The sequence below is a fragment of the Phyllobates terribilis genome, unplaced genomic scaffold (assembly GCF_046119375.1).
Source record: "Phyllobates terribilis strain yellow unplaced genomic scaffold, ASM4611937v1 Scaffold_404__1_contigs__length_1715579, whole genome shotgun sequence".
NCBI lineage: Eukaryota > Metazoa > Chordata > Amphibia > Anura > Dendrobatidae > Phyllobates > Phyllobates terribilis.
In genome coordinates, this window is record NW_027363164.1 from 631,714 (window position 1) to 1,180,388 (window position 548,675).

The following is a 548,675-nucleotide window of genomic DNA, read 5'->3' on the forward strand; positions in this document are numbered from 1 at the left end:
AAACTCAAGTTTAACATATTCCCACCAATCAGAGACTGTTTGGAAGCTACCCTTGTAGGACTGCCACATTGCGTAGGCTGCTCTCAGCTCCTCCACGACTTCATCCTGAGCCAGCAGAGCACAATTCAGCTTCCAGGAGCCGGGGCCGGACGGAAAACCGTCGCCGAGGACACCTTGTAAGTGAATGGCTCTGTGGTCGGAGAAGAAGCAGGGGACCATCGAGCGCCTACTCTGCCTGACTGCCCGAGAGGTGAACACAAAGTCAATCCTGGAGCGGAGTGAGCCATCGGGTCGGCTCCACGAATAGTTCGTGGAGCCTCTCCCCATGGAGCCCACCACGTCCTGAAGAGAGGCCTCGGTTACCATCTCGATGAGCAGCTTGGACGTGATGTCCAACTTGGCAGATGTGCCAGAACTACGACCATCCTCCTCGATGGGGCAGTTGAAATCCCCGGCCATCACTAAGGTCCTGGTGGTGGCAAGCTGAAGCCGCAGGGTCTGGAAAAGCTCCAAACGCTCATTCTTCAGTGGGGACGCATACACGTTGATGAACCTGACAGGTTCTCCTGCCCAGTTGCCATCTACAACAAGAGCCCTGCCGCAGATGAGCTCCTGGACGGACTCAAGCGTGAATGCGCCCCCCCTGATCAGAATTGCGACCCCCGCAGACTTGCAGTCACCCCCACCGGACCAGTAGGATGGACCGTGGGACCACTCCCTGGCCAGATGTTTGAAGGACCTAGAGGAGGGAAGGGAACATTCCTGCAACATATAAACATCACACAACTGGGAAGTAAGGAAGGCATAAATAGTCTGACGTCTGAACTTGTCCTTGATGCTCCTGACATTAATGGAAAATAAGTTAATATTAGCCATCATGTAGGGAAAAAAGAAAAAGTTAGCGCAGGCAATACACCTTAGTTACCACTCCGGTCGGGTGGTCCCTCGTCGGTGTTGACTGCTGGTGACGGGATCACCAGCAGGCCCTCTTCCTCCATCTGGTCAAGCAGCGCGGCCTCGATCTCGGCGACCACCAGTTCCTCCTCTTCTGGCTCGGCCACCAGGGTCTCAACCATGTGCTCCATCTCTTCTGGCTCAGGGAGGGTATCCTCCTTTTCGCCTACGAAATCCAGAATCTTCTTTTTGGAGGATTCAGTAGCAGGGCTGTCCTCCACTTTCCTCTTTCCCCGGGTTGGAACTGGGGAGACAAGAAGGGGAAAATCCTCCTCGGAATAGATAGCGGCGGGTGGAGGAAAGGTTAATTCCACCGCTACCATGGTCTGGGGAGGGAGAGTGGCTGCCGGGGCAGGGGAAAGGACACCTGCTGAGGAGTAGGGGAAGGAGGAAGAGGAAGTGGAATCCTCAGCAGGGGTGGCCGGGGTGGGGGGGGATTGGACGGGGGTGGCAGGGGGAGGGATCGAGAGAGGGGTGACAGAACTCTTACCCTCCTTTGACTTTTTCTTCTGCTTCGGAGCTGTTGGGACCGTCGCTGGGGCTTTGGCCACCGACTCCTTGACCGCTTTGGCCTTGGTCATCTCGGCCTTGGCCGCTGGGGCCTTGGTTGTCGCGTCCTTGACCTTCACAGGCCTGGTCGTCGGGGCCTTGTCCTCCGGAGCTGGGGTCGTCCCAACCACCGATGCCCAGGATCTCTCACGCTTGGGGCAATCCTTGTATAGATGAGCCGCCAGCCCACACAGGTTGCAGGACGTCTTCTTCGGGCAGTCCTTCGAGCTGAGTCCCGTCACTCGACAAATCCTGCAGGCATCCTCCTTGCAGTCCTTCATCTCGTGGCCGTTCTTGCCGCATCTCCTGCAGTTCCGCGGCATGTCCGGGTAATAGATGAGGCCGTAGGAGTTGCCCAGGGAGAATGTCGGGGGCAGGTGCCGAAGTCCGTCTGAGTACGCCAGGTCCCTGTGAAGTCTAACGGTCACCGACCACTTACCTGTCCAGAAGCCGAGTCCATTCAGGATGTGAGAGGGTTCCTTCACAACCAAACAGAAGCGTCTCAGGAAGGTACAGATGTCTTGGCCTGGGGTGTGCGGGTTGCGCATGGAGACCGTGATCCTCCTTTCGTCCCTCTGGATAGGGCAGCTACCTGTAAAGGCAGAGAAAGAATTATCCGGTCCTTTTGCGCTTACCATTTCCCAGAACCTCCTGCAGGTGTTCACAGTGGCGAAGGTGACGAAGAAGATCCCCGTCAAGAAGGTCTGGATGCTGAGGGTGTCCGACCTGGAGAAGCCTCGATCCAGCAGCATCTTCTGGCAGAACACGTCCGAGGACATGTCCGGCACCCTCCCATCCACTTCCTTCAGCTTCAGGGCCACCGTCTGCCGCATCCATGGCTCCAGGGCTGGAGCTTCGTGGTGGGGCTTCTGGGGTCCCTTCTGCTGGCCAGTCGTGGAGGCAGAGTCCTTGGGGTCAGAATCGGCTCCTGGCTGGGCCCTCCTGGCTGTCCCCTGCTCCAGGCTCTTCTTTTCAGCCTTCCTCGCAGCGCTTGCCATGGCTTTCCTCCTGCAGTTACTTCTTGGAGCTGGAGCTGGAACTCTTCCCGGAATGGGTGGAGCTATGCAGATTCTTCTCCCGTCGTGTTCTGGACAAATTCCCCGAAAGGTCTTTGTCTCGATGATTTTCTTCCTCGAAGATTCCACAGGACAGCCCGATTCTTCTCCGAGTCTTCGTCTTCTTCTGGATTCTTTAGAGCTTCTTCCTCCCACCGATATCCGCCTTCCTTCTCCGATGTCAGCTGGGCTCCGAAGCTCTTCTCCTTCCGAGTTCGATCGCTCTCGTCAAGTGTAGATCGTAGCTCTTGTGTTCTTAAAAGAACAGATACTACACTTGATCTTAGCCAAAAGGCCGAGAAGCGATAACCAGAATTGGTTTCAAACTACGGAGCCACCCAAGGATCCTGAAAAGTCCATTTGTGGAGATGAGCTCCTGGACTCCCGTTAAGAAGACATGTTGTCAACCTCTAGATCCCTTACATGCCTGCACTTTTCGGCTTGCTGCTGCTGCAATCCACGCGTTTTAGATCTGCATAACTCCACCTCTTTAAACACAGCACCTTCACCCCCTGCTGTTCCCACCCGCCTCAACACCGTTGGAAGGGAGGAGAACCAATTAAGGCGGGGGGTGGGGTGGAACGAGCAGCTGTCTACCCTTAGCAGGAGGGCTCCTGATTACATACCTCTCCTGCTGCTGCTGCTGCTGGCTGTCCAGCAGCAGACTGAAGGTGGCTGCTGCTGTGCACAGGTATATAAAGGCTCAGAGCCTATTATGACACGCGCAGCCAGCGTTCCATTGCCACATTCCATCTACTGCAGGCAGGATACCTGGCTGGCTGAATGTCGCTGAGAAGCTCACAGAGACCGCCATAAGCAACAGTTTAACAGAATGCCACAGACTAATCAACCAAACTTTTTGGGTTGGGTTCTCTTTTATAGTCTGCAGGCATTAAATGAAAGAAGTCAGTGTTCCAGCAGAAGGAGACAACGTTTCAGAAAAGGCATTGTAGCAAACCAAAAAAGAAATTTTAAGCGCAGCAGAGTAACCAGCGCACATACCTGTTAGCTCAGGTGAGTTTAAAAGGCTGCTGTTGATAACAAGGGCATTTGCTAAATAGATGGTGTGTGTGCAACAATATACTGAAAGGTCAATTATATTGTGCAGCTTATCTCACCACCTGTAGTTATTTAGGTGAAAGCTCCAAAATGCTTGCCTAATATGTCTGTTTATCCAAAAGGAAGTAAAAAGGGAGAGCTAGAAAGATAGCATTGCATCACATTACATGGCAATGCAATGCACAGTTGCTGAAGTTGAACCAAAATGAGCTTGTAATCTGGCTTCTGCAACTTTGAACATGAAAAATCCAATGAGGAGAAGAAAAGCAAAGCCAAAGAGTCCATCCCAAAATCCGACAAACAAGCAAAATGAACAAAAAACATTGAATTCAATTCTTTCTGATTTTAGAAACTGCATTAAAGAAGGGGTGCACCGGTCCTGGAGATACTGCAATACCAGGTCAATGCGTGGAGTGGACAGAGCAAGCTCTTTTTCCATCTCCCTGTTCTAAAAATCCATTTAATATATGGTCCCCAGATAGGGGACGTATCAGATATTAAACTGATAAGAACAGATACTACACTTGATCTTAGCCAAAAGGCCGAGAAGCGATAACCAGAATTGGTTTCAAACTACGGAGCCACCCAAGGATCCTGAAAAGTCCATTTGTGGAGATGAGCTCCTGGACTCCCGTTAAGAAGACATGTTGTCAACCTCTAGATCCCTTACATGCCTGCACTTTTCGGCTTGCTGCTGCTGCAATCCACGCGTTTTAGATCTGCATAACTCCACCTCTTTAAACACAGCACCTTCACCCCCTGCTGTTCCCACCCGCCTCAACACCGTTGGAAGGGAGGAGAACCAATTAAGGCGGGGGGTGGGGTGGAACGAGCAGCTGTCTACCCTTAGCAGGAGGGCTCCTGATTACATACCTCTCCTGCTGCTGCTGCTGGCTGTCCAGCAGCAGACTGAAGGTGGCTGCTGCTGTGCACAGGTATATAAAGGCTCAGAGCCTATTATGACACGCGCAGCCAGCGTTCCATTGCCACATTCCATCTACTGCAGGCAGGATACCTGGCTGGCTGAATGTCGCTGAGAAGCTCACAGAGACCGCCATAAGCAACAGTTTAACAGAATGCCACAGACTAATCAACCAAACTTTTTGGGTTGGGTTCTCTTTTATAGTCTGCAGGCATTAAATGAAAGAAGTCAGTGTTCCAGCAGAAGGAGACAACGTTTCAGAAAAGGCATTGTAGCAAACCAAAAAAGAAATTTTAAGCGCAGCAGAGTAACCAGCGCACATACCTGTTAGCTCAGGTGAGTTTAAAAGGCTGCTGTTGATAACAAGGGCATTTGCTAAATAGATGGTGTGTGTGCAACAATATACTGAAAGGTCAATTATATTGTGCAGCTTATCTCACCACCTGTAGTTATTTAGGTGAAAGCTCCAAAATGCTTGCCTAATATGTCTGTTTATCCAAAAGGAAGTAAAAAGGGAGAGCTAGAAAGATAGCATTGCATCACATTACATGGCAATGCAATGCACAGTTGCTGAAGTTGAACCAAAATGAGCTTGTAATCTGGCTTCTGCAACTTTGAACATGAAAAATCCAATGAGGAGAAGAAAAGCAAAGCCAAAGAGTCCATCCCAAAATCCGACAAACAAGCAAAATGAACAAAAAACATTGAATTCAATTCTTTCTGATTTTAGAAACTGCATTAAAGAAGGGGTGCACCGGTCCTGGAGATACTGCAATACCAGGTCAATGCGTGGAGTGGACAGAGCAAGCTCTTTTTCCATCTCCCTGTTCTAAAAATCCATTTAATATATGGTCCCCAGATAGGGGACGTATCAGATATTAAACTGATAAGAACAGATACTACACTTGATCTTAGCCAAAAGGCCGAGAAGCGATAACCAGAATTGGTTTCAAACTACGGAGCCACCCAAGGATCCTGAAAAGTCCATTTGTGGAGATGAGCTCCTGGACTCCCGTTAAGAAGACATGTTGTCAACCTCTAGATCCCTTACATGCCTGCACTTTTCGGCTTGCTGCTGCTGCAATCCACGCGTTTTAGATCTGCATAACTCCACCTCTTTAAACACAGCACCTTCACCCCCTGCTGTTCCCACCCGCCTCAACACCGTTGGAAGGGAGGAGAACCAATTAAGGCGGGGGGTGGGGTGGAACGAGCAGCTGTCTACCCTTAGCAGGAGGGCTCCTGATTACATACCTCTCCTGCTGCTGCTGCTGCTGGCTGTCCAGCAGCAGACTGAAGGTGGCTGCTGCTGTGCACAGGTATATAAAGGCTCAGAGCCTATTATGACACGCGCAGCCAGCGTTCCATTGCCACATTCCATCTACTGCAGGCAGGATACCTGGCTGGCTGAATGTCGCTGAGAAGCTCACAGAGACCGCCATAAGCAACAGTTTAACAGAATGCCACAGACTAATCAACCAAACTTTTTGGGTTGGGTTCTCTTTTATAGTCTGCAGGCATTAAATGAAAGAAGTCAGTGTTCCAGCAGAAGGAGACAACGTTTCAGAAAAGGCATTGTAGCAAACCAAAAAAGAAATTTTAAGCGCAGCAGAGTAACCAGCGCACATACCTGTTAGCTCAGGTGAGTTTAAAAGGCTGCTGTTGATAACAAGGGCATTTGCTAAATAGATGGTGTGTGTGCAACAATATACTGAAAGGTCAATTATATTGTGCAGCTTATCTCACCACCTGTAGTTATTTAGGTGAAAGCTCCAAAATGCTTGCCTAATATGTCTGTTTATCCAAAAGGAAGTAAAAAGGGAGAGCTAGAAAGATAGCATTGCATCACATTACATGCAATGCAATGCACAGTTGCTGAAGTTGAACCAAAATGAGCTTGTAATCTGGCTTCTGCAACTTTGAACATGAAAAATCCAATGAGGAGAAGAAAAGCAAAGCCAAAGAGTCCATCCCAAAATCCGACAAACAAGCAAAATGAACAAAAAACATTGAATTCAATTCTTTCTGATTTTAGAAACTGCATTAAAGAAGGGGTGCACCGGTCCTGGAGATACTGCAATACCAGGTCAATGCGTGGAGTGGACAGAGCAAGCTCTTTTTCCATCTCCCTGTTCTAAAAATCCATTTAATATATGGTCCCCAGATAGGGGACGTATCAGATATTAAACTGATAAGAACAGATACTACACTTGATCTTAGCCAAAAGGCCGAGAAGCGATAACCAGAATTGGTTTCAAACTACGGAGCCAACCAAGGATCCTGAAAAGTCCATTTGTGGAGATGAGCTCCTGGACTCCCGTTAAGAAGACATGTTGTCAACCTCTAGATCCCTTACATGCCTGCACTTTTCGGCTTGCTGCTGCTGCAATCCACGCGTTTTAGATCTGCATAACTCCACCTCTTTAAACACAGCACCTTCACCCCCTGCTGTTCCCACCCGCCTCAACACCGTTGGAAGGGAGGAGAACCAATTAAGGCGGGGGGTGGGGTGGAACGAGCAGCTGTCTACCCATTAGCAGGAGGGCTCCTGATTACATACCTCTCCTGCTGCTGCTGCTGCTGGCTGTCCAGCAGCAGACTGAAGGTGGCTGCTGCTGTGCACAGGTATATAAAGGCTCAGAGCCTATTATGACACGCGCAGCCAGCGTTCCATTGCCACATTCCATCTACTGCAGGCAGGATACCTGGCTGTCTGAATGTCGCTGAGAATCTCACAGAGACCGCCATAAGCAACAGTTTAACAGAATGCCACAGACTAATCAACCAAACTTTTTGGGTTGGGTTCTCTTTTATAGTCTGCAGGTATTAAATGAAAGAAGTCAGTGTTCCAGCAGAAGGAGACAACGTTTCAGAAAAGGCATTGTAGCAAACCAAAAAAGAAATTTTAAGCGCAGCAGAGTAACCAGCGCACATACCTGTTAGCTCAGGTGAGTTTAAAAGGCTGCTGTTGATAACAAGGGCATTTGCTAAATAGATGGTGTGTGTGCAACAATATACTGAAAGGTCAATTATATTGTGCAGCTTATCTCACCACCTGTAGTTATTTAGGTGAAAGCTCCAAAATGCTTGCCTAATATGTCTGTTTATCCAAAAGGAAGTAAAAAGGGAGAGCTAGAAAGATAGCATTGCATCACATTACATGGCAATGCAATGCACAGTTGCTGAAGTTGAACCAAAATGAGCTTGTAATCTGGCTTCTGCAACTTTGAACATGAAAAATCCAATGAGGAGAAGAAAAGCAAAGCCAAAGAGTCCATCCCAAAATCCGACAAACAAGCAAAATGAACAAAAAACATTGAATTCAATTCTTTCTGATTTTAGAAACTGCATTAAAGAAGGGGTGCACCGGTCCTGGAGATACTGCAATACCAGGTCAATGCGTGGAGTGGACAGAGCAAGCTCTTTTTCCATCTCCCTGTTCTAAAAATCCATTTAATATATGGTCCCCAGATAGGGGACGTATCAGATATTAAACTGATAAGAACAGATACTACACTTGATCTTAGCCAAAAGGCCGAGAAGCGATAACCAGAATTGGTTTCAAACTACGGAGCCACCCAAGGATCCTGAAAAGTCCATTTGTGGAGATGAGCTCCTGGACTCCCGTTAAGAAGACATGTTGTCAACCTCTAGATCCCTTACATGCCTGCACTTTTCGGCTTGCTGCTGCTGCAATCCACGCGTTTTAGATCTGCATAACTCCACCTCTTTAAACACAGCACCTTCACCCCCTGCTGTTCCCACCCGCCTCAACACCGTTGGAAGGGAGGAGAACCAATTAAGGCGGGGGGTGGGGTGGAACGAGCAGCTGTCTACCCTTAGCAGGAGGGCTCCTGATTACATACCTCTCCTGCTGCTGCTGCTGCTGGCTGTCCAGCAGCAGACTGAAGGTGGCTGCTGCTGTGCACAGGTATATAAAGGCTCAGAGCCTATTATGACACGCGCAGCCAGCGTTCCATTGCCACATTCCATCTACTGCAGGCAGGATACCTGGCTGGCTGAATGTCGCTGAGAAGCTCACAGAGACCGCCATAAGCAACAGTTTAACAGAATGCCACAGACTAATCAACCAAACTTTTTGGGTTGGGTTCTCTTTTATAGTCTGCAGGCATTAAATGAAAGAAGTCAGTGTTCCAGCAGAAGGAGACAACGTTTCAGAAAAGGCATTGTAGCAAACCAAAAAAGAAATTTTAAGCGCAGCAGAGTAACCAGCGCACATACCTGTTAGCTCAGGTGAGTTTAAAAGGCTGCTGTTGATAACAAGGGCATTTGCTAAATAGATGGTGTGTGTGCAACAATATACTGAAAGGTCAATTATATTGTGCAGCTTATCTCACCACCTGTAGTTATTTAGGTGAAAGCTCCAAAATGCTTGCCTAATATGTCTGTTTATCCAAAAGGAAGTAAAAAGGGAGAGCTAGAAAGATAGCATTGCATCACATTACATGGCAATGCAATGCACAGTTGCTGAAGTTGAACCAAAATGAGCTTGTAATCTGGCTTCTGCAACTTTGAACATGAAAAATCCAATGAGGAGAAGAAAAGCAAAGCCAAAGAGTCCATCCCAAAATCCGACAAACAAGCAAAATGAACAAAAAACATTGAATTCAATTCTTTCTGATTTTAGAAACTGCATTAAAGAAGGGGTGCACCGGTCCTGGAGATACTGCAATACCAGGTCAATGCGTGGAGTGGACAGAGCAAGCTCTTTTTCCATCTCCCTGTTCTAAAAATCCATTTAATATATGGTCCCCAGATAGGGGACGTATCAGATATTAAACTGATAAGAACAGATCAGGTTTCAACATATTTTATTAAGTGCGTAAAAGATGTTTTACAATCAAAAACAACAACACAAACAGTACATTATTAAAACACAGAATTCCACCCATAAAAACCCCATATACGATTGGCATCCCTTCTCCCAATACATTTGACATCCCTCAAGTAATAAATATACATCTGGCTAAAAGCAATTTTAAGACAATCCTTCACAGAAATAGCGTCACGTTTAAAAAGTAAAATATTGCGTGCCTTCCAAAGGGCGTCTTTAAAACAGTTAATCATACACCAACATATACAATACTGTTGAGGGGTCGGACATTTAAAAAGGCCATATAAAACATATTCATGGTTAAAATCTCTTAAACCGCAAGTCCATTTTAAAAGAATCCCAACTTTGTGCCAAAGTTCCTGTGCAAATGGGCAATTCCACATAAGGTGCAAGGTGGTTTCGTCATAAACACATGAGTCTCTGGGGCATTTTGCTCTGGCCACCAGGCCTCTCCTGTGTTGAAACTCTCTGGTGGGGAGGCACTGGTGGACCACCATCCATGCGATGTCCTTATGTCCATTTGCTAAGAATATCCCGAAGACATTCTTCCAAACTTGCTTCGATCTCTCTTCTGAGAAATTTACTATGGGGGTCACATCTTCATTCCTCCTCAGAAAAGATAAAAGCTTCTTGCGGTCTTTAAAAATGTCCATATTAAAATCACCAAGGCTATAAAATCGAACAGTCTTTTCTAAGATTGCTTGGTGTTTGGGGGGGCATAGTAAAACAGGGGAATTCAACGACAACTTAAACCATCTTTTAAAAATCATCCCACAGGTATATTTTAAAAAATAACTTAGCGCACTATTACCATTAAAATGTTTGAAACAAAAGCAGAAATAATTTAAATACAAATAAATATGTAAGTCGGGAACATCCCTTCCGCCGTTCATTTTATTCTTCCTCATTATTTCTCTCCTTAATTTTTCCATTTTGGAGTTCCATAAAAACATAAAGATCATCCTAGTCATTTTTTTAATTAAAACATCAGAGGGGGGGTACACCATAGCTATATACAGTATGAGGGGTAACAACACTGATTTTATAATTAAAATTTTCCCCTCCATTGTTAGGGACCTCAAACCCCAAAATGATATTTTCTTTGACATTTTTTCTATGACATTCTCCCAGCTTTGAGTTCCCACATTCTCCTCGTTAAAAACAACTCCAAGAATTTTTACATTGTCTCGTTTTATAGTGAGCTGCGGGAGTTGGGCGGTGTCCCAGGATCCCAAAGTCAGACATTCAGATTTATTTAAATTAAGTTTAAACCCGGATGCCTGGGAAAAAAATTCAATGCGCAACACCGCCCTCCGGAGGGAAGCAGGGTCCACGCACACAACCGTCACGTCATCCATGTAGCCAAAGACTCTCACATCACTGCCACCTCCGCCAGGAACAGGAACCCCTCTAATCACTTTGTCTTTCCTTATTGCGCTCAGCAGGGGCTCCATGGCGCAGATGAACAGGATGGGCGACAAGGGGCATCCCTGCTTCACTCCGGACTCAAGGGGAACTCCATCTGTTAAAAAGCCATTAAGAGAAATTTGACTAAAACAATTTTTATATAAAATCTTAATACAATTTAAAAGCAAATTAGGGATACCCATTCTTTTTAAAACTCTAAAAAGAAATCTATGAGAGACTCTATCGAAAGCTTTTTCAAAATCTAGGGCTAAAAGAGCTACATTTTGACCCCGGTCTCTGGAATACCAAATTACATCCCTTAATACGTTTAAAACCTCTGAAATACTTCTGCCTGGTACACTACAAACCTGCTCAGACTGGATTAGTTTGGCAATGACATTCCTGAGCCGGTTTGCAACCACCTTAGCAAGTACCTTGTAATCAACGTTTAGGAGAGTTATGGGTCTCCAATTCGCTAGAGCACTGCGATCACCTTTTTTATATATCAAAGACACCACTCCTCTCCTCCACGAAAATGGCAACTGTTCAGAAATAAAAACTTCTTTAAAAAGCATAAAAAGGTCCTCTTTTAAAATGTCCCAAAAAGTAAGATAAAACTCTACAGGTAGTCCATCACACCCAGGTGCTTTGCCCTTAGAGAAACTTTTAAAAACATAAAATAATTCCTCTAAAACAATATCGCGTTCTAAAAACTCCTGGTCTGTAAAATTTAACTTAAAATCGAGATCATTAAGAGCATCAGATAAAAAGGACTCATCTATACACTTTTTACTAAAAAGATGCTTATAAAAGTTAAAAGTAGCATTCAACATTCCCTGCATAGATGTTTCACCCTCTAGATTTGTGATCACTTCTCTTTTATCCATGACTTTTTTGAAGAAGAAGCGAGAGCACTTCTCCCCCTCCTCCAAGTGCTGCACTCTAGAGTTAAAAATAATCTCTTTCCCCTTTGTGTCTATGCAGTTCTGGATTTCAGTTTTTAGGCTAGCAATATCATCTCCCACCTCCACCCCTAGCTCTTTGAATTTAAAAAGTGTTTGTAGTTTGGTATTAAGATCACTAAAACATCTTTTTTTCTCTCTAGCTTTACGTCTCCCTGCTTTTATAAAAAACATTCTGACTTTTTTTTTCAAATTTTCCCACCAGGTTACCATAGGGGCATCAGAAGGTTTTTGTCGCCGCCAGGCTTGATAGGCTTTACCAAAGTCTTGTCGAATCAGAGGGTCCTCCAGCAGGTAAGTACTTAGACGCCAGAGGCCCCTGTTGACCCTCTGTTCATCCCGGTATTCTAGGTGCACCTCCAAGCCCTTATGGTCAGAAAATATATTTGATGTTAAAACACATTTTACAGGGTTAAAATCATCTGATAGGAAAATAAAATCGATCCTGGAGGACACCCCTCTTCCGGACCACGTATAACCAGGGTCCGTCGGCAGGAGTGACCTCCACGCATCGCATAATTTAAAATCAGTTATAAAATCTTTCAATAGATGACATGACTTATCCAATTTGCGTAAAGGGTCACCCCCCGCTCGTTGTTCACTAGCACAAAGACAATTAAAATCACCCCCTACGATCAGGGGAGATGACCCAGTACAGTACAATGGCAATATCCCAAATAAATTAATTCTCTCTTGCTTATCAGGGGGAGCATAAATATTCATTACACGTAGGGTAAAACCATTAAATTTAAAATGCACTAAAACCACTCTGCCTGGTACTATTTCTGTGACAGCATTTACAGTAATATTTCTCCCACGACAGAGGAAGCCCACCCCCGCTGACTTGTTGTCATTGGAGCCAGACCAGATGGAGGGCCCCAGTCTCCAATCTGTCTTGATGTCATTATAATTTAGTGCATGTTGTATCCCGCATTCCTGTAATAAACATATGTCAAAGTCAGTGGTTTCTAAGTACTTAAATAGAGCAGCCCTACGAACTGGGCTCTTTAATGACCTCACATTCAGTGAGACAAGTCTTAATGTCGGCATTCATAGGTCAGGGTGGTGGATCTTCCATGAGGACACCTGACTCAAAGCCCTGTATGTCAAATTGCTCCAGGACATCCGGGCTAGAGGACCCAAACGACTCGATATTCTGTGAGCCGGCGGTTGCCCCCTCGTAGGTCACGGTTCCCAGCCACATTCCAGGAGACGCTGGGGCTTCGACATTCCGTCTCTTTTTCGGGGCAGACTCCACTAGGTCACTGGTGCAGTCCTCCTCTTCCTCCACCTCCTCCAGGGGGAGAGACTGGTCCATCAGGATAAGATCACCAACACCGATTCCCTGATGTTCGCCACCTAGAAGCAAAGCCCCCTCATCTGGCTGGCTAATCACCCTGGAAGATCCTGAGGCCATCGCTGCGTGGTCCCCTGTAGCCAACCGCACAGGGGCACCACCCTCCAGCCCAACAGGATCGGTATCGGGAACCATCGACACGGAGGGTACCCTCCCAGAAGGAGGACCCCTCCGCTCCGGTCCATGCGAGGAACGCCCATCGTTAAGGGACTTCGATGCAGGGGCCACCCCAGAGGGGCCTCCGGCTCCCTGCTCCATCCCAGCCTTCTCGCCCTTCGAACCGCCCTCCGACGCCGGCCCGCCAGTGAAGACCGGCGGGCGCATCGGCTCAGCTGCAGAAGATGCAGCTTCTGCGTAGGTCCTTGTCCTGGTCCTGTTGGGGCATCCTCGGAACATGTGCCCCGCCTCACCACAAAGATTGCATTTCCTCCCAGCGGGACAGTCCTTCATTAAATGTCCGTAACAGCTGCAATTATTGCAGCGGTCTACTTTCCTGCCCGTGCAGGACGTTTGGGTATGACCCATTTGTCCACAGTTCCTGCAACATACCGGCATTCCAGGGTAAAATAAGTAGCCTCTGCTCTTACCGATCACAAATGTTGAGGGAGGGTGTAGCATTCCTCCCACTCCGCTTGGGTCCCTCTTTAGACGGGCCATGTACCTCCTCTTGCCGCACCAGAAGCCTACCGCGTTCTTCACAGTGCCCAGGTATCTCAGATCGTCACAATAACGGATAAGGTAGGTCGAGATGTCTGCAGCTTCCACAAAGGGGTTCGGGAAATGCACCACGATAGGGATCTCGTCATAGGCATACAAGAGACAAAAGGTTAGTCCATCCAATTCATCCAAGTAGTTTTTCTCATTTACCTTTTGTACGAGTTGGTGACAGCATCCCTGGCTCTTGAAGGTGATGGTGTAAGTCCCCTTGTACTCATTGTCCTGGAAGCAGAATATGTCTTCCCGCCGAAACTCCAGAACTCCAAGCAGAATCCTATGGCAGATGTAATCCAAATTCTTCTCCGTCCTCGATCCTGCTCCAACTTCAATCCTCACGGTCTTCCGCATCCGGGCATCACCCGATGAATATGTGAGCGTTGCCGGCATCCTTCACTCAGGAACGTACCGACTCTTCTCTCTGAAAGGCGCAAGCCTTCATGGGATCCCTTCCCGTTGCTCCCGGACTAATCCTTCCTCCCAATAGCAGCAGGGGGGTTAAGTCCCTCCGAAAAGGAACGATCCCCCCAGGCCGAGAGAAAGGGTACCAAGAGCACCTCACAGGCAAGACCACACAGGTAAACCTGATAGATCGTGCCAAAAGGCCGAGAAGCGATAACCAGAATTGGTTTCAAACTACGGAGCCACCCAAGGATCCTGAAAAGTCCATTTGTGGAGATGAGCTCCTGGACTCCCGTTAAGAAGACATGTTGTCAACCTCTAGATCCCTTACATGCCTGCACTTTTCGGCTTGCTGCTGCTGCAATCCACGCGTTTTAGATCTGCATAACTCCACCTCTTTAAACACAGCACCTTCACCCCCTGCTGTTCCCACCCGCCTCAACACCGTTGGAAGGGAGGAGAACCAATTAAGGCGGGGGGTGGGGTGGAACGAGCAGCTGTCTACCCTTAGCAGGAGGGCTCCTGATTACATACCTCTCCTGCTGCTGCTGCTGCTGGCTGTCCAGCAGCAGACTGAAGGTGGCTGCTGCTGTGCACAGGTATATAAAGGCTCAGAGCCTATTATGACACGCGCAGCCAGCGTTCCATTGCCACATTCCATCTACTGCAGGCAGGATACCTGGCTGGCTGAATGTCGCTGAGAAGCTCACAGAGACCGCCATAAGCAACAGTTTAACAGAATGCCACAGACTAATCAACCAAACTTTTTGGGTTGGGTTCTCTTTTATAGTCTGCAGGCATTAAATGAAAGAAGTCAGTGTTCCAGCAGAAGGAGACAACGTTTCAGAAAAGGCATTGTAGCAAACCAAAAAAGAAATTTTAAGCGCAGCAGAGTAACCAGCGCACATACCTGTTAGCTCAGGTGAGTTTAAAAGGCTGCTGTTGATAACAAGGGCATTTGCTAAATAGATGGTGTGTGTGCAACAATATACTGAAAGGTCAATTATATTGTGCAGCTTATCTCACCACCTGTAGTTATTTAGGTGAAAGCTCCAAAATGCTTGCCTAATATGTCTGTTTATCCAAAAGGAAGTAAAAAGGGAGAGCTAGAAAGATAGCATTGCATCACATTACATGGCAATGCAATGCACAGTTGCTGAAGTTGAACCAAAATGAGCTTGTAATCTGGCTTCTGCAACTTTGAACATGAAAAATCCAATGAGGAGAAGAAAAGCAAAGCCAAAGAGTCCATCCCAAAATCCGACAAACAAGCAAAATGAACAAAAAACATTGAATTCAATTCTTTCTGATTTTAGAAACTGCATTAAAGAAGGGGTGCACCGGTCCTGGAGATACTGCAATACCAGGTCAATGCGTGGAGTGGACAGAGCAAGCTCTTTTTCCATCTCCCTGTTCTAAAAATCCATTTAATATATGGTCCCCAGATAGGGGACGTATCAGATATTAAACTGATAAGAACAGATTTTTTTTTTTTTTTTTTTTTTTTTAAAAACCTATTCAGGTTAAAATTAAAGTCCACTCCACAGTCCTCTTCTCCCCAAAGGGAGACAAGACGTGGACTCCAACTTAAATCATCATCAGGTTTTGGTACTTTTAATGTCAGAAAAAAAAATTACAAAAATACAACAATACTTACAAAGAAAGAAATGTTTCAGAACCTGAATGGATACCAAAAAAATAAAAATTAAATTATAACTGTATTAACAACAGTAATAACATCAAGTAAAATACTTGTAACCATTATCAAAAGCATGAACCCCAACCCAACTCAGAACCTTAAGGGACAAATCTTCAACCCTTGATGCTGAAAAAACTTGTTTCGATACACCATCTGGTATTCTATATTTCACACAAAAAACATTTTTATCTCTTATTAGTTCTTTCTTAACATTCTCTATAAGATAGTCCAAACGTTTCTCATCATACAACTTACGGTACAACCGGTTAAAATATTCTGCATTCTTTATAAACATAGGTTGTTGAAAAACAACTATATTTTCTTCCATTGCCACCTCCACTTCCTGTTCCTTTCTCTTTTCTTGCTTTTTAACCTTACCACGGCCAGTTCCCTGACTTACACCTCCCATTTCACTCTCTACCCTATCCCCCCAATCTACTCTTGTTTTCTCCATCTCCCTCTGCACTCCTACAGGTTTGCTTTCTTTTCCCTTTACCACCAACACCTTTTCTACACTTTCCTCCTTTCTCTCTACCAAAACCTTTTTAACCACTACCTCCTTCTCTTTATTTCTTTTCCTCTTTGGGCAATTCTTAAAAACATGCGTATCTTCCTGACACAAGTTGCACTTCCTCCGATCTTTACAATCCTTTGACTCATGATCACCTTTTTTGCAAAAACCACATACACCACCCGAACAATTTTCCTTTCCATGCCCGTATTGACGACAAACTCGACAAAAAGTGGGTATACCACTGAAAAAAATATCACCATTTATATTACCCAACTTAAACCTAGCTGGGGGAAGCAACACAGTCCCCTGCTCATCTTCTTTGAAACGGACCAAAAATTTCCACTTCGAAGTCCAAAAACCAAATTCATTATAAATCTTCCCTTTTGGTGTTACTGACAAACAAAAAAACTCCAAAAATGTAAGAACATCCTCTTCGTCCACCAATGGAGAGTACATTTTAACAATGATCCATTTATCTCTAACGGGGAAGTGTGGCATTACACTTATCCCCTCCATTCTTTTATCCTGGCTTGCAGTCATTTTCCTTAGATATCCTTCAAAAAAAACTTTGTCAACAAAAACTATATCATAAACACCCCTCCTGGGGTAGTCCATTATCGCCAACACTTCTTCTGTCTTCAAACCAAAAAGATCCACAAGAACTTAACTCATCACATACCTAAAATCCTTTTGATCTCGAAAGTTCTCCTGAACAACCAAACGAATAGAATTCTGCACCTTAGCGAATTCAGGCACATGATCTTCCTCTCCTTCATGTGATGCTGCAGACATCTTCTTCACAAACAGGTTCTCCTCTTCTCAATAGAAACCTTCAACACCGAAGTGCCAGGTAGATGATCGCCTCCCGTTGCCCGGGGACTAATCCGACTCCCTAATAGCAGCAGGGAGGTGAAGCCCTGCTGAAAAACAGAGCGATCCCCCCAGGCCAAGGAGCCGGGTACCCCGAGCACCTCTCAGCCAAGACCAAGGCAGCAGCCGCTAGATCACTGCACTTGATCTTAGCCAAAAGGCCGAGAAGCGATAACCAGAATTGGTTTCAAACTACGGAGCCACCCAAGGATCCTGAAAAGTCCATTTGTGGAGATGAGCTCCTGGACTCCCGTTAAGAAGACATGTTGTCAACCTCTAGATCCCTTACATGCCTGCACTTTTCGGCTTGCTGCTGCTGCAATCCACGCGTTTTAGATCTGCATAACTCCACCTCTTTAAACACAGCACCTTCACCCCCTGCTGTTCCCACCCGCCTCAACACCGTTGGAAGGGAGGAGAACCAATTAAGGCGGGGGGTGGGGTGGAACGAGCAGCTGTCTACCCTTAGCAGGAGGGCTCCTGATTACATACCTCTCCTGCTGCTGCTGCTGCTGGCTGTCCAGCAGCAGACTGAAGGTGGCTGCTGCTGTGCACAGGTATATAAAGGCTCAGAGCCTATTATGACACGCGCAGCCAGCGTTCCATTGCCACATTCCATCTACTGCAGGCAGGATACCTGGCTGGCTGAATGTCGCTGAGAAGCTCACAGAGACCGCCATAAGCAACAGTTTAACAGAATGCCACAGACTAATCAACCAAACTTTTTGGGTTGGGTTCTCTTTTATAGTCTGCAGGCATTAAATGAAAGAAGTCAGTGTTCCAGCAGAAGGAGACAACGTTTCAGAAAAGGCATTGTAGCAAACCAAAAAAGAAATTTTAAGCGCAGCAGAGTAACCAGCGCACATACCTGTTAGCTCAGGTGAGTTTAAAAGGCTGCTGTTGATAACAAGGGCATTTGCTAAATAGATGGTGTGTGTGCAACAATATACTGAAAGGTCAATTATATTGTGCAGCTTATCTCACCACCTGTAGTTATTTAGGTGAAAGCTCCAAAATGCTTGCCTAATATGTCTGTTTATCCAAAAGGAAGTAAAAAGGGAGAGCTAGAAAGATAGCATTGCATCACATTACATGGCAATGCAATGCACAGTTGCTGAAGTTGAACCAAAATGAGCTTGTAATCTGGCTTCTGCAACTTTGAACATGAAAAATCCAATGAGGAGAAGAAAAGCAAAGCCAAAGAGTCCATCCCAAAATCCAACAAACAAGCAAAATGAACAAAAAACATTGAATTCAATTCTTTCTGATTTTAGAAACTGCATTAAAGAAGGGGTGCACCGGTCCTGGAGATACTGCAATACCAGGTCAATGCGTGGAGTGGACAGAGCAAGCTCTTTTTCCATCTCCCTGTTCTAAAAATCCATTTAATATATGGTCCCCAGATAGGGGACGTATCAGATATTAAACTGATAAGAACAGATACTACACTTGATCTTAGCCAAAAGGCCGAGAAGCGATAACCAGAATTGGTTTCAAACTACGGAGCCACCCAAGGATCCTGAAAAGTCCATTTGTGGAGATGAGCTCCTGGACTCCCGTTAAGAAGACATGTTGTCAACCTCTAGATCCCTTACATGCCTGCACTTTTCGGCTTGCTGCTGCTGCAATCCACGCGTTTTAGATCTGCATAACTCCACCTCTTTAAACACAGCACCTTCACCCCCTGCTGTTCCCACCCGCCTCAACACCGTTGGAAGGGAGGAGAACCAATTAAGGCGGGGGGTGGGGTGGAACGAGCAGCTGTCTACCCTTAGCAGGAGGGCTCCTGATTACATACCTCTCCTGCTGCTGCTGCTGCTGGCTGTCCAGCAGCAGACTGAAGGTGGCTGCTGCTGTGCACAGGTATATAAAGGCTCAGAGCCTATTATGACACGCGCAGCCAGCGTTCCATTGCCACATTCCATCTACTGCAGGCAGGATACCTGGCTGGCTGAATGTCGCTGAGAAGCTCACAGAGACCGCCATAAGCAACAGTTTAACAGAATGCCACAGACTAATCAACCAAACTTTTTGGGTTGGGTTCTCTTTTATAGTCTGCAGGCATTAAATGAAAGAAGTCAGTGTTCCAGCAGAAGGAGACAACGTTTCAGAAAAGGCATTGTAGCAAACCAAAAAAGAAATTTTAAGCGCAGCAGAGTAACCAGCGCACATACCTGTTAGCTCAGGTGAGTTTAAAAGGCTGCTGTTGATAACAAGGGCATTTGCTAAATAGATGGTGTGTGTGCAACAATATACTGAAAGGTCAATTATATTGTGCAGCTTATCTCACCACCTGTAGTTATTTAGGTGAAAGCTCCAAAATGCTTGCCTAATATGTCTGTTTATCCAAAAGGAAGTAAAAAGGGAGAGCTAGAAAGATAGCATTGCATCACATTACATGGCAATGCAATGCACAGTTGCTGAAGTTGAACCAAAATGAGCTTGTAATCTGGCTTCTGCAACTTTGAACATGAAAAATCCAATGAGGAGAAGAAAAGCAAAGCCAAAGAGTCCATCCCAAAATCCGACAAACAAGCAAAATGAACAAAAAACATTGAATTCAATTCTTTCTGATTTTAGAAACTGCATTAAAGAAGGGGTGCACCGGTCCTGGAGATACTGCAATACCAGGTCAATGCGTGGAGTGGACAGAGCAAGCTCTTTTTCCATCTCCCTGTTCTAAAAATCCATTTAATATATGGTCCCCAGATAGGGGACGTATCAGATATTAAACTGATAAGAACAGATTTTTTTTTTTTTTTTTTTTTTTTTAAAAACCTATTCAGGTTAAAATTAAAGTCCACTCCACAGTCCTCTTCTCCCCAAAGGGAGACAAGACGTGGACTCCAACTTAAATCATCATCAGGTTTTGGTACTTTTAATGTCAGAAAAAAAAATTACAAAAATACAACAATACTTACAAAGAAAGAAATGTTTCAGAACCTGAATGGATACCAAAAAAATAAAAATTAAATTATAACTGTATTAACAACAGTAATAACATCAAGTAAAATACTTGTAACCATTATCAAAAGCATGAACCCCAACCCAACTCAGAACCTTAAGGGACAAATCTTCAACCCTTGATGCTGAAAAAACTTGTTTCGATACACCATCTGGTATTCTATATTTCACACAAAAAACATTTTTATCTCTTATTAGTTCTTTCTTAACATTCTCTATAAGATAGTCCAAACGTTTCTCATCATACAACTTACGGTACAACCGGTTAAAATATTCTGCATTCTTTATAAACATAGGTTGTTGAAAAACAACTATATTTTCTTCCATTGCCACCTCCACTTCCTGTTCCTTTCTCTTTTCTTGCTTTTTAACCTTACCACGGCCAGTTCCCTGACTTACACCTCCCATTTCACTCTCTACCCTATCCCCCCAATCTACTCTTGTTTTCTCCATCTCCCTCTGCACTCCTACAGGTTTGCTTTCTTTTCCCTTTACCACCAACACCTTTTCTACACTTTCCTCCTTTCTCTCTACCAAAACCTTTTTAACCACTACCTCCTTCTCTTTATTTCTTTTCCTCTTTGGGCAATTCTTAAAAACATGCGTATCTTCCTGACACAAGTTGCACTTCCTCCGATCTTTACAATCCTTTGACTCATGATCACCTTTTTTGCAAAAACCACATACACCACCCGAACAATTTTCCTTTCCATGCCCGTATTGACGACAAACTCGACAAAAAGTGGGTATACCACTGAAAAAAATATCACCATTTATATTACCCAACTTAAACCTAGCTGGGGGAAGCAACACAGTCCCCTGCTCATCTTCTTTGAAACGGACCAAAAATTTCCACTTCGAAGTCCAAAAACCAAATTCATTATAAATCTTCCCTTTTGGTGTTACTGACAAACAAAAAAACTCCAAAAATGTAAGAACATCCTCTTCGTCCACCAATGGAGAGTACATTTTAACAATGATCCATTTATCTCTAACGGGGAAGTGTGGCATTACACTTATCCCCTCCATTCTTTTATCCTGGCTTGCAGTCATTTTCCTTAGATATCCTTCAAAAAAAACTTTGTCAACAAAAACTATATCATAAACACCCCTCCTGGGGTAGTCCATTATCGCCAACACTTCTTCTGTCTTCAAACCAAAAAGATCCACAAGAACTTAACTCATCACATACCTAAAATCCTTTTGATCTCGAAAGTTCTCCTGAACAACCAAACGAATAGAATTCTGGACCTTAGCGAATTCAGGCACATGATCTTCCTCTCCTTCATGTGATGCTGCAGACATCTTCTTCACAAACAGGTTCTCCTCTTCTCAATAGAAACCTTCAACACCGAAGTGCCAGGTAGATGATCGCCTCCCGTTGCCCGGGGACTAATCCGACTCCCTAATAGCAGCAGGGAGGTGAAGCCCTGCTGAAAAACAGAGCGATCCCCCCAGGCCAAGGAGCCGGGTACCCCGAGCACCTCTCAGCCAAGACCAAGGCAGCAGCCGCTAGATCACTGCACTTGATCTTAGCCAAAAGGCCGAGAAGCGATAACCAGAATTGGTTTCAAACTACGGAGCCACCCAAGGATCCTGAAAAGTCCATTTGTGGAGATGAGCTCCTGGACTCCCGTTAAGAAGACATGTTGTCAACCTCTAGATCCCTTACATGCCTGCACTTTTCGGCTTGCTGCTGCTGCAATCCACGCATTTTAGATCTGCATAACTCCACCTCTTTAAACACAGCACCTTCACCCCCTGCTGTTCCCACCCGCCTCAACACCGTTGGAAGGGAGGAGAACCAATTAAGGCGGGGGGTGGGGTGGAACGAGCAGCTGTCTACCCTTAGCAGGAGGGCTCCTGATTACATACCTCTCCTGCTGCTGCTGCTGCTGGCTGTCCAGCAGCAGACTGAAGGTGGCTGCTGCTGTGCACAGGTATATAAAGGCTCAGAGCCTATTATGACACGCGCAGCCAGCGTTCCATTGCCACATTCCATCTACTGCAGGCAGGATACCTGGCTGGCTGAATGTCGCTGAGAAGCTCACAGAGACCGCCATAAGCAACAGTTTAACAGAATGCCACAGACTAATCAACCAAACTTTTTGGGTTGGGTTCTCTTTTATAGTCTGCAGGCATTAAATGAAAGAAGTCAGTGTTCCAGCAGAAGGAGACAACGTTTCAGAAAAGGCATTGTAGCAAACCAAAAAAGAAATTTTAAGCGCAGCAGAGTAACCAGCGCACATACCTGTTAGCTCAGGTGAGTTTAAAAGGCTGCTGTTGATAACAAGGGCATTTGCTAAATAGATGGTGTGTGTGCAACAATATACTGAAAGGTCAATTATATTGTGCAGCTTATCTCACCACCTGTAGTTATTTAGGTGAAAGCTCCAAAATGCTTGCCTAATATGTCTGTTTATCCAAAAGGAAGTAAAAAGGGAGAGCTAGAAAGATAGCATTGCATCACATTACATGGCAATGCAATGCACAGTTGCTGAAGTTGAACCAAAATGAGCTTGTAATCTGGCTTCTGCAACTTTGAACATGAAAAATCCAATGAGGAGAAGAAAAGCAAAGCCAAAGAGTCCATCCCAAAATCCAACAAACAAGCAAAATGAACAAAAAACATTGAATTCAATTCTTTCTGATTTTAGAAACTGCATTAAAGAAGGGGTGCACCGGTCCTGGAGATACTGCAATACCAGGTCAATGCGTGGAGTGGACAGAGCAAGCTCTTTTTCCATCTCCCTGTTCTAAAAATCCATTTAATATATGGTCCCCAGATAGGGGACGTATCAGATATTAAACTGATAAGAACAGATACTACACTTGATCTTAGCCAAAAGGCCGAGAAGCGATAACCAGAATTGGTTTCAAACTACGGAGCCACCCAAGGATCCTGAAAAGTCCATTTGTGGAGATGAGCTCCTGGACTCCCGTTAAGAAGACATGTTGTCAACCTCTAGATCCCTTACATGCCTGCACTTTTCGGCTTGCTGCTGCTGCAATCCACGCGTTTTAGATCTGCATAACTCCACCTCTTTAAACACAGCACCTTCACCCCCTGCTGTTCCCACCCGCCTCAACACCGTTGGAAGGGAGGAGAACCAATTAAGGCGGGGGGTGGGGTGGAACGAGCAGCTGTCTACCCTTAGCAGGAGGGCTCCTGATTACATACCTCTCCTGCTGCTGCTGCTGCTGGCTGTCCAGCAGCAGACTGAAGGTGGCTGCTGCTGTGCACAGGTATATAAAGGCTCAGAGCCTATTATGACACGCGCAGCCAGCGTTCCATTGCCACATTCCATCTACTGCAGGCAGGATACCTGGCTGGCTGAATGTCGCTGAGAAGCTCACAGAGACCGCCATAAGCAACAGTTTAACAGAATGCCACAGACTAATCAACCAAACTTTTTGGGTTGGGTTCTCTTTTATAGTCTGCAGGCATTAAATGAAAGAAGTCAGTGTTCCAGCAGAAGGAGCCAACGTTTCAGAAAAGGCATTGTAGCAAACCAAAAAAGAAATTTTAAGCGCAGCAGAGTAACCAGCGCACATACCTGTTAGCTCAGGTGAGTTTAAAAGGCTGCTGTTGATAACAAGGGCATTTGCTAAATAGATGGTGTGTGTGCAACAATATACTGAAAGGTCAATTATATTGTGCAGCTTATCTCACCACCTGTAGTTATTTAGGTGAAAGCTCCAAAATGCTTGCCTAATATGTCTGTTTATCCAAAAGGAAGTAAAAAGGGAGAGCTAGAAAGATAGCATTGCATCACATTACATGGCAATGCAATGCACAGTTGCTGAAGTTGAACCAAAATGAGCTTGTAATCTGGCTTCTGCAACTTTGAACATGAAAAATCCAATGAGGAGAAGAAAAGCAAAGCCAAAGAGTCCATCCCAAAATCCGACAAACAAGCAAAATGAACAAAAAACATTGAATTCAATTCTTTCTGATTTTAGAAACTGCATTAAAGAAGGGGTGCACCGGTCCTGGAGATACTGCAATACCAGGTCAATGCGTGGAGTGGACAGAGCAAGCTCTTTTTCCATCTCCCTGTTCTAAAAATCCATTTAATATATGGTCCCCAGATAGGGGACGTATCAGATATTAAACTGATAAGAACAGATACTACACTTGATCTTAGCCAAAAGGCCGAGAAGCGATAACCAGAATTGGTTTCAAACTACGGAGCCACCCAAGGATCCTGAAAAGTCCATTTGTGGAGATGAGCTCCTGGACTCCCGTTAAGAAGACATGTTGTCAACCTCTAGATCCCTTACATGCCTGCACTTTTCGGCTTGCTGCTGCTGCAATCCACGCGTTTTAGATCTGCATAACTCCACCTCTTTAAACACAGCACCTTCACCCCCTGCTGTTCCCACCCGCCTCAACACCGTTGGAAGGGAGGAGAACCAATTAAGGCGGGGGGTGGGGTGGAACGAGCAGCTGTCTACCCTTAGCAGGAGGGCTCCTGATTACATACCTCTCCTGCTGCTGCTGCTGCTGGCTGTCCAGCAGCAGACTGAAGGTAGCTGCTGCTGTGCACAGGTATATAAAGGCTCAGAGCCTATTATGACACGCGCAGCCAGCGTTCCATTGCCACATTCCATCTACTGCAGGCAGGATACCTGGCTGGCTGAATGTCGCTGAGAAGCTCACAGAGACCGCCATAAGCAACAGTTTAACAGAATGCCACAGACTAATCAACCAAACTTTTTGGGTTGGGTTCTCTTTTATAGTCTGCAGGCATTAAATGAAAGAAGTCAGTGTTCCAGCAGAAGGAGACAACGTTTCAGAAAAGGCATTGTAGCAAACCAAAAAAGAAATTTTAAGCGCAGCAGAGTAACCAGCGCACATACCTGTTAGCTCAGGTGAGTTTAAAAGGCTGCTGTTGATAACAAGGGCATTTGCTAAATAGATGGTGTGTGTGCAACAATATACTGAAAGGTCAATTATATTGTGCAGCTTATCTCACCACCTGTAGTTATTTAGGTGAAAGCTCCAAAATGCTTGCCTAATATGTCTGTTTATCCAAAAGGAAGTAAAAAGGGAGAGCTAGAAAGATAGCATTGCATCACATTACATGGCAATGCAATGCACAGTTGCTGAAGTTGAACCAAAATGAGCTTGTAATCTGGCTTCTGCAACTTTGAACATGAAAAATCCAATGAGGAGAAGAAAAGCAAAGCCAAAGAGTCCATCCCAAAATCCGACAAACAAGCAAAATGAACAAAAAACATTGAATTCAATTCTTTCTGATTTTAGAAACTGCATTAAAGAAGGGGTGCACCGGTCCTGGAGATACTGCAATACCAGGTCAATGCGTGGAGTGGACAGAGCAAGCTCTTTTTCCATCTCCCTGTTCTAAAAATCCATTTAATATATGGTCCCCAGATAGGGGACGTATCAGATATTAAACTGATAAGAACAGATACTACACTTGATCTTAGCCAAAAGGCCGAGAAGCGATAACCAGAATTGGTTTCAAACTACGGAGCCACCCAAGGATCCTGAAAAGTCCATTTGTGGAGATGAGCTCCTGGACTCCCGTTAAGAAGACATGTTGTCAACCTCTAGATCCCTTACATGCCTGCACTTTTCGGCTTGCTGCTGCTGCAATCCACGCGTTTTAGATCTGCATAACTCCACCTCTTTAAACACAGCACCTTCACCCCCTGCTGTTCCCACCCGCCTCAACACCGTTGGAAGGGAGGAGAACCAATTAAGTCGGGGGGTGGGGTGGAACGAGCAGCTGTCTACCCTTAGCAGGAGGGCTCCTGATTACATACCTCTCCTGCTGCTGCTGCTGCTGGCTGTCCAGCAGCAGACTGAAGGTGGCTGCTGCTGTGCACAGGTATATAAAGGCTCAGAGCCTATTATGACACGCGCAGCCAGCGTTCCATTGCCACATTCCATCTACTGCAGGCAGGATACCTGGCTGGCTGAATGTCGCTGAGAAGCTCACAGAGACCGCCATAAGCAACAGTTTAACAGAATGCCACAGACTAATCAACCAAACTTTTTGGGTTGGGTTCTCTTTTATAGTCTGCAGGCATTAAATGAAAGAAGTCAGTGTTCCAGCAGAAGGAGACAACGTTTCAGAAAAGGCATTGTAGCAAACCAAAAAAGAAATTTTAAGCACAGCAGAGTAACCAGCGCACATACCTGTTAGCTCAGGTGAGTTTAAAAGGCTGCTGTTGATAACAAGGGCATTTGCTAAATAGATGGTGTGTGTGCAACAATATACTGAAAGGTCAATTATATTGTGCAGCTTATCTCACCACCTGTAGTTATTTAGGTGAAAGCTCCAAAATGCTTGCCTAATATGTCTGTTTATCCAAAAGGAAGTAAAAAGGGAGAGCTAGAAAGATAGCATTGCATCACATTACATGGCAATGCAATGCACAGTTGCTGAAGTTGAACCAAAATGAGCTTGTAATCTGGCTTCTGCAACTTTGAACATGAAAAATCCAATGAGGAGAAGAAAAGCAAAGCCAAAGAGTCCATCCCAAAATCCGACAAACAAGCAAAATGAACAAAAAACATTGAATTCAATTCTTTCTGATTTTAGAAACTGCATTAAAGAAGGGGTGCACCGGTCCTGGAGATACTGCAATACCAGGTCAATGCATGGAGTGGACAGAGCAAGCTCTTTTTCCATCTCCCTGTTCTAAAAATCCATTTAATATATGGTCCCCAGATAGGGGACGTATCAGATATTAAACTGATAAGAACAGATACTACACTTGATCTTAGCCAAAAGACTGAGAAGCGATAACCAGAATTGGTTTCAAACTACGGAGCCACCCAAGGATCCTGAAAAGTCCATTTGTGGAGATGAGCTCCTGGACTCCCGTTAAGAAGACATGTTGTCAACCTCTAGATCCCTTACATGTCTGCACTTTTCGGCTTGCTGCTGCTGCAATCCACGCGTTTTAGATCTGCATAACTTCACCTCTTTAAACACAGCACCTTCACCCCCTGCTGTTCCCACCCGCCTCAACACCGTTGGAAGGGAGGAGAACCAATTAAGGCGGGGGGTGGAGTGGAACGAGCAGCTGTCTACCCTTAGCAGGAGGGCTCCTGATTACATACCTCTCCTGCTGCTGCTGCTGCTGGCTGTCCAGCAGCAGACTGAAGGTGGCTGCTGCTGTGCACAGGTATATAAAGGCTCAGAGCCTATTATGACACGCGCAGCCAGCGTTCCATTGCCACATTCCATCTACTGCAGGCAGGATACCTGGCTGGCTGAATGTCGCTGAGAAGCTCACAGAGACCGCCATAAGCAACAGTTTAACAGAATGCCACAGACTAATCAACCAAACTTTTTGGGTTGGGTTCTCTTTTATAGTCTGCAGGCATTAAATGAAAGAAGTCAGTGTTCCAGCAGAAGGAGACAACGTTTCAGAAAAGGCATTGTAGCAAACCAAAAAAGAAATTTTAAGCGCAGCAGAGTAACCAGCGCACATACCTGTTAGCTCAGGTGAGTTTAAAAGGCTGCTGTTGATAACAAGGGCATTTGCTAAATAGATGGTGTGTGTGCAACAATATACTGAAAGGTCAATTATATTGTGCAGCTTATCTCACCACCTGTAGTTACTGAGGTGAAAGCTCCAAAATGCTTGCCTAATATGTCTGTTTATCCAAAAGGAAGTAAAAAGGGAGAGCTAGAAAGATAGCATTGCATCACATTACATGGCAATGCAATGCACAGTTGCTGAAGTTGAACCAAAATGAGCTTGTAATCTGGCTTCTGCAACTTTGAACATGAAAAATCCAATGAGGAGAAGAAAAGCAAAGCCAAAGAGTCCATCCCAAAATCCGACAAACAAGCAAAATGAACAAAAAACATTGAATTAAATTCTTTCTGATTTTAGAAACTGCATTAAAGAAGGGGTGCACCGGTCCTGGAGATACTGCAATACCAGGTCAATGCGTGGAGTGGACAGAGCAAGCTCTTTTTCCATCTCCCTGTTCTAAAAATCCATTTAATATATGGTCCCCAGATAGGGGACGTATCAGATATTAAACTGATAAGAACAGATACTACACTTGATCTTAGCCAAAAGGCCGAGAAGCGATAACCAGAATTGGTTTCAAACTACGGAGCCACCCAAGGATCCTGAAATGTCCATTTGTGGAGATGAGCTCCTGGACTCCCGTTAAGAAGACATGTTGTCAACCTCTAGATCCCTTACATGCCTGCACTTTTCGGCTTGCTGCTGCTGCAATCCACGCGTTTTAGATCTGCATAACTCCACCTCTTTAAACACAGCACCTTCACCCCCTGCTGTTCCCACCCGCCTCAACACCGTTGGAAGGGAGGAGAACCAATTAAGGCGGGGGGTGGGGTGGAACGAGCAGCTGTCTACCCTTAGCAGGAGGGCTCCTGATTACATACCTCTCCTGCTGCTGCTGCTGCTGGCTGTCCAGCAGCAGACTGAAGGTGGCTGCTGCTGTGCACAGGTATATAAAGGCTCAGAGCCTATTATGACACGCGCAGCCAGCGTTCCATTGCCACATTCCATCTACTGCAGGCAGGATACCTGGCTGGCTGAATGTCGCTGAGAAGCTCACAGAGACCGCCATAAGCAACAGTTTAACAGAATGCCACAGACTAATCAACCAAACTTTTTGGGTTGGGTTCTCTTTTATAGTCTGCAGGCATTAAATGAAAGAAGTCAGTGTTCCAGCAGAAGGAGACAACGTTTCAGAAAAGGCATTGTAGCAAACCAAAAAAGAAATTTTAAGCGCAGCAGAGTAACCAGCGCACATACCTGTTAGCTCAGGTGAGTTTAAAAGGCTGCTGTTGATAACAAGGGCATTTGCTAAATAGATGGTGTGTGTGCAACAATATACTGAAAGGTCAATTATATTGTGCAGCTTATCTCACCACCTGTAGTTATTTAGGTGAAAGCTCCAAAATGCTTGCCTAATATGTCTGTTTATCCAAAAGGAAGTAAAAAGGGAGAGCTAGAAAGATAGCATTGCATCACATTACATGGCAATGCAATGCACAGTTGCTGAAGTTGAACCAAAATGAGCTTGTAATCTGGCTTCTGCAACTTTGAACATGAAAAATCCAATGAGGAGAAGAAAAGCAAAGCCAAAGAGTCCATCCCAAAATCCGACAAACAAGCAAAATGAACAAAAAACATTGAATTCAATTCTTTCTGATTTTAGAAACTGCATTAAAGAAGGGGTGCACCGGTCCTGGAGATACTGCAATACCAGGTCAATGCGTGGAGTGGACAGAGCAAGCTCTTTTTCCATCTCCCTGTTCTAAAAATCCATTTAATATATGGTCCCCAGATAGGGGACGTATCAGATATTAAACTGATAAGAACAGATACTACACTTGATCTTAGCCAAAAGGCCGAGAAACGATAACCAGAATTGGTTTCAAACTACGGAGCCACCCAAGGATCCTGAAAAGTCCATTTGTGGAGATGAGCTCCTGGACTCCCGTTAAGAAGACATGTTGTCAACCTCTAGATCCCTTACATGCCTGCACTTTTCGGCTTGCTGCTGCTGCAATCCACGCGTTTTAGATCTGCATAACTCCACCTCTTTAAACACAGCACCTTCACCCCCTGCTGTTCCCACCCGCCTCAACACCGTTGGAAGGGAGGAGAACCAATTAAGGCGGGGGGTGGGGTGGAACGAGCAGCTGTCTACCCTTAGCAGGAGGGCTCCTGATTACATACCTCTCCTGCTGCTGCTGCTGCTGGCTGTCCAGCAGCAGACTGAAGGTGGCTGCTGCTGTGCACAGGTATATAAAGGCTCAGAGCCTATTATGACACGCGCAGCCAGCGTTCCATTGCCACATTCCATCTACTGCAGGCAGGATACCTGGCTGGCTGAATGTCGCTGAGAAGCTCACAGAGACCGCCATAAGCAACAGTTTAACAGAATGCCACAGACTAATCAACCAAACTTTTTGGGTTGGGTTCTCTTTTATAGTCTGCAGGCATTAAATGAAAGAAGTCAGTGTTCCAGCAGAAGGAGACAACGTTTCAGAAAAGGCATTGTAGCAAACCAAAAAAGAAATTTTAAGCGCAGCAGAGTAACCAGCGCACATACCTGTTAGCTCAGGTGAGTTTAAAAGGCTGCTGTTGATAACAAGGGCATTTGCTAAATAGATGGTGTGTGTGCAACAATATACTGAAAGGTCAATTATATTGTGCAGCTTATCTCACCACCTGTAGTTATTTAGGTGAAAGCTCCAAAATGCTTGCCTAATATGTCTGTTTATCCAAAAGGAAGTAAAAAGGGAGAGCTAGAAAGATAGCATTGCATCACATTACATGGCAATGCAATGCACAGTTGCTGAAGTTGAACCAAAATGAGCTTGTAATCTGGCTTCTGCAACTTTGAACATGAAAAATCCAATGAGGAGAAGAAAAGCAAAGCCAAAGAGTCCATCCCAAAATCCGACAAACAAGCAAAATGAACAAAAAACATTGAATTCAATTCTTTCTGATTTTAGAAACTGCATTAAAGAAGGGGTGCACCGGTCCTGGAGATACTGCAATACCAGGTCAATGCGTGGAGTGGACAGAGCAAGCTCTTTTTCCATCTCCCTGTTCTAAAAATCCATTTAATATATGGTCCCCAGATAGGGGACGTATCAGATATTAAACTGATAAGAACAGATACTACACTTGATCTTAGCCAAAAGGCCGAGAAACGATAACCAGAATTGGTTTCAAACTACGGAGCCACCCAAGGATCCTGAAAAGTCCATTTGTGGAGATGAGCTCCTGGACTCCCGTTAAGAAGACATGTTGTCAACCTCTAGATCCCTTACATGCCTGCACTTTTCGGCTTGCTGCTGCTGCAATCCACGCGTTTTAGATCTGCATAACTCCACCTCTTTAAACACAGCACCTTCACCCCCTGCTGTTCCCACCCGCCTCAACACCGTTGGAAGGGAGGAGAACCAATTAAGGCGGGGGGTGGGGTGGAACGAGCAGCTGTCTACCCTTAGCAGGAGGGCTCCTGATTACATACCTCTCCTGCTGCTGCTGCTGCTGGCTGTCCAGCAGCAGACTGAAGGTGGCTGCTGCTGTGCACAGGTATATAAAGGCTCAGAGCCTATTATGACACGCGCAGCCAGCGTTCCATTGCCACATTCCATCTACTGCAGGCAGGATACCTGGCTGGCTGAATGTCGCTGAGAAGCTCACAGAGACCGCCATAAGCAACAGTTTAACAGAATGCCACAGACTAATCAACCAAACTTTTTGGGTTGGGTTCTCTTTTATAGTCTGCAGGCATTAAATGAAAGAAGTCAGTGTTCCAGCAGAAGGAGACAACGTTTCAGAAAAGGCATTGTAGCAAACCAAAAAAGAAATTTTAAGCGCAGCAGAGTAACCAGCGCACATACCTGTTAGCTCAGGTGAGTTTAAAAGGCTGCTGTTGATAACAAGGGCATTTGCTAAATAGATGGTGTGTGTGCAACAATATACTGAAAGGTCAATTATATTGTGCAGCTTATCTCACCACCTGTAGTTATTTAGGTGAAAGCTCCAAAATGCTTGCCTAATATGTCTGTTTATCCAAAAGGAAGTAAAAAGGGAGAGCTAGAAAGATAGCATTGCATCACATTACATGGCAATGCAATGCACAGTTGCTGAAGTTGAACCAAAATGAGCTTGTAATCTGGCTTCTGCAACTTTGAACATGAAAAATCCAATGAGGAGAAGAAAAGCAAAGCCAAAGAGTCCATCCCAAAATCCGACAAACAAGCAAAATGAACAAAAAACATTGAATTCAATTCTTTCTGATTTTAGAAACTGCATTAAAGAAGGGGTGCACCGGTCCTGGAGATACTACAATACCAGGTCAATGCGTGGAGTGGACAGAGCAAGCTCTTTTTCCATCTCCCTGTTCTAAAAATCCATTTAATATATGGTCCCCAGATAGGGGACGTATCAGATATTAAACTGATAAGAACAGATTTTTTTTTTTTTTTTTTTTCAGGTTTCAACATATTTTATTAAGTGCGTAAAAGATCGTTTACAATCAAAAACAACAACACAAACAGTACATTATTAAAACACAGAATTCCACCCATAAAAACCCCATATACGATTGGCATCCCTTCTCCCAATACATTTGACATCCCTCAAGTAATAAATATACATCTGGCTAAAAGCAATTTTAAGACAATCCTTCACAGAAATAGCATCACGTTTAAAAAGTAAAATATTGCGTGCCTTCCAAAGGGCGTCTTTAAAACAGTTAATCATACACCAACATATACAATACTGTTGAGGGGTCGGACATTTAAAAAGGCCATATAAAACATATTCATGGTTAAAATCTCTTAAACCGCAAGTCCATTTTAAAAGAATCATAACTTTGTGCCAAAGTTCCTGTGCAAATGGGCAATTCCACATAAGGTGCAAGGTGGTTTCGTCATAAACACATGTGTCTCTGGGGCATTTTGCTCTGGCCACCAGGCCTCTCCTGTGTTGAAACTCTCTGGTGGGGAGGCACTGGTGGACCACCATCCATGCAATATCCTTATGTCCATTTGCTAAGAATTTCCCGAAGACATTCTTCCAAACTTGCTTCGATCTCTCTTCTGAGAAATTTACTATGGGGGTCACATCTTCATTCCTCCTCAGAAAAGATAAAAGCTTCTTGCGGTCTTTAAAAATGTCCATATTAAAATCACCAAGGCTATAAAATCGAACAGTCTTTTCTAAGATTGCTTGGTGTTTGGGGGGGCATAGTAAAACAGGGGAATTCAACGACAACTTAAACCATCTTTTAAAAATCATCCCACAAGTATATTTTAAAAAATAACTTAGCGCACTATTACCATTAAAATGTTTGAAACAAAAGCAGAAATAATTTAAATGCAAATAAATATGTAAATCGGGGACATCCCTTCCGCCGTTCATTTTATTCTTCCTCATTATTTCTCGCCTTAATTTTTCCATTTTGGAGTTCCATAAAAACATAAAGATCATCCTAGTCATTTTTTTAATTAAAACATCAGAGGGGGGGTACACCATAGCTATATACAGTATGAGGGGTAACAACACTGATTTTATAATTAAAATTTTCCCCTCCATTGTTAGGGACCTCAAACCCCAAAATGATATTTTCTTTGACATTTTTTCTATGACATTCTCCCAGCTTTGAGTTCCCACATTCTCCTCGTTAAAAACAACTCCAAGAATTTTTACATTGTCTCGTTTTATAGTGAGCTGCGGGAGTTGGGCGGTGTCCCAGGATCCCAAAGTCAGACATTCAGATTTATTTAAATTAAGTTTAAAACCGGATGCCTGGGAAAAAAAATCAATGCGCAACACCGCCCTCCGGAGGGAAGCAGGGTCCACGCACACAACCGTCACGTCATCCATGTAGCCAAAGACTCTCACATCACTGCCACCTCCGCCAGGAACAGGAACCCCTCTAATCACTTTGTCTTTTCTTATTGCGCTCAGCAGGGGCTCCATGGCGCAGATGAACAGGATGGGCGACAAGGGGCATCCCTGCTTCACTCCGGACTCAAGGGGAACTCCATCTGTTAAAAAGCCATTAAGAGAAATTTGACTAAAACAATTTTTATATAAAATCTTAATACAATTTAAAAGCATATTAGGGATACCCATTCTTTTTAAAACTCTAAAAAGAAATCTATGAGAGACTCTATCGAAAGCTTTTTCAAAATCTAGGGCTAAAAGAGCTACATTTTGACCCCGGTCTCTGGAATACCAAATTACATCCCTTAATACGTTTAAAACCTCTGAAATACTTCTGCCTGGTACACTACAAACCTGCTCAGGCCGGATCAGTTTGGCAATGACACTCCTGAGCCGGTCAGCAACCACCTTAGCAAGTACCTTGTAATCAACATTTAGGAGAGTTATGGGTCTCCAATTCGCTAGAGTACTGCGGTCACCTTTTTTATATATCAAAGACACCACTCCTCTCCTCCACGAAAATGGCAACTGTTCAGAAATAAAAACTTCTTTAAAAAGCATAAAAAGGTCCTCTTTTAAAATGTCCCAAAAAGTAAGGTAAAATTCTACAGGTAGTCCGTCACACCCAGGTGCTTTACCCTTAGAGAAACTTTTAAAAACATAAAATAATTCCTCTAAAACAATATCGCGTTCTAAAAACTCCTGGTCTGTAAAATTTAACTTAAAATCGAGATCATTAAGAGCATCAGATAAAAAGGACTCATCTATACACTTTTTACTAAAAAGATGCTTATAAAAGTTAAAAGTAGCATTCAACATTCCCTGCATAGATGTTTCACCCTCTAGATTTGTGATCACTTCTCTTTTATCCATGACTTTTTTGAAGAAGAAGCGAGAGCACTTCTCCCCCTCCTCCAAGTGCTGCACTCTAGAGTTAAAAATAATCTCTTTCCCCTTTGTGTCTATGCAGTTCTGAATTTCAGTTTTTAGGCTAGCAATATCATCTCCCACCTCCACACCTAGCTCTTTGAATTTAAAAAGTGTTTGCAGTTTGGTGTTAAGATCACTAAAACATCTTTTTTTCTCTCTGGCTTTACGTCTCCCTGCTTTTATAAAAAACATTCTGATTTTTTTTTTCAAATTTTCCCACCAGGTTACCATAGGGGCATCAGAAGGTTTTTGTCGCCGCCAGGCTTGATAGGCTTTACCAAAGTCTTGTCGAATCAGAGGGTCCTCCAGCAGGTAAGTACTTAGACGCCAGAGGCCCCTGTTGACCCTCTGTTCATCCCGGTATTCTAGGTGCACCTCCAAGCCCTTATGGTCAGAAAATATATTTGATGTTAAAACACATTTTACAGGGTTAAAATCATCTGATAGGAAAATAAAATCGATCCTGGAAGACACCCCTCTTCCGGACCACGTATAACCAGGGTCCGTCGGCAGAAGTGACCTCCACGCATCGCATAATTTAAAATCAGTTATAAAATCTTTCAATAGATGACATGACTTATCCAATTTGCGCAAAGGGTCACCCCCCGCTCGTTGTTCACTAGCACAAAGACAATTAAAATCACCCCCTACGATCAGGGGAGATGACCCAGTACAGTACAATGGCAATATCCCAAATAAATTAATTCTCTCTTGCTTATCAGGGGAAGCATAAACATTCATTACACGTAGGGTAAAACCATTAAATTTAAAATGCACTAAAACCACTCTGCCTGGTACTATTTCTGTGACAGTATTTATAGTAATATTTCTCCCACGACAGAGGAAGCCCACCCCCGCTGACTTGTTGTCATTGGAGCCAGACCAGATGGAGGGCCCCAGTCTCCAATCTGTCTTGATGTCATTATAATTTAGTGCATGTTGTATCCCGCATTCCTGTAATAAACATATGTCAAAGTCAGTGGTTTCTAAGTACTTAAATAGAGCAGCCCTACGAACTGGGCTCTTTAATGACCTCACATTCAGTGAGACAAGTCTTAATGTGGGCATTCATAGGTCAGGGTGGTGGATCTTCCATGAGGACACCTGACTCAAAGCCCTGTATGTTAAATTGCTCCAGGACATCCGGGCTAGAGGACCCAAACGACTCGATATTCTGTGAGCCGGCGGTTGCCCCCTCGTAGGTCACGGTTCCCAGCCACATTCCAGGAGACGCTGGGGCTTCGACATTCCGTCTCTTTTTCGGGGCAGACTCCACCAGGTCACTGGTGCAGTCCTCCTCTTCCTCCACCTCCTCCAGGGGGAGAGACTGGTCCATCAGGATAAGATTACCAACACAGATTCCCTGATGTTCGCCACCTAGAAGCAAAGCCCCCTCATCTGGCTGGCTAATCGCCCTGGAAGATCCTGAGGCCATCGCTGCGTGGTCCCCTGTAGCCAACCGCACAGGGGCACCACCCTCCAGCCCAACAGGATCGGTATCGGGAACCATCGACACGGAGGATACCCTCCCAGAAGGAGGACCCCTCCGCTCCGGTCCATGCGAGGTCCGCCCAGCGTTAAGGGACTTCGATGCAGGGGCCGCCCCAGAGGGGCCTCCGGCTCCCTGCTCCATCCCAGCCTTCTCGCCCTTCGAACCGCCCTCCGACGCCGGCCCGCCAGTGAAGACCGGCGGGCGCATCGGCTCAGCTGCAGAAGATGCAGCTTCTGCGTAGGTCCTGGTCCTGGTCCTGTTGGGGCATCCTCGGAACATGTGCCCCGCCTCACCACAAAGATTGCATTTCCTCCCAGCGGGACAGTCCTTCATTAAATGTCCGTAACAGCTGCAATTATTGCAGCGGTCTACTTTCCTGCCCGTGCAGGACGTTTGGGTATGACCCATTTGTCCACAGTTCCTGCAACATACCGGCATTCCAGGGTAAAATAAGTAGCCTCTGCTCTTACCGATCACAAATGTTGAGGGAGGGTGTAGCATTCCTCCCACTCCGCTTGGGTCCCTCTTTAGACGGGCCATGTACCTCCTCTTGCCGCACCAGAAGCCTACCGCGTTCTTCACAGTGCCCAGGTATCTCAGATCATCACAATAACGGATAAGGTAGGTTGAGATGTCTGCAGCTTCCACAAAGGGGTTCGGGAAATGCACCACGATAGGGATCTCGTCATAGGCATACAAGAGACAAAAGGTTAGTCCATCCAATTCATCTAAGTAGTTTTTCTCATTTACCTTTTGTACGAGTTGGTGACAGCATCCCTGGCTCTTGAAGGTGATGGTGTAAGTCCCCTTGTACTCATTGTCCTGGAAGCAGAATATGTCTTCCCGCCGAAACTCCAGAACTCCAAGCAGAATCCTATGGCAGATGTAGTCCAAGTTTTTCTCCGTCCTCGATCCTGCTCCAACTTCAATCCTCACGGTGTTCCGCATCCGGGCATCACCCGATGAATATGTGAGCGTTGCCGGCATCCTTCACTCAGGAACGTACCGACTCTTCTCTCTGAAAGGCGCAAGCCTTCATGGGATCCCTTCCCGTTGCTCCCGGACTAATCCTTCCTCCCAATAGCAGCAGGGGGGTTAAGTCCCTCCGAAGAGGAACGATCCCCCCAGGCCGAGAGAAAGGGTACCAAGAGCACCTCACAGGCAAGACCACACAGGTAAACCTGATAGATCGTGCCAAAAGGCCGAGAAGCGATAACCAGAATTGGTTTCAAACTACGGAGCCACCCAAGGATCCTGAAAAGTCCATTTGTGGAGATGAGCTCCTGGACTCCCGTTAAGAAGACATGTTGTCAACCGCTAGATCCCTTACATGCCTGCACTTTTCGGCTTGCTGCTGCTGCAATCCACGCGTTTTAGATCTGCATAACTCCACCTCTTTAAACACAGCACCTTCACCCCCTGCTGTTCCCACCCGCCTCAACACCGTTGGAAGGGAGGAGAACCAATTAAGGCGGGGGGTGGGGTGGAACGAGCAGCTGTCTACCCTTAGCAGGAGGGCTCCTGATTACATACCTCTCCTGCTGCTGCTGCTGCTGGCTGTCCAGCAGCAGACTGAAGGTGGCTGCTGCTGTGCACAGGTATATAAAGGCTCAGAGCCTATTATGACACGCGCAGCCAGCGTTCCATTGCCACATTCCATCTACTGCAGGCAGGATACCTGGCTGGCTGAATGTCGCTGAGAAGCTCACAGAGACCGCCATAAGCAACAGTTTAACAGAATGCCACAGACTAATCAACCAAACTTTTTGGGTTGGGTTCTCTTTTATAGTCTGCAGGCATTAAATGAAAGAAGTCAGTGTTCCAGCAGAAGGCGACAACGTTTCAGAAAAGGCATTGTAGCAAACCAAAAAAGAAATTTTAAGCGCAGCAGAGTAACCAGCGCACATACCTGTTAGCTCAGGTGAGTTTAAAAGGCTGCTGTTGATAACAAGGGCATTTGCTAAATAGATGGTGTGTGTGCAACAATATACTGAAAGGTCAATTATATTGTGCAGCTTATCTCACCACCTGTAGTTATTTAGGTGAAAGCTCCAAAATGCTTGCCTAATATGTCTGTTTATCCAAAAGGAAGTAAAAAGGGAGAGCTAGAAAGATAGCATTGCATCACATTACATGGCAATGCAATGCACAGTTGCTGAAGTTGAACCAAAATGAGCTTGTAATCTGGCTTCTGCAACTTTGAACATGAAAAATCCAATGAGGAGAAGAAAAGCAAAGCCAAAGAGTCCATCCCAAAATCCGACAAACAAGCAAAATGAACAAAAAACATTGAATTCAATTCTTTCTGATTTTAGAAACTGCATTAAAGAAGGGGTGCACCGGTCCTGGAGATACTGCAATACCAGGTCAATGCGTGGAGTGGACAGAGCAAGCTCTTTTTCCATCTCCCTGTTCTAAAAATCCATTTAATATATGGTCCCCAGATAGGGGACGTATCAGATATTAAACTGATAAGAACAGATACTACACTTGATCTTAGCCAAAAGGCCGAGAAGCGATAACCAGAATTGGTTTCAAACTACGGAGCCACCCAAGGATCTTGAAAAGTCCATTTGTGGAGATGAGCTCCTGGACTCCCGTTAAGAAGACATGTTGTCAACCTCTAGATCCCTTACATGCCTGCACTTTTCGGCTTGCTGCTGCTGCAATCCACGCGTTTTAGATCTGCATAACTCCACCTCTTTAAACACAGCACCTTCACCCCCTGCTGTTCCCACCCGCCTCAACACCGTTGGAAGGGAGGAGAACCAATTAAGGCGGGGGGTGGGGTGGAACGAGCAGCTGTCTACCCTTAGCAGGAGGGCTCCTGATTACATACCTCTCCTGCTGCTGCTGCTGCTGGCTGTCCAGCAGCAGACTGAAGGTGGCTGCTGCTGTGCACAGGTATATAAAGGCTCAGAGCCTATTATGACACGCGCAGCCAGCGTTCCATTGCCACATTCCATCTACTGCAGGCAGGATACCTGGCTGGCTGAATGTCGCTGAGAAGCTCACAGAGACCGCCATAAGCAACAGTTTAACAGAATGCCACAGACTAATCAACCAAACTTTTTGGGTTGGGTTCTCTTTTATAGTCTGCAGGCATTAAATGAAAGAAGTCAGTGTTCCAGCAGAAGGAGACAACGTTTCAGAAAAGGCATTGTAGCAAACCAAAAAAGAAATTTTAAGCGCAGCAGAGTAACCAGCGCACATACCTGTTAGCTCAGGTGAGTTTAAAAGGCTGCTGTTGATAACAAGGGCATTTGCTAAATAGATGGTGTGTGTGCAACAATATACTGAAAGGTCAATTATATTGTGCAGCTTATCTCACCACCTGTAGTTATTTAGGTGAAAGCTCCAAAATGCTTGCCTAATATGTCTGTTTATCCAAAAGGAAGTAAAAAGGGAGAGCTAGAAAGATAGCATTGCATCACATTACATGGCAATGCAATGCACAGTTGCTGAAGTTGAACCAAAATGAGCTTGTAATCTGGCTTCTGCAACTTTGAACATGAAAAATCCAATGAGGAGAAGAAAAGCAAAGCCAAAGAGTCCATCCCAAAATCCGACAAACAAGCAAAATGAACAAAAAACATTGAATTCAATTCTTTCTGATTTTAGAAACTGCATTAAAGAAGGGGTGCACCGGTCCTGGAGATACTGCAATACCAGGTCAATGCGTGGAGTGGACAGAGCAAGCTCTTTTTCCATCTCCCTGTTCTAAAAATCCATTTAATATATGGTCCCCAGATAGGGGACGTATCAGATATTAAACTGATAAGAACAGATTTTTTTTTTTTTTTTTTTTTTTTTATCATATTTACATAGCATGAGGATACGACGCACTAACTAGACACATCACACCCCTATGCTACACAAAACACTCAATCTGAAAGAAAAAGCATGTCAATCAATACAGTACGACGAACCGTGATAAGGGATGGGGATTGGGAAAAAGGGGATGTGGAGGGGAAAATCACAGGCCCGAAGCTTTATTGAAAGACAAGACACATAAGGGGAGAGGGGGAGGAGGGGTTTAGTCCTCGTCCTCGTCCTCCGGACCGTCCATGATGGAATAGTCTCTGAGCAGGCTGTGGATCAGCCTGCGGCAGTCCTGGATGGACATCCTCTCCCTCCTCAAGATGAGCCGGTTCCTGGCGACCCAAACGGCATCCTTGAAGCAGTTCATAAGGCGCCAAGCCTCCTGGATGGCTCCGACGGTATGAACCCCAGGGAAGAGTCCGTAAAGCACAGAATGGTGCGATAGGCTCGCCCTGGGGACAGAGTTCCTCAGGTCGTCCTCAAGTGCAGTCAATAGGCGCTGTGCAAATCCGCAGTCCCAAAAAGTGTGCAAAGATGTTTCCTCCACGAAGGGGCACCTTGGGCAGTACCGGGTCTTGCACAGGTTCCGGGCATGCATGAATGACCGGACGGGCAGTCCGCCTTGAATCGCCATCCACGACAAGTCCTTGTGCCCGTTGGTCAGCCTGTCAGACGACACATTTGTCCACACAGTCTCCAGCGTGTCCTGGTGAAGTCCTGTGATGTTCTCCACGTCATCCTTGGCTCTGATTAGCTTGTGGATAGTTTTGGGCTTCCACAAGTCGGGCTTGAGTCCCTCCAGTTGATGCTCCCCCACAAATCGAACGACGTCTCCGTAGAACCATGGCGTCGTCCAGTTGTAGGGGAAGGAGCTGTCCCACTTGTCCCAGCCGAGTCGCCTCCAAAGAGGAAGCAGGAAGAAGCGAGACATGGACCTGCCCGCGGAGCCATTCTTGACTTGCAAAGTCCGGCGGACACAATCACACACAAAAGAGGATCGCAGGAGGGTGGGGATATCTGGAACGCCCTTCCCACCCTTGCGAGGCTCCTTGTACATGACGGCCCGCCTGACTCTGTCCATCTTGGATCCCCAGACAAAGTGAAACACTGTCCTGGTAATGGCCCTGCACACAGTGACGTGTGGGGGCCAGGCCTGCGCCGTGTACTGCAAGACGGGCAGGAGCTCATTACGCAGGACGAGTGCCTTACCCTCACAAGTGAGGTGTCTGAGGCTCCAGAGTCCGATCCGTTGCTTCACCTTGGCCAAGCGTTCTTGCCAGGACTTGAGGGCCGCTCCTTCCTTCCCGAACCAGACTCCCAGCACCTTGAGGAAATCCGGTTGAATGTTGAAGGGGAAGGGGGCGGAGGAGGCCGGCTGCCAATCCCCGAAGAGCATGGCTTCCGACTTCCTGCAGTTGACTTTGGCCCCTGAAGCCCGGCCGAACCTCTCACACGTCTGGACGAGGGCGTCGACTGAACCACGATCAGCGCGGAAGACGGTGACGTCGTCCATGTAGAGCGAGCACTTGACCTCGTGTCGTCCCGGACCCGGTGCGGTGATCCCTCTGATCTCTCCATTCTGCCCGATAGCCTCTGCGAAGAGTTCTATAACACAAACAAAAAGAAGAGGTGATAGAGGGCAGCCTTGTCTGACCCCAGAGAGGACAGGGAAGGGGTCAGTCTTCCAGCCGTTCACCAACACCGAGCTGTGGATATCAAAATACATCAGACGGACATACGAACAAAACATGTTACCCAAACCTAACCGGTGCAGAGCTCGGCCCATGAACTCGTGGGAAACCCGGTCGAAGGCCTTCTCCTGATCCAAGGAGACCAGGGCCGCGTGTGCGCGGCGGACCTTGATGTACTCGACCGTGTCCCGCACGAGAGCGAGGCTGTCTGCGATGCGACGTCCAGGGATGCCGCAGGTCTGGTCCGGGTGGATGATCCGTCCGATGACCGTCTTAAGTCGTGTCGCCATCGTCTTGGCCAGGATCTTGTAGTCCACGTTGAGCAGAGTGATGGGACGCCAATTCCTCAGGTCGCACCTCTCTCCCTTCCGCTTGTACAGGATCGTGACCATTCCTTCCCTCAAAGATGGAGGCATTCTACCCTCCACCACCATCTCCTCGTACAGGTCCAACAGGTCCGGACAGATGAGGTCTCCCAGCGCTACATAGAGCTCCGCTGGAAGACCATCACTGCCCGGGGTCCTGCCGGTCCTAAAGGATTTAGCGGCAGAGAGCAATTCGCCCACCATCAGAGGTTTGTCCAAGGCTACCGTGCCTGCAGGATCAAGATGGTTAGTGATACCTGACAGGAACTTATCAGCAGCGTCGGGGTCGGTAGTCTTGTGGGAGTAGAGTTCGCTGTAGAAGTCGCTGACGACCCTCATCACGTCCTCCTTCCCACGTCGCATGTTTCCGCTCTCGTCTCGCAGCTCGTTCAGGGGCGTGTGACCGGCATGAAGTTTCCTGAAAAAGAATGAGTTACATTTCTCACCCTTCTCCAGATTCTCCACTTTGGAACGGAAGATGATTCGCTTGGACTCCTCCTCAAAGTGCCTTTTCAGGCTCTTCTTGGTCTCCTCCAGCTCCTCCCTCACGTCCCAGCCGCAGTGAAGAAGGTCCTGCAGCGACCGCAGCTCGCGCTGCAGCCCTCTGAAGTCCCTCCTCTTCTCACACGCCTGTTGTCGACCCTTGGCCTGAAAGAAACAGCGAAACTCAAGTTTAACATATTCCCACCAATCAGAGACTGTTTGGAAGCTACCCTTGTAGGACTGCCACATTGCGTAGGCTGCTCTCAGCTCCTCCACGACTTCATCCTGAGCCAGCAGAGCACAATTCAGCTTCCAGGAGCCGGGGCCGGACGGAAAACCGTCGCCGAGGACACCTTGTAAGTGAATGGCTCTGTGGTCGGAGAAGAAGCAGGAGACCATCGAGTGCCTACTCTGCCTGACTGCCCGAGAGGTGAACACAAAGTCAATCCTGGAGCGGAGTGAGCCATCGGGTCGGCTCCACGAATAGTTCGTGGAGCCTCTCCCCATGGAGCCCACCACGTCCTGAAGAGAGGCCTCGGTTACCATCTCGATGAGCAGCTTGGACGTGATGTCCAACTTGGCAGATGTGCCAGAACTACGACCGTCCTCCTCGATCCGGCAGTTGAAATCCCCGGCCATCACTAAGGTCCTGGTGGTGGCAAGCTGAAGCCGCAGGGTCTGGAAAAGCTCCAAACGCTCATTCTTCAGTGGGGACGCATACACGTTGATGAACCTGACAGGTTCTCCCGCCCAGTTGCCATCTACAACAAGAGCCCTGCCGCAGATGAGCTCCTGGACGGACTCAAGCGTGAATGCGCCCCCCCTGATCAGAATTGCGACCCCCGCAGACTTGCAGTCACCCCCACCGGACCAGTAGGATGGACCGTGGGACCACTCCCTGGCCAGATGTTTGAAGGACCTAGAGGAGGGAAGGGAACATTCCTGCAACATATAAACATCACACAACTGGGAAGTAAGGAAGGCATAAATAGTCTGACGTCTGAACTTGTCCTTGATGCTCCTGACATTAATGGAAAATAAGTTAATATTAGCCATCATGTAGGGAAAAAAGAAAAAGTTAGCGCAGGCAATACACCTTAGTTACCACTCCGGTCGGGTGGTCCCTCGTCGGTGTTGACTGCTGGTGACGGGATCACCAGCAGGCCCTCTTCCTCCATCTGGTCAAGCAGCGCGGCCTCGATCTCGGCGACCACCAGTTCCTCCTCTTCTGGCTCGGCCACCAGGGTCTCAACCATGTGCTCCATCTCTTCTGGCTCAGGGAGGGTATCCTCCTTTTTGCCTACGAAATCCAGAATCTTCTTTTTGGAGGATTCAGTAGCAGGGCTGTCCTCCACCTTCCTCTTTCCCCGGGTTGGAACTGGGGAGACAAGAAGGGGAAAATCCTCCTCGGAATAGATAGCGGCGGGTGGAGGAAAGGTTAATTCCACCGCTACCATGGTCTGGGGAGGGAGAGTGGCTGCCGGGGCAGGGGAAAGGACACCTGCTGAGGAGTAGGGGAAGGAGGAAGAGGAAGTGGAATCCTCAGCAGGGGTGGCCGGGGTGGGGGGGGATTGGACGGGGGTGGCAGGGGGAGGGATCGAGAGAGGGGTGACAGAACTCTTACCCTCCTTTGACTTTTTCTTCTGCTTCGGAGCTGCTGGGACCGTCGCTGGGGCTTTGGCCACCGACTCCTTGACCGCTTTGGCCTTGGTCGTCTCGGCCTTGGCCGCTGGGGCCTTGGTCGTCGCGTCCTTGACCTTCACAGGCCTGGTCGTCGGGGCCTTGTCCTCCGTAGCTGGGGTCGTCGCAACCACCGATGCCCAGGATCTCTCACGCCTGGGGCAATCCTTGTACAGATGAGCCGCCAGCCCACACAGGTTGCAGGACGTCTTCTTCGGGCAGTCCTTCGAGCTGTGTCCCGTCACTCGACAAATCCTGCAGGCATCCTCCTTGCAGTCCTTCATCTCGTGGCCGTTCTTGCCGCATCTCCTGCAGTTCCGCGGCATGTCCGGGTAATAGATGAGGCCGTAGGAGTTGCCCAGGGAGAATGTCGGGGGCAGGTGCCGAAGTCCGTCTGAGTACGCCAGGTCCCTGTGAAGTCTAACGGTCACCGACCACTTACCTGTCCAGAAGCCGAGTCCATTCAGGATGTGAGAGGGTTCCTTCACAACCAAACAGAAGCGTCTCAGGAAGGTACAGATGTCTTGGCCTGGGGTGTGCGGGTTGCGCATGGAGACCGTGATCCTCCTTTCATCCCTCTGGATAGGGCAGCTACCTGTAAAGGCAGAGAAAGAATTATCCGGTCCTTTTGCGCTTACCATTTCCCAGAACCTCCTGCAGGTGTTCACAGTGGCGAAGGTGACGAAGAAGATCCCCGTCAAGAAGGTCTGGATGCTGAGGGTGTCCGACCTGGAGAAGCCTCGATCCAGCAGCATCTTCTGGCAGAACACGTCCGAGGACATGTCCGGCACCCTCCCATCCACTTCCTTCAGCTTCAGGGCCACCGTCTGCCGCATCCATGGCTCCAGGGCTGGAGCTTCGTGGCGGGGCTTCTGGGGTCCCTTCTGCTGGCCAGTCGTGGAGGCAGAGTCCTTGGGGTCAGAATCGGCTCCTGGCTGGGCCCTCCTGGCTGTCCCCAGCTCCAGGCTCTTCTTTTCGGCCTTCCTCGCAGCGCTTGCCATGGCTTTCCTCCTGCAGTTACTTCTTGGAGCTGGATCTGGAACTCTTCCCGGAATGGGTGGAGCTATGCAGATTCTTCTCCCGTCGTGTTCTGGACAAATTCGCCGAAAGGTCTTTGTCTCGATGATTTTCTTCCTCGAAGATTCCACAGGACAGCCCGATTCTTCTCCGAGTCTTCGTCTTCTTCTGGATTCTTTAGAGCTTCTTCCTCCCACCGATATCCGCCTTCGTTCTCCGATGTCAGCTGGGCTCCGAAGCTCTTCTCCTTCCAAGTTCGATCGCTCTCGTCAAGTGTAGATCGTAGCTCTTGTGTTCTTAAAAGAACAGATACTACACTTGATCTTAGCCAAAAGGCCGAGAAGCGATAACCAGAATTGGTTTCAAACTACGGAGCCACCCAAGGATCCTGAAAAGTCCATTTGTGGAGATGAGCTCCTGGACTCCCGTTAAGAAGACATGTTGTCAACCTCTAGATCCCTTACATGCCTGCACTTTTCGGCTTGCTGCTGCTGCAATCCACGCGTTTTAGATCTGCATAACTCCACCTCTTTAAACACAGCACCTTCACCCCCTGCTGTTCCCACCCGCCTCAACACCGTTGGAAGGGAGGAGAACCAATTAAGGCGGGGGGTGGGGTGGAACGAGCAGCTGTCTACCCTTAGCAGGAGGGCTCCTGATTACATACCTCTCCTGCTGCTGCTGCTGCTGGCTGTCCAGCAGCAGACTGAAGGTGGCTGCTGCTGTGCACAGGTATATAAAGGCTCAGAGCCTATTATGAAACGCGCAGCCAGCGTTCCATTGCCACATTCCATCTACTGCAGGCAGGATACCTGGCTGGCTGAATGTCGCTGAGAAGCTCACAGAGACCGCCATAAGCAACAGTTTAACAGAATGCCACAGACTAATCAACCAAACTTTTTGGGTTGGGTTCTCTTTTATAGTCTGCAGGCATTAAATGAAAGAAGTCAGTGTTCCAGCAGAAGGAGACAACGTTTCAGAAAAGGCATTGTAGCAAACCAAAAAAGAAATTTTAAGCGCAGCAGAGTAATCAGCGCACATACCTGTTAGCTCAGGTGAGTTTAAAAGGCTGCTGTTGATAACAAGGGCATTTGCTAAATAGATGGTGTGTGTGCAACAATATACTGAAAGGTCAATTATATTGTGCAGCTTATCTCACCACCTGTAGTTATTTAGGTGAAAGCTCCAAAATGCTTGCCTAATATGTCTGTTTATCCAAAAGGAAGTAAAAAGGGAGAGCTAGAAAGATAGCATTGCATCACATTACATGGCAATGCAATGCACAGTTGCTGAAGTTGAACCAAAATGAGCTTGTAATCTGGCTTCTGCAACTTTGAACATGAAAAATCCAATGAGGAGAAGAAAAGCAAAGCCAAAGAGTCCATCCCAAAATCCGACAAACAAGCAAAATGAACAAAAAACATTGAATTCAATTCTTTCTGATTTTAGAAACTGCATTAAAGAAGGGGTGCACCGGTCCTGGAGATACTGCAATACCAGGTCAATGCGTGGAGTGGACAGAGCAAGCTCTTTTTCCATCTCCCTGTTCTAAAAATCCATTTAATATATGGTCCCCAGATAGGGGACGTATCAGATATTAAACTGATAAGAACAGATACTACACTTGATCTTAGCCAAAAGGCCGAGAAGCGATAACCAGAATTGGTTTCAAACTACGGAGCCACCCAAGGATCCTGAAAAGTCCATTTGTGGAGATGAGCTCCTGGACTCCCGTTAAGAAGACATGTTGTCAACCTCTAGATCCCTTACATGCCTGCACTTTTCGGCTTGCTGCTGCTGCAATCCACGCGTTTTAGATCTGCATAACTCCACCTCTTTAAACACAGCACCTTCACCCCCTGCTGTTCCCACCCGCCTCAACACCGTTGGAAGGGAGGAGAACCAATTAAGGCGGGGGGTGGGGTGGAACGAGCAGCTGTCTACCCTTAGCAGGAGGGCTCCTGATTACATACCTCTCCTGCTGCTGCTGCTGCTGGCTGTCCAGCAGCAGACTGAAGGTGGCTGCTGCTGTGCACAGGTATATAAAGGCTCAGAGCCTATTATGACACGCGCAGCCAGCGTTCCATTGCCACATTCCATCTACTGCAGGCAGGATACCTGGCTGGCTGAATGTCGCTGAGAAGCTCACAGAGACCGCCATAAGCAACAGTTTAACAGAATGCCACAGACTAATCAACCAAACTTTTTGGGTTGGGTTCTCTTTTATAGTCTGCAGGCATTAAATGAAAGAAGTCAGTGTTCCAGCAGAAGGAGACAACGTTTCAGAAAAGGCATTGTAGCAAACCAAAAAAGAAATTTTAAGCGCAGCAGAGTAACCAGCGCACATACCTGTTAGCTCAGGTGAGTTTAAAAGGCTGCTGTTGATAACAAGGGCATTTGCTAAATAGATGGTGTGTGTGCAACAATATACTGAAAGGTCAATTATATTGTGCAGCTTATCTCACCACCTGTAGTTATTTAGGTGAAAGCTCCAAAATGCTTGCCTAATATGTCTGTTTATCCAAAAGGAAGTAAAAAGGGAGAGCTAGAAAGATAGCATTGCATCACATTACATGGCAATGCAATGCACAGTTGCTGAAGTTGAACCAAAATGAGCTTGTAATCTGGCTTCTGCAACTTTGAACATGAAAAATCCAATGAGGAGAAGAAAAGCAAAGCCAAAGAGTCCATCCCAAAATCCGACAAACAAGCAAAATGAACAAAAAACATTGAATTCAATTCTTTCTGATTTTAGAAACTGCATTAAAGAAGGGGTGCACCGGTCCTGGAGATACTGCAATACCAGGTCAATGCGTGGAGTGGACAGAGCAAGCTCTTTTTCCATCTCCCTGTTCTAAAAATCCATTTAATATATGGTCCCCAGATAGGGGACGTATCAGATATTAAACTGATAAGAACAGATACTACACTTGATCTTAGCCAAAAGGCCGAGAAGCGATAACCAGAATTGGTTTCAAACTACGGAGCCACCCAAGGATCCTGAAAAGTCCATTTGTGGAGATGAGCTCCTGGACTCCCGTTAAGAAGACATGTTGTCAACCGCTAGATCCCTTACATGCCTGCACTTTTCGGCTTGCTGCTGCTGCAATCCACGCGTTTTAGATCTGCATAACTCCACCTCTTTAAACACAGCACCTTCACCCCCTGCTGTTCCCACCCGCCTCAACACCGTTGGAAGGGAGGAGAACCAATTAAGGCGGGGGGTGGGGTGGAACGAGCAGCTGTCTACCCTTAGCAGGAGGGCTCCTGATTACATACCTCTCCTGCTGCTGCTGCTGCTGGCTGTCCAGCAGCAGACTGAAGGTGGCTGCTGCTGTGCACAGGTACATAAAGGCTCAGAGCCTATTATGACACGCGCAGCCAGCGTTCCATTGCCACATTCCATCTACTGCAGGCAGGATACCTGGCTGGCTGAATGTCGCTGAGAAGCTCACAGAGACCGCCATAAGCAACAGTTTAACAGAATGCCACAGACTAATCAACCAAACTTTTTGGGTTGGGTTCTCTTTTATAGTCTGCAGGCATTAAATGAAAGAAGTCAGTGTTCCAGCAGAAGGAGACAACGTTTCAGAAAAGGCATTGTAGCAAACCAAAAAAGAAATTTTAAGCGCAGCAGAGTAACCAGCGCACATACCTGTTAGCTCAGGTGAGTTTAAAAGGCTGCTGTTGATAACAAGGGCATTTGCTAAATAGATGGTGTGTGTGCAACAATACACTGAAAGGTCAATTATATTGTGCAGCTTATCTCACCACCTGTAGTTATTTAGGTGAAAGCTCCAAAATGCTTGCCTAATATGTCTGTTTATCCAAAAGGAAGTAAAAAGGGAGAGCTAGAAAGATAGCATTGCATCACATTACATGGCAATGCAATGCACAGTTGCTGAAGTTGAACCAAAATGAGCTTGTAATCTGGCTTCTGCAACTTTGAACATGAAAAATCCAATGAGGAGAAGAAAAGCAAAGCCAAAGAGTCCATCCCAAAATCCGACAAACAAGCAAAATGAACAAAAAACATTGAATTCAATTCTTTCTGATTTTAGAAACTGCATTAAAGAAGGGGTGCACCGGTCCTGGAGATACTGCAATACCAGGTCAATGCGTGGAGTGGACAGAGCAAGCTCTTTTTCCATCTCCCTGTTCTAAAAATCCATTTAATATATGGTCCCCAGATAGGGGACGTATCAGATATTAAACTGATAAGAACAGATACTACACTTGATCTTAGCCAAAAGGCCGAGAAGCGATAACCAGAATTGGTTTCAAACTACGGAGCCACCCAAGGATCCTGAAAAGTCCATTTGTGGAGATGAGCTCCTGGACTCCCGTTAAGAAGACATGTTGTCAACCTCTAGATCCCTTACATGCCTGCACTTTTCGGCTTGCTGCTGCTGCAATCCACGCGTTTTAGATCTGCATAACTCCACCTCTTTAAACACAGCACCTTCACCCCCTGCTGTTCCCACCCGCCTCAACACCGTTGGAAGGGAGGAGAACCAATTAAGGCGGGGGGTGGGGTGGAACGAGCAGCTGTCTACCCTTAGCAGGAGGGCTCCTGATTACATACCTCTCCTGCTGCTGCTGCTGCTGGCTGTCCAGCAGCAGACTGAAGGTGGCTGCTGCTGTGCATAGGTATATAAAGGCTCAGAGCCTATTATGACACGCGCAGCCAGCGTTCCATTGCCACATTCCATCTACTGCAGGCAGGATACCTGGCTGGCTGAATGTCGCTGAGAAGCTCACAGAGACCGCCATAAGCAACAGTTTAACAGAATGCCACAGACTAATCAACCAAACTTTTTGGGTTGGGTTCTCTTTTATAGTCTGCAGGCATTAAATGAAAGAAGTCAGTGTTCCAGCAGAAGGAGACAACGTTTCAGAAAAGGCATTGTAGCAAACCAAAAAAGAAATTTTAAGCGCAGCAGAGTAACCAGCGCACATACCTGTTAGCTCAGGTGAGTTTAAAAGGCTGCTGTTGATAACAAGGGCATTTGCTAAATAGATGGTGTGTGTGCAACAATATACTGAAAGGTCAATTATATTGTGCAGCTTATCTCACCACCTGTAGTTATTTAGGTGAAAGCTCCAAAATGCTTGCCTAATATGTCTGTTTATCCAAAAGGAAGTAAAAAGGGAGAGCTAGAAAGATAGCATTGCATCACATTACATGGCAATGCAATGCACAGTTGCTGAAGTTGAACCAAAATGAGCTTGTAATCTGGCTTCTGCAACTTTGAACATGAAAAATCCAATGAGGAGAAGAAAAGCAAAGCCAAAGAGTCCATCCCAAAATCCGACAAACAAGCAAAATGAACAAAAAACATTGAATTCAATTCTTTCTGATTTTAGAAACTGCATTAAAGAAGGGGTGCACCGGTCCTGGAGATACTGCAATACCAGGTCAATGCGTGGAGTGGACAGAGCAAGCTCTTTTTCCATCTCCCTGTTCTAAAAATCCATTTAATATATGGTCCCCAGATAGGGGACGTATCAGATATTAAACTGATAAGAACAGATACTACACTTGATCTTAGCCAAAAGGCCGAGAAGCGATAACCAGAATTGGTTTCAAACTACGGAGCCACCCAAGGATCCTGAAAAGTTCATTTGTGGAGATGAGCTCCTGGACTCCCGTTAAGAAGACATGTTGTCAACCTCTAGATCCCTTACATGCCTGCACTTTTCGGCTTGCTGCTGCTGCAATCCACGCGTTTTAGATCTGCATAACTCCACCTCTTTAAACACAGCACCTTCACCCCCTGCTGTTCCCACCCGCCTCAACACCGTTGGAAGGGAGGAGAACCAATTAAGGCGGGGGGTGGGGTGGAACGAGCAGCTGTCTACCCTTAGCAGGAGGGCTCCTGATTACATACCTCTCCTGCTGCTGCTGCTGCTGGCTGTCCAGCAGCAGACTGAAGGTGGCTGCTGCTGTGCACAGGTATATAAAGGCTCAGAGCCTATTATGACATGCGCAGCCAGCGTTCCATTGCCACATTCCATCTACTGCAGGCAGGATACCTGGCTGGCTGAATGTCGCTGAGAAGCTCACAGAGACCGCCATAAGCAACAGTTTAACAGAATACCACAGACTAATCAACCAAACTTTTTGGGTTGGGTTCTCTTTTATAGTCTGCAGGCATTAAATGAAAGAAGTCAGTGTTCCAGCAGAAGGAGACAACGTTTCAGAAAAGGCATTGTAGCAAACCAAAAAAGAAATTTTAAGCGCAGCAGAGTAACCAGCGCACATACCTGTTAGCTCAGGTGAGTTTAAAAGGCTGCTGTTGATAACAAGGGCATTTGCTAAATAGATGGTGTGTGTGCAACAATATACTGAAAGGTCAATTATATTGTGCAGCTTATCTCACCACCTGTAGTTATTTAGGTGAAAGCTCCAAAATGCTTGCCTAATATGTCTGTTTATCCAAAAGGAAGTAAAAAGGGAGAGCTAGAAAGATAGCATTGCATCACATTACATGGCAATGCAATGCACAGTTGCTGAAGTTGAACCAAAATGAGCTTGTAATCTGGCTTCTGCAACTTTGAACATGAAAAATCCAATGAGGAGAAGAAAAGCAAAGCCAAAGAGTCCATCCCAAAATCCGACAAACAAGCAAAATGAACAAAAAACATTGAATTCAATTCTTTCTGATTTTAGAAACTGCATTAAAGAAGGGGTGCACCGGTCCTGGAGATACTGCAATACCAGGTCAATGCGTGGAGTGGACAGAGCAAGCTCTTTTTCCATCTCCCTGTTCTAAAAATCCATTTAATATATGGTCCCCAGATAGGGGACGTATCAGATATTAAACTGATAAGAACAGATACTACACTTGATCTTAGCCAAAAGGCCGAGAAGCGATAACCAGAATTGGTTTCAAACTACGGAGCCACCCAAGGATCCTGAAAAGTCCATTTGTGGAGATGAGCTCCTGGACTCCCGTTAAGAAGACATGTTGTCAACCTCTAGATCCCTTACATGCCTGCACTTTTCGGCTTGCTGCTGCTGCAATCCACGCGTTTTAGATCTGCATAACTCCACCTCTTTAAACACAGCACCTTCACCCCCTGCTGTTCCCACCCGCCTCAACACCGTTGGAAGGGAGGAGAACCAATTAAGGCGGGGGGTGGGGTGGAACGAGCAGCTGTCTACCCTTAGCAGGAGGGCTCCTGATTACATACCTCTCCTGCTGCTGCTGCTGCTGCTGGCTGTCCAGCAGCAGACTGAAGGTGGCTGCTGCTGTGCACAGGTATATAAAGGCTCAGAGCCTATTATGACACGCGCAGCCAGCGTTCCATTGCCACATTCCATCTACTGCAGGCAGGATACCTGGCTGGCTGAATGTCGCTGAGAAGCTCACAGAGACCGCCATAAGCAACAGTTTAACAGAATGCCACAGACTAATCAACCAAACTTTTTGGGTTGGGTTCTCTTTTATAGTCTGCAGGCATTAAATGAAAGAAGTCAGTGTTCCAGCAGAAGGAGACAACGTTTCAGAAAAGGCATTGTAGCAAACCAAAAAAGAAATTTTAAGCGCAGCAGAGTAACCAGCGCACATACCTGTTAGCTCAGGTGAGTTTAAAAGGCTGCTGTTGATAACAAGGGCATTTGCTAAATAGATGGTGTGTGTGCAACAATATACTGAAAGGTCAATTATATTGTGCAGCTTATCTCACCACCTGTAGTTATTTAGGTGAAAGCTCCAAAATGCTTGCCTAATATGTCTGTTTATCCAAAAGGAAGTAAAAAGGGAGAGCTAGAAAGATAGCATTGCATCACATTACATGGCAATGCAATGCACAGTTGCTGAAGTTGAACCAAAATGAGCTTGTAATCTGGCTTCTGCAACTTTGAACATGAAAAATCCAATGAGGAGAAGAAAAGCAAAGCCAAAGAGTCCATCCCAAAATCCGACAAACAAGCAAAATGAACAAAAAACATTGAATTCAATTCTTTCTGATTTTAGAAACTGCATTAAAGAAGGGGTGCACCGGTCCTGGAGATACTGCAATACCAGGTCAATGCGTGGAGTGGACAGAGCAAGCTCTTTTTCCATCTCCCTGTTCTAAAAATCCATTTAATATATGGTCCCCAGATAGGGGACGTATCAGATATTAAACTGATAAGAACATATACTACACTTGATCTTAGCCAAAAGGCCGAGAAGCGATAACCAGAATTGGTTTCAAACTACGGAGCCACCCAAGGATCCTGAAAAGTCCATTTGTGGAGATGAGCTCCTGGACTCCCGTTAAGAAGACATGTTGTCAACCTCTAGATCCCTTACATGCCTGCACTTTTCGGCTTGCTGCTGCTGCAATCCACGCGTTTTAGATCTGCATAACTCCACCTCTTTAAACACAGCACCTTCACCCCCTGCTGTTCCCACCCGCCTCAACACCGTTGGAAGGGAGGAGAACCAATTAAGGCGGGGGGTGGGGTGGAACGAGCAGCTGTCTACCCTTAGCAGGAGGGCTCCTGATTACATACCTCTCCTGCTGCTGCTGCTGCTGGCTGTCCAGCAGCAGACTGAAGGTGGCTGCTGCTGTGCACAGGTATATAAAGGCTCAGAGCCTATTATGACACGCGCAGCCAGCGTTCCATTGCCACATTCCATCTACTGCAGGCAGGATACCTGGCTGGCTGAATGTCGCTGAGAAGCTCACAGAGACCGCCATAAGCAACAGTTTAACAGAATGCCACAGACTAATCAACCAAACTTTTTGGGTTGGGTTCTCTTTTATAGTCTGCAGGCATTAAATGAAAGAAGTCAGTGTTCCAGCAGAAGGAGACAACGTTTCAGAAAAGGCATTGTAGCAAACCAAAAAAGAAATTTTAAGCGCAGCAGAGTAACCAGCGCACATACCTGTTAGCTCAGGTGAGTTTAAAAGGCTGCTGTTGATAACAAGGGCATTTGCTAAATAGATGGTGTGTGTGCAACAATATACTGAAAGGTCAATTATATTGTGCAGCTTATCTCACCACCTGTAGTTATTTAGGTGAAAGCTCCAAAATGCTTGCCTAATATGTCTGTTTATCCAAAAGGAAGTAAAAAGGGAGAGCTAGAAAGATAGCATTGCATCACATTACATGGCAATGCAATGCACAGTTGCTGAAGTTGAACCAAAATGAGCTTGTAATCTGGCTTCTGCAACTTTGAACATGAAAAATCCAATGAGGAGAAGAAAAGCAAAGCCAAAGAGTCCATCCCAAAATCCGACAAACAAGCAAAATGAACAAAAAACATTGAATTCAATTCTTTCTGATTTTAGAAACTGCATTAAAGAAGGGGTGCACCGGTCCTGGAGATACTGCAATACCAGGTCAATGCGTGGAGTGGACAGAGCAAGCTCTTTTTCCATCTCCCTGTTCTAAAAATCCATTTAATATATGGTCCCCAGATAGGGGACGTATCAGATATTAAACTGATAAGAACAGATACTACACTTGATCTTAGCCAAAAGGCCGAGAAGCGATAACCAGAATTGGTTTCAAACTACGGAGCCACCCAAGGATCCTGAAAAGTCCATTTGTGGAGATGAGCTCCTGGACTCCCGTTAAGAAGACATGTTGTCAACCTCTAGATCCCTTACATGCCTGCACTTTTCGGCTTGCTGCTGCTGCAATCCACGCGTTTTAGATCTGCATAACTCCACCTCTTTAAACACAGCACCTTCACCCCCTGCTGTTCCCACCCGCCTCAACACCGTTGGAAGGGAGGAGAACCAATTAAGGCGGGGGGTGGGGTGGAACGAGCAGCTGTCTACCCTTAGCAGGAGGGCTCCTGATTACATACCTCTCCTGCTGCTGCTGCTGCTGGCTGTCCAGCAGCAGACTGAAGGTGGCTGCTGCTGTGCACAGGTATATAAAGGCTCAGAGCCTATTATGACACGCGCAGCCAGCGTTCCATTGCCACATTCCATCTACTGCAGGCAGGATACCTGGCTGGCTGAATGTCGCTGAGAAGCTCACAGAGACCGCCATAAGCAACAGTTTAACAGAATGCCACAGACTAATCAACCAAACTTTTTGGGTTGGGTTCTCTTTTATAGTCTGCAGGCATTAAATGAAAGAAGTCAGTGTTCCAGCAGAAGGAGACAACGTTTCAGAAAAGGCATTGTAGCAAACCAAAAAAGAAATTTTAAGCGCAGCAGAGTAACCAGCGCACATACCTGTTAGCTCAGGTGAGTTTAAAAGGCTGCTGTTGATAACAAGGGCATTTGCTAAATAGATGGTGTGTGTGCAACAATATACTGAAAGGTCAATTATATTGTGCAGCTTATCTCACCACCTGTAGTTATTTAGGTGAAAGCTCCAAAATGCTTGCCTAATATGTCTGTTTATCCAAAAGGAAGTAAAAAGGGAGAGCTAGAAAGATAGCATTGCATCACATTACATGGCAATGCAATGCACAGTTGCTGAAGTTGAACCAAAATGAGCTTGTAATCTGGCTTCTGCAACTTTGAACATGAAAAATCCAATGAGGAGAAGAAAAGCAAAGCCAAAGAGTCCATCCCAAAATCCGACAAACAAGCAAAATGAACAAAAAACATTGAATTCAATTCTTTCTGATTTTAGAAACTGCATTAAAGAAGGGGTGCACCGGTCCTGGAGATACTGCAATACCAGGTCAATGCGTGGAGTGGACAGAGCAAGCTCTTTTTCCATCTCCCTGTTCTAAAAATCCATTTAATATATGGTCCCCAGATAGGGGACGTATCAGATATTAAACTGATAAGAACATATACTACACTTGATCTTAGCCAAAAGGCCGAGAAGCGATAACCAGAATTGGTTTCAAACTACGGAGCCACCCAAGGATCCTGAAAAGTCCATTTGTGGAGATGAGCTCCTGGACTCCCGTTAAGAAGACATGTTGTCAACCTCTAGATCCCTTACATGCCTGCACTTTTCGGCTTGCTGCTGCTGCAATCCACGCGTTTTAGATCTGCATAACTCCACCTCTTTAAACACAGCACCTTCACCCCCTGCTGTTCCCACCCGCCTCAACACCGTTGGAAGGGAGGAGAACCAATTAAGGCGGGGGGTGGGGTGGAACGAGCAGCTGTCTACCCTTAGCAGGAGGGCTCCTGATTACATACCTCTCCTGCTGCTGCTGCTGCTGGCTGTCCAGCAGCAGACTGAAGGTGGCTGCTGCTGTGCACAGGTATATAAAGGCTCAGAGCCTATTATGACACGCGCAGCCAGCGTTCCATTGCCACATTCCATCTACTGCAGGCAGGATACCTGGCTGGCTGAATGTCGCTGAGAAGCTCACAGAGACCGCCATAAGCAACAGTTTAACAGAATGCCACAGACTAATCAACCAAACTTTTTGGGTTGGGTTCTCTTTTATAGTCTGCAGGCATTAAATGAAAGAAGTCAGTGTTCCAGCAGAAGGAGACAACGTTTCAGAAAAGGCATTGTAGCAAACCAAAAAAGAAATTTTAAGCGCAGCAGAGTAACCAGCGCACATACCTGTTAGCTCAGGTGAGTTTAAAAGGCTGCTGTTGATAACAAGGGCATTTGCTAAATAGATGGTGTGTGTGCAACAATATACTGAAAGGTCAATTATATTGTGCAGCTTATCTCACCACCTGTAGTTATTTAGGTGAAAGCTCCAAAATGCTTGCCTAATATCTCTGTTTATCCAAAAGGAAGTAAAAAGGGAGAGCTAGAAAGATAGCATTGCATCACATTACATGGCAATGCAATGCACAGTTGCTGAAGTTGAACCAAAATGAGCTTGTAATCTGGCTTCTGCAACTTTGAACATGAAAAATCCAATGAGGAGAAGAAAAGCAAAGCCAAAGAGTCCATCCCAAAATCCGACAAACAAGCAAAATGAACAAAAAACATTGAATTCAATTCTTTCTGATTTTAGAAACTGCATTAAAGAAGGGGTGCACCGGTCCTGGAGATACTGCAATACCAGGTCAATGCGTGGAGTGGACAGAGCAAGCTCTTTTTCCATCTCCCTGTTCTAAAAATCCATTTAATATATGGTCCCCAGATAGGGGACGTATCAGATATTAAACTGATAAGAACAGATACTACACTTGATCTTAGCCAAAAGGCCGAGAAGCGATAACCAGAATTGGTTTCAAACTACGGAGCCACCCAAGGATCCTGAAAAGTCCATTTGTGGAGATGAGCTCCTGGACTCCCGTTAAGAAGACATGTTGTCAACCTCTAGATCCCTTACATGCCTGCACTTTTCGGCTTGCTGCTGCTGCAATCCACGCGTTTTAGATCTGCATAACTCCACCTCTTTAAACACAGCACCTTCACCCCCTGCTGTTCCCACCCGCCTCAACACCGTTGGAAGGGAGGAGAACCAATTAAGGCGGGGGGTGGGGTGGAACGAGCAGCTGTCTACCCTTAGCAGGAGGGCTCCTGATTACATACCTCTCCTGCTGCTGCTGCTGCTGGCTGTCCAGCAGCAGACTGAAGGTGGCTGCTGCTGTGCACAGGTATATAAAGGCTCAGAGCCTATTATGACACGCGCAGCCAGCGTTCCATTGCCACATTCCATCTACTGCAGGCAGGATACCTGGCTGGCTGAATGTCGCTGAGAAGCTCACAGAGACCGCCATAAGCAACAGTTTAACAGAATGCCACAGACTAATCAACCAAACTTTTTGGGTTGGGTTCTCTTTTATAGTCTGCAGGCATTAAATGAAAGAAGTCAGTGTTCCAGCAGAAGGAGACAACGTTTCAGAAAAGGCATTGTAGCAAACCAAAAAAGAAATTTTAAGCGCAGCAGAGTAACCAGCGCACATACCTGTTAGCTCAGGTGAGTTTAAAAGGCTGCTGTTGATAACAAGGGCATTTGCTAAATAGATGGTGTGTGTGCAACAATATACTGAAAGGTCAATTATATTGTGCAGCTTATCTCACCACCTGTAGTTATTTAGGTGAAAGCTCCAAAATGCTTGCCTAATATGTCTGTTTATCCAAAAGGAAGTAAAAAGGGAGAGCTAGAAAGATAGCATTGCATCACATTACATGGCAATGCAATGCACAGTTGCTGAAGTTGAACCAAAATGAGCTTGTAATCTGGCTTCTGCAACTTTGAACATGAAAAATCCAATGAGGAGAAGAAAAGCAAAGCCAAAGAGTCCATCCCAAAATCCGACAAACAAGCAAAATGAACAAAAAACATTGAATTCAATTCTTTCTGATTTTAGAAACTGCATTAAAGAAGGGGTGCACCGGTCCTGGAGATACTGCAATACCAGGTCAATGCGTGGAGTGGACAGAGCAAGCTCTTTTTCCATCTCCCTGTTCTAAAAATCCATTTAATATATGGTCCCCAGATAGGGGACGTATCAGATATTAAACTGATAAGAACAGATACTACACTTGATCTTAGCCAAAAGGCCGAGAAGCGATAACCAGAATTGGTTTCAAACTACGGAGCCACCCAAGGATCCTGAAAAGTCCATTTGTGGAGATGAGCTCCTGGACTCCCGTTAAGAAGACATGTTGTCAACCTCTAGATCCCTTACATGCCTGCACTTTTCGGCTTGCTGCTGCTGCAATCCACGCGTTTTAGATCTGCATAACTCCACCTCTTTAAACACAGCACCTTCACCCCCTGCTGTTCCCACCCGCCTCAACACCGTTGGAAGGGAGGAGAACCAATTAAGGCGGGGGGTGGGGTGGAACGAGCAGCTGTCTACCCTTAGCAGGAGGGCTCCTGATTACATACCTCTCCTGCTGCTGCTGCTGCTGGCTGTCCAGCAGCAGACTGAAGGTGGCTGCTGCTGTGCACAGGTATATAAAGGCTCAGAGCCTATTATGACACGCGCAGCCAGCGTTCCATTGCCACATTCCATCTACTGCAGGCAGGATACCTAGCTGGCTGAATGTCGCTGAGAAGCTCACAGAGACCGCCATAAGCAACAGTTTAACAGAATGCCACAGACTAATCAACCAAACTTTTTGGGTTGGGTTCTCTTTTATAGTCTGCAGGCATTAAATGAAAGAAGTCAGTGTTCCAGCAGAAGGAGACAACGTTTCAGAAAAGGCATTGTAGCAAACCAAAAAAGAAATTTTAAGCGCAGCAGAGTAACCAGCGCACATACCTGTTAGCTCAGGTGAGTTTAAAAGGCTGCTGTTGATAACAAGGGCATTTGCTAAATAGATGGTGTGTGTGCAACAATATACTGAAAGGTCAATTATATTGTGCAGCTTATCTCACCACCTGTAGTTATTTAGGTGAAAGCTCCAAAATGCTTGCCTAATATGTCTGTTTATCCAAAAGGAAGTAAAAAGGGAGAGCTAGAAAGATAGCATTGCATCACATTACATGGCAATGCAATGCACAGTTGCTGAAGTTGAACCAAAATGAGCTTGTAATCTGGCTTCTGCAACTTTGAACATGAAAAATCCAATGAGGAGAAGAAAAGCAAAGCCAAAGTGTCCATCCCAAAATCCGACAAACAAGCAAAATGAACAAAAAACATTGAATTCAATTCTTTCTGATTTTAGAAACTGCATTAAAGAAGGGGTGCACCGGTCCTGGAGATACTGCAATACCAGGTCAATGCGTGGAGTGGACAGAGCAAGCTCTTTTTCCATCTCCCTGTTCTAAAAATCCATTTAATATATGGTCCCCAGATAGGGGACGTATCAGATATTAAACTGATAAGAACAGATACTACACTTGATCTTAGCCAAAAGGCCGAGAAGCGATAACCAGAATTGGTTTCAAACTACGGAGCCACCCAAGGATCCTGAAAAGTCCATTTGTGGAGATGAGCTCCTGGACTCCCGTTAAGAAGACATGTTGTCAACCTCTAGATCCCTTACATGCCTGCACTTTTCGGCTTGCTGCTGCTGCAATCCACGCGTTTTAGATCTGCATAACTCCACCTCTTTAAACACAGCACCTTCACCCCCTGCTGTTCCCACCCGCCTCAACACCGGTGGAAGGGAGGAGAACCAATTAAGGCGGGGGGTGGGGTGGAACGAGCAGCTGTCTACCCTTAGCAGGAGGGCTCCTGATTACATACCTCTCCTGCTGCTGCTGCTGCTGGCTGTCCAGCAGCAGACTGAAGGTGGCTGCTGCTGTGCACAGGTATATAAAGGCTCAGAGCCTATTATGACACGCGCAGCCAGCGTTCCATTGCCACATTCCATCTACTGCAGGCAGGATACCTGGCTGGCTGAATGTCGCTGAGAAGCTCACAGAGACCGCCATAAGCAACAGTTTAACAGAATGCCACAGACTAATCAACCAAACTTTTTGGGTTGGGTTCTCTTTTATAGTCTGCAGGCATTAAATGAAAGAAGTCAGTGTTCCAGCAGAAGGAGACAACGTTTCAGAAAAGGCATTGTAGCAAACCAAAAAAGAAATTTTAAGCGCAGCAGAGTAACCAGCGCACATACCTGTTAGCTCAGGTGAGTTTAAAAGGCTGCTGTTGATAACAAGGGCATTTGCTAAATAGATGGTGTGTGTGCAACAATATACTGAAAGGTCAATTATATTGTGCAGCTTATCTCACCACCTGTAGTTATTTAGGTGAAAGCTCCAAAATGCTTGCCTAATATGTCTGTTTATCCAAAAGGAAGTAAAAAGGGAGAGCTAGAAAGATAGCATTGCATCACATTACATGGCAATGCAATGCACAGTTGCTGAAGTTGAACCAAAATGAGCTTGTAATCTGGCTTCTGCAACTTTGAACATGAAAAATCCAATGAGGAGAAGAAAAGCAAAGCCAAAGAGTCCATCCCAAAATCCGACAAACAAGCAAAATGAACAAAAAACATTGAATTCAATTCTTTCTGATTTTAGAAACTGCATTAAAGAAGGGGTGCACCGGTCCTGGAGATACTGCAATACCAGGTCAATGCGTGGAGTGGACAGAGCAAGCTCTTTTTCCATCTCCCTGTTCTAAAAATCCATTTAATATATGGTCCCCAGATAGGGGACGTATCAGATATTAAACTGATAAGAACAGATACTACACTTGATCTTAGCCAAAAGGCCGAGAAGCGATAACCAGAATTGGTTTCAAACTACGGAGCCACCCAAGGATCCTGAAAAGTCCATTTGTGGAGATGAGCTCCTGGACTCCCGTTAAGAAGACATGTTGTCAACCTCTAGATCCCTTACATGCCTGCACTTTTCGGCTTGCTGCTGCTGCAATCCACGCGTTTTAGATCTGCATAACTCCACCTCTTTAAACACAGCACCTTCACCCCCTGCTGTTCCCACCCGCCTCAACACCGTTGGAAGGGAGGAGAACCAATTAAGGCGGGGGGTGGGGTGGAACGAGCAGCTGTCTACCCTTAGCAGGAGGGCTCCTGATTACATACCTCTCCTGCTGCTGCTGCTGGCTGTCCAGCAGCAGACTGAAGGTGGCTGCTGCTGTGCACAGGTATATAAAGGCTCAGAGCATATTATGACACGCGCAGCCAGCGTTCCATTGCCACATTCCATCTACTGCAGGCAGGATACCTAGCTGGCTGAATGTCGCTGAGAAGCTCACAGAGACCGCCATAAGCAACAGTTTAACAGAATGCCACAGACTAATCAACCAAACTATTTGGGTTGGGTTGTCTTTTATAGTCTGCAGGCATTAAATGAAAGAAGTCAGTGTTCCAGCAGAAGGAGACAACGTTTCAGAAAAGGCATTGTAGCAAACCAAAAAAGAAATTTTAAGCGCAGCAGAGTAACCAGCGCACATACCTGTTAGCTCAGGTGAGTTTAAAAGGCTGCTGTTGATAACAAGGACATTTGCTAAATAGATGGTGTGTGTGCAACAATATACTGAAAGGTCAATTATATTGTGCAGCTTATCTCACCACCTGTAGTTATTTAGGTGAAAGCTCCAAAATGCTTGCCTAATATGTCTGTTTATCCAAAAGGAAGTAAAAAGGGAGAGCTAGAAAGATAGCATTGCATCACATTACATGGCAATGCAATGCACAGTTGCTGAAGTTGAACCAAAATGAGCTTGTAATCTGGCTTCTGCAACTTTGAACATGAAAAATCCAATGAGGAGAAGAAAAGCAAAGCCAAAGTGTCCATCCCAAAATCCGACAAACAAGCAAAATGAACAAAAAACATTGAATTCAATTCTTTCTGATTTTAGAAACTGCATTAAAGAAGGGGTGCACCGGTCCTGGAGATACTGCAATACCAGGTCAATGCGTGGAGTGGACAGAGCAAGCTCTTTTTCCATCTCCCTGTTCTAAAAATCCATTTAATATATGGTCCCCAGATAGGGGACGTATCAGATATTAAACTGATAAGAACAGATACTACACTTGATCTTAGCCAAAAGGCCGAGAAGCGATAACCAGAATTGGTTTCAAACTACGGAGCCACCCAAGGATCCTGAAAAGTCCATTTGTGGAGATGAGCTCCTGGACTCCCGTTAAGAAGACATGTTGTCAACCTCTAGATCCCTTACATGCCTGCACTTTTCGGCTTGCTGCTGCTGCAATCCACGCGTTTTAGATCTGCATAACTCCACCTCTTTAAACACAGCACCTTCACCCCCTGCTGTTCCCACCCGCCTCAACACCGGTGGAAGGGAGGAGAACCAATTAAGGCGGGGGGTGGGGTGGAACGAGCAGCTGTCTACCCTTAGCAGGAGGGCTCCTGATTACATACCTCTCCTGCTGCTGCTGCTGGCTGTCCAGCAGCAGACTGAAGGTGGCTGCTGCTGTGCACAGGTATATAAAGGCTCAGAGCCTATTATGACACGCGCAGCCAGCGTTCCATTGCCACATTCCATCTACTGCAGGCAGGATACCTGGCTGGCTGAATGTCGCTGAGAAGCTCACAGAGACCGCCATAAGCAACAGTTTAACAGAATGCCACAGACTAATCAACCAAACTTTTTGGGTTGGGTTCTCTTTTATAGTCTGCAGGCATTAAATGAAAGAAGTCAGTGTTCCAGCAGAAGGAGACAACATTTCAGAAAAGTCATTGTAGCAAACCAAAAAAGAAATTTTAAGCGCAGCAGAGTAACCAGCGCACATACCTGTTAGCTCAGGTGAGTTTAAAAGGCTGCTGTTGATAACAAGGGCATTTGCTAAATAGATGGTGTGTGTGCAACAATATACTGAAAGGTCAATTATATTGTGCAGCTTATCTCACCACCTGTAGTTATTTAGGTGAAAGCTCCAAAATGCTTGCCTAATATGTCTGTTTATCCAAAAGGAAGTAAAAAGGGAGAGCTAGAAAGATAGCATTGCATCACATTACATGGCAATGCAATGCACAGTTGCTGAAGTTGAACCAAAATGAGCTTGTAATCTGGCTTCTGCAACTTTGAACATGAAAAATCCAATGAGGAGAAGAAAAGCAAAGCCAAAGAGTCCATCCCAAAATCCGACAAACAAGCAAAATGAACAAAAAACATTGAATTCAATTCTTTCTGATTTTAGAAACTGCATTAAAGAAGGGGTGCACCGGTCCTGGAGATACTGCAATACCAGGTCAATGCGTGGAGTGGACAGAGCAAGCTCTTTTTCCATCTCCCTGTTCTAAAAATCCATTTAATATATGGTCCCCAGATAGGGGACGTATCAGATATTAATCTGATAAGAACAGATACTACACTTGATCTTAGCCAAAAGGCCGAGAAGCGATAACCAGAATTGGTTTCAAACTACGGAGCCACCCAAGGATCCTGAAAAGTCCATTTGTGGAGATGAGCTCCTGGACTCCCGTTAAGAAGACATGTTGTCAACCTCTAGATCCCTTACATGCCTGCACTTTTCGGCTTGCTGCTGCTGCAATCCACGCGTTTTAGATCTGCATAACTCCACCTCTTTAAACACAGCACCTTCACCCCCTGCTGTTCCCACCCGCCTCAACACCGTTGGAAGGGAGGAGAACCAATTAAGGCGGGGGGTGGGGTGGAACGAGCAGCTGTCTACCCTTAGCAGGAGGGCTCCTGATTACATACCTCTCCTGCTGCTGCTGCTGCTGGCTGTCCAGCAGCAGACTGAAGGTGGCTGCTGCTGTGCACAGGTATATAAAGGCTCAGAGCCTATTATGACACGCGCAGCCAGCGTTCCATTGCCACATTCCATCTACTGCAGGCAGGATACCTGGCTGGCTGAATGTCGCTGAGAAGCTCACAGAGACCGCCATAAGCAACAGTTTAACAGAATGCCACAGACTAATCAACCAAACTTTTTGGGTTGGGTTCTCTTTTATAGTCTGCAGGCATTAAATGAAAGAAGTCAGTGTTCCAGCAGAAGGAGACAACGTTTCAGAAAAGGCATTGTAGCAAACCAAAAAAGAAATTTTAAGCGCAGCAGAGTAACCAGCGCACATACCTGTTAGCTAAGGTGAGTTTAAAAGGCTGCTGTTGATAACAAGGGCATTTGCTAAATAGATGGTGTGTGTGCAACAATATACTGAAAGGTCAATTATATTGTGCAGCTTATCTCACCACCTGTAGTTATTTAGGTGAAAGCTCCAAAATGCTTGCCTAATATGTCTGTTTATCCAAAAGGAAGTAAAAAGGGAGAGCTAGAAAGATAGCATTGCATCACATTACATGGCAATGCAATGCACAGTTGCTGAAGTTGAACCAAAATGAGCTTGTAATCTGGCTTCTGCAACTTTGAACATGAAAAATCCAATGAGGAGAAGAAAAGCAAAGCCAAAGAGTCCATCCCAAAATCCGACAAACAAGCAAAATGAACAAAAAACATTGAATTCAATTCTTTCTGATTTTAGAAACTGCATTAAAGAAGGGGTGCACCGGTCCTGGAGATACTGCAATACCAGGTCAATGCGTGGAGTGGACAGAGCAAGCTCTTTTTCCATCTCCCTGTTCTAAAAATCCATTTAATATATGGTCCCCAGATAGGGGACGTATCAGATATTAAACTGATAAGAACAGATACTACACTTGATCTTAGCCAAAAGGCCGAGAAGCGATAACCAGAATTGGTTTCAAACTACGGAGCCACCCAAGGATCCTGAAAAGTCCATTTGTGGAGATGAGCTCCTGGACTCCCGTTAAGAAGACATGTTGTCAACCTCTAGATCCCTTACATGCCTGCACTTTTCGGCTTGCTGCTGCTGCAATCCACGCGTTTTAGATCTGCATAACTCCACCTCTTTAAACACAGCACCTTCACCCCCTGCTGTTCCCACCCGCCTCAACACCGTTGGAAGGGAGGAGAACCAATTAAGGCGGGGGGTGGGGTGGAACGAGCAGCTGTCTACCCTTAGCAGGAGGGCTCCTGATTACATACCTCTCCTGCTGCTGCTGCTGCTGGCTGTCCAGCAGCAGACTGAAGGTGGCTGCTGCTGTGCACAGGTATATAAAGGCTCAGAGCCTATTATGACACGCGCAGCCAGCGTTCCATTGCCACATTCCATCTACTGCAGGCAGGATACCTGGCTGGCTGAATGTCGCTGAGAAGCTCACAGAGACCGCCATAAGCAACAGTTTAACAGAATGCCACAGACTAATCAACCAAACTTTTTGGGTTGGGTTCTCTTTTATAGTCTGCAGGCATTAAATGAAAGAAGTCAGTGTTCCAGCAGAAGGAGACAACGTTTCAGAAAAGGCATTGTAGCAAACCAAAAAAGAAATTTTAAGCGCAGCAGAGTAACCAGCGCACATACCTGTTAGCTCAGGTGAGTTTAAAAGGCTGCTGTTGATAACAAGGGCATTTGCTAAATAGATGGTGTGTGTGCAACAATATACTGAAAGGTCAATTATATTGTGCAGCTTATCTCACCACCTGTAGTTATTTAGGTGAAAGCTCCAAAATGCTTGCCTAATATGTCTGTTTATCCAAAAGGAAGTAAAAAGGGAGAGCTAGAAAGATAGCATTGCATCACATTACATGGCAATGCAATGCACAGTTGCTGAAGTTGAACCAAAATGAGCTTGTAATCTGGCTTCTGCAACTTTGAACATGAAAAATCCAATGAGGAGAAGAAAAGCAAAGCCAAAGAGTCCATCCCAAAATCCGACAAACAAGCAAAATGAACAAAAAACATTGAATTCAATTCTTTCTGATTTTAGAAACTGCATTAAAGAAGGGGTGCACCGGTCCTGGAGATACTGCAATACCAGGTCAATGCGTGGAGTGGACAGAGCAAGCTCTTTTTCCATCTCCCTGTTCTAAAAATCCATTTAATATATGGTCCCCAGATAGGGGACGTATCAGATATTAATCTGATAAGAACAGATACTACACTTGATCTTAGCCAAAAGGCCGAGAAGCGATAACCAGAATTGGTTTCAAACTACGGAGCCACCCAAGGATCCTGAAAAGTCCATTTGTGGAGATGAGCTCCTGGACTCCCGTTAAGAAGACATGTTGTCAACCTCTAGATCCCTTACATGCCTGCACTTTTCGGCTTGCTGCTGCTGCAATCCACGCGTTTTAGATCTGCATAACTCCACCTCTTTAAACACAGCACCTTCACCCCCTGCTGTTCCCACCCGCCTCAACACCGTTGGAAGGGAGGAGAACCAATTAAGGCGGGGGGTGGGGTGGAACGAGCAGCTGTCTACCCTTAGCAGGAGGGCTCCTGATTACATACCTCTCCTGCTGCTGCTGCTGCTGGCTGTCCAGCAGCAGACTGAAGGTGGCTGCTGCTGTGCACAGGTATATAAAGGCTCAGAGCCTATTATGACATGCGCAGCCAGCGTTCCATTGCCACATTCCATCTACTGCAGGCAGGATACCTGGCTGGCTGAATGTCGCTGAGAAGCTCACAGAGACCGCCATAAGCAACAGTTTAACAGAATGCCACAGACTAATCAACCAAACTTTTTGGGTTGGGTTCTCTTTTATAGTCTGCAGGCATTAAATGAAAGAAGTCAGTGTTCCAGCAGAAGGAGACAACGTTTCAGAAAAGGCATTGTAGCAAACCAAAAAAGAAATTTTAAGCGCAGCAGAGTAACCAGCGCACATACCTGTTAGCTCAGGTGAGTTTAAAAGGCTGCTGTTGATAACAAGGGCATTTGCTAAATAGATGGTGTGTGTGCAACAATATACTGAAAGGTCAATTATATTGTGCAGCTTATCTCACCACCTGTAGTTATTTAGGTGAAAGCTCCAAAATGCTTGCCTAATATGTCTGTTTATCCAAAAGGAAGTAAAAAGGGAGAGCTAGAAAGATAGCATTGCATCACATTACATGGCAATGCAATGCACAGTTGCTGAAGTTGAACCAAAATGAGCTTGTAATCTGGCTTCTGCAACTTTGAACATGAAAAATCCAATGAGGAGAAGGAAAGCAAAGCCAAAGAGTCCATCCCAAAATCCGACAAACAAGCAAAATGAACAAAAAACATTGAATTCAATTCTTTCTGATTTTAGAAACTGCATTAAAGAAGGGGTGCACCGGTCCTGGAGATACTGCAATACCAGGTCAATGCGTGGAGTGGACAGAGCAAGCTCTTTTTCCATCTCCCTGTTCTAAAAATCCATTTAATATATGGTCCCCAGATAGGGGACATATCAGATATTAAACTGATAAGAACAGATACTACACTTGATCTTAGCCAAAAGGCCGAGAAGCGATAACCAGAATTGGTTTCAAACTACGGAGCCACCCAAGGATCCTGAAAAGTCCATTTGTGGAGATGAGCTCCTGGACTCCCGTTAAGAAGACATGTTGTCAACCTCTAGATCCCTTACATGCCTGCACTTTTCGGCTTGCTGCTGCTGCAATCCACGCGTTTTAGATCTGCATAACTCCACCTCTTTAAACACAGCACCTTCACCCCCTGCTGTTCCCACCCGCCTCAACACCGTTGGAAGGGAGGAGAACCAATTAAGGCGGGGGGTGGGGTGGAACGAGCAGCTGTCTACCCTTAGCAGGAGGGCTCCTGATTACATACCTCTCCTGCTGCTGCTGCTGCTGGCTGTCCAGCAGCAGACTGAAGGTGGCTGCTGCTGTGCACAGGTATATAAAGGCTCAGAGCCTATTATGACACGCGCAGCCAGCGTTCCATTGCCACATTCCATCTACTGCAGGCAGGATACCTGGCTGGCTGAATGTCGCTGAGAAGCTCACAGAGACCGCCATAAGCAACAGTTTAACAGAATGCCACAGACTAATCAACCAAACTTTTTGGGTTGGGTTCTCTTTTATAGTCTGCAGGCATTAAATGAAAGAAGTCAGTGTTCCAGCAGAAGGAGACAACGTTTCAGAAAAGGCATTGTAGCAAACCAAAAAAGAAATTTTAAGCGCAGCAGAGTAACCAGCGCACATACCTGTTAGCTCAGGTGAGTTTAAAAGGCTGCTGTTGATAACAAGGGCATTTGCTAAATAGATGGTGTGTGTGCAACAATATACTGAAAGGTCAATTATATTGTGCAGCTTATCTCACCACCTGTAGTTATTTAGGTGAAAGCTCCAAAATGCTTGCCTAATATGTCTGTTTATCCAAAAGGAAGTAAAAAGGGAGAGCTAGAAAGATAGCATTGCATCACATTACATGGCAATGCAATGCACAGTTGCTGAAGTTGAACCAAAATGAGCTTGTAATCTGGCTTCTGCAACTTTGAACATGAAAAATCCAATGAGGAGAAGAAAAGCAAAGCCAAAGAGTCCATCCCAAAATCCGACAAACAAGCAAAATGAACAAAAAACATTGAATTCAATTCTTTCTGATTTTAGAAACTGCATTAAAGAAGGGGTGCACCGGTCCTGGAGATACTGCAATACCAGGTCAATGCGTGGAGTGGACAGAGCAAGCTCTTTTTCCATCTCCCTGTTCTAAAAATCCATTTAATATATGGTCCCCAGATAGGGGACGTATCAGATATTAAACTGATAAGAACAGATTTTTTTTTTTTTTTAATTTGGCTATCCCCTGCAGAGGGATAAAACCGTTTATTAAAACTTTAACAATTTACAAACATAATTACACAAATACCAAACGTTAAAAGACAAATGAAATTTACAAAACAAAAAAATACAAAGATTTTAAATAATTAGGTTCCATTGGTCAACAAGCCATTTTTTGGAAATATGTACATTCTTCTTTTTGTCAATTAAATAATAAGTATACATTTCACATAAACATAAACTTAAAACATCATTCACTGATAAAACATCTTGTTTAAAAATAGCAATGTTGCGCGCTTTCCAGAGAGATGACTTGGCGCAGTTCACTGTCTTCCAAGCCATTGTGTACTGGTCCATTGTGGGGCATTCCATAAGTCCGTATAGCACAGTTTTATATGTAAAGTCCTTGAGGTCTGCCACCCTTTCCAGTAGGGGGAGCAGTCTTCTCCAGAAATCCTTTGCAAAATTACATGTCCATAATAGATGTTCCACCGTTTCCTCGTCTTGGCATCCGGCTCTTGGGCAGATGGCAGACCTCACAAATCCTCTTCTGTATTGGAATGCCCGGCAAGGAAGACAGCGGTGCATGCAACTCCAAGCCAGATCTCTCTGTTCATTAAAAAGATAAAAAACGTTAATCATTTTCCAGATAGACATAGATTTGTCATCATCATATCTGTCAACATTACATATTTCCTCACTTTTACGTATTTCTTTAATTAGTTTCTTACTATTTCTTAATTCCTCTATTTTCTTAGTCCCTAAATTAAAATCGGACACTATTTTCCTTAAAATCTCATAATGCATCGACAAATTAAAAGCATGGGGCACAGATATATTAACTTCATACCATCCAAACTTTCTCATAAAAAATCCTGTATTAAAACGCATAAAAAAGGACCAATAGTGATTCTTAAAAAGGGCATTAAAACAGTAAACGAACAGATGGATTAAAAGAAACCTATTAAAATCTGGAAAATCTTTACCACCTTTTACTTTTGATTTCATCACGATTTCTCTTTTCAGCTTTTCCATTTTTGAGTTCCAAAAGAAGGTAAAGCAGGTTTTGGTTATCTTTTTTAAAACATTAACAGGCGGGGGGAAAACCATGCTAAGATACAATAAAAGAGGTAAAATCACCATCTTTAAAACCAATACTTTACCCTCCATTGTAAGTCTCCTCATGTTCCACATACATATTTTCGTATTTACTTTCTGTGTAACAGTTTCCCAACTATTATAACCATCATTATTTTCAGTGAATGATATACCTAAAATGGAAATGGATTCGGAGACATTAATTGGTACATCACGTAAAATCATCCCCCCAACACTTAAAATGTTACACTTATTAAAATTGATTTTAAAACCAGAAGCTAGACAAAAGGATTGCACTTGATGGAGAGTGGCCGTAAGTGATGGTGCATCTGTACACAAGACCGCCACGTCATCCATGTAGCCTACAACCTTGGCCTCCAAACCACCGCTTCCAGGCAGAGGGACACCGCATATCTGTTTATTTTGGCGTATTGCACATAACATTGGTTCCAGTGCACAGATAAACAGTAGCAGGGACAGAGGGCATCCCTGTTTCACCCCTGACCGTAAAAATACCTCTTGTGTCTTAAAACCATTCACTAAAATCTTACTTGTACAATCCTTGTAAAATGCTTTAAGCGATAGTAAAAACCCTTCTGGTATGCCCATTTTCTCTAAAACTTTAAAAAGATAAAAGTGTGAGACACGGTCAAATGCTTTTTCAAAATCAATAGATAAAATCGCCATTTTCCCCTTTCTGTCTTTCACATCCTCAATACAGTCTTTCACTAAATTCAGATTGTCCCATATACTGCGCCCCGGCACCCCACACACTTGATTAGAATGAATAACTTTGCTGATGACTTCTTTTAGACGATTTGCACAAATTTTAGCCATTATTTTATAGTCACAATTTAAAAGTGTTATTGGTCTCCAGTTTTCTAATTTTGATTTATCGCCTTTTTTGTATAGGAGGGAGACTTCACCTTTCTTCCAGGAATTTAATAAAACCTTATTATTAAAAACCTCAGTAAACAAATAAAACAAATCATCTTTTAAAATATCATAAAAACATACATAAAATTCTATTGGGATGCCATCAGGACCAGGGACCTTTCCAGTTTTAAAACTTTTAATAGTTTTTAACACTTCTTGTTCCGTTAAAACTTGGGATAAAAACTCTTGGGATGCGGGATCTAAAACAGCTGTTAGTCCTTGCAGCGAATCATCCATTAATTTATTATCTATATTTTTTCCATTAAAAAGATTAGAAAAAAAAACCTCAACTTTACCCAGCATATTTTTTATATTATTCTCACCATCTATATGGTCAATTATCACTTTTTCTTTTTTATTTTTCCTAAAAAAATATCTGGAACACTTTTCATTTTCTTCTATATGTTGTACTCTAGAACGAAAAATTATCTCTTTTCCTTTTTGTTCTAGCCATTTTGAAATCTCTTCTTTTAAGTTTGAAATATCAAGTTGTACATCTATCCCATTGTCTCTGAGCTTAAATAATGTTTGTAGGCGGGTATTTAAAATTCTATATTCTTCATATTTTTCTTTGGCTCTACATATACTCTTTTTAATAAAAAAGTCTTTTATTTTTACTTTCATTCTATCCCACCATACACTCATAGTCTCATTTGTTTTTTTCCCTTTTCTACATTTCCTATAAAACTCAATAAAATCTGATAAAATCTGCGGGTCGGTTAAAAGGGATACGTTCATTTTCCAGCTTTTCTTACCACATTTTTCGTTGTCATTTTCTTTTATGGTAAAGGATAAAAGTTTATGGTCTGAAAATATATTAGTTAAAACTTCACATTTGGCAGGTATTGTTTTATCTGAACCAAAAATAAAATCAATCCTAGAGCTACAATTAGCATTGCTCCAAGTGAAACCGGCGTCCTCTGGGCTGTCACTATGACACTCTTTATATATGTCTATCAATTTAGCATCTTTGACTATATCATGTAGCATACCTGAGGTTTTATCGTAGTTCCTGCTTACAGAGCTGGAGCGCCGGTTTTCACCTTTTAAAGCACAATTAAAATCCCCTGCTAAGATAAAAGGTTCAGAGTTATTAATAAATAATGGTAAAAGATCAAGCATTTCGGCTCTTTCATTTTTCTCTGGGGATCCATAAAAATTTAAAAACTGCCATCTAATACCATCAATAAAAGCTTTCACTAATAAAATACGACCTGGTAAAATTTCCTGAATAAAATCAATTAAAACGTTCCCTTTAAAAAGTATGGCTACACCCGCTGATCCTGCAGCATTCGATCCGGACCAGACAGATGGCCCACACTTCCACTCATCTTTATATTTTTGATATGACATTTCATGTGGGATATTACATTCTTGCAGAAAAAATACAGATGCAGTAAAACACGTAAAAAAATTAAAAAGAGCAGTTCTTCTCGTGTTAAATTTTATGCCTCTCACGTTGAGGGAAATACCTTTCAGTTCAGCCATCATTAGAAAATGTAGAAATTTTACTTAGGTAACTAAGAGCAACGGATTTACCTGTCCGATGAACCTGATCAGACCACTGGGCTTGCGCCTCCCTCCTCATCTGATAGTATCGTCACGAGAGTCTCCGTGGAGGAGGAAAGATTACCACATTTATATAAACCCGACGCTACACTGGCATAGCTCGGAGGGCTGGCTGGCAGAACCCGCTGGGTCTCCATTGGCTGGCCATGCAGTTCCTCATCAGGTGGGTCCCCGAGGGGTTCCGCCGCCCCTGTTTGACCTGTAGAAGGTCGTCCTATAGGAGGAGGTTGCGCACAAGGCAGAGCCTCTGACTCTTCAGAGGCAGCAAGATCCCGGTCCCCACCTGTAGCAGCGGAGACCGAAACCCCTGAGGGTCCAGCGTCCACGTCCCCTTCTGGAGAAGTGTCCATCTGTTCACCTCCTGCTGCCTCCTCCGAACCACCCTTTTTCTTTTTCTTAGGACCCACCTTTATCCACTCAGCGCCCTCAGCACTAGGAGACCCAGACTGGGCATGGGCTTCTGTGTCGGCCTTTTGCCGGTCCCTTTTGACCTTACCAGTAGTGCCCTTCTGCTCCTTCTCAGCCCTCCTTTTGGACTCCCGCAGGTCCTGCAGCCAGGTTTTGGGATTTGGTATTTTACCTGTCATAGACTCTGGAGACACTTCACTATTTGGTACGCCCTTATTGTCTCCAGAGGCTCCAGGTTGTTGTTCCTCCTCCTGAGGGGTGGTCTGATCTTTTGGTCCTTGGTCGGACGTCTTGGACTTCCCCTTTTGCTCATCTTCCCGAAATCTGTGAGGGCAAGAAAAATAAAAGTGACCTGGAGTCTGGCAAAAACTGCATTTCTTTTCCTTAGGGCATTCTTTTGTCTCATGTTCTTCACTAGCACAATTTCTACATGATACATGACAGTTTTCTTTTGAATGACCATAGCGCCCACAATTTCTGCAATATACTGGCATCCCAGAAAAGAAGAAATCCCCATTTGTTTGCCCAATTTTGAAACGGGCAGGGGGGAGCCGTATACCACCTGGTGTATTTGGATCTCTTGTACACTTCACAAGGAATTTCCACTTAGATGTCCATATGTTATATTCGTTTAATATCTTCCCAATACATTTAACACTTTTAAAATAAATTGCTAGAAATGACATTACTTCTGGAGCAGAAACAAAGGGCGAAAATATTTTTACAATAACCAGTCTTACCTCATCCAGGACGTGCTCAACAATTTGTATCCCTTTCAAAACAGGACTATTTTCAACTTTTTTTAACTTTTCTAGTACATCTCTAAAAATACCTTCTCCGGTGAATGTGATGTCATAGTCACCTCTTCTGGGATAATCCTGGATGGAGAGAATTTCATTCCTTTGTACGCCAAGAAGGTTCCTGAGCACGTCCTGGACTACATACCCTAATTTCCTCATATCCGAGCCACCCGCCGTGAAGTGAACTCGGATAGAGTTTTTTAGCCTCGCATAAAGAGGCACGAGGTTAGGGTCAACCTCCATGGAAAAACGCAACAAGGTTGCAAATTGCAGCCACTTGCAATCTGCGCTCCCAGTGTTCTTGCAGCGAAAAACACCTGGAAGCTGGGGGATCGCAACTCGTTACCCTGGGACTAAGCCCTCTCCCTAATAGCAGCAAGCAGGTTAAGTCCACCAAAGTGGACGATCCTGCCAGGCCAAGGAGAGGGGTACCCGAGTGCCCTTCAACCACAATCTCCTGCAATAAAGCACTTGATCGTAGCCAAAAGGCCGAGAAGCGATAACCAGAATTGGTTTCAAACTACGGAGCCACCCAAGGATCCTGAAAAGTCCATTTGTGGAGATGAGCTCCTGGACTCCCGTTAAGAAGACATGTTGTCAACCTCTAGATCCCTTACATGCCTGCACTTTTCGGCTTGCTGCTGCTGCAATCCACGCGTTTTAGATCTGCATAACTCCACCTCTTTAAACACAGCACCTTCACCCCCTGCTGTTCCCACCCGCCTCAACACCGTTGGAAGGGAGGAGAACCAATTAAGGCGGGGGGTGGGGTGGAACGAGCAGCTGTCTACCCTTAGCAGGAGGGCTCCTGATTACATACCTCTCCTGCTGCTGCTGCTGCTGGCTGTCCAGCAGCAGACTGAAGGTGGCTGCTGCTGTGCACAGGTATATAAAGGCTCAGAGCCTATTATGACACGTGCAGCCAGCGTTCCATTGCCACATTCCATCTACTGCAGGCAGGATACCTGGCTGGCTGAATGTCGCTGAGAAGCTCACAGAGACCGCCATAAGCAACAGTTTAACAGAATGCCACAGACTAATCAACCAAACTTTTTGGGTTGGGTTCTCTTTTATAGTCTGCAGGCATTAAATGAAAGAAGTCAGTGTTCCAGCAGAAGGAGACAACGTTTCAGAAAAGGCATTGTAGCAAACCAAAAAAGAAATTTTAAGCGCAGCAGAGTAACCAGCGCACATACCTGTTAGCTCAGGTGAGTTTAAAAGGCTGCTGTTGATAACAAGGGCATTTGCTAAATAGATGGTGTGTGTGCAACAATATACTGAAAGGTCAATTATATTGTGCAGCTTATCTCACCACCTGTAGTTATTTAGGTGAAAGCTCCAAAATGCTTGCCTAATATGTCTGTTTATCCAAAAGGAAGTAAAAAGGGAGAGCTAGAAAGATAGCATTGCATCACATTACATGGCAATGCAATGCACAGTTGCTGAAGTTGAACCAAAATGAGCTTGTAATCTGGCTTCTGCAACTTTGAACATGAAAAATCCAATGAGGAGAAGAAAAGCAAAGCCAAAGAGTCCATCCCAAAATCCGACAAACAAGCAAAATGAACAAAAAACATTGAATTCAATTCTTTCTGATTTTAGAAACTGCATTAAAGAAGGGGTGCACCGGTCCTGGAGATACTGCAATACCAGGTCAATGCGTGGAGTGGACAGAGCAAGCTCTTTTTCCATCTCCCTGTTCTAAAAATCCATTTAATATATGGTCCCCAGATAGGGGACGTATCAGATATTAAACTGATAAGAACAGATACTACACTTGATCTTAGCCAAAAGGCCGAGAAGCGATAACCAGAATTGGTTTCAAACTACGGAGCCACCCAAGGATCCTGAAAAGTCCATTTGTGGAGATGAGCTCCTGGACTCCCGTTAAGAAGACATGTTGTCAACCTCTAGATCCCTTACATGCCTGCACTTTTCGGCTTGCTGCTGCTGCAATCCACGCGTTTTAGATCTGCATAACTCCACCTCTTTAAACACAGCACCTTCACCCCCTGCTGTTCCCACCCGCCTCAACACCGTTGGAAGGGAGGAGAACCAATTAAGGCGGGGGGTGGGGTGGAACGAGCAGCTGTCTACCCTTAGCAGGAGGGCTCCTGATTACATACCTCTCCTGCTGCTGCTGCTGCTGGCTGTCCAGCAGCAGACTGAAGGTGGCTGCTGCTGTGCACAGGTATATAAAGGCTCAGAGCCTATTATGACACGCGCAGCCAGCGTTCCATTGCCACATTCCATCTACTGCAGGCAGGATACCTGGCTGGCTGAATGTCGCTGAGAAGCTCACAGAGACCGCCATAAGCAACAGTTTAACAGAATGCCACAGACTAATCAACCAAACTTTTTGGGTTGGGTTCTCTTTTATAGTCTGCAGGCATTAAATGAAAGAAGTCAGTGTTCCAGCAGAAGGAGACAACGTTTCAGAAAAGGCATTGTAGCAAACCAAAAAAGAAATTTTAAGCGCAGCAGAGTAACCAGCGCACATACCTGTTAGCTCAGGTGAGTTTAAAAGGCTGCTGTTGATAACAAGGGCATTTGCTAAATAGATGGTGTGTGTGCAACAATATACTGAAAGGTCAATTATATTGTGCAGCTTATCTCACCACCTGTAGTTATTTAGGTGAAAGCTCCAAAATGCTTGCCTAATATGTCTGTTTATCCAAAAGGAAGTAAAAAGGGAGAGCTAGAAAGATAGCATTGCATCACATTACATGGCAATGCAATGCACAGTTGCTGAAGTTGAACCAAAATGAGCTTGTAATCTGGCTTCTGCAACTTTGAACATGAAAAATCCAATGAGGAGAAGAAAAGCAAAGCCAAAGAGTCCATCCCAAAATCCGACAAACAAGCAAAATGAACAAAAAACATTGAATTCAATTCTTTCTGATTTTAGAAACTGCATTAAAGAAGGGGTGCACCGGTCCTGGAGATACTGCAATACCAGGTCAATGCGTGGAGTGGACAGAGCAAGCTCTTTTTCCATCTCCCTGTTCTAAAAATCCATTTAATATATGGTCCCCAGATAGGGGACGTATCAGATATTAAACTGATAAGAACAGATACTACACTTGATCTTAGCCAAAAGGCCGAGAAGCGATAACCAGAATTGGTTTCAAACTACGGAGCCACCCAAGGATCCTGAAAAGTCCATTTGTGGAGATGAGCTCCTGGACTCCCGTTAAGAAGACATGTTGTCAACCTCTAGATCCCTTACATGCCTGCACTTTTCGGCTTGCTGCTGCTGCAATCCACGCGTTTTAGATCTGCATAACTCCACCTCTTTAAACACAGCACCTTCACCCCCTGCTGTTCCCACCCGCCTCAACACCGTTGGAAGGGAGGAGAACCAATTAAGGCGGGGGGTGGGGTGGAACGAGCAGCTGTCTACCCTTAGCAGGAGGGCTCCTGATTACATACCTCTCCTGCTGCTGCTGCTGCTGGCTGTCCAGCAGCAGACTGAAGGTGGCTGCTGCTGTGCACAGGTATATAAAGGCTCAGAGCCTATTATGACACGCGCAGCCAGCGTTCCATTGCCACATTCCATCTACTGCAGGCAGGATACCTGGCTGGCTGAATGTCGCTGAGAAGCTCACAGAGACCGCCATAAGCAACAGTTTAACAGAATGCCACAGACTAATCAACCAAACTTTTTGGGTTGGGTTCTCTTTTATAGTCTGCAGGCATTAAATGAAAGAAGTCAGTGTTCCAGCAGAAGGAGACAACGTTTCAGAAAAGGCATTGTAGCAAACCAAAAAAGAAATTTTAAGCGCAGCAGAGTAACCAGCGCACATACCTGTTAGCTCAGGTGAGTTTAAAAGGCTGCTGTTGATAACAAGGGCATTTGCTAAATAGATGGTGTGTGTGCAACAATATACTGAAAGGTCAATTATATTGTGCAGCTTATCTCACCACCTGTAGTTATTTAGGTGAAAGCTCCAAAATGCTTGCCTAATATGTCTGTTTATCCAAAAGGAAGTAAAAAGGGAGAGCTAGAAAGATAGCATTGCATCACATTACATGGCAATGCAATGCACAGTTGCTGAAGTTGAACCAAAATGAGCTTGTAATCTGGCTTCTGCAACTTTGAACATGAAAAATCCAATGAGGAGAAGAAAAGCAAAGCCAAAGAGTCCATCCCAAAATCCGACAAACAAGCAAAATGAACAAAAAACATTGAATTCAATTCTTTCTGATTTTAGAAACTGCATTAAAGAAGGGGTGCACCGGTCCTGGAGATACTGCAATACCAGGTCAATGCGTGGAGTGGACAGAGCAAGCTCTTTTTCCATCTCCCTGTTCTAAAAATCCATTTAATATATGGTCCCCAGATAGGGGACGTATCAGATATTAAACTGATAAGAACAGATTTTTTTTTTTTTCGAAAGCCCGAATTCGTGTACAAAACCCGAGTGCGCTTAAAAAAGTGACAAGTGCCACAAAAAAAGTGCACTAGGATGCTGGTCTTCTTGAAACCCTCTCCAAAAGTAGAAGAGTCCCCCAAACCATTCCCCGTCCCTCCGAGCCAGAAGGCCACAGCGAGGAACAGGGACAAATAGCCACCTCCAGCCGGAGCCAGAGGCGACCCAATCTTACCCCCAGCACCTGCCCGAGTTCTCACCCGAGCAAGGCACTGGGAGCCAAAGACTGTGCTCCCCTCCCGGAAGAGGGGAGCCAACAACGCTCTCCTCCAGAAAGAGGAGAGCCAGGGGGGTTCAGGGGGGAGCGGAACCTGATGGCCACACACTCCCCCCCTAGACCTGCCAAGAGAGGAACCCGTAAGGGAACCGCATCCCGACAAAATCCTAGTAAGGACGTGGACACACGTGAAAAAGTGGACACACAGTGACAAAAAAATTAAATAAATAGTGAAGGTTTCACAGTATAATACTGCCCGGACCTTCGACCGGGAATTGAAAAATTCCCCATCCTAAGGCCAGAAGGCCCGGAATAAGGGTGTGTGTGAAGAAAGAAATATTGAAGTGCTAGTGCAAATGTGCCATAAACTCAAGTGGGGTTCCCAATCCCAGTGAGTTGAGGCACCCCAGGGTCACCACTCCTGGGGCACTTCACACTTCGGGCTTTCGATCTTCCCCGGCCCAATGGCGTCGATCCTGGGGGGCCATGCTTTCCACCAGATGACTATATTAGCCACCTGGCGTACTAACAAGCGCCTAAACCCCAGTGTGCATAATGTATCAATCTACTAGGGCGGCCAACATCCAAAACCGCCTTTTCGAAAGATACTACACTTGATCTTAGCCAAAAGGCCGAGAAGCGATAACCAGAATTGGTTTCAAACTACGGAGCCACCCAAGGATCCTGAAAAGTCCATTTGTGGAGATGAGCTCCTGGACTCCCGTTAAGAAGACATGTTGTCAACCTCTAGATCCCTTACATGCCTGCACTTTTCGGCTTGCTGCTGCTGCAATCCACGCGTTTTAGATCTGCATAACTCCACCTCTTTAAACACAGCACCTTCACCCCCTGCTGTTCCCACCCGCCTCAACACCGTTGGAAGGGAGGAGAACCAATTAAGGCGGGGGGTGGGGTGGAACGAGCAGCTGTCTACCCTTAGCAGGAGGGCTCCTGATTACATACCTCTCCTGCTGCTGCTGCTGCTGGCTGTCCAGCAGCAGACTGAAGGTGGCTGCTGCTGTGCACAGGTATATAAAGGCTCAGAGCCTATTATGACACGCGCAGCCAGCGTTCCATTGCCACATTCCATCTACTGCAGGCAGGATACCTGGCTGGCTGAATGTCGCTGAGAAGCTCACAGAGACCGCCATAAGCAACAGTTTAACAGAATGCCACAGACTAATCAACCAAACTTTTTGGGTTGGGTTCTCTTTTATAGTCTGCAGGCATTAAATGAAAGAAGTCAGTGTTCCAGGAGAAGGAGACAACGTTTCAGAAAAGGCATTGTAGCAAACCAAAAAAGAAATTTTAAGCGCAGCAGAGTAACCAGCGCACATACCTGTTAGCTCAGGTGAGTTTAAAAGGCTGCTGTTGATAACAAGGGCATTTGCTAAATAGATGGTGTGTGTGCAACAATATACTGAAAGGTCAATTATATTGTGCAGCTTATCTCACCACCTGTAGTTATTTAGGTGAAAGCTCCAAAATGCTTGCCTAATATGTCTGTTTATCCAAAAGGAAGTAAAAAGGGAGAGCTAGAAAGATAGCATTGCATCACATTACATGGCAATGCAATGCACAGTTGCTGAAGTTGAACCAAAATGAGCTTGTAATCTGGCTTCTGCAACTTTGAACATGAAAAATCCAATGAGGAGAAGAAAAGCAAAGCCAAAGAGTCCATCCCAAAATCCGACAAACAAGCAAAATGAACAAAAAACATTGAATTCAATTCTTTCTGATTTTAGAAACTGCATTAAAGAAGGGGTGCACCGGTCCTGGAGATACTGCAATACCAGGTCAATGCGTGGAGTGGACAGAGCAAGCTCTTTTTCCATCTCCCTGTTCTAAAAATCCATTTAATATATGGTCCCCAGATAGGGGACGTATCAGATATTAAACTGATAAGAACAGATACTACACTTGATCTTAGCCAAAAGGCCGAGAAGCGATAACCAGAATTGGTTTCAAACTACGGAGCCACCCAAGGATCCTGAAAAGTCCATTTGTGGAGATGAGCTCCTGGACTCCCGTTAAGAAGACATGTTGTCAACCTCTAGATCCCTTACATGCCTGCACTTTTCGGCTTGCTGCTGCTGCAATCCACGCGTTTTAGATCTGCATAACTCCACCTCTTTAAACACAGCACCTTCACCCCCTGCTGTTCCCACCCGCCTCAACACCGTTGGAAGGGAGGAGAACCAATTAAGGCGGGGGGTGGGGTGGAACGAGCAGCTGTCTACCCTTAGCAGGAGGGTTCCTGATTACATACCTCTCCTGCTGCTGCTGCTGCTGGCTGTCCAGCAGCAGACTGAAGGTGGCTGCTGCTGTGCACAGGTATATAAAGGCTCAGAGCCTATTATGACACGCGCAGCCAGCGTTCCATTGCCACATTCCATCTACTGCAGGCAGGATACCTGGCTGGCTGAATGTCGCTGAGAAGCTCACAGAGACCGCCATAAGCAACAGTTTAACAGAATGCCACAGACTAATCAACCAAACTTTTTGGGTTGGGTTCTCTTTTATAGTCTGCAGGCATTAAATGAAAGAAGTCAGTGTTCCAGCAGAAGGAGACAACGTTTCAGAAAAGGCATTGTAGCAAACCAAAAAAGAAATTTTAAGCGCAGCAGAGTAACCAGCGCACATACCTGTTAGCTCAGGTGAGTTTAAAAGGCTGCTGTTGATAACAAGGGCATTTGCTAAATAGATGGTGTGTGTGCAACAATATACTGAAAGGTCAATTATATTGTGCAGCTTATCTCACCACCTGTAGTTATTTAGGTGAAAGCTCCAAAATGCTTGCCTAATATGTCTGTTTATCCAAAAGGAAGTAAAAAGGGAGAGCTAGAAAGATAGCATTGCATCACATTACATGGCAATGCAATGCACAGTTGCTGAAGTTGAACCAAAATGAGCTTGTAATCTGGCTTCTGCAACTTTGAACATGAAAAATCCAATGAGGAGAAGAAAAGCAAAGCCAAAGAGTCCATCCCAAAATCCGACAAACAAGCAAAATGAACAAAAAACATTGAATTCAATTCTTTCTGATTTTAGAAACTGCATTAAAGAAGGGGTGCACCGGTCCTGGAGATACTGCAATACCAGGTCAATGCGTGGAGTGGACAGAGCAAGCTCTTTTTCCATCTCCCTGTTCTAAAAATCCATTTAATATATGGTCCCCAGATAGGGGACGTATCAGATATTAAACTGATAAGAACAGATACTACACTTGATCTTAGCCAAAAGGCCGAGAAGCGATAACCAGAATTGGTTTCAAACTACGGAGCCACCCAAGGATCCTGAAAAGTCCATTTGTGGAGATGAGCTCCTGGACTCCCGTTAAGAAGACATGTTGTCAACCTCTAGATCCCTTACATGCCTGCACTTTTCGGCTTGCTGCTGCTGCAATCCACGCGTTTTAGATCTGCATAACTCCACCTCTTTAAACACAGCACCTTCACCCCCTGCTGTTCCCACCCGCCTCAACACCGTTGGAAGGGAGGAGAACCAATTAAGGCGGGGGGTGGGGTGGAACGAGCAGCTGTCTACCCTTAGCAGGAGGGCTCCTGATTACATACCTCTCCTGCTGCTGCTGCTGCTGGCTGTCCAGCAGCAGACTGAAGGTGGCTGCTGCTGTGCACAGGTATATAAAGGCTCAGAGCCTATTATGACACGCGCAGCCAGCGTTCCATTGCCACATTCCATCTACTGCAGGCAGGATACCTGGCTGGCTGAATGTCGCTGAGAAGCTCACAGAGACCGCCATAAGCAACAGTTTAACAGAATGCCACAGACTAATCAACCAAACTTTTTGGGTTGGGTTCTCTTTTATAGTCTGCAGGCATTAAATGAAAGAAGTCAGTGTTCCAGCAGAAGGAGACAACGTTTCAGAAAAGGCATTGTAGCAAACCAAAAAAGAAATTTTAAGCGCAGCAGAGTAACCAGCGCACATACCTGTTAGCTCAGGTGAGTTTAAAAGGCTGCTGTTGATAACAAGGGCATTTGCTAAATAGATGGTGTGTGTGCAACAATATACTGAAAGGTCAATTATATTGTGCAGCTTATCTCACCACCTGTAGTTATTTAGGTGAAAGCTCCAAAATGCTTGCCTAATATGTCTGTTTATCCAAAAGGAAGTAAAAAGGGAGAGCTAGAAAGATAGCATTGCATCACATTACATGGCAATGCAATGCACAGTTGCTGAAGTTGAACCAAAATGAGCTTGTAATCTGGCTTCTGCAACTTTGAACATGAAAAATCCAATGAGGAGAAGAAAAGCAAAGCCAAAGAGTCCATCCCAAAATCCGACAAACAAGCAAAATGAACAAAAAACATTGAATTCAATTCTTTCTGATTTTGCATTAAAGAAGGGGTGCACCGGTCCTGGAGATACTGCAATACCAGGTCAATGCGTGGAGTGGACAGAGCAAGCTCTTTTTCCATCTCCCTGTTCTAAAAATCCATTTAATATATGGTCCCCAGATAGGGGACGTATCAGATATTAAACTGATAAGAACAGATACTACACTTGATCTTAGCCAAAAGGCCGAGAAGCGATAACCAGAATTGGTTTCAAACTACGGAGCCACCCAAGGATCCTGAAAAGTCCATTTGTGGAGATGAGCTCCTGGACTCCCGTTAAGAAGACATGTTGTCAACCTCTAGATCCCTTACATGCCTGCACTTTTCGGCTTGCTGCTGCTGCAATCCACGCGTTTTAGATCTGCATAACTCCACCTCTTTAAACACAGCACCTTCACCCCCTGCTGTTCCCACCCGCCTCAACACCGTTGGAAGGGAGGAGAACCAATTAAGGCGGGGGGTGGGGTGGAACGAGCAGCTGTCTACCCTTAGCAGGAGGGCTCCTGATTACATACCTCTCCTGCTGCTGCTGCTGCTGGCTGTCCAGCAGCAGACTGAAGGTGGCTGCTGCTGTGCACAGGTATATAAAGGCTCAGAGCCTATTATGACACGCGCAGCCAGCGTTCCATTGCCACATTCCATCTACTGCAGGCAGGATACCTGGCTGGCTGAATGTCGCTGAGAAGCTCACAGAGACCGCCATAAGCAACAGTTTAACAGAATGCCACAGACTAATCAACCAAACTTTTTGGGTTGGGTTCTCTTTTATAGTCTGCAGGCATTAAATGAAAGAAGTCAGTGTTCCAGCAGAAGGAGACAACGTTTCAGAAAAGGCATTGTAGCAAACCAAAAAAGAAATTTTAAGCGCAGCAGAGTAACCAGCGCACATACCTGTTAGCTCAGGTGAGTTTAAAAGGCTGCTGTTGATAACAAGGGCATTTGCTAAATAGATGGTGTGTGTGCAACAATATACTGAAAGGTCAATTATATTGTGCAGCTTATCTCACCACCTGTAGTTATTTAGGTGAAAGCTCCAAAATGCTTGCCTAATATGTCTGTTTATCCAAAAGGAAGTAAAAAGGGAGAGCTAAAAAGATAGCATTGCATCACATTACATGGCAATGCAATGCACAGTTGCTGAAGTTGAACCAAAATGAGCTTGTAATCTGGCTTCTGCAACTTTGAACATGAAAAATCCAATGAGGAGAAGAAAAGCAAAGCCAAAGAGTCCATCCCAAAATCCGACAAACAAGCAAAATGAACAAAAAACATTGAATTCAATTCTTTCTGATTTTGCATTAAAGAAGGGGTGCACCGGTCCTGGAGATACTGCAATACCAGGTCAATGCGTGGAGTGGACAGAGCAAGCTCTTTTTCCATCTCCCTGTTCTAAAAATCCATTTAATATATGGTCCCCAGATAGGGGACGTATCAGATATTAAACTGATAAGAACAGATACTACACTTGATCTTAGCCAAAAGGCCGAGAAGCGATAACCAGAATTGGTTTCAAACTACGGAGCCACCCAAGGATCCTGAAAAGTCCATTTGTGGAGATGAGCTCCTGGACTCCCGTTAAGAAGACATGTTGTCAACCTCTAGATCCCTTACATGCCTGCACTTTTCGGCTTGCTGCTGCTGCAATCCACGCGTTTTAGATCTGCATAACTCCACCTCTTTAAACACAGCACCTTCACCCCCTGCTGTTCCCACCCGCCTCAACACCGTTGGAAGGGAGGAGAACCAATTAAGGCGGGGGGTGGGGTGGAACGAGCAGCTGTCTACCCTTAGCAGGAGGGCTCCTGATTACATACCTCTCCTGCTGCTGCTGCTGCTGGCTGTCCAGCAGCAGACTGAAGGTGGCTGCTGCTGTGCACAGGTATATAAAGGCTCAGAGCCTATTATGACACGCGCAGCCAGCGTTCCATTGCCACATTCCATCTACTGCAGGCAGGATACCTGGCTGGCTGAATATCGCTGAGAAGCTCACAGAGACCGCCATAAGCAACAGTTTAACAGAATGCCACAGACTAATCAACCAAACTTTTTGGGTTGGGTTCTCTTTTATAGTCTGCAGGTATTAAATGAAAGAAGTCAGTGTTCCAGCAGAAGGAGACAACGTTTCAGAAAAGGCATTGTAGCAAACCAAAAAAGAAATTTTAAGCGCAGCAGAGTAACCAGCGCACATACCTGTTAGCTCAGGTGAGTTTAAAAGGCTGCTGTTGATAACAAGGGCATTTGCTAAATAGATGGTGTGTGTGCAACAATATACTGAAAGGTCAATTATATTGTGCAGCTTATCTCACCACCTGTAGTTATTTAGGTGAAAGCTCCAAAATGCTTGCCTAATATGTCTGTTTATCCAAAAGGAAGTAAAAAGGGAGAGCTAGAAAGATAGCATTGCATCACATTACATGGCAATGCAATGCACAGTTGCTGAAGTTGAACCAAAATGAGCTTGTAATCTGGCTTCTGCAACTTTGAACATGAAAAATCCAATGAGGAGAAGAAAAGCAAAGCCAAAGAGTCCATCCCAAAATCCGACAAACAAGCAAAATGAACAAAAAACATTGAATTCAATTCTTTCTGATTTTGCATTAAAGAAGGGGTGCACCGGTCCTGGAGATACTGCAATACCAGGTCAATGCGTGGAGTGGACAGAGCAAGCTCTTTTTCCATCTCCCTGTTCTAAAAATCCATTTAATATATGGTCCCCAGATAGGGGACGTATCAGATATTAAACTGATAAGAACAGATACTACACTTGATCTTAGCCAAAAGGCCGAGAAGCGATAACCAGAATTGGTTTCAAACTACGGAGCCACCCAAGGATCCTGAAAAGTCCATTTGTGGAGATGAGCTCCTGGACTCCCGTTAAGAAGACATGTTGTCAACCTCTAGATCCCTTACATGCCTGCACTTTTCGGCTTGCTGCTGCTGCAATCCACGCGTTTTAGATCTGCATAACTCCACCTCTTTAAACACAGCACCTTCACCCCCTGCTGTTCCCACCCGCCTCAACACCGTTGGAAGGGAGGAGAACCAATTAAGGCGGGGGTGGGGTGGAACGAGCAGCTGTCTACCCTTAGCAGGAGGGCTCCTGATTACATACCTCTCCTGCTGCTGCTGCTGCTGGCTGTCCAGCAGCAGACTGAAGGTGGCTGCTGCTGTGCACAGGTATATAAAGGCTCAGAGCCTATTATGACACGCGCAGCCAGCGTTCCATTGCCACATTCCATCTACTGCAGGCAGGATACCTGGCTGGCTGAATGTCGCTGAGAAGCTCACAGAGACCGCCATAAGCAACAGTTTAACAGAATGCCACAGACTAATCAACCAAACTTTTTGGGTTGGGTTCTCTTTTATAGTCTGCAGGCATTAAATGAAAGAAGTCAGTGTTCCAGCAGAAGGAGACAACGTTTCAGAAAAGGCATTGTAGCAAACCAAAAAAGAAATTTTAAGCGCAGCAGAGTAACCAGCGCACATACCTGTTAGCTCAGGTGAGTTTAAAAGGCTGCTGTTGATAACAAGGGCATTTGCTAAATAGATGGTGTGTATGCAACAATATACTGAAAGGTCAATTATATTGTGCAGCTTATCTCACCACCTGTAGTTATTTAGGTGAAAGCTCCAAAATGCTTGCCTAATATGTCTGTTTATCCAAAAGGAAGTAAAAAGGGAGAGCTAGAAAGATAGCATTGCATCACATTACATGGCAATGCAATGCACAGTTGCTGAAGTTGAACCAAAATGAGCTTGTAATCTGGCTTCTGCAACTTTGAACATGAAAAATCCAATGAGGAGAAGAAAAGCAAAGCCAAAGAGTCCATCCCAAAATCCGACAAACAAGCAAAATGAACAAAAAACATTGAATTCAATTCTTTCTGATTTTAGAAACTGCATTAAAGAAGGGGTGCACCGGTCCTGGAGATACTGCAATACCAGGTCAATGCGTGGAGTGGACAGAGCAAGCTCTTTTTCCATCTCCCTGTTCTAAAAATCCATTTAATATATGGTCCCCAGATAGGGGACGTATCAGATATTAAACTGATAAGAACAGATACTACACTTGATCTTAGCCAAAAGGCCGAGAAGCGATAACCAGAATTGGTTTCAAACTACGGAGCCACCCAAGGATCCTGAAAAGTCCATTTGTGGAGATGAGCTCCTGGACTCCCGTTAAGAAGACATGTTGTCAACCTCTAGATCCCTTACATGCCTGCACTTTTCGGCTTGCTGCTGCTGCAATCCACGCGTTTTAGATCTGCATAACTCCACCTCTTTAAACACAGCACCTTCACCCCCTGCTGTTCCCACCCGCCTCAACACCGTTGGAAGGGAGGAGAACCAATTAAGGCGGGGGGTGGGGTGGAACGAGCAGCTGTCTACCCTTAGCAGGAGGGCTCCTGATTACATACCTCTCCTGCTGCTGCTGCTGCTGGCTGTCCAGCAGCAGACTGAAGGTGGCTGCTGCTGTGCACAGGTATATAAAGGCTCAGAGCCTATTATGACACGCGCAGCCAGCGTTCCATTGCCACATTCCATCTACTGCAGGCAGGATACCTGGCTGGCTGAATGTCGCTGAGAAGCTCACAGAGACCGCCATAAGCAACAGTTTAACAGAATGCCACAGACTAATCAACCAAACTTTTTGGGTTGGGTTCTCTTTTATAGTCTGCAGGCATTAAATGAAAGAAGTCAGTGTTCCAGCAGAAGGAGACAACGTTTCAGAAAAGGCATTGTAGCAAACCAAAAAAGAAATTTTAAGCGCAGCAGAGTAACCAGCACACATACCTGTTAGCTCAGGTGAGTTTAAAAGGCTGCTGTTGATAACAAGGGCATTTGCTAAATAGATGGTGTGTGTGCAACAATATACTGAAAGGTCAATTATATTGTGCAGCTTATCTCACCACCTGTAGTTATTTAGGTGAAAGCTCCAAAATGCTTGCCTAATATGTCTGTTTATCCAAAAGGAAGTAAAAAGGGAGAGCTAGAAAGATAGCATTGCATCACATTACATGGCAATGCAATGCACAGTTGCTGAAGTTGAACCAAAATGAGCTTGTAATCTGGCTTCTGCAACTTTGAACATGAAAAATCCAATGAGGAGAAGAAAAGCAAAGCCAAAGAGTCCATCCCAAAATCCGACAAACAAGCAAAATGAACAAAAAACATTGAATTCAATTCTTTCTGATTTTAGAAACTGCATTAAAGAAGGGGTGCACCGGTCCTGGAGATACTGCAATACCAGGTCAATGCGTGGAGTGGACAGAGCAAGCTCTTTTTCCATCTCCCTGTTCTAAAAATCCATTTAATATATGGTCCCCAGATAGGGGACGTATCAGATATTAAACTGATAAGAACAGATACTACACTTGATCTTAGCCAAAAGGCCGAGAAGCGATAACCAGAATTGGTTTCAAACTACGGAGCCACCCAAGGATCCTGAAAAGTCCATTTGTGGAGATGAGCTCCTGGACTCCCGTTAAGAAGACATGTTGTCAACCTCTAGATCCCTTACATGCCTGCACTTTTCGGCTTGCTGCTGCTGCAATCCACGCATTTTAGATCTGCATAACTCCACCTCTTTAAACACAGCACCTTCACCCCCTGCTGTTCCCACCCGCCTCAACACCGTTGGAAGGGAGGAGAACCAATTAAGGCGGGGGGTGGGGTGGAACGAGCAGCTGTCTACCCTTAGCAGGAGGGCTCCTGATTAAATACCTCTCCTGCTGCTGCTGCTGCTGGCTGTCCAGCAGCAGACTGAAGGTGGCTGCTGCTGTGCACAGGTATATAAAGGCTCAGAGCCTATTATGACACGCGCAGCCAGCGTTCCATTGCCACATTCCATCTACTGCAGGCAGGATACCTGGCTGGCTGAATGTCGCTGAGAAGCTCACAGAGACCGCCATAAGCAACAGTTTAACAGAATGCCACAGACTAATCAACCAAACTTTTTGGGTTGGGTTCTCTTTTATAGTCTGCAGGCATTAAATGAAAGAAGTCAGTGTTCCAGCAGAAGGAGACAACGTTTCAGAAAAGGCATTGTAGCAAACCAAAAAAGAAATTTTAAGCGCAGCAGAGTAACCAGCGCACATACCTGTTAGCTCAGGTGAGTTTAAAAGGCTGCTGTTGATAACAAGGGCATTTGCTAAATAGATGGTGTGTGTGCAACAATATACTGAAAGGTCAATTATATTGTGCAGCTTATCTCACCACCTGTAGTTATTTAGGTGAAAGCTCCAAAATGCTTGCCTAATATGTCTGTTTATCCAAAAGGAAGTAAAAAGGGAGAGCTAGAAAGATAGCATTGCATCACATTACATGGCAATGCAATGCACAGTTGCTGAAGTTGAACCAAAATGAGCTTGTAATCTGGCTTCTGCAACTTTGAACATGAAAAATCCAATGAGGAGAAGAAAAGCAAAGCCAAAGAGTCCATCCCAAAATCCGACAAACAAGCAAAATGAACAAAAAACATTGAATTCAATTCTTTCTGATTTTAGAAACTGCATTAAAGAAGGGGTGCACCGGTCCTGGAGATACTGCAATACCAGGTCAATGCGTGGAGTGGACAGAGCAAGCTCTTTTTCCATCTCCCTGTTCTAAAAATCCATTTAATATATGGTCCCCAGATAGGGGACGTATCAGATATTAAACTGATAAGAACAGATACTACACTTGATCTTAGCCAAAAGGCCGAGAAGCGATAACCAGAATTGGTTTCAAACTACGGAGCCACCCAAGGATCCTGAAAAGTCCATTTGTGGAGATGAGCTCCTGGACTCCCGTTAAGAAGACATGTTGTCAACCTCTAGATCCCTTACATGCCTGCACTTTTCGGCTTGCTGCTGCTGCAATCCACGCGTTTTAGATCTGCATAACTCCACCTCTTTAAACACAGCACCTTCACCCCCTGCTGTTCCCACCCGCCTCAACACCGTTGGAAGGGAGGAGAACCAATTAAGGCGGGGGGTGGGGTGGAACGAGCAGCTGTCTACCCTTAGCAGGAGGGCTCCTGATTACATACCTCTCCTGCTGCTGCTGCTGCTGGCTGTCCAGCAGCAGACTGAAGGTGGCTGCTGCTGTGCACAGGTATATAAAGGCTCAGAGCCTATTATGACACGCGCAGCCAGCGTTCCATTGCCACATTCCATCTACTGCAGGCAGGATACCTGGCTGGCTGAATGTCGCTGAGAAGCTCACAGAGACCGCCATAAGCAACAGTTTAACAGAATGCCACAGACTAATCAACCAAACTTTTTGGGTTGGGTTCTCTTTTATAGTCTGCAGGCATTAAATGAAAGAAGTCAGTGTTCCAGCAGAAGGAGACAACGTTTCAGAAAAGGCATTGTAGCAAACCAAAAAAGAAATTTTAAGCGCAGCAGAGTAACCAGCGCACATACCTGTTAGCTCAGGTGAGTTTAAAAGGCTGCTGTTGATAACAAGGGCATTTGCTAAATAGATGGTGTGTGTGCAACAATATACTGAAAGGTCAATTATATTGTGCAGCTTATCTCACCACCTGTAGTTATTTAGGTGAAAGCTCCAAAATGCTTGCCTAATATGTCTGTTTATCCAAAAGGAAGTAAAAAGGGAGAGCTAGAAAGATAGCATTGCATCACATTACATGGCAATGCAATGCACAGTTGCTGAAGTTGAACCAAAATGAGCTTGTAATCTGGCTTCTGCAACTTTGAACATGAAAAATCCAATGAGGAGAAGAAAAGCAAAGCCAAAGAGTCCATCCCAAAATCCGACAAACAAGCAAAATGAACAAAAAACATTGAATTCAATTCTTTCTGATTTTAGAAACTGCATTAAAGAAGGGGTGCACCGGTCCTGGAGATACTGCAATACCAGGTCAATGCGTGGAGTGGACAGAGCAAGCTCTTTTTCCATCTCCCTGTTCTAAAAATCCATTTAATATATGGTCCCCAGATAGGGGACGTATCAGATATTAAACTGATAAGAACAGATACTACACTTGATCTTAGCCAAAAGGCCGAGAAGCGATAACCAGAATTGGTTTCAAACTACGGAGCCACCCAAGGATCCTGAAAAGTCCATTTGTGGAGATGAGCTCCTGGACTCCCGTTAAGAAGACATGTTGTCAACCTCTAGATCCCTTACATGCCTGCACTTTTCGGCTTGCTGCTGCTGCAATCCACGCGTTTTAGATCTGCATAACTCCACCTCTTTAAACACAGCACCTTCACCCCCTGCTGTTCCCACCCGCCTCAACACCGTTGGAAGGGAGGAGAACCAATTAAGGCGGGGGGTGGGGTGGAACGAGCAGCTGTCTACCCTTAGCAGGAGGGCTCCTGATTACATACCTCTCCTGCTGCTGCTGCTGCTGGCTGTCCAGCAGCAGACTGAAGGTGGCTGCTGCTGTGCACAGGTATATAAAGGCTCAGAGCCTATTATGACACGCGCAGCCAGCGTTCCATTGCCACATTCCATCTACTGCAGGCAGGATACCTGGCTGGCTGAATGTCGCTGAGAAGCTCACAGAGACCGCCATAAGCAACAGTTTAACAGAATGCCACAGACTAATCAACCAAACTTTTTGGGTTGGGTTCTCTTTTATAGTCTGCAGGCATTAAATGAAAGAAGTCAGTGTTCCAGCAGAAGGAGACAACGTTTCAGAAAAGGCATTGTAGCAAACCAAAAAAGAAATTTTAAGCGCAGCAGAGTAACCAGCGCACATACCTGTTAGCTCAGGTGAGTTTAAAAGGCTGCTGTTGATAACAAGGGCATTTGCTAAATAGATGGTGTGTGTGCAACAATATACTGAAAGGTCAATTATATTGTGCAGCTTATCTCACCACCTGTAGTTATTTAGGTGAAAGCTCCAAAATGCTTGCCTAATATGTCTGTTTATCCAAAAGGAAGTAAAAAGGGAGAGCTAGAAAGATAGCATTGCATCACATTACATGGCAATGCAATGCACAGTTGCTGAAGTTGAACCAAAATGAGCTTGTAATCTGGCTTCTGCAACTTTGAACATGAAAAATCCAATGAGGAGAAGAAAAGCAAAGCCAAAGAGTCCATCCCAAAATCCGACAAACAAGCAAAATGAACAAAAAACATTGAATTCAATTCTTTCTGATTTTAGAAACTGCATTAAAGAAGGGGTGCACCGGTCCTGGAGATACTGCAATACCAGGTCAATGCGTGGAGTGGACAGAGCAAGCTCTTTTTCCATCTCCCTGTTCTAAAAATCCATTTAATATATGGTCCCCAGATAGGGGACGTATCAGATATTAAACTGATAAGAACAGATACTACACTTGATCTTAGCCAAAAGGCCGAGAAGCGATAACCAGAATTGGTTTCAAACTACGGAGCCACCCAAGGATCCTGAAAAGTCCATTTGTGGAGATGAGCTCCTGGACTCCCGTTAAGAAGACATGTTGTCAACCTCTAGATCCCTTACATGCCTGCACTTTTCGGCTTGCTGCTGCTGCAATCCACGCGTTTTAGATCTGCATAACTCCACCTCTTTAAACACAGCACCTTCACCCCCTGCTGTTCCCACCCGCCTCAACACCGTTGGAAGGGAGGAGAACCAATTAAGGCGGGGGGTGGGGTGGAACGAGCAGCTGTCTACCCTTAGCAGGAGGGCTCCTGATTACATACCTCTCCTGCTGCTGCTGCTGCTGGCTGTCCAGCAGCAGACTGAAGGTGGCTGCTGCTGTGCACAGGTATATAAAGGCTCAGAGCCTATTATGACACGCGCAGCCAGCGTTCCATTGCCACATTCCATCTACTGCAGGCAGGATACCTGGCTGGCTGAATGTCGCTGAGAAGCTCACAGAGACCGCCATAAGCAACAGTTTAACAGAATGCCACAGACTAATCAACCAAACTTTTTGGGTTGGGTTCTCTTTTATAGTCTGCAGGCATTAAATGAAAGAAGTCAGTGTTCCAGCAGAAGGAGACAACGTTTCAGAAAAGGCATTGTAGCAAACCAAAAAAGAAATTTTAAGCGCAGCAGAGTAACCAGCGCACATACCTGTTAGCTCAGGTGAGTTTAAAAGGCTGCTGTTGATAACAAGGGCATTTGCTAAATAGATGGTGTGTGTGCAACAATATACTGAAAGGTCAATTATATTGTGCAGCTTATCTCACCACCTGTAGTTATTTAGGTGAAAGCTCCAAAATGCTTGCCTAATATGTCTGTTTATCCAAAAGGAAGTAAAAAGGGAGAGCTAGAAAGATAGCATTGCATCACATTACATGGCAATGCAATGCACAGTTGCTGAAGTTGAACCAAAATGAGCTTGTAATCTGGCTTCTGCAACTTTGAACATGAAAAATCCAATGAGGAGAAGAAAAGCAAAGCCAAAGAGTCCATCCCAAAATCCGACAAACAAGCAAAATGAACAAAAAACATTGAATTCAATTCTTTCTGATTTTAGAAACTGCATTAAAGAAGGGGTGCACCGGTCCTGGAGATACTGCAATACCAGGTCAATGCGTGGAGTGGACAGAGCAAGCTCTTTTTCCATCTCCCTGTTCTAAAAATCCATTTAATATATGGTCCCCAGATAGGGGACGTATCAGATATTAAACTGATAAGAACAGATACTACACTTGATCTTAGCCAAAAGGCCGAGAAGCGATAACCAGAATTGGTTTCAAACTACGGAGCCACCCAAGGATCCTGAAAAGTCCATTTGTGGAGATGAGCTCCTGGACTCCCGTTAAGAAGACATGTTGTCAACCTCTAGATCCCTTACATGCCTGCACTTTTCGGCTTGCTGCTGCTGCAATCCACGCGTTTTAGATCTGCATAACTCCACCTCTTTAAACACAGCACCTTCACCCCCTGCTGTTCCCACCCGCCTCAACACCGTTGGAAGGGAGGAGAACCAATTAAGGCGGGGGGTGGGGTGGAACGAGCAGCTGTCTACCCTTAGCAGGAGGGCTCCTGATTACATACCTCTCCTGCTGCTGCTGCTGCTGGCTGTCCAGCAGCAGACTGAAGGTGGCTGCTGCTGTGCACAGGTATATAAAGGCTCAGAGCCTATTATGACACGCGCAGCCAGCGTTCCATTGCCACATTCCATCTACTGCAGGCAGGATACCTGGCTGGCTGAATGTCGCTGAGAAGCTCACAGAGACCGCCATAAGCAACAGTTTAACAGAATGCCACAGACTAATCAACCAAACTTTTTGGGTTGGGTTCTCTTTTATAGTCTGCAGGCATTAAATGAAAGAAGTCAGTGTTCCAGCAGAAGGAGACAACGTTTCAGAAAAGGCATTGTAGCAAACCAAAAAAGAAATTTTAAGCGCAGCAGAGTAACCAGCGCACATACCTGTTAGCTCAGGTGAGTTTAAAAGGCTGCTGTTGATAACAAGGGCATTTGCTAAATAGATGGTGTGTGTGCAACAATATACTGAAAGGTCAATTATATTGTGCAGCTTATCTCACCACCTGTAGTTATTTAGGTGAAAGCTCCAAAATGCTTGCCTAATATGTCTGTTTATCCAAAAGGAAGTAAAAAGGGAGAGCTAGAAAGATAGCATTGCATCACATTACATGGCAATGCAATGCACAGTTGCTGAAGTTGAACCAAAATGAGCTTGTAATCTGGCTTCTGCAACTTTGAACATGAAAAATCCAATGAGGAGAAGAAAAGCAAAGCCAAAGAGTCCATCCCAAAATCCGACAAACAAGCAAAATGAACAAAAAACATTGAATTCAATTCTTTCTGATTTTAGAAACTGCATTAAAGAAGGGGTGCACCGGTCCTGGAGATACTGCAATACCAGGTCAATGCGTGGAGTGGACAGAGCAAGCTCTTTTTCCATCTCCCTGTTCTAAAAATCCATTTAATATATGGTCCCCAGATAGGGGACGTATCAGATATTAAACTGATAAGAACAGATACTACACTTGGTCTTAGCCAAAAGGCCGAGAAGCGATAACCAGAATTGGTTTCAAACTACGGAGCCACCCAAGGATCCTGAAAAGTCCATTTGTGGAGATGAGCTCCTGGACTCCCGTTAAGAAGACATGTTGTCAACCTCTAGATCCCTTACATGCCTGCACTTTTCGGCTTGCTGCTGCTGCAATCCACGCGTTTTAGATCTGCATAACTCCACCTCTTTAAACACAGCACCTTCACCCCCTGCTGTTCCCACCCGCCTCAACACCGTTGGAAGGGAGGAGAACCAATTAAGGCGGGGGGTGGGGTGGAACGAGCAGCTGTCTACCCTTAGCAGGAGTGCTCCTGATTACATACCTCTCCTGCTGCTGCTGCTGCTGGCTGTCCAGCAGCAGACTGACGGTGGCTGCTGCTGTGCACAGGTATATAAAGGCTCAGAGCCTATTATGACACGCGCAGCCAGCGTTCCATTGCCACATTCCATCTACTGCAGGCAGGATACCTGGCTGGCTGAATGTCGCTGAGAAGCTCACAGAGACCGCCATAAGCAACAGTTTAACAGAATGCCACAGACTAATCAACCAAACTTTTTGGGTTGGGTTCTCTTTTATAGTCTGCAGGCATTAAATGAAAGAAGTCAGTGTTCCAGCAGAAGGAGACAACGTTTCAGAAAAGGCATTGTAGCAAACCAAAAAAGAAATTTTAAGCGCAGCAGAGTAACCAGCGCACATACCTGTTAGCTCAGGTGAGTTTAAAAGGCTGCTGTTGATAACAAGGGCATTTGCTAAATAGATGGTGTGTGTGCAACAATATACTGAAAGGTCAATTATATTGTGCAGCTTATCTCACCACCTGTAGTTATTTAGGTGAAAGCTCCAAAATGCTTGCCTAATATGTCTGTTTATCCAAAAGGAAGTAAAAAGGGAGAGCTAGAAAGATAGCATTGCATCACATTACATGGCAATGCAATGCACAGTTGCTGAAGTTGAACCAAAATGAGCTTGTAATCTGGCTTCTGCAACTTTGAACATGAAAAATCCAATGAGGAGAAGAAAAGCAAAGCCAAAGAGTCCATCCCAAAATCCGACAAACAAGCAAAATGAACAAAAAACATTGAATTCAATTCTTTCTGATTTTAGAAACTGCATTAAAGAAGGGGTGCACCGGTCCTGGAGATACTGTGACGCGCCCCCTGGGACATATTCCTTTTTGAGGGGAATACCCGGCACCGGATCAGATGGGGGGTTGTAGTCTCCGAGCGGCTGTGACCCGGCCCCGTGCCCAGGGCGTCAAGCTCAGTGTTATGTGGCAGTCCTACAGATGTTATTAAGAGTTCTTTGGTGTCGACTACGCCACCCGTTGTGATGCGGTCACTGTGGCCGCCGCTGCAGCAGGGTCCGCTGAGGCTGATGGTGGGTGCGCAGCTTGGTGGGATAACCCCCAACGGGAGGGGTATAGCCTCAGAGGGGACAGGCGCAGAGGATGGGGGTTGTGGTGGTGTAGTGCAGACGGCAGTGAAGACAGAGTCGGGTTGTGCAGTTAAGGGTGTTTACTTACTGCAGATGTTGTACTGGTCACTCCAGCTGCTAGTGACCACCCGAGCCGTGCTGCGTCCACCAGGTCCTGGATCCAGCCAACCCCCAAACAAGTCCGGAGCGTGGCCCTGAGCTCTCTTTCTGTCCCGTTCTCTGGCCGTCCCCACCAGTAATCCACCTAGGTCCAGCTCCCTCGGGCCTTCTGTTGGGACACCCTTGGCCCTGGGTTCCCTGACCCTTCATGTGGTGTGCCTTCGGGGTGGATGTGATGGGTGACCGTGGCAGACGCTGCCCACGGTCTCCGGTCTCTGGCTGGGGAATGTTTTTACCCCCACCAGCTTGGGTTCCGGTACCCTGATGCCGACTCCTCACCCGGTGCTTTAATTTGGGTTCTTGGGTCCTCTCTGTTTTCCCCTCTGGGTACTCCTTCTCTGCTCCTCTCTCACTCAGGGTCTCTCTTCTCCCTTGCTGCAGGCTGACTTCCTCTCTGCTTGCTGTCTGCTCCTCTGCAGCTGTCTTGCTGTCTCCAACTGACTTGTTCTCTGCATCTGACCCTGATCTTAGTTGGTGCCCACCTTATATACACCCTCTATGTGTGAGCTCAGGTGACCAGCACCCAATGAGCTCCTATCTTTACCCAGGCTGCTCCCCCTATCTGCCCCTACACTACATGGGATGTACCACCCCCCTCCCACTCCAGCCAGGAACAGACTCGGTCGTACCTGCACATTTCTAAGTGGGAGTACCGTCGGCCTGTTCCTCGGAAATGGGATGTGTGTAGTGCATGCAGCCTACCGAGCTCAGTTCCACTCTCCATCCTTATCCGGGAGTGGAATATCACACCTCTGGGTTGAGGTGCAATACCCCTGTAGCAGCCGAATCCTCAGGGTGCTACATTCCCCCCTGGTAAATCACAGCACGTCCTCGGGCTGTAAGGACAAAACACCAAAACATACAAAATTTTCATATAAACATAATAAAACATATAAAACATTATATATATAAAATTTTTCATATAAACATTCTCGTCGTCTCTTGTTTCAGGTTCCTCCTCCGGACACTGTGCAACGTGTGTCCGGGAAAAGTGCGACAGTCTCTTAGAAAAACTGGTTTTCCTATAAAACCGGTAGGGGGCGCTTTAGGACGCGCAACTATATACAGGGGATATGGCCGCTCTCAGTCCTCGGCCAGGTAAGGAGGGAAAGGGAATGGCTGCTCACAGTCCTCAGCCTGTGGGATTAAGGGGTTAACGGGTAAACAGTTCACTCAGCTGGTCCCAACGGGGACTATATATTTGTAGCAACAGTTTCAGTTTCTTTATACCCCGATTGGGTAACTATTTACAGCTACTGCTCTGCCGCACTCAACGGCGTCTTCCTCCTGCTCTTTGCTTTTTGCTGGTGGTAACTTCAGACCCGTCCGGCCATGTGAGCTGGCTGAACAAGTCCTCTCCCAGACGCGGCACCCTTGGTTTTGCGGGTGCGGGCGCGGTGGTGGTGGCGCCCGGGTTGCCCAGGCCTTGCGGCCAGGCCTGGGGCACCTGGAAGGTGAAGGGCACCGTTAATACGGCGGCGCCCTGGGCTACCTGGCCTTGCGGCCAGGCCGGAGGCTCCGCGGAGGTAGGGGGCACTGTTGGTGATGCGGCGCCCGGGAATTCTAGGCCCTGCGACCAGGCTGGTGGTACTTCCTGCTTGGTCACGCTCGGGGTCGAGGCGTGTGACGTCACAGGGGTCGCGGCGGCGGCTTCCGGTTGGGGCCTAGTCTGCGTCGGTGACATGGCGTTTTCGGGCACAGCAGGGGGACTTTCGGGCTCTGCGACGGGGAGCTGGGGCAGGTAAGCGGTGTCACGGCTTGGGGTATAGACGTCCCCTTTACCTGCCTCCATGCGTTCGGCTCCCTTCTCTGCGCCGTCTCCGACCTTTGGTCCTCCCGCGCCATCCTCAGAGGCGGTCTGCTTCCTCATCTCGGCTGGCGTGCTCCGGGTCTTGGTTTCAGCTTGCTGGGCCATCTCCCGGCTCCATTCCGCCAATATCTCGCGCTGTACCCGGGCCATCCTCCGTGCGAGGCCCTCCAGGGCAGTCTGTGCACACTCCCGGTCTCGGGGGAGCTGTGCAAGGACCTCCACTAGGCCTAGTGGGGTCGTGGTGTCCAGCAGGCTCCTGACCAACGGGTCGGTGCTGCTCTGCTCTTCTTCCAGCAGGCTCCTGGCCAGCGGGCCGGTGCTGCTCTGCTCTCTGGACATCTCCGGGTGAGCTTCTCTGCTGCTCCTCTCCAGGCTTCCTGTCTCCGGGTGCGCTCGCTCCAGACTGCTCCAGGCGACACCCATCTTCGTTCTTTTCTTTCGTCTCCTCCCACTTAGAGGGGGGTCCCGGGGCAACTCGGTGACTGTCAGCTCCAGGGGGAGTTCTTTCACGCTGACAGACACCTCCAGCATCACAGTCTCTGTTGGTGGGGGCGGTTTCCACTTTTGGCGCCATTTTCTGTCCTGGCCCACGATGGGAGGCGGCCTCTTGCCCTCCTTTGGCACGCCCATAATGGCGTCCGCTGCTCTTCTAAGGCGGGAAATCTTCGGATTTGGCGGGAAGCGTCGCCCAGTGGCGGGAAACTCTGCAGATGGCGGGAACAAGCTGGAAATGGCGGACAATCGGCGGGAAACGACCTGTGATGGGGTCCGATGGCGTGGACCCTCCGGAACCGGCAGGAGACTTCTTTCTGAGGTAAACTTGCACTTTTCTTCAGGCACGCAGTACCCGGGTGTTGCGGGCACGTAATCCTGCTGACTACGCCAAAGTTGACGCGCCCCCTGGGACATATTCCTTTTTGAGGGGAATACCCGGCACCGGATCAGATGGGGGGTTGTAGTCTCCGAGCGGCTGTGACCCGGCCCCGTGCCCAGGGCGTCAAGCTCAGTGTTATGTGGCAGTCCTACAGATGTTATTAAGAGTTCTTTGGTGTCGACTACGCCACCCGTTGTGATGCGGTCACTGTGGCCGCCGCTGCAGCAGGGTCCGCTGAGGCTGATGGTGGGTGCGCAGCTTGGTGGGATAACCCCCAACGGGAGGGGTATAGCCTCAGAGGGGACAGGCGCAGAGGATGGGGGTTGTGGTGGTGTAGTGCAGACGGCAGTGAAGACAGAGTCGGGTTGTGCAGTTAAGGGTGTTTACTTACTGCAGATGTTGTACTGGTCACTCCAGCTGCTAGTGACCACCCGAGCCGTGCTGCGTCCACCAGGTCCTGGATCCAGCCAACCCCCAAACAAGTCCGGAGCGTGGCCCTGAGCTCTCTTTCTGTCCCGTTCTCTGGCCGTCCCCACCAGTAATCCACCTAGGTCCAGCTCCCTCGGGCCTTCTGTTGGGACACCCTTGGCCCTGGGTTCCCTGACCCTTCATGTGGTGTGCCTTCGGGGTGGATGTGATGGGTGACCGTGGCAGACGCTGCCCACGGTCTCCGGTCTCTGGCTGGGGAATGTTTTTACCCCCACCAGCTTGGGTTCCGGTACCCTGATGCCGACTCCTCACCCGGTGCTTTAATTTGGGTTCTTGGGTCCTCTCTGTTTTCCCCTCTGGGTACTCCTTCTCTGCTCCTCTCTCACTCAGGGTCTCTCTTCTCCCTTGCTGCAGGCTGACTTCCTCTCTGCTTGCTGTCTGCTCCTCTGCAGCTGTCTTGCTGTCTCCAACTGACTTGTTCTCTGCATCTGACCCTGATCTTAGTTGGTGCCCACCTTATATACACCCTCTATGTGTGAGCTCAGGTGACCAGCACCCAATGAGCTCCTATCTTTACCCAGGCTGCTCCCCCTATCTGCCCCTACACTACATGGGATGTACCACCCCCCTCCCACTCCAGCCAGGAACAGACTCGGTCGTACCTGCACATTTCTAAGTGGGAGTACCGTCGGCCTGTTCCTCGGAAATGGGATGTGTGTAGTGCATGCAGCCTACCGAGCTCAGTTCCACTCTCCATCCTTATCCGGGAGTGGAATATCACACCTCTGGGTTGAGGTGCAATACCCCTGTAGCAGCCGAATCCTCAGCGTGCTACAACTGCAATACCAGGTCAATGCCTGGAGTGGACAGAGCAAGCTCTTTTTCCATCTCCCTGTTCTAAAAATCCATTTAATATATGGTCCCCAGATAGGGGACGTATCAGATATTAAACTGATAAGAACAGATACTACACTTGATCTTAGCCAAAAGGCCGAGAAGCGATAACCAGAATTGGTTTCAAACTACGGAGCCACCCAAGGATCCTGAAAAGTCCATTTGTGAAGATGAGCTCCTGGACTCCCGTTAAGAAGACATGTTGTCAACCTCTAGATCCCTTACATGCCTGCACTTTTCGGCTTGCTGCTGCTGCAATCCACGCGTTTTAGATCTGCATAACTCCACCTCTTTAAACACAGCACCTTCACCCCCTGCTGTTCCCACCCGCCTCAACACCGTTGGAAGGGAGGAGAACCAATTAAGGCGGGGGGTGGGGTGGAACGAGCAGCTGTCTACCCTTAGCAGGAGGGCTCCTGATTACATACCTCTCCTGCTGCTGCTGCTGCTGGCTGTCCAGCAGCAGACTGAAGGTGGCTGCTGCTGTGCACAGGTATATAAAGGCTCAGAGCCTATTATGACACGCGCAGCCAGCGTTCCATTGCCACATTCCATCTACTGCAGGCAGGATACCTGGCTGGCTGAATGTCGCTGAGAAGCTCACAGAGACCGCCATAAGCAACAGTTTAACAGAATGCCACAGACTAATCAACCAAACTTTTTGGGTTGGGTTCTCTTTTATAGTCTGCAGGCATTAATTGAAAGAAGTCAGTGTTCCAGCAGAAGGAGACAACGTTTCAGAAAAGGCATTGTAGCAAACCAAAAAAGAAATTTTAAGCGCAGCAGAGTAACCAGCGCACATACCTGTTAGCTCAGGTGAGTTTAAAAGGCTGCTGTTGATAACAAGGGCATTTGCTAAATAGATGGTGTGTGTGCAACAATATACTGAAAGGTCAATTATATTGTGCAGCTTATCTCACCACCTGTAGTTATTTAGGTGAAAGCTCCAAAATGCTTGCCTAATATGTCTGTTTATCCAAAAGGAAGTAAAAAGGGAGAGCTAGAAAGATAGCATTGCATCACATTACATGGCAATGCAATGCACAGTTGCTGAAGTTGAACCAAAATGAGCTTGTAATCTGGCTTCTGCAACTTTGAACATGAAAAATCCAATGAGGAGAAGAAAAGCAAAGCCAAAGAGTCCATCCCAAAATCCGACAAACAAGCAAAATGAACAAAAAACATTGAATTCAATTCTTTCTGATTTTAGAAACTGCATTAAAGAAGGGGTGCACCGGTCCTGGAGATACTGCAATACCAGGTCAATGCGTGGAGTGGACAGAGCAAGCTCTTTTTCCATCTCCCTGTTCTAAAAATCCATTTAATATATGGTCCCCAGATAGGGGACGTATCAGATATTAAACTGATAAGAACAGATACTACACTTGATCTTAGCCAAAAGGCCGAGAAGCGATAACCAGAATTGGTTTCAAACTACGGAGCCACCCAAGGATCCTGAAAAGTCCATTTGTGGAGATGAGCTCCTGGACTCCCGTTAAGAAGACATGTTGTCAACCTCTAGATCCCTTACATGCCTGCACTTTTCGGCTTGCTGCTGCTGCAATCCACGCGTTTTAGATCTGCATAACTCCACCTCTTTAAACACAGCACCTTCACCCCCTGCTGTTCCCACCCGCCTCAACACCGTTGGAAGGGAGGAGAACCAATTAAGGCGGGGGGTGGGGTGGAACGAGCAGCTGTCTACCCTTAGCAGGAGGGCTCCTGATTACATACCTCTCCTGCTGCTGCTGCTGCTGGCTGTCCAGCAGCAGACTGAAGGTGGCTGCTGCTGTGCACAGGTATATAAAGGCTCAGAGCCTATTATGACACGCGCAGCCAGCGTTCCATTGCCACATTCCATCTACTGCAGGCAGGATACCTGGCTGGCTGAATGTCGCTGAGAAGCTCACAGAGACCGCCATAAGCAACAGTTTAACAGAATGCCACAGACTAATCAACCAAACTTTTTGGGTTGGGTTCTCTTTTATAGTCTGCAGGCATTAAATGAAAGAAGTCAGTGTTCCAGCAGAAGGAGACAACGTTTCAGAAAAGGCATTGTAGCAAACCAAAAAAAGAAATTTTAAGCGCAGCAGAGTAACCAGCGCACATACCTGTTAGCTCAGGTGAGTTTAAAAGGCTGCTGTTGATAACAAGGGCATTTGCTAAATAGATGGTGTGTGTGCAACAATATACTGAAAGGTCAATTATATTGTGCAGCTTATCTCACCACCTGTAGTTATTTAGGTGAAAGCTCCAAAATGCTTGCCTAATATGTCTGTTTATCCAAAAGGAAGTAAAAAGGGAGAGCTAGAAAGATAGCATTGCATCACATTACATGGCAATGCAATGCACAGTTGCTGAAGTTGAACCAAAATGAGCTTGTAATCTGGCTTCTGCAACTTTGAACATGAAAAATCCATTGAGGAGAAGAAAAGCAAAGCCAAAGAGTCCATCCCAAAATCCGACAAACAAGCAAAATGAACAAAAAACATTGAATTCAATTCTTTCTGATTTTAGAAACTGCATTAAAGAAGGGGTGCACCGGTCCTGGAGATACTGCAATACCAGGCCAATGCGTGGAGTGGACAGAGCAAGCTCTTTTTCCATCTCCCTGTTCTAAAAATCCATTTAATATATGGTCCCCAGATAGGGGACGTATCAGATATTAAACTGATAAGAACAGATACTACACTTGATCTTAGCCAAAAGGCCGAGAAGCGATAACCAGAATTGGTTTCAAACTACGGAGCCACCCAAGGATCCTGAAAAGTCCATTTGTGGAGATGAGCTCCTGGACTCCCGTTAAGAAGACATGTTGTCAACCTCTAGATCCCTTACATGCCTGCACTTTTCGGCTTGCTGCTGCTGCAATCCACGCGTTTTAGATCTGCATAACTCCACCTCTTTAAACACAGCACCTTCACCCCCTGCTGTTCCCACCCGCCTCAACACCGTTGGAAGGGAGGAGAACCAATTAAGGCGGGGGGTGGGGTGGAACGAGCAGCTGTCTACCCTTAGCAGGAGGGCTCCTGATTACATACCTCTCCTGCTGCTGCTGCTGCTGGCTGTCCAGCAGCAGACTGAAGGTGGCTGCTGCTGTGCACAGGTATATAAAGGCTCAGAGCCTATTATGACACGCGCAGCCAGCGTTCCATTGCCACATTCCATCTACTGCAGGCAGGATACCTGGCTGGCTGAATGTCGCTGAGAAGCTCACAGAGACCGCCATAAGCAACAGTTTAACAGAATGCCACAGACTAATCAACCAAACTTTTTGGGTTGGGTTCTCTTTTATAGTCTGCAGGCATTAAATGAAAGAAGTCAGTGTTCCAGCAGAAGGAGACAACGTTTCAGAAAAGGCATTGTAGCAAACCAAAAAAGAAATTTTAAGCGCAGCAGAGTAACCAGCGCACATACCTGTTAGCTCAGGTGAGTTTAAAAGGCTGCTGTTGATAACAAGGGCATTTGCTAAATAGATGGTGTGTGTGCAACAATATACTGAAAGGTCAATTATATTGTGCAGCTTATCTCACCACCTGTAGTTATTTAGGTGAAAGCTCCAAAATGCTTGCCTAATATGTCTGTTTATCCAAAAGGAAGTAAAAAGGGAGAGCTAGATAGATAGCATTGCATCACATTACATGGCAATGCAATGCACAGTTGCTGAAGTTGAACCAAAATGAGCTTGTAATCTGGCTTCTGCAACTTTGAACATGAAAAATCCATTGAGGAGAAGAAAAGCAAAGCCAAAGAGTCCATCCCAAAATCCGACAAACAAGCAAAATGAACAAAAAACATTGAATTCAATTCTTTCTGATTTTAGAAACTGCATTAAAGAAGGGGTGCACCGGTCCTGGAGATACTGCAATACCAGGTCAATGCGTGGAGTGGACAGAGCAAGCTCTTTTTCCATCTCCCTGTTCTAAAAATCCATTTAATATATGGTCCCCAGATAGGGGACGTATCAGATATTAAACTGATAAGAACAGATACTACACTTGATCTTAGCCAAAAGGCCGAGAAGCGATAACCAGAATTGGTTTCAAACTACGGAGCCACCCAAGGATCCTGAAAAGTCCATTTGTGGAGATGAGCTCCTGGACTCCCGTTAAGAAGACATGTTGTCAACCTCTAGATCCCTTACATGCCTGCACTTTTCGGCTTGCTGCTGCTGCAATCCACGCGTTTTAGATCTGCATAACTCCACCTCTTTAAACACAGCACCTTCACCCCCTGCTGTTCCCACCCGCCTCAACACCGTTGGAAGGGAGGAGAACCAATTAAGGCGGGGGGTGGGGTGGAACGAGCAGCTGTCTACACTTAGCAGGAGGGCTCCTGATTACATACCTCTCCTGCTGCTGCTGCTGCTGGCTGTCCAGCAGCAGACTGAAGGTGGCTGCTGCTGTGCACAGGTATATAAAGGCTCAGAGCCTATTATGACACGCGCAGCCAGCGTTCCATTGCCACATTCCATCTACTGCAGGCAGGATACCTGGCTGGCTGAATGTCGCTGAGAAGCTCACAGAGACCGCCATAAGCAACAGTTTAACAGAATGCCACAGACTAATCAACCAAACTTTTTGGGTTGGGTTCTCTTTTATAGTCTGCAGGCATTAAATGAAAGAAGTCAGTTTTCCAGCAGAAGGAGACAACGTTTCAGAAAAGGCATTGTAGCAAACCAAAAAAGAAATTTTAAGCGCAGCAGAGTAACCAGCGCACATACCTGTTAGCTCAGGTGAGTTTAAAAGGCTGCTGTTGATAACAAGGGCATTTGCTAAATAGATGGTGTGTGTGCAACAATATACTGAAAGGTCAATTATATTGTGCAGCTTATCTCACCACCTGTAGTTATTTAGGTGAAAGCTCCAAAATGCTTGCCTAATATGTCTGTTTATCTAAAAGGAAGTAAAAAGGGAGAGCTAGAAAGATAGCATTGCATCACATTACATGGCAATGCAATGCACAGTTGCTGAAGTTGAACCAAAATGAGCTTGTAATCTGGCTTCTGCAACTTTGAACATGAAAAATCCAATGAGGAGAAGAAAAGCAAAGCCAAAGAGTCCATCCCAAAATCCGACAAACAAGCAAAATGAACAAAAAACATTGAATTCAATTCTTTCTGATTTTAGAAACTGCATTAAAGAAGGGGTGCACCGGTCCTGGAGATACTGCAATACCAGGTCAATGCGTGGAGTGGACAGAGCAAGATCTTTTTCCATCTCCCTGTTCTAAAAATCCATTTAATATATGGTCCCCAGATAGGGGACGTATCAGATATTAAACTGATAAGAACAGATACTACACTTGATCTTAGCCAAAAGGCCGAGAAGCGATAACCAGAATTGGTTTCAAACTACGGAGCCACCCAAGGATCCTGAAAAGTCCATTTGTGGAGATGAGCTCCTGGACTCCCGTTAAGAAGACATGTTGTCAACCTCTAGATCCCTTACATGCCTGCACTTTTCGGCTTGCTGCTGCTGCAATCCACGCGTTTTAGATCTGCATAACTCCACCTCTTTAAACACAGCACCTTCACCCCCTGCTGTTCCCACCCGCCTCAACACCGTTGGAAGGGAGGAGAACCAATTAAGGCGGGGGGTGGGGTGGAACGAGCAGCTGTCTACCCTTAGCAGGAGGGCTCCTGATTACATACCTCTCCTGCTGCTGCTGCTGCTGGCTGTCCAGCAGCAGACTGAAGGTGGCTGCTGCTGTGCACAGGTATATAAAGGCTCAGAGCCTATTATGACACACGCAGCCAGCGTTCCATTGCCACATTCCATCTACTGCAGGCAGGATACCTGGCTGGCTGAATGTCGCTGAGAAGCTCACAGAGACCGCCATAAGCAACAGTTTAACAGAATGCCACAGACTAATCAACCAAACTTTTTGGGTTGGGTTCTCTTTTATAGTCTGCAGGCATTAAATGAAAGAAGTCAGTGTTCCAGCAGAAGGAGACAACGTTTCAGAAAAGGCTTTGTAGCAAACCAAAAAAGAAATTTTAAGCGCAGCAGAGTAACCAGCGCACATACCTGTTAGCTCAGGTGAGTTTAAAAGGCTGCTGTTGATAACAAGGGCATTTGCTAAATAGATGGTGTGTGTGCAACAATATACTGAAAGGTCAATTATATTGTGCAGCTTATCTCACCACCTGTAGTTATTTAGGTGAAAGCTCCAAAATGCTTGCCTAATATGTCTGTTTATCCAAAAGGAAGTAAAAAGGGAGAGCTAGAAAGATAGCATTGCATCACATTACATGGCAATGCAATGCACAGTTGCTGAAGTTGAACCAAAATGAGCTTGTAATCTGGCTTCTGCAACTTTGAACATGAAAAATCCAATGAGGAGAAGAAAAGCAAAGCCAAAGAGTCCATCCCAAAATCCGACAAACAAGCAAAATGAACAAAAAACATTGAATTCAATTCTTTCTGATTTTAGAAACTGCATTAAAGAAGGGGTGCACCGGTCCTGGAGATACTGCAATACCAGGTCAATGCGTGGAGTGGACAGAGCAAGCTCTTTTTCCATCTCCCTGTTCTAAAAATCCATTTAATATATGGTCCCCAGATAGGGGACGTATCAGATATTAAACTGATAAGAACAGATACTACACTTGATCTTAGCCAAAAGGCCGAGAAGCGATAACCAGAATTGGTTTCAAACTACGGAGCCACCCAAGGATCCTGAAAAGTCCATTTGTGGAGATGAGCTCCTGGACTCCCGTTAAGAAGACATGTTGTCAACCTCTAGATCCCTTACATGCCTGCACTTTTCGGCTTGCTGCTGCTGCAATCCACGCGTTTTAGATCTGCATAACTCCACCTCTTTAAACACAGCACCTTCACCCCCTGCTGTTCCCACCCGCCTCAACACCGTTGGAAGGGAGGAGAACCAATTAAGGCGGGGGGTGGGGTGGAACGAGCAGCTGTCTACCCTTAGCAGGAGGGCTTGTGATTACATACCTCTCCTGCTGCTGCTGCTGCTGGCTGTCCAGCAGCAGACTGAAGGTGGCTGCTGCTGTGCACAGGTATATAAAGGCTCAGAGCTTATTATGACACGCGCAGCCAGCGTTCCATTGCCACATTCCATCTACTGCAGGCAGGATACCTGGCTGGCTGAATGTCGCTGAGAAGCTCACAGAGACCGCCATAAGCAACAGTTTAACAGAATGCCACAGACTAATCAACCAAACTTTTTGGGTTGGGTTCTCTTTTATAGTCTGCAGGCATTAAATGAAAGAAGTCAGTGTTCCAGCAGAAGGAGACAACGTTTCAGAAAAGGCATTGTAGCAAACCAAAAAAGAAATTTTAAGCGCAGCAGAGTAACCAGCGCACATACCTGTTAGCTCAGGTGAGTTTAAAAGGCTGCTGTTGATAACAAGGGCATTTGCTAAATAGATGGTGTGTGTGCAACAATATACTGAAAGGTCAATTATATTGTGCAGCTTATCTCACCACCTGTAGTTATTTAGGTGAAAGCTCCAAAATGCTTGCCTAATATGTCTGTTTATCCAAAAGGAAGTAAAAAGGGAGAGCTAGAAAGATAGCATTGCATCACATTACATGGCAATGCAATGCACAGTTGCTGAAGTTGAACCAAAATGAGCTTGTAATCTGGCTTCTGCAACTTTGAACATGAAAAATCCAATGAGGAGAAGAAAAGCAAAGCCAAAGAGTCCATCCCAAAATCCGACAAACAAGCAAAATGAACAAAAAACATTGAATTCAATTCTTTCTGATTTTAGAAACTGCATTAAAGAAGGGGTGCACCGGTCCTGGAGATACTGCAATACCAGGTCAATGCGTGGAGTGGACAGAGCAAGCTCTTTTTCCATCTCCCTGTTCTAAAAATCCATTTAATATATGGTCCCCAGATAGGGGACGTATCAGATATTAAACTGATAAGAACAGATACTACACTTGATCTTAGCCAAAAGGCCGAGAAGCGATAACCAGAATTGGTTTCAAACTACGGAGCCACCCAAGGATCCTGAAAAGTCCATTTGTGGAGATGAGCTCCTGGACTCCCGTTAAGAAGACATGTTGTCAACCTCTAGATCCCTTACATGCCTGCACTTTTCGGCTTGCTGCTGCTGCAATCCACGCGTTTTAGATCTGCATAACTCCACCTCTTTAAACACAGCACCTTCACCCCCTGCTGTTCCCACCCGCCTCAACACCGTTGGAAGGGAGGAGAACCAATTAAGGCGGGGGGTGGGGTGGAACGAGCAGCTGTCTACCCTTAGCAGGAGGGCTCCTGATTACATACCTCTCCTGCTGCTGCTGCTGCTGGCTGTCCAGCAGCAGACTGAAGGTGGCTGCTGCTGTGCACAGGTATATAAAGGCTCAGAGCCTATTATGACACGCGCAGCCAGCGTTCCATTGCCACATTCCATCTACTGCAGGCAGGATACCTGGCTGGCTGAATGTCGCTGAGAAGCTCACAGAGACCGCCATAAGCAACAGTTTAACAGAATGCCACAGACTAATCAACCAAACTTTTTGGGTTGGGTTCTCTTTTATAGTCTGCAGGCATTAAATGAAAGAAGTCAGTGTTCCAGCAGAAGGAGACAACGTTTCAGAAAAGGCATTGTAGCAAACCAAAAAAGAAATTTTAAGCGCAGCAGAGTAACCAGCGCACATACCTGTTAGCTCAGGTGAGTTTAAAAGGCTGCTGTTGATAACAAGGGCATTTGCTAAATAGATGGTGTGTGTGCAACAATATACTGAAAGGTCAATTATATTGTGCAGCTTATCTCACCACCTGTAGTTATTTAGGTGAAAGCTCCAAAATGCTTGCCTAATATGTCTGTTTATCCAAAAGGAAGTAAAAAGGGAGAGCTAGAAAGATAGCATTGCATCACATTACATGGCAATGCAATGCACAGTTGCTGAAGTTGAACCAAAATGAGCTTGTAATCTGGCTTCTGCAACTTTGAACATGAAAAATCCAATGAGGAGAAGAAAAGCAAAGCCAAAGAGTCCATCCCAAAATCCGACAAACAAGCAAAATGAACAAAAAACATTGAATTCAATTCTTTCTGATTTTAGAAACTGCATTAAAGAAGGGGTGCACCGGTCCTGGAGATACTGCAATACCAGGTCAATGCGTGGAGTGGACAGAGCAAGCTCTTTTTCCATCTCCCTGTTCTAAAAATCCATTTAATATATGGTCCCCAGATAGGGGACGTATCAGATATTAAACTGATAAGAACAGATACTACACTTGATCTTAGCCAAAAGGCCGAGAAGCGATAACCAGAATTGGTTTCAAACTACGGAGCCACCCAAGGATCCTGAAAAGTCCATTTGTGGAGATGAGCTCCTGGACTCCCGTTAAGAAGACATGTTGTCAACCTCTAGATCCCTTACATGCCTGCACTTTTCGGCTTGCTGCTGCTGCAATCCACGCGTTTTAGATCTGCATAACTCCACCTCTTTAAACACAGCACCTTCACCCCCTGCTGTTCCCACCCGCCTCAACACCGTTGAAAGGGAGGAGAACCAATTAAGGCGGGGGGTGGGGTGGAACGAGCAGCTGTCTACCCTTAGCAGGAGGGCTCCTGATTACATACCTCTCCTGCTGCTGCTGCTGCTGGCTGTCCAGCAGCAGACTGAAGGTGGCTGCTGCTGTGCACAGGTATATAAAGGCTCAGAGCCTATTATGACACGCGCAGCCAGCGTTCCATTGCCACATTCCATCTACTGCAGGCAGGATACCTGGCTGGCTGAATGTCGCTGAGAAGCTCACAGAGACCGCCATAAGCAACAGTTTAACAGAATGCCACAGACTAATCAACCAAACTTTTTGGGTTGGGTTCTCTTTTATAGTCTGCAGGCATTAAATGAAAGAAGTCAGTGTTCCAGCAGAAGGAGACAACGTTTCAGAAAAGGCATTGTAGCAAACCAAAAAAGAAATTTTAAGCGCAGCAGAGTAACCAGCGCACATACCTGTTAGCTCAGGTGAGTTTAAAAGGCTGCTGTTGATAACAAGGGCATTTGCTAAATAGATGGTGTGTGTGCAACAATATACTGAAAGGTCAATTATATTGTGCAGCTTATCTCACCACCTGTAGTTATTTAGGTGAAAGCTCCAAAATGCTTGCCTAATATGTCTGTTTATCCAAAAGGAAGTAAAAAGGGAGAGCTAGAAAGATAGCATTGCATCACATTACATGGCAATGCAATGCACAGTTGCTGAAGTTGAACCAAAATGAGCTTGTAATCTGGCTTCTGCAACTTTGAACATGAAAAATCCAATGAGGAGAAGAAAAGCAAAGCCAAAGAGTCCATCCCAAAATCCGACAAACAAGCAAAATGAACAAAAAACATTGAATTCAATTCTTTCTGATTTTAGAAACTGCATTAAAGAAGGGGTGCACCGGTCCTGGAGATACTGCAATACCAGGTCAATGCGTGGAGTGGACAGAGCAAGCTCTTTTTCCATCTCCCTGTTCTAAAAATCCATTTAATATATGGTCCCCAGATAGGGGACGTATCAGATATTAAACTGATAAGAACAGATACTACACTTGATCTTAGCCAAAAGGCCGAGAAGCGATAACCAGAATTGGTTTCAAACTACGGAGCCACCCAAGGATCCTGAAAAGTCCATTTGTGGAGATGAGCTCCTGGACTCCCGTTAAGAAGACATGTTGTCAACCTCTAGATCCCTTACATGCCTGCACTTTCCGGCTTGCTGCTGCTGCAATCCACGCGTTTTAGATCTGCATAACTCCACCTCTTTAAACACAGCACCTTCACCCCCTGCTGTTCCCACCCGCCTCAACACCGTTGGAAGGGAGGAGAACCAATTAAGGCGGGGGGTGGGGTGGAACGAGCAGCTGTCTACCCTTAGCAGGAGGGCTCCTGATTACATACCTCTCCTGCTGCTGCTGCTGCTGGCTGTCCAGCAGCAGACTGAAGGTGGCTGCTGCTGTGCACAGGTATATAAAGGCTCAGAGCCTATTATGACACGCGCAGCCAGCGTTCCATTGCCACATTCCATCTACTGCAGGCAGGATACCTGGCTGGCTGAATGTCGCTGAGAAGCTCACAGAGACCGCCATAAGCAACAGTTTAACAGAATGCCACAGACTAATCAACCAAACTTTTTGGGTTGGGTTCTCTTTTATAGTCTGCAGGCATTAAATGAAAGAAGTCAGTGTTCCAGCAGAAGGAGACAACGTTTCAGAAAAGGCATTGTAGCAAACCAAAAAAGAAATTTTAAGCGCAGCAGAGTAACCAGCGCACATACCTGTTAGCTCAGGTGAGTTTAAAAGGCTGCTGTTGATAACAAGGGCATTTGCTAAATAGATGGTGTGTGTGCAACAATATACTGAAAGGTCAATTATATTGTGCAGCTTATCTCACCACCTGTAGTTATTTAGGTGAAAGCTCCAAAATGCTTGCCTAATATGTCTGTTTATCCAAAAGGAAGTAAAAAGGGAGAGCTAGAAAGATAGCATTGCATCACATTACATGGCAATGCAATGCACAGTTGCTGAAGTTGAACCAAAATGAGCTTGTAATCTGGCTTCTGCAACTTTGAACATGAAAAATCCAATGAGGAGAAGAAAAGCAAAGCCAAAGAGTCCATCCCAAAATCCGACAAACAAGCAAAATGAACAAAAAACATTGAATTCAATTCTTTCTGATTTTAGAAACTGCATTAAAGAAGGGGTGCACCGGTCCTGGAGATACTGCAATACCAGGTCAATGCGTGGAGTGGACAGAGCAAGCTCTTTTTCCATCTCCCTGTTCTAAAAATCCATTTAATATATGGTCCCCAGATAGGGGACGTATCAGATATTAAACTGATAAGAACAGATTTTTTTTTTTTTTTTTTTTTTCCATAACACTCAGATTACAAGTACCATCTCGATTCCATACTTCTGAAAACGGTGATGGACCAAATCCATCATCGTGTCATTTTAAAACAAAAAAACATTATTTAATGCATATACAAAAAAAACAAAACAACAACCAGTATTTCCTCTCAGACACATAATATATAGAGGAAGGAAACAAAACACATTACTGCATTCCTCCCTTCAACGCATAATATGTTAGATACTCCAACAGTCCTTTCTCTTGCGAGAAAGATTCAAAGTTTGTATTCACATAATCTATCCATGTCCTTCCCACCTTATAGGTTTCAAAAAACCTCTCTTTATTTGCCTTCACACTTGCGATTACCTTTGGAAAAAAAGCTTCAAAACACACACCACTTCCCTTCATTTCCGCAATTCCTTTTTTAACTTTGTCCATTTCTTTATCAGCTTCCTCCTCTTCTGTTTGCCTCTGAACCTCTACCGTCTTCTTTTTTTCTTTCTTTTCCGCCTTTGCACTTTCCATCTTCTCCTTATTACTCTTTCTCTTTGGGCATTCCTTAAACCTATGCCCAATTTCCATACACAGGTTACACTTATTCCTTTCTACTGGACATGATTTAGAAACATGTCCTTCCGCTTTACACTTCCAACACTTTTCTGCAGTACAGTCTTCACGTTTATGACCATATACCTCACAAATTGAACAAAAGGAATCCATCCCATTAAAGAATAAATTCCCACTTACTTTACCAAGCTTAAACCTTTGAGGCGGGTAGGAAAAACTCCTATCCTTGTTCATGTTAAATTCCACAAAAAATTTCCACTTTCCCGTCCATACTCCGAATTCATTCATTACTTTACCTTTTGATACTACAGACTTGGCAAAACCACTCAAAAACGTGACAATGTCCTCTTCTGGAACCAGTGGTGAAAACATCTTCACTGTCACCATCTTTTCACTACTAAATACGTGACGTTGAAACCGAATTCCAACAAACTTCTCATGTCTCAATTCATCAAAAGAATCCATATAGTTCTCCAAAATCTTCCTAGACTCAAAAAACACGTCATAGACACCCTTTTGGGGATAATCCATAACTGCCACGATGTCTTCTTTTTTCACCTTTGCGACACCCAAGATGATCTCCTTCATAATAAACCGAAAGTCCTTAACCTTCTGACAGTCTCTCCGGACAAAAATCCGGAAAGCGGTCTCCACACGTGCATGTTCTGGAACCTCCAACTTCGGCCACAACTCCGCCTCTGTTGCCATGATTCTCCAACAGAATGAGCGTAATCTCCACTCCAACACACAGAAGGAGCGAGTATGATCACTTCCCGTTGTCTGGGGACTAAGCCGACACGCCTATAGCAGCAAGGGGGTGAAGTCCCCACAATTAGGTAAGGACGATCCCCCAAGGCCGACGAGCCAGGTACCCCAGACACCTCCAACCAAAACCAAGGCAGCAATCGCTAAATCACTGCACTTGATCTTAGCCAAAAGGCCGAGAAGCGATAACCAGAATTGGTTTCAAACTACGGAGCCACCCAAGGATTCTGAAAAGTCCATTTGTGGAGATGAGCTCCTGGACTCCCGTTAAGAAGACATGTTGTCAACCTCTAGATCCCTTACATGCCTGCACTTTTCGGCTTGCTGCTGCTGCAATCCACGCGTTTTAGATCTGCATAACTCCACCTCTTTAAACACAGCACCTTCACCCCCTGCTGTTCCCACCCGCCTCAACACCGTTGGAAGGGAGGAGAACCAATTAAGGCGGGGGGTGGGGTGGAACGAGCAGCTGTCTACCCTTAGCAGGAGGGCTCCTGATTACATACCTCTCCTGCTGCTGCTGCTGCTGGCTGTCCAGCAGCAGACTGAAGGTGGCTGCTGCTGTGCACAGGTATATAAAGGCTCAGAGCCTATTATGACACGCGCAGCCAGCGTTCCATTGCCACATTCCATCTACTGCAGGCAGGATACCTGGCTGGCTGAATGTCGCTGAGAAGCTCACAGAGACCGCCATAAGCAACAGTTTAACAGAATGCCACAGACTAATCAACCAAACTTTTTGGGTTGGGTTCTCTTTTATAGTCTGCAGGCATTAAATGAAAGAAGTCAGTGTTCCAGCAGAAGGAGACAACGTTTCAGAAAAGGCATTGTAGCAAACCAAAAAAGAAATTTTAAGCGCAGCAGAGTAACCAGCGCACATGCCTGTTAGCTCAGGTGAGTTTAAAAGGCTGCTGTTGATAACAAGGGCATTTGCTAAATAGATGGTGTGTGTGCAACAATATACTGAAAGGTCAATTATATTGTGCAGCTTATCTCACCACCTGTAGTTATTTAGGTGAAAGCTCCAAAATGCTTGCCTAATATGTCTGTTTATCCAAAAGGAAGTAAAAAGGGAGAGCTAGAAAGATAGCATTGCATCACATTACATGGCAATGCAATGCACAGTTGCTGAAGTTGAACCAAAATGAGCTTGTAATCTGGCTTCTGCAACTTTGAACATGAAAAATCCAATGAGGAGAAGAAAAGCAAAGCCAAAGAGTCCATCCCAAAATCCGACAAACAAGCAAAATGAACAAAAAACATTGAATTCAATTCTTTCTGATTTTAGAAACTGCATTAAAGAAGGGGTGCACCAGTCCTGGAGATACTGCAATACCAGGTCAATGCGTGGAGTGGACAGAGCAAGCTCTTTTTCCATCTCCCTGTTCTAAAAATCCATTTAATATATGGTCCCCAGATAGGGGACGTATCAGATATTAAACTGATAAGAACAGATACTACACTTGATCTTAGCCAAAAGGCCGAGAAGCGATAACCAGAATTGGTTTCAAACTACGGAGCCACCCAAGGATCCTGAAAAGTCCATTTGTGGAGATGAGCTCCTGGACTCCCGTTAAGAAGACATGTTGTCAACCTCTAGATCCCTTACATGCCTGCACTTTTCGGCTTGCTGCTGCTGCAATCCACACGTTTTAGATCTGCATAACTCCACCTCTTTAAACACAGCACCTTCACCCCCTGCTGTTCCCACCCGCCTCAACACCGTTGGAAGGGAGGAGAACCAATTAAGGCGGGGGGTGGGGTGGAACGAGCAGCTGTCTACCCTTAGCAGGAGGGCTCCTGATTACATACCTCTCCTGCTGCTGCTGCTGCTGGCTGTCCAGCAGCAGACTGAAGGTGGCTGCTGCTGTGCACAGGTATATAAAGGCTCAGAGCCTATTATGACACGCGCAGCCAGCGTTCCATTGCCACATTCCATCTACTGCAGGCAGGATACCTGGCTGGCTGAATGTCGCTGAGAAGCTCACAGAGACCGCCATAAGCAACAGTTTAACAGAATGCCACAGACTAATCAACCAAACTTTTTGGGTTGGGTTCTCTTTTATAGTCTGCAGGCATTAAATGAAAGAAGTCAGTGTTCCAGCAGAAGGAGACAACGTTTCAGAAAAGGCATTGTAGCAAACCAAAAAAGAAATTTTAAGCGCAGCAGAGTAACCAGCGCACATACCTGTTAGCTCAGGTGAGTTTAAAAGGCTGCTGTTGATAACAAGGGCATTTGCTAAATAGATGGTGTGTGTGCAACAATATACTGAAAGGTCAATTATATTGTGCAGCTTATCTCACCACCTGTAGTTATTTAGGTGAAAGCTCCAAAATGCTTGCCTAATATGTCTGTTTATCCAAAAGGAAGTAAAAAGGGAGAGCTAGAAAGATAGCATTGCATCACATTACATGGCAATGCAATGCACAGTTGCTGAAGTTGAACCAAAATGAGCTTGTAATCTGGCTTCTGCAACTTTGAACATGAAAAATCCAATGAGGAGAAGAAAAGCAAAGCCAAAGAGTCCATCCCAAAATCCGACAAACAAGCAAAATGAACAAAAAACATTGAATTCAATTCTTTCTGATTTTAGAAACTGCATTAAAGAAGGGGTGCACCGGTCCTGGAGATACTGCAATACCAGGTCAATGCGTGGAGTGGACAGAGCAAGCTCTTTTTCCATCTCCCTGTTCTAAAAATCCATTTAATATATGGTCCCCAGATAGGGGACGTATCAGATATTAAACTGATAAGAACAGATACTACACTTGATCTTAGCCAAAAGGCCGAGAAGCGATAACCAGAATTGGTTTCAAACTACGGAGCCACCCAAGGATCCTGAAAAGTCCATTTGTGGAGATGAGCTCCTGGACTCCCGTTAAGAAGACATGTTGTCAACCTCTAGATCCCTTACATGCCTGCACTTTTCGGCTTGCTGCTGCTGCAATCCACGCGTTTTAGATCTGCATAACTCCACCTCTTTAAACACAGCACCTTCACCCCCTGCTGTTCCCACCCGCCTCAACACCGTTGAAAGGGAGGAGAACCAATTAAGGCGGGGGGTGGGGTGGAACGAGCAGCTGTCTACCCTTAGCAGGAGGGCTCCTGATTACATACCTCTCCTGCTGCTGCTGCTGCTGGCTGTCCAGCAGCAGACTGAAGGTGGCTGCTGCTGTGCACAGGTATATAAAGGCTCAGAGCCTATTATGACACGCGCAGCCAGCGTTCCATTGCCACATTCCATCTACTGCAGGCAGGATACCTGGCTGGCTGAATGTCGCTGAGAAGCTCACAGAGACCGCCATAAGCAACAGTTTAACAGAATGCCACAGACTAATCAACCAAACTTTTTGGGTTGGGTTCTCTTTTATAGTCTGCAGGCATTAAATGAAAGAAGTCAGTGTTCCAGCAGAAGGAGACAACGTTTCAGAAAAGGCATTGTAGCAAACCAAAAAAGAAATTTTAAGCGCAGCAGAGTAACCAGCGCACATACCTGTTAGCTCAGGTGAGTTTAAAAGGCTGCTGTTGATAACAAGGGCATTTGCTAAATAGATGGTGTGTGTGCAACAATATACTGAAAGGTCAATTATATTGTGCAGCTTATCTCACCACCTGTAGTTATTTAGGTGAAAGCTCCAAAATGCTTGCCTAATATGTCTGTTTATCCAAAAGGAAGTAAAAAGGGAGAGCTAGAAAGATAGCATTGCATCACATTACATGGCAATGCAATGCACAGTTGCTGAAGTTGAACCAAAATGAGCTTGTAATCTGGCTTCTGCAACTTTGAACATGAAAAATCCAATGAGGAGAAGAAAAGCAAAGCCAAAGAGTCCATCCCAAAATCCGACAAACAAGCAAAATGAACAAAAAACATTGAATTCAATTCTTTCTGATTTTAGAAACTGCATTAAAGAAGGGGTGCACCGGTCCTGGAGATACTGCAATACCAGGTCAATGCGTGGAGTGGACAGAGCAAGCTCTTTTTCCATCTCCCTGTTCTAAAAATCCATTTAATATATGGTCCCCAGATAGGGGACGTATCAGATATTAAACTGATAAGAACAGATACTACACTTGATCTTAGCCAAAAGGCCGAGAAGCGATAACCAGAATTGGTTTCAAACTACGGAGCCACCCAAGGATCCTGAAAAGTCCATTTGTGGAGATGAGCTCCTGGACTCCCGTTAAGAAGACATGTTGTCAACCTCTAGATCCCTTACATGCCTGCACTTTCCGGCTTGCTGCTGCTGCAATCCACGCGTTTTAGATCTGCATAACTCCACCTCTTTAAACACAGCACCTTCACCCCCTGCTGTTCCCACCCGCCTCAACACCGTTGGAAGGGAGGAGAACCAATTAAGGCGGGGGGTGGGGTGGAACGAGCAGCTGTCTACCCTTAGCAGGAGGGCTCCTGATTACATACCTCTCCTGCTGCTGCTGCTGCTGGCTGTCCAGCAGCAGACTGAAGGTGGCTGCTGCTGTGCACAGGTATATAAAGGCTCAGAGCCTATTATGACACGCGCAGCCAGCGTTCCATTGCCACATTCCATCTACTGCAGGCAGGATACCTGGCTGGCTGAATGTCGCTGAGAAGCTCACAGAGACCGCCATAAGCAACAGTTTAACAGAATGCCACAGACTAATCAACCAAACTTTTTGGGTTGGGTTCTCTTTTATAGTCTGCAGGCATTAAATGAAAGAAGTCAGTGTTCCAGCAGAAGGAGACAACGTTTCAGAAAAGGCATTGTAGCAAACCAAAAAAGAAATTTTAAGCGCAGCAGAGTAACCAGCGCACATACCTGTTAGCTCAGGTGAGTTTAAAAGGCTGCTGTTGATAACAAGGGCATTTGCTAAATAGATGGTGTGTGTGCAACAATATACTGAAAGGTCAATTATATTGTGCAGCTTATCTCACCACCTGTAGTTATTTAGGTGAAAGCTCCAAAATGCTTGCCTAATATGTCTGTTTATCCAAAAGGAAGTAAAAAGGGAGAGCTAGAAAGATAGCATTGCATCACATTACATGGCAATGCAATGCACAGTTGCTGAAGTTGAACCAAAATGAGCTTGTAATCTGGCTTCTGCAACTTTGAACATGAAAAATCCAATGAGGAGAAGAAAAGCAAAGCCAAAGAGTCCATCCCAAAATCCGACAAACAAGCAAAATGAACAAAAAACATTGAATTCAATTCTTTCTGATTTTAGAAACTGCATTAAAGAAGGGGTGCACCGGTCCTGGAGATACTGCAATACCAGGTCAATGCGTGGAGTGGACAGAGCAAGCTCTTTTTCCATCTCCCTGTTCTAAAAATCCATTTAATATATGGTCCCCAGATAGGGGACGTATCAGATATTAAACTGATAAGAACAGATTTTTTTTTTTTTTTTTTTTTTCCATAACACTCAGATTACAAGTACCATCTCGATTCCATACTTCTGAAAACGGTGATGGACCAAATCCATCATCGTGTCATTTTAAAACAAAAAAACATTATTTAATGCATATACAAAAAAAACAAAACAACAACCAGTATTTCCTCTCAGACACATAATATATAGAGGAAGGAAACAAAACACATTACTGCATTCCTCCCTTCAACGCATAATATGTTAGATACTCCAACAGTCCTTTCTCTTGCGAGAAAGATTCAAAGTTTGTATTCACATAATCTATCCATGTCCTTCCCACCTTATAGGTTTCAAAAAACCTCTCTTTATTTGCCTTCACACTTGCGATTACCTTTGGAAAAAAAGCTTCAAAACACACACCACTTCCCTTCATTTCCGCAATTCCTTTTTTAACTTTGTCCATTTCTTTATCAGCTTCCTCCTCTTCTGTTTGCCTCTGAACCTCTACCGTCTTCTTTTTTTCTTTCTTTTCCGCCTTTGCACTTTCCATCTTCTCCTTATTACTCTTTCTCTTTGGGCATTCCTTAAACCTATGCCCAATTTCCATACACAGGTTACACTTATTCCTTTCTACTGGACATGATTTAGAAACATGTCCTTCCGCTTTACACTTCCAACACTTTTCTGCAGTACAGTCTTCACGTTTATGACCATATACCTCACAAATTGAACAAAAGGAATCCATCCCATTAAAGAATAAATTCCCACTTACTTTACCAAGCTTAAACCTTTGAGGCGGGTAGGAAAAACTCCTATCCTTGTTCATGTTAAATTCCACAAAAAATTTCCACTTTCCCGTCCATACTCCGAATTCATTCATTACTTTACCTTTTGATACTACAGACTTGGCAAAACCACTCAAAAACGTGACAATGTCCTCTTCTGGAACCAGTGGTGAAAACATCTTCACTGTCACCATCTTTTCACTACTAAATACGTGACGTTGAAACCGAATTCCAACAAACTTCTCATGTCTCAATTCATCAAAAGAATCCATATAGTTCTCCAAAATCTTCCTAGACTCAAAAAACACGTCATAGACACCCTTTTGGGGATAATCCATAACTGCCACGATGTCTTCTTTTTTCACCTTTGCGACACCCAAGATGATCTCCTTCATAATAAACCGAAAGTCCTTAACCTTCTGACAGTCTCTCCGGACAAAAATCCGGAAAGCGGTCTCCACACGTGCATGTTCTGGAACCTCCAACTTCGGCCACAACTCCGCCTCTGTTGCCATGATTCTCCAACAGAATGAGCGTAATCTCCACTCCAACACACAGAAGGAGCGAGTATGATCACTTCCCGTTGTCTGGGGACTAAGCCGACACGCCTATAGCAGCAAGGGGGTGAAGTCCCCACAATTAGGTAAGGACGATCCCCCAAGGCCGACGAGCCAGGTACCCCAGACACCTCCAACCAAAACCAAGGCAGCAATCGCTAAATCACTGCACTTGATCTTAGCCAAAAGGCCGAGAAGCGATAACCAGAATTGGTTTCAAACTACGGAGCCACCCAAGGATTCTGAAAAGTCCATTTGTGGAGATGAGCTCCTGGACTCCCGTTAAGAAGACATGTTGTCAACCTCTAGATCCCTTACATGCCTGCACTTTTCGGCTTGCTGCTGCTGCAATCCACGCGTTTTAGATCTGCATAACTCCACCTCTTTAAACACAGCACCTTCACCCCCTGCTGTTCCCACCCGCCTCAACACCGTTGGAAGGGAGGAGAACCAATTAAGGCGGGGGGTGGGGTGGAACGAGCAGCTGTCTACCCTTAGCAGGAGGGCTCCTGATTACATACCTCTCCTGCTGCTGCTGCTGCTGGCTGTCCAGCAGCAGACTGAAGGTGGCTGCTGCTGTGCACAGGTATATAAAGGCTCAGAGCCTATTATGACACGCGCAGCCAGCGTTCCATTGCCACATTCCATCTACTGCAGGCAGGATACCTGGCTGGCTGAATGTCGCTGAGAAGCTCACAGAGACCGCCATAAGCAACAGTTTAACAGAATGCCACAGACTAATCAACCAAACTTTTTGGGTTGGGTTCTCTTTTATAGTCTGCAGGCATTAAATGAAAGAAGTCAGTGTTCCAGCAGAAGGAGACAACGTTTCAGAAAAGGCATTGTAGCAAACCAAAAAAGAAATTTTAAGCGCAGCAGAGTAACCAGCGCACATGCCTGTTAGCTCAGGTGAGTTTAAAAGGCTGCTGTTGATAACAAGGGCATTTGCTAAATAGATGGTGTGTGTGCAACAATATACTGAAAGGTCAATTATATTGTGCAGCTTATCTCACCACCTGTAGTTATTTAGGTGAAAGCTCCAAAATGCTTGCCTAATATGTCTGTTTATCCAAAAGGAAGTAAAAAGGGAGAGCTAGAAAGATAGCATTGCATCACATTACATGGCAATGCAATGCACAGTTGCTGAAGTTGAACCAAAATGAGCTTGTAATCTGGCTTCTGCAACTTTGAACATGAAAAATCCAATGAGGAGAAGAAAAGCAAAGCCAAAGAGTCCATCCCAAAATCCGACAAACAAGCAAAATGAACAAAAAACATTGAATTCAATTCTTTCTGATTTTAGAAACTGCATTAAAGAAGGGGTGCACCAGTCCTGGAGATACTGCAATACCAGGTCAATGCGTGGAGTGGACAGAGCAAGCTCTTTTTCCATCTCCCTGTTCTAAAAATCCATTTAATATATGGTCCCCAGATAGGGGACGTATCAGATATTAAACTGATAAGAACAGATACTACACTTGATCTTAGCCAAAAGGCCGAGAAGCGATAACCAGAATTGGTTTCAAACTACGGAGCCACCCAAGGATCCTGAAAAGTCCATTTGTGGAGATGAGCTCCTGGACTCCCGTTAAGAAGACATGTTGTCAACCTCTAGATCCCTTACATGCCTGCACTTTTCGGCTTGCTGCTGCTGCAATCCACACGTTTTAGATCTGCATAACTCCACCTCTTTAAACACAGCACCTTCACCCCCTGCTGTTCCCACCCGCCTCAACACCGTTGGAAGGGAGGAGAACCAATTAAGGCGGGGGGTGGGGTGGAACGAGCAGCTGTCTACCCTTAGCAGGAGGGCTCCTGATTACATACCTCTCCTGCTGCTGCTGCTGCTGGCTGTCCAGCAGCAGACTGAAGGTGGCTGCTGCTGTGCACAGGTATATAAAGGCTCAGAGCCTATTATGACACGCGCAGCCAGCGTTCCATTGCCACATTCCATCTACTGCAGGCAGGATACCTGGCTGGCTGAATGTCGCTGAGAAGCTCACAGAGACCGCCATAAGCAACAGTTTAACAGAATGCCACAGACTAATCAACCAAACTTTTTGGGTTGGGTTCTCTTTTATAGTCTGCAGGCATTAAATGAAAGAAGTCAGTGTTCCAGCAGAAGGAGACAACGTTTCAGAAAAGGCATTGTAGCAAACCAAAAAAGAAATTTTAAGCGCAGCAGAGTAACCAGCGCACATACCTGTTAGCTCAGGTGAGTTTAAAAGGCTGCTGTTGATAACAAGGGCATTTGCTAAATAGATGGTGTGTGTGCAACAATATACTGAAAGGTCAATTATATTGTGCAGCTTATCTCACCACCTGTAGTTATTTAGGTGAAAGCTCCAAAATGCTTGCCTAATATGTCTGTTTATCCAAAAGGAAGTAAAAAGGGAGAGCTAGAAAGATAGCATTGCATCACATTACATGGCAATGCAATGCACAGTTGCTGAAGTTGAACCAAAATGAGCTTGTAATCTGGCTTCTGCAACTTTGAACATGAAAAATCCAATGAGGAGAAGAAAAGCAAAGCCAAAGAGTCCATCCCAAAATCCGACAAACAAGCAAAATGAACAAAAAACATTGAATTCAATTCTTTCTGATTTTAGAAACTGCATTAAAGAAGGGGTGCACCGGTCCTGGAGATACTGCAATACCAGGTCAATGCGTGGAGTGGACAGAGCAAGCTCTTTTTCCATCTCCCTGTTCTAAAAATCCATTTAATATATGGTCCCCAGATAGGGGACGTATCAGATATTAAACTGATAAGAACAGATACTACACTTGATCTTAGCCAAAAGGCCGAGAAGCGATAACCAGAATTGGTTTCAAACTACGGAGCCACCCAAGGATCCTGAAAAGTCCATTTGTGGAGATGAGCTCCTGGACTCCCGTTAAGAAGACATGTTGTCAACCTCTAGATCCCTTACATGCCTGCACTTTTCGGCTTGCTGCTGCTGCAATCCACGCGTTTTAGATCTGCATAACTCCACCTCTTTAAACACAGCACCTTCACCCCCTGCTGTTCCCACCCGCCTCAACACCGTTGAAAGGCAGGAGAACCAATTAAGGCGGGGGGTGGGGTGGAACGAGCAGCTGTCTACCCTTAGCAGGAGGGCTCCTGATTACATACCTCTCCTGCTGCTGCTGCTGCTGGCTGTCCAGCAGCAGACTGAAGGTGGCTGCTGCTGTGCACAGGTATATAAAGGCTCAGAGCCTATTATGACACGCGCAGCCAGCGTTCCATTGCCACATTCCATCTACTGCAGGCAGGATACCTGGCTGGCTGAATGTCGCTGAGAAGCTCACAGAGACCGCCATAAGCAACAGTTTAACAGAATGCCACAGACTAATCAACCAAACTTTTTGGGTTGGGTTCTCTTTTATAGTCTGCAGGCATTAAATGAAAGAAGTCAGTGTTCCAGCAGAAGGAGACAACGTTTCAGAAAAGGCATTGTAGCAAACCAAAAAAGAAATTTTAAGCGCAGCAGAGTAACCAGCGCACATACCTGTTAGCTCAGGTGAGTTTAAAAGGCTGCTGTTGATAACAAGGGCATTTGCTAAATAGATGGTGTGTGTGCAACAATATACTGAAAGGTCAATTATATTGTGCAGCTTATCTCACCACCTGTAGTTATTTAGGTGAAAGCTCCAAAATGCTTGCCTAATATGTCTGTTTATCCAAAAGGAAGTAAAAAGGGAGAGCTAGAAAGATAGCATTGCATCACATTACATGGCAATGCAATGCACAGTTGCTGAAGTTGAACCAAAATGAGCTTGTAATCTGGCTTCTGCAACTTTGAACATGAAAAATCCAATGAGGAGAAGAAAAGCAAAGCCAAAGAGTCCATCCCAAAATCCGACAAACAAGCAAAATGAACAAAAAACATTGAATTCAATTCTTTCTGATTTTAGAAACTGCATTAAAGAAGGGGTGCACCGGTCCTGGAGATACTGCAATACCAGGTCAATGCGTGGAGTGGACAGAGCAAGCTCTTTTTCCATCTCCCTGTTCTAAAAATCCATTTAATATATGGTCCCCAGATAGGGGACGTATCAGATATTAAACTGATAAGAACAGATACTACACTTGATCTTAGCCAAAAGGCCGAGAAGCGATAACCAGAATTGGTTTCAAACTACGGAGCCACCCAAGGATTCTGAAAAGTCCATTTGTGGAGATGAGCTCCTGGACTCCCGTTAAGAAGACATGTTGTCAACCTCTAGATCCCTTACATGCCTGCACTTTTCGGCTTGCTGCTGCTGCAATCCACGCGTTTTAGATCTGCATAACTCCACCTCTTTAAACACAGCACCTTCACCCCCTGCTGTTCCCACCCGCCTCAACACCGTTGGAAGGGAGGAGAACCAATTAAGGCGGGGGGTGGGGTGGAACGAGCAGCTGTCTACCCTTAGCAGGAGGGCTCCTGATTACATACCTCTCCTGCTGCTGCTGCTGCTGGCTGTCCAGCAGCAGACTGAAGGTGGCTGCTGCTGTGCACAGGTATATAAAGGCTCAGAGCCTATTATGACACGCGCAGCCAGCGTTCCATTGCCACATTCCATCTACTGCAGGCAGGATACCTGGCTGGCTGAATGTCGCTGAGAAGCTCACAGAGACCGCCATAAGCAACAGTTTAACAGAATGCCACAGACTAATCAACCAAACTTTTTGGGTTGGGTTCTCTTTTATAGTCTGCAGGCATTAAATGAAAGAAGTCAGTGTTCCAGCAGAAGGAGACAACGTTTCAGAAAAGGCATTGTAGCAAACCAAAAAAGAAATTTTAAGCGCAGCAGAGTAACCAGCGCACATACCTGTTAGCTCAGGTGAGTTTAAAAGGCTGCTGTTGATAACAAGGGCATTTGCTAAATAGATGGTGTGTGTGCAACAATATACTGAAAGGTCAATTATATTGTGCAGCTTATCTCACCACCTGTAGTTATTTAGGTGAAAGCTCCAAAATGCTTGCCTAATATGTCTGTTTATCCAAAAGGAAGTAAAAAGGGAGAGCTAGAAAGATAGCATTGCATCACATTACATGGCAATGCAATGCACAGTTGCAGAAGTTGAACCAAAATGAGCTTGTAATCTGGCTTCTGCAACTTTGAACATGAAAAATCCAATGAGGAGAAGAAAAGCAAAGCCAAAGAGTCCATCCCAAAATCCGACAAACAAGCAAAATGAACAAAAAACATTGAATTCAATTCTTTCTGATTTTAGAAACTGCATTAAAGAAGGGGTGCACCGGTCCTGGAGATACTGCAATACCAGGTCAATGCGTGGTGTGGACAGAGCAAGCTCTTTTTCCATCTCCCTGTTCTAAAAATCCATTTAATATATGGTCCCCAGATAGGGGACGTATCAGATATTAAACTGATAAGAACAGATACTACACTTGATCTTAGCCAAAAGGCCGAGAAGCGATAACCAGAATTGGTTTCAAACTACGGAGCCACCCAAGGATCCTGAAAAGTCCATTTGTGGAGATGAGCTCCTGGACTCCCGTTAAGAAGACATGTTGTCAACCTCTAGATCCCTTACATGCCTGCACTTTTCGGCTTGCTGCTGCTGCAATCCACGCGTTTTAGATCTGCATAACTCCACCTCTTTAAACACAGCACCTTCACCCCCTGCTGTTCCCACCCGCCTCAACACCGTTGGAAGGGAGGAGAACCAATTAAGGCGGGGGGTGGGGTGGAACGAGCAGCTGTCTACCCTTAGCAGGAGGGCTCCTGATTACATACCTCTCCTGCTGCTGCTGCTGCTGGCTGTCCAGCAGCAGACTGAAGGTGGCTGCTGCTGTGCACAGGTATATAAAGGCTCAGAGCCTATTATGACACGCGCAGCCAGCGTTCCATTGCCACATTCCATCTACTGCAGGCAGGATACCTGGCTGGCTGAATGTCGCTGAGAAGCTCACAGAGACCGCCATAAGCAACAGTTTAACAGAATGCCACAGACTAATCAACCAAACTTTTTGGGTTGGGTTCTCTTTTATAGTCTGCAGGCATTAAATGAAAGAAGTCAGTGTTCCAGCAGAAGGAGACAACGTTTCAGAAAAGGCATTGTAGCAAACCAAAAAAGAAATTTTAAGCGCAGCAGAGTAACCAGCGCACATACCTGTTAGCTCAGGTGAGTTTAAAAGGCTGCTGTTGATAACAAGGGCATTTGCTAAATAGATGGTGTGTGTGCAACAATATACTGAAAGGTCAATTATATTGTGCAGCTTATCTCACCACCTGTAGTTATTTAGGTGAAAGCTCCAAAATGCTTGCCTAATATGTCTGTTTATCCAAAAGGAAGTAAAAAGGGAGAGCTAGAAAGATAGCATTGCATCACATTACATGGCAATGCAATGCACAGTTGCTGAAGTTGAACCAAAATGAGCTTGTAATCTGGCTTCTGCAACTTTGAACATGAAAAATCCAATGAGGAGAAGAAAAGCAAAGCCAAAGAGTCCATCCCAAAATCCGACAAACAAGCAAAATGAACAAAAAACATTGAATTCAATTCTTTCTGATTTTAGAAACTGCATTAAAGAAGGGGTGCACCGGTCCTGGAGATACTGCAATACCAGGTCAATGCGTGGTGTGGACAGAGCAAGCTCTTTTTCCATCTCCCTGTTCTAAAAATCCATTTAATATATGGTCCCCAGATAGGGGACGTATCAGATATTAAACTGATAAGAACAGATACTACACTTGATCTTAGCCAAAAGGCCGAGAAGCGATAACCAGAATTGGTTTCAAACTACGGAGCCACCCAAGGATCCTGAAAAGTCCATTTGTGGAGATGAGCTCCTGGACTCCCGTTAAGAAGACATGTTGTCAACCTCTAGATCCCTTACATGCCTGCACTTTTCGGCTTGCTGCTGCTGCAATCCACACGTTTTAGATCTGCATAACTCCACCTCTTTAAACACAGCACCTTCACCCCCTGCTGTTCCCACCCGCCTCAACACCGTTGGAAGGGAGGAGAACCAATTAAGGCGGGGGGTGGGGTGGAACGAGCAGCTGTCTACCCTTAGCAGGAGGGCTCCTGATTACATACCTCTCCTGCTGCTGCTGCTGCTGGCTGTCCAGCAGCAGACTGAAGGTGGCTGCTGCTGTGCACAGGTATATAAAGGCTCAGAGCCTATTATGACACGCGCAGCCAGCGTTCCATTGCCACATTCCATCTACTGCAGGCAGGATACCTGGCTGGCTGAATGTCGCTGAGAAGCTCACAGAGACCGCCATAAGCAACAGTTTAACAGAATGCCACAGACTAATCAACCAAACTTTTTGGGTTGGGTTCTCTTTTATAGTCTGCAGGCATTAAATGAAAGAAGTCAGTGTTCCAGCAGAAGGAGACAACGTTTCAGAAAAGGCATTGTAGCAAACCAAAAAAGAAATTTTAAGCGCAGCAGAGTAACCAGCGCACATACCTGTTAGCTCAGGTGAGTTTAAAAGGCTGCTGTTGATAACAAGGGCATTTGCTAAATAGATGGTGTGTGTGCAACAATATACTGAAAGGTCAATTATATTGTGCAGCTTATCTCACCACCTGTAGTTATTTAGGTGAAAGCTCCAAAATGCTTGCCTAATATGTCTGTTTATCCAAAAGGAAGTAAAAAGGGAGAGCTAGAAAGATAGCATTGCATCACATTACATGGCAATGCAATGCACAGTTGCTGAAGTTGAACCAAAATGAGCTTGTAATCTGGCTTCTGCAACTTTGAACATGAAAAATCCAATGAGGAGAAGAAAAGCAAAGCCAAAGAGTCCATCCCAAAATCCGACAAACAAGCAAAATGAACAAAAAACATTGAATTCAATTCTTTCTGATTTTAGAAACTGCATTAAAGAAGGGGTGCACCGGTCCTGGAGATACTGCAATACCAGGTCAATGCGTGGAGTGGACAGAGCAAGCTCTTTTTCCATCTCCCTGTTCTAAAAATCCATTTAATATATGGTCCCCAGATAGGGGACGTATCAGATATTAAATTGATAAGAACAGATACTACACTTGATCTTAGCCAAAAGGCCGAGAAGCGATAACCAGAATTGGTTTCAAACTACGGAGCCACCCAAGGATCCTGAAAAGTCCATTTGTGGAGATGAGCTCCTGGACTCCCGTTAAGAAGACATGTTGTCAACCTCTAGATCCCTTACATGCCTGCACTTTTCGGCTTGCTGCTGCTGCAATCCACGCGTTTTAGATCTGCATAACTCCACCTCTTTAAACACAGCACCTTCACCCCCTGCTGTTCCCACCCGCCTCAACACCGTTGAAAGGGAGGAGAACCAATTAAGGCGGGGGGTGGGGTGGAACGAGCAGCTGTCTACCCTTAGCAGGAGGGCTCCTGATTACATACCTCTCCTGCTGCTGCTGCTGCTGGCTGTCCAGCAGCAGACTGAAGGTGGCTGCTGCTGTGCACAGGTATATAAAGGCTCAGAGCCTATTATGACACGCGCAGCCAGCGTTCCATTGCCACATTCCATCTACTGCAGGCAGGATACCTGGCTGGCTGAATGTCGCTGAGAAGCTCACAGAGACCGCCATAAGCAACAGTTTAACAGAATGCCACAGACTAATCAACCAAACTTTTTGGGTTGGGTTCTCTTTTATAGTCTGCAGGCATTAAATGAAAGAAGTCAGTGTTCCAGCAGAAGGAGACAACGTTTCAGAAAAGGCATTGTAGCAAACCAAAAAAGAAATTTTAAGCGCAGCAGAGTAACCAGCGCACATACCTGTTAGCTCAGGTGAGTTTAAAAGGCTGCTGTTGATAACAAGGGCATTTGCTAAATAGATGGTGTGTGTGCAACAATATACTGAAAGGTCAATTATATTGTGCAGCTTATCTCACCACCTGTAGTTATTTAGGTGAAAGCTCCAAAATGCTTGCCTAATATGTCTGTTTATCCAAAAGGAAGTAAAAAGGGAGAGCTAGAAAGATAGCATTGCATCACATTACATGGCAATGCAATGCACAGTTGCTGAAGTTGAACCAAAATGAGCTTGTAATCTGGCTTCTGCAACTTTGAACATGAAAAATCCAATGAGGAGAAGAAAAGCAAAGCCAAAGAGTCCATCCCAAAATCCGACAAACAAGCAAAATGAACAAAAAACATTGAATTCAATTCTTTCTGATTTTAGAAACTGCATTAAAGAAGGGGTGCACCGGTCCTGGAGATACTGCAATACCAGGTCAATGCGTGGAGTGGACAGAGCAAGCTCTTTTTCCATCTCCCTGTTCTAAAAATCCATTTAATATATGGTCCCCAGATAGGGGACGTATCAGATATTAAACTGATAAGAACAGATACTACACTTGATCTTAGCCAAAAGGCCGAGAAGCGATAACCAGAATTGGTTTCAAACTACGGAGCCACCCAAGGATTCTGAAAAGTCCATTTGTGGAGATGAGCTCCTGGACTCCCGTTAAGAAGACATGTTGTCAACCTCTAGATCCCTTACATGCCTGCACTTTTCGGCTTGCTGCTGCTGCAATCCACGCGTTTTAGATCTGCATAACTCCACCTCTTTAAACACAGCACCTTCACCCCCTGCTGTTCCCACCCGCCTCAACACCGTTGGAAGGGAGGAGAACCAATTAAGGCGGGGGGTGGGGTGGAACGAGCAGCTGTCTACCCTTAGCAGGAGGGCTCCTGATTACATACCTCTCCTGCTGCTGCTGCTGCTGGCTGTCCAGCAGCAGACTGAAGGTGGCTGCTGCTGTGCACAGGTATATAAAGGCTCAGAGCCTATTATGACACGCGCAGCCAGCGTTCCATTGCCACATTCCATCTACTGCAGGCAGGATACCTGGCTGGCTGAATGTCGCTGAGAAGCTCACAGAGACCGCCATAAGCAACAGTTTAACAGAATGCCACAGACTAATCAACCAAACTTTTTGGGTTGGGTTCTCTTTTATAGTCTGCAGGCATTAAATGAAAGAAGTCAGTGTTCCAGCAGAAGGAGACAACGTTTCAGAAAAGGCATTGTAGCAAACCAAAAAAGAAATTTTAAGCGCAGCAGAGTAACCAGCGCACATACCTGTTAGCTCAGGTGAGTTTAAAAGGCTGCTGTTGATAACAAGGGCATTTGCTAAATAGATGGTGTGTGTGCAACAATATACTGAAAGGTCAATTATATTGTGCAGCTTATCTCACCACCTGTAGTTATTTAGGTGAAAGCTCCAAAATGCTTGCCTAATATGTCTGTTTATCCAAAAGGAAGTAAAAAGGGAGAGCTAGAAAGATAGCATTGCATCACATTACATGGCAATGCAATGCACAGTTGCTGAAGTTGAACCAAAATGAGCTTGTAATCTGGCTTCTGCAACTTTGAACATGAAAAATCCAATGAGGAGAAGAAAAGCAAAGCCAAAGAGTCCATCCCAAAATCCGACAAACAAGCAAAATGAACAAAAAACATTGAATTCAATTCTTTCTGATTTTAGAAACTGCATTAAAGAAGGGGTGCACCGGTCCTGGAGATACTGCAATACCAGGTCAATGCGTGGAGTGGACAGAGCAAGCTCTTTTTCCATCTCCCTGTTCTAAAAATCCATTTAATATATGGTCCCCAGATAGGGGACGTATCAGATATTAAACTGATAAGAATAGATACTACACTTGATCTTAGCCAAAAGGCTGAGAAGCGATAACCAGAATTGGTTTCAAACTACGGAGCCACCCAAGGATCCTGAAAAGTCCATTTGTGGAGATGAGCTCCTGGACTCCCGTTAAGAAGACATGTTGTCAACCTCTAGATCCCTTACATGCCTGCACTTTTCGGCTTGCTGCTGCTGCAATCCACGCGTTTTAGATCTGCATAACTCCACCTCTTTAAACACAGCACCTTCACCCCCTGCTGTTCCCACCCGCCTCAACACCGTTGGAAGGGAGGAGAACCAATTAAGGCGGGGGGTGGGGTGGAACGAGCAGCTGTCTACCCTTAGCAGGAGGGCTCCTGATTACATACCTCTCCTGCTGCTGCTGCTGCTGGCTGTCCAGCAGCAGACTGAAGGTGGCTGCTGCTGTGCACAGGTATATAAAGGCTCAGAGCCTATTATGACACGCGCAGCCAGTGTTCCATTGCCACATTCCATCTACTGCAGGCAGGATACCTGGCTGGCTGAATGTCGCTGAGAAGCTCACAGAGACCGCCATAAGCAACAGTTTAACAGAATGCCACAGACTAATCAACCAAACTTTTTGGGTTGGGTTCTCTTTTATAGTCTGCAGGCATTAAATGAAAGAAGTCAGTGTTCCAGCAGAAGGAGACAACGTTTCAGAAAAGGCATTGTAGCAAACCAAAAAAGAAATTTTAAGCGCAGCAGAGTAACCAGCGCACATACCTGTTAGCTCAGGTGAGTTTAAAAGGCTGCTGTTGATAACAAGGGCATTTGCTAAATAGATGGTGTGTGTGCAACAATATACTGAAAGGTCAATTATATTGTGCAGCTTATCTCACCACCTGTAGTTATTTAGGTGAAAGCTCCAAAATGCTTGCCTAATATGTCTGTTTATCCAAAAGGAAGTAAAAAACGAGAGCTAGAAAGATAGCATTGCATCACATTACATGGCAATGCAATGCACAGTTGCTGAAGTTGAACCAAAATGAGCTTGTAATCTGGCTTCTGCAACTTTGAACATGAAAAATCCAATGAGGAGAAGAAAAGCAAAGCCAAAGAGTCCATCCCAAAATCCGACAAACAAGCAAAATGAACAAAAAACATTGAATTCAATTCTTTCTGATTTTAGAAACTGCATTAAAGAAGGGCCTGTGGAACCTCTCTGTAAGCAAATAGCAGGTGTGGGAGGTAACACTCCCAGTCGCGACCCTGGGTTTCAACCAGCATTTTTAACATCTGTTTGAGGGTACCGTTGAATCGCTCACACAAACCATTGGTCTGTGGGTGATACGCGCTCGATACCAAATGCTGCTCCTGCATTTTCTTACATAGGGCCTCCATTAAGTGTGACATGAACTGGGTCCCCTGGTTGGTAAGCATCTCCCTGGGAAATCCTACTCGCGAAAAGATGGCCAAGAGGGCATCCGCCACCTTATCCACCCTAATTGAGGACAGGGCTACTGCCTCCGGATACCGGGTAGCATAGTCTACCACGGTAAGGATGAAACATTTTCCAGAGCTGCTGGGTATGGCCAGTGGTCCCACAATGTCCACAGCAATCCTCTGGAAAGGCTCCTCTATCACTGGCAAGGAGATCAGGGGGGCTTTGGGGGCCGGCCCTGACTTTCCCACTCTTTGACATGTGGTACAGGAGCGACAGTAGTTCAACACATCTGTCCTCATTTTGGGCCAATAAAAGTGATGAGACAGCCGGGCCTTGGTTTTGCTGACCCCCAAGTGTCCAGCGAGTAGAATTTCATGGGCGATCCGCAACAACTCATCCCTGAATTGGTAGGGGACGACCAGGTGTCTTTCCCTCAGCCACTCCTGTTGGGGTGTACAGGGAACTGTCTACCGGTACAACCTCCCTTGGTCCCAGAATACCCTCTCCTTATCCGACTCGGAGGTGGGTTCCTCAGCGAGGCTCCTTAACGTCTCCAGGCTAGCATCTGAGTGCAGAGCTGCCTGAAACTCCTGGCTGGAGGAAACCAGAAATGAGGTTAAGGCCACATCCTCACTGGGACCCTCTGGGACCGGCCCTGGGTCCATACATGATCCTGTTATTCCTCTGCTCGAGAAGGGTCCAGAAGGCAGGGCGTTACTTGCATTCTGGGCACTCTGACTGCAGGTAACAGCGGCTATATAGGCCGTCTCCCCGGGGAATAACACCGTCTCATTAGCCTGCGAGGCCATGAGAACTACTTCTCCATCATCCTCCATTACCTCAGGCACAGTGCTACGTATGGGGCAGCGACTATCAGCCAGGTCACCTTCTGTTGTGACTAGTGTTGAGCCACCCCCGTAGTGTTCGAGTTCGGTTCGGTTCGTCGAACACCCGTGTGTTCGCCGAACTGTTCGTCGAACTGTTCGTCGAACACCTTCGAACACCGTTAAAACCAATGGCAGGCAAACAAAAACACATAGAAACACATAGAAAACACCTTCAAAGGTGTCCAAAAGCTGACAAACTGCTCAGAAGACACAACTAACACATGGAAAAGTGACAAGTACATATAGTCATGCGAAAAGAAAAGAGGTGGAGGAGTAAAAGGAGGGGGAGACACAGATATAGGCATGTCATGCCCTTCTAAAATCCAAAAAGTGAGAAGCCGAGACGGCCAGTCCGCTCCTGCCCGTGCCACCTCCGTGTCGCCGGGTTTGTGCCAGAGCCGCGGTGAACCCTGACGGCCAGCCCCCCTCTCCCAATACTGGTGCCTGTCCGCTGGTGGGTCGAGAGAGCCCCCCTGTGGTGGAGGCAGCTCTAAGCTTTTTAATTTAAATTGTCCCTCTAATTTGAATGAATACACTTTAAATCCATTTACAAGGATCTATTGGAGGGCAAGTCTCATGCCAGCAGCCGCGTAATTCCAGCTCCAGTAGCGTCCACTAAAGCTGCTGCAGTTAAAAAGCTTTTATAAGGATCGAGCTCGGCTGTCCACCGCAAGGCATCCTAGTGCCAGTCCCAGCCCCTATGCCTTGGGGTGCCTCCTGATGCTCTTCACTGAGTATCCCGTGGTCCCAAAGCATTTCCTTTGAAAAAATTAAGTGTCCAAACTACAGGTGGTGTAGCTTGCTTAACAGCCGGGATAATCCGCTGACTAGCAGACACTGCTACTAGGCACAAAGTATTTCCTGGGCTAGATGCAGTTAAAAATTTGTAAGTAGATACTCTCGTTGGATGCTGAGAAAGCATTCCATAGAGTCTCCTGGCACGCCATATATGATTCTCTTAAAAAGCTTGGGGTAGGGGTCTAGGGGACCCTTTTATAGCCAAAATCACGGCCCTGTATCACAATACGTCACCTAGGCTGAAGATAAATGGAACTGTAGCACCGAGGGCTCGGTTGCTACAGACGTATTGCACCTCACCCAGAGGTGTGATATCTCACTCTCAGATAAGGATGGAGTGTGGATCAGGACCCGACACCTGCATGCATTACACCACATTGCCGTGGGGCAGGGCGACCAATATGCCCCTGAGATGGGCACGACAGTCCCTGTCCCTGGCTGGAGTGGGGGGAGGGAACACTGAGGAAGGGGAACCCTGCAGTGCAGGAGCAGGGAGGAAGCAGTTCCTGGGTGCATTGAGAAGGGAGTATAAAAGGTGGGCACCATCTTAGTTCAGTGCAGAGAAGTCTGAGCAGAAGTGGCAGGGAGCAGGGGCTCTGCATGAGCTCTGCTCCGGAGGCGGGCCTAGTAACAGAGGCCCAGGCCTGCAAGAGGGAGAAGGAAGGAAGAGGAGCGGAGAAGGCTCCAGGAACGAGGAATGAAGGGATCCCAGGGGTGCGGACGGGCGAGTCGCCACCGCACGCCCGAATCCACCTGCGTGGAGGGGTCAGGCCAAAGGGGGAGACCGGTCCCCGAACTAGTGGAGGCAGGAAAGACCCTCAGCTAGAAACCGGAGGCTCTGACATTTTATGTGGCGCAGCCCCTTGCTCCACCCGCTAGGAAGGCACCACATAGGGTCAGGGAAACTGGCGCCAAGTTTACCAAGAGGAGGCCCGAGGCAGCCGGACAGAAGTGTTGGTAAGAAAGGCCAGACAAAGGACACACAAAGGGGGTCCTGTGAAGCGCTCCAAAGTTATCTGGGAGTTGTCTGAGCCCCTCACCTGGTGAGCACAGTACGACGTGGGCAGCCGTTACCTGCAGACGTGGTCTGGATAATAAGAACTGTGAGTAAAGGCCCTGAACTGCATCACTGACTCCGTGTCGTTACTGCTGCTGCCCTGCACCATCACCCCCATCCTCCGCATACACTGCCCTGAGGCTATACTCCTACCGTGGGGAGTTATGCTACGCTCTGCTGCACCCACAACACCAGCCTTAGCGGTCTGCCCTGTAGCGGCGGTTCACTCTGACCGCAATCCACGGGTGGCGTAGTCGGACATTTAAACATCAAAACCACATAAATAGTTCCGCCACTGGTTTGACCGCCCTGAGCCACGGAACCGGATCGCCGCCACGAAGACTACAACCACCAGCATCCACCAAAAAGGGTCCGGCTCCGGGTGTCCCAAGGCCCAGGGGGTGCGTCAGAACATTTTCATCACCTTTCACAATCACCAATGGGACAAGGCAGGGATGTCCTCTGTCCCCTCTCTTATACATCCTAGTGACGGAGCACCTGCTCTCATCAATTCGCCATAACCCCAATATTAGGTGGATTGAGGTGGGAGGCACCGAGTACAAGTGCTCTCTATTTGCTGATGATGTCCTAGTATATATCACTCAATCACATATATCCATCCCTGCTGTTATGGCTGAAATAGATCACTTTGTTACATGGTAAAATTTTAAAATCAATGCAGCAAAGTCTGAGGCCCTCGATGTCTCCCTCCCTAAATCCATATAGGATTCCATCCAGTCCAACTTTCCCTTTGCCTGGCCCTCACAGGGTATCAAATACTTAGGAATTCCTATTCATAGAGACCTCTCCCATCTATGTTATCTTAATTTTGGGCCCTTTATTGAACAATTCCATACAGACCACGGTTGGCAAGTTAGAACTGTAAGATTCACTACGTGAACCACTGGTGTTTTGTGGAAAAGCACATGTACACCGCGTTCCAAATTATTATGCAAAAAGTGTTTAGGAGCGATAAGGGAAGAATTTGTTTGTTTGTCAGTTAAACTCATTGATGGTGATGTGTGTCAGGGCTCTTTATATCACTGTAAGCAATTGCAGACACCTGTGCTAATTAGTTTGGCAGGTGTGTCCAATGAAAGGCAAGACTACTTAAGAAGGCTCTCTCACATTATTAAGCAGCCTACATTTTCTGCCAAAATGGGAAAGAAAAAGGATGTGTCGGCTGCTGAGAAGCAACAAATTGTGGAGTGTTTAGGTCAAGGCATGACTACAATCAACATTGTGCGATGATCAGGATGAAGTGTCTTGGCAATCAAGAAGTATGTAGCTGATTCACAGTGCACACGTGTGCGTGCTGATAAGGGCAAATTGAGGACTCTTTCCTACAGGCAATTACGTCAGGTTGAAAGAGCAGCGGCAAAAAAGCCTTGTCATAGCAGCAGACAAGTTTTTGAAGCTGCTTGTGCCTCCAACGTCCCCCGAACAACAAGATGCAGGGTCCTTCAGAGGTTTGCAGCTGTGCATACGCCATCCTGTCGACCTCCTCTATCCACTTCACACAAGCAGAAACGGCTCCAGTGGGCCAAACATTACATGAAGACTGATTTCAAAACTGTTTTGTTCACGGATGAGTGCCGTGCAGCGCTCGATGGTCCAGATGAATGGAGTGGAGGATGGCTGGTTGATGGACACCCCACGCAAACACGGCTACAGCGCCAACAAGGAGGAGGTGGAGTAATGTTTTGGGCTGGAATCATGGGGAGAGAGATTGTCGGCCCCTTTAGGATCCCTGAAGGCGCTAAAGATGAACTCCATAATGTATGTGGATTTTCTCAAACAGCACTTCCTGCCATGGTTCAAGAAGAAGAACCGTGTATTTCACAGCAAGATCATTTTTCTGCATGATAATGCACCATCTCATGCTGCACATAAAACATCTGCATCTCTGGCTGATATGGGCATAAAAGGGGACAAACTTATGGTGTGACCCCCATGCTCCCCTGACCTCTACCCCATTCAGAACCTTTGGAGCATCATTAAAAGGAGTGTCTATGATGGCGGGAGGCAGTTCACATCTAAGCAACAGCTCTGGGAGGGTATTCTGTCCTCATGCAAAACAATTGAAGCAGAAACCATCCAAAACCTGACAAATTCAATGGACGAGAGAGTTCAGAAGCTCCTTTCGAACAAGGGGTCCTATGTGAAAATGTAACATCACCTAGAATAAAGTTTTGAGTTGAAAACTGTTTGATTTCAGTTTCTAACAACCTGCTAATGCTTATAATTTCAAAAATGACCATTTTTTTGGTCTTTATTAAAATGAAAAGGTTGATCGAAAAGTTTGGGGGATCTAAGAGTGTGGCAACCCAGTAGTCATGATTACTTCGAATTCTGACAATATGAGGGTCATGCTGCAGGTAGTGCAGCAAGAAGGCACTTATGTGTCTTGCGCATCTCGGAGCCCCAAAATTATTTTCCGGGCTAGATGCAGCTAAAAATTATTTTTAATTTTAAATCTGGTGAAGCTTATTATAGATGGCCTAATAGGATCAGTGCTGCACACTGCTACAAAGCCCAAATTATTTTCCAGTCAAGATACAGATAAACATGATTAGTAATTTGAAAGCTTAAAACGGTTGGTAGGGTGATTTTAACCAATCATCAAGCTTTTACTCTCCCCAGGATGACACAGGGGTAGAAAAGTCGTTTCGGATCCATGATTTGTTCATCTTTATGAACGTGAGTCTGTCTACATTATCAGTGGAGAGCCGCGTGCGCTTATCTGTCAGCACACCACCAGCAGCGCTGAACACACGTTCAGACAGAACGCTGGCTGCGGGGCATGACAAGATCTCCAAGGCGTAAGTGGCTAGCTCCGGCCATTTATCCAGATTGGAAGCCCAAAAAGAGCAAGGGTCCAGTGACACAGTCGTGGCTTCAATGTTTACTTGGAGATACTCCTGTACCATCGTCTCTAGGCGTTGACTATGTGTCAGACTTCTTGTCTCCTGTGGCCTTGCAAAGGATGGGCTAAAAAAGTGGTGAAATGATTCCGCAAAATTGATGTTACCAGCAGATACTGTGGTTCTGTTACGGTTTGAGTGCTGAACACTTGACGGTCCCACGGTTGGCAAGTTGGAACTGTGAGATTCACTACGTGCACCACTGGTATTTTGTGGAAAAGCACATGTAAGATTCTGCAACAGTCTCTGCTGATACTCCTGCATGCGTGCATCCCTTTCTATGGCAGGAATAATTTCTGCAAATTTACTTTTGTACCGGGGATCTAACAGTGTGGCAACCCAGTAGTCAGGATTATTTCTAATTCTCACAATTCGAGGGTCATGTTGCAGGTAGTGCAGCAAGAAGGCACTCATGTGTGTTGCGCATCCAGGAGCACCAAGTCCCTGTTGTGTTGGTGGCGAGGTAACAATCATGCTTCCTTCCTCTGTCCTCTCCCCCCAACCTCGCACAACAGAAATGTGATCAAGGTCTCCCTCATCTGATGAGTCTTCCATCAGTTCGTCCTCCACTTCTTCCTGGGCTCCTGCACCTTCCTCACTAGTTTGGCTGCTACCATGCGCCCTGGTAAAATCATCTCCCCCACCCTCACATGCCTGCCGCCTTGGTGCTGCCGACCGTCTGGACCTTGCAGATGTTAGCCCTTCCGCATACAACTCCTCCTCCTCTACTTCCTCCACCTCCTCTTGTGCCACCACCTGACTCCGAATTCTGTTTAACATGTGCTCCAGCATGTAAATCACCGGAATAGTCATGCTGATAATGGCATCGTCAGCACTAAACATCTTCGTCGCCATTTCAAAACTGTGCAGAAGGGTGCATAGGTCCCTGATCTGAGACCACTCCTCCAGCGTGATTTGCCCCACCTCTGAATCTCGTTGGCCCAGGCTATACGTCAGAACGTATTGCACCAGGGCTTGTCGGTGCTGCCACAGTCGCTGCAACATGTGCAGAGTTGAATTCCACCGGGTAGGCACATCGCATTTTAGCCGGTGAAGTGGCAGGCCCAACGACTTCTGTAGAGATGTAAGTCGCTGAGCTGCGGGATGTGAACGGCGGAAGTGAGCACACAGCGACCGTGCCCTCTGCAGAAGGCCATCTAGTCTGGGATAGTGGGCTAAAAATTGCTGGACAACCAGGTTCAACACGTGAGCCATACAAGGCACGTGTGTGACATTGCCCCGGCGAAGGGCCGCACCCAGGTTTGCAGCATTGTCGCACACGGCCTTCCCTGGTTTCAGGTCCAGTGGAGACAACCATTCATGAAATTGGTTCTCCAGAGCTGACCACAACTCCTCAGCTGTGTGACTCACATTTCCCAGACATTTCAATGTAAAAACGTTGAGCCCTACTGCCAGCATAGTAAGGAGGTGTGCAGGATCCCTTCTGCGCAGTTAGAAAGCTTGTGGCATGACCAGACAGGCTTTGGGTGCAGGTGGAAGACCGAGAGGAGGTTGAGGAGGCAGAAGCAGTGGAGGAACTTTGACATAAAGAGGATTGACGCACAACTCGTGGGGACGGCAAGACTTGGACAGCAGCCCCTTGTCCTGCTATCACCATAGTTACCCAGTGCCCAGTCAGCGACATGTAACGCCCCTGTCCATGCCTACTCGTCCAAGTGTCTGTGGTGAAATGCACCCTGTCACACACAGAGTTTCTCAAAGAAGCGGTGATGTTGTGTGCGACATGCTGGTGGAGCGCAGGCACACCTTTCTTTGAGAAGTAGTGCCGACTGGGCATCTGGTACTGGGGCACTGCGACGGACATAAGGTCTCGAAAATCCTCTGTGTCCACCAGGCGGAAAGGCAGCATTTCTGTAGCCAAGAGCTTGCAGATGGTGAAATTCAACCTCTTAGCTTTCTCATGGCTAGGAGGAAATGGTCTTTTACTTGTCCACATCTGAGGGACCGAGGGCTGGCTATTGTGCTTAGACGGGGTTGATAAGGGTGTCCCCGGCAAACTGCCGGTCTGTGAGGAAGATGCAGGCGGACATGTTAGGTTGCCTTGATCCAAAGGTGGTGCTATCGATGTCGGACAGCGCTCAAGACCAGCTGGTGTTACCACCTCCAAAGAAAATGATGACCTGCCAATCACGCTGGCTGTTGCGGGTAAAGAGGTGGCAGGTCTGCGCCCCAAAACAGGTGTGACTGCTGTCCCCCCAGTCACAGAGGATGAAGAGGCCGCGGATGCACAAGATATGGCAGACGGTGGTTGGCCCGGCCGGCTAGGCCGCATTGTAGCACACTGAGCTTCCCACTGCAACTTATGCTTCATGTCCATGTGCCGGTTCATGCATGAAGTACTCAAACTATGTATTTTTTGGCCTCTACTTAGCTTTTGCTGACAAATGTTACAGATAACACGAGTTGGGTCATCTTTATCGATCTGAAAAAATGCCCAGGCTATGCAAGGCTTAGCACCCATGCGACCTGAAGAGCCACCACGACTTGTGGTGAGAGGCAGAGTTGTGTTTGAGGATGCAGTTGTTGACGTGCTTCCAGTACTACGTCTCTGTCCAGGAAGGCGCAACCTGACCTCGTCGTCACTAGCATCTTCCTCCACCTCCTCTGCTGACCTCATCTCTTGGCTGACTGTGGGTTGACAGTAAGTGGGATCTCCGACCTCATCATCATCACCCTGTGCGTTATCACACCCGTCGTCCTCAGAGCCAACCTGTTCCTGCCCTGACAAAAAACTAAAGTTGTCGCTCCAATCAGGTATTTGAGTCTTATCATCGTCTTCCTCATTGTCTCCACCAACAGGAGTTACAGTTTGGGAATGAGGGTCTACATTATGGTCAGAACCTTCTGCGTCTGGTCCTGGATCCGACTCATAAAGATTCTGGGCATCAGTGCAGATCATTTCCTCGTCTGGATTCACAGAAGCGCTGGAGTCGACCTCTGATTCCCAGGCTATAGTATGAGTAAACAGCTCTGCAGACTCAACCATTTGTTCTACCTCATACTCAGACGGGCAGCTGGAGATTTGGGAGCTGTGAGGAAGCAAGTGCGATTTGGGTGACACCTTTGAGGACTGGAGTATTTGTGATGTTGAAGTTGATGTGGAGGAGAGCCCACTTAAAGGAGCACTTGATATCCGTTGAAGCACCTGCTGTTTTTGTGCCTCATCTGGAATTTGTAGCGATTGGCGTGGCCGTAAGAAAGGGATCTTATCACATTGTCCGCTAAAAGAAGTAGACATTTTAGTTTGGCTGGAAGATGGTCTTTCTTCTGCACCTACCCCACGGACACAACCTTTTTTCCCCTTCCCAACACGCCTATTCCCCTTTCCACCAGCAGCAGGCCTTTTTCCACTCATTTTGGTGGTTAACTAATTCACAACTCTGGAGTTGTTTGCACAAAAAAACAATGGATGGTAACCGAGCAGAGCTGAGTGGCCAAACTGTGGTATTAGGCCAAAACTATTGGCTGGGTTAGATGCTGAAAAAAATTATTTTTAATTTGCAACCAGATGGAGGTCAGTATAGATGGACTAATAGACCAAGTCCCACACACCGCTAGAAGCCCAAATATTTTTTCAGAGCTAGATGCAGAAATTTTTTTTATTCAATTTGCAACCTGATGGAGGTCAGTATAGATGGACTAATAGACCAAGTCCCACACACTGCTAGAAGCCCAAATATTTTTTCAGAGCTAGATGCAGAAAAAAATTATTTTTAATTTGCAACCTGATGGAGGTCAGTATAGATGGACTAATAGACCAAGTCCCACACACCGCTAGAAGCCCAAATATTTTTTCAGAGCTAGATGCAGAAAAAAATTATATTCAATTTGCAACCTGCTGGAGGTCAGTATAGAAGGACTAATAGAACAAGTCCCACACACTGCTAGAAGCCCAAATATTTTTTCAGAGCTAAATGAAGAAAAAAATTATTTTTAATTTGCAACCTGATGGAGGTCAGTATAGATGGACTAATAGACCAAGTCCCACACACTGCTAGAAGCCCAAATAGTTTTTCAGAGCTAGATGCAGAAAAAAATTATTTTTAATTTGCAACCTGATGGAGGTCAGTATAGATGGACTAATAGAACAAGTCCCACACGCTGCTAGAAGCCCAAATATTTTTTCAGAGATAAATGAAGAAAAAAAATATTTTTAATTTGCAACCTGATGGAGGTCAGTATAGATGGACTAATAGACCAAGTCCCACACACTGCTAGAAGCCCAAATATTTTTTCAGAGCTAGATGCAGAAAAAAATTATTTTTAATTTGCAACCTGATGGAGGTCAGTATAGATGGACTAATAGACCAAGTCCCACACACTGCTAGAAGCCCAAATATTTTTTCAGAGCTAGATGCAGAAAAAAATTATTTTTAATTTGCAACGTGATGGAGGTCAGTATAGATGGACTAATAGAACAAGTCCCACACGCTGCTAGAAGCCCAAATATTTTTTCAGAGATAAATGAAGAAAAAAATTATTTTTAATTTGCAACCTGATGGAGGTCAGTATAGATGGACTAATAGACCAAGTCCCACACACTGCTAGAAGCCCAAATATTTTTTCAGAGCTAGATGCAGAAAAAAATTATTTTTAATTTGCAACCTGATGGAGGTCAGTATAGATGGACTAATAGAATGATGCTATGCCCAAAAGATTTTACTTCACTAGGTGCAGTAAAAAAATTGGTATTCTATACACAGGTGGTATATCTTGCAACACAGATAGGCTACTCCACTGACTAACACACTCTGCAATAGGCCAAAAAGGATTAGCTTTGCTAGATTCAGCCAAATGCTGTGAAAAAAACTTGCACAGCACTGGCACAGACCTGCCTGGCAAAAACTGATAGGAACTGATGTAACCTAGTCCTGAAAAGGACTCCAATTACAATTAGTCTTTACTCCCACAATCTATCTATTTAAGAGCACAGACCTGCTTGATAAAAGTCGTAGGAAATGCTGTAACCTAGTCCTTAAAAGGACTGCAATCACAACTATTCCCTACTCCCAAGCTATCTGTATATTTGTGCGAAAATTGGCTTGAAATTAACAAGGTATAGCGCACACAGCAACAGCGGTGCCGTCTAACACGCAGCTGCAGCAGTGAGAAAATGGTGGCGACGGGGAAAATGGCTTGGTCTTATAGGGCAAGGACATGTGACATACACTGCCAATCACACATGCCCTTGCTTGTGTGAAAAAAAGCACTTCGCTCCGTGTGTGCGCTGCTGATAGGCTGACAGATTGCACCTCCCCACTGCAAATGCGGGAAAGAGAAAAAAAAATGGAGATCTTCATTGTTCCTGCAGAGATCCATCCCCTGCCCCTCCCCCCGCCCCGCTGTACACTCAAACTGCGTATTAACATTAATTTTCATCATTACTGAGAAAAAATCCAGTTATGATTTTGGTGCACGAACAGTTATCGAACATAACCTCGAACAGCCGAATTTTTCTCAAATTGTTCGTGTTCGCCGACCGGCTCGAACACCGCCCAAAACAGCTCGAATTTGAGATTGGCGAACAGTTCGAGTAGAACAACGCTCATCTCTAGTTGTGACACTGGTCACTGGCACAGCACCACCTGCTTCATGGTCTTCGTGCCTCTCCCCATTACCCTTGGCACTGACATTTGCTCCTGCTAGGGGATCCTCAGCAACATCACCCCGCAGAGTGACATCGCTGAGTTCTCCTGCACCTTCCAATACAACATTATTAGTGTTGAGCGAACATGCTCGACACTGCTCGGTACTCGCCCGAGCATCACGCTACTCGGGATGTTCGGCGAGCTCCGAGCATTTCCGGGTTACTCGGGCGGGAGCTCGGGTCTCCGCCCTACATGTTTGGCGCTCTTTACAGAGCCAATGAACATGCAGGGATTGCCAGCCAGTCACTGTAATGCCGCAGCCATGTTGTTTGTGGGCATTACAGTGATTGGCTGGCCGCACAGCGTCACCTTGAGTATTTAAAACCGGGCGCCGCCATCTTGGACACAGTCGCTCCGGATCAGACAGTGTAGGGACAGCGCTGCTGATTTAGGGAGAGATATATGCTGCAAAATAGTTAGTGTAGGGTCTGTAAAGGCTGCCAGATCAAACAAACAGTCCTTCTCAGGACTAATATCCATCCCAGGTATATCAGGCAGGCAGGCAGGCTGTATAGGAGACGCAGTGGTTATACCAGCAAACGCTGCATTACAGTCCTGTGTGCTGCTCCTGTTGCTGAAATTGCTGGACTTAGCTCCAGGTCCCGGGGGCCAGGAAAAATCCTTTTTTTTATCTAAATCCTCTTTTTTTTTCCCTCCTTCACAATGTACAAATACCCATCTTATTAACCTTTTGGTGTCCCCCCCCCCCCAAAAAAAAAAGTGTGCCTCTGATTTTTCAGACACAAATATATCTGTTGAAAATAGTCTGGTGTAGGCCAGAGAAATAGAAGTGTGGTTTTGCAGTTCTATGGGCCATTTGTATCTAAAAAAAACAGTTTGAGTGTGTCGCTCACTGTTCAGCCGCAAATATATATATTTAAAAAAGTCTGGTATACACCAGTAAATTATTACTGTGGTTTTGATGTTCCACAGTAAAACATCTCTATTATCCTGTTTTTGGCATTTTTTGCTGTATAAAAATAATAATAGTGTCTCCCTGATTTTTCAGACACAAATATATCTGTTGAAAATAGTCTGGTGTAGGCCAGAGAGACAGAAGTGTGCTTTTGCTGTTCCACGGTAAAAAATCTCTATTATCCTGCTTTTTGCATTTTTTGCTGTAAAAAAAAAATAATAGTGTCTCCCTGATTTTTCAGACACAAATATATCTGTTGAAAATAGTCTGGTGTAGGCCCGAGAAATACAAGTGTGGTTTTGCAGTTCCACGGTTCAAACCTCTGTATTATCCACTTTTGGGCCATTTGTATCTAAAAAAAACAGTTTGAGTGTGTCGCTCACTGTTCAGCCGCAAATATATATATATTTTAAAAAGCCTGGTATACACCAGTAAATTATAATTGTGGTTTTGCCATCCCACGGTAAAAAATCTCTATTATTCAGGTTTTGGTAGTTTTTTCCGTAAAGAAAAACAGTAGTGTCTCCTGACTGTTGTGACACAAAAATATATCTGTTGAAAATAGTCTTGTGTAGGCCCGACATCCCAGTGTGGTTTCGCAGTTCCACGGGTCAAATCGCTGTACTATCCAGTTTTGGGCCTTTGGTATCTAAAAAAAAGCAGTTTGAGTGTGTCGCTCACTGTTGAGCCGCAAATATCTCTATTTAAAAAAGTGTGGTATACTCCAGTAAACAATAACTGTGGTTTTCCTCTTCCACGGTTCTAATCTACTCTTTATTACCCTTTTTCCATTGATAGTGCAAGTGTAAGCTATTTTACTTCATTTACAATGGGCAAGGTGCGTGGCAAGGGACGTGGAAGTGGACGTTTTGGTGATGGTTCGAGCAGAGGACGGGGCCGTGGCCAAGGTGAAAATGTGCCACATCTTCTCGCTCCCACTTCTTGACCGAATTACTAGGGAAGCACAGAACAACACCAGTATTGAGAACTGATCAGTGTGAACAGGTTATTAATTGGATAGCAGACAATACTTCCAGTTACCTGGGCACCACCACCTCCGGTCTGTCTTCCACACGGTCAACTCTTAGTAGCCGTGAGTCTCGACCGCATACTCCACCTCACCCTGATGCTCCTTCATCCCACCATGCCGAGTGTAGTCAGACAGCAAGTGATCCCACACTTGGACACTCTGAAGAGCTGTTCACTGGTCCATTTCCATATTTGGGCCCCTCGCCTGATACGCTTGAAGTGGTGGAAGAGGAGATCCCATGTTGCGATGCCCAAATATTTGAACAGCCACGGCCACAGGAAGTCAACGTTGGCAATCTGTCACAAGAGGTGGACGATGACGAGACACAATTGCCAGGAAGTGAGGAGGAGGATCGTGGTGCGCAAGTGGAAGATGAGGAGGTGGTGGATGATCTAGTAACTGACCCAACGTGGAAGGAGGACATGCAGAGTGAGGCCAGCAGCACACAGGGGGAGGGAGGCAGAGTACCCCAACAGGCAGGAAGAAGCAGTGTGGTGGCCGCAGACAGAAGGCAGGCAACCGTTCCCCGTAACACCAACACGAGGGACGTTGCCAGTACAAGCGGTAGGTCTTCCAGAGTCTGGAATTTTTTTAAAGACTCTGCTGATAACCCCAAAAAGGCCATATGTTCCACCTGCCATGCCAGCATCAGCAGGGGTGACAAAACTACCAGCCTGACCACCACCAGCATGATCAGGCACATGGCAGCAAAGCACCCGACTTTGTGGGGCGAAACCCAGGGTCCACGACCAGTGTCAGCGGGTGTCACCACTGCTTCTTCCACTGTTGTGCGTGCAATAGAACCCCCTGTTGTGTGTGCAAGGCAATCCCCTGTCCATACTGCATATAAAGATGCCCCCTCCTCTCAGTCTTCACTAGAGATGAGCGTTGTTCTACTCGAACTGTTCACCAATCTCAAATTCGAGCTGTTTTGGGCGGTGTTCGAGCCGTTCGGCGAACACGAACAATTTGAGAAAAATTCGGCTGTTCGAGGTTATGTTCGATAACTGTTCGTGCACCAAAATCATAACTGGATTTTTGCTCAGTAATGATGAAAATTAATGTTAATACGCAGTTTGAGTGTACAGCGGGGTGGGGGGAGGGGCAGGGGATGGATCTCTGCAGGAACAATGAAGATCTCCATTTTTTTTCTCTTTCCCGCATTTGCAGTGGGGAGGTGCAATCTGTCAGCCTATCAGCAGCGCACACACGGAGCGAAGTGCTTTTTTTCACACAAGCAAGGGCATGTGTCATTGGCAGTGTATGTCACATGTCCTTGCCCTATAAGACCAAGCCATTTTCCCCGTCGCCACCATTTTCTCACTGCTGCAGCTACGTGTTAGACGGCACCGCTGTTGCTGTGTGCGCTATACCTTGTTAATTTCAAGCCAATTTTCGCACAAATCTACAGATAGCTTGGGAGTAGGGAATAGTTGTGATTGCAGTCCTTTTAAGGACTAGGTTACAGCATTTCCTACGACTTTTATCAGGCAGGTCTGTGCTCTTAAATAGATAGGTTGTGGGAGTAAAGACTAATTGTAATTGGAGTCCTTTTCAGGACTAGGTTACATCAGTTCCTATCAGTTTTTGCCAGGCAGGTCTGTGCCAGTGCTGTGCAAGTTTTTTTCACAGCATTTGGCTGAATCTAGCAAAGCTAATCCTTTTTGGCCTATTGCAGAGTGTGTTAGTCAGTGGAGTAGCCTATCTGTGTTGCAAGATATACCACCTGTGTATAGAATACCAATTTTTTTACTGCACCTAGTGAAGTAAAATCTTTTGGGCATAGCATCATTCTATTAGTCCATCTATACTGACCTCCATCAGGTTGCAAATTGAATATAATTTTTTTCTGCATCTAGCTCTGAAAAAATATTGGGCTTCTAGCTGTGTGTGGGACTTGTTCTATTAATCCATCTATACAGACCTCCATCAGGTTGCAAACTGAATATATTTTTTTCTGCATCTACCTCTGAAAAAATATTGGGCTTCTAGCTGTGTGTGGGACTTGTTGTATTAGTCCATCTATACTGACCTCCATCAGGTTGCAAACTGAATATATTTTTTTCTGCATCTACCTCTGAAAAAATATTGGGCTTCTAGCTGTGTGTGGGACTTGTTCTATTAATCCATCTATACAGACCTCCATCAGGTTGCAAACTGAATATATTTTTTTCTGCATCTACCTCTGAAAAAATATTGGGCTTCTAGCTGTGTGTGGGAATTGTTCTATTAATCCATCTATACAGACCTCCATCAGGTTGCAAACTGAATATATTTTTTTCTGCATCTACCTCTGAAAAAATATTGGGCTTCTAGCTCTGTGTGGGACTTGTTCTATTAATCCATCTATACAGACCTCCATCAGGTTGCAAACTGAATATAATTTTTTTCTGCATCTACCTCTGAAAAAATATTTGGGCTTCTAGCTGTGTGTGGGACTTGTTCTATTAGTCCATCTATACTGACCTCCATAAGGTTTCAAACTGAATATAATTTTTTTCTGCATCTACCTCTGAAAAAATATTTGGCCTTCTAGCTGTGTGTGGGACTTGTTCTATTAGTCCATCTATACTGACCTCCATCAGGTTGCAAATTGAATATAATATTTTTCTGCATCTAGCTCTGAAAAAATGTTTGGCCTTCTAGCAGTGTGTGGGACTTGTTCTATTAGTCCATCTATACTGACCTCCATCAGGTTGCAAACTGAATATAATTTTTTTCTGCATCTACCTCTGAAAAAATATTTGGGCTTCTAGCTGTGTGTGGGACTTGTTCTATTAGTCCATCTATACTGACCTCCATAAGGTTGCAAACTGAATATAATTTTTTTCTGCATCTAGCTCTGAAAAAATGTTTGGCCTTCTAGCAGTGTGTGGGACTTGTTCTATTAGTCCATCTATACTGACCTCCATCAGGTTGCAAACTGAATATAATTTTTTTCTGCATCTACCTCTGAAAAAATATTTGGGCTTCTAGCTGTATGTGGGACTTGTTCTATTAGTCCATCTATACTGACCTCCATAAGGTTGCAAACTGAATATAATTTTTTTCTGCATCTACCTCTGAAAAAATATTTGGCCTTCTAGCTGTGTGTGGGACTTGTTCTATTAGTCCATCTATACTGACCTCCATCAGGTTGCAAACTGAATATAATTTTTTTCTGCATCTACCTCTGAAAAAATATTTGGGCTTCTAGCTGTGTGTGGGACTTGTTCTATTAGTCCATCTATACTGACCTCCATAAGGTTGCAAACTGAATATAATTTTTTTCTGCATCTACCTCTGAAAAAATATTTGGCCTTCTAGCTGTGTGTGGGACTTGTTCTATTAGTCCATCTATACTGACCTCCATCAGGTTGCAAATTGAATATAATATTTTTCTGCATCTAGCTCTGAAAAAATGTTTGGCCTTCTAGCAGTGTTCTGGGACTTGCTCTATTAGTCCATCTATACTGACCTCCATCAGGTTGCAAACTGAATATATTTTTTTCTGCATCTACCTCTGAAAAAATATTGGGCTTCTAGCTGTGTGTGGGACTTGTTCTATTAATCCATCTATACAGACCTCCATCAGGTTGCAAACTGAATATATTTTTTTCTGCATCTACCTCTGAAAAAATATTGGGCTTCTAGCTGTGTGTGGGACTTGTTCTATTAATCCATCTATACTGACCTCCATCAGGTTGCAAATTGAATATAATATTTTTCTGCATCTAGCTCTGAAAAAATGTTTGGCCTTCTAGCAGTGTTTGGGACTTGTTCTATTAGTCCATCTATACTGACCTCCATCAGGTTGCAAACTGAATATAATTTTTTTCTGCATCTACCTCTGAAAAAATATTTGGGCTTCTAGCTGTGTGTGGGACTTGTTCTATTAGTCCATCTATAGTGACCTCCATAAGGTTGCAAACTGAATATAATTTTTTTCTGCATCTACCTCTGAAAAAATATTTGGCCTTCTAGCTGTGTGTGGGACTTGTTCTATTAGTCCATCTATACTGACCTCCATCAGGTTGCAAATTGAATATAATTTTTTTCTGCATCTAGCTCTGAAAAAATGTTTGGCCTTCTAGCAGTGTGTGGGACTTGTTCTATTAGTCCATCTATACTGACCTCCATCAGGTTGCAAACTGAATATAATTTTTTTCTGCATCTACCTCTGAAAAAATATTTGGCCTTCTAGCTGTGTGTGGGACTTGTTCTATCAGTCCATCTATACTGACCTCCATCAGGTTGCAAATTGAATATAATATTTTTCTGCATCTAGCTCTGAAAAAATGTTTGGCCTTCTAGCAGTATGTGGGACTTGTTCTATTAGTCCATCTATACTGACCTCCATCAGGTTGCAAACTGAATATATTTTTTTCTGCATCTACCTCTGAAAAAATATTGGGCTTCTAGCTGTGTGTGGGACTTGTTCTATTAATCCATCTATACAGACCTCCATCAGGTTGCAAACTGAATATATTTTTTTCTGCATCTACCTCTGAAAAAATATTGGGCTTCTAGCTGTGTGTGGGACTTGTTCTATTAATCCATCTATACAGACCTCCATCAGGTTGCAAACTGAATATAATTTTTTTCTGCATCTACCTCTGAAAAAATATTTGGGCTTCTAGCTGTGTGTGGGACTTGTTCTATTAGTCCATCTATACTGACCTCCATAAGGTTGCAAACTGAATATAATTTTTTTCTGCATCTAGCACTGAAAAAATATTTGGCCTTCTAGCAGTGTGTGGGACTTGTTCTATTAGTCATCTATACTGACCTCCATCAGGTTGCAAATTCAAAATAATTTTTTGTCTGCACCTACCTCTGAAAAAATATTTGGCCTTCTAGCAGTGTGTGGGACTTGTTCTATTAATCCATCTATACTGACCTCCATCAGGTTGCAAACTGAATATAATTTTTTTCTGCATCTAACTCTGAAAAAATATTTGGCCTTCTAGCAGTGTGTGGGTCTCATTGTGTTAGGCCATCTATACCAAGCTCCACCAGCTTTTCAATTAATAATAATTTTTCGCTGCATCTAGCCCTGAAAATAATTTTTCTTCCCAATAGTGGTAGCAATAGAAATATGGGGCGCGCTCCTGGCTTACAAAAATATACGCTTCATAACAAAAAACACCAGCTTAGCGCACTGCATTAATAAGATGGCATCATCGTCTCTCCCAGTGCTAGGCCTACTACCCAGGCTAGCATTCCTGTGCCTAAAACACAATGTATGGGTCCGCGCTAGCCACTATGCTGAGGGGTTTAAAGCTGCTGCTAACGCTTTATAACAATTCAATTGGCAGATTTTCACAGAGCTCTTCCACAAGGCCCACCCATCGGGACAACAGTTGCCCACCTTCCCTATGGGATCTAGTGGCGAATAGTTGATGCCATTAATCAGAGCGTCAGTTGCCCCGTCGACGTGGCAAGCATACGGTAAGGCATGGGAAGAGTGGACACGACTAGTAGCAGGCAGACGGGTTGACCAATGTGAACAAGCCAGATCACAAGTCACCATAGAATTTCTCCACCAGCTAATGATGAGGGGCATATCAGGGGCGTCAGCGCAGCGGTGTCTGACCGGAGTAGCATTTCACTTCCAACTACTGAATTGGGGAGATGTGACAAAGATTCATCATCAGACAATCCATAAAAGGGTGGAAAAGGGGTCAGCCAAGTCAGGAGTGTAGACGTCCCGTCCCGTGTCACTAAAACTGATTTCTCACATCATATCCCTAACACCATTAACATGACACTCACAATTTGAAGCAACACTACTGTCTACTGCATTTGTGATCGCCTTCTTCGGGGCGCTATGCATAAGCGAATTAGTCCCTCAATCCAAAATTAGCACCAGTGGAGGCTTATTACACCAGGACGTAGTCATAGGCAATAATGCAATACGTCTACGCATACACAAATCGAAAATGGTTCCAGCGGGCAGGGGCACTTGGGTACTTCTACAACCCACAAGCGGTACACTGAGTCGGGTAACAATAGTAAAACCATATCTAACCATCAGATCACAAAGTAATTTGTTCCTATCACACATTGATGGGACGCCATTATCAAGATACCAGTTCCAAGCTATATTTAATAAATGCATAACATCGGCAGGGAACCACCCCAAAGATTACGGGACACACTCATTCCGCATAGACGCGGCCACAGAAGCAGCAAGAGCAGGACTGTCAGAAACGGAAGTTCAGAGGATAGAGAGATGGTGATCCACGTGTTTGGCAAGATACATAAGACCGGACTTGTTATCCTAACGTGGTTTGTTTCTTTTACAGGTGACGCTAAGCCAACAGTGTGGGTGATAGGCCACTCGTATATATATTGGGCAGATTAAAGGGCGAAAGTTCGCCCAGGCGGGAGGAAATTAGAGTTTCATAACACATGTTTCAACTGGAGAGGTATTAGAGGCCTGCTATGGCCACAGGTACTAATGGAGGTAATCAAGGTAGGGAGAGAGGCAAGATGTCTGGTCATCTTAGTTATACAGGCCGGGGGAAACAACCTAGGTCATCACAAGAGCGCATAACTAATGGCAATAATGAAACTAGACACTGAGCGCTTCAGAGAATTTTTCACAAAACTAGCTATAGTATGGTCAGAGATTGTGCCGATAGCGGTATGGCAAGGTGCGCGAGACATCACGGCCATCGAACGGACAAGGCGGGTAATAAATATTCGGATGGCAAAATTTAGAAGAGACAGAGGCGGTGTAGTGGTACGACACCGACAACTGGAAGGAGATAAAGCAGGCCTCATACGGCCCGACGGTGTTCACTTAATGGATATTGGACTGGACATATTCCTGTCAGGACTCCAGGACGGAGTGGAACAAGCGTTAAGAGTGATGGGTGGGGGTCAGAGTCCTGCATACGAGTACGCAGGATCCTCCGTGGCCTGGAAATAGAAAGGACATGTTGGAGAGTTACACTTGTTGGCCAAGTTGCCGGAGTGGAGACCCAGGGCATGCTGCAACAAGCTGAATTATTTTAGAAATAAAATGTCTTTCTAATGGAATGAGTATAAAGAGTTAATAAAGCTGTGACCGATCCTCACCCATCCAGTTGTAAGAGTTACATTATTGTATTGTCAAGGAAAGGGGGGCGGTAGGGGGGCTGAGCGTCTGGGTTTGGTTGGGAGTCCCCACAGTCTGCCTAGGCTAGATGCATTTAAAAATTCTTATTAGATACACAGGCGGTGCAGCTTGCTTCGCAGCTGGGCTACTACGCCCAAAGTATTGCCTAGGCTAGATGCAGTTAAAAATTCTACGCTGACTAGCAGACACTGAAGATTTGGAGCAGACTTCTGAGTAAACAGCTCTTCAGACTCAATCATCTCAATCATCTGTGTTACCCCAAGCCATAGTGTATGTAGTTTCTTACAGTTAAAAGGGGGGGGGGAGCGACCCAACCCACCTGGAATTGACGATGCCAACGTCACGTAAGACACAGCAAGGGGACTCCAAAAAGAGTTTCCATTTTTTCCCAAAATTGTGGCACAGACACCACTTAACCCTAGAACGCATACCTGGGGCCTCGCAGTCCCGCCCTGTTAATTGTTTTCTATTTTCTGCAAGATTACTTTAGTTAGAATTTTGAAACTCTAGGTATTCTTCATGTATATAGTTGTTTGTCATTTGAGTTTGACTTATTCAATGTTATTTGCACATGGGCCTAAAAGGCCCCAGGTATATGAAAGTGTAGATTTTTATGGTCATGCGTTCTAGGGTTAAGTGGCATCAATTGCCCCACAGTTGCTTAAAACGGTTGGTGAGGTGATATTACCAAATCCTCAAGCTTTTAGCCTCCCAAGGATAACACAGGATTAGAAAAGTCCTTGCGAATCCATGATTTGTTCATCTTTATGAACGTGAGTCTGTCTACATTCTCAGTGGACAGCCGCGTGCGCTTATCTGTCAGCACACCATCAGCAGCGCTGAACACACGTTCAGAGAGAACACTGGCTGCAGGGCATGACAAGATCTCCAAGGCGTGAGTGGCGAGCTCCGGCCATTTTTCCAGATTGGAATACCAAAATGAGCAAGGGTCCAGTGACACAGTCATGGCTTCGATGTTCACTTGGAGATACTCCTGCACCATCCTCTCTAGGCATTGACTATGTGTCAGACTTCTTGTCTCCTGTGGCCTTGCAAAGGATGGTCTAAAAAAGTGGTGAAACGATTTCACAAAATTGCTGTTACCAGCAGATACTGTGTTACTGTTACGGTTTGAGTGATGAAGACTCGACAGTCCCGCGGTTGGCAAGTTAGAACTGTGAGATTCACTTCGTGCATCACTGGTGTTTTGTGGAAAAGCACATGTAAGATTCTGCAACAGCGTCTGCAGATACTCCTGCATGCGTCAATCCCTTTTTATGGCAGGAATTATTTCGGCAAATTTACTTTTGTACCGGGGATCTAAGAGTGTGGCAACCCAGTAGTCGAGATTACTTCGAATTCTGCAATCTGAGGGTCATGTTGCAGGTAGTGCAGCAAGAAGGCACTCATGTGTCTTGCGCATCCAGGAGGACCAAGTCCTTGTTGTGTTGGTAGCGAGGTAAGAATCATGCTTCTTTCCTCAGCCCTCTCCCCCCAACCTCGCACAACAGAAATGTGATCAAGGTCTCCCTCATCTGAGTCTTCCATGCCCATCGCCAGTTCATCCTCCACTTCTTCCTCGGCTCCTGCACCTTCCTCAACAGTTTGGCTGCTACCATGCGCCCTGTTTAATCCCTCTCCCCCACCCTCCCATGCCTGCCTCCTTGGTGCTGCCAACCGTCTGGACCTTGGAGATGTTATCCCTTCCGCATACGACTCCTCCTCTACTTCCTCCACCTCCTCTTGTCCGACCACCTGACTCTGAATTCTGTTTAATGTGTGCTCCAGCATGTAAATCACCGGAATAGTTATGCTGATAATGGCATCGTCGTCAGCACTAAACATCTTCGTCGCCATTTCAAAACTGTGCAGAAAGGTGTGTGGCGCCCCTGAGGGTGCAGTCACCACAGAGTTACTGCATCTCACCCAGAGGTGTGGTATCTCACCCTCAGGTAAGGAAGGCGTATGGCTCGGGACCCTAACACCTGCATCCAACACATACTCGCAGTGGGGTTAGGGCGAGATTGCTCCTAAGGGAGAGCACAGTCCCAGGTCCCTAGCTGGTGGGAGGATCCTATGTAGTGGGTGCTTAGGGGAGCAGCTTAGGGGAGCACATGACAGGGAGAGTATAAATAGGAAGCCATCTTAGAAAGAGCAAGCCAGTCAGAGGAGGAAAAGTGACAGGAGCAGAGGCTCGGCATGAGCTCTGCTCCGGAGGCGGGCCTAGCCTGGGAGGCCCAGGACTGAAGGAGAGAAGAGAGGAGTGGGAGCAGGAAGGCTCCAGGAACCGAAGGGACCCTAGGGCTACGGGCCGTGCAGAAGGCCACCTGTACTCCCGCTGCTACCAGGAGGTAGAGGGGTCAGGCCAGATAAGGGGAACCGGTCCCTCAACTAGAGGAGAAACAGCAAGGCTCAACTAGAAACCGGAGGCTGCAGCATTTCATGTACTGCAGGCAAAAGTCCACACCAGTCTCACTAAGAAGGTAGCCACATAGGACCCAGGGGACAGAACACAAGTCGCCCGCCAAGGCCTGAGGATACCGGATAGAAGTGTCACTGGGTGTGAGGTGCAGGGAGAAGGCCAGAGAAAGGACACACAGAAGGGGGTCCTGCTAAGTACTCCGGAGCTATCTGGGGGTGGACTGAGCCCCTCACTGAGTACGCACAGCACGACGGGTGAGATAGCTCTGGTACCTGTAATCTGGACTGCAACAACTGTGAGTAAAGATCTTGGGACTGCATCACACGGACTCTGTGTTCATTACTGACTCCCTGCACTACAACCACCATCATCCACCCACACTGCCCTGAAGCTACACTCTTCCTGTGGTGAGTAATAATACCATTGCAGCAAAACCACCAGCTTCAGAGTACTGTTCCGCAGCGGCGGCCCCTTTGGCCGCACTCCACAGGTGGCGTAGTCGGACATTATAAAATCCATATATACAAATTACCGTTGGATTGACCGCCCTGGGTCACGGACCGGGTCACCGCCACAGTGACTACAACCCCCAGCGTCTACCGGCCCGGCTCCGGGTACCCCACGGCCCAGGGGGCGCGTCAACTTCATAGGTCCCTGATCTGAGACCACTCCTGCTGTGTGATTTGCCCCACCTCTGGATCTCGTTGGCCCAGGCTATACGTCAGAAACTATTGCACCAGGGCTTGTCGGTGCTGCCACAGTCGCTGCAACATGTGCAGAGTTGAATTCCACCGTGTCGGCACATCGCATTTCAGCCGGTGAACTGGCAGGCCCAACGACTTCTGTAGAGATGTAAGTCGTTGAGCTGTGGGATGCGAACGGCGGAAGTGAGCACACAGCGACCATGCCCTCTGCAGAAGGCCATCTAGTCCGGGATAGTGGGCTAAAAATTTATGGACAACCAGGTTCAACACGTGAGCCATACAAGGCACGTGTGTAACATTGCCCCGGCGAAGGGCCGCACCCAGGATTGCAGCATTGTCGCACACGGCCTTCCCTGGTTGCAGGTCCAGTGGAGACAACCATTCATGAAACTGGGTCTCCAGAGCTGACCACAAGTCCTCAGCTGTGTGACTCACATTTCCCAGACATTTCAAAGTAAACACTGATGCCGTTGAGCCCTGCTGCCAGCATAGTAAGGAGGTGCGCAGTTAGAAAGCAGATGGCATTACCAGACAGGCTTTGGGTGCAGGTGGAGGACCGAGAGGAGGTTGAGGAGGCAGAAGCAGTGGAGGAACTTCTAGATAAAGAGGATTGACGTACAACTCGCGGGGACGGCAAGACTTGGACAGCAGCCCCTTGTCCTGCTGTCACCATAGTTACCCAGTGCCCTGTCAGCGACATGTAACGCCCCTGTCCATGCCTACTCGTCCAAGTGTCTGTGGTGAAATGCACCCTGTCACACACAGAGTTTCTCAAAGAAGCGGTGATGTTGTGTGCGACATGCTGGTGGAGCGCAGGCACACCTTTCTTTGAGAAGTAGTGCCGACTGGGCATCTGGTACTGGGGCACTGCGACGGACATAAGGTCTCAAAAATCCACTGTGTCCTCCAGGCGGAAAGGCAGCATTTCTGTAGCCAACAGCTTGCAGATGGTGAAATTCAACCTCTTAGCTTTCTCATGGCTAGGAGGAAATGGTCTTTTACTTGTCCACATCTGAGGGACCGAGGGCTGGCTGTTGTGCTTTGACGGGGTTGAGTAGGTTGTCCCTGGCAAACTGCCGGTCTGTGAGGAAGATGCAGGCGGACATGTTAGGTTGCCTTGATCCAAAGGTGGTGCTCTCGATGTCAGAGAGCTCTCAACACCAGCAGGTGTTTCCACTTCCCAATGAACTGACGACCTGCCAATCACACTGGCTGTTGCAGGTAAAGAGGTGGCAGGTCTGCGTCCAAAAACATGTGTGACTGCTGTCCCCCCAGTCACAGAGGATGAAGAGGCCGCGGATGCACAAGACGGGGCAGACGGTGGTTGGCCCAGCCTGCTAGGCCGCATTGTAGCACAGTGAGCTTCCCACTGCAACTTATGCTTCATATCCATGTGACGGTACATGCATGAAGTACTCAAACTATGGATTTTTTGGCCTCTACTTAGCTTTTGGTGACAAATATTACAGATAACACGAGTTGGGTCATCCTTATCGATCTGAATAAATGCCCAGGCTATGCAAGGCTTAGAGCCCATGCTACCTGAAGAGCCACTACGACTTGTGGTCAGAGGCGGAGTTGTGGTTGAGGATGCAGTTGTTGACGTGCTTCCAGTACTCCGTCTCTGTCCAGGAAGGCGCAACCTAACCTCGTCGTCAATAGCATCTGTGACGCCCCGCTGCGCTTGGTATCACAGATCCTAGAAGAGTGTATTGATGGAATCCTCCACAAGAGGCCCCCATAAACATTCACACATCTCCACCTTCCACCTCAGACCAGCAGAGGGAGCCCGTTAGGGATATAAATAGGGAAGGTGGAGCTAGGCAGTTCAGTTCCTCTGAAGAGTTCCTGCAGTAGAGAAGCCTAAGAGAGGTCAGTCTGCAGTGGAGCTCAGTCTAGTCTAGAGAACTCAGTTAATAGTTCAGCAGTGGAGCACGAGGCTCCTGCTAGCTAGATTCAGGGAGCCCAGATAGAGCTTAAGGTGTGCCGGCGTCATAAGATCGGTGAAGCGCGGCAAGCTGCCGTTAGTGTGTATAGCCTATTGAGGGCCCGAGTAGGCCGAAGGCGAGTGGCGAGTTAGTACATAAGGGGCAGAGGAGCTTAACCAGCTCACCCCGAAGCATTTACCGGACACCGGATCCGAGCTTACCGGGATCTCTATGACCCAGTAAGGCATAACCGGAATCCCTGGAGAACTACAAGTCCCAGGATCGCTAAGGTGCTGATACGTAACAGAGCCAGGAGACGCTTAGGCCCCGCATACTGGGAGCGTGAACTTCAAGAGAAGGCCCTACCACAAGGTCAGCCAGCGCAGGACAGAGACAAAGTTAGGCCTAGCTCCAGGCAGGTCAGAAACTTACTGCGCAGAGGCAAGAAACAGGAGGCCCTACACCCGCTCATTGGGGAGGATCCTGATATGCACCCTTCACCCTACAGTGCTCCAGGATGTGCCTGAATTTCCTCCAGTAAAAGGTACTGAAGTGACTACCGTGTCCGTTTCCGTTCTTGCTCTGACCCAGCTGGGTCTCGCCTGTCCTGCATTCCCCCTGCATACGCTGCCCTGAGACCTAGCTCCACCTGTGGGGAGCTATACCATCGAGCTGCCTTATCACGGGCCTCAGTGGACTGCTGCAGCGCTGGTGCTTCTCACCAGATACCACAGGTGGTGTCACAAACTCTTATAAAATTAACAATTATCCACCCTTTTAAAGAGTGACCCCAGGGTACGGGCCAGGGAGCCGACCACCGCGACATCCCAAAGGCCAGGCAAAGGCAAGGGTGACCTCATCGACTGGCTGACTGTGGGTTGACAGTAAGTGGGATCTCCAACCTTGTCATCATCACCCTGTGTGTTATCACACCCGTCGTCCTCAAAGCCAACCTCTTCCTGCCCTGACCGAAAAATCAAGTTGTCGCTCCAATCAGGTATTTGAGTCTCATCATCGTCTTCATCATTGTCTCCACCAACAGGAGTTACAGTTTGGGAACGAGGGTCTACATTATGCTCAGAACCTTCTTCATCTGGTCCTGGATCCGACTTATAAAGATTCTGGGCATCAGTGCAGATCATTTCCTCGTCTGGATTAACAGAAGCTCTGGAGCAGACCTCCGTTTCCCAGGCTATAGTATGAGTAAACAGCTGTGCAGACTCAACCATCTGTGTTACCCCATACTCAGACGGGCAGCTGGAGACTTGGGAGCTGTGAGGAAGCAAGTGCGATTGGGGTGACACCTCTGAGGACTGGAGTATTTGTGATGTTGAAGTTGAGGTGGAGGAGAGCCCACTTGAAGGAGCACTTGATATCCGCTGAAGCACCTGCTGTTTTTGTGCCTCATCTGGAATTTGTAGCGATGGGCGTGTCCGTAACAAAGGGATCGTATCACATTGTCCACGAAAAGAAGTCGACATGTTAGTTTGGCTGGAAGATGGTCTTTCCTCTGCAGATGTTACTCCCCCCCCACCGCGGGGGGCTTGACCCACCAGCGGACAGGCACCAGTATTAGGAGAGGGGGGCTGGCCGTCAGGGTCCACCGCGGCTCTGGCACAAACCCGTCGACACGGAGGTGGCACGGGCAGGAACGGACTGGCCGTGTCGGCTTCTCACTTTTTGGATTTTAGAAGGGCATGACATGCCTATATCTGTGTCTCCCCCTCCTTTTACTCCTCCACCTCTTTTATTTTCGCATGACTATATGTACTTGTCATTTTTCCATGTGTTAGTTATGTCTTCTGAGCAGTTTGTCAGCTTTTGGACACCTTTGAAGGTGTTTTCTATGTGTTTCTATGTGTTTTTGTTTGCCTGCCATTGGTTTTAACGGTGTTCGAAGGTGTTCGACGAACAGTTCGACGAACAGTTTGGCGAACACACGGGTGTTCGACGAACTGAACCGAACTCGAACACTACGGGGGTGGCTCAACACTAGTCTTCACTTGTTATGGCAGTTTCTCAAGAAACAGCATCAACGTCCACGTCCACGTCCCACCGCAGCGTTCAATTGTCCATATCCCAGACCTTTGAACGAAAGCGGAAATTCGCAGCTAATGCCCCACAGGCCACAGTCCTAAATTCGCACATTTCACGACTGCTTGCATTGGAAATGCTGCCTTTTAGGCTGGTGGAGACGGAATCCTTCCGCAATCTTATGGCGGTGGCCGTCCCTCGGTACTCGGTCCCCTGCCGACACTATTTTGCCCGGTGTGCCATCCCCGCACTACACAAGCACGTGTCCCAAAGCATCTGCCGTGCCCTCAACAATGCAGTTACTGGGAGAGTCCACCTGACAACGGACACGTGGACAAGTGCTTGTGGCCAGGGACGGTACATCTCTCTGACGGCACACTGGGTAAACATAGTGGAAGCCGGGACCTAGTCGGACCTTGGGACGGAACACATCCTCCCCACACCGAGGATTGCGGGCCCTAAGTCAGTCAGAGTTGCCCCCACAGTGTACAGCTCCTGCGCATCCTCCTCCTCCTCCTCCTCCTCCTCATGTTCAGCCTCCATCTCAGATATCACCACTAGTGTTGAGCCACCCCCGTAGTGTTCGGGTTCGGTTCGGTTCGTCGAACACCGGGATGTTCGAGGAACTGTTCGTCGAACTGTTCGTCGAACACCTTAGAACACCGTCGAACACCGTTAAAACCAATGGCAGGCAAACAAAAACACATAGAAACACATAGAAAACACCTGCAAAGGTGTCCAAAAGCTGACAAACTGCTCAGAAGACACTCTCTTTAAAAAAGCCGGCCGGCAAATTCAGCAGCGACATACACCGGTACCCGACAATTTAGACAAGAAGGAATAGAGCATCACACATAGATTAGATAGATAGAAACATGTCAGTCACACATATAAGAAGCACAGTGACAGTGTTGGTTACTGCACTTGTCATTTAGTGTAAAGGATTTATTAAAAAAAATATTAGTGTTTTCATGCACCGTCTCTTTAAAAAAGCCGGCCGGCAATTCAGCATCTGTACCCGACAATTTAGAACAGAAAGAATAGAGCTTCACACATAGATTAGATAGATAGAAACATGTCAGTCACATATATAATAAGTACAGTGATAGTGTTGCTTACTGTACTTGTCATTTAGTGTAAAGGATTTATTTAAAAAAATAATAGTGTTTTCATGCACTGTCTCTTTAAAAAAGCCGGCCGGCAATTCAGCAGCGGTACCCGACAATTTAGAACAGAAAGATAGAGCATCACACATAGATTAGATAGATAGAAACATGTCAGTCACATATATATGAAGTACAGTGATAGTGTTGGTTACTGTACTTGTCATTTAGTATTAAAATAAAGGATTTATTATTAAAAAAATTGGCGTGGGGTTCCCCTTAATTTTAGGCTCTAGCGGAGGTTAAGCAGACGGCTGGGGCAGATGTTTGAAGCCTGGGAAGGGAGTAATACCCACGGAGCTTCCCAGGCTACTAATATCAGCCCCCAGCTGAATACATAGCCTTTACTAGCTATTAAAATGGGGGACCCCCCAAAAAAAATGACGTGGGGTCCCCCATAATTTAATAGCTAGCAAAGGCTAGGCAGACAGCTGGGGGCTGATATTAATAGCCCAGGAAGGGAGCCATGAATATTGGCCCCCTCCCAGGCTAGAAACACCAGCCGTCAGCCGCCCCAGAAATGGCGCATTCATAGGATGCGCCAATTCTGGCACTTAGCCACAAATGGACTTTTCAGGATCCTTGGGTGGCTCCGTAGTTTGAAACCAATTCTGGTTATCGCTTCTCGGCCTTTTGGCTAAGATCAAGTGTAGTATCTGTTCTTATCAGTTTAATATCTGATACGTCCCCTATCTGGGGACCATATATTAAATGGATTTTTAGAACAGGGAGATGGAAAAAGAGCTTGCTCTGTCCACTCCACGCATTGACCTGGTATTGCAGTATCTCCAGGACCGGTGCACCCCTTCTTTAATGCAGTTTCTAAAATCAGAAAGAATTGAATTCAATGTTTTTTGTTCATTTTGCTTGTTTGTCGGATTTTGGGATGGACTCTTTGGCTTTGCTTTTCTTCTCCTCATTGGATTTTTCATGTTCAAAGTTGCAGAAGCCAGATTACAAGCTCATTTTGGTTCAACTTCAGCAACTGTGCATTGCATTGCCATGTAATGTGATGCAATGCTATCTTTCTAGCTCTCCCTTTTTACTTCCTTTTGGATAAACAGACATATTAGGCAAGCATTTTGGAGCTTTCACCTAAATAACTACAGGTGGTGAGATAAGCTGCACAATATAATTGACCTTTCAGTATATTGTTGCACACACACCATCTATTTAGCAAATGCCCTTGTTATCAACAGCAGCCTTTTAAACTCACCTGAGCTAACAGGTATGTGCGCTGGTTACTCTGCTGCGCTTAAAATTTCTTTTTTGGTTTGCTACAATGCCTTTTCTGAAACGTTGTCTCCCTCTGCTGGAACACTGACTTCTTTCATTTAATGCCTGCAGACTATAAAAGAGAACCCAACCCAAAAAGTTTGGTTGATTAGTCTGTGGCATTCTGTTAAACTGTTGCTTATGGCGGTCTCTGTGAGCTTCTCAGCGACATTCAGCCAGCCAGGTATCCTGCCTGCAGTAGATGGAATGTGGCAATGGAACGCTGGCTGCGCGTGTCATAATAGGCTCTGAGCCTTTATATACCTGTGCACAGCAGCAGCCACCTTCAGTCTGCTGCTGGACAGCCAGCAGCAGCAGCAGCAGGAGAGGTATGTAATCAGGAGCCCTCCTGCTAAGGGTAGACAGCTGCTCGTTCCACCCCACCCCCCGCCTTAATTGGTTCTCCTCCCTTCCAACGGTGTTGAGGCGGGTGGGAACAGCAGGGGGTGAAGGTGCTGTGTTTAAAGAGGTGGAGTTATGCAGATCTAAAACGCGTGGATTGCAGCAGCAGCAAGCCGAAAAGTGCAGGCATGTAAGGGATCTAGAGGTTGACAACATGTCTTCTTAACGGGAGTCCAGGAGCTCATCTCCACAAATGGACTTTTCAGGATCCTTGGGTGGCTCCGTAGTTTGAAACCAATTCTGGTTATCGCTTCTCGGCCTTTTGGCTAAGATCAAGTGTAGTATCTGTTCTTATCAGTTTAATATCTGATACGTCCCCTATCTGGGGACCATATATTAAATGGATTTTTAGAACAGGGAGATGGAAAAAGAGCTTGCTCTGTCCACTCCACGCATTGACCTGGTATTGCAGTATCTCCAGGACCGGTGCACCCCTTCTTTAATGCAGTTTCTAAAATCAGAAAGAATTGAATTCAATGTTTTTTGTTCATTTTGCTTGTTTGTCGGATTTTGGGATGGACTCTTTGGCTTTGCTTTTCTTCTCCTCATTGGATTTTTCATGTTCAAAGTTGCAGAAGCCAGATTACAAGCTCATTTTGGTTCAACTTCAGCAACTGTGCATTGCATTGCCATGTAATGTGATGCAATGCTATCTTTCTAGCTCTCCCTTTTTACTTCCTTTTGGATAAACAGACATATTAGGCAAGCATTTTGGAGCTTTCACCTAAATAACTACAGGTGGTGAGATAAGCTGCACAATATAATTGACCTTTCAGTATATTGTTGCACACACACCATCTATTTAGCAAATGCCCTTGTTATCAACAGCAGCCTTTTAAACTCACCTGAGCTAACAGGTATGTGCGCTGGTTACTCTGCTGCGCTTAAAATTTCTTTTTTGGTTTGCTACAATGCCTTTTCTGAAACGTTGTCTCCCTCTGCTGGAACACTGACTTCTTTCATTTAATGCCTGCAGACTATAAAAGAGAACCCAACCCAAAAAGTTTGGTTGATTAGTCTGTGGCATTCTGTTAAACTGTTGCTTATGGCGGTCTCTGTGAGCTTCTCAGCGACATTCAGCCAGCCAGGTATCCTGCCTGCAGTAGATGGAATGTGGCAATGGAACGCTGGCTGCGCGTGTCATAATAGGCTCTGAGCCTTTATATACCTGTGCACAGCAGCAGCCACCTTCAGTCTGCTGCTGGACAGCCAGCAGCAGCAGCAGCAGGAGAGGTATGTAATCAGGAGCCCTCCTGCTAAGGGTAGACAGCTGCTCGTTCCACCCCACCCCCCGCCTTAATTGGTTCTCCTCCCTTCCAACGGTGTTGAGGCGGGTGGGAACAGCAGGGGGTGAAGGTGCTGTGTTTAAAGAGGTGGAGTTATGCAGATCTAAAACGCGTGGATTGCAGCAGCAGCAAGCCGAAAAGTGCAGGCATGTAAGGGATCTAGAGGTTGACAACATGTCTTCTTAACGGGAGTCCAGGAGCTCATCTCCACAAATGGACTTTTCAGGATCCTTGGGTGGCTCCGTAGTTTGAAACCAATTCTGGTTATCGCTTCTCGGCCTTTTGGCTAAGATCAAGTGTAGTATCTGTTCTTATCAGTTTAATATCTGATACGTCCCCTATCTGGGGACCATATATTAAATGGATTTTTAGAACAGGGAGATGGAAAAAGAGCTTGCTCTGTCCACTCCACGCATTGACCTGGTATTGCAGTATCTCCAGGACCGGTGCACCCCTTCTTTAATGCAGTTTCTAAAATCAGAAAGAATTGAATTCAATGTTTTTTGTTCATTTTGCTTGTTTGTCGGATTTTGGGATGGACTCTTTGGCTTTGCTTTTCTTCTCCTCATTGGATTTTTCATGTTCAAAGTTGCAGAAGCCAGATTACAAGCTCATTTTGGTTCAACTTCAGCAACTGTGCATTGCATTGCCATGTAATGTGATGCAATGCTATCTTTCTAGCTCTCCCTTTTTACTTCCTTTTGGATAAACAGACATATTAGGCAAGCATTTTGGAGCTTTCACCTAAATAACTACAGGTGGTGAGATAAGCTGCACAATATAATTGACCTTTCAGTATATTGTTGCACACACACCATCTATTTAGCAAATGCCCTTGTTATCAACAGCAGCCTTTTAAACTCACCTGAGCTAACAGGTATGTGCGCTGGTTACTCTGCTGCGCTTAAAATTTCTTTTTTGGTTTGCTACAATGCCTTTTCTGAAACGTTGTCTCCCTCTGCTGGAACACTGACTTCTTTCATTTAATGCCTGCAGACTATAAAAGAGAACCCAACCCAAAAAGTTTGGTTGATTAGTCTGTGGCATTCTGTTAAACTGTTGCTTATGGCGGTCTCTGTGAGCTTCTCAGCGACATTCAGCCAGCCAGGTATCCTGCCTGCAGTAGATGGAATGTGGCAATGGAACGCTGGCTGCGCGTGTCATAATAGGCTCTGAGCCTTTATATACCTGTGCACAGCAGCAGCCACCTTCAGTCTGCTGCTGGACAGCCAGCAGCAGCAGCAGCAGGAGAGGTATGTAATCAGGAGCCCTCCTGCTAAGGGTAGACAGCTGCTCGTTCCACCCCACCCCCCGCCTTAATTGGTTCTCCTCCCTTCCAACGGTGTTGAGGCGGGTGGGAACAGCAGGGGGTGAAGGTGCTGTGTTTAAAGAGGTGGAGTTATGCAGATCTAAAACGCGTGGATTGCAGCAGCAGCAAGCCGAAAAGTGCAGGCATGTAAGGGATCTAGAGGTTGACAACATGTCTTCTTAACGGGAGTCCAGGAGCTCATCTCCACAAATGGACTTTTCAGGATCCTTGGGTGGCTCCGTAGTTTGAAACCAATTCTGGTTATCGCTTCTCGACCTTTTGGCTAAGATCAAGTGTAGTATCTGTTCTTATCAGTTTAATATCTGATACGTCCCCTATCTGGGGACCATATATTAAATGGATTTTTAGAACAGGGAGATGGAAAAAGAGCTTGCTCTGTCCACTCCACGCATTGACCTGGTATTGCAGTATCTCCAGGACCGGTGCACCCCTTCTTTAATGCAGTTTCTAAAATCAGAAAGAATTGAATTCAATGTTTTTTGTTCATTTTGCTTGTTTGTCGGATTTTGGGATGGACTCTTTGGCTTTGCTTTTCTTCTCCTCATTGGATTTTTCATGTTCAAAGTTGCAGAAGCCAGATTACAAGCTCATTTTGGTTCAACTTCAGCAACTGTGCATTGCATTGCCATGTAATGTGATGCAATGCTATCTTTCTAGCTCTCCCTTTTTACTTCCTTTTGGATAAACAGACATATTAGGCAAGCATTTTGGAGCTTTCACCTAAATAACTACAGGTGGTGAGATAAGCTGCACAATATAATTGACCTTTCAGTATATTGTTGCACACACACCATCTATTTAGCAAATGCCCTTGTTATCAACAGCAGCCTTTTAAACTCACCTGAGCTAACAGGTATGTGCGCTGGTTACTCTGCTGCGCTTAAAATTTCTTTTTTGGTTTGCTACAATGCCTTTTCTGAAACGTTGTCTCCCTCTGCTGGAACACTGACTTCTTTCATTTAATGCCTGCAGACTATAAAAGAGAACCCAACCCAAAAAGTTTGGTTGATTAGTCTGTGGCATTCTGTTAAACTGTTGCTTATGGCGGTCTCTGTGAGCTTCTCAGCGACATTCAGCCAGCCAGGTATCCTGCCTGCAGTAGATGGAATGTGGCAATGGAACGCTGGCTGCGCGTGTCATAATAGGCTCTGAGCCTTTATATACCTGTGCACAGCAGCAGCCACCTTCAGTCTGCTGCTGGACAGCCAGCAGCAGCAGCAGCAGCAGGAGAGGTATGTGATCAGGAGCCCTCCTGCTAAGGGTAGACAGCTGCTCGTTCCACCCCACCCCCCGCCTTAATTGGTTCTCCTCCCTTCCAACGGTGTTGAGGCGGGTGGGAACAGCAGGGGGTGAAGGTGCTGTGTTTAAAGAGGTGGAGTTATGCAGATCTAAAACGCGTGGATTGCAGCAGCAGCAAGCCGAAAAGTGCAGGCATGTAAGGGATCTAGAGGTTGACAACATGTCTTCTTAACGGGAGTCCAGGAGCTCATCTCCACAAATGGACTTTTCAGGATCCTTGGGTGGCTCCGTAGTTTGAAACCAATTCTGGTTATCGCTTCTCGGCCTTTTGGCTAAGATCAAGTGTAGTATCTGTTCTTATCAGTTTAATATCTGATACGTCCCCTATCTGGGGACCATATATTAAATGGATTTTTAGAACAGGGAGATGGAAAAAGAGCTTGCTCTGTCCACTCCACGCATTGACCTGGTATTGCAGTATCTCCAGGACCGGTGCACCCCTTCTTTAATGCAGTTTCTAAAATCAGAAAGAATTTAATTCAATGTTTTTTGTTCATTTTGCTTGTTTGTCGGATTTTGGGATGGACTCTTTGGCTTTGCTTTTCTTCTCCTCATTGGATTTTTCATGTTCAAAGTTGCAGAAGCCAGATTACAAGCTCATTTTGGTTCAACTTCAGCAACTGTGCATTGCATTGCCATGTAATGTGATGCAATGCTATCTTTCTAGCTCTCCCTTTTTACTTCCTTTTGGATAAACAGACATATTAGGCAAGCATTTTGGAGCTTTCACCTAAATAACTACAGGTGGTGAGATAAGCTGCACAATATAATTGACCTTTCAGTATATTGTTGCACACACACCATCTATTTAGCAAATGCCCTTGTTATCAACAGCAGCCTTTTAAACTCACCTGAGCTAACAGGTATGTGCGCTGGTTACTCTGCTGCGCTTAAAATTTCTTTTTTGGTTTGCTACAATGCCTTTTCTGAAACGTTGTCTCCCTCTGCTGGAACACTGACTTCTTTCATTTAATGCCTGCAGACTATAAAAGAGAACCCAACCCAAAAAGTTTGGTTGATTAGTCTGTGGCATTCTGTTAAACTGTTGCTTATGGCGGTCTCTGTGAGCTTCTCAGCGACATTCAGCCAGCCAGGTATCCTGCCTGCAGTAGATGGAATGTGGCAATGGAACGCTGGCTGCGCGTGTCATAATAGGCTCTGAGCCTTTATATACCTGTGCACAGCAGCAGCCACCTTCAGTCTGCTGCTGGACAGCCAGCAGCAGCAGCAGCAGGAGAGGTATGTAATCAGGAGCCCTCCTGCTAAGGGTAGACAGCTGCTCGTTCCACCCCACCCCCCGCCTTAATTGGTTCTCCTCCCTTCCAACGGTGTTGAGGCGGGTGGGAACAGCAGGGGGTGAAGGTGCTGTGTTTAAAGAGGTGGAGTTATGCAGATCTAAAACGCGTGGATTGCAGCAGCAGCAAGCCGAAAAGTGCAGGCATGTAAGGGATCTAGAGGTTGACAACATGTCTTCTTAACGGGAGTCCAGGAGCTCATCTCCACAAATGGACTTTTCAGGATCCTTGGGTGGCTCCGTAGTTTGAAACCAATTCTGGTTATCGCTTCTCGGCCTTTTGGCTAAGATCAAGTGTAGTATCTGTTCTTATCAGTTTAATATCTGATACGTCCCCTATCTGGGGACCATATATTAAATGGATTTTTAGAACAGGGAGATGGAAAAAGAGCTTGCTCTGTCCACTCCACGCATTGACCTGGTATTGCAGTATCTCCAGGACCGGTGCACCCCTTCTTTAATGCAGTTTCTAAAATCAGAAAGAATTGAATTCAATGTTTTTTGTTCATTTTGCTTGTTTGTCGGATTTTGGGATGGACTCTTTGGCTTTGCTTTTCTTCTCCTCATTGGATTTTTCATGTTCAAAGTTGCAGAAGCCAGATTACAAGCTCATTTTGGTTCAACTTCAGCAACTGTGCATTGCATTGCCATGTAATGTGATGCAATGCTATCTTTCTAGCTCTCCCTTTTTACTTCCTTTTGGATAAACAGACATATTAGGCAAGCATTTTGGAGCTTTCACCTAAATAACTACAGGTGGTGAGATAAGCTGCACAATATAATTGACCTTTCAGTATATTGTTGCACACACACCATCTATTTAGCAAATGCCCTTGTTATCAACAGCAGCCTTTTAAACTCACCTGAGCTAACAGGTATGTGCGCTGGTTACTCTGCTGCGCTTAAAATTTCTTTTTTGGTTTGCTACAATGCCTTTTCTGAAACGTTGTCTCCCTCTGCTGGAACACTGACTTCTTTCATTTAATGCCTGCAGACTATAAAAGAGAACCCAACCCAAAAAGTTTGGTTGATTAGTCTGTGGCATTCTGTTAAACTGTTGCTTATGGCGGTCTCTGTGAGCTTCTCAGCGACATTCAGCCAGCCAGGTATCCTGCCTGCAGTAGATGGAATGTGGCAATGGAACGCTGGCTGCGCGTGTCATAATAGGCTCTGAGCCTTTATATACCTGTGCACAGCAGCAGCCACCTTCAGTCTGCTGCTGGACAGCCAGCAGCAGCAGCAGCAGGAGAGGTATGTAATCAGGAGCCCTCCTGCTAAGGGTAGACAGCTGCTCGTTCCACCCCACCCCCCGCCTTAATTGGTTCTCCTCCCTTCCAACGGTGTTGAGGCGGGTGGGAACAGCAGGGGGTGAAGGTGCTGTGTTTAAAGAGGTGGAGTTATGCAGATCTAAAACGCGTGGATTGCAGCAGCAGCAAGCCGAAAAGTGCAGGCATGTAAGGGATCTAGAGGTTGACAACATGTCTTCTTAACGGGAGTCCAGGAGCTCATCTCCACAAATGGACTTTTCAGGATCCTTGGGTGGCTCCGTAGTTTGAAACCAATTCTGGTTATCGCTTCTCGGCCTTTTGGCTAAGATCAAGTGTAGTATCTGTTCTTATCAGTTTAATATCTGATACGTCCCCTATCTGGGGACCATATATTAAATGGATTTTTAGAACAGGGAGATGGAAAAAGAGCTTGCTCTGTCCACTCCACGCATTGACCTGGTATTGCAGTATCTCCAGGACCGGTGCACCCCTTCTTTAATGCAGTTTCTAAAATCAGAAAGAATTTAATTCAATGTTTTTTGTTCATTTTGCTTGTTTGTCGGATTTTGGGATGGACTCTTTGGCTTTGCTTTTCTTCTCCTCATTGGATTTTTCATGTTCAAAGTTGCAGAAGCCAGATTACAAGCTCATTTTGGTTCAACTTCAGCAACTGTGCATTGCATTGCCATGTAATGTGATGCAATGCTATCTTTCTAGCTCTCCCTTTTTACTTCCTTTTGGATAAACAGACATATTAGGCAAGCATTTTGGAGCTTTCACCTAAATAACTACAGGTGGTGAGATAAGCTGCACAATATAATTGACCTTTCAGTATATTGTTGCACACACACCATCTATTTAGCAAATGCCCTTGTTATCAACAGCAGCCTTTTAAACTCACCTGAGCTAACAGGTATGTGCGCTGGTTACTCTGCTGCGCTTAAAATTTCTTTTTTGGTTTGCTACAATGCCTTTTCTGAAACGTTGTCTCCCTCTGCTGGAACACTGACTTCTTTCATTTAATGCCTGCAGACTATAAAAGAGAACCCAACCCAAAAAGTTTGGTTGATTAGTCTGTGGCATTCTGTTAAACTGTTGCTTATGGCGGTCTCTGTGAGCTTCTCAGCGACATTCAGCCAGCCAGGTATCCTGCCTGCAGTAGATGGAATGTGGCAATGGAACGCTGGCTGCGCGTGTCATAATAGGCTCTGAGCCTTTATATACCTGTGCACAGCAGCAGCCACCTTCAGTCTGCTGCTGGACAGCCAGCAGCAGCAGCAGCAGGAGAGGTATGTAATCAGGAGCCCTCCTTCTAAGGGTAGACAGCTGCTCGTTCCACCCCACCCCCCGCCTTAATTGGTTCTCCTCCCTTCCAACGGTGTTGAGGCGGGTGGGAACAGCAGGGGGTGAAGGTGCTGTGTTTAAAGAGGTGGAGTTATGCAGATCTAAAACGCGTGGATTGCAGCAGCAGCAAGCCGAAAAGTGCAGGCATGTAAGGGATCTAGAGGTTGACAACATGTCTTCTTAACGGGAGTCTAGGAGCTCATTTCCACAAATGGACTTTTCAGGATCCTTGGGTGGCTCCGTAGTTTGAAACCAATTCTGGTTATCGCTTCTCGGCCTTTTGGCTAAGATCAAGTGTAGTATCTGTTCTTATCAGTTTAATATCTGATACGTCCCCTATCTGGGGACCATATATTAAATGGATTTTTAGAACAGGGAGATGGAAAAAGAGCTTGCTCTGTCCACTCCACGCATTGACCTGGTATTGCAGTATCTCCAGGACCGGTGCACCCCTTCTTTAATGCAGTTTCTAAAATCAGAAAGAATTGAATTCAATGTTTTTTGTTCATTTTGCTTGTTTGTCGGATTTTGGGATGGACTCTTTGGCTTTGCTTTTCTTCTCCTCATTGGATTTTTCATGTTCAAAGTTGCAGAAGCCAGATTACAAGCTCATTTTGGTTCAACTTCAGCAACTGTGCATTGCATTGCCATGTAATGTGATGCAATGCTATCTTTCTAGCTCTCCCTTTTTACTTCCTTTTGGATAAACAGACATATTAGGCAAGCATTTTGGAGCTTTCACCTAAATAACTACAGGTGGTGAGATAAGCTGCACAATATAATTGACCTTTCAGTATATTGTTGCACACACACCATCTATTTAGCAAATGCCCTTGTTATCAACAGCAGCCTTTTAAACTCACCTGAGCTAACAGGTATGTGCGCTGGTTACTCTGCTGCGCTTAAAATTTCTTTTTTGGTTTGCTACAATGCCTTTTCTGAAACGTTGTCTCCCTCTGCTGGAACACTGACTTCTTTCATTTAATGCCTGCAGACTATAAAAGAGAACCCAACCCAAAAAGTTTGGTTGATTAGTCTGTGGCATTCTGTTAAACTGTTGCTTATGGCGGTCTCTGTGAGCTTCTCAGCGACATTCAGCCAGCCAGGTATCCTGCCTGCAGTAGATGGAATGTGGCAATGGAACGCTGGCTGCGCGTGTCATAATAGGCTCTGAGCCTTTATATACCTGTGCACAGCAGCAGCCACCTTCAGTCTGCTGCTGGACAGCCAGCAGCAGCAGCAGCAGCAGGAGAGGTATGTAATCAGGAGCCCTCCTGCTAAGGGTAGACAGCTGCTCGTTCCACCCCACCCCCCGCCTTAATTGGTTCTCCTCCCTTCCAACGGTGTTGAGGCGGGTGGGAACAGCAGGGGGTGAAGGTGCTGTGTTTAAAGAGGTGGAGTTATGCAGATCTAAAACGCGTGGATTGCAGCAGCAGCAAGCCGAAAAGTGCAGGCATGTAAGGGATCTAGAGGTTGACAACATGTCTTCTTAACGGGAGTCCAGGAGCTCATCTCCACAAATGGACTTTTCAGGATCCTTGGGTGGCTCCGTAGTTTGAAACCAATTCTGGTTATCGCTTCTCGGCCTTTTGGCTAAGATCAAGTGTAGTATCTGTTCTTATCAGTTTAATATCTGATACGTCCCCTATCTGGGGACCATATATTAAATGGATTTTTAGAACAGGGAGATGGAAAAAGAGCTTGCTCTGTCCACTCCACGCATTGACCTGGTATTGCAGTATCTCCAGGACCGGTGCACCCCTTCTTTAATGCAGTTTCTAAAATCAGAAAGAATTGAATTCAATGTTTTTTGTTCATTTTGCTTGTTTGTCGGATTTTGGGATGGACTCTTTGGCTTTGCTTTTCTTCTCCTCATTGGATTTTTCATGTTCAAAGTTGCAGAAGCCAGATTACAAGCTCATTTTGGTTCAACTTCAGCAACTGTGCATTGCATTGCCATGTAATGTGATGCAATGCTATCTTTCTAGCTCTCCCTTTTTACTTCCTTTTGGATAAACAGACATATTAGGCAAGCATTTTGGAGCTTTCACCTAAATAACTACAGGTGGTGAGATAAGCTGCACAATATAATTGACCTTTCAGTATATTGTTGCACACACACCATCTATTTAGCAAATGCCCTTGTTATCAACAGCAGCCTTTTAAACTCACCTGAGCTAACAGGTATGTGCGCTGGTTACTCTGCTGCGCTTAAAATTTATTTTTTGGTTTGCTACAATGCCTTTTCTGAAACGTTGTCTCCCTCTGCTGGAACACTGACTTCTTTCATTTAATGCCTGCAGACTATAAAAGAGAACCCAACCCAAAAAGTTTGGTTGATTAGTCTGTGGCATTCTGTTAAACTGTTGCTTATGGCGGTCTCTGTGAGCTTCTCAGCGACATTCAGCCAGCCAGGTATCCTGCCTGCAGTAGATGGAATGTGGCAATGGAACGCTGGCTGCGCGTGTCATAATAGGCTCTGAGCCTTTATATACCTGTGCACAGCAGCAGCCACCTTCAGTCTGCTGCTGGACAGCCAGCAGCAGCAGCAGCAGGAGAGGTATGTAATCAGGAGCCCTCCTGCTAAGGGTAGACAGCTGCTCGTTCCACCCCACCCCCCGCCTTAATTGGTTCTCCTCCCTTCCAACGGTGTTGAGGCGGGTGGGAACAGCAGGGGGTGAAGGTGCTGTGTTTAAAGAGGTGGAGTTATGCAGATCTAAAACGCGTGGATTGCAGCAGCAGCAAGCCGAAAAGTGCAGGCATGTAAGGGATCTAGAGGTTGACAACATGTCTTCTTAACGGGAGTCCAGGAGCTCATCTCCACAAATGGACTTTTCAGGATCCTTGGGTGGCTCCGTAGTTTGAAACCAATTCTGGTTATCGCTTCTCGGCCTTTTGGCTAAGATCAAGTGTAGTATCTGTTCTTATCAGTTTAATATCTGATACGTCCCCTATCTGGGGACCATATATTAAATGGATTTTTAGAACAGGGAGATGGAAAAAGATCTTGCTCTGTCCACTCCACGCATTGACCTGGTATTGCAGTATCTCCAGGACCGGTGCACCCCTTCTTTAATGCAGTTTCTAAAATCAGAAAGAATTGAATTCAATGTTTTTTGTTCATTTTGCTTGTTTGTCGGATTTTGGGATGGACTCTTTGGCTTTGCTTTTCTTCTCCTCATTGGATTTTTCATGTTCAAAGTTGCAGAAGCCAGATTACAAGCTCATTTTGGTTCAACTTCAGCAACTGTGCATTGCATTGCCATGTAATGTGATGCAATGCTATCTTTCTAGCTCTCCCTTTTTACTTCCTTTTGGATAAACAGACATATTAGGCAAGCATTTTGGAGCTTTCACCTAAATAACTACAGGTGGTGAGATAAGCTGCACAATATAATTGACCTTTCAGTATATTGTTGCACACACACCATCTATTTAGCAAATGCCCTTGTTATCAACAGCAGCCTTTTAAACTCACCTGAGCTAACAGGTATGTGCGCTGGTTACTCTGCTGCGCTTAAAATTTCTTTTTTGGTTTGCTACAATGCCTTTTCTGAAACGTTGTCTCCCTCTGCTGGAACACTGACTTCTTTCATTTAATGCCTGCAGACTATAAAAGAGAACCCAACCCAAAAAGTTTGGTTGATTAGTCTGTGGCATTCTGTTAAACTGTTGCTTATGGCGGTCTCTGTGAGCTTCTCAGCGACATTCAGCCAGCCAGGTATCCTGCCTGCAGTAGATGGAATGTGGCAATGGAACGCTGGCTGCGCGTGTCATAATAGGCTCTGAGCCTTTATATACCTGTGCACAGCAGCAGCCACCTTCAGTCTGCTGCTGGACAGCCAGCAGCAGCAGCAGCAGGAGAGGTATGTAATCAGGAGCCCTCCTGCTAAGGGTAGACAGCTGCTCGTTCCACCCCACCCCCCGCCTTAATTGGTTCTCCTCCCTTCCAACGGTGTTGAGGCGGGTGGGAACAGCAGGGGGTGAAGGTGCTGTGTTTAAAGAGGTGGAGTTATGCAGATCTAAAACGCGTGGATTGCAGCAGCAGCAAGCCGAAAAGTGCAGGCATGTAAGGGATCTAGAGGTTGACAACATGTCTTCTTAACGGGAGTCCAGGAGCTCATCTCCACAAATGGACTTTTCAGGATCCTTGGGTGGCTCCGTAGTTTGAAACCAATTCTGGTTATCGCTTCTCGGCCTTTTGGCTAAGATCAAGTGTAGTATCTGTTCTTATCAGTTTAATATCTGATACGTCCCCTATCTGGGGACCATATATTAAATGGATTTTTAGAACAGGGAGATGGAAAAAGAGCTTGCTCTGTCCACTCCACGCATTGACCTGGTATTGCAGTATCTCCAGGACCGGTGCACCCCTTCTTTAATGCAGTGTCTAAAATCAGAAAGAATTGAATTCAATGTTTTTTGTTCATTTTGCTTGTTTGTCGGATTTTGGGATGGACTCTTTGGCTTTGCTTTTCTTCTCCTCATTGGATTTTTCATGTTCAAAGTTGCAGAAGCCAGATTACAAGCTCATTTTGGTTCAACTTCAGCAACTGTGCATTGCATTGCCATGTAATGTGATGCAATGCTATCTTTCTAGCTCTCCCTTTTTACTTCCTTTTGGATAAACAGACATATTAGGCAAGCATTTTGGAGCTTTCACCTAAATAACTACAGGTGGTGAGATAAGCTGCACAATATAATTGACCTTTCAGTATATTGTTGCACACACACCATCTATTTAGCAAATGCCCTTGTTATCAACAGCAGCCTTTTAAACTCACCTGAGCTAACAGGTATGTGCGCTGGTTACTCTGCTGCGCTTAAAATTTCTTTTTTGGTTTGCTACAATGCCTTTTCTGAAACGTTGTCTCCCTCTGCTGGAACACTGACTTCTTTCATTTAATGCCTGCAGACTATAAAAGAGAACCCAACCCAAAAAGTTTGGTTGATTAGTCTGTGGCATTCTGTTAAACTGTTGCTTATGGCGGTCTCTGTGAGCTTCTCAGCGACATTCAGCCAGCCAGGTATCCTGCCTGCAGTAGATGGAATGTGGCAATGGAACACTGGCTGCGCGTGTCATAATAGGCTCTGAGCCTTTATATACCTGTGCACAGCAGCAGCCACCTTCAGTCTGCTGCTGGACAGCCAGCAGCAGCAGCAGCAGGAGAGGTATGTAATCAGGAGCCCTCCTGCTAAGGGTAGACAGCTGCTCGTTCCACCCCACCCCCCGCCTTAATTGGTTCTCCTCCCTTCCAACGGTGTTGAGGCGGGTGGGAACAGCAGGGGGTGAAGGTGCTGTGTTTAAAGAGGTGGAGTTATGCAGATCTAAAACGCGTGGATTGCAGCAGCAGCAAGCCGAAAAGTGCAGGCATGTAAGGGATCTAGAGGTTGACAACATGTCTTCTTAACGGGAGTCCAGGAGCTCATCTCCACAAATGGACTTTTCAGGATCCTTGGGTGGCTCCGTAGTTTGAAACCAATTCTGGTTATCGCTTCTCGGCCTTTTGGCTAAGATCAAGTGTAGTATCTGTTCTTATCAGTTTAATATCTGATACGTCCCCTATCTGGGGACCATATATTAAATGGATTTTTAGAACAGGGAGATGGAAAAAGAGCTTGCTCTGTCCACTCCACGCATTGACCTGGTATTGCAGCATCTCCAGGACCGGTGCACCCCTTCTTTAATGCAGTTTCTAAAATCAGAAAGAATTGAATTCAATGTTTTTTGTTCATTTTGCTTGTTTGTCGGATTTTGGGATGGACTCTTTGGCTTTGCTTTTCTTCTCCTCATTGGATTTTTCATGTTCAAAGTTGCAGAAGCCAGATTACAAGCTCATTTTGGTTCAACTTCAGCAACTGTGCATTGCATTGCCATGTAATGTGATGCAATGCTATCTTTCTAGCTCTCCCTTTTTACTTCCTTTTGGATAAACAGACATATTAGGCAAGCATTTTGGAGCTTTCACCTAAATAACTACAGGTGGTGAGATAAGCTGCACAATATAATTGACCTTTCAGTATATTGTTGCACACACACCATCTATTTAGCAAATGCCCTTGTTATCAACAGCAGCCTTTTAAACTCACCTGAGCTAACAGGTATGTGCGCTGGTTACTCTGCTGCGCTTAAAATTTCTTTTTTGGTTTGCTACAATGCCTTTTCTGAAACGTTGTCTCCCTCTGCTGGAACACTGACTTCTTTCATTTAATGCCTGCAGACTATAAAAGAGAACCCAACCCAAAAAGTTTGGTTGATTAGTCTGTGGCATTCTGTTAAACTGTTGCTTATGGCGGTCTCTGTGAGCTTCTCAGCGACATTCAGCCAGCCAGGTATCCTGCCTGCAGTAGATGGAATGTGGCAATGGAACGCTGGCTGCGCGTGTCATAATAGGCTCTGAGCCTTTATATACCTGTGCACAGCAGCAGCCACCTTCAGTCTGCTGCTGGACAGCCAGCAGCAGCAGCAGCAGGAGAGGTATGTAATCAGGAGCCCTCCTGCTAAGGGTAGACAGCTGCTCGTTCCACCCCACCCCCCGCCTTAATTGGTTCTCCTCCCTTCCAACGGTGTTGAGGCGGGTGGGAACAGCAGGGGGTGAAGGTGCTGTGTTTAAAGAGGTGGAGTTATGCAGATCTAAAACGCGTGGATTGCAGCAGCAGCAAGCCGAAAAGTGCAGGCAAGTAAGGGATCTAGAGGTTGACAACATGTCTTCTTAACGGGAGTCCAGGAGCTCATCTCCACAAATGGACTTTTCAGGATCCTTGGGTGGCTCCGTAGTTTGAAACCAATTCTGGTTATCGCTTCTCGGCCTTTTGGCTAAGATCAAGTGCAGTGATCTACCAGTTGCTGCCTTGGCCTTGGCTAGGAGGTGCCCAGGGTACCCGGCTCCTTGGCCTGGGGGGATCGCTTTGTCTAACGGCAGGGCTTCACTCTCCTGCTGCTATTGGGGAGTCGGATTAGTCCCTGGGCAACGAGAGGCGATCACCGTGTCACCACACATAGCTGTGGGGGGCAGTTCTTTTGGAGGAAGAAGATGGAGTTGCCGAGGAAGAGGAACTGTTTACGGTTCTATGTGAAGACGGAGTTGGAGGATTTTTCGTTGGAGGAGAATCAGATCTTGGATATTCTGTTCAAGTATGGGACGATCATTGAAGAGGACATTTTTTGTATGCAAGAAATCAAGTTTAAAAAGGTATTTGACGTAACACTGAAGTCTGAAGAAAAGTGTATTTGTCTTCTCAAGAATTGGGAAGGAAAAGAAATTGGCGTTAATGCTCTTTTTGCTGGAAGGCCGAAAAAGGTGGTTATCTGTATGGATGACCCCTTTGTAGAGATGGAGGAAGTGATGGAGTTTTTGAAGCCATGGAGTATTTTGGTAAAATTCCAGAAGGACTACTTAAATAAAGTGGGAGTCTGGAATGGGAAGAGAAGTTTCCTAGTTTGGGAAAATGGACAAAATGAACTAAGTTTAGGAAGGATTGTTATAAATGGTAAATGTGGATTCAGTTATGTGGAAAATGGTAAAAGAAGAATTGATAACGGGAAACCTGGATTTTGTTATGAGGAAGGTGGGAAAAAAGAGGAGAAAGGGAAAAAGATATTTGAAGAATCGTTTGAAGATTGTAAAGAGAAAGAAGACAAAGATATACAAGTAGTTGAAAATAAGAAGGAGTTTGTGGGAGAGAAGCAGGAGTTCTCAGGAGTTGGGGACTCTATGTTTTGCAGACTGGAGAGAGTACCTAGAAGTAAAGACGTTAAGGAAAAAAGGAAGGTGGATGATAAGGGAAAAGAGAAAGTAATGCAGGATTGTGTTGATACCAGTGCTGAAGGTGAAGAAGATGAAAAGATATTGCTGCAAGGTTTTGACTGGAAATTGTTGGACATGTCATGGAGGAAGAAGAAACGTGGAAGAAGAAAAATGTTGAGTTGATGTTTTTGTTGGAAGTTTTTTGTTGTTGACGTAAGGATATGTTATGTTATGTTTTATTTATTAATTATCATTAAATTTTCTTAAAAAAAACAAAAAGTTGAATTCGGATGATGAAGGCGTAGGCGACATTTTTTGGTTATCCATGCAAATGGAATTTAATTTATGTCGCGTCTTCTGACGCATTCAATTGAAAAAAAAAAAATCTGTTCTTATCAGTTTAATATCTGATACGTCCCCTATCTGGGGACCATATATTAAATGGATTTTTAGAACAGGGAGATGGAAAAAGAGCTTGCTCTGTCCACTCCACGCATTGACCTGGTATTGCAGTATCTCCAGGACCGGTGCACCCCTTCTTTAATGCAGTTTCTAAAATCAGAAAGAATTGAATTCAATGTTTTTTGTTCATTTTGCTTGTTTGTCGGATTTTGGGATGGACTCTTTGGCTTTGCTTTTCTTCTCCTCATTGGATTTTTCATGTTCAAAGTTGCAGAAGCCAGATTACAAGCTCATTTTGGTTCAACTTCAGCAACTGTGCATTGCATTGCCATGTAATGTGATGCAATACTATCTTTCTAGCTCTCCCTTTTTACTTCCTTTTGGATAAACAGACATATTAGGCAAGCATTTTGGAGCTTTCACCTAAATAACTACAGGTGGTGAGATAAGCTGCACAATATAATTGACCTTTCAGTATATTGTTGCACACACACCATCTATTTAGCAAATGCCCTTGTTATCAACAGCAGCCTTTTAAACTCACCTGAGCTAACAGGTATGTGCGCTGGTTACTCTGCTGCGCTTAAAATTTCTTTTTTGGTTTGCTACAATGCCTTTTCTGAAACGTTGTCTCCCTCTGCTGGAACACTGACTTCTTTCATTTAATGCCTGCAGACTATAAAAGAGAACCCAACCCAAAAAGTTTGGTTGATTAGTCTGTGGCATTCTGTTAAACTGTTGCTTATGGCGGTCTCTGTGAGCTTCTCAGCGACATTCAGCCAGCCAGGTATCCTGCCTGCAGTAGATGGAATGTGGCAATGGAACGCTGGCTGCGCGTGTCATAATAGGCTCTGAGCCTTTATATACCTGAGCACAGCAGCAGCCACCTTCAGTCTGCTGCTGGACAGCCAGCAGCAGCAGCAGCAGGAGAGGTATGTAATCAGGAGCCCTCCTGCTAAGGGTAGACAGCTGCTCGTTCCACCCCACCCCCCGCCTTAATTGGTTCTCCTCCCTTCCAACGGTGTTGAGGCGGGTGGGAACAGCAGGGGGTGAAGGTGCTGTGTTTAAAGAGGTGGATTTATGCAGATCTAAAACGCGTGGATTGCAGCAGCAGCAAGCTGAAAAGTGCAGGCATGTAAGGGATCTAGAGGTTGACAACATGTCTTCTTAACGGGAGTCCAGGAGCTCATCTCCACAAATGGACTTTTCAGGATCCTTGGGTGGCTCCGTAGTTTGAAACCAATTCTGGTTATCGCTTCTCGGCCTTTTGGCTAAGATCAAGTGTAGTATCTGTCCTTATCAGTTTAATATCTGATACGTCCCCTATCTGGGGACCATATATTAAATGGATTTTTAGAACAGGGAGATGGAAAAAGAGCTTGCTCTGTCCACTCCACGCATTGACCTGGTATTGCAGTATCTCCAGGACCGGTGCACCCCTTCTTTAATGCAGTTTCTAAAATCAGAAAGAATTGAATTCAATGTTTTTTGTTCATTTTGCTTGTTTGTCGGATTTTGGGATGGACTCTTTGGCTTTGCTTTTCTTCTCCTCATTGGATTTTTCATGTTCAAAGTTGCAGAAGCCAGATTACAAGCTCATTTTGGTTCAACTTCAGCAACTGTGCATTGCATTGCCATGTAATGTGATGCAATGCTATCTTTCTAGCTCTCCCTTTTTACTTCCTTTTGGATAAACAGACATATTAGGCAAGCATTTTGGAGCTTTCACCTAAATAACTACAGGTGGTGAGATAAGCTGCACAATATAATTGACCTTTCAGTATATTGTTGCACACACACCATCTATTTAGCAAATGCCCTTGTTATCAACAGCAGCCTTTTAAACTCACCTGAGCTAACAGGTATGTGCGCTGGTTACTCTGCTGCGCTTAAAATTTCTTTTTTGGTTTGCTACAACGCCTTTTCTGAAACGTTGTCTCCCTCTGCTGGAACACTGACTTCTTTCATTTAATGCCTGCAGACTATAAAAGAGAACCCAACCCAAAAAGTTTGGTTGATTAGTCTGTGGCATTCTGTTAAACTGTTGCTTATGGCAGTCTCTGTGAGCTTCTCAGCGACATTCAGCCAGCCAGGTATCCTGCCTGCAGTAGATGGAATGTGGCAATGGAACGCTGGCTGCGCGTGTCATAATAGGCTCTGAGCCTTTATATACCTGTGCACAGCAGCAGCCACCTTCAGTCTGCTGCTGGACAGCCAGCAGCAGCAGCAGCAGGAGAGGTATGTAATCAGGAGCCCTCCTGCTAAGGGTAGACAGCTGCTCATTCCACCCCACCCCCCGCCTTAATTGGTTCTCCTCCCTTCCAACGGTGTTGAGGCGGGTGGGAACAGCAGGGGGTGAAGGTGCTGTGTTTAAAGAGGTGGAGTTATGCAGATCTCAAACGCGTGGATTGCAGCAGCAGCAAGCCGAAAAGTGCAGGCATGTAAGGGATCTAGAGGTTGACAACATGTCTTCTTAACGGGAGTCCAGGAGCTCATCTCCACAAATGGACTTTTCAGGATCCTTGGGTGGCTCCGTAGTTTGAAACCAATTCTGGTTATCGCTTCTCAGCCTTTTGGCTAAGATCAAGTGTAGTATCTGTTCTTATCAGTTTAATATCTGATACGTCCCCTATCTGGGGACCATATATTAAATGGATTTTTAGAACAGGGAGATGGAAAAAGAGCTTGCTCTGTCCACTCCACGCATTGACCTGGTATTGCAGTATCTCCAGGACCGGTGCACCCCTTCTTTAATGCAGTTTCTAAAATCAGAAAGTATTGAATTCAATGTTTTTTGTTCATTTTGCTTGTTTGTCGGATTTTGGGATGGACTCTTTGGCTTTGCTTTTCTTCTCCTCATTGGATTTTTCATGTTCAAAGTTGCAGAAGCCAGATTACAAGCTCATTTTGGTTCAACTTCAGCAACTGTGCATTGCATTGCCATGTAATGTGATGCAATGCTATCTTTCTAGCTCTCCCTTTTTACTTCCTTTTGGATAAACAGACATATTAGGCAAGCATTTTGGAGCTTTCACCTAAATAACTACAGGTGGTGAGATAAGCTGCACAATATAATTGACCTTTCAGTATATTGTTGCACACACACCATCTATTTAGCAAATGCCCTTGTTATCAACAGCAGCCTTTTAAACTCACCTGAGCTAACAGGTATGTGCGCTGGTTACTCTGCTGCGCTTAAAATTTATTTTTTGGTTTGCTACAATGCCTTTTCTGAAACGTTGTCTCCCTCTGCTGGAACACTGACTTCTTTCATTTAATGCCTGCAGACTATAAAAGAGAACCCAACCCAAAAAGTTTGGTTGATTAGTCTGTGGCATTCTGTTAAACTGTTGCTTATGGCGGTCTCTGTGAGCTTCTCAGCGACATTCAGCCAGCCAGGTATCCTGCCTGCAGTAGATGGAATGTGGCAATGGAACGCTGGCTGCGCGTGTCATAATAGGCTCTGAGCCTTTATATACCTGTGCACAGCAGCAGCCACCTTCAGTCTGCTGCTGGACAGCCAGCAGCAGCAGCAGCAGCAGGAGAGGTATGTAATCAGGAGCCCTCCTGCTAAGGGTAGACAGCTGCTCGTTCCACCCCACCCCCCGCCTTAATTGGTTCTCCTCCCTTCCAACGGTGTTGAGGCGGGTGGGAACAGCAGGGGGTGAAGGTGCTGTGTTTAAAGAGGTGGAGTTATGCAGATCTAAAACGCGTGGATTGCAGCAGCAGCAAGCCGAAAAGTGCAGGCATGTAAGGGATCTAGAGGTTGACAACATGTCTTCTTAACGGGAGTCCAGGAGCTCATCTCCACAAATGGACTTTTCAGGATCCTTGGGTGGCTCCGTAGTTTGAAACCAATTCTGGTTATCGCTTCTCGGCCTTTTGGCTCAGATCAAGTGTCTGGACATCAGGTTCCTTGAGTGCTAGCCCTCGGCCTTCCAGCATCGCCACTCCGGTGGCTTAAGCTGGATGCTGCTATAGGGGGAGAGTGAGGAGGAAACGGGAAGGCGATTTCCGTGGCTGACTATGGGAGTCAAGCTGAAATTTGCTGGGACCGGGGACCCCCGGGTCAAGAATGGATTTCGCATTGAGATTTCCGAGGAGAAGAAGGGACATTTTTCCATGTCCTACCTGGTGAATGCCATCTTCTATGAAGCATTGAAGATTAAGAAGTCGGACATTCTTTGCCTGCAGGAATTTAGAAGTCATGGAAGGTATGTGCTGGTTCTTTCTACTATGGCTGCTTGCCAAAATCTTTATAGAACCTTGAAAGGCCATACTGAGAACTCCCTCCTAGATGGACTCACTTTTACTGTCCTCTATTCAAAGGGGGATGTTCCTGTTGTTGTGTTTATGCACAATCCCTTTATCCCCCAGGAGGACATTACTGTATTCTTGAGGAGGCATTGTACTTATGTGCATTTTTCCCACAAGATCTCGAATGAAGAAGGCTTGTGGACTGGCAAATACAAGTACTTTGTTCGTTTTGCTACAGACCCCGAGGGGCCAGGGGGCATACATTATCCTCCTATGAGTTTCTCTATTGGGAGAGACACTGGTTTCTTGTACTTTCCTGATGCTCCTTTTTTCTGCAGAAGATGTAACAAGTATGGTCATGTCCAGGAGTCCTGCAGGTATCCGCCAACCTGCAGGAGGTGTAACACGTCTGGTCATATGGCGAAAGACTGCAAGAACCAGGTAAAGTGTGATGCTTGTGGTGAGGAGGGGCATGTTCTTAGGCAGTGTCAAGCTAGAACCACTCCTAAGTCTTTTGCTCAAGTGGTCGCGGAGGGGCCTGCTGTTCCTTCGACTTCTACTAGGGTTCCACAAGGTCCCCTTCCGGATGTCGGGGAGGCAACTGCTCCCCAAGAGGAAGAGGATGGCACTCAGATGGACGACATATTTGAAGATGCCCAGCTTCAGCCTCCTGCGTCAGGAGGCTTTGACATGGTGATTCCAGAGGTGATGTCACCTTTCCCTCCCCAGTTTGGTGTCCGTGGTGAGGGGGAAATGGACTTGTCCAATTCTCCTGTCATATCTTGGTGCAATACTGCTTCAGAGGAGATCGGGGGCGGTGGCCAAGGGGACTTGTCTGCTGTCCGTTTCTCTGATGAGGAGGATCCTGATGTGGTCAAGAAGAAGCCAAGGACTGAGTGTTCATCCATTGCTGCCGTGTGTGATAGCCCGGTGGACTCTCGTGCTTACCCGTCAGATGTATTTTCTCCTGACATTGTTACATTTGGCATTCAGCCAGATGGTAATAGCTTTGCTTTGCTTGATGAAGTTTGAGTTGATGTTTTCTTTCTTTTTTTTTCAGGTTATGTGTGATCCCCTTTAGTTATGCCGCATCATTCTGGATGGGACATTGTGTCCCTTAATGTTAGGCAAATTAGATCTGTTACCCGAAGAACAACAGTTCTGGATTATCTAAAGGGTTTGAGTGCAGATGTCTATTGTCTACAAGAGTGTGGGATTACTGAATCTCCAGGGGATAAGGACTGGCCTTATGGCCAGTATGTTTGGTCGGGGTCCAGCTTTAACAAAAATGATGGTGTGGGGATTTTAGTTGGTAATAAGAATATTACTATTGATAGTTACACGGTTGTGGAGGTGGGTCGCTGCATTATTGTTTTTTTGAGTTATAGGGGGTGGAAGGTTAGAATGATTAATTTATATTGTCCTACTAAAAAAGAGGAGCGGCTTGCTCTTCTTGAGAAATTGAGTTTTTTTCTCCCTGGAAAAATTCCTACAGTTTTTGTTGGTGACTGTAATTGTGTCACAGAAGGTAATGTGGACATTACGGGAAAAAAGTTATCTCAACTTATTTCTGATTTTTCTTTCTTAGACGCTGCAATACTTGAGTATGGCATTCCACCACCGCCTACATATTATGCTGACCGTGGTAATATTTCATCGAGGATAGATAGGATGTTATTTTCCAAAAATATGGTTTGTTCAAGTTATGTTCAACATAAGGTACCTTTTTCTGATCATGAGTGTTTGCGTGGAGTTTTTAGTGCGAATGGGGACATGGTGTTTGGGGGTGGGGTTTGGAAATTGAATACGAGGTTGTTGGAGGATGAGGAGGTGATGAGTGAGTTGGAGAAAAGGTATGCAAGTTGGAGGTGGCGTAAGCGTGATTTTGGTAGTGTGCTTGAATGGTGGGATTGGGTGAAATTACAGTTAAAAACTTTCTTTAAAAAAATGGGGCTACAAAAAAGCTGCCAGATATCGTAATAGATTTAATGACTTAAGTAGACGGATTGATTGGTTGCGTGGGTGTGTTAGGAAAGGAATGGATATGTCTGATCAGCTTGAGGTTGCTAAGAATGAGTTAAAATGTCTTCTGGATGAAAAAGGTAAAGAGATTATTTACCGTACCAAGTTAGAGCATTTGGAAAAGAATGAAAAGTGCACCAGGTACTTTTTTAAAAAAATGAATGGAAGGAAGTTGGATTTGAGTGAAGTGGTAGGTGAAGATGGATCTAGTGTGGTTGGGAAGAATGTGTTGAATGAGGTGAATGGCTTCTATAGTAAGTTGTACGATGAGAAATGGATTGATCCTGGACTTGTGTCGCATGTATTGAGTGGTATGGAGAAGAGACTTGGTTCGGATGAATGTGATGCTTTGTGTGAGGATGTTATTTTGGATGAGGTGAGGAATGTTGTTATGAGTGCTAAAAAGAATAAGACGCCTGGGAAGGATGGGTTGCCTGTGGAGCTGTATGTGAAAGCTTGGGAGTTTTTGGGTAAGGACTTGACTGAGGTTTGTAGGTATATGTGGATGAATGGTGTTTTGTGTGACAGTATGAAAGAGGGTATAGTGGTTCTTGTGTTTAAGAAGGGTGAGAAAAAGCGTTTGGAGAACTGGAGACCCATATCATTGCTTAACGCTGATTATAAGGTCTACAGTAAATTGTTAGCAAATCGTATGCGTGAGGTGATTGGTAGGGTTGTGGAGGATGACCAAGTGTGTGCCGTGCCTGGTCGGAGTATAAGTGATAATTTGTTATTGTTAAGGGATATGCTTGGGGATTGTAAGACTAGAAAAAAGAAGTGTATGGTGTTAGCAATTGATTTCGAAAAGGCTTTTGATAGAGTTTCGCATGTGTTTCTGTTTAAAGTATTGGAGAGGATGGGTTTCCCTAGGGTTTTTCTGAATGGAGTTAAGTCTTTATATGATTATGTGTCAAGTGAGTTTTTAGTGAATGGATGGTTGTCTGACAAAGTGATGATTAGGTCTGGTGTAAGACAGGGGTGCCCTATGTCCCCTGTCTTGTTTGTATGTGTGATTGAGCCTTTGCTGTGTTTAGTGAGACGTGAGAAAATGATGAGAGGATTCTTAGTGCCTGGGAGTGGTGGTAAGCATGTGAAGGTGTTAGGTTACATGGATGATGTTGTGATGGTGAGTGAAAGTATGGCTTCAATGAGTAGGGTGAGGTTGCTTTTGGATTTTTTCTGTGGTGCATCAGGTTTTAGAGTTAACTGGACTAAGTGTAGTTTCAAATGCTTTGGAGATGACAGTATTCGTATGGAAGGTGTTAAGTATGAGGAGAGTGCAATTAAGGTTTTAGGGGTATTTTTCAATGATGATCTGAAAGGAAATGAGAGTTGGGACGAGTGTGGTATGCGTGTTGAGCGAAAATTGAATTTTTGGAGAATGAGAGATCTTTCTTTGCGGGGCAAAGTTCTAGTTATCAAAGCAGTGATCTTACCCATTCTGCTTTTTGTGGCCATAATTTTTCCATCCCCTTTTAGGAAAGTGAAGAGAGTTGAGAAAATGATTTTTTCCTTTTTCTGGTGCAGCAAGATGGAGAAGCTGAAGAGGGAAAGCCTTTATAAGGCCTGCCAGCATGGTGGTTTGGGATTTCCTAATGTTGAGGTTTTTTTAGGGCTCCATTATATTAAGACGATTGTGGTATTGTTGGGTAAAGGTAATAAGGGTGCATGTATGGCAAGTTATTCTGCAGGATGGATGTTGTATGGGTTAGGTTGGAGAAAGAGGGATGCGAGAGTGCCTGTGTCTTTTAAGTGTCCGGTGTGGTATGAGGTGATTGAGAAGTTTGTCAAGAAGTATGATTTGCTGAGTGTGCCGGTGGATGAGTTTAGAATGACTAAGAGGGTGTATAGGAAATTGTGTGCAAATGAGGTCGAGTCTAATATTGTTGGTTTGAGAGGGAATGAGGTTGCGGATGCTTGGAGAAAGTTGGGTATGTATGGGATGTCCAACAAACAGAAGGATGTAGTGTGGATGGCGTTTCACAATATTCTTCCAGTGAGAGACGTTCAAAAGAAGAGAGGTTTGATTAGGTCGGATGTTTGTCCAAGAGATGGATGTAATGGTTGTGAGACGGTTATGCATCTGATGTGGAATTGTGATTTTGCGCAAGACGTGTGGAAATGTGTAGGGGGGTTGTGTAGGAGTTTGGCAGGAGTGACTTTTGTGGATTGGCGTGTGGTTATGTTTGGTATTGGTGCAAGTGGACGTGTAAAGGAGAGAGTTTTGTGGTTAATTATGGCTTGTGTGTTAGAAAGTTTGTGGGATGTGAGGAATCTTTGTGTATTTAAAAGGAAATCAATTACAGTAAATGAATGTATTAGGATTATTCTTTCTAGGCTATTTTTGATTTACAAGATGGATAGTAGTAGCGGTGGTGGAACAGATGCCGAGGGAATATGGAAATTTAAAAAGTGGAGGCATATTGTAAAATTTCAGTGATCTTTTGGTTTATATTAATAAGATGTTCTTCTTTCTGTAATATTAGGTTACTTTATGCTTAATAAATATGGCCATGATGATGAGAAGTTTTTTTTGCAACAGTTTTGGTATATCCTACTGATTTGCTATAAAACTAACCTGAATGGTTTAAAAAAAAAAAAAAAAATCTGTTCTTATCAGTTTAATATCTGATACGTCCCCTATCTGGGGACCATATATTAAATGGATTTTTAGAACAGGGAGATGGAAAAAGAGCTTGCTCTGTCCACTCCACGCATTGACCTGGTATTGCAGTATCTCCAGGACCGGTGCACCCCTTCTTTAATGCAGTTTCTAAAATCAGAAAGAATTGAATTCAATGTTTTTTGTTCATTTTGCTTGTTTGTCGGATTTTGGGATGGACTCTTTGGCTTTGCTTTTCTTCTCCTCATTGGATTTTTCATGTTCAAAGTTGCAGAAGCCAGATTACAAGCTCATTTTGGTTCAACTTCAGCAACTGTGCATTGCATTGCCATGTAATGTGATGCAATGCTATCTTTCTAGCTCTCCCTTTTTACTTCCTTTTGGATAAACAGACATATTAGGCAAGCATTTTGGAGCTTTCACCTAAATAACTACAGGTGGTGAGATAAGCTGCACAATATAATTGACCTTTCAGTATATTGTTGCACACACACCATCTATTTAGCAAATGCCCTTGTTATCAACAGCAGCATTTTAAACTCACCTGAGCTAACAGGTATGTGCGCTGGTTACTCTGCTGCGCTTAAAATTTCTTTTTTGGTTTGCTACAATGCCTTTTCTGAAACGTTGTCTCCTTCTGCTGGAACACTGACTTCTTTCATTTAATGCCTGCAGACTATAAAAGAGAACCCAACCCAAAAAGTTTGGTTGATTAGTCTGTGGCATTCTGTTAAACTGTTGCTTATGGCGGTCTCTGTGAGCTTCTCAGCGACATTCAGCCAGCCAGGTATCCTGCCTGCAGTAGATGGAATGTGGCAATGGAACGCTGGCTGCGCGTGTCATAATAGGCTCTGAGCCTTTATATACCTGTGCACAGCAGCAGCCACCTTCAGTCTGCTGCTGGACAGCCAGCAGCAGCAGCAGCAGGAGAGGTATGTAATCAGGAGCCCTCCTGCTAAGGGTAGACAGCTGCTCGTTCCACCCCACCCCCCGCCTTAATTGGTTCTCCTCCCTTCCAACGGTGTTGAGGCGGGTGGGAACAGCAGGGGGTGAAGGTGCTGTGTTTAAAGAGGTGGAGTTATGCAGATCTAAAACGCGTGGATTGCAGCAGCAGCAAGCCGAAAAGTGCAGGCATGTAAGGGATCTAGAGGTTGACAACATGTCTTCTTAACGGGAGTCCAGGAGCTCATCTCCACAAATGGACTTTTCAGGATCCTTGGGTGGCTCCGTAGTTTGAAACCAATTCTGGTTATCGCTTCTCGGCCTTTTGGCTAAGATCAAGTGTAGTATCTGTTCTTATCAGTTTAATATCTGATACGTCCCCTATCTGGGGACCATATATTAAATAGATTTTTAGAACAGGGAGATGGAAAAAGAGCTTGCTCTGTCCACTCCACACATTGACCTGGTATTGCATTATCTCCAGGACCGGTGCACCCCTTCTTTAATGCAGTTTCTAAAATCAGAAAGAATTGAATTCAATGTTTTTTGTTCATTTTGCTTGTTTGTCGGATTTTGGGATGGACTCTTTGGCTTTGCTTTTCTTCTCCTCATTGGATTTTTCATGTTCAAAGTTGCAGAAGCCAGATTACAAGCTCATTTTGGTTCAACTTCAGCAACTGTGCATTGCATTGCCATGTAATGTGATGCAATGCTATCTTTCTAGCTCTCCCTTTTTACTTCCTTTTGGATAAACAGACATATTAGGCAAGCATTTTGGAGCTTTCACCTAAATAACTACAGGTGGTGAGATAAGCTGCACAATATAATTGACCTTTCAGTATATTGTTGCACACACACCATCTATTTAGCAAATGCCCTTGTTATCAACAGCAGCCTTTTAAACTCACCTGAGCTAACAGGTATGTGCGCTGGTTACTCTGCTGCGCTTAAAATTTCTTTTTTGGTTTGCTACAATGCCTTTTCTGAAACGTTGTCTCCTTCTGCTGGAACACTGACTTCTTTCATTTAATGCCTGCAGACTATAAAAGAGAACCCAACCCAAAAAGTTTGGTTGATTAGTCTGTGGCATTCTGTTAAACTGTTGCTTATGGCGGTCTCTGTGAGCTTCTCAGCGACATTCAGCCAGCCAGGTATCCTGCCTGCAGTAGATGGAATGTGGCAATGGAACGCTGGCTGCGCGTGTCATAATAGGCTCTGAGCCTTTATATACCTGTGCACAGCAGCAGCCACCTTCAGTCTGCTGCTGGACAGCCAGCAGCAGCAGCAGCAGGAGAGGTATGTAATCAGGAGCCCTCCTGCTAAGGGTAGACAGCTGCTCGTTCCACCCCACCCCCCGCCTTAATTGGTTCTCCTCCCTTCCAACGGTGTTGAGGCGGGTGGGAACAGCAGGGGGTGAAGGTGCTGTGTTTAAAGAGGTGGAGTTATGCAGATCTAAAACGCGTGGATTGCAGCAGCAGCAAGCCGAAAAGTGCAGGCATGTAAGGGATCTAGAGGTTGACAACATGTCTTCTTAACGGGAGTCCAGGAGCTCATCTCCACAAATGGACTTTTCAGGATCCTTGGGTGGCTCCGTAGTTTGAAACCAATTCTGGTTATCGCTTCTCGGCCTTTTGGCTAAGATCAAGTGTAGTATCTGTTCTTATCAGTTTAATATCTGATACGTCCCCTATCTGGGGACCATATATTAAATGGATTTTTAAAACAGGGAGATGGAAAAAGAGCTTGCTCTGTCCACTCCACCCATTGACCTGGTATTGCAGTATCTCCAGGACCGGTGCACCCCTTCTTTAATGCAGTTTCTAAAATCAGAAAGAATTGAATTCAATGTTTTTTGTTCATTTTGCTTGTTTGTCGGATTTTGGGATGGACTCTTTGGCTTTGCTTTTCTTCTCCTCATTGGATTTCTCATGTTCAAAGTTGCAGAAGCCAGATTACAAGCTCATTTTGGTTCAACTTCAGCAACTGTGCATTGCATTGCCATGTAATGTGATGCAATGCTATCTTTCTAGCTCTCCCTTTTTACTTCCTTTTGGATAAACAGACATATTAGGCAAGCATTTTGGAGCTTTCACCTAAATAACTACAGGTGGTGAGATAAGCTGCACAATATAATTGACCTTTCAGTATATTGTTGCACACACACCATCTATTTAGCAAATGCCCTTGTTATCAACAGCAGCCTTTTAAACTCACCTGAGCTAACAGGTATGTGCGCTGGTTACTCTGCTGCGCTTAAAATTTCTTTTTTGGTTTGCTACAATGCCTTTTCTGAAACGTTGTCTCCTTCTGCTGGAACACTGACTTCTTTCATTTAATGCCTGCAGACTATAAAAGAGAACCCAACCCAAAAAGTTTGGTTGATTAGTCTGTGGCATTCTGTTAAACTGTTGCTTATGGCGGTCTCTGTGAGCTTCTCAGCGACATTCAGCCAGCCAGGTATCCTGCCTGCAGTAGATGGAATGTGGCAATGGAACGCTGGCTGCGCGTGTCATAATAGGCTCTGAGCCTTTATATACCTGTGCACAGCAGCAGCCACCTTCAGTCTGCTGCTGGACAGCCAGCAGCAGCAGCAGCAGGAGAGGTATGTAATCAGGAGCCCTCCTGCTAAGGGTAGACAGCTGCTCGTTCCACCCCACCCCCCGCCTTAATTGGTTCTCCTCCCTTCCAACGGTGTTGAGGCGGGTGGGAACAGCAGGGGGTGAAGGTGCTGTGTTTAAAGAGGTGGAGTTATGCAGATCTAAAACGCGTGGATTGCAGCAGCAGCAAGCCGAAAAGTGCAGGCATGTAAGGGATCTAGAGGTTGACAACATGTCTTCTTAACGGGAGTCCAGGAGCTCATCTCCACAAATGGACTTTTCAGGATCCTTGGGTGGCTCCGTAGTTTGAAACCAATTCTGGTTATCGCTTCTCGGCCTTTTGGCTAAGATCAAGTGTAGTATCTGTTCTTATCAGTTTAATATCTGATACGTCCCCTATCTAGGGACCATATATTAAATGGATTTTTAGAACAGGGAGATGGAAAAAGAGCTTGCTCTGTCCACTCCACGCATTGACCTGGTATTGCAGTATCTCCAGGACCGGTGCACCCCTTCTTTAATGCAGTTTCTAAAATCAGAAAGAATTGAATTCAATGTTTTTTTTTCATTTTGCTTGTTTGTCGGATTTTGGGATGGACTCTTTGGCTTTGCTTTTCTTCTCCTCATTGGATTTTTCATGTTCAAAGTTGCAGAAGCCAGATTACAAGCTCATTTTGGTTCAACTTCAGCAACTGTGCATTGCATTGCCATGTAATGTGATGCAATGCTATCTTTCTAGCTCTCCCTTTTTACTTCCTTTTGGATAAACAGACATATTAGGCAAGCATTTTGGAGCTTTCACCTAAATAACTACAGGTGGTGAGATAAGCTGCACAATATAATTGACCTTTCAGTATATTGTTGCACACACACCATCTATTTAGCAAATGCCCTTGTTATCAACAGCAGCCTTTTAAACTCACCTGAGCTAACAGGTATGTGCGCTGGTTACTCTGCTGCGCTTAAAATTTCTTTTTTGGTTTGCTACAATGCCTTTTCTGAAACGTTGTCTCCTTCTGCTGGAACACTGACTTCTTTCATTTAATGCCTGCAGACTATAAAAGAGAACCCAACCCAAAAAGTTTGGTTGATTAGTCTGTGGCATTCTGTTAAACTGTTGCTTATGGCGGTCTCTGTGAGCTTCTCAGCGACATTCAGCCAGCCAGGTATCCTGCCTGCAGTAGATGGAATGTGGCAATGGAACGCTGGCTGCGCGTGTCATAATAGGCTCTGAGCCTTTATATACCTGTGCACAGCAGCAGCCACCTTCAGTCTGCTGCTGGACAGCCAGCAGCAGCAGCAGCAGGAGAGGTATGTAATCAGGAGCCCTCCTGCTAAGGGTAGACAGCTGCTCGTTCCACCCCACCCCCCGCCTTAATTGGTTCTCCTCCCTTCCAACGGTGTTGAGGCGGGTGGGAACAGCAGGGGGTGAAGGTGCTGTGTTTAAAGAGGTGGAGTTATGCAGATCTAAAACGCGTGGATTGCAGCAGCAGCAAGCCGAAAAGTGCAGGCATGTAAGGGATCTAGAGGTTGACAACATGTCTTCTTAACGGGAGTCCAGGAGCTCATCTCCACAAATGGACTTTTCAGGATCCTTGGGTGGCTCCGTAGTTTGAAACCAATTCTGGTTATCGCTTCTCGGCCTTTTGGCTAAGATCAAGTGTAGTATCTGTTCTTATCAGTTTAATATCTGATACGTCCCCTATCTGGGGACCATATATTAAATGGATTTTTAGAACAGGGAGATGGAAAAAGAGCTTGCTCTGTCCACTCCACGCATTGACCTGGTATTGCAGTATCTCCAGGACCGGTGCACCCCTTCTTTAATGCAGTTTCTAAAATCAGAAAGAATTGAATTCAATGTTTTTTGTTCATTTTGCTTGTTTGTCAGATTTTGGGATGGACTCTTTGGCTTTGCTTTTCTTCTCCTCATTGGATTTTTCATGTTCAAAGTTGCAGAAGCCAGATTACAAGCTCATTTTGGTTCAACTTCAGCAACTGTGCATTGCATTGCCATGTAATGTGATGCAATGCTATCTTTCTAGCTCTCCCTTTTTACTTCCTTTTGGATAAACAGACATATTAGGCAAGCATTTTGGAGCTTTCACCTAAATAACTACAGGTGGTGAGATAAGCTGCACAATATAATTGACCTTTCAGTATATTGTTGCACACACACCATCTATTTAGCAAATGCCCTTGTTATCAACAGCAGCCTTTTAAACTCACCTGAGCTAACAGGTATGTGCGCTGGTTACTCTGTTGCGCTTAAAATTTCTTTTTTGGTTTGCTACAATGCCTTTTCTGAAACGTTGTCTCCTTCTGCTGGAACACTGACTTCTTTCATTTAATGCCTGCAGACTATAAAAGAGAACCCAACCCAAAAAGTTTGGTTGATTAGTCTGTGGCATTCTGTTAAACTGTTGCTTATGGCGGTCTCTGTGAGCTTCTCAGCGACATTCAGCCAGCCAGGTATCCTGCCTGCAGTAGATGGAATGTGGCAATGGAACGCTGGCTGCGCGTGTCATAATAGGCTCTGAGCCTTTATATACCTGTGCACAGCAGCAGCCACCTTCAGTCTGCTGCTGGACAGCCAGCAGCAGCAGCAGCAGGAGAGGTATGTAATCAGGAGCCCTCCTGCTAAGGGTAGACAGCTGCTCGTTCCACCCCACCCCCCGCCTTAATTGGTTCTCCTCCCTTCCAACGGTGTTGAGGCGGGTGGGAACAGCAGGGGGTGAAGGTGCTGTGTTTAAAGAGGTGGAGTTATGCAGATCTAAAACGCGTGGATTGCAGCAGCAGCAAGCCGAAAAGTGCAGGCATGTAAGGGATCTAGAGGTTGACAACATGTCTTCTTAACGGGAGTCCAGGAGCTCATCTCCACAAATGGACTTTTCAGGATCCTTGGGTGGCTCCGTAGTTTGAAACCAATTCTGGTTATCGCTTCTCGGCCTTTTGGCTAAGATCAAGTGTAGTATCTGTTCTTATCAGTTTAATATCTGATACGTCCCCTATCTGGGGACCATATATTAAATGGATTTTTAGAACAGGGAGATGGAAAAAGAGCTTGCTCTGTCCACTCCACGCATTGACCTGGTATTGCAGTATCTCCAGGACCGGTGCACCCCTTCTTTAATGCAGTTTCTAAAATCAGAAAGAATTGAATTCAATGTTTTTTGTTCATTTTGCTTGTTTGTCGGATTTTGGGATGGACTCTTTGGCTTTGCTTTTCTTCTCCTCATTGGATTTTTCATGTTCAAAGTTGCAGAAGCCAGATTACAAGCTCATTTTGGTTCAACTTCAGCAACTGTGCATTGCATTGCCATGTAATGTGATGCAATGCTATCTTTCTAGCTCTCCCTTTTTACTTCCTTTTGGATAAACAGACATATTAGGCAAGCATTTTGGAGCTTTCACCTAAATAACTACAGGTGGTGAGATAAGCTGCACAATATAATTGACCTTTCAGTATATTGTTGCACACACACCATCTATTTAGCAAATGCCCTTGTTATCAACAGCAGCCTTTTAAACTCACCTGAGCTAACAGGTATGTGCGCTGGTTACTCTGCTGCGCTTAAAATTTCTTTTTTGGTTTGCTACAATGCCTTTTCTGAAACGTTGTCTCCTTCTGCTGGAACACTGACTTCTTTCATTTAATGCCTGCAGACTATAAAAGAGAACCCAACCCAAAAAGTTTGGTTGATTAGTCTGTGGCATTCTGTTAAACTGTTGCTTATGGCGGTCTCTGTGAGCTTCTCAGCGACATTCAGCCAGCCAGGTATCCTGCCTGCAGTAGATGGAATGTGGCAATGGAACGCTGGCTGCGCGTGTCATAATAGGCTCTGAGCCTTTATATACCTGTGCACAGCAGCAGCCACCTTCAGTCTGCTGCTGGACAGCCAGCAGCAGCAGCAGCAGGAGAGGTATGTAATCAGGAGCCCTCCTGCTAAGGGTAGACAGCTGCTCGTTCCACCCCACCCCCCGCCTTAATTGGTTCTCCTCCCTTCCAACGGTGTTGAGGCGGGTGGGAACAGCAGGGGGTGAAGGTGCTGTGTTTAAAGAGGTGGAGTTATGCAGATCTAAAACGCGTGGATTGCAGCAGCAGCAAGCCGAAAAGTGCAGGCATGTAAGGGATCTAGAGGTTGATAACATGTCTTCTTAACGGGAGTCCAGGAGCTCATCTCCACAAATGGACTTTTCAGGATCCTTGGGTGGCTCCGTAGTTTGAAACCAATTCTGGTTATCGCTTCTCGGCCTTTTGGCTAAGATCAAGTGTAGTATCTGTTCTTATCAGTTTAATATCTGATACGTCCCCTATCTGGGGACCATATATTAAATGGATTTTTAGAACAGGGAGATGGAAAAAGAGCTTGCTCTGTCCACTCCACGCATTGACCTGGTATTGCAGTATCTCCAGGACCGGTGCACCCCTTCTTTAATGCAGTTTCTAAAATCAGAAAGAATTGAATTCAATGTTTTTTGTTCATTTTGCTTGTTTGTCGGATTTTGGGATGGACTCTTTGGCTTTGCTTTTCTTCTCCTCATTGGATTTTTCATGTTCAAAGTTGCAGAAGCCAGATTACAAGCTCATTTTGGTTCAACTTCAGCAACTGTGCATTGCATTGCCATGTAATGTGATGCAATGCTATCTTTCTAGCTCTCCCTTTTTACTTCCTTTTGGATAAACAGACATATTAGGCAAGCATTTTGGAGCTTTCACCTAAATAACTACAGGTGGTGAGATAAGCTGCACAATATAATTGACCTTTCAGTATATTGTTGCACACACACCATCTATTTAGCAAATGCCCTTGTTATCAACAGCAGCCTTTTAAACTCACCTGAGCTAACAGGTATGTGCGCTGGTTACTCTGCTGCGCTTAAAATTTCTTTTTTGGTTTGCTACAATGCCTTTTCTGAAACGTTGTCTCCTTCTGCTGGAACACTGACTTCTTTCATTTAATGCCTGCAGACTATAAAAGAGAACCCAACCCAAAAAGTTTGGTTGATTAGTCTGTGGCATTCTGTTAAACTGTTGCTTATGGCGGTCTCTGTGAGCTTCTCAGCGACATTCAGCCAGCCAGGTATCCTGCCTGCAGTAGATGGAATGTGGCAATGGAACGCTGGCTGCGCGTGTCATAATAGGCTCTGAGCCTTTATATACCTGTGCACAGCAGCAGCCACCTTCAGTCTGCTGCTGGACAGCCAGCAGCAGCAGCAGCAGGAGAGGTATGTAATCAGGAGCCCTCCTGCTAAGGGTAGACAGCTGCTCGTTCCACCCCACCCCCCGCCTTAATTGGTTCTCCTCCCTTCCAACAGTGTTGAGGCGGGTGGGAACAGCAGGGGGTGAAGGTGCTGTGTTTAAAGAGGTGGAGTTATGCAGATCTAAAACGCGTGGATTGCAGCAGCAGCAAGCCGAAAAGTGCAGGCATGTAAGGGATCTAGAGGTTGACAACATGTCTTCTTAACGGGAGTCCAGGAGCTCATCTCCACAAATGGACTTTTCAGGATCCTTGGGTGGCTCCGTAGTTTGAAACCAATTCTGGTTATCGCTTCTCGGCCTTTTGGCTAAGATCAAGTGTAGTATCTGTTCTTATCAGTTTAATATCTGATACGTCCCCTATCTGGGGACCATATATTAAATGGATTTTTAGAACAGGGAGATGGAAAAAGAGCTTGCTCTGTCCACTCCACGCATTGACCTGGTATTGCAGTATCTCCAGGACCGGTGCACCCCTTCTTTAATGCAGTTTCTAAAATCAGAAAGAATTGAATTCAATGTTTTTTGTTCATTTTGCTTGTTTGTCGGATTTTGGGATGGACTCTTTGGCTTTGCTTTTCTTCTCCTCATTGGATTTTTCATGTTCAAAGTTGCAGAAGCCAGATTACAAGCTCATTTTGGTTCAACTTCAGCAACTGTGCATTGCATTGCCATGTAATGTGATGCAATGCTATCTTTCTAGCTCTCCCTTTTTACTTCCTTTTGGATAAACAGACATATTAGGCAAGCATTTTGGAGCTTTCACCTAAATAACTACAGGTGGTGAGATAAGCTGCACAATATAATTGACCTTTCAGTATATTGTTGCACACACACCATCTATTTAGCAAATGCCCTTGTTATCAACAGCAGCCTTTTAAACTCACCTGAGCTAACAGGTATGTGCGCTGGTTACTCTGCTGCGCTTAAAATTTCTTTTTTGGTTTGCTACAATGCCTTTTCTGAAACGTTGTCTCCTTCTGCTGGAACACTGACTTCTTTCATTTAATGCCTGCAGACTATAAAAGAGAACCCAACCCAAAAAGTTTGGTTGATTAGTCTGTGGCATTCTGTTAAACTGTTGCTTATGGCGGTCTCTGTGAGCTTCTCAGCGACATTCAGCCAGCCAGGTATCCTGCCTGCAGTAGATGGAATGTGGCAATGGAACGCTGGCTGCGTGTGTCATAATAGGCTCTGAGCCTTTATATACCTGTGCACAGCAGCAGCCACCTTCAGTCTGCTGCTGGACAGCCAGCAGCAGCAGCAGGAGAGGTATGTAATCAGCAGCCCTCCTGCTAAGGGTAGACAGCTGCTCGTTCCACCCCACCCCCCGCCTTAATTGGTTCTCCTCCCTTCCAACGGTGTTGAGGCGGGTGGGAACAGCAGGGGGTGAAGGTGCTGTGTTTAAAGAGGTGGAGTTATGCAGATCTAAAACGCGTGGATTGCAGCAGCAGCAAGCCGAAAAGTGCAGGCATGTAAGGGATCTAGAGGTTGACAACATGTCTTCTTAACGGGAGTCCAGGAGCTCATCTCCACAAATGGACTTTTCAGGATCCTTGGGTGGCTCCGTAGTTTGAAACCAATTCTGGTTATCGCTTCTCGGCCTTTTGGCTAAGATCAAGTGCAGTGATCTACCGGTTGCTGCCTTGGTCTTGGCTGAGAGGTGCCTTGGGTACCCGGCTCCTTGGCCTCGGGGGATCGCTGCATGTAGCAGTGCGGCTTCACCCCCTTGCTGCTTTTGGGGAGCCGGATTAGTCCCTGGGCAACGAGGGGCGATCAGCCTGCCTGCTTTTTTTAAGTAGGCGAGGAGGATTTTTGCCACGTTTGGTGTGAAGATATGGACGGGAGAAGCCCAAATATGCTGACCTGTGAAGAGGTCCCAGTTTTTGCAAGACTGAAGAATGCAGTGCGGTTTATTTTTTTGGATCCAGAGAAGAAGAAGTCTGGCTTGTTTTTTTTGGTAGAGAAGATTTTGTTTGGACTATTGGAAGTTCAAATGGAACAAGTTTTGTCTATGTTGGAGTTCCCGAAGAGAGGGATATATGATGTTATTTTTTGTTCAGAAGATATCTTTTCTGACTTTTGGAAGAGAATGGATCTAGTGAAGGAAGATTCGATACTTGAAGGTGTTTTTTTTGTGTCGCATTTTCCTAGGAAGGAAAGGCTAATAGTAATAAGGATGTATAGTCCTTTCATATTGGAAGAAGAGATCATGACCTTTTCATCCCGGTACTGTGAGAAAGTGAGTTCTGCTGGCAAAATGTTTAACCGATATGGTTTTTGGACCACGAGGTGGAGGTTCCTGGTCAAGTTCAAGGAAAGTTCGGATGGTGTTGTGGTACTCCCACCAAGTAGATTCAAAATCGGGACAGTTAATGGAGATATGTTCTTTACAGGTATGCCGAAGTTTTGTAGGCGTTGTAAACAGTATGGCCATGAAAAGGATTCCTGTACATTACAGTGGTGTGCCAAGTGTGAAGAAGTGGGACATAAGGCAGAGAATTGTGAAAAAAGTAAGAAATGTAATCTATGTGGTGGCAGTGGTCATTTATATGATTGCTGTCCTGTCAATAAAAGGGAGGAGAAGTCAGTTGACAAGGAAGATGGAAATGAAGAAGAGTCTGAAGCTGCCCCCCATGATGAAACGGAAGAGAACATATCTCAAAAGAAGGAGGAACAAATAAGAGATATAAGAAAAGAAGGTGATCATATGGAAGAAGATACTGAGAGTGATATCACAGGCGTTGAGATTGAAAATACTAGCTTGGAAGAAGAAGTGGAGGTGGATAGGGAGTCAGAAGATCAGGAGGAAAGTGAGTCCTCCAGTCAGGATGAAAAGGAAGGTGCTGTAAGTAATATGGAAGAGGAGGAGGAGGGTGAAGAAACTAGTGAAGAAGAAAGAGAGGATGTCGCATGTAAAGCCAGAGAAGAAATTGAAGGAGTTTTGTCATCTGGGAAGGACTCTAGTGAAGCAAAGGATGTTTCAGAAAAAAATATGAGGGAGATGGAGGAGAGACAAGAAGTGTTGAAAATGCTAGAGAGTTGTGAAGGGGGGAGTCAGGCTAGTCTAAGGCGCAAAGTGTGGAATAACATTTATAGCGATATGCATCGTTTTTTTTCAACTTACAGAATACCTCAGTCGTTGGCTAAAGAGGTAGAAGAAGCTTGGGATGGTCGGTTTCTGGATGGAAGGCTTTTGAATGCCTTGGCAGCATATGGCCTGAAGAGAGGAATGTTGCCTTAAATCGTAATGGTAAAGATTGTAATGTTGTGATGTAAAGAATATGGAATAACTGTATTGTGATAATATAAACGTATATATATAAAATAAGATTGGAAAAATGGATATATGACCCACAATGATGTATAACAACCTAATACCATTTGGAAATCATTGCAAAGCATGAAATGGTAAATATGGGACTTGTAATCTGAGTGGAAAAAAAAAAAAAAAAAATCTGTTCTTATCAGTTTAATATCTGATACGTCCCCTATCTGGAGACCATATATTAAATGGATTTTTAGAACAGGGAGATGGAAAAAGAGCTTGCTCTGTCCACTCCACGCATTGACCTGGTATTGCAGTATCTCCAGGACCGGTGCACCCCTTCTTTAATGCAGTTTCTAAAATCAGAAAGAATTGAATTCAATGTTTTTTGTTCATTTTGCTTGTTTGTCGGATTTTGGGATGGACTCTTTGGCTTTGCTTTTCTTCTCCTCATTGGATTTTTCATGTTCAAAGTTGCAGAAGCCAGATTACAAGCTCATTTTGGTTCAACTTCAGCAACTGTGCATTGCATTGCCATGTAATGTGATGCAATGCTATCTTTCTAGCTCTCCCTTTTTACTTCCTTTTGGATAAACAGACATATTAGGCAAGCATTTTGGAGCTTTCACCTAAATAACTACAGGTGGTGAGATAAGCTGCACAATATAATTGACCTTTCAGTATATTGTTGCACACACACCATCTATTTAGCAAATGCCCTTGTTATCAACAGCAGCCTTTTAAACTCACCTGAGCTAACAGGTATGTGCGCTGGTTACTCTGCTGCGCTTAAAATTTCTTTTTTGGTTTGCTACAATGCCTTTTCTGAAACGTTGTCTCCTTCTGCTGGAACACTGACTTCTTTCATTTAATGCCTGCAGACTATAAAAGAGAACCCAACCCAAAAAGTTTGGTTGATTAGTCTGTGGCATTCTGTTAAACTGTTGCTTATGGCGGTCTCTGTGAGCTTCTCAGCGACATTCAGCCAGCCAGGTATCCTGCCTGCAGTAGATGGAATGTGGCAATGGAACGCTGGCTGCGCGTGTCATAATAGGCTCTGAGCCTTTATATACCTGTGCACAGCAGCAGCCACCTTCAGTCTGCTGCTGGACAGCCAGCAGCAGCAGCAGCAGGAGAGGTATGTAATCAGGAGCCCTCCTGCTAAGGGTAGACAGCTGCTCGTTCCACCCCACCCCCCGCCTTAATTGGTTCTCCTCCCTTCCAACGGTGTTGAGGCGGGTGGGAACAGCAGGGGGTGAAGGTGCTGTGTTTAAAGAGGTGGAGTTATGCAGATCTAAAACGCGTGGATTGCAGCAGCAGCAAGCCGAAAAGTGCAGGCATGTAAGGGATCTAGAGGTTGACAACATGTCTTCTTAACGGGAGTCCAGGAGCTCATCTCCACAAATGGACTTTTCAGGATCCTTGGGTGGCTCCGTAGTTTGAAACCAATTCTGGTTATCGCTTCTCGGCCTTTTGGCTAAGATCAAGTGTAGTATCTGTTCTTATCAGTTTAATATCTGATACGTCCCCTATCTGGGGACCATATATTAAATGGATTTTTAGAACAGGGAGATGGAAAAAGAGCTTGCTCTGTCCACTCCACGCATTGACCTGGTATTGCAGTATCTCCAGGACCGGTGCACCCCTTCTTTAATGCAGTTTCTAAAATCAGAAAGAATTGAATTCAATGTTTTTTGTTCATTTTGCTTGTTTGTCGGATTTTGGGATGGACTCTTTGGCTTTGCTTTTCTTCTCCTCATTGGATTTTTCATGTTCAAAGTTGCAGAAGCCAGATTACAAGCTCATTTTGGTTCAACTTCAGCAACTGTGCATTGCATTGCCATGTAATGTGATGCAATGCTATCTTTCTAGCTCTCCCTTTTTACTTCCTTTTGGATAAACAGACATATTAGGCAAGCATTTTGGAGCTTTCACCTAAATAACTACAGGTGGTGAGATAAGCTGCACAATATAATTGACCTTTCAGTATATTGTTGCACACACACCATCTATTTAGCAAATGCCCTTGTTATCAACAGCAGCCTTTTAAACTCACCTGAGCTAACAGGTATGTGCGCTGGTTACTCTGCTGCGCTTAAAATTTCTTTTTTGGTTTGCTACAATGCCTTTTCTGAAACGTTGTCTCCTTCTGCTGGAACACTGACTTCTTTCATTTAATGCCTGCAGACTATAAAAGAGAACCCAACCCAAAAAGTTTGGTTGATTAGTCTGTGGCATTCTGTTAAACTGTTGCTTATGGCGGTCTCTGTGAGCTTCTCAGCGACATTCAGCCAGCCAGGTATCCTGCCTGCAGTAGATGGAATGTGGCAATGGAACGCTGGCTGCGCGTGTCATAATAGGCTCTGAGCCTTTATATACCTGTGCACAGCAGCAGCCACCTTCAGTCTGCTGCTGGACAGTCAGCAGCAGCAGCAGCAGGAGAGGTATGTAATCAGGAGCCCTCCTGCTAAGGGTAGACAGCTGCTCGTTCCACCCCACCCCCCGCCTTAATTGGTTCTCCTCCCTTCCAACGGTGTTGAGGCGGGTGGGAACAGCAGGGGGTGAAGGTGCTGTGTTTAAAGAGGTGGAGTTATGCAGATCTAAAACGCGTGGATTGCAGCAGCAGCAAGCCGAAAAGTGCAGGCATGTAAGGGATCTAGAGGTTGACAACATGTCTTCTTAACGGGAGTCCAGGAGCTCATCTCCACAAATGGACTTTTCAGGATCCTTGGGTGGCTCCGTAGTTTGAAACCAATTCTGGTTATCGCTTCTCGGCCTTTTGGCTGCGGTCAAGTGTCTTGTACAGGCGACTGTGGTCCAGAAGGTACTCGGGTACCCCTCTCCTCGGCCTTGCAGGGTGACCCACTTCGGTGGGCTCCCCTGCCTGCTGCTATTGGGAGAGGGCTTAGTCCCAGGGTAACGGGTTGCGATCCCCCCCAGCCTCTCAGGTGTTTCTGTTTACAGAACTCTGAAAGGCGCAGATTGCAAGCGGTTTGCGATTTGCTTTTTCTTGTTGCGTTACCATGGAGGTTGACCCCAACCTCGTGCCTCACTATGCGAGGCTTAAAAACACTATCCGTATTCATTTCACAGAGGGCGGAAGTGATGAAAGGAAATTGCGGTACGTAGTCCAGGACGTGCTTGAAGGGCTCTTTCATGTGCAGAAGAACGAGATTCTCTCTATCCAGGATTATCCGAGGCGTGGCGATTATGACATCACCTTCACCGGGGAAGGCATTTTTCAGGATGTCCTAGTAAGAGCCAGAAAGGCAAAAAACAATCCTATTCTAAAAGGAATACAAGTTATCGAGCACGTCCTGGATGAGGTAAAAATGGTAATCCTTAAAGTATTTTCTCCTTTCGTTACTTCAGTGGAACTAACATGTTTTCTTTCAATGTACTTTAAAAGTGTAAAATGTATAGGGAAAGTACTTAATGAGTTTCACATATGGACGTCCAAATGGAAATTTCTAGTAACATGTGAAAGAGACCCTAATTTCCCAGGCGGTGTGAAACTCCCTCCTGCACGTTTTAAAATAGGTTCCTCAAATGGAGACTTCTTTTTTTCTGGTATGCCACCCTTTTGTAGAAACTGTGGAAAATATGGCCATTTTAAGGATGACTGTGAGGCAACCTGTAGAAACTGTGCTAGTACAGAACATGACACCAAAGAATGTCCTCATGATAAAAAATGTAATTTCTGCCAAAAACCTGGTCATTTTTATTTTTCATGCCCACATAGGTTCTGGGAGGCCGAACAGAGACGGAAGGAAAAGGCCAGGACATCCGAAAATGAACCAACAGGTCAGACCACCCCTCAGGAGGAGGAACAACAACCTGGAGCCTCAGCGAGCAAAGAGGGCAATTCGAGTGATGAGGAAAGCTCAGAGGTAATGAAGGGTAACTCCCAAGCAGTGAGGAAAAGTTGGCACCAAGACAACAGGGAGGCTAAAAGAAAGGCAGAAAAGGAACAAAAGGGCATGATCGGTAAAACCAAAAGAGACCGGCAGAAGGTTGACACCGAGCCCGAGGCAAAAACTGGGTTTCCTGGGCCTGAGTCTGAGGCTAACTGGACTACGGTGGGTCCCCATAAAAAGAAAAGAGGGAAGAAAGATGGTTCGAATGGAGCGGCTGATGGGGATCAGATGGACACATCTCCTGGTGGGGAGGTGGACGTTGGTCCCCCAAAAGTCCCGGACCCTGCTGACCCCGGTGGGGAGCCGGGCCTTGCCAGCTCCGTGAGCTCGGGTACATTGCCTTGTACCCAACCTTCCCCTGTGTGTCGGCCTCCCCTGGGTGCAGGGGAGCCACCTGGGGACCCACCTGATAAGGATCTGAATGGCCAGCCCATGGAGACCCAGGGTGCTGTTCCTCTTAGTTGTCTCCCAAGCTACTCACATGTAGCGTTGGGTCATTGTCTTGGTGAGTCAAGTTCCTCCTCCATGGAGTCCTTACTTATGATAAATTCGGACGAGGGAAGTAGCTCGAGCGTAAGTGGTCTGGCCGGTTCAGCGGATAGGAAGTAAGTTCCGTATTTCTGTTTTATATAATTTTTTTACTTTCCTCCAATGGCAGAACTTAAGGGCATTTCCCTCAATGTGAGGGGTCTAAAATCAAAAACCAGAAGAGTAACATTATTTAATTTTTTAACTTGTCTTACGGCTTCCGTCTTCTTTTTACAGGAATGCAATATCCCGCACACAGTATCCTACAAAAAATACAAAGAGGATTGGAAATGTGGCCCATCAGTGTGGTCCGGGTCAAATGTTACCGGATCAGCAGGGATAGCTATACTTTTTAAGGGAAACGTTCAAATTGATTTTATCCAAGAGATTTTACCAGGTCGTATGTTATTAGTTAAAGCTTTTATTAATGGTGTAAAATGGCAATTTTTAAATTTTTATGGGTCCCCAGATAAAAATGAAAGAGCTGACATGTTAGAGATTTTACCATTATTTATTAATACCTCTGAACCTTTTATCTTGGCAGGTGATTTTAATTGTATTTTAAAGGGTGAAAGTCGGCGCTCTACAGCCGTAAGTAGAAACTATGACAAAACTACCGGTATGTTAAGTAATATTTTAAGTGATTTTAGACTTGTTGATATTTATAAAGAATGCAACAAGACTAGTTCAGTAGAAGCCGGCTTTACCTGGAGCAATTTAAATTGCAGTTCAAGAATAGATTTTATATTCGGTTCAGAACAAATTTTACCTGATAAATGTGAAACCCACGATAATATCTTCTCAGATCATAAATTTTTATCTTTTAGTGTAAAAATTAATGCTAATAAAAAATGTGGGAAAAAAACTTGGAAAATGAATGTATCCCTTTTAAATGATTCTAAGATTTTATCGGATTTTATTGAATTTTATAAAAACTGCAGGAGGAAGAAAGATGTAAATGTCCCTATAAGTGCCTGGTGGGATAAAATGAAAAAAAAAATAAAAGATTTTTTTATTAAGAAAAGCATATATAAAGCAAAAGAAAAGCTAGAATTATATAATAATTTAAATACCCGGTTACAGACCTTATATAAACTTAGAGAAAATGGTCTAGAAGTAGAAAAAGATATTAAAATACTGAAAGAAGAAATAACAAAATCACTAGAACAAAAAGGGAAAGAGCTCATTTTCCGCTCCAGAATAAAACACGTGGAGGAAGACGAAAAATGTTCTAGATATTTTTTTAAAAAAATTAGAGAGAAAAAAACAGTAATTGAAGATATAGATGGAGAGAAAAATATGGGAAAAATTTTGGAAAAGGTACATGGTTACTATTTTAATCTTTTTAATGATAAAAGAATAGATGAAAATATAATGCAAAATTCTCTAGAAGAAATAACATCTGTTTTAGATACCGCCTCCCAAGAGTTTTTATCACAAAACATAACAGAAGAAGAAATTTTACAAACCATAAAAAGTTTTAAAATTGGAAAAGTCCCTGGATCAGACGGTATTCCTATAGAGTTTTATGTAAAATTTTATGATATTTTAAAAGAGGATCTGTTTTATGTTTTTACTGAAGTTTTTAATGATAAGGTTTTATTAAAATCCTGGAAAAAAGGGGAGGTCTCATTATTATATAAGAAAGGTGATAAGACAGACTTAAAAAACTGGAGACCTATAACCCTACTAAACTGTGACTATAAAATAATGGCAAAAATTTGTGCAAACCGCCTTAAAAAAATTATAGGAAAAATAATCCACTCAAACCAAGTATGTGGTGTGCCTGAGCGCAGTATCTGGGACAATCTAAACCTTGTTAAAGACTGTATTGAAGACATTAAAAACAGAAAAGGGAAGATGGCAATTTTATCAATTGACTTCGAAAAAGCTTTTGATCAGATTTCTCATTTTTATCTTTTTAAGGTTTTAGAAAAAATGGGCATACCAGAAAGGTTTTTATTATCTCTTAAAGCGTTTTATAAGGACTGCACAAGTAAGATTTTAGTAAATGGTTTCAAGACACAAGATGTTTTTTTAAAATCAGGGGTAAAACAGGGGTGCCCCCTGTCCCCACTACTTTTTATTTGTGCTCTTGAGCCACTTTTATGTGCAATCCGTAGAGATAGACAAATATGTGGTATCCCTCTACCTGGAAGCAAAGGAACAGAAGCAAAAGTGGTGGGTTACATGGACGATGTGGCGGTCCTTTGCCGAGATGCACCATCACTACAAAACTCACTCAAACAGATCCAATCCTTTTGTACAGCTTCTGGTTTTAAGGTTAATTTTAATAAGAGTAGTATTTTAAATATTGGGGAGATGATTTTACACGATGTTTTTATTCCAATAACTGACTCTATTAATATTTTAGGTATTTCTTTCTGTGAATCCAATAATGGTCTAAATAACTGGGAGGCGGTAGCTCAGAAAGTGAATACGAAAATATGTATGTGGAATATGAGAAAATTAACGATGGAGGGTAAAGTATTAATTATAAAAATGGTCATTTTGCCTCTTTTATTGTATTTGAGTTTGGTTTTCCCTCCCCCTGTAAATATTTTAAAAAAGATCACTAAAGCATGTTTTACTTTTTTCTGGAGTTCTAAGATGGAGAAATTAAAAAGAGAAATTGTAACAAAACCAAAGCTCAAAGGTGGGAAAGACTTTCCAGATTTTAGTAGGTTCCTTTTAATTAAATTTTTTTGCTTCTGTTTTAATGCCCTTTTTAAAAATCACTATTGGTCCTTTTTTATGCGTTATAACACGGGTTTTTTTATGAGAAAGTTTGGGTGGTTTGAAACGGTTTTATCATCTCCATATGCTTTTAAACTGCCAACGCATTATTTAATTTTAGAAAAAATAGTGATTCATTTTAATTTAGGGGGTAAAGAAGCGGGAGATCTACAAAATAGTAAGAAATTAATTAAAAGTCTTTGTAAAAATGAAGAGTTATGTAACATTGAGCGCTATGATGATGAACAAATATTGAATATATGGAAAGTCATTAATGCAAAATATCTTTTTAATATACAGAAAGATTTGGCTTGGAGCTGCGCACACCAATGTCTTCCGTGCCGGGCATTCCAACATAGAAGAGGACTCGTGAGGTCTGCCATTTGCCCAAGAAGCGGATGTCAAGAGGAGGAATCAGTGAAACATCTACTATGGACTTGTCCTTTTGCAAAAGCGTTCTGGAGAAAATTGCTCCCTCTGATGGAAAAAGTGGCAGACCTCAAAGACTTTAACTACGCCACAATACTTTATGGACTTATGGAATGCCCAACAGAAGACCAAAAAATTATGGCATGGAAGACAATAAATTGCGCCAAAATAGCTCTCTGGAAAGCCCGAAATATTTTAATTTTTAATCATGATGAATTGTCTTTAAATGATGTTTTTAGTTTTTGTTTAAGTGAAATGTATGTATATTTTTTATTAGATAAAAAAAATAATCCAAATATCTCCCTAAAATGGGATGTCAATGTATGGAACACATTTTGAATTTTTGTAACATTTTATTAATTTGAATATATGCAAATTTTTATCCTATTTGAATAATTTATGTTTTTAAGTCTCGTATGTTTCGAGACAATGTATAAAAATTTGTAATGATGTAAAATGTTGCTTTTATTTCTGTACATCTGTGTAATTTTTAAATAAAACTGGTTTTATCCCTGTGAGGGGATAGCCAAATTAAAAAAAATCTGTTCTTATCAGTTTAATATCTGATACGTCCCCTATCTGGGGACCATATATTAAATGGATTTTTAGAACAGGGAGATGGAAAAAGAGCTTGCTCTGTCCACTCCACGCATTGACCTGGTATTGCAGTATCTCCAGGACCGGTGCACCCCTTCTTTAATGCAGTTTCTAAAATCAGAAAGAATTGAATTCAATGTTTTTTGTTCATTTTGCTTGTTTGTCGGATTTTGGGATGGACTCTTTGGCTTTGCTTTTCTTCTCCTCATTGGATTTTTCATGTTCAAAGTTGCAGAAGCCAGATTACAAGCTCATTTTGGTTCAACTTCAGCAACTGTGCATTGCATTGCCATGTAATGTGATGCAATGCTATCTTTCTAGCTCTCCCTTTTTACTTCCTTTTGGATAAACAGACATATTAGGCAAGCATTTTGGAGCTTTCACCTAAATAACTACAGGTGGTGAGATAAGCTGCACAATATAATTGACCTTTCAGTATATTGTTGCACACACACCATCTATTTAGCAAATGCCCTTGTTATCAACAGCAGCCTTTTAAACTCACCTGAGCTAACAGGTATGTGCGCTGGTTACTCTGCTGCGCTTAAAATTTCTTTTTTGGTTTGCTACAATGCCTTTTCTGAAACGTTGTCTCCTTCTGCTGGAACACTGACTTCTTTCATTTAATGCCTGCAGACTATAAAAGAGAACCCAACCCAAAAAGTTTGGTTGATTAGTCTGTGGCATTCTGTTAAACTGTTGCTTATGGCGGTCTCTGTGAGCTTCTCAGCGACATTCAGCCAGCCAGGTATCCTGCCTGCAGTAGATGGAATGTGGCAATGGAACGCTGGCTGCGCGTGTCATAATAGGCTCTGAGCCTTTATATACCTGTGCACAGCAGCAGCCACCTTCAGTCTGCTGCTGGACAGCCAGCAGCAGCAGCAGCAGCAGGAGAGGTATGTAATCAGGAGCCCTCCTGCTAAGGGTAGACAGCTGCTCGTTCCACCCCACCCCCCGCCTTAATTGGTTCTCCTCCCTTCCAACGGTGTTGAGGCGGGTGGGAACAGCAGGGGGTGAAGGTGCTGTGTTTAAAGAGGTGGAGTTATGCAGATCTAAAACGCGTGGATTGCAGCAGCAGCAAGCCGAAAAGTGCAGGCATGTAAGGGATCTAGAGGTTGACAACATGTCTTCTTAACGGGAGTCCAGGAGCTCATCTCCACAAATGGACTTTTCAGGATCCTTGGGTGGCTCCGTAGTTTGAAACCAATTCTGGTTATCGCTTCTCGGCCTTTTGGCTAAGATCAAGTGTAGTATCTGTTCTTATCAGTTTAATATCTGATACGTCCCCTATCTGGGGACCATATATTAAATGGATTTTTAGAACAGGGAGATGGAAAAAGAGCTTGCTCTGTCCACTCCACGCATTGACCTGGTATTGCAGTATCTCCAGGACCGGTGCACCCCTTCTTTAATGCAGTTTCTAAAATCAGAAAGAATTGAATTCAATGTTTTTTGTTCATTTTGCTTGTTTGTCGGATTTTGGGATGGACTCTTTGGCTTTGCTTTTCTTCTCCTCATTGGATTTTTCATGTTCAAAGTTGCAGAAGCCAGATTACAAGCTCATTTTGGTTCAACTTCAGCAACTGTGCATTGCATTGCCATGTAATGTGATGCAATGCTATCTTTCTAGCTCTCCCTTTTTACTTCCTTTTGGATAAACAGACATATTAGGCAAGCATTTTGGAGCTTTCACCTAAATAACTACAGGTGGTGAGATAAGCTGCACAATATAATTGACCTTTCAGTATATTGTTGCACACACACCATCTATTTAGCAAATGCCCTTGTTATCAACAGCAGCCTTTTAAACTCACCTGAGCTAACAGGTATGTGCGCTGGTTACTCTGCTGCGCTTAAAATTTCTTTTTTGGTTTGCTACAATGCCTTTTCTGAAACGTTGTCTCCTTCTGCTGGAACACTGACTTCTTTCATTTAATGCCTGCAGACTATAAAAGAGAACCCAACCCAAAAAGTTTGGTTGATTAGTCTGTGGCATTCTGTTAAACTGTTGCTTATGGCGGTCTCTGTGAGCTTCTCAGCGACATTCAGCCAGCCAGGTATCCTGCCTGCAGTAGATGGAATGTGGCAATGGAACGCTGGCTGCGCGTGTCATAATAGGCTCTGAGCCTTTATATACCTGTGCACAGCAGCAGCCACCTTCAGTCTGCTGCTGGACAGCCAGCAGCAGCAGCAACAGGAGAGGTATGTAATCAGGAGCCCTCCTGCTAAGGGTAGACAGCTGCTCGTTCCACCCCACCCCCCGCCTTAATTGGTTCTCCTCCCTTCCAACGGTGTTGAGGCGGGTGGGAACAGCAGGGGGTGAAGGTGCTGTGTTTAAAGAGGTGGAGTTATGCAGATCTAAAACGCGTGGATTGCAGCAGCAGCAAGCCGAAAAGTGCAGGCATGTAAGGGATCTAGAGGTTGACAACATGTCTTCTTAACGGGAGTCCAGGAGCTCATCTCCACAAATGGACTTTTCAGGATCCTTGGGTGGCTCCGTAGTTTGAAACCAATTCTGGTTATCGCTTCTCGGCCTTTTGGCTAAGATCAAGTGTAGTATCTGTTCTTATCAGTTTAATATCTGATACGTCCCCTATCTGGGGACCATATATTAAATGGATTTTTAGAACAGGGAGATGGAAAAAGAGCTTGCTCTGTCCACTCCACGCATTGACCTGGTATTGCAGTATCTCCAGGACCGGTGCACCCCTTCTTTAATGCAGTTTCTAAAATCAGAAAGAATTGAATTCAATGTTTTTTGTTCATTTTGCTTGTTTGTCGGATTTTGGGATGGACTCTTTGGCTTTGCTTTTCTTCTCCTCATTGGATTTTTCATGTTCAAAGTTGCAGAAGCCAGATTACAAGCTCATTTTGGTTCAACTTCAGCAACTGTGCATTGCATTGCCATGTAATGTGATGCAATGCTATCTTTCTAGCTCTCCCTTTTTACTTCCTTTTGGATAAACAGACATATTAGGCAAGCATTTTGGAGCTTTCACCTAAATAACTACAGGTGGTGAGATAAGCTGCACAATATAATTGACCTTTCAGTATATTGTTGCACACACACCATCTATTTAGCAAATGCCCTTGTTATCAACAGCAGCCTTTTAAACTCACCTGAGCTAACAGGTATGTGCGCTGGTTACTCTGCTGCGCTTAAAATTTCTTTTTTGGTTTGCTACAATGCCTTTTCTGAAACGTTGTCTCCCTCTGCTGGAACACTGACTTCTTTCATTTAATGCCTGCAGACTATAAAAGAGAACCCAACCCAAAAAGTTTGGTTGATTAGTCTGTGGCATTCTGTTAAACTGTTGCTTATGGCGGTCTCTGTGAGCTTCTCAGCGACATTCAGCCAGCCAGGTATCCTGCCTGCAGTAGATGGATTGTGGCAATGGAACGCTGGCTGCGCGTGTCATAATAGGCTCTGAGCCTTTATATACCTGTGCACAGCAGCAGCCACCTTCAGTCTGCTGCTGGACAGCCAGCAGCAGCAGCAGCAGGAGAGGTATGTAATCAGGAGCCCTCCTGCTAAGGGTGGACAGCTGCTCGTTCCACCCCACCCCCCGCCTTAATTGGTTCTCCTCCCTTCCAACGGTGTTGAGGCGGGTGGGAACAGCAGGGGGTGAAGGTGCTGTGTTTAAAGAGGTGGAGTTATGCAGATCTAAAACGCGTGGATTGCAGCAGCAGCAAGCCGAAAAGTGCAGGCATGTAAGGGATCTAGAGGTTGACAACATGTCTTCTTAACGGGAGTCCAGGAGCTCATCTCCACAAATGGACTTTTCAGGATCCTTGGGTGGCTCCGTAGTTTGAAACCAATTCTGGTTATCGCTTCTCGGCCTTTTGGCTAAGATCAAGTGTAGTATCTGTTCTTATCAGTTTAATATCTGATACGTCCCCTATCTGGGGACCATATATTAAATGGATTTTTAGAACAGGGAGATGGAAAAAGAGCTTGCTCTGTCCACTCCACGCATTGACCTGGTATTGCAGTATCTCCAGCACCAGTGCACCCCTTCTTTAATGCAGTTTCTAAAATCAGAAAGAATTGAATTCAATGTTTTTTGTTCATTTTGCTTGTTTGTCGGATTTTGGGATGGACTCTTTGGCTTTGCTTTTCTTCTCCTCATTGGATTTTTCATGTTCAAAGTTGCAGAAGCCAGATTACAAGCTCATTTTGGTTCAACTTCAGCAACTGTGCATTGCATTGCCATGTAATGTGATGCAATGCTATCTTTCTAGCTCTCCCTTTTTACTTCCTTTTGGATAAACAGACATATTAGGCAAGCATTTTGGAGCTTTCACCTAAATAACTACAGGTGGTGAGATAAGCTGCACAATATAATTGACCTTTCAGTATATTGTTGCACACACACCATCTATTTAGCAAATGCCCTTGTTATCAACAGCAGCCTTTTAAACTCACCTGAGCTAACAGGTATGTGCGCTGGTTACTCTGCTGCGCTTAAAATTTCTTTTTTGGTTTGCTACAATGCCTTTTCTGAAACGTTGTCTCCCTCTGCTGGAACACTGACTTCTTTCATTTAATGCCTGCAGACTATAAAAGAGAACACAACCCAAAAAGTTTGGTTGATTAGTCTGTGGCATTCTGTTAAACTGTTGCTTATGGCGGTCTCTGTGAGCTTCTCAGCGACATTCAGCCAGCCAGGTATCCTGCCTGCAGTAGATGGAATGTGGCAATGGAACGCTGGCTGCGCGTGTCATAATAGGCTCTGAGCCTTTATATACCTGTGCACAGCAGCAGCCACCTTCAGTCTGCTGCTGGACAGCCAGCAGCAGCAGCAGCAGGAGAGGTATGTAATCAGGAGCCCTCCTGCTAAGGGTAGACAGCTGCTCGTTCCACCCCACCCCCCGCCTTAATTGGTTCTCCTCCCTTCCAACGGTGTTGAGGCGGGTGGGAACAGCAGGGGGTGAAGGTGCTGTGTTTAAAGAGGTGGAGTTATGCAGATCTAAAACGCGTGGATTGCAGCAGCAGCAAGCCGAAAAGTGCAGGCATGTAAGGGATCTAGAGGTTGACAACATGTCTTCTTAACGGGAGTCCAGGAGCTCATCTCCACAAATGGACTTTTCAGGATCCTTGGGTGGCTCTGTAGTTTGAAACCAATTCTGGTTATCGCTTCTCGGCCTTTTGGCTAAGATCAAGTGTAGTATCATTTGAAAAGGCAGTTTTGTCCTTGGGCTGCCCTAGTAAATTGATGCATATTACACACTGGTTTGGTGCACTTGTTAGTACGCCAGGTGGCTCATAGAGTTATCTGATGGAAAACATGGCCCTCCAGGATCGAAGTCACTAGTCTGGGTAAGTGTGAGGGCTTTGGAGCAATGTGCCCCAGGAGTAGGCGCCCTGGTGGGAGTCCAAGCTTACTGGGACTGGGAACCCCAGAAAGACTTGGCTTCGTAGCACGCCGCACCTTTGCCAATCATACTTTCTGAGCAACCCCCCCTATTCCTGGCCTCCGGGCTAGGAAGGGAAATTTTTATAAACCCGGTCGGAGGTCCGGTCAGCTTTGGGCTGAGAAACCAACACAGGCTCCAGCTCCACTAGGGTGGCAGCCTAGATGGAAGCTGGGAGCACGAAAACGGCTCTTCTCCGGCTTCGGCTAGGGAGAGCATCGGAGATCCCTGACCCTCGCTGTGGCCTTCTGGCTCGGAGGGATGGGGATGGTTTATTGGGGACCCTCTCCTCCGGGAAGGGTCCACATGAATCCTCGCCTCGTGCGCTGTTTTGGTGTGACTTCGGTCACATTTTTCAGTGCCTTGGATGCAGCTTCAATCAAAAAATCTGTTCTTATCAGTTTAATATCTGATACGTCCCCTATCTGGGGACCATATATTAAATGGATTTTTAGAACAGGGAGATGGAAAAAGAGCTTGCTCTGTCCACTCCACGCATTGACCTGGTATTGCAGTATCTCCAGGACCGGTGCACCCCTTCTTTAATGCAGTTTCTAAAATCAGAAAGAATTGAATTCAATGTTTTTTGTTCATTTTGCTTGTTTGTCGGATTTTGGGATGGACTCTTTGGCTTTGCTTTTCTTCTCCTCATTGGATTTTTCATGTTCAAAGTTGCAGAAGCCAGATTACAAGCTCATTTTGGTTCAACTTCAGCAACTGTGCATTGCATTGCCATGTAATGTGATGCAATGCTATCTTTCTAGCTCTCCCTTTTTACTTCCTTTTGGATAAACAGACATATTAGGCAAGCATTTTGGAGCTTTCACCTAAATAACTACAGGTGGTGAGATAAGCTGCACAATATAATTGACCTTTCAGTATATTGTTGCACACACACCATCTATTTAGCAAATGCCCTTGTTATCAACAGCAGCCTTTTAAACTCACCTGAGCTAACAGGTATGTGCGCTGGTTACTCTGCTGCGCTTAAAATTTCTTTTTTGGTTTGCTACAATGCCTTTTCTGAAACGTTGTCTCCTTCTGCTGGAACACTGACTTCTTTCATTTAATGCCTGCAGACTATAAAAGAGAACCCAACCCAAAAAGTTTGGTTGATTAGTCTGTGGCATTCTGTTAAACTGTTGCTTATGGCGGTCTCTGTGAGCTTCTCAGCGACATTCAGCCAGCCAGGTATCCTGCCTGCAGTAGATGGAATGTGGCAATGGAACGCTGGCTGCGCGTGTCATAATAGGCTCTGAGCCTTTATATACCTGTGCACAGCAGCAGCCACCTTCAGTCTGCTGCTGGACAGCCAGCAGCAGCAGCAGGAGAGGTATGTAATCAGGAGCCCTCCTGCTAAGGGTAGACAGCTGCTTGTTCCACCCCACCCCCCGCCTTAATTGGTTCTCCTCCCTTCCAACGGTGTTGAGGCGGGTGGGAACAGCAGGGGGTGAAGGTGCTGTGTTTAAAGAGGTGGAGTTATGCAGATCTAAAACGCGTGGATTGCAGCAGCAGCAAGCCGAAAAGTGCAGGCATGTAAGGGATCTAGAGGTTGACAACATGTCTTCTTAACGGGAGTCCAGGAGCTCATCTCCACAAATGGACTTTTCAGGATCCTTGGGTGGCTCCGTAGTTTGAAACCAATTCTGGTTATCGCTTCTCGGCCTTTTGGCTAAGATCAAGTGTAGTATCTGTTCTTATCAGTTTAATATCTGATACGTCCCCTATCTGGGGACCATATATTAAATGGATTTTTAGAACAGGGAGATGGAAAAAGAGCTTGCTCTGTCCACTCCACGCATTGACCTGGTATTGCAGTATCTCCAGGACCGGTGCACCCCTTCTTTAATGCAGTTTCTAAAATCAGAAAGAATTGAATTCAATGTTTTTTGTTCATTTTGCTTGTTTGTCGGATTTTGGGATGGACTCTTTGGCTTTGCTTTTCTTCTCCTCATTGGATTTTTCATGTTCAAAGTTGCAGAAGCCAGATTACAAGCTCATTTTGGTTCAACTTCAGCAACTGTGCATTGCATTGCCATGTAATGTGATGCAATGCTATCTTTCTAGCTCTCCCTTTTTACTTCCTTTTGGATAAACAGACATATTAGGCAAGCATTTTGGAGCTTTCACCTAAATAACTACAGGTGGTGAGATAAGCTGCACAATATAATTGACCTTTCAGTATATTGTTGCACACACACCATCTATTTAGCAAATGCCCTTGTTATCAACAGCAGCCTTTTAAACTCACCTGAGCTAACAGGTATGTGCGCTGGTTACTCTGCTGCGCTTAAAATTTCTTTTTTGGTTTGCTACAATGCCTTTTCTGAAACGTTGTCTCCCTCTGCTGGAACACTGACTTCTTTCATTTAATGCCTGCAGACTATAAAAGAGAACACAACCCAAAAGTTTGGTTGATTAGTCTGTGGCATTCTGTTAAACTGTTGCTTATGGCGGTCTCTGTGAGCTTCTCAGCGACATTCAGCCAGCCAGGTATCCTGCCTGCAGTAGATGGAATGTGGCAATGGAACGCTGGCTGCGCGTGTCATAATAGGCTCTGAGCCTTTATATACCTGTGCACAGCAGCAGCCACCTTCAGTCTGCTGCTGGACAGCCAGCAGCAGCAGCAGCAGGAGAGGTATGTAATCAGGAGCCCTCCTGCTAAGGGTAGACAGCTGCTCGTTCCACCCCACCCCCCGCCTTAATTGGTTCTCCTCCCTTCCAACGGTGTTGAGGCGGGTGGGAACAGCAGGGGGTGAAGGTGCTGTGTTTAAAGAGGTGGAGTTATGCAGATCTAAAACGCGTGGATTGCAGCAGCAGCAAGCCGAAAAGTGCAGGCATGTAAGGGATCTAGAGGTTGACAACATGTCTTCTTAACGGGAGTCCAGGAGCTCATCTCCACAAATGGACTTTTCAGGATCCTTGGGTGGCTCCGTAGTTTGAAACCAATTCTGGTTATCGCTTCTCGGCCTTTTGGCTCAGACCTAGTGTTTGGACAAGAGGTTCCTTGTGTACTAGCCCTCGGCCTTCCAGCATCGCCACTTCGGTGGCTTAAGCTGGATGCTGCTATAGGGGGAGAGTGAGGAGGAAACGAGAAGGCGATTCCTGAAGCGACCATGGGTGTCAAGCTTCGCTTTGCTGGGACCGGGGATCCCCGGGTCAAGAATGCTTTCCGTATCGAGGTCTCTGAGGAGAAGAAGGACCATTTCTCGTTGTCATACCTGGTCAACGCCATTTTCTATGAAATCCTGAAGATCCAGAAGTCGGAGATCATCTGTTTGCAGGAGTTCAGAAGGGAGCATAGGTACGTCTTGGTGCTTTCTTCTATGGCGGCTTGCCAAAACCTTTTCAAAACTCTTCAAGTCCTTTCAGAGCACCCTCAGCTGGATGGACTTATCTTCACTGTACTCTACTCTAAGGGGGATATCCCGGTGGTAGTATTCATGCACAACCCCTTTATCTCCCGGGATGATATCACTGCATTCCTGAGAAGACACTGCATTTTTGTGCAATTCTCCCATAAAATCTTAAATGGAGAAGGGCTGTGGACTGGGAAGTATAAATACTTTGTGAGGTTTGGGATAGACCCTCATGGTCCTGGAGGTATTCACTATCCTCCCCTGAACTTTACAATTGGAAGAGACTCTGGATATCTGTTTTTTCCCGAGGCGCCATTGTTCTGCAGGAGATGCAACATGTTCGGGCATATCCAGGATTTCTGCAAACAATTGCCAAACTGTAGAAAGTGCAACAAGTACGGTCATCTGGCGAAGGATTGTTCCAACCCGGTGGTATGTGATGCCTGCGGGGAGGAAGGACATGTGATTCGGGATTGTAAGGCTAAAGTCAAGCCTAGGTCCTTCTCCGAAGTGACCAAAGGTAAGCCTACTGTCCCTGCTGTTACCCCACAGGTGACTACTGCAGAGATCAATGAGGAGACGGAGCCCCCTGAGGTTGAAGATCTGGTGGGTGAGGCCCAGACCCTGTTGGACCCTCCAGCCCCTGCTGGGCCAAGTATGGAGATCTCCGAGTTGGATGTGGACCTCCCTCATCAGTCCGAAATATGTGGTGAGGGTGACATGGATGTGTCTCTTGCTCGAACCCCTGCATTGTCCTGGGGTGCTACAGACGAAGAGGTGGCCAGGGATGGTGGCCAAGGAGACTTTACTTCTGGGAGGTCTTTTGATGATGATGATACTCCTGAACTGGCCAATAAAAAACCCAGACGAGAGTACTCACCTGCCAGCGGAGGGTGCGACAGTCCTGCAAGTGACCGCATTTACCCGCAGGATGTCTTCTCCCCTGATGCTCCTTACCTTGGCATCCCTGAGAGCATCAACACCTTTGGGGTGCTTTCCCAGTCTGATGATAATGGATGAGTATGGCGTGATCAACATTGAGTCATGTATTTCTTTTCTTTAATTAATGTCTTGCCAATCTGGTTGGGATGTAGTGTCCCTAAATGTAAGGCAGATCAGATCTAAAATCAGAAGAACAACTGTTCTGGACTACCTGAAACATTTAGGTGCTGATGTTTTTTGCCTTCAGGAGTGTGGGATTCAGGATGCTCCTTGTGACAAAGACTGGCCTTACGGACAGCATATCTGGTCAGGGTCTAATCATAATAAAAATGATGGGGTGGGGATATTAGTTGGGAATAAAGAAATCTCTATTAATAGTTATATTGTGGTGGAGGTAGGCCGATGTTTAATTGCATTTTTGAGTTATAGAGGGTGGCGGGTCAGAATTATTAATTTATATTGCCCTACAGGGAAGGAAGAGCGGCTTGCTCTTCTTGAAAAATTAAGTTTTTTTCTTCCAGGGAAATCTCCCACTATTTTTGTTGGGGACGTTAATTGTGTCACAGAAGGAAAGTGTGACATAACAGGAAAGAAATTGTCCCATTTAATTTGTGATTTTTCCTTTTTAGATGCAGCAGTTGTTGTTCTTGGCATGCCACCACCGCCGACATACCATGCTGACCGTGGTGAGATTCATTCCAGAATTGATTTAATGTTATTTTCTAAAAATATGGTATGTTTGGATTTTTCTCAACAAAAGGTACCTTTTTCGGACCATGAATGTTTGAGAGGCGTGTTTTGTGCGAATGGTGACCAAGTGTATGGCGGTGGGGTATGGAAGTTGAATGCAAGGCTGTTAGAGGATGATGAGGTGATGAATGAGTTTAATGTAAAGTATGAAAGATGGAGAATGCGTAAGAAGGATTTTGTGTGTGTTCTTGACTGGTGGGACTGGGTGAAAGTGCAATTTAAAACTTTCTTCAAAAAGTGGGGCTATAGAAAAGCTGCCAGATATAGGAATAGGTTTAATGACCTTAATAGACGGATTGACTGGTTGAGAAAGTGTGTTGCAAGTGGTTTGGAGATGTCTGATCAACTTACTGAGGCTAAGAATGAATTGAAGCGTGTGTTGGATGAGAAAGGAAAGGAAATTATATATCGTACTAAAATTGAGCACCTGGAGAAAAATGAGAAGTGTACGAGGTTCTTTTTTAAAAAAATGAATGGTAGGAAGACTGATATGAATGAAGTTGTGAATGAAAGTGGAACCAACTGTATGGGTGAGGATGTGCTGAAAGAAGTGAATAGGTTTTATAGCAAGTTGTATGATGAGAAATGGATTGACTCTGGGCTTGTGTCATATGTTCTGAATGGTGTGGAGAAAAAACTTGATTCTGAGGAGCGTGATCTGTTGTGTGAGGATGTAGTTCTGGATGAAGTGAAGAATGTGGTGTGGAGTGCTAAAAAGAGTAAGACTCCTGGGAAAGATGGTATACCTGTAGAGTTGTATGTGAAAGCATGGGAAGTTTTGGGAACAGATTTGACTGAGGTATGTAAGTATATGTGGGTGAATGGTAGGTTGTGTGAATCAATGAAAGAAGGAGTGGTTGTGCTTGTGTATAAAAAGGGTGAGAGGAAACGTTTGGAAAACTGGAGACCAATAACACTGCTGAATTCGGATTATAAGGTCTACAGTAAGTTACTGGCAAATCGTATGCGTGAAGTGATTGGTAGTGTTGTGGAGGAGGACCAAGTATGTGCAGTGCCTGGAAGAAGTATGAGTGATAACTTGTTATTGTTGAGAGATATGATTGGGGATTGCAAGGATAGAAAGCAGAAATGTATGACTTTAGCTATTGATTTTGAGAAGGCGTTTGACAGGGTTTCGCATGTGTTTTTGCTTAAAGTACTGGAAAGAATGGGGTTTCCTAGAGAATTTGTGAATTGTGTAAAATCATTGTATGATTGTGTGTCAAGTGAGTTCTTGGTTAATGGGTGGCTGTGTGACAAAGTGAAGATTAGGTCAGGAGTAAGGCAGGGGTGTCCTATGTCCCCCGTCTTATTTGTATGTGTAATAGAACCATTGTTATGTTTGATTAGACGGGATAAAATGATGAGAGGTTTGTTGGTGCCTGGTAGTGGTGGTAAGCATGTGAAAGTGTTAGGTTATATGGATGATGTTGTGGTTGTGAGTGAAAGTATGGCTTCTTTGAGTAGAATTAAATTGCTTTTGGTTTTTTTTGTTGGTGCGTCTGGTTTTAGGGTAAATTGGAATAAATGTAGTTTTAAATGTTTTGGAGATAGTAGTATTCGTATGGATGGTGTAAAGTGTGAAGTGGGTGCAATCAAGATTTTGGGCATATTATTTAATGATGACTTAAAAGGGAATGAAAGTTGGGAAGAGTGTGGTATGCGGGTTGAACGTAAATTGAATTTTTGGCGAATGAGAGAATTGACTCTGCGTGGTAAGGTATTAATTATCAAAGCAGTGATTCTCCCTATCCTGCTTTATGTGGCGACTGTTTTTCCTTCTCCTTACAGGAAAATTAAGAGAATAGAGAAGTTGGTATTCACATTCCTGTGGTGTAGTAAGATGGAGAAGTTGAAGCGGGAGAGCCTTTTTAAGGCTTGTCAGCATGGTGGGCTGGCCTTTCCCAATATTGAAGTTTTTTTAGGTCTTAATTATATTAAGACTGTGGTTATTTTGCTGGGTAAAGGCAATAAAGGTGCTTTTATGGCTAATTATTCTGCTGGATGGATGTTGTATGGGTTATGCTGGAGGAAGAGAGATGCGAGTGTGCCTGTGGCCTTTAAGTGTCCTGTTTGGTATGAGGTGATTGAGAAATTTGTGAGAAAGCATGATTTGTTGAGTGTGGGAATGAATGATTTTAGAATGACCAAGAATGTGGTGAAAAGAATGAGTGCAAATGAGGTAGAGTGTAATATTGTTGGGCTGAGAGGGAATGAGGTTTCAGATGCATGGAAGAAGTTAGATACGTTTGGGATGTCAAACAAACAGAAGGATGTGGTGTGGATGACTTTACATAATATTTTACCTGTGAGAGAAGTGCAGAAGAAAAGAGAGTTGATAAGAACAGATGTGTGTCCGAGAGTGGGATGTGGTGGTTGTGAGACTGTGAGGCATGTTATGTGGGATTGTGAGTATGCGTACAGTGTGTGGAAGTGTGTAGGTGGATTGTGTAAGGGTTTAGCAGGCGTGAATTTTGTGGATTGGCGTGTGGCGATGTTTGGAATTGGTGCGTGTAGTCGGTCTAAAGATAGAATTTTATGGTTGATAATGGCTTGTGTGATGGAGAGTTTGTGGGATGCAAGGAACCTTGGACTTTTCAAGAGGAAATCTTTATCAGTGAATGAATGTGTTAGACTTATTCTTTCAAGACTATACCTGATATATAAGTTGGACAGCAGAGGCGGTGGTGGCACAGATGCCGAAGGGATTTGGAAATTTAAAAAGTGGCATTACCTTATCAAATACCAGTGATTTTTTTCTTTGTGATTCCTTGAAGTTTCTGCATTTGTGTTATGTAAAGGATGTTCCCTTGTGATTATATCTCGTCTTATACTACTGCTAAATAAATAGAACCATGATGATGAGAAGTTTTAAGTAGCAAATTTTGGAGAAATTCATACTGTTTGCTAAAAAACTAAACTGAATGGTTAAAAAAAAAAAAAAAAAAAAAAAAAAAAAAAAAAAATCTATTCTTATCAGTTTAATATCTGATACGTCCCCTATCTGGGGACCATATATTAAATGGATTTTTAGAACAGGGAGATGGAAAAAGAGCTTGCTCTGTCCACTCCACGCATTGACCTGGTATTGCAGTATCTCCAGGACCGGTGCACCCCTTCTTTAATGCAGTTTCTAAAATCAGAAAGAATTGAATTCAATGTTTTTTGTTCATTTTGCTTGTTTGTCGGATTTTGGGATGGACTCTTTGGCTTTGCTTTTCTTCTCCTCATTGGATTTTTCATGTTCAAAGTTGCAGAAGCCAGATTACAAGCTCATTTTGGTTCAACTTCAGCAACTGTGCATTGCATTGCCATGTAATGTGATGCAATGCTATCTTTCTAGCTCTCCCTTTTTACTTCCTTTTGGATAAACAGACATATTAGGCAAGCATTTTGGAGCTTTCACCTAAATAACTACAGGTGGTGAGATAAGCTGCACAATATAATTGACCTTTCAGTATATTGTTGCACACACACCATCTATTTAGCAAATGCCCTTGTTATCAACAGCAGCCTTTTAAACTCACCTGAGCTAACAGGTATGTGCGCTGGTTACTCTGCTGCGCTTAAAATTTCTTTTTTGGTTTGCTACAATGCCTTTTCTGAAACGTTGTCTCCTTCTGCTGGAACACTGACTTCTTTCATTTAATGCCTGCAGACTATAAAAGAGAACCCAACCCAAAAAGTTTGGTTGATTAGTCTGTGGCATTCTGTTAAACTGTTGCTTATGGCGGTCTCTGTGAGCTTCTCAGCGACATTCAGCCAGCCAGGGATCCTGCCTGCAGTAGATGGAATGTGGCAATGGAACGCTGGCTGCGCGTGTCATAATAGGCTCTGAGCCTTTATATACCTGTGCACAGCAGCAGCCACCTTCAGTCTGCTGCTGGACAGCCAGCAGCAGCAGCAGCAGCAGGAGAGGTATGTAATCAGGAGCCCTCCTGCTAAGGGTAGACAGCTGCTCGTTCCACCCCACCCCCCGCCTTAATTGGTTCTCCTCCCTTCCAACGGTGTTGAGGCGGGTGGGAACAGCAGGGGGTGAAGGTGCTGTGTTTAAAGAGGTGGAGTTATGCAGATCTAAAACGCGTGGATTGCAGCAGCAGCAAGCCGAAAAGTGCAGGCATGTAAGGGATCTAGAGGTTGACAACATGTCTTCTTAACGGGAGTCCAGGAGCTCATCTCCACAAATGGACTTTTCAGGATCCTTGGGTGGCTCCGTAGTTTGAAACCAATTCTGGTTATCGCTTCTCGGCCTTTTGGCTAAGATCAAGTGTAGTATCTGTTCTTATCAGTTTAATATCTGATACGTCCCCTATCTGGGGACCATATATTAAATGGATTTTTAGAACAGGGAGATGGAAAAAGAGCTTGCTCTGTCCACTCCACGCATTGACCTGGTATTGCAGTATCTCCAGGACCGGTGCACCCCTTCTTTAATGCAGTTTCTAAAATCAGAAAGAATTGAATTCAATGTTTTTTGTTCATTTTGCTTGTTTGTCGGATTTTGGGATGGACTCTTTGGCTTTGCTTTTCTTCTCCTCATTGGATTTTTCATGTTCAAAGTTGCAGAAGCCAGATTACAAGCTCATTTTGGTTCAACTTCAGCAACTGTGCATTGCATTGCCATGTAATGTGATGCAATGCTATCTTTCTAGCTCTCCCTTTTTACTTCCTTTTGGATAAACAGACATATTAGGCAAGCATTTTGGAGCTTTCACCTAAATAACTACAGGTGGTGAGATAAGCTGCACAATATAATTGACCTTTCAGTATATTGTTGCACACACACCATCTATTTAGCAAATGCCCTTGTTATCAACAGCAGCCTTTTAAACTCACCTGAGCTAACAGGTATGTGCGCTGGTTACTCTGCTGCGCTTAAAATTTCTTTTTTGGTTTGCTACAATGCCTTTTCTGAAACGTTGTCTCCTTCTGCTGGAACACTGACTTCTTTCATTTAATGCCTGCAGACTATAAAAGAGAACCCAACCCAAAAAGTTTGGTTGATTAGTCTGTGGCATTCTGTTAAACTGTTGCTTATGGCGGTCTCTGTGAGCTTCTCAGCGACATTCAGCCAGCCAGGTATCCTGCCTGCAGTAGATGGAATGTGGCAATGGAACGCTGGCTGCGCGTGTCATAATAGGCTCTGAGCCTTTATATACCTGTGCACAGCAGCAGCCACCTTCAGTCTGCTGCTGGACAGCCAGCAGCAGCAGCAGCAGGAGAGGTATGTAATCAGGAGCCCTCCTGCTAAGGGTAGACAGCTGCTCGTTCCACCCCACCCCCCGCCTTAATTGGTTCTCCTCCCTTCCAACGGTGTTGAGGCGGGTGGGAACAGCAGGGGGTGAAGGTGCTGTGTTTAAAGAGGTGGAGTTATGCAGATCTAAAACGCGTGGATTGCAGCAGCAGCAAGCCGAAAAGTGCAGGCATGTAAGGGATCTAGAGGTTGACAACATGTCTTCTTAACGGGAGTCCAGGAGCTCATCTCCACAAATGGACTTTTCAGGATCCTTGGGTGGCTCCGTAGTTTGAAACCAATTCTGGTTATCGCTTCTCGGCCTTTTGGCTAAGATCAAGTGTAGTATCTGTTCTTATCAGTTTAATATCTGATACGTCCCCTATCTGGGGACCATATATTAAATGGATTTTTAGAACAGGGAGATGGAAAAAGAGCTTGCTCTGTCCACTCCACGCATTGACCTGGTATTGCAGTATCTCCAGGACCGGTGCACCCCTTCTTTAATGCAGTTTCTAAAATCAGAAAGAATTGAATTCAATGTTTTTTGTTCATTTTGCTTGTTTGTCGGATTTTGGGATGGACTCTTTGGCTTTGCTTTTCTTCTCCTCTTTGGATTTTTCATGTTCAAAGTTGCAGAAGCCAGATTACAAGCTCATTTTGGTTCAACTTCAGCAACTGTGCATTGCATTGCCATGTAATGTGATGCAATGCTATCTTTCTAGCTCTCCCTTTTTACTTCCTTTTGGATAAACAGACATATTAGGCAAGCATTTTGGAGCTTTCACCTAAATAACTACAAGTGGTGAGATAAGCTGCACAATATAATTAACCTTTCAGTATATTGTTGCACACACACCATCTATTTAGCAAATGCCCTTGTTATCAACAGCAGCCTTTTAAACTCACCTGAGCTAACAGGTATGTGCGCTGGTTACTCTGCTGCGCTTAAAATTTCTTTTTTGGTTTGCTACAATGCCTTTTCTGAAACGTTGTCTCCCTCTGCTGGAACACTGACTTCTTTCATTTAATGCCTGCAGACTATAAAAGAGAACCCAACCCAAAAAGTTTGGTTGATTAGTCTGTGGCATTCTGTTAAACTGTTGCTTATGGCGGTCTCTGTGAGCTTCTCAGCGACATTCAGCCAGCCAGGTATCCTGCCTGCAGTAGATGGATTGTGGCAATGGAACGCTGGCTGCGCGTGTCATAATAGGCTCTGAGCCTTTATATACCTGTGCACAGCAGCAGCCACCTTCAGTCTGCTGCTGGACAGCCAGCAGCAGCAGCAGCAGGAGAGGTATGTAATCAGGAGCCCTCCTGCTAAGGGTAGACAGCTGCTCGTTCCACCCCACCCCCCGCCTTAATTGGTTCTCCTCCCTTCCAACGGTGTTGAGGCGGGTGGGAACAGCAGGGGGTGAAGGTGCTGTGTTTAAAGAGGTGGAGTTATGCAGATCTAAAACGCGTGGATTGCAGCAGCAGCAAGCCGAAAAGTGCAGGCATGTAAGGGATCTAGAGGTTGACAACATGTCTTCTTAACGGGAGTCCAGGAGCTCATCTCCACAAATGGACTTTTCAGGATCCTTGGGTGGCTCCGTAGTTTGAAACCAATTCTGGTTATCGCTTCTCGGCCTTTTGGCTAAGATCAAGTGTAGTATCTGTTCTTATCAGTTTAATATCTGATACGTCCCCTATCTGGGGACCATATATTAAATGGATTTTTAGAACAGGGAGATGGAAAAAGAGCTTGCTCTGTCCACTCCACGCATTGACCTGGTATTGCAGTATCTCCAGGATCGGTGCACCCCTTCTTTAATGCAGTTTCTAAAATCAGAAAGAATTGAATTCAATGTTTTTTGTTCATTTTGCTTGTTTGTCGGATTTTGGGATGGACTCTTTGGCTTTGCTTTTCTTCTCCTCATTGGATTTTTCATGTTCAAAGTTGCAGAAGCCAGATTACAAGCTCATTTTGGTTCAACTTCAGCAACTGTGCATTGCATTGCCATGTAATGTGATGCAATGCTATCTTTCTAGCTCTCCCTTTTTACTTCCTTTTGGATAAACAGACATATTAGGCAAGCATTTTGGAGCTTTCACCTAAATAACTACAGGTGGTGAGATAAGCTGCACAATATAATTGACCTTTCAGTATATTGTTGCACACACACCATCTATTTAGCAAATGACCTTGTTATCAACAGCAGCCTTTTAAACTCACCTGAGCTAACAGGTATGTGCGCTGGTTACTCTGCTGCGCTTAAAATTTCTTTTTTGGTTTGCTACAATGCCTTTTCTGAAACGTTGTCTCCCTCTGCTGGAACACTGACTTCTTTCATTTAATGCCTGCAGACTATAAAAGAGAACCCAACCCAAAAAGTTTGGTTGATTAGTCTGTGGCATTCTGTTAAACTGTTGCTTATGGCGGTCTCTGTGAGCTTCTCAGCGACATTCAGCCAGCCAGGTATCCTGCCTGCAGTAGATGGAATGTGGCAATGGAACGCTGGCTGCGCGTGTCATAATAGGCTCTGAGCCTTTATATACCTGTGCACAGCAGCAGCCACCTTCAGTCTGCTGCTGGACAGCCATCAGCAGCAGCAGCAGGAGAGGTATGTAATCAGGAGCCCTCCTGCTAAGGGTAGACAGCTGCTCGTTCCACCCCACCCCCCGCCTTAATTGGTTCTCCTCCCTTCCAACGGTGTTGAGGCGGGTGGGAACAGCAGGGGGTGAAGGTGCTGTGTTTAAAGAGGTGGAGTTATGCAGATCTAAAACGCGTGGATTGCAGCAGCAAGCCGAAAAGTGCAGGCATGTAAGGGATCTAGAGGTTGACAACATGTCTTCTTAACGGGAGTCCAGGAGCTCATCTCCACAAATGGACTTTTCAGGATCCTTGGGTGGCTCCGTAGTTTGAAACCAATTCTGGTTATCGCTTCTCGGCCTTTTGGCTAAGATCAAGTGTAGTATCTGTTCTTATCAGTTTAATATCTGATACGTCCCCTATCTGGGGACCATATATTAAATGGATTTTTAGAACAGGGAGATGGAAAAAGAGCTTGCTCTGTCCACTCCACGCATTGACCTGGTATTGCAGTATCTCCAGGACCAGTGCACCCCTTCTTTAATGCAGTTTCTAAAATCAGAAAGAATTGAATTCAATGTTTTTTGTTCATTTTGCTTGTTTGTCGGATTTTGGGATGGACTCTTTGGCTTTGCTTTTCTTCTCCTCATTGGATTTTTCATGTTCAAAGTTGCAGAAGCCAGATTACAAGCTCATTTTGGTTCAACTTCAGCAACTGTGCATTGCATTGCCATGTAATGTGATGCAATGCTATCTTTCTAGCTCTCCCTTTTTACTTCCTTTTGGATAAACAGACATATTAGGCAAGCATTTTGGAGCTTTCACCTAAATAACTACAGGTGGTGAGATAAGCTGCACAATATAATTGACCTTTCAGTATATTGTTGCACACACACCATCTATTTAGCAAATGCCCTTGTTATCAACAGCAGCCTTTTAAACTCACCTGAGCTAACAGGTATGTGCGCTGGTTACTCTGCTGCGCTTAAAATTTCTTTTTTGGTTTGCTACAATGCCTTTTCTGAAACGTTGTCTCCCTCTGCTGGAACACTGACTTCTTTCATTTAATGCCTGCAGACTATAAAAGAGAACACAACCCAAAAAGTTTGGTTGATTAGTCTGTGGCATTCTGTTAAACTGTTGCTTATGGCGGTCTCTGTGAGCTTCTCAGCGACATTCAGCCAGCCAGGTATCCTGCCTGCAGTAGATGGAATGTGGCAATGGAACGCTGGCTGCGCGTGTCATAATAGGCTCTGAGCCTTTATATACCTGTGCACAGCAGCAGCCACCTTCAGTCTGCTGCTGGACAGCCAGCAGCAGCAGCAGCAGGAGAGGTATGTAATCAGGAGCCCTCCTGCTAAGGGTAGACAGCTGCTCGTTCCACCCCACCCCCCGCCTTAATTGGTTCTCCTCCCTTCCAACGGTGTTGAGGCGGGTGGGAACAGCAGGGGGTGAAGGTGCTGTGTTTAAAGAGGTGGAGTTATGCAGATCTAAAACGCGTGGATTGCAGCAGCAGCAAGCCGAAAAGTGCAGGCATGTAAGGGATCTAGAGGTTGACAACATGTCTTCTTAACGGGAGTCCAGGAGCTCATCTCCACAAATGGACTTTTCAGGATCCTTGGGTGGCTCCGTAGTTTGAAACCAATTCTGGTTATCGCTTCTCGGCCTTTTGGCTAAGATCAAGTGTAGTATCTGTTCTTATCAGTTTAATATCTGATACGTCCCCTATCTGGGGACCATATATTAAATGGATTTTTAGAACAGGGAGATGGAAAAAGAGCTTGCTCTGTCCACTCCACGCATTGACCTGGTATTGCAGTATCTCCAGGACCAGTGCACCCCTTCTTTAATGCAGTTTCTAAAATCAGAAAGAATTGAATTCAATGTTTTTTGTTCATTTTGCTTGTTTGTCGGATTTTGGGATGGACTCTTTGGCTTTGCTTTTCTTCTCCTCATTGGATTTTTCATGTTCAAAGTTGCAGAAGCCAGATTACAAGCTCATTTTGGTTCAACTTCAGCAACTGTGCATTGCATTGCCATGTAATGTGATGCAATGCTATCTTTCTAGCTCTCCCTTTTTACTTCCTTTTGGATAAACAGACATATTAGGCAAGCATTTTGGAGCTTTCACCTATATAACTACAGGTGGTGAGATAAGCTGCACAATATAATTGACCTTTCAGTATATTGTTGCACACACACCATCTATTTAGCAAATGCCCTTGTTATCAACAGCAGCCTTTTAAACTCACCTGAGCTAACAGGTATGTGCGCTGGTTACTCTGCTGCGCTTAAAATTTCTTTTTTGGTTTGCTACAATGCCTTTTCTGAAACGTTGTCTCCCTCTGCTGGAACACTGACTTCTTTCATTTAATGCCTGCAGACTATAAAAGAGAACACAACCCAAAAAGTTTGGTTGATTAGTCTGTGGCATTCTGTTAAACTGTTGCTTATGGCGGTCTCTGTGAGCTTCTCAGCGACATTCAGCCAGCCAGGTATCCTGCCTGCAGTAGATGGAATGTGGCAATGGAACGCTGGCTGCGCGTGTCATAATAGGCTCTGAGCCTTTATATACCTGTGCACAGCAGCAGCCACCTTCAGTCTGCTGCTGGACAGCCAGCAGCAGCAGCAGCAGGAGAGGTATGTAATCAGGAGCCCTCCTGCTAAGGGTAGACAGCTGCTCGTTCCACCCCACCCCCCGCCTTAATTGGTTCTCCTCCCTTCCAACGGTGTTGAGGCGGGTGGGAACAGCAGGGGGTGAAGGTGCTGTGTTTAAAGAGGTGGAGTTATGCAGATCTAAAACGCGTGGATTGCAGCAGCAGCAAGCCGAAAAGTGCAGGCATGTAAGGGATCTAGAGGTTGACAACATGTCTTCTTAACGGGAGTCCAGGAGCTCATCTCCACAAATGGACTTTTCAGGATCCTTGGGTGGCTCCGTAGTTTGAAACCAATTCTGGTTATCGCTTCTCGGCCTTTTGGCTAAGATCAAGTGTAGTATCTGTTCTTATCAGTTTAATATCTGATACGTCCCCTATCTGGGGACCATATATTAAATGGATTTTTAGAACAGGGAGATGGAAAAAGAGCTTGCTCTGTCCACTCCACGCATTGACCTGGTATTGCAGTATCTCCAGGACCGGTGCACCCCTTCTTTAATGCAGTTTCTAAAATCAGAAAGAATTGAATTCAATGTTTTTTGTTCATTTTGCTTGTTTGTCGGATTTTGGGATGGACTCTTTGGCTTTGCTTTTCTTCTCCTCATTGGATTTTTCATGTTCTAAGTTGCAGAAGCCAGATTACAAGCTCATTTTGGTTCAACTTCAGCAACTGTGCATTGCATTGCCATGTAATGTGATGCAATGCTATCTTTCTAGCTCTCCCTTTTTACTTCCTTTTGGATAAACAGACATATTAGGCAAGCATTTTGGAGCTTTCACCTAAATAACTACAGGTGGTGAGATAAGCTGCACAATATAATTGACCTTTCAGTATATTGTTGCACACACACCATCTATTTAGCAAATGCCCTTGTTATCAACAGCAGCCTTTTAAACTCACCTGAGCTAACAGGTATGTGCGCTGGTTACTCTGCTGCGCTTAAAATTTCTTTTTTGGTTTGCTACAATACCTTTTCTGAAACGTTGTCTCCTTCTGCTGGAACACTGACTTCTTTCATTTAATGCCTGCAGACTATAAAAGAGAACCCAACCCAAAAAGTTTGGTTGATTAGTCTGTGGCATTCTGTTAAACTGTTGCTTATGGCGGTCTCTGTGAGCTTCTCAGCGACATTCAGCCAGCCAGGTATCCTGCCTGCAGTAGATGGAATGTGGCAATGGAACGCTGGCTGCGCGTGTCATAATAGGCTCTGAGCCTTTATATACCTGTGCACAGCAGCAGCCACCTTCAGTCTGCTGCTGGACAGCCAGCAGCAGCAGCAGCAGGAGAGGTATGTAATCAGGAGCCCTCCTGCTAAGGGTAGACAGCTGCTTGTTCCACCCCACCCCCCGCCTTAATTGGTTCTCCTCCCTTCCAACGGTGTTGAGGCGGGTGGGAACAGCAGGGGGTGAAGGTGCTGTGTTTAAAGAGGTGGAGTTATGCAGATCTAAAACGCGTGGATTGCAGCAGCAGCAAGCCGAAAAGTGCAGGCATGTAAGGGATCTAGAGGTTGACAACATGTCTTCTTAACGGGAGTCCAGGAGCTCATCTCCACAAATGGACTTTTCAGGATCCTTGGGTGGCTCCGTAGTTTGAAACCAATTCTGGTTATCGCTTCTCGGCCTTTTGGCTAAGATCAAGTGTAGTATCTGTTCTTATCAGTTTAATATCTGATACGTCCCCTATCTGGGGACCATATATTAAATGGATTTTTAGAACAGGGAGATGGAAAAAGAGCTTGCTCTGTCCACTCCACGCATTGACCTGGTATTGCAGTATCTCCAGGACCGGTGCACCCCTTCTTTAATGCAGTTTCTAAAATCAGAAAGAATTGAATTCAATGTTTTTTGTTCATTTTGCTTGTTTGTCGGATTTTGGGATGGACTCTTTGGCTTTGCTTTTCTTCTCCTCATTGGATTTTTCATGTTCAAAGTTGCAGAAGCCAGATTACAAGCTCATTTTGGTTCAACTTCAGCAACTGTGCATTGCATTGCCATGTAATGTGATGCAATGCTATCTTTCTAGCTCTCCCTTTTTACTTCCTTTTGGATAAACAGACATATTAGGCAAGCATTTTGGAGCTTTCACCTAAATAACTACAGGTGGTGAGATAAGCTGCACAATATAATTGACCTTTCAGTATATTGTTGCACACACACCATCTATTTAGCAAATGCCCTTGTTATCAACAGCAGCCTTTTAAACTCACCTGAGCTAACAGGTATGTGCGCTGGTTACTCTGCTGCGCTTAAAATTTCTTTTTTGGTTTGCTACAATGCCTTTTCTGAAACGTTGTCTCCTTCTGCTGGAACACTGACTTCTTTCATTTAATGCCTGCAGACTATAAAAGAGAACCCAACCCAAAAAGTTTGGTTGATTAGTCTGTGGCATTCTGTTAAACTGTTGCTTATGGCGGTCTCTGTGAGCTTCTCAGCGACATTCAGCCAGCCAGGTATCCTGCCTGCAGTAGATGGAATGTGGCAATGGAACGCTGGCTGCGCGTGTCATAATAGGCTCTGAGCCTTTATATACCTGTGCACAGCAGCAGCCACCTTCAGTCTGCTGCTGGACAGCCAGCAGCAGCAGCAGCAGGAGAGGTATGTAATCAGGAGCCCTCCTGCTAAGGGTAGACAGCTGCTCGTTCCACCCCACCCCCCGCCTTAATTGGTTCTCCTCCCTTCCAACGGTGTTGAGGCGGGTGGGAACAGCAGGGGGTGAAGGTGCTGTGTTTAAAGAGGTGGAGTTATGCAGATCTAAAACGCGTGGATTGCAGCAGCAGCAAGCCGAAAAGTGCAGGCATGTAAGGGATCTAGAGGTTGACAACATGTCTTCTTAACGGGAGTCCAGGAGCTCATCTCCACAAATGGACTTTTCAGGATCCTTGGGTGGCTCCGTAGTTTGAAACCAATTCTGGTTATCGCTTCTCGGCCTTTTGGCTAAGATCAAGTGTAGTATCTGTTCTTATCAGTTTAATATCTGATACGTCCCCTATCTGGGGACCATATATTAAATGGATTTTTAGAACAGGGAGATGGAAAAAGAGCTTGCTCTGTCCACTCCACGCATTGACCTGGTATTGCAGTATCTCCAGGACCGGTGCACCCCTTCTTTAATGCAGTTTCTAAAATCAGAAAGAATTGAATTCAATGTTTTTTGTTCATTTTGCTTGTTTGTCGGATTTTGGGATGGACTCTTTGGCTTTGCTTTTCTTCTCCTCATTGGATTTTTCATGTTCAAAGTTGCAGAAGCCAGATTACAAGCTCATTTTGGTTCAACTTCAGCAACTGTGCATTGCATTGCCATGTAATGTGATGCAATGCTATCTTTCTAGCTCTCCCTTTTTACTTCCTTTTGGATAAACAGACATATTAGGCAAGCATTTTGGAGCTTTCACCTAAATAACTACAGGTGGTGAGATAAGCTGCACAATATAATTGACCTTTCAGTATATTGTTGCACACACACCATCTATTTAGCAAATGCCCTTGTTATCAACAGCAGCCTTTTAAACTCACCTGAGCTAACAGGTATGTGCGCTGGTTACTCTGCTGCGCTTAAAATTTCTTTTTTGGTTTGCTACAATGCCTTTTCTGAAACGTTGTCTCCTTCTGCTGGAACACTGACTTCTTTCATTTAATGCCTGCAGACTATAAAAGAGAACCCAACCCAAAAAGTTTGGTTGATTAGTCTGTGGCATTCTGTTAAACTGTTGCTTATGGCGGTCTCTGTGAGCTTCTCAGCGACATTCAGCCAGCCAGGTATCCTGCCTGCAGTAGATGGAATGTGGCAATGGAACGCTGGCTGCGCGTGTCATAATAGGCTCTGAGCCTTTATATACCTGTGCACAGCAGCAGCCACCTTCAGTCTGCTGCTGGACAGCCAGCAGCAGCAGCAGCAGGAGAGGTATGTAATCAGGAGCCCTCCTGCTAAGGGTAGACAGCTGCTCGTTCCACCCCACCCCCCGCCTTAATTGGTTCTCCTCCCTTCCAACGGTGTTGAGGCGGGTGGGAACAGCAGGGGGTGAAGGTGCTGTGTTTAAAGAGGTGGAGTTATGCAGATCTAAAACGCGTGGATTGCAGCAGCAGCAAGCCGAAAAGTGCAGGCATGTAAGGGATCTAGAGGTTGACAACATGTCTTCTTAACGGGAGTCCAGGAGCTCATCTCCACAAATGGACTTTTCAGGATCCTTGGGTGGCTCCGTAGTTTGAAACCAATTCTGGTTATCGCTTCTCGGCCTTTTGGCTAAGATCAAGTGTAGTATCTGTTCTTATCAGTTTAATATCTGATACGTCCCCTATCTGGGGACCATATATTAAATGGATTTTTAGAACAGGGAGATGGAAAAAGAGCTTGCTCTGTCCACTCCACGCATTGACCTGGTATTGCAGTATCTCCAGGACCGGTGCACCCCTTCTTTAATGCAGTTTCTAAAATCAGAAAGAATTGAATTCAATGTTTTTTGTTCATTTTGCTTGTTTGTCGGATTTTGGGATGGACTCTTTGGCTTTGCTTTTCTTCTCCTCATTGGATTTTTCATGTTCAAAGTTGCAGAAGCCAGATTACAAGCTCATTTTGGTTCAACTTCAGCAACTGTGCATTGCATTGCCATGTAATGTGATGCAATGCTATCTTTCTAGCTCTCCCTTTTTACTTCCTTTTGGATAAACAGACATATTAGGCAAGCATTTTGGAGCTTTCACCTAAATAACTACAGGTGGTGAGATAAGCTGCACAATATAATTGACCTTTCAGTATATTGTTGCACACACACCATCTATTTAGCAAATGCCCTTGTTATCAACAGCAGCCTTTTAAACTCACCTGAGCTAACAGGTATGTGCGCTGGTTACTCTGCTGCGCTTAAAATTTCTTTTTTGGTTTGCTACAATGCCTTTTCTGAAACGTTGTCTCCTTCTGCTGGAACACTGACTTCTTTCATTTAATGCCTGCAGACTATAAAAGAGAACCCAACCCAAAAAGTTTGGTTGATTAGTCTGTGGCATTCTGTTAAACTGTTGCTTATGGCGGTCTCTGTGAGCTTCTCAGCGACATTCAGCCAGCCAGGTATCCTGCCTGCAGTAGATGGAATGTGGCAATGGAATGCTGGCTGCGCGTGTCATAATAGGCTCTGAGCCTTTATATACCTGTGCACAGCAGCAGCCACCTTCAGTCTGCTGCTGGACAGCCAGCAGCAGCAGCAGCAGGAGAGGTATGTAATCAGGAGCCCTCCTGCTAAGGGTAGACAGCTGCTCGTTCCACCCCACCCCCCGCCTTAATTGGTTCTCCTCCCTTCCAACGGTGTTGAGGCGGGTGGGAACAGCAGGGGGTGAAGGTGCTGTGTTTAAAGAGGTGGAGTTATGCAGATCTAAAACGCGTGGATTGCAGCAGCAGCAAGCCGAAAAGTGCAGGCATGTAAGGGATCTAGAGGTTGACAACATGTCTTCTTAACGGGAGTCCAGGAGCTCATCTCCACAAATGGACTTTTCAGGATCCTTGGGTGGCTCCGTAGTTTGAAACCAATTCTGGTTATCGCTTCTCGGCCTTTTGGCTAAGATCAAGTGTAGTATCTGTTCTTATCAGTTTAATATCTGATACGTCCCCTATCTGGGGACCATATATTAAATGGATTTTTAGAACAGGGAGATGGAAAAAGAGCTTGCTCTGTCCACTCCACGCATTGACCTGGTATTGCAGTATCTCCAGGACCGGTGCACCCCTTCTTTAATGCAGTTTCTAAAATCAGAAAGAATTGAATTCAATGTTTTTTGTTCATTTTGCTTGTTTGTCGGATTTTGGGATGGACTCTTTGGCTTTGCTTTTCTTCTCCTCATTGGATTTTTCATGTTCAAAGTTGCAGAAGCCAGATTACAAGCTCATTTTGGTTCAACTTCAGCAACTGTGCATTGCATTGCCATGTAATGTGATGCAATGCTATCTTTCTAGCTCTCCCTTTTTACTTCCTTTTGGATAAACAGACATATTAGGCAAGCATTTTGGAGCTTTCACCTAAATAACTACAGGTGGTGAGATAAGCTGCACAATATAATTGACCTTTCAGTATATTGTTGCACACACACCATCTATTTAGCAAATGCCCTTGTTATCAACAGCAGCCTTTTAAACTCACCTGAGCTAACAGGTATGTGCGCTGGTTACTCTGCTGCGCTTAAAATTTCTTTTTTGGTTTGCTACAATGCCTTTTCTGAAACGTTGTCTCCTTCTGCTGGAACACTGACTTCTTTCATTTAATGCCTGCAGACTATAAAAGAGAACCCAACCCAAAAAGTTTGGTTGATTAGTCTGTGGCATTCTGTTAAACTGTTGCTTATGGCGGTCTCTGTGAGCTTCTCAGCGACATTCAGCCAGCCAGGTATCCTGCCTGCAGTAGATGGAATGTGGCAATGGAACGCTGGCTGCGCGTGTCATAATAGGCTCTGAGCCTTTATATACCTGTGCACAGCAGCAGCCACCTTCAGTCTGCTGCTGGACAGCCAGCAGCAGCAGCAGGAGAGGTATGTAATCAGGAGCCCTCCTGCTAAGGGTAGACAGCTGCTCGTTCCACCCCACCCCCCGCCTTAATTGGTTCTCCTCCCTTCCAACGGTGTTGAGGCGGGTGGGAACAGCAGGGGGTGAAGGTGCTGTGTTTAAAGAGGTGGAGTTATGCAGATCTAAAACGCGTGGATTGCAGCAGCAGCAAGCCGAAAAGTGCAGGCATGTAAGGGATCTAGAGGTTGACAACATGTCTTCTTAACGGGAGTCCAGGAGCTCATCTCCACAAATGGACTTTTCAGGATCCTTGGGTGGCTCCGTAGTTTGAAACCAATTCTGGTTATCGCTTCTCGGCCTTTTGGCTAAGATCAAGTGTAGTATCTTTCGAAAAGGCGGTTTTGGATGTTGGCCGCCCTAGTAGATTGATACATTATGCACACTGGGGTTTAGGCGCTTGTTAGTACGCCAGGTGGCTAATATAGTCATCTGGTGGAAAGCATGGCCCCCCAGGATCGACGCCATTGGGCCGGGGAAGATCGAAAGCCCGAAGTGTGAAGTGCCCCAGGAGTGGTGACCCTGGGGTGCCTTAACTCACTGGGATTGGGAACCCCACTTGAGTTTATGGCACATTTGCACTAGCACTTCAATATTTCTTTCTTCACACACACCCTTATTCCGGGCCTTCTGGCCTTAGGATGGGGAATTTTTCAATTCCCGGTCGAAGGTCCGGGCAGTATTATACTGTGAAACCTTCACTATTTATTTAATTTTTTTTTGTCACTGTGTGTCCACTTTTTCACGTGTGTCCACGTCCTTACTAGGATTTTGTCGGGATGCGGTTCCCTTACGGGTTCCTCTCTTGGCAGGTCTAGGGGGGGAGTGTGTGGCCATCAGGTTCCGCTCCCCCCTGAACCCCACTGGCTCTCCTCTTTCGGGAGGAGAGCGTGGTTGGCTCCCCTCTTCCGGGAGGGGAGCACAGTCTTTGGCTCCCAGTGCCTTGCTCGGGTGAGAACTCGGGCAGGTATTGGGGGTAAGATTGGGTCGCCTCTGGCTCCGGCTGGAGGTGGCTATTTGTCCCTGTTCCTCGCTGTGGCCTTCTGGCTCGGAGGGACGGGGAATGGTTTGGGGGACCCTTCTCCTTTTGGAGAGGGTTTCAAGAAGACCAGCATCCTAGTGCACTTTTTTTTGTGGCACTTGTCACTTTTTTAAGCGCACTCGGGTTTTGTACACGAATTCGGGCTTTCGATAAAAAAAAAAAAAATCTGTTCTTATCAGTTTAATATCTGATACGTCCCCTATCTGGGGACCATATATTAAATGGATTTTTAGAACAGGGAGATGGAAAAAGAGCTTGCTCTGTCCACTCCATGCATTGACCTGGTATTGCAGTATCTCCAGGACCGGTGCACCCCTTCTTTAATGCAGTTTCTAAAATCAGAAAGAATTGAATTCAATGTTTTTTGTTCATTTTGCTTGTTTGTCGGATTTTGGGATGGACTCTTTGGCTTTGCTTTTCTTCTCCTCATTGGATTTTTCATGTTCAAAGTTGCAGAAGCCAGATTACAAGCTCATTTTGGTTCAACTTCAGCAACTGTGCATTGCATTGCCATGTAATGTGATGCAATGCTATCTTTCTAGCTCTCCCTTTTTACTTCCTTTTGGATAAACAGACATATTAGGCAAGCATTTTGGAGCTTTCACCTAAATAACTACAGGTGGTGAGATAAGCTGCACAATATAATTGACCTTTCAGTATATTGTTGCACACACACCATCTATTTAGCAAATGCCCTTGTTATCAACAGCAGCCTTTTAAACTCACCTGAGCTAACAGGTATGTGCGCTGGTTACTCTGCTGCGCTTAAAATTTCTTTTTTGGTTTGCTACAATGCCTTTTCTGAAACGTTGTCTCCTTCTGCTGGAACACTGACTTCTTTCATTTAATGCCTGCAGACTATAAAAGAGAACCCAACCCAAAAAGTTTGGTTGATTAGTCTGTGGCATTCTGTTAAACTGTTGCTTATGGCGGTCTCTGTGAGCTTCTCAGCGACATTCAGCCAGCCAGGTATCCTGCCTGCAGTAGATGGAATGTGGCAATGGAACGCTGGCTGCGCGTGTCATAATAGGCTCTGAGCCTTTATATACCTGTGCACAGCAGCAGCCACCTTCAGTCTGCTGCTGGACAGCCAGCAGCAGCAGCAGCAGGAGAGGTATGTAATCAGGAGCCCTCCTGCTAAGGGTAGACAGCTGCTCGTTCCACCCCACCCCCCGCCTTAATTGGTTCTCCTCCCTTCCAACGGTGTTGAGGCGGGTGGGAACAGCAGGGGGTGAAGGTGCTGTGTTTAAAGAGGTGGAGTTATGCAGATCTAAAACGCGTGGATTGCAGCAGCAGCAAGCCGAAAAGTGCAGGCATGTAAGGGATCTAGAGGTTGACAACATGTCTTCTTAACGGGAGTCCAGGAGCTCATCTCCACAAATGGACTTTTCAGGATCCTTGGGTGGCTCCGTAGTTTGAAACCAATTCTGGTTATCGCTTCTCGGCCTTTTGGCTAAGATCAAGTGTAGTATCTGTTCTTATCAGTTTAATATCTGATACGTCCCCTATCTGGGGACCATATATTAAATGGATTTTTAGAACAGGGAGATGGAAAAAGAGCTTGCTCTGTCCACTCTACGCATTGACCTGGTATTGCAGTATCTCCAGGACCGGTGCACCCCTTCTTTAATGCAGTTTCTAAAATCAGAAAGAATTGAATTCAATGTTTTTTGTTCATTTTGCTTGTTTGTCGGATTTTGGGATGGACTCTTTGGCTTTGCTTTTCTTCTCCTCATTGGATTTTTCATGTTCAAAGTTGCAGAAGCCAGATTACAAGCTCATTTTGGTTCAACTTCAGCAACTGTGCATTGCATTGCCATGTAATGTGATGCAATGCTATCTTTCTAGCTCTCCCTTTTTACTTCCTTTTGGATAAACAGACATATTAGGCAAGCATTTTGGAGCTTTCACCTAAATAACTACAGGTGGTGAGATAAGCTGCACAATATAATTGACCTTTCAGTATATTGTTACACACACACCATCTATTTAGCAAATGCCCTTGTTATCAACAGCAGCCTTTTAAACTCACCTGAGCTAACAGGTATGTGCGCTGGTTACTCTGCTGCGCTTAAAATTTCTTTTTTGGTTTGCTACAATGCCTTTTCTGAAACGTTGTCTCCTTCTGCTGGAACACTGACTTCTTTCATTTAATGCCTGCAGACTATAAAAGAGAACCCAACCCAAAAAGTTTGGTTGATTAGTCTGTGGCATTCTGTTAAACTGTTGCTTATGGCGGTCTCTGTGAGCTTCTCAGCGACATTCAGCCAGCCAGGTATCCTGCCTGCAGTAGATGGAATGTGGCAATGGAACGCTGGCTGCGCGTGTCATAATAGGCTCTGAGCCTTTATATACCTGTGCACAGCAGCAGCCACCTTCAGTCTGCTGCTGGACAGCCAGCAGCAGCAGCAGCAGGAGAGGTATGTAATCAGGAGCCCTCCTGCTAAGGGTAGACAGCTGCTCGTTCCACCCCACCCCCCGCCTTAATTGGTTCTCCTCCCTTCCAACGGTGTTGAGGCGGGTGGGAACAGCAGGGGGTGAAGGTGCTGTGTTTAAAGAGGTGGAGTTATGCAGATCTAAAACGCGTGGATTGCAGCAGCAGCAAGCCGAAAAGTGCAGGCATGTAAGGGATCTAGAGGTTGACAACATGTCTTCTTAACGGGAGTCCAGGAGCTCATCTCCACAAATGGACTTTTCAGGATCCTTGGGTGGCTCCGTAGTTTGAAACCAATTCTGGTTATCGCTTCTCGGCCTTTTGGCTAAGATCAAGTGTAGTATCTGTTCTTATCAGTTTAATATCTGATACGTCCCCTATCTGGGGACCATATATTAAATGGATTTTTAGAACAGGGAGATGGAAAAAGAGCTTGCTCTGTCCACTCCACGCATTGACCTGGTATTGCAGTATCTCCAGGACCGGTGCACCCCTTCTTTAATGCAGTTTCTAAAATCAGAAAGTATTGAATTCAATGTTTTTTGTTCATTTTGCTTGTTTGTCGGATTTTGGGATGGACTCTTTGGCTTTGCTTTTCTTCTCCTCATTGGATTTTTCATGTTCAAAGTTGCAGAAGCCAGATTACAAGCTCATTTTGGTTCAACTTCAGCAACTGTGCATTGCATTGCCATGTAATGTGATGCAATGCTATCTTTCTAGCTCTCCCTTTTTACTTCCTTTTGGATAAACAGACATATTAGGCAAGCATTTTGGAGCTTTCACCTAAATAACTACAGGTGGTGAGATAAGCTGCACAATATAATTGACCTTTCAGTATATTGTTGCACACACACCATCTATTTAGCAAATGCCCTTGTTATCAACAGCAGCCTTTTAAACTCACCTGAGCTAACAGGTATGTGCGCTGGTTACTCTGCTGCGCTTAAAATTTCTTTTTTGGTTTGCTACAATGCCTTTTCTGAAACGTTGTCTCCTTCTGCTGGAACACTGACTTCTTTCATTTAATGCCTGCAGACTATAAAAGAGAACCCAACCCAAAAAGTTTGGTTGATTAGTCTGTGGCATTCTGTTAAACTGTTGCTTATGGCGGTCTCTGTGAGCTTCTCAGCGACATTCAGCCAGCCAGGTATCCTGCCTGCAGTAGATGGAATGTGGCAATGGAACGCTGGCTGCGCGTGTCATAATAGGCTCTGAGCCTTTATATACCTGTGCACAGCAGCAGCCACCTTCAGTCTGCTGCTGGACAGCCAGCAGCAGCAGCAGCAGGAGAGGTATGTAATCAGGAGCCCTCCTGCTAAGGGTAGACAGCTGCTCGTTCCACCCCACCCCCCGCCTTAATTGGTTCTCCTCCCTTCCAACGGTGTTGAGGCGGGTGGGAACAGCAGGGGGTGAAGGTGCTGTGTTTAAAGAGGTGGAGTTATGCAGATCTAAAACGCGTGGATTGCAGCAGCAGCAAGCCGAAAAGTGCAGGCATGTAAGGGATCTAGAGGTTGACAACATGTCTTCTTAACGGGAGTCCAGGAGCTCATCTCCACAAATGGACTTTTCAGGATCCTTGGGTGGCTCCGTAGTTTGAAACCAATTCTGGTTATCGCTTCTCGGCCTTTTGGCTAAGATCAAGTGTAGTATCTGTTCTTATCAGTTTAATATCTGATACGTCCCCTATCTGGGGACCATATATTAAATGGATTTTTAGAACAGGGAGATGGAAAAAGAGCTTGCTCTGTCCACTCCACGCATTGACCTGGTATTGCAGTATCTCCAGGACCGGTGCACCCCTTCTTTAATGCAGTTTCTAAAATCAGAAAGAATTGAATTCAATGTTTTTTGTTCATTTTGCTTGTTTGTCGGATTTTGGGATGGACTCTTTGGCTTTGCTTTTCTTCTCCTCATTGGATTTTTCATGTTCAAAGTTGCAGAAGCCAGATTACAAGCTCATTTTGGTTCAACTTCAGCAACTGTGCATTGCATTGCCATGTAATGTGATGCAATGCTATCTTTCTAGCTCTCCCTTTTTACTTCCTTTTGGATAAACAGACATATTAGGCAAGCATTTTGGAGCTTTCACCTAAATAACTACAGGTGGTGAGATAAGCTGCACAATATAATTGACCTTTCAGTATATTGTTGCACACACACCATCTATTTAGCAAATGCCCTTGTTATCAACAGCAGCCTTTTAAACTCACCTGAGCTAACAGGTATGTGCGCTGGTTACTCTGCTGCGCTTAAAATTTCTTTTTTGGTTTGCTACAATGCCTTTTCTGAAACGTTGTCTCCTTCTGCTGGAACACTGACTTCTTTCATTTAATGCCTGCAGACTATAAAAGAGAACCCAACCCAAAAAGTTTGGTTGATTAGTCTGTGGCATTCTGTTAAACTGCTGCTTATGGCGGTCTCTGTGAGCTTCTCAGCGACATTCAGCCAGCCAGGTATCCTGCCTGCAGTAGATGGAATGTGGCAATGGAACGCTGGCTGCGCGTGTCATAATAGGCTCTGAGCCTTTATATACCTGTGCACAGCAGCAGCCACCTTCAGTCTGCTGCTGGACAGCCAGCAGCAGCAGCAGCAGGAGAGGTATGTAATCAGGAGCCCTCCTGCTAAGGGTAGACAGCTGCTCGTTCCACCCCACCCCCCGCCTTAATTGGTTCTCCTCCCTTCCAACGGTGTTGAGGCGGGTGGGAACAGCAGGGGGTGAAGGTGCTGTGTTTAAAGAGGTGGAGTTATGCAGATCTAAAACGCGTGGATTGCAGCAGCAGCAAGCCGAAAAGTGCAGGCATGTAAGGGATCTAGAGGTTGACAACATGTCTTCTTAACGGGAGTCCAGGAGCTCATCTCCACAAATGGACTTTTCAGGATCCTTGGGTGGCTCCGTAGTTTGAAACCAATTCTGGTTATCGCTTCTCGGCCTTTTGGCTAAGATCAAGTGTAGTATCTGTTCTTATCAGTTTAATATCTGATACGTCCCCTATCTGGGGACCATATATTAAATGGATTTTTAGAACAGGGAGATGGAAAAAGAGCTTGCTCTGTCCACTCCACGCATTGACCTGGTATTGCAGTATCTCCAGGACCGGTGCACCCCTTCTTTAATGCAGTTTCTAAAATCAGAAAGAATTGAATTCAATGTTTTTTGTTCATTTTGCTTGTTTGTCGGATTTTGGGATGGACTCTTTGGCTTTGCTTTTCTTCTCCTCATTGGATTTTTCATGTTCAAAGTTGCAGAAGCCAGATTACAAGCTCATTTTGGTTCAACTTCAGCAACTGTCCATTGCATTGCCATGTAATGTGATGCAATGCTATCTTTCTAGCTCTCCCTTTTTACTTCCTTTTGGATAAACAGACATATTAGGCAAGCATTTTGGAGCTTTCACCTAAATAACTACAGGTGGTGAGATAAGCTGCACAATATAATTGACCTTTCAGTATATTGTTGCACACACACCATCTATTTAGCAAATGCCCTTGTTATCAACAGCAGCCTTTTAAACTCACCTGAGCTAACAGGTATGTGCGCTGGTTACTCTGCTGCGCTTAAAATTTCTTTTTTGGTTTGCTACAATGCCTTTTCTGAAACGTTGTCTCCTTCTGCTGGAACACTGACTTCTTTCATTTAATGCCTGCAGACTATAAAAGAGAACCCAACCCAAAAAGTTTGGTTGATTAGTCTGTGGCATTCTGTTAAACTGTTGCTTATGGCGGTCTCTGTGAGCTTCTCAGCGACATTCAGCCAGCCAGGTATCCTGCCTGCAGTAGATGGAATGTGGCAATGGAACGCTGGCTGCGCGTGTCATAATAGGCTCTGAGCCTTTATATACCTGTGCACAGCAGCAGCCACCTTCAGTCTGCTGCTGGACAGCCATCAGCAGCAGCAGCAGGAGAGGTATGTAATCAGGAGCCCTCCTGCTAAGGGTAGACAGCTGCTCGTTCCACCCCACCCCCCGCCTTAATTGGTTCTCCTCCCTTCCAACGGTGTTGAGGCGGGTGGGAACAGCAGGGGGTGAAGGTGCTGTGTTTAAAGAGGTGGAGTTATGCAGATCTAAAACGCGTGGATTGCAGCAGCAGCAAGCCGAAAAGTGCAGGCATGTAAGGGATCTAGAGGTTGACAACATGTCTTCTTAACGGGAGTCCAGGAGCTCATCTCCACAAATGGACTTTTCAGGATCCTTGGGTGGCTCCGTAGTTTGAAACCAATTCTGGTTATCGCTTCTCGGCCTTTTGGCTAAGATCAAGTGTAGTATCTGTTCTTATCAGTTTAATATCTGATACGTCCCCTATCTGGGGACCATATATTAAATGGATTTTTAGAACAGGGAGATGGAAAAAGAGCTTGCTCTGTCCACTCCACGCATTGACCTGGTATTGCAGTATCTCCAGGACCGGTGCACCCCTTCTTTAATGCAGTTTCTAAAATCAGAAAGAATTGAATTCAATGTTTTTTGTTCATTTTGCTTGTTTGTCGGATTTTGGGATGGACTCTTTGGCTTTGCTTTTCTTCTCCTCATTGGATTTTTCATGTTCAAAGTTGCAGAAGCCAGATTACAAGCTCATTTTGGTTCAACTTCAGCAACTGTGCATTGCATTGCCATGTAATGTGATGCAATGCTATCTTTCTAGCTCTCCCTTTTTACTTCCTTTTGGATAAACAGACATATTAGGCAAGCATTTTGGAGCTTTCACCTAAATAACTACAGGTGGTGAGATAAGCTGCACAATATAATTGACCTTTCAGTATATTGTTGCACACACACCATCTATTTAGCAAATGCCCTTGTTATCAACAGCAGCCTTTTAAACTCACCTGAGCTAACAGGTATGTGCGCTGGTTACTCTGCTGCGCTTAAAATTTCTTTTTTGGTTTGCTACAATGCCTTTTCTGAAACGTTGTCTCCTTCTGCTGGAACACTGACTTCTTTCATTTAATGCCTGCAGACTATAAAAGAGAACCCAACCCAAAAAGTTTGGTTGATTAGTCTGTGGCATTCTGTTAAACTGTTGCTTATGGCGGTCTCTGTGAGCTTCTCAGCGACATTCAGCCAGCCAGGTATCCTGCCTGCAGTAGATGGAATGTGGCAATGGAACGCTGGCTGCGCGTGTCATAATAGGCTCTGAGCCTTTATATACCTGTGCACAGCAGCAGCCACCTTCAGTCTGCTGCTGGACAGCCAGCAGCAGCAGCAGCAGGAGAGGTATGTAATCAGGAGCCCTCCTGCTAAGGGTAGACAGCTGCTCGTTCCACCCCACCCCCCGCCTTAATTGGTTCTCCTCCCTTCCAACGGTGTTGAGGCGGGTGGGAACAGCAGGGGGTGAAGGTGCTGTGTTTAAAGAGGTGGAGTTATGCAGATCTAAAACGCGTGGATTGCAGCAGCAGCAAGCCGAAAAGTGCAGGCATGTAAGGGATCTAGAGGTTGACAACATGTCTTCTTAACGGGAGTCCAGGAGCTCATCTCCACAAATGGACTTTTCAGGATCCTTGGGTGGCTCCGTAGTTTGAAACCAATTCTGGTTATCGCTTCTCGGCCTTTTGGCTAAGATCAAGTGTAGTATCTGTTCTTATCAGTTTAATATCTGATACGTCCCCTATCTGGGGACCATATATTAAATGGATTTTTAGAACAGGGAGATGGAAAAAGAGCTTGCTCTGTCCACTCCACGCATTGACCTGGTATTGCAGTATCTCCAGGACCGGTGCACCCCTTCTTTAATGCAGTTTCTAAAATCAGAAAGAATTGAATTCAATGTTTTTTGTTCATTTTGCTTGTTTGTCGGATTTTGGGATGGACTCTTTGGCTTTGCTTTTCTTCTCCTCATTGGATTTTTCATGTTCAAAGTTGCAGAAGCCAGATTACAAGCTCATTTTGGTTCAACTTCAGCAACTGTGCATTGCATTGCCATGTAATGTGATGCAATGCTATCTTTCTAGCTCTCCCTTTTTACTTCCTTTTGGATAAACAGACATATTAGGCAAGCATTTTGGAGCTTTCACCTAAATAACTACAGGTGGTGAGATAAGCTGCACAATATAATTGACCTTTCAGTATATTGTTGCACACACACCATCTATTTAGCAAATGCCCTTGTTATCAACAGCAGCCTTTTAAACTCACCTGAGCTAACAGGTATGTGCGCTGGTTACTCTGCTGCGCTTAAAATTTCTTTTTTGGTTTGCTACAATGCCTTTTCTGAAACGTTGTCTCCTTCTGCTGGAACACTGACTTCTTTCATTTAATGCCTGCAGACTATAAAAGAGAACCCAACCCAAAAAGTTTGGTTGATTAGTCTGTGGCATTCTGTTAAACTGTTGCTTATGGCGGTCTCTGTGAGCTTCTCAGCGACATTCAGCCAGCCAGGTATCCTGCCTGCAGTAGATGGAATGTGGCAATGGAACGCTGGCTGCGCGTGTCATAATAGGCTCTGAGCCTTTATATACCTGTGCACAGCAGCAGCCACCTTCAGTCTGCTGCTGGACAGCCAGCAGCAGCAGCAGCAGGAGAGGTATGTAATCAGGAGCCCTCCTGCTAAGGGTAGACAGCTGCTCGTTCCACCCCACCCCCCGCCTTAATTGGTTCTCCTCCCTTCCAACGGTGTTGAGGCGGGTGGGAACAGCAGGGGGTGAAGGTGCTGTGTTTAAAGAGGTGGAGTTATGCAGATCTAAAACGCGTGGATTGCAGCAGCAGCAAGCCGAAAAGTGCAGGCATGTAAGGGATCTAGAGGTTGACAACATGTCTTCTTAACGGGAGTCCAGGAGCTCATCTCCACAAATGGACTTTTCAGGATCCTTGGGTGGCTCCGTAGTTTGAAACCAATTCTGGTTATCGCTTCTCGGCCTTTTGGCTAAGATCAAGTGTAGTATCTGTTCTTATCAGTTTAATATCTGATACGTCCCCTATCTGGGGACCATATATTAAATGGATTTTTAGAACAGGGAGATGGAAAAAGAGCTTGCTCTGTCCACTCCACGCATTGACCTGGTATTGCAGTATCTCCAGGACCGGTGCACCCCTTCTTTAATGCAGTTTCTAAAATCAGAAAGAATTGAATTCAATGTTTTTTGTTCATTTTGCTTGTTTGTCGGATTTTGGGATGGACTCTTTGGCTTTGCTTTTCTTCTCCTCATTGGATTTTTCATGTTCAAAGTTGCAGAAGCCAGATTACAAGCTCATTTTGGTTCAACTTCAGCAACTGTGCATTGCATTGCCATGTAATGTGATGCAATGCTATCTTTCTAGCTCTCCCTTTTTACTTCCTTTTGGATAAACAGACATATTAGGCAAGCATTTTGGAGCTTTCACCTAAATAACTACAGGTGGTGAGATAAGCTGCACAATATAATTGAACTTTCAGTATATTGTTGCACACACACCATCTATTTAGCAAATGCCCTTGTTATCAACAGCAGCCTTTTAAACTCACCTGAGCTAACAGGTATGTGCGCTGGTTACTCTGCTGCGCTTAAAATTTCTTTTTTGGTTTGCTACAATGCCTTTTCTGAAACGTTGTCTCCTTCTGCTGGAACACTGACTTCTTTCATTTAATGCCTGCAGACTATAAAAGAGAACCCAACCCAAAAAGTTTGGTTGATTAGTCTGTGGCATTCTGTTAAACTGTTGCTTATGGCGGTCTCTGTGAGCTTCTCAGCGACATTCAGCCAGCCAGGTATCCTGCCTGCAGTAGATGGAATGTGGCAATGGAACGCTGGCTGCGCGTGTCATAATAGGCTCTGAGCCTTTATATACCTGTGCACAGCAGCAGCCACCTTCAGTCTGCTGCTGGACAGCCAGCAGCAGCAGCAGCAGGAGAGGTATGTAATCAGGAGCCCTCCTGCTAAGGGTAGACAGCTGCTCGTTCCACCCCACCCCCAGCCTTAATTGGTTCTCCTCCCTTCCAACGGTGTTGAGGCGGGTGGGAACAGCAGGGGGTGAAGGTGCTGTGTTTAAAGAGGTGGAGTTATGCAGATCTAAAACGCGTGGATTGCAGCAGCAGCAAGCCGAAAAGTGCAGGCATGTAAGGGATCTAGAGGTTGACAACATGTCTTCTTAACGGGAGTCCAGGAGCTCATCTCCACAAATGGACTTTTCAGGATCCTTGGGTGGCTCCGTAGTTTGAAACCAATTCTGGTTATCGCTTCTCGGCCTTTTGGCTAAGATCAAGTGCTTTATTGCAGGAGATTGTGGTTGAAGGGCACTCGGGTACCCCTCTCCTTGGCCTGGCAGGATCGTCCACTTTGGTGGACTTAACCTGCTTGCTGCTATTAGGGAGAGGGCTTAGTCCCAGGGTAACGAGTTGCGATCCCCCAGCTTCCAGGTGTTTTTCGCTGCAAGAACACTGGGAGCGCAGATTGCAAGCGGCTGCAATTTGCAACCTTGTTGCGTTTTTCCATGGAGGTTGACCCTAACCTCGTGCCTCTTTATGCAAGGCTAAAAAACTCTATCCGAGTTCACTTCACGGCGGGTGGCTCGGATATGAGGAAATTAGGGTATGTAGTCCAGGACGTGCTCAGGAACCTTCTTGGCGTACAAAGGAATGAAATTCTCTCCATCCAGGATTATCCCAGAAGAGGTGACTATGACATCACATTCACCGGAGAAGGTATTTTTAGAGATGTACTAGAAAAGTTAAAAAAAGTTGAAAATAGTCCTGTTTTGAAAGGGATACAAATTGTTGAGCATGTCCTGGATGAGGTAAGACTGGTTATTGTAAAAATATTTTCGCCCTTTGTTTCTGCTCCAGAAGTAATGTCATTTCTAGCAATTTATTTTAAAAGTGTTAAATGTATTGGGAAGATATTAAACGAATATAACATATGGACATCTAAGTGGAAATTCCTTGTGAAGTGTACAAGAGATCCAAATACACCAGGTGGTATACGGCTCCCCCCTGCCCGTTTCAAAATTGGGCAAACAAATGGGGATTTCTTCTTTTCTGGGATGCCAGTATATTGCAGAAATTGTGGGCGCTATGGTCATTCAAAAGAAAACTGTCATGTATCATGTAGAAATTGTGCTAGTGAAGAACATGAGACAAAAGAATGCCCTAAGGAAAAGAAATGCAGTTTTTGCCAGACTCCAGGTCACTTTTATTTTTCTTGCCCTCACAGATTTCGGGAAGATGAGCAAAAGGGGAAGTCCAAGACGTCCGACCAAGGACCAAAAGATCAGACCACCCCTCAGGAGGAGGAACAACAACCTGGAGCCTCTGGAGACAATAAGGGCGTACCAAATAGTGAAGTGTCTCCAGAGTCTATGACAGGTAAAATACCAAATCCCAAAACCTGGCTGCAGGACCTGCGGGAGTCCAAAAGGAGGGCTGAGAAGGAGCAGAAGGGCACTACTGGTAAGGTCAAAAGGGACCGGCAAAAGGCCGACACAGAAGCCCATGCCCAGTCTGGGTCTCCTAGTGCTGAGGGCGCTGAGTGGATAAAGGTGGGTCCTAAGAAAAAGAAAAAGGGTGGTTCGGAGGAGGCAGCAGGAGGTGAACAGATGGACACTTCTCCAGAAGGGGACGTGGACGCTGGACCCTCAGGGGTTTCGGTCTCCGCTGCTACAGGTGGGGACCGGGATCTTGCTGCCTCTGAAGAGTCAGAGGCTCTGCCTTGTGCGCAACCTCCTCCTATAGGACGACCTTCTACAGGTCAAACAGGGGCGGCGGAACCCCTCGGGGACCCACCTGATGAGGAACTGCATGGCCAGCCAATGGAGACCCAGCGGGTTCTGCCAGCCAGCCCTCCGAGCTATGCCAGTGTAGCGTCGGGTTTATATAAATGTGGTAATCTTTCCTCCTCCACGGAGACTCTCGTGACGATACTATCAGATGAGGAGGGAGGCGCAAGCCCAGTGGTCTGATCAGGTTCATCGGACAGGTAAATCCGTTGCTCTTAGTTACCTAAGTAAAATTTCTACATTTTCTAATGATGGCTGAACTCAAAGGTATTTCCCTCAACGTGAGAGGCATAAAATCTAACACGAGAAGAACTGCTCTTTTTAATTTTTTTACGTGTTTTACTGCATCTGTATTTTTTCTGCAAGAATGTAATATCCCACATGAAATGTCATATCAAAAATATAAAGATGAGTGGAAGTGTGGGCCATCTGTCTGGTCCGGATCGAATGCTGCAGGATCAGCGGGTGTAGCCATACTTTTTAAAGGGAACGTTTTAATTGATTTTATTCAGGAAATTTTACCAGGTCGTATTTTATTAGTGAAAGCTTTTATTGATGGTATTAGATGGCAGTTTTTAAATTTTTATGGATCCCCAGAGAAAAATGAAAGAGCCGAAATGCTTGATCTTTTACCATTATTTATTAATAACTCTGAACCTTTTATCTTAGCAGGGGATTTTAATTGTGTTTTAAAAGGTGAAAACCGGCGCTCCAGCTCTGTAAGCAGGAACTACGATAAAACCTCAGGTATGCTACATGATATAGTCAAAGATGCTAAATTGATAGACATATATAAAGAGTGTCATAGTGACAGCACAGAGGACGCCGGTTTCACTTGGAGCAATTCTAATTGTAGCTCTAGGATTGATTTTATTTTTGGTTCAGATAAAACAATACCTGCCAAATGTGAAGTTTTAACTAATATATTTTCAGACCATAAACTTTTATCCTTTACCATAAAAGTAAATGACAACAAAAAATGTGGTAAGAAAAGCTGGAAAATGAACGTATCCCTTTTAACCGACTCGCAGATTTTATCAGATTTTATTGAGTTTTATAGGAAATGTAGAAAAGGGAAAAAAACAAGTGAGACTATGAGTGTATGGTGGGATAGAATGAAAGTAAAAATAAAAGACTTTTTTATTAAAAAGAGTATATGTAGAGCCAAAGAAAAATATGAAGAATATAGAATTTTAAATACCCGCCTACAAACATTATTTAAGCTCAGAGACAATGGGATAGATGTACAACTTGATATTTCAAACTTAAAAGAAGAGATTTCAAAATGGCTAGAACAAAAAGGAAAAGAGATAATTTTTCGTTCTAGAGTACAACATATAGAAGAAAATGAAAAGAGTTCCAGATATTTTTTTAGGAAAAATAAAAAAGAAAAAGTGATAATTGACCATATAGATGGTGAGAATAATCTAAAAAATATGCTGGGTAAAGTTGAGGTTTTTTTTTCTAATCTTTTTAATGGAAAAAATATAGATAATAAATTAATGGATGATTCGCTGCAAGGACTAACAGCTGTTTTAGATCCCGCATCCCAAGAGTTTTTATCCCAAGTTTTAACGGAACAAGAAGTGTTAAAAACTATTAAAAGTTTTAAAACTGGAAAGGTCCCTGGTCCTGATGGCATCCCAATAGAATTTTATGTATGTTTTTATGATATTTTAAAAGATGATTTGTTTTATTTGTTTACTGAGGTTTTTAATAATAAGGTTTTATTAAATTCCTGGAAGAAAGGTGAAGTCTCCCTCCTATACAAAAAAGGCGATAAATCAAAATTAGAAAACTGGAGACCAATAACACTTTTAAATTGTGACTATAAAATAATGGCTAAAATTTGTGCAAATCGTCTAAAAGAAGTCATCAGCAAAGTTATTCATTCTAATCAAGTGTGTGGGGTGCCGGGGCGCAGTATATGGGACAATCTGAATTTAGTGAAAGACTGTATTGAGGATGTGAAAGACAGAAAGGGGAAAATGGCGATTTTATCTATTGATTTTGAAAAAGCATTTGACCGTGTCTCACACTTTTATCTTTTTAAAGTTTTAGAGAAAATGGGCATACCAGAAGGGTTTTTACTATCGCTTAAAGCATTTTACAAGGATTGTACAAGTAAGATTTTAGTGAATGGTTTTAAGACACAAGAGGTATTTTTACGGTCAGGGGTGAAACAGGGATGCCCTCTGTCCCCCCTACTGTTTATCTGTGCACTGGAACCAATGTTATGTGCAATACGCCAAAATAAACAGATATGCGGTGTCCCTCTGCCTGGAAGCGGTGGTTTGGAGGCCAAGGTTGTAGGCTACATGGATGACGTGGCGGTCTTGTGTACAGATGCACCATCACTTACGGCCACTCTCCATCAAGTGCAATCCTTTTGCCTAGCTTCTGGTTTTAAAATCAATTTTAATAAGTGTAACATTTTAAGTGTTGGGGGGATGATTTTACGTGATGTACCAATTAATGTCTCCGAATCCATTTCCATTTTAGGTATATCATTCACTGAAAATAATGATGGTTATAATAGTTGGGAAACAGTTATACAGAAAGTAAATACGAAAATATGTATGTGGAACATGAGGAGACTTACAATGGAGGGTAAAGTATTGGTTTTAAAGATGGTGATTTTACCTCTTTTATTGTATCTTAGCATGGTTTTCCCCCCGCCTGTTAATGTTTTAAAAAAGATAACCAAAACCTGTTTTACCTTCTTTTGGAACTCAAAAATGGAAAAGCTGAAAAGAGAAATCGTGATGAAATCAAAAGTAAAAGGTGGTAAAGATTTTCCAGATTTTAATAGGTTTCTTTTAATCCATCTGTTCGTTTACTGTTTTAATGCCCTTTTTAAGAATCACTATTGGTCCTTTTTTATGCGTTTTAATACAGGATTTTTTATGAGAAAGTTTGGATGGTATGAAGTTAATATATCTGTGCCCCATGCTTTTAATTTGTCGACGCATTATGAGATTTTAAGGAAAATAGTGTCCGATTTTAATTTAGGGACTAAGAAAATAGAGGAATTAAGAAATAGTAAGAAACTAATTAAAGAAATACGTAAAAGTGAGGAAATATGTAATGTTGACAGATATGATGATGACAAATCTATGTCTATCTGGAAAATGATTAACGTTTTTTATCTTTTTAATGAACAGAGAGATCTGGCTTGGAGTTGCATGCACCGCTGTCTTCCTTGCCGGGCATTCCAATACAGAAGAGGATTTGTGAGGTCTGCCATCTGCCCAAGAGCCGGATGCCAAGACGAGGAAACGGTGGAACATCTATTATGGACATGTAATTTTGCAAAGGATTTCTGGAGAAGACTGCTCCCCCTACTGGAAAGGGTGGCAGACCTCAAGGACTTTACATATAAAACTGTGCTATACTGACTTATGGAATGCCCCACAATGGAACAGTACACAATGGCTTGGAAGACAGTGAACTGCGCCAAGTCATCTCTCTGGAAAGCGCGCAACATTGCTATTTTTAAACAAGATGTTTTATCAGTGAATGATGTTTTAAGTTTATGTTTATGTGAAATGTATACTTATTATTTAATTGACAAAAAGAAGAATGTACATATTTCCAAAAAATGGCTTGTTGACCAATGGAACCTAATTATTTAAAATCTTTGTATTTTTTTGTTTTGTAAATTTCATTTGTCTTTTAACGTTTGGTATTTGTGTAATTATGCTTGTAATTTGTTAAAGTTTTAATAAACGGTTTTATCCCTCTGCAGGGGATAGCCAAATTAAAAAATCTGTTCTTATCAGTTTAACATCTGATACGTCCCCTATCTGGGGACCATATATTAAATGGATTTTTAGAACAGGGAGATGGAAAAAGAGCTTGCTCTGTCCACTCCACGCATTGACCTGGTATTGCAGTATCTCCAGGACCGGTGCACCCCTTCTTTAATGCAGTTTCTAAAATCAGAAAGAATTGAATTCAATGTTTTTTGTTCATTTTGCTTGTTTGTCGGATTTTGGGATGGACTCTTTGGCTTTGCTTTTCTTCTCCTCATTGGATTTTTCATGTTCAAAGTTGCAGAAGCCAGATTACAAGCTCATTTTGGTTCAACTTCAGCAACTGTGCATTGCATTGCCATGTAATGTGATGCAATGCTATCTTTCTAGCTCTCCCTTTTTACTTCCTTTTGGATAAACAGACATATTAGGCAAGCATTTTGGAGCTTTCACCTAAATAACTACAGGTGGTGAGATAAGCTGCACAATATAATTGACCTTTCAGTATATTGTTGCACACACACCATCTATTTAGCAAATGCCCTTGTTATCAACAGCAGCCTTTTAAACTCACCTGAGCTAACAGGTATGTGCGCTGGTTACTCTGCTGCGCTTAAAATTTCTTTTTTGGTTTGCTACAATGCCTTTTCTGAAACGTTGTCTCCTTCTGCTGGAACACTGACTTCTTTCATTTAATGCCTGCAGACTATAAAAGAGAACCCAACCCAAAAAGTTTGGTTGATTAGTCTGTGGCATTCTGTTAAACTGTTGCTTATGGCGGTCTCTGTGAGCTTCTCAGCGACATTCAGCCAGCCAGGTATCCTGCCTGCAGTAGATGGAATGTGGCAATGGAACGCTGGCTGCGCGTGTCATAATAGGCTCTGAGCCTTTATATACCTGTGCACAGCAGCAGCCACCTTCAGTCTGCTGCTGGACAGCCAGCAGCAGCAGCAGCAGGAGAGGTATGTAATCAGGAGCCCTCCTGCTAAGGGTAGACAGCTGCTCGTTCCACCCCACCCCCCGCCTTAATTGGTTCTCCTCCCTTCCAATGGTGTTGAGGCGGGTGGGAACAGCAGGGGGTGAAGGTGCTGTGTTTAAAGAGGTGGAGTTATGCAGATCTAAAACGCGTGGATTGCAGCAGCAGCAAGCCGAAAAGTGCAGGCATGTAAGGGATCTAGAGGTTGACAACATGTCTTCTTAACGGGAGTCCAGGAGCTCATCTCCACAAATGGACTTTTCAGGATCCTTGGGTGGCTCCGTAGTTTGAAACCAATTCTGGTTATCGCTTCTCGGCCTTTTGGCTAAGATCAAGTGTAGTATCTGTTCTTATCAGTTTAATATCTGATACGTCCCCTATCTGGGGACCATATATTAAATGGATTTTTAGAACAGGGAGATGGAAAAAGAGCTTGCTCTGTCCACTCCACGCATTGACCTGGTATTGCAGTATCTCCAGGACCGGTGCACCCCTTCTTTAATGCAGTTTCTAAAATCAGAAAGAATTGAATTCAATGTTTTTTGTTCATTTTGCTTGTTTGTCGGATTTTGGGATGGACTCTTTGGCTTTGCTTTTCTTCTCCTCATTGGATTTTTCATGTTCAAAGTTGCAGAAGCCAGATTACAAGCTCATTTTGGTTCAACTTCAGCAACTGTGCATTGCATTGCCATGTAATGTGATGCAATGCTATCTTTCTAGCTCTCCCTTTTTACTTCCTTTTGGATAAACAGACATATTAGGCAAGCATTTTGGAGCTTTCACCTAAATAACTACAGGTGGTGAGATAAGCTGCACAATATAATTGACCTTTCAGTATATTGTTGCACACACACCATCTATTTAGCAAATGCCCTTGTTATCAACAGCAGCCTTTTAAACTCACCTGAGCTAACAGGTATGTGCGCTGGTTACTCTGCTGCGCTTAAAATTTCTTTTTTGGTTTGCTACAATGCCTTTTCTGAAATGTTGTCTCCTTCTGCTGGAACACTGACTTCTTTCATTTAATGCCTGCAGACTATAAAAGAGAACCCAACCCAAAAAGTTTGGTTGATTAGTCTGTGGCATTCTGTTAAACTGTTGCTTATGGCGGTCTCTGTGAGCTTCTCAGCGACATTCAGCCAGCCAGGTATCCTGCCTGCAGTAGATGGAATGTGGCAATGGAACGCTGGCTGCGCGTGTCATAATAGGCTCTGAGCCTTTATATACCTGTGCACAGCAGCAGCCACCTTCAGTCTGCTGCTGGACAGCCAGCAGCAGCAGCAGCAGGAGAGGTATGTAATCAGGAGCCCTCCTGCTAAGGGTAGACAGCTGCTCATTCCACCCCACCCCCCGCCTTAATTGGTTCTCCTCCCTTCCAACGGTGTTGAGGCGGGTGGGAACAGCAGGGGGTGAAGGTGCTGTGTTTAAAGAGGTGGAGTTATGCAGATCTAAAACGCGTGGATTGCAGCAGCAGCAAGCCGAAAAGTGCAGGCATGTAAGGGATCTAGAGGTTGACAACATGTCTTCTTAACGGGAGTCCAGGAGCTCATCTCCACAAATGGACTTTTCAGGATCCTTGGGTGGCTCCGTAGTTTGAAACCAATTCTGGTTATCGCTTCTCGGCCTTTTGGCTAAGATCAAGTGCTTTATTGCAGGAGATTGTGGTTGAAGGGCACTCGGGTACTCCTCTCCTTGGCCTGGCAGGATCGTCCACTTTGGTGGACTTAACCTGCTTGCTGCTATTAGGGAGAGGGCTTAGTCCCAGGGTAACGAGTTGCGATCCCCCAGCTTCCAGGTGTTTTTCGCTGCAAGAACACTGGGAGCGCAGATTGCAAGCGTCTGCAACTTGCAACCTTGTTGCGTTTTTCCATGGAGGTTGACCCTAACCTCGTGCCTCTTTATGCGAGGCTAAAAAACTCTATCCGAGTTCACTTCACGGCGGGTGGCTCGGATATGAGGAAATTAGGGTATGTAGTCCAGGACGTGCTCAGGAACCTTCTTGGCGTACAAAGGAATGAAATTCTCTCCATCCAGGATTATCCCAGAAGAGGTGACTATGACATCACATTCACCGGAGAAGGTATTTTTAGAGATGTACTAGAAAAGTTAAAAAAAGTTGAAAATAGTCCTGTTTTGAAAGGGATACAAATTGTTGAGCACGTCCTGGATGAGGTAAGACTGGTTATTGTAAAAATATTTTCGCCCTTTGTTTCTGCTCCAGAAGTAATGTCATTTCTAGCAATTTATTTTAAAAGTGTTAAATGTATTGGGAAGATATTAAACGAATATAACATATGGACATCTAAGTGGAAATTCCTTGTGAAGTGTACAAGAGATCCAAATACACCAGGTGGTATACGGCTCCCCCCTGCCCGTTTCAAAATTGGGCAAACAAATGGGGATTTCTTCTTTTCTGGGATGCCAGTATATTGCAGAAATTGTGGGCGCTATGGTCATTCAAAAGAAAACTGTCATGTATCATGTAGAAATTGTGCTAGTGAAGAACATGAGACAAAAGAATGCCCTAAGGAAAAGAAATGCAGTTTTTGCCAGACTCCAGGTCACTTTTATTTTTCTTGCCCTCACAGATTTCGGGAAGATGAGCAAAAGGGGAAGTCCAAGACGTCCGACCAAGGACCAAAAGATCAGACCACCCCTCAGGAGGAGGAACAACAACCTGGAGCCTCTGGAGACAATAAGGGCGTACCAAATAGTGAAGTGTCTCCAGAGTCTATGACAGGTAAAATACCAAATCCCAAAACCTGGCTGCAGGACCTGCGGGAGTCCAAAAGGAGGGCTGAGAAGGAGCAGAAGGGCACTACTGGTAAGGTCAAAAGGGACCGGCAAAAGGCCGACACAGAAGCCCATGCCCAGTCTGGGTCTCCTAGTGCTGAGGGCGCTGAGTGGATAAAGGTGGGTCCTAAGAAAAAGAAAAAGGGTGGTTCGGAGGAGGCAGCAGGAGGTGAACAGATGGACACTTCTCCAGAAGGGGACGTGGACGCTGGACCCTCAGGGGTTTCGGTCTCCGCTGCTACAGGTGGGGACCGGGATCTTGCTGCCTCTGAAGAGTCAGAGGCTCTGCCTTGTGCGCAACCTCCTCCTATAGGACGACCTTCTACAGGTCAAACAGGGGCGGCGGAACCCCTCGGGGACCCACCTGATGAGGAACTGCATGGCCAGCCAATGGAGACCCAGCGGGTTCTGCCAGCCAGCCCTCCGAGCTATGCCAGTGTAGCGTCGGGTTTATATAAATGTGGTAATCTTTCCTCCTCCACGGAGACTCTCGTGACGATACTATCAGATGAGGAGGGAGGCGCAAGCCCAGTGGTCTGATCAGGTTCATCGGACAGGTAAATCCGTTGCTCTTAGTTACCTAAGTAAAATTTCTACATTTTCTAATGATGGCTGAACTCAAAGGTATTTCCCTCAACGTGAGAGGCATAAAATCTAACACAAGAAGAACTGCTCTTTTTAATTTTTTTACGTGTTTTACTGCATCTGTATTTTTTCTGCAAGAATGTAATATCCCACATGAAATGTCATATCAAAAATATAAAGATGAGTGGAAGTGTGGGCCATCTGTCTGGTCCGGATCGAATGCTGCAGGATCAGCGGGTGTAGCCATACTTTTTAAAGGGAACGTTTTAATTGATTTTATTCAGGAAATTTTACCAGGTCGTATTTTATTAGTAAAAGCTTTTATTGATGGTATTAGATGGCAGTTTTTAAATTTTTATGGATCCCCAGAGAAAAATGAAAGAGCCGAAATGCTTGATCTTTTACCATTATTTATTAATAACTCTGAACCTTTTATCTTAGCAGGGGATTTTAATTGTGTTTTAAAAGGTGAAAACCGGCGCTCCAGCTCTGTAAGCAGGAACTACGATAAAACCTCAGGTATGCTACATGATATAGTCAAAGCTGCTAAATTGATAGACATATATAAAGAGTGTCATAGTGACAGCACAGAGGACGCCGGTTTCACTTGGAGCAATGCTAATTGTAGCTCTAGGATTGATTTTATTTTTGGTTCAGATAAAACAATACCTGCCAAATGTGAAGTTTTAACTAATATATTTTCAGACCATAAACTTTTATCCTTTACCATAAAAGTAAATGACAACAAAAAATGTGGTAAGAAAAGCTGGAAAATGAACGTATCCCTTTTAACCGACCCGCAGATTTTATCAGATTTTATTGAGTTTTATAGGAAATGTAGAAAAGGGAAAAAAACAAATGAGACTATGAGTGTATGGTGGGATAGAATGAAAGTAAAAATAAAAGACTTTTTTATTAAAAAGAGTATATGTAGAGCCAAAGAAAAATATGAAGAATATAGAATTTTAAATACCCGCCTACAAACATTATTTAAGCTCAGAGACAATGGGATAGATGTACAACTTGATATTTCAAACTTAAAAGAAGAGATTTCAAAATGGCTAGAACAAAAAGGAAAAGAGATCATTTTTCGTTCTAGAGTACAACATATAGAAGAAAATGAAAAGTGTTCCAGATATTTTTTTAGGAAAAATAAAAAAGAAAAAGTGATAATTGACCATATAGATGGTGAGAATAATATAAAAAATATGCTGGGTAAAGTTGAGGTTTTTTTTTCTAATCTATTTAATGGAAAAAATATAGATAATAAATTAATGGATGATTCGCTGCAAGGACTAACAGCTGTTTTAGATCCCGCATCCCAAGAGTTTTTATCCCAAGTTTTAACGGAACAAGAAGTGTTAAAAACTATTAAAAGTTTTAAAACTGGAAAGGTCCCTGGTCCTGATGGCATCCCAATAGAATTTTATGTATGTTTTTATGATATTTTAAAAGATGATTTGTTTTATTTGTTTACTGAGGTTTTTAATAATAAGGTTTTATTAAATTCCTGGAAGAAAGGTGAAGTCTCCCTCCTATACAAAAAAGGTGATAAATCAAAATTAGAAAACTGGAGACCAATAACACTTTTAAATTGTGACTATAAAATAATGGCTAAAATTTGTGCAAATCGTCTAAAAGAAGTCATCAGCAAAGTTATTCATTCTAATCAAGTGTGTGGGGTGCCGGGGCGCAGTATATGGGACAATCTGAATTTAGTGAAAGACTGTATTGAGGATGTGAAAGACAGAAAGGGGAAAATGGCGATTTTATCTATTGATTTTGAAAAAGCATTTGACCGTGTCTCACACTTTTATCTTTTTAAAGTTTTAGAGAAAATGGGCATACCAGAAGGGTTTTTACTATCGCTTAAAGCATTTTACAAGGATTGTACAAGTAAGATTTTAGTGAATGGTTTTAAGACACAAGAGGTATTTTTACGGTCAGGGGTGAAACAGGGATGCCCTCTGTCCCCCTTACTGTTTATCTGTGCACTGGAACCAATGTTATGTGCAATACGCCAAAATAAACAGATATGCGGTGTCCCTCTGCCTGGAAGCGGTGGTTTGGAGGCCAAGGTTGTAGGCTACATGGATGACGTGGCGGTCTTGTGTACAGATGCACCATCACTTACGGCCACTCTCCATCAAGTGCAATCCTTTTGTCTAGCTTCTGGTTTTAAAATCAATTTTAATAAGTGTAACATTTTAAGTGTTGGGGGGATGATTTTACGTGATGTACCAATTAATGTCTCCGAATCCATTTCCATTTTAGGTATATCATTCACTGAAAATAATGATGGTTATAATAGTTGGGAAACAGTTACACAGAAAGTAAATACGAAAATATGTATGTGGAACATGAGGAGACTTACAATGGAGGGTAAAGTATTGGTTTTAAAGATGGTGATTTTACCTCTTTTATTGTATCTTAGCATGGTTTTCCCCCCGCCTGTTAATGTTTTAAAAAAGATAACCAAAACCTGTTTTACCTTCTTTTGGAACTCAAAAATGGAAAAGCTGAAAAGAGAAATCGTGATGAAATCAAAAGTAAAAGGTGGTAAAGATTTTCCAGATTTTAATAGGTTTCTTTTAATCCATCTGTTCGTTTACTGTTTTAATGCCCTTTTTAAGAATCACTATTGGTCCTTTTTTATGCGTTTTAATACAGGATTTTTTATGAGAAAGTTTGGATGGTATGAAGTTAATATATCTGTGCCCCATGCTTTTAATTTGTCGATGCATTATGAGATTTTAAGGAAAATAGTGTCCGATTTTAATTTAGGGACTAAGAAAATAGAGGAATTAAGAAATAGTAAGAAACTAATTAAAGAAATACGTAAAAGTGAGGAAATATGTAATGTTGACAGATATGATGATGACAAATCTATGTCTATCTGGAAAATGATTAACGTTTTTTATCTTTTTAATGAACAGAGAGATCTGGCTTGGAGTTGCATGCACCGCTGTCTTCCTTGCCGGGCATTCCAATACAGAAGAGGATTTGTGAGGTCTGCCATCTGCCCAAGAGCCGGATGCCAAGACGAGGAAACGGTGGAACATCTATTATGGACATGTAATTTTGCAAAGGATTTCTGGAGAAGACTGCTCCCCCTACTGGAAAGGGTGGCAGACCTCAAGGACTTTACATATAAAACTGTGCTATACGGACTTATGGAATGCCCCACAATGGACCAGTACACAATGGCTTGGAAGACAGTGAACTGCGCCAAGTCATCTCTCTGGAAAGCGCGCAACATTGCTATTTTTAAACAAGATGTTTTATCAGTGAATGATGTTTTAAGTTTATATTTATGTCAAATGTATACTTATTATTTAATTGACAAAAAGAAGAATGTACATATTTCCAAAAAATGGCTTGTTGACCAATGGAACCTAATTATTTAAAATCTTTGTATTTTTTTGTTTTGTAAATTTCATTTGTCTTTTAACGTTTGGTATTTGTGTAATTATGCTTGTAATTTGTTAAAGTTTTAATAAACGGTTTTATCCCTCTGCAGGGGATAGCCAAATTAAAAAAAAAAAAAAAATCTGTTCTTATCAGTTTAATATCTGATACGTCCCCTATCTGGGGACCATATATTAAATGGATTTTTAGAACAGGGAGATGGAAAAAGAGCTTGCTCTGTCCACTCCACGCATTGACCTGGTATTGCAGTATCTCCAGGACCGGTGCACCCCTTCTTTAATGCAGTTTCTAAAATCAGAAAGAATTGAATTCAATGTTTTTTGTTCATTTTGCTTGTTTGTCGGATTTTGGGATGGACTCTTTGGCTTTGCTTTTCTTCTCCTCATTGGATTTTTCATGTTCAAAGTTGCAGAAGCCAGATTACAAGCTCATTTTGGTTCAACTTCAGCAACTGTGCATTGCATTGCCATGTAATGTGATGCAATGCTATCTTTCTAGCTCTCCCTTTTTACTTCCTTTTGGATAAACAGACATATTAGGCAAGCATTTTGGAGCTTTCACCTAAATAACTACAGGTGGTGAGATAAGCTGCACAATATAATTGACCTTTCAGTATATTGTTGCACACACACCATCTATTTAGCAAATGCCCTTGTTATCAACAGCAGCCTTTTAAACTCACCTGAGCTAACAGGTATGTGCGCTGGTTACTCTGCTGCGCTTAAAATTTCTTTTTTGGTTTGCTACAATGCCTTTTCTGAAACGTTGTCTCCTTCTGCTGGAACACTGACTTCTTTCATTTAATGCCTGCAGACTATAAAAGAGAACCCAACCCAAAAAGTTTGGTTGATTAGTCTGTGGCATTCTGTTAAACTGTTGCTTATGGCGGTCTCTGTGAGCTTCTCAGCGACATTCAGCCAGCCAGGTATCCTGCCTGCAGTAGATGGAATGTGGCAATGGAACGCTGGCTGCGCGTGTCATAATAGGCTCTGAGCCTTTATATACCTGTGCACAGCAGCAGCCACCTTCAGTCTGCTGCTGGACAGCCAGCAGCAGCAGCAGCAGGAGAGGTATGTAATCAGGAGCCCTCCTGCTAAGGGTAGACAGCTGCTCGTTCCACCCCACCCCCCGCCTTAATTGGTTCTCCTCCCTTCCAACGGTGTTGAGGCGGGTGGGAACAGCAGGGGGTGAAGGTGCTGTGTTTAAAGAGGTGGAGTTATGCAGATCTAAAACGCGTGGATTGCAGCAGCAGCAAGCCGAAAAGTGCAGGCATGTAAGGGATCTAGAGGTTGACAACATGTCTTCTTAACGGGAGTCCAGGAGCTCATCTCCACAAATGGACTTTTCAGGATCCTTGGGTGGCTCCGTAGTTTGAAACCAATTCTGGTTATCGCTTCTCGGCCTTTTGGCTAAGATCAAGTGTAGTATCTGTTCTTATCAGTTTAATATCTGATACGTCCCCTATCTGGGGACCATATATTAAATGGATTTTTAGAACAGGGAGATGGAAAAAGAGCTTGCTCTGTCCACTCCACGCATTGACCTGGTATTGCAGTATCTCCAGGACCGGTGCACCCCTTCTTTAATGCAGTTTCTAAAATCAGAAAGAATTGAATTCAATGTTTTTTGTTCATTTTGCTTGTTTGTCGGATTTTGGGATGGACTCTTTGGCTTTGCTTTTCTTCTCCTCATTGGATTTTTCATGTTCAAAGTTGCAGAAGCCAGATTACAAGCTCATTTTGGTTCAACTTCAGCAACTGTGCATTGCATTGCCATGTAATGTGATGCAATGCTATCTTTCTAGCTCTCCCTTTTTACTTCCTTTTGGATAAACAGACATATTAGGCAAGCATTTTGGAGCTTTCACCTAAATAACTACAGGTGGTGAGATAAGCTGCACAATATAATTGACCTTTCAGTATATTGTTGCACACACACCATCTATTTAGCAAATGCCCTTGTTATCAACAGCAGCCTTTTAAACTCACCTGAGCTAACAGGTATGTGCGCTGGTTACTCTGCTGCGCTTAAAATTTCTTTTTTGGTTTGCTACAATGCCTTTTCTGAAACGTTGTCTCCTTCTGCTGGAACACTGACTTCTTTCATTTAATGCCTGCAGACTATAAAAGAGAACCCAACCCAAAAAGTTTGGTTGATTAGTCTGTGGCATTCTGTTAAACTGTTGCTTATGGCGGTCTCTGTGAGCTTCTCAGCGACATTCAGCCAGCCAGGTATCCTGCCTGCAGTAGATGGAATGTGGCAATGGAACGCTGGCTGCGCGTGTCATAATAGGCTCTGAGCCTTTATATACCTGTGCACAGCAGCAGCCACCTTCAGTCTGCTGCTGGACAGCCAGCAGCAGCAGCAGCAGGAGAGGTATGTAATCAGGAGCCCTCCTGCTAAGGGTAGACAGCTGCTCGTTCCACCCCACCCCCCGCCTTAATTGGTTCTCCTCCCTTCCAACGGTGTTGAGGCGGGTGGGAACAGCAGGGGGTGAAGGTGCTGTGTTTAAAGAGGTGGAGTTATGCAGATCTAAAACGCGTGGATTGCAGCAGCAGCAGCAAGCCGAAAAGTGCAGGCATGTAAGGGATCTAGAGGTTGACAACATGTCTTCTTAACGGGAGTCCAGGAGCTCATCTCCACAAATGGACTTTTCAGGATCCTTGGGTGGCTCCGTAGTTTGAAACCAATTCTGGTTATCGCTTCTCGGCCTTTTGGCTAAGATCAAGTGTAGTATCTGTTCTTATCAGTTTAATATCTGATACGTCCCCTATCTGGGGACCATATATTAAATGGATTTTTAGAACAGGGAGATGGAAAAAGAGCTTGCTCTGTCCACTCCACGCATTGACCTGGTATTGCAGTATCTCCAGGACCGGTGCACCCCTTCTTTAATGCAGTTTCTAAAATCAGAAAGAATTGAATTCAATGTTTTTTGTTCATTTTGCTTGTTTGTCGGATTTTGGGATGGACTCTTTGGCTTTGCTTTTCTTCTCCTCATTGGATTTTTCATGTTCAAAGTTGCAGAAGCCAGATTACAAGCTCATTTTGGTTCAACTTCAGCAACTGTGCATTGCATTGCCATGTAATGTGATGCAATGCTATCTTTCTAGCTCTCCCTTTTTACTTCCTTTTGGATAAACAGACATATTAGGCAAGCATTTTGGAGCTTTCACCTAAATAACTACAGGTGGTGAGATAAGCTGCACAATATAATTGACCTTTCAGTATATTGTTGCACACACACCATCTATTTAGCAAATGCCCTTGTTATCAACAGCAGCCTTTTAAACTCACCTGAGCTAACAGGTATGTGCGCTGGTTACTCTGCTGCGCTTAAAATTTCTTTTTTGGTTTGCTACAATGCCTTTTCTGAAACGTTGTCTCCTTCTGCTGGAACACTGACTTCTTTCATTTAATGCCTGCAGACTATAAAAGAGAACCCAACCCAAAAAGTTTGGTTGATTAGTCTGTGGCATTCTGTTAAACTGTTGCTTATGGCGGTCTCTGTGAGCTTCTCAGCGACATTCAGCCAGCCAGGTATCCTGCCTGCAGTAGATGGAATGTGGCAATGGAACGCTGGCTGCGCGTGTCATAATAGGCTCTGAGCCTTTATATACCTGTGCACAGCAGCAGCCACCTTCAGTCTGCTGCTGGACAGCCAGCAGCAGCAGCAGCAGGAGAGGTATGTAATCAGGAGCCCTCCTGCTAAGGGTAGACAGCTGCTCGTTCCACCCCACCCCCCGCCTTAATTGGTTCTCCTCCCTTCCAACGGTGTTGAGGCGGGTGGGAACAGCAGGGGGTGAAGGTGCTGTGTTTAAAGAGGTGGAGTTATGCAGATCTAAAACGCGTGGATTGCAGCAGCAGCAAGCCGAAAAGTGCAGGCATGTAAGGGATCTAGAGGTTGACAACATGTCTTCTTAACGGGAGTCCAGGAGCTCATCTCCACAAATGGACTTTTCAGGATCCTTGGGTGGCTCCGTAGTTTGAAACCAATTCTGGTTATCGCTTCTCGGCCTTTTGGCTAAGATCAAGTGTAGTATCTGTTCTTATCAGTTTAATATCTGATACGTCCCCTATCTGGGGACCATATATTAAATGGATTTTTAGAACAGGGAGATGGAAAAAGAGCTTGCTCTGTCCACTCCACGCATTGACCTGGTATTGCAGTATCTCCAGGACCGGTGCACCCCTTCTTTAATGCAGTTTCTAAAATCAGAAAGAATTGAATTCAATGTTTTTTGTTCATTTTGCTTGTTTGTCGGATTTTGGGATGGACTCTTTGGCTTTGCTTTTCTTCTCCTCATTGGATTTTTCATGTTCAAAGTTGCAGAAGCCAGATTACAAGCTCATTTTGGTTCAACTTCAGCAACTGTGCATTGCATTGCCATGTAATGTGATGCAATGCTATCTTTCTAGCTCTCCCTTTTTACTTCCTTTTGGATAAACAGACATATTAGGCAAGCATTTTGGAGCTTTCACCTAAATAACTACAGGTGGTGAGATAAGCTGCACAATATAATTGACCTTTCAGTATATTGTTGCACACACACCATCTATTTAGCAAATGCCCTTGTTATCAACAGCAGCCTTTTAAACTCACCTGAGCTAACAGGTATGTGCGCTGGTTACTCTGCTGCGCTTAAAATTTCTTTTTTGGTTTGCTACAATGCCTTTTCTGAAACGTTGTCTCCTTCTGCTGGAACACTAACTTCTTTCATTTAATGCCTGCAGACTATAAAAGAGAACCCAACCCAAAAAGTTTGGTTGATTAGTCTGTGGCATTCTGTTAAACTGTTGCTTATGGCGGTCTCTGTGAGCTTCTCAGCGACATTCAGCCAGCCAGGTATCCTGCCTGCAGTAGATGGAATGTGGCAATGGAACGCTGGCTGCGCGTGTCATAATAGGCTCTGAGCCTTTATATACCTGTGCACAGCAGCAGCCACCTTCAGTCTGCTGCTGGACAGCCAGCAGCAGCAGCAGCAGGAGAGGTATGTAATCAGGAGCCCTCCTGCTAAGGGTAGACAGCTGCTCGTTCCACCCCACCCCCCGCCTTAATTGGTTCTCCTCCCTTCCAACGGTGTTGAGGCGGGTGGGAACAGCAGGGGGTGAAGGTGCTGTGTTTAAAGAGGTGGAGTTATGCAGATCTAAAACGCGTGGATTGCAGCAGCAGCAAGCCGAAAAGTGCAGGCATGTAAGGGATCTAGAGGTTGACAACATGTCTTCTTAACGGGAGTCCAGGAGCTCATCTCCACAAATGGACTTTTCAGGATCCTTGGGTGGCTCCGTAGTTTGAAACCAATTCTGGTTATCGCTTCTCGGCCTTTTGGCTAAGATCAAGTGTAGTATCTGTTCTTATCAGTTTAATATCTGATACGTCCCCTATCTGGGGACCATATATTAAATGGATTTTTAGAACAGGGAGATGGAAAAAGAGCTTGCTCTGTCCACTCCACGCATTGACCTGGTATTGCAGTATCTCCAGGACCGGTGCACCCCTTCTTTAATGCAGTTTCTAAAATCAGAAAGAATTGAATTCAATGTTTTTTGTTCATTTTGCTTGTTTGTCGGATTTTGGGATGGACTCTTTGGCTTTGCTTTTCTTCTCCTCATTGGATTTTTCATGTTCAAAGTTGCAGAAGCCAGATTACAAGCTCATTTTGGTTCAACTTCAGCAACTGTGCATTGCATTGCCATGTAATGTGATGCAATGCTATCTTTCTAGCTCTCCCTTTTTACTTCCTTTTGGATAAACAGACATATTAGGCAAGCATTTTGGAGCTTTCACCTAAATAACTACAGGTGGTGAGATAAGCTGCACAATATAATTGACCTTTCAGTATATTGTTGCACACACACCATCTATTTAGCAAATGCCCTTGTTATCAACAGCAGCCTTTTAAACTCACCTGAGCTAACAGGTATGTGCGCTGGTTACTCTGCTGCGCTTAAAATTTCTTTTTTGGTTTGCTACAATGCCTTTTCTGAAACGTTGTCTCCTTCTGCTGGAACACTGACTTCTTTCATTTAATGCCTGCAGACTATAAAAGAGAACCCAACCCAAAAAGTTTGGTTGATTAGTCTGTGGCATTCTGTTAAACTGTTGCTTATGGCGGTCTCTGTGAGCTTCTCAGCGACATTCAGCCAGCCAGGTATCCTGCCTGCAGTAGATGGAATGTGGCAATGGAACGCTGGCTGCGCGTGTCATAATAGGCTCTGAGCCTTTATATACCTGTGCACAGCAGCAGCCACCTTCAGTCTGCTGCTGGACAGCCAGCAGCAGCAGCAGCAGGAGAGGTATGTAATCAGGAGCCCTCCTGCTAAGGGTAGACAGCTGCTCGTTCCACCCCACCCCCCGCCTTAATTGGTTCTCCTCCCTTCCAACGGTGTTGAGGCGGGTGGGAACAGCAGGGGGTGAAGGTGCTGTGTTTAAAGAGGTGGAGTTATGCAGATCTAAAACGCGTGGATTGCAGCAGCAGCAAGCCGAAAAGTGCAGGCATGTAAGGGATCTAGAGGTTGACAACATGTCTTCTTAACGGGAGTCCAGGAGCTCATCTCCACAAATGGACTTTTCAGGATCCTTGGGTGGCTCCGTAGTTTGAAACCAATTCTGGTTATCGCTTCTCGGCCTTTTGGCTAAGATCAAGTGTAGTATCTGTTCTTATCAGTTTAATATCTGATACGTCCCCTATCTGGGGACCATATATTAAATGGATTTTTAGAACAGGGAGATGGAAAAAGAGCTTGCTCTGTCCACTCCACGCATTGACCTGGTATTGCAGTATCTCCAGGACCGGTGCACCCCTTCTTTAATGCAGTTTCTAAAATCAGAAAGAATTGAATTCAATGTTTTTTGTTCATTTTGCTTGTTTGTCGGATTTTGGGATGGACTCTTTGGCTTTGCTTTTCTTCTCCTCATTGGATTTTTCATGTTCAAAGTTGCAGAAGCCAGATTACAAGCTCATTTTGGTTCAACTTCAGCAACTGTGCATTGCATTGCCATGTAATGTGATGCAATGCTATCTTTCTAGCTCTCCCTTTTTACTTCCTTTTGGATAAACAGACATATTAGGCAAGCATTTTGGAGCTTTCACCTAAATAACTACAGGTGGTGAGATAAGCTGCACAATATAATTGACCTTTCAGTATATTGTTGCACACACACCATCTATTTAGCAAATGCCCTTGTTATCAACAGCAGCCTTTTAAACTCACCTGAGCTAACAGGTATGTGCGCTGGTTACTCTGCTGCGCTTAAAATTTCTTTTTTGGTTTGCTACAATGCCTTTTCTGAAACGTTGTCTCCTTCTGCTGGAACACTGACTTCTTTCATTTAATGCCTGCAGACTATAAAAGAGAACCCAACCCAAAAAGTTTGGTTGATTAGTCTGTGGCATTCTGTTAAACTGTTGCTTATGGCGGTCTCTGTGAGCTTCTCAGCGACATTCAGCCAGCCAGGTATCCTGCCTGCAGTAGATGGAATGTGGCAATGGAACGCTGGCTGCGCGTGTCATAATAGGCTCTGAGCCTTTATATACCTGTGCACAGCAGCAGCCACCTTCAGTCTGCTGCTGGACAGCCAGCAGCAGCAGCAGGAGAGGTATGTAATCAGGAGCCCTCCTGCTAAGGGTAGACAGCTGCTCGTTCCACCCCACCCCCCGCCTTAATTGGTTCTCCTCCCTTCCAACGGTGTTGAGGCGGGTGGGAACAGCAGGGGGTGAAGGTGCTGTGTTTAAAGAGGTGGAGTTATGCAGATCTAAAACGCGTGGATTGCAGCAGCAGCAAGCCGAAAAGTGCAGGCATGTAAGGGATCTAGAGGTTGACAACATGTCTTCTTAACGGGAGTCCAGGAGCTCATCTCCACAAATGGACTTTTCAGGATCCTTGGGTGGCTCCGTAGTTTGAAACCAATTCTGGTTATCGCTTCTCGGCCTTTTGGCTAAGATCAAGTGTAGTATCTGTTCTTATCAGTTTAATATCTGATACGTCCCCTATCTGGGGACCATATATTAAATGGATTTTTAGAACAGGGAGATGGAAAAAGAGCTTGCTCTGTCCACTCCACGCATTGACCTGGTATTGCAGTATCTCCAGGACCGGTGCACCCCTTCTTTAATGCAGTTTCTAAAATCAGAAAGAATTGAATTCAATGTTTTTTGTTCATTTTGCTTGTTTGTCGGATTTTGGGATGGACTCTTTGGCTTTGCTTTTCTTCTCCTCATTGGATTTTTCATGTTCAAAGTTGCAGAAGCCAGATTACAAGCTCATTTTGGTTCAACTTCAGCAACTGTGCATTGCATTGCCATGTAATGTGATGCAATGCTATCTTTCTAGCTCTCCCTTTTTACTTCCTTTTGGATAAACAGACATATTAGGCAAGCATTTTGGAGCTTTCACCTAAATAACTACAGGTGGTGAGATAAGCTGCACAATATAATTGACCTTTCAGTATATTGTTGCACACACACCATCTATTTAGCAAATGCCCTTGTTATCAACAGCAGCCTTTTAAACTCACCTGAGCTAACAGGTATGTGCGCTGGTTACTCTGCTGCGCTTAAAATTTCTTTTTTGGTTTGCTACAATGCCTTTTCTGAAACGTTGTCTCCTTCTGCTGGAACACTGACTTCTTTCATTTAATGCCTGCAGACTATAAAAGAGAACCCAACCCAAAAAGTTTGGTTGATTAGTCTGTGGCATTCTGTTAAACTGTTGCTTATGGCGGTCTCTGTGAGCTTCTCAGCGACATTCAGCCAGCCAGGTATCCTGCCTGCAGTAGATGGAATGTGGCAATGGAACGCTGGCTGCGCGTGTCATAATAGGCTCTGAGCCTTTATATACCTGTGCACAGCAGCAGCCACCTTCAGTCTGCTGCTGGACAGCCAGCAGCAGCAGCAGCAGGAGAGGTATGTAATCAGGAGCCCTCCTGCTAAGGGTAGACAGCTGCTCGTTCCACCCCACCCCCCGCCTTAATTGGTTCTCCTCCCTTCCAACGGTGTTGAGGCGGGTGGGAACAGCAGGGGGTGAAGGTGCTGTGTTTAAAGAGGTGGAGTTATGCAGATCTAAAACGCGTGGATTGCAGCAGCAGCAAGCCGAAAAGTGCAGGCATGTAAGGGATCTAGAGGTTGACAACATGTCTTCTTAACGGGAGTCCAGGAGCTCATCTCCACAAATGGACTTTTCAGGATCCTTGGGTGGCTCCGTAGTTTGAAACCAATTCTGGTTATCGCTTCTCGGCCTTTTGGCTAAGATCAAGTGTAGTATCTGTTCTTATCAGTTTAATATCTGATACGTCCCCTATCTGGGGACCATATATTAAATGGATTTTTAGAACAGGGAGATGGAAAAAGAGCTTGCTCTGTCCACTCCACGCATTGACCTGGTATTGCAGTATCTCCAGGACCGGTGCACCCCTTCTTTAATGCAGTTTCTAAAATCAGAAAGAATTGAATTCAATGTTTTTTGTTCATTTTGCTTGTTTGTCGGATTTTGGGATGGACTCTTTGGCTTTGCTTTTCTTCTCCTCATTGGATTTTTCATGTTCAAAGTTGCAGAAGCCAGATTACAAGCTCATTTTGGTTCAACTTCAGCAACTGTGCATTGCATTGCCATGTAATGTGATGCAATGCTATCTTTCTAGCTCTCCCTTTTTACTTCCTTTTGGATAAACAGACATATTAGGCAAGCATTTTGGAGCTTTCACCTAAATAACTACAGGTGGTGAGATAAGCTGCACAATATAATTGACCTTTCAGTATATTGTTGCACACACACCATCTATTTAGCAAATGCCCTTGTTATCAACAGCAGCCTTTTAAACTCACCTGAGCTAACAGGTATGTGCGCTGGTTACTCTGCTGCGCTTAAAATTTCTTTTTTGGTTTGCTACAATGCCTTTTCTGAAACGTTGTCTCCTTCTGCTGGAACACTGACTTCTTTCATTTAATGCCTGCAGACTATAAAAGAGAACCCAACCCAAAAAGTTTGGTTGATTAGTCTGTGGCATTCTGTTAAACTGTTGCTTATGGCGGTCTCTGTGAGCTTCTCAGCGACATTCAGCCAGCCAGGTATCCTACCTGCAGTAGATGGAATGTGGCAATGGAACGCTGGCTGCGCGTGTCATAATAGGCTCTGAGCCTTTATATACCTGTGCACAGCAGCAGCCACCTTCAGTCTGCTGCTGGACAGCCAGCAGCAGCAGCAGCAGGAGAGGTATGTAATCAGGAGCCCTCCTGCTAAGGGTAGACAGCTGCTCGTTCCACCCCACCCCCCGCCTTAATTGGTTCTCCTCCCTTCCAACGGTGTTGAGGCGGGTGGGAACAGCAGGGGGTGAAGGTGCTGTGTTTAAAGAGGTGGAGTTATGCAGATCTAAAACGCGTGGATTGCAGCAGCAGCAAGCCGAAAAGTGCAGGCATGTAAGGGATCTAGAGGTTGACAACATGTCTTCTTAACGGGAGTCCAGGAGCTCATCTCCACAAATGGACTTTTCAGGATCCTTGGGTGGCTCCGTAGTTTGAAACCAATTCTGGTTATCGCTTCTCGGCCTTTTGGCTAAGATCAAGTGTAGTATCTGTTCTTATCAGTTTAATATCTGATACGTCCCCTATCTGGGGACCATATATTAAATGGATTTTTAGAACAGGGAGATGGAAAAAGAGCTTGCTCTGTCCACTCCACGCATTGACCTGGTATTGCAGTATCTCCAGGACCGGTGCACCCCTTCTTTAATGCAGTTTCTAAAATCAGAAAGAATTGAATTCAATGTTTTTTGTTCATTTTGCTTGTTTGTCGGATTTTGGGATGGACTCTTTGGCTTTGCTTTTCTTCTCCTCATTGGATTTTTCATGTTCAAAGTTGCAGAAGCCAGATTACAAGCTCATTTTGGTTCAACTTCAGCAACTGTGCATTGCATTGCCATGTAATGTGATGCAATGCTATCTTTCTAGCTCTCCCTTTTTACTTCCTTTTGGATAAACAGACATATTAGGCAAGCATTTTGGAGCTTTCACCTAAATAACTACAGGTGGTGAGATAAGCTGCACAATATAATTGACCTTTCAGTATATTGTTGCACACACACCATCTATTTAGCAAATGCCCTTGTTATCAACAGCAGCCTTTTAAACTCACCTGAGCTAACAGGTATGTGCGCTGGTTACTCTGCTGCGCTTAAAATTTCTTTTTTGGTTTGCTACAATGCCTTTTCTGAAACGTTGTCTCCTTCTGCTGGAACACTGACTTCTTTCATTTAATGCCTGCAGACTATAAAAGAGAACCCAACCCAAAAAGTTTGGTTGATTAGTCTGTGGCATTCTGTTAAACTGTTGCTTATGGCGGTCTCTGTGAGCTTCTCAGCGACATTCAGCCAGCCAGGTATCCTGCCTGCAGTAGATGGAATGTGGCAATGGAACGCTGGCTGCGCGTGTCATAATAGGCTCTGAGCCTTTATATACCTGTGCACAGCAGCAGCCACCTTCAGTCTGCTGCTGGACAGCCAGCAGCAGCAGCAGCAGGAGAGGTATGTAATCAGGAGCCCTCCTGCTAAGGGTAGACAGCTGCTCGTTCCACCCCACCCCCCGCCTTAATTGGTTCTCCTCCCTTCCAACGGTGTTGAGGCGGGTGGGAACAGCAGGGGGTGAAGGTGCTGTGTTTAAAGAGGTGGAGTTATGCAGATCTAAAACGCGTGGATTGCAGCAGCAGCAAGCCGAAAAGTGCAGGCATGTAAGGGATCTAGAGGTTGACAACATGTCTTCTTAACAGGAGTCCAGGAGCTCATCTCCACAAATGGACTTTTCAGGATCCTTGGGTGGCTCCGTAGTTTGAAACCAATTCTGGTTATCGCTTCTCGGCCTTTTGGCTAAGATCAGGTGCAGTGATCTAAAGGTTGCTGCCTTGGTCTCGGCTAGGAGGTGCCTGGGGTACCCGACTTGTTGGCCTTGGGGGATCGCTCTCTCTTAACGGAGGGAGATTCACCTCCTTGCAGCTATTGGCAGGTCGGCTTAGTCCCCGGACAACGGGGAGCGATCGCGTCTTGTCTTCGGGGCGACCCGAGGAAATAAGGGCGTTTTCCTTTGCTGAGCTTTATCGCTTAGTGGGCTGTGTAAGTTCTTGGGGTACCCCTCCCTCGGTCTTGGGTTTGTTCCTGCTTTTGTGGGATTCATTCCCTTGTTACTATTGGGGGAGGGCTTAGTCCCTGAGGGCCGAAAATGCCTTTTTCTTTTGGAATTGCGGTGGGGGAGACTCCACTGCGACAGTCCATTAGAATCATGGTGGATGAATGCCAGCGCCATGAGAAGAATCTGCAGTACATCGTGCATGAGATTCTTTTTGGGTTCTTCCACCTGGAGCGAGATAAGATCCTGTGTCTTTACGATCAGGAATTCCGTGGGCGATATACCATTTCCTTTATGGCTAAATCATGCTGTGATACTATCCATGCAGCACTGATGGTTGCGGACAAGGACGATGAGAGACTGAACGGGCTGAGCTTTGACTTCCTGTACGGTGAAGAGGAAGTACCCTTGGTGATCTTCATGTACAGCCCATTCGTCTCTGAGGGCGATATCGAAACCTTTTTGAAGCGTTACTGCAAGTCAGTGCGCTTCTCACATGATATCCTCAACTCCCAGCGCTTCTGGAATGGGAAGAGGAAATACCTGGTGAAGTTCCATCCAGATCAGAGCGGCATTGGTGGTCTTCACCACCCGCCTGCTAATTTTGCCATTGGTAATGTCAGGGGATTCCTACGCTACCCAGGAATGCCCCTTCAATGCCGGAATTGTCATGAATATGGGCATACACGAGAAAATTGTACAAGGGCTCATGTAGTCTTTTGCAACAAGTGCGGTAAGAGTGGGCACACCTCCGCTACGTGTGACTCTGAGATCGTATGTAACCTATGTGGGAAGGCAGGTCACGCCTTCAGGAATTGTCCGAGCAAAAAGTCAAAAACATATGACATGTTTAAGTCAGGTCAACTGACTATCCAAGAATACTTCGGAGGGAGTATTACTACACCTGCCCCTGGACCTGGGTTGGCGCACGCTGACGGGTCCGGAACAAATCCTTCAACGGCTCCGCCAGAGGGCCCGCTGGTAGTTCCACAGAAGGACGGTCGTAGGGGTTCCATAAGATTAACCGAGGGTTCGCTCTCTGTGGAATTGATCGATGTTCTGGCTCTAGATGTTGCCGTATCTCAGAGTCAAGAGGAAGGGTCCTCATCCAGCATGAATGCACCACCGGCATTATGTGGAACTGAGGAGACCTCTAGTACCCCGATTAAGCAAGCACCCAGATTCGCCACACCATCATCGGTGATCTTGGGTAAGGGCAAAAAGGGTACGCTCCTTAATCGATCAACCAGTGTGTCGGATAGAGAGACCTCTAGGGCGCGAAGTAAAAAGGACCCGGCTAAGACCCAGTCGAGCCCTGGTCCTCGAACCAGAAGTCGCAGTAGTTCCGTGACCAGACCAGAGGACAAGACGACCCAGAGGGATGACACCCGTTCCATAGACCAGACCGCCATGAGGACTGCAGATGCACAGGACTTGGAAAAGATGGACAGCTCCCAGCCTCTGAAAAGGCAACGGGAGGACGTAAAGCAACCTGATATCCAAAGAAAACACGGATGTCGAGGTCCAGATGAGGAGTCAAAAGTGGATGATGCCTTTTTGCCTGCTTCAGATCCCGGTAATATTAAACAAATCCTGACCCCTGGAGATGCGGAGGAGGAGGTGCCGTGTATTGACTTCTTCCCATCTTCAGATCCTGATTCTTCTTAATGTCTGTTCCTTTTAAAATCTCCTCACTAAATGTGAGGTCCCTAAAGAGCCCTACACGTAGGGCTGCTTTATTTTCTTATTTAGAGACATTGGACTTTGATTTCTGGTTTCTACAAGAATGTGGTATACAGAGTAATTTAAATTATAAGGACTTAAAAGAAGACTGGAAACTGGGCGCTTCTGTGTGGTCCGGTGCTAATGACTGTCGTGCTGCCGGAGTTGGACTACTTTGCCGTGGACATTCTACCATCATTCAATCTGTGACTGAAATTATACCTGGCAGAGCTATTTTAATACATCTTGTTTTTAATGGACTTTCTTTACGTTTATTAAATGTGTACGCTCCTCCTGGGAAGCAGGAAAGGGCGGATTTACTTGAAATATTGCCATTATTTTGTGTTGGGTCAACCCCCCTGCTAGTGGGAGGAGATTTTAATTGTTTACGTGATGGGGAATCCCGGCAGGGTGGGGATGTGAATCGTAAAGACCGTACCTCCTATTTGTTGAAAAGTTTAATTGATGATTTTAGATTACAGGACTGCTGGAAGGAACTCTTGCCGGCGGATCCAGGTGTTACATGGTCCAATGGAAGAGTTTCTTCTAGAATTGATTTCATATTTGCTTCTACTGCCTTTAAACCTTGTAAATGTTTTCTTTTATCTAATTTATTCTCTGATCATAAAGTTTTATCTGTGTTTTTAGAGTTAGCAGGGGAACAAAATACCTTAAGAGGCCCATGGAGATTAAATACAACTCTCCTAGAGGATATTGATATTCAAAAGAGGTTTGTGCAGGCCTACCAGTGCTGGCAATCAAAGAGAGACCCCCGCGCCTCGATGCTGGATTGGTGGGAGAGCATTAAACCTAAGATTAAATTATTTTTTATTAAGGCAGGGAAAATGAAAGCAAAAAAGAAAAAGCAGTGGTTTTATGTTTTTAATATGAGATTACAAGTACTCTTTAAACTAAAAGAAGTTGGTATTGATGTGGATGATGATATTGCAAATCTTAAGTCTGAAATAAAAAATGCTCTTAATGAAAAAGGAAAACAAATAATTTTTAACTCCCATGTACAGCACCTGGAGGAAGGAGAGAAATGCTCCCGATTCTTCTTCAAAAAGGTAATGGGGAGGAGGGACGCAATCCTAAATCTTGAAGGTGAAAATGATATTAAGGGTATGTTAGGAAAAGCTTTTAATTTTTATCAACTTCTTTTTAACACTAAAGTTATAGATCCATCCTTTTTAGAGTATGCTATTAATTCCCTTGATTTTAAGTTAGATATTTTAGACCAGGGTATTTTATCTAGGGATCTCACCAGTGAGGAACTTTTACAGATTTTTAAAAGTTTCTCCAGTGGGAAAGCCCCTGGGGAAGACGGTCTACCGATTGAGTTTTATCTGACTTTTTGGGGAATTTTAAAGAACGATATGTTTTTATTGTTTAAAGAAGCTTTTAATACTAATAAATTACCCCCATCTTGGAGGAGAGGTCTGGTATCTTTAATATATAAAAAAGGGGATAGGAGCCAACTTAAAAACTGGCGGCCTATTACGCTTTTAAACCTTGATTATAAAATTTTAGCTAAACTTATTGCAGTCCGTTTAAAACCCTTTATAGCCAAATTAATTCACCCTAACCAGGTATGTGGTGTTCCCGGAAGAACCATAGCTGAGTCCCTCAACATAATTAGGGATACCATATGGTATTCAAAAGAGAGAAGTCAAAACCTTGCTATTTTATCCTTAGACTTTGAAAAAGCTTTTGACAGGGTATCGCATGAATTTCTTTTTATGGTTCTTAAAAAAATGGCGTTTCCAGAGAAAATTTTAACCCGCATTATGCTTTTATATCATTCTTGTTTTAGTCAAATTTCTGTAAATGGGTTTTTAACGAAGGGGGTTCCTCTATTATCAGGGGTGAAACAAGGGTGCCCTCTCTCACCACTGCTCTTTATCTGTGTTATGGAACCACTATTAACCATACTGAGAAAAGATAAAGTAATTAAAGGGGTACCTATTCCCGGGAGTAGGGGTATGCAACTTAAAGCCCTAAGTTACATGGATGATGTTACCATACTATGTCCAGATTCCACATCTCTGAGGAGGGTATTGAGAAACACACAATTTTTCTGTGAAGCCTCAGGTTTTAAATTAAATATAGATAAATGTGACTGTTTTAATGTGGGGGGATGGGACTCCTCTTTGACCCCTGGGATAGTGATACAGAAAAATCACATAAAAATTTTAGGAATTATTTTTAACCAAGCCAATGAGGGGGACCCTAACTGGGACTCTGCAATGGATAAAATAGAAAAAAAGATCTCATTGTGGAATTTAAGGAACCTTAGTATGGAAGGTAAAATTTTAATTATTAAAGCTGTTTTAATTCCCATTATGTTGTATGTTGCAATGGTGTTTCCCCCTTCCAATTTACAAATCAAGAAAGTAACAAGAATTGTTTTTATGTTTTTATGGGGTTCAAAAATGGAAAAGTTAAAAAGAGATCTGATGTACAAATGTAAATCTAATGGAGGTAAAGATGTACCCAATTTTTTTACCTTTTTCCATATAAAGTATTTCTGCTTCTGTTTTAAGGTTTTTAAATCTGATGGCATTTTTAGTTATTTTTTAAAATATGCAGCAGGAATGATTTTTAAAAGGTGGTTTAGCCTACCTTTAAGTTCTCCTGTGCTCCTGTGCCCACCTAAACAGTATGTGATACTTGAGAAAACGGTCAGACTTTTAGGTCTCCAGGAATTGGAGCCTGATATATTGGGGGACCAAAGGAAGGTATCTATTGCTTGCAGACACTCTGAGGACACAATTCCTGTCTCCAATTTTTCACAGGCAAGGTCCAAAACGGTGTGGCGAAATGTGTACGGGAAATATCTTGCAAATGTACACAAGGACCTTGCCTGGGCTATCGTCCACCAGTGCCTCCCTACCCGTGAGTTTCAACATAGGCGGGGGCTGGTGGCGAGAGCCAAATGTCCAAGAGATATATGCGGGGAAAGTGAGTCTGTATTGCATCTCTTTTGGAATTGTCATTTTGCACAGGAGGTTTGGAGAAAGGTAGGCCCACTTTTAAAATGGGCATGTGGCCTGAAAGATTTTAATCACTTTTATGTCTTTTATGGTCTTTTTAAGTGTCCAAATTTTAAACAATTCCGAGTTGCCTGGATTATTATTAATTGTTTTAAAAATGCCATGTGGAAAGTTAGAAATATTTTACTCTTCAAACATGATCATATTGATTCAACAGACTGTATAAAAATTGCTTTAAGTGAAATGTATATTTACTATCTCAGAGATAAAAAACTGTATGGAGCAAAAGAAGCGGCTTCTATGTGGTGTGTACAATTATGGAACACAATTAGTGGTAATTAAATAAACCCAAGTACATCTGTAATTATGATTTTCTTAATTGTTACAATGGTTTTATGATGGTAAATTGTGTTTTTACAAAAAACTTGAATTGATTATTATCATGTTTTATCATTTTATTGTAATGTTATAAATGTTCTTTTTTAAAACCTTTGTAAATATACTTTTGAATCAATAAAATTGCGTTGAAACCTTATCTGTTCTTATCAGTTTAATATCTGATACGTCCCCTATCTGGGGACCATATATTAAATGGATTTTTAGAACAGGGAGATGGAAAAAGAGCTTGCTCTGTCCACTCCACGCATTGACCTGGTATTGCAGTATCTCCAGGACCGGTGCACCCCTTCTTTAATGCAGTTTCTAAAATCAGAAAGAATTGAATTCAATGTTTTTGTTCATTTTGCTTGTTTGTCGGATTTTGGGATGGACTCTTTGGCTTTGCTTTTCTTCTCCTCATTGGATTTTTCATGTTCAAAGTTGCAGAAGCCAGATTACAAGCTCATTTTGGTTCAACTTCAGCAACTGTGCATTGCATTGCCATGTAATGTGATGCAATGCTATCTTTCTAGCTCTCCCTTTTTACTTCCTTTTGGATAAACAGTCATATTAGGCAAGCATTTTGGAGCTTTCACCTAAATAACTACAGGTGGTGAGATAAGCTGCACAATATAATTGACCTTTCAGTATATTGTTGCACACACACCATCTATTTAGCAAATGCCCTTGTTATCAACAGCAGCCTTTTAAACTCACCTGAGCTAACAGGTTTGTGCGCTGGTTACACTGCTGCGCTTAAAATTTCTTTTTTGGTTTGCTACAATGCCTTTTCTGAAACGTTGTCTCCTTCTGCTGGAACACTGACTTCTTTCATTTAATGCCTGCAGACTATAAAAGAGAACCCAACCCAAAAAGTTTGGTTGATTAGTCTGTGGCATTCTGTTAAACTATTGCTTATGGCGGTCTCTGTGAGCTTCTCAGCGACATTCAGCCAGCCAGGTATCCTGCCTGCAGTAGATGGAATGTGGCAATGGAACGCTGGCTGCGCGTGTCATAATAGGCTCTGAGCCTTTATATACCTGTGCACAGCAGCAGCCACCTTCAGTCTGCTGCTGGACAGCCAGCAGCAGCAGCAGCAGGAGAGGTATGTAATCAGGAGCCCTCCTGCTAAGGGTAGACAGCTGCTCGTTCCACCCCACCCCCCGCCTTAATTGGTTCTCCTCCCTTCCAACGGTGTTGAGGCGGGTGGGAACAGCAGGGGGTGAAGGTGCTGTGTTTAAAGAGGTGGAGTTATGCAGATCTAAAATGCGTGGATTGCAGCAGCAGCAAGCCGAAAAGTGCAGGCATGTAAGGGATCTAGAGGTTGACAACATGTCTTCTTAACGGGAGTCCAGGAGCTCATCTCCACAAATGGACTTTTCAGGATCCTTGGGTGGCTCCGTAGTTTGAAACCAATTCTGGTTATCGCTTCTCGGCCTTTTGGCTAAGATCAAGTGTAGTATCTGTTCTTATCAGTTTAATATCTGATACGTCCCCTATCTGGGGACCATATATTAAATGGATTTTTAGAACAGGGAGATGGAAAAAGAGCTTGCTCTGTCCACTCCACGCATTGACCTGGTATTGCAGTATCTCCAGGACCGGTGCACCCCTTCTTTAATGCAGTTTCTAAAATCAGAAAGAATTGAATTCAATGTTTTTTGTTCATTTTGCTTGTTTGTCGGATTTTGGGATGGACTCTTTGGCTTTGCTTTTCTTCTCCTCATTGGATTTTTCATGTTCAAAGTTGCAGAAGCCAGATTACAAGCTCATTTTGGTTCAACTTCAGCAACTGTGCATTGCATTGCCATGTAATGTGATGCAATGCTATCTTTCTAGCTCTCCCTTTTTACTTCCTTTTGGATAAACAGACATATTAGGCAAGCATTTTGGAGCTTTCACCTAAATAACTACAGGTGGTGAGATAAGCTGCACAATATAATTGACCTTTCAGTATATTGTTGCACACACACCATCTATTTAGCAAATGCCCTTGTTATCAACAGCAGCCTTTTAAACTCACCTGAGCTAACAGGTATGTGCGCTGGTTACTCTGCTGCGCTTAAAATTTCTTTTTTGGTTTGCTACAATGCCTTTTCTGAAACGTTGTCTCCTTCTGCTGGAACACTGACTTCTTTCATTTAATGCCTGCAGACTATAAAAGAGAACCCAACCCAAAAAGTTTGGTTGATTAGTCTGTGGCATTCTGTTAAACTGTTGCTTATGGCGGTCTCTGTGAGCTTCTCAGCGACATTCAGCCAGCCAGGTATCCTGCCTGCAGTAGATGGAATGTGGCAATGGAACGCTGGCTGCGCGTGTCATAATAGGCTCTCAGCCTTTATATACCTGTGCACAGCAGCAGCCACCTTCAGTCTGCTGCTGGACAGCCAGCAGCAGCAGCAGCAGGAGAGGTATGTAATCAGGAGCCCTCCTGCTAAGGGTAGACAGCTGCTCGTTCCACCCCACCCCCCGCCTTAATTGGTTCTCCTCCCTTCCAACGGTGTTGAGGCGGGTGGGAACAGCAGGGGGTGAAGGTGCTGTGTTTAAAGAGGTGGAGTTATGCAGATCTAAAACGCGTGGATTGCAGCAGCAGCAAGCCGAAAAGTGCAGGCATGTAAGGGATCTAGAGGTTGACAACATGTCTTCTTAACGGGAGTCCAGGAGCTCATCTCCACAAATGGACTTTTCAGGATCCTTGGGTGGCTCCGTAGTTTGAAACCAATTCTGGTTATCGCTTCTCGGCCTTTTGGCTAAGATCAAGTGTAGTATCTGTTCTTATCAGTTTAATATCTGATACGTCCCCTATCTGGGGACCATATATTAAATGGATTTTTAGAACAGGGAGATGGAAAAAGAGCTTGCTCTGTCCACTCCTCGCATTGACCTGGTATTGCAGTATCTCCAGGACCGGTGCACCCCTTCTTTAATGCAGTTTCTAAAATCAGAAAGAATTGAATTCAATGTTTTTTGTTCATTTTGCTTGTTTGTCGGATTTTGGGATGGACTCTTTGGCTTTGCTTTTCTTCTCCTCATTGGATTTTTCATGTTCAAAGTTGCAGAAGCCAGATTACAAGCTCATTTTGGTTCAACTTCAGCAACTGTGCATTGCATTGCCATGTAATGTGATGCAATGCTATCTTTCTAGCTCTCCCTTTTTACTTCCTTTTGGATAAACAGACATATTAGGCAAGCATTTTGGAGCTTTCACCTAAATAACTACAGGTGGTGAGATAAGCTGCACAATATAATTGACCTTTCAGTATATTGTTGCACACACACCATCTATTTAGCAAATGCCCTTGTTATCAACAGCAGCCTTTTAAACTCACCTGAGCTAACAGGTATGTGCGCTGGTTACTCTGCTGCGCTTAAAATTTCTTTTTTGGTTTGCTACAATGCCTTTTCTGAAACGTTGTCTCCTTCTGCTGGAACACTGACTTCTTTCATTTAATGCCTGCAGACTATAAAAGAGAACCCAACCCAAAAAGTTTGGTTGATTAGTCTGTGGCATTCTGTTAAACTGTTGCTTATGGCGGTCTCTGTGAGCTTCTCAGCGACATTCAGCCAGCCAAGTATCCTGCCTGCAGTAGATGGAATGTGGCAATGGAACGCTGGCTGCGCGTGTCATAATAGGCTCTGAGCCTTTATATACCTGTGCACAGCAGCAGCCACCTTCAGTCTGCTGCTGGACAGCCAGCAGCAGCAGCAGCAGGAGAGGTATGTAATCAGGAGCCCTCCTGCTAAGGGTAGACAGCTGCTCGTTCCACCCCACCCCCCGCCTTAATTGGTTCTCCTCCCTTCCAACGGTGTTGAGGCGGGTGGGAACAGCAGGGGGTGAAGGTGCTGTGTTTAAAGAGGTGGAGTTATGCAGATCTAAAACGCGTGGATTGCAGCAGCAGCAAGCCGAAAAGTGCAGGCATGTAAGGGATCTAGAGGTTGACAACATGTCTTCTTAACGGGAGTCCAGGAGCTCATCTCCACAAATGGACTTTTCAGGATCCTTGGGTGGCTCCGTAGTTTGAAACCAATTCTGGTTATCGCTTCTCGGCCTTTTGGCTAAGATCAAGTGTAGTATCTGTTCTTATCAGTTTAATATCTGATACGTCCCCTATCTGGGGACCATATATTAAATGGATTTTTAGAACAGGGAGATGGAAAAAGAGCTTGCTCTGTCCACTCCACGCATTGACCTGGTATTGCAGTATCTCCAGGACCGGTGCACCCCTTCTTTAATGCAGCTTCTAAAATCAGAAAGAATTGAATTCAATGTTTTTTGTTCATTTTGCTTGTTTGTCGGATTTTGGGATGGACTCTTTGGCTTTGCTTTTCTTCTCCTCATTGGATTTTTCATGTTCAAAGTTGCAGAAGCCAGATTACAAGCTCATTTTGGTTCAACTTCAGCAACTGTGCATTGCATTGCCATGTAATGTGATGCAATGCTATCTTTCTAGCTCTCCCTTTTTACTTCCTTTTGGATAAACAGACATATTAGGCAAGCATTTTGGAGCTTTCACCTAAATAACTACAGGTGGTGAGATAAGCTGCACAATATAATTGACCTTTCAGTATATTGTTGCACACACACCATCTATTTAGCAAATGCCCTTGTTATCAACAGCAGCCTTTTAAACTCACCTGAGCTAACAGGTATGTGCGCTGGTTACTCTGCTGCGCTTAAAATTTCTTTTTTGGTTTGCTACAATGCCTTTTCTGAAACGTTGTCTCCTTCTGCTGGAACACTGACTTCTTTCATTTAATGCCTGCAGACTATAAAAGAGAACCCAACCCAAAAAGTTTGGTTGATTAGTCTGTGGCATTCTGTTAAACTGTTGCTTATGGCGGTCTCTGTGAGCTTCTCAGCGACATTCAGCCAGCCAGGTATCCTGCCTGCAGTAGATGGAATGTGGCAATGGAACGCTGGCTGCGTGTGTCATAATAGGCTCTGAGCCTTTATATACCTGTGCACAGCAGCAGCCACCTTCAGTCTGCTGCTGGACAGCCAGCAGCAGCAGCAGCAGGAGAGGTATGTAATCAGGAGCCCTCCTGCTAAGGGTAGACAGCTGCTCGTTCCACCCCACCCCCCGCCTTAATTGGTTCTCCTCCCTTCCAACGGTGTTGAGGCGGGTGGGAACAGCAGGGGGTGAAGGTGCTGTGTTTAAAGAGGTGGAGTTATGCAGATCTAAAACGCGTGGATTGCAGCAGCAGCAAGCTGAAAAGTGCAGGCATGTAAGGGATCTAGAGGTTGACAACATGTCTTCTTAACGGGAGTCCAGGAGCTCATCTCCACAAATGGACTTTTCAGGATCCTTGGGTGGCTCCGTAGTTTGAAACCAATTCTGGTTATCGCTTCTCGGCCTTTTGGCTAAGATCAAGTGTAGTATCTGTTCTTATCAGTTTAATATCTGATACGTCCCCTATCTGGGGACCATATATTAAATGGATTTTTAGAACAGGGAGATGGAAAAAGAGCTTGCTCTGTCCACTCCACGCATTGACCTGGTATTGCAGTATCTCCAGGACCGGTGCACCCCTTCTTTAATGCAGTTTCTAAAATCAGAAAGAATTGAATTCAATGTTTTTTGTTCATTTTGCTTGTTTGTCGGATTTTGGGATGGACTCTTTGGCTTTGCTTTTCTTCTCCTCATTGGATTTTTCATGTTCAAAGTTGCAGAAGCCAGATTACAAGCTCATTTTGGTTCAACTTCAGCAACTGTGCATTGCATTGCCATGTAATGTGATGCAATGCTATCTTTCTAGCTCTCCCTTTTTACTTCCTTTTGGATAAACAGACATATTAGGCAAGCATTTTGGAGCTTTCACCTAAATAACTACAGGTGGTGAGATAAGCTGCACAATATAATTGACCTTTCAGTATATTGTTGCACACACACCATCTATTTAGCAAATGCCCTTGTTATCAACAGCAGCCTTTTAAACTCACCTGAGCTAACAGGTATGTGCGCTGGTTACTCTGCTGCGCTTAAAATTTCTTTTTTGGTTTGCTACAATGCCTTTTCTGAAACGTTGTCTCCTTCTGCTGGAACACTGACTTCTTTCATTTAATGCCTGCAGACTATAAAAGAGAACCCAACCCAAAAAGTTTGGTTGATTAGTCTGTGGCATTCTGTTAAACTGTTGCTTATGGCGGTCTCTGTGAGCTTCTCAGCGACATTCAGCCAGCCAGGTATCCTGCCTGCAGTAGATGGAATGTGGCAATGGAACGCTGGCTGCGCGTGTCATAATAGGCTCTGAGCCTTTATATACCTGTGCACAGCAGCAGCCACCTTCAGTCTGCTGCTGGACAGCCAGCAGCAGCAGCAGCAGGAGAGGTATGTAATCAGGAGCCCTCCTGCTAAGGGTAGACAGCTGCTCGTTCCACCCCACCCCCCGCCTTAATTGGTTCTCCTCCCTTCCAACGGTGTTGAGGCGGGTGGGAACAGCAGGGGGTGAAGGTGCTGTGTTTAAAGAGGTGGAGTTATGCAGATCTAAAACGCGTGGATTGCAGCAGCAGCAAGCCGAAAAGTGCAGGCATGTAAGGGATCTAGAGGTTGACAACATGTCTTCTTAACGGGAGTCCAGGAGCTTATCTCCACAAATGGACTTTTCAGGATCCTTGGGTGGCTCCGTAGTTTGAAACCAATTCTGGTTATCGCTTCTCGGCCTTTTGGCTAAGATCAAGTGTAGTATCTGTTCTTATCAGTTTAATATCTGATACGTCCCCTATCTGGGGACCATATATTAAATGGATTTTTAGAACAGGGAGATGGAAAAAGAGCTTGCTCTGTCCACTCCACGCATTGACCTGGTATTGCAGTATCTCCAGGACCGGTGCACCCCTTCTTTAATGCAGTTTCTAAAATCAGAAAGAATTGAATTCAATGTTTTTTGTTCATTTTGCTTGTTTGTCGGATTTTGGGATGGACTCTTTGGCTTTGCTTTTCTTCTCCTCATTGGATTTTTCATGTTCAAAGTTGCAGAAGCCAGATTACAAGCTCATTTTGGTTCAACTTCAGCAACTGTGCATTGCATTGCCATGTAATGTGATGCAATGCTATCTTTCTAGCTCTCCCTTTTTACTTCCTTTTGGATAAACAGACATATTAGGCAAGCATTTTGGAGCTTTCACCTAAATAACTACAGGTGGTGAGATAAGCTGCACAATATAATTGACCTTTCAGTATATTGTTGCACACACACCATCTATTTAGCAAATGCCCTTGTTATCAACAGCAGCCTTTTAAACTCACCTGAGCTAACAGGTATGTGCGCTGGTTACTCTGCTGCGCTTAAAATTTCTTTTTTGGTTTGCTACAATGCCTTTTCTGAAACGTTGTCTCCTTCTGCTGGAACACTGACTTCTTTCATTTAATGCCTGCAGACTATAAAAGAGAACCCAACCCAAAAAGTTTGGTTGATTAGTCTGTGGCATTCTGTTAAACTGTTGCTTATGGCGGTCTCTGTGAGCTTCTCAGCGACATTCAGCCAGCCAGGTATCCTGCCTGCAGTAGATGGAATGTGGCAATGGAACGCTGGCTGCGCGTGTCATAATAGGCTCTGAGCCTTTATATACCTGTGCACAGCAGCAGCCACCTTCAGTCTGCTGCTGGACAGCCAGCAGCAGCAGCAGCAGGAGAGGTATGTAATCAGGAGCCCTCCTGCTAAGGGTAGACAGCTGCTCGTTCCACCCCACCCCCCGCCTTAATTGGTTCTCCTCCCTTCCAACAGTGTTGAGGCGGGTGGGAACAGCAGGGGGTGAAGGTGCTGTGTTTAAAGAGGTGGAGTTATGCAGATCTAAAACGCGTGGATTGCAGCAGCAGCAAGCTGAAAAGTGCAGGCATGTAAGGGATCTAGAGGTTGACAACATGTCTTCTTAACGGGAGTCCAGGAGCTCATCTCCACAAATGGACTTTTCAGGATCCTTGGGTGGCTCCGTAGTTTGAAACCAATTCTGGTTATCGCTTCTCGGCCTTTTGGCTAAGATCAAGTGTAGTATCTGTTCTTATCAGTTTAATATCTGATACGTCCCCTATCTGGGGACCATATATTAAATGGATTTTTAGAACAGGGAGATGGAAAAAGAGCTTGCTCTGTCCACTCCACGCATTGACCTGGTATTGCAGTATCTCCAGGACCGGTGCACCCCTTCTTTAATGCAGTTTCTAAAATCAGAAAGAATTGAATTCAATGTTTTTTGTTCATTTTGCTTGTTTGTCGGATTTTGGGATGGACTCTTTGGCTTTGCTTTTCTTCTCCTCATTGGATTTTTCATGTTCAAAGTTGCAGAAGCCAGATTACAAGCTCATTTTGGTTCAACTTCAGCAACTGTGCATTGCATTGCCATGTAATGTGATGCAATGCTATCTTTCTAGCTCTCCCTTTTTACTTCCTTTTGGATAAACAGACATATTAGGCAAGCATTTTGGAGCTTTCACCTAAATAACTACAGGTGGTGAGATAAGCTGCACAATATAATTGACCTTTCAGTATATTGTTGCACACACACCATCTATTTAGCAAATGCCCTTGTTATCAACAGCAGCCTTTTAAACTCACCTGAGCTAACAGGTATGTGCGCTGGTTACTCTGCTGCGCTTAAAATTTCTTTTTTGGTTTGCTACAATGCCTTTTCTGAAACGTTGTCTCCTTCTGCTGGAACACTGACTTCTTTCATTTAATGCCTGCAGACTATAAAAGAGAACCCAACCCAAAAAGTTTGGTTGATTAGTCTGTGGCATTCTGTTAAACTGTTGCTTATGGCGGTCTCTGTGAGCTTCTCAGCGACATTCAGCCAGCCAGGTATCCTGCCTGCAGTAGATGGAATGTGGCAATGGAACGCTGGCTGCGCGTGTCATAATAGGCTCTGAGCCTTTATATACCTGTGCACAGCAGCAGCCACCTTCAGTCTGCTGCTGGACAGCCAGCAGCAGCAGCAGCAGGAGAGGTATGTAATCAGGAGCCCTCCTGCTAAGGGTAGACAGCTGCTCGTTCCACCCCACCCCCCGCCTTAATTGGTTCTCCTCCCTTCCAACGGTGTTGAGGCGGGTGGGAACAGCAGGGGGTGAAGGTGCTGTGTTTAAAGAGGTGGAGTTATGCAGATCTAAAACGCGTGGATTGCAGCAGCAGCAAGCCGAAAAGTGCAGGCATGTAAGGGATCTAGAGGTTGACAACATGTCTTCTTAACGGGAGTCCAGGAGCTCATCTCCACAAATGGACTTTTCAGGATCCTTGGGTGGCTCCGTAGTTTGAAACCAATTCTGGTTATCGCTTCTCGGCCTTTTGGCTAAGATCAAGTGTAGTATCTGTTCTTATCAGTTTAATATCTGATACGTCCCCTATCTGGGGACCATATATTAAATGGATTTTTAGAACAGGGAGATGGAAAAAGAGCTTGCTCTGTCCACTCCACGCATTGACCTGGTATTGCAGTATCTCCAGGACCGGTGCACCCCTTCTTTAATGCAGTTTCTAAAATCAGAAAGAATTGAATTCAATGTTTTTTGTTCATTTTGCTTGTTTGTCGGATTTTGGGATGGACTCTTTGGCTTTGCTTTTCTTCTCCTCATTGGATTTTTCATGTTCAAAGTTGCAGAAGCCAGATTACAAGCTCATTTTGGTTCAACTTCAGCAACTGTGCATTGCATTGCCATGTAATGTGATGCAATGCTATCTTTCTAGCTCTCCCTTTTTACTTCCTTTTGGATAAACAGACATATTAGGCAAGCATTTTGGAGCTTTCACCTAAATAACTACAGGTGGTGAGATAAGCTGCACAATATAATTGACCTTTCAGTATATTGTTGCACACACACCATCTATTTAGCAAATGCCCTTGTTATCAACAGCAGCCTTTTAAACTCACCTGAGCTAACAGGTATGTGCGCTGGTTACTCTGCTGCGCTTAAAATTTCTTTTTTGGTTTGCTACAATGCCTTTTCTGAAACGTTGTCTCCTTCTGCTGGAACACTGACTTCTTTCATTTAATGCCTGCAGACTATAAAAGAGAACCCAACCCAAAAAGTTTGGTTGATTAGTCTGTGGCATTCTGTTAAACTGTTGCTTATGGCGGTCTCTGTGAGCTTCTCAGCGACATTCAGCCAGCCAGGTATCCTGCCTGCAGTAGATGGAATGTGGCAATGGAACGCTGGCTGCGCGTGTCATAATAGGCTCTGAGCCTTTATATACCTGTGCACAGCAGCAGCCACCTTCAGTCTGCTGCTGGACAGCCAGCAGCAGCAGCAGCAGGAGAGGTATGTAATCAGGAGCCCTCCTGCTAAGGGTAGACAGCTGCTCGTTCCACCCCACCCCCCGCCTTAATTGGTTCTCCTCCCTTCCAACGGTGTTGAGGCGGGTGGGAACAGCAGGGGGTGAAGGTGCTGTGTTTAAAGAGGTGGAGTTATGCAGATCTAAAACGCATGGATTGCAGCAGCAGCAAGCCGAAAAGTGCAGGCATGTAAGGGATCTAGAGGTTGACAACATGTCTTCTTAACGGGAGTCCAGGAGCTCATCTCCACAAATGGACTTTTCAGGATCCTTGGGTGGCTCCGTAGTTTGAAACCAATTCTGGTTATCGCTTCTCGGCCTTTTGGCTAAGATCAAGTGTAGTATCTGTTCTTATCAGTTTAATATCTGATACGTCCCCTATCTGGGGACCATATATTAAATGGATTTTTAGAACAGGGAGATGGAAAAAGAGCTTGCTCTGTCCACTCCACGCATTGACCTGGTATTGCAGTATCTCCAGGACCGGTGCACCCCTTCTTTAATGCAGTTTCTAAAATCAGAAAGAATTGAATTCAATGTTTTTTTGTTCATTTTGCTTGTTTGTCGGATTTTGGGATGGACTCTTTGGCTTTGCTTTTCTTCTCCTCATTGGATTTTTCATGTTCAAAGTTGCAGAAGCCAGATTACAAGCTCATTTTGGTTCAACTTCAGCAACTGTGCATTGCATTGCCATGTAATGTGATGCAATGCTATCTTTCTAGCTCTCCCTTTTTACTTCCTTTTGGATAAACAGACATATTAGGCAAGCATTTTGGAGCTTTCACCTAAATAACTACAGGTGGTGAGATAAGCTGCACAATATAATTGACCTTTCAGTATATTGTTGCACACACACCATCTATTTAGCAAATGCCCTTGTTATCAACAGCAGCCTTTTAAACTCACCTGAGCTAACAGGTATGTGCGCTGGTTACTCTGCTGCGCTTAAAATTTCTTTTTTGGTTTGCTACAATGCCTTTTCTGAAACGTTGTCTCCTTCTGCTGGAACACTGACTTCTTTCATTTAATGCCTGCAGACTATAAAAGAGAACCCAACCCAAAAAGTTTGGTTGATTAGTCTGTGGCATTCTGTTAAACTGTTGCTTATGGCGGTCTCTGTGAGCTTCTCAGCGACATTCAGCCAGCCAGGTATCCTGCCTGCAGTAGATGGAATGTGGCAATGGAACGCTGGCTGCGCGTGTCATAATAGGCTCTGAGCCTTTATATACCTGTGCACAGCAGCAGCCACCTTCAGTCTGCTGCTGGACAGCCAGCAGCAGCAGCAGCAGGAGAGGTATGTAATCAGGAGCCCTCCTGCTAAGGGTAGACAGCTGCTCGTTCCACCCCACCCCCCGCCTTAATTGGTTCTCCTCCCTTCCAACGGTGTTGAGGCGGGTGGGAACAGCAGGGGGTGAAGGTGCTGTGTTTAAAGAGGTGGAGTTATGCAGATATAAAACGCGTGGATTGCAGCAGCAGCAAGCCGAAAAGTGCAGGCATGTAAGGGATCTAGAGGTTGACAACATGTCTTCTTAACGGGAGTCCAGGAGCTCATCTCCACAAATGGACTTTTCAGGATCCTTGGGTGGCTCCGTAGTTTGAAACCAATTCTGGTTATCGCTTCTCGGCCTTTTGGCTAAGATCAAGTGTAGTATCTGTTCTTATCAGTTTAATATCTGATACATCCCCTATCTGGGGACCATATATTAAATGGATTTTTAGAACAGGGAGATGGAAAAAGAGCTTGCTCTGTCCACTCCACGCATTGACCTGGTATTGCAGTATCTCCAGGACCGGTGCACCCCTTCTTTAATGCAGTTTCTAAAATCAGAAAGAATTGAATTCAATGTTTTTTGTTCATTTTGCTTGTTTGTCGGATTTTGGGATGGACTCTTTGGCTTTGCTTTTCTTCTCCTCATTGGATTTTTCATGTTCAAAGTTGCAGAAGCCAGATTACAAGCTCATTTTGGTTCAACTTCAGCAACTGTGCATTGCATTGCCATGTAATGTGATGCAATGCTATCTTTCTAGCTCTCCCTTTTTACTTCCTTTTGGATAAACAGACATATTAGGCAAGCATTTTGGAGCTTTCACCTAAATAACTACAGGTGGTGAGATAAGCTGCACAATATAATTGACCTTTCAGTATATTGTTGCACACACACCATCTATTTAGCAAATGCCCTTGTTATCAACAGCAGCCTTTTAAACTCACCTGAGCTAACAGGTATGTGCGCTGGTTACTCTGCTGCGCTTAAAATTTCTTTTTTGGTTTGCTACAATGCCTTTTCTGAAACGTTGTCTCCTTCTGCTGGAACACTGACTTCTTTCATTTAATGCCTGCAGACTATAAAAGAGAACCCAACCCAAAAAGTTTGGTTGATTAGTCTGTGGCATTCTGTTAAACTGTTGCTTATGGCGGTCTCTGTGAGCTTCTCAGCGACATTCAGCCAGCCAGGTATCCTGCCTGCAGTAGATGGAATGTGGCAATGGAACGCTGGCTGCGCGTGTCATAATAGGCTCTGAGCCTTTATATACCTGTGCACAGCAGCAACCACCTTCAGTCTGCTGCTGGACAGCCAGCAGCAGCAGCAGCAGGAGAGGTATGTAATCAGGAGCCCTCCTGCTAAGGGTAGACAGCTGCTCGTTCCACCCCACCCCCCGCCTTAATTGGTTCTCCTCCCTTCCAACGGTGTTGAGGCGGGTGGGAACAGCAGGGGGTGAAGGTGCTGTGTTTAAAGAGGTGGAGTTATGCAGATCTAAAACGCGTGGATTGCAGCAGCAGCAAGCCGAAAAGTGCAGGCATGTAAGGGATCTAGAGGTTGACAACATGTCTTCTTAACGGGAGTCCAGGAGCTCATCTCCACAAATGGACTTTTCAGGATCCTTGGGTGGCTCCGTAGTTTGAAACCAATTCTGGTTATCGCTTCTCGGCCTTTTGGCTAAGATCAAGTGTAGTATCTGTTCTTATCAGTTTAATATCTGATACGTCCCCTATCTGGGGACCATATATTAAATGGATTTTTAGAACAGGGAGATGGAAAAAGAGCTTGCTCTGTCCACTCCACGCATTGACCTGGTATTGCAGTATCTCCAGGACCGGTGCACCCCTTCTTTAATGCAGTTTCTAAAATCAGAAAGAATTGAATTCAATGTTTTTTTGTTCATTTTGCTTGTTTGTCGGATTTTGGGATGGACTCTTTGGCTTTGCTTTTCTTCTCCTCATTGGATTTTTCATGTTCAAAGTTGCAGAAGCCAGATTACAAGCTCATTTTGGTTCAACTTCAGCAACTGTGCATTGCATTGCCATGTAATGTGATGCAATGCTATCTTTCTAGCTCTCCCTTTTTACTTCCTTTTGGATAAACAGACATATTAGGCAAGCATTTTGGAGCTTTCACCTAAATAACTACAGGTGGTGAGATAAGCTGCACAATATAATTGACCTTTCAGTATATTGTTGCACACACACCATCTATTTAGCAAATGCCCTTGTTATCAACAGCAGCCTTTTAAACTCACCTGAGCTAACAGGTATGTGCGCTGGTTACTCTGCTGCGCTTAAAATTTCTTTTTTGGTTTGCTACAATGCCTTTTCTGAAACGTTGTCTCCTTCTGCTGGAACACTGACTTCTTTCATTTAATGCCTGCAGACTATAAAAGAGAACCCAACCCAAAAAGTTTGGTTGATTAGTCTGTGGCATTCTGTTAAACTGTTGCTTATGGCGGTCTCTGTGAGCTTCTCAGCGACATTCAGCCAGCCAGGTATCCTGCCTGCAGTAGATGGAATGTGGCAATGGAACGCTGGCTGCGCGTGTCATAATAGGCTCTGAGCCTTTATATACCTGTGCACAGCAGCAGCCACCTTCAGTCTGCTGCTGGACAGCCAGCAGCAGCAGCAGCAGGAGAGGTATGTAATCAGGAGCCCTCCTGCTAAGGGTAGACAGCTGCTCGTTCCACCCCACCCCCCGCCTTAATTGGTTCTCCTCCCTTCCAACGGTGTTGAGGCGGGTGGGAACAGCAGGGGGTGAAGGTGCTGTGTTTAAAGAGGTGGAGTTATGCAGATATAAAACGCGTGGATTGCAGCAGCAGCAAGCCGAAAAGTGCAGGCATGTAAGGGATCTAGAGGTTGACAACATGTCTTCTTAACGGGAGTCCAGGAGCTCATCTCCACAAATGGACTTTTCAGGATCCTTGGGTGGCTCCGTAGTTTGAAACCAATTCTGGTTATCGCTTCTCGGCCTTTTGGCTAAGATCAAGTGTAGTATCTGTTCTTATCAGTTTAATATCTGATACATCCCCTATCTGGGGACCATATATTAAATGGATTTTTAGAACAGGGAGATGGAAAAAGAGCTTGCTCTGTCCACTCCACGCATTGACCTGGTATTGCAGTATCTCCAGGACCGGTGCACCCCTTCTTTAATGCAGTTTCTAAAATCAGAAAGAATTGAATTCAATGTTTTTTGTTCATTTTGCTTGTTTGTCGGATTTTGGGATGGACTCTTTGGCTTTGCTTTTCTTCTCCTCATTGGATTTTTCATGTTCAAAGTTGCAGAAGCCAGATTACAAGCTCATTTTGGTTCAACTTCAGCAACTGTGCATTGCATTGCCATGTAATGTGATGCAATGCTATCTTTCTAGCTCTCCCTTTTTACTTCCTTTTGGATAAACAGACATATTAGGCAAGCATTTTGGAGCTTTCACCTAAATAACTACAGGTGGTGAGATAAGCTGCACAATATAATTGACCTTTCAGTATATTGTTGCACACACACCATCTATTTAGCAAATGCCCTTGTTATCAACAGCAGCCTTTTAAACTCACCTGAGCTAACAGGTATGTGCGCTGGTTACTCTGCTGCGCTTAAAATTTCTTTTTTGGTTTGCTACAATGCCTTTTCTGAAACGTTGTCTCCTTCTGCTGGAACACTGACTTCTTTCATTTAATGCCTGCAGACTATAAAAGAGAACCCAACCCAAAAAGTTTGGTTGATTAGTCTGTGGCATTCTGTTAAACTGTTGCTTATGGCGGTCTCTGTGAGCTTCTCAGCGACATTCAGCCAGCCAGGTATCCTGCCTGCAGTAGATGGAATGTGGCAATGGAACGCTGGCTGCGCGTGTCATAATAGGCTCTGAGCCTTTATATACCTGTGCACAGCAGCAGCCACCTTCAGTCTGCTGCTGGACAGCCAGCAGCAGCAGCAGCAGGAGAGGTATGTAATCAGGAGCCCTCCTGCTAAGGGTAGACAGCTGCTCGTTCCACCCCACCCCCCGCCTTAATTGGTTCTCCTCCCTTCCAACGGTGTTGAGGCGGGTGGGAACAGCAGGGGGTGAAGGTGCTGTGTTTAAAGAGGTGGAGTTATGCAGATCTAAAACGCGTGGATTGCAGCAGCAGCAAGCCGAAAAGTGCAGGCATGTAAGGGATCTAGAGGTTGACAACATGTCTTCTTAACGGGAGTCCAGGAGCTCATCTCCACAAATGGACTTTTCAGGATCCTTGGGTGGCTCCGTAGTTTGAAACCAATTCTGGTTATCGCTTCTCGGCCTTTTGGCTGCGGTCAAGTGTCTTGTACAGGCGACTGTGGTCCAGAAGGTACTCGGGTACCCCTCTCCTCGGCCTTGCAGGGTGACCCACTTCGGTGGGCTCCCCTGCCTGCTGCTATTGGGAGAGGGCTTAGTCCCAGGGTAACGGGTTGCGATCCCCCCCAGCCTCTCAGGTGTTTCTGTTTACAGAACTCTGAAAGGCGCAGATTGCAAGCGGTTTGCGATTTGCTTTTTCTTGTTGCGTTACCATGGAGGTTGACCCCAACCTCGTGCCTCACTATGCGAGGCTTAAAAACACTATCCGTATTCATTTCACAGAGGGCGGAAGTGATGAAAGGAAATTGCGGTACGTAGTCCAGGACGTGCTTGAAGGGCTCTTTCATGTGCAGAAGAACGAGATTCTCTCTATCCAGGATTATCCGAGGCGTGGCGATTATGACATCACCTTCACCGGGGAAGGCATTTTTCAGGATGTCCTGGTAAGAGCCAGAAAGGCAAAAAACAATCCTATTCTAAAAGGAATACAAGTTATCGAGCACGTCCTGGATGAGGTAAAAATGGTAATCCTTAAAGTATTTTCTCCTTTCGTTACTTCAGTGGAACTAACATGTTTTCTTTCAATGTACTTTAAAAGTGTAAAATGTATAGGGAAAGTACTTAATGAGTTTCACATATGGACGTCCAAATGGAAATTTCTAGTAACATGTGAAAGAGACCCTAATTTCCCAGGCGGTGTGAAACTCCCTCCTGCACGTTTTAAAATAGGTTCCTCAAATGGAGACTTCTTTTTTTCTGGTATGCCACCCTTTTGTAGAAACTGTGGAAAATATGGCCATTTTAAGGATGACTGTGAGGCAACCTGTAGAAACTGTGCTAGTACAGAACATGACACCAAAGAATGTCCTCATGATAAAAAATGTAATTTCTGCCAAAAACCTGGTCATTTTTATTTTTCATGCCCACATAGGTTCTGGGAGGCCGAACAGAGACGGAAGGAAAAGGCCAGGACATCCGAAAATGAACCAACAGGTCAGACCACCCCTCAGGAGGAGGAACAACAACCTGGAGCCTCAGCGAGCAAAGAGGGCAATTCGAGTGATGAGGAAAGCTCAGAGGTAATGAAGGGTAACTCCCAAGCAGTGAGGAAAAGTTGGCACCAAGACAACAGGGAGGCTAAAAGAAAGGCAGAAAAGGAACAAAAGGGCATGATCGGTAAAACCAAAAGAGACCGGCAGAAGGTTGACACCGAGCCCGAGGCAAAAACTGGGTTTCCTGGGCCTGAGTCTGAGGCTAACTGGACTACGGTGGGTCCCCATAAAAAGAAAAGAGGGAAGAAAGATGGTTCGAATGGAGCGGCTGATGGGGATCAGATGGACACATCTCCTGGTGGGGAGGTGGACGTTGGTCCCCCAAAAGTCCCGGACCCTGCTGACCCCGGTGGGGAGCCGGGCCTTGCCAGCTCCGTGAGCTCGGGTACATTGCCTTGTACCCAACCTTCCCCTGTGTGTCGGCCTCCCCTGGGTGCAGGGGAGCCACCTGGGGACCCACCTGATAAGGATCTGAATGGCCAGCCCATGGAGACCCAGGGTGCTGTTCCTCTTAGTTGTCTCCCAAGCTACTCACATGTAGCGTTGGGTCATTGTCTTGGTGAGTCAAGTTCCTCCTCCATGGAGTCCTTACTTACGATAAATTCGGACGAGGGAAGTAGCTCGAGCGTAAGTGGTCTGGCCGGTTCAGCGGATAGGAAGTAAGTTCCGTATTTCTGTTTTATATAATTTTTTTACTTTCCTCCAATGGCAGAACTTAAGGGCATTTCCCTCAATGTGAGGGGTCTAAAATCAAAAACCAGAAGAGTAACATTATTTAATTTTTTAACTTGTCTTACGGCTTCCGTCTTCTTTTTACAGGAATGCAATATCCCGCACACAGTATCCTACAAAAAATACAAAGAGGATTGGAAATGTGGCCCATCAGTGTGGTCCGGGTCAAATGTTACCGGATCAGCAGGGATAGCTATACTTTTTAAGGGAAACGTTCAAATTGATTTTATCCAAGAGATTTTACCAGGTCGTATGTTATTAGTTAAAGCTTTTATTAATGGTGTAAAATGGCAATTTTTAAATTTTTATGGGTCCCCAGATAAAAATGAAAGAGCTGACATGTTAGAGATTTTACCATTATTTATTAATACCTCTGAACCTTTTATCTTGGCAGGTGATTTTAATTGTATTTTAAAGGGTGAAAGTCGGCGCTCTACAGCCGTAAGTAGAAACTATGACAAAACTACCGGTATGTTAAGTAATATTTTAAGTGATTTTAGACTTGTTGATATTTATAAAGAATGCAACAAGACTAGTTCAGTAGAAGCCGGCTTTACCTGGAGCAATTTAAATTGCAGTTCAAGAATAGATTTTATATTCGGTTCAGAACAAATTTTACCTGATAAATGTGAAACCCACGATAATATCTTCTCAGATCATAAATTTTTATCTTTTAGTGTAAAAATTAATGCTAATAAAAAATGTGGGAAAAAAACTTGGAAAATGAATGTATCCCTTTTAAATGATTCTAAGATTTTATCGGATTTTATTGAATTTTATAAAAACTGCAGGAGGAAGAAAGATGTAAATGTCCCTATAAGTGCCTGGTGGGATAAAATGAAAAAAAAAATAAAAGATTTTTTTATTAAGAAAAGCATATATAAAGCAAAAGAAAAGCTAGAATTATATAATAATTTAAATACCCGGTTACAGACCTTATATAAACTTAGAGAAAATGGTCTAGAAGTAGAAAAAGATATTAAAATACTGAAAGAAGAAATAACAAAATCACTAGAACAAAAAGGGAAAGAGCTCATTTTCCGCTCCAGAATAAAACACGTGGAGGAAGACGAAAAATGTTCTAGATATTTTTTTAAAAAAATTAGAGAGAAAAAAACAGTAATTGAAGATATAGATGGAGAGAAAAATATGGGAAAAATTTTGGAAAAGGTACATGGTTACTATTTTAATCTTTTTAATGATAAAAGAATAGATGAAAATATAATGCAAAATTCTCTAGAAGAAATAACATCTGTTTTAGATACCGCCTCCCAAGAGTTTTTATCACAAAACATAACAGAAGAAGAAATTTTACAAACCATAAAAAGTTTTAAAATTGGAAAAGTCCCTGGATCAGACGGTATTCCTATAGAGTTTTATGTAAAATTTTATGATATTTTAAAAGAGGATCTGTTTTATGTTTTTACTGAAGTTTTTAATGATAAGGTTTTATTAAAATCCTGGAAAAAAGGGGAGGTCTCATTATTATATAAGAAAGGTGATAAGACAGACTTAAAAAACTGGAGACCTATAACCCTACTAAACTGTGACTATAAAATAATGGCAAAAATTTGTGCAAACCGCCTTAAAAAAATTATAGGAAAAATAATCCACTCAAACCAAGTATGTGGTGTGCCTGAGCGCAGTATCTGGGACAATCTAAACCTTGTTAAAGACTGTATTGAAGACATTAAAAACAGAAAAGGGAAGATGGCAATTTTATCAATTGACTTCGAAAAAGCTTTTGATCAGATTTCTCATTTTTATCTTTTTAAGGTTTTAGAAAAAATGGGCATACCAGAAAGGTTTTTATTATCTCTTAAAGCGTTTTATAAGGACTGCACAAGTAAGATTTTAGTAAATGGTTTCAAGACACAAGATGTTTTTTTAAAATCAGGGGTAAAACAGGGGTGCCCCCTGTCCCCACTACTTTTTATTTGTGCTCTTGAGCCACTTTTATGTGCAATCCGTAGAGATAGACAAATATGTGGTATCCCTCTACCTGGAAGCAAAGGAACAGAAGCAAAAGTGGTGGGTTACATGGACGATGTGGCGGTCCTTTGCCGAGATGCACCATCACTACAAAACTCACTCAAACAGATCCAATCCTTTTGTACAGCTTCTGGTTTTAAGGTTAATTTTAATAAGAGTAGTATTTTAAATATTGGGGAGATGATTTTACACGATGTTTTTATTCCAATAACTGACTCTATTAATATTTTAGGTATTTCTTTCTGTGAATCCAATAATGGTCTAAATAACTGGGAGGCGGTAGCTCAGAAAGTGAATACGAAAATATGTATGTGGAATATGAGAAAATTAACGATGGAGGGTAAAGTATTAATTATAAAAATGGTCATTTTGCCTCTTTTATTGTATTTGAGTTTGGTTTTCCCTCCCCCTGTAAATATTTTAAAAAAGATCACTAAAGCATGTTTTACTTTTTTCTGGAGTTCTAAGATGGAGAAATTAAAAAGAGAAATTGTAACAAAACCAAAGCTCAAAGGTGGGAAAGACTTTCCAGATTTTAGTAGGTTCCTTTTAATTAAATTTTTTTGCTTCTGTTTTAATGCCCTTTTTAAAAATCACTATTGGTCCTTTTTTATGCGTTATAACACTGGTTTTTTTATGAGAAAGTTTGGGTGGTTTGAAACGGTTTTATCATCTCCATATGCTTTTAAACTGCCAACGCATTATTTAATTTTAGAAAAAATAGTGATTCATTTTAATTTAGGGGGTAAAGAAGCGGGAGATCTACAAAATAGTAAGAAATTAATTAAAAGTCTTTGTAAAAATGAAGAGTTATGTAACATTGAGCGCTATGATGATGAACAAATATTGAATATATGGAAAGTCATTAATGCAAAATATCTTTTTAATATACAGAAAGATTTGGCTTGGAGCTGCGCACACCAATGTCTTCCGTGCCGGGCATTCCAACATAGAAGAGGACTCGTGAGGTCTGCCATTTGCCCAAGAAGCGGATGTCAAGAGGAGGAATCAGTGAAACATCTACTATGGACTTGTCCTTTTGCAAAAGCGTTCTGGAGAAAATTGCTCCCTCTGATGGAAAAAGTGGCAGACCTCAAAGACTTTAACTACGCCACAATACTTTATGGACTTATGGAATGCCCAACAGAAGACCAAAAAATTATGGCATGGAAGACAATAAATTGCGCCAAAATAGCTCTCTGGAAAGCCCGAAATATTTTAATTTTTAATCATGATGAATTGTCTTTAAATGATGTTTTTAGTTTTTGTTTAAGTGAAATGTATGTATATTTTTTATTAGATAAAAAAAATAATCCAAATATCTCCCTAAAATGGGATGTCAATGTATGGAACACATTTTGAATTTTTGTAACATTTTATTAATTTGAATATATGCAAATTTTTATCCTATTTGAATAATTTATGTTTTTAAGTCTCGTATGTTTCGAGACAATGTATAAAAATTTGTAATGATGTAAAATGTTGCTTTTATTTCTGTACATCTGTGTAATTTTTAAATAAAACTGGTTTTATCCCTGTGAGGGGATAGCCAAATTAAAAAAAATCTGTTCTTATCAGTTTAATATCTGATACGTCCCCTATCTGGGGACCATATATTAAATGGATTTTTAGAACAGGGAGATGGAAAAAGAGCTTGCTCTGTCCACTCCACGCATTGACCTGGTATTGCAGTATCTCCAGGACCGGTGCACCCCTTCTTTAATGCAGTTTCTAAAATCAGAAAGAATTGAATTCAATGTTTTTTGTTCATTTTGCTTGTTTGTCGGATTTTGGGATGGACTCTTTGGCTTTGCTTTTCTTCTCCTCATTGGATTTTTCATGTTCAAAGTTGCAGAAGCCAGATTACAAGCTCATTTTGGTTCAACTTCAGCAACTGTGCATTGCATTGCCATGTAATGTGATGCAATGCTATCTTTCTAGCTCTCCCTTTTTACTTCCTTTTGGATAAACAGACATATTAGGCAAGCATTTTGGAGCTTTCACCTAAATAACTACAGGTGGTGAGATAAGCTGCACAATATAATTGACCTTTCAGTATATTGTTGCACACACACCATCTATTTAGCAAATGCCCTTGTTATCAACAGCAGCCTTTTAAACTCACCTGAGCTAACAGGTATGTGCGCTGGTTACTCTGCTGCGCTTAAAATTTCTTTTTTGGTTTGCTACAATGCCTTTTCTGAAACGTTGTCTCCTTCTGCTGGAACACTGACTTCTTTCATTTAATGCCTGCAGACTATAAAAGAGAACCCAACCCAAAAAGTTTGGTTGATTAGTCTGTGGCATTCTGTTAAACTGTTGCTTATGGCGGTCTCTGTGAGCTTCTCAGCGACATTCAGCCAGCCAGGTATCCTGCCTGCAGTAGATGGAATGTGGCAATGGAACGCTGGCTGCGCGTGTCATAATAGGCTCTGAGCCTTTATATACCTGTGCACAGCAGCAGCCACCTTCAGTCTGCTGCTGGACAGCCAGCAGCAGCAGCAGCAGCAGGAGAGGTATGTAATCAGGAGCCCTCCTGCTAAGGGTAGACAGCTGCTCGTTCCACCCCACCCCCCGCCTTAATTGGTTCTCCTCCCTTCCAACGGTGTTGAGGCGGGTGGGAACAGCAGGGGGTGAAGGTGCTGTGTTTAAAGAGGTGGAGTTATGCAGATCTAAAACGCGTGGATTGCAGCAGCAGCAAGCCGAAAAGTGCAGGCATGTAAGGGATCTAGAGGTTGACAACATGTCTTCTTAACGGGAGTCCAGGAGCTCATCTCCACAAATGGACTTTTCAGGATCCTTGGGTGGCTCCATAGTTTGAAACCAATTCTGGTTATCGCTTCTCGGCCTTTTGGCTAAGATCAAGTGTAGTATCTGTTCTTATCAGTTTAATATCTGATACGTCCCCTATCTGGGGACCATATATTAAATGGATTTTTAGAACAGGGAGATGGAAAAAGAGCTTGCTCTGTCCACTCCACGCATTGACCTGGTATTGCAGTATCTCCAGGACCGATGCACCCCTTCTTTAATGCAGTTTCTAAAATCAGAAAGAATTGAATTCAATGTTTTTTGTTCATTTTGCTTGTTTGTCGGATTTTGGGATGGACTCTTTGGCTTTGCTTTTCTTCTCCTCATTGGATTTTTCATGTTCAAAGTTGCAGAAGCCAGATTACAAGCTCATTTTGGTTCAACTTCAGCAACTGTGCATTGCATTGCCATGTAATGTGATGCAATGCTATCTTTCTAGCTCTCCCTTTTTACTTCCTTTTGGATAAACAGACATATTAGGCAAGCATTTTGGAGCTTTCACCTAAATAACTACAGGTGGTGAGATAAGCTGCACAATATAATTGACCTTTCAGTATATTGTTGCACACACACCATCTATTTAGCAAATGCCCTTGTTATCAACAGCAGCCTTTTAAACTCACCTGAGCTAACAGGTATGTGCGCTGGTTACTCTGCTGCGCTTAAAATTTCTTTTTTGGTTTGCTACAATGCCTTTTCTGAAACGTTGTCTCCTTCTGCTGGAACACTGACTTCTTTCATTTAATGCCTGCAGACTATAAAAGAGAACCCAACCCAAAAAGTTTGGTTGATTAGTCTGTGGCATTCTGTTAAACTGTTGCTTATGGCGGTCTCTGTGAGCTTCTCAGCGACATTCAGCCAGCCAGGTATCCTGCCTGCAGTAGATGGAATGTGGCAATGGAACGCTGGCTGCGCGTGTCATAATAGGCTCTGAGCCTTTATATACCTGTGCACAGCAGCAGCCACCTTCAGTCTGCTGCTGGACAGCCAGCAGCAGCAGCAGCAGCAGGAGAGGTATGTAATCAGGAGCCCTCCTGCTAAGGGTAGACAGCTGCTCGTTCCACCCCACCCCCCGCCTTAATTGGTTCTCCTCCCTTCCAACGGTGTTGAGGCGGGTGGGAACAGCAGGGGGTGAAGGTGCTGTGTTTAAAGAGGTGGAGTTATGCAGATCTAAAACGCGTGGATTGCAGCAGCAGCAAGCCGAAAAGTGCAGGCATGTAAGGGATCTAGAGGTTGACAACATGTCTTCTTAACGGGAGTCCAGGAGCTCATCTCCACAAATGGACTTTTCAGGATCCTTGGGTGGCTCCGTAGTTTGAAACCAATTCTGGTTATCGCTTCTCGGCCTTTTGGCTAAGATCAAGTGTAGTATCTGTTCTTATCAGTTTAATATCTGATACGTCCCCTATCTGGGGACCATATATTAAATGGATTTTTAGAACAGGGAGATGGAAAAAGAGCTTGCTCTGTCCACTCCACGCATTGACCTGGTATTGCAGTATCTCCAGGACCGGTGCACCCCTTCTTTAATGCAGTTTCTAAAATCAGAAAGAATTGAATTCAATGTTTTTTGTTCATTTTGCTTGTTTGTCGGATTTTGGGATGGACTCTTTGGCTTTGCTTTTCTTCTCCTCATTGGATTTTTCATGTTCAAAGTTGCAGAAGCCAGATTACAAGCTCATTTTGGTTCAACTTCAGCAACTGTGCATTGCATTGCCATGTAATGTGATGCAATGCTATCTTTCTAGCTCTCCCTTTTTACTTCCTTTTGGATAAACAGACATATTAGGCAAGCATTTTGGAGCTTTCACCTAAATAACTACAGGTGGTGAGATAAGCTGCACAATATAATTGACCTTTCAGTATATTGTTGCACACACACCATCTATTTAGCAAATGCCCTTGTTATCAACAGCAGCCTTTTAAACTCACCTGAGCTAACAGGTATGTGCGCTGGTTACTCTGCTGCGCTTAAAATTTCTTTTTTGGTTTGCTACAATGCCTTTTCTGAAACGTTGTCTCCTTCTGCTGGAACACTGACTTCTTTCATTTAATGCCTGCAGACTATAAAAGAGAACCCAACCCAAAAAGTTTGGTTGATTAGTCTGTGGCATTCTGTTAAACTGTTGCTTATGGCGGTCTCTGTGAGCTTCTCAGCGACATTCAGCCAGCCAGGTATCCTGCCTGCAGTAGATGGAATGTGGCAATGGAACGCTGGCTGCGCGTGTCATAATAGGCTCTGAGCCTTTATATACCTGTGCACAGCAGCAGCCACCTTCAGTCTGCTGCTGGACAGCCAGCAGCAGCAGCAGGAGAGGTATGTAATCAGGAGCCCTCCTGCTAAGGGTAGACAGCTGCTCGTTCCACCCCACCCCCCGCCTTAATTGGTTCTCCTCCCTTCCAACGGTGTTGAGGCGGGTGGGAACAGCAGGGGGTGAAGGTGCTGTGTTTAAAGAGGTGGAGTTATGCAGATCTAAAACGCGTGGATTGCAGCAGCAGCAAGCCGAAAAGTGCAGGCATGTAAGGGATCTAGAGGTTGACAACATGTCTTCTTAACGGGAGTCCAGGAGCTCATCTCCACAAATGGACTTTTCAGGATCCTTGGGTGGCTCCGTAGTTTGAAACCAATTCTGGTTATCGCTTCTCGGCCTTTTGGCTAAGATCAAGTGTAGTATCTGTTCTTATCAGTTTAATATCTGATACGTCCCCTATCTGGGGACCATATATTAAATGGATTTTTAGAACAGGGAGATGGAAAAAGAGCTTGCTCTGTCCACTCCACGCATTGACCTGGTATTGCAGTATCTCCAGGACCGGTGCACCCCTTCTTTAATGCAGTTTCTAAAATCAGAAAGAATTGAATTCAATGTTTTTTGTGCATTTTGCTTGTTTGTCGGATTTTGGGATGGACTCTTTGGCTTTGCTTTTCTTCTCCTCATTGGATTTTTCATGTTCAAAGTTGCAGAAGCCAGATTACAAGCTCATTTTGGTTCAACTTCAGCAACTGTGCATTGCATTGCCATGTAATGTGATGCAATGCTATCTTTCTAGCTCTCCCTTTTTACTTCCTTTTGGATAAACAGACATATTAGGCAAGCATTTTGGAGCTTTCACCTAAATAACTACAGGTGGTGAGATAAGCTGCACAATATAATTGACCTTTCAGTATATTGTTGCACACACACCATCTATTTAGCAAATGCCCTTGTTATCAACAGCAGCCTTTTAAACTCACCTGAGCTAACAGGTATGTGCGCTGGTTACTCTGCTGCGCTTAAAGTTTCTTTTTTGGTTTGCTACAATGCCTTTTCTGAAACGTTGTCTCCCTCTGCTGGAACACTGACTTCTTTCATTTAATGCCTGCAGACTATAAAAGAGAACCCAACCCAAAAAGTTTGGTTGATTAGTCTGTGGCATTCTGTTAAACTGTTGCTTATGGCGGTCTCTGTGAGCTTCTCAGCGACATTCAGCCAGCCAGGTATCCTGCCTGCAGTAGATGGATTGTGGCAATGGAACGCTGGCTGCGCGTGTCATAATAGGCTCTGAGCCTTTATATACCTGTGCACAGCAGCAGCCACCTTCAGTCTGCTGCTGGACAGCCAGCAGCAGCAGCAGCAGGAGAGGTATGTAATCAGGAGCCCTCCTGCTAAGGGTAGACAGCTGCTCGTTCCACCCCACCCCCCGCCTTAATTGGTTCTCCTCCCTTCCAACGGTGTTGAGGCGGGTGGGAACAGCAGGGGGTGAAGGTGCTGTGTTTAAAGAGGTGGAGTTATGCAGATCTAAAACGCGTGGATTGCAGCAGCAGCAAGCCGAAAAGTGCAGGCATGTAAGGGATCTAGAGGTTGACAACATGTCTTCTTAACTGGAGTCCAGGAGCTCATCTCCACAAATGGACTTTTCAGGATCCTTGGGTGGCTCCGTAGTTTGAAACCAATTCTGGTTATCGCTTCTCGGCCTTTTGGCTAAGATCAAGTGTAGTATCTGTTCTTATCAGTTTAATATCTGATACGTCCCCTATCTGGGGACCATATATTAAATGGATTTTTAGAACAGGGAGATGGAAAAAGAGCTTGCTCTGTCCACTCCACGCATTGACCTGGTATTGCAGTATCTCCAGGACCGGTGCACCCCTTCTTTAATGCAGTTTCTAAAATCAGAAAGAATTGAATTCAATGTTTTTTGTTCATTTTGCTTGTTTGTCGGATTTTGGGATGGACTCTTTGGCTTTGCTTTTCTTCTCCTCATTGGATTTTTCATGTTCAAAGTTGCAGAAGCCAGATTACAAGCTCATTTTGGTTCAACTTCAGCAACTGTGCATTGCATTGCCATGTAATGTGATGCAATGCTATCTTTCTAGCTCTCCCTTTTTACTTCCTTTTGGATAAACAGACATATTAGGCAAGCATTTTGGAGCTTTCACCTAAATAACTACAGGTGGTGAGATAAGCTGCACAATATAATTGACCTTTCAGTATATTGTTGCACACACACCATCTATTTAGCAAATGCCCTTGTTATCAACAGCAGCCTTTTAAACTCACCTGAGCTAACAGGTATGTGCGCTGGTTACTCTGCTGCGCTTAAAATTTCTTTTTTGGTTTGCTACAATGCCTTTTCTGAAACGTTGTCTCCCTCTGCTGGAACACTGACTTCTTTCATTTAATGCCTGCAGACTATAAAAGAGAACCCAACCCAAAAATTTTGGTTGATTAGTCTGTGGCATTCTGTTAAACTGTTGCTTATGGCGGTCTCTGTGAGCTTCTCAGCGACATTCAGCCAGCCAGGTATCCTGCCTGCAGTAGATGGAATGTGGCAATGGAACGCTGGCTGCGCGTGTCATAATAGGCTCTGAGCCTTTATATACCTGTGCACAGCAGCAGCCACCTTCAGTCTGCTGCTGGACAGCCAGCAGCAGCAGCAGGAGAGGTATGTAATCAGGAGCCCTCCTGCTAAGGGTAGACAGCTGCTCGTTCCACCCCACCCCCCGCCTTAATTGGTTCTCCTCCCTTCCAACGGTGTTGAGGCGGGTGGGAACAGCAGGGGGTGAAGGTGCTGTGTTTAAAGAGGTGGAGTTATGCAGATCTAAAACGCGTGGATTGCAGCAGCAGCAAGCCGAAAAGTGCAGGCATGTAAGGGATCTAGAGGTTGACAACATGTTTTCTTAACGGGAGTCCAGGAGCTCATCTCCACAAATGGACTTTTCAGGATCCTTGGGTGGCTCCGTAGTTTGAAACCAATTCTGGTTATCGCTTCTCGGCCTTTTGGCTAAGATCAAGTGTAGTATCTGTTCTTATCAGTTTAATATCTGATACGTCCCCTATCTGGGGACCATATATTAAATGGATTTTTAGAACAGGGAGATGGAAAAAGAGCTTGCTCTGTCCACTCCACGCATTGACCTGGTATTGCAGTATCTCCAGGACCGGTGCACCCCTTCTTTAATGCAGTTTCTAAAATCAGAAAGAATTGAATTCAATGTTTTTTGTTCATTTTGCTTGTTTGTCGGATTTTGGGATGGACTCTTTGGCTTTGTTTTTCTTCTCCTCATTGGATTTTTCATGCTCAAAGTTGCAGAAGCCAGATTACAAGCTCATTTTGGTTCAACTTCAGCAACTGTGCATTGCATTGCCATGTAATGTGATGCAATGCTATCTTTCTAGCTCTCCCTTTTTACTTCCTTTTGGATAAACAGACATATTAGGCAAGCATTTTGGAGCTTTCACCTAAATAACTACAGGTGGTGAGATAAGCTGCACAATATAATTGACCTTTCAGTATATTGTTGCACACACACCATCTATTTAGCAAATGACCTTGTTATCAACAGCAGCCTTTTAAACTCACCTGAGCTAACAGGTATGTGCGCTGGTTACTCTGCTGCGCTTAAAATTTCTTTTTTGGTTTGCTACAATGCCTTTTCTGAAACGTTGTCTCCCTCTGCTGGAACACTGAATTCTTTCATTTAATGCCTGCAGACTATAAAAGAGAACCCAACCCAAAAAGTTTGGTTGATTAGTCTGTGGCATTCTGTTAAACTGTTGCTTATGGCGGTCTCTGTGAGCTTCTCAGCGACATTCAGCCAGCCAGGTATCCTGCCTGCAGTAGATGGAATGTGGCAATGGAACGCTGGCTGCGCGTGTCATAATAGGCTCTGAGCCTTTATATACCTGTGCACAGCAGCAGCCACCTTCAGTCTGCTGCTGGACAGCCAGCAGCAGCAGCAGCAGGAGAGGTATGTAATCAGGAGCCCTCCTGCTAAGGGTAGACAGCTGCTCGTTCCACCCCACCCCCCGCCTTAATTGGTTCTCCTCCCTTCCAACGGTGTTGAGGCGGGTGGGAACAGCAGGGGGTGAAGGTGCTGTGTTTAAAGAGGTGGAGTTATGCAGATCTAAAACGCGTGGATTGCAGCAGCAGCAAGCCGAAAAGTGCAGGCATGTAAGGGATCTAGAGGTTGACAACATGTCTTCTTAACGGGAGTCCAGGAGCTCATCTCCACAAATGGACTTTTCAGGATCCTTGGGTGGCTCCGTAGTTTGAAACCAATTCTGGTTATCGCTTCTCGGCCTTTTGGCTAAGATCAAGTGTAGTATCTGTTCTTATCAGTTTAATATCTGATACGTCCCCTATCTGGGGACCATATATTAAATGGATTTTTAGAACAGGGAGATGGAAAAAGAGCTTGCTCTGTCCACTCCACGCATTGACCTGGTATTGCAGTATCTCCAGGACCAGTGCACCCCTTCTTTAATGCAGTTTCTAAAATCAGAAAGAATTGAATTCAATGTTTTTTGTTCATTTTGCTTGTTTGTCGGATTTTGGGATGGACTCTTTGGCTTTGCTTTTCTTCTCCTCATTGGATTTTTCATGTTCAAAGTTGCAGAAGCCAGATTACAAGCTCATTTTGGTTCAACTTCAGCAACTGTGCATTGCATTGCCATGTAATGTGATGCAATGCTATCTTTCTAGTTCTCCCTTTTTACTTCCTTTTGGATAAACAGACATATTAGGCAAGCATTTTGGAGCTTTCACCTAAATAACTACAGGTGGTGAGATAAGCTGCACAATATAATTGACCTTTCAGTATATTGTTGCACACACACCATCTATTTAGCAAATGCCCTTGTTATCAACAGCAGCCTTTTAAACTCACCTGAGCTAACAGGTATGTGCGCTGGTTACTCTGCTGCGCTTAAAATTTCTTTTTTGGTTTGCTACAATGCCTTTTCTGAAACGTTGTCTCCCTCTGCTGGAACACTGACTTCTTTCATTTAATGCCTGCAGACTATAAAAGAGAACACAACCCAAAAAGTTTGGTTGATTAGTCTGTGGCATTCTGTTAAACTGTTGCTTATGGCGGTCTCTGTGAGCTTCTCAGCGACATTCAGCCAGCCAGGTATCCTGCCTGCAGTAGATGGAATGTGGCAATGGAACGCTGGCTGCGCGTGTCATAATAGGCTCTGAGCCTTTATATACCTGTGCACAGCAGCAGCCACCTTCAGTCTGCTGCTGGACAGCCAGCAGCAGCAGCAGCAGGAGAGGTATGTAATCAGGAGCCCTCCTGCTAAGGGTAGACAGCTGCTCGTTCCACCCCACCCCCCGCCTTAATTGGTTCTCCTCCCTTCCAACGGTGTTGAGGCGGGTGGGAACAGCAGGGGGTGAAGGTGCTGTGTTTAAAGAGGTGGAGTTATGCAGATCTAAAACGCGTGGATTGCAGCAGCAGCAAGCCGAAAAGTGCAGGCATGTAAGGGATCTAGAGGTTGACAACATGTCTTCTTAACGGGAGTCCAGGAGCTCATCTCCACAAATGGACTTTTCAGGATCCTTGGGTGGCTCCGTAGTTTGAAACCAATTCTGGTTATCGCTTCTCGGCCTTTTGGCTAAGATCAAGTGTAGTATCTGTTCTTATCAGTTTAATATCTGATACGTCCCCTATCTGGGGACCATATATTAAATGGATTTTTAGAACAGGGAGATGGAAAAAGAGCTTGCTCTGTCCACTCCACGCATTGACCTGGTATTGCAGTATCTCCAGGACCGGTGCACCCCTTCTTTAATGCAGTTTCTAAAATCAGAAAGAATTGAATTCAATGTTTTTTGTTCATTTTGCTTGTTTGTCGGATTTTGGGATGGACTCTTTGGCTTTGCTTTTCTTCTCCTCATTGGATTTTTCATGTTCAAAGTTGCAGAAGCCAGATTACAAGCTCATTTTGGTTCAACTTCAGCAACTGTGCATTGCATTGCCATGTAATGTGATGCAATGCTATCTTTCTAGCTCTCCCTTTTTACTTCCTTTTGGATAAACAGACATATTAGGCAAGCATTTTGGAGCTTTCACCTAAATAACTACAGGTGGTGAGATAAGCTGCACAATATAATTGACCTTTCAGTATATTGTTGCACACACACCATCTATTTAGCAAATGCCCTTGTTATCAACAGCAGCCTTTTAAACTCACCTGAGCTAACAGGTATGTGCGCTGGTTACTCTGCTGCGCTTAAAATTTCTTTTCTGGTTTGCTACAATGCCTTTTCTGAAACGTTGTCTCCTTCTGCTGGAACACTGACTTCTTTCATTTAATGCCTGCAGACTATAAAAGAGAACCCAACCCAAAAAGTTTGGTTGATTAGTCTGTGGCATTCTGTTAAACTGTTGCTTATGGCGGTCTCTGTGAGCTTCTCAGCGACATTCAGCCAGCCAGGTATCCTGCCTGCAGTAGATGGAATGTGGCAATGGAACGCTGGCTGCGCGTGTCATAATAGGCTCTGAGCCTTTATATACCTGTGCACAGCAGCAGCCACCTTCAGTCTGCTGCTGGACAGCCAGCAGCAGCAGCAGCAGGAGAGGTATGTAATCAGGAGCCCTCCTGCTAAGGGTAGACAGCTGCTCGTTCCACCCCACCCCCCGCCTTAATTGGTTCTCCTCCCTTCCAACGGTGTTGAGGCGGGTGGGAACAGCAGGGGGTGAAGGTGCTGTGTTTAAAGAGGTGGAGTTATGCAGATCTAAAACGCGTGGATTGCAGCAGCAGCAAGCCGAAAAGTGCAGGCATGTAAGGGATCTAGAGGTTGACAACATGTCTTCTTAACGGGAGTCCAGGAGCTCATCTCCACAAATGGACTTTTCAGGATCCTTGGGTGGCTCCGTAGTTTGAAACCAATTCTGGTTATCGCTTCTCGGCCTTTTGGCTAAGATCAAGTGTAGTATCTGTTCTTATCAGTTTAATATCTGATACGTCCCCTATCTGGGGACCATATATTAAATGGATTTTTAGAACAGGGAGATGGAAAAAGAGCTTGCTCTGTCCACTCCACGCATTGACCTGGTATTGCAGTATCTCCAGGACCGGTGCACCCCTTCTTTAATGCAGTTTCTAAAATCAGAAAGAATTGAATTCAATGTTTTTTGTTCATTTTGCTTGTTTGTCGGATTTTGGGATGGACTCTTTGGCTTTGCTTTTCTTCTCCTCATTGGATTTTTCATGTTCAAAGTTGCAGAAGCCAGATTACAAGCTCATTTTGGTTCAACTTCAGCAACTGTGCATTGCATTGCCATGTAATGTGATGCAATGCTATCTTTCTAGCTCTCCCTTTTTACTTCCTTTTGGATAAACAGACATATTAGGCAAGCATTTTGGAGCTTTCACCTAAATAACTACAGGTGGTGAGATAAGCTGCACAATATAATTGACCTTTCAGTATATTGTTGCACACACACCATCTATTTAGCAAATGCCCTTGTTATCAACAGCAGCCTTTTAAACTCACCTGAGCTAACAGGTATGTGCGCTGGTTACTCTGCTGCGCTTAAAATTTCTTTTTTGGTTTGCTACAATGCCTTTTCTGAAACGTTGTCTCCTTCTGCTGGAACACTGACTTCTTTCATTTAATGCCTGCAGACTATAAAAGAGAACCCAACCCAAAAAGTTTGGTTGATTAGTCTGTGGCATTCTGTTAAACTGTTGCTTATGGCGGTCTCTGTGAGCTTCTCAGCGACATTCAGCCAGCCAGGTATCCTGCCTGCAGTAGATGGAATGTGGCAATGGAACGCTGGCTGCGCGTGTCATAATAGGCTCTGAGCCTTTATATACCTGTGCACAGCAGCAGCCACCTTCAGTCTGCTGCTGGACAGCCAGCAGCAGCAGCAGCAGGAGAGGTATGTAATCAGGAGCCCTCCTGCTAAGGGTAGACAGCTGCTCGTTCCACCCCACCCCCCGCCTTAATTGGTTCTCCTCCCTTCCAACGGTGTTGAGGCGGGTGGGAACAGCAGGGGGTGAAGGTGCTGTATTTAAAGAGGTGGAGTTATGCAGATCTAAAACGCGTGGATTGCAGCAGCAGCAAGCCGAAAAGTGCAGGCATGTAAGGGATCTAGAGGTTGACAACATGTCTTCTTAACGGGAGTCCAGGAGCTCATCTCCACAAATGGACTTTTCAGGATCCTTGGGTGGCTCCGTAGTTTGAAACCAATTCTGGTTATCGCTTCTCGGCCTTTTGGCTAAGATCAAGTGTAGTATCTGTTCTTATCAGTTTAATATCTGATACGTCCCCTATCTGGGGACCATATATTAAATGGATTTTTAGAACAGGGAGATGGAAAAAGAGCTTGCTTTGTCCACTCCACGCCTTGACCTGGTATTGCAGTATCTCCAGGACCGGTGCACCCCTTCTTTAATGCAGTTTCTAAAATCAGAAAGAATTGAATTCAATGTTTTTTGTTCATTTTGCTTGTTTGTCGGATTTTGGGATGGACTCTTTGGCTTTGCTTTTCTTCTCCTCATTGGATTTTTCATGTTCAAAGTTGCAGAAGCCAGATTACAAGCTCATTTTGGTTCAACTTCAGCAACTGTGCATTGCATTGCCATGTAATGTGATGCAATGCTATCTTTCTAGCTCTCCCTTTTTACTTCCTTTTGGATAAACAGACATATTAGGCAAGCATTTTGGAGCTTTCACCTAAATAACTACAGGTGGTGAGATAAGCTGCACAATATAATTGACCTTTCAGTATATTGTTGCACACACACCATCTATTTAGCAAATGCCCTTGTTATCAACAGCAGCCTTTTAAACTCACCTGAGCTAACAGGTATGTGCGCTGGTTACTCTGCTGCGCTTAAAATTTCTTTTTTGGTTTGCTACAATGCCTTTTCTGAAACGTTGTCTCCTTCTGCTGGAACACTGACTTCTTTCATTTAATGCCTGCAGACTATAAAAGAGAACCCAACCCAAAAAGTTTGGTTGATTAGTCTGTGGCATTCTGTTAAACTGTTGCTTATGGCGGTCTCTGTGAGCTTCTCAGCGACATTTAGCCAGCCAGGTATCCTGCCTGCAGTAGATGGAATGTGGCAATGGAACGCTGGCTGCGCGTGTCATAATAGGCTCTGAGCCTTTATATACCTGTGCACAGCAGCAGCCACCTTCAGTCTGCTGCTGGACAGCCAGCAGCAGCAGCAGCAGGAGAGGTATGTAATCAGGAGCCCTCCTGCTAAGGGTAGACAGCTGCTCGTTCCACCCCACCCCCCGCCTTAATTGGTTCTCCTCCCTTCCAACGGTGTTGAGGCGGGTGGGAACAGCAGGGGGTGAAGGTGCTGTGTTTAAAGAGGTGGAGTTATGCAGATCTAAAACGCGTGGATTGCAGCAGCAGCAAGCCGAAAAGTGCAGGCATGTAAGGGATCTAGAGGTTGACAACATGTCTTCTTAACGGGAGTCCAGGAGCTCATCTCCACAAATGGACTTTTCAGGATCCTTGGGTGGCTCCGTAGTTTGAAACCAATTCTGGTTATCGCTTCTCGGCCTTTTGGCTAAGATCAAGTGTAGTATCTGTTCTTATCAGTTTAATATCTGATACGTCCCCTATCTGGGGACCATATATTAAATGGATTTTTAGAACAGGGAGATGGAAAAAGAGCTTGCTCTGTCCACTCCACGCATTGACCTGGTATTGCAGTATCTCCAGGACCGGTGCACCCCTTCTTTAATGCAGTTTCTAAAATCAGAAAGAATTGAATTCAATGTTTTTTGTTCATTTTGCTTGTTTGTCGGATTTTGGGATGGACTCTTTGGCTTTGCTTTTCTTCTCCTCATTGGATTTTTCATGTTCAAAGTTGCAGAAGCCAGATTACAAGCTCATTTTGGTTCAACTTCAGCAACTGTGCATTGCATTGCCATGTAATGTGATGCAATGCTATCTTTCTAGCTCTCCCTTTTTACTTCCTTTTGGATAAACAGACATATTAGGCAAGCATTTTGGAGCTTTCACCTAAATAACTACAGGTGGTGAGATAAGCTGCACAATATAATTGACCTTTCAGTATATTGTTGCACACACACCATCTATTTAGCAAATGCCCTTGTTATCAACAGCAGCCTTTTAAACTCACCTGAGCTAACAGGTATGTGCGCTGGTTACTCTGCTGCGCTTAAAATTTCTTTTTTGGTTTGCTACAATGCCTTTTCTGAAACGTTGTCTCCTTCTGCTGGAACACTGACTTCTTTCATTTAATGCCTGCAGACTATAAAAGAGAACCCAACCCAAAAAGTTTGGTTGATTAGTCTGTGGCATTCTGTTAAACTGTTGCTTATGGCGGTCTCTGTGAGCTTCTCAGCGACATTCAGCCAGCCAGGTATCCTGCCTGCAGTAGATGGAATGTGGCAATGGAACGCTGGCTGCGCGTGTCATAATAGGCTCTGAGCCTTTATATACCTGTGCACAGCAGCAGCCACCTTCAGTCTGCTGCTGGACAGCCAGCAGCAGCAGCAGCAGGAGAGGTATGTAATCAGGAGCCCTCCTGCTAAGGGTAGACAGCTGCTCGTTCCACCCCACCCCCCGCCTTAATTGGTTCTCCTCCCTTCCAACGGTGTTGAGGCGGGTGGGAACAGCAGGGGGTGAAGGTGCTGTGTTTAAAGAGGTGGAGTTATGCAGATCTAAAACGCGTGGATTGCAGCAGCAGCAAGCCGAAAAGTGCAGGCATGTAAGGGATCTAGAGGTTGACAACATGTCTTCTTAACGGGAGTCCAGGAGCTCATCTCCACAAATGGACTTTTCAGGATCCTTGGGTGGCTCCGTAGTTTGAAACCAATTCTGGTTATCGCTTCTCGGCCTTTTGGCTAAGATCAAGTGTAGTATCTGTTCTTATCAGTTTAATATCTGATACGTCCCCTATCTGGGGACCATATGTTAAATGGATTTTTAGAACAGGGAGATGGAAAAAGAGCTTGCTCTGTCCACTCCACGCATTGACCTGGTATTGCAGTATCTCCAGGACCGGTGCACCCCTTCTTTAATGCAGTTTCTAAAATCAGAAAGAATTGAATTCAATGTTTTTTGTTCATTTTGCTTGTTTGTCGGATTTTGGGATGGACTCTTTGGCTTTGCTTTTCTTCTCCTCATTGGATTTTTCATGTTCAAAGTTGCAGAAGCCAGATTACAAGCTCATTTTGGTTCAACTTCAGCAACTGTGCATTGCATTGCCATGTAATGTGATGCAATGCTATCTTTCTAGCTCTCCCTTTTTACTTCCTTTTGGATAAACAGACATATTAGGCAAGCATTTTGGAGCTTTCACCTAAATAACTACAGGTGGTGAGATAAGCTGCACAATATAATTGACCTTTCAGTATATTGTTGCACACACACCATCTATTTAGCAAATGCCCTTGTTATCAACAGCAGCCTTTTAAACTCACCTGAGCTAACAGGTATGTGCGCTGGTTACTCTGCTGCGCTTAAAATTTCTTTTTTGGTTTGCTACAATGCCTTTTCTGAAACGTTGTCTCCTTCTGCTGGAACACTGACTTCTTTCATTTAATGCCTGCAGACTATAAAAGAGAACCCAACCCAAAAAGTTTGGTTGATTAGTCTGTGGCATTCTGTTAAACTGTTGCTTATGGCGGTCTCTGTGAGCTTCTCAGCGACATTCAGCCAGCCAGGTATCCTGCCTGCAGTAGATGGAATGTGGCAATGGAACGCTGGCTGCGCGTGTCATAATAGGCTCTGAGCCTTTATATACCTGTGCACAGCAGCAGCCACCTTCAGTCTGCTGCTGGACAGCCAGCAGCAGCAGCAGGAGAGGTATGTAATCAGGAGCCCTCCTGCTAAGGGTAGACAGCTGCTCGTTCCACCCCACCCCCCGCCTTAATTGGTTCTCCTCCCTTCCAACGGTGTTGAGGCGGGTGGGAACAGCAGGGGGTGAAGGTGCTGTGTTTAAAGAGGTGGAGTTATGCAGATCTAAAACGCGTGGATTGCAGCAGCAGCAAGCCGAAAAGTGCAGGCATGTAAGGGATCTAGAGGTTGACAACATGTCTTCTTAACGGGAGTCCAGGAGCTCATCTCCACAAATGGACTTTTCAGGATCCTTGGGTGGCTCCGTAGTTTGAAACCAATTCTGGTTATCGCTTCTCGGCCTTTTGGCTAAGATCAAGTGTAGTATCTGTTCTTATCAGTTTAATATCTGATACGTCCCCTATCTGGGGACCATATATTAAATGGATTTTTAGAACAGGGAGATGGAAAAAGAGCTTGCTCTGTCCACTCCACGCATTGACCTGGTATTGCAGTATCTCCAGGACCGGTGCACCCCTTCTTTAATGCAGTTTCTAAAATCAGAAAGAATTGAATTCAATGTTTTTTGTTCATTTTGCTTGTTTGTCGGATTTTGGGATGGACTCTTTGGCTTTGCTTTTCTTCTCCTCATTGGATTTTTCATGTTCAAAGTTGCAGAAGCCAGATTACAAGCTCATTTTGGTTCAACTTCAGCAACTGTGCATTGCATTGCCATGTAATGTGATGCAATGCTATCTTTCTAGCTCTCCCTTTTTACTTCCTTTTGGATAAACAGACATATTAGGCAAGCATTTTGGAGCTTTCACCTAAATAACTACAGGTGGTGAGATAAGCTGCACAATATAATTGACCTTTCAGTATATTGTTGCACACACACCATCTATTTAGCAAATGCCCTTGTTATCAACAGCAGCCTTTTAAACTCACCTGAGCTAACAGGTATGTGCGCTGGTTACTCTGCTGCGCTTAAAATTTCTTTTTTGGTTTGCTACAATGCCTTTTCTGAAACGTTGTCTCCTTCTGCTGGAACACTGACTTCTTTCATTTAATGCCTGCAGACTATAAAAGAGAACCCAACCCAAAAAGTTTGGTTGATTAGTCTGTGGCATTCTGTTAAACTGTTGCTTATGGCGGTCTCTGTGAGCTTCTCAGCGACATTCAGCCAGCCAGGTATCCTGCCTGCAGTAGATGGAATGTGGCAATGGAACGCTGGCTGCGCGTGTCATAATAGGCTCTGAGCCTTTATATACCTGTGCACAGCAGCAGCCACCTTCAGTCTGCTGCTGGACAGCCAGCAGCAGCAGCAGCAGGAGAGGTATGTAATCAGGAGCCCTCCTGCTAAGGGTAGACAGCTGCTCGTTCCACCCCACCCCCCGCCTTAATTGGTTCTCCTCCCTTCCAACGGTGTTGAGGCGGGTGGGAACAGCAGGGGGTGAAGGTGCTGTGTTTAAAGAGGTGGAGTTATGCAGATCTAAAACGCGTGGATTGCAGCAGCAGCAAGCCGAAAAGTGCAGGCATGTAAGGGATCTAGAGGTTGACAACATGTCTTCTTAACGGGAGTCCAGGAGCTCATCTCCACAAATGGACTTTTCAGGATCCTTGGGTGGCTCCGTAGTTTGAAACCAATTCTGGTTATCGCTTCTCGGCCTTTTGGCTAAGATCAAGTGTAGTATCTGTTCTTATCAGTTTAATATCTGATACGTCCCCTATCTGGGGACCATATATTAAATGGATTTTTAGAACAGGGAGATGGAAAAAGAGCTTGCTCTGTCCACTCCACGCATTGACCTGGTATTGCAGTATCTCCAGGACCGGTGCACCCCTTCTTTAATGCAGTTTCTAAAATCAGAAAGAATTGAATTCAATGTTTTTTGTTCATTTTGCTTGTTTGTCGGATTTTGGGATGGACTCTTTGGCTTTGCTTTTCTTCTCCTCATTGGATTTTTCATGTTCAAAGTTGCAGAAGCCAGATTACAAGCTCATTTTGGTTCAACTTCAGCAACTGTGCATTGCATTGCCATGTAATGTGATGCAATGCTATCTTTCTAGCTCTCCCTTTTTACTTCCTTTTGGATAAACAGACATATTAGGCAAGCATTTTGGAGCTTTCACCTAAATAACTACAGGTGGTGAGATAAGCTGCACAATATAATTGACCTTTCAGTATATTGTTGCACACACACCATCTATTTAGCAAATGCCCTTGTTATCAACAGCAGCCTTTTAAACTCACCTGAGCTAACAGGTATGTGCGCTGGTTACTCTGCTGCGCTTAAAATTTCTTTTTTGGTTTGCTACAATGCCTTTTCTGAAACGTTGTCTCCTTCTGCTGGAACACTGACTTCTTTCATTTAATGCCTGCAGACTATAAAAGAGAACCCAACCCAAAAAGTTTGGTTGATTAGTCTGTGGCATTCTGTTAAACTGTTGCTTATGGCGGTCTCTGTGAGCTTCTCAGCGACATTCAGCCAGCCAGGTATCCTGCCTGCAGTAGATGGAATGTGGCAATGGAACGCTGGCTGCGCGTGTCATAATAGGCTCTGAGCCTTTATATACCTGTGCACAGCAGCAGCCACCTTCAGTCTGCTGCTGGACAGCCAGCAGCAGCAGCAGCAGGAGAGGTATGTAATCAGGAGCCCTCCTGCTAAGGGTAGACAGCTGCTCGTTCCACCCCACCCCCCGCCTTAATTGGTTCTCCTCCCTTCCAACGGTGTTGAGGCGGGTGGGAACAGCAGGGGGTGAAGGTGCTGTGTTTAAAGAGGTGGAGTTATGCAGATCTAAAACGCGTGGATTGCAGCAGCAGCAAGCCGAAAAGTGCAGGCATGTAAGGGATCTAGAGGTTGACAACATGTCTTCTTAACGGGAGTCCAGGAGCTCATCTCCACAAATGGACTTTTCAGGATCCTTGGGTGGCTCCGTAGTTTGAAACCAATTCTGGTTATCGCTTCTCGGCCTTTTGGCTAAGATCAAGTGTAGTATCTGTTCTTATCAGTTTAATATCTGATACGTCCCCTATCTGGGGACCATATATTAAATGGATTTTTAGAACAGGGAGATGGAAAAAGAGCTTGCTCTGTCCACTCCACGCATTGACCTGGTATTGCAGTATCTCCAGGACCGGTGCACCCCTTCTTTAATGCAGTTTCTAAAATCAGAAAGAATTGAATTCAATGTTTTTTGTTCATTTTGCTTGTTTGTCGGATTTTGGGATGGACTCTTTGGCTTTGCTTTTCTTCTCCTCATTGGATTTTTCATGTTCAAAGTTGCAGAAGCCAGATTACAAGCTCATTTTGGTTCAACTTCAGCAACTGTGCATTGCATTGCCATGTAATGTGATGCAATGCTATCTTTCTAGCTCTCCCTTTTTACTTCCTTTTGGATAAACAGACATATTAGGCAAGCATTTTGGAGCTTTCACCTAAATAACTACAGGTGGTGAGATAAGCTGCACAATATAATTGACCTTTCAGTATATTGTTGCACACACACCATCTATTTAGCAAATGCCCTTGTTATCAACAGCAGCCTTTTAAACTCACCTGAGCTAACAGGTATGTGCGCTGGTTACTCTGCTGCGCTTAAAATTTCTTTTTTGGTTTGCTACAATGCCTTTTCTGAAACGTTGTCTCCTTCTGCTGGAACACTGACTTCTTTCATTTAATGCCTGCAGACTATAAAAGAGAACCCAACCCAAAAAGTTTGGTTGATTAGTCTGTGGCATTCTGTTAAACTGTTGCTTATGGCGGTCTCTGTGAGCTTCTCAGCGACATTCAGCCAGCCAGGTATCCTGCCTGCAGTAGATGGAATGTGGCAATGGAACGCTGGCTGCGCGTGTCATAATAGGCTCTGAGCCTTTATATACCTGTGCACAGCAGCAGCCACCTTCAGTCTGCTGCTGGACAGCCAGCAGCAGCAGCAGCAGGAGAGGTATGTAATCAGGAGCCCTCCTGCTAAGGGTAGACAGCTGCTCGTTCCACCCCACCCCCCGCCTTAATTGGTTCTCCTCCCTTCCAACGGTGTTGAGGCGGGTGGGAACAGCAGGGGGTGAAGGTGCTGTGTTTAAAGAGGTGGAGTTATGCAGATCTAAAACGCGTGGATTGCAGCAGCAGCAAGCCGAAAAGTGCAGGCATGTAAGGGATCTAGAGGTTGACAACATGTCTTCTTAACGGGAGTCCAGGAGCTCATCTCCACAAATGGACTTTTCAGGATCCTTGGGTGGCTCCGTAGTTTGAAACCAATTCTGGTTATCGCTTCTCGGCCTTTTGGCTAAGATCAAGTGTAGTATCTGTTCTTATCAGTTTAATATCTGATACGTCCCCTATCTGGGGACCATATATTAAATGGATTTTTTAGAACAGGGAGATGGAAAAAGAGCTTGCTCTGTCCACTCCACGCATTGACCTGGTATTGCAGTATCTCCAGGACCGGTGCACCCCTTCTTTAATGCAGTTTCTAAAATCAGAAAGAATTGAATTCAATGTTTTTTGTTCATTTTGCTTGTTTGTCGGATTTTGGGATGGACTCTTTGGCTTTGCTTTTCTTCTCCTCATTGGATTTTTCATGTTCAAAGTTGCAGAAGCCAGATTACAAGCTCATTTTGGTTCAACTTCAGCAACTGTGCATTGCATTGCCATGTAATGTGATGCAATGCTATCTTTCTAGCTCTCCCTTTTTACTTCCTTTTGGATAAACAGACATATTAGGCAAGCATTTTGGAGCTTTCACCTAAATAACTACAGGTGGTGAGATAAGCTGCACAATATAATTGACCTTTCAGTATATTGTTGCACACACACCATCTATTTAGCAAATGCCCTTGTTATCAACAGCAGCCTTTTAAACTCACCTGAGCTAACAGGTATGTGCGCTGGTTACTCTGCTGCGCTTAAAATTTCTTTTTTGGTTTGCTACAATGCCTTTTCTGAAACGTTGTCTCCTTCTGCTGGAACACTGACTTCTTTCATTTAATGCCTGCAGACTATAAAAGAGAACCCAACCCAAAAAGTTTGGTTGATTAGTCTGTGGCATTCTGTTAAACTGTTGCTTATGGCGGTCTCTGTGAGCTTCTCAGCGACATTCAGCCAGCCAGGTATCCTGCCTGCAGTAGATGGAATGTGGCAATGGAACGCTGGCTGCGCGTGTCATAATAGGCTCTGAGCCTTTATATACCTGTGCACAGCAGCAGCCACCTTCAGTCTGCTGCTGGACAGCCAGCAGCAGCAGCAGCAGGAGAGGTATGTAATCAGGAGCCCTCCTGCTAAGGGTAGACAGCTGCTCGTTCCACCCCACCCCCCGCCTTAATTGGTTCTCCTCCCTTCCAACGGTGTTGAGGCGGGTGGGAACAGCAGGGGGTGAAGGTGCTGTGTTTAAAGAGGTGGAGTTATGCAGATCTAAAACGCGTGGATTGCAGCAGCAGCAAGCCGAAAAGTGCAGGCATGTAAGGGATCTAGAGGTTGACAACATGTCTTCTTAACGGGAGTCCAGGAGCTCATCTCCACAAATGGACTTTTCAGGATCATTGGGTGGCTCCGTAGTTTGAAACCAATTCTGGTTATCGCTTCTCGGCCTTTTGGCTAAGATCAAGTGTAGTATCTGTTCTTATCAGTTTAATATCTGATACGTCCCCTATCTGGGGACCATATATTAAATGGATTTTTAGAACAGGGAGATGGAAAAAGAGCTTGCTCTGTCCACTCCATGCATTGACCTGGTATTGCAGTATCTCCAGGACCGGTGCACCCCTTCTTTAATGCAGTTTCTAAAATCAGAAAGAATTGAATTCAATGTTTTTTGTTCATTTTGCTTGTTTGTCGGATTTTGGGATGGACTCTTTGGCTTTGCTTTTCTTCTCCTCATTGGATTTTTCATGTTCAAAGTTGCAGAAGCCAGATTACAAGCTCATTTTGGTTCAACTTCAGCAACTGTGCATTGCATTGCCATGTAATGTGATGCAATGCTATCTTTCTAGCTCTCCCTTTTTACTTCCTTTTGGATAAACAGACATATTAGGCAAGCATTTTGGAGCTTTCACCTAAATAACTACAGGTGGTGAGATAAGCTGCACAATATAATTGACCTTTCAGTATATTGTTGCACACACACCATCTATTTAGCAAATGCCCTTGTTATCAACAGCAGCCTTTTAAACTCACCTGAGCTAACAGGTATGTGCGCTGGTTACTCTGCTGCGCTTAATATTTCTTTTTTGGTTTGCTACAATGCCTTTTCTGAAACGTTGTCTCCTTCTGCTGGAACACTGACTTCTTTCATTTAATGCCTGCAGACTATAAAAGAGAACCCAACCCAAAAAGTTTGGTTGATTAGTCTGTGGCATTCTGCTAAACTGTTGCTTATGGCGGTCTCTGTGAGCTTCTCAGCGACATTCAGCCAGCCAGGTATCCTGCCTGCAGTAGATGGAATGTGGCAATGGAACGCTGGCTGCGCGTGTCATAATAGGCTCTGAGCCTTTATATACCTGTGCACAGCAGCAGCCACCTTCAGTCTGCTGCTGGACAGCCAGCAGCAGCAGCAGCAGGAGAGGTATGTAATCAGGAGCCCTCCTGCTAAGGGTAGACAGCTGCTCGTTCCACCCCACCCCCCGCCTTAATTGGTTCTCCTCCCTTCCAACGGTGTTGAGGCGGGTGGGAACAGCAGGGGGTGAAGGTGCTGTGTTTAAAGAGGTGGAGTTATGCAGATCTAAAACGCGTGGATTGCAGCAGCAGCAAGCCGAAAAGTGCAGGCATGTAAGGGTTCTAGAGGTTGACAACATGTCTTCTTAACGGGAGTCCAGGAGCTCATCTCCACAAATGGACTTTTCAGGATCCTTGGGTGGCTCCGTAGTTTGAAACCAATTCTGGTTATCGCTTCTCGGCCTTTTGGCTAAGATCAAGTGTAGTATCTGTTCTTATCAGTTTAATATCTGATACGTCCCCTATCTGGGGACCATATATTAAATGGATTTTTAGAACAGGGAGATGGAAAAAGAGCTTGCTCTGTCCACTCCACGCATTGACCTGGTATTGCAGTATCTCCAGGACCGGTGCACCCCTTCTTTAATGCAGTTTCAAAAATCAGAAAGAATTGAATTCAATGTTTTTTGTTCATTTTGCTTGTTTGTCGGATTTTGGGATGGACTCTTTGGCTTTGCTTTTCTTCTCCTCATTGGATTTTTCATGTTCAAAGTTGCAGAAGCCAGATTACAAGCTCATTTTGGTTCAACTTCAGCAACTGTGCATTGCATTGCCATGTAATGTGATGCAATGCTATCTTTCTAGCTCTCCCTTTTTACTTCCTTTTGGATAAACAGACATATTAGGCAAGCATTTTGGAGCTTTCACCTAAATAACTACAGGTGGTGAGATAAGCTGCACAATATAATTGACCTTTCAGTATATTGTTGCACACACACCATCTATTTAGCAAATGCCCTTGTTATCAACAGCAGCCTTTTAAACTCACCTGAGCTAACAGGTATGTGCGCTGGTTACTCTGCTGCGCTTAAAATTTCTTTTTGGGTTTGCTACAATGCCTTTTCTGAAACGTTGTCTCCTTCTGCTGGAACACTGACTTCTTTCATTTAATGCCTGCAGACTATAAAAGAGAACCCAACCCAAAAAGTTTGGTTGATTAGTCTGTGGCATTCTGTTAAACTGTTGCTTATGGCGGTCTCTGTGAGCTTCTCAGCGACATTCAGCCATCCATGTATCCTGCCTGCAGTAGATGGAATGTGGCAATGGAACGCTGGCTGCGCGTGTCATAATAGGCTCTGAGCCTTTATATACCTGTGCACAGCAGCAGCCACCTTCAGTCTGCTGCTGGACAGCCAGCAGCAGCAGCAGCAGGAGAGGTATGTAATCAGGAGCCCTCCTGCTAAGGGTAGACAGCTGCTCGTTCCACCCCACCCCCCGCCTTAATTGGTTCTCCTCCCTTCCAACGGTGTTGAGGCGGGTGGGAACAGCAGGGGGTGAAGGTGCTGTGTTTAAAGAGGTGGAGTTATGCAGATCTAAAACGCGTGGATTGCAGCAGCAGCAAGCCGAAAAGTGCAGGCATGTAAGGGATCTAGAGGTTGACAACATGTCTTCTTAACGGGAGTCCAGGAGCTCATCTCCACAAATGGACTTTTCAGGATCCTTGGGTGGCTCCGTAGTTTGAAACCAATTCTGGTTATCGCTTCTCGGCCTTTTGGCTAAGATCAAGTGTAGTATCTGTTCTTATCAGTTTAATATCTGATACGTCCCCTATCTGGGGACCATATATTAAATGGATTTTTAGAACAGGGAGATGGAAAAAGAGCTTGCTCTGTCCACTCCACGCATTGACCTGGTATTGCAGTATCTCCAGGACCGGTGCACCCCTTCTTTAATGCAGTTTCTAAAATCAGAAAGAATTGAATTCAATGTTTTTTGTTCATTTTGCTTGTTTGTCGGATTTTGGGATGGACTCTTTGGCTTTGCTTTTCTTCTCCTCATTGGATTTTTCATGTTCAAAGTTGCAGAAGCCAGATTACAAGCTCATTTTGGTTCAACTTCAGCAACTGTGCATTGCATTGCCATGTAATGTGATGCAATGCTATCTTTCTAGCTCTCCCTTTTTACTTCCTTTTGGATAAACAGACATATTAGGCAAGCATTTTGGAGCTTTCACCTAAATAACTACAGGTGGTGAGATAAGCTGCACAATATAATTGACCTTTCAGTATATTGTTGCACACACACCATCTATTTAGCAAATGCCCTTGTTATCAACAGCAGCCTTTTAAACTCACCTGAGCTAACAGGTATGTGCGCTGGTTACTCTGCTGCGCTTAAAATTTCTTTTTTGGTTTGCTACAATGCCTTTTCTGAAACGTTGTCTCCTTCTGCTGGAACACTGACTTCTTTCATTTAATGCCTGCAGACTATAAAAGAGAACCCAACCCAAAAAGTTTGGTTGATTAGTCTGTGGCATTCTGTTAAACTGTTGCTTATGGCGGTCTCTGTGAGCTTCTCAGCGACATTCAGCCAGCCAGGTATCCTGCCTGCAGTAGATGGAATGTGGCAATGGAACGCTGGCTGCGCGTGTCATAATAGGCTCTGAGCCTTTATATACCTGTGCACAGCAGCAGCCACCTTCAGTCTGCTGCTGGACAGCCAGCAGCAGCAGCAGCAGGAGAGGTATGTAATCAGGAGCCCTCCTGCTAAGGGTAGACAGCTGCTCGTTCCACCCCACCCCCCGCCTTAATTGGTTCTCCTCCCTTCCAACGGTGTTGAGGCGGGTGGGAACAGCAGGGGGTGAAGGTGCTGTGTTTAAAGAGGTGGAGTTATGCAGATCTAAAACGCGTGGATTGCAGCAGCAGCAAGCCGAAAAGTGCAGGCATGTAAGGGATCTAGAGGTTGACAACATGTCTTCTTAACGGGAGTCCAGGAGCTCATCTCCACAAATGGACTTTTCAGGATCCTTGGGTGGCTCCGTAGTTTGAAACCAATTCTGGTTATCGCTTCTCGGCCTTTTGGCTAAGATCAGGTGCAGTGATCTAAAGGTTGCTGCCTTGGTCTCGGCTAGGAGGTGCCTGGGGTACCCGACTTGTTGGCCTTGGGGGATCGCTCTCTCTTAACGGAGGGAGCTTCACCTCCTTGCAGCTATTGGCAGGTCGGCTTAGTCCCCGGACAACGGGGAGCGATCGCGTCTTGTCTTCGGGGCGACCCGAGGAAATAAGGGCGTTTTCCTTTGCTGAGCTTTATCGCTTAGTGGGCTGTGTAAGTTCTTGGGGTACCCCTCCCTCGGTCTTGGGTTTGTTCCTGCTTTTGTGGGATTCATTCCCTTGTTACTATTGGGGGAGGGCTTAGTCCCTGAGGGCCGAAAATGCCTTTTTCTTTTGGATTTGCGGTGGGGGAGACTCCACTGCGACAGTCCATTAGAATCATGGTGGATGAATGCCAGCGCCATGAGAAGAATCTGCAGTACATCGTGCATGAGATTCTTTTTGGGTTCTTCCACCTGGAGCGAGATAAGATCCTGTGTCTTTACGATCAGGAATTCCGTGGGCGATATACCATTTCCTTTATGGCTAAATCATGCTGTGATAATATCCATGCAGCACTGATGGTTGCGGACAAGGACGATGAGAGACTGAACGGGCTGAGCTTTGACTTCCTGTACGGTGAAGAGGAAGTACCCTTGGTGATCTTCATGTACAGCCCATTCGTCTCTGAGGGCGATATCGAAACCTTTTTGAAGCGTTACTGCAAGTCAGTGCGCTTCTCACATGATATCCTCAACTCCCAGCGCTTCTGGAATGGGAAGAGGAAATACCTGGTGAAGTTCCATCCAGATCAGAGCGGCATTGGTGGTCTTCACCACCCGCCTGCTAATTTTGCCATTGGTAATGTCAGGGGATTCCTACGCTACCCAGGAATGCCCCTTCAATGCCGGAATTGTCATGAATATGGGCATACACGAGAAAATTGTACAAGGGCTCATGTAGTCTTTTGCAACAAGTGCGGTAAGAGTGGGCACACCTCCGCTACGTGTGACTCTGAGATCGTATGTAACCTATGTGGGAAGGCAGGTCACGCCTTCAGGAATTGTCCGAGCAAAAAGTCAAAAACATATGACATGTTTAAGTCAGGTCAACTGACTATCCAAGAATACTTCGGAGGGAGTATTACTACACCTGCCCCTGGACCTGGGTTGGCGCACGCTGACGGGTCCGGAACAAATCCTTCAACGGCTCCGCCAGAGGGCCCGCTGGTAGTTCCACAGAAGGACGGTCGTAGGGGTTCCATAAGATTAACCGAGGGTTCGCTCTCTGTGGAATTGATCGATGTTCTGGCTCTAGATGTTGCCGTATCTCAGAGTCAAGAGGAAGGGTCCTCATCCAGCATGAATGCACCACCGGCATTATGTGGAACTGAGGAGACCTCTAGTACCCCGATTAAGCAAGCACCCAGATTCGCCACACCATCATCGGTGATCTTGGGTAAGGGCAAAAAGGGTACGCTCCTTAATCGATCAACCAGTGTGTCGGATAGAGAGACCTCTAGGGCGCGAAGTAAAAAGGACCCGGCTAAGACCCAGTCGAGCCCTGGTCCTCGAACCAGAAGTCGCAGTAGTTCCGTGACCAGACCAGAGGACAAGACGACCCAGAGGGATGACACCCGTTCCATAGACCAGACCGCCATGAGGACTGCAGATGCACAGGACTTGGAAAAGATGGACAGCTCCCAGCCTCTGAAAAGGCAACGGGAGGACGTAAAGCAACCTGATATCCAAAGAAAACACGGATGTCGAGGTCCAGATGAGGAGTCAAAAGTGGATGATGCCTTTTTGCCTGCTTCAGATCCCGGTAATATTAAACAAATCCTGACCCCTGGAGATGCGGAGGAGGAGGTGCCGTGTATTGACTTCTTCCCATCTTCAGATCCTGATTCTTCTTAATGTCTGTTCCTTTTAAAATCTCCTCACTAAATGTGAGGTCCCTAAAGAGCCCTACACGTAGGGCTGCTTTATTTTCTTATTTAGAGACATTGGACTTTGATTTCTGGTTTCTACAAGAATGTGGTATACAGAGTAATTTAAATTATAAGGACTTAAAAGAAGACTGGAAACTGGGCGCTTCTGTGTGGTCCGGTGCTAATGACTGTCGTGCTGCCGGAGTTGGACTACTTTGCCGTGGACATTCTACCATCATTCAATCTGTGACTGAAATTATACCTGGCAGAGCTATTTTAATACATCTTGTTTTTAATGGACTTTCTTTACGTTTATTAAATGTGTACGCTCCTCCTGGGAAGCAGGAAAGGGCGGATTTACTTGAAATATTGCCATTATTTTGTGTTGGGTCAACCCCCCTGCTAGTGGGAGGAGATTTTAATTGTTTACGTGATGGGGAATCCCGGCAGGGTGGGGATGTGAATCGTAAAGACCGTACCTCCTATTTGTTGAAAAGTTTAATTGATGATTTTAGATTACAGGACTGCTGGAAGGAACTCTTGCCGACGGATCCAGGTGTTACATGGTCCAATGGAAGAGTTTCTTCTAGAATTGATTTCATATTTGCTTCTACTGCCTTTAAACCTTGTAAATGTTTTCTTTTATCTAATTTATTCTCTGATCATAAAGTTTTATCTGTGTTTTTAGAGTTAGCAGGGGAACAAAATACCTCAAGAGGCCCATGGAGATTAAATACAACTCTCCTAGAGGATATTGATATTCAAAAGAGGTTTGTGCAGGCCTACCAGTGCTGGCAATCAAAGAGAGACCCCCGCGCCTCGATGCTGGATTGGTGGGAGAGCATTAAACCTAAGATTAAATTATTTTTTATTAAGGCAGGGAAAATGAAAGCAAAAAAGAAAAAGCAGTGGTTTTATGTTTTTAATATGAGATTACAAGTACTCTTTAAACTAAAAGAAGTTGGTATTGATGTGGATGATGATATTGCAAATCTTAAGTCTGAAATAAAAAATGCTCTTAATGAAAAAGGAAAACAAATAATTTTTAACTCCCATGTACAGCACCTGGAGGAAGGAGAGAAATGCTCCCGATTCTTCTTCAAAAAGGTAATGGGGAGGAGGGACGCAATCCTAAATCTTGAAGGTGAAAATGATATTAAGGGTATGTTAGGAAAAGCTTTTAATTTTTATCAACTTCTTTTTAACACTAAAGTTATAGATCCATCCTTTTTAGAGTATGCTATTAATTCCCTTGATTTTAAGTTAGATATTTTAGACCAGGGTATTTTATCTAACGATCTCACCAGTGAGGAACTTTTACAGATTTTTAAAAGTTTCTCCAGTGGGAAAGCCCCTGGGGAAGACGGTCTACCGATTGAGTTTTATCTGACTTTTTGGGGAATTTTAAAGAACGATATGTTTTTATTGTTTAAAGAAGCTTTTAATACTAATAAATTACCCCCATCTTGGAGGAGAGGTCTGGTATCTTTAATATATAAAAAAGGGGATAGGAGCCAACTTAAAAACTGGCGGCCTATTACGCTTTTAAACCTTGATTATAAAATTTTAGCTAAACTTATTGCAGTCCGTTTAAAACCCTTTATAGCCAAATTAATTCACCCTAACCAGGTATGTGGTGTTCCCGGAAGAACCATAGCTGAGTCCCTCAACATAATTAGGGATACCATATGGTATTCAAAAGAGAGAAGTCAAAACCTTGCTATTTTATCCTTAGACTTTGAAAAAGCTTTTGACAGGGTATCGCATGAATTTCTTTTTATGGTTCTTAAAAAAATGGCGTTTCCAGAGAAAATTTTAACCCGCATTATGCTTTTATATCATTCTTGTTTTAGTCAAATTTCTGTAAATGGGTTTTTAACGAAGGGGGTTCCTCTATTATCAGGGGTGAAACAAGGGTGCCCTCTCTCACCACTGCTCTTTATCTGTGTTATGGAACCACTATTAACCATACTGAGAAAAGATAAAGTAATTAAAGGGGTACCTATTCCCGGGAGTAGGGGTATGCAACTTAAAGCCCTAAGTTACATGGATGATGTTACCATACTATGTCCAGATTCCACATCTCTGAGGAGGGTATTGAGAAACACACAATTTTTCTGTGAAGCCTCAGGTTTTAAATTAAATATAGATAAATGTGACTGTTTTAATGTGGGGGGATGGGACTCCTCTTTGACCCCTGGGATAGTGATACAGAAAAATCACATAAAAATTTTAGGAATTATTTTTAACCAAGCCAATGAGGGGGACCCTAACTGGGACTCTGCAATGGATAAAATAGAAAAAAAGATCTCATTGTGGAATTTAAGGAACCTTAGTATGGAAGGTAAAATTTTAATTATTAAAGCTGTTTTAATTCCCATTATGTTGTATGTTGCAATGGTGTTTCCCCCTTCCAATTTACAAATCAAGAAAGTAACAAGAATTGTTTTTATGTTTTTATGGGGTTCAAAAATGGAAAAGTTAAAAAGAGATCTGATGTACAAATGTAAATCTAATGGAGGTAAAGATGTACCCAATTTTTTTACCTTTTTCCATATAAAGTATTTCTGCTTCTGTTTTAAGGTTTTTAAATCTGATGGCATTTTTAGTTATTTTTTAAAATATGCAGCAGGAATGATTTTTAAAAGGTGGTTTAGCCTACCTTTAAGTTCTCCTGTGCTCCTGTGCCCACCTAAACAGTATGTGATACTTGAGAAAACGGTCAGACTTTTAGGTCTCCAGGAATTGGAGCCTGATATATTGGGGGACCAAAGGAAGGTATCTATTGCTTGCAGACACTCTGAGGACACAATTCCTGTCTCCAATTTTTCACAGGCAAGGTCCAAAACGGTGTGGCGAAATGTGTACGGGAAATATCTTGCAAATGTACACAAGGACCTTGCCTGGGCTATCGTCCACCAGTGCCTCCCTACCCGTGAGTTTTATCATAGGCGGGGGCTGGTGGCGAGAGCCAAATGTCCAAGAGATATATGCGGGGAAAGTGAGTCTGTATTGCATCTCTTTTGGAATTGTCATTTTGCACAGGAGGTTTGGAGAAAGGTAGGCCCACTTTTAAAATGGGCATGTGGCCTGAAAGATTTTAATCACTTTTATGTCTTTTATGGTCTTTTTAAGTGTCCAAATTTTAAACAATTCCGAGTTGCCTGGATTATTATTAATTGTTTTAAAAATGCCATGTGGAAAGTTAGAAATATTTTACTCTTCAAACATGATCATATTGATTCAACAGACTGTATAAAAATTGCTTTAAGTGAAATGTATATTTACTATCTCAGAGATAAAAAACTGTATGGAGCAAAAGAAGCGGCTTCTATGTGGTGTGTACAATTATGGAACACAATTAGTGGTAATTAAATAAACCCAAGTACATCTGTAATTATGATTTTCTTAATTGTTACAATGGTTTTATGATGGTAAATTGTGTTTTTACAAAAAACTTGAATTGATTATTATCATGTTTTATCATTTTATTGTAATGTTATAAATGTTCTTTTTTAAAACCTTTGTAAATATACTTTTGAATCAATAAAATTGCGTTGAAACCTTATCTGTTCTTATCAGTTTAATATCTGATACGTCCCCTATCTGGGGACCATATATTAAATGGATTTTTAGAACAGGGAGATGGAAAAAGAGCTTGCTCTGTCCACTCCACGCATTGACCTGGTATTGCAGTATCTCCAGGACCGGTGCACCCCTTCTTTAATGCAGTTTCTAAAATCAGAAAGAATTGAATTCAATGTTTTTTGTTCATTTTGCTTGTTTGTCGGATTTTGGGATGGACTCTTTGGCTTTGCTTTTCTTCTCCTCATTGGATTTTTCATGTTCAAAGTTGCAGAAGCCAGATTACAAGCTCATTTTGGTTCAACTTCAGCAACTGTGCATTGCATTGCCATGTAATGTGATGCAATGCTATCTTTCTAGCTCTCCCTTTTTACTTCCTTTTGGATAAACAGACATATTAGGCAAGCATTTTGGAGCTTTCACCTAAATAACTACAGGTGGTGAGATAAGCTGCACAATATAATTGACCTTTCAGTATATTGTTGCACACACACCATCTATTTAGCAAATGCCCTTGTTATCAACAGCAGCCTTTTAAACTCACCTGAGCTAACAGGTATGTGCGCTGGTTACTCTGCTGCGCTTAAAATTTCTTTTTTGGTTTGCTACAATGCCTTTTCTGAAACGTTGTCTCCTTCTGCTGGAACACTGACTTCTTTCATTTAATGCCTGCAGACTATAAAAGAGAACCCAACCCAAAAAGTTTGGTTGATTAGTCTGTGGCATTCTGTTAAACTGTTGCTTATGGCGGTCTCTGTGAGCTTCTCAGCGACATTCAGCCAGCCAGGTATCCTGCCTGCAGTAGATGGAATGTGGCAATGGAACGCTGGCTGCGCGTGTCATAATAGGCTCTGAGCCTTTATATACCTGTGCACAGCAGCAGCCACCTTCAGTCTGCTGCTGGACAGCCAGCAGCAGCAGCAGCAGGAGAGGTATGTAATCAGGAGCCCTCCTGCTAAGGGTAGACAGCTGCTCGTTCCACCCCACCCCCCGCCTTAATTGGTTCTCCTCCCTTCCAACGGTGTTGAGGCGGGTGGGAACAGCAGGGGGTGAAGGTGCTGTGTTTAAAGAGGTGGAGTTATGCAGATCTAAAACGCGTGGATTGCAGCAGCAGCAAGCCGAAAAGTGCAGGCATGTAAGGGATCTAGAGGTTGACAACATGTCTTCTTAACGGGAGTCCAGGAGCTCATCTCCACAAATGGACTTTTCAGGATCCTTGGGTGGCTCCGTAGTTTGAAACCAATTCTGGTTATCGCTTCTCGGCCTTTTGGCTAAGATCAAGTGTAGTATCTGTTCTTATCAGTTTAATATCTGATACGTCCCCTATCTGGGGACCATATATTAAATGGATTTTTAGAACAGGGAGATGGAAAAAGAGCTTGCTCTGTCCACTCCACGCATTGACCTGGTATTGCAGTATCTCCAGGACCGGTGCACCCCTTCTTTAATGCAGTTTCTAAAATCAGAAAGAATTGAATTCAATGTTTTTTGTTCATTTTGCTTGTTTGTCGGATTTTGGGATGGACTCTTTGGCTTTGCTTTTCTTCTCCTCATTGGATTTTTCATGTTCAAAGTTGCAGAAGCCAGATTACAAGCTCATTTTGGTTCAACTTCAGCAACTGTGCATTGCATTGCCATGTAATGTGATGCAATGCTATCTTTCTAGCTCTCCCTTTTTACTTCCTTTTGGATAAACAGACATATTAGGCAAGCATTTTGGAGCTTTCACCTAAATAACTACAGGTGGTGAGATAAGCTGCACAATATAATTGACCTTTCAGTATATTGTTGCACACACACCATCTATTTAGCAATTGCCCTTGTTATCAACAGCAGCCTTTTAAACTCACCTGAGCTAACAGGTATGTGCGCTGGTTACTCTGCTGCGCTTAAAATTTCTTTTTTGGTTTGCTACAATGCCTTTTCTGAAACGTTGTCTCCTTCTGCTGGAACACTGACTTCTTTCATTTAATGCCTGCAGACTATAAAAGAGAACCCAACCCAAAAAGTTTGGTTGATTAGTCTGTGGCATTCTGTTAAACTGTTGCTTATGGCGGTCTCTGTGAGCTTCTCAGCGACATTCAGCCAGCCAGGTATCCTGCCTGCAGTAGATGGAATGTGGCAATGGAACGCTGGCTGCGTGTGTCATAATAGGCTCTGAGCCTTTATATACCTGTGCACAGCAGCAGCCACCTTCAGTCTGCTGCTGGACAGCCAGCAGCAGCAGCAGGAGAGGTATGTAATCAGGAGCCCTCCTGCTAAGGGTAGACAGCTGCTCGTTCCACCCCACCCCCCGCCTTAATTGGTTCTCCTCCCTTCCAACGGTGTTGAGGCGGGTGGGAACAGCAGGGGGTGAAGGTGCTGTGTTTAAAGAGGTGGAGTTATGCAGATCTAAAACGCGTGGATTGCAGCAGCAGCAAGCTGAAAAGTGCAGGCATGTAAGGGATCTAGAGGTTGACAACATGTCTTCTTAACGGGAGTCCAGGAGCTCATCTCCACAAATGGACTTTTCAGGATCCTTGGGTGGCTCCGTAGTTTGAAACCAATTCTGGTTATCGCTTCTCGGCCTTTTGGCTAAGATCAAGTGTAGTATCTGTTCTTATCAGTTTAATATCTGATACGTCCCCTATCTGGGGACCATATATTAAATGGATTTTTAGAACAGGGAGATGGAAAAAGAGCTTGCTCTGTCCACTCCACGCATTGACCTGGTATTGCAGTATCTCCAGGACCGGTGCACCCCTTCTTTAATGCAGTTTCTAAAATCAGAAAGAATTGAATTCAATGTTTTTTGTTCATTTTGCTTGTTTGTCGGATTTTGGGATGGACTCTTTGGCTTTGCTTTTCTTCTCCTCATTGGATTTTTCATGTTCAAAGTTGCAGAAGCCAGATTACAAGCTCATTTTGGTTCAACTTCAGCAACTGTGCATTGCATTGCCATGTAATGTGATGCAATGCTATCTTTCTAGCTCTCCCTTTTTACTTCCTTTTGGATAAACAGACATATTAGGCAAGCATTTTGGAGCTTTCACCTAAATAACTACAGGTGGTGAGATAAGCTGCACAATATAATTGACCTTTCAGTATATTGTTGCACACACACCATCTATTTAGCAAATGCCCTTGTTATCAACAGCAGCCTTTTAAACTCACCTGAGCTAACAGGTATGTGCGCTGGTTACTCTGCTGCGCTTAAAATTTCTTTTTTGGTTTGCTACAATGCCTTTTCTGAAACGTTGTCTCCTTCTGCTGGAACACTGACTTCTTTCATTTAATGCCTGCAGACTATAAAAGAGAACCCAACCCAAAAAGTTTGGTTGATTAGTCTGTGGCATTCTGTTAAACTGTTGCTTATGGCGGTCTCTGTGAGCTTCTCAGCGACATTCAGCCAGCCAGGTATCCTGCCTGCAGTAGATGGAATGTGGCAATGGAACGCTGGCTGCGCGTGTCATAATAGGCTCTGAGCCTTTATATACCTGTGCACAGCAGCAGCCACCTTCAGTCTGCTGCTGGACAGCCAGCAGCAGCAGCAGGAGAGGTATGTAATCAGGAGCCCTCCTGCTAAGGGTAGACAGCTGCTCGTTCCACCCCACCCCCCGCCTTAATTGGTTCTCCTCCCTTCCAACGGTGTTGAGGCGGGTGGGAACAGCAGGGGGTGAAGGTGCTGTGTTTAAAGAGGTGGAGTTATGCACATCTAAAACGCGTGGATTGCAGCAGCAGCAAGCCGAAAAGTGCAGGCATGTAAGGGATCTAGAGGTTGACAACATGTCTTCTTAACGGGAGTCCAGGAGCTCATCTCCACAAATGGACTTTTCAGGATCCTTGGGTGGCTCCGTAGTTTGAAACCAATTCTGGTTATCGCTTCTCGGCCTTTTGGCTAAGATCAAGTGTAGTATCTGTTCTTATCAGTTTAATATCTGATACGTCCCCTATCTGGGGACCATATATTAAATGGATTTTTAGAACAGGGAGATGGAAAAAGAGCTTGCTCTGTCCACTCCACGCATTGACCTGGTATTGCAGTATCTCCAGGACCGGTGCACCCCTTCTTTAATGCAGTTTCTAAAATCAGAAAGAATTGAATTCAATGTTTTTTGTTCATTTTGCTTGTTTGTCGGATTTTGGGATGGACTCTTTGGCTTTGCTTTTCTTCTCCTCATTGGATTTTTCATGTTCAAAGTTGCAGAAGCCAGATTACAAGCTCATTTTGGTTCAACTTCAGCAACTGTGCATTGCATTGCCATGTAATGTGATGCAATGCTATCTTTCTAGCTCTCCCTTTTTACTTCCTTTTGGATAAACAGACATATTAGGCAAGCATTTTGGAGCTTTCACCTAAATAACTACAGGTGGTGAGATAAGCTGCACAATATAATTGACCTTTCAGTATATTGTTGCACACACACCATCTATTTAGCAAATGCCCTTGTTATCAACAGCAGCCTTTTAAACTCACCTGAGCTAACAGGTATGTGCGCTGGTTACTCTGCTGCGCTTAAAATTTCTTTTTTGGTTTGCTACAATGCCTTTTCTGAAACGTTGTCTCCTTCTGCTGGAACACTGACTTCTTTCATTTAATGCCTGCAGACTATAAAAGAGAACCCAACCCAAAAAGTTTGGTTGATTAGTCTGTGGCATTCTGTTAAACTGTTGCTTATGGCGGTCTCTGTGAGCTTCTCAGCGACATTCAGCCAGCCAGGTATCCTGCCTGCAGTAGATGGAATGTGGCAATGGAACGCTGGCTGCGCGTGTCATAATAGGCTCTGAGCCTTTATATACCTGTGCACAGCAGCAGCCACCTTCAGTCTGCTGCTGGACAGCCAGCAGCAGCAGCAGCAGGAGAGGTATGTAATCAGGAGCCCTCCTGCTAAGGGTAGACAGCTGCTCGTTCCACCCCACCCCCCGCCTTAATTGGTTCTCCTCCCTTCCAACGGTGTTGAGGCGGGTGGGAACAGCAGGGGGTGAAGGTGCTGTGTTTAAAGAGGTGGAGTTATGCAGATCTAAAACGCGTGGATTGCAGCAGCAGCAAGCCGAAAAGTGCAGGCATGTAAGGGATCTAGAGGTTGACAACATGTCTTCTTAACGGGAGTCCAGGAGCTCATCTCCACAAATGGACTTTTCAGGATCCTTGGGTGGCTCCGTAGTTTGAAACCAATTCTGGTTATCGCTTCTCGGCCTTTTGGCTAAGATCAAGTGTAGTATCTGTTCTTATGAGTTTAATATCTGATACGTCCCCTATCTGGGGACCATATATTAAATGGATTTTTAGAACAGGGAGATGGAAAAAGAGCTTGCTCTGTCCACTCCACGCATTGACCTGGTATTGCAGTATCTCCAGGACCGGTGCACCCCTTCTTTAATGCAGTTTCTAAAATCAGAAAGAATTGAATTCAATGTTTTTTGTTCATTTTGCTTGTTTGTCGGATTTTGGGATGGACTCTTTGGCTTTGCTTTTCTTCTCCTCATTGGATTTTTCATGTTCAAAGTTGCAGAAGCCAGATTACAAGCTCATTTTGGTTCAACTTCAGCAACTGTGCATTGCATTGCCATGTAATGTGATGCAATGCTATCTTTCTAGCTCTCCCTTTTTACTTCCTTTTGGATAAACAGACATATTAGGCAAGCATTTTGGAGCTTTCACCTAAATAACTACAGGTGGTGAGATAAGCTGCACAATATAATTGACCTTTCAGTATATTGTTGCACACACACCATCTATTTAGCAAATGCCCTTGTTATCAACAGCAGCCTTTTAAACTCACCTGAGCTAACAGGTATGTGCGCTGGTTACTCTGCTGTGCTTAAAATTTCTTTTTTGGTTTGCTACAATGCCTTTTCTGAAACGTTGTCTCCTTCTGCTGGAACACTGACTTCTTTCATTTAATGCCTGCAGACTATAAAAGAGAACCCAACCCAAAAAGTTTGGTTGATTAGTCTGTGGCATTCTGTTAAACTGTTGCTTATGGCGGTCTCTGTGAGCTTCTCAGCGACATTCAGCCAGCCAGGTATCCTGCCTGCAGTAGATGGAATGTGGCAATGGAACGCTGGCTGCGCGTGTCATAATAGGCTCTGAGCCTTTATATACCTGTGCACAGCAGCAGCCACCTTCAGTCTGCTGCTGGACAGCCAGCAGCAGCAGCAGCAGGAGAGGTATGTAATCAGGAGCCCTCCTGCTAAGGGTAGACAGCTGCTCGTTCCACCCCACCCCCCGCCTTAATTGGTTCTCCTCCCTTCCAACGGTGTTGAGGCGGGTGGGAACAGCAGGGGGTGAAGGTGCTGTGTTTAAAGAGGTGGAGTTATGCAGATCTAAAACGCGTGGATTGCAGCAGCAGCAAGCCGAAAAGTGCAGGCATGTAAGGGATCTAGAGGTTGACAACATGTCTTCTTAACGGGAGTCCAGGAGCTCATCTCCACAAATGGACTTTTCAGGATCCTTGGGTGGCTCCGTAGTTTGAAACCAATTCTGGTTATCGCTTCTCGGCCTTTTGGCTAAGATCAAGTGTAGTATCTGTTCTTATCAGTTTAATATCTGATACGTCCCCTATCTGGGGACCATATATTAAATGGATTTTTAGAACAGGGAGATGGAAAAAGAGCTTGCTCTGTCCACTCCACGCATTGACCTGGTATTGCAGTATCTCCAGGACCGGTGCACCCCTTCTTTAATGCAGTTTCTAAAATCAGAAAGAATTGAATTCAATGTTTTTTGTTCATTTTGCTTGTTTGTCGGATTTTGGGATGGACTCTTTGGCTTTGCTTTTCTTCTCCTCATTGGATTTTTCATGTTCAAAGTTGCAGAAGCCAGATTACAAGCTCATTTTGGTTCAACTTCAGCAACTGTGCATTGCATTGCCATGTAATGTGATGCAATGCTATCTTTCTAGCTCTCCCTTTTTACTTCCTTTTGGATAAACAGACATATTAGGCAAGCATTTTGGAGCTTTCACCTAAATAACTACAGGTGGTGAGATAAGCTGCACAATATAATTGACCTTTCAGTATATTGTTGCACACACACCATCTATTTAGCAAATGCCCTTGTTATCAACAGCAGCCTTTTAAACTCACCTGAGCTAACAGGTATGTGCGCTGGTTACTCTGCTGCGCTTAAAATTTCTTTTTTGGTTTGCTACAATGCCTTTTCTGAAACGTTGTCTCCTTCTGCTGGAACACTGACTTCTTTCATTTAATGCCTGCAGACTATAAAAGAGAACCCAACCCAAAAAGTTTGGTTGATTAGTCTGTGGCATTCTGTTAAACTGTTGCTTATGGCGGTCTCTGTGAGCTTCTCAGCGACATTCAGCCAGCCAGGTATCCTGCCTGCAGTAGATGGAATGTGGCAATGGAACGCTGGCTGCGTGTGTCATAATAGGCTCTGAGCCTTTATATACCTGTGCACAGCAGCAGCCACCTTCAGTCTGCTGCTGGACAGCCAGCAGCAGCAGCAGCAGGAGAGGTATGTAATCAGGAGCCCTCCTGCTAAGGGTAGACAGCTGCTCGTTCCACCCCACCCCCCGCCTTAATTGGTTCTCCTCCCTTCCAACGGTGTTGAGGCGGGTGGGAACAGCAGGGGGTGAAGGTGCTGTGTTTAAAGAGGTGGAGTTATGCAGATCTAAAACGCGTGGATTGCAGCAGCAGCAAGCCGAAAAGTGCAGGCATGTAAGGGATCTAGAGGTTGACAACATGTCTTCTTAACGGGAGTCCAGGAGCTCATCTCCACAAATGGACTTTTCAGGATCCTTGGGTGGCTCCGTAGTTTGAAACCAATTCTGGTTATCGCTTCTCGGCCTTTTGGCTAAGATCAAGTGTAGTATCTGTTCTTATCAGTTTAATATCTGATACGTCCCCTATCTGGGGACCATATATTAAATGGATTTTTAGAACAGGGAGATGGAAAAAGAGCTTGCTCTGTCCACTCCACGCATTGACCTGGTATTGCAGTATCTCCAGGACCGGTGCACCCCTTCTTTAATGCAGTTTCTAAAATCAGAAAGAATTGAATTCAATGTTTTTTGTTCATTTTGCTTGTTTGTCGGATTTTGGGATGGACTCTTTGGCTTTGCTTTTCTTCTCCTCATTGGATTTTTCATGTTCAAAGTTGCAGAAGCCAGATTACAAGCTCATTTTGGTTCAACTTCAGCAACTGTGCATTGCATTGCCATGTAATGTGATGCAATGCTATCTTTCTAGCTCTCCCTTTTTACTTCCTTTTGGATAAACAGACATATTAGGCAAGCATTTTGGAGCTTTCACCTAAATAACTACAGGTGGTGAGATAAGCTGCACAATATAATTGACCTTTCAGTATATTGTTGCACACACACCATCTATTTAGCAAATGCCCTTGTTATCAACAGCAGCCTTTTAAACTCACCTGAGCTAACAGGTATGTGCGCTGGTTACTCTGCTGCGCTTAAAATTTCTTTTTTGGTTTGCTACAATGCCTTTTCTGAAACGTTGTCTCCTTCTGCTGGAACACTGACTTCTTTCATTTAATGCCTGCAGACTATAAAAGAGAACCCAACCCAAAAAGTTTGGTTGATTAGTCTGTGGCATTCTGTTAAACTGTTGCTTATGGCGGTCTCTGTGAGCTTCTCAGCGACATTCAGCCAGCCAGGTATCCTGCCTGCAGTAGATGGAATGTGGCAATGGAACGCTGGCTGCGCGTGTCATAATAGGCTCTGAGCCTTTATATACCTGTGCACAGCAGCAGCCACCTTCAGTCTGCTGCTGGACAGCCAGCAGCAGCAGCAGCAGGAGAGGTATGTAATCAGGAGCCCTCCTGCTAAGGGTAGACAGCTGCTCGTTCCACCCCACCCCCCGCCTTAATTGGTTCTCCTCCCTTCCAACGGTGTTGAGGCGGGTGGGAACAGCAGGGGGTGAAGGTGCTGTGTTTAAAGAGGTGGAGTTATGCAGATCTAAAACGCGTGGATTGCAGCAGCAGCAAGCCGAAAAGTGCAGGCATGTAAGGGATCTAGAGGTTGACAACATGTCTTCTTAACGGGAGTCCAGGAGCTCATCTCCACAAATGGACTTTTCAGGATCCTTGGGTGGCTCCGTAGTTTGAAACCAATTCTGGTTATCGCTTCTCGGCCTTTTGGCTAAGATCAAGTGTAGTATCTTTCGAAAAGGCGGTTTTGGATGTTGGCCGCCCTAGTAGATTGATACATTATGCACACTGGGGTTTAGGCGCTTGTTAGTACGCCAGGTGGCTAATATAGTCATCTGGTGGAAAGCATGGCCCCCCAGGATCGACGCCATTGGGCCGGGGAAGATCGAAAGCCCGAAGTGTGAAGTGCCCCAGGAGTGGTGACCCTGGGGTGCCTTAACTCACTGGGATTGGGAACCCCACTTGAGTTTATGGCGCATTTGCACAAGCACTTCAAATTTTCTTTCTTCGCACACACCCTTATTCCGGGCCTTCTGGCCTTAGGATGGGGAATTTTTCAATTCCCGGTCGAAGGTCCGGGCAGTATTATACTGTGAAACCTTCACTATTTATTTAATTTCTTTGTCACTGTGTGTCCACTTATTCACGTGTGTCACGTCCTACTAGGATTTTGTCGGGATGCGGTTCCCTTACGGGTTCCTCTCTTGGCAGGTCTAGGGGGGGAGTGTGTGGCCATCAGGTTCCGCACCCCCCTGAACCCCCCTGGCTCTCCTCTTTCGGGAGGAGAGCGTTGTTGGCTCCCCTCTTCCGGGAGGGGAGCACAGTCTTTGGCTCCCAGTGCCTTGCTCGGGTGAGAACTCGGGCAGGTGCTGGGGGTAAGATTGGGTCGCCTCTGGCTTCGGCTGGAGGTGGCTTTTTGTCCCTGTTCCTCGCTGTGGCCTTTTGGCTCGGAGGGACGGGGAATGGTTTGGGGGACCCTTCTCCTTTTGGAGAGGGTTTCAAGAAGACCAGCATCCTAGTGCACTTTTTTTGTGGCACTTGTCACTTTTTTAAGCGCACTCGGGTTTTGTACACGAATTCGGGCTTTCAAAAAAAAAAAAAAAAAAAATCTGTTCTTATCAGTTTAATATCTGATACGTCCCCTATCTGGGGACCATATATTAAATGGATTTTTAGAACAGGGAGATGGAAAAAGAGCTTGCTCTGTCCACTCCACGCATTGACCTGGTATTGCAGTATCTCCAGGACCGGTGCACCCCTTCTTTAATGCAGTTTCTAAAATCAGAAAGAATTGAATTCAATGTTTTTTGTTCATTTTGCTTGTTTCTCGGATTTTGGGATGGACTCTTTGGCTTTGCTTTTCTTCTCCTCATTGGATTTTTCATGTTCAAAGTTGCAGAAGCCAGATTACAAGCTCATTTTGGTTCAACTTCAGCAACTGTGCATTGCATTGCCATGTAATGTGATGCAATGCTATCTTTCTAGCTCTCCCTTTTTACTTCCTTTTGGATAAACAGAAATATTAGGCAAGCATTTTGGAGCTTTCACCTAAATAACTACAGGTGGTGAGATAAGCTGCACAATATAATTGACCTTTCAGTATATTGTTGCACACACACCATCTATTTAGCAAATGCCCTTGTTATCAACAGCAGCCTTTTAAACTCACCTGAGCTAACAGGTATGTGCGCTGGTTACTCTGCTGCGCTTAAAATTTCTTTTTTGGTTTGCTACAATGCCTTTTCTGAAACGTTGTCTCCTTCTGCTGAAACACTGACTTCTTTCATTTAATGCCTGCAGACTATAAAAGAGAACCCAACCCAAAAAGTTTGGTTGATTAGTCTGTGGCATTCTGTTAAACTGTTGCTTATGGCGGTCTCTGTGAGCTTCTCAGCGACATTCAGCCAGCCAGGTATCCTGCCTGCAGTAGATGGAATGTGGCAATGGAACGCTGGCTGCGCGTGTCATAATAGGCTCTGAGCCTTTATATACCTGTGCACAGCAGCAGCCACCTTCAGTCTGCTGCTGGACAGCCAGCAGCAGCAGGAGAGGTATGTAATCAGGAGCCCTCCTGCTAAGGGTAGACAGCTGCTCGTTCCACCCCACCCCCCGCCTTAATTGGTTCTCCTCCCTTCCAACGGTGTTGAGGCGGGTGGGAACAGCAGGGGGTGAAGGTGCTGTGTTTAAAGAGGTGGAGTTATGCAGATCTAAAACGCGTGGATTGCAGCAGCAGCAAGCCGAAAAGTGCAGGCATGTAAGGGATCTAGAGGTTGACAACATGTCTTCTTAACGGGAGTCCAGGAGCTCATCTCCACAAATGGACTTTTCAGGATCCTTGGGTGGCTCCGTAGTTTGAAACCAATTCTGGTTATCGCTTCTCGGCCTTTTGGCTAAGATCAAGTGTAGTATCTGTTCTTATCAGTTTAATATCTGATACGTCCCCTATCTGGGGACCATATATTAAATGGATTTTTAGAACAGGGAGATGGAAAAAGAGCTTGCTCTGTCCACTCCACGCATTGACCTGGTATTGCAGTATCTCCAGGACCGGTGCACCCCTTCTTTAATGCAGTTTCTAAAATCAGAAAGAATTGAATTCAATGATTTTTGTTCATTTTGCTTGTTTGTCGGATTTTGGGATGGTCTCTTTGGCTTTGCTTTTCTTCTCCTCATTGGATTTTTCATGTTCAAAGTTGCAGAAGCCAGATTACAAGCTCATTTTGGTTCAACTTCAGCAACTGTGCATTGCATTGCCATGTAATGTGATGCAATGCTATCTTTCTAGCTCTCCCTTTTTACTTCCTTTTGGATAAACAGACATATTAGGCAAGCATTTTGGAGCTTTCACCTAAATAACTACAGGTGGTGAGATAAGCTGCACAATATAATTGACCTTTCAGTATATTGTTGCACACACACCATCTATTTAGCAAATGCCCTTGTTATCAACAGCAGCCTTTTAAACTCACCTGAGCTAACAGGTATGTGCGCTGGTTACTCTGCTGCGCTTAAAATTTCTTTTTTGGTTTGCTACAATGCCTTTTCTGAAACGTTGTCTCCTTCTGCTGGAACACTGACTTCTTTCATTTAATGCCTGCAGACTATAAAAGAGAACCCAACCCAAAAAGTTTGGTTGATTAGTCTGTGGCATTCTGTTAAACTGTTGCTTATGGCGGTCTCTGTGAGCTTCTCAGCGACATTCAGCCAGCCAGGTATCCTGCCTGCAGTAGATGGAATGTGGCAATGGAACGCTGGCTGCGCGTGTCATAATAGGCTCTGAGCCTTTATATACCTGTGCACAGCAGCAGCCACCTTCAGTCTGCTGCTGGACAGCCAGCAGCAGCAGCAGCAGGAGAGGTATGTAATCAGGAGCCCTCCTGCTAAGGGTAGACAGCTGCTCGTTCCACCCCACCCCCCGCCTTAATTGGTTCTCCTCCCTTCCAACGGTGTTGAGGCGGGTGGGAACAGCAGGGGGTGAAGGTGCTGTGTTTAAAGAGGTGGAGTTATGCAGATCTAAAACGCGTGGATTGCAGCAGCAGCAAGCCGAAAAGTGCAGGCATGTAAGGGATCTAGAGGTTGACAACATGTCTTCTTAACGGGAGTCCAGGAGCTCATCTCCACAAATGGACTTTTCAGGATCCTTGGGTGGCTCCGTAGTTTGAAACCAATTCTGGTTATCGCTTCTCGGCCTTTTGGCTAAGATCAAGTGTAGTATCTTTCGAAAAGGCGGTTTTGGATGTTGGCCGCCCTAGTAGATTGATACATTATGCACACTGGGGTTTAGGCGCTTGTTAGTACGCCAGGTGGCTAATATAGTCATCTGGTGGAAAGCATGGCCCCCCAGGATCGACGCCATTGGGCCGGGGAAGATCGAAAGCCCGAAGTGTGAAGTGCCCCAGGAGTGGTGACCCTGGGGTGCCTTAACTCACTGGGATTGGGAACCCCACTTGAGTTTATGGCACATTTGCACAAGCACTTCAAATTTTCTTTCTTCGCACACACCCTTATTCCGGGCCTTCTGGCCTTAGGATGGGGAATTTTTCAATTCCCGGTCGAAGGTCCGGGCAGTATTATACTGTGAAACCTTCACTATTTATTTAATTTCTTTGTCACTGTGTGTCCACTTATTCACGTGTGTCACGTCCTACTAGGATTTTGTCGGGATGCGGTTCCCTTACGGGTTCCTCTCTTGGCAGGTCTAGGGGGGGAGTGTGTGGCCATCAGGTTCCGCTCCCCCCTGAACCCCCCTGGCTCTCCTCTTTCGGGAGGAGAGCGTTGTTGGCTCCCCTCTTCCGGGAGGGGAGCACAGTCTTTGGCTCCCAGTGCCTTGCTCGGGTGAGAACTCGGGCAGGTGCTGGGGGTAAGATTGGGTCGCCTCTGGCTTCGGCTGGAGGTGGCTTTTTGTCCCTGTTCCTCGCTGTGGCCTTTTGGCTCGGAGGGACGGGGAATGGTTTGGGGGACCCTTCTCCTTTTGGAGAGGGTTTCAAGAAGACCAGCATCCTAGTGCACTTTTTTTGTGGCACTTGTCACTTTTTTAAGCGCACTCGGGTTTTGTACACGAATTCGGGCTTTCAAAAAAAAAAAAAAAAAAAATCTGTTCTTATCAGTTTAATATCTGATACGTCCCCTATCTGGGGACCATATATTAAATGGATTTTTAGAACAGGGAGATGGAAAAAGAGCTTGCTCTGTCCACTCCACGCATTGACCTGGTATTGCAGTATCTCCAGGACCGGTGCACCCCTTCTTTAGTGCAGTTTCTAAAATCAGAAAGAATTGAATTCAATGTTTTTTGTTCATTTTGCTTGTTTGTCGGATTTTGGGATGGACTCTTTGGCTTTGCTTTTCTTCTCCTCATTGGATTTTTCATGTTCAAAGTTGCAGAAGCCAGATTACAAGCTCATTTTGGTTCAACTTCAGCAACTGTGCATTGCATTGCCATGTAATGTGATGCAATGCTATCTTTCTAGCTCTCCCTTTTTACTTCCTTTTGGATAAACAGACATATTAGGCAAGCATTTTGGAGCTTTCACCTAAATAACTACAGGTGGTGAGATAAGCTGCACAATATAATTGACCTTTCAGTATATTGTTGCACACACACCATCTATTTAGCAAATGCCCTTGTTATCAACAGCAGCCTTTTAAACTCACCTGAGCTAACAGGTATGTGCGCTGGTTACTCTGCTGCGCTTAAAATTTCTTTTTTGGTTGGCTACAATGCCTTTTCTGAAACGTTGTCTCCTTCTGCTGGAACACTGACTTCTTTCATTTAATGCCTGCAGACTATAAAAGAGAACCCAACCCAAAAAGTTTGGTTGATTAGTCTGTGGCATTCTGTTAAACTGTTGCTTATGGCGGTCTCTGTGAGCTTCTCAGCGACATTCAGCCAGCCAGGTATCCTGCCTGCAGTAGATGGAATGTGGCAATGGAACGCTGGCTGCGCGTGTCATAATAGGCTCTGAGCCTTTATATACCTGTGCACAGCAGCAGCCACCTTCAGTCTGCTGCTGGACAGCCAGCAGCAGCAGCAGCAGGAGAGGTATGTAATCAGGAGCCCTCCTGCTAAGGGTAGACAGCTGCTCGTTCCACCCCACCCCCCGCCTTAATTGGTTCTCCTCCCTTCCAACGGTGTTGAGGCGGGTGGGAACAGCAGGGGGTGAAGGTGCTGTGTTTAAAGAGGTGGAGTTATGCAGATCTAAAACGCGTGGATTGCAGCAGCAGCAAGCCGAAAAGTGCAGGCATGTAAGGGATCTAGAGGTTGACAACATGTCTTCTTAACGGGAGTCCAGGAGCTCATCTCCACAAATGGACTTTTCAGGATCCTTGGGTGGCTCCGTAGTTTGAAACCAATTCTGGTTATCGCTTCTCGGCCTTTTGGCTAAGATCAAGTGTAGTATCTGTTCTTATCAGTTTAATATCTGATACGTCCCCTATCTGGGGACCATATATTAAATGGATTTTTAGAACAGGGAGATGGAAAAAGAGCTTGCTCTGTCCACTCCACGCATTGACCTGGTATTGCAGTATCTCCAGGACCGGTGCACCCCTTCTTTAATGCAGTTTCTAAAATCAGAAAGAATTGAATTCAATGTTTTTTGTTCATTTTGCTTGTTTGTCGGATTTTGGGATGGACTCTTTGGCTTTGCTTTTCTTCTCCTCATTGGATTTTTCATGTTCAAAGTTGCAGAAGCCAGATTACAAGCTCATTTTGGTTCAACTTCAGCAACTGTGCATTGCATTGCCATGTAATGTGATGCAATGCTATCTTTCTAGCTCTCCCTTTTTACTTCCTTTTGGATAAACAGACATATTAGGCAAGCATTTTGGAGCTTTCACCTAAATAACTACAGGTGGTGAGATAAGCTGCACAATATAATTGACCTTTCAGTATATTGTTGCACACACACCATCTATTTAGCAAATGCCCTTGTTATCAACAGCAGCCTTTTAAACTCACCTGAGCTAACAGGTATGTGCGCTGGTTACTCTGCTGCGCTTAAAATTTCTTTTTTGGTTTGCTACAATGCCTTTTCTGAAACGTTGTCTCCTTCTGCTGGAACACTGACTTCTTTCATTTAATGCCTGCAGACTATAAAAGAGAACCCAACCCAAAAAGTTTGGTTGATTAGTCTGTGGCATTCTGTTAAACTGTTGCTTATGGCGGTCTCTGTGAGCTTCTCAGCGACATTCAGCCAGCCAGGTATCCTGCCTGCAGTAGATGGAATGTGGCAATGGAACGCTGGCTGCGCGTGTCATAATAGGCTCTGAGCCTTTATATACCTGTGCACAGCAGCAGCCACCTTCAGTCTGCTGCTGGACAGCCAGCAGCAGCAGCAGCAGGAGAGGTATGTAATCAGGAGCCCTCCTGCTAAGGGTAGACAGCTGCTCGTTCCACCCCACCCCCCGCCTTAATTGGTTCTCCTCCCTTCCAACGGTGTTGAGGCGGGTGGGAACAGCAGGGGGTGAAGGTGCTGTGTTTAAAGAGGTGGAGTTATGCAGATCTAAAACGCGTGGATTGCAGCAGCAGCAAGCCGAAAAGTGCAGGCATGTAAGGGATCTAGAGGTTGACAACATGTCTTCTTAACGGGAGTCCAGGAGCTCATCTCCACAAATGGACTTTTCAGGATCCTTGGGTGGCTCCGTAGTTTGAAACCAATTCTGGTTATCGCTTCTCGGCCTTTTGGCTAAGATCAAGTGTAGTATCTGTTCTTATGAGTTTAATATCTGATACGTCCCCTATCTGGGGACCATATATTAAATGGATTTTTAGAACAGGGAGATGGAAAAAGAGCTTGCTCTGTCCACTCCACGCATTGACCTGGTATTGCAGTATCTCCAGGACCGGTGCACCCCTTCTTTAATGCAGTTTCTAAAATCAGAAAGAATTGAATTCAATGTTTTTTGTTCATTTTGCTTGTTTGTCGGATTTTGGGATGGACTCTTTGGCTTTGCTTTTCTTCTCCTCATTGGATTTTTCATGTTCAAAGTTGCAGAAGCCAGATTACAAGCTCATTTTGGTTCAACTTCAGCAACTGTGCATTGCATTGCCATGTAATGTGATGCAATGCTATCTTTCTAGCTCTCCCTTTTTACTTCCTTTTGGATAAACAGACATATTAGGCAAGCATTTTGGAGCTTTCACCTAAATAACTACAGGTGGTGAGATAAGCTGCACAATATAATTGACCTTTCAGTATATTGTTGCACACACACCATCTATTTAGCAAATGCCCTTGTTATCAACAGCAGCCTTTTAAACTCACCTGAGCTAACAGGTATGTGCGCTGGTTACTCTGCTGCGCTTAAAATTTATTTTTTGGTTTGCTACAATGCCTTTTCTGAAACGTTGTCTCCTTCTGCTGGAACACTGACTTCTTTCATTTAATGCCTGCAGACTATAAAAGAGAACCCAACCCAAAAAGTTTGGTTGATTAGTCTGTGGCATTCTGTTAAACTGTTGCTTATGGCGGTCTCTGTGAGCTTCTCAGCGACATTCAGCCAGCCAGGTATCCTGCCTGCAGTAGATGGAATGTGGCAATGGAACGCTGGCTGCGCGTGTCATAATAGGCTCTGAGCCTTTATATACCTGTGCACAGCAGCAGCCACCTTCAGTCTGCTGCTGGACAGCCAGCAGCAGCAGCAGCAGGAGAGGTATGTAATCAGGAGCCCTCCTGCTAAGGGTAGACAGCTGCTCGTTCCACCCCACCCCCCGCCTTAATTGGTTCTCCTCCCTTCCAACGGTGTTGAGGCGGGTGGGAACAGCAGGGGGTGAAGGTGCTGTGTTTAAAGAGGTGGAGTTATGCAGATCTAAAACGCGTGGATTGCAGCAGCAGTAAGCCGAAAAGTGCAGGCATGTAAGGGATCTAGAGGTTGACAACATGTCTTCTTAACGGGAGTCCAGGAGCTCATCTCCACAAATGGACTTTTCAGGATCCTTGGGTGGCTCCGTAGTTTGAAACCAATTCTGGTTATCGCTTCTCGGCCTTTTGGCTAAGATCAAGTGTAGTATCTGTTCTTATCAGTTTAATATCTGATACGTCCCCTATCTGGGGACCATATATTAAATGGATTTTTAGAACAGGGAGATGGAAAAAGAGCTTGCTCTGTCCACTCCACGCATTGACCTGGTATTGCAGTATCTCCAGGACCGGTGCACCCCTTCTTTAATGCAGTTTCTAAAATCAGAAAGAATTGAATTCAATGTTTTTTGTTCATTTTGCTTGTTTGTCGGATTTTGGGATGGACTCTTTGGCTTTGCTTTTCTTCTCCTCATTGGATTTTTCATGTTCAAAGTTGCAGAAGCCAGATTACAAGCTCATTTTGGTTCAACTTCAGCAACTGTGCATTGCATTGCCATGTAATGTGATGCAATGCTATCTTTCTAGCTCTCCCTTTTTACTTCCTTTTGGATAAACAGACATATTAGGCAAGCATTTTGGAGCTTTCACCTAAATAACTACAGGTGGTGAGATAAGCTGCACAATATAATTGACCTTTCAGTATATTGTTGCACACACACCATCTATTTAGCAAATGCCCTTGTTATCAACAGCAGTCTTTTAAACTCACCTGAGCTAACAGGTATGTGCGCTGGTTACTCTGCTGCGCTTAAAATTTCTTTTTTGGTTTGCTACAATGCCTTTTCTGAAACGTTGTCTCCTTCTGCTGGAACACTGACTTCTTTCATTTAATGCCTGCAGACTATAAAAGAGAACCCAACCCAAAAAGTTTGGTTGATTAGTCTGTGGCATTCTGTTAAACTGTTGCTTATGGCGGTCTCTGTGAGCTTCTCAGCGATATTCAGCCAGCCAGGTATCCTGCCTGCAGTAGATGGAATGTGGCAATGGAACGCTGGCTGCGCGTGTCATAATAGGCTCTGAGCCTTTATATACCTGTGCACAGCAGCAGCCACCTTCAGTCTGCTGCTGGACAGCCAGCAGCAGCAGCAGCAGGAGAGGTATGTAATCAGGAGCCCTCCTGCTAAGGGTAGACAGCTGCTCGTTCCACCCCACCCCCCGCCTTAATTGGTTCTCCTCCCTTCCAACGGTGTTGAGGCGGGTGGGAACAGCAGGGGGTGAAGGTGCTGTGTTTAAAGAGGTGGAGTTATGCAGATCTAAAACGCGTGGATTGCAGCAGCAGCAAGCCGAAAAGTGCAGGCATGTAAGGGATCTAGAGGTTGACAACATGTCTTCTTAACGGGAGTCCAGGAGCTCATCTCCACAAATGGACTTTTCAGGATCCTTGGGTGGCTCCGTAGTTTGAAACCAATTCTGGTTATCGCTTCTCGGCCTTTTGGCTAAGATCAAGTGTAGTATCTGTTCTTATCAGTTTAATATCTGATACGTCCCCTATCTGGGGACCATATATTAAATGGATTTTTAGAACAGGGAGATGGAAAAAGAGCTTGCTCTGTCCACTCCACGCATTGACCTGGTATTGCAGTATCTCCAGGACCGGTGCACCCCTTCTTTAATGCAGTTTCTAAAATCAGAAAGAATTGAATTCAATGTTTTTTGTTCATTTTGCTTGTTTGTCGGATTTTGGGATGGACTCTTTGGCTTTGCTTTTCTTCTCCTCATTGGATTTTTCATGTTCAAAGTTGCAGAAGCCAGATTACAAGCTCATTTTGGTTCAACTTCAGCAACTGTGCATTGCATTGCCATGTAATGTGATGCAATGCTATCTTTCTAGCTCTCCCTTTTTACTTCCTTTTGGATAAACAGACATATTAGGCAAGCATTTTGGAGCTTTCACCTAAATAACTACAGGTGGTGAGATAAGCTGCACAATATAATTGACCTTTCAGTATATTGTTGCACACACACCATCTATTTAGCAAATGCCCTTGTTATCAACAGCAGCCTTTTAAACTCACCTGAGCTAACAGGTATGTGCGCTGGTTACTCTGCTGCGCTTAAAATTTCTTTTTTGGTTTGCTACAATGCCTTTTCTGAAACGTTGTCTCCTTCTGCTGGAACACTGACTTCTTTCATTTAATGCCTGCAGACTATAAAAGAGAACCCAACCCAAAAAGTTTGGTTGATTAGTCTGTGGCATTCTGTTAAACTGTTGCTTATGGCGGTCTCTGTGAGCTTCTCAGCGACATTCAGCCAGCCAGGTATCCTGCCTGCAGTAGATGGAATGTGGCAATGGAACGCTGGCTGCGCGTGTCATAATAGGCTCTGAGCCTTTATATACCTGTGCACAGCAGCAGCCACCTTCAGTCTGCTGCTGGACAGCCAGCAGCAGCAGCAGCAGGAGAGGTATGTAATCAGGAGCCCTCCTGCTAAGGGTAGACAGCTGCTCGTTCCACCCCACCCCCCGCCTTAATTGGTTCTCCTCCCTTCCAACGGTGTTGAGGCGGGTGGGAACAGCAGGGGGTGAAGGTGCTGTGTTTAAAGAGGTGGAGTTATGCAGATCTAAAACGCGTGGATTGCAGCAGCAGCAAGCCGAAAAGTGCAGGCATGTAAGGGATCTAGAGGTTGACAACATGTCTTCTTAACGGGAGTCCAGGAGCTCATCTCCACAAATGGACTTTTCAGGATCCTTGGGTGGCTCCGTAGTTTGAAACCAATTCTGGTTATCGCTTCTCGGCCTTTTGGCTAAGATCAAGTGTAGTATCTGTTCTTATCAGTTTAATATCTGATACGTCCCCTATCTGGGGACCATATATTAAATGGATTTTTAGAACAGGGAGATGGAAAAAGAGCTTGCTCTGTCCACTCCACGCATTGACCTGGTATTGCAGTATCTCCAGGACCGGTGCACCCCTTCTTTAATGCAGTTTCTAAAATCAGAAAGAATTGAATTCAATGTTTTTTGTTCATTTTGCTTGTTTGTCGGATTTTGGGATGGACTCTTTGGCTTTGCTTTTCTTCTCCTCATTGGATTTTTCATGTTCAAAGTTGCAGAAGCCAGATTACAAGCTCATTTTGGTTCAACTTCAGCAACTGTGCATTGCATTGCCATGTAATGTGATGCAATGCTATCTTTCTAGCTCTCCCTTTTTACTTCCTTTTGGATAAACAGACATATTAGGCAAGCATTTTGGAGCTTTCACCTAAATAACTACAGGTGGTGAGATAAGCTGCACAATATAATTGACCTTTCAGTATATTGTTGCACACACACCATCTATTTAGCAAATGCCCTTGTTATCAACAGCAGCCTTTTAAACTCACCTGAGCTAACAGGTATGTGCGCTGGTTACTCTGCTGCGCTTAAAATTTCTTTTTTGGTTTGCTACAATGCCTTTTCTGAAACGTTGTCTCCTTCTGCTGGAACACTGACTTCTTTCATTTAATGCCTGCAGACTATAAAAGAGAACCCAACCCAAAAAGTTTGGTTGATTAGTCTGTGGCATTCTGTTAAACTGTTGCTTATGGCGGTCTCTGTGAGCTTCTCAGCGACATTCAGCCAGCCAGGTATCCTGCCTGCAGTAGATGGAATGTGGCAATGGAACGCTGGCTGCGCGTGTCATAATAGGCTCTGAGCCTTTATATACCTGTGCACAGCAGCAGCCACCTTCAGTCTGCTGCTGGACAGCCAGCAGCAGCAGCAGGAGAGGTATGTAATCAGGAGCCCTCCTGCTAAGGGTAGACAGCTGCTCGTTCCACCCCACCCCCCGCCTTAATTGGTTCTCCTCCCTTCCAACGGTGTTGAGGCGGGTGGGAACAGCAGGGGGTGAAGGTGCTGTGTTTAAAGAGGTGGAGTTATGCAGATCTAAAACGCGTGGATTGCAGCAGCAGCAAGCCGAAAAGTGCAGGCATGTAAGGGATCTAGAGGTTGACAACATGTCTTCTTAACGGGAGTCCAGGAGCTCATCTCCACAAATGGACTTTTCAGGATCCTTGGGTGGCTCAGTAGTTTGAAACCAATTCTGGTTATCGCTTCTCGGCCTTTTGGCTAAGATCAAGTGTAGTATCTGTTCTTATCGCTTCTCGGCCTTTTGGCTAAGATCAAGTGTAGTATCTTTCGAAAAGGCGGTTTTGGATGTTGGCCGCCCTAGTAGATTGATACATTATGCACACTGGGGTTTAGGCGCTTGTTAGTACGCCAGGTGGCTAATATAGTCATCTGGTGGAAAGCATGGCCCCCCAGGATCGACGCCATTGGGCCGGGGAAGATCGAAAGCCCGAAGTGTGAAGTGCCCCAGGAGTGGTGACCCTGGGGTGCCTTAACTCACTGGGATTGGGAACCCCACTTGAGTTTATGGCACATTTGCACAAGCACTTCAAATTTTCTTTCTTCGCACACACCCTTATTCCGGGCCTTCTGGCCTTAGGATGGGGAATTTTTCAATTCCCGGTCGAAGGTCCGGGCAGTATTATACTGTGAAACCTTCACTATTTATTTAATTTCTTTGTCACTGTGTGTCCACTTATTCACGTGTGTCACGTCCTACTAGGATTTTGTCGGGATGCGGTTCCCTTACGGGTTCCTCTCTTGGCAGGTCTAGGGGGGGAGTGTGTGGCCATCAGGTTCCGCTCCCCCCTGAACCCCCCTGGCTCTCCTCTTTTGGGAGGAGAGCGTTGTTGGCTCCCCTCTTCCGGGAGGGAAGCACAGTCTTTGGCTCCCAGTGCCTTGCTCGGGTGAGAACTCGGGCAGGTGCTGGGGGTAAGATTGGGTCGCCTCTGGCTTCGGCTGGAGGTGGCTTTTTGTCCCTGTTCCTCGCTGTGGCCTTTTGGCTCGGAGGGACGGGGAATGGTTTGGGGGACCCTTCTCCTTTTGGAGAGGGTTTCAAGAAGACCAGCATCCTAGTGCACTTTTTTTGTGGCACTTGTCACTTTTTTAAGCGCACTCGGGTTTTGTACACGAATTCGGGCTTTCGATAAAAAAAAAAAAAAAATCTGTTCTTATCAGTTTAATATCTGATACGTCCCCTATCTGGGGACCATATATTAAATGGATTTTTAGAACAGGGAGATGGAAAAAGAGCTTGCTCTGTCCACTCCACGCATTGACCTGGTATTGCAGTATCTCCAGGACCGGTGCACCCCTTCTTTAATGCAGTTTCTAAAATCAGAAAGAATTGAATTCAATGTTTTTTGTTCATTTTGCTTGTTTGTCGGATTTTGGGATGGACTCTTTGGCTTTGCTTTTCTTCTCCTCATTGGATTTTTCATGTTCAAAGTTGCAGAAGCCAGATTACAAGCTCATTTTGGTTCAACTTCAGCAACTGTGCATTGCATTGCCATGTAATGTGATGCAATGCTATCTTTCTAGCTCTCCCTTTTTACTTCCTTTTGGATAAACAGACATATTAGGCAAGCATTTTGGAGCTTTCACCTAAATAACTACAGGTGGTGAGATAAGCTGCACAATATAATTGACCTTTCAGTATATTGTTGCACACACACCATCTATTTAGCAAATGCCCTTGTTATCAACAGCAGCCTTTTAAACTCACCTGAGCTAACAGGTATGTGCGCTGGTTACTCTGCTGCGCTTAAAATTTCTTTTTTGGTTTGCTACAATGCCTTTTCTGAAACGTTGTCTCCTTCTGCTGGAACACTGACTTCTTTCATTTAATGCCTGCAGACTATAAAAGAGAACCCAACCCAAAAAGTTTGGTTGATTAGTCTGTGGCATTCTGTTAAACTGTTGCTTATGGCGGTCTCTGTGAGCTTCTCAGCGACATTCAGCCAGCCAGGTATCCTGCCTGCAGTAGATGGAATGTGGCAATGGAACGCTGGCTGCGCGTGTCATAATAGGCTCTGAGCCTTTATATACCTGTGCACAGCAGCAGCCACCTTCAGTCTGCTGCTGGACAGCCAGCAGCAGCAGCAGCAGGAGAGGTATGTAATCAGGAGCCCTCCTGCTAAGGGTAGACAGCTGCTCGTTCCACCCCACCCCCCGCCTTAATTGGTTCTCCTCCCTTCCAACGGTGTTGAGGCGGGTGGGAACAGCAGGGGGTGAAGGTGCTGTGTTTAAAGAGGTGGAGTTATGCAGATCTAAAACGCGTGGATTGCAGCAGCAGCAAGCCGAAAAGTGCAGGCATGTAAGGGATCTAGAGGTTGACAACATGTCTTCTTAACGGGAGTCCAGGAGCTCATCTCCACAAATGGACTTTTCAGGATCCTTGGGTGGCTCCGTAGTTTGAAACCAATTCTGGTTATCGCTTCTCGGCCTTTTGGCTAAGATCAAGTGTAGTATCTGTTCTTATCAGTTTAATATCTGATACGTCCCCTATCTGGGGACCATATATTAAATGGATTTTTAGAACAGGGAGATGGAAAAAGAGCTTGCTCTGTCCACTCCACGCATTGACCTGGTATTGCAGTATCTCCAGGACCGGTGCACCCCTTCTTTAATGCAGTTTCTAAAATCAGAAAGAATTGAATTCAATGTTTTTTGTTCATTTTGCTTGTTTGTCGGATTTTGGGATGGACTCTTTGGCTTTGCTTTTCTTCTCCTCATTGGATTTTTCATGTTCAAAGTTGCAGAAGCCAGATTACAAGCTCATTTTGGTTCAACTTCAGCAACTGTGCATTGCATTGCCATGTAATGTGATGCAATGCTATCTTTCTAGCTCTCCCTTTTTACTTCCTTTTGGATAAACAGACATATTAGGCAAGCATTTTGGAGCTTTCACCTAAATAACTACAGGTGGTGAGATAAGCTGCACAATATAATTGACCTTTCAGTATATTGTTGCACACACACCATCTATTTAGCAAATGCCCTTGTTATCAACAGCAGCCTTTTAAACTCACCTGAGCTAACAGGTATGTGCGCTGGTTACTCTGCTGCGCTTAAAATTTCTTTTTTGGTTTGCTACAATGCCTTTTCTGAAACGTTGTCTCCTTCTGCTGGAACACTGACTTCTTTCATTTAATGCCTGCAGACTATAAAAGAGAACCCAACCCAAAAAGTTTGGTTGATTAGTCTGTGGCATTCTGTTAAACTGTTGCTTATGGCAGTCTCTGTGAGCTTCTCAGCGACATTCAGCCAGCCAGGTATCCTGCCTGCAGTAGATGGAATGTGGCAATGGAACGCTGGCTGCGCGTGTCATAATAGGCTCTGAGCCTTTATATACCTGTGCACAGCAGCAGCCACCTTCAGTCTGCTGCTGGACAGCCAGCAGCAGCAGCAGCAGGAGAGGTATGTAATCAGGAGCCCTCCTGCTAAGGGTAGACAGCTGCTCGTTCCACCCCACCCCCCGCCTTAATTGGTTCTCCTCCCTTCCAACGGTGTTGAGGCGGGTGGGAACAGCAGGGGGTGAAGGTGCTGTGTTTAAAGAGGTGGAGTTATGCAGATCTAAAACGCGTGGATTGCAGCAGCAGCAAGCCGAAAAGTGCAGGCATGTAAGGGATCTAGAGGTTGACAACATGTCTTCTTAACGGGAGTCCAGGAGCTCATCTCCACAAATGGACTTTTCAGGATCCTTGGGTGGCTCCGTAGTTTGAAACCAATTCTGGTTATCGCTTCTCGGCCTTTTGGCTAAGATCAAGTGTAGTATCTGTTCTTATCAGTTTAATATCTGATACGTCCCCTATCTGGGGACCATATATTAAATGGATTTTTAGAACAGGGAGATGGAAAAAGAGCTTGCTCTGTCCACTCCACGTATTGACCTGGTATTGCAGTATCTCCAGGACCGGTGCACCCCTTCTTTAATGCAGTTTCTAAAATCAGAAAGAATTGAATTCAATGTTTTTTGTTCATTTTGCTTGTTTGTCGGATTTTGGGATGGACTCTTTGGCTTTGCTTTTCTTCTCCTCATTGGATTTTTCATGTTCAAAGTTGCAGAAGCCAGATTACAAGCTCATTTTGGTTCAACTTCAGCAACTGTGCATTGCATTGCCATGTAATGTGATGCAATGCTATCTTTCTAGCTCTCCCTTTTTACTTCCTTTTGGATAAACAGACATATTAGGCAAGCATTTTGGAGCTTTCACCTAAATAACTACAGGTGGTGAGATAAGCTGCACAATATAATTGACCTTTCAGTATATTGTTGCACACACACCATCTATTTAGCAAATGCCCTTGTTATCAACAGCAGCCTTTTAAACTCACCTGAGCTAACAGGTATGTGCGCTGGTTACTCTGCTGCGCTTAAAATTTCTTTTTTGGTTTGCTACAATGCCTTTTCTGAAACGTTGTCTCCTTCTGCTGGAACACTGACTTCTTTCATTTAATGCCTGCAGACTATAAAAGAGAACCCAACCCAAAAAGTTTGGTTGATTAGTCTGTGGCATTCTGTTAAACTGTTGCTTATGGCGGTCTCTGTGAGCTTCTCAGCGACATTCAGCCAGCCAGGTATCCTGCCTGCAGTAGATGGAATGTGACAATGGAACGCTGGCTGCGCGTGTCATAATAGGCTCTGAGCCTTTATATACCTGTGCACAGCAGCAGCCACCTTCAGTCTGCTGCTGGACAGCCAGCAGCAGCAGCAGCAGGAGAGGTATGTAATCAGGAGCCCTCCTGCTAAGGGTAGACAGCTGCTCGTTCCACCCCACCCCCCGCCTTAATTGGTTCTCCTCCCTTCCAACGGTGTTGAGGCGGGTGGGAACAGCAGGGGGTGAAGGTGCTGTGTTTAAAGAGGTGGAGTTATGCAGATCTAAAACGCGTGGATTGCAGCAGCAGCAAGCCGAAAAGTGCAGGCATGTAAGGGATCTAGAGGTTGACAACATGTCTTCTTAACGGGAGTCCAGGAGCTCATCTCCACAAATGGACTTTTCAGGATCCTTGGGTGGCTCCGTAGTTTGAAACCAATTCTGGTTATCGCTTCTCGGCCTTTTGGCTAAGATCAAGTGTAGTATCTGTTCTTATCAGTTTAATATCTGATACGTCCCCTATCTGGGGACCATATATTAAATGGATTTTTAGAACAGGGAGATGGAAAAAGAGCTTGCTCTGTCCACTCCACGCATTGACCTGGTATTGCAGTATCTCCAGGACCGGTGCACCCCTTCTTTAATGCAGTTTCTAAAATCAGAAAGAATTGAATTCAATGTTTTTTGTTCATTTTGCTTGTTTGTCGGATTTTGGGATGGACTCTTTGGCTTTGCTTTTCTTCTCCTCATTGGATTTTTCATGTTCAAAGTTGCAGAAGCCAGATTACAAGCTCATTTTGGTTCAACTTCAGCAACTGTGCATTGCATTGCCATGTAATGTGATGCAATGCTATCTTTCTAGCTCTCCCTTTTTACTTCCTTTTGGATAAACAGACATATTAGGCAAGCATTTTGGAGCTTTCACCTAAATAACTACAGGTGGTGAGATAAGCTGCACAATATAATTGACCTTTCAGTATATTGTTGCACACACACCATCTATTTAGCAAATGCCCTTGTTATCAACAGCAGCCTTTTAAACTCACCTGAGCTAACAGGTATGTGCGCTGGTTACTCTGCTGCGCTTAAAATTTCTTTTTTGGTTTGCTACAATGCCTTTTCTGAAACGTTGTCTCCTTCTGCTGGAACACTGACTTCTTTCATTTAATGCCTGCAGACTATAAAAGAGAACCCAACCCAAAAAGTTTGGTTGATTAGTCTGTGGCATTCTGTTAAACTGTTGCTTATGGCGGTCTCTGTGAGCTTCTCAGCGACATTCAGCCAGCCAGGTATCCTGCCTGCAGTAGATGGAATGTGGCAATGGAACGCTGGCTGCGCGTGTCATAATAGGCTCTGAGCCTTTATATACCTGTGCACAGCAGCAGCCACCTTCAGTCTGCTGCTGGACAGCCAGCAGCAGCAGCAGCAGGAGAGGTATGTAATCAGGAGCCCTCCTGCTAAGGGTAGACAGCTGCTCGTTCCACCCCACCCCCCGCCTTAATTGGTTCTCCTCCCTTCCAACGGTGTTGAGGCGGGTGGGAACAGCAGGGGGTGAAGGTGCTGTGTTTAAAGAGGTGGAGTTATGCAGATCTAAAACGCGTGGATTGCAGCAGCAGCAAGCCGAAAAGTGCAGGCATGTAAGGGATCTAGAGGTTGACAACATGTCTTCTTAACGGGAGTCCAGGAGCTCATCTCCACAAATGGACTTTTCAGGATCCTTGGGTGGCTCCGTAGTTTGAAACCAATTCTGGTTATCGCTTCTCGGCCTTTTGGCTAAGATCAAGTGTAGTATCTGTTCTTATCAGTTTAATATCTGATACGTCCCCTATCTGGGGACCATATATTAAATGGATTTTTAGAACAGGGAGATGGAAAAAGAGCTTGCTCTGTCCACTCCACGCATTGACCTGGTATTGCAGTATCTCCAGGACCGGTGCACCCCTTCTTTAATGCAGTTTCTAAAATCAGAAAGAATTGAATTCAATGTTTTTTGTTCATTTTGCTTGTTTGTCGGATTTTGGGATGGACTCTTTGGCTTTGCTTTTCTTCTCCTCATTGGATTTTTCATGTTCAAAGTTGCAGAAGCCAGATTACAAGCTCATTTTGGTTCAACTTCAGCAACTGTGCATTGCATTGCCATGTAATGTGATGCAATGCTATCTTTCTAGCTCTCCCTTTTTACTTCCTTTTGGATAAACAGACATATTAGGCAAGCATTTTGGAGCTTTCACCTAAATAACTACAGGTGGTGAGATAAGCTGCACAATATAATTGACCTTTCAGTATATTGTTGCACACACACCATCTATTTAGCAAATGCCCTTGTTATCAACAGCAGCCTTTTAAACTCACCTGAGCTAACAGGTATGTGCGCTGGTTACTCTGCTGCGCTTAAAATTTCTTTTTTGGTTTGCTACAATGCCTTTTCTGAAACGTTGTCTCCTTCTGCTGGAACACTGACTTCTTTCATTTAATGCCTGCAGACTATAAAAGAGAACCCAACCCAAAAAGTTTGGTTGATTAGTCTGTGGCATTCTGTTAAACTGTTGCTTATGGCGGTCTCTGTGAGCTTCTCAGCGACATTCAGCCAGCCAGGTATCCTGCCTGCAGTAGATGGAATGTGGCAATGGAACGCTGGCTGCGCGTGTCATAATAGGCTCTGAGCCTTTATATACCTGTGCACAGCAGCAGCCACCTTCAGTCTGCTGCTGGACAGCCAGCAGCAGCAGCAGCAGGAGAGGTATGTAATCAGGAGCCCTCCTGCTAAGGGTAGACAGCTGCTCGTTCCACCCCACCCCCCGCCTTAATTGGTTCTCCTCCCTTCCAACGGTGTTGAGGCAGGTGGGAACAGCAGGGGGTGAAGGTGCTGTGTTTAAAGAGGTGGAGTTATGCAGATCTAAAACGCGTGGATTGCAGCAGCAGCAAGCCGAAAAGTGCAGGCATGTAAGGGATCTAGAGGTTGACAACATGTCTTCTTAACGGGAGTCCAGGAGCTCATCTCCACAAATGGACTTTTCAGGATCCTTGGGTGGCTCCGTAGTTTGAAACCAATTCTGGTTATCGCTTCTCGGCCTTTTGGCTAAGATCAAGTGTAGTATCTGTTCTTATCAGTTTAATATCTGATACGTCCCCTATCTGGGGACCATATATTAAATGGATTTTTAGAACAGGGAGATGGAAAAAGAGCTTGCTCTGTCCACTCCACGCATTGACCTGGTATTGCAGTATCTCCAGGACCGGTGCACCCCTTCTTTAATGCAGTTTCTAAAATCAGAAAGAATTGAATTCAATGTTTTTTGTTCATTTTGCTTGTTTGTCGGATTTTGGGATGGACTCTTTGGCTTTGCTTTTCTTCTCCTCATTGGATTTTTCATGTTCAAAGTTGCAGAAGCCAGATTACAAGCTCATTTTGGTTCAACTTCAGCAACTGTGCATTGCATTGCCATGTAATGTGATGCAATGCTATCTTTCTAGCTCTCCCTTTTTACTTCCTTTTGGATAAACAGACATATTAGGCAAGCATTTTGGAGCTTTCACCTAAATAACTACAGGTGGTGAGATAAGCTGCACAATATAATTGACCTTTCAGTATATTGTTGCACACACACCATCTATTTAGCAAATGCCCTTGTTATCAACAGCAGCCTTTTAAACTCACCTGAGCTAACAGGTATGTGCGCTGGTTACTCTGCTGCGCTTAAAATTTCTTTTTTGGTTTGCTACAATGCCTTTTCTGAAACGTTGTCTCCTTCTGCTGGAACACTGACTTCTTTCATTTAATGCCTGCAGACTATAAAAGAGAACCCAACCCAAAAAGTTTGGTTGATTAGTCTGTGGCATTCTGTTAAACTGTTGCTTATGGCGGTCTCTGTGAGCTTCTCAGCGACATTCAACCAGCCAGGTATCCTGCCTGCAGTAGATGGAATGTGGCAATGGAACGCTGGCTGCGCGTGTCATAATAGGCTCTGAGCCTTTATATACCTGTGCACAGCAGCAGCCACCTTCAGTCTGCTGCTGGACAGCCAGCAGCAGCAGCAGCAGGAGAGGTATGTAATCAGGAGCCCTCCTGCTAAGGGTAGACAGCTGCTCGTTCCACCCCACCCCCCGCCTTAATTGGTTCTCCTCCCTTCCAACGGTGTTGAGGCGGGTGGGAACAGCAGGGGGTGAAGGTGCTGTGTTTAAAGAGGTGGAGTTATGCAGATCTAAAACGCGTGGATTGCAGCAGCAGCAAGCCGAAAAGTGCAGGCATGTAAGGGATCTAGAGGTTGACAACATGTCTTCTTAACGGGAGTCCAGGAGCTCATCTCCACAAATGGACTTTTCAGGATCCTTGGGTGGCTCCGTAGTTTGAAACCAATTCTGGTTATCGCTTCTCGGCCTTTTGGCTAAGATCAAGTGTAGTATCTGTTCTTATCAGTTTAATATCTGATACGTCCCCTATCTGGGGACCATATATTAAATGGATTTTTAGAACAGGGAGATGGAAAAAGAGCTTGCTCTGTCCACTCCACGCATTGACCTGGTATTGCAGTATCTCCAGGACCGGTGCACCCCTTCTTTAATGCAGTTTCTAAAATCAGAAAGAATTGAATTCAATGTTTTTTGTTCATTTTGCTTGTTTGTCGGATTTTGGGATGGACTCTTTGGCTTTGCTTTTCTTCTCCTCATTGGATTTTTCATGTTCAAAGTTGCAGAAGCCAGATTACAAGCTCATTTTGGTTCAACTTCAGCAACTGTGCATTGCATTGCCATGTAATGTGATGCAATGCTATCTTTCTAGCTCTCCCTTTTTACTTCCTTTTGGATAAACAGACATATTAGGCAAGCATTTTGGAGCTTTCACCTAAATAACTACAGGTGGTGAGATAAGCTGCACAATATAATTGACCTTTCAGTATATTGTTGCACACACACCATCTATTTAGCAAATGCCCTTGTTATCAACAGCAGCCTTTTAAACTCACCTGAGCTAACAGGTATGTGCGCTGGTTACTCTGCTGCGCTTAAAATTTCTTTTTTGGTTTGCTACAATGCCTTTTCTGAAACGTTGTCTCCTTCTGCTGGAACACTGACTTCTTTCATTTAATGCCTGCAGACTATAAAAGAGAACCCAACCCAAAAAGTTTGGTTGATTAGTCTGTGGCATTCTGTTAAACTGTTGCTTATGGCGGTCTCTGTGAGCTTCTCAGCGACATTCAGCCAGCCAGGTATCCTGCCTGCAGTAGATGGAATGTGGCAATGGAACGCTGGCTGCGCGTGTCATAATAGGCTCTGAGCCTTTATATACCTGTGCACAGCAGCAGCCACCTTCAGTCTGCTGCTGGACAGCCAGCAGCAGCAGCAGCAGGAGAGGTATGTAATCAGGAGCCCTCCTGCTAAGGGTAGACAGCTGCTCGTTCCACCCCACCCCCCGCCTTAATTGGTTCTCCTCCCTTCCAACGGTGTTGAGGCGGGTGGGAATAGCAGGGGGTGAAGGTGCTGTGTTTAAAGAGGTGGAGTTATGCAGATCTAAAACGCGTGGATTGCAGCAGCAGCAAGCCGAAAAGTGCAGGCATGTAAGGGATCTAGAGGTTGACAACATGTCTTCTTAACGGGAGTCCAGGAGCTCATCTCCACAAATGGACTTTTCAGGATCCTTGGGTGGCTCCGTAGTTTGAAACCAATTCTGGTTATCGCTTCTCGGCCTTTTGGCTAAGATCAAGTGTAGTATCTGTTCTTATCAGTTTAATATCTGATACGTCCCCTATCTGGGGACCATATATTAAATGGATTTTTAGAACAGGGAGATGGAAAAAGAGCTTGCTCTGTCCACTCCACGCATTGACCTGGTATTGCAGTATCTCCAGGACCGGTGCACCCCTTCTTTAATGCAGTTTCTAAAATCAGAAAGAATTGAATTCAATGTTTTTTGTTCATTTTGCTTGTTTGTCGGATTTTGGGATGGACTCTTTGGCTTTGCTTTTCTTCTCCTCATTGGATTTTTCATGTTCAAAGTTGCAGAAGCCAGATTACAAGCTCATTTTGGTTCAACTTCAGCAACTGTGCATTGCATTGCCATGTAATGTGATGCAATGCTATCTTTCTAGCTCTCCCTTTTTACTTCCTTTTGGATAAACAGACATATTAGGCAAGCATTTTGGAGCTTTCACCTAAATAACTACAGGTGGTGAGATAAGCTGCACAATATAATTGACCTTTCAGTATATTGTTGCACACACACCATCTATTTAGCAAATGCCCTTGTTATCAACAGCAGCCTTTTAAACTCACCTGAGCTAACAGGTATGTGCGCTGGTTACTCTGCTGCGCTTAAAATTTCTTTTTTGGTTTGCTACAATGCCTTTTCTGAAACGTTGTCTCCTTCTGCTGGAACACTGACTTCTTTCATTTAATGCCTGCAGACTATAAAAGAGAACCCAACCCAAAAAGTTTGGTTGATTAGTCTGTGGCATTCTGTTAAACTGTTGCTTATGGCGGTCTCTGTGAGCTTCTCAGCGACATTCAGCCAGCCAGGTATCCTGCCTGCAGTAGATGGAATGTGGCAATGGAACGCTGGCTGCGCGTGTCATAATAGGCTCTGAGCCTTTATATACCTGTGCACAGCAGCAGCCACCTTCAGTCTGCTGCTGGACAGCCAGCAGCAGCAGGAGAGGTATGTAATCAGGAGCCCTCCTGCTAAGGGTAGACAGCTGCTCGTTCCACCCCACCCCCCGCCTTAATTGGTTCTCCTCCCTTCCAACGGTGTTGAGGCGGGTGGGAACAGCAGGGGGTGAAGGTGCTGTGTTTAAAGAGGTGGAGTTATGCAGATCTAAAACGCGTGGATTGCAGCAGCAGCAAGCCGAAAAGTGCAGGCATGTAAGGGATCTAGAGGTTGACAACATGTCTTCTTAACGGGAGTCCAGGAGCTCATCTCCACAAATGGACTTTTCAGGATCCTTGGGTGGCTCCGTAGTTTGAAACCAATTCTGGTTATCGCTTCTCGGCCTTTTGGCTAAGATCAAGTGTAGTATCTGTTCTTATCAGTTTAATATCTGATACGTCCCCTATCTGGGGACCATATATTAAATGGATTTTTAGAACAGGGAGATGGAAAAAGAGCTTGCTCTGTCCACTCCACGCATTGACCTGGTATTGCAGTATCTCCAGGACCGGTGCACCCCTTCTTTAATGCAGTTTCTAAAATCAGAAAGAATTGAATTCAATGTTTTTTGTTCATTTTGCTTGTTTGTCGGATTTTGGGATGGACTCTTTGGCTTTGCTTTTCTTCTCCTCATTGGATTTTTCATGTTCAAAGTTGCAGAAGCCAGATTACAAGCTCATTTTGGTTCAACTTCAGCAACTGTGCATTGCATTGCCATGTAATGTGATGCAATGCTATCTTTCTAGCTCTCCCTTTTTACTTCCTTTTGGATAAACAGACATATTAGGCAAGCATTTTGGAGCTTTCACCTAAATAACTACAGGTGGTGAGATAAGCTGCACAATATAATTGACCTTTCAGTATATTGTTGCACACACACCATCTATTTAGCAAATGCCCTTGTTATCAACAGCAGCCTTTTAAACTCACCTGAGCTAACAGGTATGTGCGCTGGTTACTCTGCTGCGCTTAAAATTTCTTTTTTGGTTTGCTACAATGCCTTTTCTGAAACGTTGTCTCCTTCTGCTGGAACACTGACTTCTTTCATTTAATGCCTGCAGACTATAAAAGAGAACCCAACCCAAAAAGTTTGGTTGATTAGTCTGTGGCATTCTGTTAAACTGTTGCTTATGGCGGTCTCTGTGAGCTTCTCAGCGACATTCAGCCAGCCAGGTATCCTGCCTGCAGTAGATGGAATGTGGCAATGGAACGCTGGCTGCGCGTGTCATAATAGGCTCTGAGCCTTTATATACCTGTGCACAGCAGCAGCCACCTTCAGTCTGCTGCTGGACAGCCAGCAGCAGCAGCAGCAGGAGAGGTATGTAATCAGGAGCCCTCCTGCTAAGGGTAGACAGCTGCTCGTTCCACCCCACCCCCCGCCTTAATTGGTTCTCCTCCCTTCCAACGGTGTTGAGGCGGGTGGGAACAGCAGGGGGTGAAGGTGCTGTGTTTAAAGAGGTGGAGTTATGCAGATCTAAAACGCGTGGATTGCAGCAGCAGCAAGCCGAAAAGTGCAGGCATGTAAGGGATCTAGAGGTTGACAACATGTCTTCTTAACGGGAGTCCAGGAGCTCATCTCCACAAATGGACTTTTCAGGATCCTTGGGTGGCTCCGTAGTTTGAAACCAATTCTGGTTATCGCTTCTCGGCCTTTTGGCTAAGATCAAGTGTAGTATCTGTTCTTATCAGTTTAATATCTGATACGTCCCCTATCTGGGGACCATATATTAAATGGATTTTTAGAACAGGGAGATGGAAAAAGAGCTTGCTCTGTCCACTCCACGCATTGACCTGGTATTGCAGTATCTCCAGGACCGGTGCACCCCTTCTTTAATGCAGTTTCTAAAATCAGAAAGAATTGAATTCAATGTTTTTTGTTCATTTTGCTTGTTTGTCGGATTTTGGGATGGACTCTTTGGCTTTGCTTTTCTTCTCCTCATTGGATTTTTCATGTTCAAAGTTGCAGAAGCCAGATTACAAGCTCATTTTGGTTCAACTTCAGCAACTGTGCATTGCATTGCCATGTAATGTGATGCAATGCTATCTTTCTAGCTCTCCCTTTTTACTTCCTTTTGGATAAACAGACATATTAGGCAAGCATTTTGGAGCTTTCACCTAAATAACTACAGGTGGTGAGATAAGCTGCACAATATAATTGACCTTTCAGTATATTGTTGCACACACACCATCTATTTAGCAAATGCCCTTGTTATCAACAGCAGCCTTTTAAACTCACCTGAGCTAACAGGTATGTGCGCTGGTTACTCTGCTGCGCTTAAAATTTCTTTTTTGGTTTGCTACAATGCCTTTTCTGAAACGTTGTCTCCTTCTGCTGGGACACTGACTTCTTTCATTTAATGCCTGCAGACTATAAAAGAGAACCCAACCCAAAAAGTTTGGTTGATTAGTCTGTGGCATTCTGTTAAACTGTTGCTTATGGCGGTCTCTGTGAGCTTCTCAGCGACATTCAGCCAGCCAGGTATCCTGCCTGCAGTAGATGGAATGTGGCAATGGAACGCTGGCTGCGCGTGTCATAATAGGCTCTGAGCCTTTATATACCTGTGCACAGCAGCAGCCACCTTCAGTCTGCTGCTGGACAGCCAGCAGCAGCAGCAGCAGGAGAGGTATGTAATCAGGAGCCCTCCTGCTAAGGGTAGACAGCTGCTCGTTCCACCCCACCCCCCGCCTTAATTGGTTCTCCTCCCTTCCAACGGTGTTGAGGCGGGTGGGAACAGCAGGGGGTGAAGGTGCTGTGTTTAAAGAGGTGGAGTTATGCAGATCTAAAACGCGTGGATTGCAGCAGCAGCAAGCCGAAAAGTGCAGGCATGTAAGGGATCTAGAGGTTGACAACATGTCTTCTTAACGGGAGTCCAGGAGCTCATCTCCACAAATGGACTTTTCAGGATCCTTGGGTGGCTCCGTAGTTTGAAACCAATTCTGGTTATCGCTTCTCGGCCTTTTGGCTAAGATCAAGTGTAGTATCTGTTCTTATCAGTTTAATATCTGATACGTCCCCTATCTGGGGACCATATATTAAATGGATTTTTAGAACAGGGAGATGGAAAAAGAGCTTGCTCTGTCCACTCCACGCATTGACCTGGTATTGCAGTATCTCCAGGACCGGTGCACCCCTTCTTTAATGCAGTTTCTAAAATCAGAAAGAATTGAATTCAATGTTTTTTGTTCATTTTGCTTGTTTGTCGGATTTTGGGATGGACTCTTTGGCTTTGCTTTTCTTCTCCTCATTGGATTTTTCATGTTCAAAGTTGCAGAAGCCAGATTACAAGCTCATTTTGGTTCAACTTCAGCAACTGTGCATTGCATTGCCATGTAATGTGATGCAATGCTATCTTTCTAGCTCTCCCTTTTTACTTCCTTTTGGATAAACAGACATATTAGGCAAGCATTTTGGAGCTTTCACCTAAATAACTACAGGTGGTGAGATAAGCTGCACAATATAATTGACCTTTCAGTATATTGTTGCACACACACCATCTATTTAGCAAATGCCCTTGTTATCAACAGCAGCCTTTTAAACTCACCTGAGCTAACAGGTATGTGCGCTGGTTACTCTGCTGCGCTTAAAATTTCTTTTTTGGTTTGCTACAATGCCTTTTCTGAAACGTTGTCTCCTTCTGCTGGAACACTGACTTCTTTCATTTAATGCCTGCAGACTATAAAAGAGAACCCAACCCAAAAAGTTTGGTTGATTAGTCTGTGGCATTCTGTTAAACTGTTGCTTATGGCGGTCTCTGTGAGCTTCTCAGCGACATTCAGCCAGCCAGGTATCCTGCCTGCAGTAGATGGAATGTGGCAATGGAACGCTGGCTGCGCGTGTCATAATAGGCTCTGAGCCTTTATATACCTGTGCACAGCAGCAGCCACCTTCAGTCTGCTGCTGGACAGCCAGCAGCAGCAGCAGCAGGAGAGGTATGTAATCAGGAGCCCTCCTGCTAAGGGTAGACAGCTGCTCGTTCCACCCCACCCCCCGCCTTAATTGGTTCTCCTCCCTTCCAACGGTGTTGAGGCGGGTGGGAACAGCAGGGGGTGAAGGTGCTGTGTTTAAAGAGGTGGAGTTATGCAGATCTAAAACGCGTGGATTGCAGCAGCAGCAAGCCGAAAAGTGCAGGCATGTAAGGGATCTAGAGGTTGACAACATGTCTTCTTAACGGGAGTCCAGGAGCTCATCTCCACAAATGGACTTTTCAGGATCCTTGGGTGGCTCCGTAGTTTGAAACCAATTCTGGTTATCGCTTCTCGGCCTTTTGGCTAAGATCAAGTGTAGTATCTGTTCTTATCAGTTTAATATCTGATACGTCCCCTATCTGGGGACCATATATTAAATGGATTTTTAGAACAGGGAGATGGAAAAAGAGCTTGCTCTGTCCACTCCACGCATTGACCTGGTATTGCAGTATCTCCAGGACCGGTGCACCCCTTCTTTAATGCAGTTTCTAAAATCAGAAAGAATTGAATTCAATGTTTTTTGTTCATTTTGCTTGTTTGTCGGATTTTGGGATGGACTCTTTGGCTTTGCTTTTCTTCTCCTCATTGGATTTTTCATGTTCAAAGTTGCAGAAGCCAGATTACAAGCTCATTTTGGTTCAACTTCAGCAACTGTGCATTGCATTGCCATGTAATGTGATGCAATGCTATCTTTCTAGCTCTCCCTTTTTACTTCCTTTTGGATAAACAGACATATTAGGCAAGCATTTTGGAGCTTTCACCTAAATAACTACAGGTGGTGAGATAAGCTGCACAATATAATTGACCTTTCAGTATATTGTTGCACACACACCATCTATTTAGCAAATGCCCTTGTTATCAACAGCAGCCTTTTAAACTCACCTGAGCTAACAGGTATGTGCGCTGGTTACTCTGCTGCGCTTAAAATTTCTTTTTTGGTTTGCTACAATGCCTTTTCTGAAACGTTGTCTCCTTCTGCTGAAACACTGACTTCTTTCATTTAATGCCTGCAGACTATAAAAGAGAACCCAACCCAAAAAGTTTGGTTGATTAGTCTGTGGCATTCTGTTAAACTGTTGCTTATGGCGGTCTCTGTGAGCTTCTCAGCGACATTCAGCCAGCCAGGTATCCTGCCTGCAGTAGATGGAATGTGGCAATGGAACGCTGGCTGCGCGTGTCATAATAGGCTCTGAGCCTTTATATACCTGTGCACAGCAGCAGCCACCTTCAGTCTGCTGCTGGACAGCCAGCAGCAGCAGCAGCAGGAGAGGTATGTAATCAGGAGCCCTCCTGCTAAGGGTAGACAGCTGCTCGTTCCACCCCACCCCCCGCCTTAATTGGTTCTCCTCCCTTCCAACGGTGTTGAGGCGGGTGGGAACAGCAGGGGGTGAAGGTGCTGTGTTTAAAGAGGTGGAGTTATGCAGATCTAAAACGCGTGGATTGCAGCAGCAGCAAGCCGAAAAGTGCAGGCATGTAAGGGATCTAGAGGTTGACAACATGTCTTCTTAACGGGAGTCCAGGAGCTCATCTCCACAAATGGACTTTTCAGGATCCTTGGGTGGCTCCGTAGTTTGAAACCAATTCTGGTTATCGCTTCTCGGCCTTTTGGCTAAGATCAAGTGTAGTATCTGTTCTTATCAGTTTAATATCTGATACGTCCCCTATCTGGGGACCATATATTAAATGGATTTTTAGAACAGGGAGATGGAAAAAGAGCTTGCTCTGTCCACTCCACGCATTGACCTGGTATTGCAGTATCTCCAGGACCGGTGCACCCCTTCTTTAATGCAGTTTCTAAAATCAGAAAGAATTGAATTCAATGTTTTTTGTTCATTTTGCTTGTTTGTCGGATTTTGGGATGGACTCTTTGGCTTTGCTTTTCTTCTCCTCATTGGATTTTTCATGTTCAAAGTTGCAGAAGCCAGATTACAAGCTCATTTTGGTTCAACTTCAGCAACTGTGCATTGCATTGCCATGTAATGTGATGCAATGCTATCTTTCTAGCTCTCCCTTTTTACTTCCTTTTGGATAAACAGACATATTAGGCAAGCATTTTGGAGCTTTCACCTAAATAACTACAGGTGGTGAGATAAGCTGCACAATATAATTGACCTTTCAGTATATTGTTGCACACACACCATCTATTTAGCAAATGCCCTTGTTATCAACAGCAGCCTTTTAAACTCACCTGAGCTAACAGGTATGTGCGCTGGTTACTCTGCTGCGCTTAAAATTTCTTTTTTGGTTTGCTACAATGCCTTTTCTGAAACGTTGTCTCCTTCTGCTGGAACACTGACTTCTTTCATTTAATGCCTGCAGACTATAAAAGAGAACCCAACCCAAAAAGTTTGGTTGATTAGTCTGTGGCATTCTGTTAAACTGTTGCTTATGGCGGTCTCTGTGAGCTTCTCAGCGACATTCAGCCAGCCAGGTATCCTGCCTGCAGTAGATGGAATGTGGCAATGGAACGCTGGCTGCGCGTGTCATAATAGGCTCTGAGCCTTTATATACCTGTGCACAGCAGCAGCCACCTTCAGTCTGCTGCTGGACAGCCAGCAGCAGCAGCAGCAGGAGAGGTATGTAATCAGGAGCCCTCCTGCTAAGGGTAGACAGCTGCTCGTTCCACCCCACCCCCCGCCTTAATTGGTTCTCCTCCCTTCCAACGGTGTTGAGGCGGGTGGGAACAGCAGGGGGTGAAGGTGCTGTGTTTAAAGAGGTGGAGTTATGCAGATCTAAAACGCGTGGATTGCAGCAGCAGCAAGCCGAAAAGTGCAGGCATGTAAGGGATCTAGAGGTTGACAACATGTCTTCTTAACGGGAGTCCAGGAGCTCATCTCCACAAATGGACTTTTCAGGATCCTTGGGTGGCTCCGTAGTTTGAAACCAATTCTGGTTATCGCTTCTCGGCCTTTTGGCTAAGATCAAGTGTAGTATCTGTTCTTATCAGTTTAATATCTGATACGTCCCCTATCTGGGGACCATATATTAAATGGATTTTTAGAACAGGGAGATGGAAAAAGAGCTTGCTCTGTCCACTCCACGCATTGACCTGGTATTGCAGTATCTCCAGGACCGGTGCACCCCTTCTTTAATGCAGTTTCTAAAATCAGAAAGAATTGAATTCAATGTTTTTTGTTCATTTTGCTTGTTTGTCGGATTTTGGGATGGACTCTTTGGCTTTGCTTTTCTTCTCCTCATTGGATTTTTCATGTTCAAAGTTGCAGAAGCCAGATTACAAGCTCATTTTGGTTCAACTTCAGCAACTGTGCATTGCATTGCCATGTAATGTGATGCAATGCTATCTTTCTAGCTCTCCCTTTTTACTTCCTTTTGGATAAACAGACATATTAGGCAAGCATTTTGGAGCTTTCACCTAAATAACTACAGGTGGTGAGATAAGCTGCACAATATAATTGACCTTTCAGTATATTGTTGCACACACACCATCTATTTAGCAAATGCCCTTGTTATCAACAGCAGCCTTTTAAACTCACCTGAGCTAACAGGTATGTGCGCTGGTTACTCTGCTGCGCTTAAAATTTCTTTTTTGGTTTGCTACAATGCCTTTTCTGAAACGTTGTCTCCTTCTGCTGGAACACTGACTTCTTTCATTTAATGCCTGCAGACTATAAAAGAGAACCCAACCCAAAAAGTTTGGTTGATTAGTCTGTGGCATTCTGTTAAACTGTTGCTTATGGCGGTCTCTGTGAGCTTCTCAGCGACATTCAGCCAGCCAGGTATCCTGCCTGCAGTAGATGGAATGTGGCAATGGAACGCTGGCTGCGCGTGTCATAATAGGCTCTGAGCCTTTATATACCTGTGCACAGCAGCAGCCACCTTCAGTCTGCTGCTGGACAGCCAGCAGCAGCAGCAGCAGGAGAGGTATGTAATCAGGAGCCCTCCTGCTAAGGGTAGACAGCTGCTCGTTCCACCCCACCCCCCGCCTTAATTGGTTCTCCTCCCTTCCAACGGTGTTGAGGCGGGTGGGAACAGCAGGGGGTGAAGGTGCTGTGTTTAAAGAGGTGGAGTTATGCAGATCTAAAACGCGTGGATTGCAGCAGCAAAAAGCCGAAAAGTGCAGGCATGTAAGGGATCTAGAGGTTGACAACATGTCTTCTTAACGGGAGTCCAGGAGCTCATCTCCACAAATGGACTTTTCAGGATCCTTGGGTGGCTCCGTAGTTTGAAACCAATTCTGGTTATCGCTTCTCGGCCTTTTGGCTAAGATCAAGTGTAGTATCTTTCGAAAAGGCGGTTTTGGATGTTGGCCACCCTAGTAGATTGATACATTATGCACACTGGGGTTTAGGCGCTTGTTAGTACGCCAGGTGGCTAATATAGTCATCTGGTGGAAAGCATGGCCCCCCTGGATCGACACCATTGGGCCGGGGAAGATCGAAAGCCCGAAGTGTGAAGTGCCCCAGGAGTGGTGACCCTGGGGTGCCTTAACTCACTGGGATTGGGAACCCCACTTGAGTTTATGGTACATTTGCACAAGCACTTCAAATTTTCTTTCTTCGCACACACCCTTATTCCGGGCCTTCTGGCCTTAGGATGGGGAATTTTTCAATTCCCGGTCGAAGGTCCGGGCAGTATTATACTGTGAAACCTTCACTATTTATTTAATTTCTTTGTCACTGTGTGTCCACTTATTCACGTGTGTCACGTCCTACTAGGATTTTGTCGGGATGCGGTTCCCTTACGGGTTCCTCTCTTGGCAGGTCTAGGGGGGGAGTGTGTGGCCATCAGGTTCCGCTCCCCCCTGAACCCCCTGGCTCTCCTCTTTCGGGAGGAGAGCGTTGTTGGCTCCCCTCTTCCGGGAGGGGAGCACAGTCTTTGGCTCCCAGTGCCTTGCTCGGGTGAGAACTCGGGCAGTTGCTGGGGGTAAGATTGGGTCGCCTCTGGCTTCGGCTGGAGGTGGCTTTTTGTCCCTGTTCCTTGCTGTGGCCTTTTGGCTCGGAGGGACGGGGAATGGTTTGGGGGACCCTTCTCCTTTTGGAGAGGGTTTCAAGAAGACCAGCATCCTAGTGCACTTTTTTTGTGGCACTTGTCACTTTTTTAAGCGCACTCGGGTTTTGTACACGAATTCGGGCTTTCAAAAAAAAAAAAATAAATCTGTTCTTATCAGTTTAATATCTGATACGTCCCCTATCTGGGGACCATATATTAAATGGATTTTTAGAACAGGGAGATGGAAAAAGAGCTTGCTCTGTCCACTCCACGCATTGACCTGGTATTGCAGTATCTCCAGGACCGGTGCACCCCTTCTTTAATGCAGTTTCTAAAATCAGAAAGAATTGAATTCAATGTTTTTTGTTCATTTTGCTTGTTTGTCGGATTTTGGGATGGACTCTTTGGCTTTGCTTTTCTTCTCCTCATTGGATTTTTCATGTTCAAAGTTGCAGAAGCCAGATTACAAGCTCATTTTGGTTCAACTTCAGCAACTGTGCATTGCATTGCCATGTAATGTGATGCAATGCTATCTTTCTAGCTCTCCCTTTTTACTTCCTTTTGGATAAACAGACATATTAGGCAAGCATTTTGGAGCTTTCACCTAAATAACTACAGGTGGTGAGATAAGCTGCACAATATAATTGACCTTTCAGTATATTGTTGCACACACACCATCTATTTAGCAAATGCCCTTGTTATCAACAGCAGCCTTTTAAACTCACCTGAGCTAACAGGTATGTGCGCTGGTTACTCTGCTGCGCTTAAAATTTCTTTTTTGGTTTGCTACAATGCCTTTTCTGAAACGTTGTCTCCTTCTGCTGGAACACTGACTTCTTTCATTTAATGCCTGCAGACTATAAAAGAGAACCCAACCCAAAAAGTTTGGTTGATTAGTCTGTGGCATTCTGTTAAACTGTTGCTTATGGCGGTCTCTGTGAGCTTCTCAGCGACATTCAGCCAGCCAGGTATCCTGCCTGCAGTAGATGGAATGTGGCAATGGAACGCTGGCTGCGCGTGTCATAATAGGCTCTGAGCCTTTATATACCTGTGCACAGCAGCAGCCACCTTCAGTCTGCTGCTGGACAGCCAGCAGCAGCAGCAGCAGGAGAGGTATGTAATCAGGAGCCCTCCTGCTAAGGGTAGACAGCTGCTCGTTCCACCCCACCCCCCGCCTTAATTGGTTCTCCTCCCTTCCAACGGTGTTGAGGCGGGTGGGAACAGCAGGGGGTGAAGGTGCTGTGTTTAAAGAGGTGGAGTTATGCAGATCTAAAACGCGTGGATTGCAGCAGCAGCAAGCCGAAAAGTGCAGGCATGTAAGGGATCTAGAGGTTGACAACATGTCTTCTTAACGGGAGTCCAGGAGCTCATCTCCACAAATGGACTTTTCAGGATCCTTGGGTGGCTCCGTAGTTTGAAACCAATTCTGGTTATCGCTTCTCGGCCTTTTGGCTAAGATCAAGTGTAGTATCTGTTCTTATCAGTTTAATATCTGATACGTCCCCTATCTGGGGACCATATATTAAATGGATTTTTAGAACAGGGAGATGGAAAAAGAGCTTGCTCTGTCCACTCCACGCATTGACCTGGTATTGCAGTATCTCCAGGACCGGTGCACCCCTTCTTTAATGCAGTTTCTAAAATCAGAAAGAATTGAATTCAATGTTTTTTGTTCATTTTGCTTGTTTGTCGGATTTTGGGATGGACTCTTTGGCTTTGCTTTTCTTCTCCTCATTGGATTTTTCATGTTCAAAGTTGCAGAAGCCAGATTACAAGCTCATTTTGGTTCAACTTCAGCAACTGTGCATTGCATTGCCATGTAATGTGATGCAATGCTATCTTTCTAGCTCTCCCTTTTTACTTCCTTTTGGATAAACAGACATATTAGGCAAGCATTTTGGAGCTTTCACCTAAATAACTACAGGTGGTGAGATAAGCTGCACAATATAATTGACCTTTCAGTATATTGTTGCACACACACCATCTATTTAGCAAATGCCCTTGTTATCAACAGCAGCCTTTTAAACTCACCTGAGCTAACAGGTATGTGCGCTGGTTACTCTGCTGCGCTTAAAATTTCTTTTTTGGTTTGCTACAATGCCTTTTCTGAAACGTTGTCTCCTTCTGCTGGAACACTGACTTCTTTCATTTAATGCCTGCAGACTATAAAAGAGAACCCAACCCAAAAAGTTTGGTTGATTAGTCTGTGGCATTCTGTTAAACTGTTGCTTATGGCGGTCTCTGTGAGCTTCTCAGCGACATTCAGCCAGCCAGGTATCCTGCCTGCAGTAGATGGAATGTGGCAATGGAACGCTGGCTGCGCGTGTCATAATAGGCTCTGAGCCTTTATATACCTGTGCACAGCAGCAGCCACCTTCAGTCTGCTGCTGGACAGCCAGCAGCAGCAGCAGCAGGAGAGGTATGTAATCAGGAGCCCTCCTGCTAAGGGTAGACAGCTGCTCGTTCCACCCCACCCCCCGCCTTAATTGGTTCTCCTCCCTTCCAACGGTGTTGAGGCGGGTGGGAACAGCAGGGGGTGAAGGTGCTGTGTTTAAAGAGGTGGAGTTATGCAGATCTAAAACGCGTGGATTGCAGCAGCAGCAAGCCGAAAAGTGCAGGCATGTAAGGGATCTAGAGGTTGACAACATGTCTTCTTAACGGGAGTCCAGGAGCTCATCTCCACAAATGGACTTTTCAGGATCCTTGGGTGGCTCCGTAGTTTGAAACCAATTCTGGTTATCGCTTCTCGGCCTTTTGGCTAAGATCAAGTGTAGTATCTGTTCTTATCAGTTTAATATCTGATACGTCCCCTATCTGGGGACCATATATTAAATGGATTTTTAGAACAGGGAGATGGAAAAAGAGCTTGCTCTGTCCACTCCACGCATTGACCTGGTATTGCAGTATCTCCAGGACCGGTGCACCCCTTCTTTAATGCAGTTTCTAAAATCAGAAAGAATTGAATTCAATGTTTTTTGTTCATTTTGCTTGTTTGTCGGATTTTGGGATGGACTCTTTGGCTTTGCTTTTCTTCTCCTCATTGGATTTTTCATGTTCAAAGTTGCAGAAGCCAGATTACAAGCTCATTTTGGTTCAACTTCAGCAACTGTGCATTGCATTGCCATGTAATGTGATGCAATGCTATCTTTCTAGCTCTCCCTTTTTACTTCCTTTTGGATAAACAGACATATTAGGCAAGCATTTTGGAGCTTTCACCTAAATAACTACAGGTGGTGAGATAAGCTGCACAATATAATTGACCTTTCAGTATATTGTTGCACACACACCATCTATTTAGCAAATGCCCTTGTTATCAACAGCAGCCTTTTAAACTCACCTGAGCTAACAGGTATGTGCGCTGGTTACTCTGCTGCGCTTAAAATTTCTTTTTTGGTTTGCTACAATGCCTTTTCTGAAACGTTGTCTCCTTCTGCTGGAACACTGACTTCTTTCATTTAATGCCTGCAGACTATAAAAGAGAACCCAACCCAAAAAGTTTGGTTGATTAGTCTGTGGCATTCTGTTAAACTGTTGCTTATGGCGGTCTCTGTGAGCTTCTCAGCGACATTCAGCCAGCCAGGTATCCTGCCTGCAGTAGATGGAATGTGGCAATGGAACGCTGGCTGCGCGTGTCATAATAGGCTCTGAGCCTTTATATACCTGTGCACAGCAGCAGCCACCTTCAGTCTGCTGCTGGACAGCCAGCAGCAGCAGCAGCAGGAGAGGTATGTAATCAGGAGCCCTCCTGCTAAGGGTAGACAGCTGCTCGTTCCACCCCACCCCCCGCCTTAATTGGTTCTCCTCCCTTCCAACGGTGTTGAGGCGGGTGGGAACAGCAGGGGGTGAAGGTGCTGTGTTTAAAGAGGTGGAGTTATGCAGATCTAAAACGCGTGGATTGCAGCAGCAGCAAGCCGAAAAGTGCAGGCATGTAAGGGATCTAGAGGTTGACAACATGTCTTCTTAACGGGAGTCCAGGAGCTCATCTCCACAAATGGACTTTTCAGGATCCTTGGGTGGCTCCGTAGTTTGAAACCAATTCTGGTTATCGCTTCTCGGCCTTTTGGCTAAGATCAAGTGTAGTATCTGTTCTTATCAGTTTAATATCTGATACGTCCCCTATCTGGGGACCATATATTAAATGGATTTTTAGAACAGGGAGATGGAAAAAGAGCTTGCTCTGTCCACTCCACGCATTGACCTGGTATTGCAGTATCTCCAGGACCGGTGCACCCCTTCTTTAATGCAGTTTCTAAAATCAGAAAGAATTGAATTCAATGTTTTTTGTTCATTTTGCTTGTTTGTCGGATTTTGGGATGGACTCTTTGGCTTTGCTTTTCTTCTCCTCATTGGATTTTTCATGTTCAAAGTTGCAGAAGCCAGATTACAAGCTCATTTTGGTTCAACTTCAGCAACTGTGCATTGCATTGCCATGTAATGTGATGCAATGCTATCTTTCTAGCTCTCCCTTTTTACTTCCTTTTGGATAAACAGACATATTAGGCAAGCATTTTGGAGCTTTCACCTAAATAACTACAGGTGGTGAGATAAGCTGCACAATATAATTGACCTTTCAGTATATTGTTGCACACACACCATCTATTTAGCAAATGCCCTTGTTATCAACAGCAGCCTTTTAAACTCACCTGAGCTAACAGGTATGTGCGCTGGTTACTCTGCTGCGCTTAAAATTTCTTTTTTGGTTTGCTACAATGCCTTTTCTGAAACGTTGTCTCCTTCTGCTGGGACACTGACTTCTTTCATTTAATGCCTGCAGACTATAAAAGAGAACCCAACCCAAAAAGTTTGGTTGATTAGTCTGTGGCATTCTGTTAAACTGTTGCTTATGGCGGTCTCTGTGAGCTTCTCAGCGACATTCAGCCAGCCAGGTATCCTGCCTGCAGTAGATGGAATGTGGCAATGGAACGCTGGCTGCGCGTGTCATAATAGGCTCTGAGCCTTTATATACCTGTGCACAGCAGCAGCCACCTTCAGTCTGCTGCTGGACAGCCAGCAGCAGCAGCAGCAGGAGAGGTATGTAATCAGGAGCCCTCCTGCTAAGGGTAGACAGCTGCTCGTTCCACCCCACCCCCCGCCTTAATTGGTTCTCCTCCCTTCCAACGGTGTTGAGGCGGGTGGGAACAGCAGGGGGTGAAGGTGCTGTGTTTAAAGAGGTGGAGTTATGCAGATCTAAAACGCGTGGATTGCAGCAGCAGCAAGCCAAAAAGTGCAGGCATGTAAGGGATCTAGAGGTTGACAACATGTCTTCTTAACGGGAGTCCAGGAGCTCATCTCCACAAATGGACTTTTCAGGATCCTTGGGTGGCTCCGTAGTTTGAAACCAATTCTGGTTATCGCTTCTCGGCCTTTTGGCTAAGATCAAGTGTAGTATCTGTTCTTATCAGTTTAATATCTGATACGTCCCCTATCTGGGGACCATATATTAAATGGATTTTTAGAACAGGGAGATGGAAAAAGAGCTTGCTCTGTCCACTCCACGCATTGACCTGGTATTGCAGTATCTCCAGGACCGGTGCACCCCTTCTTTAATGCAGTTTCTAAAATCAGAAAGAATTGAATTCAATGTTTTTTGTTCATTTTGCTTGTTTGTCGGATTTTGGGATGGACTCTTTGGCTTTGCTTTTCTTCTCCTCATTGGATTTTTCATGTTCAAAGTTGCAGAAGCCAGATTACAAGCTCATTTTGGTTCAACTTCAGCAACTGTGCATTGCATTGCCATGTAATGTGATGCAATGCTATCTTTCTAGCTCTCCCTTTTTACTTCCTTTTGGATAAACAGACATATTAGGCAAGCATTTTGGAGCTTTCACCTAAATAACTTCAGGTGGTGAGATAAGCTGCACAATATAATTGACCTTTCAGTATATTGTTGCACACACACCATCTATTTAGCAAATGCCCTTGTTATCAACAGCAGCCTTTTAAACTCACCTGAGCTAACAGGTATGTGCGCTGGTTACTCTGCTGCGCTTAAAATTTCTTTTTTGGTTTGCTACAATGCCTTTTCTGAAACGTTGTCTCCTTCTGCTGGAACACTGACTTCTTTCATTTAATGCCTGCAGACTATAAAAGAGAACCCAACCCAAAAAGTTTGGTTGATTAGTCTGTGGCATTCTGTTAAACTGTTGCTTATGGCGGTCTCTGTGAGCTTCTCAGCGACATTCAGCCAGCCAGGTATCCTGCCTGCAGTAGATGGAATGTGGCAATGGAACGCTGGCTGCGCGTGTCATAATAGGCTCTGAGCCTTTATATACCTGTGCACAGCAGCAGCCACCTTCAGTCTGCTGCTGGACAGCCAGCAGCAGCAGCAGCAGGAGAGGTATGTAATCAGGAGCCCTCCTGCTAAGGGTAGACAGCTGCTCGTTCCACCCCACCCCCCGCCTTAATTGGTTCTCCTCCCTTCCAACGGTGTTGAGGCGGGTGGGAACAGCAGGGGGTGAAGGTGCTGTGTTTAAAGAGGTGGAGTTATGCAGATCTAAAACGCGTGGATTGCAGCAGCAGCAAGCCGAAAAGTGCAGGCATGTAAGGGATCTAGAGGTTGACAACATGTCTTCTTAACGGGAGTCCAGGAGCTCATCTCCACAAATGGACTTTTCAGGATCCTTGGGTGGCTCCGTAGTTTGAAACCAATTCTGGTTATCGCTTCTCGGCCTTTTGGCTAAGATCAAGTGTAGTATCTGTTCTTATCAGTTTAATATCTGATACGTCCCCTATCTGGGGACCATATATTAAATGGATTTTTAGAACAGGGAGATGGAAAAAGAGCTTGCTCTGTCCACTCCACGCATTGACCTGGTATTGCAGTATCTCCAGGACCGGTGCACCCCTTCTTTAATGCAGTTTCTAAAATCAGAAAGAATTGAATTCAATGTTTTTTGTTCATTTTGCTTGTTTGTCGGATTTTGGGATGGACTCTTTGGCTTTGCTTTTCTTCTCCTCATTGGATTTTTCATGTTCAAAGTTGCAGAAGCCAGATTACAAGCTCATTTTGGTTCAACTTCAGCAACTGTGCATTGCATTGCCATGTAATGTGATGCAATGCTATCTTTCTAGCTCTCCCTTTTTACTTCCTTTTGGATAAACAGACATATTAGGCAAGCATTTTGGAGCTTTCACCTAAATAACTACAGGTGGTGAGATAAGCTGCACAATATAATTGACCTTTCAGTATATTGTTGCACACACACCATCTATTTAGCAAATGCCCTTGTTATCAACAGCAGCCTTTTAAACTCACCTGAGCTAACAGGTATGTGCGCTGGTTACTCTGCTGCGCTTAAAATTTCTTTTTTGGTTTGCTACAATGCCTTTTCTGAAACGTTGTCTCCTTCTGCTGGAACACTGACTTCTTTCATTTAATGCCTGCAGACTATAAAAGAGAACCCAACCCAAAAAGTTTGGTTGATTAGTCTGTGGCATTCTGTTAAACTGTTGCTTATGGCGGTCTCTGTGAGCTTCTCAGCGACATTCAGCCAGCCAGGTATCCTGCCTGCAGTAGATGGAATGTGGCAATGGAACGCTGGCTGCGCGTGTCATAATAGGCTCTGAGCCTTTATATACCTGTGCACAGCAGCAGCCACCTTCAGTCTGCTGCTGGACAGCCAGCAGCAGCAGCAGCAGGAGAGGTATGTAATCAGGAGCCCTCCTGCTAAGGGTAGACAGCTGCTCGTTCCACCCCACCCCCCGCCTTAATTGGTTCTCCTCCCTTCCAACGGTGTTGAGGCGGGTGGGAACAGCAGGGGGTGAAGGTGCTGTGTTTAAAGAGGTGGAGTTATGCAGATCTAAAACGCGTGGATTGCAGCAGCAGCAAGCCGAAAAGTGCAGGCATGTAAGGGATCTAGAGGTTGACAACATGTCTTCTTAACGGGAGTCCAGGAGCTCATCTCCACAAATGGACTTTTCAGGATCCTTGGGTGGCTCCGTAGTTTGAAACCAATTCTGGTTATCGCTTCTCGGCCTTTTGGCTAAGATCAAGTGTAGTATCTTTCGAAAAGGCGGTTTTGGATGTTGGCCGCCCTAGTAGATTGATACATTATGCACACTGGGGTTTAGGCGCTTGTTAGTACCCCAGGTGGCTAATATAGTCATCTGGTGGAAAGCATGGCCCCCCAGGATCGACGCCATTGGGCCGGGGAAGATCGAAAGCCCGAAGTGTGAAGTGCCCCAGGAGTGGTGACCCTGGGGTGCCTTAACTCACTGGGATTGGGAACCCCACTTGAGTTTATGGCACATTTGCACAAGCACTTCAAATTTTCTTTCTTCGCACACACCCTTATTCCGGGCCTTCTGGCCTTAGGATGGGGAATTTTTCAATTCCCGGTCGAAGGTCTGGGCAGTATTATACTGTGAAACCTTCACTATTTATTTAATTTCTTTGTCACTGTGTGTCCACTTATTCACGTGTGTCACGTCCTACTAGGATTTTGTCGGGATGCGGTTCCCTTACGGGTTCCTCTCTTGGCAGGTCTAGGGGGAGAGTGTGTGGCCATCAGGTTCCGCTCCCCCCTGAACCCCGCTGGCTCTCCTCTTTCGGGAGGAGAGTGTTGTTGGCTCCCCTCTTCCGGGTGGGGAGCACAGTCTTTGGCTCCCAGTGCCTTGCTCGGGTGAGAACTCGGGCAGGTGCTGGGGGTAAGATTGGGTCGCCTCTGGCTTCGGCTGGAGGTGGCTTTTTGTCCCCGTTCCTCGCTGTAGCTTTTTGGCTCGGAGGGACGGGGAATGGTTTGGGGGACCCTTCTCCTTTTGGAGAGGGTTTCAATTAGACCAGCATCCTAGTGCACTTTTTTTGTGGCACTTGTCACTTTTTTAAGCGCACTCGGGTTTTGTACACGAATTCGGGCTTAAAAAAAGAAAAAATCTGTTCTTATCAGTTTAATATCTGATACGTCCCCTATCTGGGGACCATATATTAAATGGATTTTTAGAACAGGGAGATGGAAAAAGAGCTTGCTCTGTCCACTCCACGCATTGACCTGGTATTGCAGTATCTCCAGGACCGGTGCACCCCTTCTTTAATGCAGTTTCTAAAATCAGAAAGAATTGAATTCAATGTTTTTTGTTCATTTTGCTTGTTTGTCGGATTTTGGGATGGACTCTTTGGCTTTGCTTTTCTTCTCCTCATTGGATTTTTCATGTTCAAAGTTGCAGAAGCCAGATTACAAGCTCATTTTGGTTCAACTTCAGCAACTGTGCATTGCATTGCCATGTAATGTGATGCAATGCTATCTTTCTAGCTCTCCCTTTTTACTTCCTTTTGGATAAACAGACATATTAGGCAAGCATTTTGGAGCTTTCACCTAAATAACTACAGGTGGTGAGATAAGCTGCACAATATAATTGACCTTTCAGTATATTGTTGCACACACACCATCTATTTAGCAAATGCCCTTGTTATCAACAGCAGCCTTTTAAACTCACCTGAGCTAACAGGTATGTGCGCTGGTTACTCTGCTGCGCTTAAAATTTCTTTTTTGGTTTGCTACAATGCCTTTTCTGAAACGTTGTCTCCTTCTGCTGGAACACTGACTTCTTTCATTTAATGCCTGCAGACTATAAAAGAGAACCCAACCCAAAAAGTTTGGTTGATTAGTCTGTGGCATTCTGTTAAACTGTTGCTTATGGCGGTCTCTGTGAGCTTCTCAGCGACATTCAGCCAGCCAGGTATCCTGCCTGCAGTAGATGGAATGTGGCAATGGAACGCTGGCTGCGCGTGTCATAATAGGCTCTGAGCCTTTATATACCTGTGCACAGCAGCAGCCACCTTCAGTCTGCTGCTGGACAGCCAGCAGCAGCAGCAGCAGGAGAGGTATGTAATCAGGAGCCCTCCTGCTAAGGGTAGACAGCTGCTCGTTCCACCCCACCCCCCGCCTTAATTGGTTCTCCTCCCTTCCAACGGTGTTGAGGCGGGTGGGAACAGCAGGGGGTGAAGGTGCTGTGTTTAAAGAGGTGGAGTTATGCAGATCTAAAACGCGTGGATTGCAGCAGCAGCAAGCCGAAAAGTGCAGGCATGTAAGGGATCTAGAGGTTGACAACATGTCTTCTTAACGGGAGTCCAGGAGCTCATCTCCACAAATGGACTTTTCAGGATCCTTGGGTGGCTCCGTAGTTTGAAACCAATTCTGGTTATCGCTTCTCGGCCTTTTGGCTAAGATCAAGTGTAGTATCTGTTCTTATCAGTTTAATATCTGATACGTCCCCTATCTGGGGACCATATATTAAATGGATTTTTAGAACAGGGAGATGGAAAAAGAGCTTGCTCTGTCCACTCCACGCATTGACCTGGTATTGCAGTATCTCCAGGACCGGTGCACCCCTTCTTTAATGCAGTTTCTAAAATCAGAAAGAATTGAATTCAATGTTTTTTGTTCATTTTGCTTGTTTGTCGGATTTTGGGATGGACTCTTTGGCTTTGCTTTTCTTCTCCTCATTGGATTTTTCATGTTCAAAGTTGCAGAAGCCAGATTACAAGCTCATTTTGGTTCAACTTCAGCAACTGTGCATTGCATTGCCATGTAATGTGATGCAATGCTATCTTTCTAGCTCTCCCTTTTTACTTCCTTTTGGATAAACAGACATATTAGGCAAGCATTTTGGAGCTTTCACCTAAATAACTACAGGTGGTGAGATAAGCTGCACAATATAATTGACCTTTCAGTATATTGTTGCACACACACCATCTATTTAGCAAATGCCCTTGTTATCAACAGCAGCCTTTTAAACTCACCTGAGCTAACAGGTATGTGCGCTGGTTACTCTGCTGCGCTTAAAATTTCTTTTTTGGTTTGCTACAATGCCTTTTCTGAAACGTTGTCTCCTTCTGCTGGAACACTGACTTCTTTCATTTAATGCCTGCAGACTATAAAAGAGAACCCAACCCAAAAAGTTTGGTTGATTAGTCTGTGGCATTCTGTTAAACTGTTGCTTATGGCGGTCTCTGTGAGCTTCTCAGCGACATTCAGCCAGCCAGGTATCCTGCCTGCAGTAGATGGAATGTGGCAATGGAACGCTGGCTGCGCGTGTCATAATAGGCTCTGAGCCTTTATATACCTGTGCACAGCAGCAGCCACCTTCAGTCTGCTGCTGGACAGCCAGCAGCAGCAGCAGCAGCAGGAGAGGTATGTAATCAGGAGCCCTCCTGCTAAGGGTAGACAGCTGCTCGTTCCACCCCACCCCCCGCCTTAATTGGTTCTCCTCCCTTCCAACGGTGTTGAGGCGGGTGGGAACAGCAGGGGGTGAAGGTGCTGTGTTTAAAGAGGTGGAGTTATGCAGATCTAAAACGCGTGGATTGCAGCAGCAGCAAGCCGAAAAGTGCAGGCATGTAAGGGATCTAGAGGTTGACAACATGTCTTCTTAACGGGAGTCCAGGAGCTCATCTCCACAAATGGACTTTTCAGGATCCTTGGGTGGCTCCGTAGTTTGAAACCAATTCTGGTTATCGCTTCTCGGCCTTTTGGCTAAGATCAAGTGTAGTATCTGTTCTTATCAGTTTAATATCTGATACGTCCCCTATCTGGGGACCATATATTAAATGGATTTTTAGAACAGGGAGATGGAAAAAGAGCTTGCTCTGTCCACTCCACGCATTGACCTGGTATTGCAGTATCTCCAGGACCGGTGCACCCCTTCTTTAATGCAGTTTCTAAAATCAGAAAGAATTGAATTCAATGTTTTTTGTTCATTTTGCTTGTTTGTCGGATTTTGGGATGGACTCTTTGGCTTTGCTTTTCTTCTCCTCATTGGATTTTTCATGTTCAAAGTTGCAGAAGCCAGATTACAAGCTCATTTTGGTTCAACTTCAGCAACTGTGCATTGCATTGCCATGTAATGTGATGCAATGCTATCTTTCTAGCTCTCCCTTTTTACTTCCTTTTGGATAAACAGACATATTAGGCAAGCATTTTGGAGCTTTCACCTAAATAACTACAGGTGGTGAGATAAGCTGCACAATATAATTGACCTTTCAGTATATTGTTGCACACACACCATCTATTTAGCAAATGCCCTTGTTATCAACAGCAGCCTTTTAAACTCACCTGAGCTAACAGGTATGTGCGCTGGTTACTCTGCTGCGCTTAAAATTTCTTTTTTGGTTTGCTACAATGCCTTTTCTGAAACGTTGTCTCCTTCTGCTGGAACACTGACTTCTTTCATTTAATGCCTGCAGACTATAAAAGAGAACCCAACCCAAAAAGTTTGGTTGATTAGTCTGTGGCATTCTGTTAAACTGTTGCTTATGGCGGTCTCTGTGAGCTTCTCAGCGACATTCAGCCAGCCAGGTATCCTGCCTGCAGTAGATGGAATGTGGCAATGGAACGCTGGCTGCGCGTGTCATAATAGGCTCTGAGCCTTTATATACCTGTGCACAGCAGCAGCCACCTTCAGTCTGCTGCTGGACAGCCAGCAGCAGCAGCAGCAGGAGAGGTATGTAATCAGGAGCCCTCCTGCTAAGGGTAGACAGCTGCTCGTTCCACCCCACCCCCCGCCTTAATTGGTTCTCCTCCCTTCCAACGGTGTTGAGGCGGGTGGGAACAGCAGGGGGTGAAGGTGCTGTGTTTAAAGAGGTGGAGTTATGCAGATCTAAAACGCGTGGATTGCAGCAGCAGCAAGCCGAAAAGTGCAGGCATGTAAGGGATCTAGAGGTTGACAACATGTCTTCTTAACGGGAGTCCAGGAGCTCATCTCCACAAATGGACTTTTCAGGATCCTTGGGTGGCTCCGTAGTTTGAAACCAATTCTGGTTATCGCTTCTCGGCCTTTTGGCTAAGATCAAGTGTAGTATCTGTTCTTATCAGTTTAATATCTGATACGTCCCCTATCTGGGGACCATATATTAAATGGATTTTTAGAACAGGGAGATGGAAAAAGAGCTTGCTCTGTCCACTCCACGCATTGACCTGGTATTGCAGTATCTCCAGGACCGGTGCACCCCTTCTTTAATGCAGTTTCTAAAATCAGAAAGAATTGAATTCAATGTTTTTTGTTCATTTTGCTTGTTTGTCGGATTTTGGGATGGACTCTTTGGCTTTGCTTTTCTTCTCCTCATTGGATTTTTCATGTTCAAAGTTGCAGAAGCCAGATTACAAGCTCATTTTGGTTCAACTTCAGCAACTGTGCATTGCATTGCCATGTAATGTGATGCAATGCTATCTTTCTAGCTCTCCCTTTTTACTTCCTTTTGGATAAACAGACATATTAGGCAAGCATTTTGGAGCTTTCACCTAAATAACTACAGGTGGTGAGATAAGCTGCACAATATAATTGACCTTTCAGTATATTGTTGCACACACACCATCTATTTAGCAAATGCCCTTGTTATCAACAGCAGCCTTTTAAACTCACCTGAGCTAACAGGTATGTGCGCTGGTTACTCTGCTGCGCTTAAAATTTCTTTTTTGGTTTGCTACAATGCCTTTTCTGAAACGTTGTCTCCTTCTGCTGGAACACTGACTTCTTTCATTTAATGCCTGCAGACTATAAAAGAGAACCCAACCCAAAAAGTTTGGTTGATTAGTCTGTGGCATTCTGTTAAACTGTTGCTTATGGCGGTCTCTGTGAGCTTCTCAGCGACATTCAGCCAGCCAGGTATCCTGCCTGCAGTAGATGGAATGTGGCAATGGAACGCTGGCTGCGCGTGTCATAATAGGCTCTGAGCCTTTATATACCTGTGCACAGCAGCAGCCACCTTCAGTCTGCTGCTGGACAGCCAGCAGCAGCAGCAGCAGGAGAGGTATGTAATCAGGAGCCCTCCTGCTAAGGGTAGACAGCTGCTCGTTCCACCCCACCCCCCGCCTTAATTGGTTCTCCTCCCTTCCAACGGTGTTGAGGCGGGTGGGAGCAGCAGGGGGTGAAGGTGCTGTGTTTAAAGAGGTGGAGTTATGCAGATCTAAAACGCGTGGATTGCAGCAGCAGCAAGCCGAAAAGTGCAGGCATGTAAGGGATCTAGAGATTGACAACATGTCTTCTTAACGGGAGTCCAGGAGCTCATCTCCACAAATGGACTTTTCAGGATCCTTGGGTGGCTCCGTAGTTTGAAACCAATTCTGGTTATCGCTTCTCGGCCTTTTGGCTAAGATCAAGTGTAGTATCTGTTCTTATCAGTTTAATATCTGATACGTCCCCTATCTGGGGACCATATATTAAATGGATTTTTAGAACAGGGAGATGGAAAAAGAGCTTGCTCTGTCCACTCCACGCATTGACCTGGTATTGCAGTATCTCCAGGACCGGTGCACCCCTTCTTTAATGCAGTTTCTAAAATCAGAAAGAATTGAATTCAATGTTTTTTGTTCATTTTGCTTGTTTGTCGGATTTTGGGATGGACTCTTTGGCTTTGCTTTTCTTCTCCTCATTGGATTTTTCATGTTCAAAGTTGCAGAAGCCAGATTACAAGCTCATTTTGGTTCAACTTCAGCAACTGTGCATTGCATTGCCATGTAATGTGATGCAATGCTATCTTTCTAGCTCTCCCTTTTTACTTCCTTTTGGATAAACAGACATATTAGGCAAGCATTTTGGAGCTTTCACCTAAATAACTACAGGTGGTGAGATAAGCTGCACAATATAATTGACCTTTCAGTATATTGTTGCACACACACCATCTATTTAGCAAATGCCCTTGTTATCAACAGCAGCCTTTTAAACTCACCTGAGCTAACAGGTATGTGCGCTGGTTACTCTGCTGCGCTTAAAATTTCTTTTTTGGTTTGCTACAATGACTTTTCTGAAACGTTGTCTCCTTCTGCTGGAACACTGACTTCTTTCATTTAATGCCTGCAGACTATAAAAGAGAACCCAACCCAAAAAGTTTGGTTGATTAGTCTGTGGCATTCTGTTAAACTGTTGCTTATGGCGGTCTCTGTGAGCTTCTCAGCGACATTCAGCCAGCCAGGTATCCTGCCTGCAGTAGATGGAATGTGGCAATGGAACGCTGGCTGCGCGTGTCATAATAGGCTCTGAGCCTTTATATACCTGTGCACAGCAGCAGCCACCTTCAGTCTGCTGCTGGACAGCCAGCAGCAGCAGCAGCAGGAGAGGTATGTAATCAGGAGCCTTCCTGCTAAGGGTAGACAGCTGCTCGTTCCACCCCACCCCCCGCCTTAATTGGTTCTCCTCCCTTCCAACGGTGTTGAGGCGGGTGGGAACAGCAGGGGGTGAAGGTGCTGTGTTTAAAGAGGTGGAGTTATGCAGATCTAAAACGCGTGGATTGCAGCAGCAGCAAGCCGAAAAGTGCAGGCATGTAAGGGATCTAGAGGTTGACAACATGTCTTCTTAACGGGAGTCCAGGAGCTCATCTCCACAAATGGACTTTTCAGGATCCTTGGGTGGCTCCGTAGTTTGAAACCAATTCTGGTTATCGCTTCTCGGCCTTTTGGCTAAGATCAAGTGTAGTATCTGTTCTTATCAGTTTAATATCTGATACGTCCCCTATCTGGGGACCATATATTAAATGGATTTTTAGAACAGGGAGATGGAAAAAGAGCTTGCTCTGTCCACTCCACGCATTGACCTGGTATTGCAGTATCTCCAGGACCGGTGCACCCCTTCTTTAATGCAGTTTCTAAAATCAGAAAGAATTGAATTCAATGTTTTTTGTTCATTTTGCTTGTTTGTCGGATTTTGGGATGGACTCTTTGGCTTTGCTTTTCTTCTCCTCATTGGATTTTTCATGTTCAAAGTTGCAGAAGCCAGATTACAAGCTCATTTTGGTTCAACTTCAGCAACTGTGCATTGCATTGCCATGTAATGTGATGCAATGCTATCTTTCTAGCTCTCCCTTTTTACTTCCTTTTGGATAAACAGACATATTAGGCAAGCATTTTGGAGCTTTCACCTAAATAACTACAGGTGGTGAGATAAGCTGCACAATATAATTGACCTTTCAGTATATTGTTGCACACACACCATCTATTTAGCAAATGCCCTTGTTATCAACAGCAGCCTTTTAAACTCACCTGAGCTAACAGGTATGTGCGCTGGTTACTCTGCTGCGCTTAAAATTTCTTTTTTGGTTTGCTACAATGCCTTTTCTGAAACGTTGTCTCCTTCTGCTGGAACACTGACTTCTTTCATTTAATGCCTGCAGACTATAAAAGAGAACCCAACCCAAAAAGTTTGGTTGATTAGTCTGTGGCATTCTGTTAAACTGTTGCTTATGGCGGTCTCTGTGAGCTTCTCAGCGACATTCAGCCAGCCAGGTATCCTGCCTGCAGTAGATGGAATGTGGCAATGGAACGCTGGCTGCGCGTGTCATAATAGGCTCTGAGCCTTTATATACCTGTGCACAGCAGCAGCCACCTTCAGTCTGCTGCTGGACAGCCAGCAGCAGCAGCAGCAGGAGAGGTATGTAATCAGGAGCCCTCCTGCTAAGGGTAGACAGCTGCTCGTTCCACCCCACCCCCCGCCTTAATTGGTTCTCCTCCCTTCCAACGGTGTTGAGGCGGGTGGGAACAGCAGGGGGTGAAGGTGCTGTGTTTAAAGAGGTGGAGTTATGCAGATCTAAAACGCGTGGATTGCAGCAGCAGCAAGCCGAAAAGTGCAGGCATGTAAGGGATCTAGAGGTTGACAACATGTCTTCTTAACGGGAGTCCAGGAGCTCATCTCCACAAATGGACTTTTCAGGATCCTTGGGTGGCTCCGTAGTTTGAAACCAATTCTGGTTATCGCTTCTCGGCCTTTTGGCTAAGATCAAGTGTAGTATCTGTTCTTATCAGTTTAATATCTGATACGTCCCCTATCTGGGGACCATATATTAAATGGATTTTTAGAACAGGGAGATGGAAAAAGAGCTTGCTCTGTCCACTCCACGCATTGACCTGGTATTGCAGTATCTCCAGGACCGGTGCACCCCTTCTTTAATGCAGTTTCTAAAATCAGAAAGAATTGAATTCAATGTTTTTTGTTCATTTTGCTTGTTTGTCGGATTTTGGGATGGACTCTTTGGCTTTGCTTTTCTTCTCCTCATTGGATTTTTCATGTTCAAAGTTGCAGAAGCCAGATTACAAGCTCATTTTGGTTCAACTTCAGCAACTGTGCATTGCATTGCCATGTAATGTGATGCAATGCTATCTTTCTAGCTCTCCCTTTTTACTTCCTTTTGGATAAACAGACATATTAGGCAAGCATTTTGGAGCTTTCACCTAAATAACTACAGGTGGTGAGATAAGCTGCACAATATAATTGACCTTTCAGTATATTGTTGCACACACACCATCTATTTAGCAAATGCCCTTGTTATCAACAGCAGCCTTTTAAACTCACCTGAGCTAACAGGTATGTGCGCTGGTTACTCTGCTGCGCTTAAAATTTCTTTTTTGGTTTGCTACAATGCCTTTTCTGAAACGTTGTCTCCTTCTGCTGGAACACTGACTTCTTTCATTTAATGCCTGCAGACTATAAAAGAGAACCCAACCCAAAAAGTTTGGTTGATTAGTCTGTGGCATTCTGTTAAACTGTTGCTTATGGCGGTCTCTGTGAGCTTCTCAGCGACATTCAGCCAGCCAGGTATCCTGCCTGCAGTAGATGGAATGTGGCAATGGAACGCTGGCTGCGCGTGTCATAATAGGCTCTGAGCCTTTATATACCTGTGCACAGCAGCAGCCACCTTCAGTCTGCTGCTGGACAGCCAGCAGCAGCAGCAGCAGGAGAGGTATGTAATCAGGAGCCCTCCTGCTAAGGGTAGACAGCTGCTCGTTCCACCCCACCCCCCGCCTTAATTGGTTCTCCTCCCTTCCAACGGTGTTGAGGCGGGTGGGAACAGCAGGGGGTGAAGGTGCTGTGTTTAAAGAGGTGGAGTTATGCAGATCTAAAACGCGTGGATTGCAGCAGCAGCAAGCCGAAAAGTGCAGGCATGTAAGGGATCTAGAGGTTGACAACATGTCTTCTTAACGGGAGTCCAGGAGCTCATCTCCACAAATGGACTTTTCAGGATCCTTGGGTGGCTCCGTAGTTTGAAACCAATTCTGGTTATCGCTTCTCGGCCTTTTGGCTAAGATCAAGTGTAGTATCTGTTCTTATCAGTTTAATATCTGATACGTCCCCTATCTGGGGACCATATATTAAATGGATTTTTAGAACAGGGAGATGGAAAAAGAGCTTGCTCTGTCCACTCCACGCATTGACCTGGTATTGCAGTATCTCCAGGACCGGTGCACCCCTTCTTTAATGCAGTTTCTAAAATCAGAAAGAATTGAATTCAATGTTTTTTGTTCATTTTGCTTGTTTGTCGGATTTTGGGATGGACTCTTTGGCTTTGCTTTTCTTCTCCTCATTGGATTTTTCATGTTCAAAGTTGCAGAAGCCAGATTACAAGCTCATTTTGGTTCAACTTCAGCAACTGTGCATTGCATTGCCATGTAATGTGATGCAATGCTATCTTTCTAGCTCTCCCTTTTTACTTCCTTTTGGATAAACAGACATATTAGGCAAGCATTTTGGAGCTTTCACCTAAATAACTACAGGTGGTGAGATAAGCTGCACAATATAATTGACCTTTCAGTATATTGTTGCACACACACCATCTATTTAGCAAATGCCCTTGTTATCAACAGCAGCCTTTTAAACTCACCTGAGCTAACAGGTATGTGCGCTGGTTACTCTGCTGCGCTTAAAATTTCTTTTTTGGTTTGCTACAATGCCTTTTCTGAAACGTTGTCTCCTTCTGCTGGAACACTGACTTCTTTCATTTAATGCCTGCAGACTATAAAAGAGAACCCAACCCAAAAAGTTTGGTTGATTAGTCTGTGGCATTCTGTTAAACTGTTGCTTATGGCGGTCTCTGTGAGCTTCTCAGCGACATTCAGCCAGCCAGGTATCCTGCCTGCAGTAGATGGAATGTGGCAATGGAACGCTGGCTGCGCGTGTCATAATAGGCTCTGAGCCTTTATATACCTGTGCACAGCAGCAGCCACCTTCAGTCTGCTGCTGGACAGCCAGCAGCAGCAGCAGCAGGAGAGGTATGTAATCAGGAGCCCTCCTGCTAAGGGTAGACAGCTGCTCGTTCCACCCCACCCCCCGCCTTAATTGGTTCTCCTCCCTTCCAACGGTGTTGAGGCGGGTGGGAACAGCAGGGGGTGAAGGTGCTGTGTTTAAAGAGGTGGAGTTATGCAGATCTAAAACGCGTGGATTGCAGCAGCAGCAAGCCGAAAAGTGCAGGCATGTAAGGGATCTAGAGGTTGACAACATGTCTTCTTAACGGGAGTCCAGGAGCTCATCTCCACAAATGGACTTTTCAGGATCCTTGGGTGGCTCCGTAGTTTGAAACCAATTCTGGTTATCGCTTCTCGGCCTTTTGGCTAAGATCAAGTGTAGTAACTGTTCTTATCAGTTTAATATCTGATACGTCCCCTATCTGGGGACCATATATTAAATGGATTTTTAGAACAGGGAGATGGAAAAAGAGCTTGCTCTGTCCACTCCACGCATTGACCTGGTATTGCAGTATCTCCAGGACCGGTGCACCCCTTCTTTAATGCAGTTTCTAAAATCAGAAAGAATTGAATTCAATGTTTTTTGTTCATTTTGCTTGTTTGTCGGATTTTGGGATGGACTCTTTGGCTTTGCTTTTCTTCTCCTCAATGGATTTTTCATGTTCAAAGTTGCAGAAGCCAGATTACAAGCTCATTTTGGTTCAACTTCAGCAACTGTGCATTGCATTGCCATGTAATGTGATGCAATGCTATCTATCTAGCTCTCCCTTTTTACTTCCTTTTGGATAAACAGACATATTAGGCAAGCATTTTGGAGCTTTCACCTAAATAACTACAGGTGGTGAGATAAGCTGCACAATATAATTGACCTTTCAGTATATTGTTGCACACACACCATCTATTTAGCAAATGCCCTTGTTATCAACAGCAGCCTTTTAAACTCACCTGAGCTAACAGGTATGTGCGCTGGTTACTCTGCTGCGCTTAAAATTTCTTTTTTGGTTTGCTACAATGCCTTTTCTGAAACGTTGTCTCCTTCTGCTGGAACACTGACTTCTTTCATTTAATGCCTGCAGACTATAAAAGAGAACCCAACCCAAAAAGTTTGGTTGATTAGTCTGTGGCATTCTGTTAAACTGTTGCTTATGGCGGTCTCTGTGAGCTTCTCAGCGACATTCAGCCAGCCAGGTATCCTGCCTGCAGTAGATGGAATGTGGCAATGGAACGCTGGCTGCGCGTGTCATAATAGGCTCTGAGCCTTTATATACCTGTGCACAGCAGCAGCCACCTTCAGTCTGCTGCTGGACAGCCAGCAGCAGCAGCAGCAGGAGAGGTATGTAATCAGGAGCCCTCCTGCTAAGGGTAGACAGCTGCTCGTTCCACCCCACCCCCCGCCTTAATTGGTTCTCCTCCCTTCCAACGGTGTTGAGGCGGGTGGGAACAGCAGGGGGTGAAGGTGCTGTGTTTAAAGAGGTGGAGTTATGCAGATCTAAAACGCGTGGATTGCAGCAGCAGCAAGCCGAAAAGTGCAGGCATGTAAGGGATCTAGAGGTTGACAACATGTCTTCTTAACGGGAGTCCAGGAGCTCATCTCCACAAATGGACTTTTCAGGATCCTTGGGTGGCTCCGTAGTTTGAAACCAATTCTGGTTATCGCTTCTCGGCCTTTTGGCTAAGATCAAGTGTAGTATCTGTTCTTATCAGTTTAATATCTGATACGTCCCCTATCTGGGGACCATATATTAAATGGATTTTTAGAACAGGGAGATGGAAAAAGAGCTTGCTCTGTCCACTCCACGCATTGGCCTGGTATTGCAGTATCTCCAGGACCGGTGCACCCCTTCTTTAATGCAGTTTCTAAAATCAGAAAGAATTGAATTCAATGTTTTTTGTTCATTTTGCTTGTTTGTCGGATTTTGGGATGGACTCTTTGGCTTTGCTTTTCTTCTCCTCAATGGATTTTTCATGTTCAAAGTTGCAGAAGCCAGATTACAAGCTCATTTTGGTTCAACTTCAGCAACTGTGCATTGCATTGCCATGTAATGTGATGCAATGCTATCTTTCTAGCTCTCCCTTTTTACTTCCTTTTGGATAAACAGACATATTAGGCAAGCATTTTGGAGCTTTCACCTAAATAACTACAGGTGGTGAGATAAGCTGCACAATATAATTGACCTTTCAGTATATTGTTGCACACACACCATCTATTTAGCAAATGCCCTTGTTATCAACAGCAGCCTTTTAAACTCACCTGAGCTAACAGGTATGTGCGCTGGTTACTCTGCTGCGCTTAAAATTTCTTTTTTTGGTTTGCTACAATGCCTTTTCTGAAACGTTGTCTCCTTCTGCTGGAACACTGACTTCTTTCATTTAATGCCTGCAGACTATAAAAGAGAACCCAACCCAAAAAGTTTGGTTGATTAGTCTGTGGCATTCTGTTAAACTGTTGCTTATGGCGGTCTCTGTGAGCTTCTCAGCGACATTCAGCCAGCCAGGTATCCTGCCTGCAGTAGATGGAATGTGGCAATGGAACGCTGGCTGCGCGTGTCATAATAGGCTCTGAGCCTTTATATACCTGTGCACAGCAGCAGCCACCTTCAGTCTGCTGCTGGACAGCCAGCAGCAGCAGCAGCAGGAGAGGTATGTAATCAGGAGCCCTCCTGCTAAGGGTAGACAGCTGCTCGTTCCACCCCACCCCCCGCCTTAATTGGTTCTCCTCCCTTCCAACGGTGTTGAGGCGGGTGGGAACAGCAGGGGGTGAAGGTGCTGTGTTTAAAGAGGTGGAGTTATGCAGATCTAAAACGCGTGGATTGCAGCAGCAGCAAGCCGAAAAGTGCAGGCATGTAAGGGATCTAGAGGTTGACAACATGTCTTCTTAACGGGAGTCCAGGAGCTCATCTCCACAAATGGACTTTTCAGGATCCTTGGGTGGCTCCGTAGTTTGAAACCAATTCTGGTTATCGCTTCTCGGCCTTTTGGCTAAGATCAAGTGTAGTATCTGTTCTTATCAGTTTAATATCTGATACGTCCCCTATCTGGGGACCATATATTAAATGGATTTTTAGAACAGGGAGATGGAAAAAGAGCTTGCTCTGTCCACTCCACGCATTGACCTGGTATTGCAGTATCTCCAGGACCGGTGCACCCCTTCTTTAATGCAGTTTCTAAAATCAGAAAGAATTGAATTCAATGTTTTTTGTTCATTTTGCTTGTTTGTCGGATTTTGGGATGGACTCTTTGGCTTTGCTTTTCTTCTCCTCATTGGATTTTTCATGTTCAAAGTTGCAGAAGCCAGATTACAAGCTCATTTTGGTTCAACTTCAGCAACTGTGCATTGCATTGCCATGTAATGTGATGCAATGCTATCTTTCTAGCTCTCCCTTTTTACTTCCTTTTGGATAAACAGACATATTAGGCAAGCATTTTGGAGCTTTCACCTAAATAACTACAGGTGGTGAGATAAGCTGCACAATATAATTGACCTTTCAGTATATTGTTGCACACACACCATCTATTTAGCAAATGCCCTTGTTATCAACAGCAGCCTTTTAAACTCACCTGAGCTAACAGGTATGTGCGCTGGTTACTCTGCTGCGCTTAAAATTTCTTTTTTGGTTTGCTACAATGCCTTTTCTGAAACGTTGTCTCCTTCTGCTGGAACACTGACTTCTTTCATTTAATGCCTGCAGACTATAAAAGAGAACCCAACCCAAAAAGTTTGGTTGATTAGTCTGTGGCATTCTGTTAAACTGTTGCTTATGGCGGTCTCTGTGAGCTTCTCAGCGACATTCAGCCAGCCAGGTATCCTGCCTGCAGTAGATGGAATGTGGCAATGGAACGCTGGCTGCGCGTGTCATAATAGGCTCTGAGCCTTTATATACCTGTGCACAGCAGCAGCCACCTTCAGTCTGCTGCTGGACAGCCAGCAGCAGCAGCAGCAGGAGAGGTATGTAATCAGGAGCCCTCCTGCTAAGGGTAGACAGCTGCTCGTTCCACCCCACCCCCCGCCTTAATTGGTTCTCCTCCCTTCCAACGGTGTTGAGGCGGGTGGGAACAGCAGGGGGTGAAGGTGCTGTGTTTAAAGAGGTGGAGTTATGCAGATCTAAAACGCGTGGATTGCAGCAGCAGCAAGCCGAAAAGTGCAGGCATGTAAGGGATCTAGAGGTTGACAACATGTCTTCTTAACGGGAGTCCAGGAGCTCATCTCCACAAATGGACTTTTCAGGATCCTTGGGTGGCTCCGTAGTTTGAAACCAATTCTGGTTATCGCTTCTCGGCCTTTTGGCTAAGATCAAGTGTAGTATCTGTTCTTTTAAGAACACAAGAGCTACGATCTACACTTGACGAGAGCGATCGAACTCGGAAGGAGAAGAGCTTCGGAGCCCAGCTGACATCGGAGAAGGAAGGCGGATATCGGTGGGAGGAAGAAGCTCTAAAGAATCCAGAAGAAGACGAAGACTCGGAGAAGAATCGGGCTGTCCTGTGGAATCTTCGAGGAAGAAAATCATCGAGACAAAGACCTTTCGGGGAATTTGTCCAGAACACGACGGGAGAAGAATCTGCATAGCTCCACCCATTCCGGGAAGAGTTCCAGATCCAGCTCCAAGAAGTAACTGCAGGAGGAAAGCCATGGCAAGCGCTGCGAGGAAGGCCGAAAAGAAGAGCCTGGAGCAGGGGACAGCCAGGAGGGCCCAGCCAGGAGCCGATTCTGACCCCAAGGACTCTGCCTCCACGACTGGCCAGCAGAAGGGACCCCAGAAGCCCCGCCACGAAGCTCCAGCCCTGGAGCCATGGATGCGGCAGACGGTGGCCCTGAAGCTGAAGGAAGTGGATGGGAGGGTGCCGGACATGTCCTCGGACGTGTTCTGCCAGAAGATGCTGCTGGATCGAGGCTTCTCCAGGTCGGACACCCTCAGCATCCAGACCTTCTTGACGGGGATCTTCTTCGTCACCTTCGCCACTGTGAACACCTGCAGGAGGTTCTGGGAAATGGTAAGCGCAAAAGGACCGGATAATTCTTTCTCTGCCTTTACAGGTAGCTGCCCTATCCAGAGGGACGAAAGGAGGATCACGGTCTCCATGCGCAACCCGCACACCCCAGGCCAAGACATCTGTACCTTCCTGAGACGCTTCTGTTTGGTTGTGAAGGAACCCTCTCACATCCTGAATGGACTCGGCTTCTGGACAGGTAAGTGGTCGGTGACCGTTAGACTTCACAGCGTACTCAGACGGACTTCGGCACCTGCCCCCGACATCCTCCCTGGGCAACTCCTACGGCCTCATCTATTACCCGGACATGCCGCGGAACTGCAGGAGATGCGGCAAGAACGGCCACGAGATGAAGGACTGCAAGGAGGATGCCTGCAGGATTTGTCGAGTGACGGGACACAGCTCGAAGGACTGCCCGAAGAAGACATCCTGCAACCTGTGTGGGCTGGCGGCTCATCTGTACAAGGATTGCCCCAAGCGTGAGAGATCCTGGGCATCGGTGGTTGCGACGACCCCAGCTACGGAGGACAAGGCCCCGATGACCAGGCCTGTGAAGGTCAAGGACGCGACGACCAAGGCCCCAGCGGCCAAGGCCGAGACGACCAAGGCCAAAGCGGTCAAGGAGTCGGTGGCCAAAGCCCCAGCGACGGTCCCAGCAGCTCCGAAGCAGAAGAAAAAGTCAAAGGAGGGTAAGAGTTCTGTCACCCCTCTCTCGATCCCTCCCCCTGCCACCCCCGTCCAATTCCCCCCCACCCCGGCCACCCCTGCTGAGGATTCCACTTTCTCTTCCTCCTTCCCCTACTCCTCAGCAGGTGTCCTTTCCCCTGCCCCGGCAGCCACTCTCCCTCCCCAGACCATGGTAGCGGTGGAATTAACCTTTCCTCCACCCGCCGCTATCTATTCCGAGGAGGATTTTCCCCTTCTTGTCTCCCCAGTTCCAACCCGGGGAAAGAGGAAGGTGGAGGACAGCCCTGCTACTGAATCCTCCAAAAAGAAGATTCTGGATTTCGTAGGCGAAAAGGAGGATACCCTCCCTGAGCCAGAAGAGATGGAGCACATGGTTGAGACCCTGGTGGCCGAGCCAGAAGAGGAGGAACTGGTAGTCGCCGAGATCGAGGCCGCGCTGCTTTACCAGATGGAGGAAGAGGGCCTGCTGGTGATCCCGTCACCAGCAGTCAACACCGACGAGGGACCACCCGACCGGAGTGGTAACTAAGGTGTATTGCCTGCGCTAACTTTTTCTTTTTTCCCTACATGATGGCTAATATTAACTTATTTTCCATTAATGTCAGGAGCATCAAGGACAAGTTCAGACGTCAGACTATTTATGCCTTCCTTACTTCCCAGTTGTGTGATGTTTATATGTTGCAGGAATGTTCCCTTCCCTCCTCTAGGTCCTTCAAACATCTGGCCAGGGAGTGGTCCCACGGTCCATCCTACTGGTCCGGTGTGGGTGACTGCAAGTCTGCGGGGGTCGCAATTCTGATCAGGGGGGGCGCATTCACGCTTGAGTCCGTCCAGGAGCTCATCTGCGGCAGGGCTCTTGTTGTAGATGGCAACTGGGCGGGAGAACCTGTCAGGTTCATCAACGTGTATGCGTCCCCACTGAAGAATGAGCGTTTGGAGCTTTTCCAGACCCTGCGGCTTCAGCTTGCCACCACCAGGACCTTAGTGATGGCCGGGGATTTCAACTGCCCCATCGAGGAGGATGGTCGTAGTTCTGGCACATCTGCCAAGTTGGACATCACGTCCAAGCTGCTCATCGAGATGGTAACCGAGGCCTCTCTTCAGGACGTGGTGGGCTCCATGGGGAGAGGCTCCACGAACTATTCGTGGAGCCGACCCGATGGCTCACTCCGCTCCAGGATTGACTTTGTGTTCACCTCTCGGGCAGTCAGGCAGAGTAGGCACTCGATGGTCTCCTGCTTCTTCTCCGACCACAGAGCCATTCACTTACAAGGTGTCCTCGGCGACGGTTTTCCGTCCGGCCCCGGCTCCTGGAAGCTGAATTGTGCTCTGCTGGCTCAGGATGAAGTCGTGGAGGAGATGAGAGCAGCCTACGCAATGTGGCAGTCCTACAAGGGTAGCTTCCAAACAGTCTCTGATTGGTGGGAATATGTTAAACTTGAGTTTCGCTGTTTCTTTCAGGCCAAGGGTCGACAACAGGCGTGTGAGAAGAGGAGGGACTTCAGAGGGCTGCAGCGCGAGCTGCGGTCGCTGCAGGACCTTCTTCACTGCGGCTGGGACGTGAGGGAGGAGCTGGAGGAGACCAAGAAGAGCCTGAAAAGGCACTTTGAGGAGGAGTCCAAGCGAATCGTCTTCCGTTCCAAAGTGGAGAATCTGGAGAAGGGTGAGAAATGTAACTCATTCTTTTTCAGGAAACTTCATGCCGGTCACACGCCCCTGAACGAGCTGCGAGACGAGAGCGGAAACATGCGACGTGGGAAGGAGGACGTGATGAGGGTCGTCAGCGACTTCTACAGCGAACTCTACTCCCACAAGACTACTGACCCTGACGCTGCTGATAAGTTCCTGTCAGGTATCACTAACCATCTTGATCCTGCAGGCACGGCAGCCTTGGACAAACCTCTGATGGTGGGCGAATTGCTCTCTGCCGCTAAATCCTTTAGGACCGGCAGGACCCCGGGCAGTGATGGTCTTCCAGCGGAGCTCTATGTAGCGCTGGGAGACCTCATCTGTCCGGACCTGTTGGACCTGTACGAGGAGATGGTGGTGGAGGGTAGAATGCCTCCATCTTTGAGGGAAGGAATGGTCACGATCCTGTACAAGCGGAAGGGAGAGAGGTGCGACCTGAGGAATTGGCGTCCCATCACTCTGCTCAACGTGGACTACAAGATCCTGGCCAAGACGATGGCGACACGACTTAAGACGGTCATCGGACGGATCATCCACCCGGACCAGACCTGCGGCATCCCTGGACGTCGCATCGCAGACAGCCTCGCTCTCGTGCGGGACACGGTCGAGTACATCAAGGTCCGCCGCGCACACGCGGCCCTGGTCCCCTTGGATCAGGAGAAGGCCTTCGACCGGGTTTCCCACGAGTTCATGGGCCGAGTTCTGCACCGGTTAGGTTTGGGTAACATGTTTTGTTCGTATGTCCGTCTGATGTATTTTGATATCCACAGCTCGGTGTTGGTGAACGGCTGGAAGACTGACCCCTTCCCTGTCCTCTCTGGGGTCAGACAAGGCTGCCCTCTATCACCTCTTCTTTTTGTTTGTGTTATAGAACTCTTCGCAGAGGCTATCCGGCAGAATGGAGAGATCAGAGGGATCACCGCACCGGGTCCGGGACGACACGAGGTCAAGTGCTCGCTCTACATGGACGACGTCACCGTCTTCTGCGCTGATCGTGGTTCAGTCGACGCCCTCGTCCAGACGTGTGAGAGGTTCGGCCGGGCTTCAGGGGCCAAAGTCAACTGCAGGAAGTCGGAAGCCATGCTCTTCGGGGATTGGCAGCCGGCCTCCTCCGCCCCCTTCCCCTTCAACATTCAACCGGATTTCCTCAAGGTGCTGGGAGTCTGGTTCGGGAAGGAAGGAGCGGCCCTCAAGTCCTGGCAAGAACGCTTGGCCAAGGTGAAGCAACGGATCGGACTCTGGAGCCTCAGACACCTCACTTGTGAGGGTAAGGCACTCGTCCTGCGTAATGAGGTCCTGCCCGTCTTGCAGTACACGGCGCAGGCCTGGCCCCCACACGTCACTGTGTGCAGGGCCATTACCAGGACAGTGTTTCACTTTGTCTGGGGATCCAAGATGGACAGAGTCAGGCGGGCCGTCATGTACAAGGAGCCTCGCAAGGGTGGGAAGGGCGTTCCAGATATCCCCACCCTCCTGCGATCCTCTTTTGTGTGTGATTGTGTCCGCCGGACTTTGCAAGTCAAGAATGGCTCCGCGGGCAGGTCCATGTCTCGCTTCTTCCTGCTTCCTCTTTGGAGGCGACTCGGCTGGGACAAGTGGGACAGCTCCTTCCCCTACAACTGGACGACGCCATGGTTCTACGGAGACGTCGTTCGATTTGTGGGGGAGCATCAACTGGAGGGACTCAAGCCCGACTTGTGGAAGCCCAAAACTATCCACAAGCTAATCAGAGCCAAGGATGACGTGGAGAACATCACAGGACTTCACCAGGACACGCTGGAGACTGTGTGGACAAATGTGTCGTCTGACAGGCTGACCAACGGGCACAAGGACTTGTCGTGGATGGCGATTCAGGGCGGACTGCCCGTCCGGTCATTCATGCATGCCCGGAACCTGTGCAAGACCCGGTACTGCCCAAGGTGCCCCTTCGTGGAGGAAACATCTTTGCACACTTTTTGGGACTGCGGATTTGCACAGCGCCTATTGACTGCACTTGAGGACGACCTGAGGAACTCTGTCCCCAGGGCGAGCCTATCGCACCATTCTGTGCTTTACGGACTCTTCCCTGGGGTTCATACCGTCGGAGCCATCCAGGAGGCTTGGCGCCTTATGAACTGCTTCAAGGATGCCGTTTGGGTCGCCAGGAACCGGCTCATCTTGAGGAGGGAGAGGATGTCCATCCAGGACTGCCGCAGGCTGATCCACAGCCTGCTCAGAGACTATTCCATCATGGACGGTCCGGAGGACGAGGATGAGGACTAAACCCCTCCTCCCCCAATCCCCTTATGTGTCTTGTCTTTCAATAAAGCTTCGGGCCTGTGATTTTCCCCTCCCCATCCCCTTTTTCCCAATCCCCATCCCTTATCACGGTTCGTCGTACTGTATTGATTGACATGCTTTTTCTTTCAGATTGAGTGTTTTGTGTAGCATAGGGGTGTGATGTGTCTAGTTAGTGCGTCGTATCCTCATGCTATGTAAATATGATGTAGAATTCTGTGAGTACTGGGCTGCGGCACTGTACACTGTCTGTTAACTTATTTTTTGTGCTAATAAAAGATATATTCAATCAAAAAAAATCTGTTCTTATCAGTTTAATATCTGATACGTCCCCTATCTGGGGACCATATATTAAATGGATTTTTAGAACAGGGAGATGGAAAAAGAGCTTGCTCTGTCCACTCCACGCATTGACCTGGTATTGCAGTATCTCCAGGACCGGTGCACCCCTTCTTTAATGCAGTTTCTAAAATCAGAAAGAATTGAATTCAATGTTTTTTGTTCATTTTGCTTGTTTGTCGGATTTTGGGATGGACTCTTTGGCTTTGCTTTTCTTCTCCTCATTGGATTTTTCATGTTCAAAGTTGCAGAAGCCAGATTACAAGCTCATTTTGGTTCAACTTCAGCAACTGTGCATTGCATTGCCATGTAATGTGATGCAATGCTATCTTTCTAGCTCTCCCTTTTTACTTCCTTTTGGATAAACAGACATATTAGGCAAGCATTTTGGAGCTTTCACCTAAATAACTACAGGTGGTGAGATAAGCTGCACAATATAATTGACCTTTCAGTATATTGTTGCACACACACCATCTATTTAGCAAATGCCCTTGTTATCAACAGCAGCCTTTTAAACTCACCTGAGCTAACAGGTATGTGCGCTGGTTACTCTGCTGCGCTTAAAATTTCTTTTTTGGTTTGCTACAATGCCTTTTCTGAAACGTTGTCTCCTTCTGCTGGAACACTGACTTCTTTCATTTAATGCCTGCAGACTATAAAAGAGAACCCAACCCAAAAAGTTTGGTTGATTAGTCTGTGGCATTCTGTTAAACTGTTGCTTATGGCGGTCTCTGTGAGCTTCTCAGCGACATTCAGCCAGCCAGGTATCCTGCCTGCAGTAGATGGAATGTGGCAATGGAACGCTGGCTGCGCGTGTCATAATAGGCTCTGAGCCTTTATATACCTGTGCACAGCAGCAGCCACCTTCAGTCTGCTGCTGGACAGCCAGCAGCAGCAGCAGCAGGAGAGGTATGTAATCAGGAGCCCTCCTGCTAAGGGTAGACAGCTGCTCGTTCCACCCCACCCCCCGCCTTAATTGGTTCTCCTCCCTTCCAACGGTGTTGAGGCGGGTGGGAACAGCAGGGGGTGAAGGTGCTGTGTTTAAAGAGGTGGAGTTATGCAGATCTAAAACGCGTGGATTGCAGCAGCAGCAAGCCGAAAAGTGCAGGCATGTAAGGGATCTAGAGGTTGACAACATGTCTTCTTAACGGGAGTCCAGGAGCTCATCTCCACAAATGGACTTTTCAGGATCCTTGGGTGGCTCCGTAGTTTGAAACCAATTCTGGTTATCGCTTCTCGGCCTTTTGGCTAAGATCAAGTGTAGTATCTGTTCTTATCAGTTTAATATCTGATACGTCCCCTATCTGGGGACCATATATTAAATGGATTTTTAGAACAGGGAGATGGAAAAAGAGCTTGCTCTGTCCACTCCACGCATTGACCTGGTATTGCAGTATCTCCAGGACCGGTGCACCCCTTCTTTAATGCAGTTTCTAAAATCAGAAAGAATTGAATTCAATGTTTTTTGTTCATTTTGCTTGTTTGTCGGATTTTGGGATGGACTCTTTGGCTTTGCTTTTCTTCTCCTCATTGGATTTTTCATGTTCAAAGTTGCAGAAGCCAGATTACAAGCTCATTTTGGTTCAACTTCAGCAACTGTGCATTGCATTGCCATGTAATGTGATGCAATGCTATCTTTCTAGCTCTCCCTTTTTACTTCCTTTTGGATAAACAGACATATTAGGCAAGCATTTTGGAGCTTTCACCTAAATAACTACAGGTGGTGAGATAAGCTGCACAATATAATTGACCTTTCAGTATATTGTTGCACACACACCATCTATTTAGCAAATGCCCTTGTTATCAACAGCAGCCTTTTAAACTCACCTGAGCTAACAGGTATGTGCGCTGGTTACTCTGCTGCGCTTAAAATTTCTTTTTTGGTTTGCTACAATGCCTTTTCTGAAACGTTGTCTCCTTCTGCTGGAACACTGACTTCTTTCATTTAATGCCTGCAGACTATAAAAGAGAACCCAACCCAAAAAGTTTGGTTGATTAGTCTGTGGCATTCTGTTAAACTGTTGCTTATGGCGGTCTCTGTGAGCTTCTCAGCGACATTCAGCCAGCCAGGTATCCTGCCTGCAGTAGATGGAATGTGGCAATGGAACGCTGGCTGCGCGTGTCATAATAGGCTCTGAGCCTTTATATACCTGTGCACAGCAGCAGCCACCTTCAGTCTGCTGCTGGACAGCCAGCAGCAGCAGCAGTAGGAGAGGTATGTAATCAGGAGCCCTCCTGCTAAGGGTAGACAGCTGCTCGTTCCACCCCACCCCCCGCCTTAATTGGTTCTCCTCCCTTCCAACGGTGTTGAGGCGGGTGGGAACAGCAGGGGGTGAAGGTGCTGTGTTTAAAGAGGTGGAGTTATGCAGATCTAAAACGCGTGGATTGCAGCAGCAGCAAGCCGAAAAGTGCAGGCATGTAAGGGATCTAGAGGTTGACAACATGTCTTCTTAACGGGAGTCCAGGAGCTCATCTCCACAAATGGACTTTTCAGGATCCTTGGGTGGCTCCGTAGTTTGAAACCAATTCTGGTTATCGCTTCTCGGCCTTTTGGCTAAGATCAAGTGTAGTATCTGTTCTTATCAGTTTAATATCTGATACGTCCCCTATCTGGGGACCATATATTAAATGGATTTTTAGAACAGGGAGATGGAAAAAGAGCTTGCTCTGTCCACTCCACGCATTGACCTGGTATTGCAGTATCTCCAGGACCGGTGCACCCCTTCTTTAATGCAGTTTCTAAAATCAGAAAGAATTGAATTCAATGTTTTTTGTTCATTTTGCTTGTTTGTCGGATTTTGGGATGGACTCTTTGGCTTTGCTTTTCTTCTCCTCATTGGATTTTTCATGTTCAAAGTTGCAGAAGCCAGATTACAAGCTCATTTTGGTTCAACTTCAGCAACTGTGCATTGCATTGCCATGTAATGTGATGCAATGCTATCTTTCTAGCTCTCCCTTTTTACTTCCTTTTGGATAAACAGACATATTAGGCAAGCATTTTGGAGCTTTCACCTAAATAACTACAGGTGGTGAGATAAGCTGCACAATATAATTGACCTTTCAGTATATTGTTGCACACACACCATCTATTTAGCAAATGCCCTTGTTATCAACAGCAGCCTTTTAAACTCACCTGAGCTAACAGGTATGTGCGCTGGTTACTCTGCTGCGCTTAAAATTTCTTTTTTGGTTTGCTACAATGCCTTTTCTGAAACGTTGTCTCCTTCTGCTGGAACACTGACTTCTTTCATTTAATGCCTGCAGACTATAAAAGAGAACCCAACCCAAAAAGTTTGGTTGATTAGTCTGTGGCATTCTGTTAAACTGTTGCTTATGGCGGTCTCTGTGAGCTTCTCAGCGACATTCAGCCAGCCAGGTATCCTGCCTGCAGTAGATGGAATGTGGCAATGGAACGCTGGCTGCGCGTGTCATAATAGGCTCTGAGCCTTTATATACCTGTGCACAGCAGCAGCCACCTTCAGTCTGCTGCTGGACAGCCAGCAGCAGCAGCAGCAGGAGAGGTATGTAATCAGGAGCCCTCCTGCTAAGGGTAGACAGCTGCTCGTTCCACCCCACCCCCCGCCTTAATTGGTTCTCCTCCCTTCCAACGGTGTTGAGGCGGGTGGGAACAGCAGGGGGTGAAGGTGCTGTGTTTAAAGAGGTGGAGTTATGCAGATCTAAAACGCGTGGATTGCAGCAGCAGCAAGCCGAAAAGTGCAGGCATGTAAGGGATCTACAGGTTGACAACATGTCTTCTTAACGGGAGTCCAGGAGCTCATCTCCACAAATGGACTTTTCAGGATCCTTGGGTGGCTCCGTAGTTTGAAACCAATTCTGGTTATCGCTTCTCGGCCTTTTGGCTAAGATCAAGTGTAGTATCTGTTCTTATCAGTTTAATATCTGATACGTCCCCTATCTGGGGACCATATATTAAATGGATTTTTAGAACAGGGAGATGGAAAAAGAGCTTGCTCTGTCCACTCCACGCATTGACCTGGTATTGCAGTATCTCCAGGACCGGTGCACCCCTTCTTTAATGCAGTTTCTAAAATCAGAAAGAATTGAATTCAATGTTTTTTGTTCATTTTGCTTGTTTGTCGGATTTTGGGATGGACTCTTTGGCTTTGCTTTTCTTCTCCTCATTGGATTTTTCATGTTCAAAGTTGCAGAAGCCAGATTACAAGCTCATTTTGGTTCAACTTCAGCAACTGTGCATTGCATTGCCATGTAATGTGATGCAATGCTATCTTTCTAGCTCTCCCTTTTTACTTCCTTTTGGATAAACAGACATATTAGGCAAGCATTTTGGAGCTTTCACCTAAATAACTACAGGTGGTGAGATAAGCTGCACAATATAATTGACCTTTCAGTATATTGTTGCACACACACCATCTATTTAGCAAATGCCCTTGTTATCAACAGCAGCCTTTTAAACTCACCTGAGCTAACAGGTATGTGCGCTGGTTACTCTGCTGCGCTTAAAATTTCTTTTTTGGTTTGCTACAATGCCTTTTCTGAAACGTTGTCTCCTTCTGCTGGAACACTGACTTCTTTCATTTAATGCCTGCAGACTATAAAAGAGAACCCAACCCAAAAAGTTTGGTTGATTAGTCTGTGGCATTCTGTTAAACTGTTGCTTATGGCGGTCTCTGTGAGCTTCTCAGCGACATTCAGCCAGCCAGGTATCCTGCCTGCAGTAGATGGAATGTGGCAATGGAACGCTGGCTGCGCGTGTCATAATAGGCTCTGAGCCTTTATATACCTGTGCACAGCAGCAGCCACCTTCAGTCTGCTGCGGGACAGCCAGCAGCAGCAGCAGCAGGAGAGGTATGTAATCAGGAGCCCTCCTGCTAAGGGTAGACAGCTGCTCGTTCCACCCCACCCCCCGCCTTAATTGGTTCTCCTCCCTTCCAACGGTGTTGAGGCGGGTGGGAACAGCAGGGGGTGAAGGTGCTGTGTTTAAAGAGGTGGAGTTATGCAGATCTAAAACGCGTGGATTGCAGCAGCAGCAAGCCGAAAAGTGCAGGCATGTAAGGGATCTAGAGGTTGACAACATGTCTTCTTAACGGGAGTCCAGGAGCTCATCTCCACAAGTGGACTTTTCAGGATCCTTGGGTGGCTCCGTAGTTTGAAACCAATTCTGGTTATCGCTTCTCGGCCTTTTGGCTAAGATCAAGTGTAGTATCTGTTCTTATCAGTTTAATATCTGATACGTCCCCTATCTGGGGACCATATATTAAATGGATTTTTAGAACAGGGAGATGGAAAAAGAGCTTGCTCTGTCCACTCCACGCATTGACCTGGTATTGCAGTATCTCCAGGACCGGTGCACCCCTTCTTTAATGCAGTTTCTAAAATGAGAAAGAATTGAATTCAATGTTTTTTGTTCATTTTGCTTGTTTGTCGGATTTTGGGATGGACTCTTTGGCTTTGCTTTTCTTCTCCTCATTGGATTTTTCATGTTCAAAGTTGCAGAAGCCAGATTACAAGCTCATTTTGGTTCAACTTCAGCAACTGTGCATTGCATTGCCATGTAATGTGATGCAATGCTATCTTTCTAGCTCTCCCTTTTTACTTCCTTTTGGATAAACAGACATATTAGGCAAGCATTTTGGAGCTTTCACCTAAATAACTACAGGTGGTGAGATAAGCTGCACAATATAATTGACCTTTCAGTATATTGTTGCACACACACCATCTATTTAGCAAATGCCCTTGTTATCAACAGCAGCCTTTTAAACTCACCTGAGCTAACAGGTATGTGCGCTGGTTACTCTGCTGCGCTTAAAATTTCTTTTTTGGTTTGCTACAATGCCTTTTCTGAAACGTTGTCTCCTTCTGCTGGAACACTGACTTCTTTCATTTAATGCCTGCAGACTATAAAAGAGAACCCAACCCAAAAAGTTTGGTTGATTAGTCTGTGGCATTCTGTTAAACTGTTGCTTATGGCGGTCTCTGTGAGCTTCTCAGCGACATTCAGCCAGCCAGGTATCCTGCCTGCAGTAGATGGAATGTGGAAATGGAACGCTGGCTGCGCGTGTCATAATAGGCTCTGAGCCTTTATATACCTGTGCACAGCAGCAGCCACCTTCAGTCTGCTGCTGGACAGCCAGCAGCAGCAGCAGCAGGAGAGGTATGTAATCAGGAGCCCTCCTGCTAAGGGTAGACAGCTGCTCGTTCCACCCCACCCCCCGCCTTAATTGGTTCTCCTCCCTTCCAACGGTGTTGAGGCGGGTGGGAACAGCAGGGGGTGAAGGTGCTGTGTTTAAAGAGGTGGAGTTATGCAGATCTAAAACGCGTGGATTGCAGCAGCAGCAAGCCGAAAAGTGCAGGCATGTAAGGGATCTAGAGGTTGACAACATGTCTTCTTAACGGGAGTCCAGGAGCTCATCTCCACAAATGGACTTTTCAGGATCCTTGGGTGGCTCCGTAGTTTGAAACCAATTCTGGTTATCGCTTCTCGGCCTTTTGGCTAAGATCAAGTGTAGTATCTGTTCTTATCAGTTTAATATCTGATACGTCCCCTATCTGGGGACCATATATTAAATGGATTTTTAGAACAGGGAGATGGAAAAAGAGCTTGCTCTGTCCACTCCACGCATTGACCTGGTATTGCAGTATCTCCAGGACCGGTGCACCCCTTCTTTAATGCAGTTTCTAAAATCAGAAAGAATTGAATTCAATGTTTTTTGTTCATTTTGCTTGTTTGTCGGATTTTGGGATGGACTCTTTGGCTTTGCTTTTCTTCTCCTCATTGGATTTTTCATGTTCAAAGTTGCAGAAGCCAGATTACAAGCTCATTTTGGTTCAACTTCAGCAACTGTGCATTGCATTGCCATGTAATGTGATGCAATGCTATCTTTCTAGCTCTCCCTTTTTACTTCCTTTTGGATAAACAGACATATTAGGCAAGCATTTTGGAGCTTTCACCTAAATAACTACAGGTGGTGAGATAAGCTGCACAATATAATTGACCTTTCAGTATATTGTTGCACACACACCATCTATTTAGCAAATGCCCTTGTTATCAACAGCAGCCTTTTAAACTCACCTGAGCTAACAGGTATGTGCGCTGGTTACTCTGCTGCGCTTAAAATTTCTTTTTTGGTTTGCTACAATGCCTTTTCTGAAACGTTGTCTCCTTCTGCTGGAACACTGACTTCTTTCATTTAATGCCTGCAGACTATAAAAGAGAGCCCAACCCAAAAAGTTTGGTTGATTAGTCTGTGGCATTCTGTTAAACTGTTGCTTATGGCGGTCTCTGTGAGCTTCTCAGCGACATTCAGCCAGCCAGGTATCCTGCCTGCAGTAGATGGAATGTGGCAATGGAACGCTGGCTGCGCGTGTCATAATAGGCTCTGAGCCTTTATATACCTGTGCACAGCAGCAGCCACCTTCAGTCTGCTGCGGGACAGCCAGCAGCAGCAGCAGCAGGAGAGGTATGTAATCAGGAGCCCTCCTGCTAAGGGTAGACAGCTGCTCGTTCCACCCCACCCCCCGCCTTAATTGGTTCTCCTCCCTTCCAACGGTGTTGAGGCGGGTGGGAACAGCAGGGGGTGAAGGTGCTGTGTTTAAAGAGGTGGAGTTATGCAGATCTAAAACGCGTGGATTGCAGCAGCAGCAAGCCGAAAAAGTGCAGGCATGTAAGGGATCTAGAGGTTGACAACATGTCTTCTTAGCGGGAGTCCAGGAGCTCATCTCCACAAATGGACTTTTCAGGATCCTTGGGTGGCTCCGTAGTTTGAAACCAATTCTGGTTATCGCTTCTCGGCCTTTTGGCTAAGATCAAGTGTAGTATCTTTTGAAAAGGCAGTTTTGTCCTTGGGCTGCCCTAGTAAATTGATGCATATTACACACTGGTTTGGTGCACTTGTTAGTACGCCAGGTGGCTCATAGAGTTATCTGATGGAAAACATGGCCCTCCAGGATCGAAGTCACTAGGCTGGGTAAGTGTGAGGGCTTTGGAGCAATGTGCCCCAGGAGTAGGCGCCCTGGTGGGAGTCCAAGCTTACTGGGACTGGGAAACCCAGAAAGACTTGGCTTCGTAGCACGCCGCACCTTTGCCAATCATACTTTCTGAGCAACCCCCCCTATTCCTGGCCTCCGGGCTAGGAAGGGGAATTTTTATAAACCCGGTCGGAGGTCCGGTCAGCTTTGGGCTGAGAAACCAACACAGGCTCCAGCTCCACTAGGGTGGCAGCCTAGATGGAAGCTGGGAGCACGAAAACGGCTCTTCTCCGGCTTCAGCTAGGGAGAGCATCGGAGATCCCTGACCCTCGCTGTGGCCTTCTGGCTCGGAGGGATGGGGATGGTTTATTGGGGACCCTCTCCTCCGGGAAGGGTCCACATGAATCCTCGCCTCGTGCGCTGTTTTGGTGTGACTTCGGTCACATTTTTCAGTGCCTTGGATGCAGCTTCAATCAAAAAATCTGTTCTTATCAGTTTAATATCTGATACGTCCCCTATCTGGGGACCATATATTAAATGGATTTTTAGAACAGGGAGATGGAAAAAGAGCTTGCTCTGTCCACTCCACGCATTGACCTGGTATTGCAGTATCTCCAGGACCGGTGCACCCCTTCTTTAATGCAGTTTCTAAAATCAGAAAGAATTGAATTCAATGTTTTTTGTTCATTTTGCTTGTTTGTCGGATTTTGGGATGGACTCTTTGGCTTTGCTTTTCTTCTCCTCATTGGATTTTTCATGGTCAAAGTTGCAGAAGCCAGATTACAAGCTCATTTTGGTTCAACTTCAGCAACTGTGCATTGCATTGCCATGTAATGTGATGCAATGCTATCTTTCTAGCTCTCCCTTTTTACTTCCTTTTGGATAAACAGACATATTAGGCAAGCATTTTGGAGCTTTCACCTAAATAACTACAGGTGGTGAGATAAGCTGCACAATATAATTGACCTTTCAGTATATTGTTGCACACACACCATCTATTTAGCAAATGCCCTTGTTATCAACAGCAGCCTTTTAAACTCACCTGAGCTAACAGGTATGTGCGCTGGTTACTCTGCTGCGCTTAAAATTTCTTTTTTGGTTTGCTACAATGCCTTTTCTGAAACGTTGTCTCCTTCTGCTGGAACACTGACTTCTTTCATTTAATGCCTGCAGACTATAAAAGAGAACCCAACCCAAAAAGTTTGGTTGATTAGTCTGTGGCATTCTGTTAAACTGTTGCTTATGGCGGTCTCTGTGAGCTTCTCAGCGACATTCAGCCAGCCAGGTATCCTGCCTGCAGTAGATGGAATGTGGCAATGGAACGCTGGCTGCGCGTGTCATAATAGGCTCTGAGCCTTTATATACCTGTGCACAGCAGCAGCCACCTTCAGTCTGCTGCTGGACAGCCAGCAGCAGCAGCAGCAGGAGAGGTATGTAATCAGGAGCCCTCCTGCTAAGGGTAGACAGCTGCTCGTTCCACCCCACCCCCCGCCTTAATTGGTTCTCCTCCCTTCCAACGGTGTTGAGGCGGGTGGGAACAGCAGGGGGTGAAGGTGCTGTGTTTAAAGAGGTGGAGTTATGCAGATCTAAAACGCGTGGATTGCAGCAGCAGCAAGCCGAAAAGTGCAGGCATGTAAGGGATCTAGAGGTTGACAACATGTCTTCTTAATGGGAGTCCAGGAGCTCATCTCCACAAATGGACTTTTCAGGATCCTTGGGTGGCTCCGTAGTTTGAAACCAATTCTGGTTATCGCTTCTCGGCCTTTTGGCTAAGATCAAGTGTAGTATCTTTCGAAAAGGCGGTTTTGGATGTTGGCCGCCCTAGTAGATTGATACATTATGCACACTGGGGTTTAGGCGCTTGTTAGTACGCCAGGTGGCTAATATAGTCATCTGGTGGAAAGCATGGCCCCCCAGGATCGACGCCATTGGGCCGGGGAAGATCGAAAGCCCGAAGTGTGAAGTGCCCCAGGAGTGGTGACCCTGGGGTGCCTTAACTCACTGGGATTGGGAACCCCACTTGAGTTTATGGCACATTTGCACAAGCACTTCAAATTTTCTTTCTTCGCACACACCCTTATTCCGGGCCTTCTGGCCTTAGGATGGGGAATTTTTCAATTCCCGGTCGAAGGTCCGGGCAGTATTATACTGTGAAACCTTCACTATTTATTTAATTTCTTTGTCACTGTGTGTCCACTTATTCACGTGTGTCACGTCCTACTAGGATTTTGTCGGGATGCGGTTCCCTTACGGGTTCCTCTCTTGGCAGGTCTAGGGGGGGAGTGTGTGGCCATCAGGTTCCGCTCCCCCCTGAACCCCCCTGGCTCTCCTCTTTCGGGAGGAGAGCGTTGTTGGCTCCCCTCTTCCGGGAGGGGAGCACAGTCTTTGGCTCCCAGTGCCTTGCTCGGGTGAGAACTCGGGCAGGTGCTGGGGGTAAGATTGGGTCGCCTCTGGCTTCGGCTGGAGGTGGCTTTTTGTCCCTGTTCCTCGCTGTGGCCGTTTGGCTCGGAGGGACGGGGAATGGTTTGGGGGACCCTTCTCCTTTTGGAGAGGGTTTCAAGAAGACCAGCATCCTAGTGCACTTTTTTTGTGGCACTTGTCACTTTTTTAAGCGCACTCGGGTTTTGTACACGAATTCGGGCTTTCAAAAAAAAAAAAAAAAAATCTGTTCTTATCAGTTTAATATCTGATACGTCCCCTATCTGGGGACCATATATTAAATGGATTTTTAGAACAGGGAGATGGAAAAAGAGCTTGCTCTGTCCACTCCACGCATTGACCTGGTATTGCAGTATCTCCAGGACCGGTGCACCCCATCTTTAATGCAGTTTCTAAAATCAGAAAGAATTGAATTCAATGTTTTTTGTTCATTTTGCTTGTTTGTCGGATTTTGGGATGGACTCTTTGGCTTTGCTTTTCTTCTCCTCATTGGATTTTTCATGTTCAAAGTTGCAGAAGCCAGATTACAAGCTCATTTTGGTTCAACTTCAGCAACTGTGCATTGCATTGCCATGTAATGTGATGCAATGCTATCTTTCTAGCTCTCCCTTTTTACTTCCTTTTGGATAAACAGACATATTAGGCAAGCATTTTGGAGCTTTCACCTAAATAACTACAGGTGGTGAGATAAGCTGCACAATATAATTGACCTTTCAGTATATTGTTGCACACACACCATCTATTTAGCAAATGCCCTTGTTATCAACAGCAGCCTTTTAAACTCACCTGAGCTAACAGGTATGTGCGCTGGTTACTCTGCTGCGCTTAAAATTTCTTTTTTGGCTTGCTACAATGCCTTTTCTGAAACGTTGTCTCCTTCTGCTGGAACACTGACTTCTTTCATTTAATGCCTGCAGACTATAAAAGAGAACCCAACCCAAAAAGTTTGGTTGATTAGTCTGTGGCATTCTGTTAAACTGTTGCTTATGGCGGTCTCTGTGAGCTTCTCAGCGACATTCAGCCAGCCAGGTATCCTGCCTGCAGTAGATGGAATGTGGCAATGGAACGCTGGCTGCGCGTGTCATAATAGGCTCTGAGCCTTTATATACCTGTGCACAGCAGCAGCCACCTTCAGTCTGCTGCTGGACAGCCAGCAGCAGCAGCAGCAGGAGAGGTATGTAATCAGGAGCCCTCCTGCTAAGGGTAGACAGCTGCTCGTTCCACCCCACCCCCCGCCTTAATTGGTTCTCCTCCCTTCCAACGGTGTTGAGGCGGGTGGGAACAGCAGGGGGTGAAGGTGCTGTGTTTAAAGAGGTGGAGTTATGCAGATCTAAAACGCGTGGATTGCAGCAGCAGCAAGCCGAAAAGTGCAGGCATGTAAGGGATCTAGAGGTTGACAACATGTCTTCTTAACGGGAGTCCAGGAGCTCATCTCCACAAATGGACTTTTCAGGATCCTTGGGTGGCTCCGTAGTTTGAAACCAATTCTGGTTATCGCTTCTCGGCCTTTTGGCTAAGATCAAGTGTAGTATCTGTTCTTATAAGAACACAAGAGCTATGATCTACACTTGACGAGAGCGATCGAACTCGGAAGGAGAAGAGCTTCGGAGCCCAGCTGACATCGGAGAAGGAAGGCGGATATCGGTGGGAGGAAGAAGCTCTAAAGAATCCAGAAGAAGACGAAGACTCGGAGAAGAATCGGGCAACCCTGTGGAATCTTCGAGGAAGAAAATCATCGAGACAAAGACCTTTCGGGGAATTTGTCCAGAACACGACGGGAGAAGAATCTGCATAGCTCCACCCATTCCGGGAAAAGTTCCAGATCCAGCTCCAAGAAGTAACTGCAGGAGGAAAGCCATGGCAAGCGCTGCGAGGAAGGCCGAAAAGAAGAGCCTGGAGCAGGGGACAGCCAGGAGGGCCCAGCCAGGACCCGATTCTGACCCCAAGGACTCTGCCTCCACGACTGGCCAGCAGAAGGGACCCCAGAAGCCCCGCCACGAAGCTCCAGCCCTGGAGCCATGGATGCGGCAGACGGTGGCCCTGAAGCTGAAGGAAGTGGATGGGAGGGTGCCGGACATGTCCTCGGACGTGTTCTGCCAGAAGATGCTGCTGGATCGAGGCTTCTCCAGGTCGGACACCCTCAGCATCCAGACCTTCTTGACGGGGATCTTCTTCGTCACCTTCGCCACTGTGAACACCTGCAGGAGGTTCTGGGAAATGGTAAGCGCAAAAGGACCAGATAATTCTTTCTCTGCCTTTACAGGTAGCTGCCCTATCCAGAGGGACGAAAGGAGGATCACGGTCTCCATGCGCAACCCGCACACCCCAGGCCAAGACATCTGTACCTTCCTGAGACGCTTCTGTTTGGTTGTGAAGGAACCTTCTCACATCCTGAATGGACTCGGCTTCTGGACAGGTAAGTGGTCGGTGACCGTTAGACTTCACAGGGACCTGGCGTACTCAGACGGACTTCGGCACCTGCCCCCGACATTCTCCCTGGGCAACTCCTACGGCCTCATCTATTACCCGGACATGCCGCGGAACTGCAGGAGATGCGGCAAGAACGGCCACGAGATGAAGGACTGCAAGGAGGATGCCTGCAGGATTTGTCGAGTGACGGGACACAGCTCGAAGGACTGCCCGAAGAAGACGTCCTGCAACCTGTGTGGGCTGGCGGCTCATCTGTACAAGGATTGCCCCAAGCGTGAGAGATCCTGGGCATCGGTGGTTGCGACGACCCCAGCTACGGAGGACAAGGACCCGATGACCAGGCCTGTGAAGTTCAAGGACGCGACGACCAAGGCCCCAGCGGCCAAGGCCGAGACGACCAAGGCCAAAGCGGTCAAGGAGTCGGTGGCCAAAGCCCCAGCGACGGTCCCAGCAGCTCCGAAGCAGAAGAAAAAGTCAAAGGAGGGTAAGAGTTCTGTCACCCCTCTCTCGATCCCTCCCCCTGCCACCCCCGTCCAATCCCCCCCCACCCCGGCCACCCCTGCTGAGGATTCCACTTCCTCTTCCTCCTTCCCCTACTCCTCAGCAGGTGTCCTTTCCCCTGCCCCGGCAGCCACTCTCCCTCCCCAGACCATGGTAGCGGTGGAATTAACCTTTCCTCCACCCGCCGCTATCTATTCCGAGGAGGATTTTCCCCTTCTTGTCTCCCCAGTTCCAACCCGGGGAAAGAGGAAGGTGGAGGACAGCCCTGCTACTGAATCCTCCAAAAAGAAGATTCTGGATTTCGTAGGCGAAAAGGAGGATACCCTCCCTGAGCCAGAAGAGATGGAGCACATGGTTGAGACCCTGGTGGCCGAGCCAGAAGAGGAGGAACTGGTGGTCGCCGAGATCGAGGCCGCGCTGCTTGACCAGATGGAGGAAGAGGGCCTGCTGGTGATCCCGTCACCAGCAGTCAACACCGACGAGGGACCACCCGACCGGAGTGGTAACTAAGGTGTATTGCCTGCGCTAACTTTTTCTTTTTTCCCTACATGATGGCTAATATTAACTTATTTTCCATTAATGTCAGGAGCATCAAGGACAAGTTCAGACGTCAGACTATTTATGCCTTCCTTACTTCCCAGTTGTGTGATGTTTATATGTTGCAGGAATGTTCCCTTCCCTCCTCTAGGTCCTTCAAACATCTGGCCAGGGAGTGGTCCCACGGTCCATCCTACTGGTCCGGTGGGGGTGACTGCAAGTCTGCGGGGGTCGCAATTCTGATCAGGGGGGGCGCATTCACGCTTGAGTCCGTCCAGGAGCTCATCTGCGGCAGGGCTCTTGTTGTAGATGGCAACTGGGCGGGAGAACCTGTCAGGTTCATCAACGTGTATGCGTCCCCACTGAAGAATGAGCGTTTGGAGCTTTTCCAGACCCTGCGGCTTCAGCTTGCCACCACCAGGACCTTAGTGATGGCCGGGGATTTCAACTGCCCCATCGAGGAGGATGGTCGTAGTTCTGGCACATCTGCCAAGTTGGACATCACGTCCAAGCTGCTCATCGAGATGGTAACCGAGGCCTCTCTTCAGGACGTGGTGGGCTCCATGGGGAGAGGCTCCACGAACTATTCGTGGAGCCGACCCGATGGCTCACTCCGCTCCAGGATTGACTTTGTGTTCACCTCTCGGGCAGTCAGGCAGAGTAGGCACTCGATGGTCTCCTGCTTCTTCTCCGACCACAGAGCCATTCACTTACAAGGTGTCCTCGGCGACGGTTTTCCGTCCGGCCCCGGCTCCTGGAAGCTGAATTGTGCTCTGCTGGCTCAGGATGAAGTCGTGGAGGAGCTGAGAGCAGCCTACGCAATGTGGCAGTCCTACAAGGGTAGCTTCCAAACAGTCTCTGATTGGTGGGAATATGTTAAACTTGAGTTTCGCTGTTTCTTTCAGGCCAAGGGTCGACAACAGGCGTGTGAGAAGAGGAGGGACTTCAGAGGGCTGCAGCGCGAGCTGCGGTCGCTGCAGGACCTTCTTCACTGCGGCTGGGACGTGAGGGAGGAGCTGGAGGAGACCAAGAAGAGCCTGAAAAGGCACTTTGAGGAGGAGTCCAAGCGAATCGTCTTCCGTTCCAAAGTGGAGAATCTGGAGAAGGGTGAGAAATGTAACTCATTCTTTTTCAGGAAACTTCATGCCGGTCACACGCCCCTGAACGAGCTGCGAGACGAGAGCGGAAACATGCGACGTGGGAAGGAGGACGTGATGAGGGTCGTCAGCGACTTCTACAGCGAACTCTACTCCCACAAGACTACCGACCCCGACGCTGCTGATAAGTTCCTGTCAGGTATCACTAACCATCTTGATCCTGCAGGCACGGCAGCCTTGGACAAACCTCTGATGGTGGGCGAATTGCTCTCTGCCGCTAAATCCTTTAGGACCGGCAGGACCCCGGGCAGTGATGGTCTTCCAGCGGAGCTCTATGTAGCGCTGGGAGACCTCATCTGTCCGGACCTGTTAGACCTGTACGAGGAGATGGTGGTGGAGGGTAGAATGCCTCCATCTTTGAGGGAAGGAATGGTCACGATCCTGTACAAGCGGAAGGGAGAGAGGTGCGACCTGAGGAATTGGCGTCCCATCACTCTGCTCAACGTGGACTACAAGATCCTGGCCAAGACGATGGCGACACGACTTAAGACGGTCATCGGACGGATCATCCACCCGGACCAGACCTGCGGCATCCCTGGACGTCGCATCGCAGACAGCCTCGCTCTCGTGCGGGACACGGTCGAGTACATCAAGGTCCGCCGCGCACACGCGGCCCTGGTCTCCTTGGATCAGGAGAAGGCCTTCGACCGGGTTTCCCACGAGTTCATGGGCCGAGCTCTGCACCGGTTAGGTTTGGGTAACATGTTTTGTTCGTATGTCCGTCTGATGTATTTTGATATCCACAGCTCGGTGTTGGTGAACGGCTGGAAGACTGACCCCTTCCCTGTCCTCTCTGGGGTCAGACAAGGCTGCCCTCTATCACCTCTTCTTTTTGTTTGTGTTATAGAACTCTTCGCAGAGGCTATCCGGCAGAATGGAGAGATCAGAGGGATCACCGCACCGGGTCCGGGACGACACGAGGTCAAGTGCTCGCTCTACATGGACGACGTCACCGTCTTCTGCGCTGATCGTGGTTCAGTCGACGCCCTCGTCCAGACGTGTGAGAGGTTCGGCCGGGCTTCAGGGGCCAAAGTCAACTGCAGGAAGTCGGAAGCCATGCTCTTCGGGGATTGGCAGCCGGCCTCCTCTGCCCCCTTCCCCTTCAACATTCAACCGGATTTCCTCAAGGTGCTGGGAGTCTGGTTCGGGAAGGAAGGAGCGGCCCTCAAGTCCTGGCAAGAACGCTTGGCCAAGGTGAAGCAACGGATCGGACTCTGGAGCCTCAGACACCTCACTTGTGAGGGTAAGGCACTCGTCCTGCGTAATGAGGTCCTGCCCGTCTTGCAGTACACGGCGCAGGCCTGGCCCCCACACGTCACTGTGTGCAGGGCCATTACCAAGACAGTGTTTCACTTTGTCTGGGGATCCAAGATGGACAGAGTCAGGCGGGCCGTCATGTACAAGGAGCCTCGCAAGGGTGGGAAGGGCGTTCCAGATATCCCCACCCTCCTGCGATCCTCTTTTGTGTGTGATTGTGTCCGCCGGACTTTGCAAGTCAAGAATGGCTCCGCGGGCAGGTCCATGTCTCACTTCTTCCTGCTTCCTCTTTGGAGGCGACTCGGCTGGGACAAGTGGGACAGCTCCTTCCCCTACAACTGGACGACGCCATGGTTCTACGGAGACGTCGTTCGATTTGTGGGGGAGCATCAACTGGAGGGACTCAAGCCTGACTTGTGGAAGCCCAAAACTATCCACAAGCTAATCAGAGCCAAGGATGACGTGGAGAACATCACAGGACTTCACCAGGACACGCTGGAGACTGTGTGGACAAATGTGTCGTCTGACAGGCTGACCAACGGGCACAAGGACTTGTCGTGGATGGCGATTCAGGGCGGACTGCCCGTCCGGTCATTCATGCATGCCCGGAACCTGTGCAAGACCCGGTACTGCCCAAGGTGCCCCTTCGTGGAGGAAACATCTTTGCACACTTTTTGGGACTGCGGATTTGCACAGCGCCTATTGACTGCACTTGAGGACGACCTGAGGAACTCTGTCCCCAGGGCGAGCCTATCGCACCATTCTGTGCTTTATGGACTCTTCCCTGGGGTTCATACCGTCGGAGCCATCCAGGAGGCTTGGCGCCTTATGAACTGCTTCAAGGATGCCGTTTGGGTCGCCAGGAACCGGCTCATCTTGAGGAGGGAGAGGATGTCCATCCAGGACTGCCGCAGGCTGATCCACAGCCTGCTCAGAGACTATTCCATCATGGACGGTCCGGAGGACGAGGATGAGGACTAAACCCCTCCTCCCCCTCTCCCCTTATGTGTCTTGTCTTTCAATAAAGCTTCGGGCCTGTGATTTTCCCCTCCCCATCCCCTTTTTCCCAATCCCTATCCCTTATCACGGTTCGTCGTACTGTATTGATTGACATGCTTTTTCTTTCAGATTGAGTGTTTTGTGTAGCATAGGGGTGCGATGTGTCTAGTTAGTGCGTCGTATCCTCATGCTATGTAAATATGATGTAGAATTCTGTGTGTACTGGGCTGCGGCACTGTACACTGTCTGTTAACTTATTTTTTGTGCTAATAAAAGATATATTCAATCAAAAAAAAAAAAAAAAAAATCTGTTCTTATCAGTTTAATATCTGATACGTCCCCTATCTGGGGACCATATATTAAAAGGATTTTTAGAACAGGGAGATGGAAAAAGAGCTTGCTCTGTCCACTCCACGCATTGACCTGGTATTGCAGTATCTCCAGGACCGGTGCACCCCTTCTTTAATGCAGTTTCTAAAATCAGAAAGAATTGAATTCAATGTTTTTTGTTCATTTTGCTTGTTTGTCGGATTTTGGGATGGACTCTTTGGCTTTGCTTTTCTTCTCCTCATTGGATTTTTCATGTTCAAAGTTGCAGAAGCCAGATTACAAGCTCATTTTGGTTCAACTTCAGCAACTGTGCATTGCATTGCCATGTAATGTGATGCAATGCTATCTTTCTAGCTCTCCCTTTTTACTTCCTTTTGGATAAACAGACATATTAGGCAAGCATTTTGGAGCTTTCACCTAAATAACTACAGGTGGTGAGATAAGCTGCACAATATAATTGACCTTTCAGTATATTGTTGCACACACACCATCTATTTAGCAAATGCCCTTGTTATCAACAGCAGCCTTTTAAACTCACCTGAGCTAACAGGTATGTGCGCTGGTTACTCTGCTGCGCTTAAAATTTCTTTTTTGGTTTGCTACAATGCCTTTTCTGAAACGTTGTCTCCTTCTGCTGGAACACTGACTTCTTTCATTTAATGCCTGCAGACTATAAAAGAGAACCCAACCCAAAAAGTTTGGTTGATTAGTCTGTGGCATTCTGTTAAACTGTTGCTTATGGCGGTCTCTGTGAGCTTCTCAGCGACATTCAGCCAGCCAGGTATCCTGCCTGCAGTAGATGGAATGTGGCAATGGAACGCTGGCTGCGCGTGTCATAATAGGCTCTGAGCCTTTATATACCTGTGCACAGCAGCAGCCACCTTCAGTCTGCTGCTGGACAGCCAGCAGCAGCAGCAGCAGGAGAGGTATGTAATCAGGAGCCCTCCTGCTAAGGGTAGACAGCTGCTCGTTCCACCCCACCCCCCGCCTTAATTGGTTCTCCTCCCTTCCAACGGTGTTGAGGCGGGTGGGAACAGCAGGGGGTGAAGGTGCTGTGTTTAAAGAGGTGGAGTTATGCAGATCTAAAACGCGTGGATTGCAGCAGCAGCAAGCCGAAAAGTGCAGGCATGTAAGGGATCTAGAGGTTGACAACATGTCTTCTTAACGGGAGTCCAGGAGCTCATCTCCACAAATGGACTTTTCAGGATCCTTGGGTGGCTCCGTAGTTTGAAACCAATTCTGGTTATCGCTTCTCGGCCTTTTGGCTGCGATCGTATGACTGTACCTTGATTGGTGCGAGTCTCCTGGAGGAATCCGGACCCTTTTGTGGAGGATTTTCTGCTTTTTCCTGTGGTATTCCATACCGACAGAATCCAAGATGTCTTTTGTGAAGAACACCATCCGTTTGTCCGTGGATCCATCTGACCAGAACAAGAACAACGTGGTTTTCATTGTCCAAGACATCGTTGAAGGCAAAGCTGGAGCAAGACGTTCTGAGATCTTCAGTGTCAACGAATTTTCACGTCAAGGTAATTATGACGTTACCTTTATGGACCAGGATGTTTGCCTTAATGTCTTTGAATGGCTCCGTGGTCACTCTAGTGACCCCTGCTTGGAAGGAGTTAGATGGGAACCTTTGTTTGGTCTGCAAGAAAAGGAGGTGACTGTGACTGTCTATAACCCTTTTACAGACCCTGAGCTGCTGGAGTGCTTCCTCTCTCGCTACTGTGAATATGTGCGGAAGGGAGTGAAGCAAGTCAATTGTCTAGGAATCTTTAACTGTCAGTATAAATTCCGTGTGAAATTGAAAAGGGATCCTGACAGTGTGGGGGGCTTTAGACACCCTCCATCAAATTTTTCCGTTGCAGGCCATAGAGGTTTCCTCTTTTACCCAGGCCAGCCCATGTTTTGCCGTAGATGCTTTTCTTTCGGACATACCATGGTAACATGCCTTAAAGTTCAGTGTTGCCGAAATTGCAGAAAGGAGGGGCATATGGCCAACCAGTGTCCAGAGGCCAAGTCCTGTGATGTCTGTGGGAGTAGTGATCACATGTATAAGGACTGTCCTATGAGTGCACCTAGACGTTCTGATAAAGAACAGAAGGAGGAGGAGCTGGAGAGGAGGCAGATGGCAAGCGCACTGAAAGTGCTGGAAAGATTGGAGAGGGAGGAGAGAGAGGGAAGGAGGCGGGAAACTGGTAGAGCCTCTCCCTCTACGGCGCCAGAGGAGGTGTCCCTGAGACCATGTTCTTCTTCTGCTGAAGAAATGAGGAAGAAGCGGAGGGAAGAAAAGGAGTTCTGGAGGGAAGTGGCAAAGGTGGAGAAAAAGGCAGTGTCTGCGAGAATATCTAGGAAAGTGGTGGAAGCAGAGCTGCCTGAGATGATGACTTTTGGAGAGGCAATGGACGCAACAGGATGTGAAGTGCAAATCTCGGAACCCGACAGTCCTGAACACCCTTCGGGTCCTGAAAACATTGAAGATTTTTCTTCGGAGGATGATAGGGGTGCAAAGAAGAGTCGTAGGGAGGATGGTGGGGGCAGTGATGATGCAGATTTTAGTGAGCCTCAGAGGAAGATCAGAACTGCCAGAATGAGGAGTGTGGCTGGTGAAGCCAGCGGGTCGGAAACCAGCTGTTCTGTTCTGATGGCGGAGGAGGATAGTGGTGGTGCTGGATAGTGTCACCATATAATATTGTAAAAGTTTTTTCTTTTTGTCCTCTTGTGAGCTTTGGTTTAGGCCAAAGGCTATTTCTTTGTGTAATTGGTGAAGGAGTAGAAGTATTATGGGATTTACCATAGTGTCCCAAAACGTAAGAGTGTTTAAAAGTAAAGTAAGAAGAGCTGCTATTTTTGAGTTTTTAGCTATGCAAAATGCATCTATTTTTTGTTTACAAGAATGTGGGGTAGTGGATGGTGTGAAAGGGGATGAATGGTCTTATGGAGCGTCTGTGTGGTCGGGGAGTGCATGTAATAAGAATGATGGTGTGGGTATTTTGGTTAAAGGAAGGGAGGTTGTTTTGAGTGATTATTTGGTTATTGAGGTGGGGAGATGTATCCTTGCTAATTTTGTATACAAGAATGTAAAGTTTTGTGTTATTAATGTTTATGCGCCAGTTGAAAAAAATGAGCGCAAAAATTTATTTGAAAAAATTAAGCTTTTTGTTCCAGGAAGAATACCTGTGGTAATTGTGGGTGATATGAACTGTGATGTGGGGAGAGTGAATGTGGATGTGTCTGGGAAAGCATTATTGGAGTTAGTGAATGATTTTGGGTTGTGTGATATGCAGCGCGTGTGTAACATGAATCCTTTGTTGAACACTTTCTTTTCTGAGAGTGGTAGGGTACAATCCAGATTGGATTATTGTTTTATTTCTAAAAATATGGTTTCTGTTAATTATAGGCAGGAAAACGTTCTTTTTTCAGATCATGTGTGTATGTTGTGTGAGTTGGATATAAAAGTTGATGGAGTGTTTGGGAGAGGATTGTGGAAGTTAAATGTTAAACTGTTAGAGAATGAAGATGTGAGAAAGGAGTATGAAAGGCGGTATGAAGAATGGTGTAAGCATAAAAATGAGTTTGGGAATGTTTGTGAGTGGTGGGACTGGGTGAAGAAACAAACAAAAATGTTCTTTAAAAATTTAGGATACAAGTATGCAGCAATTAAAAGAGAGAGTTTTGTTAAACTGAACGCGCGGTTGAGCGTTTTGTATAAGTTAAGGGAAGGAGGAGTTGAGGTGGAGGAGGATATTTTAGAGGTAAAAAAGGAGATTAGTGAGTTTTTGTTGGAGAGAGGGAGAAGCATAGTGTTTAGGGCAAAGATTGATAAGATGGAGCAGGATGAGAAATGTTCTCGGTTTTTCTTTAAAAAAGTTTTTGGAAAGAAACAGAGTATGAGCGTGGTGTATGGAGCAGATGGAAGTGAGGTGAGTGGAGAGGATATGTGTGAAGAGGTGGCTAAGTTTTATGAGGATCTGTATGCAGTGAAACAGAGGGATGAATGTTTGGAGAATGATGTTTTGAGTGTGTTAGAGAGTAAGTTGAGTGAAGCAGAAAGAGAGAGAGTGATGGGTGAGGTGACTGGTGATGAGGTATGGAAGGTTATGTGTAGTATGGCTTTGAATAAGACGCCGGGGGAGGATGGCCTCCCAGTAGAATTTTATCGTGTGATGTGGGGTGTGATTGGTAAGGACTTTGTGGATGTATGTAAGTATATGTGGGGAAACATGGAGGTGGCTGAGAGTATGCGTGCAGGTATGGTTGTGTTAATTCCTAAGAAAGGGGATTTGAAAAGTCTGAGGAATTGGAGGCCAATAACGTTACTTAATTGTGATTATAAAATCTATGCAAAACTTATGGCTAATAGGATGCGTGATGTGATAGAGAGTGTGATTGGGGATGAGCAGTGTTGTGCGGTACCTGGGAGGCGGATTCATGAGTGTGTGTGTATGTTAAGAGATTGTCTATGGGATTGCATGGGTCGTAAGAAGAGTGTATTTTTGTTAAGTTTGGATTTTGAAAAGGCTTATGATAGGTTGTCGCATGGTTTTTTGTTCAGAGTGTTGTTAAAAATGGGTTTTCCGGCTGATTTTGTTGGGCGAGTGAGAAGTTTGTATGCGGGTGTTTATAGCTGTGTTTTAATGAATGGGTATGTGGGTAGGAAAGTGAATGTGTTTTCGGGTGTGCGACAGGGGTGTCCTTTGTCCCCTGTAGCATTTATTTGTGCAATTGAGCCATTGTTGTGTATGCTGAGGAAAGATAAGGTAATTCGTGGTGTGCAAGTGCCGGGAGGTGGAGGAAAAGAATGGAAGGTGAGTGGTTATATGGATGACGTGTGTGTATTATGTGATTCTGAATGTTCGGTGAGGCGGGTGAAGTTGTTAGTGTCTATTTTTTGTGGTGCATCTGCGTTTAAAGTGAATTGGGAAAAGAGTGAGTGTAAGGGTTTTGGAGGCGGAAGTTTAAGTAGGGATGTAGGTGTGAATGTAGTGAATGGACCTATTAAAGTTTTGGGTGTGAAGTTTTCAGAGAGTTTGGATGGGAAAGAAAGTTGGGATGATGCGAAAGGAAAAGTTGAGCAGAAGTTGAATTTTTGGAAATTGAGGAGTTTATCCTTTTTTGGGAAGATTTTAATTGTTAAGAGTGTGGTGTTGCCAATATTTTTATATATTGCGGTAGTATTTCCACCAGGATATATGTGTATGAGAAGCTTGAATAGAATTTTATTTGTTTTTTTGTGGAACTCGAAAATGGAGAGAGCTAGGAGAGAAATTTTGGTTAAAAGAGTGGAAAAAGGTGGTTTGGGTTTTCCGAATTTGGACGTGTTTTTTGGTGTGAATATCGTTGTGTTTGTTTTGAAAGTGATTAGGGCGGATGGAAAGTTTTCATCTATGTGTAGGTATTTATTTGGAGCGTATTTGTTTCGTTTAAAGTGGCAAGAAAGGGATTTGCGATGTCCGATTGCTTTTGAGGTGCCTGTATGGTATGTGTGGGTTTATAAGTTTTTGGTGAGGTATGAACTGTGTGATGCAGATGTGAGATTGCTGGAGAATAAGAAGGCTGTGTATAGGATGATTGAATGTAGAGAGGTAGAATGTGGAATAAATATGGTTAGGGGTGGTGATGTGCAGAAGGTTTGGAAGAAAGTGCGGATGAGTGGTATGACCAACAAACAGAGTGAAGTTGTGTGGCAGTCTTTACATGGAGTATTACCTGTGAGAGAGTTTCAGAGGAATAGAGGTTTGGTGAGGAGTGAAATGTGTCCAAGAAATGGCTGTGGTGGAAGGGAAAGTGTGTTGCATGTTTTTTGGAATTGCCAGTATGCTAGAGATGTGATTGGGAGAATGGGGCCTTTGTGTAAAGAATTGTGTGGTGTGAATTTGTTGTCTTTTGAGTTGTTTATGTTTGGTTTGGGAATATGTGATGGGACGAAGGAAAGAGTCTTGTGGTTGATGCTTGCATGTATAAAGGAAGTGTTATGGGATGTGAGGAATGTGTATGTGTTTAAAAGGAAGGAAATTGCTGTAAAGGATAGTGTGAAGGTGATTTTGGGGAAGATGTATGTGTGTTTCCTATGGGACAAAAAGAGGAGAGGGGAAGTGGATGCGGAGGGAATATGGAAAGTTAAAAAGTGGAGATATATTGTTAGTACCTCTTGATTTTTGTTATTGTTGTTTTGAAATATGAAATAAATATTTCCGATGATGATGGGGACAGCAAATTGCGTATTGGATTTGACGCAGCTGTTTTGATGGAATTTTCCTTTGTCTGGTTTCCATAGACTGTGGAATTTCCTCGTCTGAGGAGAAAAAAAAAAAAAATCTGTTCTTATCAGTTTAATATCTGATACGTCCCCTATCTGGGGACCATATATTAAAAGGATTTTTAGAACAGGGAGATGGAAAAAGAGCTTGCTCTGTCCACTCCACGCATTGACCTGGTATTGCAGTATCTCCAGGACCGGTGCACCCCTTCTTTAATGCAGTTTCTAAAATCAGAAAGAATTGAATTCAATGTTTTTTGTTCATTTTGCTTGTTTGTCGGATTTTGGGATGGACTCTTTGGCTTTGCTTTTCTTCTCCTCATTGGATTTTTCATGTTCAAAGTTGCAGAAGCCAGATTACAAGCTCATTTTGGTTCAACTTCAGCAACTGTGCATTGCATTGCCATGTAATGTGATGCAATGCTATCTTTCTAGCTCTCCCTTTTTACTTCCTTTTGGATAAACAGACATATTAGGCAAGCATTTTGGAGCTTTCACCTAAATAACTACAGGTGGTGAGATAAGCTGCACAATATAATTGACCTTTCAGTATATTGTTGCACACACACCATCTATTTAGCAAATGCCCTTGTTATCAACAGCAGCCTTTTAAACTCACCTGAGCTAACAGGTATGTGCGCTGGTTACTCTGCTGCGCTTAAAATTTCTATCTTGTGTGATACCATCTGCTGAGCTGTGTATCTAATGCTCTCCTGTGTGATACTGTCTGCTGAGCTGTGTATCTAATCCTCTCCTGTGTGATACTGTCTGCTGAGCTGTGCATCTAATCCTATCCTGTGTGATACTATCTGCTGAGCAGTGTATCTAATCCTATGCTGTGTGATACTGTCTGCTGAGCCGTGTATCTAATCCCGCCCTGTGCGATACTGTCTGCTGAGCCGTGTATCTAATCCACTCCTGTGTGATACTGTCTGCTGAGCTGTGTATCTAACCCCGCCCTGTGCTATACTGTCTGCTGAGCCGTGTATCTAATCCCGCCCTGTGCGATACTGTCTGCTGAGCCGTGTATCTAATCCACTCCTGTGTGATACTGTCTGATGAACTGTGTATCTAATCCTATCCTGTGTGATACTGTCTGCTGAGCCGTGTATCTAATCCACTCCTGTGTGATACTGTCTGATGAACTGTGTATCTAATCCTATCCTGTGTGATACTGTCTGCTGAGCTGTGTATCTAATCCACTCCTGTGTGATACTGTCTGCTGAGCTGTGTATCTAACCCCGCCCTGTGCTATACTGTCTGCTGAGCCGTGTATCTAATCCACTCCTGTGTGATACTGTCTGATGAACTGTGTATCTAATCCTATCCTGTGTGATACTGTCTGCTGAGCCGTGTATCTAATCCCGCCCTGTGTGATACTGTCTGCTGAGCCGTGTATCTAATCCACTCCTGTGTGATACTATCTGCTGAGCTTTGTATCTAATCCTGTGCTGTGTGATACTGTCAGCTGAGTTGTGTATCTAATCCTATCCTGTGTGATACCATCTGCTGAGCTGTGTATCTAATCCTTTCCTGTGTGATACTGTCTGCTGAGCTGTGTATCTAATCCTCTCCTGTGTGATACCGTCTGCTGAGCCGTGTATCTAATCCTCTCCTGTGTGATACTGTCTGCTGAGCTATGTATCTAATCCTCTCCTGTGTGATACTGTCTGCTGAGCTGTGTATCTAATTCTTTCCTGTGAGATACTGCCTGCTGAACTGTGTATCTAAGCCTATCCTGTGTGATACTGTCTGCTGAGCCATGTATATAATCCTCTACTGTGTGATACTGTCAAGTGAGCTGTGTATCTAATCCTCTCCTGTGTGATATTGTCAAGTGAGCTGTGTATCTAATCCTCTCCTGTGTGATACTGTCTGCTGAGCAGTGTATCTAATTCCATCCTGTTTGATACCATCTGCTGATCCGTGTATCTAATACTCTCCTGTGTGATACTGACTGCTGTGCTGTGTATCTAATCCTATGCTGTGTGATACTGTCTGCTGAGCTGTGTATCTAATCCTATGCTGTGTGATACTGTCTGCTGAGCTGTATCTCTAATCCTACCCTGTGTGATACTGTCTGCTCAACCGTGTATCTAATCCTCTCCTGTGTGATACCATCTGCTGAGCAGTGTATCTAATCCTCTCCTGTGTGATACCGGCTGCTGAGCTGTGTATCTAATCCTCTCCTGTGCGATACTCTCTGCTGAGCTGTGTATCTAATCCTTTCCTGTGTGATACTGTGTGCTGAGCTGTGTATCTAATCCTCTCCTGTGTGATACTGTCTGATGAGCTGTGTATCTAATCCTCTCCTGTGTGATACTGTCTGCTGAGCTGTGTATCTAATCCTCTCCTGTGTGATACTGTCTGATGAACTGTGTATCTAATCCTATCCTGTGTGATACTGTCTGCTGAGCCGTGTATCTAATCCCGCCCTGTGCGATACTGTCTGCTGAGCCATGTATCTAATCCACCCGTGTGATACAGTCTGCTGAGCTGTGTATCTAATCCTATGCTGTGTGATACTGTCTGCTGAGCTGTGTATCTAATCCTCTCCTGTGTGATACTGTCTGCTGAGCTGTGTATCTAATCCTCTCCTGTGTGATACTGTCTGATGAACTGTGTTTCTAATCCTCTCCTGTGTGATACAGTCTGCTGAGCTGTGTATCTAATCCTATCCTGTGTGATACTGTCAGCTGAACTGTGTATCTAATCCTCTCCTGTGTGATACTGTCTGCTGAGCTGTGTATCTAATCCTCTCCTGTGTGATACTGTCTGCTGAGCTGTGTATCTAATCCTCTCCTGTGTGATACTGTCTGATGAGCTGTGTATCTAATCCTCTCCTGTGTGACTCTGTCTGCTGAGCCGTGTATCTAATCCTCTCCTGTGTGATACTGTCTGCTGAGCTGTGTATCTAATCCTCTCCTGTGTGATACTGTCTGATGAGCTGTGTATCTAATCCTCTCCTGTGTGACTCTGTCTGCTGAGCCGTGTATCTAATCCTCTCCTGTGTGATACTGTGTGCTGAGATGTGTATCTTATCCTATCCTGTGTGATACTGTTTGATGAGCTGTATATCTAAACCTGTCCTGTGTGATACCGTCTGCTGAGCAGTGTATCTAATCTTATCCTGTGATACTGTCTGCTGAGCTGTGTATCTAATCCCCTCCTGTGTGATTCTGTCTGCTGAGAAGTGTATCTAATCCTATGCTGTGTCATACTGTCTGCTGAGCTGTGTATCTAATCCTATGCTGTGTATCTAATCATCTCCTGTGTGATAATGTCTGCTGAGCCGTGTATCTAATCCTATCCTGTGTGATACTGTCAGCTGAGCTGTGTATCTAATCCTATCCTGTGTAATACCATCTGCTGAGCAGTGTATCTAATCCTATCCTGTGTGATACTGTCTGCTGACCTGTGTATCTAATCCTCTCCTGTGTGATACTGTCTGCTGAGCCGTGTATCTAATCCTCTCCTGTGTGATACTGTGTGCTGAGCTGTGTATCTAATCCTCTCCTGTGCGTTACTGTCTGCTGAGCTGTGTATCTAATCCTCTCCTGTGTGATAATGTCTGATGAACTGTGTATCTAATCCTGTCCTATGTGATACTGTCAGCTGAGCTGTGTATCTAATCCTATCCTGTGTGATACCATCTGCTGAGCTGTGCATCTAATCCTCTCCTGTGTGATACTGTCTGATGAGCTGTGCATCTAATCCTGTCCTGTGTGATACCGTCTGCTGAGCTATGTATCTAATCCTTTCCTGTGTGATACTGTCTGCTGAGCTGTGTATCTAATCCTCTCCTGTGCGGTACTGTCTGCTGAGCCGTGTATCTAATCCTCTCCTGTGCGATACCGTCTGCTGAGTAGTGTGTCTAATCCTTTCCTGTGCGATACTGTCTGCTGAGCTGTGTATCTAATCCTCTCCTGTGTGATACTGTCTGCTGAGCAGTGTGTCTAATCTTATACTGTGTGATACTGTCTCCTGAGCTGTGTATCTAATCCCCTCCTGTGTGATACTGTCTGCTGAGCTGTGTATCTAATCCTCTCCTGTGTGATACTGTCTGTTGAGCCGTGTATCTAATCCTATGCTGTGTGATAGTCTGCTGAGCAGTGTATCTAATCTTATACTGTGTGATACTGTCTGCTGAGCTGTGTATCTTTCTTCTGCTGGTTGTTCGCCTTTTTTTTGTTGTTCTGGGAGACATCCGTCGTTTGGGTCGTTCTCCAAGTTGGGATCTGCCGTGCCTGAGGAGGAGAATTTTTCCGGTGATTTGGAAAGAGTTTGGACGGATGTGCGTGGTAATCTTCAGGAGGCCAACAGAAAATCTAAAGACTACTTTGATAGGAAACGACAGGAGGTTTTGTTCGCTGTTGGTGACATGGTTTGGTTGTCCTCTAGGAATCTGCGGTTGAGGATTCCTTCTAAGAAATTGGGTCCCAAGTTTGTAGGGCCCTTTAAGGTGCTTCAGGTTGTCAACCAATCTGCTGTTAGGTTGGAGGTTCCTACCTCCTGGAGAATTAATCCGGTCTTTCATGTCTCTCTGTTAAAAAAAGCTGTTGTGTCGGATGGTGACGCCTCTGCCTCTGTTCCTCCGGTGGTGGAGGACGGGGAATATGAAATTTCTCGCATCCTTGACTCTAGACGGTATAGAGGTAGTTTGCAGTATCTTGTGGCCTGGAAAGGTTTCGGACCCGAGGATAACTCTTGGGTGAGGTCAGATGATGTTTCCGCGTCCAGACTTATCAGAGCGTTTCACAGGAGATTTCCTGATAAGCCTGGTCCTAGGGGATCCGGAGGATCCTCTTAGAAGGGGGGGTACTGTTAGAACCTTGCTGTTAGGTTTTTTTTCCTTTGCTGGTCACATGACCTTGTTGGCCTATTTAATCCTGCTCCGCCCTTCTGGCTTTGCTGGACTTCATTGTATATCTACTTTCTAGCTAGCCTGTGCTCTGTATCTAGCTCTGTTAGTTTGCTTGGTCTACGGACCTCTATGTTCTATCTATTTTGTTTGTTCGTCTGTCTGCTACTATTTCTGTTAGGAGGTGTCCCATATTCCTCCCAGTCCTTAGTACTTGTAGGGATTCCCTCCCCACATCTATAGGTCTCCGTACAGACTAGATTAGGACTTTAGCAGGTCTGATCGCAGGATCAGGTTCCCTGTTACATCGTAGGGATTCAGCTGAGTCCTATAGTAGGGACAGATCTCCTCTCTTTCCTTAGCTTTGGTAGCAGAACATAACAGATAGGGCCTTCTCTTTGGAGATCACTCTCCCTGGACGCTGGGACCTCCGTGACTCCTAGCCCTGGTACTGTAGTCAGCGTTTGGTGAACCTGGGACCTGTAGTCCTCCAGGGGTTCCGGTGGTTCCTACTGGGAATAAAGGGTCCCTGTAGGTGCAGACCCGGTGTCCGGTATATATATCGGGGTGAGCCTGGTATGCTCCTCTGCCCCCTTGCTACTTCTTCCTTCTTCTCTCTGCCTTCGGCCCACCCAAGGCCCTCACTAGGCTTTCAAACGTGCTGTAGGCCTTGGCTCGCCTAAGCAAAGCAGCCAGCTCGCTGCCTCTTCTCTGCTCTCTGAGCATCAGCACACTCTCTGCTCAATTCTGAGCTGTGTTCCGCTCTGTATCTGAACACTAATCTGAAACTAGAACTCTAATCTGAGCTGCCTAGCTCCACCCTCCCTATGTATATCCCTGACGGGATCCCTCTGCTGGTCTGAGGTGGTAGGGTGGAGGTGTGTGAATGTGTGAGGGCCTCTTGTGGAGAAGTCCATCCATGCACCCTTCTGGGTTCTTTAGCACCAGTGCGTAGCAGGGCGCCACAGTTTCCTATCACTAAGCCAGTTCTTAACCCACATACATATATTTTCCCCTATCCCCATTGTTCTCATTTTATGTATCAACCTTTTGTGTGGAACCGTATCAAAAGCTTTTGAAAAGTCCATATACACAACATCCACTGCATTTCCTTGGTCCAGTCCCGAACTTGCCTCCTCATAAAAACTGATCAGATTAGTCTGACAGGAACGGTCCCTCGTAAACCCATGTTGATATTGGGTCGTGAGGTTATTCTTCTTCAGATACTCTAGTATAGCATCTGTTAGGAAACCCTCCAGGATTTTACCCACAGTAGAGGTTAAGCTTACTGGCCTACAATTTCCAAGTTCAGTTTTTGTCCCCTTTTTGAACATTGGCACCACATTTGCTATACGCCAGTCCTGTGGTACAATAGCAAAAATAACTTCGGCACTCCATACATGAAAATATAAGAAATATTGTATCTAGACTAATGTCACTTTGAAAAATGAAGGTTTTTTGCGCATAATTTGGCCAATTTATGTGTGCCCATCAACCACGACAAGGTCACCTTCGTATGATGGGAAACTACGCTATGCTACCACTGGATATGCCACTCTTGGGCTGTAAGCCTGTATGGACAATATGTCTCTGCTTGGGCTTTTAACCTACAATGTATGGGCTGGTAGAGCTAGTTAAAACCACCTGTGACTGAATGGGAGGGACACATGGTCAGAAAAAAGGCTGTCAAACTTCTAACAGTGTGAACACGTACCTGCTGCAATGCTCCAGGAGCGGGATCCCAAAAATGATTAATAGAAAAAAGAGAGGGGTCGCTCACTGGTCTATTCGGGTGCTCTGAAGAAAAGAGTAATCTCAATAGCAAAAAGAACTTCGGCACTCCATACATGAAAATATAAGAAATATTGTATCTAGACTAATGTCACTTTGAAAAATGAAGGTTTTTTGCGCATAATTTGGCCAATTTATGTGTGCCCATCAACCACGACAAGGTCACCTTCGTATGATGGGAAACTACGCTATGCTACCACTGGATATGCCACTCTTGGGCTGTAAGCCTGTATGGACAATATGTCTCTGCTTGGGCTTTTAACCTACAATGTATGGGCTGGTAGAGCTAGTTAAAACCACCTGTGACTGAATGGGAGGGACACATGGTCAGAAAAAAGGCTGTCAAACTTCTAATAGTGTGAACACGTACCTGCTGCAATGCTCCAGGAGCGGGATCCCAAAAATGATTAATAGAAAAAAGAGAGGGGTCGCTCACTGGTCTATTCGGGTGCTCTGAAGAAAAGAGTAATCTCAATAGCAAAAAGAACTTCGGCACTCCATACATGAAAATATAAGAAATATTGTATCTAGACTATTGTCACTTTGAAAAATGAAGGTTTTTTGCGCATAATTTGGCCAATTTATGTGTGCCCATCAACCACGACAAGGTCACCTTCGTATGATGGGAAACTACGCTATGCTACCACTGGATATGCCACTCTTGGGCTGTAAGCCTGTATGGACAATATGTCTCTGCTTGGGCTTTTAACCTACAATGTATGGGCTGGTAGAGCTAGTTAAAACCACCTGTGACTGAATGGGAGGGACACATGGTCAGAAAAAAGGCTGTCAAACTTCTAATAGTGTGAACACGTACCTGCTGCAATGCTCCAGGAGCGGGATCCCAAAAATGATTAATAGAAAAAAGAGAGGGGTCGCTCACTGGTCTATTCGGGTGCTCTGAAGAAAAGAGTAATCTCAATAGCAAAAAGAACTTCGGCACTCCATACATGAAAATATAAGAAATATTTTTGGGATCCCGCTCCTGGAGCATTGCAGCAGGTACGTGTTCACACTATTAGAAGTTTGACAGCCTTTTTTCTGACCATGTGTCCCTCCCATTCAGTCACAGGTGGTTTTAACTAGCTCTACCAGCCCATACATTGTAGGTTAAAAGCCCAAGCAGAGACATATTGTCCATACAGGCTTACAGCCCAAGAGTGGCATATCCAGTGGTAGCATAGCGTAGTTTCCCATCATACGAAGGTGACCTTGTCATGGTTGATGGGCACACATAAATTGGCCAAATTATGCGTAAAAAACCTTCATTTTTCAAAGTGACATTAGTCTAGATACAATATTTCTTATATTTTCATGTATGGAGTGCCGAAGTTCTTTTTGCTATTGAGATTACTCTTTTCTTCAGAGCACCCGAATAGACCAGTGAGCGACCCCTCTCTTTTTTCTATTAATCATTTTTGGGATCCCGCTCCTGGAGCATTGCAGCAGGTACGTGTTCACACTATTAGAAGTTTGACAGCCTTTTTTCTGACCATGTGTCCCTCCCATTCAGTCACAGGTGGTTTTAACTAGCTCTACCAGCCCATACATTGTAGGTTAAAAGCCCAAGCAGAGACATATTGTCCATATAGGCTTACAGCCCAAGAGTGGCATATCCAGTGGTAGCATAGCGTAGTTTCCCATCATACGAAGGTGACCTTGTCGTGGTTGATGGGCACACATAAATTGGCCAAATTATGCGCAAAAAACCTTCATTTTTCAAAGTGACATTAGTCTAGATACAATATTTCTTATATTTTCATGTATGGAGTGCCGAAGTTCTTTTTGCTATTGAGATTACTCTTTTCTTCAGAGCACCCGAATAGACCAGTGAGCGACCCCTCTCTTTTTTCTATTAATCATTTTTGGGATCCCGCTCCTGGAGCATTGCAGCAGGTACGTGTTCACACTATTAGAAGTTTGACAGCCTTTTTTCTGACCATGTGTCCCTCCCATTCAGTCACAGGTGGTTTTAACTAGCTCTACCAGCCCATACATTGTAGGTTAAAAGCCCAAGCAGAGACATATTGTCCATATAGGCTTACAGCCCAAGAGTGGCATATCCAGTGGTAGCATAGCGTAGTTTCCCATCATACGAAGGTGACCTTGTCGTGGTTGATGGGCACACATAAATTGGCCAAATTATGCGCAAAAAACCTTCATTTTTCAAAGTGACATTAGTCTAGATACAATATTTCTTATATTTTCATGTATGGAGTGCCGAAGTTCTTTTTGCTATTGAGATTACTCTTTTCTTCAGAGCACCCGAATAGACCAGTGAGCGACCCCTCTCTTTTTTCTATTAATCATTTTTGGGATCCCGCTCCTGGAGCATTGCAGCAGGTACGTGTTCACACTATTAGAAGTTTGACAGCCTTTTTTCTGACCATGTGTCCCTCCCATTCAGTCACAGGTGGTTTTAACTAGCTCTACCAGCCCATACATTGTAGGTTAAAAGCCCAAGCAGAGACATATTGTCCATACAGGCTTACAGCCCAAGAGTGGCATATCCAGTGGTAGCATAGCGTAGTTTCCCATCATACGAAGGTGACCTTGTCGTGGTTGATGGGCACACATAAATTGGCCAAATTATGCGCAAAAAACCTTCATTTTTCAAAGTGACATTAGTCTAGATACAATATTTCTTATATTTTCATGTATGGAGTGCCGAAGTTCTTTTTGCTATTGAGATTACTCTTTTCTTCAGAGCACCCGAATAGACCAGTGAGCGACCCCTCTCTTTTTTCTATTAATCATTTTTGGGATCCCGCTCCTGGAGCATTGCAGCAGGTACGTGTTCACACTATTAGAAGTTTGACAGCCTTTTTTCTGACCATGTGTCCCTCCCATTCAGTCACAGGTGGTTTTAACTAGCTCTACCAGCCCATACATTGTAGGTTAAAAGCCCAAGCAGAGACATATTGTCCATACAGGCTTACAGCCCAAGAGTGGCATATCCAGTGGTAGCATAGCGTAGTTTCCCATCATACGAAGGTGACCTTGTCATGGTTGATGGGCACACATAAATTGGCCAAATTATGCGTAAAAAACCTTCATTTTTCAAAGTGACATTAGTCTAGATACAATATTTCTTATATTTTCATGTATGGAGTGCCGAAGTTCTTTTTGCTATTGAGATTACTCTTTTCTTCAGAGCACCCGAATAGACCAGTGAGCGACCCCTCTCTTTTTTCTATTAATCATTTTTGGGATCCCGCTCCTGGAGCATTGCAGCAGGTACGTGTTCACACTATTAGAAGTTTGACAGCCTTTTTTCTGACCATGTGTCCCTCCCATTCAGTCACAGGTGGTTTTAACTAGCTCTACCAGCCCATACATTGTAGGTTAAAAGCCCAAGCAGAGACATATTGTCCATATAGGCTTACAGCCCAAGAGTGGCATATCCAGTGGTAGCATAGCGTAGTTTCCCATCATACGAAGGTGACCTTGTCGTGGTTGATGGGCACACATAAATTGGCCAAATTATGCGCAAAAAACCTTCATTTTTCAAAGTGACATTAGTCTAGATACAATATTTCTTATATTTTCATGTATGGAGTGCCGAAGTTCTTTTTGCTATTGAGATTACTCTTTTCTTCAGAGCACCCGAATAGACCAGTGAGCGACCCCTCTCTTTTTTCTATTAATCATTTTTGGGATCCCGCTCCTGGAGCATTGCAGCAGGTACGTGTTCACACTATTAGAAGTTTGACAGCCTTTTTTCTGACCATGTGTCCCTCCCATTCAGTCACAGGTGGTTTTAACTAGCTCTACCAGCCCATACATTGTAGGTTAAAAGCCCAAGCAGAGACATATTGTCCATACAGGCTTACAGCCCAAGAGTGGCATATCCAGTGGTAGCATAGCGTAGTTTCCCATCATACGAAGGTGACCTTGTCGTGGTTGATGGGCACACATAAATTGGCCAAATTATGCGCAAAAAACCTTCATTTTTCAAAGTGACATTAGTCCAGATACAATATTTCTTATATTTTCATGTATGGAGTGCCGAAGTTCTTTTTGCAATTGAGATTACTTTTTTCTTCAGAGCACCCGAATAGACCAGTGAGCGACCCCTCTCTTTTTTCTATTAATCATTTTTGGGATCCCGCTGCTGGAGCATTGCAGCAGGTACGTGTTCACACTATTAGAAGTTTGACAGCCTTTTTTCTGACCATGTGTCCCTCCCATTCAGTCACAGGTGGTTTTAACTAGCTCTACCAGCCCATACATTGTAGGTTAAAAGCCCAAGCAGAGACATATTGTCCATACAGGCTTACAGCCCAAGAGTGGCATATCCAGTGGTAGCGTAGCGTAGTTTCCCATCATACGAAGGTGACCTTGTCGTGGTTGATGGGCACACATAAATTGGCCAAATTATGCGCAAAAAACCTTCATTTTTCAAAGTGACATTAGTCTAGATACAATTTTTCTTATATTTTCATGTATGGAGTGCCGAAGTTCTTTTTGCTATTGAGATTACTCTTTTCTTCAGAGCACCCGAATAGACCAGTCCTGTGGTACAGACCCTGTTATTATGGAATCTTTAAAGATTAAAAATAATGGTCTATCTATGACGTTACTTAATTCCTGCAGTACTCGTGGGTATATCCCATCCGGGCCCGGGGATTTGTCAACTTTAGTGATTTTTAGATGCCGCCAGACTTCCTGCTGGGTTAAGCAAGTGACATTTAATGGAGAATTTTTGTCATCACTAATCATGTTTTCTGTCATGCGATTTTCTTGTGTAAATACTGTTGAAAAAAAATCATTTAGCATATTGGCTTTTTCCTCATCCTCATGCACCATTTCACCCAGACTATTTTTAAGGGGGCCAACACTATCATTTTTTAGTTTTTTACTATTTATGTAGTTAAAGAATATTTTGAGATTATTTTTACTTTCTCTGGCAATGAGTCTCTCTGTCTCAATCTTTGCTGCCTTGATTTGGCTTTTACAGAATTTATTTAATTTTCTGTATTGAATTAATGCCTCATCACTACCGACTGTTATGATCTGCAACATGTACTAAGGAAAGATAAGGGAAAACTGTCCCTACAGTAAGACTAAGCTGAATCCCTATGATGTAGCGGGCTGCCTGTTCCTAGCGAACAGACCCGCCTAAGTCCTCGGCTAGTCTGAACGAGGACCTATACCATAAGGGGAGGGGTCCCTAAAAGAACTAATGACTGGGACAAAAAATGGGACACCTCCTAAACAGAGAAATTGTTACAGAACACAAAAAGACAAACAGACAAAAAAGTACTAGAGGTCCCAGAAGGACCAAACGAACTGACAGAGAAAGGCACAGAAGCACCTGGCTAGAAAAACAGTCAAACACTGAAGTCCAGCACAGCCAAAAGGGCGGAGCTGGAATATAAAGGCCGATGGTCACGTGACCACAAAACACAAGAAGGAAAAAACAAACAGGAGGGTTCTAACAGTACCCCCTCTTTTATGAGGATCCTCCGGATCCTCCTGGCCCAGGCCTCCTGTGGAAAGCTTTAACAAGCCTAGGAGCAGAGACCTCATCCGTCCTTACCCAGGAGTTGTCTTCGGGACCGAAACCCTTCCAGGAGATAAGATACTGTAATCTCCCTCTATGCCATCTAGAATTCAAGATACGAGAAATTTCATATTCGCCGTCTTCCACCACAGGAGGAACTGAGACAGTGGCATCCCTATCTGATACATCAGCCTTTTTCAACAAGGAAACATGAAACAAAGGATTAATCTTCCAGTAAGTAGGGACATCCAACCTAACAGCAGACGGGTTAACAATCTGAAGCACTTTAAATGGACCCACAAACTTAGGACCCAGTTTTTTAGAGGGAATCCTCAACCGCAGGTTCTTTGAGGACAACCAAACCATGTCACCCACCGTAAACAAAACCTCCTTACGTTTCCTGTCAAAATACTTCTTGGACTTTGTTAGCCTCTTGAAGGTTGCAACGTACATTAGTCCAAACTCTCTCCAAATCACCGGAAAAATTCTCCTCCTCCGGCACCGCCGACCCCAATTTGGAGAACGAACCAAAAGACGGATGTCTCCCAGTACTACAAGAAAAAGGAGAACACCCTGCAGAGGAGGATGCATGATTGTTAAGAGCAAATTCTGCGAGAGGCAGAAACTCAGACCACCCCTCTTGATTGTCCGCCACAAAACCACGCAAAAACTGTTCAACATCCTGGTTCTTTGTTTCAGTCTGTCCATTAGACTCAGGATGATACCCAGACGAAAATGACAAATGGACTCCCAATCTGTCACAAAAAGCACGCCAAAAGCGAGCCACAAACTGAGGTCCTCTATCAGAAACAATATCCGTGGGAACGCCATGGAGCTTGACAATCTCCTTAACAAATGCCTTAGCGAGTGTCTTGGAACAGGGCAACTTAATGAATGGAACCAAATGACACATATTACTAAAACGGTCCACGACCACCCAGATGACAGTAAAACCCTCGGACACAGGAAGATCAGTAATAAAATCCATTGTGAGATGCGTCCAAGGCACACTAGGAACCTCCAGATGGCAAAGCAACCCCGCAGCAGGAGTATGTGAAGCCTTTGACCTAGCACACACAGTACATTGAGGCACCCACTAGATGACTTCCTTCTGCCATCCAGGCCACCAAAAACTGTGACTGATAAGTCTCTTAGTCTCCGAAATTCCTGGATGATCTGCCAGCCAAGACTCATGACACTCCACAAACAAATCTCTCCTAAAGGCTCTAGGCAAGTCTCTTAGTCTCCGAAATTCCTGGATGACCTGCCAACCGAGACTCATGACACTCCACAAACAAATCTCTCCTAAAGGCTCTGGGCACGAACAACCTCCCATGGGGAGTGTTAGATGGAGAATCATCTTGAGCTTTCAGAATCCCATTCTCCAAAACGGAGTCCAATGCCGCCACCACAACTCCTTTCTGTAAAATGCTCTCCTCCTCCTCGGCACCGACCATAGGAGAGAAGCTGCGAGATAAAGCATCAGCTTTAACGTTCTTAGTACCAGGGAAATAGGTAACAGAAAAATGAAACCGAGAAAAAAAAAGTGCCCACCTAGCTTGACGGGCATTCAAGCGATTGGCAGCATCCAGATAGATCAAATTCTTATGATCTGTGAAAACCTGAATATGAAATCCAGCACCTTGCAAAAAATGACACCAATGTTCAAACGCAAGTTTAATAGCCAGCAACTCCCGATTTCCAACATCATAATTCAGTTTGGTTTCCGAAATTTTTTTCGAAAAGAAGGCACAAGGATGTACTCCATCTTTGTTCTCCTGAGACAAAACTGCTCCGACCTCCACCGATTAAGCATCGACCTCGACCAAAAAAGGCTTAGTCTCATCAGGCTGCATAAGGATAGGGGCAGAACTGAACCTCTCTTTGAGATACTCAAACGCTTCAATGGCCTCAGTAGTCCACTGGACTGTATTCGCTCCTTTCCTGGTGAGATTGGTCAGAGGCTTAACAATTGCAGAAAAATTCTTAATGAAATTCCTATAATAATTGGCAAAACCCAAAAATCTCTGTATAGATTTCAAACCAATAGGCCTAAGCCGTTCCTGCACAGCCTGAACCTTCACCGGGTCCATCTCAAAGCCCTCAATGGAGACAATGTAGCCCAAAAAACGAATTTTCTGCACAGCGAACTCACATTTCTCCAGCTTAGCAAGGAGTGAATTATCACTCAATAACTGCAAAACTTCACGTACACTCTGCCAATGGGACTCTAGATCTGGTGAATAAATCAAAATGTCATCCAAATACACAACCACATCCTTACCAATCAAAGGTCTCAGGATGTCATTAATAAGGTTCTGAAAAAATGCAGGTGCATTGGTAAGACCAAAAGGCATCACCAGATTCTCAAAATGACCTACCAGAGTGTTGAAAGCAGTTTTCCATTCATCACCCTCCTTCACTCGTAACAAATTGTTTGCACCCTGGAGATCAATTTTAGAGAACCACTTGGCCCCACCAACTGGTTAAACAAGTCAGGAATTAACGGGAATGGGTAGGAATTGCGTACGGTAATCTTATTAATTTCCCGAAAATCCAGACATGGATGTAAACCCCTGTCCTTTTTTTTAACAAAGAAAAATCCAACTGCCACAGGCGACTTAGAAGGTCTAATGTGACCTGCAGCCAGGCTAGTCTGTATGTACTCCTCCAAGGCCTTTCTTTCAGGGATAGTCAGATTAAACAAGCGACTCTTGGGAAGAGTAGTTCCAGGAACAAACTCAATGGTGCAATCATAATCCCTATGAGGAGGTAAAACTTGCGATTCCTACTCTGAAAAAACTCTCCAAAAATCTTGAATAGGTACAGGTAATTTCCCTTTTTCCACAGCCGCAATGCGACCATTACAACATTTATCATAGCACTTCAGACTCCAAGACTTAATCACATTAGTAGACCAGTCCAGCAAAGGATTGTGCAGTTTTAACCAAGGCAATCCTAGAATGACCGGAGAGGGTAAAGTATCTAATACACCAAGTCCAAAATTTCTTGGTGAACTCCATTGATAGTGAGGGGAAATGCAGCAACCTTGTGAGTAATACATTTCAAGGGAGTGTTATAAATTGCAATCACAGAAATAGGTGATGACAAAAGTTTGGATTTCAATTTAAGGTTTTCCAAAAACCCTTTATCAATCACATTAAGTGTTGAACCACAATCCACAAATACCTGAAATTCAATCAAATTTTCCTATAAAGTAGTACTCCCAGAAAGAAATACTCCTGCAGAGCATAAACAAGCTATACGGGCGTAACTGAACTTTTTTTTTTCTTTACTTAAACGAAGCTCAGAATACTTAATCAAATGGTCAGCTTTACCACAATAAAGACACAATCCCTCAGCAAACCTCCGATCTCTTTCCTGAGAGGAGCAGATTTTCTGGGGACTAGGACCTGGCATTACAGGAGTCTTTACCTCATTCCGTCTAAATCTCAGTCTCTATCCACACGAACAGCTAATTACATGGCATCCTGCCAAGTCTCAGGTGCGGGGAATGCAATTAGCAAATCCTTAACCCTTTCACTCAGACCAGCAAGAAATAGACATTTCAGAGCTGGATCATTCCATTTAACTTCTGAGGCCAATCTTCTGAAGTGTGTGCAATAATTTTCAACATCACCTGACACCTGATTCAAACACCTGAGGTCTGCCTCAGCAGATGAGATTCGATCAGGATCGTCATATAATAGCCCCATAGCAGAAAAAAATTCTTCTACAGACCTTAAACATGGATCATTAGGTTGGAGAGAACAGGCCCACCCCTGTTGTTTCTTTGCGCAAAAGTGACATAATAAAACCAATGCGCTGTGATTCATTCCCAGAGGACCTTGCTCTCAAACGAAAATATAACAAACAAGCATTTTTAAAGGAAAAAAAATCTTGCTGTTTACCATAAAAAACATCAGGCAGTCCTACCTTGGGTTCCACAAAATGCGCTTCAGAACAGCCACTCACGTGTTGCTGGAGCTTGGCCACCTCCAGAGACAATCTCTGCAGGCGTTGAGCCAAATCCTGGACGGAAACTATACTGATCCCCGAATTTCTTTCCTTTTAGTTTTTTTGGGCTGAACTTACTGTTATGATCTGCAACATGTACTAAGGAAAGCTAACGGAAAATTGTCCCTACAGTAAAACTAAGCTGAATCCTTACGATGTAGCGGGCTGCCTGTTCCTAGCGAACAGACCCGCCTAAGTCCTTGGCTAGTCTGAATGAAGACCTATAGCATAAGGGGAGGGGTCCCTAAAAGAACTAAGGACTGGGACAAAAAATGGGACACCTCCTAAATAGAGAAGTTGTTGCAGAACACAAAAAGACAAACAGACAAGAAAGTGCAAGAGGTCCCAGAAGGACCAAACAAACTGACAGAGAAAGGCACAGAAGCACCTGACTAGACAAACAGTCAAACACTGAAGTCCAGCACAGCCAAAAGGGCAGAGCTGGAATATAAAGGCAGATGGTCACATGAGCGCAAAACACAAGATGGAAAAAACAAACAGGATAGTTCTAACACCTACTTGCTTTAGTTCTCTAAATGCTTTATTTTTGTCACTTATTTCACCCCTTACAGCTCTATTTAGCCATAGTGGTTTCCTCCTATTTCTAGCATGTTTATTCCCATAGGGTATATATTGTGCACAGGTCCTATTCAGGATGCTAATAAATGTCTCCCATTTGCTTTGTGTAGTTTTATGTCTCAGGATATCGTCCCAGTTTATTGCACTAAGATCATCTCTCAACCATTGGAAATTTGCCTTCCTGAAGTTTAGTGTCCTTGTAACCCCTCTACTACACATCTTATTAAAGGATACATGAAAACTTATTATTTTGTGATCAATATTACCCAAGTGACCCTCAACTCGTATATTTGATATGCAGTCTGGCCTGTTGTTTAATATTAGGTCTAGCAGTGCCCCCCTTCTTGTTGGGTCCTGCACCAGTTGTGAAAGTCTCTCATAGTTGTCAAAAACCTATTACCTTTGCTTGAACTACAGGTTTCCGTTCCCCAATGTATTTCAGGGTAGTTGAAGTCCCCCAGAATAATGATTTCTCCTTGAGTCGCTGCTTCATCTATTTGCTTTATGAGGATATTCTCCGCTGCTTCCATTATTTTTGGAGACTTATAGCAAACCTCTATCAGTAATTTATTATTTTTCCCCCCTCCCCTTATCTACACCCACAGGGACTCTACGTTTTCATTAGATTCACATATATTCTCACGCAAGATGGGTTTTAAGGATGATTTTACATATAAACACACACCCCCCCTCGCTTGTTTGTATGGTCATTTCTGAACAGACTATAGCCCTGTAAATTAACTGACCAGTCATGGCTCTCGTCCAGCCATGTCTCAGATATCCCCACCATGTCATAATTATTTTCCAACAAAATTAATTCTAATTCCTCCATTTTGTTGGCGAGGCTTCTGGCATTAGTGTACATGTATTTTATGCATCTCTCTGTACCTCTATTCCTTCTTACTATATTGACTGTTCTAACCCCACCCCCAATGTCTTTATATGTGCCCAGGTCACTATCTACACTATCTTCCCCACCTATAAAATGAATACCCTCCTCCCCAATCACTAGTTTAAACACTCCTCCAACCTTTCTCCCCCAGCGAAGCTGCACCCTCCCCATTGAGGTGCAGCTCGTCTCTAGCGTAGAATCTGTAGCCAACTGAGAAGTCAGCCTAGTTCTCCAGGAACCCAAACCCCTCCTTCCTACACCAGTTCTTGAGCCACTTATTTATCTCCCTAATCTCCCATTGCCTCTCTGGCGTGGCACGTGGTACAGGTAGTATTTCAGAGAATACCACCTTGGAGGTCCTAGCTTTAAGCTTGCAGCCTAATTCCCTGAAATTATCTTTAAGGACCTTCCACCTACCTCTAACTTTGTCATTTGTGCCAATGTGCACCATGACCGCTGGGTCCTCACCAGCCCCTCCCATTAATCTGTCAACCCGATCAGCGATGTGCCGGACTCGAGCGCCAGGTAGGCAGCACACTGTTCGACGATCCCTGTCTTTGTGACAGATTGCCCTATCTGTTCCCCTAATAATTGAGTCCCCCACTACCAGCACCTGCCTTGCTTGCCCTGCTCTCTTATCTCCCCCCTTACTGGAGCTAACACTCCTCCGGCTTTCAGAGGACATGCCTTGCTGCAGCAGTACTACCCCTGTACTGACACCCCCCTCATCTGCCAACTTTGCAAACTTATTGGGGTGTGCCAGATCAGGACTAGCCTCCCTGGCACTCTTCCCTCTACCCCACCTTCTAACTGTCACCCAGCTAGCTGCCTCACTGTCCTGCAGCTCCCTACTACCACCCTCCCCCACATCTACCCCAGTGAGCAGCTCCTCAGTGAGCAGCAGACTCCTTTCCATATTGTCAATGGATCTCAGTGTTGCCAGCTGCTCATTTAGATCCAGTACCTGGGCTTCCAAATGCACAATGTGCACACATCTAGCACAGCAGTATGCATCCACGACCGGCCTTTCAAGGATTTCATATGACTCACCCCCTGGGCCAGTGCTGCAGTGCGGCGCGCGTGCGCGCGGGGGATACCCGGAGCCGGATCCGATGGGGGTAGTAGTCTTCGTGTGGCGGTGACCCGGTCCGCGCCCAGGGTGGTCAAACTAAGTGGCAGTTATTGGTATGATGGTATTAGTGTCCGACTACGCCACCCGTTGAATGCGGTTATGAAACCGCCGCTGCAGGGCAGACCGCTGAGGCCGGTGGTATAGGTGTGCAGCAATGTTGATATAACCCCCAACGGGAGAGGTATGGCCTCAGGGCAGCGGATGTGGGTGATGTTGGGAGTGATGGTGTGGATGTCCCAGCACTAACGGTGCGACAAGGAAGCACGGAGACGCGAGGGTACAGTTCAGGGCCTTTACTGATGGTACAAGGCAAATTCCCCCGGGAGTACTGGCTAGTAGTTGGGGCCTGGTTAGTCTGCGAGTAAGCCGGAGTTCCCCTGGCCAGGTGGAGTTGTAGGCCTTCCCGTTAGTCTGTACCCTTCCTGGCTACCCTGCTTTCGGCGGTTACAAGTAGCCCACGTCCCTGGGTATACCGTGTGGTGCTCACCCGTATGGCTGGTGACCTGGGGCCTCCTGTTAGCCTCCGCTCCGGGATGGCGGTGCTGGTCCCTTCGTTGTGACTGAGCCTCCGGGCTTTTATGGCCAGAGGACCTGGAATCCCCTGCCGGATGGATTCTGCTGCTGGGTATATCTTAGTCCCCACAGCCTCGGACTCCTGTGTCCGGTTTTAGTACCTTCTCCCAGGGCGAGCTCTGCACAGCTCCAGCCCCTGGCGCTTCTCCTTGGCTCCTACAGAGCTCCTGATGTCTATCTGTCCCTGTTTCTGCGTGTCCAGACCAGACTCCGTCTCTGTCTGGAACTCCTCTCTCTAACCCTGCCTCAGCCCCAGTTTATGTAGGGGAAGTTCTTCCCCTCCCAGGACTGGGCAGGAGGTGTGGCATGCTTAGGATTCCTGCCCAGGAGACCTCCCACCTGCTCACAGACGTAATACTGCTATTACTGTGGAAACCAGACCCCTGGGGTGCCACATTCCCCCCTAGTGAAATTTAGTACTCCCGGACTAAACATATTTTTTTTTTTTCAAAACATAACAGGGTATAAACAATAACAATTAAATACATGAGATGGTCACGGCGTGTCCGTAACCGGGAAGCAATAAGGGTGTCCATTTCACCAAAGAACAGGGAGCCGTAACCAGGTAGGGGTCTGTCCTGCCCCGAGTCTTTAACAGTCTTTAGTCCATTCCTGGGTTACACTCCAAACATATTTACAACAGAGTTCCGGTTACTCACTGTCCATAACCTGTCAGTCCATATAAAGAAATCTGTAACTGAAAAACATAATTAGCAACGGCTACAACAAAACAGGTAAACATAAAATAGTTAAAGCAACTAGCCAACTTAGATTCTCCAACGTACGGGCATCTGGCCTCTGGTAACCCTAGTGGACCTACGGAGCTCACTAACTGGTCCTGCACTACAGGGTGTAGGAGGTGTTATGGGCAGGCTGGGCAGCTTTCTGCGCACTCTTTGGCTCACTAGGGGCACGGCAGGCTCACTACTAGCAGAGGGTTAATCCTCCTGTACTGCTGGCGTGGACTCTTCTGCCTCTTGGGTCGGCTGCTCTTCCAGCTCTACTGGTTCCTCTGTAGGCACTTGCGGGACCGGCTGGAGAAAGGTGAGGACGGGTACCACGACAGCACCGTTTACTTGTGTCCAAGACCGGGGGAAGTCTCCGAGTACAGTCCTGATCATTTCTTCCCTTTCCTCTGCGGGTCGAGGGTTTTCTTGATCTTCCTCTTCAGGGTTTTGCAGCTGCTCGGGACACTTCTTCAGGTGGTCTCTGGAGACAACGGCTGTGGTTTCTCCTCCATCCTTACTGATCACGCAAATCTTTGGGTTCTCATGGCTTGATGGCAGTACGGAGTACGGGTCCTTCTCCCACTGGTCGTCCAACTTGTGGAGCCGTCTTTTCCTCTTCAAGACCTGCTCTCCAGGTACCAGGGGAACAGCGGGAGCATACTGATTATATGCCCTCTCTTGCCTTTCTCTAGCTTGAGACAGACTTCGCTCCACGCTCTCCTGCACTTTCCGATACTGCTGCTGCCGTCCTGTATCCCAGTCTGCCTCTGGCGAGGTGTCCTCGGGCGTCAGGACTCCCATATCCAGGTCGATAGGCAGCTTACCAGGCCTCGCTCTCATTAGGTAAGCCGGGGTACAGTTGGTAGAACCTACAGGGATGTGGTTGTATAGGTCCACCAGATCAGGCAGCTTCTCAGGCCACAGACTGCGTTCTTCCAGGGGCAATGTTTTCAGGAGGTCTATCACCACCTGGTTCATCTTCTCGCAGAGTCCATTAGTCTGTGGGTGATAGGGCGTTGTTCTTATCTTCGTGCAGCCATACAGGTTGCAGAACTCCTGGAAGACTTCCGCTTCGAAGGCTGGCCCTTGGTCTGTCAGCACTTGGTCCGGGTACCCGTGTGGACGGCAGAAGTGCTGCTGGAAGGCTCTAGCTGCTGTTTGAGCCGTTAAGTCCTTGACCGGGACCACCACCAGGAACCGGGAGTAATGATCTACGATTGTGAGGGCGTAGACATACCCAGATCTGCTTGGAGCCAGTTTCACATGGTCCAGGGCTGCCAGTTCCAGTGGCTGTCGGGTGATGATGGGCTGCAAGGGAGTCTTCTGGCTGGCACGGTCCTTCCTTCTTAGGTGGCACGGTCCACAGTCTCTGCACCACCTCTCGATGGCTCCTCTCATGCCTACCCAGTAGAACCATTCACGCAATAAGAACTCCAGCTTCTTCCACCCGAAATGTCCTGCTCCGTTGTGGTACGCCTCCAGAATCATAGCCGCGTCTCGTCTGGGGACCACTACCTGCCAGGTCAACTCATGTGTTCGAGAGTTAACCATTCTCCGGCACAACTTCTCCCTGTAGAGGAACAGCCTACTTTTCTCCTTCCACAGTTGCTTAGTCTCCTCTGGGGCGTCTGGGTCCAGACTGGCATCGGCTTGGGTCAGCATTTCCTTCACCAGACGGACTGCAGGATCACTATCTTGCGTCTCCGCCCAGTTGTAGTGGGGCAAGGGATTGAACGTCGCGGAGCGTCTGTCCTTCACACGGTGGGAATACAGGGTAATCCCATGACGGTGGAACGCAGGGAGCTCAACTTCTTCCAGATCTTCTGGATCTTCCCCTACGTCCGGTAAGTTCGGCATTCTAGACAGGGCATCCGTGTTGGCATTTGAGCGTCCTGCCCGGTATTTGATGGTGAATTCAAAGTTGGACAGGCGAGCCATCCATCTCTGTTCCAGAGCACCGAGCCTTGCAGTGTCCAGGTGTGTCAACGGGTTGTTATCCGTGTACACGATGAATTTGGAGGAGGCAAGGTAATGCTTGAAACGTTCGGTCACTGCCCACACTACTGCCAGGAACTCCAGCTTGAATGAGCTATAATTCTCAGGGTTCCTCTCGGTGGGTCGTAGCTTTCGGCTAGCGTAAGCGATTACTCGTTCTTTTCCTTGCTGGATCTGGGACAGCACGGCTCCTAGCCCGATGTTACTTGCGTCTGTGTGGAGGATAAAGGGCTGGCTGTAGTCTGGATATGCCAGGATTTCATCCCCCGTGAGGGCCATCTTCAGCTGGCAAAAGGACTCCTCTTCCAGCTTTTCCCACCTGAAGGGCGGCTTCTGGTTTTTGGCTTTTCGAGATTGACCTATCAGGAGGTCCTGCATAGGAGCTGCCATTTTGGTGAAACCGGGAATGAATCTTCGGTAGTAGCCTACCAACCCGAGGAACTGCCGCACTTCCTTTATGCTGGAGGGTCTTGGCCAGTCCTTAATCACGGTGATCTTATCAGGGTCAGGAGCCACTCCGTCAGCACTCACCACGTGTCCCAGGTATTGCACCTTTGGTTTCAGGAGGTGACACTTGGAGGGTTTCACCTTTAGGCCGTAGTTTGCCAGAGCTTCGAACACTTCTGCCAGGTGTTTCAGGTGGTCCTCGTGGGTCTTGGAATAGACGATGACATCGTCCAGGTATAACAGGACCGTCTCGAAGTTCCGGTGTCCCAGATAGCATTCCATCAACCGTTGGAAGGTTCCTGGTGCGTTGCAGAGCCCGAACGGCATACAGTTAAATTTGCTGAGACCCATCGGGGTGGTGAATGCGGTCTTCTCTCGGTCTGCCTCTGCTACAGGAACCTGCCAGTACCCGCTAGTGAGATCCAAAGTAGAGAAGAAGTTAGCAGATTTTAATGCAGCTAAGGACTCTTCTATCCTTGGTAACGGGTACGCATCTTTGTGTGTGATACGGTTGACCTTCCTGTAGTCTACACACATTCTCATAGTGTTGTCCTTCTTTTTCACTAAGACTAGTGGAGCTGCCCAGGGGCTACAGCTGTCCCTGATTACCCCAGCCTCCTTCATGTCTCTAAGCATCCCCTTGGCGTGTTGGTAGTGTGCAGGGGGTACGGGTCGGTATCTCTCCTTTATGGGAGGATGGTCTCCCGTGGGGATGTGGTGTTCTACCCCCTTTACTCGCCCGAAGTCTAACGGGTGTTTACTAAACACTCTCTCGTACTCTTGAACCACCCGATAGACTCCTTGTTTCTGGTGTGAGGGAGTGGAGTCAGTACCCAGATGTAGTTGCTGACACCAGTCCTCCACTGGTTTCTTAGAGCCGTTACCTTCCTCTGGTTGAGATGGAGGCAAGGGTTCCACGGCCTGTACAGAATTCTGGTTTATGGTGAACAATTTAGCTAGCGTGGCATACCGGGGCAGGTGTACTTCTCTCTCACCGATATTTATGATGCGAACGGGCACCCTCCCATGGCGTACATCGACCACCCCCCGTGCTGTCAAAATGGTGGGCCTACTGTCTGAGTAGACGGGTTCTACCATTGCTTGGTAGTCTCTACCTCTTAGACCAATAGCTGCCCGGCACCAAATCATCATCTCACTTTTTGGGGGCATGGCAATAGGGAACGGGTCACACATTCTCACGCTACCTATCTCACCACCAGATAGTTCCACCTGTTGCCGCTTCATCAGTGCCCGGATCTCTTTTTGGAGCACACGCTGCTGGCCGGAACTGGCGTTCTTGGCAACCTGCTGTAAAATGAGAATCACCTCTGCAAGACAATTTTCAATTACATTGGTTCCCAGGGTGATTCTAGGGTGACTCTCATGACGGTCTATGTCCACTATAATCAGTCCTTGTGCCGCCAGTTCGACTTTACCGATTTTAATGGTCACCTCCTTGAATCCCACCTGCGGCACGGGCTGACCATTGCTGGCGATGATACTCAGGTCATCGTCTGGGTAGTGGGTTATGTCCGAATCATTCCAGTACTGCTTGAAGAGCACGTACGGGATGGTGGTGACCTGTGACCCAGTGTCTAGTAGGGCACTCATAGGAATGCCATCCAGTACCACAGGCAAGATTGGACGTCCCCCTACGTATTTATCACGCCAGTTTGATGGGCCTGATGGTCTTATGCCTGGGGGTTGGCCCTCTACCCCAGGTTGTGCCCGTTTAAATGACAGTACCTTGCCACATGTCCGGGTTGATTGCAGCGGCGGCAAATAAGTCGTCCGTCCTCGTTGTATCGATCGCTGGGTCTTCCTCTGGCCGGTGGGGTCCTCCTTGGTCGGCGCCACGGGATGTCCTCCGGTCCGGATGCCAGCTCGATCTTCCCTGCAGTAGAAACCTGTAAAGACTGCACAGTTCGGGTTAGCGCGGCAACGCTTTTAGTTAGCTCTTGGACCTGATGGTGCAGGTCTGTAGCCGGGTCACTGTTTAAAGCCTGCGCATCAGCTCCCACAGGCCCTGCAGACAAGGGCGCCGTCTCCTGGTGATAAGTGATAGCAGGGCGCCTGTGGGTCACAGCGCCACCTGGTGCCGGTTCTCGGAGCACCCGGATGGCTCTGTCCTTGAACTGTGCAAAGTCCAGGTCAGGGTCCTGTAAGGCCATCGCCCGCAACTGGGTTCGGTGGGCATTGCACAGTAGACCCTCAATGAATTGTTCAGTCAACAGCTTATCTTCATTTCCCACGCTGTCAGGGTCTGCCTGCTTAATGGCTCTCAGGGCCTCTTGTAGGTTTAGAGCATAGTCTCTTATACTCTCATGTGCCCGTTGTTTGCACCCATAAAATCTTAGTTTTATTTCGGCTGAGGTGCGGGTGTCAAATGTGTCTTTCAGCCGGGTTAGTATGTCTCTGACAGTACTCTTCCTCCCAGGTGGCCAGGACTTTACCTCCCTTTGGGCTGCCCCGATTAATTGGGCCACCAGGATGCTCACTTTTTGCGCCTCCGTGAGGGGATACACCTGGAAGAGGCTATCCAGCCTTTCTCTGAAGTCATTTAGGGTATGTGACTCCCCTGAGTACTGGGGTAGCCAGGCTGCCCCCGGGATATAGGGCATGGTGAAAGGCATGACCGCAGCAGCGGTGGCGCTGGCGGCGGCTGTGGCGGTGAAGCTCTCCTCCGTATCCGACATCCTCCTCCCCCCTAGTGGACCGTGGCCTACCTTGCGATGATCCTCTTCCGTAGGCCGCGGCTCCGCAGTGGATCGTCAGGGTTGAGGACCTTCCGTCGCGCTCCTGTGACGTCGGCGTCTGCTGGGCTCCTTCCAGGACCTTACGCAACGTCTGGACGTGAGGCGGGGCTTCAGTTCTCGCGGGCTTTCGGAGTCCACGCCCCTCTTCTTCCCGCGCGGCGCCCTCAGGATGGCGTCCAATGGCGGGAAAACTCCACGGATGGCAGGAAGAAGGCAGAAGATGGCGTCGGATGGCGGGAATCGGCTCCAGATGGCGGGAAACAACTCCGGACGGCGGGAAACTTCACCACAGGTAAGTATAAAAGTCTCTTTTTTTCAGGCACGCAGTACCCGGTGGTTGCGGGCACGTAATCCTGCCGACTACGCCAAAGTTGACTCACCCCCTGGGCCAGTGCTGTAGTGCGGCGCGCGTGCACGCGGGGGATACCCGGAGCCGGATCCGATGGGGGTAGTAGTCTTCGTGTGGCGGTGACCCGGTCCGTGCCCAGGGTGGTCAAACTAAGTGGCAGTTATTGGTATGATGGTATTAGTGTCCGACTACGCCACCCGTTGAATGCGGTTATGAAACCGCCGCTGCAGGGCAGACCGCTGAGGCCGGTGGTATAGGTGTGCAGCAATGTTGATATAACCCCCAACGGGAGAGGTATGGCCTCAGGGCAGCGGATGTGGGTGATGTTGGGAGTGATGGTGTGGATGTCCCAGCACTAACGGTGCGACAAGGAAGCACGGAGACGCGAGGGTACAGTTCAGGGCCTTTACTGATGGTACAAGGCAAATTCCCCCGGGAGTACTGGCTAGTAGTTGGGGCCTGGTTAGTCTGCGAGTAAGCCGGAGTTCCCCTGTCCAGGTGGAGTTGTAGGCCTTCCCATTAGTCTGTACCCTTCCTGGCTACCCTGCTTTCGGCGGTTACAAGTAGCCCACGTCCCTGGGTATACCGTGTGGTGCTCACCCGTATGGCTGGTGACCTGGGGCCTCCTGTTAGCCTCCGCTCCGGGATGGCGGTGCTGGTCCCTTCGTTGTGACTGAGCCTCCGGGCTTTTATGGCCAGAGGACCTGGAATCCCCTGCCGGATGGATTCTGCTGCTGGGTATATCTTAGTCCCCACAGCCTCGGACTCCTGTGTCCGGTTTTAGTACCTTCTCCCAGGGCGAGCTCTGCACAGCTCCAGCCCCTGGCGCTTCTCCTTGGCTCCTACAGAGCTCCTGATGTCTATCTGTCCCTGTTTCTGCGTGTCCAGACCAGACTCCGTCTCTGTCTGGAACTCCTCTCTCTAACCCTGCCTCAGCCCCAGTTTATGTAGGGGAAGTTCTTCCCCTCCCAGGACTGGGCAGGAGGTGTGGCATGCTTAGGATTCCTGCCCAGGAGACCTCCCACCTGCTCACAGACGTAATACTGCTATTACTGTGGAAACCAGACCCCTGGGGTGCCACACATATATGTGGCAAGATGTACACTGGATAGCATTGTCAATAATGGAGCTCATTTCCTAATGGGGATTGCACTAGATAGAAATGTTAAGTAAAAAGAAATGTAAAGAATTAATAAAATACAGACAGCCATTCAGTCCAAATTCCTCCCTTCCAAACTCCCTGAATCCAAGTCACTGAAAAACAAGTCACTCACTTACTTCCGTTTGCACTTACACTCCAGTCACACTCAGCTCCTTCATACTGGCTAAGGAAGAAGATTTAAAGAGGTTTTTTTTTTCCCCTTTTAGCAGCAATTCAACCCACAGCTCAATGCACTTCCAAAGGACTGGATGCCCCAACCAGCTGCTCCTTATAAACCCTTAATTATGACCCCTCACCCTTAAGTAACACCTTGTGAGTATAGCTACAAGTCAGGATTTAAGTGCAATTTAGTTAACCCTTAAATACACAGGTAGTAAAATAGGAGACTGTAAAACTGTAGAGAGAAAATAGGTTTTAAAAAGCCCAATAAAACTAAACAGGTAGAAAAGCACTCAGCAGGTCACAATTCAACAACTCACAGCAATTCACACAGGTATTTTCTGCAGGATTCCCAAATACCTCTTCACTGAAAAACAAGTCACGCACTTACTTCCGTTTGCACTTACGCTCCGGTCACACTCAGCTTGTTTACACTCGCTAAAGAAGAAGATTTAAAGAGTTTTTTTTTTCCCTTTTTGCAGCAATTCAACCCACAGCTCAATGCACTTCCAAAGGGCATGATATATAATAATGCATAAAAGATAATCAAAGAAGAAATGCTTAGAACTATCTTAGCAATAGATATCATTCTCAACGGACAAACACAACAATAGCAACTTACATGTGATTCCTGTAATAGTTCAAGGAGTTGTCCAGCTGTTCACAAAAAATGTACAGCTTCCCTATGTGACTGCATTGTATAGCATGACATGATATACTGTCGCTAAACGTATAAGGCGTTACTCCTGTGTGTGACCGTATGTAACTGCAACTCCATCTTTCTTTTAGAAACCTCATTGCAAGAAGGATAGTTAAAAACCTAAAAATAAAAATACCAAAAATCAGGTATTCAGAAGCCTCCACCAATAGGTCTAACCAGAAATGAAACGAGAGGTAAAATGAGAATCTGTGACATGTAAATCTGGAATTATAGAGGGTAACACCAGTCACCTGCAGCCTGGAAGCTTCACTGCAGTCAAGAGGGGCACATGAAGCTGGAGACCGTCCATTCAAGTCACACTACTACAGCGAAAGGCCACCTTTGTGTATCATCTTCATTGTAGGCTTTTGATTTTATTTATATTGTTTAGATTACAGTGATGTTTATCCATTACATTTTGTGACAAAAGAGCTGACATTCTATATATATATATATGTATATATATATAGATATATATAGATATATATATATATATAGATATATATAGAGATATATATATATATATATATATATATATATATATATATACATACAGTACAGACAAAAATTTTGGACACACCTTCTCATTTAAAGATTTTTCTGTATTTTCTTGACTATGAAAATTGGACATTCACACTGAAGGCATCAAAACTATGAATTAACACATGTGGAATTATATACTTAACAAAAAAGTGTGAAACAACTGAAAATATGGCTTATATTCTAGGTTCTTCAAAGTAGCCACCTTTTGCTTTGATGACTGCTTTGCACACTCTTGGCATTCTCTTGATGAGCTTCAAGAGGTAGTCACAGGAAATGGTCTCCCAACAATCTCGAAGGAGTTCCCAGAGATGCTTAGCACTTGTTGGCCCTTTTGCCTTCACTCTGCGGTGCAGCTAACCCCAAACCATCTCGATTGGGTTCAGGTCTGGTGACTGTGGAGGCCCGGTCATCTGGCGTAGCACCCCATCACTCTCCTTCTTGGTCAAATAACCCTTACACAGCCTGGAGGTGTGTTAGGGGTCATTGTCCTGTTGATAAATAAATGATGGGCCAACAAAACGCAAACCGGAAGGAATAGCATGCTGCTGCAAGATGCTGTGGTAGCCATGCTGGTTCAGTATGCCTTCAATTTTGAATAAATCCCCAACAGTGTCACCAGCAATGCACCCCCACACACCCACAGTGGCTCTGAGCGAAAGACGCGGACATAAAGTTTGCCTCTGCTCCCGAGTCCACACAAGCTCCTATCTCCACAGTCTTCTGATCAAGAATGACTGAGGAAGGCAACAGAATTTTGGAGGAAACAAATTCATTTTCTTGTGACTCGCCTCCAACAGACACTAGAACTCCCCGTTTAACATGCGGAGAGCGACTGGCGCATCGCCCAGACACCCGAGGGGTGTGGGACAATAGACTGGATTTTATTGACTGTTTGGGAAGACAAAGACCCTCCGTGCGTGACACCTCCATGGGCACAGAAGGGTCGAAATTGCCCGAACCCTCACTCAGAGGCTCTGAGAAGGTTAGAGCAGAACGCTTCTGTAGCTTCTCAGCAGTCACCTCCAGTCGTCTCTCGGCAAACTGAAGGTCAATTCTGGTAGCGAGATTAATCAATGCCTCAGTCGTTACTGGCAGCTCTCGGGTAGCCAATGCATCTTTTACATGGGAGGCCAGACCTCTCCAGAAAATGAGAATCAGAGCTTTGTCTGGCCAATCCAACTCAGCTGCTAGGGTGCGGAAACTCACCGCATAGTCGCTTACGGACGACGTAGCCTGACTAATAACGAGAATACGCATGGCAGTGTCATTGGTGACCTCAGGACCCAAGAAAACCTGTTTGAGGGCTGTTGCGAAACCGGCTACAGTCTACACAACTGGATCCGACCATTCCCAGAGTGGAGTAGCCCACTCCAGCGCCCACTCAGAAAGCAAGGAAAATATAAATCCCACCCTAGACCTATCAGTGGGGTACACCTGCGGTTGTAACTCGAAGTGCACCGCACATTGATTGAGAAACCCCTGACAGGTCCGAGCGCTCCCAGAAAACTTACTTGGAAGCGCTAGGCGAGGAGATGGGACAGGGGAGGGTATTAGGGCGGGTACCGTCTGGCCCACAGCCTGAGCGGTCAGAGTCGGAATGTCCAGAGTCGGCGGACATTGTTCTACTCGTTGCAACCGAGACTCCAGCTGCTGGATATGGCGTTGCATCGAGGATGAGCCGTTCTGACTCTGTGCAGTAGCCGTCACACTCAGCCAGACCCTGGCCTAGTCTAATGTTATGCTGGCGTGTCCTTTAATAAAATAAAACTTAAAGGACACATCGGGGGTCCATCGGACTGCAGAGGAGCTGCAGCAGCTGAGTCCCGGAGGAATGTTCAGCTAAGCACAGAGAAAGAAATGAACTAGTGTGTTAAGTGCACACACAAGTAGTAACTAACAAGGTACAATGCTGGGAGTTAGCAACACTCCAAAAATGAAACTAATAAACTTCTGCACTGCAAGATACCGCTGTGCAGAGCAGGAAGGATTTGGCAGCATGAAATGTCTGAGCACTAGGTGGCGGCGTATAGAGCTGCAGATAGCTGCAGGCCTAAAGAGGAGGAGGATCTCGGCAGCACCCAACACATGGGTGTAAAAGTGGCAGTGTGACCACACATACAATGGCGGACCCTGGGATGCTGGATCGGTAGCAAGGACGCCTCCGTGGCGTGGACACCAACCGGTGAACCAACACGGTAGAGCGTGCTGCTCACAGCATTCCCCTAGCCCTAATTGATGACTAGGATGACTAGGGAGCTTTCAGCAGGAACCCTTGACAACGACTCTAATGGTGACCCCCATCACAGTATTATTCTCCAACTGTAATCCCCACACAGTCCTCCATACAGTATAATGGCCTCACATAGTCCTCCATATGGTATAAGGACCCCACATAGTCCTCCATACAGTATAATGGGCACAAAAAGTCCTCCATACAGTATAATGGCCCCACATAGTCCTCCATACAGTATAATGGACCCCACATAGTCCTCCATACAATATAATGGGCCCGACATAGTCCTCCATACAGTATAATGGGCACAAAAAGTCCTCCATACAGTATAATGGGCCCCACATAGTCCTCCATACAGTATAATGGCCCCACATAGTCCTCCATACAGTATAATGGGCCCCACATAGTGCTCAATACAGTATAATGGCCCCACATAGTCCGCCATACAGTATAATGGCCACAAAAAGTGCTCCATACAGTAATTTCCCCACACAGTGCTCCATATAGTGTAATGGCCCCACATAGTCCTCCATACACTGTATTGGCCCCACATAGTGCTCCATACAGTATAATTGCCACAAAAGTGCTTCATACAAGTGTAATGGCCCCACATAGTCCTCCATACAGTCTAATGGCCCCACATAGTCCTCCATATAGTGTAATGGGCCTCACATAGTCCTCCATACAGTGTAATGGGCCCCACATAGTGCTCCATACAGTATAATGGCCCCACATAGTCTGTCATATAGTGTAATGGCCCCACATGATGTTCCATGTTGTATAATGGCCCCACATAGTGCTCCATACAGTATAATGGCCCCACACAGTCCTCCATACAGTGTAATGGGCCCCACATAGTCCTCCATACAGCAAAATGGACCTCACATAGTGCTCCATACAAATGGGCCCCACATAGTCCTCCATACAGTATAATTGCCACAAAAAGTGCTTCATACAGTGTAATGGCCCCACATAGTCCTCCATACAGTATAATGGGCCCCACATAGTCCTCCATACAGTATAATGGCCTCACATAGTCCTCCATACAGAATAATGGGCCCCACATGATGCTCCATACTGTATAATGGTCCCACATAGTGTTCCATACTGTATAATGGCCCCACATGATGCTCCATACTGTATAATGGCCCCACATGATGCTCCATACTGTATAATGGCCCCACATGATGCTCCATACTGTATAATGATCCCAGATGATGCTCCATACAGTATAATAGCCCCATATAGTGCTCCATACTATAAAATGGCCCCACATGATGCTCCATACTTTATAATGGCCCCACATGATGCTCCATACTGTATAATGGCCCCTCATGATGCTTCATACTGTATAATTGCCCCACATGATGCTCCATACTGTATAACGACCCCACATAATGCTCCATACTTTATAATGGCCCCAAATGATGCTCCATACTGTATAATGGCCCCACATGATGCTCCATACTGTATAACGGCCCCACATGATGCTCCATACAGTATAATGGCCCCACATGATGCTCCATACTGTATAATGGCCCCACATAGTGCTCTATACTGTATAAAAGCCCTTAATGATGCTCCATACTGTATAATGGCCCCACATGATGATCCATACTTTATAACTGCCCCACATGATGCTTCATACAGTATAATGGCCCCACATGATGCTCCATACTGTATAATGGCCCATCATGATACTCCATACAGTATAATGGCCCCACATGATGCTCCATACTGTATAACGGCCCCACATGATGCTCCATACAGTATAATGGCCCCACATGATACTCCATACTGTATAATGGCCCCACATAGTGCTCCATACTGTATAAAAGCCCCACATGATGTTCCATATTGTATAATGGCCCCACATAGTGCTCCATACAGTATAATGGCCCCACACAGTCCTCCATACAGTGTAATGGGCCCCACATGATGCTCCAAAGAGTATAATGGACCTCACATAGTGCTCCATACAAATGGGCCCCACATAGTCTTCCATACAGTATAATTGCCACAAAACGTGCTTCATACAGTGTAATGGCCCCACATAGTCCTCCATACAGTATAATGGGCCCCACATAGTACTCCATACAGTGTAATGGGCCCCACTTAGTCCTCCATACAGTTTAATGGCCTCACATAGTCCTCCATACAGAATAATGGGCCCCACATGATGCTCCATACTGTATAATGGCCCCACATGATGCTCCATACTGTATAATGACCCCAGATGATGCTCCATACAGTATAATGGCCCCATACGATGCTCCATACTGTATAATGGCCCCACATGATGCTCCATACAGTATAATGGCCCCACATGATGCTCCATGCTATATAATGACCCCAGATGATGCTCCATACAGTATAATAGCCCCATATAGTGCTCCATACTATATAATGGCCCCACATGATGCTCCATACTGTATAATGGCCCTGCATGATGTTCCATACTGTATAATGACCCCATATGATGCTCCATACTGTATAATAGCCCCATATAGTGCTCCATACTTTATAAAGGCCCCACATGATGCTCCATACTTTATAATGGCCCCACATGATGCTCCATACTGTATAATGGCCCCTCATCATTCTCCATACTGTATAATGGCCCCACATGATGCTCCATACTGTATAACGGCCCCACATGATGCTCAATACAGTATAATGGCCCCACATGATGCTCCATACTGTATAATGGCCCCACATAGTGCTCCATACTGTATAAAAGCCCTTAATGATGCTCCATACTGTATAATGGCCCCACATGATGCTCCATAGTGTATAACGGCCCCACATGATGCTCCATACTTTATAATGGCCCCACATGATGCTCCATACTGTATAATGGCCCCTCATGATGCTCCATACTGTATAATGGCCCCACATGATGCTCCATACTATATAATGACCCCAGATGATGCTCCATACAGTATAATGGCCCCATATGATGCTCCATACTGTATAATGGCCCCACATGATGCTCCATACAGTATAATGGCCCCACATGATGCTCCATGCTGTATAATGACCCCAGATGATGCTCTATACAGTATAATAGTCCCATATAGTGCTCCATACTATAAAATGGCCCCACATGATGCTCCATACTGTATAATGGCCCTACATGATGTTCCATACTGTATAATGACCCCTTATGATGCTCCATACTGTATAATAGCCCCATATAGTGCTCCATACTTTATAAAGGCCCCACATGATGCTCCATACTTTATAATGGCCCCACATGATGCTCCATACTGTATAATGGTCCCTCATCATGCTCCATACTGTATAATGGCCCCACATGATGCTCCATACTGTATAATGGCCCTACATGATGTTCCATACTGTATAATGACCCCATATGATGCTCCATACTGTATAATAGCCCCATATAGTGCTCCATACTTTATAAAGGCCCCACATGATGCTCCATACTGTATAATGGTCCCACATAGTGTTCCATACTGTATAATAGCCCCACATGATGCTCTATACTGTATAATGGCCCCACATGATGCTCCATACTGTATAATGGCCCCACATGATGCTCCATACTGTATAATGATCCCAGATGATGCTCCATACTGTATAATTGCCCCACATGATGCTCCATACTGTATAATGGCCCCTCATGATGCTCCATACTGTATAATTGCCCCACATGATGCTCCATACTGTATAACGACCCCACATGATGCTCCATACTTTATAATGGCCCCAAATGATGCTCCATACTGTATAATGGCCCCACATGATGCTCCATACTGTATAACGGCCCCACATGATGCTCCATACAGTATAATGGCCCCACATGATGCTCCATACTGTATAATGGCCCCACATAGTGCTCTATACTGTATAAAAGCCCTTAATGATGCTCCATACTGTATAATGGCCCCACATGATGATCCATACTTTATAACTGCCCCACATGATGCTCCATACAGTATAATGGCCCATCATGATGCTCCATACAGTATAATGGCCCCACATGATGCTCCATACTGTATAACGGCCCCACATGATGCTCCATACAGTATAATGGCCCCACATGATACTCCATACTGTATAATGGCCTTACATGATGTTCCATACTGTATAATGACCCCATATGATGCTCCATACTGTATAATAGCCCCATATAGTGCTCCATGCTTTATAAAGGCCCCACATAATGCTCCATACTTTATAATGGCCCCACATGATGCTCCATACTGTATAACGGCCCCACATGATGCTCAATACAGTATAATGGCCCCACATGATGCTCCATACTGTATAATGGCCCCACATAGTGCTCCATACTGTATAAAAGCCCCTAATGATGCTCCATACTGTATAATGGCCCCACATGATGCTCCATAGTGTATAACGGCCCCGCATGATGCTCCATACTGTATAATGGCCTCACATGATGCTCCATACTGTATAATGGCCCCACATGATGCTCCATACTGTATAATGGCCCCACATAGTGCTCTATACTGTATAAAAGCCCCTAATGATGCTCCATACTGTATAATGGCCACACATGATGCTCCATACTGTATAACGGCCCCACATGATGCTCCATACAGTATAATGGCCCCACAAGATGCTCCGTACTGTATAATGGCCCCTCATGATGCTCCATTCTGTATAATGGCCCCATATGATGCTCCATACTGTATAACAGCCCCACATGATGCTCCATACAGTATAATGGCCCCACATGATGCTCCATACTGTATAATGGCCCCACATAGTGCTCCATACTGTATAAAAGCCCCTAATGATGCTCCATACTGTATAATGGCCCCACATGATGCTCCATGCTGTACAATGGCCCCACATTATGCTCCATACTGTATAATGGCCCCACATGATGCTCCATACTGTACAATGGCCCCACATGATTCTCCATACTGTTTAAAGGCCCCAGATTAAATACCTCTGCCCCTCACAACACTATCTGGTCTCTTCATATAGCGCAGTCCTGACTGTGGGCCTACACACCATCTCTCCAGCGCGCACGTTACCGCAGAATTAGTGCCGCTGCCACTCTCCTCTGTACGCGTGCCTTCCCATCAGGCCGTGTGCCCTCCCATCAGGCTGTGCGCTAATGAAAGAGGGATGGCGCGCGGGCTGAGGAAAGTTGTGACGGCAGCAGTGCTGGGGAAATGACGCTCGTGCCCACCAGGAGGGCACTGCTTACCATAGGTTTGCCACTGCATTCTTATGGTATGGGATTGCATTAGTGCCTATGGCATGCACAGGTGTCACATCTTGATAGGTACCATCAATGTTGAGTATTATATAAAGGTTTTAGTACAACATATGCTACCATCCAAGCAACATATAATTCAGCAAGACAATGCTAAATCCCATACTGCATCCATCTGGACTCTTCACAGAAAAAGAGTTCAGATGATGAACTTACCTGCCTGCAGTCCAGGGCATTATGAAATGAAAAATCCAGCAGAGATGACCCAGGACTGTGGAATAGAATCCTACAACAGACAAGAATAAGACGACATTCCTTTCTCAAATCTCCAGCAATTGTTCTCACTTCCCAGATGTTTACAGACTGTTGTGAAAAGAAGAGTGAGTGCATGCTACACAATGGTAGACATGGCCCTGTCCCAACTTTTAGGGATGTGTTGTTGCCATCAATTTCTAAATAATTAAATTTTTACAGCTAAAATGGAAACATTTTCAACTTCTGATCTGTGTTGTATGTTTTGAATAAGATATGGCTATAAGAGAGTTTTAGAGCATTGCATTCTTGTTTTCTTTACATTTTACTCAGCGTGGTTCTTTATATGGTGGTGTGGACTAGGACGTGTAGCTATTTCAGGAGGGTGTATCTTGCATTTACAAGCTACAGTGGGGAAAAAAGTATTTAGTCAGCCACCAATTGTGCAAGTTCTCCCACTTAAAAAGATGAGCGAGGCCTGTAATTGACATAGGTCGACCTCAACTATGAGACAAAATGAGAGAAAAAATCCTGAAAATCACATTGTCTGATTTGGAAAGAATTTTTTTTCAAATTTTGGTGGAAAATAAGTATTTGGTCAATTACCAAAGTTCATCTCAATACTTTGTTATATATCCTTTGTTGGCAATGACAGAGGTCAAATGTTTTCTGTAAGTCTTCACAAGGTTGGCACACACTGTTGCTGGTATGTTGTCCCATTCGTCTATGCAGATCTCCTCTAGAGCAGTGATGTTTTGGGGCTGTCGCTGGGCAACACAGACTTTCAACTCCCTCCAAAGTTTTCTATAGGGTATAGATCTGGACACTGGCTAGGCCACTCCAGGGCCTTGAAATGCTTCTTTCGAAGCTAGTCCTTCGTTGCCTTGGCGGTGTACTTGGCATCATTGTCATGCTGAAAGACCTAGCCACATTTCATCTTCAATGCCCTTGCTGATGGAAGGAGGTTTGCACTCAAAATCTGACGATACATGGCCCCATTCATTCTTTCATGTACATGGATCAGTCGTCCTGGTTCCTTGGCACAGAAACAGCCCCAAAGCATGATGTTGCCACCCCCATGCTTCACAGTAGGTATGGTGTTCTTTGGATGCAACTCAGCATTCTTTCTCCTCCAACACGACGAGTTGTGTTTTTACCAAACAGTTCTACTTTGGTTTCATCTGACCATATGACATTCTCCCAATACTCTTCTGGATCATCCAAATCCTCTCTAGCAAACTTCAGACGTGCCCGGACATGTAATGGCTTAAGCAGGTGGACACGTCTGGCACTGCAGGATCTGAGCCTGTGTAATGTTGGTTCCAGCTCTCTGCAGGTCATTCACTAGGTCCCATGTGTGGTTATGGGATTTTTGCTCACTGTTCTTGAGATCATTTTGACCCCACGGGGTGAGGTCTTGTGTGGAGCCCCAGATCGAGGGAGATTGTCCCATTTTCTAATTATTGCTCCCACAGTTGATTTCTTCACACCAAGCTGCTTGCCTATTGCAGATTCAGTCTTCCCAGCCTGGTGCAGGGCTACAATTTTGTTTCTGGTGTCCTTCGACAGCTCTTTGGTCTTCACCATAGTGGAGTTTGGAGTGTGACTGTTTGAGGTTGCGGACAGGCGTCTTTTATACTGATAACAAGTTCAAACAGGTGCCAGTACTACAGGTAATGAGTGGAGGACAGAGGAGCCAGTACTACAGGTAATGAGTGGAGGAAAGAGGAGCCAGTACTATAGGTAATGAGTGGAGGAAAGAGGAGCCAGTACTACAGGTAATGAGTGGAGGAAAGAGGAGCCAGTACTACAGGTAATGAGTGGAGGACAGAGGAGCCAGTACTACAGGTAATGAGTGGAGGAAAGAGGAGCCAGTACTACAGGTAATAAGTGGAGGACAGAGGAGCCAGTACTACAGGTAATGAGTGGAGGACAGAGGAGCCAGTACTACAGGTAATGAGTGGAGGACAGAGGAGCCAGTACTACAGGTAATGAGTGGAGGAAAGAGGAGCCAGTACTACAGGTAATGAGTGGAGGACAGAGGAGCCTCTTAAAGAAGTTACAGGTCTGTGAGAGCCAGAAATCTTGCTTGTTTGTTATTGACCAAATACTTATTTTCCACCAAAATTTGAAAACAATTTCTTTCCAAATCAGACAATGTGATTTTCAGGATTTGTTTTCTCATTTTGTCTCTCATAGTTGAGGTCGACCTATGATGTCAATTACAGGCCTCTCATCTTTTTAAGTGGGAGAACTTGCACAATTGGTGGCTGACTAAATACTTTTTTTCCCCATTGTATGGTCCATTTTTCAAAGTGGAGTGTTCCTTTGTTGTCTTTTCGAGTATATATGTATTATATGAGTGTTTCCCACTTCACAGCAGCTATAGATAATACACTGCAGCAAGTAAAATGGGATATTCATTTTACCATTTGCTTTTTGTTGTCTTTAGCATATTACACAGAGCAGGGGGTGGGTGCCCTGTGGACAATGCATTTAAATCCCATTCCTGCATACTACACGTATATCACACTGCCAAGGGGGTGCCTTGTCTACAGAGTAAGGAAGTTTCACTGTGCATTACATGTATATTACTGTGGCGGGGGGGCGTCCTATGCATAATGTATGGAAATCATGCTGATGTTATTACATGTATTTTGCAATGTCAAGGCTGTTCAGTGCTGGTGGAAAACGTGCAACATATTAAATAGTGAGGGCATTATCCATGTGCCTTTTCTTGTCTGAAGCATTTTCCAGTGTCGGGAGTGATCCTGGTCCTCAGTGCATATGTAAATTACATTGCTGCTCATTAAATGCTGCTGCTTAAATTACAGTCCGTAGTGTGTATGGAAATCACGCTGCTGCACATTGCATGTAAATTACAGTATCACGGCTGTCCCTGTACATAGAGTTATGGAGAAAACATGCAGTACACTAAATGGTGAGTTCATTTTCTCTTGCGTTTTTGTTGTTCTGCAGCATATTACTGTGTCCGTAGTTACAGTGGCTTGCAAATGTATTCAACGGCCCCCCTCCTCCCCGGCATTTTTCATGTTTTACTACCTCACCACCGGGAATCTCTTTTTTTTTCTGAGGGTTTACATCAGTTCATGTAAAGAACATGACTACAATTGTGAACATTTGGTGTTCTTTTTATTGTGAAGCAAACAAATAGAACAAAATAACTGAAAACTTCAGCGTGCATAACTATTCACCCCCCTAAAGTCAGTACTTTGTAGAGCCTCCTTTTGCGGCAATTATAGCTGCAAGTTGCTTTGGATACGTCTCTATGAGCTTTCCACATCTTGCCACTGGATTGTTGCCTATTCCTTAAGGCAAAACGGCTTCAGCTCCTTCAAGTTAGATGGTTTCCTCTGGTGAACAGCAATCTTCAAGTCTGACCATAGATTCTCAATTGGATTAAGGTCTGGGCTTTGACTAGGCCACTCCAAAACATTTACACGTTTCCCCTTAAACCACTCGAGTGTTACTTTACCAGTATGCTTTAGGTCATTGTCTTGTTGGAAAGTGAACCTCCGTCCTAGTTTCAAATTACTGACAGACTGAAACAGGTTTTGCTAAAGAATCTCCCTGTATTTCTCACCATCCATCTTTCCCCTCGACTCAGAACATTTTCCCTGTCCTTGCTGCCAAAAAACATGGTTGATGGTCTTGGGGTGATGACCTTTGTTGGTTTGGTGCCACACATAGCGTTTGCCTTGGTGGCCAAAAAGTTAAATTTTGGTCTCATCTGACCACAGCACCTTCCTCCATTCATTCGGGGAGCCTCCGACATGTCTTTAAGCAAACTCAAACTGAGCATTACAATTTTTGTATTTTTGTAAAGATTTTTTTCTGCTCACTCTTCCATAAAGGCCTACTCTATGGAGCGTACGGCTTATTGTGGTCATATGCACAGATACTCCAGTCTCTGCTTGGGAACTCTGCAGCTCCTTCAGGGTTACATTCGGCCTCTGTGCTGCCTCTCGGATTAATGCCCTCCTTGTCCGGGCTGAGAGTTTTGGTGGGCGACCCTCTCTTGGCAGGTTTGTTGTGGTACCAGGTTTTTTCCATTTGATTATAATGGATTAGATGGTGCTCCGGGTAATCCTCGGAGATTGGGATATTTTTTCTATAACCCAACCCTGACTTGTACTTCTCAACAACTTTGTCCCTGACATGTTTGGGGATCTCCTTGGTCTTCATGGTGTTGTTTGGTTAGCGGTGCCTCTTGCTTAATGGTGTTGAAGCCTCTGTTACTTTTCAGAAAAGGTAAAGTGTATATACTGACAGACCATGTGACACTTACATTGCACACAGGCGGACTTCCTTTTACTAAGCACGTGACCTATGAAAGTAATTGCTTGCACCAGACGTTTTAAGAGACTACATAGCAAAAGGGGGAATACATATGCACATGCCAATTTTTGTTTATTTGATCCCATAAATTTAAATGTATGCCTATATTTTTCTCACTTCATTAATTTAGACTATTTAGTGCGGATGTATCACACACAAATCGGATTACAAAAGTATTTAAGCACAGGTTGTAATGTAACAAAATAAGTAAAAAGTCGAGGGGTTGAATACTTTCAAAGCCACTGTATTCCTGGTCTTCATTGTTTCTACAAATGACATTGCTGCTTATTACAGGCTGCTTCTTATATTACAGTCCACAGTGTGTATGTAAACCATGCAGATGTACAGTACAGTTTTCAGGGCTGTATCTGTACTTATTATTTATGGAAAACACATGGAGCACATTAAATGGCGAGTTCATTTCTTACAAGTTTTCTGTCTGTAGCATATTACAGTGTCCGGTGTTATCCCAGTCCTCAATGTTTCTAGGAATCACATTGCTACTTATTACAAGCTGCTGATTATATTACAGGCCACAGTGTTTGCAGAAATGGTGCAGCTGCATATTACATCGTCAGAACTCTACATAAACCTATGGCTGACACGTGACGCCCAGTAAATGGTGAGTTCATTTCTCATCTGCTTTTCATTATCTGCAGTATATTGCAGTGATTCCTGGTCCTCAGTGTTAACACAAATCACACTGCTATTTATTTAAGGTACAAGTGCTTCTCACTAAATTAGAATATCATCAAACTGTTAATTTGAGTTCTTCAATACAAAAAGTGAAACTCGTATATTATATAGAGTCATTACACACAGAGTGATCTATTTCACGTGTTTATTTCTGTTAATGTTGATGATTATGGCTTACAGCCAATGAAAACACAGCAGTCATTATCTCAGTAAATTAGAATACTTTACAACAACAGCTTGAAAAATGTTATTAAAATCCGAAAAGTTGGCTTACTGAAATGTATGGTCAGTAAATGCCCTCAATACTTGGTCGGGGCTCCTTTTGCATCAATTACTGCATCAATGCGGCAATGTGGCATGGAGGCGGTCAGCCTGTGGCACTGCTGAGGTGTTATGGAAGCCCAGGTGGCTTTGATAGCAGCCATCAGCTCGTCTGCATTGTTGGGTCTGGTGTCTCTCATCTTCCTCTTGACAATACCCCATAGATTCTCTATAATAGATTCTCTATGGAGTTAAGGTCAGGCGAGTTTGCTGCCAATCAAGCACAGTGATACTGTTGTTTTTACACCAGGTATTGGTACTTTTGGCTGTGTGGACAGGGGCCAAGTCCTGCTGGAGAATGACATTTCCATCTCCAAAAAGCTTGTCGGCAGAGGGAAGCATGAAGTGCTCTAAAATCTCCACGTAGATGGCTGTTCTGACTTTGGTCTTGATAAAACACAGTGGACCTACACCAGCAGATGACATGGCTCCCAAAACCATCACTGATTGTGGAAACTTCACACTAGACCTCCAGCAGCTTGGATTGTGGCCTCTCCACTCTTCCTCCAGACTCTGGGACATTGATTTCCAAATGAAATGCAAAATTTACTTTAATCTGAAAACAACACCTTGGACCACTGAGCATCAGTCCAGGTCTTTTTCTCCTTGGCCCAGGTAAGACGCTTCTGACGTTGTCTATTGGTCATGAGTGGCTTGACACAGGGAATGCGACACGTCTGTGTGTGGTGGCTCTTGAAGCAATGACTCCAGCAGCAGTCCACTCCTTACGAATCTCCCCCAAATTTTTGAATGGGCTTTTCTTAACAATCCTTTCAAGCCTGCTGTTATCCCAGTAGAGATGAGCGTTGTTCGACTCGAACTGTTCGCCAATCTCAAATTCGAGCTGTTTTGGGCGGTGTTCGAGCCGTTCGGCGAACACGAACGATTTGAGAAAAATTCGGCTGTTCGAGGTTATGTTCGATAACTGTTCGTGCACCAAAATCATAACTGGATTTTTTCTCAGTAATGATGAAAATTAATGTTAATACGCAGTTTGAGTGTACAGCGGGGTGGGGGGAGGGGCAGGGGATGGATCTCTGCAGGAATAATGAAGATCTCCATTTTTTTTTCTCTTTCCCGCATTTGCAGTGGGGAGGTGCAATCTGTCAGCCTATCAGCAGCGCACACACGGAGCAAAGTGCTTTTTTTCACACAAGCAAGGGCATGTGTCATTGGCAGTGTATGTCACATGTCCTTGCCCTATAAGACCAAGCCATTTTCCCCGTCGCCACCATTTTCTCACTGCTGCAGCTGCGTGTTAGACGGCACCGCTGTTGCTGTGTGCGCTATACCTTGTTAATTTCAAGCCAATTTTCGCACAAATCTACAGACAGCTTGGGAGTAGGGAATAGTTGTGATTGCAGTCCTTTTAAGGACTAGGTTACAGCATTTCCTACGACTTTTATCAGGCAGGTCTGTGCTCTTAAATAGATAGATTGTGGGAGTAAAGACTAATTGTAATTGCAGTCCTTTTCAGGACTAGGTTACATCAGTTCCTATCAGTTTTTGCCAGGCAGGTCTGTGCCAGTGCTGTGCAAGTTTTTTTCACAGCATTTGGCTGAATCTAGCAAAGCTAATCCTTTTTGGCCTATTGCAGAGTGTGTTAGTCAGTGGAGTAGCCTATCTGTGTTGCAAGATATACCACCTGTGTATAGAACACCAATTTTTTTACTGCACCTAGTGAAGTAAAATCTTTTGGGCATAGCATCATTCTATTAGTCCATCTATACTGACCTCCATCAGGTTGCAAATTGAATATAATTTTTTTCTGCATCTAGCTCTGAAAAAATATTTGGGCTTCTAGCAGTGTGTGGCACTTGTTCTATTAGTCCATCTATACTGACCTCCATCAGGTTGCAAACTGAATATAATTTTTTTCTGCATCTAGCTCTGAAAAAATATTTGGCCTTCTAGCAGTGTGTGGGACTTCCTCTATTAGTCCATCTATACTGACCTCCATCACGCTGCAAATTAAAAATAATTTTTTGTCTGCATCTAGCTCTGAAAAAATATTTGGCCTTCTAGCAGTGTGTGGGACTTTCTCTATTAGTCCATCTATACTGACCTCCATCAGGTTGCAAATTAAAAATAATTTTTATCTGCATCTACCTCTGAAAAAATATTTGGCCTTCTAGCAGTGTGTGGGACTTTCTCTATTAGTCCATCTATACTGACCTCCATCAGGTTGCAAATTCAAAATAATTTTTTGTCTGCATCTAGCTCTGAAAAAATATTTGGCCTTCTAGCAGTGTGTGGGACTTTCTCTATTAGTCCATCTATACTGACCTCCATCAGGTTGCAAATTCAAAATAATTTTTTGTCTGCATCTAGCTCTGAAAAAATATTTGGCCTTCTAGCAGTGTGTGGGACTTTCTCTATTAGTCCATCTATACTGACCTCCATCAGGTTGCAAATTCAAAATAATTTTTTGTCTGCATCTAGCTCTGAAAAAATATTTGGCCTTCTAGCAGTGTGTGGGACTTTCTCTATTAGTCCATCTATACTGACCTCCATCAGGCTGCAAATTAAAAATAATTTTTATCTGCATCTACCTCTGAAAAAATATTTGGCCTTCTAGCTGTGTGTGGGACTTGTTCTATTAGTCCATCTATACTGACCTCCATCAGGTTGCAAACTGAATATAATTTTTTTCTGCATCTAGCTCTGAAAAAATATTTGGCCTTCTAGCAGTGTGTGGGACTTTCTCTATTAGTCCATCTATACTGACCTCCATCAGGTTGCAAATTAAAAATAATTTTTATCTGCATCTAGCTCTGAAAAAATATTTGGCCTTCTAGAAGTGTGTGGGACTTTCTCTATTAGTCCATCTATACTGACCTCCATCAGGTTGCAAATTAAAAATAATTTTTATCTGCATCTAGCTCTGAAAAAATATTTGGCCTTCTAGCAGTGTGTGGGACTTTCTCTATTAGTCCATCTATACTGACCTCCATCAGGTTGCAAATTCAAAATAATTTTTTGTCTGCATCTAGCTCTGAAAAAATATTTGGCCTTCTAGCAGTGTGTGGTACTTTCTCTATTACTCCATCTATACTGACCTCCATCAGGCTGCAAATTAAAAATAATTTTTATCTGCATCTACCTCTGAAAAAATATTTGGCCTTCTAGCTGTGTGTGGGACTTGTTCTATTAGTCCATCTATACTGACCTCCATCAGGTTGCAAACTGAATATAATTTTTTTCTGCATCTAGCTCTGAAAAAATATTTGGCCTTCTAGCAGTGTGTGGGACTTTCTCTATTAGTCCATCTATACTGACCTCCATCAGGTTGCAAATTAAATATAATTTATATCTGCATCTAGCTCTGAAAAAATATTTGGCCTTCTAGCAGTGTGTGGGACTTTCTCTATTAGTCCATCTATACTGACCTCCATCAGGTTGCAAATTAAAAATAATTTTTTGTCTGCATCTAGCTCTGAAAAAATATTTGGCCTTCTAGCAGTGTGTGGGACTTTCTCTATTAGTCCATCTATACTGACCTCCATCAGGTTGCAAATTAAAAATAATTTATATCTGCATCTAGCTCTGAAAAAATATTTGACCTTCTAGCAGTGTGTGGGACTTTCTCTATTAGTCCATCTATACTGACCTCCATCAGGTTGCAAATTAAAAATATTTTTTTGTCTGCATCTAGCTCTGAAAAAATATTTGGCCTTCTAGCAGTGTGTGGGACTTTCTCTATTAGTCCATCTATACTGACCTCCATCAGGTTGCAAACTGAATATATTTTTTTTCTGCATCTACCTCTGAAAAAATATTGGGCTTCTAGCTGTGTGTGGGACTTGTTCTATTAATCCATCTATACAGACCTCCATCAGGTTGCAAACTGAATATAATTTTTTTCTGCATCTACCTCTGAAAAAATATTTGGGCTTCTAGCTGTGTGTGGGACTTGTTCTATTAGTCCATCTATACTGACCTCCATCAGGTTGCAAACTGAATATAATTTTTTTCTGCATCTAGCTCTGAAAAAATATTTGGCCTTCTAGCGGTGTGTGGGACTTGTTCTATTAATCCATCTATACAGACCTCCATCAGGTTGCAAATTCAAAATAATTTTTTGTCTGCATCTAGCTCTGAAAAAATATTTGGCCTTCTAGCAGTGTGTGGGACTTTCTCTATTAGTCCATCTATACTGACCTCCATCAGGTTGCAAACTGAATATATTTTTTTTCTGCATCTACCTCTGAAAAAATATTTGGGCTTCTAGCTGTGTGTAGGACTTGTTCTATTAGTCCATCTATACTGACCTCCATCAGGTTGCAAACTGAATATAATTTTTTTCTGCATCTACCTCTGAAAAAATATTTGGGCTTCTAGCTGTGTGTAGGTGACGCGCCCCCTGGGCCATGTTCAGGGGATACCCGGAGCTGGATCTGAATAGGAGTAGTAATCCTCGTGGCGGTGACCCGGTCCGTGCCCAGGGTGTCAAACTAGGAGGCAGTGTTTGGCAGATGATACTGTATTGTTCGACTACGCCACCCGTTGAATGCAGCTATGGAGCTGCCGCTGCAGGGCAGACCGCTGAGGCCGGTGGTAGGATTGTGCAGCGTGGATGGTATAACCCCCAACGGGAGGGGTATGGCCTCAGGGCAGCTATTGTGAGTTGGATGAGGGGAGTGATGGTGCGGGTGTGACCACGAAACACGGAGGCTTGAAGTGCAGTTTCAAAAGCTTTACTCACTGTTCTTTACCCGGTCGCTTGTGCACAGTAAGGACCACCCGAGTCATGCTGCGTCCACCAGGTCAGGGACTCGGCCAACTCCCAGGTAGTTCCAGAGCGTGGTCCAGAGCTCCCCTCTCTTCCTTCCTACTGGCCGTTCTCACCAGGGACCCACCTATGTCCGGCTCCCTCGGGCCTCTTGGTGGTGAAACCTTTCCTGGCTTCCCTGGCCCTATGCGTGGTATGCCTTCCTGGTGGATGTGGTGAGGGTCGTGCCAAAGCTTGACCACGACCTCCGGTTCCTGGCTGAGGATGATTAGCCTCTACCAGTTTGGGATCCGGTACCCTTCTCTGCCAACCCTTCACCCTTTTCGTTCTCCTGTGGGATCTCAGGGTTCCCTCTCTCCTTGCGTCTCTGGGCCTTTCTGCCTCCTTCTCTCTGCTTCAGGCCTGGCCCTGGAGCTGGGCCCAGCCGGAGCCACAGCTCCCTGTCAGCCCTCTCTGGCTGAACTCCTCTCTGCACCGAACAGACCCTGTCTCCAGATGGTGCCCACCTTATATACTCCCTCTATGTGTGAGCCCAGGTGACTAGCACCCAATGGGCTCCTAGCTATACCCAGAGTACCTCCCCTATCTGCTCCTACACTACAGGGATATTCCTCCCCCCTCCCCACTCCAGCCGGGGACAGACGCTGTCGTACCTGCACATCTTCCTAGTGGGAGTACCGTTGTTCTGTCCCCCGGAAATGGGGTGAGTGTAGTGCATGCAGTTGTCTGAGCTCTGTTCCACACTCCATCCTTACCCGGGAGTGGAATACCACACCTCTGGTTCGAGGTGCAATACCCCTGTAGCAGCCGAGTCCTCGGGGTGCTACATTCCCCCCTGGTAAACCACAGCACGTCCTCGGGCTGGAAAAAAAAAAGTAAAAAAAAAACCCAAAAGAAACATACAAACATTTTAAAGTGCACTTACTTATAAAATATAAACTGTAAACTCATCCCTTTATGGGAGGTTCTTTTCTTCTTTTTACACTCTTAACCAACACACTATTGATTCCTGGCCACCGTGCCACTTGTGACCAGGTTAAGTGCAACCGTCTCTAAAAGCAGTTCCTTTTAAAACCAGTAGGGGGCGCTTTAGGAAGCGCAACTATTTACAGGGATTTGGCCGCTCTCAGTCCTCGGCCAGTTGGGATTAGGAATGGCTGCTCACAGTCCTCAGCCTGGTTAGGGATAGGGACACACAGGTAACAGTTCACTAGTCCCAACGGGGACCATACTCTTAATTCACAACAGTTCTCGTACCCCGACGGGTAACTTTGTACAGTCCTGTTCACCTCTTATTGGTGACGATGCCCTCCTGCTCCTTCCTGAGGGTAGTCTTCAAACCCATCCGGGTCCTCTTGATCTCCCTCATACCGCAGCTCTTCCTCCGTCAACCGGTGCACGTGAAGGGCGTACGGTCCTTTGGCGCACTGATGCCGGGTGAAGGAGACCTCGTCACCCGGGTAAAGGTCACGTCCGCGGTGTCCCTCCGGCAGATGGCTCTCGACATCCCTGCGGGTGACAAAGATGTCGCCGGGGGTTCTGTGATCCCGGATAAAGCCCCAACCGTGCTCCAGTTGAAACTTTATTACGGTCCCGGTGGCGCGGGGACCGTGGGCCACACGGGGGTTTCGTCGGGTCCGGCGTTTCTGCTCCGCGCTTTGAACCTGCAGCCGCTCCTCGCGGACCCGCCTCTCTCGCCGTTCTCTGTTGAAGACCTCCAGTTGTTGTCGGCAGCACTCCGCACGCTGGGCTGCGGCCGCCCGGGTCTCCTGGGTGAACCCCATGAGATTTTCACCGGTGGGGTCCCATGCGAACTGAGCCTCCTCCAACGGGAGCGGAACGATTTTGGCGGGCGCCGGAGCCGGGATCAGGGGCTCACACAGGGGCCGTTCCCTCCGGAGTCGGGGGTTAATGTACTCCGGGGGCCACACAAAGGGCTGCCCATCCGGGCAGGTATGCTGCGCAAACAGATCTTCACCCAGGGGCAGCACTGTGGAGGTCGAGGGCGCGGTGGGGGCATCGGCGCCCGGATTCACCAGGCCTTGCGACCAGGCCGGTGGCACTCTGAAGGTGAAGGGCACTTTAGAGACGGCGGCGCCCGGGGGTACTCGGCCCTGCGACCAGGCCGGTGGTATCTCCTGCTTCGCCGCACTCAGAGTCAAGGAGCGTGGCGCGGAAGGGGGCGTGGCTGGTGCTCCTGCCGCTTGAGGCCTAGCTGGGAGCAGTGGCGGTGCAGCAACGGGCGCGGTGAGTAGAACTTCAGGCTCTGCGACGGGGAGCTGGGACAGGCTTAGGGCCACGGGGCACGGGGTGGTGACGTCCCCTTTACCTGCTTCCATCTCTGTGGCTCCCTCCACGGCGTCGTCTCCGGCCTTCGTCCCTCCTGCACCATCTTCAGGGGCAGGCATGCTCCTCGTTGCGGGTGGCGTCCTCTGCTGGCGGGTTCCAGCCTGTTGGGCCATCTCCCTGCTCCACTCGGCCAGTGCTTCTTGCTGCACCCGGGCCATCCTCCGGGCCAAGGCCTCCAGCGCGGTCTGTGCATGCTCCCTTTCTCTGGGGAGCTGTGCCAGGATCTCCACCAGGCCTTCTGGGGTGGCAGCCTGCAACAGGCTCCTGACCACGGGGTCGGTGCTGCCTGACTCTCCCTCCATCTCCGGGTGCGATCTCTCCAGACTCCTCCAGGCTGCACCCATCCTCTCTCTTTTGTTCTTGATCCGCCCATACTGAGGGTGGTCCCGGGGCAACTTGGTGATTGTCAGTTCCAGGGGCAGTCCCCCCACGCTGATGGACATTTCTATCATTGCAGTCTCTGCTGGTGGGGGCGGTCTTTGCTTTTGGCGCTCTTCTGGGACCAGGCCCACGATGGGAGGTCGTCTCTTGCCACCCTCTGGCACGCCCATAATGGCGTCCGCTCTGCCAGGGCGGGAAATCGTCTCAGATGGCGGGAATCGTCTCCTAATGGCGGGAAACTCTGCGGATGGCGGGAAAAGGCTGCAGATGGCGGGCAAACGGCGGGAAACGACCCGAGATGGCGTCCGATGGCGGGGACCCTCTGGAATTGGCGGGAGACTTCTTCTTACGGTACATGTAAACTTTTCTTCAGGCACGCAGTACCCGGTAGTTGCGGGCACGAGATCCTGCCGACTACGCCAAAGTTGACGCGCCCCCTGGGCCATGTTCAGGGGATACCCGGAGCCGGATCTGAATAGGAGTAGTAGTCCTCGTGGCGGTGACCCGGTCCGTGCCCAGGGTGTCAAACTAGGAGGCAGTGTTTGGCAGATGATACTGTATTTTTCGACTACGCCACCCGTTGAATGCAGCTATGGAGCTGCCGCTGTAGGGCAGACCGCTGAGGCCGGTGGTAGGATTGTGCAGCGTGGATGGTATAACCCCCAACGGGAGGGGTATGGCCTCAGGGCAGCTATTGTGAGTTGGATGAGGGGAGTGATGGTGCGGGTGTGACCACGAAACACGGAGGCTTGAAGTGCAGTTTCAAAAGCTTTACTCACTGTTCTTTACCCGGTCGCTTGTGCACAGTAAGGACCACCCGAGTCATGCTGCGTCCACCAGGTCAGGGACTCGGCCAACTCCCAGGTAGTTCCAGAGCGTGGTCCAGAGCTCCCCTCTCTTCCTTCCTACTGGCCGTTCTCACCAGGGACCCACCTATGTCCGGCTCCCTCGGGCCTCTTGGTGGTGAAACCTTTCCTGGCTTCCCTGGCCCTATGCGTGGTATGCCTTCCTGGTGGATGTGGTGAGGGTCGTGCCAAAGCTTGACCATGACCTCCGGTTCCTGGCTGAGGATGATTAGCCTCTACCAGTTTGGGATCCGGTACCCTTCTCTGCCAACCCTTCACCCTTTTCGTTCTCCTGTGGGATCTCAGGGTTCCCTCTCTCCTTGCGTCTCTGGGCCTTTCTGCCTCCTTCTCTCTGCTTCAGGCCTGGCCCTGGAGCTGGGCCCAGCCGGAGCCACAGCTCCCTGTCAGCCCTCTCTGGCTGAACTCCTCTCTGCACCGAACAGACCCTGTCTCCAGATGGTGCCCACCTTATATACTCCCTCTATGTGTGAGCCCAGGTGACTAGCACCCAATGGGCTCCTAGCTATACCCAGAGTACCTCCCCTATCTGCTCCTACACTACAGGGATATTCCTCCCCCCTCCCCACTCCAGCCGTGGACAGACGCTGTCGTACCTGCACATCTTCCTAGTGGGAGTACCGTTGTTCTGTCCCCCGGAAATGGGGTGAGTGTAGTGCATGCAGTTGTCTGAGCTCTGTTCCACACTCCATCCTTACCCGGGAGTGGAATACCACACCTCTGGTTCAAGGTGCAATACCCCTGTAGCAGCCGAGTCCTCGGGGTGCTACATAGGACTTGTTCTATTAGTCCATCTATACTGACCTCCATCAGGTTGCAAACTGAATACAATTTTTTTCTGCATCTACCTCTGAAAAAATATTTGGGCTTCTAGCTGTGTGTGGGACTTGTTCTATTAGTCCATCTATACTGACCTCCATCAGGTTGCAAATTGAATATAATTTTTTTCTGCATCTAACCCAGCCAATAGTTTTGGCCTAATACCACAGTTTGGCCACTCAGCTCTGCTCGGTTCCCATCCATTGTTTTTTTGTGCAAACAACTCCAGAGTTGTGAATTAGTTAACCACCAAAATGAGTGGAAAAAGGCCTGCTGCTGGTGGAAAGGGGAATAGGCGTGTTGGGAAGGGGAAAAAAGGTTGTGTCCGTGGGGTAGATGTTAAAGCAACAGTAACATCTGCAGAAGAAAGACCATCTTCCAGCCAAACTAAAATGTCTACTTCTTTTAGCGGACAATGTGATAAGATCCCTTTCTTATGGCCACGCCAATCGCTACAAATTCCAGATGAGGCACAAAAACAGCAGGTGCTTCAACGGATATCAAGTGCTCCTTTAAGTGGGCTCTCCTCCACATCAACTTCAACATCACAAATACTCCAGTCCTCAAAGGTGTCACCCCAATCGCACTTGCTTCCTCACAGCTCCCAAATCTCCAGCTGCCCGTCTGAGTATGAGGTAGAACAGATGGTTGAGTCTGCAGAGCTGTTTACTCATACTATAGCCTGGGAATCAGAGGTCGACTCCAGCGCTTCTGTGAATCCAGACGAGGAAATGATCTGCACTGATGCCCAGAATCTTTATGAGTCGGATCCAGGACCAGACGCAGAAGGTTCTGACCATAATGTAGACCCTCATTCCCAAACTGTAACTCCTGTTGGTGGAGACAATGAGGAAGACGATGATGAGACTCAAATACCTGATTGGAGCGACAACTTTAGTTTTTTGTCAGGGCAGGAACAGGTTGGCTCTGAGGACGACAGTTGTGATAACGCACAGGGTGATGATGATGAGGTTGGAGATCCCACTTACTGTCAACCCACAGTCAGCCAAGAGATGAGGTCACCAGAGGAGGTGGAGGAAGATGCTAGTGACGACGAGGTCAGGTTGCGCCTTCCTGGACAGAGACGTAGTACTGGAAGCACGTCAACAACTGCATCCTCAAACACAACTCTGCCTCTCACCACAAGTCGTGGTGGCTCTTCAGGTCGCATGGGTGCTACGCCTTGCATAGCCTGGGCATTTTTTCAGATTGATAAAGATGACCCAACTCGTGTTATCTGTAACATTTGTCAGCAAAAGCTAAGTAGAGGCCAAAAAATACATAGTTTGAGTACTTCATGCATGAACCGGCACATGGACATGAAGCATAAGTTGCAGTGGGAAGCTCAGTGTGCTACAATGCGGCCTAGCCGGCCGGGCCAACCACCGTCTGCCATATCTTGTGCATCCGCGGCCTCTTCATCCTCTGTGACTGGCGGGACAGCAGTCACACCTGTTTTGGGGCGCAGACCTGCCACCTCTTTACCCGCAACAGCCAGCGTGATTGGCAGGTCATCATTTTCTTTGGAGGTGGTAACGCCAGCTGGTGTTGAGCGCTGTCCGACATCGATAGCACCACCTTTGGATCAAGGCAACCTAACATGTCCGCCTGCATCTTCCTCACAGACCGGCAGTTTGCCGGGGACACCCTTATCAACCCTGTCTAAGCACAATAGCCAGCCCTCGGTCCCTCAGATGTGGACAAGTAAAAGACCATTTCCTCCTAGCCATGAGAAAGCTAAGAGGTTGAATTTCACCATCTGCAAGCTCTTGGCTACAGAAATGCTGCCTTTCCGCCTGGTGGACACAGAGGATTTTCGAGACCTTATGTCCGTCGCAGTGCCCCAGTACCAGATGCCCAGTCGGCACTACTTCTCAAAGAAAGGTGTGCCTGCGCTCCACCAGCATGTCGCACACAACATCACCGCTTCTTTGAGAAACTCTGTGTGTGACAGGGTGCATTTCACCACAGACACTTGGACGAGTAGGCATGGACAGGGGCGTTACATGTCGCTGACTGGGCACTGGGTAACTATGGTGACAGCAGGACAAGGGGCTGCTGTCCAAGTCTTGCCGTCCCCACGAGTTGTGCGTCAATCCTCTTTATGTCAAAGTTCCTCCACTGCTTCTGCCTCCTCAACCTCCTCTCGGTCTTCCACCTGCACCCAAAGCCTGTCTGGTCATGCCACAAGCTTTCTAACTGCGCAGAAGGGATCCTGCACACCTCCTTACTATGCTGGCAGTAGGGCTCAACGTCATCAGGCGGTTTTTACTTTGAAATGTCTGGGAAATGTGAGTCACACAGCTGAGGAGTTGTGGTCAGCTCTGGAGAACCAATTTCATGAATGGCTGTCTCCACTGGACCTGAAACCAGGGAAGGCCGTGTGCGACAATGCTGCAAACCTGGGTGCGGCCCTTCGCCGGGGCAATGTCACACACGTGCCTTGTATGGCTCACGTGTTGAACCTGGTTGTCCAGCAATTTTTAGCCCACTATCCCAGACTAGATGGCCTTCTGCAGAGGGCACGGTCGCTGTGTGCTCACTTCCGCCGTTCGCATCCCGCAGCTCAGCGACTTACATCTCTACAGAAGTCGTTGGGCCTGCCACTTCACCGGCTAAAATGCGATGTGCCTACCCGGTGGAATTCAACTCTGCACATGTTGCAGTGACTGTGGCAGCACCGACAAGCCCTGGTGCAATACGTTCTGACGTATAGCCTGGGCCAACGAGATCCAGAGGTGGGGCAAATCATGCTGGAGGAGTGGTCTCAGATCAGGGACCTATGCACCCTTCTGCACAGTTTTGAAATGGCGACGAAGATGTTTAGTGCTGACGATGCCATTATCAGCATGACTATTCCGGTGATTTACATGCTGGAGCACATGTTAAACAGAATTCGGAGTCAGGTGGTGGCACAAGAGGAGGTGGAGGAAGTAGAGGAGGAGGAGTTGTATGCGGAAGGGCTAACATCTGCAAGGTCCAGACGGTCGGCAGCACCAAGGCGGTAGGCATGTGAGGGTGGGGGAGATGGTTTTACCAGGGCGCATGGTAGCAGCCAAACTAGTGAGGAAGGTGCAGGAGCCCAGGAAGAAGTGGAGGACGAACTGATGGAAGACTCATCAGATGAGGGAGACCTTGATCACATTTCTGTTGTGCGAGGTTGGGGGGAGAGGACAGAGGAAGGAAGCATGATTGTTACCTCGCCACCAACACAACAGGGACTTGGTGCTCCTGGATGCGCAACACACATGAGTGCCTTCTTGCTGCACTACCTGCAACATGACCCTCGAATTGTGAGAATTAGAAATAATCCTGACTACTGGGTTGCCACACTGTTAGATCCCCGGTACAAAAGTAAATTTGCAGAAATTATTCCTGCCATAGAAAGGGATGCACGCATGCAGGAGTATCAGCAGAGACTGTTGCAGAATCTTACATGTGCTTTTCCACAAAACACCAGTGGTGCACGTAGTGAATCTCACAGTTCCAACTTGCCAACCGTGGGAGCGTCAAGTGTTCAGCACTCAAACCGTAACAGAACCACAGTATCTGCTGGTAACATCAATTTTGCGGAATCATTTCACCACTTTTTTAGCCCATCCTTTGCAAGGCCACAGGAGACAAGAAGTCTGACACATAGTCAACGCCTAGAGACGATGGTACAGGAGTATCTCCAAGTAAACATTGAAGCCATGACTGTGTCACTGGACCCTTGCTCTTTTTGGGCTTCCAATCTAGATAAATGGCCGGAGCTAGCCACTTACGCCTTGGAGATCTTGTCATGCCCCGCAGCCAGCGCTCTGTCTGAACGTGTGTTCAGCGCTGCTGGTGGTGTGCTGACAGATAAGCGCACGCGGCTCTCCACTGATAATGTAGACAGACTCACGTTCATAAAGATGAACAAATCATGGATCCGAAATGATTTTTCTACCCCTGTGTCATCCTGGGGAGAGTAAAAGCTTGATGATTGGTTAAAATCACCCTACCAACCGTTTTAAGCTTTCAAATTACTAATCATGTTTATCTGTATCTTGGCTGGAAAATAATTTGGGCTTTGTAGCAGTGTGCAGCACTGATTCTATTAGGCCATCTATAATAAGCTCCACCAGATTTAAAATTACTAATCATGTTTATCTGTATCTTGACTGGAAAATAATTTGGGCTTTGTAGCAGTGTGCAGCACTGATCCTATTAGGCCATCTATACTAAGCTCCACCAGATTTAAAATTAATAATAATTTTTAGTTGCATCTAGCCCGGAAAATAATTTTGGGGCTCCGAGATGCGCAAGACACATAAGTGCCTTCTTGCTGCACTACCTGCAACATGACCCTCATATTGTCAGAATTCGAAGTAATCATGACTACTGGGTTGCCACACTCTTAGATCCCCCAAACTTTTCGACCAACCTTTTCATTTTAATAAAGACCAAAAAAATGGTCATTTTTGAAATTATAAGTGACGCGCCCCCTGGGACATATTCCTTTCTGAGGGGAATACCCGGCACCGGATCAGATGGGGGGTTGTAGTCTCCGAGCGGCTGTGACCCGGTCCCGTGCCCAGGGCGTCAAGCTCAGTGTTATGTGGCAGTCTTTACTGATGTTATTAAAGTTCGTTTTGTCGACTACGCCACCCGTTGTGATGCGGTCACTGTGGCCGCCGCTGCTGCAGGGTCCGCTGAGGCTGATGGTGGGTGCGCAGCTTGGTGGGATAACCCCCAACGGGAGGGGTATAGCCTCAGAGGGGACAGGCGCAGAGGATGGGGGTTGTGGTGGTGCGGTGCAGCCGGTAATGATGACAGACTCGGGTTGTGCAGTTAAGGGTCTTTACTTACTGCAGTTGTTATACGGGTCACTCTAGCTCCAAGTGACCACCCGAGCCGTGCTGCGACCACCAGGTCCTGGATCCGGCCAACCCCCAAACAAGTCCGGAGCGTGGCCCTGAGCTCTCTCTCTCTGTCCTCTCTTCAGCCGTCCCCACCAGTGATTCACCTAAATCCAGCTCCCTCGGGCCTTCTGTTGGGCAACCTTTGGCCTCAGGTTCCCTGACCCTCCGTGTGGTGTGCCTTCAGGGTGAATGTAGTGGGTGACCGTGACAGACACTGCCCACGGTCTCCGGTCTCTGGCTGGGGAATGTCTTTACCCCCACCAGCTTGGGTTCCGGTACCCTTCTGCTGACTCCTCACCCGGTGATCTGATTTGGGTTCTTGGGTCCCTTCTTTGTCCCCCTCTGGGTCTTTCTGTACTCCACTCTCTCACTCTTCAGGCTCAGGTCTGCTCTGCTCCCTTGCTGCAGGCTGACTTCCTCTGCAGAAGACTTGTTCTCTCCTTCTGACTCTCTGCATCTGACTTGTCCTCTGCGTCTGACCCTGATCTTTGATGGTGCCCACCTTATATACACCCTCTATGTGTGAGCTCAGGTGACCAGCACCCAATGAGCTCCTAACACTACCCAGACTGCTCCCCCTATCTGCCCCTACACTACATGGGATGTTCCTCCCCCCTCCCACTCCAGCCAGGAACAGGCTCGGTCGCACCTGCACATTTCTAAGTGGGAGTGCCGTCGGCCTGCTCCTCTGGAATGGGATGTATGTAGTGCATGCAGTCTATCTGAGCTCAGTTCCACACTCCTTCCTTACCCGGGAGTGGAATATCACACCTCTGGGTTGAGGTGCAATACTCCTGTAGCAGCCGAATCCTCAGGGTGCTACATTCCCCCCTGGTAAATCACAGCACGTCCTCGGGCTGCAAAGACAAAAAACACCAAAACATACAACATTTTTATAAACATGTAAAACATATTAAATATTATACGAAATACTATATAAATATATATATAAACTTTTTCAGGTAAACAACATTCTCGTCGTCTCTTTCTCTCTTCTGTTTCTCTGGTCACCGTGCAACTCGTGACCAGGTAGAGTGCGACAGTCTTTTGTAAAACAGTTTCCCAAATAAAACCGGTAGGGGGCGCTTTAGCAAGCGCAACTATGTACAGGGGAATTTTGGCCGTTCTCAGTCCCCGGCCAGGTAAAGGGAAAGGGATGGCTGCTCACAGTCCTCAGCCTGGTATGGAAAGGGTTACAGGTAACAGTTCGCTGGTCCCAACGGGGGACTATTTTAGCAGCAACAACAGTTCCAGTTTCAGTTTCGATTCACTGTGCCCCGACAGGCAACTATATACAGTCTCCTGCTCTGCCGCACTCAACGGCGTCTGCCTCCTGCTCTTATCTTACGGCTGGTGGTTTCTTCAGACCCGTCCGGGTCCTCTTGCTCCTCCTCCTCGCACCGCAACTCCTCCTCCGTCAAGCGATGCACGTGGAGGGCGTAAGGTCCCTTGGCACACTTGTGCCGGGTGAACGTTACCTCGTCACCGACGTAGAGGTCACGGCCTTTGTGACCCTCTGGCAGGTGGGACTCGACGTCCCGTCGTGTAACGAAGACGTCACCCATGGTGTTCCGGTCCCTTATGAAGCCCCACCCATGCTGCGCATTAAACTTTATTACCGTCCCGATGGTACGGGGACGATCTGCTGCACGGGGGTCCCTTCTGGTCCGACTCTTTTGCTCCGCGCTGCGGGTCTGGGCCCATTGCTCTTTGGCCTGCCTCTCCTCCCGCTCTCTCTTGAACTCTGCCAGCTGTTGACGGCAACACTCTGTGCGCGCTGCTGCAGCTGCCCGAGTCTCTCCGGTGAACCCCATCAAATCTTCTCCCGTGGGGTCCCACACGAACTGGGCTTCCTCGAGTGGAGGCGAGACCCGAGTCACGGGCTTCGGAGCCGGGATTAGGGGCTCACACAGGGGACCTAGTTGCTTCTGCCGCTCCAGCTCCAAGAATCCTTCGGGCCAGATGAAAGGCCGACCGTCCGGCCACGTTAGCTGGCTGAAGGGGTCCTCTCCCAGATGTGGCACCCTAGGTATTACGGGCGCGGGCGCGGTGGTGGTGGCGCCCGGGTTGCCCAGGCCTTGCGGCCAGGCCTGGGGCACCTGGAAGGTGAAGGGCACCGTTAGGACGGCGGCGCCCTGGGTTACCTGGCCTTGCGACCAGGCCGGAGGCTCCGCGGAGGTAGATGGCTCTGCTTTGGATGCGGCGCCCGGAAATGCTAGGCCCTGTGACCAGGCCGGAGGCTCCTCTTCCGGCGCCACGCTCCGGGTCACGATGCGTGACGTCATCGGGGTCGCGACGGCGGCTTCCGGTCGGGGCCTAGTCGGTGGCGGTGTCATGGCGGTCTCGGGTACGGCCGGGGGACCTTCGGGCTCTGCGACGGGGAGCTGGGGCAGGTAAGCGGTCTTCCGGTATGGGGTATAGGCATCCCCCTTACCTGCTGCCATGCGTCTCGCTCCCTTTTCTGCGCCGTCTCCGGCCTTGGGTCCTCCCGCGTCATCCGCAGAGGCAGTCGATGTCTTCTTCCAAGGGAGCGGGTTAGGTGGACAGGTTCCAGCTTGCTGGGCCATCTCCCGGCCCCACTCCGCCAGGATCTCCCTCTGCACTCGGGCCATCCTTCCCGCGAGGCCCTCCAGGGCACTCCGCGCGCACTCCCGATCTCGGGGAAGCTGCGCCAGGATCTCCGCTAAGCCTAGCGGGGTTGTTGACTCCAGCAGGCTCCTGACCATCGGGTCGGTGCTGCTCTGCTCTGCTTCCGGCAGGCTCCTGGCCAGCGGGCCGGTGCTGCTCTGCTCTCCTCCTTCTTCCTCCAGCAGGCTCCTGGCCAGCGGGCCGGTGCTGCTCTGCTGCCGCTCCATTCCCGGGTCCACTCTTTCTCTCCTCAACTCCGGGTGAGCTTCTCCGCTACTCCTCATTAGACCTCTTGCCTCCGGGTGCGCTCGTTCTACACTGCTCCAGGCGACACCCATCTTCTCTCCTTTCTTTCGTCTCCTCCCACTTCGAGGGCGGTCCCGGGGCAACTCGGTGACTGTCAGCTCCAGGGGGAGTTCTTTCACGCTGACAGACACCTCCAGCATCACAGTCTCTGTTGGTGGGGGCGGTTTCCACTTTTGGCGCCATTTTCTGTCCTGGCCCACGATGGGAGGTGGCCTCTTGCTCTCCTTTGGCACGCCCATAATGGCGTCCGCTGCTCTTCCAAGGCGGGAAATCTGCGGTTTTGGCGGGAATCGCTTCCCAGTGGCGGGAAACTCGGCAGATGGCGGGAACAAGCTGGAAATGGCGGACAATCGGCGGGAAACGACTGGTGATGGAGTCCGATGGCGTGGACCCTCCGGAACCGGCGGGAGACTTCTTTCTGAGGTAAACTTGCACTTTTCTTCAGGCACGCAGTACCCGGGTGTTGCGGGCACGTAATCCTGCCGACTACGCCAAAGTTGACGCGCCCCCTGGGACATATTCCTTTCTGAGGGGAATACCCGGCACCGGATCAGATGGGGGGTTGTAGTCTCCGAGCGGCTGTGACCCGGTCCCGTGCCCAGGGCGTCAAGCTCAGTGTTATGTGGCAGTCTTTACTGATGTTATTAAAGTTCGTTTTGTCGACTACGCCACCCGTTGTGATGCGGTCACTGTGGCCGCCGCTGCTGCAGGGTCCGCTGAGGCTGATGGTGGGTGCGCAGCTTGGTGGGATAACCCCCAACGGGAGGGGTATAGCCTCAGAGGGGACAGGCGCAGAGGATGGGGGTTGTGGTGGTGCGGTGCAGCCGGTAATGATGACAGACTCGGGTTGTGCAGTTAAGGGTCTTTACTTACTGCAGTTGTTATACGGGTCACTCTAGCTCCAAGTGACCACCCGAGCCGTGCTGCGACCACCAGGTCCTGGATCCGGCCAACCCCCAAACAAGTCCGGAGCGTGGCCCTGAGCTCTCTCTCTCTGTCCTCTCTTCAGCCGTCCCCACCAGTGATTCACCTAAATCCAGCTCCCTCGGGCCTTCTGTTGGGCAACCTTTGGCCTCAGGTTCCCTGACCCTCCGTGTGGTGTGCCTTCAGGGTGAATGTAGTGGGTGACCGTGACAGACACTGCCCACGGTCTCCGGTCTCTGGCTGGGGAATGTCTTTACCCCCACCAGCTTGGGTTCCGGTACCCTTCTGCTGACTCCTCACCCGGTGATCTGATTTGGGTTCTTGGGTCCCTTCTTTGTCCCCCTCTGGGTCTTTCTGTACTCCACTCTCTCACTCTTCAGGCTCAGGTCTGCTCTGCTCCCTTGCTGCAGGCTGACTTCCTCTGCAGAAGACTTGTTCTCTCCTTCTGACTCTCTGCATCTGACTTGTCCTCTGCGTCTGACCCTGATCTTTGATGGTGCCCACCTTATATACACCCTCTATGTGTGAGCTCAGGTGACCAGCACCCAATGAGCTCCTAACACTACCCAGACTGCTCCCCCTATCTGCCCCTACACTACATGGGATGTTCCTCCCCCCTCCCACTCCAGCCAGGAACAGGCTCGGTCGCACCTGCACATTTCTAAGTGGGAGTGCCGTCGGCCTGCTCCTCTGGAATGGGATGTATGTAGTGCATGCAGTCTATCTGAGCTCAGTTCCACACTCCTTCCTTACCCGGGAGTGGAATATCACACCTCTGGGTTGAGGTGCAATACTCCTGTAGCAGCCGAATCCTCAGGGTGCTACATAAGCATTAGCAGGTTATTAGAAACTGAAATCAAACAGTTTTCAACTCAAAACTTTATTCTAGGTGATGTTACATTTTCACATAGGACCCCTTGTTCGAAAGGAGCTTCTGAACTCTCTCGTCCATTGAATTTGTCAGGTTTTGGATGGTTTCTGCTTCAATTGTTTTGCATGAGGACAGAATACCCTCCCAGAGCTGTTGCTTAGATGTGAACTGCCTCCCGCCATCATAGACACTCCTTTTGATGATGCTCCAGAGGTTCTGAATGGGGTAGAGGTCAGGGGAGCATGGGGGTCACACCATAAGTTTGTCCCCTTTTATGCCCATATCAGCCAGAGATGCAGATGTTTTATGTGCAGCATGAGATGGTGCATTATCATGCAAAAAAATGATCTTGCTGTGAAATACACAGTTCTTCTTCTTGAACCATGGCAGGAAGTGCTGTTTGAGAAAATCCACATACATTATGGAGTTCATCTTTAGCGCCTTCAGGGATCCTAAAGGGGCCGACAATCTCTCTCCCCATGATTCCAGCCCAAAACATTACTCCACCTCCTCCTTGTTGGCGCTGTAGCTGTGTTTGCGTGGGGTGTCCATCAACCAGCCATCCTCCACTCCATCCATCTGGACCATCGAGCGCTGCACGGCACTCATCCGTGAACAAAACAGTTTTGAAATCAGTCTTCATGTAATGTTTGGCCCACTGGAGCCGTTTCTGCTTGTGTGAAGTGGATAGAGGAGGTCGACAGGATGGCGTATGCACAGCTGCAAACCTCTGAAGGACCCTGCATCTTGTTGTTCGGGGGACGTTGGAGGCACCAGCAGCTTCAAAAACTTGTCTGCTGCTATGACAAGGCTTTTTTGCCGCTGCTCTTTTAACCTGACGTAATTGCCTGTAGGAAAGAGTCCTCAATTTTCCCTTATCGGCACGCACACGTGTGTACTGTGAAGCAGCTACATACTTCTTGATTGCCAAGACACTTCATCCTGATCATCGCACAATGTTGATTGTAGTCATGCCTTGACCTAAACACTCCACAATTTGTTGCTTCTCAGCAGCTGACACATCCTTTTTCTTTCCCATTTTGGCAGAAAATGTAGGCTGCTTAATAATGTGAGACAGCCTTCTTAAGTAGTCTTGCCTTTCATTGGACACACCTGCCAAACTAATTAACACAGGTGTCTGCAATTGCTTACAGTGATATAAAGAGCCCTGACACACATCACCATCAATGAGTTTAACTGACAAACAAACAATTCTTCCCTTATCACTCCTAAACACTTTTTGCATAATAATTTGGAACACAGTGTACATGTGCTTTTCCACAAAACACCAGTGGTTCACGTAGTGAATCTTACAGTTCTAACTTGCCAACCGTGGTCTGTATGGAGTTGTTCAATAAAGGGCCCAAAATTAAGATAACATAGATGGGAGAGGTCTCTATGAATAGGAATTCCTAAGTATTTGATACCCTGTGAGGGCCAGGCAAAGGGAAAGTTGGACTGGATGGAATCCTATATGGATTTGGGGAGGGAGACATCGAGGGCCTCAGACTTCGCTGCATTGATTTTAAAATTTGACCATGTAACAAAGTGATCTATTTCAGCCATAACAGCATGGATGGATATATGTGATTGAGTGATATATACTAGGACATCATCAGCAAATAGAGAGCACTTGTACTCGGTGCCTCCCACCTCAATCCACCTAATATTGGGGTTATGGCGAATTGATGAGAGCAGGTGCTCCGTCACTAGGATGTATAAGAGAGGGGACAGAGGACATCCCTGCCTTGTCCCATTGGTGATCGTGAAAGGTGATGAAAATGTTCTGATGCACCCCCTGGGCCTTGGGACACCCGGAGCCGGACTCTTTTTGGTGGATGCTGGTGGTTGTAGTCTCCGTGGCGGCGACCCGGTTCCGTGGCTCAGGGTGGTCAAACCAGTGGCGGAACTATTTATGTGGTTTTGATGTTTAAATGTCCGACTACGCCACCCGTGGATTGCGGTCAGAGTGAACCGCGGCTGCAGGGCAGACCGCTGAGGCTGGTGTTGTGGGTGCAGCAGAGCGTAGCATAACTCCCCACGGGAGGAGTATAGCCTCAGGGCAGTGTATGCGGAGGATGGGGGTGATGGTGCAGGGCAGCAGCAGTAACGACACGGAGTCAGTGATGCAGTCCAGGGCCTTTTCTCACAGTTCTTATTATCCCGACCACGTCTGCAGGTAACGGCTGCCCACGTCGTACTATGCTCACCAGGTGAGGGGCTCAGACAACTCCCAGATAACTTTGGAGCGCTTCACAGGACCCCCTTTGTGTGTCCTTTGTCTGGCCTTTCTTACCAACCCTTCTGTCCGGCTGCCTCGGGCCTCCTCTTGGTAAACTTGGCGCCAGTTTCCCTGACCCTATGTGGTGCCTTCCTAGCGGGTGTAGCGAGGGGCTGCACCACATAAAATGTCACAGCCTCCGGTTTCTAGCTGAGGGTCGTTTCCTGCCTCCACTAGTTTCGGGGACCGGTCTCCCCCTTTGGCCTGACCCCTCGACGCAGGTGGATTCGGGCGTGCGGTGGCGACTCGCCCGTCCGCACCCCTGGGATCCCTTCATTCCTCGTTCCTGGAGCCTTCTCCGCTCCTCTTCCTTCCTTCTCCCTCTTCCAGGCCTGGGCCTCTGTTACTAGGCCCGCCTCCGGAGCAGAGCTCATGCAGAGCCCCTGCTCCCTGCCACTTCTGCTCAGACTTCTCTGCACTGAACTAAGATGGTGCCCACCTTTTATACTCCCTTCTCAATGCACCCAGGAACTGCTTCCTCCCTGCTCCTGAACTACAGGGTTCCCCTTCCTCAGTGTTCCCTCCCCCCACTCCAGCCAGAGACAGGGACTGTCGTGCCCATCTCAGGGGCATATTGGTCGCCCTGCCCCACGGCAATGTGGTGTAATGCATGCAGGTGTCGGGTCCTGATCCACACTCCATCCTTACCTGAGAGTGAGATATCACACCTCTGGGTGAGGTGCAATACCTCTGTAGCAACCGAGCCCTCAGGGTGCTACAGTTCCATTTATCTTCAGCCTAGGTGACGTATTGCGATACAGGGCCGTGATTTTGGCTATAAAAGGGTCCCCTAGACCCCTACCCCAAGCTTTTTAAGAGAATCATATATGGCGTGCCAGGAGACTCTATGGAATGATTTCTCAGCAGCCAACGAGAGTATCTAATTACAAATTTTTAACTGCATCTAGCCCAGGAAATACTTTGTGCCTAGTAGCAGTGTCTGCTAGTCAGCGGATTATCCCGGCTGTTAAGCAAGCTACACCACCTGTAGTTTGGACACTTATTTTTTTCAAAGGAAATGCTTCGGGACCACAGGATACTCAGTGAAGAGCATCAGGAGGCACCCCAAGGCATAGGGGCTGGGACTGGCAGTAGGATGCCTTGCGGTGGACAGCCGAGCTCGATCCTTATAAAAGCTTTTTAACTGCAGCAGCTTTAGTGGACGCTACTGGAGCTGGAATTACGCGGCTGCTGGCATGAGACTTGCCCTCCAATAGATCCTTGTAAAAGGATTTAAAGTGTATTTATTCAAATTAGAGAGACAATTTAAATTAAAAAGCTAAGAGCTGCCTCCACCACAGGGGGGCTCGCTCGACCCACCAGCGGACAGGCACCAGTATTGGGAGAGGGGGGCTGGCCGTCAGGGTTCACCGCGGCTCTGGCACAAACCCGGCGACGCGGAGGTGGCACGGGCAGGAGCGGACTGAACGTGTCGGCTTCTCACTTTTTGGATTTTAGAAGGGCATGACATGCCTATATCTGTGTCTCCCCCTCCTTTTACTCCTCCACCTCTTTTCTTTTCGCATGACTATATGTACTTGTCACTTTTCCATGTGTTAGTTGTGTCTTCTGAGCAGTTTGTCAGCTTTTGGACACCTTTGAAGGTGTTTTCTATGTGTTTCTATGTGTTTTTGTTTGCCTGCCATTGGTTTTAACGGTGTTCGAAGGTGTTCGACGAACCGAACTCGAACACTACGGGGGGTTGGCTCAACACTACTGCTGAGCTGTATCTCTAATCCTACCCTGTGTGATACTGTCTGCTGAGCCGTGTATCTAATCCTCTCCTGTGTGATACCATCTGCTGAGCAGTGTATCTAATCCTCTCCTGTGTGATACTGTTTGCTGAGCTGTGTATCTAATCCAGTCCTGTATGATACTATCTGCAGAGCAGTGTATCTAATCCTCTCCTGTGTGATACTGTCTCCTGAGCTGTGTATCTAATCCCCTCCTGTGTGATAATGTCTGCTGAGCTGTGTATCTAATCCTATCCTGTGTGATACTATCTGCTGAGCTGTGTATCTAATCCTATCCTGTGTGGTACTGTCTGCTGAGCTGTGTATCTAATCCCCTCCTGTGTGATACTGTCTGCTGAGCAGTGTATCTAATCCTCTCCTGTGTGATACTGTCTGCTGAGCTGTATCTCTAATCCTCTCCTGTGTGATACTGTCTGCTGAGCTGTGTATCTAATCCTCTCCTGTGTGTTACTGTCTGCTGAGCCGTGTATCTAATCCTCTCCTGTGTGATACTGTCTGCTGAGCTGTGTATCTAATCCTATGCTGTGTGATACAGTCAGCTGAGCCGTGTATCTAATCCTCTCCTGTGCGATACTTTCTGCTGAGCTGTGTATCTAATCCTCTCCTGTGTGATACTTTCTGCTGAGCTGTGTATCTAATCCTATGCTGTGTGATACAGTCAGCTGAGCAGTGTATCTAATCCTCTCCTTTGCGATACTTTCTGCTGAGCTGTGTATCAAATCCTACCCTGTGTGATACTGTCTGCTGAGCCGTGTATCTAATCCTCTCCTGTGTGATACCGTCTGCTGAGCAGTGTATCTAATCCTCTCCTGTGTGATACTCTCTGCTGAGCAGTGTATGTAATCATATACTGTGTGATACTGTCTGCTGAGCTGTGTATGTATCTAATCCTCTCCTGTGTGATACTGTTTGCTGAGCTGTGTATCTAATCCAGTCCTGTATGATACTATCTGCAGAGCAGTGTATCTAATCCTCTCCTGTGTGATACTGTCTGCTGAGCTGTGTATCTAATCCTCTCCTGTGTGTTACTGTCTGCTGAGCTGTGTATCTAATCCTCTCCTGTGTGATACCGGCTGCTGAGCAGTGTATCTAATCCTCTCCTGTGTGATACTGTCTCCTGAACTGTGTATCTAATCCTATCCTGTGTGATACCGTCTGCTGAGCTGTGTATCTAATCCTCTCCTGTGTGATACTGTCTGCTGAGCCGTGTATCTAATCCACTCATGTGTGATACTGTCTGCTGAGCTGTGTATCTAATCTTGCCCTGTGCGATACCGTCTGCTGAGCTGTGTATCTAATCCTATGCTGTGTGATTCTGTCTGCTGAGCTGTGTATCTAATCCACTCCTGTGTGATACTATCTGCTGAGCTGTGTATCTAATCCTATGCTGTGTGATACTGTCAGCTGAGCTGTGTATCTAATCCTCTCCTGTGTGATAATGTCTGCTGAGCTGTGTATCTAATCCTCTCCTGTGTGATACTGTCTGCTGAGCTATGTATCTAATCCTCTCCTGTGTGATACCGTCTGCTGAGCTGTGTATCTAATCCTCTCCTGTGTGATACTGTTTGCTGAGCCGTGTATCTAATCCTCTCCTGTGTGATACTGTCTGCTGAGCCGTGTATCTAATCCTCTCCTGTCTGATACTGTCTGCTGAGCTGTGTATCTAATCCTCTCCTGTGTGATACTGTCTACTGAGCTGTGTATGTAATCCTATCCTGTGTGATACTGTCTGCTGAGCAGTGTATCTAATCCTCTCCTGTGTGATACTGTCTGATGAGCTGTGTATCTAATCCTCTCCTGTATGATACTGTCTGCTGAGCTGTGTATCTAATCCTACCCTGTATAATACTGTCTGCTGAGCTGTGTATCTAATCCTCTCCTGTGTGGTACTGTCTGCTGAGCTGTATCGCTAATCCTACCCTATGTGATACTGTCTGCTGAGCAGTGTATCTGATCCAGCCCTGTGTGATACTGTCTGATGAACTGTGTATCTAATCCTCTCCTGTGTGATACTGTCTGCTGAGCTGTGTATCTAATCCTATCCTGTGTGATACTGTCTGCTGAGCCGTGTATCTAATCCTCTCCTGTGTGATACTGTCTGCTGAGCCGTGTATCTAATCCTCTCCTGTCTGATACTGTCTGCTGAGCCATGTATCTAATCCTCTCCTGTGTGATACTGTCTGCTGAGCTGTGTATCTAATCCTTTCCTGTGTGATACTGTCTGCTGAGCCGTGTATCTAATCCTCTCCTGTGTGGTACTGTCTGCTGAGCTGTATCGCTAATCCTACCCTGTGTGATACTGTCTGATGAACTGTGTATCTAATCCTCTCCTGTGTGATACTGTCTGCTGAGCAGTGTATCTAATCCTACCCTGTATGATACTGTCTGCTGAACAGTGTATCTAATCCTGCCCTGTGTGATACTGTCTGATGAACTGTGCATCTAATCCTCTCCTGTGTGATACTGTCTGCTGAGCAGTGTATCTAATCCTCTCCTGTGTGATACTGTCTGCTGAGCCGTGTATCTAATCCTCTCCTGTGTGATACTGTCTGCTGAGCCGTGTATCTAATCCTATCCTGTGTGATACTGTCTGCTGAGCTGTGTATCTAATCCTCTCCTGTGTGATACTGTCTGCTGAGCTGTATCTCTAATCCTCTCCTGTGTGATACTGTCTGCGGAGCCGTGTATATAATCCTCTCCTGTGTGATACTGTCTGCTGAGCAGTGTATCTAATCCTCTTCTGTGTCATACCGGCTGCTGAGCTGTGTATCTAATCCTATCCTGTGCGATACTGTCTGCTGAGCTGTGTATCTAATCCTTTCCTGTGTGATACTGTCTGCTGAGCCGTGTATCTAATCGTATCCTGTGTGATACTGTCTGCTGAGCTGTGTATCTAATCCTTTCCTGTGTGATACTGTCTGCTGAGCTGTGTATCTAATCCTCTCCTGTGTGATACTGTCTGCTGAGCTGTGTATCTAATCCTATCCTGTGTGATACTGTCTGCTGAGCTGTGTATCTAATCCTCTCCTGTGTGATACTGTCTGCTGAGCTGTGTATCTAATCCTATCCTGTGTGATACTGTCTGCTGAGCTGTGTATCTAATCCTTTCCTGTGTGATACTGTCTGCTGAGCTGTGTATCTAATCCTCTCCTGTGTGATACTGTCTGCTGAGCTGTGTATCTAATCCTCTCCTGTGTGATACTGTCTGCTGAGCTGTGTATCTAATCCTCTCCTGTGTGATACTGTCTGCTGAGCTGTGCATCTAATCCTCTCCTGTGTGATACTGTCTGATGAGCTGTGTATCTAATCCTCTCCTGTGTGATACTGTCTGCTGAGCTGTGTATCTAATCCTCTCCTGTGTGATACTGTCTGATGAACTGTGTATCTAATCCTATTCTGTGTGATACTGTCTGCTGAGCTGTGTATCTAATCCACTCCTGTGCGATACTGTCTGCTGAGCCGTGTATCTAATCCACTCCTGTGTGATACTGTCTGCTGAGCTGTGTATCTAATCCTATGCTGTGTGATACTGTCTGCTGAGCTGTGTATCTAATCCTCTCCTGTGTGATACTGTCAGCTGAGCTGTGTATCTAATCCTCTCCTATGTGATACTGTCAGCTGAGCTGTGTATCTAATCCTCTCCTGTGTGATACTGTCTGCTGAGCTGTGTATCTAATCCTCTCCTGTGTGATACTGTCTGCTGAGCTGTGTATCTAATCCTCCTGTGTGATACTGTCTGCTGAGCCGTGTATCTAATCCTCTCCTGTGTGATACTGTGTGCTGAGCCGTGTATCTAATCCTATGCTGTGTGATGCTGTCTGCTGAGCTGTATCTCTAATCCTACCCTGTGATACTGTCTGCTGAGCCATGTATCTAATCCTCTCCTGTGTGATACCGTCTGCTGAGCAGTGTATCTAATCCTCTCCTGTGTGCTACTGTCTGCTGAGCTGTGTATCTAATCCTCTCCTGTGTGATACTCTCTGCTGAGCTGTGTATGTATCTAATCCTCTCCTGTGTAATACTGTCTGCTGAGCTGTGTATCTAATCCTCTCCTGTGTGATACTGTCTGCTGAGCTGTGTATCTAATCCTCTCCTGTGTGATACTGTCTGCTGAGCTGTGTATCTAATCCTCTCCTGTGTGATACTGTCTGCTGAGCCGTTTATCTAATCCTCTCCTGTGTGATACTGTCTGCTGAGCCGTGTATCTAATCCTCTCCTTTGTGATACTGTCTGCTGAGCTGTGTATCTAATCCTCTCCTGTGCGATACTGTCTGCTGAGCTGTGTATCTAATCCTATCCTGTGCGATACTGTCTGCTGAGCTGTGTATCTAATCCTTTCCTGTGTGATACTGTCTACTGAGCTGTGCATCTAATCCTCTCCTGTGTGATACTGTCTGATGAGCTGTGTATCTAATCCTCTCCTGTGTGATACTGTCTGATGAACTGTGTATCTAATCCTATTCTGTGTGATACTGTCTGCTGAGCCGTGTATCTAATCCCGCCCTGTGCGATACTGTCTGCTGAGCCGTGTATCTAATCCTCTCCTGTGTGATACTGTCTGCTGAGCTGTGTATCTAATCCTCTCCTGTGTGATACTGTCTGCTGAGCTGTGTATCTAATCCTCTCCTGTGTGATACTGTCTGATGAACTGTGTATCTAATCCTATTCTGTGTGATACTGTCTGCTGAGCCGTGTATCTAATCCCGCCCTGTGCGATACTGTCTGCTGAGCCGTGTATCTAATCCTCTCCTGTGTGATACTGTCTGCTGAGCTGTGTATCTAATCCTCTCCTGTGTGATACTGTCAGCTGAGCTGTGTATCTAATCCTCTCCTATGTGATACTGTCAGCTGAGCTGTGTATCTAATCCTCTCCTGTGTGATACTGTCTGCTGAGCTGTGTATCTAATCCTCTCCTGTGTGATACTGTCTGCTGAGCTGTGTATCTAATCCTCCTGTGTGATACTGTCTGCTGAGCCGTGTATCTAATCCTCTCCTGTGTGATACTGTGTGCTGAGCCGTGTATCTAATCCTATGCTGTGTGATGCTGTCTGCTGAGCTGTATCTCTAATCCTACCCTGTGATACTGTCTGCTGAGCCGTGTATCTAATCCTCTCCTGTGTGATACCGTCTGCTGAGCAGTGTATCTAATCCTCTCCTGTGTGATACTGTCTGCTGAGCTGTGTATCTAATCCTCTCCTGTGTGATACTCTCTGCTGAGCAGTGTATGTAATCTTATACTGTGTGATACTGTCTGCTGAGCTGTGTATGTATCTAATCCTCTCCTGTGTGATACTGTCTGCTGAGCTGTGTATCTAATCCTCTCCTGTGTGATACTGTCTGCTGAGCTGTGTATCTAATCCTCTCCTGTGTGATACTGTCTGCTGAGCTGTGTATCTAATCCTCTCCTGTGTGATACTGTCTGCTGAGCCGTTTATCTAATCCTCTCCTGTGTGATACTGTCTGCTGAGCCGTGTATCTAATCCTCTCCTTTGTGGTACTGTCTGCTGAGCTGTGTATCTAATCCTCTCCTGTGTGATACTGTCTGCTGAGCTGTGTATCTAATCCTCTCCTGTGTGATACTGTCAGCTGAGCTGTGTATCTAATCCTCTCCTGTGTGATACTGTCTGCTGAGCTGTGTATCTAATCCTCTTCTGTGTGATACTGTCTGCTGAGCTGTGTATCTAATCCTCTCCTGTGTGATACTGTCTGCTGAGCCGTTTATCTAATCCTCTCCTGTGTGATACTGTCTGCTGAGCCGTGTATCTAATCCTCTCCTTTGTGGTACTGTCTGCTGAGCTGTGTATCTAATCCTCTCCTGTGTGATACTGTCTGCTGAGCTGTGTATCTAATCCTCTCCTGTGTGATACTGTCAGCTGAGCTGTGTATCTAATCCTCTCCTGTGTGATACTGTCTGCTGAGCTGTGTATCTAATCCTCTTCTGTGTGATACTGTCTGCTGAGCTGTGTATCTAATCCTCTCCTGTGTGATACTGTCTGCTGAGCCGTTTATCTAATCCTCTCCTGTGTGATACTGTCTGCTGAGCCGTGTATCTAATCCTCTCCTTTGTGGTACTGTCTGCTGAGCTGTGTATCTAATCCTCTCCTGTGTCATACTGTCTGCTGAGCTGTGTATCTAATCCTCTCCTGTGTGATACTGTCAGCTGAGCTGTGTATCTAATCCTCTCCTGTGTGATACTGTCTGCTGAGCTGTGTATCTAATCCTCTCCTGTATGATACTGTCTGCTGAGCCGTGTATCTAATCCTCTCCTGTGAGAAACTGTGTGCTGAGCCGTGTATCTAATCCTATCCTGTGTGATACTGTCTACTGAGCCTTGTATCTAATACTCTCCTGTGTGATACTGTCTGCTGAGCAGTGTATCTAGTCCTGTCCTGTGTGATACTGTCTGCTGAGCTGTGTATCTAATCCTCTGCTGTGTGATGCTGTCTGCTGATCCTTGTATCTAATACTCTCCTGTGTGATACTGTCTGCTGAGCTGTGTATCTAATCCTCTCCTGTGAGAAACTGTCTGCTGAGCCGTGTATCTAATCCTCTCCTGTGTGATACTGTCTGCTGAGCAGTGTATCTAATACTCTCCTGTGTGATACTGTCTGCTGAACCTTGTATCTAATCCTATCCTGTGTGATACTGTCTGCTGAGCAGTGTATCTAATACTCTCCTATGTGATACTGTCTGCTGAGCTGTGTATCTAATCCTCTCCTGTGCGATACTGTCTGTTGAGCTATGTATCTAATCCTCTCCTGTGTGAAACTGTCTGCTGAGCCATGTATCTAATCCTCTCCTGTGAGATAATGTCTGCTGAGCCGTGTATCTAATCCTCTCCTGTGAGATACTGTGTGCTGAGCTGTGTATCTAATCCTCTCCTGTGTGATACTGTCTTCTGAGCTGTGTATCTAATCCTCTCCCGTGTGACACCTTCTGCTGAGCTATGTATCTAATCCTGTCCTGTGTGATACTGTCTGCTGAGCTGTGCATCTAATCCTCTCCTATGTGATACTGTCTGCAGAGTAGTGTATCTAATCTTATACTGTGTAATACTGTCTGCTGAGCTGTGTATCTAATCACCTCCTATGTGATACTGTCTGCTGAGCTGTGTATCTAATCCCCTCCTGTGTGATACTGTCTGCTGAGCCGTGTATCTAATCCTATGCTGTGTGATACTGTCTGCTGAGCTGTGTATCTAATCCTATGCTGTGTATCTAATCCTCTCCTGTGTGATAATGTCTTCTGAGCCGTGTATCTAATCCTCTCCTGTGTGATACTGTCTACTGAGCTGTGTATCTAATCCTGTTCTGTGTGATACTGTCTGCTGAGCTGTGTATCTAATCCTCTCCTGTGTGATACTGTCTACTGAGCTGTGTATCTAATCCTATCCTGTGTGATACTGTCTGCTGAGCAGTGTATCTAATCCTCTCCTGTGTGATACTGTCTACTGAGCTGTGTATGTAATGCTATCCTGTGTGATACTGTCTGCTGAGCAGTGTTTCTAATCCTCTCCTGTGTGATACTGTCTGCTGAGCTGTGTATCTGACGCGCCCCCTGGGCCATGTTCAAGGGATACCCGGAGCTGGATCTGTATGGGGGTAGTAGTCCTTGTGGCGGTGACGCGGTCCGTGCCCAGGGTGTCAAACTAAGTGTGTGGCAGTCTTTGTAGATGTTGTTAAGTGTCGACTACGCCACCCGTTGAGTGCGGCTTTGAAGCCGCCGCTGCAGAGCACTCCGCTGAGGCCGGTGGTATATGTGCAGCAGTGATGGTATAACCCCCAACGGGAGGGGTATGGCCTCAGGGCAGCAGGTGTGGATGATGGGGGTTGTGATGATGCAGGAAGGAGAGGCAGAGTCAGGAGATGCAGTTTCAGGGTTTTTACTCACTGATGTTGCTTTAGTCACTCTGGCCTTGAGTGACCACCCGAGCCGTGCTGCGTCCACCAGGTCCTGGACTCGGCCAACCCCCAGGCAGTCCGGAGCATGGTCCTGAGCTTCCCTGTCTCTCTCTCTTCCTCCTGGCCGTTCCCACCAGGGATCCACCTTTGGCCGGCTCCCTCGGGTGTCTTGGTGGTCAAACCTCCTCTGGGTTCCCTGACCCTATGCTTGGTGTGCCTTTCTGGTGGATTTGGTGAGGGTCGTGGCAAATCTTGACCACGACCTCCGGTTCCTGGCTGAGGATTAGTGGCCTCCACCAGTTCGGGTTCCGGTACCCGTGTCCGCCAACCCTTCACCCTTTCTGGTCTGTTTCTGGGTTCTTGGGGTTCCCTCTGTCTTTCTCTCTGGGTCCTTCTTACTCCTCTCTCTGCAGGCCTTGCTCTGGAGCTGGGCCCAGCCGGAGCCACAGCTCCCTGTCAGCCCTCCTGGCTGAGCTCCTCTGCTCGGCTTCTCCTCAGGCTGAACTCACCCTGATCTAAGATGGTGCCCACCTTATATACTCCCTCTATGTGTGAGCCCAGGTGACCAGCACCCAATGAGCTCCTAGCTTTACCCAGACTACTCCCCCTATCTGCCCCTACACTACTGGGATGTTCCACCCCCCTCCCACTCCAGCCAGGGACAGACGCTGTCGTACCTGCACATTTACTTAGTGGGAGTACCGTTGTTCTGTCCCCCGGAAATGGGATGTATGTAGTGCATGCAGCCTACTAAGCTCAGTTCCACACTCCATCCTTACCCGGGAGTGGAATACCACACCTCTGGGTTGAGGTGCAATACCCCTGTAGCAGCCGAGTCCTCAGGGTGCTACATTCCCCCCTGGTAAATCACAGCACATCCTCGGGCTGTAAAAGAATAAACATTCCAAAAACATACAAATTTTTTTTCAAAACAACATAAACATATAAAACACTATATATATTATCAGCAGCAATAAACTCTTCATATAAAACTTTTCATTATAAACATTCTTGTTCCTCCGGCCACGGTGCACATTGTGACCAGGTAAGTGCCACAGTCTCTGATAGAAAAAACAGTTTCCTTATAAAACCGGTAGGGGGCGCTTTAGGAAGCGCAACTATATACAAGGGGAGATGGCCGCTCTCAGTCCTCGGCCAGTGGGGAAAAGGAATGGCTGTTCACAGTCCTCAGCCTGTGGGGAGATGGGACACACTGGAACAGTTCACACTTGTCCCAACGGGGAACTCATATTAATTAAGCAGCATGGCATATACCCTTACGGGCAACAGTTTAATTTGCTGGTCCCAACGGGGACTATAATGGTAACAGTTCCTGTACCCTGATGGGTAACTATTTTACAGTTCCATTTACCGTACTTTAGTAGTGGCGTCCTCCTAATACTTCCTCCGTGTACTCTTCAGACCCGTCCGGGTCCTCTTGTTCCTCCTGACACCTCAGCTCTTCCTCTGTCAGCCAGTGTACATGAAGGGCATAGGGTCCTTTGGCACATTGGTGCCGGGTAAAGGTGACCTCGTCACCCAGGTACAGGTCACGACCTCTGTGTCCCTCCGGTAGGTGGGACTCGACATCTCTTCTGGTCACGAAGACGTCGCCGGGGGTGTGATGATCTCTGATGAAGCCCCAACTGTGCTGCAGTTGGAATTTAATTACAGTCCCGGTGGCACGGGGACCGTGGGCTGCACGGGGGTTCCGTCGGGTCCGGCTTTTCTGCTCTGCACTCCGGATTTGCAGCCGCTCCTCGCGGACCCGCCTCTCTCTCCTTTCTCTGTCGAAGACCTCTAACTGCTGCCGGCAGCACTCTGCACGCTGGGCTGCGGCCGCCCGGGTCTCTTGGGTGAACCCGATGAGGTCTTCTCCAGTGGGGTCCCACGCGAACTGCGCCTCCTCCAACGAGAGTGGGGTGATCTTGGCGGGCGCCGGAGCCGGGATCAGGGGCTCATCCAGAGGCCGTTCCCTCCGGAGTCGGGGATTGACGAACTCCGGCGGCCACACAAAGGGCTGCCCATCCGGGCAAGTGTGCTGGGCCAATAAGTCTTCTCCCAGGGGTAGCATAATGGAGGTTGCGGGCGCGATGATTGCCGCGGCGCCCGGGGGCACTCTGAATGTGAAGGGCACTGTGGAGATGGCTGCGCCCGGGGGTACTCTGCCCTGTGACCAGGCCGATGGCGCTTCCTGTTTGGTCGCACTCTGATTTGAGGCGCGTGACGTCACGGGGAGCGCGGCCGCGGCTCCTGCCGCTTGAGGCCTAATTTGGAGCGGTGGTGGTGCAGCGACGGGCGCAGTGAACGGGATTTCGGGCTCTGCGACGGGGAGCTGGGGCAAGTTCTCGGCCTCCGGGTACGGGGTGTAGACGTCCCCATTACCTGCCTCCGTTACTTCAGCTCCCTCTACGGCGCCGTCTCCGGCCTTCGTCCCTCCTGCTCTTCCTTCAGGGGCAGGCGTGCTCCTCGCTGCTGGCGGTGTCTTTTGCTGGCGGTTTCCAGCCTGCTGGGCCATCTCCTTGCTCCACGCGGCCAGTACGTCTCGCTGCACTCGAGCCATTCTCTGAGCCAAGCCCTCCAGTGCGGTCCGTGCATGCTCCCGATCTCTGGGGAGCTGCGCCAGGATCTCCACCAGGCCTTCTGGGGTAGTCGCTTGCAACAGGCTCCTGACCACTGGGTCGGTGCTGCCTGCCTCTCCCTCCATCTCCGGGTACGGCTTCACCAGACTCCTCCAGGCTGCACCCATCTTCTCTCTTTTGTTCTCGGTCCGCCCACATTCAGGGTGGTGCCGGGGCAACTTGGTGATTGTCAGTTCCAGGGGCAGACCTCCCACGCTGATGGACATCTCAGTTACTGCAGTCTCTGCTGGTGGGGGCGGTCTTCGTTTTTGGCGCCATTCTTGGTCCTGGCCCACGATGGGAGGTGGCCTCTTGCCACCCTCTGGCACGCCCACAATGGCGTCCGCTCTGCCAGGGCGGGAAATCTTCTTAGATGGCGGGAATCGCTTCCCAGTGGCGGGAAACACAGCAGATGGCGGGAAAAGACCGCAGATGACGGGCAAATGGCAGGAACCGATCCGAGATGGCGTCCAATGGTGGGGACCCTCCGGAATTGGCGGGAGACTTCTTTTTACGGTAAATATGAACTTTTCTTCAGGCACGCAGTACCCGGTGGTTGCGGGCACGTTATCCTGCCGACTACGCCAAAGTTGACGCGCCCCCTGGGCCATGTTCAAGGGATACCCGGAGCCGGATCTGTATGGGGGTAGTAGTCCTTGTGGCGGTGACCCGGTCCGTGCCCAGGGTGTCAAACTAAGTGTGTGGCAGTCTTTGTAGATGTTGTTAAGTGTCGACTACGCCACCCGTTGAGTGCGGCTTTGAAGCCGCCGCTGCAAAGCAGTCCGCTGAGGCCGGTGGTATATGTGCAGCAGTGATGGTATAACCCCCAACGGGAGGGGTATGGCCTCAGGGCAGCAGGTGTGGATGATGGGGGTTGTGATGATGCAGGAAGGAGAGGCAGAGTCAGGAGATGCAGTTTCAGGGTTTTTACTCACTGATGTTGCTTTAGTCACTCTGGCCTTGAGTGACCACCCGAGCCGTGCTGCGTCCACCAGGTCCTGGACTCGGCCAACCCCCAGGCAGTCCGGAGCATGGTCCTGAGCTTCCCTGTCTCTCTCTCTTCCTCCTGGCCGTTCCCACCAGGGATCCACCTTTGGCCGGCTCCCTCGGGTCTCTTGGTGGTCAAACCTCCTCTGGGTTCCCTGACCCTATGCTTGGTGTGCCTTTCTGGTGGATTTGGTGAGGGTCGTGGCAAATCTTGACCACGACCTCCAGTTCCTGGCTGAGGATTAGTGGCCTCCACCAGTTCGGGTTCCGGTACCCGTGTCCGCCAACCCTTCACCCTTTCTGGTCTGTTTCTGGGTTCTTGGGGTTCCCTCTGTCTTTCTCTCTGGGTCCTTCTTACTCCTCTCTCTGCAGGCCTTGCTCTGGAGCTGGGCCCAGCCGGAGCCACAGCTCCCTGTCAGCCCTCCTGGCTGAGCTCCTCTGCTCGGCTTCTCCTCAGGCTGAACTCACCCTGATCTAAGATGGTGCCCACCTTATATACTCCCTCTATGTGTGAGCCCAGGTGACCAGCACCCAATGAGCTCCTAGCTTTACCCAGACTACTCCCCCTATCTGCCCCTACACTACTGGGATGTTCCACCCCCCTCCCACTCCAGCCAGGGACAGACGCTGTCGTACCTGCACATTTACTTAGTGGGAGTACCGTTGTTCTGTCCCCCGGAAATGGGATGTATGTAGTGCATGCAGCCTACTGAGCTCAGTTCCACACTCCATCCTTACCCGGGAGTGGAATACCACACCTCTGGGTTGAGGTGCAATACCCCTGTAGCAGCCGAGTCCTCAGGGTGCTACATATCTAATCCTCTCATGTGTGATACTCTCTGCTGAGCAGTGTATCTAATCCTCTCCTGTGTGATACTGTCTGCTGAGCTGTGTATCTAATCCTCTCCTGTGTGATACTGTCTGCTGAGCTGTGTATCTAATCCTCTCCTGTGTGATACTGTCTGCTGAGCTGTGTATCTAATCCTCTCCTGTGTGATACTGTCTGCTGAGCCGTTTATCTAATCCTCTCCTGTGTGATACTGTCTGCTGAGCCGTGTATCTAATCCTCTCCTTTGTGGTACTGTCTGCTGAGCTGTGTATCTAATCCTCTCCTGTGTGATACTGTCTGCTGAGCTGTGTATCTAATCCTCTCCTGTGTGATACTGTCAGCTGAGCTGTGTATCTAATCCTCTCCTGTGTGATACTGTCTGCTGAGCTGTGTACCTAATCCTATCCTGTGTGATACTGTCTGCTGAGCTGTGTATCTAATCCTCTCCTGTGTGATACTGTCTGCTGAGCTGTGTATCTAATCCTATCCTGTGTGATACTGTCTGCTGAGCTGTGTATCTAATCCTCTCCTGTGTGATACTGTCTGCTGAGCTGTGTATCTAATCCTCTCCTGTGTGATACTGTCTGCTGAGCTGTGTATCTAATCCTCTCCTGTGTGATACTGTCTGCTGAGCTGTGTATCTAATCCTCTCCTGTGTGATACTGTCTGCTGAGCCGTGTATCTAATCCTCTCCTTTGTGGTACTGTCTGCTGAGCTGTGTATCTAATCCTCTCCTGTGTGATACTGTCTGCTGAGCTGTGTATCTAATCCTCTCCTGTGTGATACTGTCAGCTGAGCTGTGTATCTAATCCTCTCCTGTGTGATACTGTCTGCTGAGCTGTGTATCTAATCCTCTCCTGTGTGATACTGTCTGCTGAGCTGTGTATCTAATCCTCTCCTGTGTGATACTGTCTGCTGAGCTGTGTATCTAATCCTCTCCTGTGTGATACTGTCTGCTGAGCTTTATCTTTAATCCTTCCCTGTGTGATACTGTCTGCTGAGCCGTGTATCTAATCCTCTCCTGTGTGATACTGTCTGCTGAGCTGTGTATCTAATCCTCTCCTGTGCGATACTGTCTGTTGAGCTATGTATCTAATCCTCTCCTGTGTGAAACTGTCTGCTGAGCCGTGTATCTAATCCTCTCCTGTGAGATACTGTGTGCTGAGCTGTGTATCTAATCCTCTCCTGTGTGATACTGTCTTCTGAGCTGTGTATCTAATCCTCTCCTGTGTGACACCTTCTGCTGAGCTATGTATCTAATCCTGTCCTGTGTGATACTGTCTGCTGAGCTGTGCATCTAATCCTCTCCTATGTGATATTGTCTGCTGAGCTGTGTATCTAATCACCTCCTGTGTGATACTGTCTGCTGAGCTGTGTATCTAATCCCCTCCTGTGTGATACTGTCTGCTGAGCCGTGTATCTAATCCTATGCTGTGTGATACTGTCTGCTGAGCTGTGTATCTAATCCTATGCTGTGTATCTAATCCTCTCCTGTGTGATAATGTCTGCTGAGCCGTGTATCTAATCCTCTCCTGTGTGATACTGTCTACTGAGCTGTGTATCTAATCCTATCCTGTGTGATACTGTCTGCTGAGCAGTGTATCTAATCCTGTTCTGTGTGATACTGTCTGCTGAGCTGTATATCTAATCCTCTCCTGTGTGATACTGTCTACTGAGCTGTGTATCTAATCCTATCCTGTGTGATACTGTCTGCTGAGCAGTGTATTTAATCCTCTCCTGTGTGATACTGTCTGCTGAGCAGTGTATCTAATCCTCTCCTGTGTGATACTGTCTACTGAGCTGTATATGTAATCCTATCCTGTGTGATACTGTCTGCTGAGCAGTGTATCTAATCCTCTCCTGTGTGATACTGTCTGCTGAGCAGTGTATGTAATCTTATAGTGTGTGATACTGTCTGCTGAGCTGTGTATGTATCTAATCCTCTCCTGTGTGATACTGTCTGCTGAGCTGTGTATCTAATCCTCTCCTGTGTGATGCTGTCTGCTGATCCTTGTATCTAATCCTCTCCTGTGTGATACTGTCTGCTGAGCAGTGTATGTAATCTTATAGTGTGTGATACTGTCTGCTGAGCAGTGTATGTAATCTTATAGTGTGTGATACTGTCTGCTGAGCTGTGTATGTATCTAATCCTCTCCTGTGTGATACTCTCTGCTGAGCAGTGTATCTAATACTCTCCTGTGTGATACTGTCTGCTGAACCTTGTATCTAATCCTATCCTGTGTGATACTGTCTGCTGAGCAGTGTATCTAATACTCTCCTATGTGATACTGTCTGCTGAGCTGTATCTTTAATCCTTCCCTGTGTGATACCGTCTGCTGAGCTGTGTATCTAATCCTCTCCTGTGCGATACTGTCTGTTGAGCTATGTATCTAATCCTCTCCTGTGTGAAACTGTCTGCTGAGCCATGTATCTAATCCTCTCCTGTGAGATACTGTCTGCTGAGCCGTGTATCTAATCCTCTCCTGTGAGATACTGTGTGCTGAGCTGTGTATCTAATCCTCTCCTGTGTGATACTGTCTTCTGAGCTGTGTATCTAATCCTCTCCTGTGTGACACCTTCTGCTGAGCTATGTATCTAATCCTGTCCTGTGTGATACTGTCTGCAGAGCAGTGTATCTAATCTTATACTGTGTAATACTGTCTGCTGAGCTGTGTATCTAATCACCTCCTGTGTGATACTGTCTGCTGAACTGTGTATCTAATCCTCTCCTGTGTGATACTGTCTGCTGAGCTGTATATCTAATCCTCTCCTGTGTGATACTGTCTGCTGAGCCGTTTATCTAATCCTCTCCTGTGTGATACTGTCTGCTGAGCCGTGTATCTAATCCTCTCCTTTGTGGTACTGTCTGCTGAGCTGTGTATCTAATCCTCTCCTGTGTGATACTGTCTGCTGAGCTGTGTATCTAATCCTCTCCTGTGTGATACTGTCAGCTGAGCTGTGTATCTAATCCTCTCCTGTGTGATACTGTCTGCTGAGCTGTGTATCTAATCCTCTCCTGTATGATACTGTCTGCTGAGCCGTGTATCTAATCCTATCCTGTGTGATACTGTCTGCTGAGCCTTGTATCTAATACTCTCCTGTGTGATACTGTCTGCTGAGCAGTGTATCTAATCCTCTCCTGTGTGATACTGTCTGCTGAGCTGTGTATCTAATCCTCTCCTGTGTGATACTGTCTGCTGAGCTGTGTATCTAATCCACTCCTGTGTGATACTGTCTGCTGAGCTGTGCATCTAATCCTCTCCTATGTGATACTGTCTGCAGAGCAGTGTATCTAATCTTATACTGTGTAATACTGTCTGCTGAGCTGTGTATCTAATCACCTCCTGTGTGATACTGTCTGCTGAGCTGTGTATCTAATCCTCTCCTGTGTGATACTGTCTGCTGAGCTGTATATCTAATCCTCTCCTGTGTGATACTGTCTGCTGAGCCGTTTATCTAATCCTCTCCTGTGTGATACTGTCTGCTGAGCCGTGTATCTAATCCTCTCCTTTGTGGTACTGTCTGCTGAGCTGTGTATCTAATCCTCTCCTGTGTGATACTGTCTGCTGAGCTGTGTATCTAATCCTCTCCTGTGTGATACTGTCAGCTGAGCTGTGTATCTAATCCTCTCCTGTGTGATACTGTCTGCTGAGCTGTGTATCTAATCCTCTCCTGTGTAATACTGTCTGCTGAGCTCTGTATCTAATCCTCTCCTGTGTGATACTGTCTGCTGAGCCGTGTATCTAATCCTATCCTGTGTGATACTGTCTGCTGAGCCTTGTATCTAATACTCTCCTGTGTGATACTGTCTGCTGAGCAGTGTATCTAATCCTGTCCTGTGTGATACTGTCTGCTGAGCTGTGTATCTAATCCTCTGATGTGTGATACTGTCTGTTGAGCCTTGTATCTAATACTCTCCTGTGTGATACTGTCTGCTGAGCAGTGTATCTAATCCTCTCCTGTGTGATACTGTCTGCTGAGCCTTGTATCTAATACTCTCCTGTGTGATACTGTCTGCTGAGCTGTGTATCTAATCCTCTGCTGTGTGATGCTGTCTGCTGATCCTTGTATCTAAAACTCTCCTGTGTGATACTGTCTGCTGAGCTGTGTATCTAATCCTCTCCTGTGAGAAACTGTCTGCTGAGCCGTGTATCTAATCCTCTCCTGTGTGATACTGTCTGCTGAGCAGTGTATCTAATACTCTCCTGTGTGATACTGTCTGCTGAACCTTGTATCTAATCCTATCCTGTGTGATACTGTCTGCTGAACAGTGTATCTAATACTCTCCTATGTGATACTGTCTGCTGAGCTGTATCTTTAATCCTTCCCTGTGTGATACCGTCTGCTGAGCTGTGTGTATCTAATCCTCTCCTGTGCGATACTGTCTGTTGAGCTATGTATCTAATCCTCTCCTGTGTGATACTGTCTGCTGAGCCGTGTATCTAATCCTCTCCTGTGAGATACTGTGTGCTGAGCTGTGTATCTAATCCTCTCCTGTGTGATACTGTCTGCTGAGCTGTGTATCTAATCCTCTCCTGTGTGACACCTTCTGCTGAGCTATGTATCTAATCCTCTCCTATGTGATACTGTCTGCAGAGCAGTGTATCTAATCTTATAATGTGTAATACTGTCTGCTGAGCTGTGTATCTAATCACCTCCTGTGTGATACTGTCTGCTGAGCTGTGTATCTAATCCCCTCCTGTGTGATACTGTCTGTTGAGCCGTGTATCTAATCCTATGCTGTGTGATACTGTCTGCTGAGCTGTGTATCTAATCCTATGCTGTGTATCTAATCCTCTCCTGTGTGATAATGTCTACTGAGCTGTGTATCTAATCCTCTCCTGTGTGATACTGTCTACTGAGCTGTGTATCTAATCCTATCCTGTGTGATACTGTCTGCTGAGCAGTGTATCTAATCCTGTTCTGTGTGATACTGTCTGCTGAGCTGTGTATCTAATCCTCTCCTGTGTGATACTGTCTACTGAGCTGTGTATCTAATCCTATCCTGTGTGATACTGTCTGCTGAGCAGTGTATCTAATCCTCTCCTGTGTGATACCGTCTACTGAGCTGTGTATGTAATGCTATCCTGTGTGATACTGTCTGCTGAGCAGTGTATCTAATCCTCTCCTGTGTGATACTGTCTGCTGAGCTGTGTATGTATCTAATCCTCTCCTGTGTGATACTGTCTGCTGAGCTGTGTATCTAATCCTCTCCTGTGTGATACTGTCTGCTGAGCTGTGTATCTAATCCTCTCCTGTGTGATACTGTCTGCTGAGCTGTGTATCTAATCCTCTCCTGTGTAATACTGTCTGCTGAGCCGTTTATCTAATCCTCTCCTGTGTGATACTGTCTGCTGAGCCGTGTATCTAATCCTCTCCTTTGTGGTACTGTCTGCTGAGCTGTGTATCTAATCCTCTCCTGTGTGATACTGTCTGCTGAGCTGTGTATCTAATCCTCTCCTGTGTGATACTGTCAGCTGAGCTGTGTATCTAATCCTCTCCTGTGTGATACTGTCTGCTGAGCTGTGTATCTAATCCTCTCCTGTGTGATACTGTCTGCTGAGCCGTGTATCTAATCTTCTCCTTTGTGGTACTGTCTGCTGAGCTGTGTATCTAATCCTCTCCTGTGTGATACTGTCTGCTGAGCTGTGTATCTAATCCTCTCCTGTGTGATACTGTCAGCTGAGATGTGTATCTAATCCTCTCCTGTGTGATACTGTCTGCTGAGCTGTGTATCTCATCCTCTCCTGTGTGATACTGTCTGCTGAGCCGTGTATCTAATCCTATCCTGTGTGATACTGGCTGCTGAGTTGTGTCTCTAATCCTCTCCTGTGTGATACCGTCTGCTGAGCAGTGTATCTAATCCTCTCCTGTGTGATACTGTCTGCTGAGCTGTGTATCTAATCCCCTCCTGTGTGATACTGTCTGCTGATCCTTGTATCTAATACTCTCCTGTGTGATACTGTCTGCTGAGCTGTGTATCTAATCCTCTCCTGTGTGATACTGTCTGCTGAACCTTGTATCTAATCCTATCCTGTGTGATACTGTCTGCTGAGCAGTGTATCTAATACTCTCCTGTGTGATACTGTCTGCTGAGCAGTGTATCTAATACTCTCCTGTGTGATACTGTCTGCTGAACCTTGTATCTAATCCTCTCCTGTGTGATACTGTCTGCTGAGCAGTGTATCTAATACTCTCCTGTGTGATACTGTCTGCTGAACCTTGTATCTAATCCTATCCTGTGTGATACTGTCTGCTGAGCTGTGTATCTAATCCTCTCCTGTGTGATACTGTCTGCTGAGCTGTGTATCTAATACTCTCCTATGTGATACTGTCTGCTGAGCTGTGTATCTAATCCTCTCCTGTGCGATACTGTCTGTTGAGCTATGTATCTAATCCTCTCCTGTGTGAAACTGTCTGCTGAGCCATGTATCTAATCCTCTCCTGTGAGATAATGTCTGCTGAGCCGTGTATCTAATCCTCTCCTGTGAGATACTGTGTGCTGAGCTGTGTATCTAATCCTCTCCTGTGTGATACTGTCTTCTGAGCTGTGTATCTAATCCTCTCCTGTGTGACACCTTCTGCTGAGCTATGTATCTAATCCTGTCCTGTGTGATACTGTCTGCTGAGCTGTGCATCTAATCCTCTCCTGTGTGATACTGTCTGCAGAGCAGTGTATCTAATCTTATACTGTGTAATACTGTCTGCTGAGCTGTGTATCTAATCACCTCCTATGTGATACTGTCTGCTGAGCTGTGTATCTAATCCCCTCCTGTGTGATACTGTCTGCTGAGCCGTGTATCTAATCCTATGCTGTGTGATACTGTCTGCTGAGCTGTGTATCTAATCCTATGCTGTGTATCTAATCCTCTCCTGTGTGACAATGTCTGCTGAGCCGTGTATCTAATCCTCTCCTGTGTGATACTGTCTGCTGAGCTGTGTATCTAATCATATCCTGTGTGATACTGTCTGCTGAGCAGTGTATCTAATCCTGTTCTGTGTGATACTGTCTGCTGAGCTGTGTATCTAATCCTCTCCTGTGTGATACTGTCTACTGAGCTGTGTATCTAATCCTCTCCTGTGTGATACTGTCTACTGAGCTGTGTATCTAATCCTATCCTGTGTGATACTGTCTGCTGAGCAGTGTATCTAATCCTGTTCTGTGTGATACTGTCTGCTGAGCTGTGTATCTAATCCTCTCCTGTGTGATACTGTCTACTGAGCTGTGTATCTAATCCTCTCCTGTGTGATACTATCTGCTGAGCTGTGTATCTAATCCTCTCCTGTGTGATACTGTCTGCTGAGCTGTGTATCTAATCCTCTCATGTGTGATACTCTCTGCTGAGCAGTGTATCTAATCCTCTCCTGTGTGATACTGTCTGCTGAGCTGTGTATCTAATCCTCTCCTGTGTGATACTGTCAGCTGAGCTGTGTATCTAATCCTCTCCTGTGTGATACTGTCTGCTGAGCTGTGTATCTAATCCTCTCCTGTGTGATACTGTCTGCTGAGCTGTGTATCTAATCCTCTCCTTTGTGGTACTGTCTGCTGAGCTGTGTATCTAATCCTCTCCTGTGTGATACTGTCTGCTGAGCTGTGTATCTAATCCTCTCCTGTGTGATACTGTCTGCTGAGCTGTGTATCCAATCCTCTCCCGTGTGATACTCTCTGCTGAGCAGTGTATGTAATCTTATACTGTGTGATACTGTCTGCTGAGCTGTGTATCTAATCCTCTCCTGTGTGATACTGTCTGCTGAGCTGTGTATCTAATCCTCTCCTGTGTGATACTGTCTGCTGAGCTGTGTATCTAATCCTCTGCTGTGTGATGCTGTCTGCTGATCCTTGTATCTAATAATCTCCTGTGTGATACTGTCTGCTGAGCTGTGTATCTAATCCTCTCCTGTGTGATACTGTCTGCTGAACCTTGTATCTAATCCTATCCTGTGTGATACTGTCTGCTGAGCAGTGTATCTAATACTCTCCTGTGTGATACTGTCTGCTGAGCAGTGTATCTAATACTCTCCTGTGTGATACTGTCTGGTGAACCTTGTATCTAATCCTATCCTGTGTGATACTGTCTGCTGAGCAGTGTATCTAATACTCTCCTGTGTGATACTGTCTGCTGAGCAGTGTATCTAATACTCTCCTGTGTGATACTGTCTGCTGAACCTTGTATCTAATCCTATCCTGTGTGATACTGTCTGCTGAGCTGTGTATCTAATCCTCTCCTGTGTGATACTGTCTGCTGAGCTGTGTATCTAATACTCTCCTATGTGATACTGTCTGCTGAGCTGTGTATCTAATCCTCTCCTGTGCGATACTGTCTGTTGAGCTATGTATCTAATCCTCTCCTGTGTGAAACTGTCTGCTGAGCCATGTATCTAATCCTCTCCTGTGAGATAATATCTGCTGAGCCGTGTATCTAATCCTCTCCTGTGAGATACTGTGTGCTGAGCTGTGTATCTAATCCTCTCCTGTGTGATACTGTCTTCTGAGCTGTGTATCTAATCCTCTCCTGTGTGACACCTTCTGCTGAGCTATGTATCTAATCCTGTCCTGTGTGATACTGTCTGCTGAGCTGTGCATCTAATCCTCTCCTGTGTGATACTGTCTGCAGAGCAGTGTATCTAATCTTATACTGTGTAATACTGTCTGCTGAGCTGTGTATCTAATCACCTCCTATGTGATACTGTCTGCTGAGCTGTGTATCTAATCCCCTCCTGTGTGATACTGTCTGCTGAGCCGTGTATCTAATCCTATGCTGTGTGATACTGTCTGCTGAGCTGTGTATCTAATCCTATGCTGTGTATCTAATCCTCTCCTGTGTGATAATGTCTGCTGAGCCGTGTATCTAATCCTCTCCTGTGTGATACTGTCTGCTGAGCTGTGTATCTAATCATATCCTGTGTGATACTGTCTGCTGAGCAGTGTATCTAATCCTGTTCTGTGTGATACTGTCTGCTGAGCTGTGTATCTAATCCTCTCCTGTGTGATACTGTCTACTGAGCTGTGTATCTAATCCTCTCCTGTGTGATACTGTCTACTGAGCTGTGTATCTAATCCTATCCTGTGTGATACTGTCTGCTGAGCAGTGTATCTAATCCTGTTCTGTGTGATACTGTCTGCTGAGCTGTGTATCTAATCCTCTCCTGTGTGATACTATCTGCTGAGCTGTGTATCTAATCCTCTCCTGTGTGATACTGTCTGCTGAGCTGTGTATCTAATCCTCTCCTGTGTGATACTGTCAGCTGAGCTGTGTATCTAATCCTCTCCTGTGTGATACTGTCTGCTGAGCTGTGTATCTAATCCTCTCCTGTGTGATACTGTCTGCTGAGCTGTGTATCTAATCCTCTCCTTTGTGGTACTGTCTGCTGAGCTGTGTATCTAATCCTCTCCTGTGTGATACTGTCTGCTGAGCTGTGTATCTAATCCTCTCCTGTGTGATACTGTCTGCTGAGCTGTGTATCTAATCCTCTCCTGTGTGATACTCTCTGCTGAGCAGTGTATCTAATCCTCTCCTGTGTGATACTGTCTGCTGAGCTGTGTATCTAATCCTGTTCTGTGTGATACTGTCTGCTGAGCAGTGTATCTAATCCTCTCATGTGTGATACTCTCTGCTGAGCAGTGTATCTAATCCTCTCCTGTGTGATACTGTCTGCTGAGCTGTGTATCTAATCCTCTCCTGTGTGATACTGTCAGCTGAGCTGTGTATCTAATCCTCTCCTGTGTGATACTGTCTGCTGAGCTGTGTATCTAATCCTCTCCTGTGTGATACTGTCTGCTGAGCTGTGTATCTAATCCTCTCCTTTGTGGTACTGTCTGCTGAGCTGTGTATCTAATCCTCTCCTGTGTGATACTGTCTGCTGAGCTGTGTATCTAATCCTCTCCTGTGTGATACTGTCTGCTGAGCTGTGTATCTAATCCTCTCCTGTGTGATACTCTCTGCTGAGCAGTGTATGTAATCTTATACTGTGTGATACTGTCTGCTGAGTTGTGTATCTAATCCTCTCCTGTGTGATACTGTCTGCTGAGCTGTGTATCTAATCCTCTCCTGTGTGATACTGTCTGCTGAGCTGTGTATCTAATCCTCTCCTGTGTGATACTGTCTGCTGAGCTGTGTATCTAATCCTCTCCTGTGTGATACTGTCTGCTGAGCCGTTTATCTAATCCTCTCCTGTGTGATACTGTCTGCTGAGCCGTGTATCTAATCCTCTCCTTTGTGGTACTGTCTGCTGAGCTGTGTATCTAATCCTCTCCTGTGTGATACTGTCAGCTGAGCTGTGTATCTAATCCTCTCCTGTGTGATACTGTCTGCTGAGCTGTGTATCTAATCCTCTCCTGTGTGATACTGTCTGCTGACCTGTGTATCTAATCCTCTCCTGTGTGATACTGTCTGCTGAGCTGTGTATCTAATCCTCTCATGTGTGATACTGTCTGCTGAGCCGTTTATCTAATCCTCTCCTGTGTGATGCTGTCTGCTGAGCCGTGTATCTAATCCTCTCCTTTGTGGTACTGTCTGCTGAGCTGTGTATCTAATCCTCTCCTGTGTGATACTGTCTGCTGAGCTGTGTATCTAATCCTCTCCTGTGTGATACTGTCAGCTGAGCTGTGTATCTAATCCTCTCCTGTGTGATACTGTCTGCTGAGCTGTGTATCTAATCCTCTCCTGTATGATACTGTCTGCTGAGCTGTGTATCTAATCCTCTCCTGTGAGAAACTGTGTGCTGAGCCGTGTATCTAATCCTCTCCTGTGTGATACTGTCTGCTGAGCTGTGTATCTAATCCTATCCTGTGTGATACTGTCTGCTGAGCCTTGTATCTAATACTCTCCTGGGTGATACTGTCTGCTGAGCTGTGTATCTAATCCTCTCCTGTGTGATACTGTCTGCTGAGCTGTGTATCTAATCCTCTCCTGTGTGATACTCTCTGCTGAGCAGTGTATGTAATCTTATACTGTGTGATACTGTCTGCTGAGCTGTGTATCTAATCCTCTCCTGTGTGATACTGTCTGCTGAGCTGTGTATCTAATCCTCTCTTGTGTGATACTGTCTGCTGAGCTGTGTATCTAATCCTCTCCTGTGTGATACTGTCTGCTGAGCTGTGTATCTAATCCTCTCCTGTGTGATACTGTCTGCTGAGCCGTTTATCTAATCCTCTCCTGTGTGATACTGTCTGCTGAGCCGTGTATCTAATCCTCTCCTTTGTGGTACTGTCTGCTGAGCTGTGTATCTAATCCTCTCCTGTGTGATACTGTCTGCTGAGCTGTGTATCTAATCCTCTCCTGTGTGATACTGTCAGCTGAGCTGTGTATCTAATCCTCTCCTGTGTGATACTGTCTGCTGAGCTGTGTATCTAATCCTCTCCTGTGTGATACTGTCTGCTGAGCTGTGTATGTAGCACCCTGAGGATTCGGCTGCTACAGGGGTATTGCACCTCAACCCAGAGGTGTGATATTCCACTCCCGGGTAAGGATGGAGTGTGGATCTGAGCTCGGTAGGCTGCATGCACTACACACATCCCATTTCCGAGGAGCAGACCGACGGTACTCCCACTTAGAAATGTGCAGGTACGACCGAGTCTGTTCCTGGCTGGAGTGGGAGGGGGGTGGTACATCCCAAGTAGTGTAGGGGCAGATAGGGGGAGCAGCCTGGGTAAAGATAGGAGCTCATTGGGTGCTGGTCACCTGAGCTCACACATAGAGGGTGTATATAAGGTGGGCACCATCAAAGAACAGGGTCAGTCAGTCTGTGAGTCTTGGCAGAGAGAAGTCAGAGGAAGAGGAGCAGAGCAGTCCCAGAGAGAGAGAGAGAGGAGAAAGCAAGAAAGACCCAGAGGGGGAAACAGAAAAGGAACTCTGAGAACCCAAAGTCCATCAGCGGGTGAAGAGTTGGCATTAGGGTACCGGAACCCAAGCTGGTGGGGGCAAAAACACACCCTAGCCAGAGACCGGAGGCCGTGGGCAGCGTCTGCCACGGCCACCCACCACATCCACCCCGAAGGCATACCACGTGGAGGGTCAGGGAACCCAAGGCCAAGGGTCTCCCAACAGAAGGCCCGAGGGAGCTGGACCTGGGTGGATCAATAGTGGGGACGGCCAGAGAAAGGACAGAAGGAGAGCTCAGGGTCACGCTCCGGACTCGCTTGGGGGTTGGCTGGATCCAGGACCTGGTGGATGCAGCACGGCTCGAGAGGTCACTTGAAGCTGGAGTGACCGGAACATCAGCAGTGAGTAAATACCCTAAACTGCACAACCCGACTCTGTCTTCCTTTAACATCTATGCTGCACCACCACAACCCCCATCCTCTGCACCTGACCCCCTGAGGCTATACCCCACCCGTTGGGGGTTATACCACCAAAAGCTGCACCTACACCATCAGCCTCAGCGGACCCTGCTGCAGCGGCGGCCATAGTGACCGCAATACAACGGGTGGCGTAGTCGACAATAAAGAACTTAATAACATCTGTAGGACTGCCACATACAACTGAGTTTGACACCCTGGGCACGGACCGGGTCACAGCCACTCGGAAGACTACAACTCCCATCTGATCCGGCTCCGGATATTCCCCCTAAAGAATATGGCCCAGGGGGCGCGTCAACTTTGGCGTAGTCGGCAGGATTACGTGCCCACAACAACCGGGTACTGCGTGCCTGAAGAAAAGTGCAAGTTTACCTCAAAAAGAAGTCTCCTGCCGGTTCCGGAGGGTCCCCGCCATCGGACCCCATCACCAGTCGATTCCAGCCGGTTGTCCGCCATTAACAGCGTTTTCCCGCCATCTGCAGAGTTTCCCGCCACTGGGAAGCGATTCCCGCCATTTCCAAAGGTTTCCCGCCTTGGAAGAGCGGACGCCATTATGGGCGTGCCAGAGGGTGGCGAGAGGCCACCTCCCATCGTGGGCCAGGACCGAAAATGGCGCCAAAAGTGGAAACCGCCCCCACCAACAGAGACTGTGATGCTAGAGGTGTCTGTCAGCGTGAAAGAACAGCCCCTGGAGCTGACAGTCACCAAGTGGCCCCGGGACCGCCCTCGAAGGGGGAGGAGACGAAAGAAGAGAGCAAAGATGGGTGTCGCTTGGAGCAGTCTGGAGCGAGCGCACCCGGAGGCAAGAAGCCTGGAGAAGAATATCGGAGGAGCTTACCCGGAGATGGCGAGAAAGCAGAGCAGCACCGGCCCGTTGGCCAGGAGCCTGCTGGAAACAGAGGAGGGAGAGCAGAGCAGCACCGGCCCGCTGGCCAGGAGCCTGCTGGAAACAACTGTAGGAGAGCAGAGCAGCACCGACCCGTTGGTCAGGAGCCTGCTGGAAACAACGACCCCACTAGGCCTAGTGGAGGTCCTAGCACAGCTCCCCCGAGACCGGGAGTGTGCACAGACCGCTCTGGAGGGCCTCGCAAGGAGGATGGCCCGGGTGCAGCGAGAGACGTTGGCGGAGTGGAGCCGTGAGATGGCCCAGCAGACCGAGACCTGTCAGCGGAGCACGCCACCCGAGACGAGGAGACAGACCGCCTCTGAGGATGGCGCAGGAGGACTGAAGGCCGGAGACGGCGCCGAGAAGGGAGCCGAACGAGTGGAGGCAGGTAAAGGGGACGTCTATACCCCAAACCGGGAAACCGCGTACCTGCCCCAGCTCCCCGTCGCAGAGCCCGAAGTCTATCCTGCCGTGCCCATCGCTGCAACGTCACCACCGCAGACTAGGCCTCAAACGGGAGCCGCGACCCCTGTGACGTCACACGCCTCGACCCCGAGCGTGACCAAGCAGGAAGTACCACCAGCCTGGTCGCAAGGCCTAGTACCCCCGGGCGCCGCAATACCAACAGTGCCCCCTACCTCCGCGGAGCCCCCGGCCTGGTCGCAGGGCCAAGTAGCCCAGGGCACCGCCGTCCTTACGGTGCCCTTCACCTTCCAGATACCCCAGGCCTGGCCGCAAGGCCCGGGCAACCCGGGCGCTAACACCACCGCGCCCATAAGACCAAGAGTGCCGCATCTGGGAGAGGACCTGTACGCCCAGCATACGTGCCCGGATGGGCAGCCATTTATATGGCCACCGGAGTTTCACCATCCCCGACTCCGGAGAGAGAGACCCCTGGATGAACCCCTGATCCCGGCTCCAAAGCCCGTAAAGAGGATCTCGCCCCCGCTAGCAGAAGCGCAGTTCGAGTGGGACCCCACCGGAGAAGATCTCATGGGATTCACTCAAGAGACTCGGGCAGCTGCAGCGGAGCGTGCTGAGTGCTGCCGCCAACAGCTCGAGGACTTTGAGAGGGAGCGGAGAGAGAGGCGGGTCCGGGAACAGCAAGCTCAAATAAGGAGCGCGGAGCAGAAGAGCCGGGCCAGGAGAGACCCCCGTGCAGCGCATAGTCCCCGCACCACCGGGACTGTGATAAAGTTTAACATGCAGCATGGGTGGGGCTTCATCCGAGACCACCGCACCCTAGGCGACGTCTTCGTGACCAGGAGAGACGTTGAGTCCCACCTACCGGAGGGACACAGAGGTCGTGACCTTTACATCGGGGACGAGGTCACCTTCACCCGGCACAAGTGTGCCAAAGGACCCTACGCCCTCCATGTCCATCGTCTGACGGAGGAAGAGCTGCGGTGTGAGGAGGAAGAACAAGAGGACCCGGACGGGTCTGAAGCCAAAGGTAACCATAAAGCAAGAGCAGGAGGACGCCGTCGCTAAGTACAGCGAAGCAGAAGCTGTATATAGTTGCCCGTCGGGGCACCGTAAACTGAAACTGGAACTGAAACTGTTATTGTTGCTAAATATAGTCCCCGTTGGGACCAGCAAGTGTGAACTGTTACCCGTATTTCCCTAAATCCCACTGACCGAGGACTGAGAACGGTCATTCCTCCCTAATATCTGGCCGAGGACTGAGAGCGGCCATATTCCCTGTATATAGTTGCGCGTCCTAAAGCGCCCCCTACCGGTTTTATAGGAAAAACCAGTTTTCTAGAGAGACTGTCGCACTTTACCCGGTCACACGTTGCACAGTGACCGGAGGAGGAGCCAGAGGCGACGAGAATGTTTTATATGAAGAGTTATGCTGCTAATATATGTTGTTTAATATGTTTTATATGTTTATGCAAAAATTTGTATGTTTTTGGTGTTATGTCTTACAGCCCGAGGACGTGCTGTGATTTACCAGGGGAGAATGTAGCACCCTGAGGATTCGGCTGCTACAGGGGTATTGCACCTCAACCCAGAGGTGTGATATTCCACTCCCGGGTAAGGATGGAGTGTGGATCTGAGCTCGGTAGGCTGCATGCACTACACACATCCCATTTCCGAGGAGCAGACCGACGGTACTCCCACTTAGAAATGTGCAGGTACGACCGAGTCTGTTCCTGGCTGGAGTGGGAGGGGGGTGGTACATCCCAAGTAGTGTAGGGGCAGATAGGGGGAGCAGCCTGGGTAAAGATAGGAGCTCATTGGGTGCTGGTCACCTGAGCTCACACATAGAGGGTGTATATAAGGTGGGCACCATCAAAGAACAGGGTCAGTCAGTCTGTGAGTCTTGGCAGAGAGAAGTCAGAGGAAGAGGAGCAGAGCAGTCCCAGAGAGAGAGAGAGAGGAGAAAGCAAGAAAGACCCAGAGGGGGAAACAGAAAAGGAACTCTGAGAACCCAAAGTCCATCAGCGGGTGAAGAGTTGGCATTAGGGTACCGGAACCCAAGCTGGTGGGGGCAAAAACACACCCTAGCCAGAGACCGGAGGCCGTGGGCAGCGTCTGCCACGGCCACCCACCACATCCACCCCGAAGGCATACCACGTGGAGGGTCAGGGAACCCAAGGCCAAGGGTCTCCCAACAGAAGGCCCGAGGGAGCTGGACCTGGGTGGATCAATAGTGGGGACGGCCAGAGAAAGGACAGAAGGAGAGCTCAGGGTCACGCTCCGGACTCGCTTGGGGGTTGGCTGGATCCAGGACCTGGTGGATGCAGCACGGCTCGGGAGGTCACTTGAAGCTGGAGTGACCGGAACATCAGCAGTGAGTAAATACCCTAAACTGCACAACCCGACTCTGTCTTCCTTTAACATCTATGCTGCACCACCACAACCCCCATCCTCTGCACCTGACCCCCTGAGGCTATACCCCACCCGTTGGGGGTTATACCACCAAAAGCTGCACCTACACCATCAGCCTCAGCGGACCCTGCTGCAGCGGCGGCCATAGTGACCGCAATACAACGGGTGGCGTAGTCGACAATAAAGAACTTAATAACATCTGTAGGACTGCCACATACAACTGAGTTTGACACCCTGGGCACGGACCGGGTCACAGCCACTCGGAAGACTACAACTCCCATCTGATCCGGCTCCGGATATTTCCCCTAAGGAATATGGCCCAGGGGGCGCGTCATGTATCTAATCCTCTCCTGTGTGATACTGTCTGCTGAGATGTGTATCTAATCCTCTCCTGTGTGATACTGTCTGCTGAGCCGTTTATCTAATCCTCTCCTGTGTGATGCTGTCTGCTGAGCCGTGTATCTAATCCTCTCCTTTGTGGTACTGTCTGCTGAGCTGTGTATCTAATCCTCTCCTGTGTGATACTGTCTGCTGAGCTGTGTATCTAATCCTCTCCTGTGTGATACTGTCAGCTGAGCTGTGTATCTAATCCTCTCCTGTGTGATACTGTCTGCTGAGCTGTGTATCTAATCCTCTCCTGTATGATACTGTCTGCTGAGCTGTGTATCTAATCCTCTCCTGTGAGAAACTGTGTGCTGAGCCGTGTATCTAATCCTCTCCTGTGTGATACTGTCTGCTGAGCTGTGTATCTAATCCTATCCTGTGTGATACTGTCTGCTGAGCCTTGTATCTAATACTCTCCTGTGTGATACCATCTGCTGAGCTGTGTATCTAATACTCTCCTGTGTGATACCGTCTGCTGAGCTCTGTATCTAATCCTCTCCTGTGTGATACTGTCTGCTGAGCAGTGTATCTAATCCTCTCCTGTGTGATACTGTCTGCTGAGCTGTGTATCTAATCCTCTCCTGTGTGATACTGTCTGCTGAGCTGTGTATCTAATCCTCTCCTGTGCGATACTGTCTGTTGAGCTATGTATCTAATCCTCTCCTGTGTGAAACTGTCTGCTGAGCTGTGTATCTAATCCTCTCCTGTGAGATACTGTCTGCTGAGCCGTGTATCTAATCCTCTCCTGTGAGATACTGTGTGCTGAGCCGTGTATCTAATCCTCTACTATGTGATACTGTCTGCTGAGCTGTGTATCTAATCGTCTCCTGTGTGATACTGTCTTCTGAGCTGTGTATCTAGTCCTGTCCTGTGTGATACTGTCTGCTGAGCTGTGCATCTAATCCTCTCCTATGTGATACTGTCTGCAGAGCAGTGTATCTAATCTTATACTGTGTAATACTGTCTGCTGAGCTGTGTATCTAATCCTCTCCTGTGTGATACTGCCTGCTGAGCCGTGTATCTAATCCTATGCTGTGTGATACTGTCTGCTGAGCTGTGTATCTAATCCTATGCTGTGTATCTAATCCTCTCCTGTGTGATAATGTCTGCTGAGCCGTGTATCTAATCCTCTCCTGTGTGATACTGTCTACTGAGCTGTGTATCTAATCCTATCCTGTGTGATACTGTCTGCTGAGCAGTGTATCTAATCCTGTTCTGTGTGATACTGTCTGCTGAGCTGTATATCTAATCCTCTCCTGTGTGATACTGTCTACTGAGCTGTGTATCTAATCCTATCCTGTGTGATACTGTCTGCTGAGCAGTGTATCTAATTCTATCCTGTGTGATACTGTCTGCTGAGCAGTGTATCTAATCCTGTTCTGTGTGATACTGTCTGCTGAGCTGTATATCTAATCCTCTCCTGTGTGATACTGTCTACTGAGCTGTGTATCTAATCCTATCCTGTGTGATACTGTCTGCTGAGCAGTGTATCTAATCCTCTCCTGTGTGATACTGTCTACTGAGCTGTATATGTAATCCTATCCTGTGTGATACTGTCTGCTGAGCAGTGTATCTAACCCTCTCCTGTGTGATACTGTCTGCTGAGCTGTGTATCTAATCCTCTCCTGTGTGATACTCTCTGCTGAGCAGTGTATGTAATCTTATACTGTGTGATACTGTCTGCTGAGCTGTGTATCTAATCCTCTCCTGTGTGATACTGTCTGGTGAGCTGTGTATCTAATCCTCTCCTGTGTGATACTGTCTGCTGAGCTGTGTATCTAATCCTCTCCTGTGTGATACTGTCTGCTGAGCTGTGTATCTAATCCTCTCCTGTGTGATACTGTCTGCTGAGCTGTGTATCTAATCCTCTCCTGTGTGATACTGTCTGCTGAGCCGTTTATCTAATCCTCTCCTGTGTGATACTGTCTGCTGAGCAGTGTATCTAATCCTCTCCTTTGTGGTACTGTCTGCTGAGCTGTGTATCTAATCCTCTCCTGTGTGATACTCTCTGCTGAGCTGTGTATGTATCTAATCCTCTCCTGTGTGATACTGTCTGCTGAGCTGTGTATCTAATCCTCTCCTGTGTGATGCTGTCTGCTGATCCTTATATCTAATACTCTCCTGTGTGATACTGTCTGCTGAGCTGTGTATCTAATCCTCTCCTGTGTGATACTGTCTGCTGAGCTGTGTATCTAATCCTCTCCTGTGAGAAACTGTCTGCTGAGCCGTGTATCTAATCCTCTCCTGTGTGATACTGTCTGCTGAGTAGTGTTGAGCCACCCCCGTAGTGTTCGAGTTCGGTTCGGTTCTTGTCCAAAAGCTGACAAACTGCTCAGAAGACATAACTAACACATGGAAAAGTGACAAGTGCATATAGTCATGCGAAAAGAAAAGAGGTGGAGGAGTAAAAGGAGGGGGAGACACAGATATAGGCATGTCATGCCCTTCTAAAATCCAAAAAGTGAGAAGCCGACACGGCCAGTCCGCTCCTGCCCGTGCCACCTCCGTGTCGCCGGGTTTGTGCCAGAGCCGCGGTGAACCCTGACGGCCAGCCCCCCTCTCCCAATACTGGTGCCTGTCCGCTGGTGGGTCGAGCGAGCCCCCCTGTGGTGGAGGCAGCTCTAAGCTTTTTAATTTAAATTGTCTCTCTAATTTGAATGAATACACTTTAAATCCATTTACAAGGATCTATTGGAGGGCAAGTCTCATGCCAGCAGCCGCGGTAATTCCAGCTCCAGTAGCGTCCACTAAAGCTGCTGCAGTTAAAAAGCTTTTATAAGGATCGAGCTCGGCTGTCCACCGCAAGGCATCCTACTGCCAGTCCCAGCCCCTATGCCTTGGGGTGCCTCCTGATGCTCTTCACTAAGTATCCCATGGTCCCGAAGCATTTCCTTTGAAAAAAATTAAGTGTCTAAACTACAGGTGGTGCAGCTTGCTTAACAGCCGGGATAATCCGCTGACTAGCAGACACTGCTACTAGGCACAAAGTATTTCCTGGGCTAGATGCAGTTAAAAATTTGTAATTAGATACTCTCGTTGGATGCTGAGAAAGCATTCCATAGAGTCTCCTGGCACGCCTTATATGATTCTCTTAAAAAGCTTGGGGTAGGGGTCTAGGGGACCCTTTTATAGCCAAAATCACGGCCCTGTATCGCAATACGTCACCTAGGCTGAAGATAAATGGAACTGTAGCACCCTGAGGGCTCGGTTGCTACAGACGTATTGCACCTCACCCAGAGGTGTGATATCTCACTCTCAGGTAAGGATGGAGTGTGGATCAGGACCCGACACCTGCATGCATTACACCACATTGCCGTGGGGCAGGGCGACCAATATGCCCCTGAGATGGGCACGACAGTCCCTGTCCCTGGCTGGAGTGGGGGGAGGGAACACTGAGGAAGGGGAACCCTGTAGTGCAGGAGCAGGGAGGAAGCAGTTCCTGGGTGCATTGAGAAGGGAGTATAAAAGGTGGGCACCATCTTAGTTCAGTGCAGAGAAGTCTGAGCAGAAGTGGCAGGGAGCAGGGGCTCTGCATGAGCTCTGCTCCGGAGGCGGGCCTAGTAACAGAGGCCCAGGCCTGGAAGAGGGAGAAGGAAGGAAGAGGAGCGGAGAAGGCTCCAGGAACGAGGAATGAAGGGATCCCAGGGGTGCGGACGGGCGAGTCGCCACCGCACGCCCGAATCCACCTGCGTGGAGGGGTCAGGCCAAAGGGGGAGACCGGTCCCCGAACTAGTGGAGGCAGGAAACGACCCTCAGCTAGAAACCGGAGGCTCTGACATTTTATGTGGCGCAGCCCCTCTCTACACCCGCTAGGAAGGCACCACATAGGGTCAGGGAAACTGGCGCCAAGTTTACCAAGAGGAGGCCCGAGGCTGCCGGACAGAAGTGTTGGTAAGAAAGGCCAGACAAAGGACACACAAAGGGGGTCCTGTGAAGTGCTCCAAAGTTATCTGGGAGTTGTCTGAGCCCCTCACCTGGTGAGCACAGTACGACGTGGGCAGCCGTTACCTGCAGACGTGGTCTGGATAATAAGAACTGTGAGTAAAGGCCCTGGACTGCATCACTGACTCCGTGTCGTTACTGCTGCTGCCCTGCACCATCACCCCCATCCTCCGCATACACTGCCCTGAGGCTATACTCCTCCCGTGGGGAGTTATGCTACGCTCTGCTGCACCCACAACACCAGCCTCAGCGGTCTGCCCTGTAGCGGCGGTTCTTTCTGACCGCAATCCACGGGTGGCGTAGTCGGACATTTAAACATCAAAACCACATAAATAGTTCCGCCACTGGTTTGACCGCCCTGAGCCACGGAACCGGGTTGCCGCCACGGAGACTACAACCACCAGCATCCACCAAAAAGGGTCCGGCTCCGGGTGTCCCAAGGCCCAGGGGGCGCGTCAGAACATTTTCATCACCTTTCACAATCACCAATGGGACAAGGCAGGGATGTTCTCTGTCCCTCTCTTATACATCCTAGTGACGGAGCACCTGCTCTCATCAATTCGCCATAACCCCAATATTAGGTGGATTGAGGTGGGAGGCACCGAGTACAAGTGCTCTCTATTTGCTGATGATGTCCTAGTATATATCACTCAATCACATATATCCATCCATGCTGTTATGGCTGAAATAGATCACTTTGTTACATGGTCAAATTTTAAAATCAATGCAGCGAAGTCTGAGGCCCTCGATGTCTCCCTCCCCAAATCCATATAGGATTCCATCCAGTCCAACTTTCCCTTTGCCTGTCCCTCACAGGGTATCAAATACTTAGGAATTCCTATTCATAGAGACCTCTCCCATCTATGTTATCTTAATTTTGGGCCCTTTATTGAACAACTCCATACAGACCACGGTTGGCAAGTTAGAACTGTAAGATTCACTACGTGAACCGCTGGTGTTTTGTGGAAAAGCACATGTACACTGCGTTCCAAATTATTATGCAAAAAGTGTTTAGGAGTGATAAGGGAAGAATTTGTTTGTTTGTCAGTTAAACTCATTGATGGTGATGTGTGTCAGGGCTCTTTATATCACTGTAAGCAATTGCAGACACCTGTGCTAATTAGTTTGGCAGGTGTGTCCAATGAAAGGCAAGACTACTTAAGAAGGCTCTCTCACATTATTAAGCAGCCTACATTTTCTGCCAAAATGGGAAAGAAAAAGGATGTGTCGGCTGCTGAGAAGCAACAAATTGTGGAGTGTTTAGGTCAAGGCATGACTACAATCAACATTGTGCGATGATCAGGATGAAGTGTCTTGGCAATCAAGAAGTATGTAGCTGATTCACAGTACACACGTGTGCGTGCTGATAAGGACAAATTGAGGACTCTTTCCTACAGGCACTTACGTCAGGTTGAAAGAGCAGCGGCCAAAAAGCCTTGTCATAGCAGCAGACAAGTTTTTGAAGCTGCTTGTGCCTCCAACGTCCCCCGAACAACAAGATGCAGGGTCCTTCAGAGGTTTGCAGCTGTGCATACGCCATCCTGTCGACCTCCTCTATCCACTTCACACAAGCAGAAACGGCTCCAGTGGGCCAAACATTACATGAAGACTGATTTCAAAACTGTTTTGTTCACGGATGAGTGCCGTGCAGCGCTCGATGGTCCAGATGGATGGAGTGGAGGATGGCTGGTTGATGGACACCCCACGCAAACACGGCTACAGCGCCAACAAGGAGGAGGTGGAGTAATGTTTTGGGCTGGAATCATGGGGAGAGAGATTGTGGCCCCTTTAGGATCCCTGAAGGCGCTAAAGATGAACTCCATAATGTATGTGGATTTTCTCAAACAGCACTTCCTGCCATGGTTCAAGAAGAAGAACCGTGTATTTCACAGCAAGATCATTTTTCTGCATGACAATGCACCATCTCATGCTGCACATAAAACATCTGCATCTCTGGCTGATATGGGCATAAAAGGGGACAAACTTATGGTGTGACCCCCATGCTCCCCTGACCTCTACCCCATTCAGAACCTTTGGAGCATCATTAAAAGGAGTGTCTATGATGGCAGGAGGCAGTTCACATCTAAGCAACAGCTCTGGGAGGGTATTCTGTCCTCATGCAAAACAATTGAAGCAGAAACCATCCAAAACCTGACAAATTCAATGGACGAGAGAGTTCAGAAGCTCCTTTCGAACAAGGGGTCCTATGTGAAAATGTAACATCACCTAGAATAAAGTTTTGAGTTGAAAACTGTTTGATTTCAGTTTCTAACAACCTGCTAATGCTTATAATTTCAAAAATGACCATTTTTTTGGTCTTTATTAAAATGAAAAGGTTGGTCGAAAAGTTTGGGGGATCTAAGAGTGTGGCAACCCAGTAGTCATGATTACTTCGAATTCTGACAATATGAGGGTCATGCTGCAGGTAGTGCAGCAAGAAGGCACTTATGTGTCTTGCGCATCTCGGAGCCCCAAAATTATTTTCCGGGCTAGATGCAGCTAAAAATTATTTTAAATTTTAAATCTGGTGAAGCTTTAGTATAGATGGCCTAATAGGATCAGTGCTGCACACTGCTACAAAGCCCAAATTATTTTCCAGCCAAGATACAGATAAACATGATTAGTAATTTGAAAGCTTAAAACGGTTGGTAGGGTGATTTTAACCAATCATCAAGCTTTTACTCTCCCCAGGATGACACAGGGGTAGAAAAGTCGTTTCGGATCCATGATTTGTTCATCTTTATGAACGTGAGTGACGCGCCCCCTGGGCCATGTTCAAGGGATACCCGGAGCCGGATCTGTATGGGGGTAGTAGTCCTTGTGGCGGTGACCCGGTCCGTGCCCAGGGTGTCAAACTAAGTGGCAGTCTATGACAATAGATGTTAACTTGGATGTCGACTACGCCACCCGTTGAGTGCGGCTTTGAAGCCGCCGCTGCAGAGCAGTCCGCTGAGGCCGGTGGTATATGTGCAGCAGTGATGGTATAACCCCCAACGGGAGGGGTATGGCCTCAGGGCAGCAGGTGTGGATGATGGGGGTTGTGATGATGCAGGAAGGAGAGGCAGAGTCAGGAGATGCAGTTTCAGGGTTTTTACTCACTGATGTTGCTTTAGTCACTCTGGCCTTGAGTGACCACCCGAGCCGTGCTGCGTCCACCAGGTCCTGGACTCGGCTAACCCCCAGGCAGTCCGGAGCATGGTCCTGAGCTTCCCTGTCTCTCTCTCTTCCTCCTGGCCGTTCCCACCAGGGATCCACCTTTGGCCGGCTCCCTCGGGTCTCTTGGTGGTCAAACCTCCTCTGGGTTCCCTGACCCTATGCTTGGTGTGCCTTTCTGGTGGATTTGGTGAGGGTCGTGGCAAATCTTGACCACGACCTCCGGTTCCTGGCTGAGGATTAGTGGCCTCCACCAGTTCGGGTTCCGGTACCCGTGTCCGCCAACCCTTCACCCTTTCTGGTCTGTTTCTGGGTTCTTGGGGTTCCCTCTGTCTTTCTCTCTGGGTCCTTCTTACTCCTCTCTCTGCAGGCCTTGCTCTGGAGCTGGGCCCAGCCGGAGCCACAGCTCCCTGTCAGCCCTCCTGGCTGAGCTCCTCTCCTCTTCTCCTCCTGCCTGAACTGAACCCTGATCTAAGATGGTGCCCACCTTATATACACCCTCTATGTGTGAGCCCAGGTGACCAGCACCCAATGAGCTCCTAGCTTTACCCAGAGTACTCCCCCTATCTGCCCCTACACTACTGGGATGTTCCACCCCCCTCTCACTCCAGCCAGGGACAGACGCTGTCGTACCTGCACATTTACTTAGTGGGAGTACCGTTGTTCTGTCCCCCGGAAATGGGATGTATGTAGTGCATGCAGCCTTCTGAGCTCAGTCCCACACTCCATCCTTACCCGGGAGTGGAATACCACACCTCTGGGTTGAGGTGCAATACCCCTGTAGCAGCCGAATCCTCAGGGTGCTACATGAGTCTGTCTACATTATCAGTGGAGAGCCGCGTGCGCTTATCTGTCAGCACACCACCAGCAGCGCTGAACACACGTTCAGACAGAACGCTGGCTGCGGGGCATGACAAGATCTCCAAGGCGTAAGTGGCTAGCTCCGGCCATTTATCCAGATTGGAAGCCCAAAAAGAGCAAGGGTCCAGTGACACAGTCGTGGCTTCAATGTTTACTTGGAGATACTCCTGTACCATCGTCTCTAGGCGTTGACTATGTGTCAGACTTCTTGTCTCCTGTGGCCTTGCAAAGGATGGGCTAAAAAAGTGGTGAAATGATTCCGCAAAATTGATGTTACCAGCAGATACTGTGGTTCTGTTACGGTTTGAGTGCTGAACACTTGACGGTCCCACGGTTGGCAAGTTGGAACTGTGAGATTCACTACGTGCACCACTGGTATTTTGTGGAAAAGCACATGTAAGATTCTGCAACAGTCTCTGCTGATACTCCTGCATGCGTGCATCCCTTTCTATGGCAGGAATAATTTCTGCAAATTTACTTTTGTACCGGGGATCTAACAGTGTGGCAACCCAGTAGTCAGGATTATTTCTAATTCTCACAATTCGAGGGTCATGTTGCAGGTAGTGCAGCAAGAAGGCACTCATGTGTGTTGCGCATCCAGGAGCACCAAGTCCCTGTTGTGTTGGTGGCGAGGTAACAATCATGCTTCCTTCCTCTGTCCTCTCCCCCCAACCTCGCACAACAGAAATGTGATCAAGGTCTCCCTCATCTGATGAGTCTTCCATCAGTTCGTCCTCCACTTCTTCCTGGGCTCCTGCACCTTCCTCACTAGTTTGGCTGCTACCATGCGCCCTGGTAAAACCATCTCCCCCACCCTCACATGCCTGCCGCCTTGGTGCTGCCGACCGTCTGGACCTTGCAGATGTTAGCCCTTCCGCATACAACTCCTCCTCCTCTACTTCCTCCACCTCCTCTTGTGCCACCACCTGACTCCGAATTCTGTTTAACATGTGCTCCAGCATGTAAATCACCGGAATAGTCATGCTGATAATGGCATCGTCAGCACTAAACATCTTCGTCGCCATTTCAAAACTGTGCAGAAGGGTGCATAGGTCCCTGATCTGAGACCACTCCTCCAGCGTGATTTGCCCCACCTCTGGATCTCGTTGGCCCAGGCTATACGTCAGAACGTATTGCACCAGGGCTTGTCGGTGCTGCCACAGTCGCTGCAACATGTGCAGAGTTGAATTCCACCGGGTAGGCACATCGCATTTTAGCCGGTGAAGTGGCAGGCCCAACGACTTCTGTAGAGATGTAAGTCGCTGAGCTGCGGGATGCGAACGGCGGAAGTGAGCACACAGCGACCGTGCCCTCTGCAGAAGGCCATCTAGTCTGGGATAGTGGGCTAAAAATTGCTGGACAACCAGGTTCAACACGTGAGCCATACAAGGCACGTGTGTGACATTGCCCCGGCGAAGGGCCGCACCCAGGTTTGCAGCATTGTCGCACACGGCCTTCCCTGGTTTCAGGTCCAGTGGAGACAACCATTCATGAAATTGGTTCTCCAGAGCTGACCACAACTCCTCAGCTGTGTGACTCACATTTCCCAGACATTTCAAAGTAAAAACCGCCTGATGACGTTGAGCCCTACTGCCAGCATAGTAAGGAGGTGTGCAGGATCCCTTCTGCGCAGTTAGAAAGCTTGTGGCATGACCAGACAGGCTTTGGGTGCAGGTGGAAGACCGAGAGGAGGTTGAGGAGGCAGAAGCAGTGGAGGAACTTTGACATAAAGAGGATTGACGCACAACTCGTGGGGACGGCAAGACTTGGACAGCAGCCCCTTGTCCTGCTGTCACCATAGTTACCCAGTGCCCAATCAGCGACATGTAACGCCCCTGTCCATGCCTACTCGTCCAAGTGTCTGTGGTGAAATGCACCCTGTCACACACAGAGTTTCTCAAAGAAGCGGTGATGTTGTGTGCAACATGCTGGTGGAGCGCAGGCACACCTTTCTTTGAGAAGTAGTGCCGACTGGGCATCTGGTACTGGGGCACTGCGACGGACATAAGGTCTCGAAAATCCTCTGTGTCCACCAGGCGGAAAGGCAGCATTTCTGTAGCCAAGAGCTTGCAGATGGTGAAATTCAACCTCTTAGCTTTCTCATGGCTAGGAGGAAATGGTCTTTTACTTGTCCACATCTGAGGGACCGAGGGCTGGCTATTGTGCTTAGACGGGGTTGATAAGGGTGTCCCCGGCAAACTGCCGGTCTGTGAGGAAGATGCAGGCGGACATGTTAGGTTGCCTTGATCCAAAGGTGGTGCTATCGATGTCGGACAGCGCTCAACACCAGCTGGTGTTCCCACCTCCAAAGAAAATGATGACCTGCCAATCACGCTGGCTGTTGCGGGTAAAGAGGTGGCAGGTCTGCGCCCCAAAACAGGTGTGACTGCTGTCCCCCCAGTCACAGAGGATGAAGAGGCCGCGGATGCACAAGATATGGCAGACGGTGGTTGGCCCGGCCGGCTAGGCCGCATTGTAGCACACTGAGCTTCCCACTGCAACTTATGCTTCATGTCCATGTGCCGGTTCATGCATGAAGTACTCAAACTATGTATTTTTTGGCCTCTACTTAGCTTTTGCTGACAAATGTAACAGATAACACGAGTTGGGTCATCTTTATCGATCTGAAAAAATGCCCAGGCTATGCAAGGCTTAGCACCCATGCGACCTGAAGAGCCACCACGACTTGTGGTGAGAGGCAGAGTTGTGTTTGAGGATGCAGTTGTTGACGTGCTTCCAGTACTACGTCTCTGTCCAGGAAGGCGCAACCTGACCTCGTCGTCACTAGCATCTTCCTCCACCTCCTCTGCTGACCTCATCTCTTGGCTGACTGTGGGTTGACAGTAAGTGGGATCTCCAACCTCATCATCATCACCCTGTGTGTTATCACACCCGTCGTCCTCAGAGCCAACCTGTTCCTACCCTGACAAAAAACTAAAGTTGTCGCTCCAATCAGGTATTTGAGTCTTATCATCGTCTTCCTCATTGTCTCCACCAACAGGAGTTACAGTTTGGGAATGAGGGTCTACATTATGGTCAGAACCTTCTGCGTCTGGTCCTGGATCCGACTCATAAAGATTCTGGGCATCAGTGCAGATCATTTCCTCGTCTGGATTCACAGAAGTGCTGGAGTCGACCTCTGATTCCCAGGCTATAGTATGAGTAAACAGCTCTGCAGACTCAACCATCTGTTCTACCTCATACTCAGACGGGCAGCTGGAGATTTGGGAGCTGTGAGGAAGCAAGTGCGATTGGGGTGACACCTTTGAGGACTGGAGTATTTGTGATGTTGAAGTTGATGAGGAGGAGAGCCCACTTAAAGGAGCACTTGATATCCGTTGAAGCACCTGCTGTTTTTGTGCCTCATCTGGAATTTGTAGCGATTGGCGTGGCCGTAAGAAAGGGATCTTATCACATTGTCCGCTAAAAGAAGTAGACATTTTAGTTTGGCTGGAAGATGGTCTTTCTTCTGCAGATGTTACTGTTGTTTTAACACCTACCCCACGGACACAACCTTTTTTCCCCTTCCCAACACGCCTATTCCCCTTTCCACCAGCAGCAGGCCTTTTTCCACTCATTTTGGTGGTTAACTAATTCACAACTCTGGAGTTGTTTGCACAAAAAAACAATGGATGGTAACCGAGCAGAGCTGAGTGGCCAAACTGTGGTATTAGGCCAAAACTATTGGCTGGGTTAGATGCAGAAAAAAAATATATTCAGTTTGCAACCTGATGGAGGTCAGTATAGATGGACTAATACAACAAGTCCCACACACAGCTAGAAGCCCAATATTTTTTCAGAGGTAGATGCAGAAAAAAATATATTCAGTTTGCAACCTGATGGAGGTCAGTATAGGTGGACTAATAGAACAAGTCCCACACACTGCTAGAAGGCCAAATATTTTTTCAGAGCTAGATGCAGAAAAAAATTATATTCAGTTTGCAACCTGATGGAGGTCAGTATAGATGGATTAATAGAACAAGACCCACACACAGCTAGAAGCCCAATATTTTTTCAGAGCTAGATGCAGAAAAAAATATATTCAGTTTGCAACCTGATGGAGGTCTGTATAGATGGACTAATAGAACAAGTCACACACACAGGTAGAAGCCCAATATTTTTTCAGAGGTAGATGCAGAAAAAAATATATTCAGTTTGCAACCTGATGGAGGTCAGTATAGATGGACTAATACAACAAGTCCCACACACAGCTAGAAGCCCAATATTTTTTCAGAGGTAGATGCAGAAAAAAATATATTCAGTTTGCAACCTGATGGAGGTCAGTATAGATGGATTAATAGAACAAGACCCACACACAGCTAGAAGCCCAATATTTTTTCAGAGCTAGATGCAGAAAAAAATTATATTCAGTTTGCAACCTGATGGAGGTCAGTATAGATGGATTAATAGAACAAGACCCACACACAGCTAGAAGCCCAATATTTTTTCAGAGCTAGATGCAGAAAAAAATTATATTCAGTTTGCAACCTGATGGAGGTCAGTATAGATGGATTAATAGAACAAGTCCCACACACAGCTAGAAGCCCAATATTTTTTCAGAGGTAGATGCAGAAAAAAATATATTCAGTTTGCAACCTTATGGAGGTCAGTATAGATGGACTAATAGAACAAGTCCCACACACAGCTAGAAGCCCAATATTTTTTCAGAGCTAGATGCAGAAAAAAATATATTCAGTTTGCAACCTGATGGAGGTCAGTATAGATGGACTAATAGACCAAGTCCCACACACCGCTAGAAGCCCAAATATTTTTTCAGAGCTAGATGCAGAAAAAAATTAGATTCAGTTTGCAACCTGATGGAGGTCAGTATAGATGGACTAATAGAATGATGCTATGCCCAAAAGATTTTACTTCACTAGGTGCAGTAAAAAAATTGGTATTCTATACACAGGTGGTATATCTTGCAACACAGATAGGCTACTCCACTGACTAACACACTCTGCAATAGGCCAAAAAGGATTAGCTTTGCTAGATTCAGCCAAATGCTGTGAAAAAAACTTGCACAGCACTGGCACAGACCTGCCTGGCAAAAACTGATAGGAACTGATGTAACCTAGTCCTGAAAAGGACTCCAATTACAATTAGTCTTTACTCCCACAACCTATCTATTTAAGAGCACAGACCTGCCTGATAAAAGTCGTAGGAAATGCTGTAACCTAGTCCTTAAAAGGACTGCAATCACAACTATTCCCTACTCCCAAGCTATCTGTAGATTTGTGCGAAAATTGGCTTGAAATTAACAAGGTATAGCGCACACAGCAACAGCGGTGCCGTCTAACACGCAGCTGCAGCAGTGAGAAAATGGTGGCGACGGGGAAAATGGCTTGGTCTTATAGGGCAAGGACATGTGACATACACTGCCAATGACACATGCCCTTGCTTGTGTGAAAAAAAGCACTTCGCTCCGTGTGTGCGCTGCTGATAGGCTGACAGATTGCACCTCCCCACTGCAAATGCGGGAAAGAGAAAAAAAAATGGAGATCTTCATTATTCCTGCAGAGATCCATCCCCTGCCCCTCCCCCCACCCCGCTGTACACTCAAACTGCGTATTAACATTAATTTTCATCATTACTGAGAAAAAATCCAGTTATGATTTTGGTGCACGAACAGTTATCGAACATAACCTCGAACAGCCGAATTTTTCTCAAATTGTTCGTGTTCGCCGAACGGCTCGAACACCGCCCAAAACAGCTCGAATTTGAGATTGGCGAACAGTTCGAGTAGAACAACGCTCATCTCTACTGCTGAGCAGTGTATCTAATCCTCTCCTGTGTGATACTGTCTGCTGAGCTGTGTATCTAATCCTCTCCTGTGCGATACTGTCTGTTGAGCTGTGTATCTAATCCTCTCCTGTGTGAAACTGTCTGCTGAGCCATGTATCTAATCCTCTCCTGTGAGATAATGTCTGCTGAGCCGTGTATCTAATCCTCTCCTGTGAGATACTGTCTTCTGAGCTGTGTATCTAATCCTCTCCTGTGTGACACCTTCTGCTGAGCTGTGTATCTAATCCTCTCCTATGTGATACTGTCTGCAGATCAGTGTATCTAATCTTATAATGTGTAATACTGTCTGCTGAGCTGTGTATCTAATCACCTCCTGTGTGATACTGTCTGCTGAGCTGTGTATCTAATCCCCTCCTGTGTGATACTGTCTGCTGAGCCGTGTATCTAATCCTCTCCTGTGTGATACTGTCTACTGAGCTGTGTATCTAATCCTATCCTGTGTGATACTGTCTGCTGAGCAGTGTATCTAATCCTGTTCTGTGTGATACTGTCTGCTGAGCTGTGTATCTAATCCTCTCCTGTGTGATACTGTCTACTGAGCTGTGTATCTAATCCTCTCCTGTGTGATACTGTCTGCTGAGCAGTGTATCTAATCCTCTCCTGTGTGATACTGTCTGCTGAGCTGTGTATCTAATCCTCTCCTGTGTGATACTCTCTGCTGAGCAGTGTATGTAATCTTATACTGTGTGATACAGTCTGCTGAGCTGTGTATGTATCTAATCCTCTCCTGTGTGATACTGTCTGCTGAGCTGTGTATCTAATCCTCTCCTGTGTGATACTGTCTGCTGAGCTGTGTATCTAATCCTCTCCTGTGTGATACTGTCTGCAGAGCAGTGTTTCTAATCCTCTCCTGTGTGATCCTGTCTGCTGAGCTGTGTATCTAATCCTCTCCTGTGTGATACTGTCTGCTGAGCCGTGTATCTAATCCTCTCCTTTGTGGTACTGTCTGCTGAGCTGTGTATCTAATCCTCTCCTGTGTGATACTGTCTGCTGAGCTGTGTATCTAATCCTCTCCTGTGTGATACTGTCTGCTGAGCTGTGTATCTGATCCTCTCCTGTGTGATACTGTCTGCTGAGCCGTGTATCTAATCCTCTCCTTTGTGGTACTGTCTGCTGAGCTGTGTATCTAATCCTCTCCTGTGTGATACTGTCTGCTGAGCTGTGTATCTAATCCTCTCCTGTGTGATACTGTCAGCTGAGCTGTGTATCTAATCCTCTCCTGTGTGATACTGTCTGCTGAGCTGTGTATCTAATCCTCTCCTGTGTGATACTGTCTGCTGAGCTGTGTATCTAATCCTCTCCTGTGTGATACTGTCTGCTGAGCCGTGTATCTAATCCTCTCCTTTGTGGTACTGTCTGCTGAGCTGTGTATCTAATCCTCTCCTGTGTGATACTGTCTGCTGAGCTGTGTATCTAATCCTCTCCTGTGTGATACTGTCTGCTGAGCTGTGTATCTAATCCTCTCCTGTGTGATACTGTCAGCTGAGCTGTGTATCTAATCCTCTCCTGTGTGATACTCTCTGCTGAGCAGTGTATGTAATCTTATACTGTGTGATACTGTCTGCTGAGCTGTGTATGTATCTAATCCTCTCCTGTGTGATACTGTCTGCTGAGCTGTGTATCTAATCCTCTCCTGTGTGATACTGTCTGCTGAGCTGTGTATCTAATCCTCTCCTGTGTGATACTGTCTGCTGAGCCGTTTATCTAATCCTCTCCTGTGTGATACTGTCTGCTGAGCCGTGTATCTAATCCTCTCCTTTGTGGTACTGTCTGCTGAGCTGTGTATCTAATCCTCTCCTGTGTGATACTGTCTGCTGAGCTGTGTATCTAATCCTCTCCTGTGTGATACTGTCTGCTGAGCCGTGTATCTAATCCTCTCCTGTGTGATACTATCTGCTGAGCTGTGTATCTAATCCTCTCCTGTGTGATACTGTCTGCTGAGCCGTGTATCTAATCCTCTCCTGTGTGGTACTGTCTGCTGAGCCATGTATCTAATCCTATCCTGTGTGATACCATCTGCTGAGCTGTGTATTTAATCCTCTCCTGTGTGGTACTGTCTGCTGAGCCATGTATCTAATCCTATCCTGTGTGATACTGCCTACTGAGCCGTGTATCTAATCCTATCCTGTGTGATACCATCTGCTGAGCTGTGTATCTAATCCTATCCTGTGTGATACTGTCTGCTGAGGGGTGTATCTAATCCTATCCTGTGTGATACTGCCTACTGAGCCGTGTATCTAATCCTATCCTGTGTGATACCATCTGCTGAGCAGTGTATCTAATCCTATCCTGTGTGATACCATCTGCTGAGTTGTGTATCTAATCCTCTCCTGTGTGATACTGTCTGCTGAGCTGTGTATCTAATCCACTCCTGTGTGATACTGTCTGCTGAGCTGTGTATCTAATCCTCTCCTGTGTGATACTGTCTGCTGAGTTGTGTATCTAATCCTCTCCTGTGTGATACTGTCTACTGAGCCGTGTATCTAATCCTCTCCTGTGTGATACTGCCTACTGAGCCGTGTATCTAATCCTATCCTGTGTGATACCATCTGCTGAGCAGTGTATCTAATCCTATCCTGTGTGATACCATCTGCTGAGCAGTGTATCTAATCCTATCCTGTGTGATACTGTCTGCTGAGGGGTGTATCTAATCCTATCCTGTGTGATACTGCCTACTGAGCCGTGTATCTAATCCTATCCTGTGTGATACCATCTGCTGAGCAGTGTATCTAATCCTATCCTGTGTGATACCATCTGCTGAGTTGTGTATCTAATCCTCTCCTGTGTGATACTGTCTGCTGAGCTGTGTATCTAATCCACTCCTGTGTGATACTGTCTGCTGAGCTGTGTATCTAATCCACTCCTGTGTGATACTGTCTGCTGAGCTGTGTATCTAATCCTCTCCTGTGTGATACTGTCTGCTGAGCTGTGTATCTAATCCTATGCTGTGTGATACTGTCTGCTGAGCCGTGTATCTAATCCTCTCCTGTGTGATACTGTCTGCTGAGCCGTGTATCTAATCCACTCCTGTGTGATACTGTCTGCTGAGCTGTGTATCTAATCCTATGCTGTGTGATACTGTCTGCTGAGCTGTGTATCTAATCCTATGCTGTGTGATACTGTCTGCTGAGCCGTGTATCTAATCCTCTCCTATGTGATACTGTCTGATGAACTGTGTATCTAATCCTCTCCTGTGTGATACTGTCTGCTGAGCCGTGTATCTAATCCTCTCCTATGTGATACTGTCTGATGAACTGTGTATCTAATCCTCTCCTGTGTGATACTCTCTGCTGAGCCGTGTATCTAATCCTATCCTGTGTGATACTGTCTGCTGAGCCGTGTATCTAATCCTATGCTGTGTGATACTGTCTGCTGACCCGTGTATCTAATCCTCTCCTATGTGATACTGTCTGCTGAGCTGTGTATCTAATCCTCTCCTGTGTGATACTGTCTGTTGAGCTGTGTATCTAATCCTCTCCAGTGTGATACTGTCTGCTGAGCTGTGTATCTAATCCTCTCCTGTGTGATACTCTCTGCTGAGCTGTGTATCTAATCCTTTCCTACGAGAGTCCCTATCCACATTCTACAAGTACTCAACAACAGGCCCAGCCGATCTAACCTACCCGTCGCACCTGAGAAGGAAGATTAATTTCAATCATCAAATTTCTTTCTATGTTTTATGTTTTTATCATATTAGCCTGGTGCATTTTTAAAGAAATTTGTACACTAATCCTGGTGATACATATCACCCTTTTAAAACATTTTTTTCCCACCCCCATATATTTTATATTTTATATCTTCTTAATAAAAGCTTCAAGCAAATTAAGTTATCCACCTCTGGTTTTCTTTCTCCAAACTCACTACCATTAGCGCGAATTTACACAATTATCTTAACCCTAGAACAAAAGATCCTCTAAAGCTAGACATCATGCTGCGATCCAAAGAAATTCAGGACCAAATGAGAAACAAAGTAATTGAGATCTATCAGTCTGGAAAAAGGTCTAAAGCCATTTCTAAAGATTTGGGACTCCAGCGAACCACAGTGGGAGTCATTATCCACAATAGGCGAAAATATGGAACAATGGTGAACTTTCCTAGGCGTGGCCGGCTGATCAAAATTACCCCAAGAGCGCAGCAACGACTCATCCAAGAGGTCACAAAAGACCCCACAACAACATCCAGAGAACTGCAGGTCTCACTTGCCTCAGTTAAGGACAGTGTTCATGACTACACCATAAGAAAGAGACTGGGCAAAAATGACACGCATAGCAGAGTTCCAAGACGAAAACCACTGCTGAGCAATAAGAACAAAGGCTCATCTCAGTTTTGGCAGAAAACATCTTGATGATCGCCAAAGACTTTTGGGAGAATACTCTGTGGACTGACAAGACAAAAGTTGAACTTTTTGGAAGGTGTATGTCCCATTACATCTGGCGTAGAAGTAACACTGCATTTCAAAAAAGGAACATCATACCAACAGTAAAATATGGTGGCGGCAGCATGATGGTCTGGGACTGTTATGCTGCTTCAGGACCTGGAAGACTTGCTGTGGTAAATGGAACCATGAATTCTGCTGGTTAACCAAAAAATCCTGAAAGAGAATGTCCGGCCATCTGTTCATGACCTCAAGCTGAAGTGCACTTGGGTTATGCAGCAGGACAATGATCCAAAACACACCATTAAGTCCACCTCTGAATGGCTTAAGGAAAACAAAATTAAGACTTTGCAGTGGCTTAGTCAAAGTCCTGACCTTAAGAAAGCGGTTCATGCTCGGAAACCCTCCAATGTGGCTAAATTACAACAATTTTGCAAAGATGAGTGGGCAAAAATTCCTCCAGAGTGTTGTAAAAGACTCATTGCCAATTATCCCAAACACTTGATTGTAGTTGTTGTTGCTGAGGGTGCTTCAACCAGTTATTAGGTTTAGAGGGCAATCACTTTTTCACACAGGGCCCTGTAGGTTTGGATTTCTTTTTCCCTTAATAATTAGGATCTTCATTTAAAAACTGCATTTTGTGTTTACTTGTGTTATCTTTGTCTAATATTAAAATTTGTTTTGAGATCTGAAATATTTAAGTATGACAAACATGCAAAAGAATGAGAAATCAGGAAGGGGCAAACAACTTTTCTAACATACACATATACATATATATACAGTGGCGTACCGACAATGGCGGCAGACCACGCGACTGCTATGGGGCCCGTGAGCCGAGAGGGCCCCATAGCAGTCCAAGGGCGGACATACCGACGCCGGTGCAGCTGTGCCGTGTCCCCACCATGGAGCTGCACCAAGGGGCCCGCAAGGTGCAGCTGCTCCCTGCACGCAGCGCGCAGGGAGCGATCCCTGCAGCTCCACTGCTGTCAGGAGAAGAATAGCAGCGGAGTTGCAGGGATCGTCCTCTGCTTCCTCCCTGACCCAGGCGCGCGCAGCTTCATGACGTCATCATCCAGCGCGCGCCTGGGGTCAGGAAGAAAGCTGCCGGCAACCAGGGGAATGCTGCAGGGGAGCGAGCTGAGCTGCTCAGGTAAGTTTTTATTTTATTATTTTTTTTTACTGAAACGCTGGGGAGGGGAGGCGCTGGGACAGAGCAATATGGAGGCGCTGGGACAGAGCAATATGGAGGCGCTAGGAGAGAGCAATATGGAGGCGCTGGAACAGAGCAATATGGAGGCGCTGGGACAGAGCAATATGGAGGCGCTAGGAGAGAGCAATATGGAGGCGCTGGGACAGAGCAATATGGAGGCGCTGGGACAGAGCAATATGGTGGTGCTGGGAGAGAGCAATATGGTGGCGCTGGGACAGAGCAATATGGTGGCGCTGGGACAGAGCAATATGGAGGCGCTGGGACAGAGCAATATGGAGGCGCTGGGACAGAGCAATATGGAGGCGCTGGGACAGAGCAATATGGAGGCGCTGGGACAGAGCAATATGGAGGCGCTAGGAGAGAGCAATATGGAGGCGCTGGGACAGAGCAATATGGAGGCGCTGGGACAGAGCAATATGGAGGCGCTGGGACAGAGCAATATGGAGGCGCTGGGACAGAGCAATATGGAGGCGCTGGGACAGAGCAATATGGAGGCGCTAGGAGAGAGCAATATGGAGGCGCTGGGACAGAGCAATATGGAGGCGCTGGGACAGAGCAATATGGTGGTGCTGGGAGAGAGCAATATGGTGGCGCTGGGACAGAGCAATATGGAGGCGCTGGGACAGAGCAATATGGTGGCGCTGGGACAGAGCAATATGGAGGCGCTGGGACAGAGCAATATGGAGGCGCTGGGACAGAGCAATATGGAGGCGCTGGGACAGAGCAATATGGTGGTGCTGGGAGAGAGCAATATGGTGGCGCTGGGACAGAGCAATATGGTGGCGCTGGGACAGAGCAATATGGAGGCGCTGGGACAGAGCAATATGGAGGCGCTGGGACAGAGCAATATGGAGGCGCTGGGACAGAGCAATATGGAGGCGCTGGGACAGAGCAATATGGAGGCGCTAGGAGAGAGCAATATGGAGGCGCTGGGACAGAGCAATATGGAGGCGCTGGGACAGAGCAATATGGAGGCGCTGGGACAGAGCAATATGGTGGTGCTGGGAGAGAGCAATATGGTGGCGCTGGGACAGAGCAATATGGTGGCGCTGGGACAGAGCAATATGGAGGCGCTGGGACAGAGCAATATGGAGGCGCTGGGACAGAGCAATATGGAGGCGCTGGGACAGAGCAATGACGGGGGTGCTGGGACAGAGCAATGACGGGGGTGCTGGGACAGAGCAATGACGGGGGTGCTGGGACAGAGCAATGACGGGGTGCTGGGAGAGAGCAATGATGGGGGTGCTGGGAGAGAGCAATGATCGGGGTGCTGGGAGAGAGCAATGATCGGGGTGCTGGGAGAGAGCAATGACGGGGGTGCTGGGACAGAGCAATGACGGGGGTGCTGCGACAGAGCAATGACGGGGGTGCTGGGACAGAGCAATGACGGGGGTACTGGGAGAGAGCAATGACGGGGGTGCTGGGAGAGAGCAATGATGGGGGTGCTGGGAGAGAGCAATGATCGGGGTGCTGGGAGAGAGCAATGATGAGGGTGCTGGGAGAGAGCAATGATGGGGGTACTGGGAGAGAGCAATGACGGGGGTGCTGGGAGAGAGCAATGATGAGGGTGCTGGGAGAGAGCAATGATGAGGGTGCTGGGAGAGAGCAATGATGAGGGTGCTGGGAGAGAGCAATGATGGGGGTACTGGGAGAGAGCAATGACGGGGGTGCTGGGAGAGAGCAATGATGTGGGTCTCTTTGCTTGTACTGTGAAGCCTTGTATGTTTTCTGTGTGCACATAGCCTTACAGTTAATTGGGGCGAGTCACAGAGACTGAATAATTTATATTATTGGCCGGTGCAGATTATAGTTAATGGGGGGCACAGTGCTGCTTATCACTTTATACTTTGATTACTAAGTGGCTAATAGTATATTAATGGGGGGGTTACATATCTGTATTCGAGGACGCAGAGCGGGGGAGACACATGTATACATACAATATGTGACCTTGTTATTTTCTAGGCTGGAGATCATCGTGACAAGACGAGTCGTGGCTGGGAGATGTCGACATGAAGGTCTGACCAGATGGAGAAGAAGCAGAAACCGACTCTGATCAGATGAGACGTCAGCGGTAAGTGCCTGGATGTAAATATTATTCTGTATCTGCACTGTGTGACTTGGAGTGATAATTTTATCTGTAAAATCCCTTAGGCCACATTCTCACATTTGTGTGAAATGTCCGTGTGCTGCCAGATGTTTTTGTCGGATGGTCCACGGACTCGTAGAGTTTTATAGATCCATTCACACATCCATGAAAATCACGGATCTGAGAATGAGATCTAAGAGGGTCAGAGAATGTCCTGTTCTGATCCAATATTGAGGATTAGAATAGGACATGCTCAATGCGTCGGTAAAACAGGGCAGCACACCGACACTGCACACAGATGCAGGAATGTAGCCTTATTATGTATAGCACAGTCCCTTAGTATATAGTGTACTCACTTACTATGTATAGCGCCATCCTTAGTTATATAGTTTCCTCTTTTATTATGTATAACACCCTCCCTTATTATGTACCATCATCTCTAGCTCTAGGGGCTCACAGTTGGGGGATCATACTGTGTTGGGGTCAGCATACTTTACCCTGGGAGTTGAGGTGGGGTACAGTAGGGTCATTATGCTGCGCATATGGAGGAATTCACCATGGGGGTATCATACTGTTTGGGGGGCCCTTTTATTGGCATCACACTTTATGGGGCAATGAAAGGGATCTAGGACGTCAGCAGGAGGAAAATTACTATTGCTTCTGCTATGGGGCCCCCTGATTCCTATGTACGCCCCTGTATATATATATATTCATCCCACAATGTGACATTCATGGTAGAAGAGAGGGATTGGTAAAATGGGACAACCATTACAAACCAGCCACCTGATCAGACGTTATTGAACACCTTTCCAGAAGCTTTAATCAATCTTATCTACTGTTATTTTCTGAAGAGAGGAAACAAATGTCCTAAAAATAAAAAAATATAAAAATGAAAGTTACAAAAAAATAATAATAGTCTCACCTCCACTATGAGCATTTTTTGCTCTTCTAATAATCCAAGCTTTCCTAATTGTTCTTCCATTTGCTCCTGCGTCTTCATATTCCTCTCCAGCACAAATGATGCATGCTGGGGCTGTAAGAGCTGTAATAGAAGCCTAGAAGAACCATCAGAGGTCAGGCCCATCTGGTTACAGAAAGAACACAGATACACGCTGTATAAGACAATGGGATGGAAACAAGATTTTAAAAGGAGTTATCAAACACTTTTATACTCCACTGGATAGGTCATTAATATAAGATAGGTGGGGTCCAACAATCGGCCCCCCGATGATCAGCTGTCATCACCTCTGGCAAGATGCAGGCAATGTTCAAAGTGGAACAAAACCGCTCCGTACACTGCGGCCGCTGCTGGGTGCAGACCAGCTATTGAGGAGTACCGGAGGTGATCTGCAGCACCAGGCAGTGGCCACTGGGGTGCGCTCTGTTCACAAGTTACATCCGGCCGTTGCCAGAGCTATAAACAGCTTATTGGTGGGGAGCCAAGAGTCGGACCTACAACGATCTGATATAGACCACCTATTTTATGCATAAATCATCTGCATTAAAGTATTAGAGAACGTCTTTAAGAGCCCTGCATTTTCAGAGCCAAACTTCAGTGAACATCTAATAACCAATTACAAGGTCTTTCTTAGGACTCGTTCACACGAATGTATTTTCAGTAGGAAAGTTGTCTGTGGAACAAATGGACGGCACTCAGACCAATGGGATTCAATGGGAAAGTGCAGAGGAGTCATTTTTCTTTTTTGTCACTGATCGAATCTGTGTGTGAGCAAAAAATAAAGAAAGAAAATGGCAGCATGTCCTCGTTTCATCCGTCAGACAAGATTCACCCATTCAAGTCTATGGGTACAGAAAAAAATCTGCTTTTTACAGATACATTGCAATCCTGTAGCCCTGGAAACTGTAAATGGTTAAAAAGCCAGATTAGATCTGGACCGCACATGGACGACAAGTGAGAAAAGAATTCTCCCACTTTTCTGGATGAAACTCTGAATGATATTTTATCTGCTTGTGTGAACAGGCCCTTAGAGGTCTCGACAAGACGGAGGAGCTGATCCAGAGTGTCCAGGTAAAGCTAGCAGTCCAGGTAATGGCGGATACGGGGCAACCATCCACATCGTGCTCCATGCCCTTCTAATCTGACGTCCGTGACAGTGATGCTCAGTGTAAAGCCTGAGCTCAGGAGATGTGGGCTCGGACCCTGTTCAGACACACTGGAACTGATCAATCTCCATTCAACATTATGAACGTAAAACTGGAGCACTGGCCCCACTTAAATATATTGCATTATGGTCAAATCATTCCCTTTAGGAGCTGAGTGCTGTGTAATAGAGGAGGATAAGGCCCCCTGTATACAGCAATCTATTCTCTGATAGGCGAGAGGGAAGAGACGTCATCTCCTCCTTTCTGATAATGTCCCCTGTATCCTGCTGACAGTGATTGTGCCATCCCAGCAGGTGACACTAGAGCCGCTCCCCGCTCTTAGGCTATGTGCCCATGTAAAACCGTCTGCCATGCCAAGCAATGTGAATTGGGATGTGCTGTGCACATGATGCGCTAATTAGCGCGCCGAATTCACATTGCAACACGCAGCATGACCATTTCTACCGCGATTACGCGGCCATTGAAAAGCAGCAAACCCGCAGGTATATGTGGATTTACTGCGTTTCAATTAAATTCAATGGCCGAGAATTTGCAGCGTAATCCGGGTGCGTGTGGTACCCAGGATGAAGAAGAGACTACAACTCCTCTTCATCCCGGCTACCAAGCGCTGAAAAAAAGAAATAAATAAGTTAAAAATAAATAAACCTGTATACTCCCCTCTCCGGTCTGCTCCCGGCGGCGATCCTCTCTCCTCGGCGTCCCGCGGTGTACTGGCAGGACCTGCGGTGACGTCATCTAGTCAGCTGATGGTCATGCGACCGCTGACGTCAGAGGTCAGGTGATGGTCGCGTGACCATCAGCTGACTAAATGACGTCACCGCAGGTCCTGCCAGTACACCGCGGGACGCTGAAGAGAGAGAACACCGCCGGGAGGAGACTGGAGAGGTGAGTATACAGGGTTTTTTTTTAACTTTTTAATTCTTTTTTTTTTTTACTATAGATGTGACGCGCCCCCTGGGACATATTCCTTTTTGAGGGGAATACCCGGCACCGGATCAGATGGGGGGGGGTTGTAGTCTCCGAGCGGCTGTGACCCGGTCCCGTGCCCAGGGCGTCAAGCTCAGTGTTATGTGGCAGTCCTTACTGATGTTATTAAAGTTCGTTGTGTCGACTACGCCACCCGTTGTGATGCGGTCACTGTGGCCGCCGCTGCTGCAGGGTCCGCTGAGGCTGATGGTGGGTGCACAGCTTGGTGGGATAACCCCCAACGGGAGGGGTATAGCCTCAGAGGGGACAGGCGCAGAGGATGGGGGTTGTGGTGGTGCGGTGCAGCCGGTAATGATGACAGACTCGGGTTGTGCAGTTAAGGGTCTTTACTTACTGCAGATGTTCCTGGTCACTCTAGCTCCAAGTGACCTCCCGAGCCGTGCTGCGTCCACCAGGTCCTGGATTCAGCCAACCCCCAAACAAGTCCGGAGCGTGGCCCTGAGCTCTCCCTCTGTCCTTTCTTCAGCCGTCCCCACCAGTGATTCACCTAAATCCAGCTCCCTCGGGCCTTCTGTTGGGCAACCTTTGGCCTAAGGTTCCCTGACCCTCCATGTGGTGTGCCTTCAGGGTGAATGTAGTGGGTGACCGTGACAGACACTGCCCACGGTCTCCGGTCTCTGGCTGGGGAATGTCTTTGCCCCCACCAGCTTGGGTTCCGGTACCCTTCTGCTGACTCCTCACCCGGTGTTCTTATTTGGGTTCTTGGGTCCCTTCTTTGTCCCCCTCTGGGTCTTTCTGCACTCCACTCTCTCTCCAGGGCTGTTGTTTCTTTCTCTCTCTTGCTGCAGGCTTGTCCTCTGCATCTGACTTCCTCTCTGCGTCTGACCCTGATCTTTGATGGTGCCCACCTTATATACACCCTCTATGTGTGAGCTCAGGTGACCAGCACCCAATGAGCTCCTATCACTACCCAGACTGCTCCCCCTTTCTGCCCCTACACTACATGGGATGTTCCTCCCCCCTCCCACTCCAGCCAGGAACAGGCTCGGTCGCACCTGCACATTTCTAAGTGGGAGTGCCGTCGGCCTGCTCCTCTGGAATGGGATGTATGTAGTGCATGCAGTCTATCTGAGCTCAGTTCCACACTCCTTCCTTACCCGGGAGTGGAATATCACACCTCTGGGTTGAGGTGCAATACCCCTGTAGCAGCCGAATCCTCAGGGTGCTACATTCCCCCCCGGTAAATCACAGCACGTCCTCGGGCTGCAAGACATAAAACACCAAAACATACAAATTTTTATAAACATGTAAAACACATAAAACATATATATATAAAACTTTCTCGTCGTCTTTTTCTTTCTTCCTCCTCTGGTCACCGTGCAACTCGTGACCAGGTAAAGTGCGACAGTCTTTTGAAAAACAGTTTCTCATATAAAACCGGTAGGGGGCGCTTTAGGAAGCGCAACTATGTACAGGGAAATTTTGGCCGTTCTCAGTCCCCGGCCAGGTAAAGGGAAAGGGATGGCTGCTCACAGTCCTCAGCCTGGTATGGAAGGGGTCACACAGGTAAACAGTTCACTGGTCCCAACGGGGACTACTTTAGCAGCAACGGTTGCTTGGGTACCCCGACGGGTAACTATGTACAGTCCTTTGTACTATTTTAGTCATAGTACCTTCTAGCCTTGAACCCGTCCGGGTCTTCTGGCTCCTCCTCCCTACACCGCAACTCCTCCTCCGTCAGGCGGTGCACGTGGAGGGCATAAGGTCCCTTGGCACACTTGTGCCGGGTGAACGTTACCTCGTCACCGACGTAGAGGTCACGGCCTTTGTGACCCTCTGGAAGGTGGGACTCGACGTCCCGTCGAGTAACGAAGACGTCACCCATGGTGTTCCGGTCCTTTATGAAGCCCCACCCATGCTGCGCATTAAACTTTATTACCGTCCCGATGGTACGGGGACGATCTGCTGCACGGGGGTTCCTTCTGGTCCGACTCTTTTGCTCCGCGCTGCGGGTCTGGGCCCATTGCTCTCTGGCCCGCCTCTCCTCCCGCTCTCTCTTGAACTCTGCCAGCTGTTGACGGCAACACTCGGTACGCTCTGCTGCAGCTGCCCGAGTCTCTCCGGTGAACCCCATCAAATCTTCTCCCGTGGGGTCCCACACGAACTGGGCGTCCTCGAGTGGAGGCGAGACCCGAGTCACGGGCTTCGGAGCCGGGATTAGGGGCTCACACAAGGGCCCCAACTTCTTTTGTCGCTCCAGTTCCAAGAATTCTTTGGGCCAGATGAAAGGCCGCCCGTCCGGCCACGTTAGCTGGCTGAAGGGGTCCTCTCCCAGATATGGCACCCTTGGTGTTGCGGGTGCGGGCGCGATGGTGGGGGCACCCAGGTTGCCCAGGCCTTGCGGCCAGGCCGGGGGCATCTGGAAGGTAAATGGAACTGTTAGGACGGCGGCGCCCTGGGCTACCTGGCCTTGCGACCAGGCCGGAGGCTCCGCGGAGGTAGATGGCTCTGCTGGGGATGCGGCGCCCGGAAACGCTAGGCCCTGTGACCAGGCCGGAGGCTCCTCCTCCTTCGCCACGCTCCGGGTCACGACGCGTGACGTCACCGGGGTCGCGACGGCGGCTTCCGGTCGGGGCCTAGTCGGTGGCGGTGTCATGGCGGTCTCGGGTACGGCCGGGGGACCTTCGGGCTCTGCGACGGGGAGCTGGGGCAGGTAAGCGGTCTTCCGGTATGGGGTATAGGCGTCCCCCTTACCTGCTGCCATGCGTCTCGCTCCCTCTTCTGCGCCGTCTCCGGCCTTGGGTCCTCCCGCGTCATCCGCAGAGGCAGTCGATGTCTTCTTCCAAGGGAGCGGGCTCCGTGGACGGATTCCAGCTTGCTGGGCCATCTCCCGGCCCCACTCCGCCAGGATCTCCCTCTGCACTCGGGCCATCCTTCCCGCGAGGCCCTCCAGGGCACTCCGCGCGCACTCCCGGTCTCGGGGAAGCTGCGCCAGGATCTCCGCTAAGCCTAGCGGGGTTGTTGACTCCAGCAGGCTCCTGACCATCGGGTCGGTGCTGCTCTGCTCTCCTCCTTCTTCCTCCAGCAGGCTCCTGGCCAGCGGGCCGGTGCTGCTCTGCTGCCGCTCCATTCCCGGGTCTACTCTTTCTCTCCTCGACTCCGGGTGCTCTCGCTCTAGACACCTTGCCTCCGGGTGCGCTCGTTCTAGACTGCTCCAAGCGACACCCATCTTTTCTCTTTTCTTTCATCTCCTCCTACTTCGAGGGCGGTCCCGGGGCAACTCGGTGACTGTCAGCTCCAGGGGGAGTTCTTTCACGCTGACAGACACCTCCAGCATCACAGTCTCTGTTGGTGGGGGCGGTTTCCACTTTTGGCGCCATTTTCTGTCCCGGCCCACGATGGGAGGTGGCCTCTTGCCCTCCTTTAGCACGCCCATAATGGCGTCCGCTGCTCTTCCAAGGCGGGAAATCTGCGGTTTTGGCGGGAAGCGTCGCCCAGTGGCGGGAAACTCTGCAGATGGCGGGAACAAGCTGGAAATGGCGGACAATCGGCGGGAAACGACTGGTGATGGAGTCCGATGGCGTGGACCCTCCGGAACCGGCAGGAGTCTTCTTTCTGAGGTAAACTTGCACTTTTCTTCAGGCACGCAGTACCCGGGTGTTGCGGGCACGTCATCCTGCCGACTACGCCAAAGTTGACGCGCCCCCTGGGACATATTCCTTTTTGAGGGGAATACCCGGCACCGGATCAGATGGGGGGGGGTTGTAGTCTCCGAGCGGCTGTGACCCGGTCCCGTGCCCAGGGCGTCAAGCTCAGTGTTATGTGGCAGTCCTTACTGATGTTATTAAAGTTCGTTGTGTCGACTACGCCACCCGTTGTGATGCGGTCACTGTGGCCGCCGCTGCTGCAGGGTCCGCTGAGGCTGATGGTGGGTGCACAGCTTGGTGGGATAACCCCCAACGGGAGGGGTATAGCCTCAGAGGGGACAGGCGCAGAGGATGGGGGTTGTGGTGGTGCGGTGCAGCCGGTAATGATGACAGACTCGGGTTGTGCAGTTAAGGGTCTTTACTTACTGCAGATGTTCCTGGTCACTCTAGCTCCAAGTGACCTCCCGAGCCGTGCTGCGTCCACCAGGTCCTGGATTCAGCCAACCCCCAAACAAGTCCGGAGCGTGGCCCTGAGCTCTCCCTCTGTCCTTTCTTCAGCCGTCCCCACCAGTGATTCACCTAAATCCAGCTCCCTCGGGCCTTCTGTTGGGCAACCTTTGGCCTAAGGTTCCCTGACCCTCCATGTGGTGTGCCTTCAGGGTGAATGTAGTGGGTGACCGTGACAGACACTGCCCACGGTCTCCGGTCTCTGGCTGGGGAATGTCTTTGCCCCCACCAGCTTGGGTTCCGGTACCCTTCTGCTGACTCCTCACCCGGTGTTCTTATTTGGGTTCTTGGGTCCCTTCTTTGTCCCCCTCTGGGTCTTTCTGCACTCCACTCTCTCTCCAGGGCTGTTGTTTCTTTCTCTCTCTTGCTGCAGGCTTGTCCTCTGCATCTGACTTCCTCTCTGCGTCTGACCCTGATCTTTGATGGTGCCCACCTTATATACACCCTCTATGTGTGAGCTCAGGTGACCAGCACCCAATGAGCTCCTATCACTACCCAGACTGCTCCCCCTTTCTGCCCCTACACTACATGGGATGTTCCTCCCCCCTCCCACTCCAGCCAGGAACAGGCTCGGTCGCACCTGCACATTTCTAAGTGGGAGTGCCGTCGGCCTGCTCCTCTGGAATGGGATGTATGTAGTGCATGCAGTCTATCTGAGCTCAGTTCCACACTCCTTCCTTACCCGGGAGTGGAATATCACACCTCTGGGTTGAGGTGCAATACCCCTGTAGCAGCCGAATCCTCAGGGTGCTACAGATGCAGCATTTAAAGCATCTAAGTTGGTCACACAATATAAATCCATACCGGTTGCATGGATTTATATTGTGCAACCAACTTGTCAAGCACTTTTCCAAGTGATACTCAAAATCACTTGGAAAAGTGCTTGAAAAAACGCTGAAAAAATGCTGAAAAAACACTTCTCTCTGGCAGAAAAAATGCATGTAAATCTGCTACGTGGGCACATAGCCTTAGCGTGTATGTGCTGTACTTATCATTCAGGACTGTGCAAAGACCTGCCTGTGACCAAAAGAACAACAAGGCTGTGTGCACACGCTGCAGATTTGGTGCGTTTTTCAATGGAACAGGCTGCCACGAGAGGTGGTGAATTCTCCTTCAATGGAAGTCTTCAAACAGAGGCTGGACAGACATTTGTCTGAGATGGTTTAGTGAATCCTGCATTGAGCAGGGGTTGGACACTAGGACCCTGGAGGTTCCTCCAATTCTAATGTTCTAGGATTCTATGTATAAACACCAGCTGCAATCTTCCATGGAGAAGTAACTGTGGTTTCAGGAGAACTTGCAGCAGAAGGTCTGTGCCTTCCGCTAGCTCCTCCCCCTTCCGCTAGCTCCTCCCCTTCCTTCTGTAAAGAGTATTAATAGCACTAACTGTCATCTATCTCACTAATAGGAAAGTTTCTCTTCACTGAATACAGATTTTACAGATGTTACCGCGAATTGAGACTGAAAGATCAATCCAGCAGGAAAAAGAAGACTTCTCTGATAAGATTATAAAATTACTTATTTTCATGTGTAATATTAATTTACAAAACAAAAATTAAAACAACGGTTATTCTTTAACTAATAAAGCACTTAGGACACGGATTCATTAAGACTGGCCATATTCAAGCTGCTCTTGATGAGGGAGCGTGCTGGAGTCAGACGGTCCAGATTCATTAAGTGGCGCATGAATTATGCGCTTCTGACAAGTGGTGTGTGCACCTTGCCACAAATCTTACTCCAGTCACGGACTGGAGTAAGATTTCTGGTGTAAGGGAAGCCACAGTTCGCTATGAATTAGACAAGCTGTGGTGCCACACTTCCATCCTGCCCCAACTCTGCCCATTTTGGTGAAGCTGGGCAAAACTGACGTGAAAACACCAAACGTCACAACATTTTTGATCAACTCAACAATGTACGAGGTGTATGAAGCGGAGCCGCGCGTGTACAAGGTGTGCGGAGCGGAGCCGCGCATGTACAAGGTGTGTAGAGCGGAGCCGCGCGTGTACGAGGTGTGTGGAGCGGAGCTGCGCGTGGACAAGGTGTGCGGAGCGGAGCCGCGCGTGGACAAGGTGTGCGGAGCGGAGCCGCGCGTGTACGAGGTGTGTGGAGCGGAGCCGCGCGTGTACGAGGTGTGCGGAGCGGAGCCGCTCGTGTACGAGGTGTGCGGAGCGGAGCCGCGGGTCTACGAGGTGTACAGAGCAGAGCCGCGCATGTATGAGGTGTGTGGAGCAGAGCCCCGCGTGTACGAGGTGTGCGGAGCGGAGCCGCGCGTGTACTAGGTGTGCGGAGCGGAGCCGCGGGTGTACGAGGTGTGCGGAACCACGCGTATACGAGGTGTGCGGAGCAGAGCCACACGTGTACGAGGTGTGCGGAGCGGAGCCGCGCGTGTACGAGGTGTGCGGAACCACGCGTATACGAGGTGTGCGGAGCAGAGCCACACGTGTACGAGGTGTGCGGAGTGGAGTCGAGCGTGTACGAGGTGTGCGGAACCACGCGTATACGAGGTGTGCGGAGCAGAGCCACACGTGTACGAGGTGTGCGGAGCGGAGCCGCGCGTGTACGAGGTGTGCAGAGCAGAGCAGCGCATGTACGACGTGTAAGGAGCGGAGACGCACGTGTACGAGGTGTACGGAGCAGAGCAGCGCGTGTACAAGTGTGCGGAGCGGAGCCGCGTGTGTATGAGCTGTACGGAGCGGGCCGCACGTGTACGAGGTGTACGGAGCAGAGCAGCGCGTGTACGAGTGTGCGGAGCGGAGCCGCGCGTGTAAGAGTGTGCGGAGCCGAGCATGTATGAGGTGTGCAGAGCGGAGCCGCGCGTGTACGAGGTGTGTGGAGCGGAGACACGCGTGTACAAGGTGTGCGGAGTGGAGCTGCGCGTGTACGAGGTGTGTGGAGCGGAGCCGCGCGTGTACGAGGTGTATGGAGTGGAGACAGGCGTGTACAAGGTGTGCAGAGCAGAGCCGTACGTGTACGAGGTGTGTGGAGCAGAGCCGCGCGTGTACGAGGTGTGTGGAGCAGAGCCGCGCGTGTAAGAGGTGTGCGGAGCGGAGCCGCGCGTGTACAAGGTGTGCGGAGCAGAGCCGCACATGTACGAGTGTGCGGAGCGGAGCCAATCGTGTACAAGGTGTGCGGAGTGGGGCGGATCCACACGTGTACAAAGTGTACAGAGCGGAGCCGCGCGTGTACGAGGTGTGCAGAGCGGAGCTGCACGTGTAGAAAGTGTATGGAGCGGAACCATACGTGTACAAGGTGTACGGAGCAGAGCCAATCGTGTATGAGTTGTATGGAGCGGAGCCGCATGTGTACGAGGTGTGCGGAGCGGATCCGCGCGTGTACAAAGTGTACAGAGAAAAGCCGCGCGTGTACGAGCTGTACGGAGCGGGCCGCACGTGTACGAGGTGTACGGAGCAGAGCAGCGCGTGTACGAGTGTGCGGAGCGGATCCACGCATGTACAGGGTGTACGGAGCGGAGCTTAGCGTGTACGAGGTGTGCAGAGCGGAGCCGTGCGTGTACGTGGTATGTGGAGCAGAGCCGCACAAGTACGAGGTGTGGAGAGGAGACACGCGTGTACGAGGTGTGTGGAGTACAGCCGCACATGTACGAGTGTGTGGAGCGGAGCCAATCGTGTACGAGGTGTGCGGAGCGGATCCGCGCGTGTACAAAGTGTATGGAGCGGAGCCGCGCGTGTATGAGTTGTATGGAGCGGAGCCGTGCATGTACGAAGTGTGCAGAGCAGATCTGCGCGTGTACAAAGTGTATGGAGCGGAGCCGCGCGTGTACGGGGTGTGCGGAGCGGATCCGAGAGTGTACAAAGTGTACGGAGCGGAGCCGCGCGTGTGCGAGCTGTACGGAGCAGAGCCGCGCGTGTACGAGCTGTACGGAGCGGAGCCGCATGTGTACGAGCTGTACAGAGCAGAGCCGTGCATGTACGAGGTGTGCAGAGCGCAGACATGCGTGTACGAGGTGTGCGGAGCAGAGCCGCAAGTGTACGAGTGTGCGGAGCTTAGCCGCTCGTCTACAAGGTGTACGGAGTGGAGCCGCGCGTGTACGAGGTGTATAGAGCGGAGACACGCGTGTATGAGGTGTGTGGAGCGGATCCGTGTGTGTACAAGGTGTACGGAGTGGAGCTGCGCGTGTACGAGGTGTGTGGAGCGGAGCCGCGCGTGTACGAGGTGTATGGAGTGGAGACAGGCGTGTACAAGGTGTGCGGAGCTTAGCCGCTCGTGTACAAGGTGTACGGAGCAGAGCCGCGCGTGTACGAGGTGTGTGGAGCAGAGCCGCGCGTGTAAGAGGTGTGCGGAGCGGAGCCGCGCGTGTACAAGGTGTGCGGAGCAGAGCCGCACATGTACGAGTGTGCGGAGCGGAGCCAATCGTGTACAAGGTGTGCGGAGTGGGGCGGATCCACACGTGTACAAAGTGTACAGAGCGGAGCCGCGCGTGTACGAGGTGTGCAGAGCGGAGCTGCACGTGTAGAAAGTGTATGGAGCGGAACCATACGTGTACAAGGTGTACGGAGCAGAGCCAATCGTGTATGAGTTGTATGGAGCGGAGCCGCATGTGTACGAGGTGTGCGGAGCGGATCCGCGCGTGTACAAAGTGTACAGAGAAAAGCCGCGCGTGTACGAGCTGTACGGAGCGGGCCGCACGTGTACGAGGTGTACGG

General features: G+C 46.1%; 215 non-coding genes and 20 pseudogenes across 215 annotated transcripts; 159 read left to right on the forward strand and 76 right to left on the reverse strand.

Annotated features, from left to right (window-relative positions):
• Positions 1-2,787: 2,787 nt before the first annotated feature.
• LOC141225133 (U2 spliceosomal RNA) lies at positions 2,788-2,865 on the reverse strand (annotated as a pseudogene).
• A 1,115-nt stretch (positions 2,866-3,980) lies between these two features.
• On the reverse strand, positions 3,981-4,171 carry LOC141225350 (U2 spliceosomal RNA). Its single transcript, XR_012292624.1, has one exon. It is a non-coding gene; the product is annotated as a U2 spliceosomal RNA (small nuclear RNA).
• Positions 4,172-5,283: 1,112 nt separating this feature from the next.
• On the reverse strand, positions 5,284-5,474 carry LOC141225351 (U2 spliceosomal RNA). The gene has a single exon (XR_012292625.1). It is a non-coding gene; the product is annotated as a U2 spliceosomal RNA (small nuclear RNA).
• A 1,114-nt stretch (positions 5,475-6,588) lies between these two features.
• LOC141225352 (U2 spliceosomal RNA) lies at positions 6,589-6,779 on the reverse strand. The gene has a single exon (XR_012292626.1). It is a non-coding gene; the product is annotated as a U2 spliceosomal RNA (small nuclear RNA).
• A 1,116-nt stretch (positions 6,780-7,895) lies between these two features.
• Positions 7,896-8,086, reverse strand: LOC141225353 (U2 spliceosomal RNA). Its single transcript, XR_012292627.1, has one exon. It is a non-coding gene; the product is annotated as a U2 spliceosomal RNA (small nuclear RNA).
• Positions 8,087-9,201: 1,115 nt separating this feature from the next.
• Positions 9,202-9,393, reverse strand: LOC141225658 (U2 spliceosomal RNA). Its single transcript, XR_012292924.1, has one exon. It is a non-coding gene; the product is annotated as a U2 spliceosomal RNA (small nuclear RNA).
• Positions 9,394-15,566: 6,173 nt separating this feature from the next.
• Positions 15,567-15,754, reverse strand: LOC141225639 (U2 spliceosomal RNA). The gene has a single exon (XR_012292908.1). It is a non-coding gene; the product is annotated as a U2 spliceosomal RNA (small nuclear RNA).
• A 2,853-nt stretch (positions 15,755-18,607) lies between these two features.
• LOC141225354 (U2 spliceosomal RNA) lies at positions 18,608-18,798 on the reverse strand. The gene has a single exon (XR_012292628.1). It is a non-coding gene; the product is annotated as a U2 spliceosomal RNA (small nuclear RNA).
• Positions 18,799-19,913: 1,115 nt separating this feature from the next.
• On the reverse strand, positions 19,914-20,101 carry LOC141225641 (U2 spliceosomal RNA). The gene has a single exon (XR_012292910.1). It is a non-coding gene; the product is annotated as a U2 spliceosomal RNA (small nuclear RNA).
• Positions 20,102-22,954: 2,853 nt separating this feature from the next.
• Positions 22,955-23,145, reverse strand: LOC141225355 (U2 spliceosomal RNA). The gene has a single exon (XR_012292629.1). It is a non-coding gene; the product is annotated as a U2 spliceosomal RNA (small nuclear RNA).
• A 1,115-nt stretch (positions 23,146-24,260) lies between these two features.
• Positions 24,261-24,451, reverse strand: LOC141225356 (U2 spliceosomal RNA). The gene has a single exon (XR_012292630.1). It is a non-coding gene; the product is annotated as a U2 spliceosomal RNA (small nuclear RNA).
• Positions 24,452-25,566: 1,115 nt separating this feature from the next.
• On the reverse strand, positions 25,567-25,757 carry LOC141225357 (U2 spliceosomal RNA). Its single transcript, XR_012292631.1, has one exon. It is a non-coding gene; the product is annotated as a U2 spliceosomal RNA (small nuclear RNA).
• Positions 25,758-26,872: 1,115 nt separating this feature from the next.
• On the reverse strand, positions 26,873-27,063 carry LOC141225602 (U2 spliceosomal RNA). Its single transcript, XR_012292873.1, has one exon. It is a non-coding gene; the product is annotated as a U2 spliceosomal RNA (small nuclear RNA).
• A 1,115-nt stretch (positions 27,064-28,178) lies between these two features.
• On the reverse strand, positions 28,179-28,369 carry LOC141225359 (U2 spliceosomal RNA). The gene has a single exon (XR_012292633.1). It is a non-coding gene; the product is annotated as a U2 spliceosomal RNA (small nuclear RNA).
• A 1,115-nt stretch (positions 28,370-29,484) lies between these two features.
• LOC141225537 (U2 spliceosomal RNA) lies at positions 29,485-29,675 on the reverse strand. Its single transcript, XR_012292809.1, has one exon. It is a non-coding gene; the product is annotated as a U2 spliceosomal RNA (small nuclear RNA).
• Positions 29,676-30,790: 1,115 nt separating this feature from the next.
• LOC141225538 (U2 spliceosomal RNA) lies at positions 30,791-30,981 on the reverse strand. The gene has a single exon (XR_012292810.1). It is a non-coding gene; the product is annotated as a U2 spliceosomal RNA (small nuclear RNA).
• A 1,115-nt stretch (positions 30,982-32,096) lies between these two features.
• Positions 32,097-32,305, reverse strand: LOC141225116 (U2 spliceosomal RNA; annotated as a pseudogene).
• Positions 32,306-38,480: 6,175 nt separating this feature from the next.
• Positions 38,481-38,671, reverse strand: LOC141225360 (U2 spliceosomal RNA). Its single transcript, XR_012292634.1, has one exon. It is a non-coding gene; the product is annotated as a U2 spliceosomal RNA (small nuclear RNA).
• Positions 38,672-39,786: 1,115 nt separating this feature from the next.
• Positions 39,787-39,971, reverse strand: LOC141225119 (U2 spliceosomal RNA). Its single transcript, XR_012292434.1, has one exon. It is a non-coding gene; the product is annotated as a U2 spliceosomal RNA (small nuclear RNA).
• A 5,508-nt stretch (positions 39,972-45,479) lies between these two features.
• On the reverse strand, positions 45,480-45,557 carry LOC141225138 (U2 spliceosomal RNA; annotated as a pseudogene).
• Positions 45,558-46,672: 1,115 nt separating this feature from the next.
• Positions 46,673-46,863, reverse strand: LOC141225361 (U2 spliceosomal RNA). The gene has a single exon (XR_012292635.1). It is a non-coding gene; the product is annotated as a U2 spliceosomal RNA (small nuclear RNA).
• Positions 46,864-47,978: 1,115 nt separating this feature from the next.
• On the reverse strand, positions 47,979-48,169 carry LOC141225362 (U2 spliceosomal RNA). Its single transcript, XR_012292636.1, has one exon. It is a non-coding gene; the product is annotated as a U2 spliceosomal RNA (small nuclear RNA).
• Positions 48,170-49,284: 1,115 nt separating this feature from the next.
• On the reverse strand, positions 49,285-49,475 carry LOC141225363 (U2 spliceosomal RNA). The gene has a single exon (XR_012292637.1). It is a non-coding gene; the product is annotated as a U2 spliceosomal RNA (small nuclear RNA).
• A 1,115-nt stretch (positions 49,476-50,590) lies between these two features.
• On the reverse strand, positions 50,591-50,781 carry LOC141225364 (U2 spliceosomal RNA). Its single transcript, XR_012292638.1, has one exon. It is a non-coding gene; the product is annotated as a U2 spliceosomal RNA (small nuclear RNA).
• A 1,115-nt stretch (positions 50,782-51,896) lies between these two features.
• Positions 51,897-52,087, reverse strand: LOC141225365 (U2 spliceosomal RNA). Its single transcript, XR_012292639.1, has one exon. It is a non-coding gene; the product is annotated as a U2 spliceosomal RNA (small nuclear RNA).
• A 1,118-nt stretch (positions 52,088-53,205) lies between these two features.
• Positions 53,206-53,396, reverse strand: LOC141225576 (U2 spliceosomal RNA). Its single transcript, XR_012292847.1, has one exon. It is a non-coding gene; the product is annotated as a U2 spliceosomal RNA (small nuclear RNA).
• A 1,115-nt stretch (positions 53,397-54,511) lies between these two features.
• LOC141225366 (U2 spliceosomal RNA) lies at positions 54,512-54,702 on the reverse strand. The gene has a single exon (XR_012292640.1). It is a non-coding gene; the product is annotated as a U2 spliceosomal RNA (small nuclear RNA).
• A 1,115-nt stretch (positions 54,703-55,817) lies between these two features.
• On the reverse strand, positions 55,818-56,008 carry LOC141225577 (U2 spliceosomal RNA). Its single transcript, XR_012292848.1, has one exon. It is a non-coding gene; the product is annotated as a U2 spliceosomal RNA (small nuclear RNA).
• Positions 56,009-57,123: 1,115 nt separating this feature from the next.
• Positions 57,124-57,314, reverse strand: LOC141225367 (U2 spliceosomal RNA). The gene has a single exon (XR_012292641.1). It is a non-coding gene; the product is annotated as a U2 spliceosomal RNA (small nuclear RNA).
• Positions 57,315-58,429: 1,115 nt separating this feature from the next.
• LOC141225368 (U2 spliceosomal RNA) lies at positions 58,430-58,620 on the reverse strand. The gene has a single exon (XR_012292642.1). It is a non-coding gene; the product is annotated as a U2 spliceosomal RNA (small nuclear RNA).
• A 1,115-nt stretch (positions 58,621-59,735) lies between these two features.
• Positions 59,736-59,926, reverse strand: LOC141225370 (U2 spliceosomal RNA). The gene has a single exon (XR_012292644.1). It is a non-coding gene; the product is annotated as a U2 spliceosomal RNA (small nuclear RNA).
• Positions 59,927-61,041: 1,115 nt separating this feature from the next.
• Positions 61,042-61,232, reverse strand: LOC141225371 (U2 spliceosomal RNA). The gene has a single exon (XR_012292645.1). It is a non-coding gene; the product is annotated as a U2 spliceosomal RNA (small nuclear RNA).
• Positions 61,233-62,344: 1,112 nt separating this feature from the next.
• Positions 62,345-62,535, reverse strand: LOC141225372 (U2 spliceosomal RNA). Its single transcript, XR_012292646.1, has one exon. It is a non-coding gene; the product is annotated as a U2 spliceosomal RNA (small nuclear RNA).
• Positions 62,536-63,647: 1,112 nt separating this feature from the next.
• On the reverse strand, positions 63,648-63,838 carry LOC141225542 (U2 spliceosomal RNA). The gene has a single exon (XR_012292814.1). It is a non-coding gene; the product is annotated as a U2 spliceosomal RNA (small nuclear RNA).
• A 1,115-nt stretch (positions 63,839-64,953) lies between these two features.
• On the reverse strand, positions 64,954-65,144 carry LOC141225373 (U2 spliceosomal RNA). Its single transcript, XR_012292647.1, has one exon. It is a non-coding gene; the product is annotated as a U2 spliceosomal RNA (small nuclear RNA).
• Positions 65,145-66,259: 1,115 nt separating this feature from the next.
• LOC141225543 (U2 spliceosomal RNA) lies at positions 66,260-66,450 on the reverse strand. Its single transcript, XR_012292815.1, has one exon. It is a non-coding gene; the product is annotated as a U2 spliceosomal RNA (small nuclear RNA).
• Positions 66,451-67,565: 1,115 nt separating this feature from the next.
• Positions 67,566-67,756, reverse strand: LOC141225176 (U2 spliceosomal RNA). Its single transcript, XR_012292454.1, has one exon. It is a non-coding gene; the product is annotated as a U2 spliceosomal RNA (small nuclear RNA).
• Positions 67,757-68,871: 1,115 nt separating this feature from the next.
• On the reverse strand, positions 68,872-69,065 carry LOC141225665 (U2 spliceosomal RNA). Its single transcript, XR_012292929.1, has one exon. It is a non-coding gene; the product is annotated as a U2 spliceosomal RNA (small nuclear RNA).
• Positions 69,066-75,455: 6,390 nt separating this feature from the next.
• Positions 75,456-75,646, reverse strand: LOC141225374 (U2 spliceosomal RNA). The gene has a single exon (XR_012292648.1). It is a non-coding gene; the product is annotated as a U2 spliceosomal RNA (small nuclear RNA).
• Positions 75,647-76,761: 1,115 nt separating this feature from the next.
• Positions 76,762-76,952, reverse strand: LOC141225375 (U2 spliceosomal RNA). Its single transcript, XR_012292649.1, has one exon. It is a non-coding gene; the product is annotated as a U2 spliceosomal RNA (small nuclear RNA).
• Positions 76,953-78,067: 1,115 nt separating this feature from the next.
• On the reverse strand, positions 78,068-78,250 carry LOC141225650 (U2 spliceosomal RNA). Its single transcript, XR_012292916.1, has one exon. It is a non-coding gene; the product is annotated as a U2 spliceosomal RNA (small nuclear RNA).
• A 791-nt stretch (positions 78,251-79,041) lies between these two features.
• LOC141225161 (U2 spliceosomal RNA) lies at positions 79,042-79,133 on the reverse strand (annotated as a pseudogene).
• Positions 79,134-80,248: 1,115 nt separating this feature from the next.
• LOC141225376 (U2 spliceosomal RNA) lies at positions 80,249-80,439 on the reverse strand. The gene has a single exon (XR_012292650.1). It is a non-coding gene; the product is annotated as a U2 spliceosomal RNA (small nuclear RNA).
• A 1,115-nt stretch (positions 80,440-81,554) lies between these two features.
• LOC141225377 (U2 spliceosomal RNA) lies at positions 81,555-81,745 on the reverse strand. Its single transcript, XR_012292651.1, has one exon. It is a non-coding gene; the product is annotated as a U2 spliceosomal RNA (small nuclear RNA).
• Positions 81,746-82,853: 1,108 nt separating this feature from the next.
• On the reverse strand, positions 82,854-83,044 carry LOC141225378 (U2 spliceosomal RNA). Its single transcript, XR_012292652.1, has one exon. It is a non-coding gene; the product is annotated as a U2 spliceosomal RNA (small nuclear RNA).
• A 1,108-nt stretch (positions 83,045-84,152) lies between these two features.
• On the reverse strand, positions 84,153-84,343 carry LOC141225379 (U2 spliceosomal RNA). The gene has a single exon (XR_012292653.1). It is a non-coding gene; the product is annotated as a U2 spliceosomal RNA (small nuclear RNA).
• Positions 84,344-85,451: 1,108 nt separating this feature from the next.
• LOC141225381 (U2 spliceosomal RNA) lies at positions 85,452-85,642 on the reverse strand. Its single transcript, XR_012292655.1, has one exon. It is a non-coding gene; the product is annotated as a U2 spliceosomal RNA (small nuclear RNA).
• A 1,114-nt stretch (positions 85,643-86,756) lies between these two features.
• Positions 86,757-86,947, reverse strand: LOC141225382 (U2 spliceosomal RNA). Its single transcript, XR_012292656.1, has one exon. It is a non-coding gene; the product is annotated as a U2 spliceosomal RNA (small nuclear RNA).
• A 1,115-nt stretch (positions 86,948-88,062) lies between these two features.
• Positions 88,063-88,253, reverse strand: LOC141225383 (U2 spliceosomal RNA). Its single transcript, XR_012292657.1, has one exon. It is a non-coding gene; the product is annotated as a U2 spliceosomal RNA (small nuclear RNA).
• A 1,115-nt stretch (positions 88,254-89,368) lies between these two features.
• Positions 89,369-89,559, reverse strand: LOC141225384 (U2 spliceosomal RNA). Its single transcript, XR_012292658.1, has one exon. It is a non-coding gene; the product is annotated as a U2 spliceosomal RNA (small nuclear RNA).
• A 1,115-nt stretch (positions 89,560-90,674) lies between these two features.
• LOC141225385 (U2 spliceosomal RNA) lies at positions 90,675-90,865 on the reverse strand. The gene has a single exon (XR_012292659.1). It is a non-coding gene; the product is annotated as a U2 spliceosomal RNA (small nuclear RNA).
• Positions 90,866-91,980: 1,115 nt separating this feature from the next.
• LOC141225387 (U2 spliceosomal RNA) lies at positions 91,981-92,171 on the reverse strand. Its single transcript, XR_012292661.1, has one exon. It is a non-coding gene; the product is annotated as a U2 spliceosomal RNA (small nuclear RNA).
• Positions 92,172-93,286: 1,115 nt separating this feature from the next.
• LOC141225388 (U2 spliceosomal RNA) lies at positions 93,287-93,477 on the reverse strand. The gene has a single exon (XR_012292662.1). It is a non-coding gene; the product is annotated as a U2 spliceosomal RNA (small nuclear RNA).
• Positions 93,478-94,592: 1,115 nt separating this feature from the next.
• On the reverse strand, positions 94,593-94,783 carry LOC141225568 (U2 spliceosomal RNA). Its single transcript, XR_012292839.1, has one exon. It is a non-coding gene; the product is annotated as a U2 spliceosomal RNA (small nuclear RNA).
• Positions 94,784-100,299: 5,516 nt separating this feature from the next.
• On the reverse strand, positions 100,300-100,489 carry LOC141225619 (U2 spliceosomal RNA). The gene has a single exon (XR_012292890.1). It is a non-coding gene; the product is annotated as a U2 spliceosomal RNA (small nuclear RNA).
• Positions 100,490-101,604: 1,115 nt separating this feature from the next.
• LOC141225389 (U2 spliceosomal RNA) lies at positions 101,605-101,795 on the reverse strand. Its single transcript, XR_012292663.1, has one exon. It is a non-coding gene; the product is annotated as a U2 spliceosomal RNA (small nuclear RNA).
• Positions 101,796-102,911: 1,116 nt separating this feature from the next.
• LOC141225519 (U2 spliceosomal RNA) lies at positions 102,912-103,102 on the reverse strand. Its single transcript, XR_012292791.1, has one exon. It is a non-coding gene; the product is annotated as a U2 spliceosomal RNA (small nuclear RNA).
• A 1,115-nt stretch (positions 103,103-104,217) lies between these two features.
• On the reverse strand, positions 104,218-104,408 carry LOC141225390 (U2 spliceosomal RNA). Its single transcript, XR_012292664.1, has one exon. It is a non-coding gene; the product is annotated as a U2 spliceosomal RNA (small nuclear RNA).
• A 1,115-nt stretch (positions 104,409-105,523) lies between these two features.
• Positions 105,524-105,714, reverse strand: LOC141225603 (U2 spliceosomal RNA). The gene has a single exon (XR_012292874.1). It is a non-coding gene; the product is annotated as a U2 spliceosomal RNA (small nuclear RNA).
• A 1,115-nt stretch (positions 105,715-106,829) lies between these two features.
• LOC141225391 (U2 spliceosomal RNA) lies at positions 106,830-107,020 on the reverse strand. Its single transcript, XR_012292665.1, has one exon. It is a non-coding gene; the product is annotated as a U2 spliceosomal RNA (small nuclear RNA).
• Positions 107,021-108,135: 1,115 nt separating this feature from the next.
• On the reverse strand, positions 108,136-108,326 carry LOC141225393 (U2 spliceosomal RNA). The gene has a single exon (XR_012292667.1). It is a non-coding gene; the product is annotated as a U2 spliceosomal RNA (small nuclear RNA).
• A 1,115-nt stretch (positions 108,327-109,441) lies between these two features.
• On the reverse strand, positions 109,442-109,632 carry LOC141225394 (U2 spliceosomal RNA). Its single transcript, XR_012292668.1, has one exon. It is a non-coding gene; the product is annotated as a U2 spliceosomal RNA (small nuclear RNA).
• Positions 109,633-110,747: 1,115 nt separating this feature from the next.
• LOC141225395 (U2 spliceosomal RNA) lies at positions 110,748-110,938 on the reverse strand. Its single transcript, XR_012292669.1, has one exon. It is a non-coding gene; the product is annotated as a U2 spliceosomal RNA (small nuclear RNA).
• A 1,115-nt stretch (positions 110,939-112,053) lies between these two features.
• On the reverse strand, positions 112,054-112,243 carry LOC141225120 (U2 spliceosomal RNA). The gene has a single exon (XR_012292435.1). It is a non-coding gene; the product is annotated as a U2 spliceosomal RNA (small nuclear RNA).
• A 2,599-nt stretch (positions 112,244-114,842) lies between these two features.
• LOC141225535 (U2 spliceosomal RNA) lies at positions 114,843-115,033 on the reverse strand. The gene has a single exon (XR_012292807.1). It is a non-coding gene; the product is annotated as a U2 spliceosomal RNA (small nuclear RNA).
• Positions 115,034-116,148: 1,115 nt separating this feature from the next.
• Positions 116,149-116,339, reverse strand: LOC141225396 (U2 spliceosomal RNA). The gene has a single exon (XR_012292670.1). It is a non-coding gene; the product is annotated as a U2 spliceosomal RNA (small nuclear RNA).
• A 1,115-nt stretch (positions 116,340-117,454) lies between these two features.
• LOC141225397 (U2 spliceosomal RNA) lies at positions 117,455-117,645 on the reverse strand. The gene has a single exon (XR_012292671.1). It is a non-coding gene; the product is annotated as a U2 spliceosomal RNA (small nuclear RNA).
• Positions 117,646-118,760: 1,115 nt separating this feature from the next.
• On the reverse strand, positions 118,761-118,950 carry LOC141225121 (U2 spliceosomal RNA). The gene has a single exon (XR_012292436.1). It is a non-coding gene; the product is annotated as a U2 spliceosomal RNA (small nuclear RNA).
• Positions 118,951-121,549: 2,599 nt separating this feature from the next.
• LOC141225536 (U2 spliceosomal RNA) lies at positions 121,550-121,740 on the reverse strand. Its single transcript, XR_012292808.1, has one exon. It is a non-coding gene; the product is annotated as a U2 spliceosomal RNA (small nuclear RNA).
• Positions 121,741-122,855: 1,115 nt separating this feature from the next.
• LOC141225398 (U2 spliceosomal RNA) lies at positions 122,856-123,046 on the reverse strand. Its single transcript, XR_012292672.1, has one exon. It is a non-coding gene; the product is annotated as a U2 spliceosomal RNA (small nuclear RNA).
• A 1,115-nt stretch (positions 123,047-124,161) lies between these two features.
• On the reverse strand, positions 124,162-124,352 carry LOC141225399 (U2 spliceosomal RNA). The gene has a single exon (XR_012292673.1). It is a non-coding gene; the product is annotated as a U2 spliceosomal RNA (small nuclear RNA).
• A 1,115-nt stretch (positions 124,353-125,467) lies between these two features.
• LOC141225564 (U2 spliceosomal RNA) lies at positions 125,468-125,658 on the reverse strand. The gene has a single exon (XR_012292835.1). It is a non-coding gene; the product is annotated as a U2 spliceosomal RNA (small nuclear RNA).
• A 1,115-nt stretch (positions 125,659-126,773) lies between these two features.
• LOC141225565 (U2 spliceosomal RNA) lies at positions 126,774-126,964 on the reverse strand. The gene has a single exon (XR_012292836.1). It is a non-coding gene; the product is annotated as a U2 spliceosomal RNA (small nuclear RNA).
• A 1,115-nt stretch (positions 126,965-128,079) lies between these two features.
• On the reverse strand, positions 128,080-128,270 carry LOC141225591 (U2 spliceosomal RNA). The gene has a single exon (XR_012292862.1). It is a non-coding gene; the product is annotated as a U2 spliceosomal RNA (small nuclear RNA).
• Positions 128,271-129,385: 1,115 nt separating this feature from the next.
• LOC141225401 (U2 spliceosomal RNA) lies at positions 129,386-129,576 on the reverse strand. Its single transcript, XR_012292674.1, has one exon. It is a non-coding gene; the product is annotated as a U2 spliceosomal RNA (small nuclear RNA).
• A 1,115-nt stretch (positions 129,577-130,691) lies between these two features.
• LOC141225596 (U2 spliceosomal RNA) lies at positions 130,692-130,882 on the reverse strand. Its single transcript, XR_012292867.1, has one exon. It is a non-coding gene; the product is annotated as a U2 spliceosomal RNA (small nuclear RNA).
• Positions 130,883-161,492: 30,610 nt separating this feature from the next.
• Positions 161,493-161,683, forward strand: LOC141225402 (U2 spliceosomal RNA). The gene has a single exon (XR_012292675.1). It is a non-coding gene; the product is annotated as a U2 spliceosomal RNA (small nuclear RNA).
• Positions 161,684-162,798: 1,115 nt separating this feature from the next.
• LOC141225403 (U2 spliceosomal RNA) lies at positions 162,799-162,989 on the forward strand. The gene has a single exon (XR_012292676.1). It is a non-coding gene; the product is annotated as a U2 spliceosomal RNA (small nuclear RNA).
• Positions 162,990-164,104: 1,115 nt separating this feature from the next.
• On the forward strand, positions 164,105-164,295 carry LOC141225405 (U2 spliceosomal RNA). The gene has a single exon (XR_012292678.1). It is a non-coding gene; the product is annotated as a U2 spliceosomal RNA (small nuclear RNA).
• Positions 164,296-165,410: 1,115 nt separating this feature from the next.
• LOC141225601 (U2 spliceosomal RNA) lies at positions 165,411-165,601 on the forward strand. Its single transcript, XR_012292872.1, has one exon. It is a non-coding gene; the product is annotated as a U2 spliceosomal RNA (small nuclear RNA).
• Positions 165,602-166,719: 1,118 nt separating this feature from the next.
• Positions 166,720-166,910, forward strand: LOC141225406 (U2 spliceosomal RNA). Its single transcript, XR_012292679.1, has one exon. It is a non-coding gene; the product is annotated as a U2 spliceosomal RNA (small nuclear RNA).
• Positions 166,911-168,025: 1,115 nt separating this feature from the next.
• On the forward strand, positions 168,026-168,216 carry LOC141225407 (U2 spliceosomal RNA). The gene has a single exon (XR_012292680.1). It is a non-coding gene; the product is annotated as a U2 spliceosomal RNA (small nuclear RNA).
• A 1,115-nt stretch (positions 168,217-169,331) lies between these two features.
• LOC141225408 (U2 spliceosomal RNA) lies at positions 169,332-169,522 on the forward strand. The gene has a single exon (XR_012292681.1). It is a non-coding gene; the product is annotated as a U2 spliceosomal RNA (small nuclear RNA).
• Positions 169,523-170,637: 1,115 nt separating this feature from the next.
• On the forward strand, positions 170,638-170,828 carry LOC141225409 (U2 spliceosomal RNA). Its single transcript, XR_012292682.1, has one exon. It is a non-coding gene; the product is annotated as a U2 spliceosomal RNA (small nuclear RNA).
• Positions 170,829-171,946: 1,118 nt separating this feature from the next.
• LOC141225410 (U2 spliceosomal RNA) lies at positions 171,947-172,137 on the forward strand. Its single transcript, XR_012292683.1, has one exon. It is a non-coding gene; the product is annotated as a U2 spliceosomal RNA (small nuclear RNA).
• A 1,115-nt stretch (positions 172,138-173,252) lies between these two features.
• Positions 173,253-173,443, forward strand: LOC141225604 (U2 spliceosomal RNA). The gene has a single exon (XR_012292875.1). It is a non-coding gene; the product is annotated as a U2 spliceosomal RNA (small nuclear RNA).
• Positions 173,444-174,558: 1,115 nt separating this feature from the next.
• LOC141225411 (U2 spliceosomal RNA) lies at positions 174,559-174,749 on the forward strand. Its single transcript, XR_012292684.1, has one exon. It is a non-coding gene; the product is annotated as a U2 spliceosomal RNA (small nuclear RNA).
• Positions 174,750-175,864: 1,115 nt separating this feature from the next.
• LOC141225546 (U2 spliceosomal RNA) lies at positions 175,865-176,055 on the forward strand. The gene has a single exon (XR_012292818.1). It is a non-coding gene; the product is annotated as a U2 spliceosomal RNA (small nuclear RNA).
• Positions 176,056-178,466: 2,411 nt separating this feature from the next.
• Positions 178,467-178,659, forward strand: LOC141225647 (U2 spliceosomal RNA). Its single transcript, XR_012292913.1, has one exon. It is a non-coding gene; the product is annotated as a U2 spliceosomal RNA (small nuclear RNA).
• Positions 178,660-179,774: 1,115 nt separating this feature from the next.
• On the forward strand, positions 179,775-179,965 carry LOC141225571 (U2 spliceosomal RNA). The gene has a single exon (XR_012292842.1). It is a non-coding gene; the product is annotated as a U2 spliceosomal RNA (small nuclear RNA).
• A 1,115-nt stretch (positions 179,966-181,080) lies between these two features.
• Positions 181,081-181,271, forward strand: LOC141225531 (U2 spliceosomal RNA). Its single transcript, XR_012292803.1, has one exon. It is a non-coding gene; the product is annotated as a U2 spliceosomal RNA (small nuclear RNA).
• Positions 181,272-187,384: 6,113 nt separating this feature from the next.
• Positions 187,385-187,561, forward strand: LOC141225092 (U2 spliceosomal RNA; annotated as a pseudogene).
• Positions 187,562-188,676: 1,115 nt separating this feature from the next.
• LOC141225547 (U2 spliceosomal RNA) lies at positions 188,677-188,867 on the forward strand. The gene has a single exon (XR_012292819.1). It is a non-coding gene; the product is annotated as a U2 spliceosomal RNA (small nuclear RNA).
• Positions 188,868-189,982: 1,115 nt separating this feature from the next.
• Positions 189,983-190,173, forward strand: LOC141225586 (U2 spliceosomal RNA). The gene has a single exon (XR_012292857.1). It is a non-coding gene; the product is annotated as a U2 spliceosomal RNA (small nuclear RNA).
• Positions 190,174-191,288: 1,115 nt separating this feature from the next.
• LOC141225581 (U2 spliceosomal RNA) lies at positions 191,289-191,479 on the forward strand. Its single transcript, XR_012292852.1, has one exon. It is a non-coding gene; the product is annotated as a U2 spliceosomal RNA (small nuclear RNA).
• Positions 191,480-192,594: 1,115 nt separating this feature from the next.
• On the forward strand, positions 192,595-192,785 carry LOC141225412 (U2 spliceosomal RNA). Its single transcript, XR_012292685.1, has one exon. It is a non-coding gene; the product is annotated as a U2 spliceosomal RNA (small nuclear RNA).
• Positions 192,786-193,900: 1,115 nt separating this feature from the next.
• On the forward strand, positions 193,901-194,091 carry LOC141225413 (U2 spliceosomal RNA). The gene has a single exon (XR_012292686.1). It is a non-coding gene; the product is annotated as a U2 spliceosomal RNA (small nuclear RNA).
• Positions 194,092-195,206: 1,115 nt separating this feature from the next.
• On the forward strand, positions 195,207-195,397 carry LOC141225414 (U2 spliceosomal RNA). The gene has a single exon (XR_012292687.1). It is a non-coding gene; the product is annotated as a U2 spliceosomal RNA (small nuclear RNA).
• Positions 195,398-196,512: 1,115 nt separating this feature from the next.
• LOC141225416 (U2 spliceosomal RNA) lies at positions 196,513-196,703 on the forward strand. The gene has a single exon (XR_012292689.1). It is a non-coding gene; the product is annotated as a U2 spliceosomal RNA (small nuclear RNA).
• Positions 196,704-199,646: 2,943 nt separating this feature from the next.
• On the forward strand, positions 199,647-199,834 carry LOC141225126 (U2 spliceosomal RNA). Its single transcript, XR_012292438.1, has one exon. It is a non-coding gene; the product is annotated as a U2 spliceosomal RNA (small nuclear RNA).
• Positions 199,835-200,949: 1,115 nt separating this feature from the next.
• Positions 200,950-201,140, forward strand: LOC141225417 (U2 spliceosomal RNA). The gene has a single exon (XR_012292690.1). It is a non-coding gene; the product is annotated as a U2 spliceosomal RNA (small nuclear RNA).
• A 6,470-nt stretch (positions 201,141-207,610) lies between these two features.
• On the forward strand, positions 207,611-207,796 carry LOC141225648 (U2 spliceosomal RNA). Its single transcript, XR_012292914.1, has one exon. It is a non-coding gene; the product is annotated as a U2 spliceosomal RNA (small nuclear RNA).
• A 1,118-nt stretch (positions 207,797-208,914) lies between these two features.
• On the forward strand, positions 208,915-209,105 carry LOC141225418 (U2 spliceosomal RNA). The gene has a single exon (XR_012292691.1). It is a non-coding gene; the product is annotated as a U2 spliceosomal RNA (small nuclear RNA).
• Positions 209,106-210,220: 1,115 nt separating this feature from the next.
• On the forward strand, positions 210,221-210,411 carry LOC141225419 (U2 spliceosomal RNA). The gene has a single exon (XR_012292692.1). It is a non-coding gene; the product is annotated as a U2 spliceosomal RNA (small nuclear RNA).
• A 1,115-nt stretch (positions 210,412-211,526) lies between these two features.
• On the forward strand, positions 211,527-211,717 carry LOC141225570 (U2 spliceosomal RNA). Its single transcript, XR_012292841.1, has one exon. It is a non-coding gene; the product is annotated as a U2 spliceosomal RNA (small nuclear RNA).
• Positions 211,718-212,832: 1,115 nt separating this feature from the next.
• LOC141225151 (U2 spliceosomal RNA) lies at positions 212,833-212,948 on the forward strand (annotated as a pseudogene).
• Positions 212,949-213,472: 524 nt separating this feature from the next.
• On the forward strand, positions 213,473-213,654 carry LOC141225621 (U2 spliceosomal RNA). The gene has a single exon (XR_012292892.1). It is a non-coding gene; the product is annotated as a U2 spliceosomal RNA (small nuclear RNA).
• A 1,112-nt stretch (positions 213,655-214,766) lies between these two features.
• On the forward strand, positions 214,767-214,957 carry LOC141225420 (U2 spliceosomal RNA). The gene has a single exon (XR_012292693.1). It is a non-coding gene; the product is annotated as a U2 spliceosomal RNA (small nuclear RNA).
• A 6,105-nt stretch (positions 214,958-221,062) lies between these two features.
• Positions 221,063-221,284, forward strand: LOC141225130 (U2 spliceosomal RNA; annotated as a pseudogene).
• Positions 221,285-222,402: 1,118 nt separating this feature from the next.
• On the forward strand, positions 222,403-222,593 carry LOC141225421 (U2 spliceosomal RNA). Its single transcript, XR_012292694.1, has one exon. It is a non-coding gene; the product is annotated as a U2 spliceosomal RNA (small nuclear RNA).
• A 1,115-nt stretch (positions 222,594-223,708) lies between these two features.
• LOC141225422 (U2 spliceosomal RNA) lies at positions 223,709-223,899 on the forward strand. The gene has a single exon (XR_012292695.1). It is a non-coding gene; the product is annotated as a U2 spliceosomal RNA (small nuclear RNA).
• A 1,115-nt stretch (positions 223,900-225,014) lies between these two features.
• On the forward strand, positions 225,015-225,205 carry LOC141225146 (U2 spliceosomal RNA). The gene has a single exon (XR_012292443.1). It is a non-coding gene; the product is annotated as a U2 spliceosomal RNA (small nuclear RNA).
• A 1,112-nt stretch (positions 225,206-226,317) lies between these two features.
• On the forward strand, positions 226,318-226,508 carry LOC141225273 (U2 spliceosomal RNA). The gene has a single exon (XR_012292549.1). It is a non-coding gene; the product is annotated as a U2 spliceosomal RNA (small nuclear RNA).
• Positions 226,509-227,623: 1,115 nt separating this feature from the next.
• On the forward strand, positions 227,624-227,814 carry LOC141225386 (U2 spliceosomal RNA). The gene has a single exon (XR_012292660.1). It is a non-coding gene; the product is annotated as a U2 spliceosomal RNA (small nuclear RNA).
• Positions 227,815-228,929: 1,115 nt separating this feature from the next.
• Positions 228,930-229,120, forward strand: LOC141225423 (U2 spliceosomal RNA). Its single transcript, XR_012292696.1, has one exon. It is a non-coding gene; the product is annotated as a U2 spliceosomal RNA (small nuclear RNA).
• Positions 229,121-230,235: 1,115 nt separating this feature from the next.
• Positions 230,236-230,426, forward strand: LOC141225424 (U2 spliceosomal RNA). The gene has a single exon (XR_012292697.1). It is a non-coding gene; the product is annotated as a U2 spliceosomal RNA (small nuclear RNA).
• A 1,115-nt stretch (positions 230,427-231,541) lies between these two features.
• On the forward strand, positions 231,542-231,732 carry LOC141225425 (U2 spliceosomal RNA). The gene has a single exon (XR_012292698.1). It is a non-coding gene; the product is annotated as a U2 spliceosomal RNA (small nuclear RNA).
• A 1,115-nt stretch (positions 231,733-232,847) lies between these two features.
• On the forward strand, positions 232,848-233,038 carry LOC141225427 (U2 spliceosomal RNA). Its single transcript, XR_012292700.1, has one exon. It is a non-coding gene; the product is annotated as a U2 spliceosomal RNA (small nuclear RNA).
• A 1,115-nt stretch (positions 233,039-234,153) lies between these two features.
• On the forward strand, positions 234,154-234,344 carry LOC141225428 (U2 spliceosomal RNA). Its single transcript, XR_012292701.1, has one exon. It is a non-coding gene; the product is annotated as a U2 spliceosomal RNA (small nuclear RNA).
• A 1,112-nt stretch (positions 234,345-235,456) lies between these two features.
• On the forward strand, positions 235,457-235,548 carry LOC141225162 (U2 spliceosomal RNA; annotated as a pseudogene).
• A 794-nt stretch (positions 235,549-236,342) lies between these two features.
• On the forward strand, positions 236,343-236,528 carry LOC141225094 (U2 spliceosomal RNA). The gene has a single exon (XR_012292411.1). It is a non-coding gene; the product is annotated as a U2 spliceosomal RNA (small nuclear RNA).
• Positions 236,529-237,643: 1,115 nt separating this feature from the next.
• LOC141225556 (U2 spliceosomal RNA) lies at positions 237,644-237,834 on the forward strand. Its single transcript, XR_012292828.1, has one exon. It is a non-coding gene; the product is annotated as a U2 spliceosomal RNA (small nuclear RNA).
• Positions 237,835-238,949: 1,115 nt separating this feature from the next.
• On the forward strand, positions 238,950-239,140 carry LOC141225429 (U2 spliceosomal RNA). The gene has a single exon (XR_012292702.1). It is a non-coding gene; the product is annotated as a U2 spliceosomal RNA (small nuclear RNA).
• Positions 239,141-240,255: 1,115 nt separating this feature from the next.
• LOC141225430 (U2 spliceosomal RNA) lies at positions 240,256-240,446 on the forward strand. The gene has a single exon (XR_012292703.1). It is a non-coding gene; the product is annotated as a U2 spliceosomal RNA (small nuclear RNA).
• Positions 240,447-241,561: 1,115 nt separating this feature from the next.
• Positions 241,562-241,752, forward strand: LOC141225431 (U2 spliceosomal RNA). The gene has a single exon (XR_012292704.1). It is a non-coding gene; the product is annotated as a U2 spliceosomal RNA (small nuclear RNA).
• A 1,115-nt stretch (positions 241,753-242,867) lies between these two features.
• On the forward strand, positions 242,868-243,058 carry LOC141225432 (U2 spliceosomal RNA). Its single transcript, XR_012292705.1, has one exon. It is a non-coding gene; the product is annotated as a U2 spliceosomal RNA (small nuclear RNA).
• A 1,115-nt stretch (positions 243,059-244,173) lies between these two features.
• On the forward strand, positions 244,174-244,364 carry LOC141225433 (U2 spliceosomal RNA). The gene has a single exon (XR_012292706.1). It is a non-coding gene; the product is annotated as a U2 spliceosomal RNA (small nuclear RNA).
• A 1,115-nt stretch (positions 244,365-245,479) lies between these two features.
• LOC141225434 (U2 spliceosomal RNA) lies at positions 245,480-245,670 on the forward strand. The gene has a single exon (XR_012292707.1). It is a non-coding gene; the product is annotated as a U2 spliceosomal RNA (small nuclear RNA).
• Positions 245,671-252,060: 6,390 nt separating this feature from the next.
• LOC141225634 (U2 spliceosomal RNA) lies at positions 252,061-252,245 on the forward strand. The gene has a single exon (XR_012292905.1). It is a non-coding gene; the product is annotated as a U2 spliceosomal RNA (small nuclear RNA).
• A 1,115-nt stretch (positions 252,246-253,360) lies between these two features.
• Positions 253,361-253,551, forward strand: LOC141225435 (U2 spliceosomal RNA). Its single transcript, XR_012292708.1, has one exon. It is a non-coding gene; the product is annotated as a U2 spliceosomal RNA (small nuclear RNA).
• Positions 253,552-259,941: 6,390 nt separating this feature from the next.
• Positions 259,942-260,136, forward strand: LOC141225666 (U2 spliceosomal RNA). Its single transcript, XR_012292930.1, has one exon. It is a non-coding gene; the product is annotated as a U2 spliceosomal RNA (small nuclear RNA).
• Positions 260,137-261,251: 1,115 nt separating this feature from the next.
• LOC141225436 (U2 spliceosomal RNA) lies at positions 261,252-261,442 on the forward strand. Its single transcript, XR_012292709.1, has one exon. It is a non-coding gene; the product is annotated as a U2 spliceosomal RNA (small nuclear RNA).
• A 1,118-nt stretch (positions 261,443-262,560) lies between these two features.
• On the forward strand, positions 262,561-262,751 carry LOC141225438 (U2 spliceosomal RNA). The gene has a single exon (XR_012292711.1). It is a non-coding gene; the product is annotated as a U2 spliceosomal RNA (small nuclear RNA).
• A 1,115-nt stretch (positions 262,752-263,866) lies between these two features.
• On the forward strand, positions 263,867-264,057 carry LOC141225439 (U2 spliceosomal RNA). Its single transcript, XR_012292712.1, has one exon. It is a non-coding gene; the product is annotated as a U2 spliceosomal RNA (small nuclear RNA).
• A 1,115-nt stretch (positions 264,058-265,172) lies between these two features.
• On the forward strand, positions 265,173-265,363 carry LOC141225440 (U2 spliceosomal RNA). Its single transcript, XR_012292713.1, has one exon. It is a non-coding gene; the product is annotated as a U2 spliceosomal RNA (small nuclear RNA).
• Positions 265,364-266,478: 1,115 nt separating this feature from the next.
• On the forward strand, positions 266,479-266,669 carry LOC141225441 (U2 spliceosomal RNA). Its single transcript, XR_012292714.1, has one exon. It is a non-coding gene; the product is annotated as a U2 spliceosomal RNA (small nuclear RNA).
• A 1,112-nt stretch (positions 266,670-267,781) lies between these two features.
• LOC141225442 (U2 spliceosomal RNA) lies at positions 267,782-267,972 on the forward strand. The gene has a single exon (XR_012292715.1). It is a non-coding gene; the product is annotated as a U2 spliceosomal RNA (small nuclear RNA).
• A 1,115-nt stretch (positions 267,973-269,087) lies between these two features.
• Positions 269,088-269,278, forward strand: LOC141225443 (U2 spliceosomal RNA). The gene has a single exon (XR_012292716.1). It is a non-coding gene; the product is annotated as a U2 spliceosomal RNA (small nuclear RNA).
• Positions 269,279-270,393: 1,115 nt separating this feature from the next.
• Positions 270,394-270,584, forward strand: LOC141225444 (U2 spliceosomal RNA). Its single transcript, XR_012292717.1, has one exon. It is a non-coding gene; the product is annotated as a U2 spliceosomal RNA (small nuclear RNA).
• Positions 270,585-277,189: 6,605 nt separating this feature from the next.
• Positions 277,190-277,378, forward strand: LOC141225654 (U2 spliceosomal RNA). The gene has a single exon (XR_012292920.1). It is a non-coding gene; the product is annotated as a U2 spliceosomal RNA (small nuclear RNA).
• A 1,114-nt stretch (positions 277,379-278,492) lies between these two features.
• LOC141225445 (U2 spliceosomal RNA) lies at positions 278,493-278,683 on the forward strand. Its single transcript, XR_012292718.1, has one exon. It is a non-coding gene; the product is annotated as a U2 spliceosomal RNA (small nuclear RNA).
• A 1,115-nt stretch (positions 278,684-279,798) lies between these two features.
• LOC141225532 (U2 spliceosomal RNA) lies at positions 279,799-279,989 on the forward strand. Its single transcript, XR_012292804.1, has one exon. It is a non-coding gene; the product is annotated as a U2 spliceosomal RNA (small nuclear RNA).
• Positions 279,990-281,104: 1,115 nt separating this feature from the next.
• Positions 281,105-281,295, forward strand: LOC141225446 (U2 spliceosomal RNA). Its single transcript, XR_012292719.1, has one exon. It is a non-coding gene; the product is annotated as a U2 spliceosomal RNA (small nuclear RNA).
• Positions 281,296-282,410: 1,115 nt separating this feature from the next.
• Positions 282,411-282,601, forward strand: LOC141225447 (U2 spliceosomal RNA). The gene has a single exon (XR_012292720.1). It is a non-coding gene; the product is annotated as a U2 spliceosomal RNA (small nuclear RNA).
• A 1,115-nt stretch (positions 282,602-283,716) lies between these two features.
• On the forward strand, positions 283,717-283,907 carry LOC141225449 (U2 spliceosomal RNA). The gene has a single exon (XR_012292722.1). It is a non-coding gene; the product is annotated as a U2 spliceosomal RNA (small nuclear RNA).
• A 1,115-nt stretch (positions 283,908-285,022) lies between these two features.
• On the forward strand, positions 285,023-285,213 carry LOC141225450 (U2 spliceosomal RNA). Its single transcript, XR_012292723.1, has one exon. It is a non-coding gene; the product is annotated as a U2 spliceosomal RNA (small nuclear RNA).
• A 1,115-nt stretch (positions 285,214-286,328) lies between these two features.
• LOC141225451 (U2 spliceosomal RNA) lies at positions 286,329-286,519 on the forward strand. The gene has a single exon (XR_012292725.1). It is a non-coding gene; the product is annotated as a U2 spliceosomal RNA (small nuclear RNA).
• A 1,115-nt stretch (positions 286,520-287,634) lies between these two features.
• On the forward strand, positions 287,635-287,825 carry LOC141225452 (U2 spliceosomal RNA). The gene has a single exon (XR_012292726.1). It is a non-coding gene; the product is annotated as a U2 spliceosomal RNA (small nuclear RNA).
• A 1,116-nt stretch (positions 287,826-288,941) lies between these two features.
• Positions 288,942-289,132, forward strand: LOC141225553 (U2 spliceosomal RNA). The gene has a single exon (XR_012292825.1). It is a non-coding gene; the product is annotated as a U2 spliceosomal RNA (small nuclear RNA).
• Positions 289,133-290,247: 1,115 nt separating this feature from the next.
• Positions 290,248-290,438, forward strand: LOC141225453 (U2 spliceosomal RNA). The gene has a single exon (XR_012292727.1). It is a non-coding gene; the product is annotated as a U2 spliceosomal RNA (small nuclear RNA).
• Positions 290,439-291,554: 1,116 nt separating this feature from the next.
• Positions 291,555-291,745, forward strand: LOC141225554 (U2 spliceosomal RNA). Its single transcript, XR_012292826.1, has one exon. It is a non-coding gene; the product is annotated as a U2 spliceosomal RNA (small nuclear RNA).
• Positions 291,746-298,215: 6,470 nt separating this feature from the next.
• On the forward strand, positions 298,216-298,401 carry LOC141225649 (U2 spliceosomal RNA). Its single transcript, XR_012292915.1, has one exon. It is a non-coding gene; the product is annotated as a U2 spliceosomal RNA (small nuclear RNA).
• A 1,118-nt stretch (positions 298,402-299,519) lies between these two features.
• LOC141225521 (U2 spliceosomal RNA) lies at positions 299,520-299,710 on the forward strand. The gene has a single exon (XR_012292793.1). It is a non-coding gene; the product is annotated as a U2 spliceosomal RNA (small nuclear RNA).
• A 1,118-nt stretch (positions 299,711-300,828) lies between these two features.
• On the forward strand, positions 300,829-301,019 carry LOC141225454 (U2 spliceosomal RNA). Its single transcript, XR_012292728.1, has one exon. It is a non-coding gene; the product is annotated as a U2 spliceosomal RNA (small nuclear RNA).
• Positions 301,020-302,131: 1,112 nt separating this feature from the next.
• On the forward strand, positions 302,132-302,322 carry LOC141225455 (U2 spliceosomal RNA). Its single transcript, XR_012292729.1, has one exon. It is a non-coding gene; the product is annotated as a U2 spliceosomal RNA (small nuclear RNA).
• A 1,115-nt stretch (positions 302,323-303,437) lies between these two features.
• LOC141225456 (U2 spliceosomal RNA) lies at positions 303,438-303,628 on the forward strand. The gene has a single exon (XR_012292730.1). It is a non-coding gene; the product is annotated as a U2 spliceosomal RNA (small nuclear RNA).
• A 1,112-nt stretch (positions 303,629-304,740) lies between these two features.
• LOC141225457 (U2 spliceosomal RNA) lies at positions 304,741-304,931 on the forward strand. The gene has a single exon (XR_012292731.1). It is a non-coding gene; the product is annotated as a U2 spliceosomal RNA (small nuclear RNA).
• Positions 304,932-306,046: 1,115 nt separating this feature from the next.
• On the forward strand, positions 306,047-306,237 carry LOC141225499 (U2 spliceosomal RNA). The gene has a single exon (XR_012292772.1). It is a non-coding gene; the product is annotated as a U2 spliceosomal RNA (small nuclear RNA).
• Positions 306,238-307,352: 1,115 nt separating this feature from the next.
• Positions 307,353-307,543, forward strand: LOC141225458 (U2 spliceosomal RNA). Its single transcript, XR_012292732.1, has one exon. It is a non-coding gene; the product is annotated as a U2 spliceosomal RNA (small nuclear RNA).
• A 1,115-nt stretch (positions 307,544-308,658) lies between these two features.
• LOC141225460 (U2 spliceosomal RNA) lies at positions 308,659-308,849 on the forward strand. The gene has a single exon (XR_012292734.1). It is a non-coding gene; the product is annotated as a U2 spliceosomal RNA (small nuclear RNA).
• A 1,115-nt stretch (positions 308,850-309,964) lies between these two features.
• On the forward strand, positions 309,965-310,155 carry LOC141225597 (U2 spliceosomal RNA). The gene has a single exon (XR_012292868.1). It is a non-coding gene; the product is annotated as a U2 spliceosomal RNA (small nuclear RNA).
• Positions 310,156-311,270: 1,115 nt separating this feature from the next.
• Positions 311,271-311,461, forward strand: LOC141225461 (U2 spliceosomal RNA). Its single transcript, XR_012292735.1, has one exon. It is a non-coding gene; the product is annotated as a U2 spliceosomal RNA (small nuclear RNA).
• A 1,115-nt stretch (positions 311,462-312,576) lies between these two features.
• On the forward strand, positions 312,577-312,767 carry LOC141225529 (U2 spliceosomal RNA). Its single transcript, XR_012292801.1, has one exon. It is a non-coding gene; the product is annotated as a U2 spliceosomal RNA (small nuclear RNA).
• A 1,112-nt stretch (positions 312,768-313,879) lies between these two features.
• LOC141225462 (U2 spliceosomal RNA) lies at positions 313,880-314,070 on the forward strand. Its single transcript, XR_012292736.1, has one exon. It is a non-coding gene; the product is annotated as a U2 spliceosomal RNA (small nuclear RNA).
• A 1,115-nt stretch (positions 314,071-315,185) lies between these two features.
• On the forward strand, positions 315,186-315,376 carry LOC141225463 (U2 spliceosomal RNA). Its single transcript, XR_012292737.1, has one exon. It is a non-coding gene; the product is annotated as a U2 spliceosomal RNA (small nuclear RNA).
• A 1,115-nt stretch (positions 315,377-316,491) lies between these two features.
• LOC141225464 (U2 spliceosomal RNA) lies at positions 316,492-316,682 on the forward strand. Its single transcript, XR_012292738.1, has one exon. It is a non-coding gene; the product is annotated as a U2 spliceosomal RNA (small nuclear RNA).
• Positions 316,683-317,797: 1,115 nt separating this feature from the next.
• On the forward strand, positions 317,798-317,989 carry LOC141225575 (U2 spliceosomal RNA). Its single transcript, XR_012292846.1, has one exon. It is a non-coding gene; the product is annotated as a U2 spliceosomal RNA (small nuclear RNA).
• A 1,115-nt stretch (positions 317,990-319,104) lies between these two features.
• On the forward strand, positions 319,105-319,295 carry LOC141225523 (U2 spliceosomal RNA). Its single transcript, XR_012292795.1, has one exon. It is a non-coding gene; the product is annotated as a U2 spliceosomal RNA (small nuclear RNA).
• A 1,115-nt stretch (positions 319,296-320,410) lies between these two features.
• Positions 320,411-320,601, forward strand: LOC141225465 (U2 spliceosomal RNA). The gene has a single exon (XR_012292739.1). It is a non-coding gene; the product is annotated as a U2 spliceosomal RNA (small nuclear RNA).
• A 1,115-nt stretch (positions 320,602-321,716) lies between these two features.
• On the forward strand, positions 321,717-321,907 carry LOC141225466 (U2 spliceosomal RNA). The gene has a single exon (XR_012292740.1). It is a non-coding gene; the product is annotated as a U2 spliceosomal RNA (small nuclear RNA).
• Positions 321,908-328,512: 6,605 nt separating this feature from the next.
• LOC141225655 (U2 spliceosomal RNA) lies at positions 328,513-328,701 on the forward strand. Its single transcript, XR_012292921.1, has one exon. It is a non-coding gene; the product is annotated as a U2 spliceosomal RNA (small nuclear RNA).
• Positions 328,702-329,816: 1,115 nt separating this feature from the next.
• On the forward strand, positions 329,817-330,007 carry LOC141225467 (U2 spliceosomal RNA). Its single transcript, XR_012292741.1, has one exon. It is a non-coding gene; the product is annotated as a U2 spliceosomal RNA (small nuclear RNA).
• A 1,112-nt stretch (positions 330,008-331,119) lies between these two features.
• Positions 331,120-331,310, forward strand: LOC141225468 (U2 spliceosomal RNA). Its single transcript, XR_012292742.1, has one exon. It is a non-coding gene; the product is annotated as a U2 spliceosomal RNA (small nuclear RNA).
• Positions 331,311-332,422: 1,112 nt separating this feature from the next.
• LOC141225469 (U2 spliceosomal RNA) lies at positions 332,423-332,613 on the forward strand. Its single transcript, XR_012292743.1, has one exon. It is a non-coding gene; the product is annotated as a U2 spliceosomal RNA (small nuclear RNA).
• A 1,115-nt stretch (positions 332,614-333,728) lies between these two features.
• On the forward strand, positions 333,729-333,919 carry LOC141225605 (U2 spliceosomal RNA). Its single transcript, XR_012292876.1, has one exon. It is a non-coding gene; the product is annotated as a U2 spliceosomal RNA (small nuclear RNA).
• A 1,115-nt stretch (positions 333,920-335,034) lies between these two features.
• On the forward strand, positions 335,035-335,225 carry LOC141225471 (U2 spliceosomal RNA). Its single transcript, XR_012292745.1, has one exon. It is a non-coding gene; the product is annotated as a U2 spliceosomal RNA (small nuclear RNA).
• Positions 335,226-336,340: 1,115 nt separating this feature from the next.
• LOC141225472 (U2 spliceosomal RNA) lies at positions 336,341-336,531 on the forward strand. The gene has a single exon (XR_012292746.1). It is a non-coding gene; the product is annotated as a U2 spliceosomal RNA (small nuclear RNA).
• Positions 336,532-337,646: 1,115 nt separating this feature from the next.
• On the forward strand, positions 337,647-337,738 carry LOC141225164 (U2 spliceosomal RNA; annotated as a pseudogene).
• Positions 337,739-338,532: 794 nt separating this feature from the next.
• LOC141225110 (U2 spliceosomal RNA) lies at positions 338,533-338,716 on the forward strand. The gene has a single exon (XR_012292427.1). It is a non-coding gene; the product is annotated as a U2 spliceosomal RNA (small nuclear RNA).
• Positions 338,717-339,825: 1,109 nt separating this feature from the next.
• LOC141225473 (U2 spliceosomal RNA) lies at positions 339,826-340,016 on the forward strand. Its single transcript, XR_012292747.1, has one exon. It is a non-coding gene; the product is annotated as a U2 spliceosomal RNA (small nuclear RNA).
• Positions 340,017-341,131: 1,115 nt separating this feature from the next.
• Positions 341,132-341,223, forward strand: LOC141225165 (U2 spliceosomal RNA; annotated as a pseudogene).
• Positions 341,224-342,017: 794 nt separating this feature from the next.
• Positions 342,018-342,201, forward strand: LOC141225111 (U2 spliceosomal RNA). Its single transcript, XR_012292428.1, has one exon. It is a non-coding gene; the product is annotated as a U2 spliceosomal RNA (small nuclear RNA).
• Positions 342,202-343,316: 1,115 nt separating this feature from the next.
• On the forward strand, positions 343,317-343,507 carry LOC141225474 (U2 spliceosomal RNA). Its single transcript, XR_012292748.1, has one exon. It is a non-coding gene; the product is annotated as a U2 spliceosomal RNA (small nuclear RNA).
• A 1,115-nt stretch (positions 343,508-344,622) lies between these two features.
• On the forward strand, positions 344,623-344,813 carry LOC141225607 (U2 spliceosomal RNA). Its single transcript, XR_012292878.1, has one exon. It is a non-coding gene; the product is annotated as a U2 spliceosomal RNA (small nuclear RNA).
• Positions 344,814-345,928: 1,115 nt separating this feature from the next.
• On the forward strand, positions 345,929-346,119 carry LOC141225475 (U2 spliceosomal RNA). The gene has a single exon (XR_012292749.1). It is a non-coding gene; the product is annotated as a U2 spliceosomal RNA (small nuclear RNA).
• A 1,115-nt stretch (positions 346,120-347,234) lies between these two features.
• Positions 347,235-347,425, forward strand: LOC141225476 (U2 spliceosomal RNA). Its single transcript, XR_012292750.1, has one exon. It is a non-coding gene; the product is annotated as a U2 spliceosomal RNA (small nuclear RNA).
• A 1,115-nt stretch (positions 347,426-348,540) lies between these two features.
• LOC141225477 (U2 spliceosomal RNA) lies at positions 348,541-348,731 on the forward strand. The gene has a single exon (XR_012292751.1). It is a non-coding gene; the product is annotated as a U2 spliceosomal RNA (small nuclear RNA).
• A 1,112-nt stretch (positions 348,732-349,843) lies between these two features.
• On the forward strand, positions 349,844-349,934 carry LOC141225132 (U2 spliceosomal RNA; annotated as a pseudogene).
• Positions 349,935-350,776: 842 nt separating this feature from the next.
• Positions 350,777-350,959, forward strand: LOC141225101 (U2 spliceosomal RNA). Its single transcript, XR_012292418.1, has one exon. It is a non-coding gene; the product is annotated as a U2 spliceosomal RNA (small nuclear RNA).
• Positions 350,960-352,074: 1,115 nt separating this feature from the next.
• LOC141225478 (U2 spliceosomal RNA) lies at positions 352,075-352,265 on the forward strand. Its single transcript, XR_012292752.1, has one exon. It is a non-coding gene; the product is annotated as a U2 spliceosomal RNA (small nuclear RNA).
• A 1,115-nt stretch (positions 352,266-353,380) lies between these two features.
• LOC141225541 (U2 spliceosomal RNA) lies at positions 353,381-353,571 on the forward strand. The gene has a single exon (XR_012292813.1). It is a non-coding gene; the product is annotated as a U2 spliceosomal RNA (small nuclear RNA).
• A 1,115-nt stretch (positions 353,572-354,686) lies between these two features.
• On the forward strand, positions 354,687-354,877 carry LOC141225479 (U2 spliceosomal RNA). The gene has a single exon (XR_012292753.1). It is a non-coding gene; the product is annotated as a U2 spliceosomal RNA (small nuclear RNA).
• Positions 354,878-355,992: 1,115 nt separating this feature from the next.
• LOC141225480 (U2 spliceosomal RNA) lies at positions 355,993-356,183 on the forward strand. Its single transcript, XR_012292754.1, has one exon. It is a non-coding gene; the product is annotated as a U2 spliceosomal RNA (small nuclear RNA).
• A 1,115-nt stretch (positions 356,184-357,298) lies between these two features.
• LOC141225482 (U2 spliceosomal RNA) lies at positions 357,299-357,489 on the forward strand. Its single transcript, XR_012292756.1, has one exon. It is a non-coding gene; the product is annotated as a U2 spliceosomal RNA (small nuclear RNA).
• Positions 357,490-358,604: 1,115 nt separating this feature from the next.
• LOC141225483 (U2 spliceosomal RNA) lies at positions 358,605-358,795 on the forward strand. Its single transcript, XR_012292757.1, has one exon. It is a non-coding gene; the product is annotated as a U2 spliceosomal RNA (small nuclear RNA).
• Positions 358,796-359,910: 1,115 nt separating this feature from the next.
• On the forward strand, positions 359,911-360,101 carry LOC141225484 (U2 spliceosomal RNA). Its single transcript, XR_012292758.1, has one exon. It is a non-coding gene; the product is annotated as a U2 spliceosomal RNA (small nuclear RNA).
• Positions 360,102-361,210: 1,109 nt separating this feature from the next.
• On the forward strand, positions 361,211-361,401 carry LOC141225485 (U2 spliceosomal RNA). The gene has a single exon (XR_012292759.1). It is a non-coding gene; the product is annotated as a U2 spliceosomal RNA (small nuclear RNA).
• Positions 361,402-362,516: 1,115 nt separating this feature from the next.
• LOC141225486 (U2 spliceosomal RNA) lies at positions 362,517-362,707 on the forward strand. The gene has a single exon (XR_012292760.1). It is a non-coding gene; the product is annotated as a U2 spliceosomal RNA (small nuclear RNA).
• A 1,115-nt stretch (positions 362,708-363,822) lies between these two features.
• Positions 363,823-364,013, forward strand: LOC141225487 (U2 spliceosomal RNA). The gene has a single exon (XR_012292761.1). It is a non-coding gene; the product is annotated as a U2 spliceosomal RNA (small nuclear RNA).
• Positions 364,014-365,128: 1,115 nt separating this feature from the next.
• On the forward strand, positions 365,129-365,319 carry LOC141225488 (U2 spliceosomal RNA). Its single transcript, XR_012292762.1, has one exon. It is a non-coding gene; the product is annotated as a U2 spliceosomal RNA (small nuclear RNA).
• Positions 365,320-366,434: 1,115 nt separating this feature from the next.
• LOC141225489 (U2 spliceosomal RNA) lies at positions 366,435-366,625 on the forward strand. The gene has a single exon (XR_012292763.1). It is a non-coding gene; the product is annotated as a U2 spliceosomal RNA (small nuclear RNA).
• Positions 366,626-367,740: 1,115 nt separating this feature from the next.
• LOC141225490 (U2 spliceosomal RNA) lies at positions 367,741-367,931 on the forward strand. Its single transcript, XR_012292764.1, has one exon. It is a non-coding gene; the product is annotated as a U2 spliceosomal RNA (small nuclear RNA).
• A 1,115-nt stretch (positions 367,932-369,046) lies between these two features.
• On the forward strand, positions 369,047-369,122 carry LOC141225153 (U2 spliceosomal RNA; annotated as a pseudogene).
• Positions 369,123-369,931: 809 nt separating this feature from the next.
• LOC141225112 (U2 spliceosomal RNA) lies at positions 369,932-370,112 on the forward strand (annotated as a pseudogene).
• A 1,115-nt stretch (positions 370,113-371,227) lies between these two features.
• On the forward strand, positions 371,228-371,418 carry LOC141225492 (U2 spliceosomal RNA). The gene has a single exon (XR_012292765.1). It is a non-coding gene; the product is annotated as a U2 spliceosomal RNA (small nuclear RNA).
• A 1,115-nt stretch (positions 371,419-372,533) lies between these two features.
• LOC141225494 (U2 spliceosomal RNA) lies at positions 372,534-372,724 on the forward strand. Its single transcript, XR_012292767.1, has one exon. It is a non-coding gene; the product is annotated as a U2 spliceosomal RNA (small nuclear RNA).
• A 1,115-nt stretch (positions 372,725-373,839) lies between these two features.
• LOC141225495 (U2 spliceosomal RNA) lies at positions 373,840-374,030 on the forward strand. The gene has a single exon (XR_012292768.1). It is a non-coding gene; the product is annotated as a U2 spliceosomal RNA (small nuclear RNA).
• Positions 374,031-375,145: 1,115 nt separating this feature from the next.
• LOC141225496 (U2 spliceosomal RNA) lies at positions 375,146-375,336 on the forward strand. Its single transcript, XR_012292769.1, has one exon. It is a non-coding gene; the product is annotated as a U2 spliceosomal RNA (small nuclear RNA).
• Positions 375,337-376,451: 1,115 nt separating this feature from the next.
• On the forward strand, positions 376,452-376,642 carry LOC141225497 (U2 spliceosomal RNA). Its single transcript, XR_012292770.1, has one exon. It is a non-coding gene; the product is annotated as a U2 spliceosomal RNA (small nuclear RNA).
• Positions 376,643-377,757: 1,115 nt separating this feature from the next.
• LOC141225155 (U2 spliceosomal RNA) lies at positions 377,758-377,849 on the forward strand (annotated as a pseudogene).
• Positions 377,850-378,611: 762 nt separating this feature from the next.
• On the forward strand, positions 378,612-378,819 carry LOC141225644 (U2 spliceosomal RNA; annotated as a pseudogene).
• A 1,115-nt stretch (positions 378,820-379,934) lies between these two features.
• On the forward strand, positions 379,935-380,125 carry LOC141225498 (U2 spliceosomal RNA). Its single transcript, XR_012292771.1, has one exon. It is a non-coding gene; the product is annotated as a U2 spliceosomal RNA (small nuclear RNA).
• A 1,118-nt stretch (positions 380,126-381,243) lies between these two features.
• LOC141225500 (U2 spliceosomal RNA) lies at positions 381,244-381,434 on the forward strand. Its single transcript, XR_012292773.1, has one exon. It is a non-coding gene; the product is annotated as a U2 spliceosomal RNA (small nuclear RNA).
• A 1,115-nt stretch (positions 381,435-382,549) lies between these two features.
• LOC141225501 (U2 spliceosomal RNA) lies at positions 382,550-382,740 on the forward strand. The gene has a single exon (XR_012292774.1). It is a non-coding gene; the product is annotated as a U2 spliceosomal RNA (small nuclear RNA).
• A 1,115-nt stretch (positions 382,741-383,855) lies between these two features.
• Positions 383,856-384,046, forward strand: LOC141225502 (U2 spliceosomal RNA). Its single transcript, XR_012292775.1, has one exon. It is a non-coding gene; the product is annotated as a U2 spliceosomal RNA (small nuclear RNA).
• A 1,115-nt stretch (positions 384,047-385,161) lies between these two features.
• Positions 385,162-385,352, forward strand: LOC141225503 (U2 spliceosomal RNA). Its single transcript, XR_012292776.1, has one exon. It is a non-coding gene; the product is annotated as a U2 spliceosomal RNA (small nuclear RNA).
• A 1,115-nt stretch (positions 385,353-386,467) lies between these two features.
• LOC141225504 (U2 spliceosomal RNA) lies at positions 386,468-386,658 on the forward strand. Its single transcript, XR_012292777.1, has one exon. It is a non-coding gene; the product is annotated as a U2 spliceosomal RNA (small nuclear RNA).
• Positions 386,659-387,773: 1,115 nt separating this feature from the next.
• LOC141225506 (U2 spliceosomal RNA) lies at positions 387,774-387,964 on the forward strand. The gene has a single exon (XR_012292779.1). It is a non-coding gene; the product is annotated as a U2 spliceosomal RNA (small nuclear RNA).
• A 1,115-nt stretch (positions 387,965-389,079) lies between these two features.
• On the forward strand, positions 389,080-389,270 carry LOC141225548 (U2 spliceosomal RNA). Its single transcript, XR_012292820.1, has one exon. It is a non-coding gene; the product is annotated as a U2 spliceosomal RNA (small nuclear RNA).
• A 1,115-nt stretch (positions 389,271-390,385) lies between these two features.
• Positions 390,386-390,576, forward strand: LOC141225520 (U2 spliceosomal RNA). Its single transcript, XR_012292792.1, has one exon. It is a non-coding gene; the product is annotated as a U2 spliceosomal RNA (small nuclear RNA).
• A 1,116-nt stretch (positions 390,577-391,692) lies between these two features.
• LOC141225508 (U2 spliceosomal RNA) lies at positions 391,693-391,883 on the forward strand. The gene has a single exon (XR_012292780.1). It is a non-coding gene; the product is annotated as a U2 spliceosomal RNA (small nuclear RNA).
• Positions 391,884-392,998: 1,115 nt separating this feature from the next.
• LOC141225134 (U2 spliceosomal RNA) lies at positions 392,999-393,076 on the forward strand (annotated as a pseudogene).
• A 5,556-nt stretch (positions 393,077-398,632) lies between these two features.
• Positions 398,633-398,827, forward strand: LOC141225632 (U2 spliceosomal RNA). Its single transcript, XR_012292903.1, has one exon. It is a non-coding gene; the product is annotated as a U2 spliceosomal RNA (small nuclear RNA).
• A 1,115-nt stretch (positions 398,828-399,942) lies between these two features.
• On the forward strand, positions 399,943-400,133 carry LOC141225509 (U2 spliceosomal RNA). The gene has a single exon (XR_012292781.1). It is a non-coding gene; the product is annotated as a U2 spliceosomal RNA (small nuclear RNA).
• Positions 400,134-401,248: 1,115 nt separating this feature from the next.
• On the forward strand, positions 401,249-401,439 carry LOC141225510 (U2 spliceosomal RNA). Its single transcript, XR_012292782.1, has one exon. It is a non-coding gene; the product is annotated as a U2 spliceosomal RNA (small nuclear RNA).
• Positions 401,440-402,554: 1,115 nt separating this feature from the next.
• On the forward strand, positions 402,555-402,745 carry LOC141225511 (U2 spliceosomal RNA). The gene has a single exon (XR_012292783.1). It is a non-coding gene; the product is annotated as a U2 spliceosomal RNA (small nuclear RNA).
• A 1,115-nt stretch (positions 402,746-403,860) lies between these two features.
• Positions 403,861-404,051, forward strand: LOC141225512 (U2 spliceosomal RNA). Its single transcript, XR_012292784.1, has one exon. It is a non-coding gene; the product is annotated as a U2 spliceosomal RNA (small nuclear RNA).
• A 1,115-nt stretch (positions 404,052-405,166) lies between these two features.
• Positions 405,167-405,357, forward strand: LOC141225513 (U2 spliceosomal RNA). The gene has a single exon (XR_012292785.1). It is a non-coding gene; the product is annotated as a U2 spliceosomal RNA (small nuclear RNA).
• A 1,116-nt stretch (positions 405,358-406,473) lies between these two features.
• Positions 406,474-406,589, forward strand: LOC141225149 (U2 spliceosomal RNA; annotated as a pseudogene).
• Positions 406,590-407,113: 524 nt separating this feature from the next.
• On the forward strand, positions 407,114-407,295 carry LOC141225622 (U2 spliceosomal RNA). Its single transcript, XR_012292893.1, has one exon. It is a non-coding gene; the product is annotated as a U2 spliceosomal RNA (small nuclear RNA).
• A 1,115-nt stretch (positions 407,296-408,410) lies between these two features.
• On the forward strand, positions 408,411-408,502 carry LOC141225166 (U2 spliceosomal RNA; annotated as a pseudogene).
• Positions 408,503-409,296: 794 nt separating this feature from the next.
• Positions 409,297-409,478, forward strand: LOC141225115 (U2 spliceosomal RNA). Its single transcript, XR_012292431.1, has one exon. It is a non-coding gene; the product is annotated as a U2 spliceosomal RNA (small nuclear RNA).
• Positions 409,479-410,593: 1,115 nt separating this feature from the next.
• On the forward strand, positions 410,594-410,671 carry LOC141225140 (U2 spliceosomal RNA; annotated as a pseudogene).
• A 5,564-nt stretch (positions 410,672-416,235) lies between these two features.
• LOC141225661 (U2 spliceosomal RNA) lies at positions 416,236-416,441 on the forward strand (annotated as a pseudogene).
• A 6,155-nt stretch (positions 416,442-422,596) lies between these two features.
• On the forward strand, positions 422,597-422,781 carry LOC141225664 (U2 spliceosomal RNA). Its single transcript, XR_012292928.1, has one exon. It is a non-coding gene; the product is annotated as a U2 spliceosomal RNA (small nuclear RNA).
• Positions 422,782-548,675: the final 125,894 nt, after the last annotated feature.